The 414544-nt window shown below is 32.7% G+C and overlaps 3 protein-coding genes across 6 annotated transcripts; 2 read left to right on the top strand and 1 right to left on the bottom strand.

Moving 5' to 3' along the window:
• Positions 1-37815: 37815 nt before the first annotated feature.
• LOC118181927 (EF-hand domain-containing family member C2-like) lies at positions 37816-40062 on the top strand. Its single transcript, XM_035351160.2, has one exon. The coding sequence runs from the start codon at positions 37816-37818 to the stop codon at positions 40060-40062; it is 2247 nt and encodes a 748-aa protein (XP_035207051.1).
• A 61140-nt stretch (positions 40063-101202) lies between these two features.
• Positions 101203-281349, top strand: LOC118181307 (uncharacterized). The gene is made up of 8 exons (XM_085815986.1): positions 101203-101433; positions 253174-253386; positions 256983-257745; positions 263070-263458; positions 267805-268120; positions 269124-269453; positions 273655-273958; positions 279967-281349. Exons 1-8 carry the CDS (start codon positions 101370-101372, stop codon positions 280444-280446), a joined length of 2859 nt encoding a protein of 952 aa, XP_085672112.1. The 5' UTR covers positions 101203-101369; the 3' UTR covers positions 280447-281349.
• A 1459-nt stretch (positions 281350-282808) lies between these two features.
• On the bottom strand, positions 282809-412274 carry Lpin (phosphatidate phosphatase LPIN). 4 transcript variants are annotated; one of them, XM_035350416.2, is made up of 19 exons: positions 412062-412274; positions 378140-378239; positions 328415-328628; positions 325846-325944; positions 322773-323494; positions 322133-322347; positions 321372-321528; positions 315105-315263; positions 314427-314615; positions 314089-314158; positions 307857-307970; positions 303570-303892; positions 298970-299111; positions 297346-297494; positions 295697-295936; positions 291125-291242; positions 289838-289941; positions 289281-289452; positions 282809-286263 (listed from the first exon to the last, which is right to left on the bottom strand). In XM_035350416.2, exons 3-18 carry the CDS (start codon positions 328592-328594, stop codon positions 289284-289286), a joined length of 3150 nt encoding a protein of 1049 aa, XP_035206307.2. In that variant the 5' UTR covers positions 328595-328628; positions 378140-378239; positions 412062-412274; the 3' UTR covers positions 282809-286263; positions 289281-289283. The 4 variants fall into 4 exon arrangements, with proteins under 4 accessions (XP_035206307.2, XP_085672111.1, XP_035206308.2 ...); XM_085815985.1 differs by lacking the exon at positions 315105-315263; XM_035350417.2 differs by lacking the exon at positions 378140-378239.
• Positions 412275-414544: the final 2270 nt, after the last annotated feature.

Genomic DNA, 414544 nt, shown 5'->3' with positions numbered 1-414544 from the left:
ACCGAGAATCAGAAGCAAAATGTTCAGTTATACAATATAGAAACTTATTCAGAGAAAATTTCGGTTCCGGAAATTTTAAGCTCCGAAGAAGTTACGTTATCATCGTTATGCAAAAGTCGTATAATATGATTACGCAGTCCAGGAAAAGCAACTGTTTAGTAGTTTATAAAATATAACTACTGTGATATATTGCGATATTGTACTAATATCTCTGAGGAAATTTCAGCATTTTGGTTTCATTTGTTGTGATAAGAATAAATTTTATTCACTTTTCATCGGACTTGTGCATTCAATTTACTACGAACCCGTGAGCACGCAACAATATTCAATTCGGCCACGTCTATCTTCAAGTCACTCCTTCGTTAAGCGTCATAAAACTATACAGCAAAACAACTGCTCAAATGATCAAGATAATTACAGTTATAATTATTATTACGTATTAGTCGATAGGATACTTTTCCTGTGTTCGGAAACTCAACTCGAAAAATTATCACGCCAGCTCTCCTAACCCTCAAAATATTTACACGGCTCTGTTATTATATATGCGAATTCTTCTAAAACAAATGTGTTAAATTTTATTTTCAACTTGATTGCAGTGTCTTCATAATTAATCAATCAACTCTTTAAGTCGTCGATTGTGCAACGGAATTCAACAACAAAAAAAAAAAAAAAAAAAAAAAAAAAAAAAAAAAAAAAATTGCAACCAGCTGTTTAGAAGTAATATAGCGTCTCTATAATTGAATGATATAATAGTGCTTTCCAGGTGCGCCAGTGTCCCAAATTATTCCAGTGCTTTGAAGGTCAATCTACGTCAAGTTGTTGAATGCGGAAATCTTTTCGCTTTTGCTTTCCCCTGTCGCAATCGTATTATCGAGAATTTTTTTATCAATTGTTCCTATTCTGAAATTTTAACATGTTATTTTATCATTATAATGGGTTTCATAAAACAATGTAGTACTGTTTGCTGAAAATATAGAATTACAATTTTATGGTATGGAAAGATTTAACGTTTTATAATAATGTGTAATAAAATTAAGTAACTACTTTTAAGATATTTAAACTAATTTTAGGGAAGGATATTAATTTTAATAATTATATTTTTGAATTTATCTTCACAATTTGGAATTGTTCATGGGAATATTTAAGTAAAGGAAATATTTCTCAAAAAAAAAAAGGGGTACAGACCAGGGTTTCTTAAACTGTTACGGACCTGCGTCAGGGGATCGCCAAAAATTTTAGCAGTTTTGATATTTCTTTAACTATTATAATAATTTTACAATTACGAAATATTTTTACACAACGTATGAGAGACAATACAAACAAAGAAAAAAACGAAAATGTTTCGACGCATTTTTACTTCCTTGTACGAAGTAAAAAGGAAGTATTGTAATCACGAAAAGTTTCAGGCAGCATATTTCAACAAAAATATCCATTTTGACCGCTTTCGAATGCAATTTAACGATGTTTTCGCGTGATACCTGTACGTAAGGATAGAATAAAAGACTCTTTTCTTCCAGAAAAATTATAAAACTGCTTTAAAACGAATTCTGAAGAGAATTTTTCGTGGCGCCTGTACAAACGTATGTACGTATCTTGCATAACTCAAAAACGAGTAGCCTCAGAACGTTGAAATTTTGTATATAGGACTGCTATAACATGTAGATGTGCACCTCGTATTTTGGTTGCAATCGGCCGCGCCAAACATATATATTTATATATATATCCACTCTGTTACCTGGCTCAGCGATCACAGTTTCTTTACTCTTATATTTTTGTAAATTCTACATTTTTTGCTTTAAAAATGATTGAATTATGTTGTTCTTATCTTCCGGTTAAGGTTTTTATGCCTTTAGTAAATCTGTATGCAATATTTTTAGAATTGTCAACAATTTTAAAGTTGTTTAAGTGCCGCTAAGCCTAATAATGTTTTTGATGGCGGCCATTGCTTGTTTACATTTGAAACAACATAGTAATGGATTTGTTGCCAATGTAGAGAAACGTAGCTTCGCAACAACAAAGATAACGCCTTTATTTATTATTGCGAATTAAATCATGCTTAATCCTTTCTGGAATTTTTTCGAGGAAATAAGTGTTTAAGATTTACTTCGTAATATTTAATACAGATATTTTGAGCTTTTATGTATTTTTGCCTTGTCGCGAAGTGAGAACTGAATTAATTGAATGAGAAATACTCAATCGTCTGTGAAAAACTGTTTCTGTTTTGTTTTGTTTGCTTAATTTCTTTTATACATCGTTCTAGCTTTATTATAGTATTTGAACAGAACATGTAGCAACAATTAGATAATTCTTTAAATGATATAAATTTTGTGCATTCTGAGTTATAATATGAACGAAATATAATACTGTTAAGTGAACCTAGCGCCAGAGTGTCGCTATGGTAAACAAATAGAGTGAATTTTAAAGAATGCATTTATTCTATTGTGGTTTATGCGCTGTCGGCGAAGTAGATTTAATTCAATCCAATAAGTTTAAACGAAATGCAAGAAAAAAATGCGTATATCTTAGTATTCCATACAAGGAAGTCATGGGGTGTACACATCAGTTTTTTTCTATAATATAAACGTTCATTTTCCTTGCTTTGCACATGACCCTGTCATTTCGTCTGTTACTTATTTAAAATTTTCACATTGTTCTATGTCTCAAAATTAGAAATTAAAGTTAATGACCTAAAACTGAAATAGTATATTACAATAGAAGTTAAAAAATTGGTAGTTTCCCTCACGCGTGTGTCGGATTTGCGCAATAGTTATGGGGTCCCACGAAATGTTTGTAAATATTATGGGGTCCTGGGGGTCGTGAAAAAATCTCAGTTATAAAAAGGGGTCGAGACTGAAAAAAGTTTAAGAAACCCTAGTGGTTTTGAATATTACTATGTTAAATATTAAGTGTTTTGATATAGAATAGTGTAATAACGTAGAAAAATATGAGTAATTCAAGAAACTGAATAATTATGATAATTAGTATGATAATTAGTATTCACTAATGTTTAAATGTATGGATGATTTTTACGTTAAGGTAAACTCTAAAGGCTTCGACTCCTTAGCATTTTCATATATAATTATTCTTTTTTTAATATAATAGAGGGTGGTAAAATTTTTTTATGGAATGTTATAGAGCAGTTCGAAAAGGCCAGTTGCCTTTAAAACGGGGACTTTATAAGTAACTTATATAAGTCCCTTAACCAATGGTGAGTATACACCAGTGCGTAAATGAAAATTTTTCTAATAGATGGAAATGTTCTTAAGAGAAAGCTGTGAGGTCTTCGAGTTTGTACAAAATATGCAAATTAAAAATATCGGTAATAATAAAAAGCATGATTTTGTTAATATTATTTCAAATGATGTTTTGAAGGGAAAATTAATTACCTTGCAATATTTTACAATCTGTGATTTCGTTACGTAATTAATAGATGTATTTAAAATTTTTATAATTGAAAATATTTAAAAGCCTTCTGTAAACAGATATAATTATGAAGTTTATTTATTTTCTTGTTTTATATTCACAAAATTACATAGTCCATATTATTATTGTAAGGCACTGTAGAATTTTATTTATAAAATTTTAAAAAAACCTAACTTGAGCATACAAGTTATTCGTCTTAAATTTTAATTTTTGTATATTTTTTTAATTCCAATTAACTAATTGGAAGATTTTTATGTCCATACGTTATAAATGCAAACTTTCAAAATTAGACAATACTGAAGGCTAGTTACCTTTTCTAAGGAACAGAGGTTTTAGGTTCTATAGTATTTAAGCATCCCACAGCCATCAGCAAGTTGTAACGCTGATTTGCTCTGTGACAACTTTCCCATTTTAATCAAAGTTGTTCAATTATTGTATTAGCTTTCTGTTATTAATTTCTAAAGTATATTTTACATCGCTTTACAATTAACAGAATGTGAATTGTGTTAAATAATTAATTTTGATGTAGTTTTCATGAATATGTAAAAGAAAATTTTGGTTTCATATTGACAAGAAGAATTTTAATGAAAGGTTAGGTTATTTAATTACGGCAAAGCCTCAAGGGCTATCTGCCTAAGGGGAGGGATGCCTTTCGTGGAGGACTTTCTAAGGGAAACTGGCTCGTATGCACGTTACACATGGGGAAAACCACGAAAACACCTATGCAGCCAGCCCGTTCGCGGGATTCGAACCTCGGACCGAACTACCAGTGTTCAGCGACTTTACCGCTCGGCCGCTGGTGGGCCCAATTTTAATGAAAGTCTTTCAAGACTATGACTGTAAAATACGTATTTTGTTTATAGGTATGATATTTAACCAAAGATTTTCCAGAACTGTGAACTTTTCCAACTATTTCTTGAAAACATTAGACCGATGTTTACAGTATTTTCACAGAAAAATGAACTTGCAGACTTAAGCTGGAAACAAATAAACTAACGCTTGAGTGATTTTACAGTGAAAGAGTAAGTAAACTGCTCCGCATGGACTGAGAATCCGTAGAAGATGATTCTCCTGAAAATCGACCATTGGAGGGATTGATATCAGTAAAGACTGATTGTCTTTAGAAGGAAATATTTTAAGATAGTTGATTAAAGGTCAAGCAACAACAACAAATTAAATCTAAAGTAACTGTTTTGCTACCTCTACATGAAGACCTTCACATGAAAAACGGTTCTGCAAAATGAGTACCCCAAATTCTTTCAACAGGTCAGAAAAAGTTATGTATCGTTTGCTCTGAACGGTTTTTGCAACTTTACAATGCAAATTAAAAACGTTTTACAGTCAATGGTAAATAGTGACGAAACAACTATCTTATATTATAATCTTTTATTGAAGAAGGTGACAACAGAATAGAAACAAATGGATAAAACGTTATTAAGAAAAACAAAAGTGCAGCCATCAACGAAAGAGATAAAGGCAACCGATTTTGGGACTGCCAAAGTATCTTCTTCATAGACTTTAAAGAACGAAACAAAGAAATTAATTAATAGATAATATTTCGTAAGCCATCTGCGTAAAATGCGTAGTGAAATTAAAAAGAAATGGCGTAAAATATAGAGCCGCAGGGTTCATATTTCCTATGATAGTGCCTCTGTGCATTAATCTGTCGTTGCTTAAGAAACTGTAACCAAATATGGGTTTAATAGCTCTACCCCCTTTTTGTAGCACAGAGATGATTATTATCTTTTCTCCAACCTGAAATCTGACCTCTAAAGAAAAAGATTTCAGGATGATGATGGCAAGAAAAAGCAATTATGAAACATTTTTAGGACAAACCATCCAATTATTCTTTCAGGAGCATTGAATGGCTCATTAAAAGACGTAAAAAGTGTAGCGAAAGTGATCTTGTTGAAAATTAAAGTATTAAAATGTTTTCTCTTCCTGTTAGAAGTACAGGGTGTTTGTTTTTAAGCTGACAATAATCGGAGCCATCGGTAGCTCAAACTATCAGCTGAAATGCCCTCAGATTTCGTAGGCGACACTTGATGACATGGTAGAAAGATACCATGAATAAAAAATTTAGTTCCAGGCGTTGCCGATAGGGGTCAATGGGGCGCTGGTTTAGTCTACACGGTATTAGACACAAAGCAACAACTAATAATGAACTTATTAGTTGTAACTTGTCAGGACTTGCGTTCCTCTTGATTTGCGTTGGAAACATGAATGGTCCTGAATCGGAACTGAATCGGAGCTTACTCAAGCTATGTTCAAGAAGGTGCGAAGTAGACAACACAAGCAGGAAGGGTATACGAAACCCTTTATTTTCAATACTTTACAGGTATTTCCGAACTTCGGAATACAGAGACCAACCACTTGTGCTCTGAATATAAAAACTACTAACTCTAACTAAAAGCTACCTTTGAATTTGTATACAAATGCCTAGCACTAAGACTGGCCTTTGTTTAAAAAAAGGTACGTATGTAGTACGCCGAGCTGCTAAAACTACGATACGTCTGCAAATATCAAGAGGGCTAAACCTCTGGTCTTAATGGCAACCAGCAACCGAGTGAAAACTCGTAAAACTACAGTGGCAAGCGGCTTGCTTCCTAAAACTCCTTCTCTCTCTCGCTTGGCAAAAAGCCACAACTTAAGTACTTGGGCGTTAGCAAGACAATTTGCATAAACAAGTTAAAGCGTTTAAATCTGGCCGGAAGTAGAAAATAAGAAGTGATAGTACAGTTTTAAAATAAAATAAACATTAGTAAAACTTAGGATCCTTACAAACTTAGTAAATGTTTCATTAAAATGTGAGGTGCAGTTCGATAAAATATACCTTACGAATAGAATAATAACAAAGTTTATGATATCAGGTTCAGTGTTCCTCCTTACTTGCTTTGGGAACATTAAATGACCTGACTCGGAACAGGGAGCTTACTAAAGCTATGTTCAATAAATGTGGGAAGTAGACAAGATACACAGGAAGGGTATACGAAACCCTTTATTTTTCTCTCTTTACAATGATTTTCGGACTTCGGAATACAGAGACCAACCACTTGTGGTCTGAACGTAAGAATATAAAAATATTAACTAAATTCTAACTAAACTAACTTTGGATTAATAAACAAGTGTCTACTTGAAGATTGGCCGTATATTAACAGAAAGGCCGTATGTAGTACAGAGAACTGTTAACACTACGATACGTTTAAAATTATCAAGAGGATTAAACCTCTGGTCTTGAAGGCAACCAGCAACCGAGTAAAACTGCTATGGCAAGCGGCCTGCTCCTAATAGCTCCTTCCTCTCTCTTGCTTGGCAAAAAGCCACAACTTAAATACTTGGCGTTCGCAAGACAAATTTGCATAAATAAATTAAATCTTTTAATTCCGGCCGGAAGTAGAAAATAAGAAGTGATAGTAAAGATTTAAAATAAAATAAACGTTAGTAAAACTTAAGATCCTTACGATGAGAGAATCGAATAGAGAAATGGATGAAAATTTGTAGTCTCATCTTCTTCGAAGCACAAACTACTTCAAACTCAAATCTGAAAACTAAGTGAATTCGCTTAGCTTTCAGATTTGAGTCTCAAGTAGTTTAATGCTTCCAAAGAAGCATGTCCTTTATTGTCTCCTTCTATGCACTTTTGTTAAACTAATATAGTTATTTAAAGTCATATATTGAGTTTATGCCCATTTATTAAACCCATATAATTAATTATTGCCCTTTATTGTCTCTTTCTAAGCCCTTTTATTAAACTCATATAATTTAATAGCAAGCACTTCTTGTGCATACAAAACCAGCCAGCATTTAGGGCGTAACTCAAAAGTAATGAATTCAAACTAAAATTAAGTCGTAGTTTAACCAAAGGCTACACAGAGCGATATACGCGCAAATTGACTCAAGCCTTCTATCGGCGTGACAAGCCTAATGGCGAGAATAACGCAATGCATCAGACAAACTGCTATCAAGAGACTTAACTAGTAATGTTGCCTTCAGCATGTGGAACACACTCTGATTGAACAATCTAAAATCTTCCCTCAGATGCCATCTTTTTCTCCCTCATTTTAATATGCGCAAACTAAAATTTTAATTCTGGCAGGAAAACGGAAAGCGAGAAAGACAGAAAAGCTATTGAATGTAAAATACGTGGTTAATAAAAATAGATAAATCCTCTTAAATTCTTAGTGATGAAATACGATACTTATAGAAATAATAAAAATAAAAGAGCTATTTCATTGACATGGTATTTTTAAATGATGAGAAATCCTCGAAATACAGAGATTAACAAAATGAGAGTGAACTATTAAAAGCGGAGCTTAGCAGGACATGTTACAACATGAATTACAGAGACTTATAACTTTATTATTCATATAGACCATAAACATTATAAGAATGTGCAATTTCAAATAAAACACGTAGGTTTAAGAAAGACTGATATACGTAAATATTCTCCTAGGATGTTCGTAAGTAATCGAAATTAAAACTAATACGACATATACGCATACGTGTTTATTAAGTAAGTAGTTTCCCACGTATAACTATGCATTTTTAGAACACTTTGGTATATTTAATTCTTTCTTCTCATCATCTAGCTTATGGCAGCATGGTTCATATAAATGTAACAGGTTCCTTGGCAAAATAAATTCTAAATTTCCGAACAGGTCTGCTAGTGTTATCATATTTTGAGATGGCTTATGTATTTTGCTAAAATATTCTTCCTATTATCAGATGCATCTGCGACGATTTCTAACTGGCCTGCCACTTCAAGACATTTTAGGGGGCTTAATGCTGATTTAATTCCTTCAAAAACTGTGTTCGCTTTCGCTGACCAAGTGATAAAGTCTCTGCTATGCGAGAAAAACCTTTGCTTAGTGCTTTATAATAAGAGCAAAAGCCCAAAAATGATGCCAGTTTCTTCGTCGTGTTAGGTGGCGGATAATTTTTGATTGCCGAAGTTTTTTAATATTCGGTTTCTGTTCTAATCTCAGATATCTTATACCCAGGTACCTAAGTTCTTTGGCCGCGAATCTGCATTTTTTTTCCTTCTTCATTTAGATGTAATATATAGTATGTAAATTTTCAAAATCACGATAGTTTACTCCTTTCATCTCAAGATTTCAAGTGGAGTAATAACTGGAAGTTTTCTGTTAATAATCCAACAGTAACTGTGATCTTTTTCATCTGAATTTAAAATAATTAAAACAATTTTCTAAAGTTTGAGAGTAAAAATACAATTTATATTTTTGTTAATAATATTTTGTACCATTAGGTACTAATTTGAATTTCAGAGGTTCTTTGTGGAACTTAAGCAAAGCATAAAGTTTAGCAAATCTGTTGTATACTGGAAAAACTGGAATTTTGATCTTGCGGTCTAAACCAAAAAGAAGTGGGAGGATATTCTAAGTTGTGTCCTTTTTCATAATGATATTCAATTCAACGGCACTCTTTTCAAACAAATAAAACTGAATTCCTATGGGAACTAATTTCTAAACCAAAATATGTAACGTGTGCTTATTTTCTAAAGATTTTCACTTTCAGCAGTCACTGGACAAAACAAATTTGAAGCTCTTTGCAAATTGCATACCTTCAGGTATATACTTCAGTTTTCAAATTGATTGTTTAATCTAGTATCGTAATGATTGCATTACATTAAACCAGGAGGAGGGTAAAGCAAGAAGTGTTTATAACTATTGTATATATTGTAATTAGCATTTAATTCAATTACTGTGTATATTTTCTGGGAGCTTCTGTTGTTTTATTAACTTGGTCTTCTCTTCAGTATAATCTTAATAGCAGCTAATATTGACTGAAGATTTTTGACTGTACTTAAACTATTGTCTGTTTTCTTAACTTTTAGCCAGAAATAATTATTTAAAAAATTCTTTAACTTGTAAAGACCTTATTTTATTCTAACCAATTATTTTTAGTTAGATTTTCTTTTCCTCCTGATTTCAGTTTCCTGCTCGAATGTAAATTTTAAGGACATAGTATGCAAAATCTAAGTGTGTTCAGAAGCAGTATTTAAGCTGCGGTTTCAAGAGTTCGTGAAGAATATTAGCGAAGTTAGTTCCGAGTTTATAGTGCGTGTTTGAATCAACTCTCTAGTTGGTGTTAGATCTTCAGATTATATTGATATTCTAGGCTCGGCTTTGCTGTGTGCAGCCGATTTAGCGGTTACATAACTAAAGAGCCAGTCGTTAGTCATCCTAATTTATTGCGATTTTACATTTTTATTTTTTGTTCAGTTTAGTGTGTTCAGTTTGTTTAGTTTTGTTCGGTTTAGTGTCAGTTACCACAAGCGGTGGTGAATTCTGAGCACCGAGTGTCTGCATCTTGTTTCTTTAGTTCAAACATAAAGGTTATTTAAACCTTCTTCTGTAAGTATCTGTTTTTAAAATACATAGCTAGAATTTGCTACTTCGTCTTCTACGTAAGGTCTGCAATTTATCTTCCAAAAACACATAGACAAAATAAACTCCAATTCTCATTTTCTATCATTTTAAAATTCTATGCCTCGCGGTGCTTATACAGAACATTTCTCGCCAAATTCCACCCCTCTTTTTAACAGTTTACTCTTCTTTCTTAGCAAGCTGTCAAAGATCTCCATTTTTTTTAAATGTTCTTGCTAGCATTCACAAATAGAGAAATAGAAAACTGTATTCGGCCCACCAGCGGCCGAGCGGTAAAGTCGCTGAACACTGGTAGTTCGGTCCGAGGTTCGAATCCCGCGAACGGGCTGGCTGCATGGGCGTTTTCGTGGTTTTCCCCATGTGTAACGTGTATACGAGCCAGTTTCCCTTAGAAAGTCCTCCACGAAGGCATCCCTCCTCTTAGGCAGATAGCCCTCGAGGCTTTGCCATAATCACATACACACACACACACAGAAAACTGTATTCCTAGAGAAATTTTTCTCGCCATTTAATATTACAACCCTTAAGGATAGCTGTAACCTTTATGCAATGTAAGAATATTCTTCCAAAATATATTTTCTACAAAATAGCTAAACTCGAAGGAAGACATTACAGGAAGTAACTAAACATTCGTAACTAATTTGAATTTTTAGCCCTAGTTATGTTATTTTTTGCTAGTTATGTTATTCTATAAGTTAGGACGAAATTTAATCTAATGCATTTTGTAAATATATAAGTTTTATTTTACGGTATTTTTTATGTTTGATTGTTTTCATATAATTTTGTGGCGTTCAAGTTTTTATCTAAAATTCGAGTTTTATACAGTATATTTTCTTGAAATCCGATCATGCCAGGGTATGTTTCTCATTTAGTTGAAAATAAATTTAAAATAAATTGGTTTGAATTAATCAAGTTGAAATATTACTGTAGATTACATTAAATTGATTTCACTCAAATTGACAAGGAAGGTAAAACACGATCAGACCTCTCTAAATACTGGTGATTTTATCAAGAAAAGCTAAAACACCTTGAAATGCCAAACTTATTGCTGATTCCATGGAATCAGCAATAATTTTTAGTTTTTTAAAAGTTATGTCTATGTTATAAAATTTTTTAATTACAGTGCTGCCCACGTGCATACAAATTCAGATTATAAAAACGCTTTTCCCCACAAAATATTCCACTATTATGCTTCTGAAAGTCTGATTTAAATTTATGTGAGTGGGATCGTTTCCATATCATGTTTTTGCGCTTTAATGCAAATTTAATTGTTTGAGTTTTTTACTTAACATAAAACTCAAACTACGTACGTATTACTCTCAAACAGTTTCAACTACCGCAGAGCATATTTCAGATTTTTTTTGCTGCATGAAATTTCAAAAGTTTTTTCATCCATTCAGAGATAAGCCTTTATTTTTTTACTTGATGTTTGTTCTAAATGTTCTTCTAATCATAAAATTTCTAGAGATAACTGAGGCTTCAGGGAGAGAATGGAACAGCAAGAGAACAAATATAATTTGTTCTAGATGAATGTGCGGATTGCATGAGAATTCTAGAATGTTATTCAACTGCAAGTTGCGATTCAGCTTTTTCTCAGAACGTCTTACAAAAAGTTACATCTGTCATCAGTCAGATATCTTCTGTATCCTTTGCAAGGAATAATTAATTAAAAATTGCTATAGAAACTTTCGAGAAAATTCTTTTACATGTAAAAAGCAGTTGAGCACTTTCACATCTGTCAACATTCATATATATATTAAGTTTGTTTATCAAAACTTCACATGTGCATATACTAATAGAGGTAAGTGTTTCCATAATATCTCTCATATAAAACTATGGTAGCCATTTGTGTAAACATACAACAAAAAGTTTCACAAATACAAATTAGGAAAACTTTAAAAATTCTTTGGAAAACCAAAGGATTCGTAAAACTGGTTCACAAAAACAAATACAGCAGACGGAAAATCTCAAAGATTTCTCTTTTTTTGCTCAATCCTAAGCTCTGGAATGACGGTGATGCTGTTGATAGCAAATATTTTAACCCAAAATGAACGCCAGGAAAAAATGTGAAGGTTCAGCTTCTCCTTAATGAAAACAAATACTTGTTTACCATCGACAGAGATTGTAATAAATGAAGATATAGAGCATAGACCCAAATCTCTTGTGGAATTCCTATTGGTCCTGAAATGATGGACATTTGTAAATAAAACTGCTAAGGTCACTTAGTCGTTTATTCTTCTCGACTTAAAATGAGAGAATCTATGATTTCTAAATTTTACAAAGTTCATTCTAGATTTAAACTAGCCACAGTAAAAAGTTTTAATTTTGGGTGTTATTTCCTTTACTACCTCTAGAAAGTTTGCTTATTATTTAATTACAAAAATTTTATTAAAATATTATTAATGAATAAAACTTCACGAACCTCGTTTGTACTTTTGATGATATTTATTTTGAGTTTTACACTTATAGCAGTATTTGTTAGTAGGAAATAAAGACCATCCAAGTACAACTCCATTCTTCCTATTTTTGCTGAAGTTGAAACCAATTATTTGAAGTTTATGGGCATTTACAAAAGACTGTTATCTTTATTTTAATTGTAGTATCATATTTTTCGGTAATTATTTATAAAAAAGTTTGGCAAAATATATTCTTAAATGAAAAGGATTTTCTCTCAGACGAAATAAAATTCAAGCCTTAGATGTTTTTATAGAAGTACGCAGAACTGATTGAGAATTTTGATAAATAGCAAATACCCAGTCTCAAACTGATGTTCAGTACTAAAAAGCTAGTGTTTTTAAGGAAACCAATAGTTATGGATTATCCAGATATAGGATTATCCTGGATATGATCCACAAGCCAAATTCCATCCCACATTTAGTTGTTACAATTTAAAAAGATTCCTGAGTCAAATAAAAACTTATAGGTGTTAAAAAACAAAACTTATAGATAAAATATCCATAAGTAAAGAAAAACCGCTTTAGCAGTGTGAGCTGCGATTCGCTTATCACAAAAATGCCCACCACTGCCTGACAGAATAAGACAGCTTAATATTAGCTTTAGCTCAGTACTTGGCGAGTGGGCTGACAGTTGTAGGGTTTTCACCATCTGCAACGTTAATATGAGCTAAGTTTGCTTTCAAATGTCTTCCATGTAAAATAGCTAGCCTATCAGTAAACAAACAATCAAGTCATTTTCAGAACGCTTGTTAAGCAAAAATAGGGCAATTTCGTCAAACACCTTTAAACATTTGGTCAAAATTTTGCAATTATTTATGTGTCAATTGTAATAAAGGAACTTCAGTACGAAAATATGAAATTTAAATTATATAAATATTTAGGTTTATACGTTTGGAGCTAATTAATACATGAAATCATACACGAAAATTCGCTGTCGTGCAGAGACCTTAAACACGTAACACCTAACTGAAATGTTCATCCCTACAGCAAATTTTAACGTCCAGTATGCTCAAGGTAATTTTGTTGGGTTATGGGTAATTTATTGCAGCCACGCTCTTCCCTTCAAGGTGGTAAATACTGGCTGAATTCTGCAAAACACTTGAAGGTATTAAAGAATTTGCCGTAGAAACATTAAGTGATCCAAACTTAACAAATGGCAAGAAATGTATTTCTAACAGGCATTATGTAATATCTTGCAGATTCAAATTTAAAATTATGAAAAACGGAATCAATACACCAAGGAACTCTGATGTTATAGGTGCCGTACCAGTCGCCAAGTAGTCTTTTGGGATTTACCAGTGTGAACCATTCTTTAATTAATATTTTTCTTATAATTATGAGTGGGATTATTTTTTACACAAGTAAGGTATAGCTTTTAAAGGATAAAAAATACGGTATCAATATTTTCATGGTGGTTTCTTACTTTACAATCGTAAACTAATAATGCTAAAAAATTCATTGAACTAGAAATATTTTTAATTTTCACTTTATGTAAATAACGTTACAAATTAGCTATGTTTCAATACTGAGGACTGTCAACGTTTTCTAGAACACGAATTCTTTGATTATATGAAAGATCCTTTTTAAATAAATTGATATTGATGAATACTTTCCATAGCAGTCTTTTCGTAATTCAATTTATTAATAATATAGCATTTTTTGAAACGATGTTTTATTTTTAGTTACGTACAAATGCAAACATAAGGCTCTTCAATTTATTTATAACCCCTAGATATAATCTCAAACTTTAATCTTGATTCACTTTTTGTTGTACGGGAGTCTAACATAACTGCAGAGATCTGGATTTATACTTGTAGGAACCTAGGGACCCTATAAAAATTTAGATTTAGTAACTTTGATAAAATTAATTTGTTTTAAATTTAGAAATGCCAAAGCACTAATATAGGTATAATTAAAACATTTTTATAACCGGAAGTATAGGTCTGCGACCAAATGTTGGGATAATAAAAGCTCTATATACATTTTAGGGCTCATAGTGTGTAATATTGTAGAAAGACACAACTCGAAGTTATATACTAAATTATTTCTCCTTTCTTTAAAGAGGAAGTTTTAGGATACGAGTTATTGCGAGACGGGGAAACCGATTTCAAATGATTGAAATGAATTCCAACAGTGTACCTTATGTTTCATATAATCAAGTTATATATATATAAATTCTATTCCTTGCCCTACAAGTAAGTTCTGTCTGTTTATTTGATTAATACGCACTGGCAATATTACACCTTGAAAAGTTTAATTCTTTATGAAACGAAACTTGATTTATAATGAAGATCGGAAACGGTGTTAGATGAACAAAAGAAGCCCCAGTAGATTCTATTGAATGATTTGAGACATTCTAGAGCTGTTCTGCCCGATTTTGACTTTCGGGTCACATCCAACCCAAGGGACTATTTTTTGCTCGCTAAAATAATAGAGTTCTTTTTATCTTTTTCAGCCGAATAGGCAATATGTAGGATTTCGAATTGAACTCCTCTTTTTTTCTAAATCATACCATGTAGTTAATGCCAATAAAGCAATTTTGTTTTCCTTCATAATCTTGAAAAGCTTTTTTATATCAATGTTTTCACTCTCCTTAAGGAGATACAAGCATTCTACTTTTTGTACCATATTCTACTTATTAACATTCAATTGTACATTTTTTGAAAGCAGATTTCTAACTTCAGTTGCTTATTTTAAATAAGAAACGATATGAAATTGCGAACATCAAGACTGATTTCCAGATGAATATTTATTTTCAATAAAAATATTACATTATTTTGCTGCGCTATATATTACTTAAGGCTACAAATCGGATACCATTATTTTACTTTTCTTTTACTTTTAAAAGTAGATTTATTAGCATAAAAATATTTTAAGATATTTGTAATATTTTATGCTTATTAGAGTAGTTCTTTTGTACAATTTTTTTCATTTCAATAAAAGAATGAGTTTGGAAACATCGTAGCTAAATTCCCGGTATCTAATCTATGTGGTATTCTAAGTCTTGAGCATATCACTTTAGTCCTCTGTCAAATTCAACATAAATTATATGTGTTAACAATTTTCTTAAAGCAAAACAAGTATTTAAATATTTCCGTCAAACAATTTCCAAGCGCTTAATATCGTGGCATTGACATCAATTAATTTATTAAAAGAGAAATTTATTAAAAACGTGTTATTAATAATTAATGAGAAAGTCTCAAAACGAAAAGTCTAACGAAAGAGTTTCGAAACGTATTGATTAAATGAGAAAGTCTCAAAACGGACCTATAACAATATCATTAGTTGTCTGAAACAAGAGAATCTATCGTATTTATAATAAAGAGTTTTAAGTAAGCGTTTAATTTTTTGAGTGCGTGCAATTTTTCTCTTGTATTTAAACTGATGTTTTCCCCAAAACTATGTTCTTTTTTTCCCTTTTATTCACATTCCGCGTTCGTTTTACAGAAAGATAAAACACTAATTCGCTCGTTAAGGAAAAACTAAACTGACATTTTATTTATAATTAGACAATGCTGCGAGATTCAAAAATGAAATAATGGTAATGATAATAATAATAATAATAATTTTTGCAAAAAATATTTGTACATTTTGAATATACTACTAATGATGAACTGATGTATTACTGCTCATGAAATTTAAATTTTTAGAAATGTGGGCAACTCTTCAAGAATGTAACTTTAATGAATAGGCCGTTGACGATGGCTGTGTAAACATACTGCTGCAATAAAGTTCTTTATAATGAAAGAGGTAATGAGTTCTGCCGAAGTTACAGGAGCCCATTAATGAAATATTTTTAAATTTCATTTGCAAGCAGTTCTAAGTCTTGGCTTTATTTTTGTTTACTGTAATACATATTAATAAATCCTCCAAAACAGAAAGGTGTAGTAACCAGCTCGTAAAATTGCTTAAAAAATGTTACACTAGCAATATTTCTGAATTATGTTATTGATAACATGGAATTATGGGAAAATAGGACTTCCATAGTATTGCGCTATAAAGAAAATAAAGGGCTAGAGGTCTCTTTGATGTCTAAACTAAAGATATGATAGATTTATCACAATCTATGTTTAGTTGACGGTGTCTCCTCTCTCTCCCCATTCCTTCCTTAAGTAAGACAAAATATAAGAAATAATAGCATTTCTTTATGCGAGCTTTACTTGTGAAAATAGTTAGCTTATCCAGATGGTAACTGGAAGACCCATGGATCGATTCTCAACGAGGGCACAGCCGATTAAGTACTATTATTTTTATTTAATATATAACATTTCTGCAGTGCATTTTAAGAAGCATCTATTGCTGTACTGTATAGAAAAACAAACGATTTTTTTCAAACTTAACATTGCTTTCCAGTATAAATATTCAGTTACCTTATATCACTTATATTCCCACTGAATTCCTGCAATTATATTCTTTCAAGTGTACATTATACCTAAGCTCTTAACGGTCTTAATTAATTTAGCATCCTTATCAGTTTCGTGCAATCATACATTGAGAAACCAGACTACTGAAAAATAGAAAAGGCGTTTATGTTGTGACTATTACGAAGAAATATTTTCTTTACAATTAAACCTCAAATTAAAATAAGATAAGTGATTTCCGCGCAAAATAATTCCAAGCAACTTGATTTGACAAACACATAGTTCAAGAAAGGCTAATGAGAGCTAATGGGGTTAAAACTGAGGATCTGTTTCCACAAAATCGATGTACAAAAAGTAAAAGAATCCTAACCCGATTGTTGTTTAACTTAATTCCCAAGTACAATGAAAAATAGCATCAATTACTTAAAAATATGGCCCGCTAGATTACAGTTGCGTGTTATACGATAATTAACCAACCAAGCCACCAGTCAATGAAAACGTGCCAGGAACACACTTTTTTATAAGTGGCAGTACAGTCGTTTTTTATCACGTGGCCTTGTAAAATAACAAAATCTCAGGCGGCGGAAACCGGAACAGCATTAATAAGTAAAGCTGAAAAGAAAGATAAATCCATGAGGAAAAGATATCCGTGCGTCAGTTATTGTAAAATGCTTCATTTTGCATCCTGCAAATTAATTAAAAGCGGTTTCTTAGAGCTGACATTGCATTGTGCTTAAGTTTCTATTTATATCACTTCAATTATTTTAATTCTTGGTGGATAGGACTTAAGTATCTCACTAGGGTATCTGCATTATTCTTTCTCTATTTTATTTGTATAACAGACACTATCAGTAACTTTTAAAATTATTTAGACAGATGAAATACTTTGCATTTTGGTCAAATATTTTCATTAAAACCTATACGGTATTTCTCCCGCCTTCTTAGTATGCCTTTGTGGTGTGGTGGTCTGCATACTGGGCGCGTATTCCAGAAGTCCGCGGTTCGATTCCCGGCGAAGGCGTTGCTCATTGTTCATGACTCCTGCTTCCAAAATATCGTAGCAGCTCAAAATGATATTTGTCCTCAAGGTAATACAATGTCTCTACAATGGCGCCCGAACTAAAAGCGTGGTGAATGTTGATTCTCCCCATTCAGTGTTTGGCGATTGTGTTCCCGCTGAAGGCGTTGCTCATTTTTTATCTTTCCTGCTTCCAATTAACTTATAGTCTCTACAAACCTAATAATAAATAGCAGTCTTGGAATTTAATTTTTTTTTTTAAATTTAAGGTTTTGAACAAAATGACATTTTTAAAATTGTAACCTTTTCCTAACTAAATAAAAACATCAAAACAGATGGCTGAGTATTGCACCAGTCACATTTCTCTAGCCATAGTTTTAGCACAGAGTGCTACCACACATACATACACACACAGACTAACTACACACACAGTTCAATTTTTTTGTGTTATTATTTTAAAGTAATGTAACATTTTATTTACTAAATTGGTAAGACATAACTGAATATACAAGTTAGTCTTAATCTGAATTTGAATTTTTGTATATATAGGTTTTTATTCAATTATGTAAGACTGAAGAATTTATGGCAATATTTATAATTCATTACTTTGATATATTTATCCCACGCTAAAAGGCAGTTGTATAAGTATTGGATGTTTTTATGTGCTATTCTATTTAAGCATCCCATAACTGTCAACAAACAGGCGGAATCGCTTGTAGAGCACCTGTCTATTCTATCAAAATTTCTTTTGTTATTTATTGCATTGAAGTTTGTTATTTTTCTTTGATTATTAATGTCTAAAATACATTTTATATTGCTTTATGATAAGAAAATGTGGATTGTTTTTTAGTCTTTCAAGCCAAGGTCTGTAAATCTATTAGGATATTCAAGCAAAGATTTACGATTATTTCTTGAAACAAATTAGGACTGAAAATTTATTCCAAGTTTTATACTATTTTGAGAGAACATATGAAGAAATTTAAGAACTTGTAATTTTAGAGAAAACTAAGCTACAAACATTTTAAAATTAGACAATACATTCGCTTGAGATATTATGTAATATTTTTGTTGTTATATTTCCAAATTACATTTTTATATGTCATTTTGTATGTAAACTAATTCATATTATATCATCTTGTTAATGCTGCATTGCGGTTAGCTCTTGTTCAGTAACCGTTCAAAATTTAAACAAGGAAATCAACTCTATAAATACACTTTGCTGAAATGCGCAGTTACTTTGCTCTCTCCTCTCTCTCTGCTTGCACATGTCATTTTGCTCTCGGCTTCATCTATTATCTCGTGATCAGATATATAAAATTATAGGGTGCCTGTTGATCTGAGAATATGTGTCTTACGAATTAGTCAGCAAGAAATAAAATTGTGTCATTTATTTACGCCAAGGTTGGCAAGCTTTTCCTTCTTCGTAGTCTATCTTAAAATCTTTAAATCATCTACAAAATTATCACGTATAGGCACACAGTTATGTCCAAAATTATCTTGTGAGATTTATTTATATTAATTAAACAGTTATTTTATGCTCCGAATCTGTACTGTCGTTTCTCTCTGTCCTATTTCCTGCCAGAATTTAAAATTCTACTTGTGAGTTTACGCCATAAATGCTGGCTGATATGTAAGCACCAATGGGTGCCTTCAGTTCAGCTTACTTAGTTTTAAATAAAAAGGTATTTTACACTCTTTTTTAAATTCTGTTTCATCTTAGACACAGCAATAAGTCGCTTACACGTCTATTTCAGGATTTGCTATAATTTATGTTTAGTTACAGGTATATTCTCTACAGTCTTTACATGCATAAAATTGCGGTTTTTTCACAAATTCTGAGTATAATTTTATAAATTTATATGGAATGATACTTAAAATCATAACATATAAATAGAAAAGAAATAAAATTAAGGATACTGCCAATCATAAAAAAAAACAGTAGCGTGAAAACGATAATAATATGTTATAAGGAGAATTCAGAAAAGAAGAATAACTTAGAAAAAATTTAAGACTTATGAATTTAATATGGAATGGGATTTCCAATGACTTGTGTACATATATCACAGCGTGTTTTGATGTTGGCAATTACGTTCTTAACTGCAGTTGTGAGAATTAAGTTCCAGTCCTTCAGCAGTGCGGCCTTCAGGGCATTAAACTGCCTTTCACATTGGGGTTTATCTGAGCTAACGGAGTCGTTTCTGTGTGTCGGCTGGTGTTAATGTTTCTATGTGTCGACTGGTGAAATAGTGTTAAAAAAACTGTTTTTTTAAACACCATTTCAATATTCAATGACCAAATGTCTCCATTAGCTCAGATAAACCCTAACGTGTCTTCGATTCTTTATATTTCTAGGAGGAGAATGTCTCCTTGCAGCCGATCTTTTAAAGCAATCTCTGTCGGGTTAAGATCAGCAGATTTTGCTGCCTTTATTTTCAACGAATTCGTCAACGAGGTTTGTTCAATGTAGACGAGCTTTATCGTCCATCAACAAAAAGTGAAATCTAGATGAACCTCGTCTTACTCGTCTTACAAAAGGTTCTAAGACCCCCATGGTGATATTTCTCATGCCAGCCATAGATCTGCTGCTTAACCCTTTGCGGCATAGTGTGTCCGGTCTGGACACACCTAAAAATTTCCTTCTGTATGCACATAAAAATTGAATGAAAAAGGATTTATAGGTTACTATAGGTTACTCTGAACCTTCTTTATTTATAGTAGATGGCAGTTCAACACAAACCAGTCCATATATTCGAAGTTCTATTCAATCAGTGTGCCCACTTTGGGCACACCCACAGAATGAAACGATAAGTTCTACCTTCACAAAATTTTGTGTACTCCTCTAGGCCTAATTAGGCTGCCTACTTTTTTTTTTTTTTTTTTTTTTTTTTTTTTATCAAAACTCCAACTTTAAAAGGTAGCGTGCCGGAGAGGGTTAAAAAGTGTAGAGAAGTACATGCATCAATCGTTATTCTTCCCCACATCACATTTGCGTTACCAAAATGATCACGTTCCGTAATGTTTGAGGGAAGATTTTTAAGTTCTTTGCTCCCTCTATATGTAAACACGTTTAGAATTAGATGTGAAACTAACCCTCGACTCATCAGTAAACAGAGTATGGGACCATTGGTGTTTATTTCAGTCTAATGTTCTTTGCACCAATTAAAGCGAATTCTCTTTTGTTGCGACTGTAGTGAAATACTTGGCGTTTTTACTTAAAGACGTTTTTTCATAAAGTCTTCCGTGCATACTTTGCTGTGATACAATACTTCCAGTCGGGCTGCAAATTCTGAATTTAACTGCCAAGCAGCAGACGTCCTGTTACGATGGACAGTTAAAGTAAGATAATGGTCTTGAGATAGAGCTATTCGTTTACGATTTGTCCAGGAGTACTGTCCATGAGTTCCAGAGTTCCGAAATTTTTTCCATAGTGTAAAGTATGTCTTTCTTGCATTATTCACATGCCATTTCTTCCATAATTGCTTGCCTTGCTTTCAAACGGCCGACGATTATCCTCTTGACAGAAATTCAAATGATACTTGGAAGCCATAACAAACCGTTTTGAGTCCTTATACTTTGAAACCAAAAGCTGTATCTCAAAAATCCGACGCTCATTCTGTGCAAAGCGTTTGATCCACCGTCAGATGTCGTAACAACTTTTATTTACATATCAAAAATGTTTCATCACGTCTGAAGATGTAATGTTAATCAGGCTTGTCTTTTACATATTCCTTGAAAGCATGGTTTTACATCGATTGGATGTGTCATGAAATAGAAATACTTTTGGGTATATAAAGATAAATTTGGACTTGGGTGTATACGTTTGTATGTGTGTGTGTGGGAGGGGAGGAATCTAAAGCCGAATTCGAGGCTACTCATCAGAAAATCATAAACGTTTCTCAGGACTTGTTCCTTCTAATTGCCTTTCGAAGCATTTACTAATGCTTTCAAATGGAGTTCAAACTTACTCAAACTCAGACTGAAACTATGTTCTTAATCAAACTATGCTCGTGTGTGTAGAGGAGATACAACACCACTAAGAAGGATTAACGTTACCCTTTATTTCTCCGTACAGAATTTCCCGCACTTCGGGATACAGAGACCAGCACTTTTCGTCTAAAACGTAGAAAATAAGAAATAACCTAACGTAACTAAATAAAAACTAAATTTAGATTCTTTACAGAGACTAGTAACGCGAAGATTGGCCTTTTGGCACTACATACGTAGTGAGAGAAATGCAAAAGCTACAAAGCTACAATACGTCTTCAAATATCAGCAAAAACTAAGGTCTGGCCTTAAAGACAGACATGAAATGACTGAAAGGCACGGGCGTATCTCTCTTCTCTTAGCCAAAAGCCACATCTTATATATATGTGGCTTAAATGTTTGTCGCCGATAGTTTATTGGTTGCTTGCGTAACTGTAAATTGTCTTATTCCCCGTAGAGTGCAGCGCGTGACAAATATTATGAGAAAGCTAAGCCGGAAAAATTAAAAATACAAGAGCACGTGCATTTAACATTTAATAAATAAATTTAACATCTATATAGAATTCGGCAGCGATAAAAAAACAAATAAAATGAAATGAATAAATATCTTTATTATATGCGGCTTAAGTGTCTGTTTGTCGCCGATAGTTTATTGGTTGCTTGCGTAACTGCACTAGCCAATGGAGTGAAGTTGCCACGCCACAAGGTTGCCGTTTCAATCGAGACGTAGACAATTTCCTGTAAAACTTGCCTTTGCTATGACCATCAATAAGTCTCAGGGCCAAAAGCTTAAGCGTGTTGGCGTTTTTTTACCTGAGCCTGCATTTGGACACGGTCAACTTTATGTTGCCTGTTCAAGAGTTCTTGAAAGCACGGACGTAAAATTAAAAATAATGGATGGTCCTCTGCAAGGCGAGCTTAAAAATGATGGAAAGATCTACGCAAGAAATGTTGTGTACAAAGAGATCTTTGACATGTAAATTAACATGGTTTTATTTAAATCCCCTTTATTTATTGAGCTAGCGGTGGCTCTTAAGAAATGTACCTCCAGTGGTTTCCTTCATTGCACTCTACTTGAAGCAATTAAGCAAGAAGAAGGGGGGAAACCCCGTGGGGCAGTAAGCAAAGGGGCGTCCTCACCGCCTGCCCTGGGTAATTCAGTTTGAATTAGCAGACACCTTTGCACAAATCCTTTTAATTACAATTTATATTATCTAGAACAGCGGTCATTTCGTATGACCGCCGGGCTTTCTAGTCTTAAATACCTATACAGTTTGCAACCTCATTAGCAAAATCACTTCTACTCGAGCTTATTGTGGCCGGAAATGGAAAAAAATAGAGGATGGCAAAGTTTTAAAATAAAACAAACGTTAGTAAACTTAAAATCCTTACACGTTCGGATATGTTCGTTTATTCTAGAAAAATTGTTTCATTTTAATTGGATAATTTGTGGCTTTGTCAAGAGTTTCTTTTCCGGTTTAAATGGAAAGCTTTTGAGAACAACCGAGTGTTTAAATTGATACAAAGACTTCGATGCATGTAGATAAATGTATTTTTAAATACATTAAAATAAAAAGTTAAAATGTGTTAAACATAAGTTAAAAGCTGCTGTGTTCAAGAATTTGTAATGCAAGGAAGCATCTTCCATACACATAAAATATTTCCACTGAGGAATTTTGACTGCAGCCTGCATTTGAATCTAATATTTTTTAATACAATGTGCTGCATACTTAAGTGTTTATTTGCACTAGCTGTGGACCAGTATTAGACAAATGATTCAATCTCAGCACAAATTACTGTGAAGAATTTCTCAGATGTCACCTAACTTTTCCAGCTATTACGAAATTAATTCGGAAGTTTCAGGTATTTTTATCATTATATTCTGATTTCTATCGTAACAATTAGGTTGTTTTTGCATATTTAAATAATTTAAATTCGTATAAGTTATACTAACTATTAATCTTATAATACTGCATTCAAATTTAGTTCTCTAGTTATTCTATACATGTATATCTTATTTTAAAATAATAAGTGAAGTTAGTGAAAAGAGAGTTTTTTCAATTAAGAATATTCTCGTGCCTTACGAATTTTGATTAATTTATATGATCAATAAAAAAAAAATCCTGCGCAGGTTCGATAACAATTCAAATAATATATTCCTTATGTTACATTTATACACGACAGTTTACATCACAACACATTCATCATAAACTAAAATAGTTAATATGCGAGCTTTTATGATGAACTTTTCCCCAAATCTTTACACACACTTATTAATGTACAGAGCTATGCGAATATTTACTGATTGTTACCTTTTTTTTAACCTCTGGTGTTATCCCTCCTTGATTGTTAGTCCTAACGCATTATTGTTTCCGTTTTGCGAGCGATTTTTGTTCATTCACTGTTAATGTCCTTTTCACATTGTTGCCAACAAATATTATCGTCCTGTGTTATGCTTAAAGAAATTAAATAATTAAGAATCTGCATAAATGTATGTATGTTTCTAGCACTGTGATAAAACAACGGTACCTAGAGCCATCCAATTTTAAATGACGTAATCCTACTGCGAATATGGGCATCTGGAAGCCTGAATTTGGAATTTGAAATTTGTTTTATTATCGATTTCATATTTTTGTAACACTTTAACGAATTTTTGGTTAACAAACTCAACGATTTCAAAGCTAGCAGTGGCAATACTGTACGGAAAAATACAATTTTATCTCCAGCGCACGAGATTGTGTATCGGGAATTCTAAAGATATGCCCGTGCGATATTGTTGTTGAACTGAATTTTATGGTTTAAGTGCGAAGAACGTGATATTTAATAAATAAAGGTTACAGACAAAATGTTAAAAAAACGCCCCTTTGGACGTAATTTAAAATCTCAAACCCTTCAGATTTTTAGTTTCTGTTTTGTTTATTTGTTTGAATATTTTTTGTGTTTTTGAATCGTTGGTGCAATCTTCCAATGCAAATGTTCCTTTAAATCATGAATAGAAATAAACTACTTCCAAAAACCATGCGAAATTTAAAATTTTAAATGCAAAATCTAATTTTTTGTATCTTCCGTAAAGGAAGAAGTTCAGTGACCCGAAAATTCTACTCTTTCGTCAATTGACAAGAAGAACAAAAGCTCCAGTCGCAAAATTCTCAAAGGTATATGCCGTGAACATATTTGTTTAAAAATTAGGGATCATCTACAAACATAAAAGTGATTTTTCAATAGTAATAAATGCGAACTTTGTTTCATTTCTGAAGACTGTTTCATGTAAGTTGCAATCCCTTTTTTCACGTTTGCAATATTTTAGTTGGAGTAGCATCATGAAACATCAAAATGGCATTTCACGTATTGCTGTTCTACTATAAATATATACATACGATACCAGAAACTGCTTTAAATGCTGAAATTTTTACATGATTACCGAATACACCTCTAATTATCTAATTTTGATGCACAGATAAATAAATAAATAATGCTTTTACAAGTCAGGAAGGTTATGTTATTTATAACTGAAAAGGTGCTACTTTGGTAGACGGTTGCACGGATTTTTGGCGATTTACGTTTGCGCAATTGTTGGCGCGATTTTTAAAATCGTCAGCCATCTTGAAAAAAGCTGTTTTTACGCATAGTAAAGTATTCGAAACTTAAAAAAAAATAAATATCGTTAAAAGTAATGGATTAATTTTTTGTTGAAAATGTCGTTTTTTAAGATGGCAGGCAAGTGTAAATAAATACATTTACTATGAGTATAAAGTACTAAAGTAAGGCTATTATTACTTTCATATAGCAAAAAAGAGAATAAAAACACCGCTATAAAAAAAAAAAAAAAAAAAAAAAAAAATCTGAAATATTTCAGATTTTAAATTACGTCTAAAGGGGCGTTTTTTAACATTTTGTGTGTTACCTTTCTTTATTAAATATCATGTTCCTCGCACTTAAACCATAAGATCCAGTGCAACAGCAATATCGCAAAATAGTTTTAAAACGAGCATATCTTTAGAATTTCCGATACAGAGACTCACGCGCTGGAGATAAAAATGTTTTTTCTGCACAACGTTGCCATTGCTCGCTTTGAAATCCTTGAGTTTGTTAATCAAAAATTCGTCAAAGTTTTAAAAAATAGGAAATCGATCATAAAACAAATTTCAAATTTCAAATTTGGTCTTTCCAATATGCTCATATTCGTTGGAGGATTACGTTATTCAAAATTCGATGACTCTATGTACCGTTATTTTATTACAATGTGAGAAATATACATACATTTACGCAGATTTTCATTATTTAATTTCTTCAAATATAATGCAGGACTCTAACATTTTATGGCAACAGTTTGAAAAGTGAACCGACATTTATCCGTCCGACGCAAAATGCCAAAACGAAACTAATAGTCCTTCGGGATTCAAATCCCTTTGGACTAAAAACATTGTGCCAACGTTTAATTAGATTAAAATATTACTGAAATTGAATATCAAATTAAAAACCATCCTACCAACATTTAAAAGAATTAGAATATTATTAAATTCAAATACTTTAAAATACGTTATATAAAATATAATTAACATTAAAACATATGTGACAATAATTATCTCAGCAATTTTTGAAAATAGTGTATTAATTTTTTTAACAAAAATTGAAGTATACAATTATAAAATAAAAGAAAAATATGTATTTACATTTTTTTGAGTAATTTAACCTCTTGTTTATTGACAAGTACCACAAAAAAAATCGAAATCATAATTGAATCGGATCTTTTAACCATCTTCATCTGTTATTCAAATATCTCGCACTTCACTGAAGAAGCAATTAGCGAGGTTTCCTGCAAAATTTCCTCTGACGCTATTAACAATTTATAAATAAATCTTTGATTAGGAAAGACAGGTTGGCCAAAATAGTCTCAAAGGGCAATTTTTTTATTCCAATACCAATAATTCTTGGTAATTACCAATAACAACATTCGTCTTCGAAACGGAGATATCCATTCCATTTGAAATCCGAGGAATTCGAAGAGATGAATAATAAAATTTTAAAATGGCGCGGTAAGGCACAAATATTCAGTAACCAATCAGGGAGCTGATTACATCACGCATAGAATTAAAATTATTCAAATAATCATTCATAGTAAAATCATTTTTAAAACAAATGCAAAATTAAATTGTATTTTAATATTTAACAGCCATAAATAATGTTTAAAACATTAGATTAAATTTATGTATATTAAAACGAATTACTTTTAAAGTAAGGTGATGTCATTGATTACATCATCCACAACATAAAATTTCATAAAATATGATAAACAACAAAATTTTTATTTCAAATAAAAATGTAAAATTAATTTGATTTTTAATATTTAGAAGCCATAAATAATATTTAAAACACGGAAGTTATGCATAATAAAACGCATTATTTTTTTTAATAAAATGACAACAAAGTATCTGTTACCATAAATAACTTATCCAGCAATGGGTTTACCATAAGTTGTATTACTCGCCAAAAGGCAAATCCCCAAAAAGTCGCCAAAATCCGTGCAACCGTCTACCAAAGTAGCACCACTGAAAAGTCTTCAGAGTCCGTTTGTCTTGGACAAAAATGCCTTCGGAAACGGCTTTTTACAAACAAACCTAGTTTTATTTATTAATTTAATTGGAAGATGCAAACCCTTTAAAATGGGCCCTTTGAGTATCGGGCGGAAACGTCCTGTATCAGAAATCCTTTCCATACCTACCAATTCACTTTTATAGAATAAATTAAAGGACTCTATCTTGTAATCGTTAAGGCTCTTCAACCAGAAATACTCATCGAGTTTTCCTACAGCTTTCAAATATATAAAAAATAACTGGTGGACTTTTAGCGTTTGAGACATTTTTTATTACCTAATCTGATGTCATTTATTTAAGATAACTATGCGTGGATCATTTGACACTAAAATAGATATTAATACATCAAAAAAAGACTAAAATTAGTTCTTTCTTGAAAATAACTTACTTCTCAAATTTCAAATAGCATAATTAAGCAGTAAGCGATAAAATAAGTTATGGTTATTGAGAGATGTCTTGTAAAAAATTATTTCTTTCACAATGTGCGTTGAAGGTGATTTTATAAAAGTGAATGCATTATAACTTTTGCTTACAAAAAAATCATTTATCTTTTTTACTTCCTTGTACGAAGTAAATCGGAAGTATTGTAATCAGAAAAATTTTCGCGTATCATATTTCAACTAAAATATCCATTTTGACCGCTATCGAATGCCATTTAACGGTGTTTTAGCGTGACATCTGTACGTAGGGACAGAATAAAGGAGTCTTTTTCCCAAAACAGGTTGCAAAAAGGATTTGAAACGGATTTCAGAACTTTTTTCGTGACGTCTGTACGTACGTACGTATGTATGTACCTCGCATAACTCAAAAACGAGTAGCCTCAGAAAGTTTAAATGTTGTATATACGACTGCTGTAACATGCAGTTGTGCACCTCCTTTTTTGGTTGTACAATCGGCCGCACCAAATGTATATATATATATATATATATATATATAACTTCATTTAATACGTGACTTAATTAATAACTATGATTTTAAAGATCTGCATTGCAACTGGATGATTTCAAGTAACGAGCTAGTGATTAAGACAGTTAATTCACTTAAAATAGACCATATACAATGCTAGGATTTCGAGAACCTATGTACTACCTTACCACTTGAAGAAATTTATACAAGCTTACTTGCTCTACCAGATATAATTCCACAGATTTCGACAATAATTAATACCGAAAAATGGCAACTTTTTCTTTCAAGCGTGCTTTTCAATAATTTTATTCTATTTAACAATAGCATCTTTAAACAAATTCAAGTAATTCCAATGGGAGGTAAGTTTTCAAGTGCTGTGTGTGAATTATTCCTTTTCACAAAAGAATTGACCTTTGTCCGTTCACTAAGAAAAAAAGAACATAAATTTTACCAACACATCTATCGTTACATTGATGATATTGCCTTTAACAACCATAACAAAAAAGAAGCTGCTAATATCTACCCAACTTTCTTAAAACTAAATAATACAAATACGGTGCAAAATAATGTAGTCTACCTTGACTTAAATATTATTGATTACAATTTTATAAAAGTTTACGACAAGAGGAGAGAATTCACTTTTTCTACACTAAAGTTAACCAACTGGAATTCTAGTATTTCCAAAAGAATCATCATTAACACAATTTTTTCACAGCTACTTAGAATAAAAAGAATATGTAATACTACAGAATACTTACAAGAAGAAATACTTTACTTCGTCACAATTTTGAAAAATAACCAAATTCCTCATAAAATAATTAAAAATACTTTAAAAAAACCTGGCATTAGCCTTGTAGGGTTTATATTTATTTTAACTAACATTTATTTTAAGTTTAAACTATCTTTCCTGTCAAGCCTTACTTTCCCCTGGAACTGCCAATTCCAGAATATGTAAATTTTAGTAGAACGCACAAGGATTCAAATTATCAGCGGAAGTATTATGATTTAAATAGGAAGGAAACAAGTTCGGTGTGTGATATTCTTACTTCACGAGCGCGGAGGTAGTTAGCGAGAAATTGAAGAACCCCGCGTTCCGGCCTATGTGCTTGGCGGGAAGTAGTGTTAATCGTTCATGTGAGCTTCAAGTCTGCTGAATTAGCAGCGGTATTGTAAAACGCGGTGAGTTAGTTATTTTAGAGAGCCTCGTAGTTAGAGTCTTGTCTTTAGTTTCTTTTCAGGTTATTATTTTTATTTGACTGCCGAGTTGGCACAGTCTGTAAGCGTCAAGAGCACGCAATTGTAATTTATTACGTTGAATAAAAAGGGACTTAAACCCTTCACAAGACTCTATTTTTTATACAGTTTTCACAGCCACCCCTTGGTTGCGTGCAAGTTGGAGGCGCGCAACGTTACAGCCTTACCAATTTTTAGATAATTTGTTTTGGATAATGAAATTTTATACTTAAAGCCCAATGGGACGGTATAAAGTGGATGGCTGATTCAGATAATCTAATGTAAAAATTGTAAAAATGTACAGGTTATTCTCGTCACTACATTTTCTTTCCTCCAAAGATTTTGGCACTATACTTTAATACTATTGTTTTAATAGTTTTGAATTACTTAGATGGCCAAATTCTACTATTATTAATAAATCGGGCCTTTTCATTTTTCATAGTAGCTTGACCGCCTTCTAGCTTGAAGAATGACGACTTTTATTAACAAATGACTTTTTTCCATTTTACTCTTTCTTTTGTGGCCAAGATAAGTAATCTTAGCTGAATTACCCATTTTCACTTATTTGAAGCAGTTTTGTTCTTCTAACAACTTGACTGACGCCATTTTGAGTTCTTTCCATGTCTTTTCGCGTCTCTCAAACCCTCTTTAGCAAAAAGGGGGGGGGGATAAGAGTTCTCGCCAATATTACAATCTCAGCACATTGGCCTATACGAAGAGGAAGAGCATTGTTTCACCCACTTACGTCACACGACGAGAGGGATGGTTGGTAGGACACAGAGGGGATTTGCACCCTTTTCAAATCTGTTTCGCGATCCAGAGGTTGGCACAACCCAGGTCTGTTTATTTAGTTTCTTTTGTTTTATGTGTTTCTTAAAAATTTTTTGGTCCTAGTAACACCCAACGGCGTTTGTTTTCATGCATGTTTAATTGCATATTAATTTGATTTCAGTACCATAATCTTTATAAAAGTTTTTTCTCTTCTTTAAGCTAGCAGGACCAGCACGTACGTTATTTTAATTTTGACTAATAGCAGACCACTATTTATTTTATTTTATTTTGATTTTAATTTTGTATTGCTCGGAGTTGCATTTACCTTTTTTACACCTTAATGTGTTTTTCTGTGGACGCGTCGGAAAAAAGGAACATAGAATTGAAGCTCCAAAAAGATTTTTTCGGAACAATTCATATTTATTTAAAAAATAATTTTCATCAAACAAGAGCTTCAATGAACGCGTAATGGTATTTGGCCTAGTTCGACATTCAACCATTTTTCCCTTGAAAAGCCTGGTTGAGGGTCCGATTGGGCTAATTTACCATTTTCCGCTTTGTAATTATTGTAATTTTTGTAATTTTGCAATTTATGTTTTAATTATAATTTTTTCAATTTATGTTTTAATCATTTTTTAATTTTATTTTGTTTTAACTTGTTCCGTCGATCTTTTTTTTTTATATGTATTAACTTTTCACATGTCACAACGGTCAGATTAGTTTTTTCGTGCATTCACATGTTTTCCAACATTGTTTTTAAACAGTTTTATTTCGCGTGTAAGCAGTTTTTTTCTTTTTTCCATGTTAATATTTTTTTTTTTTAAATTTCTTCTATGTTAATATTTTAGTAATACTGCGTTGAACTATTTCGTGGAGCTACAGCTCCTGGTAACTTTTTAGCAAGCTCGCTGCAATTTTTCTACCTATTATTTCATATTTTTGCAGCATTTTGCGCAAAAAAGTTTTAAGACCAAATAGGTCTTACGTCTCATTACTTGTTAGCTTTTCAGTTTCTGTTTCAACTATATATATATATCCACTCTGTTACTCGGCTCCGGGTGCTTAGTTCCCTTTTTTATTCTTATATGTTGGTAAATTGCGCGTTTTTTGCTTTAAAAATGATTGAATTATGTCGTTCTTATCTTCCGGTTAAGGTTTTTATGCCTTTAGTTAATCTGCATAGAATAACTGTAAAATTATCAACAATTTAAAAGTTGTTTAAGTGCGGCTAAGCCTAATATTTGTTTACCATTACAGCCATGTTTGTTTACATTTGAAACTTAGCAGAATAGTGAATTAAGTCAGTTTCTGCACCTTCAATGTCTTATTGCCGATAAGGTAATGTGTGAATTATTCTTCGAGTTCACAATAGCCTGCTTCCAAACAAATTTTATAAATGCTTTTTCAGTGGCAACACATTTCTTTGAAATCGCTAATTTTGTTGATTCAATTCGAAAGACAAATATATTGCGTTTCGTCGAGTCTTTTACATCATTGAGTTTTCTGAATAAATTTGGGAACATATGTATTCTACGTTTGTAGAGTGGCAGCACAGAGCTTTTATATTGTTCAGCTTTTAAAAAAGTTCCTTAAATTCGCACAAAATATGAAATAAATAAAAACCAAACTCAAAATTCGGGCTCGAAGTGGGCATGCTCAAGTGGAAGACAATGTGTGTTCAAAATTTTATGATCTAAGTGCCCGCATTTTTCCCCAATGGAATTAAATTCAGGTGAAAAATACATTGCATTTTTTCGAGTGGCAACACACAACTTTTTAACCCAAAACGGCTATCAGTCTTAGAGTAGGATTTTGCGTAGAATGACTATCAATGTGTCGTTTCACTTTTACGAGTCTGTTGCCATTCGGCGTAATGTAAGATATTTATCTTTTAAACTATATCTATCTGGTGTGAATTAACAAACGAAGCTATTTGAAAGCTGTAGGCACTTAAGGATATTCGTTTCTTGCTTTTGAATCGAATTGATTTGAATATTAAAAACGCATTTAATCCATGATCTATCTCATTAAAAATATTCATAATTTCCATAGAAGGATGTTATATAATTTTAACCTAAAGAGGAATTTAGTCCAGAAAAGCTATTATTCTCGAAACTTAATTTTGAGTCGATTCACTATAAATGTCCATTTCATTTTCCAGATTACTGCCACCAAACATTATCACCCTGTATTATATTTAAAGGAATTAATAATGAAGAATCTGCATGAAGGTATGTATTTTTCTCGCATTGTGGAAAAGCAACGGTACCTAGAGCCATCAAATTTTGAATAATGTTCACCTCCACCCAAACCTGAAAGCAAGAATTTGGAATTTAGAATTTGTTTTATTGTCTATTTCATATTTTGTAGAACTTTAAAGAATTTTTGATTAACAAACTCAAACGATTCCAAAGCGAGGGAGAAAAAACATTTTTATCCCTTGGCTGTGGTGCGCTGGCGCTTCCTTCTTTGGGATGATATTATCGTGTTTGTTGTCCTAGAGGACAGCTTAAGTTAGGAGCCGTCTCTTCGGGTAGAGTTGTCTTTTTCATATTTTATAACCTTTAACGAATTTTTGATTAACAGACTCAACGATTTCAAAACTAGCAATAGCAACACTGTATATATATATATATATATAAACTCTCTCTCTCTCTACATATATATATATATATATATAATCTTTATCTCCAGCACGTATCGGAAATTCTAGAGATATGTTCTTTTTAAATTATCTTGTGATATTGCTGTTGAATTGAATTCTACGGTTTAAGTGTGAAGAACGTGATGTTTAATAAATAAAGATGTAACGTTAAAAAAAAACGCCCTTTGGGCGTACCATAAAATCTGAGAACTTTCAGTTTTTTTTTTTTTTTTTTTTTTTTTTTTTTTTTTTTTTTGTGTGTGTGTGTGTGCGTGTTTGTGTGTGTGTGTTTTGAATTATTGATTAGTAAACTCAACGATCTGAAAGCGAGCAGCGGCAGCACTCTGCGGAATAAAACATTTTTATCTCCAACACGCGAGATTGTCGGTCGAGATTTCTAGAGATATACTGTCTTTAAATATCTATTTTGTGATTTTGTTGTTGAATAGAATTTTATGTGGTGTAAGGGCGAAGAACGTATTATTGAGCAAATAAAATTAACACACAAAACGTTAATGATAAAAAGACAAAAAATAAATTTTTTTTAGCTATCTTACTAAGAAAACTGAATATTGAATCAAAAATATGAACTGAAAATGTGTGCTAATACTTTTAGCACTGTTTCGGAAATTATAAACCTATGCTGCTATCAAAAACAAAGTCCAACATTAAGAATCAGTGTAAATTTTTTAAATTTTTTGCAGTACTAGTTTCGATAGTTTTTGAACTAGCTTCTTTAGCTGCTAAGTTCAGATGAACTAAATAAAGCATTTACCCACTAAACAGCAGCATAGCAGCAATAATTATATCTGGTTATTAAACTAAATTATATGCTGCTATGCTGCTTTTAAAATTTTTGTGATTTTGTTGTTAATTGCATATGACGTAAGTGCGAAGATAATGTTACTTAATAACAAAGCTAAACAGTAAAAAAGAGGGTAGCAGGTTTGAAGGTTTGAGTGCAGTAACGTTCTGGTAGACTGCGAGATCAGCGAGAACGTAAAAAACCTTAACAAACTCTTTTGGAGAACCATTAAAATCTGAAACTTTTCATATTTTTTTTAATTGCACTGAGTTTTCTTATTAATTTTGAAACAAATACCTTACTCTTCGCAGAGTGGCAGCACAGAGATTTTAAATCGTTGTTTTTAATCAACATTTCGTTAAATTCTTGCAAATTATGCAATAAATAAAAAATAATTCGAAATTCAAAATTTGGGTTTAGAAGTGCACAAGTTTGGGTGGAGGATTATGTGTTTTCAAATTCTGGTGGGTCGCCGTTTTTCCACAATGTGAAAATCATACAAACATACATATTTTCATGCAGATTCTTCATTATTTAATAGCAAAGATGTTGGAATTTGAATAAGATTCTTGAAAATAGCTATCATGCCTATCTGACAATATTCTCTGGCGAAGACAGGTCTAAAATATTTCGCCCATTTAAGATGTTTTACAGTAAAAATTATCCCACCGACATTAGCTTTAACTAGAGTTTAAAACCTAGGCTTCTGCGTTGCAATTTCCAATAATAATGTGGAAGAAAAGTAACATTGGTATTTTTAAAAATTTTAATGAGAGTTAATGTTCATTGACGAATCATTATCTATTAGAATAAACGCGTTCTCGGTTTTGGACTTATCACGCATTTTGGCGGATTTATTAATTGTAAATAAGTTACAGTTATAAGAATAGTTTATAAGTGGCATACACACATACTCACGTGGTACTTTTCCGTCACGCACACATACATACACGGTACATTTCCATTATGCACACACAGACAAAATGCGTGGCAGGTGCATTGCGGAAAAGTACCACATTTTCTGTATTTATTTAATAACAGCTTTTCCTTGCTAACTATTGAGCATTCTCTGACGGAGTGAAAGTTTTTACTTTCTCTAATGAAGTGAAATCTTGTACATAAGAACTGGAACTACTTGAATACAACAGAATCAGTTTCTAAAAAACTGGTTAATGACTAGAAATAAACTTTATGAGATTCATTTACTTTCAGGATTCAGTAAATGAACTGTTTCCAAATTCTTTTCGGGTACAAATGTGTTATGTAGCAAAGTATCTCTCGAAAGTAATAATTAAGAATTGAGCATCCGTTGACTAAAATTACACAGTTTGCACTTCTTTTAGAATTTCGTTTTGTTTCTGTCCGATTAAGAAATAACTGTTCATGGCTTTGTTGGGAATACATTTATAAGCAATTTTTAGATTCCAAATGGAAAGATAATTTTTACAATAACGGCGATGCATACTTCCATGCTGCAGTTGAAATAATTGGTGGAATGTTACCAGCGGCCGAGTGGTAAAGTCGCTGAACACTGGTAGCTCGGTCCGAGGTTCGAATCCCGCGAACGAGCTGGCTGCATGGGTGTTTTCGTGGTTTTCCCCATGTGTAACGTGCATACGAACCAGACTCCCTTAGAAAGTCCTCCACGAAGGCATCCCTTCGCTTAGGCAGATAGCCCTAGTGTGCTTTGCCATAATTAAATACACCACACCACACCATAACTTTTATCGTAATGGAATGCACTAAGACTACTGGTCGACGAAGGAAAAATGTTTTCTGTAATAGGTTTTGAGATCACTTTCTCAAAACTTATTACAGAAAACAATTTCATTGAACCCCATAAATATAAGGATGTTTTACGGGAAAGATTTCCAAGTATAACTCCATGTATGCTTGTATTTAGATCTTTAATTAAATTAGATAAAAGGGTTAAAATTCCATAATCGGTGTGAGCGCCAAGCTTGGCGAGAGTTTTTTATTTGGCGCGATTTTAATTTGGTTGTGGTTTCCGGTTATATGTTTTCTTGTGGCAAACCTAGAGCTTTATTTCGGTAACTGTAAGAGCGCGAATTTAGTGTAGCCAGATTTTTAAAAAAATTTAATTTTGAAATACTGTGTCTGTTTTTAAAAGTTTTACTGTTTAATATTATCGTTATATATATGTTTAATATTATATTTATATAAATATTTGCAGAAGGTTAAGCTGTTGTTGGTGGGATAATGTTGGATTTCATATGACATGAAGTTTATAATTTATGAATGTTTTCATTTAATTTTATTTAGTTAATTTTTTTTTAGTTTTGTTTCTTGCATGTGGCAATCGAAAGATGTGGAATATTTAAAGCTTTGAACGAAAGTTGTTTAGTGTGTTGAATTCCACGACGATAGTAACTTGAATATTTTAGTTAGTTTTATAATGCTGAATACGCATAGTTTGCTATTCTTTTTACGTTTAAAACTGATTTCGCAGTGTTCTGATCTGATAAGTGTATACATTTATTTACTCAATAATTATTTACAAGAATTGTTCATTCTACTACTTTATGATGAAGGACTATGCTTTTACTTGCAAAGCTGTTGGACATTGCTTTACTCATCTAGTATTTTATCATCTCATTTTACTATTCTGTTTACATAAAATAACGGCGTTTCACTACTGCAAAACTTAAAAGTTACTATTCTATTGACATTTAAAAATCACGTTTTAGTACTTTCATTGCCGCCTAAAAAATTCGCCAAATTTTGAAGACCAAAACAGTTTGGCACCAACTTACCCCGCTTATGAAATTTTAGCCGATAAAAGCTTCGTCGTTGACATAAAATTCACAATTTATTCACATCAAGTTGATATTCATCTTCTTAAGTCTTCGGTAAAATCCTAGTATACGATATGACCTTGGCACCATTTTTAAAATTGTCGCCAACACCAAAATGGCTCGTTTACTGCTCATCATAAATATCGCGTTTACTGCTCGTCATACTGTCGGCAAAACTCGCCAAATCCCGTGTGTATCGTATACTAGGATTAAACCAAACCTTCATAAGTGATAATTAATATAACTAGTAATTTACTACAGGAAGAAAATTTGCAAGCATTGATTTGCAGCTTTGAAATAATTATCACAATCAGAGCTTCTTATGCAGGCTAAAATCAAACACTATCAACACTGCCTCAAGTGATCTCTATATACCTTCTTTGAATTTATAATATATTTTTTTCTTTTTTCTCTGGCTTTTTCTTGGAAAAAGCAAATTGAATTCGCAGCTTTTGCTGAATAAAGAGTTGTCACAATATTTTTAATATTTTGAAATGGATAGACTTCATTAAAAATTCCTCAAGAGCTTTCATCCACGTCTTAGATAATTGGCATAATAATAACATCTGTTCCGGAGCACCGTATTGTATCCAAAAATCTTCCTAGATCATTTTACTTCCGACAGACTAAAAGGATATAATCTTTGGCACCATTCTTCTGGTGAAAGAAGCCCATCGAGAGGTTTCTAGATTTATTCTGTTTAGCTAATTATAGGTAATCAGTCTTTTAGCTCACTATTTGGAAACAATATTATCAATTTTCTGGGCAGACACTATTTTCTAGTTTAACTATCTGTTTTCAAATATTCGTTAGTCCTAGGGTATTTCTCATTGATCGTTCTTGTTTTGCATCAAATAAAATATCCTTTCTAATATTCATCACAAGATCTTTCAAGGAAACCGCATTAAAAAGACACGTGAATACGGCACCTATATTTTTAAAAGAAGCAGATAAAAATACGTTTAAAATAGTACTTCGTTATTGCCATTCCTAATTTTCTAAAGTTACCAATACTTCAGAATAATTTTTCTCATTTGCCACTCATTGGTTTTCAAACTAATCTCTTAGCTATTTTAATAGTACTGCCATGTTTAAATGGATTTTTATGCAACTAAAAGGCACTAATAATGCTTTCGAATAACTAAAACGCTGTCCTAAACTTCAAATTCATTTTCAGTTACAGTAATTTATTAAATCAATTCAACAGAGCTAACTGTTTTACTTGTATTATGTTACAAATTTCATCGGGTTTCTTTTCAAGTCTAGAAAACATTTAAGATTTTTCATATGGCATCTTCTTCAAATCTGATCAGTAAACATAATGAAAACAAACTTCTGTTTCTGTCATATTAAACGATAATTAAAATAATAATTTGTCAGCTAAAAGTTATGTAAATATGTCTTATGAGGCAGATTTTTCTGTAATACCAGGTTTTTCAGCCTCCAGTAGCTTAAATAAAACTAGTTATAATAAGCCCCAAAGATTTATCGTGCGCAATGGGTTGCGATGGGAAGAAGATGAAAGTGTAAAAGCACCCAAACTTAGCAAAGCCAGCCATTTGTTGGGGAGCAGAAATATAGATAAAGAACCTCATTCTCCTATCCTCAAGTTTAATGCATATTATTGCGAAAAGCTCGGAGAAGATCCTGAATCGGCTACGAGATTTAGGAAATGCAACGTTCTGTATTATATAGATGATGATGATATCAAAGTGTATGAGCCAAGACAAATAAACAGTGGTTGTCCTCAAGGATGTATTGTGGCCAAAGGAAGATTTCAGAAACCAGACGGAACTTATTATTGTATTGATGATCTCAATATTGGTAAAACTTTGGTGCTTAACGGAAGAGAATACAAGCTAATAAATTGTGATGACTTCACTAGAAACTTTCTTACTGAAATGGGTTACAAGGTGCCACCACGCCTACCGGACGTCATAGATCCAATAACAGAAGACAGAGAAGAAAGGAATAAGCTCCGTTCATATCGGAAACCTACTGGCAAAACTTATAAATTAGCTCCCTTTTTGAAGAATCATCCAAAAAGACTTCGTTTCTTTGGTTACTATGGAGAAGAAAAAAATCTGTTCGAAGAGAAAAGAGAGATTACTTTGTATTACAACCTCGCCGATGGTTTGATTAAGATCGTTGAAGAAAGATGCAAGAATAAATGGATTGATGGCAGATTCGACACTCGTGTGATCCTCAGACCTACTCTGGTACCCAAAAACGTTGATCCAGCCTTACCAATTGGTGAAATGGCTGATCCGACTTTGTTGAATCTTGCTCATGATGTTGAAAACGTTCTCATTGGGGGAAAGTATTATAAAATCCAAAAACCAACATCTGTCTTAGTGGATTCCAATCCGCTAGAAGGCCGAAGAAGATTCGTTGAGTATTACACAGATAAAGATCTCGACCTAGGTGTAGAATATAACATTTTTGGGTCTAAAGTTGTTTTGCATGATTGTGATGAATTTACAAAAAATTATTACCGTGCGACTTACAATAAAGAATTAATACCAGTGCCCCGACCAGAAATACCCCTTTTCAAAACTCACAAATTAGTATACAAACATGAAGAGTTTGGTTCTTCAGAACAGACCATCAGAACAAATGATCCATTTACACCCAAACCCCTTGAAGAGCATTTATTGAAAGTCTTCGAGAAAGACAGATTTGCGTATGAAGTACGAGAGCTCAAGTTTCTTGCTCGCATTGTAACGGACAACCCAGTGGAAAAAGATCGTCGTTTCACTGTCCGGTGGTACATGGAAGATGATACAATGGACATCCGAGCGTTGGATTTAGATTTCGAAAGGGCAAGTATAATGGAGCACGTGCACTTCAGGAGAATGCGAGTGACAAAACCACATGCCCATTTAAGTAATTTTGAGCCCTGTTTTTATCAGCCAGCTGACATGTATGTCGGAAATGTCATTTATGTCAGAACTAGACCTTTCAAACTCCTTGAAGCGGATGAATATACGTATAACTACATGGAGAACTATTGTAATCAGTTCAAGTATTCAAATATTAAAACAATTATGGCGGGGTTTAGAGAATGGATGAAGCAAAAGGTTGAAAGTCTCAAATCCACGTTTCAGGAAAAAGATCCAAACTATACAGGCTTTATATCCTACGAAGATTTTAAGGACGTGCTGTACGCTGAAATGCCTGAAGAAATTCGAGAGAAGTACCCCGAGCATGCCATTAAAACTTTAGCGCGATATTACGCGGATGAAGAAGATATCGGGTTGAAGTTGGATGATCTTATTTCTAGAGTCAAAACAGAACTATACTGGAAAAAGTACTACGATTTCGAAGACTTAAAATTGGCATTTCGATTACAAGATGAGGATAAGACAGGATATCTTGATCCCAAAAGAGTGTATTTCGTATTCCGATCATGTCTGGTACCTATAAACCGAGATCTTCTAAAATCATTTATTTATAAATTCCCCAAAGTAGATGGCAAGATTAAGTTCGATGACATGATAGATGCAATGAACTGGGCAGAAAATCCTGATGTTTACCATAAACCAGAACCACACGCGGTTAAAATCAACTGGGAGAGAATCGAAACGAAGAAGAATTTGCAAAAAATTAAGTACAACCTTTTTTTGATGAATACCATTATGTAAACGGAGACATCAATTGTTTATTAATAGATTATTTGTGAAACCTATGGTACAGTCTAGCTGTATTTTTAATAAATAATTAAAATAACAAATTTCAATAATTTTTAAACAATAATTAAATTAAGAAATGATCTTTTTTTGATCTAGAATAAATCTTTACATATATGTTTCTTTCTAACTAAGTAAACTTTTGCTATTAATTTAACATTTCATGACTTTTGATTTCTAAATAGGTCTTAATACCTTTTATGTAGTGATCTGTTTAAATTCAAAACTTCATTCGAAGTTTAAATGGCATTAAAATTAGGATCACTGAAGCCTTTCCGGCACAGTGTAAAATGTCCTCTGTACACACAGAAAATTTAAATGGAAAAGGCTTTATAGGTTACTTTTGACCTTCTTTATTTATATTAGATGTCAGCACAACACAAACCAGTGCATACATTTTAGTTATGTTTAATTTTTAAAGACCCTCATTTTTCAAAAAAATCTAAAGATCTTTTAAGATATAAAAGGAATTGTTTGAAAAGAAGTTTCTATGATATTTTCTTGGCTGTATGCTGATCTCTTTATTATATACTAGTTTTAAATTTTTATCTTGAAATCTTGCCTAAAATCGAACGAGAAGCATCTGGTGTGCCCAGAGTGGGATCACTGAAACACCAGGACCAGACGAAGAACAGGGTCTTTGTTTCACTGCAGTATTTTCTTCGGTGAGCTCATTCACAGAGAAAAGGTGGGTTCACATCTGTATTTCAATCCGGTTTTTCTTTTTTTTTTTTCGGGGTAGGGGGGTTATAACCTGAGAAATTGTTCGAATGATTTTCTGAAATTTAGGATTGGTTTTATCAGTTAGTTCTTTGATTTTTCACTAGAACAGTTTTTTTCCTTTCGCTTTCGTTGAAATAAGTTTTGTTAGCTCTACATTTTGATAGTTTTGAGTTGTAGAAGATTATTTAATGTTATTTTATAGTTTATATTTTCTAAATTGTAGATATAATATTAGTTTATTTTTTATGATTTTAATTATTTTGCAAATGAATCGGAGAGAGCTGACTATTTCTGAAGCACTGAAAGTACAAAACGGATTGTCTTCAGATACTGAATCCGATGCGGATCCTGGTATATGTGCAAATACATGAATGTTGCCTTGCACTCTTTCAAAGGATGTCACTTGCTTCAAAAAGTACCACCATGAGAAAAAATTGACGAAAGTATAGGTATGAAATGTAAATATCATGTAGCTAATTTACCAATTTTCATTTATACGCATGTAACCATCATATAACCAAAAAAAGATTTGGGGGTGTAGAGTAGCAAGCCTCCCTGCGATGCAACCTGGGTAGTGCTAAATCTCCTACGGTAATCCGAATCTTGTGTGTTTTAGCCCTTCCCAGCAATGCTCGCTTTAGCGCTGTTTTCGAAGCTTTATTCACTCAGTGAGCCCACTTCGGAAACACCTACAGAATTAAAACGGTAAGTGCTATCTATACAAAATATTATCTGCGCACTCCTCCAGGCCTAATTAGACTGCCTATTTTTTTTTTTTTTTTTTTTTTTTTTTTTTTTTTTTCTAAATTCCAACATTAAAAGGTAGCGTGCAGGAAAGGGTTACGTCTAGCCTCTATTTTCCGCTACTTCAAACAATAATCCAATAACATTTTTTATAAATTTTTACGTTAAAAGTGCATTTTTATATCAAACGGCTATAATTTTTAGGCTAATGAAATCACATCTGCAACTAAAAAACAGCCTTGGCTATTAAAATTAATTATCATCTATACTATTAATATTTGTACGCGTGTATCTGTCTATTTGCGGCGTTATCTCCTTCCGAACGGCAGAGAGTTGAGTTTCGAGAGATGTATCCCCGGATTCCAAAAATTCGTGAGAAGCTATTTCCACCATTTTCATCTTCCTACGACTTGAATCAGTCGAGATATTAATAAAAAACTCTTCGCGCGCTTGAGATAAAATCTGCATTATTCGAAAAGAGTTGCAAATGCTCGCCTTCAAATCGTATAGTTTGTTAATTAAAATTTTGTACGTTTCGTAAAATATAAAAAAAAATTGCATTGCCAAGAATTAAACATCTTATTATTATGTAACGTCATATTCTGACGTTCAAGAATGCAAGCGACTGCATGTGACGTCATTGTATATCCGAAATGTTTCGTTAACATCAGCATTTCAATAAATAGCTGCTGTTGGCACCTTTTCTGTTTCAGGTTAGGGTAGTTGACATGGTATGTTATTGCCACGTTGATTCTTTTACCGATTTTGAGAAAAGGTTGTTATAATACATCAAATTCAAAAAATCAGTTTAAAATTTATAAAAAATTTAAAATATAATGAAAACAAAATCTGAAAGTTTTCAGATTTTATATCACGTCCAAAGGGACTTTTTTAACATTTTGTGTGTTACCTTTATTTATTAAATATCAACTCTTTGCACTTAAACCACAAAATTCAATTCAACACCAATATCGAAAAATAATTTTTAAATGAGCCTATCTTTAGAATTTCCGATATATACATTCTCGCGCGCTGGATATAGAATTTCTTTTTTTTTCCCTCCCGTACACTGTTGACATTGTTCGTTTTGAAATCATTGAATTTGTTAATCAAAATTTCGTGAAAGCGTTACAAAATATGAAATCGGTAATAAAACAAATTTCAAATTCCAAATTAAGGCTTCTAAATGCCATATTCGGTGGAAGATTACGTTATTCAAAATTAGATGGCTCTAGGTATTGTTTTATCACAATGCGGAAAACATATATACATTTATGCAGATTTTTCATTATTTGATTTCTTTAAATATAACACAGAGCGATAATATACTGGAAATAATTTAGAAAGTGAACCGACATTTACAGTGAACCAAAGCAAAATGCTAAAACGAAATTAATAGCCCTTCTGGGGTAAAAAAAGTCTGAAATCTTTCAGATTTTAATATATTATGCCTAAAGAAGAGGTTTCTTAACATTTCGTATATTACCTTTATTTATTAAATATGATACTCTTCGTACTTAAACCACATAAAATTCATTTCAAGAGTAATATCACAAAATATTTAAAAGCAGCCTATTTTTTAAATTTCCGATCGCGAGCTGGATACAAAAAAAATTTTTTTTTCGTACAGTGTTGGCATTGCTCGCTTTGAAATCCTTGAGTTTGGTGTTCAAAAATTCGTTAAAGCTTTACAAAGCATGAAATTAATAATAAAACAAGTTCAAAGTTCAAAATTCGGTCTTCCGGGTGCACATGTTTGGGTGGGCATTAAGTTATTCAAATTTTTATAACTCTAGGTAAAGTCGTTTTTTTTTCACAGTGCGAGAAAAATACATATACTCATGTAGATTCTTCATTATTTAATTTCTTTAAATATAATCTAATGGAGATAATATTTGGTGGCAACAATTTAAAAAAGTGATGAGCCGTTTATAGTAAACCGACGCAAAATGTCGTTTCGAGATGAAATCAGCTCCAACTTCGCGCTCTAAGCCGAGAATAACTACGTGAGGTTCGCACGTTTAATAAACAAATGACAAAATAAATAACAAATATACGTATTATCCAGTTTTTTAAAAAAAGACGTAACGCACATTTAATGCTAAAAAAAAATGGTGTGACGATATTTTGGTGCAGTTGCGTGCTGCCATCTATATCCTGTCTTGAAAACTACATCCTCAGGGATTACTTTCATGCCGACTCAAATATGGATGCCACTTGAGAAAATTAAGCTGAGAGGTTTTATTAAAAGTCTGTTACAACCATAATAGAGCAGTGTCAATTAATAGAAAAAGAGGTACTCGATGTCATTTTTAAAAGGATGAAAATAAAAATTTTCGCCCAATTTAAAAATATCTAGTATAAATTAATTAAACATTCTAATTTAAACAAAGCAATAGCTACAACATCATTGGAAACCGTAAATGTCTTGTATTAGATTTGAATTCAATAAAATTCAAAATTTTAATTTTTTTTTCATCACTGCCATTTTTTATTCAAAGCCTTTTCTAGAACTGCTTCCTTCTTAGTTTCCTTCGAATGTATCCAAATTTCTTTTGAAACAGAATAAAATAGTAATGAAAGTTAAAAATAATATTATTCTTATATGAATATAAGGTAGTTTTATGTTCTTTATTGTCTTCTACTGGGCCAGTTTTAAAAGTACTTTTGTTAAGTGTTTATTGAGTTCTTGCTGAATTTATGGAGTGTGGTTTCTGTTTACCTCATTCGATTTAATAAAAGTACGTACTGGCGCCATCTATGCGTAGTTTATGAAAATCTAAAAGTGCTTCAATTCATTTTTAATCACAGTGAAGCCAGATACGTACAATTTGCGAAACAAACTATTAAATTCTTCAGCTGTATACACTTTCTGTCTTTATAAGTGTTCTTTTCTATTAAATGTACTTTGCAAAAATTTATTACTTTCTCAAAATTTAGAAATTCCTAAATGAGTAATTAATTTAGATCTCAAAATACGAAATCCTCTTTCCAAAATTCTCCAGAACTTCAGCAGTTTAAAAAAACTTGCTCAGTGTTTAAAAAAGTCAGTTAAAAAACATTTGGTACTATCCGGTTTCGAGGGCCGTAAAAAAATTGCAGCGAAAATGTACGCGCAAAAGCGCCAAATCTAGCAAACGCGCCCATTTAACAGCGCGCTAAATCTAGCGTACGCGCTGATTTCAGATTGCGTAAGTTTATATAGTTCTATATTTTTTAAGACGCCATTGAAATACCTGTTTAATTTTTAAATCTTTTTTTGATATCCTATGGATTTAACAATTTGGGAATTGCCCATGATGAAAACTCGGCAATAGAATTTTGGGTAAAGTGCAGAATCACACACTGCTTGACGCGTTTTTAAGAATTGTACATACTCAGTATCCATGTGCACATCGACCTATTTTCACTTTAAAAAAAAAGAATCCTAGGATTGCGCAAAAATGGCACTGTGCACACCCTTGACTTTATCTACGTACACATCCACCTATTTTCACTTAAAAAGTAAAAGAAAATTGACAAAAATCCAATTGTTTTTACCCTTGTAAAAAGCGGCAAACAAATAAGTGAGCGGTTCTGCACTTTACCGAGAATATTTTCAAAGAAAAAGCATCATTCATTATAGAAAATTACGTTTGAACAACCAACGAGATGAAATTATGGTTTAGCGATAAGTCGGTAGCGAAATAGCGATGCAGGCGTCCATTCAGTTATGTTTAGCGATTTTTATATAAATTATAATAATAATCTGAAATAGTTATTTACTCTTATGCTTCCATTCAGTCATGTTTAGCCTTTTTCATATAAATTATAATAATAAAAAAGTATTATATGAAATTAACCTTTCATCTAAATTAAAACATCAATCTTAAATCGTTATTTACTATTATACTTCCTTTCTTGCCGCAATTATTAGGGTTGCCGCAATTAATTTTGGCAGCATTGGCATCAACAATAGTTTGGCGATTTTTTACGGCCCTCGAAACCGAATAGTACCAAACATTTTTTTTTTTTTTTTTTTTTTTTTTTTTTTTTTTTATTAAGAGCTAGGCAAAATGAATCAAAGAAAAATAAGGTAAAATAAAAGTAGAAAATAATAGTAGATTACTTCTCATTTCAGGTTTATTAAAATAGAGGTTTAATGTACACAAATGTTATTTGTTAAAATGTTTTGTGAATCACTAAACAAATTTTAAAGATATCGAAATTTCTCTCGCTTTAAGTTGACGTCCGCACAACATAAAGTATAAACTTTTTCAATACTATCTTTATTATTCTTTTTTCTCTGAGCTTACTTGGAAACGGAGCTTGGGAAAGTAATTTTATTCAATAGAAAGGCAACATTAAAGATAATGATACTTTATTTTTTTCTTGAAAATAAATTATTAGAAATTCAAGTTGCCTTAGAAAGACTGCATACATTAACTTATAATACTTATAAGAAAAATGATTCATATGTTAGTACAATAAAAATAGCTTGTATAATGCATACCTACGTGAAACGTAAAGAATATTTTCTACAGAAATTTCTTCACATATACACTGTCCTCCGAGCACTATGGTCTTGTGTCAAAATGCATGCTCATGGTCAGTCATAATATTGTGTCACTCAACGTCTGAATGATAAAATCACTGAACACTGGTAGTTCCGACCTGTGTTTGATTCTACATGAATGGGCTAGTTCTGTGGGCATTCCCATGGGTAAAATGTATACGAGCCTGTTTCCCTTAGAAAGTCCTGCACGAAGGCATCCCTTTCCTTAAGCAGGTGCAGTTAAACCAAACCAAACCAAGCCATGGTCATAATAAAAACCTGTAACAATATAAACTTTATAATGATGATGTAATTTGATATTTATTTCCAAATTGTGCCTGATATTTATTGTTGATATATTAATTCTTTTATTTTCATTTTTAGAATAACTGAATTTTTTTTTAAATTTGCATTTACGTACGCAGATCTTTGCTCCCACATGTTAAATTTCGAGTTTTTATTTATCATTAAATATCATCATCATCATGTTTAATCTTTCAAGAGAACTTAGTTAAGTGTAGAAATTATGTTTTGAACTATATTAAACATAAATAGATAGAATTAAATTAAACATTACTAGATACATGTATTTAAAATTTAACAGTTTTCTTCAATTGAAGAAACTAAAACAAATGTGTTTTTCCCGTTGATATAAAAGTCTTTTGAAAAATTTTGAATTATATTTTAATGTGTAAAATTTAATGTAATTTTTATTTAATTCAAATTTTAATGTAATTCAAAACTGTTATGGGTTTCCCGTTCAGTACCACTTCCGGTTGTCCAGTTTCAGCCAAAACCTAATCTGTTCTTTATATGAAGTTAGAAAGCAAAGGCAGAGATTCGAAATTTTTTGGATGTTTCGTATAAGTGTTATCGTGGACGAAAAAATTGTCACACACACAGAAACATATCTACAAACAGATATTATTGTAAATACAGTAAAACCTTGTTGTAGGGAACGTAATTCGAGCTTTTTCACTGAAATTCACTATCGAATTTCAGAAAACATTACTTTCCTTACTTATGTTTATTGGTTGGCGGGAGGTAAAAATAGTAAATCTTTACAACAACATCTTTACAACAACAATCTTTTCCAAATTATTTACAACAAAAAATACTACATGTAAGATATTCGGATGGATAAAAGTAAATTTTGTTAAAGATTTAAAAAATATTTTCAATGCAATATAACCTTCATGTACTTACAGCAAGTACATCTTGTCAATTTTTAGAAAATATTTTCGAGGTATGGTATAATATCAAATATTCATATTTGAGAAATAATATTTTATCCATTTATGAATTTAATTTTTTAGTGCATCAATGGTATCGCTTACACAAAACATGGTTATTGCAAATTATTCATTGGCTTAAAAATGTTGTATTTCGTAAACTATTACAAATAAAGAATGAATATTTAAATAAAACTCTTTTAAATTTTAGTCGTAATGCTAGAAATGTTTGAAGTGGGTGCCTCTTATTACACAACATAGGTCCGAGCCGGAAAACAATTCTGTCCGCAAGCCATGTAACATACGAGCTCATGTGCACTAAACCAGCTGTAGTGCGCTTCTACAACTTTTGAAAAGTTGCTAGCAACGGAAACACAAAATATTGTCTTTAACGTGCTCCGAAACAAAACAATATCTAGGTATAAGTTCAGATGAGTGGCGTTCATTTAAAAAATATTGTCATTTTCCCTTGATCAATCCATCGATCTTAGATTTCATCATTCAAATAGAAGAGTACTTTATTGTGTCAATCTGGTAAAGACTGCATTATTTTCTGAATCATCTTTCATTTAAGGAAATTATAGCAACTGCAATATATTAGTTACAGGTTTTTCAGGAAGGAAACCCATACTCTATTGTCTGCAAAATATTGCAAAAAATGCTTAATTTTGGTAATTTGTTTTCTGTTCAACTAAAATTCCTAATTTTCTTTGCTCAATATCAGGACATCATGATGGTTTACCATTCTGCAAGACTGAAATATCGCTTCACCTCGGAATATTAGATGGGCGGTAAAATCTCATCTTGAAATGTTTCTTGTTTGCTGTTACAAACTCATTTCTCTTGATATATCATCTGGTTCTATTAATACAATGTCGCCAAACAGTATGGTATCAATCTCAAAGTCCAGCATGGTATATCGTCTCAAAATCTTCCAAATGGTTGGTTGCATACTACAAGCTCGCAGGTAGCGCTATTTGTTGATTTTTTGCATTCGTAAGAAGGTCTTGACCATACAAAGATAACCCGAACAATCTCTATCAACGTAGAATCTTCTGTTAAATTTGGTGGATCTGTATTATACTGCCTGCAAAACGGACATTGCAAATTAACTATTGATTAATATTTTGCATATTCTTAAACACAAAGCGCTTTCTGGTATAAAATTGCCTATTTGGAAATGGAACTCATTATCTGATATAACTGATATAAGGTTATTGCACGAAAACTTGTACTCGCCTATTAAAACATGTTTTGAAGGCATTTTGTAAGAAATAAATAGATTTGCTTATAATGTAACAGGATATATACAAACTGCTGGATATGTTTGCAGGAAAAATGATGAAGGGGAGGGGTAAGTAGAAAATATGAAAAAAGAAAACGAATTATTGAATGTAAAACTTAACACATAAGTAATAAATTCTTTTAATATAAGCTACGTGGGTGTACTTCACAGAACCAGCGCTTTCGAGAGGAAAAATCTTGTCTAAAAGATTCAGATAAATAAGGTAGCAATGTACGGATTGTTCCAAATACCCATAAAGATTTCAATAATTTATAAAGCCTAAAAGGATAGGTATGATGGAATGCGATTAGACCGAAAATGAATAGTAAGTAAGACTCTTTTTGAGATAGAATGAGAAGGCGAAAGAAAAAGTTTAATTCAGATTTTGACCTTAGGAATGTGTTCTACCATATCAACAATAATATTGCTTCTCAAAATTATATTAAAGCTAACTATTCAATGTAACCAAAAGCAGGACCATGCAATATACTTTATTCGCGCTATTCTTATTCTAAATTAAAGGTGAGATATCATCTAAAATACTTCTATAGATGGTCGTTATGTAATTGATAACGCAGGATACGCTTTTAATGAGTTTCGTGATGAACTGGTAACGATAGTGTTAGCAAATTTATGTTTCATCCGCTCCTTTTGAATAACTGCTGAAGCTCCTTCACAAGTTTCATAATGGATTTCTTCAGAAAGCTTCTTTCAGGTTCCAAACATCGTAATTTATAATTTCAGCAACTAAGTAACAATGGAGAAATTTCAAAATAAAACAAAGCATCCTCAAGTAATGCAGAAAACTTGTACATGCTTGTGAAAATTATGAAATGAAAATATAAAATAGTTGTTATATATATTAAAGTGCTCTTTGGAAATATTACACATGTCAGGGTGGAGAAATTTGCTGAAGGGCTTTAAAACAAAAATGGAGTGTTGTCAGTACAAAAGAGAATGAAACGAAAAGCACCACTATTCAAAGAAAATAACTCAAAACTTTTCGGGTCACGCCAGAATTAATAAATATTTATTCTGATTTAAACACATTGATTCCCGTTTGTGTCTTTGTGATTTATTCGACATCTAAAAGACTGAATGTATTTTACATTACTGTCCTCTTTCAGAGCCTAAAAAAACTGAGCTTTATAAATATTTAATATCTCACAGACACTCGATCTGCAACCACCAAACATGTAGTCTGATTTCCATAAAATATTTTAAGATAGTTTTACTTAAAATTCTTTTTTCTCTGTTTTTTATAGTATGTTTTTCCTCCCGTTTGCATTTCTTTTACCATTGAGCTGTCGGAAATGTTTTTCCTGGGTAGTTTAAATCTCTGCATGTAATGTGAATGCCATGTAGCATATAGAAATAAAATATATTTTAAAAAGATTACCTTTCACTTTCATATTCACGTTACAAATTACATTAGTATATTCCATTTATTAAATATTTATTTATTAAATAAATGGAAAATACGGATGATATATTGAAAAAAATTACCCTTCACATTTACATTATAGATTACATTGGTATATTTCATTTATTTAATATTTATTTATTTAAATATTTTCAAACAGAATTATAAGGTATAATTTTAAAAATTCATTACTCCGATTTCTTTCCCGAATTATTCATTTGTCATTCGCATATAAATATTTCATTTTCGTGTGTTACAATATATCATGACTGCAGAAAGAAAAGCCTCTTCTGCACCAAATAAATAAACTTGTTTAAGACGTCGAAATCATGGTATATCACTGAATTAATAAAGTATTATTTCAATGGTTAAACATTTCGTGGTTCGATATACAGCTATTGGAAACCAGTATAACTCGAGCACAGAAATTTACTATAAAATCTTTGAAATTCATTTATTATTTTAAGAAAGGCTGTCAGGAAGAAAATATTGAATTGTATAAAATACTGGAAACCAACTTTACAATGCATCATAAATTTCTTTAAATCCTCTTTATCTGCAGAAAATATTTTCAATCAATTATTTTTAAAATTTAACAAAAACTCAACATTATGCTGCCATTTATTTCAGAAAATATTTTCTGTATTCCGACGGATCCTAATAAATTTTTCTTTCTTCAAGATATAACGCATTCTATTCTGGTGGATACTTACAAGAAGAAGATTTTAGAAGCTTAAATACAAAACAAATGTGTATACAGCTCCATGTATTAAGCAAAATCTAAAGAAGAATAAGAGCAAAAATATCGAAGAGACTTTTAAAAGCTTTTAGGAAACTATGTTAAGATTAATACTATGAATTAAAATTGAGAGATTTTGATGACTACAGAAATCTTATAAGATTTCAAATTGAGGAAAGTTTGGGAGATAACTTTAGTAAAAGAAATTGGTAGGAACTTTTCAGAGACCAACTTTATCAAAAAAAAAAAAAATAACAACAACAAAAAATTCAATAAAAAATGTATTAGATATAAAAACATTACAATGAAATAAGCAGTATCCTTTAATACAAACATTAATTATCCTAATAAATAAATTAACCAACTTCCCGTTGCAAAATCTTAAGAATTCAAATGGTGTAAAGGAAGCTTAAAACTTTGTTTCCTAAAAACAATCACGCAAAACTTTTCATTACCTTAAGAGTGAAATAAGCAATAAATAACATGAAAGAAACACCAAAAATACAAAAAATTCTGAAAAAGGAAAGTATAGTTAATAATATTTTATCTCATACTTTAAACAGTCAGCAGTCCAGTATACAAAGCATCGAATGGAAAACTGTTGCAAAAACCACACTTCTAGAAGAATGAAACTATTCAAACTGATGCGATTTCCTCAAAAGAAAAAAATCTGATTCTAATTTTGAAAAAATCGCTTCGACGTGCACTGGCTCTTGTTTAGATGCACCTATGTACCAAATTTTGTAGCCCTACGTCGATTAGCTTCACGAACGAAAGACACACACAGATAGACTTTCTTTTATTATATGTGGAGATACTTTGGCCAAGCAATATATAGTAACTTTAAACTAAACATTTCGTCAAACGTATCATGATTTAACTAAATCAAATGTAAGGAAAATAATAAAGAACGAATTTAACTAATATGTTTACATGTATAATTTTTCATTAACAAAATCTTGTTTAAACATTTTCATTACCTTTTAATTACCCTAATGAGGATTACAAGGGAACCTCCAATGATGAATGTCTCTCATTATAAACAAATTACCTGAACAAAAACATCTCGGATGACGAACGATGTTTTGAGTAATGAACACTCAAATCGATGACAAATGTTTTTCAAAAGAACATAAATAACATATGATATTAAGATAACGTATGATACTGAACTAACACGCGACTTCTAGACACATCATTTCAAAAGTTTTGCATTGCTTAGCCTTCATTAACAAAGCCTAATAGCAAGTGACTTGAAAGATTAAAAATTCGGCCTGGAAGAAGTTATGACAAGATTGTTTTGGATACAGAGATTCTGAGAGAAAAACAGGGAAAATGTTTTTCTTATTTAATATAATACTGCAAATGTAGGCAAAACCATGGCTTTAGATGTTAACACTGAAGATGTGGAAAAATTATTAGAGGAGTATAAAATTTTACTCAAGACAAAAGAACACACAATCCAAAAGCAACAATTCAGAGACAGAAGTGGGAAACAAGTCTCTTCTCTAATCCGTGAAATTTGTGCAGACTGAGACAAGGTGTAAAACATTCACATCGCAGTATCACATTGATAAAGCTGTAACAAGATACTATTTTAGCATTTTCAATGGAAATACCATAAATTACTTTAGAAATAGTTTAAAATGTAAACAGCAATAAGTGCATTGGACAAATTTTAAGTGAAATGGTTGCCCAGTGTTTCTCAAGCAGAGCATAGTGTCGTTAATAGACAAAGGGAAAATTAGAGAGAATACCTGAGAAAGAAGACGCTTCATCCAAAAAATAATATATCTATTTTCTCGTATTCATCATTTTTTTCTTCTGCTGCCCATATTCTTTCGTACAAATGTAGAGTCATTAGGTTTATCAAAGCAGGAAACACGAGAAAACTACAATGTCCTACCCGGAACGCGAACTCCGACCCTCCCCATTCACCTGGACATATCTTCTAATTATATTACAGGCACGTTGTAAGGAGGAATGTAATTCTTTGCACAAATACTGTAAAATGATTTTAATTTTTAGTCCGAAGGAGAATATTTGCCCAGATGGATTATTAATTTCTTTTTGTTATTTTGCGTCGAAATGTCGGTTCACTTTTCAAATTGTTGCCACCAAATATTAGCGCCCTGTATTATATTTAAATAAATTAAATAATGAAGAATCTGCATAAATGATTGTATGTCTCTCGCATTGTTATCAAACAGCGGTACTTAGAGCCATCCAGTTTTGACTGATGTAATCCTCCTGCGATAAATAGATAATAAAGCAAATTACAAAATTGGAGGCCCAAATTTGTAATTTGCTTTATTATCTATTTCATATTCTGTAAAACTTTAACAAATTTTTGATTAACAAACTCAAGGACTTCAAAGCGAGCCATGGCGAGGTTGTAGAGAAAAAACATTTTTATCTCCAGCGCGCGAAACTGTGTATCAGAAATTCTAAAGATATGTTCATTTAAAAATTATTTTGCGATATTGCTCTTGAACTGAATTTTATGGTTTAAATGGGAAGAACATGATATTTAATAAATAAAAGTAACACGGAAAACGTTAAAAAAAGGCCCCTTTGGGCGTTATGCAAAATCTGAAAACTTTCAGGTTTTTTATAAAAATTTATCTATTTTATATTGTATGTATATAATTTTTTCTTAAATCTAATTATTGTTGTCAGTGTTGTGTTATGACGTGTTCACAAAACGTTGCTGCAAAATTTATATATAAACAAACATTCATCTGTGGTCCAAGAATTAATTAATTCATTTTTTATTAATTCCAAAGGGGAAAACATATTCAGCTTACAAACATTTTAGATGACGATAGCCTTCAGGAACTAATTGCATTAGTGAACCGAGTTTTCACTGTAATTCCAATATGCAATAATATTTTTTTACTTCGCACATTCTATGCTTCGGTGACATAGACTAGAAAATTAACTAGAGATAACAGTATTTGCGCAAAACATAATAGCAATCCAGGAAAAGGTAAGCGCAAAACAGCTGCTCAGTGAACTGTAAATTTGGAGATGTAATTGGTCTTTGTTCAAATCTTATCTAAAATTGTACGATCATGAATATTGTAATGAAATACACACTTAAGGTTATAGTTCCACGTTCACCCATTTTTTGCAATGTTTGATTTGAAGTCCAAATACTATAAAATTGAATAAAAAATATCTGAAAGCTTTTCGATTTTATATTACCACCAAAGGGGCTTTTTTTTTTTTATTTACACACACACAGACACGTTTCAAGAGTATTCGGTCTATTATCCCTTTGGCGTAAAAATATTTAAAAACAGCATATCTTTAATATCTCTGATAGAGAGTCGCGCGCGCTGGAGATATTTTTTTCCCTACAGTGTTGCCATTGCTCGCTTTGAAATCATTGAGTTTGTTAATAAAAAATTCGTTACAGTTTCACAAAATATAAAATAGGCAATGAAACAAATTTGGAATTCCAAATTCGAGCTTCCATGTGCTCATATTTGCGTGGTACGTTATTCAAACTTTGATGGCTCTAGGTTCTACTGTTTTTTTTTTTTTTTTTTTTTTTTTTTTCCACTATGCAAGAAACATCCTGTTGCGTGCGTACGAGTTCGTAATAAATTTAATGCACAAGTCCGATGAAAAGTGAATAAAATTTATTCTTATCACAACGAATAAAAACAAAATGCTGAAATTTCCTCAGAGATATTAGTACAATATCGCAATATCTCACAGTAGTTATATTTTAAACTACCAAAACGTTTTACAAAACACAATTCAAATCAGAGAAAGCTAATCCGATCTCACCGCGAATTCGCAACAGTAAACAACAACAGTTTTCTAGACAACTGAATTGAGATGTTTTCCTCCAGCTTTTAGAAGCTTTTTAAATGCACGAGAACATTCTCGTATTTTCTCGATTTTTCTGAATAGCAAGAGTACAATTACGAGATATCTGTTTATTAAATACGCGTGCTTCTGTGTTTTTAATTTTCTTTTTCCGGCGTAGCTTTCTCTTAAAATAAGTCTCGTGCTGCATTACATGGGAATATAAAACAATTTTAATTACAAATTCTACTAAAAATAGCTAAATAAATACAAAAACTGTAACAATACATGCGATCATTCAGATTCTTCATTATTTAATTTCTTTAAATAGAATACAGAGCGAAAATATTTAGCGGCAACAATCTGAAAAGTAAAACCGACATTTATACTGAGCCGACGCAAAATGTCGTTTCGAGACGAATAGCCCTTCTGGATTAATGCCCCTTCGGGCTAAAAAACCTTTAGTTTGTGGTTGAAGTGTTCGATCACTTTAAACACACAATATTCCACACAATATTCGTAATAGCTAAAATCATATTTTTTATGAATACGTGAAAGTAAATTAGTAATACAAATATGAGCATCTAATGCATAAATATTAAACTATTCGCATCCATTTCTCCTAAAAACACTAACAAAGCATGCGTAATCATGCAAAGATGATTACGTTCTTTGAAAATGCAAGTAAACTGGCACAAACGTTTTTAAATCTTGGTAATTTAAGGGGGGGGGGGCTAGTGAGAAAAATTTAGTTGTAAGAATGGTTTTGTAGAAGTGCTTGATTTTACTCTGTTTTACTAGGAATGTTTGATGATGGTTTGAGAAAGAATTCCATAAATACAGAATAATATGTTCATTATAAATGTTTCCTCATTTTTCAGTAAAATTACTTTTACTCCCAAAAGTCGACATAACTTTTACTTCATTTGATAAAAAGAGAAGGAATGAATTTTAAAGAAATTTTAGGGGAAGTTATGAAAAATTATAGATGTATTAAGTAAAAAAATCTTCTGATGTTGATTCTTAATAACGTTGATTTTACGCAAGTTAAGTAAATTGTGTAAATTACTTTAATTAATTAAAGTAATTAACACAATTTACGAAATGAAATGTTAAACAGTTAATAAATGTAACTGTTTTTACGCAATTAATTACTTACGTAATAAAGACGGGAATTCAATTGCAGCAATAGGAAATATTTGTTTATCTTAGAGGTCATTAAGTTGATTATTTCAGATGCTAACAGAACAGATACACAAAAGGATGTTGTCCAGGTTCTTAGTTATCCTTGGCTTTTATAAATCTAAAGTGACGATTAAAAAGTTGCAATTTGGAGAGGAATGAAAAACGTTATTGTTTTGCTTTGGCTCTTTATTATCCATTGCTAAAGATCTAATGATTTATTCACTAGGTACCCTATTCTCAAAATGAAGATTGCATAGCTTTTGAGGTCACTATTCTTTGCCTTTCTGAAGAAATATTGATTAGAATTTACCATTGTGTAAATAGAATTGAAGTCATAATCTTTAAGGTTATGTATTTTGAGGTTAAAAATATATTCATGACATTAAGTATTTAAAACTATATTTTTACCCATTTTTAATAAAATATCTTATTTCATTGCATCTATACATCATGTTCCATCACTGAGTTGAAGATCTATTATTATTAAAGAAAGTATATTTTTAGAAATAAAGAAAAATTACTTTTGATATCATTTTTCCCTCGCTGTACAAAGGAACAATATATTTATAACCGAAAAACAGATAATGTTTTATTTAAAAACACATTTGTTTGGTTGTGTATATTTCTTTACATTACTATTGTTCATTCGTTTCGTTTTGAGCAAAATAATATTTTAGGCCTGTAAAACCTTTAATTGTAAGATAATATATTATTTCACTTATTTATCATATTTGAAGGAGCAGAGCTTAAAAAGTTCGCTATGCATGAAATGCTGATAAATCACTTTGAATATAATAGGATAGACTATCATTCATAGATTGTGTCTTATACTGCACAACTGAAACGTAAGATGCATGCTATAAATACCGCTACCTGTTGTAAAAGATTTGATTTTTTAATGCAGAATTTTTATATGAAAAATAGTATTGTTATGCCCTTTTTAATAAAATTATTTTTATTACATAAAACATTACTACATAAAAATTGCCCAGATTGATTATTGTTCTTTTATTAATTGTTTCATTTATTATGTGATGCCGCGAGCAGAATTCATAACGTTCACTTTTCTTGTCTTAATAATGTATTAAACTGCGCAAGTACTAATTTCACTTACTTGCGCCATAGCTAATAGCTATCATTCGTGTATATGTTTATTCATGAATACGCTATGCTCATTTTAGACTATTTTTAATCTATTCCTGTTGCTATGTGCTATCATTTCCTTATTCCAGAAAGCCTAGCTTTAAATGTCACAGCGGGTAAGTATTTGAAGGAGGTTGGGTAATGGATGATCTTATATGCAATCAAACGCTCCCCAGCTATCCACCGGTATTTAGAAATGATTAGATTCCTAAAGAGGTTAAATGAGCAAAAATAGAACCCAGCTTTCTGTTTGGTTAATTACACAAATGGCTTTATTTCGTTCATTTTCGGGATGCCATTCACAGTTGAAGTAACAGAAGAAAATTCTTGAACAGTTAAATTTAAGAGTTTAAAGAGATGTTCTGTTGAGTAACATCTTTATATTTAAACAAGAAAAAGTTATCAATCCGGAATTTAATGGAATGATGAACTATCTTACCAGAATAGAATAGAAGAGAAACACACCAATGTGACAATCAAAATCGCAATAACAATCTTGTATTTAGCGTACATATATTAAAGCACTCAATCGATTTCGAGAGCAACTAAAGTTCCCTGCTCATCAGAAGAACGAAACTCCTCCTTGATGAGGAGGGACCTTTAGTAACTATCTTACCCTTTAGTCATCTTTTTATTCTCCATTCAAACTCGAGTTAAAAACATTTCGCTTAAAACTTAAAGCAGTATTTTATATGTTTATGAGTTAGAAGCAGTATTTAAGGAAGGTTCACTTATTTCTCAAGAGAGAGCTAGGAATCCTGATTATCGTGTGTTTGCCTTCGGGTTGAAGCTGTTACGCTCGGCCTTTTGATATTCGACGGCTAGTTTAAATTAAGGGCGAATTACAGTAGATATTTGTGTTAGCTTCGGCTAAGTCTCTTTTAGTTAGTTATAATTTAGTTCGTATTTCTTACTCTGAGTTTAAGCCCAAGTGGAGGCCTTTATTGTAAGCTCGGAAAAAGGGCCAAATGTTAAGATTATTTTGAGTGAAATAAAAGTTAGTTAACCCTTCTTGAGTTAAATAATTTGAACTCTGCGATCAGCCGCTGAACAGCTCACTATGTTCCTTGATATTTACTTTAGCCATAAAGACCGAGGAACCTTGCAGTTTTAATGCTGACAAAATACAGCATAGTGGTCCGTGGAATACTTTCAAAAAGTGGTCAGATCTGCTTGGAACTAAATTTCCATTCATGGAGTTTTAGTACATCTGACGACTTAGAACGCTCATGCGGAAATATATGTTGACGACATGGCCATTTTATTCTCTTGATCTGGTACCACTGATTTCTGACTTTTCATAAAAATCAAGACTTTTTTCATCTATAAAGCTAAGCGGACTGTCAGGACAGCCCAGGACTGTCTGAGAAAGAATGCATTTAGGCAGATACTAAAGCTAAGCAGCAGATTCATCACCTGAAGAAAGGAAACAATTGGCAGTTATTAGAGTGAAACATATTGAATAACTGATCTTTTAAGGGAAAACTAAAGTTGACCAATAACCTAAATTGCATCTGCGAAATAAAGCTGACATCCGATTTTTTTTTCTATTTGTATATCTGACCCTTGCTCTTTGATTATATTAAAGATACTATTGTATTCTTATTTGTTCCTGTCCATGCCATAGTAATATCCTACGATTTTAATTTATTTTTTCTTTTTCTCGTATCTAACCTCTGATCGGCGTTAACACTAAGTTTTTAGTCTAAGTTTTAAGAGTATATAATCTTATATAGATAGCTCAAAAATATGGGATTTCTGTCGTAAAATTTAATATCGTACACTTTACTTTATCGTTTCCCATTTTCAATGAAAATGTAAAATTCTTATTTTCCCTTCTCTCTTATGGTATTTAAAAGAAATGATTTTGTACACTGCATGTTTTTAATGCTTCTGAATTTGTTAACAGTTTTAAGTTACAATTTTAATTAAAATTAAAAATATTTGGCCTAAGGATGATTATAACGTCGAAATTTATCGGAAAGACACTGGCGATCGACACTGGCTATTCATCACTGTTGCCTGTGAGTCAGCGGCTAAATAGTAAGCCAACAGCGTGGAGCCGCACATTAAATTTAGAGATGTTATTAAAGTAAAATTAAATCGAAAGACACTTTTTATCAAAGTGGTTATCGAAGGACACTGATTATCGTTTTTATTTATACACTGATAATGTGCCAGCTATTCACTGGGTTTAACTTCTCAGCCATGAAACCCCATTATCGGCTGTTTTATAAACTTGAGCACCACCATTTGCCTCCTGAGTATGTATGAACTTCTGGTTAATAGTACAGAACGTTAATAACATCTCTACCCAAAACGAAATCAAGTGCACAGTATACTGGATAAAAGGACGCTCCTTCCATCAAGAAATGAGAAGGTGAATGAACTTGCAAAGCAAGCAGCTCAAATGTAAATAGATTCATTTGTCAACATTCCTTGACCACACTCTCATCTGAAGTACAAACTAATAAAATAAGCGCTGGAGTGCTGGCGACAAGATTCCGCGCCAGCAGGAAAACACACGATTTTTGCCAAGAAGTTACAGAGAAACTAACAAGTTCCAAATAGTTTCTTACCTAGTATGTAATAGATCATGGCTCTTTTCCCACATATTTCTTCGATAGAAATATTTCTTCTTCTAACATCTGCATATGTGGGGAACAGAAGGACTCAGATCACTTTGTCTTACAATGGCCAATGACTAGGAAATTTCATCTGAAACTTCCCCAAAATACTGCCTGGATATATATAAAAGACTTTTCATGAAAACTCGAACCTCAATCGACAATATCCTGAACAAGGTAGCAAGCGAAGGCACGGTCTTGTGTCAAGTAAAATAAAGAACATTAAGCTTCTAATAGCATCGTTGACCTGCTACACTAGTTCTGAAATGAAATATTGTTTTAGGATTGAATTTATTACTGTAATTTATCTTACTTATTATTAAATTCATTAAGATCGGATTATTTATTTAAAATTATTCAATTATTCAAATTCAAATTATTGGGACAGTAATTAGGACTGTATATGAGACTATATTGCTTAGAACTAAAGTTTATGTATTACTACACAAGTAAGAACTAATTAACTTGATCAGTGTACCAAGTAATATTGTAGGAAAGTGCCTGTTTGAATGTTCAATTTGTATGCTTACAGCAGCCGTTTGGATGCTCAAGACGGTTAGTGGATAGAGGCGCTACCTAGTGTCCAATTAACGATGGAGTGGTGTCTATTCCACTTCTACCTCTATCTTTCTGTATCTGTTCTTTAACGACAATCAAATTCTTTGGTCACCCTTAACCTATAGTCCAACAGTCAAGGCTACAGAGCAATAAAGTGTTTCGTATAGTAGCAGTACTTACCAAGGTTTATAGATGATAAAATTATGGTAGTGTAATCTAACGTAAGGCTTCAAGATTCTGCTAAAGTTGTTTGTAACATAACAGCAGAAGACAGTATTATTAGATATTGCAAACATTTCTTTTCTAGTCAATGTGGAAATACTTATACACCAAGGTTTCTCAAGCTTTTTTATCCCGTGCACCATTTTTACCACTGCTAGAAGTTCATTCTCTCCCCCCTTCTTTCGCAAACTTGAAAAATACATACACATTTATTTAGATTTAAATTATTTTTAACGTGTTTTATTAATTAAATAACAAAAATACAGAGAATGTTGATAAATACCAAAATTTGTGTAAAAGTAGTTAGTTTTATATTAATAAACTAAAACTAAATGCTGAACAGCTAGATGAAAGAGACTAACCACCTTCCCCTTCTGAAGTATGAATTCCCCGCGGTTGAGAACCCCTGTTATACACTAACTATTTCGTGGAACTGTACCGAGAATAAAAGAAGCTTTGGGCCAGTTTAATGGAGACAGGGTCGAGTGATTTCAGGAAAGTGACGGGTGAAAAAATAGCTTTGACATGTTGTCATCAGATAGTCTATAGCTATAAGAATTGCTGTTAAGTCATGTTAGTAAGGAAACGTCCTCCGCAATTGCTCGAACAACAATGAAGACATTCGTGAGATTAGGCTTGAAGAGTTAGGTTAAGGATATTCTTCATACGGGTATTTTTCAACATTCTATTATTTTAGAACTTAAGAATAAATATCAATATCTGTTGATAGAAGCAGAGGGTAAACATCGTGCAGTTGCGTAAGTAATGATATGGAGTGTGTGAATGCGTTACTTACTTACCTATTCTAAGTGATTCGTTTTTCATTTCACCAAACATAAAATAGAGAAATTTGTTCTATTTCTGGCATCCACGAAGATCTAAAATTCGTATGAGATAGACTCTAATTGCGCATAAGCGAGTACGCAATGATAAACTGGAAGAATACAAAGTAGTACGTGATCTGTTGAGATAATGTTTTTCTTTCAGTGAGCATCTGTTTTGTATTCTTCAGTAACAATCATAAAAATTCAAGATAGTGTTGACTTTGTATTTTATTATTAACTGCATTCAATTCATTCTAAGGAGTATTTACTTTTCCCGTATAAAGATAACTATAGACGTTGTATGTACTAGAACCAATGGCATCGAAGTTTCACAGATATTTCTCAGTACTAATTATTTATAATAATTCGTTTTCCCGAAGTAATAGTTTAAATAGATAAGCAAATTTTGTTGAATAAATTAAGTTGATTATTTAAAAATATTTGTTACTGTTATTTAAAATTTCATTTAGAATATTTTACTTGTTTATAATTAAAGCCTTTTCTTTTTTCTGTTGGCGTTATTGAAATTAAGCGATGTGTCTTGTAATCAAGGAAATACAGTACGAGTTTGTACAATATGCATAACTCAAATCTGAGTTTCTTCATGTCGACTTTCAGTCATAGAAACAAATACTCTCTTCGCTTTTTCTCCTTACACCTCAACTGGTAGTTCAGGCCGAGGTTCGAATCCCGCGAACGGGCGGGCTGCATGGGTGTTTTCGTGGTTTTCCCCGTGTGTAACGTGTATACGAGCCAGTTTCCCTTAGAAAGTCCTCCACGAAAGGCATCCCTTCCCTTAGGCAGATAGCCCTAGTGTGCTTTGCCATAATTAAATACACCAAGCCCCCTTACACCTCAAAGAAATTCGACCCACCAGTGGACCCGAGCGGCAAAATCCTAAGACCTATTCGGTTATATTCCAGGTAAACGGGCTAGCTGTATGGGCGTTTACGTGTTTTTCCCATGTGTATATCAGCCAGTTCCCTTAGAAACTCCTCCACGAAAGCATCCTTTCCCTTAGGTAAATAGCCCTCGCGTTCTTCGCCATAATCAACTAAACATAACCAAATCTAAAAGAAATTCATTTTGATTTCTCTTGTCTTCCGTAGACAATTTTTTATCGCAATTTAGAAGAAAATATGAACTAATTTGATTTTTAAAAGTAACTTTGTAATGTTAAATTGACGTTTCATTATTGAATCAAATAAATGAAAATAATTTGCGTTTTGCTACACAAATTATGCGAAATGTAAAGAAGCTTTCTTTTCCCTTCTTGTTTTTTCCTCTATAACGTCTGCCCTATTTTACCTATTTATAATTTTCTTTTCTATATTATTTATTTATGTGTATTATTTTATTTTTGATCCCTTTATTATTTTTATACTATACATATATTTCTTATTATTGTACTTACTTTTTTTAAAATCTTTTCTTTCACTAAAAATCTTACTCATTAGAAACTTCTATACATCGGACAAACATTTGCCATTGTGTGCATAACTATAAAACCGCATCTCTCTTACTGCAGCTGCGGATAATTTTTAACACCTCAAAACCGATTGAAATTAAGCGATGTGTCTTGATTGAAATTAAGCGATTGAAATTAAGTCGATTGAATTGCTTAAGTTACCTTAAAGTACTCAATGGCTATCTGTCTAAGGGAAGGGATGCTTTCGTAAAGAACTTTTTAAAGGAAACTGCTTCATATCCTCGTTATATATGGGAAAAGAACTTGTATGCAGTAAGCCCATTCACTGGGATTTGAACTCATGTCGAATAAACAGGTACTAGTTGAATTAAGCGGGACACCAGAATTTCATCATTGGTCATACAACTATAGTCCCACTTCACTGACTGTGCAGCTCCGGACGAATTTTTGATGGAGAATACCACCGGGGGTCGGATCCAAGAATTTCCCATCTCTTTCCTTTTACTATTGAAACCACTCATTGAGACTTTAGTCTTTCTAGTAATTTAAATGCTCCATGCCTTACATACGTGATATACTCACAGATATACATGCTTTCTTCGGGATTCAAACCCGGATTATCCACAGGACAGTCAACTTCGTTAACCATTAGAATTGTTCAGTTGTGGAGCCTGTTCTTCGATAAATACTTCTAAGAAAACCACTTTGAAGAATTTATTGATTTCAATTCGCGCTTTTTGTATCGCGGTTAAAAGAACCATTTTCTTTCTTGTAGGAAATATTTGTTATAAGCTTCATGCGCTAGCGATCCAGCGAAATACATGCATACCTACATTTTGCATAATTTTTTCTTTGTTAAGTAAGTGAACAGTTCTTCTTATGACAGTAATTTATCCTCGGAGACAAATATCTTATATGCTCCTCTTTTTAAAGGGCGACTGGGGTATTTAGGTGACCCAAACGCCAAATACTGGGTGTGGAGAATCCTCATCCAACACCCTTTTAGTTCGGGCGCCACTGTAGAGACATTAGGTTAGTTGGAAGCAGGCAAGATGAAAAATGAGCAAACGCCTTCGTCGGGAATCGAACCACGGAACTCTGGAATACCGGCCCAGCGTGCAAAACCACTACACCACGAAGGCACGCTAGGAAAGCGGGGGGGAATACCTTATAAAATCAGCAGGACTAATGTAAACGTCTAGGAGGGTAAAATGGCCGTGATTTTAAAGTGAGGGTGACTGTCGAAGACAATTAAACTTGTAAGCGAATTCCAAACATTTATGTAATGAATTTAATGAACATATAAAATCCAACAAATTGTTTCCAAGGAAAATATTTCGGAATGAAAAATGAGTGGGCAATAGTAAAAATCTCAGGTATCTGCATTTTCAACAGAGTACTGAAAAAGATGAGAGATGCTGAAAAAGATCAGAGATGCTGAAAATGGAATGCAGCCTACCTTTGACTAAAGAGAACATTTTGTTGTCTTTATGTGGCACACAGGCCTGTATAACATATTTATAGGCTTTTTAATGATTGAAATTAATGTCTCATAAAGTACCCTCTGACTATCACTATCTATGGTGGAAGGCGACTAGAGGCAAATAATGACATCAATAAATTGTTATTTATTTTTTTAATTAGGGGAGAGGAGTAGCAAGTAGATTGTAGAACTTATCTCTGCATCACTACAAAAACCCATGTTTATTGGCATAATTTACATGCATCAATAAAAAAACACAATTTTCGATTCCAGAGGTGTCATATGTTTCTTTGTCCCGACGAATATCCATAGTTCTGGATTCTTGATTCGAAAACATGGTAACCCTAAACATAAGAGGGATACGTCATACTTTGTATGAGTATGGAATACTGATGATGTGCATATCGTTGAATACCTAGAAATATAATAAGCTTCAACATGCTATGAAGACATTTTCCGACGACGAAAAAGCTTCGCAAACTAATTGGAGTTATTTCTTCAAATCCAGGAGGTCTAATTTATGAACACTGCCATAAAAACATACGATGCAGTCATTTCTTCAATGTATAAGAGGTATTCGTGAGTAACGTGAAATATGTATAAATATCCGCATTTGCTCAACAGTGAACTTTCTTATAGACTATTCCACGACTAGGTGGTCATCAGCTGCCTTTGGCGCCAAGAAATAAAAGGTAAAATGTTGTACTTGTCTCTACATCCCATTGTTACAGGTGATGAACTTACTTGTATGAACAATAAAACAAAATCCATAGCATGAAATGTCGCCCAATGGAATAATGCGTATCCACAGCATAAGCAATAAATAGCAGACTTCCATTAGCTGAGACGATTGACTAGTTGTTGCTACAATCGTCCTATAGAACAGAGATTTTATCTTCGTTTGACCTTGCAGAATGTGGCATTATTCGTTTTCTTTCCAGTTTCGCCATCTTATTGCGCAGGGGCATGGAGGCGCTGCTAATCTTCTATAATTTCTACCACCATCAGGTATTGTATAAGAGCTGCAACGGCATTCATTTCGTTTCAGTAAAAAAAATTCTATGGCAGATTTTTATCTTGCAATACGCGCTTTGCAGACCAGATGCATATATTTGCATAGGACATGTTTTCTTCCTTTTATACGTCGAGTCATTTTCATAATCTGTACAATTGTTTTTGAGCTCGAGAAATTCATGAATGATAGAGTTTATCAGTCAAAATTGAATCAAAATAGTCACAAGATAAAACAGTATCAAGAACAACAGTATTTATCATGATTATTTCTTAAAATAGCTGGAATATTTTTCACTAGAAAAAATACTTTCTTAAGTCAAGGAGCATAACAGTATTTGAACACATAGTTGGAAGTATTTGTAATCTCAGTTACTGCTGAAAAGCCCAGAAAACGATTACTTCATAAAGATATCTACTAGATTATTTTTTTATAAATACTGTTGACAGAGTATGGCCTCCTTGAAGGGAAAAAATTCCAGAATATGTTGCATTTTGCACAACTAACTAGATAATTTGGGAAATTTCTCTAAGATGTTTTGCAAGTCACTGTCGTGAGAATATCTCATTAGTATAATTAAGTGCAATGCTGCCAGGTAATAGGTGGTAACTAAGCTCTATGAATAATGATTTGCTGTTAGCACATTCTATAATTAAATAAACATGATAAATGCGCTCATCACTTTTATGTAGCTTAAAAGATTTCAAAATACTGAGTACCAATATACTTTCAGTACTGACAGAATTATCAAATCAGTTGTGACTTATTCTCTTTTTACAAATGTGACTTTTAAATCAGCATGGGGGTGGCGTGTTGTAATAAATTAGCTTCAGTTCTTTTAAGGTTGTTATATGTAAAGTTTTGTTTACATAAAAATGGATAAGTTAAAAAGTAGATTTTCACATAGAACTGAAAAAATCTTGGATAACTCTGATGTGGAGTCTACGGCAAGCACTTAGTTAAAGATCATCCATTTCAATTGAACTAGAAATTTAGCAATGATAAATATCTTCGAAGATTTGCATAACTATCCGACAAATCTTTTAAAATAAATAAACCCAATTTAGAATTACAAAAGAGTTTCATAACTGTTTTCAAATAGTTTAGAATGGAATACTGTGGGATTTGGGGTTGAAATATTTGACACACTTTACAGTGTTGTGCCAGGAAAATGAGCTCCAGCTTAAAGAAAATCAAAAAGAGTGTAATAAGCCAACTAAAAGTATTACAAAGATCATTTAAACATTACTTTTAAACTTATTAACATTCCCAAACTAAGTGAGAAGTATTGTGGGATTTCCCTTATTTTGTATAACAAATTATTTTTTTTATACCTTTCCTGAACTCCTCAACTTCCCCTCTCATTCGCTGGCCAGGATGTAATGTTAAGTGAAGTGAGTATTTAAACGGATGAATGAATCTCTGAGATTATTCAGAGCGTGTTTTCGCTAGCCAGCGCGCGTTTCATTGCTATCTCGTTGTTACGCTAGTACGCTCTTTGGCCATTTCAGGTAATCGTCAAGTTTGTTGAGTCAACCTATGTTAAATGTAATGCTAATCCAGCACTATTCTATTTTAGATTTGAATTGATTTATATTCTATGTTTAAGTTCTACCGCAATTGGTCGGTGTTATTGTAAAGCACGAAGACCGTGCCTTTCTGCTCTGAGTTGAATTAATAAAGGGCTACGTTTCACTTTTCTTCTGCATTGGTATTTGATTCAAGCCTGTGCGAAAATTCGCAGGTTCATTGTAGGATCTATTTTAAGTTTATGTGGAACAGAAGACACAACTTTTACAGTATAACCAGACTTTATATCCTTTCAATAAAGTCTCTTTAAAGCAGCTTCAAAGTTATCATTCTCTGTGAGAAAAAAAAATATTGATTATGTTTTTGTTCTTATTCATTGTAGTTTCTTTAATTTATTGAATTGAATTAAAATAATGAGGTAGTATGATATATCGCGGGAATCTAAATGGATTTTAGTTCTGAAGGAGGTCGTCTGGGGTATTCTATAATTACAAAGTCTTTTTAAATGTACGCAAAATTAAAAAAAGGTTGGGAACCGCTGGTCTATCCAAAAGTGGCAGGACATTAAAAGAAATGTTTCTTGTAACAGAAGAAAGAATTCTATAGGATATTTTATATTTCATTCCCACAAGGGTGTATATAATACATATACATCGAGTTCACAAAATTCCTTACACGATCTTTACTTTTGCAGCTACTGGTATATATTTCCAGATGTAAATATATTTTAAATGACGCAAATATTCGTCGAAAGTCAAACTTTTGTGTTTTATTTTTATAACGACTACAAAATTTTGCTAAATATAAATATAAGGGACGTAGGAAAGCACAGAAAAGTTATATTTCGCATCTTAAGCATAATAATATTTTTTTAAATTTATAACTGGGGTAACGAGAATCAATGTGCTATTTAAAACATTTTTGTAAGTTAAGGTGTATTGTTGCGTGCTTGCGATTTCGCAGTAGATTCAATGCACACAGGTCTGACTATAGACTAATAAAATTTATTTTATCAAAAGAAACATTTCAGAGTTGTGGTATTTTTCGCAGAAATACTTGTACAGTGTTCACAGTATCACGGTGTACAATCAGTAATTACACTTCAAACTAAGAACGTTAAACACAGTGCATTGCAAAGGGCATAATTAAATAAACATAATAAATGCGCTCATCACTTTTATGTAGTTTAAAAGATTTCAAAATACTGAGTACCAATATACTTTCAGTCCTGACAGAATTATCAAATCAGTTGTGACTTATTCTCTTTTTACAAATGTGACTTTTAAATCAGCTTGAGAGTGGCGTGTTGTAATGAATTAGCTTCAGTTCTTTTAAGGTTGTTACATGTAAAGTTTTGTTTACATAAAAATGGATAAGTTAAAAAGTAGATTTTCGCATAGAACTGAAAATATCTTTGATAACTTTGATCTGGAATCTACGGCAAGCACTTAGTTAAAGATCATCCATTTCAATTAAACTAGAAATTTAGCAATGATAAATATCTTCGAAGATTTGCATAACTATCTGAAAAATCTTTTAAAATATATAACCCAATTTATAATTACAAAAGAGTTTCATAACTGTTTTCAAATAGTTTAGAATGGAATACTTTGAGATTTGGGGCTGAAATATTTGAGACACTTTAAAGTGTTGTGCCAGGAAAATGAGCTCCAGCTTAAAGAAAATCAAAAAGAGTGTAATAAGCCAACTAAAAGTATTACAAAGATCATTCAAACATTACTTTCCCAAACTAAGTGAGAAGTATTGTGGGATTGTAGGAGAAGCGAAAACTAAACAGGAGATATCTCAGTACTGCGAACTCACGCTGAATTAACAGCTAACAACTACTGAGAGTAGATGCTGTCACCGGCGTTTATAGTTTTTCCTGGCCGCCGGTATTCTAGTACTTTCTGCTTCTCTAGATTACTGGAAGGCAATATGAGGGTCGAATTACGGTTACAGCTAACATAATGATCAATTACATTTATTCAATTACAATAAATTACGTTGATGCAGGGACAAAAATGTTATGTCGCCAATTTTGGCAACTCTTGCCGATTTCTCGTCAGAACCATTGCCAGCGTGATGATATCTCTCCAAATTACCGAGATACCCATTTACTCAGTATTGAACAGACTTCTGTATTCTTACTGTTCCGGCATAGCTTCCTCTCTTGATTTTTCATGTTATATTACACAGAAAAATACAACAGTTTCACATACAATTGCATTAAAATCATCTACCTAGGTACAAAATTCGTTAAAGTATTTTTAGGACCATCGGTTGCGAAAATAAAGGTTTGTAACAATTTCTGTGTGGCACGTTATGTATGCTACGGTTGAATTTTCAGTCCTTGCTCCCTTGCGGTTTAAGAGCCATTTCAGATTAGTATAGGACTTGTAAACGCGTAAACTGTGATTTAAGTATTTCGGACTTCAGAGATGTATGAACAAAAAATGATAAATAAATTATTAATAAATAGAAATAGGAGTAAGCAAAATCAACATCTGAATGACGTCAAAATAAATTGCAAAACCTTTTACAAAATGGTGGCAATAATGTAAATCATAATGTAAATAACAACTTAATTAGAAATTTATACAAAAACATGAAAAATGAAGTTATTTTTATTCCACCTTCTCTCACACGCAAAAGTAGAAAGAACTGGAATCACAACATTTAGATAAGATTAACACGCACAAAAATGATTAAGTAAACATTGAAAATATGTACACAATAATTAACAAAGGTAACGGTACTGAGTAAATGGGATTAAATGTTGTTTAAGCTTATCGAAATCAATCACAATAATAACTTATTTTAAATTCGCTCTATAAAACAGTGAAGAGAAGAAATATTGAAGTATTGAAAACAAAGGCATTGTTATAATCAAACTGACAATTCTATGCAACGAGTTACTGACGAAAACATACCATCATTTTAATTTTTGGCAGAGTTTTCCTTCTTTTCTTTCTGGGCTGTCTGACTGTAAAAAAAAGATTCACTGCGTGATAAAAGATTATTTCATTCTATTTTTCGTGTTCATATTGAGTTAGAATTTTTTTAAATATTCTCTTGCATGATTTAAGGAAAACATTTCGGTGTTAAATGTTTTTTTTTTTCTTTTGAACTGTTGACTCTAAGTTATCTTTAAAAACATCTTTTTTTCTTTCTTCATTAATTCTCATTAGGTACCTTTCATATTTTCCCTTTTTCTTTCAGTTCATATTATATAAATAAATATTTAAAACAGTCTATTAACGGCAAAAGAACTTTTCTGCATTAATTAAGCCATTTTTTTTCTTATTATATATCTTTGTACTTTTTTTTCTTTTTAGCAGTCTTATTATGTCAGCCATTTGTAACGTTAGTGTATAAATAGTTTTTAATATTATAGTTATTCTTCTCCGATGGAAATAATATATTTGTCAAACTGTTTTCAGTTTTTAAATTATCTTTAGTTTCAGCTTGTTATCTTTTTTTTTTTTTTTTTTTTTTTTTTGCACTATTTCATTATGTATGGCTGCTATACATATGCTATATTCATATGCTATATTCTGTGTACACACAGAAGCTAGTTCGATGTTTTTTAATAAAAGCTATCATTTAATTGTAATAATTTAATATTTTAGTTATGTTACTTGATGATACAGCCCAAATTTTTATTACTGTTAGAGCATTTTGTTACATACAATTGATTTATTATATTTCGCTTGATTACAATTGATTTATTTATTTAATACAATATGATTTATTATATTTCCTAGAAATGTTTGTAATTGTTTCAATTTCATATACGAATCTACCTACTTTCAATGTGTAAAAATGCTTAACTTAAAACTGCTGTGATAGGTTTTTCAATTGCAGAAAAATGGACAAAGTGAGTAGCAGCGAAAGTCAGTGAATCATTGTAAGCCAAATGACATCTTTAATGCGCATTTTAACCATATTTATTATCAAGCAGGAAAATGATACTTGATTATTTAATAATAACATTTCTGAATTGCAACATTTCTAGATCAATCTGTGTCACATGGCTTATGACGTAGCTAAACTGAACTCAACATTTTGAGAATTGAAACTTTAATAATGAATTTAAACTAAAGCCTTCTCTTGATGAGCTTCCATACTGGATAATTGCTCACTTTTGCTTCAGCTCTCTTTCCATGAAGACGTTAGTTCGCTCGCTGTTAGCTATTGTCTATTGTTCTAAAAATATAATCTACATAAAACTGCGAGTGCATAGCGCACCCACAATTATGATATAAAATGAAAAAGAATATATGTCTTCAGAATTAATTATCCAGGAACAAAATTGTGTGTGGAATTCGACACAACATCTGTCTTCGAGTGTCATCTTTCTAACTATACAGTAAAGCCTCTCTAAGTTATTATAACGCAGAGAAGCATCACCAATCCTTTACAGCTTTCTCCAAGACATCCCGTTACAGGTGGTTATGAAAATATCAAAATAATGGAAACACCTGTGAATAAAAGTGGCATTTAAGAATTCGTTTCGTAAACAATAAAATATAATCCTAGCTATCAGTTTTTTAATATAAAAAGTATATATCATAGTAGTATGAGGTCAATTTAGTGAAGTTGTCAATTTAGTTTACGTCTTGGAGTTTCGTCAGAAGCATAAAATGTCAGACCTCGAAGAGTTTCAAAGAGCCCAAATTGTAGCTACCCGACTAGCTGGAGCAACTGTGATTGAAACATCTGAGTGATTAGTCGTTTCTAGAGGTACAATGTCTAAATTCGTGACAGCGTACACACAGCGTCGCAAAACAAGCTGGGCAAAGCGAAATAGTGGACGGAAGGAGAAGCTGCGTGAAAGAGATCGACGGGTATTGAAGCGGATTGTAATGTCTAAAAAGAAAACAACTGCAACCAAAGTGACTGCAGAGCTTAATCATCATATTGATTTTCCAGTGTCAATAATTACAGTTAGGAGGCCAACCTTCATAAACAGAATATTTACGGCAGAACAGCAATTCCCAAGCCACTTGCCACACATATAAATGCCAAACATCGTCTACAGTGGTGCCACAACCACAAAACCTAGTCGATTGGTTTTGTTTCTTGCAGGAGATGGAATTTTCCAGGATGATGTTGCTAGTATACATAAGTATAAGACAGTTATATGGTCAGATGGATAATCTTTCACACTTTTCCCTGCAACAAGACGGGTGTATGTTTGGAGGACACCTGAACAAGCGTATGATCTTTATTGTCTCCTTCCAGCTATCAAGCATGGAGGTAGATTCGTCATGGTATGGGCAGACGTGTCGTGGTTTTCTCTTGGCCCAATCGTAAACCTGCAAAGAAGGATCACTGAGGAGAAGTATAGAGAAGTTTTTGCAGACAAGGTCTATCTTATGGTGTGAACTTTGTTTCCTGCAGGAGATGGAATTTTCCAGGATGATGTTGCTAGTATTCATGCAACGAGACATGTCCAATCACGGTTTCATAAACATGAGGAAGAAGTGAAACATCTACCTTCTCACAAACAGTCCCCCGACCTCAATGTAATGGAACCATTGTGGTCTGTTTTAGAGCGTTCGACGCGGAATCGATATCCTCCACCAGCATCTCTCCCAGAACTTTTACAATAAATCTATGAAGAATGGTACAATATTCCTCCACACACTATTTAGCACTTCCATGATTCGATTCCCAGGCGAATCCAAGTTTTATTACATGCCTAAGATGGTTCTACGCAATATTAATAAAGAATTTCTTATAAATCTAGAGTGGTTCCATTATTTTGATAATCACTTGTATATATATATATAACCTGTATATATATATATATATATATAATTTATGTATGTATGTATATATCTTGAGATTGAGAAGATCACCATTTCTTTTATTGCAATAAAGGGATTTGAAAATATGTTATAAGCAAAATACTAAATGCTATAAACAAAATACTGTCAATGAGAAATTTCAAACTGATGCAGTCTTTAGGTTCTAGGGTTGCTTTCCCACATTTACCTCACATGAAGGTGCGCTGTTTGAGAAGCATTTGGAATTTCCTGTTTAATGATGAAGTATTGAAAACAGTATTGTAATTTTGAACTTTTTGCATTCGGAAAAAATATTATTTATTTTAGATATTCGTGTGAATTTATATATAAAAATAGAATAGCTTTGTGTTTTGGCATTAAAAATCATGTAGTTAAATCATTAAAATATAGTATATTGCAATTAATTTTCATTACAAATCATTACCGATGTCTCTACCATTAAAATATACAAACCTGAATGACAGTTGCTACATAACAGTTATATCTTCTCACCTCCGAACTGAAATGCGTAATTCATACAATTACACTGCAGTAATTCTTAACAACAGTTTGTCTAAAATGGTGTAGTTTTAAAATAAATAGGTTTAATGATAATTTACATTTTGCTGTTTGACTTCTAAATTAATTTACAGGCTATTTACATATAATTTCCATTTTATTCAACACATTTCATAAATTTCATAAATTACATTTCATAAATGCTTCAAAACTAAATCATTCGAATTCGCTTGATCTAAGCTATTTTATACTTAATATGATGTATTCTATTAATTAATTTTTATCAGACGACTTTCAAAAGAATATTATTTGGTTTCAAAGATTGGCATTTATTGAATAAGTTTCAAGTGGATAAATACGAGGTCAGTTTCAATAAAATATATCAGAAATGTATTATTATTTATATAAATATTTTACTTTGTAACTACAAAAACCAATTTCAGAAAAGATCCTTTTTGACATTTTCAAAGCAGGTAATACATTTAATATTAACAAATATGCAGTAATTGTTTCACTAAGTCTTGATTTCTTTACTAGAATCATAAAATACTGACTTAATTTTGATTTGCATATTCCGTGTGTAATAATTCATCAAACCAGTAGAACACCTTTATTCTATACAAAAATTACTTTTGTCCGATTTCCCCCAAACCGTCATATAAAAAGAAACTATAAAAAGCACTGAGTTCATTTGACCTTTCAGTCGCGTAACCACTTTTACACGCAATTTACTTGAATTTATACTTGATTCTAAAAAGCACTGAGTTCATTTGACCTTTCAGTCGCGTAACCACTTTTACACGCAATTTACTTGAACTTATACTTGATTCTAAAAAGCACCTACTGCGCTGACGACATTCTTGGTGCAGTGAAACCCAATTACTTTTACTCACGAACGAAATCGCAAATATGCGGTCGACTTCAAAGGCTGGCTGGTATAACGTTAAAAATATTGCGCAACCCAAATATTCCCAGGCATAAATTATGCGCATTAATTTTTTGGTTTCATTTTACTTTCCTTTATTTTGTCGGAGGAAACGGCATTCCACTTCCTTTGGATTTAATGCTTCGCTTGCCACAAACTATGCTCCGACCTTTTAAAGCCAGAAAAGCACATTCCCCACTGTCACGGTGGCTTGTCTGTGTCTTTTGAGGTATCCATTACTAATCCAACAAGATCAAGGTTGATTATGGGCGTAGAGTGTGAGATTAATCCTTGATTGGCAACGTTATTTCTTCATTCTGATTGTAGACGAAGCTTAATGTTTTTGTGCACTGAGTCGAGCTAGTGTATGAATAAATTAAATTAATTAGTAATTTAGTACCAAAAGTTTACTGGAGTTTTATAACACTTTTAGCTCATCAAGGACTGTGAGCATCTCTCAGCTTAACCAGTGTTAAACCTCCAAATAACTCGAAATGATTATATCATTTGCTTCTCTCGAGCTATTGTGCTGTTAGAATGACGTAAAAGCTTCCTTTCATGTGTACGTGTATCCTTCTTTTCTCACAGGATCGATGTTTGGTCAAGAAGCTTTACTGCTAAAACGATAACCAAGAAGCTATATTATAAGCCAGACTTTCTTAAACTGTGGGTCGCTACGCGCATGGGGGTTGCGGGATCTGCAGCAGGGGGTAGCCAAAAATTTTAGCAGTTTTGATATTTCTTTAACTTATTACAATAGTTTTACAATTGCCAAATATTTTTACACAATGTATCTGAAAATAGATAAAGATAAGGCAATACAGACAACAACAAAAAAAAAAAAAAAAAAAAAAAAAAAAAAAACGAAAACGTTTCGACACATACTTTTTATAGTATAAACGTTAATTTTACTTGCTTTTTGCGACGCTGTCATTTCGTCTGTTACATATTTAAAATTTTCCCAATGCTGTGTTAAAATTTGAAATTAAAGTTGATAATCTAAAACTGCAATAGTATATTACAGTACAAGTGAAAAAACTGACAGTTTCACTCACGCGTGTGTCGGATTTGAGCAATGCTTATGGAGTCCCACAAAATTTTCGTAAATATTATGGGGTCCTGGGATCGCGAAAAAAATCTCAGTGATAAAAAGGGGTCGCGACTGATAAAAGTTTAAGAAGCCGTGTTATAAGCTAAGGTTTTTCACTCTTTCTACTTCAGATTAGCCATTTTCAAACTAAATCTGTCCCACGTTTAACGACATCAAGCAATTCTTAACACGTGAACATATTCATGTTTGCTATCCTCTCACAAGAATTTTCAATAGAGGAACATGTTTCTTAAGAAATGCTGCCTTTTATGTTTTACAAAATGGATAAAAAGTTAACCCTTCTGATTTGCGTTGAAATTTCAGACGCTAAATGGATAATAACAAACATTTAAACCAGAATTTATGGTTTAATGACTTGACATGAGGCCCCAGCTTTTCAATAGTCGAAAATCATAAAAATTACTGAATTCCACTGCTTCTTTCCGTTCTAGGATTCATAATAATTCTCTTTTGAAGGTTTTATGAAACGACTTTTTTTCCTTTACAGCTTTGTCATAAAAAGTCATTCAATATCTTATTTAATAACACAATAATTAAACTGAACTGATATTTACTAATAAAGGAAACAGGATATATATATATATATATGTAAGATAAAAAATGCAAATTAAAATTATAATTTAAAATGCCTCTTAATTGCTCATTTTTAATTTGAATACTTTGTCTCTAGTAATAACTTTCTCTAAACTGCATCATATCTGAAAACGTATTCCTCATTATGTCATCTTGAAACTTCTGCATTGCCTATAAATTTTAGCCAATCAGATTAACGAAAAATGTTACTATAAATATCGTTGCAATCCTACTATTCTCCCTCTTTCTCTGCCTATGCTTGCTGGCTGAAGGGCGTATATAATATATGGAATATAATATATAATATATGGAAAAATATAATGTGCCGTCATCAAAATTGTGGGATGCAGATTGGCTCCCATTGTGAAGTGTAACAATTAATAAAGATATATCTGGAATATCAAGTGATTTTGCGATTCTTCAAAAGTTCCCAGCATCTACTGCTACATAACTGATATTTTCAATGATCTTCTAATCGTCATTCCATTCGAGACTGCAAAATAATGTCTTCCCTAGTCAAGCATTCATCTTTCATCAATTTACTGCATTTTACTTACTAAATCTTATCATAACATATATATATATATATATGTGTGTGTGTGTCAGATACAACAAAATATGATAGTTGATTTAAAAAATAATTGGCGGCCTCAGAATTAACGATTCTAGATTTGGTGCTCTTCCCCTAAATTCATCTGTTCGAGATCATTCCAAATTACATAACACTGCTTGAAAAAGCTAACTAAAACTAATATTGAAAAATCATAGTTAAGAACACTTTCTGCACCTACGTAGTGTAAATACGGCTTTGCGACGAACTACGTCCTTTTTTCCCCCTGACCTCTGCCAGGGTTCTAAGTCCTGGACTTCTGCTATGCAAACAACCGCTTATGCTTATGCTTTTCTGCCTGAAATGACGTAGTATCCTTCTATCTGTGTATATAAGAAGTTATTGTATTCAAATATGATTGAAAAGTAAATCTGTCTGCCAAAGAGATAATTTGAGATGCGTAAAAATAAAGATGGTGATTCTTCAATTCAGTTTTGTTATCTGCTTCATCAAAACTTCACCCTCAGCCATGTCTACAGCTCATCCTGTCATTTGTTAGCCACGTCTCTCTTCCAGCCATGTCTGCAACCACAAGTTAAAAGTACCGGATTCCTCATTCTACGCATTTTAAAATATTACACATATATAATAGAAATCTCAGGTAAATGCAAACAGAAGTATTTTGACATGAAAATAAACATGCTAGTTAGTAATAATTTTTTCATTCTAAGTCACAAATACTGAAATCATAAAGTACACTGCCTTTCTTTGGATGTAATGAAAGAAATGAATAAATTTGCAATGAAATGAGTTGTTTTCTATAATGATATTATTCTTGTCATCTTTGCTTCGAATAAATCACCCTGCTCTTTGGTTTATTTCTCCTTGAGTAATTCGTACGAATAACTGGGATGGGGTAAATATTTATCGTTTTTGATTTTTAACAAAAATGACAATTTGTTTTTAAAATTTTTCTGTGTTTGTTAAAGACACTGCAGCATTCTTTATAGTATTCAACAAGCAATGCAACATCCAAAAATTCTGCACCAGGTACCGGTTAATCTGTGAGCATTATCTGTTTCATTAAAATTATTTACTGTATAGTAGAGTTTGTTATGCAGTGTGAATACACTGGTAAAATGAAAAATTACTGATTTGGTTTACACTTAAAGATCACAATACAGATTAATATATGACTAGAAAATACAGTGCTACTTAAGTGCAGTGGAATTAATTATTAACTATTAATATTACGTTTTTAAATTTTTAACTGTATTTTACTACACTAATACTAAAATAATGCTAAAAATTTAAAAACCTATATTATAAGAATGTTACGTCTCTAAATATAAGTTAATATCACATGCAAATTAATTGACTATAATATGAAAATGCATTTAAAATTATATATAGTATACATCTATATCATAAAGATTGTACACTGATTAAATCAAATTGAAAGACAAAAAATTTATTTTCACTTTTCATCGAAACTCTTGATCCTCTCCGTAATTGATAGATGTATCGATATAATTTCTGTCCAATGAAGTATTTTTGTATACCAGCTAGTGTACGAATAAATTAAAATAAATTAATAATTTATTACCAAAAGTTTATTAAAGCTTTCTAACAGTTTCAGCTTCTGAAAGATCGCACGCAAATCTCAACTTTAACTAGAGTTAAAACTCGGATTAACTCACTAATTTTATACCATTTGAAAAGGAAGGAAACATTTCGTAGTAGTAGGAGTATTAATAGACAAAAATGTTCTAATAAGTACATTTTTTGCAATATACATTTCTTTGTTATGCCAGTTAAGGTAATTGGAAAGATTATTTAATGATAGTTTAAATTTCAGTAACAATGCCAGTTAAATATTAAATTTTAACTCTTAGAATATCTAATCTTAGTAAAGAGATGACTGAGAACGAATAAGTCGATTATAATTACCTTATTAAATCCCCAGAACATTTGTCCTGCATTTATATCTCCCGCAATGATTATATAGAACTTGGCATTATATACCTAAATTTGCTATGCTGAGATAGTTGTCAGGGGGTTGCAGACTGAGAATGCATAAAGTGTGTTATTATGTTTATTTACTATGCTGCGACCTTACATATTTATACTACTATATACGTACTTTCCACCGTCTGTATAGTAAGTCTAGATTCTTTCACTTGCAAGGTTTTGAAGCCAATAGTTTGCTTTTAATGTATTTTGTGGCTATCAGTTCTATTAAGAATTCGTTCTTTCTTCTGACTAATTTTTAAATCTACCTGCAAGAACTCTTATCTTCATGTGTGTGCCATTTCGATGAGTATATTCTTTTGTATCATTATGAACATTATTTTTAATATCATTTTATTGCCCTGAAAATTTTGAACAAAACTTTTAATTTCTATAATGCTTGCATGCATAGAGAATGCCCTCACGAATGACATTTCCTTCGGCGTCATGACATGTAAACCTGATAGGCAAAAGTAATGACATTTCGAGGCAGTACAGAATGGCAGATTAAAGTACCAAATTTTCATTCAGAAGTCTTGTTCACAGGTTGCGTTTTGCATTGGAGATCATACTATGACGCGGTTAAGAAGGAATACATCTCAGAATTTGATCTAGAGAGAAATGTAACCTAACCAAATTGTGGATTATCCTGCCTACAGCTTACCTGTTACCTGTCCAATAACTGTTATGAAAATATGTAATCGATGGGTCAAAGAAGGCATCATAGAGCGAAGTGCAAGATCCCAACTGTTCTCATTCACCTATATTTCAGACAGCATACATTTTGTTCACATCCTGCTTAAGTACTGTAGAGCAACAATGCGTGGAGAAACTGGGTGTGTTGCACAGCATCAAACAAATGTTCGCATATACGATGTGACGACTTGTGCAACTCATCCACTGATAACAAGCGACGTGGTTTTGGCTTCATTTTATGCTATAGCACTGGAATCAGCACCTTCAATGCTGCGTTCAGCCAAGCACAAGGATACATCATTGGTGAGAATGTTGTCCTTTTTGGCGTATTCTACTTCTGCTTACAGTATCACGACGGCCATATCCGTCATGATACTGTAAGCAATCCCGTGATCCGTGTGTTGAGGTACCGAAAGTAAGAATAATAGAAGCGTACATTCTTTATCGTCATACCAGCTGTGTGTCTGGAGTGACGTTGAGCAGACATCCCATTCCATACAGTATCATGAAAGCCACATGCGTGTGTTGAAGCAACGAAAGGAAGACAGAAGCTTGCATTCTTTATCGTCATACCAGCTCAGTGCCTGGAGTGATGACATGATGTGTTGTTGGGCGGACATCCCATTCACCTGTAATCTGCATATCTGATAGTTTATCCAACTTATGTACATTCCGAAGAATTTAATCCCTATGTTTCTGCATATCTTCGGAACATCCGGTCTTCCCAACTATAAGTAGAATAATTCAGCATATCGTGTTGCCACGCATTTTTAGGTGGCAACAATTTTCAGCATTTCATTCATTTTAAAGTGTTCGATTCCTATCTTTATTCTCATGTTCTACGCATTTCACCAGTTCAAAGTGTCTGCTCAGTGACTGCAGAGGGACTATCATGACAGCATCTAACAGATAGATAATACGAGAAATTAATTCTGGCATAGAACTAAAACTGTTCGCAGCTGTTTAGCAGCTTCTCTTGTAGTTATAGAGGGATGCTTCGGGTACTTCTTCTTTACGGTCTTATGCTTTGAAATTACCTGAAATTTTAACAACTTCATGCTTCCATTATAAGGCATGAAAAACAATATATTATGCAAATTATTTTTCATCATGGTCTAGTAATTTTAATAATCAGCAATACATTGCATTAGACAATAACTGGGCCTTAGACAATAACTCTCTATTTATCTTGTCAGATTCGTAAGAGATTTCAAATTGAATCAATCTCTATTTTTCCGATAGAGTGGGTATTCAACTAAAAATAGCGTAATCTTGTAATCCGTTCCTCATTTTTTTTCTAAAATAATGAAATCTGAGGACTTGATATTTTACATTATTTGCTGTTACTCAACTTTGGTTTAAAGTTGCTGTAACTTACCTCACTTGTCTCACAGAACTATCAGAACAAGGGTATGAATTTTGTTACAGTAAGTGACGCAGGCTTGTGTCTATTGTTGGCACTGGTTATGAGAACCCTGTAAGTGACAGGTGACAGGTGACGGAGGACGGGGACGCCTGAAGTTTAACAGAGGTTAACAGGCATATGTCCCGCGTCCTCCCCTGGAGTTTATTTAATAGTTATAAGTGTGGATACATGGCCATACAGGGGCAACTGTTTGACATCTGGCATTTGAAGTACATTTGAATTAATATACAGGCACGGTTAAAAAAAAAAAAACACTTAATAGGTTATAACAAAAGAAGAAAATTAAACACCTAAAAATGGTGTTCAATGCAGTCAGAGATTAGATGCTCCCTATGCAGTCAGAGATTAGATGGTAGAGCATTAGAGTGCATATGTCAGTGCAAGTAATGCATGTAAGCCATATTACTCTGGTTGACAGAGGTCCTGGCCATATGCTGCAATGGTGGTTATTATTTTGCAGATTTTATTTATGGCCGCTCTGTTTTTGGCTAGGAACTTGTGAAATGCTGAGATATTGGCTGGTATCGGGAAGTGGAACTGTTCCGTAAGTGGGCACTGAAAGATATAATGGTCCGGTGACCCCTCACCCCCGCAAACACAGCGATCCGTGGTTGAGATGGTGCGGCGGTAGAAGTAATCCGGGAAGGGACCATGACCAGTAATGAAGTTGGTAAGGGGAGCAATTGCCATAAGGCGCTCCGTGGTTACTTTTGGCAAGAAGCTATGCGCTCTCCTTCCCGTGTCGCCCTGATCCCATTCTCTTTGCCACCACTGGATAGCGGCATTTCGTAGTTGACTTTTGAGGAAAGATGGTGGTGCTGATACTGATATCGGTCTGGCATTTTGGTTCGAAGCAGCCTCTTTAGCGAGTTCATCCGCTGTCTCATTACCCATGTTACCTGCATGGGCTTTAATCCATACTAGGTCAACATGTGCGTGCCGATTATCTTTTAGGATATGCTGCAGTCGTATGATCAGCGGGGAGGCGTGACTATGTTTGTCAAGAGCAAGCAGTGTCGACATACTGTCTGTATAAAGCTGCACATGTGTGATGTTGTTGAGCGCCACGTATTCAATGGCAGCTGTTATGGCAACTACTTCTGCTTGAAAAATGCTATTATTTGGATTGAGGTGCCCTTTCCAATGGTGTGCAGCATGGCCTTGCCTGTAGTATATAAAGGCACTACCTACACCCTCAGCAGTTTTCGAGCCATCTGTGTAGAACGCGTGCATATTAGGGTTTCCTTCTGGTTGACTTCGTGACGGTTTGAGGACAGTGTGAATGCCAAGTCCCTTGTGTGCTGGGTGCGTGTGGAGAGGAGTACATGGATGTTCGTAATTTGCAGGGCTATGTAAGGTGCCTGCAAAGGTTGCGTCTTTCTGTAGATGTATTATTTTAGTATATGTGGCCTCTAGCTCCGCTTGGATATGAAGTGGTATGATGCCTGCCAAGGTGAGTGCTGCATAAGTTGCAGTGGTGCGGTAGGCTCTGCATAAGCCTATGGCGAATGGGCGCTGTAGTGATAGGAGTTGCTTAACCTTGCGTGCGGTCATGGGTTGTGCCCATATAGCTGCCGCATAGAGTGCCACCTTCTCAGCTACAGTTTTATAAAGTACCTTTTGAATGTGGGGATTCCGTCCCCAGTTCTGGCCTTGGAATTGTCGTGATCTCCTGGCAATTGCAGATGTTTTAATCTTTTGTGCCTGGATATGCGGAAGCCAAGTCAGACCTGGGTCCCATATTACCCCAAGGTATCTTAAAGTTTTTACGACTTTAATATTCCGGCCTTGTAGTTTGATACATGGGCTACGTGTTGGATTTGTACCCTTTCTTGGAAAGATGATAGCAGTGGACTTTGTGGTGGATATTTTGAGTTTTAGCTTTTCGCAGAGGTTGGCAAAGATAGTGCATGACTCACTGCCATGGGCTTCAAGCTCAGCGCGTGTGCGGCCTCTGACCAGTAATGCCGCGTCGTCCGCGTATGCAACTAACACAGTATGTTGTGGCCACCTTGCCTCTAAGACTTTATTAAAGGTGAGGTTCCATAGCAGAGGCCCTGCACAGGACCCCTGTGGACATCCTCTCACTTGTGTTATTGAAACAGTACTACTGTTGTTAGAGATCATCAGTTGCCGGTCTGCCAGATAGTTGTCCAGAACTTGAAAGATATTTCTTGGGCATCTTGCCTCTCTGAGGGCCTGCCTGATGGCAGGCCACCAGAGGGTATCGAACGCACTTTGCAAATCTATCTATATAAAAGCCGTCTGGTAGCCCTGCGATTTGTTCTGAATTATGACTTCATGGATTCGCTGCAGGGCATGAATGGTAGAACTGCCTTGTTTGAAGCCAAATTGTCTTGGGCTAATGCTTTGGTATTGATGTAGATGAAATTTTAGCCTGTTGACGATGAGCTTCTCGTAAATCTTTCCCATCGCCGACAGAAGGCAAATTGGCCTAAAGGAACTCGATACTAGGGGGTCTTTATCCTTTTTTAAAAATAATACCACATTGCCTTTTTTGAAAGCTGTGGGGAATATTTTATAATGCAGAAGCTGGTTGTAGTATTTATGGAAGTAGGATGGTCGTGCCTGATATGCAACTTTGATAATTGCGTAATCGAGTCCGTCTGGACCCGGGGCCTTTTTTAGTGGCAGATACCGGAATATATTACGTATCTCCTGTGCAGAAAACTGTATATCGTTCGGTGTGCATGGCGAGCTTGTATCTTCTCTAATTTGCCTCTGTTCTGAAGTATCTGCTTGTGTATCATCTGTGGGAAAGATAGCATTTAAAAGTTCCTTGGTGGTGGAGGCCGCTACGTTCATAGTATGTGGTGCTGTTGGTTGAACTGGTACTTGCGCTGGTTGGAAGATCTTCTGCGTTGCCAGTTTGTGTAAAATTCCATATGGATTACTGTTACTGGTGCAGAAAGATCTCCAGCTGTTAATTTTAGCTTCAAGAATTGCTTTCTTGTAGGCGGCCCTTTCTTGCCGAAAGGCCGTAAGGATGTTGGAAGCTACAATTTCGTTGGTAGCAGATCTGAGGCGGCGGCGCAGAGCTCTGCACCTCTGTTTCATCTCTCTCAGTCTTCCCGTCCACCAGGATATGCCTTGGAGTTTTTTGGCGGTCCTTGTAGGGAGGATCTGCTGACATATTTGTCTGAGTAATGACAGAATGTGGTCTGTGTAATCATCCAGTTCTTGGGGGTTGGTAAGCTCTTCTAGTATATCTTCTTCTCTGATGAGCAGCTCCTGAAAGGCATTCTTCAGTCGTCGTATCTTTCCGCCCGGTAGTTTGAATCTCTGGAGGATATTAATGCTGGCTTCAAGTGTTAGTGTGAAGTGGATGTATCGATGATCTGAGTTACTCTCATCATCTAGAACATCCCATGAGCTAAAGTTGTTGGCAAAATTAGCAGTTGAGAGTGTAAGATCAGGCCATCCTTTATGATAGGTATTGTCATAGGTTGGTTGTGCCCCTTGACTATTATGTAAATGTAGATCGTGACAGGCCATAAAGTCTTCCATGTCTCGCCCTTTAGGCGTTGTGTCTTGGTAGCCCCATATAGTATTATGTGCATTGAAATCTCCTCCAACGACGTGAGGTACTGTTGGGCATTTCTGTTTCACTCGTATAAAGTTGCAAGTCACATCCGTAAGATCTTCCGTGGGCGGGGAGTAGACGGAGGTTAGGAGGAATTGCTGCTCTTCAAAGATGACTAGAATAGTAACGAAGTCTCTTTCTGTGGTTACTACGTATGGAGACCAGGAGGGGTTGCAGCAGACAATGGCTGCCCGTGGTGCTTGTTCTGCATTGGCTTTCTTCTGAAAAATTTTCCATGCCATTGGTAGGCTTGCCACTTGTCCCTCGCGACAATAAGGTTCTTGAATTATCAAGAAATCTAAGTTATATTGAATAGCATGCTGGACTACCTGCGTGGTCGCGGCTACCGCCCGTTGTAAGTTAATTTGTGTGCACTTTATCTGTGCTTGATTAGAATTAGCTTCCGCACTTAAAGTTTCTTGGGTTGGCCCGCGTATCGCTTGTTCTGTTGTCGTGCTGTTCGGCTCTTGTTCATTATTCATAGAGAGTGCTCCTTCTGACGCGTTCGATGTATCGTCCATACGTTGGGCAGTTGGAATCATAGGTCGAATGGTTGCATGGCATTGTGCTGCGCGTTTTATAGTTGGCGTCTGAACAGTTGATGCATGTTGGCCTGCTGGCGTGACAATCCTTAACACTGTGACTTCCAGAGCAGAAGGCACAGTAGATTCTATTGGTGCATGTTTGCTGCAGATGGCCAAACTCCTGGCATCGGAAACATCTTTTTGTGTCGAAGTGCTCAGCAATCCTATGTCCTCTCCACCCAATGAAGAGCTTGGATGACTGGAGGAGGCTTCTAAATGCCGCTGGTTGACATTCAAGTATCCATTTGACGGTGTTTCCTCTGTCCTTGAGTAGGTACATGACTTTGGCTGTTGTTTTGGTGAGGTGGAGTTCTGAGGCGAGTGCATTTTCTATCTCTTCTGGCTGGACGTCAGGAGATACGTTGTGGATAGCCACTCGTGGTAGTCTAGTCAGTGGTTGCTTGATCTTGACTATTACTTGTCCCTGCGTGCTTTGTAAACTAGTAGTGAGCTTGGTCACGTCCTCTTTGGAAACACAGTCTACAGCTAGTCCTCCTTTCTGTAGATTTCTAATGGAGGAGATTTTAACTCCAAGCTTCTGAATAGGGAAATTTTCGTTAAGGACAGCTTTTAGGTCCTTATTACCCTGTGCAGTACCCTCAGAGGGATAAATTAAAACCGTATGTTTTGGCTTCGGTCTGGTTGCTTGCGCGTATGTTTTGACTCTGACGACGGTATCGCTAAGCGCTGATGAATCGTTGGGAGCTGTGCCGTGCAATGAACCGCAACAGACTATGGAGGGAGTGTTGGTACAGGCGTCTGCTGCTTCAGGTTTCGGTATGTAATTTGGACCTTCGAGTGCCAAAGTGTGCACTGCGTCTATCAAATCCAGGAGAGATACCTTTACGTCTGAAGGAAGAAGGTATCTGCCTCGTTTTTGTATGGAGGTTGTTTTTCTAAGACTTTCGCAGAGCTTATTGATTTTTGTGTGATAGTCTAATTCTGAGCCAGCAAGAGTTGCCGGATCAGAGTCGCAGTTAGAATTGTCGTACTCAGCCACTGAGGTTGATGGCCGTGTCATAGTAGCAATCACTTGCACTATACAATGCGAGAAACAGTTGTGGACTTGAGATGGCGCACTGAATTTGATGCAAAGAGTAAAATCACATAGAGACACACAGAAGTCGCTTCACAGGTATCACTGTTACACTTAAAGATCACTTATACATTTCACTGTAGTAAAAATTTCACTGTGACACTTACTCTGCTCGTAAATGCACTCACTGAACGTAAACGCACTTGTGCTAATCAGCACTAATCACTAATGCACTTTTTGTGCACTAATTACTTGCACACGTATCACTGTAAGCACTTAATAATCACTTATTTACTTTCACTGTAGTGAAATTTCACTGTGACGCTAACTCTAATCAGCACTAATCACTAATGCACTTTTTGTGCACTAATTACTTGCACACGTATCACTGTAAGCACTTAATATCACTTATTCACTTTCACTGTAGTAAAATTTCACTGTGACACTAACTCTAATCACTAATACACTTTTTGTGCGCTAATTACTTGCACACTTATTACTGTAAGCACTTAATAATCACTTATTCACTTCACTGTAGTAAAATTTCACTGTGACACTAACTCTAATCAGCACTAATCACTAATGCACTTTTTGTGCACTTATTGCTTGCACACGTATCACTGTAAGCACTTAATAATCACTTATTCACTTTCACTGCAGTAAAATTTCACTGTGACACTGACTCTGCTCGTAATTCACACACACTTGCACTTTAAGTAACGCTAATGCTCTTATTCGAAGAAATTTGTAATGGTCAACAAATTAATTAATGCTAATTAATAAAATAGAATAATCAAAAGGTGACCAGAATGCTGTAATAGTACTATTATACATTCACGGAATAAATAATATGCACAGGGATACACACAAATAATATAGTATTACTATTTATGTTTAATTACTGCCTAATTAAAACACGTTGGTAAGCCAATTACCACACATAAAAATTTAGAATAAAGTACAGAGAAACTAAATCATAATGCTCTGATAAGAAATGCTACTGTTTATGCATTCCGTAAAAACATATTATCAAATACTGATACAAGAGAATTATACTGGCAATTAATATAATTAATGAGCCAGTTTGAACTGCGGTAAATAAAACAGATTTGTAATGGGAGCTAGAGCCTTCTGTGCAGAGTACAAATTAAATGCACACGATCACAGCAAAATTGTAGCGTTAGAAACTGTAATTAAATTAACATAGCAGTAATAGATATTATTAGATAGCACAAAATTACACAAATTGACATAGTTTGATAATTATACAGTATCCGGTGTTATACCTGAAGCCTATTTTATAATATGAAGTTAATGACTAAAATTAGCCGAGTCTAACCAGTGAGTAATGCGATTCTTAATTAAACTAATTGATTTAATTAGAAACAGGCAATCCTACCTTGGTTGCTAACCTTCTCTGTACTATCTATAAGCAGCCGTAGTAAGCGAATTGAGACTTGGCCGCTATTTTCTCTGCTCTTCTTCTGTATAATGAGTTTCTGCAGAAATCGTTCAAATATTGTCACTGTGTAATCCAAGAGATGGACATAAATCAGGTAAACACTGTACGTAAACACAGGCGCGCGAAGGTGAAAATCCTGTCCAAAATAAAGTCACAAAAAATGAAAACTCGGGTTGTAGTCGTCCAAAAAATTTGAAATTTATATCCCTGTAATCCCTGTCACATGAGGAGTCCAAAACTGAAGGTTCCGAAGAGCTACTTCAGTTAGTTGCCTAATTAGCGAAAAGACGAATTAAAACACAGTCCCTTTTGTTGGTCTTCTTTCCCCTTTGTTGATAGAAAGAAAGTCGCTGACGCCGGGGGGTCGCTGGACTGCAGGTGGTCGTTGGATCGCTTGAAAAGGTCGAAGGTCACGGACACCTCGTGGCTGCAGAATCACTTACTTTAAAAATTAATTACTAGCGGTATAATTAACCAATTGTCTTGAAACTGGTCTGTAAATACTCCTTGTAAGGTCCTCTTTCCAGCGATATAAAATTCAATATGATTCGGCTTCCGGCGGTCGCTCAAAAACAATTTAAGGTTCAGCCCCGTTGGATGTTAAACTGAGAAATTAATGAATCCGTAATTAATGAACCGTTGGTCGTAGAACCAAAACATTAGTGTCTACGTATTCCTACTGATGTGGGCTAAATAATAAAACTTGTTTCAGCACCTGAAAATAAAAACTTCCGCTGCTAAAGACGAAACACGAGGAGCGACGAAAATGCGACCTACTGCTGCAAATTGCAACTGAATAATCCCCTGTAAGTGACAGAAATCCGTCCCAATTTTGACCTGAGAATTTTCCACCCTACTTTCGTTACTGTCAGACCACTCGAGAGTACAAAGACGCTATACGCCTATAGACGTTCAAGGCCTTTCCGGGGGTTCCAGCCTGGGTCCATCATACGATGGAAGCCATCATCATACGGCAGCCAGCACCGCTAACCACTATACCTAGGACGGCACATCTATGTCTTAGTGCACTTTCTAACCACCACCCTATTCTAGCGGTCTAACTACGTTTACTCTTCTAAGTCTTGCCTTTGCAGATGAACCTTTCGGTATCCTTTAATACTGCATAAGCTGGAAATTTTAAACTCTCAGATTAACTTCTGAAAGACGGATCCCAATAACATCAACTATTTTATTAAGTTTATAAGGTATATTCCCTTCTAATTCAGAAGACAAACAACAAATTACAAATTATTCGGCGTGTTATTGTGCCTTAATTATATTCCCTTCTTTCGGCATGTATTCGTGGTGTAACTGTCAACACTCTAGGCGCGTATTCGAGAGGTCCGTGGTTCGAGTCCCGGCGAGGGCATTGCTCATTTTATATCTCTTCTGCTTCCAAAAAAATCCTAATGTCTGCACAGGGGCGCTCGAACTAAAAGGTGGTGGATGATGATTCTCTACCACTAGGATTTTGCGATTGGGTTCCCTAATTCTCAGTCGCCCATTAAAAAGGGGAGTATATGAGGTCTTTTCTCCCTCCTTTCGGCAAGCCTTCAGGGTGTAACGGTCAGCACGTTCGGCGCGTATTCGAAAGGTCCATGGTTTGTGTCCCCGGCGAGGGTATTTTTCATTCTTCACCTCTCATGCTTTCAAAAAAATCCTAATGTCTCTGCAAGTTTACTTCAATTAGCATCTGTCTCCAAGACAAAAATCTGGATGAAGTTTCTTCGCAGTCTTCTTTGTGATTTCAAAACAAACGATATTAATTTCAGTTTCCATTAGAGATACATCTAACGAAGCAAATTTAGTATTTTGGCGAATTTCCTCCCTTCCATGCTCTGGCGCTCATTCAGCCTTTAAGTTTAATTGCGGTTTCAAACCTATGAGAGTGATTTTCAGCTTGTGTGCTTGCCATGTTTCTCTCCGGTTTCTACAAAGTTAACCACTTGATCAAATTCACACTTAAAAAAATTGCGTTTCAAATCGGCATTTTGTAATCGATTCATCAAATCATAACATATCCTTAGCGCTTTTGTGTTTAGCATTTTTTTCTCAAAGCTTTCAATGTTATGACTGTTTTTATGTAATTAACCTTCATTTTGCCTTTAAATCTAAAAGTGTTTACACTAAATTCATCTTAAATGTTCTGCATGGTATTTCCAATTGCGAATATTTTGAAAGTTTACAATTGACAGATTGACTCTTTCCATATGTAGAATATAGATAAAAAAGTGGGTCAATGATATAATGTTTTTAACCACGTCTTAACAATGCCTGTTAACAATGATTTAACTACATTTTTTGCTGTTGAGTAATGATTAAGTTTTTTATGTGAATCATGTAAAATAGCCAAATAATGATATAAACAAAAGTGAAAGAATAATATTTCAAGGACTGTCATTAAGACTGATTTTTTCCATCAAAATTAATGGTTAATTAAGGGAAGCTTAGCATTAAAAATAATGGAATAAAACAATTTTAAAACGTGGAAAAATAAAAACTACTTGGAGATTTTTTTTTTTTTTTTTTTTTTTTTTTTTACTATTAGTATAAATCTTAAACAAAATCTTAAAGCTTTCAGATTTTATATTACACCCAAAGGAGCGTTTCTTATAACGTTTTGTGTGTTACCTTTATTTATAAAATATCATGTTCTTCACTATACCTTACTTAAACCACATAAAATTCCGTTCAATAGCAGTATCACGAAACATTTAAAAACAGCGTATCTTTAGAACATTCGATACAAAGCACGTACGTTCGTACGTACGTATCTCGCATAACTAAAAAACGAGTAGCCTCAGAACGTTGAAATTTTGTATATAGGACTGCTATAACATGTAGATGTGCACTTCATATTTTGGTTGCAATTGGCCGCACAAAACGTATATTAATATATTTATATATATATCCACTCTGTTACCCGGCTCAGTGATCTCAGTTTCTTTACTATTATATGTTTGTAAATTGTACATTTTTTGCTTTAAAAATGATTGAATTATGTTGTTCTTATCTTCCGGTTAAGGTTTTTATGCCTTTAGTAAATCTCTCTGCAATATTTTTAGAATTATCAACAATTTTAAAATTCTTTAAGTGCCGCTAAGCCTAATAATTTTCTTGATGGAGGCCATTGCCCTTGTTTACCTTTGAAACAGCAGGATAGCGGATTTGTTGCCAATCCAGAGAAACTTAGCTTCGCAACAACAAAGATAACGCCTTCATTTATTATTGCCAATTAAATCATGCTTAATCCTTTCCGGAATTTTTTCGAGGAAATAGGTGTTTAAGATTTACTTCGTAATTTTTAATACAAATACTTTGAGTTTTTATATATTTTTGCCTTGACGCGAAGTAAGAACTGAATTAATTGAATGAGAAATACTCAATCGTCTCTGAAAAACTGTTTCTTTTTTGTTTTGTTTGCTTAATTTCTTTTATACATCGTTCTAGCTTTATTATAGTATTTGAATAGAACATGTGGCAACGATTAGATAATTCTTTAAATGATATAAATTTTGTGCATTCTGAGTTATAATATGAACGAAACATAATACTTTTAAGTGAACCTAGCGCCAGAATATCGCTATGATACACAAATAGAATGAATTTTAAAGAATGCATTTATTCTACTGTGGTTTATGCGCTGTCGACGAAGTAGATTTAATTCAATCCAATACGTTTAAACGAAATGCAAGAAAAAATGCGTATAATTTAATATTCCGTACAAGGAATTCATGTGGTGTACACATCAGATTTTTTCGTATTAAATTCGGAAAGGCTAATAAAAACCAGTCAGTCAATAAAATAACTCTTTTTACTTCCTTGTACGAAATAAAAAGGAAGTACTGTAATCCCGAAAAATTTCGGGTATCATATTTCAACGAAAATACCCATTTTGTGCACTATCGCTATTTTTGCGTGACATATGTACGTAAGGACACAATAAAGGACTCTTTGGCCCCAAAAAAATTATAAAACTGATTTAAAAGGAATTCTGAAAAGATTTTTTTCGTGGCGTCTGTACGTACGTATGTATGTATGTATCTGGCATAACTCAAAAACGAGTAGCCTCAGGACGTTGAAATGTTGTATATAGGACTGCTATAACATGTAGATGTCCATCTCCCATTTTGGCTGTAATCAGCCGCACGAAAAATATATAAATATATATACCTTCTGTTACTCGGCTTAGTGGGCTCAGTTTCTTTATTCTTATATGTTTGTAAATTGTGTATTTTTTGCTTTGAAAATGATTGAATTATATTGTTCTTATCTTCCGGTTAAGGTTTTTATACCTTAGTTAACCTGCATGCAATAATTGTAGAATTATCATCAATTTAAAAGTTTTTTTAAGTGCGGCTAAGCCTAATTTTTGTTCAGCATGGCAGCCATATTTGTTTACATTTGAAACTTAGCAGAATAGTGGATTTGTTGCCAATCTAGATAAACTAAGTTTCGCAACAACGAAGTAATGTCTTCTTTCATTATTGCGAATTAAATTATGCTTAATTCATTCTGGAATTATTATTTAAGTTATTAGCTTGTTTGTTCGTAGAAACTGTAAATTTAATTGTAAAAATTATTTTTTAACGGTACTTGATGTTTTATGTTTTTCTATATCTTTAATATTTTAATGAAAATATTTTGAATTTTTATGTATTTTTGCCTTGCCACGAAGGGAGAACTGAAATAGTAGAGAATGCGCATTAGGTAAGCAGCTCTGAATCGTCTGTGAGAAACTTTTTTTTTTTTACTTGCTTAATATCTTTTATACATCGTTTTAGATTTATTACAGTATTTCAATAGAACATGTGGTAATTCTTCAGATGATATAATTTTTGTGCACTCTGAGTTACAAAATGCATGAGATGTAACGCTGGTAAATGAACCTAGCGCCAAAGTGCCGCTATGGTAAATAAATATAGTGAACTTTAAAGATTGCATTTATTCTATTGTGGTTTTCGCGCTATCGACAAAGTAGATTTAATTCAAGATTCGTTAACTGTTAATTCAATATGTTTAAATGAAATGCAGGAAAACTGCGTATAATTTAATATTCCGTACAAGGAAGTCATGTGGTGTACACATCAGATATTTTTTCAGGTTTCGGATCCCAAATTCAAGACGCATCTTTTTTTTTTTTTTTTTTTTTTTTTTTTTTTTTACAAGGGGAAATATGGTAGTAGTTATCTTTTCAACCACTACACCGACCAGAGCTTCTTAAGGTATTAATAAAATTCATTTAGAAACTTTGCATTGCAGTTATCATTTATTCTGCTATCCGTATTAGCTATCCTTTCATTTTCTATGTTTAAATCACATTAAATTAATTCAAAATTTGGGCATTGTTGCTGCTACTAGTCTTAAAGAAAGCTACTACACATGAAGAACCCTCTTTTTCATAATAATATGTATTATACATAAATAAATCTCGGGTGTCATTTAGCCTTGTCGTTTTCCTCAATAGAAATTCGGATGTTTACTCAACGCTGAAAGATGTATCGGCAGTCATCTTTGACCGAGATCAGTAATTTATAGAACAGAGTTCGGAAGCCATTCAACCTTAACCGTTGTTTTCTTAACAAAGGCTTCTTCCTTAGGAATTTAGAACCTAATGAAGATTTCGAAATGAACCGAAATGGATTTTCCACAAACGTCAGGTTAACCCGGAAATCAATGGCCACTTTTTATCCCCTACAAGGACTCTCTCACACACAAATAAGAATTTAGCTCCACGACGAACCATTGTCCTGGGATAAAACTAAAAGGTCACTTTAAAAAAAATCCACATTGTCCATTTTTAACATTCTACGCCGTTTACCAATGTGCTTCCATTTCGCAATTATTCTTTTAATAGTATAGAAATATAAGTTTTATGGACGAAAGCAACCTGCAAAATGAGAAGAATTATTTTGAGATTTACCATTTTTATCAGAAGACAAGCTGAAAGTTTTAAGGTTTAACAGAAATAAAATTTATTGAGTTTATGTACTTTATAAGATTAAAAAAATTAAGAAGTAGTATTAAAATTATTAAAATCAAGAATTCTATATAGATACACGGGAGTTTCAATTATTTATTTAGCTTCAGAAAAAAAAAATGTAGATTCTTGCTTCCTTTTTGTTTTCACTTTAAAGAGTACTTTTCAAACATTTATTCGATAAAATCACCTCTTGTTTAGCGCATTTCTCCAAATAATGGATCCGTCATTCATAAAAACGGCGCAAATCATCTTTTATCAGTTATCTATCTGTAGATTCTCAATTAACTAGACCTGTTTACAAAAGCGAAGCCTCCCTGTGAAACGTTTGATAAAGCAAAGTAAAAGAAACGATTACTCGTAATTAGAAAAAAAATAAATAAAATTTATATTGAACGTATTTATGGCACCAACCTGTCTCAGTATTAGATTATATATAAAGGTAAAGACAAGAATGACTTAATGAATAATTGTTGTAAATATTGTGTATATAATCTTCCAATTGATGAGAAAAAATTTGTATTTTTATGTATTATATCTTGTCTCCAGGACTCACTTAGGCACTTCTGTCCCTGCAGCGCTACTTGAAGTAACCAAATGAAAATATCCAGTATACAGCTTGCAGCTTAGTAAGTTAGACGCGGCGACAACGGCAAACGGAACGGACTTAAAGAATATACATCTCATGTACAACACACACTTTCATCTTCGAAAACTGAAAGGCAGCAAAGTACAATGAAAGTTTTGGAAGTGATAGATTACTACTACCCCCAGAAAAATAATGACAACGATGCTGTAAAATGAGTCGTCGGCAGTCGCCATTTTTAGTTTGAAAAATTGCATCCAAAATATTTTGCAAAATTACTTAAACGAGCTTACGCATATGTCATATTTTAATTTATTGCATAAATAGCCGAGTGGTAAAGTCGCTGAACTCTAGTAGTTGGGTCCGAGGATCGAATCCCGCGAACGGGCTGGCTGCATGAGCGTTTTCGTGGTTTTCCCCATGGGTAACATGTATACGAGCCAGTTTCACTTAAAAAGTTCTCCACGAAGGCATTCCTTCCCTTAGGCAGGTAGCCCTGGAGGCTTTGCCATCATCACACAAACCAAAGCCTTATTCGTCGATTTATTTTTGGAATTCAACAGATATGCATAAATGAATGTCGAAGAATGATATCAAATAATTTCATTTCTAGGCTCTTAGAAATAGAAGATCTTGCAAGCACGAAAAGTACAAAACATTTTATAGTGAACATATTAATAACTGATAGTTCGTCTCCATATAACATAATTTCCTAAGCAGTGGTAATCAGTACATAATTTCCTAAAAATAAGCCAAGATAAACAATATTGATTATATAGTTAATTAGAAATCAGTTATAAAAATCTGCCCTACAAGGCGAATCGCTCGTTCCCCAAAAAAAAGTATTCTGTACTAGATCAGAGGGCCATCTACTAATGAAACAAAATAGACCAAACGTTCAAAGATAGGGATTTTATGAATAACCTTGCAGCATGTTCGCCGAGTCAGAGCCTCGACTTCAGGAAAAACTTACGATCAGTACTGAAAAAAACAATGATACTGAAAAAAACAATGTGAAGTTTCAAACACTCTGATTTCTGAATTCACATTTGTCAAGATCATGCTAGTATTTCATGTTCCGAAAATGAATCCTAAACATCTAAAACAAAATTTCGAAAATATCCTTGTTCTTAGTTTTTTCCCTTGCGTAAAAATCACCTTGGTTGTCAAAGAAATGACAGACATTACGATATCACGCCAATAAAATAGTTTGAAATTTCAAATACATTTATTCTTGAATCTTCAGCTGTAAGGATCACTTTGCTAATAAGAAACTTAACACTAAATAGCTAAAAACAAAATGATGACAGTCCTCGCAACTTTCTGCCCCGCAGAAAATTCTTAATTTTTCCGCAGAAGTCAGCAATCAATTCGTGTAGTCCCTGGAAAACAGAGTAAAGCTTGAATCCCATAGAATCTGAGGTCTCCAGCTGATAGGATCATGTTGGTAACTGAATATTTCAGAAATGTAACCATCTTTTGTGTTGAATAAAATAGGCAATGATTATGTTGATAGCTGTGGAATAATTACATATTGTCGGAAGGAAATTCGATATCTAGATCCTTCCTGAGAAATGAAATGCTCATTTAGATCTAGACATGTAATAAACGAATTAGACAAATAATTTTAATTCTGATGCCACAAAACGTGCAGTTGATATATACTAGTAAAATACTTGTATTTATTTACCCTACCTACAAAAGTCCTTACCGTTTTTCATTTTCGCAACCGTTGGTCTTAGATATGTATTTCCAACTAGAAAAATGTTTAAACATATTACGAAATATAATAAGAAATTTAACTTTTAATACATGCCCTTGGTCCCTATACTTATGTTTAGGAAAATACTCGTTATTAAAAGAAATAAACAAACAACCAAAACATAGAAGTTTGATAAAAATCGAACAATATATTTAATTTTTTAATCTGTAATTTTTTATGTCATTTTCAGTTTGCTTTGAGGAGCCGGTTAAATAAATTAGAATAATTCGAGGTTTAATTCAGAAGTCAAACAACAAAAATCAGCCTTATATTTTCAAAATTTTCACAGGACTAGTTTCGATGGTTTTACCGAACCACCATCCTCAGCTGCAAAACCGCAAATGAACAAGATAGGAAATAAGTATTAAGGAGGAAAATGGCGTTTATTAAAAAAGCAGCTACCTGTTACACTATAATTAAAATACCTCTCTAGACCTAAATGACTAAAAAAAATCCTGTTTCTGTAGCATGTAAAACATGGACCTTATAAAAAATAGACTAACCCAAACGGGTTTTCTCCCTTGTCTGAGGCGTTGCCGGCTGTCACCTTGATCATATCCGGAGGAGTAGGGACGACTTGCAAAAATGTAACATTGGTTGCCTATTGCAGCGTGTATAATTGTCAAGAAAAAACTGGTTGTAGCGCCTCATTTCACAAATTAGACTTTCTACATATTTTTATTTTTTGAAATTGAGATTTATTTTTAAAAATTTAGCATATTTATCAAGCATAATTAACATTCCAAATAATTATAAAGCTATTGCATGCTTTCATTGCTGGATATTTTTTTAGCTTTTCCTATGCTGTAACGAAATTTGTAACTACTCCTTTTAGAAAATAATATTTTTAATCTGAACTAATAGAAAATTTCAAACAAGCAATTTTATTTGCAATTTTTATGCTTTTTATTGGTGTAAATAAAAAAAAATACTAAATTATTTAAAAACGAATTTTTGAAAGTTTTGTTAAAAATTCTAAATTGTGCTGCTTTTTTAAAATTATAGATGAGTATTATAGCACATTTTCTATAAAGGAATTTTATTTCAATTATATTTCATAATACATCATAGGGATGAACACTTTTGACTCCTTAAAAATTTTTATAAATTTAATTCTAATATTAAAATTGTATTTAACTGTAATAATTAATTTTACTTGTAATTTATAGTGATTATTTTTTTAATTTATTTTTAGTTCTGCATAAGTTTTTTATTTATTTATTTACTGTTAATTTAATTTATTAGCCAAAGCGGCGGTAGCCTAGAAAGGCTGTTAGTTTCGAAGCGGCATTTTGCGCTGTTTTACTATAGGTGTCCGTGTCCCCTTGTAAATTGCTGTTACCAAATGTTATCGCCCTGTATTATATTTAAAGAAATTAAATAATGAAGAATCTGCACGAATACATGTATGTTTCTTGCACTGTGACAAAAACGACAGTATCTAGAGCCATCAAATTTTGAATAATGTAATCCTCCACCCGAACATGGGCATCTGGACGGCCGAATTTCGAATTTGTTTTAATCTATTTCATATTTTGTAAAACTTTAATGAATTTTGATTAACAATCTCAACGTGTTCAGAGCGAGCACCTGTACAGAAAATAACAGTTTTATCTCCCGTGCGGAAATTCTAAAGATATGCTGTTTTCAAATGTATGTGGTTTATGGACGAAGAATATGATATTCAATAAATATAGGTAACACACAAAACTTTAAAAAAAATCCCTTCATTACGCTTAGAAAATTTTATACTCCGAATTTTATGAATTATTAAAATAACTAATCCAGTTTAATGTTAATAATTTAATGATCATATAATCAAATAAATACGATCGTTTTGTGATGTTATTATTATAGTTTGGAAAATCACTGCCTGAAATGTTCATTAATTAAAAAAAAACTTTATCAGATCTTGTTTAATTTTACTTTACTTTTTCAAAGCATCACGTACTATCAATCTTATTTAATTTTACTTTATTTTTACGCAAAATTAAGCTCATGAATTTTGTGCTTAGAGTTTTTACCGTTTTACCAAAAGTAAAAATGTTTGTACAAGAATTACGCGTGAAACAAATGCGCGAAATGCAGTAAAAAGTGCTGTTTTGAGATATATTAAATCCTACTCGGAAAAACTGTGGCTTTCATAATCTCATCACTATACAACGTATCACATTTAATAATTAAAAAGAGTTATGTGATACAAACGCCATAGGTTTCAGTGTTAAAGTAAACCAGATCGTCCCTATTCTTTCTTGCCGCCATGTCGGTGACGCGCGCTCCGCCCGCTGGGTTAGTCTATCTCTTATAAGGTCCATGATGTAAAAGAGTTCACTAAAATTACGCCGTTTTGATTTTTAGTTCCTACTGCTAATATATATGACAGGACTGTTGGCTATTTATTCGCCCAAGAGATTTCCGGGACAGTAAAATAAATGTCAATATAAAAAATATTATCTTATACTTTTAAGCACCTCATTTATCTAGTTCGTTACTGCAGGCTTCCCCCAGCTTTTCGATGATCTGTTTTCAGGCTATTTCCTTTTACGACTTTCTTTATGCACACGCTTCATAATTTACTTTCGACCTACTGTGTCCGATCTCATAAATTGAGTAAGCTTTCATTTACTTCACTGTATTATTTTTGCCTACGTAAAATTTATAATTTAGAATTCACATGCATTAGACGGTGTCTAAAATATTTAGCTTAAAATTACTTTTTATGTTATTTACAAGTATTTCTACTTAGCAATTGTAGAGCATACCATACTCTTTTTTTTTTTTTTTGGCATGGATGCGTTAATATGCTGTAATATGTATTAAACATCCTGCGTTACTATATTAATATTGTAAAAGTCTCATTAAGCTTCTTTGTATACATAGTATATTTGTCTCAGTTAACACCATAAACCAGCATAATGTTTACCAAAACATTTCGTAGGTACTCAACCGTAGCAATTTCAATCACCTCATATGATCACAGTATGTTTTAATAAGAAACAATTCTTTCCTCGAAAAGTATATAGTTTGGAGTTTCCTGACAACGCCTCCTTTTTTATTTATTAAACACAAAAATATCCTTTATGTCAACATTACTAAATCGCTTTATCATCTTAAAAAAGGAAACAAATAAGTTTCAATCCTTCTTCTCTTCAGTGAAAAAAAGTCTTGGCATTTTTAGCCTTTCCTTATATTCTCGATTATTTAAATTCTAGTTGATCTCAGCTAACTGAAGTAGCTTTTGTGCAAATAGGTATGCCATGAATGTTAGCGTTATAATTTACAGGATGCTCGTGAAATGTAGTTAGTGCTTTCCGGAACAGAACTTCCCAGTGTAAAGATTTTTATGAAAAGGGTTTCAGTACTGGTTAATCGAAGGGTTTTGTTGATATAAAATCTACGTTTTTTGTATAAATCAACATGTCCAAGTAGTAAAATACCTACTACAGTGCGTAAATTTCCCCAGTTTCGTGTCCAAAATTACTGGAAGCATTCAGTAATGAATTTAGTTATTGTGTTCATTTATCAATATCCATTTCTGAACAATTTCGATAATATTTTAATCAGATTTATAGAAAACGATAAAGGAAAAATCGTCATTTTGGTTATTAATGCTTCCAAATAGAATAAATAATCTCTTTGTTGACGTTGTTAGCCGACTTGAAAATTATATTAATCACTAAGATCACCACATAAATATATGGAGTTTCGCAAGTGAATGTATGAAACGTTTTGTATTTGTACAGTCATTATGTCACCTTTTAAGCAGGAGATGTGGTGCAATGCCTCGCCGAGACTCGAACCTGGACCAGACCTCTCGAATACGCACCGAATGTGCTACCGTTACACCACGGAAACATGCAGAAAGGAGGGAGAAAATACCTTATTAAAAAATAACAAGCACTTTATGAATTGAAAATTTTATATAAAAATATATTTAATTTATAAATAACATATTAGCTAAGAAGCCCTTTTATATACTTTTCATATGTAAAAGAGCGTTTTAGTTGATTTATGCAGAATCTTCATTACTTAACTTCTTTAAATATAATACAGGGCTCTAATATTTGGTGGCAACGATTTAAAAAGTGATTCGCCTTTTATCGTGAATCAACGCAAAATACCAAAACGAAATGAATATAGCCCTTCTGAGCAAATTTCCCATTTGGGCTAATAATTTTGTATTTATATTTTTGCATGTAATTTTTATATAGAATTCATTTATCAGAAATCTTTGTAGATAAATCTGTATTTTGTTCTTGTGGTTTATCACAATGTTTCATGTACAATTTTGAATTTATATTTTATTTCGTCACAATTTGAATGCATAATTCCGTATTTATTTTTATTTAATCTTAATATTTTATACATTAATCTGTATTTATTTTTAATCTGAATATTTTATACATTAATCTGTATTCATTTTTTTCATTTCGTATAATTCTGCATATTATTTTTGTTTTGTCACATAAATTTTTCTACACAGTTTTTCATTTACTTTACTTCATTATATATTTTATACTTTAATACGATCTTTAACTCGACTTTAGTCACAATTTTTATATGTACGTTTGTATTTATTTACATATGCCTCATATGTATATATGCACTTATCATAATCACAGAATACGGGTTTGCATTTTTTGTTATTTCAGCACAGCATTTTTGCACATGGGATCTGTGGGATCTAGTATTCTTCGCTCTCATAAAATGTGACTAGATATTTAAGTATTAATATATGTGACTTCTAAGATTTGAAGATGAACGCAACAGAGGAAGTGCGTAAAAGACCCTTTTAACGAGCACAATATTTTACAGACGACGTGGACTAAAATGCTTACAATCATCGAACACTTGCGGTGCGAAACTTAAAAGATAACGTAACACTAAACTGAAAGACAAAGAGTACTGCAAAACGACTCAATGAAGTTTAATCTAACAGGTTGACTCAGAACCTTTACCAGCAGGATAATAATTCGGCGGCAAGCATGCGAAGCCGATATTCAAGTTAACAGCTGAAAGAAATAACAACGTGTTCTCACAGTAGCAAAATCATGCTCTGACTGTACCTTTCACTACATCAGTTTAAATACACTCATTCATCTTAGCTCGTTTACATCCTGGCGAGGAAACGCGAGGGGAACAAGAGAAGACAGAAAAGGTTGAAAAGGTTAAGAAATTAAAATAATTTTCAGTAAAAATAAATGAAACACTATAAATCTTTATTTACTTTGTTCTAGCTCAGTTATTATTTACATAAAAATCTGCATTCATTTTAAATTATTTTGCATAATTAGCACAGACAATATTTAATTCTATATTTATTTTTGTCTTATTATAAGAAATCTCCATTTTATGAAAATAGATACAACAGAAATCTTTTAAACCCGTAGAGGTATAAAAAAACGCTTTTATGCCACAGTAATGTTTTAATTTTTGAGTTTATCTTAATACAGAACTGTACAAGTATAAAATTAAAGAGCTATTTAACTTGGTTACGCTGTGTTAGTAAGGAAATATTACTGCAAGTGAGGTAAGACTCATTTATCCCCAGGAAATAAAGCTTACTTCACTTGCGTTGATATGTCCTTACTCAAATATGCGTAACACAGATACGTGAGAAAGTATTTAGTATTATTTGCATGCAAAGTGATAATATCGCGTTTTATGTATCCTGGCTTAGTTCGGATTCGGGCTTCAAAATATTCGTAATAACTCCGCAACTGGTAAATAAAAGAATGAACCATTCAGAGAATTAAAACTTCCTATTGTTAATAGCAGCTTTTGAAATTCCAAGGGCATTTTATTTATTTTTTTGCTTTTCAAAGGACGAACCTTCGAAGCAAACAATGAAAAATAACATAGAAGATCACTTGAGCATAGTTCCCACGTTACTTCACCCGTCCTTCGATAGATGGCGCTAATGAAGTTTGGTACCGTTATGTCAAATGGGTTTCGATTTCGTCTGCTCTTCAGTCCGTCCAAATCTGTTCGGACTGTAAACAACGAAGAGACTGAGATGTCCGTTACAGGTCCTTTGCTCTAATGTTTACACTTCTCTCTTGAAAGGAACAGATTTGGGTTTTTTCGTTTTCTTTTCGTTTGTTATTCGCCGGGTGTTTTAGTTACTCAATATGCGGCTAAATATGAAAACTGGAACTTTAAACCTTTGGGGATATTCTGTTGTGCTTTTACTAGGTAAGTACCTTTATATTTTTATTGGAGTATTTCTAAGACCACATTTTATGAACTAAGTGCATATATTTCCTCTATAGTTTTATGCAAAATCTTGTCAAATTAGAAAATTTAGTTTTCGTTTATTTCAGCTGGTAATATAACAAACAAGGTTTAACAAAAGTTATAATTTCTCTCAAAGTTTGAAAACACTTTAATAACTTTTTCAGTTTTGTGTTTTGTATATATATCGACAGAAAGTGGACTTATTTGTTTTCAAAGGCATTTAGTTAGTTTTTTTAAATTATCGTAAGCAAATTTTAAAAGTTATATAGTGGCCTATTTTTGTTTCTTAAAAATACATAAAGCTTTATTTGGAAGTTTTCGATTAAATTTCGGTCGAAACTAAGCAAAAACTTGAATGATTAATTTACTATTTGAATACGTTGCTTACATTTTTCTTCGGTTTTAAGAAACAGTAACTGGTAAATTTAACTGTGGTACTATTGCCAGATAACTATAATGAGTTATTAAGTTTTTAGGTATATGAATTAATTAAACATGTATATAAATTTAAAACCTGTAGTGTATTTTGAACTTTACATACGCAATATTATATTTTAAATTGGTTTAATTTAAAATATGGCAGCAAAGTGGAACAAATTTTATTTACGGTGACTTCGTGTATTATTTCTTAATATACAGTGTTTTATACTAGACCTTAGGAATATATATTAGAAAGAGAGAGATTATTGGCATAGAGGATTCGAAAGTTTAGCCGATTAACGTTTTGTTAATTTAAGCCACGTTGCATTCAAAGCTTTACGGCGGTTTCTTATATTTGTTAAATACATTTTAATCTGTTTACATTCGTAAAATTTAAAATAACAATGATAAAAAAATATACGCTCAAAGGGGCCTTTTTTAATGTTTTGTGCGTTACCTTTATTTATGAAATATCATGTTCTTCGCACTTAAGCCATTAAATTCAATTCAACCGCAATACCGCAAAATAATTTTAAAATGAGCTTGTCTTTAAAATTTCCGATTCATAGTTTGGCGCATTGGAGATAAAATTATCCCCTCCCCCCCGTACAGTGTGCCATTGCTCTTTTTTAAATCGTTGCATTTGTTAATCAAAAATTCGTTAAAGTTTTACAAAATATGAAATAGCTAATAAAACAATTCCAAATTCGGGCTTCCAGATGCCCATATTGGGTGGAGAATTACGTTATTCAAAATTTGATGGCTCTAGGCACCGTTGTTTTGTCATTATGCGAAAAACATACATACATGTATGCAGATTCTTCATTATTTAATTTCTTTAAGTATAACACAGGGCGATAATATTTAGTGGCAACCATTTGAAAGCTGAATCAACGCAAAATGCCAAAACGAAATCTTCTGGGTCTAATAATACCCTTTGGGCTAATAACACATAAATCTAATAAACCTGTTTAATCAAAGGTTTAATTGTATTCTTTGTCTAATTTTAAAATTATTTATGTACAATTATTTGTCTTACGATTGTGTTATAGATCTTGTACATTATAGATGAAAACACGAGGGTGTCGATGTATAAAACATTTTTTAAAGGACTCCATGCGAGAAAAGGGTTATATGTCCCTAATTAACATGCTTGTTACTTACAATGATGTATAATTTATTCTGAAATTCTGGTGTACCATTTCAATTATATTTTTAAGTCAGAATAAATCTCATCTTGTAATTGATAGAGATGAATGAAAAATTTCAGCTACAAGTACAGATTTACGTCATTTAGATACCTATGCTTAAAAATTGCTTTAACAAATAATAAATTTATCTATTCTATAGATCAGTAATATTTTCACGCAGGTTTAGGTGTAAATTTTACTGTAAATTTACATTTTACTGTAAATTAAAATAGCTCTTTTCATTTTGTAATTCTTTATTTTGCATATCTTCAAGGTAGGCTTTGCAATCCTATCAATGTCATGGTATTTTTGTTTTACTAATTTTTAAAATAATTGCTGGGAAGATAATAATTATTGGTTTACAGCGCAAGAGTTCTATTAATATATTCTATTATAGTTATATTCTATTATAGTTCTATTAATTTTATTACTTAATAAATTATATTTACTTATTAATCTATCTTGAAACATTTAATAATTATTTATTTTATCGAAGTTGTATCGTAAAACATTTTGCGCTGTCATTACGATTAGTATTATATTAATTATAGGTAATGCGCCTTTAAAGTTATTATGGGATAAATGATGAGAGTTTAAACGTATACAATTCGGTAATCAAGTATTTATATTGTTTGTGTACTAGGAAATGCATAAGGAGTTCAGTATAATAAAACCTGTCGATGTTTGTATGACGTTCTACTTAACGGAAATGATCTAAAAACCTTTTACTGACATAAACGACATAAGCTGTTCATTATTTTAGTCTTTCAGATATTTTTTTCTGATAACAAAAGTGGTACAGAAACGGCCGTTAAACTTTAATAAAATCTCAAAAATCGAGATCTGGTTCAAAGTACAATAAAACAATTAGAACAAAATTTTAAGAAACACGATAGATTTTGAACTTCGATCCTCGCGGATATTTTACACAGTAAATAAGGTCAAGATTGTGGAAAACTCTTGCCTTTCTGTTACGAAGGCATTTTCAACCAGAAAAAAATCAATAAATATTTTCCGCGTTCGGGTGATGTTGTTTTAAAAGCATTCACCTCCATAAATCCAGAGCAGAACTCATCAAGAGATTACGTCTTGATATTTGTTGGAGAACTGCTTGTTCTCTAGAATTTCACCTTGTTTTTTTCGCCCGTGATTTTGTTTCACCGAGAGTGTGAGTGAGAAGATGAACGATTCGAACTTCGTAGGATTAAGCGTAAAATTCCCGTTAGGTTGTCATTTGCTTTGCTTAGCTCCTAAGAGGATTGTTCTTGAAAATGATTTATGGCTGAACTATATTGAACTGCTGTTATAAGAGATTATATAGATGCGATTGTTTAAATATAATGTAGTTTATATTAATTCATGACCGAGTGAAATGGTGCTAGTATTCCTGTGACGCGTGTATCGGTAGAAAATGAACAAGAATAGAATAGCATTACGAACTGAAAAACTTGCAATGTAATCTCAGTATCAATGCTATTCTCTGTGCAGTTCTTAAAAACTAAAAATTAATTAAAAATGATTTCAAAAGGCTCTTCTCTAGGCATGAGGCAATGCTCTGGCCGCTTGGTGCTATCCAAATACAGTCGTAGAATGTTTTTAGAATATCTCAAAGAATTTCAATTTACCAACTATGAATTCTGTAAATCAATAAAAATAATATTACTTCGTTTTCTTTACTACCAATATTTTAAGATATGAAAAAGTTTTCACGATACAAAATTCTAATAAATCTTTTAATGTTTGAACAATAGCCTAATTTTTAATGATATTGCATATTTAAAAAATGCACGTTTTTTTCAATATAGGTTGTCTGTACACACTTCAGTATGTGATTAGGTTAGCATAAGTTAATTAAGGTAAATTACACTAGCGTTATCTGCCTAAAGAAACAAATTTCTTTGTGCGTGGTATTCTAATGGAAACTGACTCGTATTCACATTACACATAGGAAGACCACGATAATTACCATGTAGTCAACATATAAAGACATTAGGTATTTTAGAGGCACGAAAGATGAAAAATATGCAACGCCTTCGCAAGGAATCGAACCACGGACTTCTCAATTACACGCTGAGCGTGCAGGTGACAGGTGACAGGTGACGGAGGACGGGGACGCCTGGCGTATAACATTGGTAAACAGGCATATGTCCCACGTCCTCCACTATCTCGAAGAAGCAACTCGCTGGAGCCCCGTAAGGCTGCACCGGGAGTTTACATGGCCATACAGGGGCTAGATGTCAAGTAGTTTTTACATAGGACGTTGTTAATAACACAAAGTAACTTAAAAAGAATATAAAGGATAGCATTAAAACACTAAAACACTCATATAAGCTGAAACACAGAGATATACAAAATTAAGCGTAAAAGCATAAAAACACACTCGTAATTACGTAACTTAAAGACATAAAAACACACACGAGAATGCATATCATGACACATAGAATACATATGGAAACACGTAGAGCACATAAATGCAAATATTGCACACAGAAGAAACATATGAGACATAGTAAGGTGTGCGTAAAGCAGAAGCGCTGTGCGGAAATATGCTCAGTTCCCATAATACATAATGTACATACTTTCATTAGGGGCTTCTGTTGCATGATTTACATATTTCGTTGCATACACTACATTCGTGCATTGTACGGATATTATATATTTCGATTTACGATAACACATCATTCCATTGGGTGCCCAGTGCTTTACACAGATAAACATATCAGTAACAATATTTCTGCACGTTGCTAGCTATAGAAAGCAAATGTTTACATGAGGCTCGAAATTGAATGTGGCGCTTACAGAATGTGTACATACTGCGAATACCTAATCGTTGAGTACATTGTCTGCAATACCATGCTATTGTGGCTCGCAAATGTCTTGCCCTAGGGCGTTGATTTGCTGTACAACTGCGCAGATACTCCTTATAGCTGGTGGGTGGTTGATTATGAAACGATAGTAAAGTGTTCTATTATCGTTTCATAATCAAACACCCGCCAGCTATAAGGAGTATCTGCGCTGAGCGTGCAGACCACCACACCACGAAGGCATGCCAAGAAGGCCGGAGAAATTCCCCCTATTAAAGGACGACGCCAAATCCTGGGCGAGGAGAATCATCATATAACACCCTTTTAGTTCGGGCGCCACAGTAGAGACAATAGGTATTTCGGAGGCAGGAAAGATGAAAAATATGCAACGCCTTCGCCGGGAATCGAACCACGGACCTCTCAATTACGCGCTGAGCGGTTCGGGCGCCACACCACGAAGTCATGAGAAGAAGGCGGGAGAAATACTTTATAAACCCATCATGCGGGATTTTAAACAGAGTGCTTTACCTGTGCTCAGCGATCTTATCCGCCCAGCTAAGGATGTTTAACTCATTGCTTCCATGAAAATATTTTACATAAACTGCTTCCAGAAAATATTTATTCTTCTCTGGAATGATTAAAAATTTTCTATATGCAAAATTTCTTAATTTTCCCAATTTATCACTGAGCAGTTCGTGTACGTTGGCATGGCAATGGACGATTGTACGGTAAATATAATATTAAAAACCAGGGAAACTGAAAATTATTTAGGACTATTAATAATAAAAGTATAGCATTGAAATAAATACGAAAGTGATAATATTTTATTAAAACATAATTTATTAAAAAATACTATACGTATTTTTTTTAATTTTGTCTTAAATTATCTCACGCTAATTCTAAATTTACATCACTTTCCATTATTTATATATATTCGTTTTAATTTCTATATTTGGATGTAAAATATTTATTTATTTTTAAGAAATAATTATAAAATTTAAAAAAAAAAGAGAGATTCAATTTAATTCCTACTTTAGCACGTTTTTATCAATATATGTGTCTTGACAAATATTGTAACCGAGACGATAAAGTTTTGATTACAGTTGTATACGAGTTTGAAACTCAAATGATGTGTGGGGGAGAATTTGAAAGTGGACATGTATTATAAAAAATTAAAACGTAAATCAGAGATACCAGATGTTAGGGATAACATGTTTATATATTATGTGTAATGAGGGATTGTTTTTCCGAGTTTTTTAAAAACTAAATATTATTTAAATATTCACGCATTTATATTATAATATACGTTGGTTTAATGATGTTAAAGAATAGTTGTAAGAAAAGAAACATTTTGTAATTATAAATTTGTAATTTCCAGTATTTAAGTAAAACCTTACAATCACAATTTTAACAAAAATGCAGTCAAAAATGATCAAAATAAACCTTTCCATCCAAAAGAATTATTCTTATACCTAAAACGTTCTCTCAAAACTATAGAAAGACTGTATTTTCAAGTGCTGCCTCGGAAACTTAAGGCTAGAAATTTGTTTGGCTTAGCGGTCAGGTAACTTTAAAATGTCTAAATTTGAAAAAAATATAATATGAATATTTGATCTTTACTCTGTGTTGGAGATATTAAAATATTTGAAATAAATTAAAAGTAATGTACCTTCTTCATCATCAACATAAAATTCAAACATATTCTGCACACGAATGGACAAATCACTATTTTTAGTTGTCCCCGCCATTTAAATTAGGACCGAAAATTATAATTCAAATGACCTACTTTAAAAATAATCAAATTATATTTTCTTTAAAAAAAGTCTTCTTTTAATTATTTTATTCTTCTTCTTTCTTCTCATTTTTTGAGACGCCAAACTCAACTATTAATAAAAAATTAAGGCTAATTTCTAAATTTTTATGCAAGAAACATAATTGCTGGTTATTTTATAATTACATACGGTTTACTGGTCAACATTTCTAAAATTTCTGCTGAACAGTTTCAGAGCAAGCAAGGAAATTAAAGTGAACTGAAATTTTCACTCTAAATACTCTCTAAATGCGCAATATTTTTTCACTAAGTAAACAAATGTCAAAATACATACATATCGTCAAAGCTGCGAATAAGCATAATTATATATTTTAATAACATTGCATATATAACAATAATAATTTTAATTATTATTATTATTTACGTGTTCTAAAATGAATAAATATATAAATAGACATGCAATAACTCAACTTTTCTACCAATTATATAGTTGTTTAAAATTGTATACAGAAGGATCTTACGTATGTAATAATTTAGAAAGTTTAATATGAGGAATTTGCTCAAATGTTAAATTTAAATGGCAGAAGCTTAGAATTATTTTGATCATAACTTTTAAAGTGAATTTTCACATGAGGTTTCTTTTAACATGCTTGAAAGAAATCGAATTTGAATACAAAAGCGTTAAAAAATTTTATTTTTAGCCGATCTAAAAGCACCTGGCCTTTTAAGAAATATTAACGATTTATTTGTTTTACTGCTGATTACTTTTCAGTTTACGTTCAAGTAATGCTGGTTGCTTTCAAGTTTTTGTAACTCTTGTAAAGTAAATTCCGAGAATAATGTAAAGAAATGCTAGTAAATGCTTTCTTGATTTCCTTTTTAATAATTAAAACTAGGGAATCATGAAAATATCTTATAATCAAAATTTCGATATACTATGCGAAATGATAAAATTTTAAGTATGACATGTTTGAAATTTTAATACTTTCTTGTGTCTGTTTTGTTGCATTTAAAAGGCTGTTAAACTGAAAAAGTTAAATGTAATTATCGCAGTTTCATATGTTATATTATATGGTATTTCTCCTGCCTTCCTAGCGTGCCTTCGTGGTGTAGGGGTTCTGCACGCTGAGTAGGTATTACAGAGGTCCGTGGTTCGATTCCCGGTGAAGGCGTTTGCTAATTTTTCATCTTACATGGTTCCAAAAAATCCTAATGTCTCTACACTATTACTTTCAGCTATGCTCCTATTTAAATATTATCATCGATTTTTATTAAATTATAAAAACTTCTTCAAAAATATCAACATCAAATTTACAAACTCAAAATTTACAAACTAATGAACATTTAAAAAATGAAAAGTTTATTGGTCTGGCCTTTTAAGTTAAATTAGTGGCTTCCAGCAGAATTGTGAGTCTTCAGTTGGTCACCACAATAGTTTTTGAAGCAGCTAGCTCAACATATAATACGACTAACCCATAATTATTTAATTTTTATCTGACTTATAACACTAAACAGGATTTATCAGTAAAGGCCTATTATATTTTCTTTTTCAGAAAATATTAAAAATATTGCTAAAATATTAAAAAAATTAATTATTTTATTTTTTAAAGCTTCTGCTATCCTTGTAGTATTTCTTCTAATTTTATCCTTTGATTTCCTATAGAAAACTAAAAATATAATTCCTGTATAGAGAAGAAAACTTTTCTTTATAACCTCGACTTTCCGGCAATGAAAAATTCCTGTTTTATGCGAATAAAATAGGAATTCCCCATTTTGAAGAATTCTACAAATTTCAAACGCAGATTTAATACAAAATTTCTGTGTAGACTTAATCCTAGAGAAATGTAGCAATTTGTTCATTTGGATAAAAGCAACTATGAGTATACACTTCTTTCATCACTCATATAACAGGAAAAAAAAAAGACAGAGATGATAAAACAGAGATTTCCATATTATCATTTTCCGGTATTTTAAGTGATCTACGATATTTCAAAGAGATTAATTCTTCCTAATGCTGAGAGAGAACAAATCATTATTATTCGTAATATGCCTATAAAGTATAATAATTTAGATTTTATGTAATTACCATTGGTGTTTGTACAGCTGAATTATCATCTGTTATGCAACAGCATGAAATATGATAATCCTCGTATCTCTGCCCGAATGATTCCGTATTTAACTAACTGCCACCAGAGGAAGAAATAAAAACGGTATACGCGGTAGAATCAGGAAAATCGACTCCATTTCTGAATACTCCGACTCGCCGTGAACTGGTGCATGCACAATTGGAACAGCTTGGCTTCTTAAACTGGGCCACCGGGGGACGGAGTAACATCAGTTAAGATAACTGTCGAATAGTAAAATGAGGCTGCAATTACAACCGGCGAAGTTATCGAAGAGAAAATAATTCAAGGCCGTTTCATAATGCCATCTGCATCTCTTGTGGGCGATTTTACAGACCTAATGGCAACAGGTACTAAGTTATTCATGGATTTTCCAAATATAGGAAAAGACAATATGGAAATAAATATGTTTGATAATTAGCTTTTATTAGTTTAATTTTATTATTAATTATTTTTTCAAATGGCGTTAAAGTATCATTTACATCATTTCGCAAATGGGATTAGAAAACCAATTATTAGTCCAAAGGGATTTATTTGAGTCCCGAATGTCTATTACTTTCGTTTTGGCATTTTGCATAAGACTCCTATAAATGTCGAATCACTTTTCAAACTGTTGCCACAAAATATTAGAGTCCTTCATTATATTTGAAGAAATTAAATCATGAAAAATCAGCATAAATGCATGTATATTTCTCGCATTGTGATAAAACAACGGTATCTAGAGCCACCCAATTTTGAATGACGTAATCCTACTGTGAATATGGGCATCTGAAATCCCAAATTTGAAAAATTTGGAATTTGTTTTATATCGATTTCATATTTTGTAAAACTTTAACGAATTTTTGAGAGACAAACTCAACAATTTAAAAGCGAGCACTGGCAACACTCTACGGGGGGGGGACAAACCTTTTTATCTCCAGCGCGTCGAACTGTGTATCGGAAATTCTAAAGATATGCTCATTTTAAAATTATTTTGCCACATTGCTATTGAACTAAATTTTATGGTTTAAGTGCAAAGAACATGACATTTAATAAATAAAGGTAACACACAAAACATTAAAAAAAACGCCTCTTTGGATGTAATTTAAAATCTGAAACATTTCAGATTTTTTTTAATTATGATTTCTTCCCTTCAACACATGGCTATGCCAATTCTTATTAGCCCAAAAATCGTTAGTCTAGAAGAGCTATTAATTTCGTTTTAGCACTTTTCGTTGATTCACTATAAATGTCGGTTCACTTTTCAAATTGTTGTCACCAAATTTTAGAGCCCTGTATTATATTTAAAGAAATTAAATAATGAAGAATCTGCATAAATATATATATGTTTCTCGCATTGTGATCAAACAACGATATCTAGAGCCATCCAATTTTGAATAACATACGTTTCCACCCAAATATGGGCATCTGGAAGCCAAATTTGAAATTTATTTTATTACCTATTTCATATTTTGTAAATCTTTAATTGATTTTTGATTAACAAACTCAACGATTTCTAAGCGAGCGATGGCAACACTGTACGAAAAAAAAAAACATTTTTATCTCTAGCGCCAGAGACTGTGTATCGGAAATTCTAAAGATATGCTCATTTAAAAATTATTTTGCGATATTGCTGTTGAACTGAATTTTAATTGTTTACTTGCGAAAAACGTGATATTTAAAAAATAACGGTAACACACAAACCGTTAAAAAAACGCCCCTTTGTGGGCAAAGGGTAAAGTCTGAAAGCTTTCAGATTTTTATATTTTTTCTTTTTATATTATATTTCTTTTTATATTATTTTCTTTTTATATTTATATTTTTTCTGTTCTTGTTTTTTGTTTTGTAAGAATTTTATTTTACATTGAATTGCGTTCATTTAGCCATTTTCAGGTGTAACAGAAATTAATTTTATTCAGTTTATATTTTTACTACCGCCTGAAATAAGATATTATTATTTTCATTGATCGAATTTCATGTCTTCGCAAAATATAAATTATTAATACATCTTCTCCTGGGAGAGAATTATCATTCCATGCTTCATATGCAAGTGATTTAGTGAAAATAATTCATAGCTAAATCTTCAATGTTTAAATCTGTTCTTTATTAAGCGCCTACAAAAATCTCTACGTCTCGTTAATTTGTGATGAACCGATATTATAGCTAACACTTACCCTTACAGTTCGGCATTCCGAATTTAAACACCTCAATTTAAATATACGATGTTATTTCTGTATCTTGAGTTTCTAAGATTTGTTCTTTAACTGTTCTCACACTTCTCATATAAGTTTAACGTATTTCAGTTGCTAAACTGAAATTTAACCACAAAGATTCAATTGCATTTTTAAAAAATTCTTATAATCAATTTTCATGTAATTTTTATACTTAATATCTTATTACCTAATACGATACCTAATAATAATTTGTTGTTTGACTTCTAAATTAATCTTATTACCTATTTGAAATTTTTGCTGATAAATCATTCTTAGTGGCGTTCTAATGCAAGTTTTTAGATTGAAATATTTTTCTCTGTAATTTTACCTTTCTTAAAAACGTTTCTTTTTTATGCACTTACGTAAAACTGTAATTAATGATTTGCTAGGTATGACAGACTGTGATGATGTAACTCTTTAATAATTTATCACGCTATTTTTCTAGAAGAATCCTATTCGTGCACAGCATTCATTAAATACAAAGCTAGAAAACAGGAAAATTTTTTATTTGAATTGCAATCTGTATTATAAGATACAAGCTAGCATCATTTAAACAGCCCTTCAGTGAGAAAGAGTCTGAAAGAATGATACCGTCGAGAAAATATAGATTGTTTCAGGCTTAATTCCCGGGGACTAAGTGAACTGCCTACCTGAAGCTTTCATGGATTTTTCATTTTTAGTTTTGAAATGCAAACCAACTACCCTTTCTTTGATTTACAGTTTTCCTTTCAGTTTTTCACGAAATCATCTCTCCTAAGATACTTAACTCTCAAGTTCTTAACAATAAAAAATAAGCTTGAATTGCCCTTCATATGGATAAACCTCCAAGAAAGATAACTTTTTTCTACCTCTTGTGCGCCCAGTTATAGCTTTCATTATAACGAATTTTTTTCTGTCCTGTTCGATGTGCAAGCAGTAAAATTCTGGTATGTTTAGTTTTTTCTGTTCAAAGATACGCGCAAAATATCATTTAAACCTGAAATTAAAGAAAAAAATTTAATCGAATTTTTAAAAACTTATTTCTTCACACTGGACCAACAGTATATGTATAAAATTCGAATTCGAAAGCTTATCTTGAAGTAAGTTAAAAATCGAAGACGAAATTCCGATGAACTAATGAATTAAATAACTAAATAAAAACTAAATAAAACTTCTAAAAATATAAATAAAAACGCTGAAAGCGTCTACATTCTGAAAATACTTCTCTGGAGCATCCGTTTTAAAGTTACTAAAAGCAATATTTCCGGATGGAATTATTAGCATTTAAAAAACATGCCCGTTACAGACGATAATTGACTTTTAGATCTCAGTTTGCCAGTGGCAACAAAAGGGAAGAGCAAAGAGCTTTAACAGGAAAATACAAATATGCAGATTTTACACAAGTTACCTTTGTGTCGTGAGTCGTCCATTGAATTGAAAAATAACTGTGTGCTCCCTTTCTAATGGTGAACTTTTAGAGAAGAACGTGTTTCAGTTTTTTTATGAATTCATGATATATATTTTATTATTGTAAGATAAGAATTTTATTTTAGCGTAGTTATTATAATAATCTTTTGAAGAAGCTTTTTTTATTTATGCCACCATTTTAAAAGGAGTTTCAGGTATTTTCTTCAATTGCCGCAGACAATAAGAATGACCATATCCGTTGGTAAATTTTTTCTATATTCTGAAATCTAGGGTAATAACAGTTTTGATTCATAAAGTTTTAGTGAAGGTTTGGAATGAAAAAATAACTATATAATGCAAAGGATTTCTGCATTTCAAAATGCGCCTTTGTTAGATTTCAAACTCGTTACAAATCGACATCGTGCTAACTACATTACAGAATGGCCAGTTGCTCTATTTCGTGTCCCCAGGAGTATGCGAGGGAAAAAAAATGTCAACTTCAAGGCAAACGCGTGCTCTAGCCCCTTCTCTTCGAATGAAATGCAATGATAACTAAATTCGTCCTTGATCTAGATCTAAAATCATTTTCCTCATTCGAAATTACGACGCCTCAAATAACGGAATCCAACTCAAATAACTCAAATAACAATCACCTTTTTGTTAATGATCTCAAAGATTAAAAAAGGTGGACCGTAAAACAGAAGAGATATAGGTTAATTGATTCAGTTGGCAGGTTAACTGCATTCATAACTTGAAACCCTTAAAGTTCAAGCAATGTTAAATTTCGTGAAGTATTTATAAAGAAATATGATTCACAATGTTATATCTTTCTTCAAGCTGAGCCAGCCTTATCGCACTAATCGAAATAATATTCAAGATATTAATGGAAATATATAAAATACTTATAAATTTATCAAATTAAATCTAAGGGATATCTTCCTTCACAAAAGACTGAAGTGTATCAGCAACTGCATTATCAATCACTCTTTAATCATTAGTTTCTTTTATTTGTTAGATGTTTGAATCTCTTTGATGTAATCTGAGGAACAGAATTAATCCATTAAAAAATCAAAATCAAAATTTAAATCAAGCTGTTTTGATTATACCAATCAATTAAATGTAATTTAAATTAATTAAATATGATTTATTTTTCACTCATTTCAAATAACAGCCTAAAATACTGTTTCAAAAAATGCAGTACTCTCAAATAAAATAACACATTAAGCATTTTCGGTCTGAAATTTCAGTCGAAGTTTAATGATCACGAGGCACATATCATGTTTATCTGACTGGCAAGGTTGTATATATATGGCCTGGAATATTTTTGTGATGTCTGTAAAAACGTATATATACGAGCATCTTGAAATATGTCCAAGAAATTAAATCAATATTTTAAAAATACACAAATCCAGGTAGGAAGTACCAAGGGCATTTTGGCATTAAAATCAGAAAATCAGTTTTCAGAAATTTGGGCTTTCTTAGTAAAACCCCGCGCCGGTCAGAGAGTTAATGTATGCTTTGACTTTGTATAATTCCACATAGCTTTAGCTTTGGAGATTAGCAATGCATTATTATTGCACTACATCGTATAAAAAATGCGATGCCAATTTATATTTAAAATTTAAATTTAAAATTATAGAAGTTTAAAGAAGATAAAAAGTGTTTGCTATTCATCATGTTGTGACTAGTGACTGTTTGGATTCATTTTGAAAACTATACATTCAATACATATAGTCAAAAGTAAGATAAAGATCTATTATGTGACAAACTACGAATTTTAATCTTGAATTCTGTTCTTAATATGCGATTTAATATACTATAAATATTAACTGTAGTTCTACTACAATACAGGTGAAATTCCCTTTAAAATAATGGAAGGAACTAGAGATTTTTTACGCGGTTTTTTTAAAGGGAGCATCATAAATCACTTAATTCTTGTTAAATCAGTTTTTCAGATTACATTAAAACCATCATTCTGCTATTATAAATCAGTTAGGCAGAACTGAATATTCAATACTGCTAACTTTTTTAAAAGTGTATTTAATTTAAATCTTAAAATATCTCAAATTATGTATCTGCTAAATCAAAAAAGAGCCCAGACTAAAAAGAACTTTCGTGAAAACTAGCGCTGTATTATAAACAGTGATTCTGATTATAGTGATGTTGATAATAGTTGTTTATAGTGATGTTGATAATAGTTTGATGTAGTTTTCAAGTAAACGTAAATTAAAGAGACGACAGATACAAGGCAGGAAATCATTTACATTGACCTCCGAAAAAATTCTAATTACAGATTCAACTTTAAATATTTAAACAAGTATTACAGAGTTTTTAACACATCTGATAATAATAGTAACATTAAAATTAATAAAAATAAACTTATTTTAAATAATCTGATTACTGGGAGATGGGACATTATAAATTAGTGTTTAAGTTATTATGGAATCCCTGTAAACAAATGAGTTGATGAACTAAAGAAAGAGGGAGCTCATTTTCTAGAACAAAATGCCTATTGCTTACCTTCACGTGTAAGCTAAAATATATATTTTATTTAAATTAAACATGGAGACATATCACTAGAGGAAAGCCTTTGTTAACCTTAAAAACGACTACTGAATGACACAATCCAGCCCATTTTATGTCTTTAAATCTTAAAACAATTTTAAAGCTAATCTCAGTTTGTTAAGGGACAATTACAACAGCTAACTCTGGATTATTCAATCAGTAAATTCTTGTAAATAAAACCAAAACTAAGAACACATCATCTTGACCTCCAGCTGAGCTGAGAAAAGTCATCAAGTACTTTAAAGTCCATCTTTCCAAAATAGGGGCCCACCAGCGGCCGAGCGGTAAAGTCGCTGAACACTGGTAGTTCGGTCCGAGGTTCGAATCCCGCGAACGGGCTGGCTGCATGGGCGTTTTCGTGGTTTTCCTCATGTGTAACGTGTATACGAGCCAGTTTCCCTTAGAAAGTCCTCCACGATGGCATCCCTCCCCTTAGGCAGATAGCCCTCGAGGCTTTGCCATAATCACACACACACACACACACTTTCCAAAATAGTGCGCTGGAAATTATTGTCTTTACTGATGGTAACATGGTAAACAAAGAAAGTGTTGAGCTTTATTTTAAGTATGACGTATTTTCTGCTCGTGTAATAATAGTCTGAAGCGATATTACATGCATAGGAACGACTTAATTGTAACAATATATTAGTTATTCGCTATAGTATATTATAAGAGGCGTTTTTCAAATTCGGTTATCTGTATATATTTTACATAAGCTTTCATTAATAATTTTACAAAAGCTTTCATTACTAATTTTACAAAATATTTGAATAGTTATAGCTTCGTTGTAAATATTTTCAACAATCATTTTGGAAATTTTAAATATAATATCTTTCTCGTTATATACATAAAAAAAGAACAGTAAATTTTTCCCATAGTTCTCCAAAATATATTCGGATAATTCTTTCAGTGTTTTATTAGAGCATCTTTCGTATGCAGTACATTTTCTTCGATTAAGTTAATACTTACACTATAAATACAATAACGTCTAAAGGAATAATGTGAATTATTTGAATGCTAGAAAGTTAATAAGCCTGTGACGTTTTATATTATTTTTCTTTTGAAAAGTGATTTTCTTTTGCTCAGTTGTAAGCTTGATAGTTTTCTTATTTTTCATCAAGTTTAAATTCCTTTGAATCCTATTTTCCGTTTCTACCTGAATGGCTGTTGGAGCGATCAAGTGAAACTGGAACAGATTACATTGAGAATCTTAAATGTTTTATTGATTCCTGCGTTTTTTTTATTCATGGTATGAGAAGAAGACAGTGCGTTTTTCTCTTCATTATTCCACTGCATTTAACTTTCTTTAATTTGATTCTCTTACTGTGGGTATATATGAGAGTTAATGTTTTTTTCTACAATATTTTTATGTTTATTATTTTTTATTAATAATTTACACACTGCCATCGCGCAGATCATGTCAAACGAAGCAGTAACAACTTTCACCCGATATTTCACAGCTCATTAAAATTCTCTCGCTCATTTTCACGACTTTAACTCATAATGGAAACCCGTATCTGTATTATCCACGCACATATACTTTACAGAAAAGCTAAACACGATGGATAAGTTATAAAACATAACTGACTTTTTATCGCATGTAAAGTTACAGCAAGATAAAGTAGTTAAAACATATTTAGATTTGCTTATATTATATAAGAACAAAGGAAAGTAGTTGAAGCATAAACATGCGAATAAAAAGTAAAATGCATTAAATTCTTAAATAAATTGCAAGGATATTGAAAATGTATGAAACGTTTAATACTAAGCAATAATAAAACAAGCATATCTCCATACCTTTCTTTAAATTAAAATCCTATCGACAGAAATAATTTGAAAAGAAAGAGAAAATATACGTAACAGCGGACAATGAGAATAGTATATATACGCTTAATCAAGGATCGGCATGTATACAATTTCATTAGTGCGTTTCCTGACCCCGCTAGTCCATTCACGAAAGCAATTTTGAGGAAATTCTTGAAATTTTTAACAACCCGAAAAGCCATAATTAATCATAAATGGCAAGTGAATGACAAATCCCTTTACGCACCTCCAGAATATTTGGAACAACCTTAAAAACTTGAGTAATAAATATTACTCAATAAATAAATATTAAATATATATATATATATACATTTAGGTTATATATAGAGAGAGAAAGATATATATATATATGTACATTTTCAATAAATATTACCCAATTGAGTAATAAAATTCAAGGATTGAGTAAGTCTGAAGCAGCAAAAATCGTATCCATTTTTACTTTAGGCTTAAAACTGTTAAGATACAATAAAGTAAAACAGTAATCAGTAGTGCACGAGGAGAACGTATAGCAAACGAAATTAAACATCAGAATTTATAATTAAACAAGCATGTAGTTTAAGTCGAAAAAAAAAAATCTGATGTGTACACCACATGACTTCCTTGTACGGAATATTAAATTATACTCATTTTTCTTGCATTTCATTTAAACTTATTGGATTGAATTAAATCTACTTCGCCGACAGCGCATAAACCACAATAGAATAAGGGCATTCTTTAAAATTCACTCCATTATTTGTTTACCATAGCGACACTCTGGCGCTAGATTCACTTAAAAATTATTACTGTAACTAAATTTGTATTACTGTCAGTTTGCACGCAGTGCTTCAGTACAAATTTTAAATTTTCGGAAATACAATTAGTTTTTTCTTTATAAAACAAATTCTTATACACTATTAAGTAAAATAAATCAAGAAAGATAATCATCTATGTATAAATATGATACACTGAAATTTTCATATATGTACGACAGAAACAATTTGACTTACTCGAAAATTAGCTAAAATTCTCACTTTTTGTGTTGCACAAAAGTGATGACTCACCTTCAGTATTATATTTCGTTCATATTATAACTCATAATGCACAAAATTTATATCATTTAAAGAATAGAATTATCTAATCGTTGCCACATGTTCTATTCAAATACTATAATAAAGCTAGAACGGTGTGTAAAAGAAACTAAGCAAACAAAACAAAAAAGAAACAGTTTTTCACAGACAATTGAGTATTTCTCATTTAATTCATTCATTTCTCACTTCGCGAGAAGGCAAAAATACATAAAAACTCAAAATATCTATATTAAAAATTACGAAGTAAATCTCAAACACTTATTTCCTCGAAAAAATTCAAGAAAGAATTAAGCATGATTTAATTGGCAATAATAAATGAATGCGTTATCTTTGTTGTTGCGAAGATAAGTTTCTCTAGATTGGTAACAAATCCACTAGTCTCCTGTTTCAAATGTAAACATCAATGGCTGCCATAAAAAAAAAGGCTTAGCGGCACTTAGACAACTTTAAAATTGTTGATAATTCTAAAAATATTGCAGACAGATTTACTAAAGGCATAAAATCCTTAACCGGAAGATAAAAACAACAAAGTGCAATCATTTTTAAAGCAAAAAACTTACAATTTACAAACATATAAGAGTAAAGAAACTGAGATCACTGAGCCGGGTAACAGAGTGGATATATATATAAATATGTTTATATACGTTTGGTGCGGCCGATTGCAACCAAAATACGAGGTGCACATCTACATATTATAGCAGTCCTATGTACAAAATTTCCACGTTCTGAGGCTACTCGTTTTTGAGTTATGCGAGATACGTACGTACGCACGTACGTACATACGTTCGTACAGACGCCACGAAAAATTCTCTTCAGAATTAATTTTAAAGCAGTTTTATAATTTTTTTGAAGGAAAAGAGTATTTTATTCTGTCCTTACGTACAGATATCACGCAAAAACATCTTTAAATTGCATTCGATAGCGGTCAAAATGGATATTTTCGTTGAAATATGCTACCTGAAACTTTTCGCGATTACAATACTTCCTTTTTACTTCATACAAGGAAGTAAAAAAGATCAAAAGCTAAGGAAATTAAATTTAATATGAAAATGCATATATTTTTGAAACGTATTCTATATGTAAGTACTTAGCATTTACCTTCGTAAAATATACACTTTTCAGTAAGCATGCAAAATTTAAAACATCATATGTAAATAATTATAATGAGGCTAATAAGTTTTCTTTAATATCATTCCTTCGATAAGAATTCCGCCTCTAATATTATTATGAATAGCTTCGGGCAGTTTTTTTACGAAACAATGATGGCTTACCTATTTAAATATGTAATAAAAGCTTTACAAAGTGCAAGAATTGACAGAAGTTTAAATAAATTGAAAGAATTGACAGAAGTTTAAATAAACTGTATAAGCGCATCAAATTAGTATTGCATTTAAGTTAACTTAAGTAACTTTTCGTTTTGTTATAGTAACAAATTGTTTATTTATTTATTAAACATGCTCGGTGCTGTCGAAAACAAACTTCAAGTGTCATAAACTCCTTTGCTAATTCATTTCGTTTAATATATTATTTAATTTCGATCACCTATTTATTATGCATAATCATTGAACACATACAATAATTCATTTATTAGAAACTGAGTGCTTAAAACCCTCAAATTAGGTGAAATTTGGGTATCTGATTTACAGCGGAAGAGGTATTAAATCGAGGTTTTGATGACTTTCCTAGAAGTTAAAATCAGTTTGAAACATAAAGGTCTCTCTAAGCATACATTTGGCAAATGTATGTTTTCGTTTAGTCTATCTCGGTCGGTGGGTTTTATTATTCTTCTTGATATAAAATGTAAGTGTAATCACTTTTCCTACCATTTTTGTATTACATTAACAGTAAAAATTTTCGAAATTTCCTCTAAGCCTCTTACTGTACATTTCTAAAAGAATTTAATATATTTTTGAAACACAAATTTTTATTTCGATTTGCACTTTTAAAACATTTATAAAGATAAAACAAGCTCTTTTTTTCTCAAATACTCCAAATAACACTATGGAGAACAAAGAATAAGCTTTTTGACGCAATATGGGTCAGCAGTTTTACTTGAAGCTTTCTAGTGTCTTGCACATCATTTTATATTCATACATTCTGTCAACAAATTCTTTTATTTCATTTTTGAAATAGCATAAGAAACTCGATTTCTTCAGTTTTCTTTTGTTCTGCGTGTTTTACCTTTTACTCTTTCAAAATCGCATCAAAAAAAGTATAGATCATGAAGAAATTTGTGTTTCTACTACAATACCCATTGCGGAATTATTATGGGAAATTTTATTACCTATTTATTATTTAAAATTAGTTAACGATTATAAGAACTCGAAAAAACATTTTAATACTAACTAATCAACTATAAGAATTTGAAAAAAACCTTTTAATACTAATTAATCAACTACAAGAATTTGAAAAAATATTTTAACACTAACTATTAATTTTAACACTTATTTTAATACTACGTATTAGAAAGACTGGTTATATATATATTATAACGAAGGTTCATGAAATATTACGATAATTTTGGTGTAATTTGTAGACAATATTATACCCTAAGTATCCTTTAGTAAATGGTATTAGCACCACTAGATTTAAATTTTTCCAGTGTCCTTTATAATAACATGACATTCTTTTGACACTATATTAATTTTATATTATCCCAAGTCTTAATCTAATTCCTTATGCACATATTTTATTTAATATAGTACGTTTTAGAAATAATTTATTCGTTATAACTAGTCCAAAGGTGCAATTTGATCTGAAGGCCTATTATTTCCGCTTTGGCATTTTGCGTTGGAACACTATAAATGTCTGATTAACTTTTCAAATTGTTTCCACCAAATATTATCGCTCTGTATTATATTTAAAGAAATTAAATAATGAAGGATCTGCATAAATGTGTGTATGTTTCTCGCATTTTGATGAAACAACGGTACCTAGAGACATCCAAATTTGAATAACCTACGTTTCTACCCGAATATGGGCATCTGGCAGCCCAAATTTGGAATTTGTTTGTTTTCAAATTTTCTATTTCATATTTTGTGAACCTTTAACGCATTTTTTATTAACAAACTCGAGATTTAAAAGCAAACAATGGCAACACTCTACGGGGGGAAAACCTTTTTAACTCCAGCACGCGGAACTGTGTATCAGAAATTCTAAAGATATGCTCATTTTAAAATTATTTTACGATATTGCTGTTGAACTGAATTTTATGGTTTAAGCGCCAAGAACATGATATTTAATAAATAAAGGTAACATACAAAACGATAAAAAACGCCCCTTTGGACGTAGTTTAAAATCCTAAACCTTTCAGATTTGTTTTTATTTATTATTTGTTGTAAAACCTTTTTCTTTTCTCCCATTCTCATAGGTCTGAAAAATATTTCATGTGGGCATCTAAATGCTTTGGAAGTATCTCGAAAAGTGATTGCCATAAGCATTAAAACCGATTATTATATCATGATGTGGTTGTGTAACTGTAATTTTCTGGTCCAAATTTTGTGGAATGTAAACTTTTTTTTTAATATCATTGTCTCATCAAAGCAAGAAATCACTGTCGAGATCATTTGGCCGAGATGCCGTTTTCTTAATCAATATTTTCCATTACAATTTTTTCACTTTATAGGATAGTATAATATTTTTATAATAAAACAATTTTACATTGTAAATTTATATGTAGATACATACATATGTATGTATTGATATTAAATAACAAACGAACTAGCCGTATATAGAGGGAGGGAGACAGCGAGATGCAGCTGATAAGTGAAATTAATCATTAATTGCACATGACTATTAATTCTTAATATGCAACAATTTAAAATAGTAACAGTCAAGCCTAATTTTATCATCATTATATATTCCCTTTAATTCACATTACTCGCGTTTTCTCGGACCAGAAATTTATATAAATTAAGAACACGTCAAAGATAATTTAAAAGCTAGTTAGGCTAACTGCAGCTTCATGTATTGTAAATCGATAGCAGCCGTATTGACTGTAATAACTAGCGCCAGTCTCACTGAGCAGAGAAAGTCAAAGGCAGCAGAGATTCCTATTTACCACTCGAGGTTGGTAACTATTTTTATAATAATTAGTTGAGCGAATAACCAGGTATCTTGTTTGAGTACATTTAATGTTGATAACTTTAATATTCCGAGATAGGTTGCTTAAATATTAAACGCCGTTGCTTAGAGGTAATCGATCTTTTTTAGTTGTACACTTTCTGTTTAGTTGTAACCCCACCAGGTATGCACAAATAAAGATTGTTTTCAGTTTTAAATGTATATTTGAGTTTAAATTTATTATCGTTTGGGCAGTAGCTCGCCTACAATAAAGACATAAAACTTCGTGAGGTATTACTGTTGTGAATGAAGCTGAGAGAATAATATATTATAAATGTTAATGTAAAAAATTAAAGTTTAAATTATAATGTTTCTAAATGATTGTTTAGTTTAAAGCTCTAACGTTGCGTAATTCACTTAATCTTCAACTCAATTTTCATTAACATGTGAGGTGTAATCGTACATTCCGCATTAAGAGACTTGAAGATGTTTAGCGAAATATCATCAAACTGAAAAAGTTTCCAAGTTGGCCCAAGAAGAAAAGAAAGATAAAAAATTATAGAAAAAAGAACGGAGAAAATCAGCGGGTTTTTTTTTTTTTTTTTTTTTAGTCCAAAGGGATTTGAATCCCGAAGGACTATTAGTTTCGTTTTGGCATTTTGCGTCGGACTCATAAATGTCGGTTCACTTTTCAAACTGTTGCCACAAAATGTTAGAGTCCTCCATTATATTTGAAGCAATTAAATAATGAAAAATCTGCATAAATGTATGTATATTTCTCGTATTGTGATAAAACAACGGTACATAGAGTCATCGAATTTTGAATAACGTAATCCTCCAACGAATATGAGCATGTGGAAGACCAAATTTGAAATTTGAAATTTGTTTTATGATCGATTTCCTATTTTTTAAAACTTTGACGAATTTTTGATTAACAAACTCAAGGATTTCAAAGCGAGCAATGGCAACGTTGTGCAGAAAAAACATTTTATCTCCAGCGCGTGAGTCTCTGTATCGGAAATTCTAAAGATATGCTCGTTTTAAAACTATTTTGCGATATTGCTGTTGCACTGGATCTTATGGTTTAAGTGCGAGGAACATGATCTATAATAATAAAAGCAAGTGTAATGTGTCTGTCTGTCTGTCTGACCGAGCTCTCCAGCCAAATCTATCGCACGCAGGGACCTGGAATTTTTTATACGGAAGCACAAAGGGGCTGGCCACCAGACCTCGAAGCTCGATTTTCGATTTTTGAATTAGAAAAATTTTAAAAAAATTATTTATAATTAATTAATCACGGTTTTTTTGACTCACTGATATTATTATTTGTTTTCAAATAACGTTCGATTGTAACAATTGATTTCTTTATTCTAGCGTTAGTTTGCTGTTTTGACGATACATTAAATCGATTAATTACAATTCATTTCTTTTTTGTAGCTTGTGGGGGGGGAAGAGAGAGAGACAGTCTACATGTCCTACACTACTATTCCTGCGCTATTCACTTATCTGCATTTTCTAAATGCACGGGCAACGCCGGGCGGGTACACCTAGTATTTAATAAAGGAAGGTAACACACAAAATGTTAAAAAACGCCCCTTTGGACGTAATTTAAAATCTGAAACATTTCAGATTTTTTTTTTCCTTCATTGGGATTAATAAAACGGGGAAGTAAAAGAAACGCGTACATCGATAATGTTCCAAATGTTCGAGGTTTAAGTTGATTTATATATTTGCATAACTCATTTCCATTCATATCTAAAACTGCCTTGTTAGTCTTCCTGTTAAAGAAGACACAATTTTGGAAAAAAAAGAAAATGCTGATAGCGGCATTGCAGAAGACCACATTTAGCGATAGGTTTCTCATTATGACTTTCACTAAATTAATACAAAGCAATAGGAGGAATCAATTGTTAATAACTGCCGCGTAAACCTGAGTATATCAAGAGAGATCTATATGAGAATTCTCGTAAAATCATAAAACCTCTCATACAGTGAGCTTTAAAGTATCCTTATTTGTCAGCAAGGAATGTCAAAATTATTAAACATCCACAGCTTCATTTTGCATTGTATCTCCACAGAAAACATTTTGGCCCACATGATGGACAGATATTATAACAAAAAGTAAATAATTTTCGTGTTCTTTTCCGTAATTGAAATTGTTAACTAACTACATCTATAGGGTGAATGGTTTCGAATGATAAAAAAGGGCGAGCGTTTACCTGAGACAAAAAATAAGTGAAGAAGAAAGTAAGAAGTTTTGTATGTTAATTGCATGGGTCACGTCAGATTGAGGAACAAAACATGCAGATTAACGAGGCAGATAATGAACTGTGTCTGACACCACTTTCGACTCATTATGGGCGAGGCAAATGTCGTCTGTGCTTGGCAAATTTTGTGTTTATTTTGGGTTACTAATATGTCTAATTTAAAAGTTTCTAACTGTGCGTAATTAATTGTACGGATATTCCCTCTATATTTATTCTTAAGTAACATGTCGATGGCCAGAGAGATCTATTAATGTCTGTAAGCTTATATTGTTGTTTATGGATGCAGAATTGTGTTTATGTAATTCTAACCACACATTTAATTTTTCTTTTAAACTTATAGTAAGCATCTGAGCAATTTGATTTTTGTTACATGAAACGTTTTAGAGGAGTTCTTCTGTTTTAAAATATAATCTGATTTTCCAATTCCTAATTTAGTTGTTCATCAGGCAATGTTTCGCAGTAAACATTGCCTAATGATAATAAATATTTATATAATCAAATATATTTTCTGATTTCAGGTAATAACGTATTTTAATGACTGCTTCACCTCAATGGACTGTTTTAGTGTAATTTATCTCAATGAAAATATAATATATTAGTATTATTTCGAAAATAATTGTTTGGTGTTTTTTTAAAATTTCTTGATGTAGTATTCACGGAAATAAAACGTAGGTAAGTTTAAAATTCAAAATGATTATTCGACTTAGTTCTTATGACTTAGTTCTTAAGATTAGCTCTGATGAATACCGTAGTATAAATAAATTCATTAGAGAAAGAGAATTTGGGAATTAGATACGAAATCTGCAATATAGATTGATTTTTCTTTGTATTAGTTACATGCTTCCTCTAACTAGATGGTATAAGAATTGAACAAAATAAGAAGAAAAACATAATTATAACTGTAATTTAATTGAAGAGATCGGCAGTTGAAACAGAAGCACAGAAAAGCCCAATTTCTCGAAGTAACATAAGCAAATACGCATAAATTTCAGTTATTTAGAATTATCGGGCAAAAAATTGCACGAAAACATTTTTCTTTCCGGGATTATTCTAATTTTTTTCTTGCTTACCATAGAAATGTATTATAGGAAAGTATTATAGAACCGCCAATAATTCTCTTGTGTTTTAAATAATTTTTTGAGCTCTATTTATTTTTCCATTTTCACTTCTTTTAATCTCCACCTGTTTTTTCTTTTCGATATGCGATTCTAGCAAAGCTAAGGCTACGCAAGTTATCATGAAAATAAATATACCTTGTAAAGTCTTTAGCATTAATAGTCATTAGCTTTTAACCCTCGCTGGGGCTCCAACTATGGACCTCTTGAATACCCGTAGAGTATGCTTCCAATTACACCACTGAAGCACGTGGAATGGAAGGAGGAAATACCTTAAAAGCTTGGATAGTACTTTCGACATGCACAAGTGATTACGAGGTTTTGCTAATATAAACCTTCTGAGGTCTTATAAAATTTTGTAAATTAAATACGAGGGAAAAAATTTGAAAGCTTTCAGATTTTACATTACATCTAAAGGGCCGGGTCTTTTTTTTTTTTTTTTTTTTTTTTTTTATGTGTGTTGTTACCCTTATTTATTAAATATCATGTTTTTCGCACTTAAACCATAAAATTCAATTCAACAGCAATATCCCAAAATAATTTTAAAATATGCATATCTTTATAATTTCCGATACAGAGTCTCACGCACTGGAGATATTTCTTTTTCTTTTCCGTACGGTGTTTCCATCGCTCGCTTTGCAGTCGTTGAGTTTGTTAATCAAAAATTCGTTGAAGTATTACAAAATATGAAATCGATAATCAAACAAATTCCAAATTTCAAATTTGGTCTTCCAGATGCCCATATTCGCTGTAGGATTACGTCATTTAAAATTCGATGGCTCTAGGTACCTTTGTTTTATCGCAATGTGAGAAACATACATACATTCATGCAGATTCTTTATTATTTAATTTCTTTAAATATAATACAGGGCGATAATATTTGGTAACAACAATTTGAAAATTGAAACAACGCTTATCGTGAATCGATGCAAAATGCCAAAACGAAATTAATAGTCCTTCTGGGCAAATTAAACCTTTGGACTAAAAATTATAAATATGTTTCTCTGCGAACTATGTTTTATTTGTTCTAAGGTTAGGAAACTTTAGTTATCTAATAACGGCTTTATATTTAATATTGATTATCAATATTCTTGTTCCATACATCATTTCAGTTTTATTGCTGAAATAATATATCCGAAAGTAAAAATATGTATAAAATGATGGCAATTTTTAATCTCCTGCTGTGAGAAGTAAAATCAGCTTGAAGGAATTAACAGTTTCGCAATTAATACAACTTTTTCATTTTAAGCGAATAACTTCTGACTTCCCTGTTCCTGGACTAAACGTTGCTAACCTCACTTTCTCCATTACTGTGGACGGAAGTATAATTTCAAAATTATCATAACGTTTAAACCGCAGTAAAAACTGTGCTCTGCTAATTTCGCAAGTTCTCTTATCTTATCGAAAGGAGTCCAGGGGAGTAAGGGAAATGTGTAAAAATTGGGTTATTGGGTTACTTTCCAATGATGTTTTCTAAATTGTGCGCAGGCCGTGTGTTCTGAATGAATTTTTGAACACCCTGTTAAGGAAAATGATCGTTTTTGGAAATGTAGATTGTGATGTAGTTGCTTTCATTTCTAAGACAAATTCGCCCTTCATTACGTAACGCTTCATTTATTTTAAGATACAATTTCACTACGCAAAATCTCTGTTACTTTTCTTTTGTTTTGCTCTGTATCGTTAAAACAATAAGATCAAATGAATAAGATGGATTGGCAATGCCAACTTTCGAGATTGAAAGATTCGTCAAATATACCAGTATTCATTTTCCGTTTATTAACAATGAGATACAATTTTGAGAACACAATAATCAATACATTTTGAAATACATTCAGAAGCCTTATTATAATGCACAAGCACGAACATTTTTAGCTATAAATTTAGCAGATAGATTATTAAGTAGCAATATTATTAGAAATACTGTTTCTTTCTAATAAGAAAATATATTCTGAAAGAGGTAAGAAACGCGATCAGCACTTATAAATTTGTTCGAACAATAGCAGTCAACTGTTCGAAACTCATTTTTAATTTTAGGCAACAAGTTACTTAATTTTAAACACTGTTAAGCTATCTATACTTATTTATGTCTATATCATCTCGGCCTGTGCATGTAAAACTAAGAGTCATAAACTCGATAACTTTGGATTTGGAATGAAATTTAATGATCTCTGGTCTCGCAGAAATCTTCAGACCATAAGGATCTTGCAATCAAATAAATTACTGAACACTTAGCGAAAATATCTTCAAAACGCAAGTACTCGTAGGTCAAGTAATTAGAGCCCACACATGTGATATTAATAACAATAACTTCTGTCATTATTTTGTCTTCAATTATCCTGTATGATCTTTATATTTTCCCTAATGTTACTGTAGTTTTATTTGAAAATTGCTTTGATTCTCTGCGTTCAAACTCAATAATACTTTATAAATTGCTATTAGCTATTATGAGATTACCGTCTGAGATTTATTCCACACAAATATTTGAAAACAATCGAAATCTCTCTACGTTGAAAATATGAACATTATAAAATAATTGCTTTATAAAATAAAAATAAAATAATAAAAAAAAATCTGAAATGTTTCAGATTTTAAATTACGTCCAAAGGGGCGTTTTTTAACATTTTGTGTGTTACCTTTCTTTATTAAATATCATGTTCCTCGCACTTAAACCATAAGATCCAGTGCAACAGCAATATCGCAAAATAGTTTTAAAACGAGTATATCTTTAGAATTTCCGATACAGAGACTCACGCGCTGGAGATAAAAATGTTTTTTCTGCACAACGTTGCCATTGCTCGCTTTGAAATCCTTGAGTTTGTTAATCAAAAATTCGTCAAAGTTTTAAAAAATAGGAAATCGATCATAAAACAAATTTCAAATTTCAAATTTGGTCTTCCACATGCTCATATTCGTTGGAGGATTACGTTATTCAAAATTCGATGACTCTATGTACCGTTATTTTATGACAATGTGAGAAATATACATACATTTACGCAGATTTTCATTATTTAATTTCTTCAAATATAATGCAGGACTCTAACATTTTATGGCAACAGTTTGAAAAGTGAACCGACATTTATCCGTCCGACACAAAATGCCAAAACGAAACTAATAGTCCTTCGAGATTCAAATCCCTTTGGACTAATAATTAATTTATTGAAAATAAATACACTTTTAATGAATAAATCGAGTTTTAATTTATTTTTAAAATGCTTGAAAAATCTCATTGAAAATGAAGAACAAAATAATGCCTTTCGTTTCCTAGTATAAGTCTTTAAATTAAGACCTTAACGATAATTAATACGTCTATCTGCTCATTAAATAATACAAAATGAAATAATAATGAAAAAATATCTAAGTCAAATTTATATTATTCATTTTTTTAATTTCTCATCTCGAAATTTTAGAATAGGATCTATTATTTCTCTCACCTATTAAATTTGTAACACGTATACATAAGAAAACTGTATTCCACATCTGTCTGTATTCTGCTACCAGCTTGGAATTTTCCAAAATTATAATTTTAATTTTCTTTTTCTTTTAGCACTAAACAGAAGAATAAAACTTCATTAAATTTCCGGATTCTAGTAATGCATTTGCGGTGCATTTATGTTCTGAAAATAATCTGAACATTACATTTCATAAAATCCCTTCTTAATTAAGGAATTTAACGCAAGATGACAAAACACATCCGTGTATACTCTTTTCGTGTTTCATAGTCAGTCAACAGCCAAATATCAACAAAAGTGGCATTATTTGCCTTTAACTTCTGAACTTTTATTTGAATTTAACATTTCAAATGATCGGGTATTTGCCAATAAAGCATTTGCTAGGATTTATCACTAAACTCATCAAACATTCAGCTGTCTTATTAACAAATTACTTTTTAGACCTTATTTCTTTCTATCTCTTCTATTACTAATTTTCTAAACATTGTTTGTTAAAAAAAAATGAGTTAAAGTAGTATGAAAAGTAAACAGTGCAGTTGTGATAGCTATTTCGGGTATATTTGTGGGCTGCGACGACCAAAATACTCGTCCTCTTAAGGGCTTTAACTGCTGGCCAGGTGAAAGAGATCACTAATGTTAGAAATTAAATAATTCCTTGATGAGAATTTAATAAGTCAGACTCATACATTCAAAGCTAGGGATTAGAAGTATTAAATTACTATTATAAGTAAGACATGTAGTACAAGTAATTTTCGCCACCTTAAAACAGCTGAATATTTGCAAAATATCCCTTATTATATTATAACTGCTCCAAAGTAATTACAAATGAATATTTCAGTTACTAATATCTCTCTCTGAATGATGAACTCTCTATATCGGTGAGTCTTACTAAATTATGTAAATAAGAATAATGGAAATGAATTCATGGTTAGATTTTTCAAAATTTAAATCCCATATCTAAAATACGTAAAAGTAGTTAAAAATATGTTAAACAAAATGTCTGTTGTTTAGTCATCTTATTAAATGATTTTCTTTACAAATTAAAATTTATTAATGAGTTGGAAATTCTATTACTTAGTACAAAAAAAATTTTTATCGTGCATAATGCTTAGAAAACATTTTTAGTCCAAAGGGATTTCAGTCCCGAAGGACTATTGCTTTCGTTTTGGCATTTTGCCTCGGACTCATAAACGTCGGTTCACTTTTCAAACTGCTGCCACAAAATGTTCGAGTCCTGCATTATATTTGAAGAAATTAAATAATGAAAAATCTGCATAAATGATTAGACAATCAGTTCTCGCATTGTGATAAAACAATGGTACATAGAGCCATCGAATTTTGAATGACGAAATCCTACTGCGAATATGGGAATCTGAAATCCCAAATTTGGAATTTGTTTTATTATAGATTTTATATTTTGTAAAACTTTAACGAATTTTTGATTTACAAACTCAATGCTTTAAAAGCGAGAAATGGCAACGTTATATAGAATAAAAAATACTTTTATCTCCAGCTCGCGAGACTGTGTATATCGGAAATTCTAAAGATATGCTTAATTTAACATTATTTTGCGATATTGCTCTTGAACTGAATTTTATGGTTTAAGTGCAAAGAACATGATATTTAATAAATAAAGGTAACACTCAAAACGTTAAAAAAACGCCCCTTTGGACGTAATTTAAAATCTGAAAAATTTCAGATTTTTTTTTAGTCCAAAGGGATTTGAATCCCGAAGGACTATTAGTTTCGTTTTGGCATTTTGCGTCGGACGGATAAATGTCGGTTCACTTTTCAAAATGTTGCCATAAAATGTTAGAGTCCTGCATTATATTTGAAGAAATTAAATAATGAAAATCTGCGTAAATGTATGTATATTTCTCACATTGTCATAAAATAACGGTACATAGAGTCATCGAATTTTGAATAACGTAATCCTCCAACGAATATGAGCATGTGGAAGACCAAATTTGAAATTTGAAATTTGTTTTATGATCGATTTCCTATTTTTTAAAACTTTGACGAATTTTTGATTAACAAACTTAAGGATTTCAAAGCGAGCAATGGCGACGTTGTGCAGAAAAAACATTTTTATCTCCAGCGCGTGAGTCACTGTATCGGAAATTCTAAAGATATGCTCGTTTTAAAACTATTTTGCGATACTGCTGTTGCACTGGATCTTATGGTTTAAGTGCGAGGAACATGATATTTAATAAAGAAAGGTAACACACAAAATGTTAAAAAACGCCCCTTTGGACGTAATTTAAAATCTGAAACATTTCAGATTTTTTTTTATTATTATTATTATTTTAGAGATTGAGAACGGAAAAATCTGTCTATTATCCTCAAAAGAAGAGAGATGCAAAAAAATGAGTTCTAACTTATAGAAAGTACAGGGTGTTCTTAAAGTCCAGGACCCATTTTGATGTTTAATAACTCATAAAATAATGAAGATATAAACAAACTTAGGGCATTTATTGATGGAATAACTTATATATTTTCCTTTTCAGGCTTGAATATCTTTACTTTTGTAAATATCGTCTGCGCCTGTCAGAAATTTCAAATAATTTCATTTTCCAGTCTAAATATCTGTACTTTTCTAAATATCGTCTGCTTATTAATTGCATTTTTTTTTTCATTTTTTATGTGAAAATTCTCTTGTCAGGTTTGTTTAAAAGGATGAAAAAAACTAAAGATGAATTTCTACCACCTGTGTTGCTGTCATTTAAAATGGGGATGAAATTTAAACAGATACTCTCGTATCAAAATTCGATAAAAGTACTTAAAGCATAATTCAATCCAGTCCAAGCATTGAAGCCTGAGAAGGATTTTTAGGGTTGTCACGCATTCCAATAACTACACTATTAACTTCCATTTGTAATAAAAATCTGATATTCAAGCTTTCAAGCTTGTGTATCTTGCCCACAATAGCCATATGTGCGCATATGGGGATGTGAAAACCCCCATGAATACCGTGAGGCACAAAAAAATTCCCCAAAGGTTAATTTGTGGTGTGGATTAATGCACGACCGAGTCATTGGACCTTTCTTTTTTACAGAAAAGACGATCGCATCAGTCGTATGCTTAGACATGTTCGAAAACTTCGCATTTCCACAACTAGAGGAGCTTCTAGTTGTGGAACTAGAAGAAATTTTATGAGTTTATGTCTTTTTGCAACAAGATGATGCACCACCTCATTGGGTACCATCGTCCGTATTTCTTTGAATGACCATTTTACAGGAAGATGGATTGGGCAAGGAGGTCCAATTTCTTGGCCACCCAGATCACCTGATATAACGCCACTGGACTTTTTCCTTTGGGGATTTGTAAAGGACAACGTTTACAGGAGAAGAGTGCCGCAGATTCATGACCTCGCAATAGCCTCTGTGGATGCCGACATGCTTGCCGGTACCTGGCGTGAAATTGAATATTGACTTGATATTCTCCGTGCGACGAAGGGGGCACATGTGGAAGTTCATTGACAAGGGTTATGAAACGTTTTGAGTCTACCTAACCATTTATGTTATTAATTTAATCTATCTTTATTATTTTATGAGTTATTAAACATCAAAATGAGTCCCGGACTTTATAAACACCCTGTTTACTTTTCAATAAAGCAAACAACAGTTTAAAATTCACAAAAATTATTATTGAAAAACAAGAGGCATACGTAATCATACCACCTCCTATTTCATATTCCAATGTTACGGTCTCCACGATTTAATTTCAAGCTCCCATTTCCGATATGTATTGTGAAATTTTTTCACATCAATATTTCACTCATACTGATATTGTTTCATTCACATACAAAGTTTCAAGTGTTTAGATCTAGTTGCATTGAAGTAATTTTTTTATTTTTAAATTTTTATTTATTTATTCATCTTTGTCGGGATATTGTTATGGGTAATAATACATATGAGAACCAATTCCTAACATATAACGAATTTTAAAAACGTAATTTCAGTTACGTAAGCTACAGCTTTATTATGCAAGAACTCTTAAGACGCTTTCAGCTCGTTTCTGAAAAGTTTCAGTTATCCTCTTATTTATTATTGCTGTCAATAAAAAGAATTAAGTAATAATTTTAATTTATAATCATGCTGATGGACATTAGCCTAATTCACAATGAATGAGTACTTCATATTTAATAATAGTTTTTATTCTTTAGAATTTTATGAACTGTGCCTTAGAGCAACGTGGTTGTTACAAATAAGCTTTCTATTCTTTTTTTATGTTCAATACTTATTGTTTCTGTACTTCCTTATGACATTTTTTTAATATTTACAGTAGAACAATTGCACTATTAATCAAAGTAGCAGTATTTTGTTGCATAATTTAAAGTAATTTAGAAAATAAAATAGTAAACACGCTTTAACTTTAGTCGCATCCGTTAAAGCATTAGTTTTAATTGACAGTTATTGCTATTACATGAAACCACAAGATAAAAAGTCAGAATCATTTCTTGTTACATTCATCTTTCGGTGTGCTTTGCGGCAATGCAGCTTTAAAGATGATTCATTATCTTCAGATGCTCTACGTGACATACTTTCTCTTGAGTTCCGCGCGGCCTTGGGAATCGCCCTCGTTTTCGTCAAAAGTGATACTTTACCACCAGACATAAGTTGACAGCTATTTCCACAATTCCTCAGTTTCCTCTACGCTCTCCTGGTTTGACAAGTAAGGGAAATGGAAAAATATTTCACGAAGACAAGCCGCTAATATCTCATCCTACACGGCAATGAAGGTTCCGTTATCAAGCATCCTCTCATTGAAAGTAATCTTTTTTTAGAAACATTTTGACACTGCTTTCGATTGTTTCACAATGTGCTCTAAATAAAACTATCTATGATTTCTCAGATGATACTGTATTATTAAACTGCTTGAGAATTCAGTTTCCTTTCAAAAATAGATTTGGGAAAAAATAAAACAGTCTTGTGCAATCTTCGAAATTCTCTCATTTCATTAAAGTATTTTCCGATAACAATAATATCATTATTATCATGGTTATAAGCTTCCCAACATATGCGAATGAAATATTGTATTAGTTATTCCATACACCAACACATATCAAATACTGAGTATATTTTATCATTTCTTTTAATGCTGCGGTCCTTGGCACAGGGCCTGATTTTCGCATCAAAAATATAGCATAGGTCCTGCATTTTCGTGAGTACCTCCAAATCTTCTTATAGTATTCAAAATATGTAACATGATGACTGTTAGAGTAAGTTATATATGTGAGCTGCCTTTTGCATCTTCTCTAGGCCATGTAACTACTGGCAAAAAGATTTGAACATTAAATGTTATAAATTAAATATCTTTCTAATCACAGTTTCATAATTTAAAAGTTATCCCTTCAGAGCTGGGGATTTAAAATGTTAAATAGTTGATAATAAAATTAAGTGACTTTTGCTGTTTTGAATTCTAGGATATTCTAGAACATGTAATATATTGAAAAATTAAAGCAGGACCTCCTTAACAGTTTGGCCTCAGGTGTTGTACGTCAGACCCGTCTTGGTGGAATGCTGATTTGTAGAAGATGATTGTATACGCAGTTGGAGCCGTGTTCGAATCTCAAACAATGCCTGGACATTTGTGACTCTTTGTTGAATGGGAGCACTTGAAATTTGACTATGTGAAAATTCTCTTGTTAGGTTTGTTTAAAAGGATGAAAAAACTAAAGATGAATTTCTACCACCTGTGTTGCTGTCATTTAAAATGGGGATGAAATTTAAACAGATACTCTCGTATCAAAATTCGACAAAAGTACTTAAAGCATAATTCAATCCAGTCCAAGCATTGAAGCCTGAAAAGGATTTTTAGGGTTGTCACGCATTCCAATAACTACACTATTAAATTCTTTAAACTTCCCTTTGTAATAAAAATCTGATATTCAAGCTTTCAAGCTTGTGTATCTTGCCCACAATAAACCAAACTGAAGGCATGAACTTAATTCCATTAGTCGAAACAATACAATATCGATAAGAATCATCTGCTATCAGAATTTCCCGGTATTAAAAATGTATTCTAAGATGCCTTAAATATGCACAAGTTATGTATGTAATTCGAAACAGCTACTGAAACATATTATATCAGAAAAGTGGTAAAGATTTCCCGAAACTTGAGAACTTATCCAGAACTTCCAAAACCGAAAATCATATGTGATGTTATTAATTATGCTTATTATTTATTTTCAATCATTCTTAATTTTTGCCAAATTACAACAGGGTTTCTTAAACGTTTTTCAATTGCGACCTCTTTTTATCACTGATATTTTTTCGCGACCCCCAGGACCCCATAATATTTACAAACTTTTTGTGGGACCCCATAAGTAGTTCGCAAATCCGACACACGCGTGAGTGAAACTATCAATTTTTTCACTTCTACTGTAATATACTATTTCAGTTTTAGGTCATTAACTTTAATTTCTAATTTTGTGACCTAGAACAATGTGAAAATTTTAAAAAAGTAACAGACGAAATGACAGGGTTACGTGCAAAGCAAGGAAAATGAACGTTTATATTAAAAAAATAATTCGTTGAAATGTTTTCGTTTCTTTCTTTGTCTGTATTGTCTTATCTTTATCTATTTTCAGATACATTGTGTAAAAATATTTGGTAATTGTAAAATTAGTATAATAAGTTAAAGAACTATCAAAAATTATAAAATTTTTGGCGACCCCCTGCTTCAGGTCCCGCGACCCACAGTGTAAGAAACCCTGAATTACAATAAACCTAGAAATATTTACAGAAATTAAAAGGAAGACAATCCATATGATTCTTTTAAAGAAATACCCAACGGCCGCAGGCGCTTAGGGTACCAAGAGGCAGGCGCTTAGGGTACCAATGTTTTGAGATATTTAGCTAAGTTGTTATTTTGAGGACAATTAAATAATGGTTTATTTCGCTTTAAATTATTAATGCTTTCGATTTATTTGAGAAGCATCTATACTGATCGCTTAGGGCACCGAAAATGCTAGAGACAGATATAGAAATAGCATTCTTATGTAGTAATAAAAATTCTAAAAAAAAAAGCATCTAATTAGTGACTACATTTCATTGGATAATCACAACCCTAAATCGGTTCTGCAATCTAAAGCAAAGCTATTCTAATGTCTTATTTGAAAGTAAAATCTCTTTCTCTTGTTTCAAATCATTTAAAATTTTTTCGCTTTTCCACTTTCTGACCTGACCCATTTTTTCCTAAGCTGTAAGAGAGTAAACTGTTTTTATCACCGATATTTTTAATTCCAGGATTTTCTGTTCTACTCCTTACACCTGAAATATCATTGTAAAAGATAAAAAAAAAGTTTTAGTGTATTACACTAAAATACCTCTATGAAATATTTGTAAATTAATATTCCTGCAGGATTTAGAGATGACAATTATCATTTTATCTCTTTGAGACTATTGAATCATCTCCTCGAAGTCATTTACTAAATGCAAAACAGTTATAGATAAATAAAGAAACTTAATAGTTACGTTTAAGGACATATTTTGCTACTGATATTTTAAAGGAAAGAAAAGTGTTTGCTTGCCAAACTGAAGCGCTCTTCCTTCTTTCTTTGATCTCACACATGAGAAAATCCACAAAATCAGTCATATGGATTTTTGGATTATTTAGATTATTGGCAAAGCAGGAGAAAAATACGTACCTATAGCATGAAATATCTTGGTGATGGATATTTTAAGAGAATTTGGTTCCTGTGCCAGTAGGTTTCCCTCTTTACCAGTTACGCGTGTGGTATGCGTAACACCGGTTGAGAACCCCTGATCTAGATGATATTCTTAGTGAAATTACGAAACTGATAAAAATTCTCTTGACAGTTCCCATGACTACATCAAAGGCAGAACGATGCTTTTAAACATTGAAAAAAATGAAATCTTTTTTAAGAAGCACTATGAATTTGGAAAGACTAAATGCGCTTGCAGTGCTTTTAATAGAGAAAATTTCCTCAGTTGTCTTCCAGAGATCAAAGAGAAAGTTATTGATCTTTTCGCGCAAATTAAAATAAGAAGAATGGATTTCGTTTCTAAATGAACAGATAAAGATTGGACAGTAACAATTTTGGTTAAAGTAATTAAGAAATGTTTAATTTTGTTCTTGTAAGATCTCATGAAGTTTCAAAATAAATTTTATATTTATACATGTTTGTTTCCTTTTACACAAATTTAAAACAAAGGTTAAAAGTTTTTGGAACAGCACCCCCACTAATTTTAGCTACATGATGTTAGAAATATATTTTATTACACGAAATTTGGAATGATTTTACATTATCAGTTACATCTGTGAAAAATTATATCTATTGAGGTGTACTTTAAATTATATCTATTAGATGTATTACTAAAATAATATAAAGATGTGAATTATTAAGAAATATTTATGTCATATAAATATTAAGAAATATTTATATCTTAAATCACTCTTTTTTATTAATATAAAATTTTAATTTAAAAGATAAATAAAAGGTCTTATTCCGGATGAGCATGGTACATCACTGAAGAAGAAATATTTCTACCTTCAGTAAGAACTATTATGTATTTTCATTTCTGGCGGTTACCAACATAGCAAAGTTATGCTTGCTTTATCGAGGCATTTAGTTTTTTATGCTAGGAAATGTGAAGAATCAGTTATTGCCCTTCACAGGAATCGTACCGTAGATGTTCAGTTTACTAGCTGGGTGTGTTAACCGCTATATAGAGACATGCAAGGGAATCATTATTTTATTATAAAAGAATTCAGTAAATTATTTAAATTGAAATGGCACCCTTGTTGCCACGTATTCACAGAACTTGTTTAAAAATAACATTTATTTGTACTTCCTTGAAAGAAGTAAAAAGGAAGTATTGTAATCGCGAAAAGTTTCAGGCCTCATATTTCAACGAAAATATCCATTTTTACCGATATCGAATGCAATTTAACGATGTTTTTGTGTGACATCTGTACGTAAGGACAGAATAAAGGACACTTCTTCCCCCCAAAAAATAGAAAACTGATTTAAAATGAATTCGAAACATAATTTTTCGTGGTGTCTGTGTGTGCGTACCTACGTACGTATGTACGAATCTCGCGTAACTCAAAAACTAGTAGCCTCAGCACGTTGAAATTTTGTATGTAGGACTGCTATAACATGTAGATGTGCACCTCGTATTTTTATTGTAATCGGCCACACCGAAAGTAAATAAATATATAATCCATTCTGTTACTCGGCTCAGTGAGCTCAGTTTCTTTATTCTTATATGTTTGTAACTTGTGCATTTTTCTCTTTAAAAGTGATTGAATTATGTTGTTCTTGTCTTCCGCTTAATGTTTTTATGCCTTTAGGAAATCTGCAAGTAATGTAGAATTATCAGCAATTTAAAAGCTGTTTAAGTGTGGCTAAGCCTAATTTTTAAATAGCATGGTGGTCATGATTGTTTACATTTGAAACAGCAGAATAGTAAATTTGTTGCCAATCTAGAGAATGCAATCTGAGCTTCCCAACAACAAAGATAACGCCTCCATTTATTATTGCCAATTAAATCATGCTTAATTCATATTGGACTTTTTTCAATGAAATAAATGTTTAAGATTTACTTCGTTATATTTAATGTAGATATTTTGAGTTTTTATGTATTTTTCCCTTGTCGGGAAGTGAGAATTGAATTCATTGAATGAGAAATACTGAATCGTCTTTGAAAAACCATTTCTTTTTATTTTTATTTGTTTAATTACTTTTATACATCGTTTTAGATTTATTGTAGTATCTGAATAGAACATGTTACAACCATTAGATAATTCTTAAGATGTTATAAATTTTGTGGATTCTGGGTTATAAAATGACCTGCCAAAGCAGGTTTTGGCCCAAAATTAAACATAGACTTTGGTGTGTATATAGTTTTATTCTTGTGAACCGTTTTCTACTGTGGCAAACCACGCTATTTCATCATATAATCATTTGCCAATAATTGCTACTCTGAAGAATAGAGTGAAAATTTCTTTAAAAATGCCTCACAATGCAACCTACAAGAGATGACGCCACCGGAGCACCAGCATACTAAGAAGCTTTTCATTTTCCAAAATAGATGTAGCCACATGAGCACCTTCGTATCTTCTAAGTTTACTTATCTCCTCAACAGATGTCGGCACTGGAACTTCCATTAAAAATGTTTAAATTCTAGCATAGTATGTATACAAGTACTTTCCATTCTAGTGGATTCAACTCTCTTGATCCTCAAGATTAGTGATGGGCAACTTCGTTACTTTCTTGTACCCGGTACGAGAGTAACGGGTACAGACAAGTACCCGGTACAAAATACCCGTTACTCAAGTAACTTTGAAAAGTACCGAAAACCGATTTCAAGTACCGAGTACCCAAGTAACGATTTGGAGTACCGGAGTAACGAAATACCGGAGTAACGGTTTGCTGTACCGGAGTACCCTAATAACGGTTTGCTGTACCGGAGTACCCTAGTAACGATTTGGAGTACCGGAGTACCCTAGTAACGATTTGGAGTACCAAAGTGCCCTAGTAACGATTTGGAGTGCCGAAATACGCAGCTAACGATTTTGCGCACTGAAGGAACTCTGCCACGTCACCACGTGTTTGATTTTATCTGTACGGAGTAAGATTTTGAATATCAGAAAACATGTCAACTACAGAAGTGTCTGAGGAGCAGGAGAGCGTGGCGGGTTGTTTCTGGTGTTTGGTTTGTGTAGATTGTCTTTGATGGCCAGTGGGGGTTGGGAGGATTGGCGCGGGAAGTGGATGGATGGAAACATTTTCGCTTTCGGTTGTGTCTTGTGTGCAGGTGCAGCAAAATCGATGGGTGCTCTATCAATTTCGTGAAAGACATCATATTTTGATTAAAATAAAAATGTTTAAAATCAGCAGATTGAATTTTGAATTTTTTTTTTTTTTTTTTTTTTTTTTTTTTTTTTTTGTATAACGCATATTTTCGTTACAAAGTAGCGAATACCGAAAATCACCCGTTTCGGTACAGAAGTAACGAATACCGAAAAGTGCCCGTTTCGGTACAGAAGTAACGAATACCGAAAAGTGCCGATTTCGGTACTGAAGTAACGGGTACTTGGATGTACCGATTTTCAGTACCCGTTACAACTAAGTACCCGTTACAAAATACCCGGTTCGGTAGTACCGACTCATCACTACTCAAGATTAAGAAAAATCAAGAATTTATTATTAATATTGGTAAAAATAAATATTGGTATAAATTTATTATTAATATTGGTAAAGGCCGCAATAGGCCGATTGCCTCTTACCCGAAGTTAAGACATAAGTTATAAAATGAATGAAATGTAACACTGTTAAGGAAACATAGCGCCAGAGTGTCGCTTTCGTAAACAATATAGTGAAATTTAAAGAGTGCATTTAATGCTGTTGTGGTTTATGAGCTATCGACAAAATAGATTTAATACAATCCAATAAGTTTAAATGAAATGCAAGAAAAAATGCGTATAATTTAATATTCCGTACAAGGAAATCTTGTGGTGTGCACATCAGATTTTTCAACATGAACTAATATTTTATTCTAAGATCTCTAAACAAGTTTGCTGAAGCCATTATATACCGTTTCGAATGATATTAGTGAAAATAACAGTTCTGTTGCAAATTATTGCATGAGATATTATGGGGATCATTTTAAAAGGGAAAATGTTTATAAGACACACCTTTTAACTAGTATAGGAATTATATAAATGTGTGAGCCACAGCAAATATGAGCATTCCACTCTTAAATTGAACATTCTTATATTTGTTTATTGCGATTATCAGCTAGTAATCCGCCGCTACTCAAGGACTAATTAATAATTAATCTGTACTCGAGGCGACATCTTCCAAGTATTTGAAACGAGTTTCTAGTGATAACTGTTCAAACCTTCGAGAATGCGGAAACGGTTTCGAATGCAAGTCTGAATGATTAGTTTTTATTTTAATGACAATGAGAACATTTGAAAGAAATTGACTTTCGCTGTTTTGAAATACATTGAAATCAATACATTATTGCTTTTTAATTAAAAGGGAGATAATAAAGAGGAATATTTGCTATGATTATAATGTTAATATAAAACGAAAAAATTATCCTGATAATCTGCGTAGTCATCACCGAAAAAAAAATATTCAATTAAATCTGTTGCTTTTGACAGTGGTAATTTGATGATGTATCTCTAAGTAATTATATAATAAATAATTTCGCAATCATTTGTAAAAAATACGTTTTGTAGAATATTTCTCCATGTACGAAGTAAATGATGTTAGCATCATATCAAATATGCAATAATTCTGAATTACGAATATGTAACAATGCAAATTGGATAACTGCAGAGAAAATGGCTCACGAAAATGCCAAAATGTGCAATTTTGAATGGCTATTATTTTTCAATTAAATTTTAACAAATTTAAGTAAATGAACATTTTTAGGTTTCATACACTGTGGGTAATGTGTTAACCTTTTACAATGTGACGTGGTATCTAATTCAACAACATGTACTCTTCCAGCGAGTTAAACGTCTGAGTTGATTCTATTTTTATAAATTTATTTCTTTTTAGTGCCTGTTCTATTAATATGTACAACAATTAATTTCTTTTCTTGTTTTAATAGCCAGTCCCACTGGTGACCGAATGGTTAGGACTGCTGAATACTAGTAGTTCGATCCGGGCTCCAAACTACATGTTCGGGCTGACTGCAGTTTTGCTTTTTATCGCTGTCTCATGTGTATCCTGAATACGAGCCTGATTCCTTTACAAAATCCGCCACACAGACATCCCTTCTCTTAGGCAGATTGCCCTCATGCGCCTTTCCTCTAATCAAATAACTCAGTTTCTTATTTTAAATGGGAATCAATTTCTCAGAAACTTTTTGATACAATGAACGGCAGTACACTCTGATTTTACATACAGATTTTGGACGATTTTACATGAGTATGCATATCAAAAGAGAAGAGAAATACGCCAAAATGAAACATAAAATTAGCAAGCAACAACTTCGTGTTCGGCGTAGATTAGTCAAGAACTCAATCGATTTTGAGAGCAAACCGGTGCAGGCACCACTTCATCAAGAAAAAAGACACCTGCAAGACTTGCAGGTCTTCATCAGGAGGCAAGAAATCTGCAAGATTTGCTCCTGATGAAGCGGGGACCTGCACCTGTTTGCCCTCGAAATCGATTGAATTCGTGACTAAGTCTACACTAGACACAAAGATTTTGCTTTACTAATTTAAAGTACACCTATTGTTGTCACTTAGCGTGGTGTACGGAAGCTGGCTACCATACTTTTAGGCCCAGATTCGAATTTTTTAAAAGACATGGGTGCTTGTAAATGTATAATATCTTTGTGGCGTGTAATATATGCACATCGTAAAACGTAATTTTTTATTTCTGATTATCTGGTTATTTGTTACGGAATAACAGAAATTTGCGTTTTCCCCCCGTTAGTAAATGTACAGCAGCTGGATGCCTGGTATATCAGTTTTAATTTAATTTAATTTATTTAATTGGTGTGCTATTTCTAAAAGTGATAAATTAGTTTATTTTGAGGAAGAAAACTTTTTTTTCTTATGTATGTGTTTAACAAAAGCAGTTTGAAACAGTGTTTTTATACCTGCATGAGATCTATCATTATATCTGCTGTTATTACGATTCCTTTTATTATTATTTGTTTTCCTGATTAGGTTTATTTTTCCTTTTTCACTCTGTATCCCGTAATTACGTGAATAGCATTGAAATGGGGCTAATCTAAGCGCTGATTTTCACGGATACGTTTCACAATGATAGTGTCGTAATTTGACAGACCTTGACGCAGCACGCGTCAGTTTACACATTCTTGCAAATATTTTGTTCTTTTTTTGACAGTTTTTGTTTTAGAACACATTTCTCTTCCCTTTCGTTGCTCATGCGTTCATTGATTGTCATAGAAATCGCATTTGCATTTGTCTAGCATGCAAGAATCTTGCCATTCGCAATTCCGGCTTAATATTATTGATTACTTTCATATATGTATTTGCACACATTTAATTTCTTTGCCCTATAATTCATTTGTTTAATAATTTATACTGAAATGGCATAGTAAAAAAAATCCTAAATAATATCTAAAAAAATAAAAACCAGAAAAGCTTCAGATTTTAAATTACGCCCAAAGGTGTCTCTTTTTAACATTTTGTGTGTAACCTTTATTTATTAAATATCATGCTCTTTGCACTTAAACCGAAAAATTCAGTTCAAGAGCAATATCGCAAAATCATTTTAAATTGAGCATATCTTTAGAATTTCCGATACACAGTCTCGCGCGCTGGAGATAAAAATGTTTTTTCTTTACAACGTTGCCATTGCTCGCTTTGAAATCCTTGAGTTTGTTACTCAAAAACTCGTTAAAATTTTACAAAATATGAATCGATAATAAAGCAAATTCCAAATTTCAAATTTGGGTTTCCAGATACCCATATTCGCAGTAGGATTACGTCATTCGAAATTCGATGGCTATAAGTACCGTTCTTTTATCACAATGCGAGAAACATACATACATTTCTGCAGATTCATCATAATTTAATTTCTTCAAATATAATACAGGACGATAATGTTTGGTGGCAACAGTTTGAAAAGTGAAACGAACATTTAGCGTGATTCGACGCAAAATCGCAAAACGAAAACAATACTCCCTCATCGACAAAGCCCCTTTGAACCTAAAAAAATGCACACAAAGAGAAAAAGAGTTCTTCAGAAATAATAAATATATATTCTCGCTTATATTTTTCTGTTTAAAAAAATTATAATTTTTTTTTTTTAAATTCTAAAAACTTGTAACATAGCATATTGTTTGTATTGTTGCCTACCGAAAGTCCTAAATGCGAATAGGCTTATGAAGCGTAATGAAGCTTCATCAGTCTTTAGATATATACTTTGTGGCTATTTTATGATTTCGATAAAAAAAACCTATCTATTTTGATGCGAAACCTATCAAGTTCTCACTGATGCGATATAACTGAAACAATATACTGCCATCTTACTATAAGCCTATTCCTAGCGGGCCTTCGTGGTCTAGTGGTTCTGCATGCTGAGCCGGTGTTCCAGAGGTCCGTGGTTCGATTTTCGGCGAAGGCCATTGCTCATTTTTCATCTCTCCGGCTTTTGCAAAAATTAACCTAATGTTTCCACACTACTTATTTTATTCAAGTTGTCGAACAAATTAAAATAAGTATAAAAGCTACGAGACAATATGAAAGATGTTCATAAAGGAAATCTAGTTTATATAACATAAATGTACGGCAAGTAACTGCAAGTGTTTACTAATTAATGATACTTAAATTCTAAGAAATGTTTTATTCAGTTTCAAATGATTTTAAAAAATACAGCTCAATTCATAGGGAGGCAAAACTGCAAATATATATTATACCCAATATTTAACGTATTATTTAGTATATTGTGTACAGTATTTAACCTCTGTCTAAACATTTTCTTTTATTCACATCAAAATTTATCTTAAATTCAACAAAATTTAATTTTAATTTGACCAAAGAGCTAAAGGTATTCTAGGAACATTTGACATAAATATCTCTTTCTCAACAGCAAAATTTATTCTACGAAATTCAGATTGAATTTGAACTTTTTTTATTAAATGGATTTACCTGAAGTTCAAGCTGAGTGCCTCTTTTAATTATCTACAGTTAGATAAATCTGCACTCCTTTTAAATGAAGTTAAGTCCTGTTACATTACGAAGCTTCTGTTTAGTCAAGTCCTATCTCCACTGAGATACTTTCACTACTCACTACTCAATTTCTAGAACATGGCGAACAAGAATATTTCCTGACAATTCGTCAGTCATGATTCTTCTTGCTCCGCATACTTCAGAGATGTCGAATTGAGTCACTGCTTCCAGCAAATTCGAGACTTGCTCTGTTACTAGATTGTTTTCAAGTTGAGACACAGAATGCATTTGAATATCTTCTCAGATGTCTATAGATTCTGCATGAGATATAGCCCTAGATGTAAATGGAACTAGACGTTAAAGAATGCTTATTGAAAGCTCGGGAAACAAAGTATTGAAAATGACGATATTGTTGCAACAGTTTATAAAACGGTGCGAGAGCATCTTCGCTTTAATTTCTGCCTTCAAACTTTTAAAATGAATAGTTGGCTAAACGACCAGGTGGCAAGATTCTATGAGGAAGACTTACAGAACTTGATGATGCATTGAGGTAAACAGTTTAACCGAAAAAGCATACTGTGTATTTAACTTATGAATAGAACAAATTTTAATAATTCCTATTACAGACATGTTCTCCGAAATTTAAAACAAGTTCTTTGAAACTTCTTCAAAAGTAGACCTCTTCTGATAAGAATCAAAAAGAATTATTTTTGAATATGGTTGAATCCACGTCATAAAATAGGCAAGCTATCTCGTAATTTCTACAACTTTATCACTTTAATGGTAATTGCCATCAGACTGAATGTATCCGTAATCAAAATGATTCTTCTAAATATGAGTTTCGTAATGAAAATGAATAAATTTGATTTCTCGATTTTAGCAGAAGGTTTAACAAACGTATATCCTGATTTAATAAGACAACCAACTGTTTGTTTATTGAAACCAACTCTTGCAACTTTTGAAAGCGATATTAGAAAGTAAAAGAAATTTGGATATAAAGGAATTAAAATCAGTTTCGTAACTTCCCTAACAAAAATTGTTTTATTTTATTTCATTTGTACTGCATGTTATAAGAATACCTTCTTTTTGTTTCTGTGCTGGTAATATGAATGTGATTGCGTTAAAGACAAAAAAAAAAAAAAAAGATTTGAAAGGAACTGATTAATTTCTTGTACTTTTTCCTTCAAAGTTGTCTAGAATTAAGAGCAGACTTACGTATGGGAAAATGCGAAATGTAATTACTTGCAGTTTCACATTTTTTAAAAATCTTCTAGACATTGTTCGAAGAGACAAGCGTTATTTTTTAACAATTTATTTAAGTCTCAATACGTCTAATTATTGTCGTTTCAAATCGAATACATTCAATAATGCAATAGTTATTATTATGCAAATTGTGAGAAGTATTTTCATTTCCTTTTTTAACTTACGTTTATTTGAGAGTAGCTTTTAACCTATAATAGCAAATCTCCATAGTGTCATAATATTATAAACGACTTATCAAATGAAAAAAATAGGTTAGAAAACCGGATGTTTTCTTGAAACTAAGTTAGCAAAAAGATATGTACTTTTTGCTTTCAGGGAATGGTTTAAGATTGCTCTGTACAATAGATGGCCTAAAATGAACTGCAGCGTAATGGAAAATTGGAAATGTTTGGAATAAAAATTGTTGTTCTCATCGAGCATTTCATTTGACAGTGTTACTGCAACGAGTTCGCACACGTAGGTTTCGAGTTAGGTTTTTAGATGCAGCCCCAAACACAGTTTTGTCCATGCTCGGTGTTTTTGCTTTCTTCGGTAAAAAAATGGCTTTATAAGTTCAGAATGACGATTATTTCCCTATCATTTTAATACGTCTTTCATGCTTTTAACTGTAGTAGCATCAAAATTAAGAGTTGGGCTGTTCGTTTTCTACGCCCATAGATTTCATGTAGCATTCTGAGATGCCCAGCTGGTATAGTGGTTAGCGTTGCTGACTGCCCTGCCGAAGGGCCCCGGGCTCGAATCCTGGAGAAGGCATGTATAGTGTCGTATATATAGTGTCGTATAGTGTCGCTGCGGCTTAGCGGCACTCTAAATATGCGGCGAGCCGAAAGTCCTCTCGTGTGGTTTGGTGGAAAGAGAGAGGTGTGGGACCCTCGGACTTGTTCCCCCCGGGGTAATGTCCATCAAAATGGGGGGGCGGAAAGGAGCTAAATCGCACTGTCACCTGAATGGTGCTCAAGGCTGTTGCCAACGAGCGTATACTCTAGCGCTCCTTGCCACGATTTCGTGGGCTCGTGAGAGAAAGTACGTGAGACAAATGAGCATAAGCAACAAAACATCTAGCATTCTAATGTAAAGGTATTGTTAACTGAAAATATTCTGAATGAATTTGAATTTCCAATTTTGTGTTAAACAGGATCCATACATTTTTCAAATTAAAAAGGACGTTATAAGAATGACTCTCCTTTCATCAGATAGCTTTTCTTTACATAAATAGGCCGTATCTTAATAGGCACAACAAAACTTATAGTAAAGTAGTTAGCCGTAAATGATTTGTCTTAAAACTCATAATACTTGTGAAGAAAGTTCGCAGAATTTCTCATTTATGTCTCTGTGAAATGAACTAAATAATTAGTTAGGAGTTTCAAAATCTTTTAATATTCAAAATATGTTTAAGATATACCCTTGAAAAACGTGTTTTTGAACTATACGTGTGGTAAGATCGAAAAAATATCAAAATTAAATTAACTGCACGTTTTTCATTGCATAATCGGGAAATGCATAATAACAAATAACCAGTAAAATGGAGTTGAATATTTTGATCACTTTATAAGGTATTTCTCCCGCCTTCCTTGCGTGCCTTCGTGGTGTAGTGGTTCTGCATGTTGGGCTGGTATTCCAGAGGTCCATGGTTCGATTACCGGAGAAGGTGTTGCTTATTTTTCATCTCACCTGTTTCAAAAAACTCCTTATATCTTTACAGTGGCGCCTAAACTAAAAGGGTGTTGGTTGATGAGTCTCCTTACCCAGGATTGGGTCCCCTAAAATCCCCAGTCGCCTATTAAAAGGGGGATTATATAAGGTATTTTTCCCACGTTCCTAGCGTGCTTTCGGGGTGTAGTGGTTTTGCACGTTGGGCCGGTATTCCAGAGATTCATGGTTCGATTCCCGGAGAAGGCGATTGCTCATTTTTCATCTTGCCTGCTTCCAAGAAATACCTAAAGTCTCTACAAGTTTTCCCTTCCCATTATGGCTAACTATTTATTTAATCTAAAATTCCATTCAGAATAATTTCCTGCTATTTTCTTCTGTCTAAAAATAAATATTAATTTCAGATCTTCGTCATGTGAAGGAAGTTATAAATCAACAAAAAGTTAATGATCTACACGAAAAATATTTCAGATTATTATTTTCGATAAATTATTTCAGAAATAATAATGTATTTCTAATTTATGGGCGTTAAGACATGCGACAGAGGAGCAAATAATTTGACTCCGTAATTAACTGACGATTATAGAGCATTAAATAAATACTTTTGCAAGCATGAATCAAGACACTGCAAAGGTTTGAATTTGTAAGGTATATTTAGTCGGAAAGCATCAAGTTGTAAGGTGGTAAGTAAGTAAGTCGTAAGGTTGTTGTAAGTAGTCAAGTTGTATTGTATATTTTAATTTTATAACAGTTATTTTAATTTAATTGGGCTTTCCTATCTTGCTTCGTTTCAATTTACAACTCCCTACCAGAACGAGTTTTTAGAATCGCGTTGAATGCAAATGAGTAAGAAACAGTATTAAAGGAAAGTTCGCCTTACTGCGTGAGTCAGAGCTAGGAATCCTGAGTAGCACGCGTTTGCCTTTGGGCTAAGTCTCTCTAACTGCTGTTACGATCGGCCGTATTCTTACGTGCCTTTGGATAGTTCGTTGACTAGTTTAAAATCAAGGGCCAACTACTTAAGAACTGTTTTAGCTGCGGCTAAATCTCTTAGTTAGATCTTATTTCTTATTTTTTAAGCCCAAGTGGAGGCTTTGTTGTAAGCCCGAAAGGGGCCTACTTTTCATCTTATTTTCAGTGAATAAAGAGTAATTAACCCTTCTTGAGTTTACATTTCCTGTTATTTTGAACTAAGCGATAATTTGCTTAACAGTTCGTTAAATTCCTCGACATTTAATTTAACAGAATAGTAGTGAGGATCTCTACAAAGTGTTTATGATCTTGAAATGTACGTAACTTTCTTTAACCAGGCACCGTTCTCTTATTGTATGATGTTTATTAGGGGCTGATAAAGTCATCGTGTTTAGCTTAATTGTTTTCTGAAGAACCAGAAACTCCAAACAGCCTCGATAATTGGCTGCCGTACCAAAATTCCAAGTAATTTCACTTGCTCACTGACACAAAATGGATACCGCTCTGTTTGTTTAAGTGATCCGAAAGCCCTTTGCCATAGTGTTGGACCTAGGTTCGAATCCCGGAGAAGACATGGATGTCTGTAAGTGTATAGTGTCTTTGTGGAACAGGGCCACTTAAAATTCTGTCTCATTGAAAGTACTCTGAAGAGTTTCATGGCACAGGAAAAGAGGTCCGAAACTCATGTGACCTGTCCCCCTCGGGATATTTGCCATCAAAATTGGGATGGAGTCGGACAGTTCGGAGATGTCACTCATGAGCTGCCCAAATATAGTCAACTTGCCAACTATAGTCGCAACTTTTCCATCTAAATTATGCTCGAATCAAAAAGAATCAGTCATAGCAGCAAGAACAATAACAACAGATATCATTATTAAATTCCTTATTAACTCACATTCTCCCTATACCTTGTTCAAATTTTCGATAATCAAAAAAATATTTTTATTCATCCACTCAAGCTCAAATACAATTTTTTGAACTACACTGGTGTGCAAAAATTAAGGACGAAGTCGAAAAATTAGCATATCAGCTGAACGAAGAGGCAGAGCGGACAGAAAGACCAATCAGGAGATTAAGTAAGGTGATGTACGGTAGCACATGCGCAGATATGCAGGTAGACGTAATGGGGGAGTGTCTGAGTAGTATAAAGCATGTTGTCGGTGTAAGATCAGTATTTCTGGCAAAGAGATTGCATGCCGTATAGCAGTTAAAATCACACCGAGTTGCTGCCTCAGCGAGAAATGGCGAATAATCAATCTGTTAGACGACATTTGGTTGCTTTTACCCGAGGTCGAATCATTGGGAAGTTGGAGGAAGGCCGCAGTGTGACAAGTGTGGCTGAAGAGTTCGGAATTGCTCACAGCATCGTTTCACGACTTTGGAGACAATTTCAAACTACAGGAACAGCTATCCGGGGGTTTAGTAGTGGTCGTTCACGAGGAACCACACCCGAGGATGACCGGTATATTGCCTTACAGGCCAGAAGAAACAGGCGGCAGACAGCGGGAGAAATCATTAGACACGCGACACAGGCGACTGGACGACCGATATCGCGTTTTACCGTGGCCAGAAGACTGCACGGTGGTGGTCTGTTTGCACGACGCCCTGTACGGTGTGTACCTCTAACGCCTGCCCATCGGAGAAGGCGTTCTCTGTGGTGCCGGGAACACCGGAATTGGAGAGACAATGAATGGGGACGAGTACTCTTTACAGATGACAGCAGATTCAGTCTGAGTATCAATTCTCATCGCATACTCATCTGGAGAGAGCGGAGAAGCCGCAATCATCCCTCGAACATCATTGAAAGGGACAGGTATGGAGGTGGCATGCTTGGTAGTCGTACAGACCTTCACATCTTCGACGCAGGTTCAGTCAACGGGACCCGTTATTGTAACGAGATTCTTCTTCCATATGTGCGTCTTTTTAGAGGCGCTATGGGTCCGCAGTTCCTTTTCATGGACGACCATGCACCATGTCATCGCACAGTAGCTGTTGAACAGCTCTTAGAGAGTGAGGATATTGAACGTATGGATTGGCCGGCACGATCTCCGGATCTCAATCCCATCGAGTATGTATGGGATTTTCTAGGCAGACGCTTGGCAGCTCGTACCTTACCACCAGTAACGATTCCGGAGCTTCGATTGGCGCTGCAAGACGAATGGGCAGCAATGCCTCAACTACTCATTGACACCCTCATTCTCAGCATGGGCAGACGCTGTGAAACCTGCCTAGCAGTCAGGGGAGATCATATCCCCTATTAAAGACCGGATGTTTCTTGCTGGACACCCATCACAGGGATGTTTCGGCCTTCAGTCGCATTGCGCTCCATGCTACTTTTTCAATAAAGCTTCTTTTTATCCCTCTGATTTCTCTTTTAGTAAGTGTTGCTTACATTACTCATCTCCTTACGTATTGGGGATCTTACGGTACTAAATGTGTTGATTTGGAAAGCTTTTGTTATATTGAAAAAACCGTCTCGTCCTTAATTTTTGCACACCAGTGTAGTAGTGGATGACACTTGATGTCAATTGTGTTTTTTCACACATTAAAAATTTTGAATTTGAAAAAAAAAAAAAAAATTATTTTATTTTTATTTTTGTTTTTTTTTATTTTAAAAATATTTTTTCGTTGACCTAAGTAGGAATTTAAAAAAAATTTTACTTAATTAATTATTAATTAATTAATTTTCAATTGTTAATAAAATACTTTTTATTCATCCACTCAAGTTCAAATACATTTTTTTTAAACTTGTAGTGGATGACACTTCATGTTAATACAGTTTTTTCACATATTAAAAATTTTAGTCCAAACAGACTTTGTCCCTGAGGCACTATTGGTTTCGTTTTGCAATTTTGCGTCGAATTACTCTGAATTTCCGTTTCATATTTCACACTGTTGCCGCCATGTATTATGTTTGCAGAAATTAAATAATGAAGAATCTGCAGAAATGTATGCATGTTTCTCGCATTGTGATTAAACAACGGTACTTAGAACCATCCAGTTTTGAATGACGTAATCCTACTGCTAATATGGGCATCTGGAAGCCGAGATTTTAAATTTGGAATTGTTTTATTATCGATTTCATGTTTTGTAAAACTTTAACGAATTTTTGATTAACAAACTCAAGGATTTCAATGCGAGCAATGGCAACGTTGTACAGAAAAAACATTTTAATCTCCAGGGCGTGAGACTGTGCATCGGAAATTCTAAACATACGCTCAATTTAAAAAATGATTTTGCGATATTGCTCTTGAATTGAATTTTATGGTTTAAATGCGAAGAATATGATATTTAATAAATAAAGGTAACACACAAAATGTTAAAAAAACGCCCCTTTAGACGTAATTTAAAATCTGAAACCTTTCAGATTTCCTTTTTTATTTACTTATTTTTTGTATTTTTAAATTTTTTTTTTTTTTTTTTTTTTTTTTTTTTTTTTTTTTTTGTATTTTTAAAATTTTCCTTTGTTGACCTAAGTAGGAATTGACTTAGTACTAAGTAGGAATTGACAAACTGAAATATACTTGAGCCGCAGAGCTTACGGAAGACACGAAAAACATAATTTATGACGGTATGCTGTCAATGCGTTAACAAATCTACTACCGACGATCAACTTCCGTTTGGGGGGGGGGGTTAAGACATTTGCGGAAGTCGTAATGCACTGATTTTAATACTGATCCTCATCTCACGAATTTGCACAATTTGAAAAGCCGGATTAATCTTTTGAATTCGCAAAACATTCTCCTATAAAATTCCAAGACTTTCCATTCTCTAAAATACAAAGCTTTTTATATGTATTGTATTTGGTGTAGCTCTATTAAAAATTGAGACAACAGTAAGCATGATCCCTTGAACTTTCTATAGCTTTAGCGGCGTCATCCAAAGAGGTGGTGGCAAAATTAAGTGTCCAGCCTGAAAAACAATGGGATCAGTGGAGAGTGAATGAATCGAGAAAGTTTTACAATAAAGCAAGAATGACTGCGCAACGGTTTGGAACTTATGGGACGAGATGCTATTGTAGAATGAAGCAATAGAGTGTTCCAGTGACCTGCGTCGTAACCATAAATGTTTCTTGAGGAATGCGAGTTCAAGAGAACTGAAACTTACTCACAAGGATGTAATTTTATTAATTAATGAGTTTTTTAAATAATTTTTGAAATTCTTAAGTGGTCTTAATTTAAATAATCATCGACTTATCATGAAAATATGTCTTAAGGAAGCATACATTGTTGTGTAATGATTACCGTTTTTTAAGAGAATGCTGTCATAAAATTATGAAATCTCGAATTATTTTATATCCCTAAACATGTCATCCTAGTCTAGTTTCAATTAAAATAAAGAAACAAAGAAATTATACTTTTTCATTTATCAGATTTTATTTCAATAAAGATTGTGCGATTAAAAACATACAATATTTGCAGTTCCATATAATAAAATACAAAATGTATTTTCCTTAATATTAAAAAACAAATTATTTTATTTCCCTAAACACGTCATCCTAATCTAGTTTCAATTAAAATAATGAAACAAAGAAATTATACTTTTTCGTTTATCAGATTTTATTTCAACAAAGATTGTGCGATTAAAAACATATAACATTTGTATTTCTATAAATAAAATATAAAATGTATTTTTCCTTAATATTAAAAAACGAATTATTTTATTTCCCTGAACACGTCATCCTAATCCAGTTCTAATTAAAATAAAGCAAAGATATTACTTCCTGTTTATGTAGGCCATAACAGTTAATGAAAAGCAGTATTACAAACAGTGCATAGTTGATTTTCTGTTAATGCGCATAAGAGCTATTATTTACCGAACTTTCTGAAAATTCTGCATGTTATATATATATATTCATCTAAATTAATATAATAGTTCTTTAAAATTTTTTACATTGAATACCACTTTTCTATCAATTATATCAACGAAAAATTTGAAAATGTACTAAAAGCTCACAATTTTATTGCATCATAAAGCTCGCAATATAGTAATTCCTGAAAGTAAGTGTTAATTTAGTATTAAATAAAATATATCTAAACAATTTGTGAAACTGATTTCTTTACTGTAGTTAGAGTAAGTCTTCGTCTAAATACACTATTTGGCTGTGATTGGAAAAGCCGAAAATCAGCAACAAATAGTAGTCAGTATAACGAATTTTATAAAAACTTTTCTGTGCATTGTAACACAATATTCGTAATTGTATAGTAATTTATAAAGGTACTTGTTAATTTAGAAGTAACTAAAAGTATCAACTCAACAATTTGTGAAACTGATTTCTTTACTGTCGTTAAACTTATGTCTCCGTCTAAATACGCTATATAGCTGTGCTTGGAAAAGGTGAAAATCAGTAGCAAATAGTAGCCAGTATAACAAATTTTATAACATTTTTTCTATGTATCGTAACACAATATTCGTAATACATTTAACACAATGCTCGTATTTGTAAACTACACACGAAAAAATTTTAATAATTCGTGTCAAGTAACTTTAGCAGTCCAGAATTTTCTTCCTTTAGAAACATGAAACAAAACAATATTTTATGAATTACTGCTTCATTATATTCACAATCTCACATTTTATTTTTGCTAAATTACGTTGACTATTACCATAATAAGGATAACAATTATGAAAACAATCTAGATACCTATACCTAAAATCCTACAAAATATTTTAACTGTCTTATTTTTGAATGAGTATGTTGATTGAAATTTGATTTTTGATTGATATTTCTGATTTAACAGAAGAGCATATACGGTATACATGTAGGAAACGATCTTAGTACTCTGTTACCCGGAAATCATAATGATAGATAGAAAGAAAAGTAAATAAATAATCTCAGGCTGATATTTTATTACTCAGAAATGATAACATCATAACAATAGGCTATTACCACCCAATCTTTCTCCCAAAATAAATCGGTAACTGTAACAGTGATCTGTCAACTGTCTTGAGCAAAAATTGTCACATATAAATAATATCCCTAAGGCTATAAAAAACTTATAACAAAAGATTTTAAATTGAATCTAGTCCATTACAATGTCGAAATCTCGAGATCGATATTTTTCCTGTTGTGACGTCATAGGGGAAAGCTTTGTCAGGAAACTGTCGGTCAAGCGAGTCTGATTGTATGGATCATGAAAATTCCCTTTCCTTCTGCTTTAACTAAAAAGATACAAAAACTCGGTTGGAAGCCAAGTGTGAAAATTAAGACCGTTTAATCTATAAAAACGATACATACATCTCCGTTTACAATGCAGGAAATAACGTTTAGGTAACAATGAATTTGTTCAATGTAAAAATGCGTCTTTTTGGAATCCTTAAATGATTCTATCAGAACGAAAATTTCAAACATTTGTTAAACAAAATTAAGAAAATTAAACAGCATTTTAAACTTAATCAGTTAAAACTTTTGAATATTGTAAGGTATTATTATGTGTTGTTTGCTTATTGTTGTAACAATGCTATTTACGAGTAGTTATTAATGGTTGAAAGACAAAAAATTATAAGCCGTTAAAGTTTAATTAATTCGTATTTCTAAAGGCGAAAATTTAACGACAAATCAACTTCAGTTTGCATAATTCTGTTTATGTGAATTAACTTAGCCTTTTTAAATACTATTGTTTCGGATAACTTACAGTCAAGCTCCTATTGAAAAAAATGTAAGTAAATAAACTTTTGGCATTTTTAGACATTAAATTCGATAATAACATTCTTTTTAATATATTCTGCATAAAATAGGCTGAAATTTCGTTTTAAATTGTTATTTTTGCTTAAATTGCGAAAACTTAATAATTAATAATTAAAAAAATAAAGCTAATTGTTTCTTCTTTCTATAATTAGTTTTAAATTATTAAACCAACTTCAAAGAGATGAGGAAACCACATGATGAAGATTAATTCTTTTCTTTAACTGCAAAAGCACAAAAACATGCAATTTTTTTTAATGTATTAGAACAAAGATCAAAAACTCACACAATAATCCATAAATAAAAAAAAATTATTTCGAGAAATAAAACAGAACTTCCTATATTAGAATTTAAATTTTTTGTAATCGAATTTTGGTAAATCGAATAGCATGTCGAAATTAAAGTTGTTCTTGTTGTTTCAAATGGCCAGACACTCGTAACTTGATGCATTCGTCGGTCATTAAAATCTATCGTTCATTAACCGTCTTCAAACGGGTCCCTCTGGTGCCTAGAATGTACCACAAGGAACGATAGAATAATTTAATTAGGTTAGTGCACAGTTAGTGCGGTGGGACCAATGATGACCAACTTCTACTACTAATGATGGATATCTGGTTCCTGCCTGCTTCTACCTGCCTATATATCTAGTAAGGACAGTAATTAAATTTTTACCTTAGATTATAACAATTATAACATGTGCATTTGAAATATTTAGGTATAATTTTACCTAACATATTGTTATTTGTTGTTAACCGTTCTTATTTGTTGTAATAAACTCCTGATAAGAGGGTGGAGACAGTTTCTGCCAACCCTTGGCAGCCACCAGGTATCTCCTCTATCCGTCACGTGTACCTCTTCCGTGCGCTCTTCTCCAAAGTGGAGAAGGCGTAAGTGGCTATGTTGCTTACACGGGTGACCGAGCCCGACCCCTCCTCGAGCTAGGAACTCGTAACTTTCATATATTGGAAGTGGATAGTATAGGAGAGATTTGCTGCCTTCCCAGGAAAAGAACCACCTTTACTCCGGAATCTCCACCGGAGTGAGAGTCCATTATAACTGTGGATGGGCTACTCTGCCTGGGTCTGAATGGCTCTTCCTCTAGCGTACTGTACACGAACTCGCAGGAAGGGAGGAACTCCTTTCCAATTTTGAAGGAGAACACCTCGGGTACCGATTCGAAGATTCCCCGCGCCTCTTCCTTTACTACCAAATCTGTCGATGGACATTCTGCTTTGCAGTATTTTAAGGGTCCTCATGCCGCAAATATAGGTTAGAAACATACATACCTTTTTCGGGGTTTGAACACGTTACCACCAGGCCTCTCAAAAGAATTTTCATTTCGACAGTTATTCCCAATTCCGCAAAGCTGCAAAAACACTATACGGCTATAAACATCCATGCTCTCTCCTTATACAAACTCGGATCTAAAGGTATGGTTTCCCTACCATTATGCCAATAAGGCAGCATCTTTTTCTTTAAATGCCAACGTGCGCCGCAGTTTCCAGTAACGATATACCATTCGCTAATTTGACACTCCCGACGAGGCATCATCAGCTCATTTTGACTGTCGTAAAAATTTCATAAACCTAAAAAATATATTTCTTAAGTTAATTGTTTCAAAAAATAAGGAAAGAAATATTTAGAATGGTAGGCTTAAAGACGTTTTTGTTAAAAATATTCTTCGAAAACAAGAAGATTGGTATCAGGAATAAGAAATGTGCCTTTAATTTAAGGGCGGTCAATAGGCAACGTTGGTGCATGTATCTTTCTATAGAAAACCGTTTGATGCGTATTATCGTGTAAAGGAAAAGATTCTCCTTCAGAAGTCGAATTTTCGATTAATTGATTTCGCTGTTTTTACATATTTGAAAATTTTCAAGCTTCTGCATTTGACATTTAATTAAAATGCAAAGAACTCGTTTGATTCAAAGGCCCACCAACGGCCGAGCGGTAAAGTCGCTGAACACTAGTAGTTCGGTCCGAGGTTCGAATACCGCGAACGGGCTGGCTGCATGGGTGTTTTCATGGTTTTCCTCATGTGTAACGTGTATACGAGCCAGTTTCCCTTAGAAAGTCCTCTAGGAAGGCATCCCTCCCCTTAGGCAGATAGCCTTAGTATGCTTTGCCATAATTAAATAAACCAAACCAAACCTTTGATTCAAAGTAAATATTATTTGACATAATTTCACCAGTGAATGTTATATACTTGAAATTCACCTCTTTTCAGACATATGATGATTTCTTTCTCCATGAGTTCTTTACGTGCACTATAAAATATCACTAGTTTACAATATAATATACATATTTACCTATGAATAATGAGACAAAGCTGATTTGAAATAAAATTTAAATGGTACGAGGCGAAAGGACATTCGGTGTTATATTTAACTAGCTGATACCCACCCGCTTTGGTAAACACACTAACTATTTGAATGTGAATCTAGACTTCTTATATGGACAAAATGACTAATTTCGAACTGATAATTAATGTAATTTTTTTAATTTAAAGTCGGGAAATATAGTGCCATTCAGTGAATCTGTCATACACAGATTTCCCCATTACCCATGAGATCTTGTGTATTAGGATGCGTCCCCATTATTTTACGTGACGGGATCCCCGGTAGGCCTACACCACGAAAATTTGGTAACATAAAAATTTTATATATATTTATTTCACTGTTATCATAATTTTCATGAAAATAAATGTTATTATCTTTGTTATCAAATTTTTTGATCAATTATAATTATTTGTCCTTGGTTTTTTATGTATGGCAATTTTTATAAATACCAACAACATTTTTATTTTTCATCATAATAATTTATTTCTCTTAATAATAACATTTATTTTCATAAAACTTATGATAACAGTCAAATATATATGTTATTGTTAACCTTATCATTTAAATGTTGCTTGTATTCATTGGATAGATGCAAGTTATTTACTAAGTTAATAGTTTTAGAGGAAAATGCATTCATTGGCAACATTGTATTTCATATCTAGTTTTGGCAACAAGAAAAGAAACTTTTGTACTTGGATTTGTAAACCAGATATATGAGAAACTTCTACAGTATAACAAAAATCCATTTTGGACAGGATTTACGTAAAATCTGTTCTTAGTGAGCGTCTGCATCGTGGAATGAGTAACTATGCAAAATTTCAAGTCAGTCGGGTGTATAGTTTCGGAGATCTCGTGGTGAGTCAGTGGTATTTCGCTTATACAGGTATAGATTACTGTTTTGGCTAGATGGAGCTTTACTGTAATTAGGATGGAATTTCAGTTTAGTCTGGACGGTTATATACTTTAGAATTCTGACAGACATTGTTCAGCTGAAAGCGTTACGGTTTAAATATATCGATTTTTTTTTTTTTTTTTTTTAATCAACCTTTTTCACCTGTCGCGTGACTTCGGGCGACTAACTACTCATATCGCCTAAGCTCAGTGAACAATACCAACAGTTACAGTCCCAGAGAATAAAGGAATTGGTCAACTAAAACTTCCTCTCCGGATTTCATTTCTTCCGCATCGAATCAAAATTATTTATGTAATGTCGCATAGATATCGGATAACAAAAGAACTCAAAAGATGTTTTGTTTACCTCCGTTCGCCTATAATTGATTACAAGCATTGTTAGCAAGGCGAAGCATTACAAGAACACGAGAGTGAATCTTAACTATGCATGTTGACTTTCCAACAAAACCAACCGACGCAGCAGGCCGGAAGCTACTAAGATCGCCGAGTTCGAAAACTCAACAATCGTTTCCGGTTCAGTGGAAACATTGTTACGAGTATTTCTTTGTTTTCACCAAAACGCTATTGTGTAAGGAATTTTAAAAAGCGCTTTTGTGCCCAAGTAACAAACTTGTGCAACTTATTATAAGTTGTAAGATATTTAGGTAGAAAAATTGGATGGAATTCTGATTTGAAAAATTACCTTAATTTGCTCTGTATTTTTTTTTTTTTTTTTTTTTTTTTTTTAACTTTCAAGAAGCATAATTTTCTAATTCAAAAGAAATTGAGCTATAACTTAATGACGGCCAATTGTTAACTAAAAAAATATGTTGAAGAATTTTAAATTATATTCATTCTTCGTTAAAGAATTTCTTAATCTTTATTATACTCCTTAAATAGTGCAAATGAATAACCATAAGGACAGTCGAAAATTTTTAACAATTTATAACACACTACTAATATCTTGCATTGGCTAAAAATTCAAACATCATTCAAACAAACTAGACGTTCTTCGTGTTTTAAGATGCTAAGTGGGAAATGTTAATCATTAACTCTATTTTAATCCAATCTTAGATTTATTTCTTTTAAAAATATAAATATATATATTACGCCCAAAAGGGCGCTCTTTTAATATTTTGTGTGTTACCTTTATTTATTAAATATCATGTTCTTCGCAGTTAAACCACATAAAATTCAATTCAATAGCAATATCACAAAGTATTTAAAAACACCGTATATTTAAAATTTCTGACAGACAGTCTCGCGCGCTGGAGATAAAAATGCTTTACTCCCTACAGTGTTGCCCCTCCTCGCTTTGAAATCGTTGAGTTTTTAATCAAAAATTCGTTAAAGTTTTACAAAATATACGCAATTAAACAAATTCCGAATTCCGGCTTCCAGATGCTCATTTTCGGGTGGAGGCCTACGTGCTTCAAAATTAGATGGCTCTAGAAACGTTGGTTTTTTACAATGCGAGAAACATACATACGTTCGTGTAGTTTCTTTATTATTTAATTTCTTTAAATATAATACAGGACGATAATATTTGGTGGCAACAACTTGAAAAGTGAATCAGGTTTTTATAGTGATTCAACGCAAAATTCCATTTTGAGACTAATAGTCTTTCTTTGCTTACGCCATTTGGGCTAAAAAAACTTTTTTTCTGACACATTCTTTTCTTGAATAATTGAGCCACGAGAAAAATATAGATCAAATTAAAAACCTGAAAAGACTTTTACAGCCACAAATTAAGTGGTTAAAACAATTGTATGTAAAGCGTGAATAGTACAACTGAATTTAAAATCACAATAGTTTAGCGTCATGACATTTCATGTTTTTTTAATATAAATATATACATATATATATATATTTAGTCCAAAGGGGCAGAAGGACTATTAATTTCATCTTGGCATTTTGCGTCGATTCACGGTACGCGTTGTTTCACTTTTCAATTTGTTGCCACCAAATATTATCTCCCTGTATTATATTTAAAGAAATTAAATAATGAATAATCTGCGTGAACGTACGTATGTTTCTCGCACTGTGATGAAACAACATCAAAATCCAACGTCTAGGGCCATCAAAATTCGAATAACGTAATCTTCCATAGAATATGGGCATGTGAAAGCCCTAATTTGAATTTGAAATTTGTTTTGTTATCGAATTCATATTTTGTAACACTTGAACGAATTTTTGGTTAACAAACTAAACGGTTTCAAAGTGAGCAATAGCAACACTGTACGGGGGGGGGAGAAAAAACACTTTTATCTCCAGCGCGCTAGACTCTGTATCGGAAATCCTAAAGATATGTTTACTTTAAAATTATTTTGCCATATTGCTGTTGAACTGAATTTTATGGTTTGAGTACGCAGAATGTGATATTTAGTAAATGAAGGTAGCACACAAAACGTTAAAAATACTCCCCTTTGGACGTAATTTAAAATATAAAACCTTTCAGATTTTTTTTAATATGTCTTTTCCAGATCTTTTTCAAAAGGTTCTGATAATTTTAATTCTTCTCGCTTAATTTTTAAATAGCCCTCCCAAACGGGAGAGTGGTTAGTGATACTGACTGCCTTACCAGTGGGCCCAGATTCGAATCCAGGAGAAGGCACATATGTAAATTGTATGTCCTCTCATAGGAGGCAACGATGGCTCACCCATTAGATGCGTTCATCATAAAATGACGCTCCTGCCGGCCTTAGTAGTGGCCAACACCTCTAACGGCTAAAACCCGCCATTGAAAAAAATTATTTATAAATAGAGTTGTACCTCGAGATACGGCATTAATCCTTTTTACACTCTCGGATTAACGCCAAACTAGACGGATATCGAACGAACTTTTTCAATAAGAAATAAAGGGAAAATAATTAATCCTTTTCTATTTAAAAAAATCCTTTTTTAAAATTATAACACTGTTTAATACTAAAATACAGATACACTGGATGAAATATATATTCTATATAAATGAAAATTTACTATATTTATCTGTTTTCTATTTCGTTCCTTTTGTTATGTCCTTACTCGGACTCTTCTTACTTAGTAGTGGCCAACGACGCTACTGTTTTGGCGATTACAAAAAATACAAAAGTATAATTGAAACTACCGGAATTTGCCAAGAACAGTAACAAACGCCTCTTATGTGAAGGTATGCCCATGTACGGTCGATGATGTTCTTTGATTGCTTCAACTTCTGATAACATCAAGTCCAATCTTCAGACCATATGGTGATGATTTCGGGGCCTCGGCGTGGGACGAAGTTAGAGTACAGCGTTGGCGCAGGTTGACAGGGTTCAAGAATGCAAACTGTCAGGAAGGATAGATTAAATTTAAGCCTCCGCAAAATTATACGCATCCTAATACACATGCAAAAATAATTGTATGCTACCCCACCTTTGTAATAACCGTTAATTTATGCACTGCCTCTGATTTTTCTTTTAATCCAACTCTAACCTGCTATCCTTCAATGCAGCATGTTTTTGTTACGAGGATGAAAGTAAATCATGTGAGACCAACAATTTTAAACTGACTAGTATTCATCAAAGCCCTAAATTCGCCTACGGGTTTATGGGTTATAATGCCGCACTTTCGGTAAAATGCTTTTTTATCTAATTCATCTATCATTATATAATTTATGGCTAATGTCAAGAAGTTCAAACACATTCTGTCTCCTTAACTACTGTTTAATTTTAGTGATTAACAGCAGATCGAAATTTATTTTAGAGAATATTTGTCTTGGTTAAAAACATAGAACACTGTAAAGTATAGTATTTGTTTTTTAAATTATCCATCGTAATAATAATTCATAACTATACCTAAATTTTATCAAAGAAAACTTGAAGGAGCGAGGAGTTAAAGTAGCAAAAGGAATTTGATTTTGACGTTTGAAGTTTTAAAGTTTCAGATGATTAATCTAATGTTATAACAAAATGTTACTACATAAATGTTATTACATAATACGTTATTGCAAACTATAAAGTGTTACTACAAAAATAACTTCCTGGCATTTATAAAATAAATTGATTTTCTATTTTAATTTACTATGAAAATGATATTAAGATAATTAGAACTCTAAAATTCAGAATGTTCTACATTTTAGAGTCTACTTTCATATTAAATTCCTTATATTTGCAATTATTTTGTATTACCGAACAAATATATGTAAGTTCTACTTTGAAACGATTTTTCTTCATGTTGAGAAGCCTAAAATCATAATCGTTTTATTTGAGATCGAAAGGTGTTATGCTGATAATATTTAATTATTTATATTTAAGGTAAAAACGAATTTATTTGGTATAATAAAATTGCAGAAAAAAAATTAAAGCATATTTTGAGTTACTCTTCTAGTGTATTAGATAACGCACCAGATCTGCCATCTTGAGCTCTAGCTATATTTTAACATTTACTTAAATATTATTAGAAATTGTCAAAAACAGTTTGTTTTCTTAAAGCCTTCTCCAAAGTTGACATTGTAACGCAGAATTACTCCAAAATGTAATAAATTTCGGATTGTAAGAGTTTGTACAGACCATTAAGAAATTTCCAAAATTGAAAGTTTGTAAAAGAGAATGGCATTAAAAATTTTTGTCACTCGCTTTTATCTGTTAAAGAATAAAAATAAGATCACTAATTTTTGTTTGCCGCATAACTTTAATATTATTGCACAGTGATCTCATGACGTTAATTTCGTGCCATTGGCGATTTCAATCTTGATAAAGACGCGAGCTTTCATTTGCTTTTTTTTTTTTTTTTTTTTTTTCTCTTAATTAACAGAAACTACTTTCCCTTCTTTCTGTTTGACATCGTTAGGAAATTAAAATGCATCGATCAAAAAGAAGTACAGAGACTCTTTAGAACGTTTTTGGCACAAATGAATGGCAAAATATACGTTTCTTTACTATACCGATAAGTTCTGCTCCTGCAGGATAGTCTGCTAATGCAATCATTTTTGTAAAGAAGACAGGTTCTTTTGCTATATCACTCTCCATACATATACACATATTGTATATCAGCTTCTGGCAAATATCTGTGTCCTTCCTTTTATCAGCTTTAGAGGTCCAAAAGTTTGGAAAATTTCAACCAAGTTAAAAAAAAGTGTCGTTTTTCAAATTTAGAATTTTTATTTTCGAACGGAAATAGTGGAGGGGATGGTAATTTAAGTTCTTTAAAACTGGAGAGAATAAAATTTTAGTTCTTGAAATGGGATCGAAATTAGTCTTAATTGTATAGTACACATTGCAGGAGCACCGTTATAATTCGTAAAAGCGAGCATTTTGTATTAGAGGCTCATTCAAAACTTAAATACACTGTATTTTGAGGACCATTTACAAAACAAATTATACTTTGTGACGTTTTTCAGTTGAGGATCCTTTGCGACACTAATTCTTATATATTTCAAGCGACAGCGTTAATACGTACCATATTTAAAACCCAAATTGCTTATTCAACACAAATCAATTCAAAACAGTCTTCATTTGAACGATCTTTAAAGTATTTTGTTCATTTTTCTTTATTTTCCCATTAAATAGGAATGAAATTCAGGGTACGTATTTCCTGACTTTTACCGATTTTTCCCCCGTATTTCCAGTTAAAGACATTTACTTGAGTAAGGTCTTCCGATGCATAAAAATAAAATGTATGAATCATTTGAGGAAAGATGTTTATGATGCTTACACTACTTTCGAATATCATTTGTTTTCCGGTCATAATTAATGTCTAGAAAACAACAAAAACTCCAATGGTCAAGAAGAGGCGTTCTTCAGAAGGCGGCTTGCCGAGGTCATGATGTAAGAAAGAAAATTAGAAAAATAAGGATGCATAATCTTTTCCCCCGTGGTATAAGTAAATTATTTACGAAACCTCAGTGACAGAAATATATAACTAAAATTTTTAGACTTGTATTTTACTAGAAATTACTTAAAGATACGTATTAAGTACATTATATACCTAATTGTCTAGAAACCTACTTAAACAAGTTTCATTTTGTTTCATTTTTAGATGAGATCGCTGTGGTGTCATATGCTTGTTCTATAGCCATTAAGAACATTATGAATAGGACCTTGTTTTATTGTCAATAAGAGTTTAACTTTTAATGCATAATAAGTTACCAAACGATTTCTGAGCTGCAAATTAATAATTATATAATAGCTTCTGAATAACATTCTGCTTTTCTACAGCGCTTTTCTCCTCAAGTTATTTATTAGGGAAATATTTTACATCCTTTCAAGCTATGGGGTATTATATTGTTACGAAATGTACAGGCGCGGTAAGATGGCTTCCCCGCAAAGCAGTTTTAGGGTTGCCATATAATGGCAAGAAAAGGCCGGGTTTCCACATTTGGCGAGAAATCGCCCGTTTGGCGACAAAACTGGCGATATGCCATGGATGGATGGAGAACCTTCTGGAACGAATTCTTACCGGTTTAGGCCAGAATGTTCTCGAACACAAGCCGAAAGCTATATAAACTCTGCTGGTCCGCAGTTAGAGAGGGAGTCCTCGCATAGAGTGCGAGTGAGTGTGTCTCATTCAGTTAGTCCGTGCGGAGACGATCGAGTTGACAGCCGGCCAGCGAGTGCCGAGTGGGTTGTCGAGTGCACCAAAAGCGTCTCGTAGTGTATCGCGGTTAGTGCATCGTGGAGAGAGCGTGTTGAGCTCTTGGAACGATTGAACCGAAGAGTCGGGAGCTGTGCTTTGTGTGTCGTCGAGTGCATCGCGAGTTGTAGCGTGCAGAGTCTCAACAGTACGTGGAGTTCCGAGAACGACCGAGCAGAGTCAGGAGCTGTACTCTGGTGCTTTGCAGTGAAGCTGTCTTCACCATTATTGCCTCACATTGTGAAGGCTGTGTCGCTGATTGTTCCAGTGTGTTTATTGTAGATCTTCGATGGCTGTGAAAGTGTTTTGGAGATGTCCTGATTAATATTGATAAATAAACTGTGGTTCGATACTTCATCAAGTGTAGTCGTTATTCACTCCAAATCCACACGAACCCGGTACGAACGTGAAGGAAGAAAATAACATAACAATTGGTGTCAGAAGAAAAATAACGTAACAGTATTTTCCCAATGTACTCATATGCAATTTTGTGTTTGATATAAGAATGGTGAAATAATAAATATTTTATACTGTTAAATGTTCCACTTTTGTATCTGTTTCTAAATTTTAATTGATTTTAATAAGCTTTGTAAGACAGAATAAAAATGGTGTACTTTTAGACAAATATTCGTACTGGAAATTGTCTTCATACACGACATGTTCTCTCTGTATAATTAATTCTATGTTCATGTAAAGGTCATGTTGCCTACCCTGGCGTTTTTCTTTATCTGACGATTATTTAAATCTACCATGAAAAACCAAATCCTTCCTTTTGAAAAATCTCTTTTGTTATCAGATGCCACCTCAAGCAAGATTCATCGAAAGTCTTGTCGTCATAACTGTCAGGGCGTACAGGACATTATCCCGTAGCCCTCGACAGTACTGACGGTAAGAAGTTTTATAAAGCCACGGGAGTAACACTCTGGATCAGTAAATATGAAGTCTAATAGATTAAATGATACATTGACTAACAATGTCAGTCAATGTATGTATTACGTAATCTATTTTAATCACAGAAAACTTTTAACAAATTATGTATTCATTTCATGAATCACAACGGCCATTTGTAAACAATTACGCAATTTGTGAAATAAGTTTCTAAAATACGGAAACAGGAATAAAATAGTAAGTATTTCTCAAATTCAGTCCTGGGAATTTAATATTGCTCTTATTGTAAATCTCTTAATAATTTTTAATTAAAAAGCTTTTTATATACGACTAAGATGTTGAGCTAAAATTAATTCAACTAGTAATTTTTTACTAGTTGAACTGCCTGAAGAAAGAGGTTCATCATGTGTATATCCATGAGACGGGTTTTTCATCTTTTATATATTGTTGCCAAATGCCAGCTGCTGTCAGCTAGCTTCCCTGCAAAACGGAGTTAGGATTGCCAGATTTGGGACGAACACGCCTATTTGGCGACAAAATTAGCGATATGCCGCAGATGGAGCAAGAATATTCTAGAATGAATTCTTAGCGGTTTTCCCGCGAATATTCTCGAAGGTAGGTTAAAGCTATATATATACCTTGCCTATACGAATAGTAGTAGTAGTGCAGTAGAGTGTCTTGAGTTCGGAGATTAAGGACGATCGACCGAGTCAAGAGCGGTGCAGTTGTCTTCCCCGTTATGGCCTGAAGGCTGTTTTGCTGATTTTTTCAGCGTGTTTATCGACGACTGTAAACGTGTCTTTGGAACTGTTCTGTGTAACAGTGCTTACTGGCAAGTAAACTGTGTTTTGATTCTCCATCAAGTGTTATCATCAATTACTCCACGAACCCGTAGAACGCAACAAAATTGTCGGCAAACTGACACAAGCATTAGCAGTTTCCAATTGTCTTTATGTGAATAATTATATATCATGTTTAATATTTATTAAATTAAAAATTATATTCTATATTTATTTCTCTTTCATCTTTAATATTTATTAAAATAACAATTACAGGCTGTATTTATGTTCCCGAAAGCAACAATGTTTCGCGTCAGTGAATTTAAGTAAAAGTTATTTTTATCTGCCATGAGGTAAAAATTTTTATTTTGGATGTTCTAAAAATGTTTTGGATTTCAAATATCATTTTATCAAATCTTAATAAAGGCACACTGACAAGTTCAAGACGATCGTATGATGGAGCGTCTCTAAAATGCAGTTAGTCGAAGCTAATAAATCATTTTATTTAAATTAAATATTCAACTCGTATAAATAAATTTGACTAAAGAAAAGGGAGAAAAAAGAATAATGTTTCTAATAACTAAATATTTCCTACGCGATAATAATTCCAATGAATTCAGAATTGCATTAATTTTCGTTCTATTTTCACGCTTCAGCTGCATTGGTAAGCATTAAATTACCACAGGCTATTTTAGAAAAATTACCATAAATCACATTATCTTAATACAAGCCTTCAAAATGAATTTTGTCTATTATTTTTGCATAAGCCTCAGTCATTAGCAACTGTTCTAATCGTGGTCTGATTTCTCACGTAACATTTTTATAAAAAAACGACAGTTTGTTTTATGAAGAAAAGCAGGGTAATTGAATTCAGGAATTTTTCTTCTTGACATTAAAAATATTTTGTAGCCTAGTGTAGAGATGGCCAACTGGCAGTCCGTGGACCAGATGGAGTCCGTGGATTTTTCTTCTTATGTATCTTGCAACAAGGTCAATGCATATTATGATTATCGACCACAATTTAACTATATGGATTGCAAGCTGACCCGTTTTCATAATGAAGGAAAGAGGCACTTCGGGACATTGGGTGTCATAGGAAAACTATCGCAATTGAGTGCTTTTAGTATGCGAACGGTGCCTATAGTTTTTCTGTCTCTGTTATTAAAGCAGTATAGTTACTGCAAGGAGTGTCCTAGCCATCGCAGAACTCATTGAAAATTCCAAAAACAAAACTGAAATTTGAAATCAATGAGCTTGCTATACTTAACTTGAATTCCACATTTTTCTCTACAAGTGCAAATATTTTATTGAAACATGCATTCCAAATGGCATTTTTCATTTCTTACAGGTATACTGTTACGTTGTTCTTGGAATTATAACAACGTTATTATCTCTGTAAAAGTATTTACAGAGATAGTTTCAAGTAAATTTTAAAATGTTTTCTGTCTAATCTAGATTCATTAGCATTCGTTTCTAAATGTTTTCTAACAAAATATATTGTGGTTGAACTGGCCTTCCCATATACAGAAGTTAAACACTCATCCTGTCTTTCCATTTATCGCATTATATTAAGTTATGCTGTCGTATCATTGAGCCACATTATCTTGAGTTTATTGAGAAATTTAAAAAGTCTGTGTTTTAGAATTAGAATATGTGTGTTGCTTGTGTGCTTTCTTTGGAACATATATTTGTATTTTCTAAAATTACATAGTGTTGTATAATTGGGACTCTTAATGGTATCCGATAATCTGGAATGAAAAATTTAAGGAACAATCGGGTTTTATCTAGATTTAAATTGGAAAAGTTTAAATACAAAAACATCATAGAGTTTGACATGATAGGTCGAAGTGAAGAGGGAACAGCAGAGCAACAGTAACAAATATAAAAGATACAATGAATGCTATATTCAAGAATAGCCACACTTTATAGAGTTTGTAATGGTAGAAAGAGATTAAATAAAGGTAGAAGGCGATCTCCAGTAGAAAGTAGGATTACTGGGGACTACTGAGTCTTCATTGTGTGTGCCTACTTAGAATACAGTAGTTGATAAGCTTTTCCAACAACACTTCCATTTCTCTGTCACAACTGGCTACAACTGTTGAACAAATTATCGGTGAATGCGAATCTGCGTCTGCATCTGCACTTTTCGGGTATCATATTTCAACGAAAATATCTATTTTAAATCTCGAATCTATTTGAACGATGATTTTGCGTGACATTCCTACATACGGACACAATAAAGGACTCTTTTTTCCAAAATGGATTATAAAATGGATTTGAAATGGATTCAAAAGAATTTTTTTGAACGTACGTATGAGTATCTCGCATAACTCAAAAACGAGTATCCGTAAGAGTTAAAATTTTGTATACTGCTATGGGACTGCTATAATATGTAGTTGTGCACCTCTCTTTTTGGTTGCATTAGGCCGCACCAAAAATGTATATATATATATACACCCCCTCTGTTACCCAATTCGGTGAACCGAGTTTTTTAAAATTCTTATATGTTGATAAAGTATACATTTTTTGCTATAAAGGTGATTGAGTTATGTTGTTCTTATGTTTTGGTTAAGGATTTTATGCCTTTAGTTAATCTGCATGCAATAGGTAAAGAATTATCAACAATTTAAAAGTCATTTAAATCCTACAAAGCCTAACGAAGTCGTTGTTTGTTAACATTTGAAACTCTTAGTAGAATAGTGAATGAAGCCAGTTTCTGCACCAATTTCAATGTCTTTTAGCCGACTGGGGCCAAAAGTAAACTTTTAGTTTTGTGCGCCCAAAAAAAAAAAAAAAAAAAAAAAATCTGTCTTCTTACCCGCTCTCTGAACTGCATGTTTTTGCGTAGAAACAATTTTAATTGTAATGTTTTTAACTGTATTTGGTATTTTATATTTTTCCCGTACTTTACAATTTTTCATGAAGATGTTTGAGTTTTATGTATTTTTGCTTTGCCGCGAAATGAGAACTGAATTAATTGAATGAGAAATGTATCTGTAATGAAATAAGTTTAAATGAAATGCAGCAAAAATGTGTTTCAGATTATAGAGCTACATTTCAAATTAAGTAAATTTAACTAACTGAAAATTTTGAAAGCATTACACATATTTCTACAAATCTTTTATTTTTATATAGGTTTTAATAATATATATGTTTGATGTAATTTAAAATGTATCTAACTGATATATTGTATAAACACTTTTACATTATATTTTAAGGCGTTTCTGAAATCATATATTTATTGCACTCTTATAAAATTACTATTTACTCACCATTTAGCGACACTTTACTAAGAGAAAATTACTATTTTAATCAGTTTCTCTTTATAAGTATTTCCTTTAAATATTTACGTTCTGTTTTTCTTTTACAGGTAAGAACTTTGGTTGTTTCTAGCTGATAGAAATGCTGAAATTTAACAGATCCTACCATTTTGTAAGTAATCTATAACAGTTAATTTGAGTTAAAAACATGGGTTATAATATTTTTCTATTACATAAATTTTTCAGACCTGAACTTCGAGATTAAGATCATGAATATTCAGTTAATGTCTAAGCTGCGATTTAACACCTTCATCATTCGAAGCTTACAACTCCATCCTATGAAATGTATCGTAAATGAAAATTATGAAATAAATTGAGAAGCCCTTTATAATAAATAAGGAAGTGTAAATTTATTACAAAATATGGTGCCAAGTATCTTCTTGGCAAGTATTCGTCAATCTTAAAGTAATTGTAAATGTTACTCTTGAACGCTCAACACGCATGTTAAGGATATCCGTTAAAACTTCTCTGTGATATCGCTTGTATAGCATGCTTCTTAAGCTCTTAAAACCATTCAGAACAGCGTGAAAGATTTAATTAATTCCGGATTATCTCATTTTCAAGTAGATTATATGCAAGCAGGGATATCACCGGTTGTTAGCTGTTTTGAAAGATAATATCTTGCTATTTGTTATCTTAGTTACGTAATCAAGGATTATTATTTTGTGGTTTTTAACTCTTATCAAAAACGATATTAAAAAATTAAGCTACACAGAATCCTATTTAAAACACGTTCTCTTGCATTTAATTAAGTGAATGTTAAAGAATTAAAAGTGAATTTAGAACAGATAATTCAAAGACGATAAATTCCTTTATTTTGTTCTGAAATTATTTTAATAAACTAATTACGTTTCGAAGGTTTGTTGCCACTCAATCCAAAAGAGTCTAAGAATTAGAAGTACATTTAGAACAGATATTTCAGAGACAATAAATTCTTTTATTTTGTTATGAAATTATTTTATTAAACTAATTACGTTTCATAGGTTTGTTGTCACTCAATCCAAAAGAGTCTAAGAATTAAAAGTAAATTTAGACTAGATAATTCAGAGACGATAAATTCTTTTATTTTGTTCTTAAGCTATTTTAATAAACTAATTACAGTGTCTCACAAAAGTGATGGGACACTTGTGCTTTACAAAAGGAAACTGTAGTAAAATAAATTAAGAAAACATGTAAAACTTTTTTGTGGGTGTGTTTCATACTTAAATTTAGTAACAATTATTACATATCATGCATTTTCTCAAAATATTAAAATATTAATTTAATAAAAATATAATTGTTTAGAACGGAGTAAAAAATGGATCACGTAAGTGATGGGACACTTACTTTTCCATCAAATATTTATCCAAAAATTTTACTTTTTAAAAGGTTTTAATATTTTGTTGGATTTTCTTTTAAAACATGATTTAATCTTCTTGGAATGGATTCGACTAATTATTTTTGTGATTTCTGGAGTGATTTTACCCCATTCTTCTTGAAGCACCGATTTTAATTGTTGTTTCGAAGAAATGGTGTGTTTGCGATTTCTTGATTCCAATTCTTGCCAAATATTCTCTATGAGATTTAAGTCTGGAGACTGTGGTGGTGTTTTTATTATTTCAGGATAGTTATACAGCTGCCAGAGTCTAACGTTCAAAGCAATGTGCTTGGGGGTCATTGTCCTGGTAGAATTTAAAATCGTTATGAAGGTTCAATTTTCGTGCTGAAGATTTCAAATTTTGATTTAAAATGTCAATATACTTGTACCGATCCATTATATTGTTAATAAAAACAAGATTACCAACATCAGCGGACGACATACACCCCCATACCATAACTCCTCCTCCACCAAGTTTTACTGTTGGCACCAAGTTCTGCTTGCGAAATTCTTCCTTGGGTTTTCTCCACATGAAGTTTCTAACGTCAGAACCAAATATATTAAATTTACTCTCATTAGCAAATATAACTTCATTCCAGTAATCAGAATTCTGATTTATGTTGGATTTTGCGAAAGCCAGTCTGAGTTTTCTATTCTTTTCACTTACGAAGAAATTTTTCCCGGCTTCTCTACCGTGATATCCAGCAGATCGAATTACTCTTCTAATAGTCTCATGATTAACAATTACTACATATAATGCTTGTAAATCAGCAGCAACTTTAGGAGCACTCATTCTTGGATTTTTTTTTAATATTTCGAACAATAATTCGCTTTATTCCATTGGATAGCTTTGATGGTCGGCCAGGTCTTCTTTTATCCTGAATCATATGATTCTTTTTATATCGTTTAATGATATTGTAAACTGTTGAATAACTCAAATTAACTGTTTCAGGAGTTTCTCTAATATATTTTCCACGTTCAATATGCAAATTAATAAGTAATTTTCGAATTTCAGGCAAAGTTTCTTTTCGTTTAGCATTCATGGCTGCGCAGAGCTAAAAAACACAAAAATTCCAAAACAAACTGGAGAGAAATACTGCAGAAGATTTTACAAATTATTGTCAATTGCTTTTGAGTAAAAATAAAAACCCAAAAAAATATTTTTATCGTAGTACGTAGTAGTATCTAATGGTGTCCCATCACTTATGTGAGCCATTTTTTGCTCCGTTTTAAACAATTGTATTTTTATTAAATTAATATTTTAATATTTTGAGAAAATGTATGTTATGTAATAATTATTACTAAATTTAAGTATGAAACACACCCACAAAAATGTTTACATGATTTTTTAATTTATTTTATTACAGCTTGCTTTTGTAAAGCACAAGTGTCCCATCACTTTTGTGAGACACTGTATGTTTCATATGCTTGTTGCCACTCAGTACAAAATTGTCTATGTAATTTCCTCTTATTCATTTTCTATTGTTTTCTTAGAGCCATTTATTCTAAAGCATTTAGTATAATTTTCCTGTTATTTTCATTCTTTCCTTTTTTAAAAAATACAGTCATTAAGACAGATAGTTTCGTAGATAGGAGTCTTAGGTGAAATTCTACAATAACTAATATTTGAAATTACGTAATTTATTTAAAATCAACACCAAATAATGTCAGAAAAATAGATTTTGGATTTAGTTCATAAGTTTAAAACTGTATAAGTAAAAATGTTCTGAAAAGTAGGTTTCGAGTTTGTTATTTTCCAGAGATAAGCAGAATTTCTAGCTGATAAACTAGCTGAGTTCTAGCTGAGGAAGCTATCATAGAATTTCTCTGGAAAAAATTGCTGTTATTTACTGACTGCGGTATCATATTGGTTTTGCAATTATTACAAATTTGTGAAATTTATTTTCCTTTGCTATATAGTCCGTTGTGATTAGCTTTAAATTTGTGCAAGCATATTTTAACTCTATCTCAATACATGCGATTTTTTACCATATTTGATATTGTATATACCTTAATAGTTCTCAAAATCCAAGAACGTTTCCAATGTGCTCGAATGCTTTCATTTTGAGATACATGAAATTGAAACATCTTTGTCTCATTTAACTTGGAAAGTTTCCGCTGTGAAAACAATTCAACTAACAGTCACGTAGTAACACTATTAAACATTTGAATTGGTAAAGATGACATTCATTTAATTACGAGTTTCATTATGCACTGATCAATTAGTCAATGAAAAGTTATAAAAAACAGCTCATTCCAAAACATCGCTAATAAAGAAAAGTGTACCGGAAATAACCTTGATATACACGTCAATGTTTTATTCTCAGGTTTTGGAGGTAAACAGCATGGACGAGGCCGTCTAGGACCTCAATTTGTATAATAAAGGGACACATTAATGAGGGTTATTTCACGATCACGCGATGTACGACTTCAGGAACTGGTCAGACAATTAATATGTAACCTATTACCGATTTGTTTTATATCTTACTGTTTAAAAAGTTGTAAGGTTCGTTTGCATGCTGTCAATTCATGACAAAGCTCAATTAGTGAACATTCATAACAAAAAGCTCAATTAGTGAACATTCATAACAAAAAGCCCAACATGCAATCAATATTTAGATCGTGTTGACAATCGTGTGAATTGTTACACTGTTTTTCAAGATGCTTTAAATTACATTAACAAGCGTTGGAATTTGACGTGTGATAAACCTTTGTAAAGAGAAATCTAATAAAATACTTTTTGCCTCAATCATCTCTTAAATGCATTCTACTATGAAAGAAGCTATATTTGCGTAGAATTTGCATCTATATTTGCCTAGGATGTTTACCTCGACAATTCAAATTTTCGTGCATCATTCTTGAAAAATCTTAATAATTTTTGTATTCTATAAATTTCGTGAAAACACAGCTCGACAGTTTACAGACTACAATCCCTTAAAAATATTTCAATTACTTTCATAAAAAAATAGAACAACTGTATACTTTTTAATGCAGGATAAGAATGAACATCTGGAAAAATAATCAGCCTGATTAGTGACTTTCAACTCTGGACCTCGTTAAATTGGAAATAAAAGTTTATAATTATTTAATTGCTGTATTTTACACGCATTAGAAAAAAACCGTATATTGTTTCTAAATAATTTGTATTTGATTACATTGGAAAATAATACAATGGTATAATACAAAAGTTAAATAAGGAATACGTTTGTTGTTTCTAAATTAAAACTGATATGTAACATATCCTAAAACAGGTTCATTTAATTAAAAGAACTTTCAATCTTAACACTAGATCAATTAGTAACCGTCAATTAGACGAATTTGCAGTTGTTTTTATCGGTGTAAAAAATGTTACGGTAATTTTAGTGTTAATATACTTATCAGAACTTGTAACTCGGCAGTCTTGCTGATATTAGCTCTTCTTTCTAACAGTTCAGTATCCTTTCTTGAATTACTCATGATGACTAAAGAAGGGTGTTTTGTCAGAATAAAATAAAACTAGTACTTTTCTTTAATTTTGTAATGATATTGCTGATATTCATATTAATCTAATACTTTCTTCTCAATCGTCTGTACTTGCTGAAACTTTTTCTAAAACGCCTTGATACATTGACATATCCCTTGTTGTGACGGACAGCGGTGCGTTGATATTTCGAAGTTGTCGAAAGGTACTACTGTTGAATTTGATTTTTATTTAGTATCTACATTTCAATTACTTTTACATTTGCCACCAGAAAAATATAAATTCATAAAAAAACTCGATTTATTGTGATTATCTATGAAGCTAGCTTACCCGTCATTCTGACGGGTAGCCGTAGCGTAGAAATATGTTTAAATCATCCAGAACTCTGAAATTAAACGGCTGAAGGGGAAATAAATTTTGGGTACGTATTGGGCTCATTACTTCGATAATTGTTAGTGTAAATTAGAAAACTATAAAAATAAACGTTTTTGTAGTTTTGCTCATGAGGTTTGAAATCCGTCAAAATGACGGGTCCCTTAAATCTAGTGTTAAAAAACTAAATGATGTATAATTCACTTTATAATTTCAATAAAACCCATAAATCTTGTTACGATTCATAATTTACGAGGTATAATTCTTACGAATTTCACTGATTCGTAAGCTCATAATGAGTCTTTAAACTGTACCAAGATTCTCAGTCATTATTCTAATTTATATTTACATAGCGGCCTTGTTCTTATGCTTCCACGCTCCGTTTCTCTAAATGTATACTTAACTACTATACCATGCTTCACAAAAGAGCAGATTTTCTTATTGTCTCTCGAGTAACGCGAAGACAAAAGGAAAAGACGATGACTGTGCGCTAGTTTTAAAGCTAACAAAATAATGACAATATTCCCTTGTTAGCAGAAAGAAGCAGCATAAAAAGTAAACACCAATCAAGTAGCATAATACCTATTTTTTTAATGAAGATGAGTCTTTAATACAATGGAAGTGAATCATAACTTGTGTATACGTATAATACAATTACAAGCGATCAATAGAATACTTTCTGGGTGCACAAGAGGGTTGGTGATGCACTAACAAGAGTGTAAAAACAATGAAATAGATAACACAATAACGTTTGTGAATGAAGAAACGAAGCATGTTGGGCGCGGGGTGTTAAAGATTAAAATTATCAAGATGATCTCCTGACACAGATAATAAACGATAAACTTTAGATATGATATTTTAGAGTATCAGCTTTTATGTTCTGAGAACTAGTTTAATCTCATTAATCATTACAATTTTTTTTCATTGCTTTAATCCTCTTTGTATCCTCTTACAATCCATTCAGTATTGTAAGATTTATATCACTGATTTTCTCTACTAAGTATCTCATAAGAGAAATTTTTTTTATTTTCACGTATCTTATTGAAATACGTATAGTATTGTAAGATTCATGTTCTTTTTTTTTTTTTTTTTCTGTAAAATATCTCGCATAACGAAACTATTTTTATTTAAATTTTATGTTATGAAGTTTATAGTTTTATTTTTGTACTTTTTATTGACACGTGTCTTATTATAATACGAACAATATTTTAAAACTACTATAATTATTTTCCTCTGTAAAGTATTATATATGGAGAAATATTTTTATTTTTATATATTTGACAAACTGAAATACCCGTTCACGCCCTCCCGAATGGCGTGCAATTTTTAAATACTCAAAGGTTTATTCTCAATATAGAAGACATAATCTAAACATAGAAATTGACGAGGCATACTGGCGTTTTCGATTACTACCTTTAAGTGCATCCCACCCCAATCTTACTCACAGTGGCGAACATTTATTGGCTCCTCCTTGAGTGCGATGTCTTCCCTCTCTACCCTTCCTCTTCATCCCCCTTATCCTTGCAACGTCCTATACCGATGACTAATAACTGATGACACCCTGAACTAGTAGAGTAATAATATAATAGTACGCCCCCCTAGCTGAAATATCTTGCGTTTCCCGGTACGCTGAGTACTACGCTGAGTAAAATGCCTCCATTTAGGGGCATAATTTTTTCAAAGTCTCAGGTTTAAATCAAATAACAGCTATACAATATAAAACAACAATGTGGTCATGAATGTGCTTTACTTTATTTATTTACTTATTTGTGTTTTACATTTCTTTACATGGATACTTTTATGTTGCATGTCTATATTCATCTATATGCTGTATGTTATGCTTATGTATATTTTGTAAGTTCATGTTGTATGTATATATTGCATGTTATGTTTAGTTTTATGGTGTATGTATATATGTTTTATTTTATAATTCTATGAGCAAACCATAAATGATTCTATGCAAACCATAGATGCCATTGTGTACCGCATGCCCAAAATACATAAACTCTTGGACTGGTACTCTTGTTGCCTTTGGAGGTGTTGCTCTGGCGTAGTAAATAACACTTGTTTACCTATGTTGGATACACCAGTCACCAGTCTTAGGTAGCTATCGATTTTTCCTCTGGTTCAATATGAACTGTACATAATTTTACGAAGCTCAAATAAACCTATAGAACTACCGTGTAACGGCTTTAGTAATAACTGTACTTTCTTTGTTATCCGTCATGCCTCATTTTGAAAACGATATTTCGGAAAACCACCATACACCATGGTCGATATCTTCACCGTTTTCGAAATGTTCGCATAAAACTAAGAGAGACTGAGCACTTAAATTCTGCTTTGAAAGTTCTGCACTATTCTAAAGAGTAAATGGAAATGGTTTTAGTAAGAACTGGTGGCAAGAGCGCAACAAAGATGACGTGAGCATAAGATGGTTCGTGTGATTTAAAAATTGAAATTGTGTAGAAATATTAATATTTATTTTTGTTATACAAATACATTTGTTGTTCTTATAATGTATGTGTTCCACTGATAGCGAGAACGCAACAACGGCAGCGTGTACCAAAATGGGTGACTTGAGCGCATCGTTCTAATATGAATGCTTTGAGTGTGACCCCCATGGGAGTGCTTTTAGAAATCTTAAGTAGACAGTGATGTCCTCTTGTTTTGTATGTTGCTTGTAGGCAAATGTGCACCGTTTCATCAAGATAGGAATGAAACTGTAGATTTGTGTGAACACACGCAAACGACATTCTTTATACATGGAATATGACAAGATTAATATTTTATACTATTATTCACTTCTAATCTCAAAATTTGAATTATCACAAAAATAGACTGCCGTTGTTCTCTCTGTCCTAAAAACTGTATGTTACCTCATTTTTAAAAGATGTTACTATTATAATTCTCATCCGAAACACAATAGTTCATTAACTGAATGTTATTTTTATCTTTCCTTTCCTTTAAAAACAAATTGTATATCCGTTTTCTGTTGTTTTCTTCTCAATAATATTAAAGTTTGACCATCTTATTTAAATTACACTAAACCATTAAAACTTTTTTCAGCATCATGTTTTTGTTTTAAGTTATGATTTAATGACTAAGGGAGTCATTTCTAATGAAAATGACATAAATAGATGTTTTTGCAAGTTTCCTGTAGATGCGTCGTCAAGCGAACGATGCGTTAAATTCCATTTCCTATCCCTATGTATGATATTTTCCATTTCATTCACCAAATATAGTCTCTTAACCTAGAAAAAGATACGAGAATCTTAATTGGCAACATTCACTGCTCAGCGGATTTTCATTCTGTTCTGCTCTAAAAGAGTTCTTTTCGAGTTACGGATTCCTATATCTAGATTATGTTTCAAATGTTGAGGGTCGGTCTTATATTTTAATTTTTTACCTGTAGATCCAAATCGAGATTTAAAATTAAGCCTTTCAAGAAAGTCTGAAATTTTAGAAATGCTATCCTGCAGAAATAAAATCTTTGACGATATAGCCGATTATTCTTAGATTAAGAAAGAGCAAATAGCTAATATGTTTCTTCACTTGGGGTTTTTATGCATTGTTTGATGATGAAACTAATATAGTGGTTAAAAAATCTGATGTGCACACCACATGACTTTCTTGTACGAAATATTAAATAATATGCATTTTTCTTGCATTTCATTTAAGCTTTTTGGATTGAATTAAATCTGTTTCGTCGATAGCGCATAAACCACAATAGAATAAATGCACTCTTTAAAATTCACTATATTTGTTTACCATAGCGACAGTTTGTCACTAGGTTCACTTAACAGCGTTACATTTTATTCATATTATAACTGAAAATGCACAAAATTTACATCATCTGAAGAATTATCTAATCGTTGCCACATGTTCTATTCAAATACTATAATAAAGCTAGAATGATGTATAAAAGAAATTAAACGAAAAAAAAAAAAAGAAAGAAAGAAAGAAATAGCTTTTCACAGACAATTCAGTACTTCTCAATCAATTAATTAAGTTCTCATTTCGCGACAAAGCAAAAATACATAAATTCCAGAATAATTTAATTCACAATAATAAAAGAAGGCGTTATTTCTTTTGTTGTGAGGCCTAGTTTGTCCAGATTCACAACAAATCCACTATTCTGCTAAGTTTCATTCAAATGTAAACAAATATGGCCGCCATGTAATTAATTAGGCTTAGCCACACTTAGAAAACTTTTAATTGCTGATAATTCTAGAAATATTGCATGCAGATTTACTAAAGGCATAAAAACCTTAACCGGAAGATAAGAGCAACATAATTCAATAATTTTTAAAGCAAAACCTGCACAATTTACAAACATATAAGAATAAAGAAACTGAAATCACTGAGCCAAGTAATAGAGTGGATATATATATATATATATATATACTTTTGATGCAGCCGATTTGCAACCAAAATAGCAGGTGCATATCTGCATGTTATAGCAGTCCTATATACAAAATTTCAGAGTTCTGAAGCTACTCATTTTTGAGTTATTCAAGATACATACATACGTACGTACGCATAGACACCACGAAAAATTCCTCAGAATTAATTTTAAATCAAATTTTATAATTTTTTTGGAGGAAAAGCGTCTTTGTACATTTGTATTATCTGTCCTTACGTACAGATGTCACGCAAAATCATCGTTAAATTGCATTCGATAGCGATCGAAATAAATATTTTCGTTGAAATATATGATACCCGAAATTTTTCGCGATTACAATACTTTCTTTTTACTTCGTACAAGGAAGTAAAAAGAATGCAGATTCATGAAATAGTTGATGAAACCTAGCTTTATTTCAAGGAACAGAGGAGTAATTTTATTTCTGCTTAAATAACCCAATTCTTGCAATAGCATATGTTGATACTGGGTTGCATATTCACTGTAGCTAAATAATTTTAGCAGAGAATGGAGAACAACAAATGACCGTTAACTGTTGCTGAGATACATGGCAGCAGTATGATGCATGCATTTTGAAAATCGATGACAAAAACAGAGTGTTCTTTCGACAACAGCATAGTTTCTAGGAATGACCACGAAAAAGAAGTTCGAAATAGTCGCTTCAGTTGATCTACTCAAACTTCTCACTGTGGGGCTACCTTTTGGAAAACGATCGTCGTAACAAGCCACGGTAATTTGGTCTGAGGACTTAGGGAACATAATTGATGGAATCAGAAACAATAATAGTATACCACTAAATTTAATTTCTAAACGATATGATACCCATACCAATCGATATGAAACAAAGTTTTCCTTCGACGTAAAACTAGGTTTGGATGGATTTATGACCATGTATACTGAATTATCTGTCTAAATTAAGGGAGGTTTTAGTACAGGACCTTTTCAAGGGCAACAGGTTCGTATTCATTTTACACATGGGGAAAAACTCGGAAATAACATATGTAACTTTTAACTGGGATTCGAATCACCTTAAACCACCAGTGCTCATCGACTTTATCCACCCAGCCATCGATAGGCTTCAGAAGGTAAGGTAACATCCGACATAGACTTAGCATTCAAGTTTCAATTTTTCGACCTTTTCTTTCACTTCATGCGAGACTTACACCAAATGCTCTGGGTTCAGTTTTAGCAAGTTATATATATATATATGTGTGTGTGTGTGCCTTTATGCTTCTTTACTGAAAATTATGCTTAATAAAATATATTTTACTTGGGATTTAAAAATGAGAAAAGTACTGCTTTATACATATAGCATACATTTATTTTCTGAAAAATACACTTGGTTTGCATTTCTTCCTTGATGAAAAACGTGCTTTTTTTAACTAAATAAATAACCCCCGTTACGCATCATACATTAGGTCACGCGACCTCTGACTTCGTGAAATGTTTACTGCAACGCTACTATGAACATAATGTTCATTATGTTGGTATTTCTTCTAAACTGCAAGTGGTGGTATTTATAGACCATTAATTCCGAAACAATAAACTTAAATTAGACTTTCGAATTAACGTATTTTTTTTTTTTTTAATGTTTCGGTTTTGATCCGATTTTTTTTTTTTTTTTTTTTTTTTTTCCTGGAACATTAAACGGATGGTAAGTTTCACGTACAGAAAGAAAGAAATATTAGTCGTAAATTCAGTATTGTAAATGGAATCAAACATATGTTTTATTAATGTTTTTAAAATAGTCGCCTTAGTCTTAAATTAAAAAACTTAATAAAAATGAATTTCTTTACTTAGGAATAAAATATAACTGATGATCTTTCAGCGGATCTTAGGCTTAACTGATTAGATATTAAAATCTACTAATTTGTTTTTTCTGTGGGCCTTGAAACAAATGTAACATTTCAAAAGTGGGACAAATTTGCTGCATTATTAACTTTAGAATGTAATACATAAAACTTTAGAATGTTGATTATAAAACGTTCATTTAAGAGGTTATAAGCAATTCACTGGCGGCAGTGAATTCGCGAGTGAATTTTGATTTAATCTGAAATTTTGAAATTTAAATTTAAAATTTATTTTAAATCAGATTAAAGTTATGGTGTTTTACCTGATTTGAAATTAGGAATGAGTCCAAAACATTTAACAGACGTAATCGGTATGTTTGAAAGTCGTGGAAAGTCGTTTAAACAATCTTTTTATTTAAACAGACTTTCTTGTGCTAATGAAATCAGTAATAAGAACTAACCGAGCTGGGAGGAACTAAACGTAGCGTGCGCGCGCAGCCAGAAACACGCTCTGTCTTACAATTAAAAAAACCCTTAGTTTAAATACTTATATTCTAGTGAAAAAACGGGAAGGAGAAATTATGGTAAAGACTGAAATTATAAGTAACTTGTTAGTTAAAATTAACAATTAACATGTAAATTAAATAACATGTTAGTTAAAACCTTATGAAGTGTTATAGAATATTTATATTGAATATTTCTTGCTTTGCTGATATACATAGATGTTCAAAGATTAAATCTTCTGATACAGATTGATGTTCAAAGTACTTCTTTAATTGATGCACATAGAGGTTTATATTATACCATCGACAAATACAGGTAGATGCTCAAAATACTCATTTTTCTGATATACGTAGTATATGTTCGAGATACTACATCAGTTGATAAGCATTCAAGAATGATAAATATTCAAGGTAACCCAGTAGCTAATATAGATCGATATATTCATTCTTTCATATGTATTAGACTAGTTTACCTGAAATAAACTTGTTATCTATTTTCGCCTTTATCATGCTTCAAAATAAATAAATATCTTTGATGCAAAGACATATGCTTGTTAATGCTAACTGCATTTTGTTAACGTTTGCTGAATGTCAAATTTTAAACTGATGAAATTTAAACCTTAATATTCAATGTTAAACATTGAGAGAAAGTTTAAAATTTAAAAATTCGATTCCCTCCTTTTCTAAACTAGTGGTTCCTAATTTTTTGGGGCCCACCAGCGGCCGAGCGGTAAAGTTGCTGAACACTGGTAGTTCGGTCCGAGGTTCGAATCCCGCGAACGGGCTGGCTGCATGGGCGTTTTCGTGGTTTTTCCCATGTGTAACGTGTTTACGAGTCAGTTTCCCTTAGAAAGTCCTCCACAAAGGCATCCCTCCTTTTAGGCAGATAGCCGTAGTGTGCTTTGTCATAATTAAATACACCAAACCTAATTTTCTTCTTAAGTATCTTTTGTAAGTTTCTTTCCAATGAAGTATTTGATTAGCTTATAATCTTTTTTACACTCGATAATGGTTTACGTATTTTTATGTGTAATGAGTCTGTTCATATTTGCCCATTCAAGACAGAAAACAACTATTAAATATGTACACATTTAGCAACATTTATGTCCCTAAAGCACAAAAGAAGCTTTGAAATACATAATTGTTTTTCATAGCTGCATTCGTGTATATGTGAAAGTAGTAATGAAGTTTCTATATAACAAATAGAAAAAAGTTTATGTTATCTAAAATAATTATGTCGAAATATCTGTGGCTTGAAATTTAATGGATTGAATTGATTTCGTATTGCCATATGTTTTGTAAAGATATTAGATATTTTTTGAAAGCAGGCAAAATGAAAAATATTAACGCCTTTGCCAGGAATCGAACCACGAACCTCTGGAATACGCGCTCAGCGTGCAGACCACCACACCACGAAGGCATGCCAAGAAGACGGGAGAAATACCTTATAGTTTATGGAATTCTGTATGACCAGAATTATTCCAGTTATTAGTATTCTTAAACTCGCTTAGCAATAAATTTATTTGTGCATTTATCACTGAGCTGCGATAATTATTAGATCAGATTCTTATTCTAGCGGAGACTCGTTTGTTCATGTGATTATTTTCGTTAATTAATGCAGAAAATCAGAGGAAATATTATAAACAAGCTAGCAATTTGTTAAATTTCTTTTCATTATTTTGAGTTTGTGCTAATTTTTTCAAGATTCCGTTATAATTCTTTTCCAAAAAACTGATAAGCTTTTAATTATTTCCTTTATGAGTGAACTGTACAACCTGTCTTCCTTTAAAATATCTCAGTTTTCGAATCATTTTCTCTTCCCAACTGCATTTTCGTCACTAAAATTCCCCGGTAGCCATTAAAATTCGATGAACTCAAATTTCTTTTTGTAAAATGTCCATCTTTGTTTATATGTAGATTTCCTTGTACGCTCTATTAATCACAGAAAGATTTTTAATCTTCCGAAAGGAAGACGAGCAGTCTATCTTGATTTTTTAAAATGTTTCCACGGATAAAACGTTTTTTTTATTTCATGACATCTGAACAAAGCCTCGCGTTTTCTCGCTTTCAGCACGACTGAGATTTTTAGAGAAAAGAATACGTTTTGTTCAAGATATAAAATTTTGGGGTGTTATCATTGACAATAAATTGAATTTCGTCAAACATTTTAAAGAACTGCAACGGCGAACAGATCAGATTTTATTGTACTATAAAAGAACTTTTCCAGCTGACGTCTTCGCAACGAAATCCTCCACCTTGGAGTTAATCTACCAGAATGTTATTTTGCCAATGATCGTGTACAGCATAACTAATCATTTATTTGCAGCTTAAAAATATTTAACTTTGCTTAAAATTTCTAAACTATACATATATAAATTTATACTAAATATGTATCCGAAACTATTTAATAATGGACGACTATATGGGATAAAAATGCAGTAGAAAAAGTAAAACGCAAGAATACAGGAGAACACAATACAAAACATAATAAAACGTAAAACTAGAAAACAAAATCTGATGTGTACACTGCATGACTTCCTTGTACGGAATATTAAATTATACGCATTTTTTCTTGCATTTCATTTAAACTTATTGGATTGAATTAAATCTACTTCACCGACAGCGCATAAACCAGAATTGAATAAATGCATTCTTTAAAATTCACTCTAGTATTTGTTTACCATAGCGACACTCTGGCGCTAGATTCACTTAACAGTATTAATAATTATATAACAGTTAATTTGTATAATAATTATATAACGGAAACTAAGTTAACTGTTATATAATTCAATAATTATATAACAGTTAACTTACATATTTCGTTCATATTATAACTCATTATTCACAAAATTTATATCATTTAAAGAATAGAATTATCTAATCGTTGCCACATGTTCTATTCAAATACTATAATAAAGCTAGAATGATGTATAAAAGAAATTAAGCAAACAAAGCAAAAAAGAAACAGTTTTTCACAGACGATTGAGTATTTCTCATTTAATTAATTCAGTTCTCACTTCGCGAGAAGGAAAAAATACATAAAAACTCAAAATATCTCTATTAAAAATTACGAAGTAAATCTTAAACACTTATTTCCTCGAAAACATTTCAGAAAGAATTAAGCATGATTTAATTGGCAATAATAAATGAAGGCGTTATCTTTGTTGTTGCGAAGCTAAGTTTCTCTAGATTGTCAACAAATCCACTAGTCTCCTGTTTCAAATGTAAACATCAATGGCCGCCATAAAAAAAGGCTTAGCGGCACTTAGACAATTTTAAAATTGTTATAATTCTAAAAATATTGCATACAGATTTACTAAAGGCATAAAAATCTTAACCGGAAGATAAAAACAACATAATACAATCATTTTTAAAGTAAAAAATATACAATTTACAAACATATAAGAGTAAAGAAACTGAGATCGCTGAGCCGGGTAACAGAGTGGATATAGATATAAATATATTTATATACGTTTGGTGCGGCCGATTGCAAGCAAAATACGAGGTGCACATCTACATGTTATAGCAGTCCTATATACAAAATTTCAACGATCTGAGGCTACTCGTTTTTGAGTTATGCGAGATACGTACGTACGCACGTACGTACACACGTTCGTACAGACGCCACGAAAAATCCTCTTCAGAATTAATTTTAAAGCAGTTTTATAATTTTTTTGAAGGAAAAGAGTATTTTATTCTGTCCTTACGTACAGATATCACGCAAAGACATCGTTAAATTGCATTCGATAGCGGTCAAAATGGATATTTTCGTTGAAATATGCTGCCTGAAACTTTTCGCGATTACAATACTTCCTTTTTACTTCGTACAAGGAAGTAAAAACAAAAACTTAGATTGAATACTTTTGAACTAGGTGATTTAAAAATAAAATTAAGCAATTTTATACCGAATATTAAAACATTACATCAATACATCGAACACAACCGCCACATAAATTAAAATCATAAATTTTATGTAATTAGATTCAATGATTTTTTCCCCCTCAACGCTTGCTTATATTTGTAAAATTAAAAATAACAATAGTACAAAAAAATTGCAAAACATTAATCTAGTGAAACATTTTTTTAAACATTTGTTCGTAATCTTAATTTAGCTGTTATTAGCCTAAAGGGGCAATTCGCCCAGAAGGGCTATTAATTTCGTTTTGGCATTTTGCGTGGTGCACTATAAAACTTTTCACTTTTCAAACTGTTGCCACCAAATATTACAGCCCTGCATTATATTTAAAGAAATTAAATAATGAAGAAGCTGCATAAATTTATGTATGTTTCTCGCAGTGTGAAAACGCAACGGTACCTAAACTTATCAAATTTTGAATAACGTACTTTTCCACCCGAATATGGGCATCTGGAAGCCTAAATATGGACTTTATTTTATTATCTAGAATTAAATTATTTATTATTTATTAGTGAGCATGAATGAGTGTATACATTATCATACAAGTGCACGTCTCAGTTGATTCGGGAATTCTAAGTAGTATTCAAAGCACGGCAAATTATTTTTCCGCAAAATTCTGAATTTAAAATTGTTTTTAGTAGATTTCCTCTTAAGATATAGGAAGTAAAAACTTTAATAACAATAGTTCATTAATGAGAGAGTGAGAGGGAAAAAAAAGAACTTTTCAGATATCATCTCTTATGTCCAAAGAAACAAAAGAGAAAGCTGTATATATTTCCTCGAGAATGAAATTTAATGTTACACTTCCTCAATACGTAACAGAAAAAAATCTAAATTAATCAGAAAAATAAAATTTAAGAACTGCGCAATCTTTTAACTGTTTTTAACTTGATTTCATCATTTATTGTATGGAAAACACTTCTGCAAACCTGCGGAAAACACCTCTATAGGAATCCGCGCAGATTCGTGTTTTAGATCCATATCATAAATGTAACCATTAAATCTCGCGCCTCAAAATGTTCTAAATTGGAGGGTACAGTTCTTGCTTTTCTTATTTTTAATTTAAATTTTAATGCACAGTCTTAAATTCAAGAAATAACAGATTCATATTCTCTATTGTCATAGTAAGCGAAAAGTAGTGTTTCACAATCTATAATTTCTTCCATCTATAAATTTCCTGCATAAAATCACTGTAGGTATTTCAAAGTACGCAACCGATTACCTGCAGTAGTTAGTTACAGTTAGAATTGTATTGCATTTTTTTCCTATTCTGGTATTGACTAGTTATGGAAAGGATTTGACTATTAATGAAAAGAAAATAAGTCTTTTTTTTAATACTAATCCTTTTGTTGATTGCACTCCTTTAGTTTAGACATATTGTTTCACTTATAAATTAATGTGTATTAATAAATCTAGACTCTAGGGTATCATTAGGTAATCATAATGTAATTTTAATTTTAGCTTTTAATTGAATCTTTTTATAGTTTCTACGTTTAAAAAGTTAAAAATAAAAGGAAGAGAACAGAAATGTCTATCTCTTTTCTATGATCTCTATTAAACAATGAAGATCTATCCCATCTATCTCTATGTATCTGTATGAATCTGAAGATCTATCTGAAGAACCTGTATGTGTGTATATATAAATCTATGTTCCACTTATTGTAAAAAAAAATGGCGACACCTAAAAGCATTAGATTTTGGATACACAAAGTCTTCTACCCTACAAAAGCACCTCAAAGCCCAAATTTTGAATTTTGAATTTTATTTATTTATTTTATGTTTTATGCGAACGTAATGAAGTTTTGATTAAAAAAACATTGCGACCTGTATGTTGCCATTCCGCGAATGGTTACATATTTAATTTTTCTTTTAAATTTAATCTGTTTATCACTGATTAACATATTAAGCTATTTCAAAGCAATAAATGTAGTTCTTCGTCTACGTTGTTATTAATTACTAGCTAGACGTGTGAAATTACAGTAGATGAACTCATTAAAATCATTACTCTTTTCCCTTTGTTTTAATGCTCACTAGCGGCCGAGTGGTAAAATTGCTGAACACTGGTAGTTCGTTCCGGGCTCGAATCCCGGCGAACGGGCTGGCTGCATGGGCGTTTTCATGGTTTGCTCCAAGTGTATTGTATATGCGGGCCACTTTCACTTAGAAAGTCCTCCATGAAGGCAACCCTTCCTTTTCCAGATAGTCTTTGAGTGCTTTGCCGTAGTTAAATAAACCAAACCATCTTTTTTTAATAAAATAACATTTGTAAGAGCCGTTTTAAAAAATAAGTAGTGAAACAAATTACCCTCACTTCGCACTTCTACTACCTTCCTGCAATGGCATCGTAAGCGTTATCAGCGAAAAATGTCCTCATAATTTTATTACACTACAAAATATAGTAACAAACAAACTAGCTCTAACAGAAGATTTTTATGAATAGTAAGAGAATGTAATTCTGTTTTGCAATGCTGAATCAAATTTTTTTAATTGTAAAACTGCGCAAAAATACTTTTACTTTTTCACCAAATAGGTATATTTTATATTAACGCAATATGAGTTTACAAAATTTCTAACAGTATGAAACTGTAATACAGTAATTCAGTACAGAACAGTAAATTTCTTGACTTACATGTTTAGCTTCAGATTCGCAGCTTTGATATCGGCTAGCAGAAATCTGAACTCTTTCATTCGAAACAGTCATTAAACACTGGATCCGAAATGATGTTTCCTGTAGCAGAAAAACTTTTATGCAATTCTTAGATGTGTATCACGTAATAGTAATTTTATGCAGTTCATTGTCCGTAATAAAATAAGCGAGGAATCTCTTCGTAATTTCATGTGTTATCAGTTGAAATTCTTTCAACTTTGCCTGTTGTCAGATACTGCAGTTTGATATGAAGGCAGAACTAGTTTTACTCGGAAAACTCAGAAGCAATCTAATGTATAACTGTTCATCTGACACATAATAAATGCCACTCGAAACGTATTTCTGCTTTTGAAATAAATAATTTCTGAGCATTAAATAATATATATTAGAGGAAGGGTCTAAAAACTACATTACATAGATATTCAAAGAGTGTTCTACTAAACTAGATATTTTTCTTTTTCTAATTTTAAGTAATTTGAACGAAATGTTTAAAGCTCGCAAAAATTAGACAGAACAGAATTAGCTTTCTGAAGTGTGTTGGTCTAAACAATATAAATAGAATGCATTTTAGAATTCTGTAGTCTTTTTGAAAAGAAAACAAATTTTATGAAGATACTCCATCTAAATGCATTTTGAAGAAAAACTTTTATATATTAAATACTATATTATAATAGAAATATAAGTAATAATTTCTTTGATATGCATAACCCCCCTAATATATTTATAATAATTTCTTTGATATGCATAACCCCCCCTAATATATTTATAATAATAGAAATTTATTCTAAAAAATTTCTGTAAAAACTTTCATTTATATTTTGATGAGATATATTAGGTAGAAATTCCTGTCACTTATAATATGACAGTTATTTGATTCTCTCTCTTTTCACATAACAATCATATGACTATAATGTCATGAGCTTTATGTGTACCGCTTCCTTTTAAATTAACAACTCGCTATTTTTATACGGGAGGAAGTTTAAAAAACATTATTATTTCAGGCCATTTCATAACAGTACACGAAAAAGGGCACACTATAAAAAACACAACTACAGGTTTTATTTCGTCAAATATCGATCGTAAACATGTACTTCTTACTACAGAGCTTTGAAAATAAATTGAAGAATTTTATTAAAACATTTTTAACATTGGAGTTTTCCCCAAACGAATTATAAAACTGACTTAAAATGGATTCAGAAGAGACTTTTTTCCGTCGTGTCTCTTCGCACGTACGTATGTATGTATCTCGTGTAACTCAAAAATGATTAACCTCAGAATGTTGAAATTTTGTATATAGAACTGCTATAGCATGTAGTTGTGCACCTCCCGTTTTGGTGGTAATCGGCCACACCAAAAGTATATATATATATCCACTCTGTTACTCGGCTCGAGCTCAGTTGTTTTTATATATATGTTGGTAAATTGTGCATTTTTGCCTTAAAAATGATTGAATTATGTTGTTCTTATCTTCCGTTTAAGGTTTTTTTTAGTTAATCTGCATGCAATAGTTGTAGAATTATCAATAATTTAAAAGTTGTGTAAGTGCGCTAAGCCTAATTATTTTAACCATAGCAGCCGTATTTGCTTACATTTGAAACTTAGCAGAATAGTGAATTAAGTCGTTTCGCACCTTCAGTGTCATTTTGCCGTGTGGGATTAAAAGGAAACTTTTAGTTTTGTGCACCGGAATACCTGCCTTCTCGCATGCTGGCCGAATGGCTTATTTTTACGTAGAAGCTGAAATTTTAATTGTAATTTTTTAATGGTTTCAACTGTATTTGGTGTGTTATGTTTTACTATATCTTTCCATTTTTATTGAAAATATTTTGCTTTTTTATGTATTTTTGCCTTGTCGCGAAGGGAGACCTGAATTAATTGAATAAGAACTATATCTCTAATGAAATTCGAAGAAATAAGTTTAAAGGAAATGCAGGGAAAAATGCGTATAATTTAATATTCCGTACAAGTTTTGTGTTGTACACATCAGATTTTTAGTTAAAATGTTTACTAATTTTTTGTTCTTGTGACTAATCTCTATTGTGTGAATCAGAACAAGCCCACGAAACTCATTGTGGCAAAGAGTACAAGATATAGCTTGTCGATGGTAACAGCCTTGGGCATCCACTGCGGTTTTGTCCAGTACCGACCCAATTTTGAAGGAGAACAACTTGAAGGGGGGGAGGGTCCGAGGGTCTCCCTCCTCTTTCCCTACCACCAAACCCCACGAGGGAACTTTCGGCTCGCCGTATATTTAGCGTTCTTCAATGCCACAAAGACACTATACATTTACAAACATATAAATATATAGTGTATATTGCAAACATATATTCAGCCTTCTCCGGGTTTCGATTATGGGCCCTTAGCTACTGTAGTCAGAGTCATTAATCGCTATCCTTTTGGATGCCTCACTAAGTTTTAATTAGTTAAACATAGTCTATTCCATGGCTTATATGAGATAATTGAGTTAATATTCAAAAATGATTTTCTTCGTGAAGATTTTTGAATAAATTGTATGTTACAGTACTTTTTATTAAATAAAATAAATCTGGTAATATTAATTAATTTACGTAATATTTCTCTCCCATCATAAAATACTGATAGCACAAACATATTGGTTAAATATTAAAACAGTAGGTGACACTTCTGCGGTTAATTCTTACAAAAAAGAACCAAAAAGACACAGTTTTAAAAATTGTTTGGGAAGTTTAATAAATTAGAAGCAACTCTGCATTTATAAATTTAGCATTTTATATAAACTAAAGGTTGCATGAATTAGAAGAAATTTTAAAAGCAAAATATGAATAATAATATGGTAAAAAAATTTAAATGAACCATACTATTTTATGCTATGGAAATACATTGTAATATAGAAATACCTTGCTATTCTTGGGTTTTTTTAGTCTTTACGCATTAAGTTTCCTACTATACAGGAAATTTCTGAAGAAGATACTTCTCTTTCTGTAATCGCCTTCTTATTCTTAATATTTATTTCATTTTATGTCCTATGTCTGTCCGTGTTTCATAGGAGGGGAAAATAGCTCTCGTACTTTCCTCGTACGGAGTAAAAAACTTCAAGACTTGTAAAACAGTGGCAAAATATAGGTGGCTTTGATGAAATTTTTGTTAGAAGTATACTTTTTATCAGTATGTTTTTCAGAAAACACCAAGTGAATTTCAGTACATTTTTTTCTATTCTCAATTGAAATCAAACCCTTTCACCAGCTTGCAAATGGAACTGTCAAATTTTAACAAAATGATTTACTGTCAAAAACGCAGTGTAAATTTAAAAACAATATTTTCAGTGAACTTAAGTGGTAGTCACACAAATTTACAATGCTTCTCAAGCATCCCCTGTTCATAACATCTCTTTTTCAAAAGCACGTATATTGCAAACCCCTTTTCTCACATGAAGCATGCAAAAAGTATAATAAGAGCAAACTACTTGACTATACATTTTGCAATTAATTCCATGTTTGTAAAATTTGGTACTATATTACGCTGTACATTAAACACGTTATGTTCATATTTTCCTCAAGCGCAATATCAAAATTAAACCTTATTAACTTAAACCTCTGAGCGACCTGACCGACTTTATCCGATCTTAAGATTTTTTGTCGTTTGCTATTTATGAACTTAGAATTTAAGATATTTTACATTCTTACTTTCTTTCATGATGTAAATGCCATCTTAATGAATATAAGCTTGAAAAAGAGAAGCTAAAATAAGTAATTGTACAAATTTAGCTAATGAATGCTGTGTAAAAGATTTCTCTATTTTTTTAACTGGTTAGCATTTTAGCCTCTTATTCAACAGACAACCGTATATAATACATGCGCACGCATTCGAACCAACAATAAATTCTAATGTAATTAGCAATCTTGTATAGAAAGAAAGTTGATCCTAGATGGCAGGCAGATCATTTCTTGCTATTTTCTCACCACTCTCTTTTTTAATGCAAGAAGTGAGATACAGCGAGAATGAAACACACTTCATAGTTCTTACCCTTAAGGTACGCAAGCGAAAGTCATGGAAATAAACAGTGTCAGCTATCGAACCAGAATAATAAAAAAAAGACTCGTTTTGGTTATCGATTCGAGAATTTAAAAATTGGGTGAAACGAATATCGAGGGTTATTCAGACGGGTTTCTTGACCACGCCCTAGACGAGATACGATATTCAGAATACTGTTTCTGAAGTCATAAAAAAGAGGAAAATATGTCTTTCGCTTTCGCATTATACGGTTTGGATCTAAATGAATTGGTACCTTTTCGTCTAAAGCGAGGTTCTCTCGAAACGTGACCAACGAGTTATTGAAAAGTGATTGTATCTAATATCAGTATGGAATGGTTTTAGTTTTACTATTATATGTTAAAAAAACATAGAAATTCATTTTGAATACTTTCCGAGACTTTACGTTTCCGGAATTATTTAGAACTGTAACAGGCGGAACTGCTTCGTTTTTTGGAGCAGTCTAACTCACTCAGACGTTGCTTATAAGCCATACTTTAATTTTTAGTTGTTGTTTGAGGCTCATAATAAATTAGAAATGATATAAGGTATATCTTCCGCCTTCTTAGCGAGCCTTCGTGGTGTAGTGGTCTGCACGCTCAGCGCGTAATTGAGAGGTCTGCGGTTCGATTCCCGGTGAAGGCGTTACATATTTTTCATCTTACCTGCTTCCAAAAAATACCTAATGTCACTACAATGAAACGTTGTATATTTAAAGCAATTTAGAATTTTTAATTACTAAGTTGCTAGAGTTGCAATCATTAGTCATAATAAAAACTGGAAAACTGCAGTAATTTAATGGATTTGTATCTTTGAGGTTTCTTAAGATTAAACAAAATATTAATGTTCGACTAAAATATAATGATTGCGTAGTTGTTGCTTAAGGTCCTGTGGCGTAGCAGCAGTACAGGTCAGGGGTTCGATCCCCGGGCTGGGCAAGCCCTTTATCCCTTGAGTGGGTCGATAAAATGAGTACCAAGTTCCCTTGGGGAATAAACACCGAGGTCGTGTGAAAGCTATACACTTGTCCAAAGCATATAATCATGCACCCCCTGGGGCGCACATTCAGGAAAGCAAAAATCGGGGCACTGCAGGCCATGACCCACTAGGGCTGTTGCACCCACTGAGTTTAGTACTTTAGTTGTTGCTTATTTTGAGTGTTCGAGAAAAGGTGACCATTTGTTTTAATTTCTTAAATATTAAACTTAAATATACGCTTCCAAGCCCAAGTGTCTCAAAATAAGGTACTGAGTTTTTATTAAAATAAATTCAGCATTGAAAGTGGAGGAGCAAACGTAACCTTCGGGTTTGGTTTAATTTTGGCTTAAATGATTATGGCAAAGCACACTATGGCTATCTGCCTAAGGGGAGGAATGCCTTCGTGAAAGAATTTCTAAGCAAAATTGGCTCGTATACATGTTACACATGGGGAAAAGCACGAAAACGCCCATACAGCCAGCTCGTTCGTCGTAATCGTCGGAATAAATATTTTAAGGTAAAGTAGTTGAAGAGCTTAAGGGAAGCAATATTTTTACCACATGAGCTTATTTTTTCTATGATAGGCTAAACCATTTCTTAGACTGAAATCACATTCATGAAACTGAGTTTATTTTAGTAATCAACGCTTTTTAACTTTCATTGCGCATAATAAAAACCCCAAATACTCTGTGAACGCAACCTCTTTGCCGCCTTCAGGGGACAGCGAACAGGATGTCTGATGAATATATACACTGAAGTGACAAAAGTCATGGGATAGCAATATGCAAATATACAGATGGCAGTAGTATCGCGTAGAAAATGTATGAATGCGAAGTGCTTTGGCAGGGCTTTGATGGAATGCTTTGGCAGGAATGCTGAATTTATTTGTGTTCAAGTTATTCATGTGAAGAGGCTTTGACGTGATTATGGCCGCACGACGAGAATTAACAGACTTTGAACGCGGAATGGTAGTTGGAGCTAGGCGCATGGGTCATTCCATTTCGGATATCGTTAGGGAATTCAACATTCCGAGATCCACAGTGTCAAGAGTGTGCCGAGAGTATCTAATTTCAGGTAAACATCCCACCATGGACAGCGCAGTGGTCGCCCACGTGCACTTAACGACCGAGAACAGCGACGTCTGCGTAGAGTTGTCAATGTTCACAGACAAGCAACACTGCGTCGAATAACCGCAGAACTCAATGTGGAACGTACGAGGGACGTGTCCGATAGGACAGTGCGGCGAAATTTGTCTTCCTTGGGCTATGCCAGCAGAAGACCGACTCGAGTGCCTTTAAGGACAGTTTACATCTGTCAAAGCTGCTCGTAGCGAGGCGCTCGTCCGGGCGTTTCGAACCGAGTGAACGGACCTGTACTCTGATAGATTGTTTACACCAATCAGAGTGGACTGACAACTTGCCTCCGTTTGCTTACGAAATGGATACCGACGTCGCAGCTGCAGGAAAGAATATGCATTGAACATACAATAGATGTTTTTAGGCTGCAGTGCTTGAAGTCTGCGAAGCAGTTTCAAACGAATTAATTTCTGCTCTTGGGAGGAAAACAAAAAGAAGAAAAAAAAATGGGTACGTGATTGGGTAGCTTGCCGCTATGAATTAGGAGTATCAAATGAACTATTAAATGAATTTCGGACGAGAATGTCCAAAGTTACAAAAAAGTTATTGCATATCAGATACAAGAATTTAAAAGAAACTCAGTTTGAGAGAAGTTATTTAGTCAACTGTGGTTACTGAAAGTCAGATTAACAAAGTTTTTCTACTATATACAACTGTTTATTTACACCTAATTAATCATTTACAAAATAATGTAAAAGTAATAATGTGTTTTATTATTTATTAATAGAAAGAATATATTTATTCATCCAGAATCCACAGAATCAGTAGCTTTCTGTGCATGAATTAATTATGGAGAGTTCTGACTGGAACTGTGTTATTTCTACAGAAGAATGCAAAATTAACACATGGAATATTTATTCAAAGCTACCATTAACACGACAGAAGTAAACTGTATGATATCTACCTAATTATTCAGAAAATCTTAAATAAATAAGAAGTAGCAAAAAACTTGGGAGCATTACATATATTACCACAGGTAAAAGATTATATATATATTATGACATAGTTCCAAGAGGAAGATATTTATCGCAAATTGTTACTTTTGGATCCTACTGAAATTGTGTTTCTGGACAACGCACAAAGTGATATCAACAAAATTAATAATCCGTAAATATAGTGATTATACTTTACTTTTAAAATGCTAAAACGGATAGTTTAAGGAGATTAGAATTCATCTAGCATAATTTGTATAAAAACCTTAATACACCTTCAGTACTTGCACTCACACATCCAAGCTGAACATGTTTCACATCCAAGCGGAATTATAACGAATTATAGCCCAGAATGTTTTTATACAAAGCAAGAAATTTAAATATCCCCAATAAAACAGATCTACATATCTTTTTCATAATTATTTTTATTTTTTATTTTTATAGTTTATCATATATTTATTGCATCCTCATGTAGGGATGCTTGTAGAGAAATGAATATAAGCTCACATAATTATAGAAGTAAAACACTTCATAAGATGCGTGTGCATTAAAAAATGCCATGGTTTGGCTATCGCTTAATCTCAGATTTAGAACTATTTGTCACGACGTCCCTGCGAACGCTGCTCGGAGTAACTGCCCGGAGAGATTTTTCAACAGGTTCAAAGTAGAAACGGAAGCGCTGACTCATCTCCCCTACGTTTATACTCCGTCGAAGTGAGCGTTTACATTGTCAAAGCAATCTTAAGGAGCGACTCGCTCCGAGCCGCTCTCACAGGTGTAAACTGACCTTTACTGACAGCACGACATCGCCGGCAGCGCCTTTCGTGGGCTCGTGAGCATATCGGTTGATCCCTAAATGAATGGAAAACCGTGGCTTGGTCAGATGAGTCACGATTTCAGTTGGTAAGAGCTGATGGTAGGGTTCGAGTGTGGCGCAGACCCCACGAAGCCATGGACCCAAGTTGTCAACAAGACACTGTTCAAGCTGGTGGTGGTTCCATAATGGTCTGGGCTGTTTTTACATGGCATGGACTCTGTCCTCTGGTGCAACTGAACCGATCATTGACTGGAAATGGATACCTTCAGCTACTTGGAGATCACTTACAGCCATTCATGGACTTCACGTACTCAAACAACGATGGGATTTTTATGGATGACAATGCGCCATGTCACCGGGCCACAATTGTTCGCGATTGGTTAGAAGAACATTCTGGACAATTCCAGAGAATGATCTAGCCACCTAGATCGCCCTAAATGAATCCCATCGAACATTTATGGGACATAATCGAGAGGTCAGTTCGTGCCCAAAACCCTGCACCGTCAACACTTTCACAATTATGGACGTCTGTAGAGGCAGCATGGCTCAATATTCCTGCAGGGGACTTCCAACGACTTGTTGAGTCCATGCCACGTCGAGTTGCTGCACTTCGCCGGGCAAAAGGAGGACCGACAAAATATTAGGAGGTATCCCATGACTTTTGCCACTTCAGTGTAATTCGCTACAAATTATTTGGATTACAAACCTTCAGATATTATAAGCCGTTTGGACATTGATGGATCTATGGTAACAAAAGAAAACGAACGTTTGGAGTTGTTATAACATTTATGGTAATGTATAGATCACATACGCGTCGATTACACGATTGCTAAGCGTCATGTAACCAGTGAGTTGTTACACATAAAATTTAATATGAGCAAACGAAAACCGTAAAAGCTTTTAAGCTAGACATTTTCTACGCTTTATAATTAAGACAAAAAAATAAATCTTTTGAAGTCAACAGGCATAAAAGTTTACGACAAAAAATTATTATTTAAGTTACTGCATTGAATGAAAATAATCAGAAATGAAACTTTTTTACGTTAATCCTTTTCACAAAGGTTTTAGCAACTTTTCAAGCGATATAGTACAAGGACTAACTGTCAAATCCAAACCCACATACCATATTAATACAGCTTAAAAGTAGTAATAAATAATGTAGCTATTCAAGCATCAAAATCAATAAAAACAAACTTTGTTTATACCAGCCCAACGAGTTCTAAAGTGGGGCTTGTCAAGATGTATTTTTCTCTGTCAAAAATGCACTACTGCTTTCGGTTTGGCGTAACCCGAACTTCCCAATTTGGGTCAACCTTAATGAACTTCTTTCCTTGGACATCTAACGGAATAAATGGTTAAGCTTCACGCCTAGTACGCTTAGATTTTGACCGTTGATTTGTGGTCTATGGGTGTATCATCTCGAAGCCAGGATTACCCAGTCAATCAACTGCAGATGAAAATATTTTAAATATTTATGTGAAAAGCAATTTAGGAAATATCTCTAAATATATTTGTTTAATTTCTAAAAATTATTATAAAAAATTAATAATTATTAACTAAATAAAGCAATTAGCTGAATACCTTCTGTTGAAAAACTTAATGGTTTAGCACTTTTCTATTTTTGATGCATGTAAAATATTAATAAACAATTAAAAATTTTAAAAATACACAATTAAAAATTTTAAAAAGTGGTTATATTTTAATTATCGCTAAATTACTTTTCTTTCTGAAAGAAAATAAAACAGTAAGATTAATTTATAAAGTTAAATTAAATTTTTTGTGAACCAAAGGAGCCATTTTCTCAGAAGGGCTTGTGAAAAACCAACGGCACATAAAGACATCAAATTCTGAATAACGTAATCCTCCACTCAAATATGGGCATCTGAAATTCCAAATTTCGAATCTGGAATTTGTTTTATTACCTATTACGTATTTTGTAAAACTTTAACGAATTTTTGATTAACAAACTCAACAATTTCAAAGAGAACAATGGCAGCACTGTACGGGGAAAAAAACATTTTTATCCCCAGCGTGAAAGATTATGTATCAGAAATTCTAAAGACATGCTCTTTTAAAATTATTTTGTGATATTTCTGTTGAATTGAATTTTAAGGTTTAAGTGCGAAGGATGTTTAATAATGAAGGAAACAAACAAAACGCTAAAAAAAGTTCCTTCGGGCGTAATATAAAATCCAAAAGGCTTTCAGTTTTTTTTTTTTTTTTTTTTAGTCCAAAGGGATTTGAATCCCGAAGGACTATTAGTTTCGTTTTGGCATTTTGCGTCGGACTCATACATGTCGGTTCATTTTTCAAACTGTTGCCACAAAATGTTAGAGTCCTGCATTATATTTGAAGAAATTAAATAATGAAAAAAAAAAATCTGAAATGTTTCAGATTTTAAATTACGTCCAAAGGGGCGTTTTTTAACATTTTGTGTGTTACCTTTCTTTATTAAATATCATGTTCCTCGCACTTAAACCATAAGATCCAGTGCAACAGCAATATCGCAAAATAGTTTTAAAACGAGCATATCTTTAGAATTTCCGATACAGAGACTCACGCGCTGGAGATAAAAATGTTTTTTTTGCACAACGTTGCCATTGCTCGCTTTGAAATCCTTGAGTTTGTTAATCAAAAATTCGTCAAAGTTTTAAAAAATAGGAAATCGATCATAAAACAAATTTCAAATTTCAAATTTGGTCTTCCACATGCTCATATTCGTTGGAGGATTACGTTATTCAAAATTCGTTGACTCTATGTACCGTTGTTTTATCACAATACGAGAAATATACATACAGTTATGCAGATTTTTCATTATTTAATTTCTTCAAATATAATGCAGGACTCTAACATTTTGTGGCAACAGTTTGAAAAGTGAACCGACATTTATGAGTCCGACGCAAAATGCCAAAACGAAACTAATAGTCCTTCGGGATTCAAATCCCTTTGGACTAAAAATCTGCATAAATGTATGTATATTTCTCGTATTGTGATAAAACAACGGTACATAGAGTCATCGAATTTTGAATAACGTAATCCTCCAACGAATATGAGCATGTGGAAGACCAAATTTGAAATTTGAAATTTGTTTTATGATCGATTTCCTATTTTTTAAAACTTTGACGAATTTTTGATTAACAAACTCAAGGATTTCAAAGCGAGCAATGGCAACGTTGTGCAGAAAAAACATTTTTATCTCCAGTGCGTGAGTCTCTGTATCGGAAATTCTAAAGATATGCTCGTTTTAAAACTATTTTGCGATATTGCTGTTGCACTGGATCTTATGGTTTAAGTGCGAGGAACATGATATTTAATAAAGAAAGGTAACACACAAAATGTTAAAAAACGCCCCTTTGGACGTAATTTAAAATCTGAAACATTTCAGATTTTGTTTTTTTATTTTTTTTTTAAAGTCCAAAGGGGCTTTGTCTCTGAAGGACTATTTATTGTTTTCATCTTGACATGTTGCGTCGATTGACAACAAACGGCGAATCACTTTCAGACTGTTGCCACAAAATATTGTCGCCTGTGTTGAAAGAAATTAAATACTTAAAAATCTGCATAAATGTATGTATATTTCTTGCATTGTGGTAAAACAATGGTACATAGAGCCATCGAATTTTAAATGACGTAATCCTCCTACGAATATGGGCATGTGGAAGACCAAATTTGAAATTTGGAATTTGTTTTATTATCGGTTTTCTATTTTGTAAACTTTAACGAATTTTTGATTAACAAACTCAAGGATTTCAAAGCGAGCAATGGCAACGTTGTACAGAGAAAACATTTTTATCTCCAGCGCGTGAGTCTCTATATCGGAAATTCTAAAGATTTGCTCATTTTATTAAAATTATTTTGCGATATTGCTGTTGAACTGAATTTTATGGTTTAAGTGCAAGAACGTGATATTTAATAAATAAATGTAATACACAAAATGTTAAAAAAAAACGCTTCTTTGGACGTAATTTAAAATCTGAAACATTTCAGATTTTATTTTATTTCTGTAAGGGTTTTTTTGTTTTTTTTAATGGGAAAAGAGAGTTGACTCTTGAAGCAAAAGTCTGATGTGAATATAAGGGCCCCAGCAATCTATTTAACCTCAAGGCCGGGTATATTTTTTCCCCACCTGAAAACTTAATAATTACTGTCTTGCTATTGACTAAAAGCTTTAAGTGTGACATTAAAGTCCACAATATTTAGCGCATATATTACGTATGCTGTACATTTTCAATAAAATAAGTTGCAGGAAAGAATATGTATTAAAATTGAAAATCACAAAGAAGGTAAGATACGCGTATAATATTATCCTGTATTCAGGATAGCATAAATGTGTTTACATTGCAAATTGTTTGTGTGTGAATATCTATGTTGTTATTGTCTTACAAGTTACAAAATACTGAGGTTATTATATGTATTACTAACATTAGACATCTAAAACGGAAAGCTTTGTAACAGACGAAATGCTTAAAAAATCTTCAGAAAGCGATTCAACTCTTCGTTGAAATATTACAACATTTTTTGACCTCTTCTTTTTTGACAGCCTTTCTTCTTCCTGTACAGTGCTTAGTACTTCTTACGAGCTTTGCCAGCATAATTAGATCACCTCTTATGCAAATTACTGCGTTATTTAAGTTTGCCATGTCTCTTAAGACACGAAGTAAGGTAACAAAGACCTGCGGGAGATGGCAGCTTATTCCAATGCTCGCTTTTCTGGATTTGTTCAGGACAAAATGATTAGCCGTACGTTTTGAATCGATAAATATATTACGTTAAGTTCATCGCCATACTAGCTAAAAGAGATTTTTCTTTTTCAATGGCGGGCACTTGCCTATAACGGCACTGGCCACCGCACTTGTGTAGGCACCTAACAGGCGGCCACTGTTACTTCCTATAAACAATTTTACCTCCATGCCTTCTCCGGGATTCGAACCTATGGTATGGTAGTCAGGATCCCATAACCACTATACCGTCTGGGCAGCAGCTAAAAGAGATGTCTGCGCTGTCCTTGATCAGTATACTGTTTAGTACTCCTTGCTGCTGCATCATTCTTTGGTTTCCGTTTTGAATCCTGAAGAAAGCACAGATGCTTGTAAGCGTATAGTATCTGTGCGGCAGTGGGCACTCAAAGTACACGGCGAGCCGAAATTCTTCTCGAGTGGTTGGTTGGCACGAGAAGAGGAGTGTAAGATCCTTGGACTCGTGAGATGGGGTAATTTCCATCGGAACTGGGACGAAGATGGGCTGAGTCGCACTGTGACCTACCTATATGGCGCTCAAGAGCAAAGCCAACGGCAGATGCAATATTTCGCTGCTTTAAATGATGAAATCTGTGGAACTGTTCTGCTTACAACAAACAAGAGAGACTGGTCTCAACAACAAAAGAGATGGCTGGGAATTGATTCAGAAGCACTAAAGTTAATTTTACGATTTGTCATTAAGTTTGTTTACATTTAATTTTATGGTTATTATTACTTTAATCAACAACTTATCCCCTTATATGCTTATTTTTATCCCCTTTATTATCCTATAACTTTATTTTTATCTGCATAAGCAAGGGTACATTATTTACTTACACTTTTCTAGAGGCTGCATTAAAGGATAAAAGGCTGAGATGTATTACTGGATATGGATGGATATTGATAATATTCCATTGCATTTATTATGGACTTCACTGAGTTACGAGAGGAAGTATTATTTAGTATATTAAGTTATTAAATTTAACAAATAGAACTTATTTATTACATAGATATTAAAAAAGATATAAAATGAAATACGAACTACAGAATATGTATAATTTTATAATATAAGCGCTATTTCTTTTAAATATGTTATTATTTTTTGGAATAATAAATTAATTTTTTCGAATAATATATTTTTCATGGTTTTAGATTACGTCCCTTAATTTACATATAATTTTTGAATTTAAATGATATTGTAAATTACTTGGCAGCAATAATAATTATTTTTAGTTTTTTTACAATTAAAATTTCTTAATTAAAATTTAAATGAATATTAGCTTTATACGAATAGAGAATATTTTTTAAACTCAAATGTCCCTCCTTGCAGGAATGGCGCAAGAGAATTATTTAAATTTAATTTAACTATATTCTTGTGAAACAATTTTGTTATAAATTTGTGCGGATTCTGTTGTAGTTTAAAAAAAGGAATTTAATAACGAATCCACTGTTGGAATAATAAACCCGAAACTGTTCGAGATTATATTTGGTACAACGGCCCACTATCGGCTGAGCGGTAAAGTCGCCGAACACTGGTAGTTCGGTCCAATTTTCGAATCCCGGCTAACGGGCTGCCTCATGATTTTCCGCATGTGTATCATGTATGCAGTATATTCTGTATGCACATTTTAATAAAGAGGGCGCAGCCCGCGCAAAACCGTTGGACATTGGTAGTTTGTTCCAACTTTCGAATCCCGAAACTTTGCGGGCTGGCTGCATGGGTGTTTTCGTGATTTTGCGCATGTGTATCATGCATACAGTACATTCTGGATGCAAACTTTAGTAAAGCGGGTGCAGCCCGCGCAAAACCGCTGGACGTTGGCAGTTCGTTCTACCTTTCGAATCCCGGCCAGCGAGCTGCCTGCATGGGTGTTTTCTTGATTTTACGCATGTGTAACGTGTATGCAGTATGTTCTCGATGCATACGTGAATAAAGCTGGGGAAGCCTGCGCAAAACCGCTGAACAGTGGTAGTTCGGTTCAACTTTCGATTCCGGCGAACGGGCTGACTTAATGGATGTTTTCTTGATTTTACGCATGTGTATCGTTTATGCGCTATCTTCTGCATGCATACGTGAATAAAGCTGGCGCAGCCCGCGCCAAACCGCTGAAACCTGGTAGTTCGGTCCAACATTCGAATCCTGGCAACCGGGCTTACTGCATGGATGTTTTCCTGATTTTCCGCATGTGTAACGTGTTGGCAGTATCTTGTGGATGCATACGTCAATAAAGCGGGCGCAGCCCGTGTAAAATCGCTGAATACTGGTAGTTGGGTCCAACTTTCGAATCTCTGCGTACTGTCCAGAAAATGTGGATGCATATGTGAATACAGCGGGCACAGCCCGCGAAAAATCGCTGAACACCGGTAGTTCGCTCCAAATTTCGAATCCCGTCGAACGAAAGCGGACTTCACTGGTAGTTCGATCCAACTTTCGAATAAAGGCCAACGAAAGCGGGCTTGCCCGATTTTCCGCATGTGTATAAAGCGGGCGCAACCCGCTCAACTGGCAGGCTTGCCCGCTAGAAATCATGCGAACTAGCGTATATCTTGTGAATGCATATGTGAATCAAGTGACCTAACGTGAATAAAGCGGGCGTTCCACGAAGGCATTCCTTCCCTCATGTAGCGGGCTTGCCCGCTAATCTACTATTAAAATGCAATACATAATAATTAAACTTAAATAACTTATCCATATACTACATGGAATAATGGTTGCCAGAACTTCAAGGAGTTTGGACTTCTACCCCAGTTTTGAGGAGAGCACCACGGGGATTGGTCCGAGGGTCTTCCAACCCTCTGCGTACCAGCAAACCACACGAGAGGACTTTCGGCTATATAGAGTGTCGTCAAGCCGCAAAGAAGGCCCGCTATATTTATAAACATCCATGCCTCTTCCCGGTATTCGAACCCAGTCTCTTCGATACCGCAGTGGACTCCGCTAACCACTATACGTGTGTGGGGCGGGCTCTTAAATAACTTTTTCTTGTGATGTTATTTTCGTAGATAAACTATATTAAATCAGAGAAAACTCCTGATTTAATAATATTTCTCTATTAAAAATAATATCTTTTTTTCTTCTGTTTTATATACGGTGAAAAAATATTTTTAAAGAAATTCGAAATCAATAGAAGAGAAAAAATTTATTTTAAAACACATTCAATAAAACTGTAAACTGGATGAGATAATACTGTATCAGACAGTAAAGAGCTTGCAGAAGGAGATTGTAGTGTTGATTTTTTTTTTTTTTTTTTTTTTTTTTTCCTTGGCGCTTACTGTATTAATAGAAAAGTATATTTATTGTTAATGCGCATGCAGAGATCAAAATCCAAATTGAACTGACGAGGAAATGATTTCACTCATCAGTCAGTGAAAATGGGTTTGAATCATACATCGATTCATTTTTTGCCACTGTCCCCTGACATCGAATGGGCATTGTCTATTGTAATATAGCTGAAAAATACGAAAAAAGGAATATTATTACATACCTGTTAACAAAGGTAAAAAAAAAAAAAAGAATAGCGTATTTTGGCAAAATTGGGCACCAAAAAGAAGTCACCGTTAATAATTTGGTTGAATGAAAAGAATTCCATTGTTCAGAGACAACCATTCTTCACATCACAGCTAAGTGAAGAAACATTTTACTAGTCCACTCCTTACAGCATAATGAAATTATTCTGCTTTTAAATAGCAGAATTGTTTCTCCTAACTTTCCAATAAAATCATCTGTATCTCTTTTAGACATTTCCCCATAGCATTAAACTTGGAAGAAATAATTTCTTCCTCTAGTTTAGACCGTCCCTCGTTTTCTTTTCCCCCTTCTTTTTCTTTCTTGCGATCACTGAACTGTGGCCCTTAGGCCATCAGTTTACGGGCTTTTCAGTACTTTTAATCTTACTAAATAAAATCTTGAGTAAATCCACATATTTAGCTGTTAAATGTAAGCGAGTCATATAAAATACCAGCTTGGGTAATCTACAATTCCTATCCAAAAAAGGAGGACTATTATTATCACGCTAATCTAATTAACTTTTCCTTTTACCATTTGTCGAATAGTTATAATTCCATCTAATGAACAGTGGATATCATTTCCCAGCGAACCGATTTCGTTTAATTGAAGGCTCACTAGTGGTCTCAGAACTCTGGCAATCAAGTTCGATTCCCAGCTGTTAAACCCGTAGGATTTTAATGTCTTTCCCTGTATATAATGTAAATGTTAGTCAATTTTACTTAGCTCTCCATGGGGGTTGCTTTCCTTTCCGATAGTTCTTTGGCCTTGCAGAGTTTTTTTTAATTTATTATTATTATTATTATTATTATTAAAGCAGAAGAAGTGGAAAATGTGCAATGCCTTTGCCGAGACTCGAACCCTAACCTCTCCGAATGCTCGCCGAGTATACCATAGTTACCCCACGAAGGCATGCTGGTAGGAGGAAGAAAATATCTTATACCCTAATTAACGAATCAGTATTGCTTCAGTGAAACTTCTCTGGTTTTTGCGTTCATGGTTAACAGCCCCTCTAGTGGCTGAGTGGTTAAATGAGACACGTTTTTATAAAAACCTTTCACAACATCTTCACCTTTATGATGTTCCGAACATTTATGAATGATTATTTCAGTACAGGACTGGACACAGGATTATTATTTCAGAGCTTGGAACTTCCTGATTAGCTGAATCGACTAATTCTACTTGCATTTTCTTACAGCTAAGTATAATATTCGAGGCTTACATAACTGAATTTATCCTGCGATCGACAATGTGACATCACAAAGGATTTTCAGCTTGTGGATATCAATAGATACCGTATCTAGGTATTTGCATCTGTCAGTGGAGCTTTAGATGATGCGCAAATGAGCACGTTTAAAGTGATTCTCTGAACTTGGTATATGGAGAATATATATCGCTTGCAAAATGATAAAATGTTCAAATTGTGTGATATTTCCTTTTAACAACATGATGTACCATATTATGTCAGCTTAGAAATATTCTGCAGAATAAGAGCCGATGGCAGATAAAATTTCCATTGTTTGTGACTCATCCAGCATCTTGCGTAAACGTTATGTAATTTCTATGACCTGAAATCATACGCTACTCTCCCTTCTCATTTATCACTTGTGTATCTTACGAAACATACAGGAAAATAGTCTAAGGTACGGTTGAAACGAGTAGCTTCCTTTTCAGCTGTACCTTCTTCCGCAAACATCTGAAAAATAAGATTGGTGAAACATCAGTTTATAATCAAAAGTTTTTGAGTATGGGTAGGTACGGTTGCATAAAAATTGTTGAAACAGATTAACCAGTCTTAGAATTTCGAATAAGTTTTTTTCATAAAATCCTTATCATCATTTTTTAATTCTTCTAAAATTATTTTTGATTTAATTATGAAGGTATGACTTGCTTTAGTAACATAAACTAGTATCAAACTCCTATCAAGCATTAAGCGAATTATCGCTATATCTGGACCGAATTTTTAGGTAAAGGTTTTAAAACAACAGGAAACAAGGAATACAGAGTTTTAAAGCAAACCTTCTTATTATATCAGAACGTTGAATATAAACGCATGACTCGTGCTTACAAACTCCGCCAGAAACTTGTGGCCACAAAATTTAAAATAGCAATCAAATTCAAATTTTAATTTTAAAAAAAAATCTGAAAGCTTTCAGATTTTATGTTACGCCCAAAAGGGCGTTTTCTTAACGTTTTGTGCGTTACTTTTACTGATTAAATATCATTTTTTTCGGACTTAAAACACATAAAATTCAATTCAACAGCAGTATAAAAAATATTTAAAAACAGCATATGTTTAGAATTTCAGATACACAGTCTGGCGTGCTGGAGATAAAAGTGCATTTTTCCGTACAGTGTAGCCACTGCTCGCTTTGAAATCCTTGAGTTCGTTAATCTAAAGTTCAATTAAAGATTTACAAAATTTTAAATAGATAATAAAACAAATTCGATATTCAAAATTCGGGCTTCCAAGTGCCCCTGTTCGGTTGGAGGACTACGTTATTCAAAATTTGATGACTTTAGGTACCTTTGTTACTTCACAGTGCGAGAAACATTCATGCATTCATGCAGATTCTTCATTATTTAGTTTCTTTAAATGTAATACATGGCGAATATTTGGTGGCAACAGTTTAAAAAGTGAATCGATGCAAAATGCCGTTTTGAAATTAAAAGCACTTCTGGGCTAGCGCCCTGTCGGTTAATAAGCTAGTAGTCCAAGACTACAAAATAATACATACATAGTAGTCTAAAACTACATAATTTCGAATTAACGCGAAGTTGGCTCAAAACCCTATGCCGGCGTAAGAATTTAAATATCGACATTTATAATGTAAGCTGAATAATGCAATTTTATCAGAGTTAGTGTAACCTAGCGAAGTGGCCTCGAGAAGCAGAAACACGCTCTTACTTAAATTCCCGAAACCCTCCTTTAAATATTAACTCTTTCGCCCTCGTTTACATTCTAGCAGTGAAAAGGAAACAAAAAATGAAAGTAAAGATCCAAAAGGTACAATAAAATATCAGTGAAAAATAATAGTTATAACCCTATATAATTCTACTTGTAAATAATTTTTACGAGCTTCGAAAATTTCTGGTTACAAGAAATGTTTATTCCTTTACTTATATTGGTACAAATTCCCAAAACGGTTAATTCACATATACTGTAACAAAAAAGAGCTTACTTGTCATCATTGCTAAGGTGTATCTATTAGTGCTGTTGTGAGATAACTGAAAACAGTGATAATCAGAGCACTACCAGCAATTCCACGGAAACCATCCGGAAAACATAATTTCGAAATTGTCCTTATCAATCATTTTTATATTTATGATCATATTTCTCCACTCCAAGTCAAAACGCTGTCAGTGGTAAAAGGCTTATTGTATCCTGAATTGCAATATTTTATGACATTGTAAATGAGTATTATAACTTAAAATCGTTCTGAATTTCAGCTCGCAAATCGAGTTTCCATTCACTGTTTTTTATTGGATTATTAGAAGCCCTTGATCGCTTTCTATCCAGTTCGAATCACGTCACATTTGATGAGGCGTATCAAATTGAGCATAGCTCCATCGGTCAGTCATTTTTATGGCCCTACGGAGAAGTTTTGTTTCTTATTTTTTTAAATGCTGATTATCAGCGAAACAGAACGTGAGAAAAAAGAAATTGATAGTTATTTTTTGAGGGAAAAAAATATTGAAGGAAAGTATTTTTCCTTTTCATGATATCTCTCGTTTTCGTTAGGTTTTTCTAAAAATGGTTAAGTTTGCATACAATATGTAAAGAATGTCATATATTGTAGTAAATATAGATAGATATATGTAAGTTTAAATGATCTAACATTCTTTGGTATATGGAAATATGTTTAAAGATATATTTATGTACATATATACATATTATGTACATATATGCATGTATATTTATCTACATGTATATATGTACATAATAAAAGATATATTTATGTACATATGTACATGTAAAAATATACATATTGTTACGAATATTATACATATGTAAATAATTTAGTCGAATTATATGTAAAATTTTAATATCTTTTGTGTGATGTAACATGGAATATCTCAAGAGACGAAGCTCTTCCAGAAACGTAAGATTACAGATCTGTTTAACATTGAGGTAAATGGTTATCTCGCTAAATTGGCGAGATATGGCCAATCTGGCGATGGTTTTGGGGACTCATGTTTGTCGCCATTTTTGCCGAGAATCGCCAAAAGTTGCAGAATTAGGCAATTATGTGGCGACATTTTGGTCCTGTACCTGCACAACTGTAATAGGTACAATAGCGGAATAATTGTAACTGATCCCTACATGTAACAACAACTGTATCCGGTCCTTATATGTAACTTTAACTGTATATGTAATTTCCAGAAATCATTGCTAGAGATTTCTCGGAGGCCGTGGACAAACTATATAAGACCGGGGGATCATCTGTTCTCACTCCATCCTAGCTGTCCTCCTGGACTCATGGACCATGTAATCACTCTGCTTCAAGCGCCCACTGAGGCAAGAAACTCCACTGAAAGAACATGCATTTAGCATGTTAATCGCGACGACTAGCGGAACCTGGAACGGTTCTCAGTTTTTCAGATCAGAGCAGACTTCAGAGTATTGAACGTGCCCCATGACTCATACCACTTTTCATTCATTATCTTCTGAAGAGGCTTTAAACCCTCCTATTCCGCAAAGATGGTAAAATGGCAAATACCCAAACTTTGTTGGAGATTCAACCCTGAGTTCATTGACTACATTTGTTATATTGTTTTTAGTTATTAAGCTACATTCATCATGCTGATCGGAACGATTACACATCCTAAAAATAATCCTTTATCCTAAGACTGTAAGATCAATGATTTTTCCATAAAGTGGTAATTTATCTCTCTTAAGATCTGCGTCATCGCTTGAGCACTGATAATTAAATTTACAGAATGAAACTGCCATCTTTGCCGGACAGGTATAAACTCTACCATGTTGCTAACTTGCTTTTCTGAACATCATCTTCTTATATGACTGCATCCTACTGAAGATTTGAGTGTTGACCAGGACCGAGACCAACACCAAAGCCGGTGTAACCAAAGCGGTCAAACCTTCCGACAGCATTGGGGCAGAGATAAAACATATTCCACTTTTTACGAGAAGGTAGAAAACATTAAAATGTTACTCTATGGAAAAACTGAGAAAGATTAAAGATTATCTCTGTACTCAGTTAAAAGGGTCTCAATTTACTCTCAGATCACATACGAATAACAGCGTCTGAGTCATATTTCTTGCTATTAAACTGCGTCAGAAATATCTGCTTTTTAATATGCTATACATAACTAGATAGGTTTAAGAAGGCAATGATGATAACTTATTACGATGAGCAATCCTCTGCTTGGGAATTTCGTTCATTAAAATTTTTGCTTTTTTTAATGTACTACGTTCTACAAGGTTTTACATTCTTATTCAAATTGTTTTACAAATTCTCTTTCTAGGCTTTTATAAATTTATCCATTTATATAGAGAGGATGTGCCCAAATATTATTTTCATAATGTAGCTTATTAAAAAATGTCGTTAGGTGAGTTTCTAGAATGCAGTTTTCTCGCTTTTAAAGGACACAGTTAATGAATGAGTCGATCTAGGATAACGCCTGTTGTTGTCACGTTACTGTGTTCACGAAACCTGCACCACTGCAGCTGTGATTTATGCACAATTTGGCGACCTTTGTGGGAGCCAACGCCCCCGCTAAATTTTGCCAAATGCGTGCAGTTAGAGGGAATGTGGGTCATTCAGTGAAAGGTCTCTGTTGTGGGTGTCTGGAGCGCGAAATTGAAAAGAGCATCTTCGCGGTCTACTTTTGCTTTTGTTGAAGAAAGTCTTTCTTGTCGTCTGGTTATTCCTGCTTATTCATTCTTGTCGTTTTATTTTACTGACCACCAAGGCCTTCAAGATAAAAGTTATTGTTCTCAATACTTTAGTTTTACTAAAAGCTACAAACTGGGACACAAATAGTTCTTTTCATTTCACATAATTACCAGTCCATTTCCTTTATTTAATTACTGTTCACATTTTTGTAGAAAACGCTTTAAATCCCTGTTTGCTATTTAGTGACTCATCATTTAGGATTTAGCTGTGTCCTGTAAAAGATAATAATAAAGACGAAGGCGATTTGAAATTGCAGTAACTGTTTGTTTACACTTGCGCAAAACATGCTTATTATGATGAAGATTTCACTTCATATCGTAGAAATCCTGTCTTTTCCACACAGCATATTAATTTATATAATTTTTTTAAGGAAAAAATTTTTCTCTGCTTTAAGCATGGTGTTTTTAAAGATTAATTCCAAGGTAATAAAAAATGCTTTAGCTTTAATTTGAACATGAAACTTTTTTGCGTTTGTTCTGTTTGTTTTCTTGCTTAAATTATTATTAGATGAAGTTCTTTTTAGTTTTCCTTTTAAATGAGTTGAGGTACTTTTCCGAGCTATAAAACAGTAGCTTTTACTGTAACTTACTAGACAGCATATATTTGCAGTTCATTGAAAAATGATAAAACAGAAATATTATCTATGTAGAGGGTGACACAGAATAACTGTAATTTCAGAAATGCGTAGTGGCAGCTATAAGCAGGCGGCAGTACTGCGGAACAGTGACCTTGAGTAAGTAAACACTCCGCCAATTTAGTAACCGTGGGTCAGTGGAACGGGCAATAGAGACAAATCCTAATTATTCACAAATCACACAAATCCTAACGAAGTTTATGAGCGCACTTTATACGCAGGTAAGTTGACAGCATGGTATGCTGTTTCATTACATGGGATCAATGGAATCAATAGGGAATTAAATCAATAGGGAATCGCAGTAACTGTCAATACGGATCGTTACGTGGAAATATTATAATCTCTTGTTACACCTGAATTGAACAATTTTCCACATGTTCAGGAAAATTGGCTTCAACAAGATGGAACGACATCACACACTGCACGGCAATCAATGGAAGCTATGCGTGAATTCTTCGGTACCCGTGTGAACTCAAGATTCGGTAATGTTCCTTGGCCCCCTAGATCGTCAGATCCGTTGGTTTTTTCTCGTGGAGCTACCTCAAGAGTAAAGTGTACACGATTCTACCAAGAAATCTGGATGAGTTAAAACAACGAATTCATGATGAAATCCCAGCTGAGATGTTGCAGCGGTCAATGAGGAATCTCAATAACAGATTTCAAGACTGCATTCGTACAGGAGGACACTATCTAAAGAACATAATTTTTAAAAAAATAATAAATTCCATTAATGTTTCTTAAATGGCAAGTTTTAAGGTTTCAATTACTATGAATAAAATGTTTTTCTTCCATCATTCTTGGTTTTATTGGATCGTTGAAAAGTTCCAGTTTTTTTTGTCAGCCTGTGCTTCATCAGCTCGAATGGAAGATGGCCTTAGATATATAATGACACTAAATTGTTTTACGTGTCAGTCCATCAGGAGGGGAGATATAAACATCTGAATACTGGAATTTTAACCCGGCTTAGGAGCTGGTATAAATCCCGGCTTAGGAGCTGGCTGCATATGGATCTTCATGATATCCCGATATTCAGCGTCAGGGCGAGCCAGATTATTCTTAAACGTCCTCTAAAAAACATTCCTTCTCTTACATATAATAACCTTCGCCTGCTCTGCTCTAATTCAAAAAGGCTAATTTAATCCCTTTATAAGTGTCTTAAAAGAGGATAATCGTGCGAGTGTCTTACATATATAAGCTCGATAATACCGAAAAATCGATTAAAATTAAAGAAATTTAAATGTTCTTAAATGAGAAAAATCATATTTTGAATGAAAAACTAATTTAATATACTTTCATTTAATTTAAAATTTAATTTATCGGTGGTAAATGACTTTAACATATTTCTTAAACGTAAGGATGCATCACATATGAGGCAGCTATGATTTTAAGAGAAAAACATCACCTTGTTTATAGGCAAAAAGGGTGTGCCAAATACCTTTTCTCAAAAACTCATTATACAGATTTTTAGCGAAATAGTGTTCGCTAAAAATCTTTTCTTTTTGCGACGCTAAAAATCTTGCTAATCTTCTTTTGTGACGATATTTTTCTTCCTTACGAAAAAGAAGAAAAATAAAAAGGCGGCATAGAAAATAGACAATTTGTTGGCAACCATGTAATACTATTAATATAAGTTTCATGTTATATTTTTATTGGAGTTGCAGGATCAGCCGTACTCGTTTTTTAGAAAATTTTGGATACTTAAGTGTAATCCCACCGATTCTGAAATTTGGCTACCATCGAGTTATGAAAGTTGGCGAAAATTCCACCAAAGTTGCGTCTATCGTTTCTTCAGAATTCTGAAGAAAAGGACGCTTCTTTATTTGATAAAATAGCAGTATTCAATCCCCTTCGCTTCTAGGCTTCATAAAAAGGATTTTGTTTATTTCTCCTATTTTGTTAGGCCCTTTGATTTTACCGGAAGCTCTGTTTGAGAATATTGTATGAGTATAATGAGTATAATCTTCGCGAGGGTAATTTTTACAATTAATTAATGTTTTATCGACTAACTGACCATATCATGTTCTTTAATGTACACCTTTTTATGGTAGAAACTTTGAGAATAATCCACTGTTTGCTCTTCTGTAGAGGGCAAGTGTAAATTTAATCATATTTTATCAATTTTTAAACGTTAAAAAAATACCCCTGTAATAGTTAATTTATTATATCCTTGCTCATTAAAACCTCATCATAATCCTTGCTCATTAAAACAACATATGGCTAAGAGAATCAATCAAAGTTATATTGAACGAAAGTACGAATTTTATGAATGCGTTGTTAAGTCATGCTTATCCATAAAGCACAATAAATCGCGCTTTTTGCGATAGTTTCGCTGTCGACGGGATAATATGTAAGTACCAAGTAAACTTCAGGGATTCTCATTTCTTGTGAAATGGATATTCTCATCCGAAAAGTGCATAATTTTGTCGAACAAGAACTAACTTAAACAACTTTCGTATATAAAGTTAAACTTAATTTGGCTAAACCCAAGCACTAGTGCCGTTTTAAAGACGAACGAATTATCGTCCTGTCTGTACCTTTCAAGACCAGTATATTAAATAAATGCGAATTGTAAAATAGAATACGAATTGTAAATTGTTCACGGTCGACGGTGTAATACGCAAGCATTAAATTTTGGTAATTCTTAAGACCAACGTGATTACTAATAAAATATTTGCTGTTTGGAAACAACAGAATCTTTTATTCAACATATTCATTATTACTTATAAATAAAAATCAGTATTGCAAATACTTATATTTTTAATTACTTTCACATGACAACAAATTTAAAAAAAATGGAATCATAATTCACATGATGACAAAGTAACCATGAGTCGGCCAAGAGGACGAATGTTATCCCAGTGTACAAATGTAACTGAATGGTGAAATCATAAGCATTTTAAATTATTACTACATTTACTTTTTATTATAAAAATTCCAGCTGATATCAAGCAAATCAGTTTTCTTACTATGTTATTAGCCCAAAGGAGCATTAGCTCAGAAGGGCTGTTAATTTCGTTTTGGCATTTTGCATCGATTCCCTTTTCAAACTGTTGCCTTGTGTTATATTTAAAGAAATTAAATAAAGAAGAATCTGCATAAATGCATGTATGTTTCTCGCATTGTGATAAAACAACGGTACCTAGAGCCATCCAATTTTGAATAACGTAATCTTCCACCGAATATGGGCATCTGAAGCTCTAATTTGGAATTTGGAATTTGTTTTATTATCTATTTCATATTTTGTAACACTTTAATGAATTTTGAATTAACAAACTCAACGATTTCAAAGCGAGCAATGGCAACACTGTATGAAAAAAAAAACATTTTTATCTCCAGCGCCCGAGACTGTGTATCGGAAATTCTAAAGATATGCTCATTTTAAAATTATTTTTCGATATTGCTGTTGAATTGAATCTTATGGTTTACGTGCGATGAACATGATATTTAATAAATAAAAGTAACACAGAAAACATTATAAAACGCCCCTTTTAGCGTAATGTAAAATCTGAAAGCTTTCAGATTTTTTTACTGATATTTTAATATTCTAAACTTGTTCTTGGTAATAGCTTAAGATGGACACGTTTAAAACATTTTAACAAGAAAAGTCGTGTTTAACAAAAACATGCGCGTTTTGATACATCAACAGACAGCATTGCGCTCATAAGACGTTTGTTGAATGATCCTTTGAACGGTTTAAGGACAAAATGGTATTTACCATTCAATATCAATAAAGTTGTTTTGAAAACTGTTTTAGTGTAAAAAAAAAACACGAAAATCTTTTTCTAATGCTTGTGTTTGTAATCTCCATTAATGCGCATTCGACTGGAAATATTTCAATATAAAAAATGCAAAGTGGCGTTTTCAATAGAATTGAAAAAAAAATTATTTAGAATATATCTAACAATTGAAATATAAATGATCTTGCTCACATATGGCTTCAAAATAAAATGAAAGCGATCTAATTTATTAGTAAAATAAAGCATGCAAATGCAAAAGCTGTCTTTTCGCTAGATAAGTTTCGAAGTCAGTTTACATTCATTTGAAAATTATATATTAATAACAACTTTCAAGGCCCACTTTTCTCACTAAGAAAATTTTACATAACGTGACATCTTAAAATCTCTTCAGATCTGACGTTACCAATCGACAAATGCCCCACGATTAAGGCCGCTGAATATTGGGAGTGCGGCCCAGGTTCGATCCAAAGCCAACGGGCTAGCTGTGTGTGATTGGTTTTCGTGGTTTTACCGACGCGTAACTTGAAAGCGAATTATTTCCCTTATAAAGTCCTCCATGAAGGCATGCATCCTCTTAGGCAAATAGCCTTCATGTGCTTTAGAATATTCAAATATCATAAGTTATCCCGTCAACAATCAGGCCCACCAGCGGCCGAACGATAAAGTCGCTGAACGGTGATAGTTTGAAAGGGATTCAAATTCCGGCGAACGGGCTGGCTGCATGGGCGTTTTCGTGGTTTCGTTCCTCCACGAAAGCATCCCTTCCATTAGGAAGATAGCCCTCGAGTGATTTGCCATAATTAAATAAGCCAAAATCATCAACAGTCAAGTAGATAAAGAACATTGAAAGATGATACTGAGTTCTAAGCCTAAATACTTGCCAGTTTTCCTTAGAAGGATCAATTACTACAAAGGTATCCGTCTTAAGATAGACATATTTTTGCATGTTTTCATAATTAATTAACAGACTAATTGATTGAATTAAATTCTTAGAATTAAGTATACCAGTTACATGGGCTTTAGTGCTTCCTCAATATATGTAAGGTAATCACTTGTCCATTTTCTTTATCAAAGTCTTTCACAAAAACATACTAACGCAGATTATCTCGATCTATAGACTATAATTAAATTACCTAACCTAATCATAAAAAATTAAATATTAAAATATAGATTAATTTCATTCTCAGTCTTGAAATATGATATTATAACGTGTATTAAAAAATATTAGTAAGCAGCAGGCTCATTAGGATGTCAGTAAAATTTCTGTATATATTGTATTTCCTCGCGTATCCCCTCCCTTTTATATCTAATAAAATATTGTAATTGTGTATCATTTCTGCGGTCCTGTAACTTGAATCTCGCTCGCTCTTACTGTTGTCTGTGCTGCTCCTTAGACCTCAGATGATCCATAAATAATTAGAGAGGGTGAACGTGCAGCTGACTCATCGAAATCATAGTCCGAATGTCAATTCGTGTTTACTTCGCTGTTATGGGTCAGTTCTTGCATTAGGTTGGCATAAAATTCAAGATTTAGAATAGAAAGATCCAGCGTGACATTTGCATGTAGTTTGCGAGATTTTGTCTTTGTTATTAAAACGAAAACATTCAGTACATGGACGAATCCATTTTAAAATTGAGAGGAGCTTGCTCTCTGAACATACTGAGAAAGTGGAAAACTGTGAGTAAATTTTTAAAATTTTTAGAACCTGGTGATAAAAAGCTAGACACAAAACACGTGGAAATGCAGTATTATACACATCGAAACCCTTCTGTAAATGCCATGTTTTAAATACAATCGTTCCTAATAATGATTTCAAAATTTCGTATCATTTGATTTCGTGTCAAACAGAATTATGTAACGAGACAAACAGAACAGAAGACAAACTAATAATTTTTATAATGCGCCATTTTGAGTTGTTGATCTAAGTTTTATATAATAACATAACGACCATAATTTATTTCTTCTAAAATAATCATCTTATAAAATGTTCTTCAAAAAAAAAGTAGCCCAACCATTTAGATAAATTTTGTAATAACATCTTCGAATCACGAAACGCAAGTAATCATATGATGCTATCGGTAAAGAGAAGTAAAGTATGTGTAATGATACTTTACGAATCCAATACGTTTTCGAAATCTCTTACGAAATTAAAATTGCTGTAGGAAACGTGTTTCTAGTTGTTGATTTCGGATCATTTTACAATTTTCCAGGCATTAGGAATAAATCAATGATGTTGAGGAAAGAAAATATGTGTGTTATAACCGAGCTTTGATTTTTACTGATATTCCTGCGTACATGTAACGTAAATTGTAATCATTTCTCTTATTTTAACCTCTTTTGTTCTAAACGTGATTAGTTCTTTGCTTGTTTTTTAATTAATTAATCATATATTATGTGAAATATTATGTGAAATCGCATATAAATATATATATACTTTTTTTTTTTTTTTTTTGGAAATTTTAAGGCTTCCTTTTGTTACTTTTGGAGTTGTCAATCACATGTAAATGAAAATCGTTATCTCACAATTATGTTGTAACTTCCTTTAATTTTTCTAACAAAGCTTTAATTTTTCTAATGTTAGAAAAATTAGAAATGTTTCTAATTTTTCTAACTAATAATTCATTCAATAAGAATATTTCTCTTTTAATTATTCTGTAGCTTTCTTCTTCAATTCTTCTAAATCAGACAGCGTGAACACTGTTAAAATTGACCTCGAAACTGTTAAAATTGAAAATTTATTCATACGCTGCCCTGATTTAAAATCATACACACAAGCTGCTGTATCTGTTCAAACAATTTTTGCCCATTTTACCACGTTGTAGTTCCGTTTTATAATCGAATTATAAAATACTATTATAATTATCGAATTATATAATTTATAATTAAATCGAATGAAAGGTGATTTTGTTTCGGCATGGAGTTGTTTGTCTTCAGCCAAAATGTAATGAGCCTTGAATTTTTTTTTTTTTTTTTTTTTTTTTTTTTTCGTTTTCATTTCTAACTTAAAAGTATTTTTATTTTGTTAGAATTCTACAAGCATGCATGAAGTGAAAAAATTTAGAAATTTCTTATTATAACAAAGTCCTTATGTCGTCCGAAACATTCCTTTAAGGCAATATTTTAATAATAGAATTAACTCACTTGTAACAAATTTACTACCCGTCGTGTCAAATCAAATTCAATTTAAAATGAAATTTCGATCAAAGTACAAGTAAAATATGATTCCCTTAATTATATTTATATTATTTTTCCTGCACGTGCAGCGTAAAAGTAATGAGAAAGGTCATGTAATCTGAAATCCAAATCCATGAGATGAGATCCGAACAAATGCAAAAGAAGTATGTGATAAACTTGATCCAATTCTTAAAGCATTTGAACTAAAAAATCGCTAAAAACTCCCTTCACGAATAAAAATTTCTTCTATTCTCACAAAATAGAGGAGGTAGGCAGCTGAACAAAACATTTTCATCAGCTAGAACCCACACAAAATCATACTAAAAGCACTATATTTTTTTATCCGCATGTTTTGCTTTCTACTTCGGACATGCGGTGCCAACACGCAATTGTCTTGGTAAACAATGGACGCAGATTGTTGGGTTTTATCTTTGAACAAATTACCTGGGTTTAATGTGGTATAACGGTGGCCTTTACAGCCCTACTTATTCGTTTTTCATAGTTAAGAGAGATAGCGTAGCAATTCGCACTGCGTGATTTTATTGCCCCTTTTTCCTTTCAGAGTGTTAGTTCTTTATTGGATAAACAAAAAGCTCTCGGAAACCGGAACAATGTGTTTTACATTTTAGGAGAAACTACAGCATATCTTAAATTATTTGCTCCAGATCTTTAATGCCGTATGAAACCACGAAATAATTCTCACTAAGGGAAATTTTATTCGAAATTTAGTGAATAAACAAAAAGCAAAATTTCTTATTCCTCAATCGTAGGCGAAAGCGTCTACTTTCGCAATAGACAACAAACATATCTTGCATTATTCATCTGATCTTGTTAGGCTCTTAATGGCGTTGTATAAGTAGACGGCAGAGCTGATGCTTTGAACATCGTATTTCGAAGTAACACGTTGCACAATTAAAAAATAATATTTATCAAGAATGTTTTGCTTCTTTCTTGGTACTCCAAATTCATTATATGTTAGTGGTTCTTAATCATGTATCCTGTGGAGTAACCAAAGGTTCTAAATTGTGAAATAGATTTCTAGGGTTACAGCCGAAAACATCGCGGCAAAAACATCGCGGACGAAAACAACGCAAAGCGAAAACGTCGTGCTGCAAAACATCGTGGGAGAAAACATCGCAACGAGAAAACATCGCAGTCCTAAAACATCGTCGTCGAAAATAAAGCGGTTCAAAAACTTCGCAGTTTAAAAGCATCGTCGTCGAAAATATCGTGGTAAAAAATAAAGTATCTACAAATCATCGCATGACGATAACATCGCAGATATGCTTTTTTCAGACATGCTTTTCGGAGACATTCTTTAATAACTGTAAATGGATATTCCCATAATGATTTGTGATTCCCATAATGAAGATGTAAAGAAGGATAATTTTTACTTTCATATTTTTTTATTAACTAATAAATTTTTGCTGAGAAAATAAGAAGGAAACTTAAGCATAGAAAATTAATGCAACTTATAGCACTTAATGGAATTTTAAACCGACATAGTTAACTAACAAAGGCTATTAATAAAAAATTTTTGTAATGCTTTTACTGGTAATTTTTCATGAAAAGTATAAGCTATAAGTTGCATTTAATTATTTATGCTTAAATGTCCTTCTTACTTTTTCAGCAAAAATTTATTAGTTATTTAAAAAATGTGAAAGTAAAAATTATCCTTCTTTCCATCTTGCGCTCACAAATCATTATGGGAATATCCATTTCCAATTATTAAAACCCGAAAAAAGAATGTCTGCGATGTTATCGTCATGCGATCATTTGTAGATACTTTATTTTTTACCACGATATTTTCAACGACGATGTTTTTAAACTGCGAAGTTTTTGAACCGCTTTATTTTCGACGACGATGTTTTGTACCACGATGTTTTAGAACTGCGGTGTTTTCTCTTTGCGATGTTTTCTCCCACGATGTTTTGTAGCACGACGTTTTCTCCTTGCGTTGTTTTCTCCTCGACGTTTTCGTCCGCGATGTTTTTGCCGCGATGTTATCGGCGGACACCATTTCTAGATTTGTTGTAGCATCATGTTTCGGTGTATATCACGGAAACTTCCCTTGTATTCTACCAATAGTTTAATGTTTTATAAATATTCAGGGTAGGAAAGGTTTGTTAAGTCTTGTATTTTTTGCCAGCTAGTTTTCGTACTTAGAAACATGTTCAACAGAGTTCAATCTATTTTAGAATTTTAAGCAAATCACAGAAATTTGATGTACAAAAATGGTAGAGGAACAAAATTTAACTTCTGCCCCAAAAATATTTTGATAATAACAAAATATTCCATGAAATGTCTATTTAAAATTACTTATAGCTGCTAAGAAAATTTATGATTTAAAAAAATAAAATTTTAATTAAGAGATAATAAAAGGAATAATTCTTATTGTGTTTGTAATGGTCTTATTATTATTATTATTGATCACAGATACCTGATATATTTGCATTTCAATTCTTTTTTTTTTTTTTTTTTTTTTTTTTTTTTTTTTTTTTTTCTGATAACATCCATTGCGCAAGGAACAGTGCATAGATTTCAAATATATGCGTATATTCTGATAGCGTATAGCTGAAAGTTGAATTCTGTGAACAGCTGCATCGTATGAATGCTACAGTCTCTTCATTAACATGTACTGTGTTTAAAATGTTAAAATGCTTGTAAGGATTTTAAGTTTTCCTAACGTTTATTTTATTTTAAAACTTTGCCATCCTCTCTTATTTTCCATTTCCGGTCAGAATAAGCACGAGTAGAATTGTATATGCTAATGAGGTTGCAATTTGTATAGGTGTGTCTTTTAGCCAAGAGAAGAGAGAGACTTCTTGCTGCTTTACAACGCGCGTGCTTTTCAGCCAGTTCATGTTTGCTTGTAAGGCCAGAACTTAGTTCCCGCAGACACTGGAACACGTATTGTAGTTTTGCATTTCTCTCACTACATATGTAATGTCAAAAGGCCAATCTTCGCGTTACTAGTCTCTGTAAAACATTTAAGTTTAGGTCTTATTTAGTTAAGTTTATTTTTTATTTTCTAAGTTTCAGACCAAAAGTGCTGGTCCCTGTATCCCGAAGTGCGGTAGCGACTGTACGCTGGTAGAAATAAAGGGTAAATTTAACCCTTCTTATTTTTTTTATATGTTCTACACACGTACAAACATAGTTTTGGGTAAGCTCCCTGTTCCTACTCAGGTCTCCAATTATGTTTCCAAAAGCAATTAGAAGAAATAGCAGTCCTGACACACTGACTACTTTCCTAAAACTTTGATAAAAAATTGGCTGTATTTTGAGTTTCTTACATATATAATCTTATAATTGTTGTAAGTAATATTTTGTTCGCAAAATTATATACTAAGATAATTTAAACAAAAAAAATATAACATCTTGAAATAATGAAATAATCCATATTTATTACTCATTGACAGGTTATTAAATATTAACTTCATAAAACTGTGTGATCCGCGGCGCAGATATTTATTTTAATTGGCCTCGTGTGTGCTGACAAGTACTGATATAAATTATTAATAGATATCAAGTTTAGCATCAATATAATGAAACATTCAGGCAACGAATCCAAACTCACATCTAAGGTAAAGAAAATACAGAAATATTCTATTGCATACTTAGCTGGAGTCATATAGAACAGTGTCATCTATAGTGACTGCAATGAAATTAATTCTTTATCAGTTCAAGTTGCCTATACTTGTTGCTGAAAAAAAAGCTCTGAAAGAAAACATACTTTATGCAAATAGTTGTAATGTAGAGGGCATATAGTAACAACCAACTTAAAATCTCATTCTACAAATGTTAGATGTAAATCCAGTAATGATAAATCAAGAGAAAATATGTTTTTAGTTATGATTTTAGTTAAGTGAAAACAATTTATTGCTTTCTACGTCAAGAATCAGCACTTAAAAGTTCGAAAAATACCGCTTTTTAAAGAACGTAATAGAAAGAATGCAAAAACCATAACAATTACATAGCATTTTTCAGGTTTTCCTTTTTTATGGCGTTTCTTCTTTTACACGCTTAGCTGTGTATTAACATCTTGTCAGTCGACAGTACAATAATTCTTTTCTAAAGGATACGCAGAAATACGCGAGAAAATGTGGTGAAATGGGTCAGATATTCCGTCATTAGATGTAAATGCTACTAAAGAAATTAAATTACATTTTCTAATCGACTTAAAGAGATTAGTTTGATTATTTAGAATAGTCATTACACTATGCTCTGCTGCGAATTTCTACGTTTTCCGAAAAACCAGATTTTTTTCATATATGTTCAAGACAAATATCTATAAATAACTTCATAAAGTATACATTATGTAAAAATATTTGGTATTTATTTTTATATTTATGTTCTGCATTATGGTGTCTATATTGTAAAGAAAGCAAAGCGTTTGGAAGCAAGAAATCCTGAAAGATTCGCTCAGCAATTGTCCAGCGTCATACATAAGACATTTCAGTGACCAGCTTAGCTGATAATTACATCACCAGATTACGACAAGGGACTACCTTAAATTTTTACGATATCTAAGCATCTTTATTGTATATTTCGGAATTTCGTTCTTTCAAGGTGTTGGTAAAGATGTTATCACTTAAAATAAATCTAAGTGATTTAATGATATTTAAAGAGAAGACCTCTCAGATTTTTTGCTTATGAACCCTTCTGGTCAAACGAAGTTTTACGCAATCCTGTCATTTGGACAAAAACTTAATTGGTAGAAAATTGCAATGAGTCAATAATAGGGTTTACAGAGCTTTTAGTAAACAAAATGAAGGTTTTCAAGCAGTAAGTTAGACCGATCAAGCTTTGAATTAGAACTTATTTTTAATTTAAATTCTTCTTCTTTTTCTTAAACTCCTTCTTCTGTCTGAGTTTCTTAAACTGTGGGTCGCGACCCCCATGGGGTTCGCGGGACCTGCAGCAGGGGTCGCCAAAAATTTTAGCAGTTTTGATATTTCTTTAACTCATTATAATAATTTTACAATTACCAAATATTTTTACACAATGTATCTGAAAACAGATAAAGATAAGACAATGCAGACAATGAAAAAAACGAAAACGTTACGACGCATTCTTTTTATAATATAAACCTTCATTTTCCTTGCTTTGCACGTGACGCTGTCACTTCGTCTGTTACTTATTTAAAATTTTCACATTGTTCTATGCCTTAAAATTAGAAATTAAAGTTAATGGCCTAAACCTGCAGCAGTATATTACAGTACAAGTGAAAAAAATTGACAGTTTCATTCACGCGTGTGTCGGATTTGCGCAATGCTTATGAAATCCCACAAAATTCTCATAAATATTATGGGGTTCTGGGATAGCGAAAAGATCTCAGTGATAAAAAGGAGTCGCGACTGAAAAAGGTTTAAGAAGCCCTGATCTAAACTTTAGCTGCACGGCAAAGTAGCCTTGTCATTGTAATAGGTTTATACGGCAAGTCGTCTTTTCATCAAGAGTTGGTTAAGAAATCTTATTTAGATTTTAATTTTACTAGTGTTTTGTGTGTTTATAGTTTAACATATATATACTGAGCAATACCAGGCCAGCAAGTTAAGATAAATCTATGTGTTATATTGAACAGTCACTTAAAATTAATCGCATTTCGCAGAATTATACTCGACATCGGTAAAATTGGAATCTCACTTTGAATATCTCGAAAGCCTTTTAGAGTTTTAATATCGAAAGGGGAAATAGCTAAAGAACGTTTATGCAGAAAACTTTGCAATAACTACAAAAATACTTTAAGCCTATCCTAGTAATTTTACCAAACAGTAACTGGCGGCAGTGATTAAATAACGTATGTAAACTTGCTTTGTTTAAATGTCTCTGCTTACAGAAAAGAGTTCAAATGACTTTGCTAACTGATTATATGCAGCCATTATCTGTTGTTATGAATGCAAAGACCGAACATCGAGTAGACATAAAATCTAGAATGCAACTAAGTTTAGGCAGTTTATTGTAAAGCCACGTATATATATTTATTATTATTTACGTATTCCGCTCTAAAGCACCTATGCGAAAAAGAGGGATGCCTTCGTGGAGGACCTTCTAATGGAACTGGCTCGTATTAACACGTTACAGATGGGAAAATCCACGAAAAACACCCATGCAGCCTGCCGTTCGTGGGATTCGAACCTCGGACTGAACTACCAGTGTTCAGGGACTTTACCGCTCGGCGGCTGGTGGGCCAAATCATGCATATATGCTGTCCATTTTCCGCTTTAAAAACCAGGTCTGCCATTTGCAAGTTTTTTTTTTTTTTTTTTTTTTTTTTTTTTCTGTTTTCCAAAGTGAAATCTCTTCTTAAAATGCACCATTCTTAAAAATGCACCATTTTTAGTCATTTTGAAAATTCATCTAAGCTTAACGAACATAATAAATGTATATCAATAGCCACTCTTCATAAGGTCAACCATAAGCCGTATGAAGATATCGACATGTATAACATTTAGGGCAATTCAACAGTGGGAAAGTTGTTTTCTTCAAACCTCGAGTTTCTCTTTAAGAAAATCAAGAAATTTTTGAAAATCAAGAATTTGAAAACCAAATCTTTTCTCTTATCATAAAGAAGTACCACGTTTGCTAATTTTTATGAAAATTATCATGCTTTATAATACAGTTTAATCAATATTAATAGCGTTAGTACGTAGCGTATTCGGAAACTAAGTACCGTTTCATTCTAGCGCCGTCGCAGCGCTGTGGTAGGCGTCCCGCGCATGCGCACTAGTCTTTCTTGTTCACTGACTTTCAATTGTCGCTATTTTGGTTGCTCTATGTTGTGTTTTCAGTTTGCTGTGCACGTTCAAAATGTTTAAGACAATTAGTTCTCCCTCTGGTTGTGAGATACGTGCCGTGATTAAATTTTTGAACGCGAGGAATGTTAAACCGGCCGAAATTTATCGTCAAGTGACAGAAGTTTACGGTGAATACGCGATAAGTGATGGAATGGTGAGAAAGTGAGTAAGAATGTTTAATGCAGGTCGAACAAATGTCCACGCCGTGGCTCGGAGTGGTCGGCCTTCTGTTGTCACCGATGATTTGGTAAGGAAAGTTGATGAAGCAATTCATGAGAACAGACGCTTCACAATGACAACTCTTTCAGAGGCATTTCCACAAATTTCACGTACTGTTTTGTTCGAAATTGTGTCTGACCGCTTGAATTATCGCAAACTGTGTTCTCGATGGGTTCCAAAAATACTCACTGATGTTCACAAAACAAAGCGACTTGGTAGTGCCCTGACATTATCACGCGGTACAGTGATGAGGGAGAAAACTTTTTAAACCAAATTGTGACAGGTGATGAAACTTGGGTGTGTCATTTCACACCAGAATCGAAACAACAATCGATGGAGTGGAGACACACTCATTCTCCGAAAACACAAAAGGTCAATGTGACAGTGTCATCACAAAAGATCATGTGCACTGTCTTCTGGGATAGGATAGGCGTTTTGCTTACTGAATTTCTTCCCAGAGGTGAAACCATTAATGCGGCACGATATTGTGAGACTTTAACAAAACTAAGGCGTGCCATTCAAAACAAACGAAGAGGAATGCTCAGTAAAGGAATTGTGTTGCTCCATGACAATGCTCGGCCCCATACTGCTGGTGTCACTCAATCGTTAATTCGACAGTTTCATTGGGAGCAGTTCGATCACCCGCCGTACAGCCCGGACTTGGCGCCGTCCGACTATCACTTGTTCCTGCACATGAAGCACGAGCTTGGTGGCAAGCGCTTTGGATCTGACGATGACACGAAAAATGCTGTGGAGTCGTGGTTATCGAAACTGGCGTGAAGTTTCTTTGACAATGGTATACAAAAGCTGGTCAACCGCTATGACAAGTGTTTGATCATTGGCGGAAACTGTTGAAAAATAGTATAAGACATGTATTTTTGGATTCGAAAAATTGGATTCGAAAAAATTGTTTTACTATTTTTTTTTTTTTTTTTTTTTTTTTTTTTTCAAAACGATACTTCGAATACGTCTCGTATGTAACTAGTTTAATAATCACATTACGACCGTCCAGCCGGTACTGTGGTTAGTGACCGAAACGCCGTCGCATGAACCTCCGATCTAAAGTTCTACACCAAACAGATTTATGTCCATGCAACGGAAAAAGAATCTACCATCCACCGATGGCGGCATTCATTGAGTCAATGATAGTAATATTACAATTCTAAATTGACAATGTCATCTTTGCAATAATTGTTACATAATAATTCGCATGAAAAAAGTATACAATCAATCAATCATTACTTTGTCATGGATAGGATCTACGCTGTGGAGAGTGGAACTTATATATTAGCCAGTCTCTAAACCTATGTCTACTTCAATATGCCATAACTTCACGTGTTCTTATCAGTTACACACCTCCGCAGCGATGTGCCTGGGCTTGAATCCCGGAGAAAACATGGTTGTAACTGTCTGTCCCTTCATAAGATGCAACGGTGGCCACCTAATTAGATACTTCCATAATGAAATGGCCACCACTTACAAGCCTTGTAATGGCTCAAGGCTAATGACTATAAAATAAAGCTCCCGGCCATTAAAAAAATCATATTTAAAGTGCCTATTTTTAAGTACATGGTAGCTCTTGCTATTTTGGCATACCGAAAAATGTTCATACGATATCAGTACAAATCTAAAAAGAATATTTAGTCCTGTCTGGAAAAAAGTAAAACTTTTGTTTCTTTTTGTTATGCATGTGTTGGCCAGAGACTATGCATGTGTTGGTAGAATACAAGACATGCTAATCTTGTTTTTCTCTCGATCCTTTCGTTTACTTCTTCCTTCACAAGAAGTTGAATTTTATTTTTATTTTCGACACACATTAATCATCTGAGAAACACAGAATTACTGAATATAATGAGAGCTTTGATGAGTTTCTGCACATGATGTCGCAAAAGTGAAGTAAAACATGGTTTGGTAACTACTTGTCGTGATCTTAGTATTACGGAACCAACCACTGGACAGGAAGTTGCCAAAATAAAAAATCAAATAGCAATAAATGGTTGGAGATGGATTGCAGTCTCTTACAGAAGAGAAAAATTCACGATGGTCATTCCGTATTGTCATATAACCCTCATCATAAAAGAGTGTTCTAAATTGTTAATAGACATAAGTTTGCAGCTGTACTGAATACGCCAAGCTAGCTTTACAGCTTTCTAATCATTCAAAATATTGCCGCTAGATCTATAGTTTTTGTCTTAAGGCAATGAATACAGGAGAAAAAAATCGATTTAGTGTGAAATGACCCACTTCATTGCTCGGGCTCACGGTTACCGTTACGATGTCGTACGCGTTCACTTTCTTTTGTTCCTCTTTTCAGTGAGACGCAAAATGGTACAAGTCTGCCACTACTGTTTTTTCTTTTTTAAATGAATAAATGAACTTGTATTTTTGATTCCTGAGCACCTGTTATGTATATTATTTTGATCAAATGGATTCGGACTCTATCACCTCTGAGTTTTTAACAATTTCAAACTGTTGAACAGTTTTAAAAACTTGCACTTCATGCAAACTAATTATTGTGTGTGAAAATAAATTTTCCCGTATAATAAAGCTGATGAGGTTGATTTCTCGTATTCATATCCTACAGTTCTTAAGAAGTAAACTGACCCTTCCAATACATATTGCGTCAATGCCTATCAGTTTGACACCTAATACGAGTATAGTGTTTATTGTTATATCTGGTAAAGACTGCAAAGACTAACTTTGCCGAAGTATTTCTTATAATGTGTCTTTCTTTACATGTTATTGATTTCAACCAGCAAACTGGTTATGTCTTGCCTATATACAAATGACGTCTATAAATGAGTTGTCAAATTATTATGACATCAGGAAAAGTACTTTGTTGGGCCTTCAAAAGTCGTAATATGCTTCATTTTTTCGCAGCATGAAATCTGTCTTTTAATTAACTTTATTGCTGTGTTAAATGAGCTGAAAGCGATGAACTTCACTCTCTGGCTCTTTGATTTTGATGGGAATGAGTTCGTTATTCTTACTATGTCTTAATGAACGTTTGCATGCCACTTTATACTTCGTACCTTGTCTTTGTTCACACGAATGCCATAGATTTGACATTGCTGAACTGCATGAAAATTTTTCATAATATTGTTACGAAATGCCCAGCCGCGGTAAGATAGCTTCCTCGCAAAGCGGGTTTTCATTTGCCAGAAAATGGCAAGGAAGGGTAGGATTGCCAGATTTGGCGCGAAATCGACCATTTGGCGATAGTTGGCAATATGCCATAGACGGATGGAGAACATTCTAGAAGGAATTCTTACCGGTTTGGCCCAGAATTTTCTCGAAGGCAGGACAAAAGCTGTATAAACTCTGCCTGCATGCAGAGTATCGTAGTATATCGTTGTGCATCATTGAGTTTATCGCAAGTGTATTGTGAGAGTATCCTGAGAGTAGGTCGAGTTCAGAAGTACAGATTTGAGCTCAGAGATTAGATTGAGAGCGACCGAGCCGAGTAGGGAGCTGTACTTAGTGCTTTGCCTTGAAACTGACTTCACCGTTGTAACCTAAAGGCCAGCGTATTTTTGGAATTGTCTTGAGTAATACTGGCGATTAATTTTGTTTTGATTCTTCATCAAGTGTTGCCGTCAATCACTCCAAATCCACGAACCCGTAGAACAATACCCGTAGAACTCGTGTAGAGACATCAGGTATTTTGGAAGCAAGAGTGATGAAAAATGAGGAACGCCTTCGCCGGGAATCGAACCACTGACCTCTGGAATATGCGCCCAGCATGCAGACCATTACACCATGAAGGCGGGAGAAATACCTTATATACTCCCCCTTTTAAAGGGCGACTGGAGTTTTAGGGGACCCAATCGCCAAATCCTGGGTTTGGAGGATCATCATCCACCACTCTTTTTTGTTCGGGCGCCACTGTAGATACATTAGGTTTATTTTTGGAAGCAGGAGTCATGAAAAATGAGCAACGCCTTCTCGTGCAGACCACCACACCACGAAAGCATGCTCAGAAGGCAGGAAGAATACTATACCAGTAGAACGCAACAATATTTATAATTATATTTCTGTGTTTTTGAACAAACTGGCAAAGCCAATTACGTAATAAACAAACAAAAATTCAAACTGGTGAAACAGATTAGTTTCCTAATTAATGTAACTCAAAACAAGCCTTTCAAATCTACTAAGTAATTCATCATTGATCTTCCTAAAATATTCAGGAAAATCGTGCGAGTAATTATCAGTTGTTTTAAAAACACAACGTTTTGATGCCTTTACAGTATCTATACTCAGTCTCTTCGTTTTAACAGCTTTTTTTTTTACACCACAATACACCTTCAGTAACATAAATCGAATGCTGATGTCAATCTTGCAGGAACTCCGACTTTGTTCTTTAAAGTGCACTTATATCGCTTAAATTCCGTCTGAGTGGCTTGACCCTTTTTACTTTATCATGACGCTTGTTGCCACATTATATATATTATTTTGTTACTTAATACATCTTGCTCTTTTATTTTTATGAATCATCTATATATCTTCCTAATGAATGTGAAGTTATAAAAATAAAGCGCAAAGAAAGTATTAACACTTGGTAAGACCCGCCTAACGCTAGAGGGCGCTGAGAGCGCTATTGAGTGTGTTCTGAGACTCGATGGAAGTTACTCGATGGATGATGTGCGATTTCTGAGATTGAAATATTATTATATTTAATTAAATCAATTTATATTTTATTAATTGGTGATTATTGATTTTGATTTATTGATATGAGATGTGATATGTTTTGCTGAACCACCACACTTTCGACAAACTTGGATTACCACTGAATCTCAAAACTACCGATGCGCAACACTAATTCAGTTATATTAAATGCTGTGTGCACACAACTGCATGAAAGTTCCAAAAAACTAACCACTTTAAAAGAGTATAACTCTTCAGTTTTATTCGGATGATGAATAATCATCATTTGCCACTGAATACTTTACCTTCCTACAAAACTTCATAGATGACAAAATCATATGGAGCGGAAATGAGGGTGAGGAAGTATGTTTCATGTGGTTAAAATCTTTATACTATTCATTGCGTCCTTTTAAAAAAGTACTTTTTTGACATATGGCCTATTACAGCAACAAAGACATACATTATTGATTTTTAAAACACTTGATGGCTGCATCTGACAACAAAATTGCTCCTGGGAGTATTGTTTATTTGATAATTAAGTGCACGCTCCTGTTTTATCTCAGATGAATAGTGACTGTGTTGTAATGAGAAGAATGGTATACGAAAGTGAAATCCAAACACTTATCTGAAACACTGTTTTTAAATAAACTTCTAATTCTTTTCTATGGGCTTGTGAGTGAAAATGACCATTGATAAGTGCTTTTTTAAGACGGAAGAGAAAGGTAAAATTTTTTTAGCCTTTGCAACAAGTGAGCTCCACCTTCCACACCCAGGAGACGCACCCAAAAAATGCCTATTGTTTTCACACTGTTACAGTTATCTGGTCATGGCCGTTTAGCAAGAACAAAAAATATAGAGAGTTAAAGTGAAAACTGATCTTTTTTTAATGTAAACATAGTCGAGGCTGGTACGCGAACAACTACAGATTTGCTACAGGCGTCTTCGAGAAACTAGGTCAGTTTCTGACAAGCATTAAAATATTAGGCGTGGTCCTTAGATAAACTAGTCGTCTAGAGGACGGGTTTTGCAAATTTTTGTTTCTTTATGACTTTATCCAAAAACCCTTTCATGTTGGATTTCCTTTGTGCAAAATAATTGCTCACAAAAAATATTTCTGTACACAAATTCTGCGAAAATTTGCTGAAATAAATAAATAAATATTTATACTTCAGATACTTCAAGTACAGTAATTTTTAAATATTGATTCTTGAATTTTGTATTTCGCTAATCGGATCTTTTTGCCCAAGGAGCTGTCTTCCTGAATGATAAAGTCACTTTTCTGATTCCTTATAACTCTGCGCATCGAATGCTTGTTCAAAGAAGGAATAATTAATACTATTTGGCGCAAAGAATTTTGATGTGGAATTTCTTTGGTTTAGGGACAAAGACATAAACACTTACCCAAAAAGCATTAAAATAAATTGCTAAAATTTTTTAATGATTTACTTATGAGCCCAAAGGGGCTTTGTCGCTGAAGGACTATTGTTTTTGTTTTGCGATTTTGCGTTGGTTCACTATAAATATCCGTTTCACTTTTCAAACTGTTGCCACCAAATGTGAGAGTCCGGCATCATATTTGAAGTAATTCAATAATGAAAAATCTGAATAAATGTATGTATATGTCTCGCATTGTGATAAAACAACGGTACATAGAGCCATCGAATTTTGAATGACGTAATCCTACTGCGAATATGGGTATGTGGAAGCCCCGGAAATTCTAAAGATTATGCTCAGTTTAAAACTGTTTCGCGGTATTGCTCATGAACTGAATTTTATGGTTTAAGTGCGAAGAACGTCGTATTTGATAAATAAAGGTAACAGACAAAATGTTTAAAAAAACGCCCCTTTGGACGTAATTTAAAATCTGAAACCTTTCAGATTTTTATATTTTTTATTTTTGTCTAGGAGCTTTGTTGAAATTTTTTAATTATTTATTCATTTTTTGCTCCGGTATTTTTTTTCCTTTTTGTCTAACAAGCTTTGTTGAAAGGTATGCTTTATATTTAACTACTCGAAGTACATAAAGAATTCATTTCGCTCTGTCTTGTTTAAATTACGGATATCTCCATTTCATAAAGATTTACTTAAATGGAACCTGATATATCATCTATTATTTCTTCAAAACTAGCTATCGCAATTTAAGCAAAGGAAATGTGTAGAAATAACGTATAACAGTATATAACTGAGAAAAACTAAATTAGAGCTTAAATCTGAACAGAAGATCGGTATGAATTAAATGAAAATGAACTATCAGAGAAAAGTTATTAAGAATCGTTTTTTAACCATTTCAATTGTTTGTTAGGCATATTTATTGAATAATCTTATTTACACTTATAATATTATTCACTTATACTACAATTTTATAATTATTTTCTGCGATTTTTTAATATGTTTTCTATCAATGTTCTATATTTAGAAATTTGGCTAATTAATAAACAGAGAATCATTTTGTAGTTTCTTTATTCTTTCTAGAACTTGATAATAATTTGAAAGCCTCATTAGAATTACATAAAAGTAGTAGAATATGGAAGCAAACATATACTATTAGTTTAATGCATTATGTTTATTGAAAATGTATTATGTAATTTAAAATTTTGAATGTACAGAAGACTTTGATTCTCCCAAGACGTAAAATATCTCCCGTGATTGCCGAACGGTACCTTAAAGTAGGATTATACTCGTACATCCAGAAGTAAAATTATACTCGTACATCCAGAAGTAAAATTATACTCGTACATCCAGAAATAAAATTATACTCGTACATCCAGAAGTAAAATTATACTCGTACATCCACAAAAGAAATAACCACATCTTCGACAACTTATCGAAATTAAATTTCGTAATTACAACATTGACATAGGCTTTGAAAAATTGTTCTCAAATCCTCCTTTGTTGGTGAAATAGATTTTCTTGAAGTATTTCATCAATATCATAAAATTTTACCTCCATTTAGTTAATGATGTTAAGTCCATTACACATTCTATGCCATTTCAAAAGTGTAATAGCTTTTAGCTTCTTCATCTTTCTTTACTGTTTTCTGCGGCAGATAGTAATTTACGTTTGTTTTCTTTTGCTCCACCAATTGATTTCCTGATAAATTTTGCTATTGCTCCTCCAATTCTTTCAAAAAAACGTGGAATGAATCTTCTTTACGAGAAAATGAAAATAAACTATGTCAAGTTTTATTCAAAACTTACGCCACTTTTAGGGTTTCTTTTTTAGTCCAAAGGGATTTCAGTCCCGAAGGACTATTGCTTTCGTTTTGGCATTTTGCGTCGGACTCATAAACGTCGGTTCACTTTTCAAACTGTTGCCACAAAATGTTAGAGTCCTGCATTATATTTGAAGAAATTAAATAATGAAAAATCTGCATAAATGATTGTCTATTTCTCGCATTGTGATAAAACAATGGTACATAGAGCCATCGAATTTTGAATGATGAAATCCTACTGCGAATATGGGCATCTGAAATCCCAAATTTGGAATTTGTTTTATTATAGATTTTATACTTTGTAAAACTTTAACCAATTTTTGATTTACAAACTCAATGCTTTAAAAGCGAGAAATAGCAACGTTATATAGAAAAAAAATACTTTTATCTCCAGCTCGCGAGACTGTGTATATCGGAAATTCTAAAGATATGCTTAATTTAACATTATTTTGCGATATTGCTCTTGAACTGAATTTTATGGTTTAAGTGCAAAGAACATGATATTTAATAAATAAAGGTAACACTCAAAACGTTAAAAAAACGCCCCTTTGGACGTAATTTAAAATCTGAAAAATTTCAGATTTTTATTTTATTCTAAAGTATAATTTTTATAATTTTTTTTTTTTTTTTTTGTCTAACTTTAAGTTTTGAATTAATGTAATCCCTCGTCCCCCAGTTAGAATTCATTACGTATAGCAGCAAACGAATGTTATCAATATCGTTGCAATTTGCAACAAGCAAATTCAGCTTCTCACTTTGTGCAAATTAATAAAAAAGTTTTATTCATTAGTATTAAAATTACATCCTGAAAAATTAGAATTTTTTTAACTGTAATTACACTGTACAGTGTTTCAAACGGATTGCACGACTAAATGTATATTGAGGCTTAGAGCCATCCTTTCGGTTTATTAAAGGATGACAAAACACTCGAGGGCTATATGCCGAAAGGAGAAAGATGCTTTCGTGAAGAGACTTTCTAAAAAAACTGGCTCATATCCACGTTATACATGGAGAAAACCATGAAATCGCTTGTGCCGCCAATCCGTTCACCGAAATGTTAACCCAGACCGAACTACCAATATTCAGCGACTTTATCGCTCGGCCACTGGTGGCCTGATTGTTTCAGTTTAAGGACGAATACCTTTTGTGGGGGATTTAAACTCAAGAGGTTTTATTATCATAGGCATATACACTATCACTAGATTGCAGAAGTCACCAATCAGCTTTGGCTTATTTTTGTTTGGTCTGAACGATTTCTTTCGGAAGTATAACTGGTGAGGAAAAGAATTGGCTGTGCATGTCACTACACCTGAAAACCTGGTATACAATCCAGGCTCCAGTTTTTTGATGTCTTAGATAATCAATACAATTGGCGACCACTGTAATAATATATTATTAATCCAAAGCAAAATATATATTTATTTGGTACTTACGAATTAACACCATTGCAGAAGTCGCCAAATTTTCAGAATGTGCCAAATTCTGGCAACTTTGTGCATAGCCATTATTCCGGCTACCATTCTCATAACAGTTCTTCAGTCAAGCAACGCAGCCATTTTCTTAAGCGTTCTTTTTTGTTGCATTCCAAGTTCCAAAGGTATTATAAGCAAATCATGATGTTTTTTGCCTTAAACAAACTTAGTTTTACAATATCAGCATATGGAATGTTCCATCAATAGAAGAAACCGCTGTAAAATTTATGCAAGAATACAGAATTTTGTTGAAAATATTTTTAACGGAACAGCGAAGAAATGCGTTTCCTCGATAGCCGTTGTTGCCGAGGATTGCAGGAAGCCGAGTCTTAGCAATTCTCTGATGTTTTTTAAGCGAAGATAGATTTTGTCTACTTTGGGAAAAGAATAGCGAAAAACAAAAAACTACAGAAATATTTGAAGAATAATGTAAGCGTTTTAATTTTTAATATATCACATAGTTAATAATTCAAATTTATAAAATTTATATTTTAAATTGCTAAATCATGTGTTCTTTTCATATCCTAATAATGTTTTACCAGCTTATGATAAATACTGATTGTTTGGGAATCTTTCTAAAAAAGTGCATGAAAACCACCAACTTATACGCGATATCTTTTCATCTGTCAAAAGTCGCCAAATTACGTATTAACGAAATAATACAAAATTCTGATCCATTCAAAAAATTTTTAAAAAATGCGCCGTCAGAACGCAACTACAGGATTTCTTATTTACTCTCCCCCACCAAAAAGAATTATACTGCCATATCGCCACATATCTCCTCGCTCATTAAAACAGTTATAGTATTATACACAGCCAACGAAGAGTTAAATACCCGTAGCAGCTAGCTGTCCGCGATTTTGCAAATCAACAAGGTTTGTAATCCTTCTCCGTACCACACGAATCCTGATTACGGTCGTGTGCTCACCTCGATGAGCATTTATTACTATTATTCGGACTCATTACATTGAAACGCTGCATTTTGTAAACGATTGTTTTCACGCACTTTCCTTCCGAGGACGACCTGATTCCATTTATGTGAAACTCGTTGACCGTTCTCTGTGGGGGGGGGAGAGAAGGGAGTGAGAATTATCCTTATTACGTCTTAATCCTAAAAGGTTGAAATGGATTGGAGAAATGCGATTACTAAACTGCCAAATATGACACACTCTGTGAACAATAATGATTTCTTTAAAGTTCTAATGGAATGATAATGCGTCAAATTGAGGCTTTAAAATATTTTTCATTCTAAAACTGGCTAAGCGTTTGATCTTTAGCGTGTAAGATAAACGATAAAAATGACTGCTTTATAGATGACATTCAGAGGCATCGAACTGGACTGAAATTCAAGATTATCATGCTAACATTCCTTCATTTTTTGTTTATAATTTCATTCACGAAGCAAAAGGGAATTTCTATAGCCTGCTAATCGCTGACGCATGCTTAATGAGTTAAAAACTGCATTAATAAAAATATATAAAAGTACATAAAAATTACCTCACTAGCAAAGAGTAGTTTCAAATAAAATTAAATGGGTTCTTATAAAGTACGATCATGGATATCATTTCCAGTGCCTTTTGAAAATGCCCGCCAGCGCCGAACGCTGAACGCTAGTAGATTCATTCGGATCCACACTCTAACGATTGGATGGCGTATGAGGTTTTCGTGTTTTTTCTCGTGTGTAATGCAAATAAATTCGAGACGGTTCTCCTACAACGTCCACATAGAAGGCATTCCTCACCCTAGGCAGGTAACCTCTTATGATTTGCTATAATACAAAATTCTGATCCTAATCATTTAGAAGGGAAAAACTTCAATTTCCAGTGGCTTTTTTAAAGCCTTTGTATAATAGTTTGCTCAAAACTCTGATATAAAATACATAGAACAGTTCTATTTGGAATTGAAAGAATTATTACCTAATCAACTTTTAAGCAGGTTAAGTTATTTGGATTATGGCAAAGCAGACAAAGGCTATCGGCCTAAGAGAACGGATGCCTTGGAAGATGACTTTTTATGTGAAACTGCTCACATTCACGTTGTACATGGAACAAAAACTTGAAACCTTTCATGCACCCAAACTATTTGCGGAGATTTGAGCTTGAGTTGGACTACTAGTGCTACGATTTCACTGCTCAGCCCACCGGTGGGGCCACCTTCCAAGTAACATGTATAATTTCTCCAATGTTCATAATATTCCTGTAGAATATCTGTTTTGGTACCTGTTATAATAATAAATAATAATAAATAGTTAGTTAATCGTTTGACAGTCGCATTGTTTTAGATATCTTCAGTTATCTGGAAACTTTGAGGCCGTACAGTCATCTTGATAAGAGAGGACATAGGAATCAGAAGGGATGGGGGGGGGATCTGGCAAATAAGATGATTATGACATGACAGGATTGGATATCTTCTCGAAATCCAAAATCAAAATGCGACATTACATCGATTGGTCAAAAAGATGCTTTGATTCCCTTTTAATAACAACACGAAATATGCTGTCCACCCGGAAAAAATTACTTCTTGTATTTCTTCTATAGAGATCAAATTCAACTACTGCGAGTTTCAGGCACTTTGCTTTTCTGCAAACCATCGAACAGAGGGTTGTTTATTGTATGGATTTCATCTTAAAGACAAGGTGCATGACTGAATTAAAAAATCATAGTAAATCATAAGTAATAATTATTGCAAATGTAAATAATTTCTGTACAAATTTTAGTAGTTTCTTCATTTTTTTTAGTAAAACGTAACTGAATTTCAAACCACAACAGCTACTAAACGAAAATTTTTCATACCAGAAGATTTCCAAACTGATTGCTACTTCTGATTCATATTTCCTCAAATGGCACTAAAAGTAAATAATACTGATATGTTTTTCAATTTGCCACGCTTAAGGTAAAACTTTATTAAAATATAAACAAACTTCTGCAGTTTCTTGAAGTTTTGAATATAACTGAACTGCGAAACACTACAGCGAGCTAAGCGAAACTTTTCTATATTATCACATTGATGTTCATTTTGAACTATAGCTGTACGTTAAAAACCATCTTACGCAGTTTTATTATTATTCCATTTCATGGGCGCACTAAAATCACCTAAAGGCAACGGTTTCAGCTCTTCAGATTCTTCCCATGATCTCATTGGCGAGTTCGTTACGCATGAACTGAAAGTCCATCCATCTGCCTTCTAAATAGGCTGCGTCATAAGCATAACTTTTAAATTGTCAATCAAAGGTGAGGAAAATGTCACGCTAAAATTACCATTGTTCCGGCTATTGATATTCCGCAGCCATTCATCACCAATTAGCGATAAGCATGAAAGCAAGTTAGCTGTGAACTTCCTTGTTAAATTTTGCTTATTTTCGGGTGATAAATGGCATTGGTATATTTTTTCTCTTTCCCTCGCCATTTACAGTGTCTCACAAAAGTGATGGGACACTTGTGCTTTACAAAAGGAAACTGTAATAAAATAAATTAAAAAAACATGTAAAAATATTTTGTGGGTGTGTTTCATACTTAAATTTAGTAACAATTATTACATAACATACATTTTCTCAAAATATTAAAATATTAATTTAATAAAAAATACAATTGTTTAAAACGGAGCAAAAAATGGCTCACATGAGTGATGGGACACCATTAGATACTACTACGTGCTACAATAAAAATATTTTTGGGGGTTTTTATTTTTACTCAAAAGCAATTGGCAATAATTTGTAAAATCGTCTGCAGTATTTCTCTCCAGTTTGTTTTGGAATTTTTGTGTTTTTTAGCTCTGTGCAGCCATGAATGCTAAACGAAAAGAAACTTTGCCTGAAATTCGAAAATTACTTATTAATTTGCATATTGAACGTGGAAAATCTATTAGAGAAACTCCTGAAACAGTTAACTTAAGTCATTCAACAGTTTACAATATCATTGAACGATATAAAAAGAATCATATGATTCAGGATAAAAGAAGACCTGGCCGACCATCAAAGCTATCCAATGGAATAAAGCGAATTATTGTTCGAAATATTAAAAAAAATCCAAGAATGAGTGCTCCTAAAGTTGCTGCTGATTTACAAGCATTATATGGAGTAATTGTTAAACCTGAGACTATTAGAAGAGTAATTCGATCTGCTGGATATCACGGTAGAGCAGCCAGGAAAAAATTCTTCGTAAGTGAAAAGAATAGAAAACTCAGACTGGCTTTCGCAATATCCAGCATAAATAAGAATTCTGATTACTGGAATGAAGTTATATTTGCTGATCAGAGTAAATTTAATATATTTGGCTCTGACGGTAGAATCTTGGTGTGGAGAAAACCCAGGGAAGAATTTTGAAAACAGAACTTGGTGCCAACAGTAAAACATGGTGGAGGAGGAGTTATTGTATGGGGGTGTATGTCGTCCGCTGGAGTTGGTACTCTTGTTTTTATCTACAGTATAATGGATCAGTACAAGTATATTGACATTTTAAATCAAAATTTGAAATCTTTGGCGCGAAAATTGAACTTTCATAACGGTTTTAAATTCTCGCACGCACACTGCTTTGAACATTAGACTCTGGCTGCTGTATAACTGTTCTGAAATAATAAAAACACCACCACGATCTCCAGACTTAAATCCCATACAGAATATTTGGCAAGAATTGGAATCAAGAATTCGCAAACACACCATTTCTTCAAAACAACAATTAAAATCGGTGCTTCAAGAAGAATGGGGTAAAATCACTCCAGAAATCACAAAAAAATAAAACAATTAGTCGAATTCATTCCAAGAAGATTAAATCATGTTTTAAAAGTAAAAGGAAATCCAACAAAATATTAAAACCTTTTAAAAAGTAAAATTTTTGGATAAATATTTAATGGAGAAGTAAGTGTCTCATCACTTATGTGAGCCATTTTTTGCTCCGTTCTAAACAATTGTATTTTTAGTAAATTATTTTAATATTTTGAGAAAATGTATGTCATGTAATAATTGTTACTAAATTTAAGTATGAAACCCACAAAAAAGTTTTACATGTTTTTTTAATTTATTTTACTACAGTTTCCTTTTGTTAAGAACAAGTGTCCCATCACTTTTGTGCGACACTGTATGTGTTTGGCATAGCATCTGAATGAAAATGAAACACTCTTTCAAATGAAAATTTAAAACTAAGCAGACGATAAATAGGCCAAACAAAAAAAAAAGAACTTCATTTATCTTATTTATGTAATCAATTTTCCAACTTGACGGTAAAAATGCACATTCTGACATTTTTTTGCCATTTTTTTATCTATGATATATTATATATAATTTGTTAACTATCAGAAAATTCAATATAACTGCCTGCTGAATAATTACAGGTAGTAGTATTAAAAGACTTTTGAAGAAGAAGTCGTGCCGATAAATTGCGGATAAAATCCTAAGTAGCAGTCTATAGAAAGCAAAAACAAATTCGAAATCTATTTAAAGTAAAAAAGTATAGATAAATATATATTATTTTTGCGAGTTCAAGAGTTCAGTTATGTAGGATATTCGTAAAATTAAGTATAGGTTTTCAATACATTTGACTTAATTTTCACTGCAAAATTTTTAAAACAAGTACACTAATAAAAAAAAAGTACACTCTAAATAGTATAATAAATTATGTTTCTCCCTTTAGTTCATTTAGTTTATTCATTTAGATTAATTATTTTAAGAGTTTTAAATAAAAGCTTAATTTATGAAAGCTTCTGGTATTTTTTTAATTGTCTTCTCTTTAGTCCCAGTTTATTACATATACTCTATATAATCAAAACATTTTTTTCTCTCTATCTGAGGAAGCCAACAGTAAAATTTTGAGATTTTTAGTTTCATCGTTAAAGGAAGATGTGTGAAAAAAATGTTTCAGTATTAAATTTTAGAAATACTAAATCGAATTTTGAAAACATCTCCTAACCACATAGTATTTTCATCCACAATGCTTATCAGGAAATAGTTTAAAATTCTATGACAAAATTTCTATTAAATTCCATGACAGAGTTAAATAAGAACTCATGTGATCTTATAAATTAGCTTATAAATCTTATGTAAAGTTTTACATAAAGTTCTTAAATAAAACTTTATGTAATCTTAGACGAACTTTTATGAATATAAAAAAGTTTAATTTACAATGAAATTTTTTAATATTTGCATCGGTGAAACGAAGAGAAATAGATAAAGAAATCGAATTATCTTTTTTACATAGGCTAATAAGCACTTTTAGTTACGGAAAGAAATAGTTATAAATAATTGTTTATTTTTTTCTTTTGATGTAAAATGAACCCTTTGAACTAAGACTTATTTCTTGCTTCTATTTAAGAACGCCATTTTCTCAAACAGTATTTTAAATATAGTTATTAATTTTGATAAATGCATTTAATTAAATTAATTCCATTCTATTTTAATGAAGCATTAATCGAAATGCAATGAATAATCTTAATAATGCAATGAATAATAATGCTTATTCTCCAAACAAATTCAAATAAAGCTGAAGTAATTTTCTTTGTCTTTCTTAGGCCTGTAATATACAAACGTACCTCTTGAAAAATGTAGTTATTATTTTTTAATTATGCATATATAAACATAGCTATATTTATTCTCTAATTATAAATATTAAATTTAAAATCAGACGACGCTTTTTCCACCAAGGCGTTAAGAAAAGAGTACCAAGGTACCAGAAATCGATGAATTGTTGCCATCTGATGCAGTAAATTTATGGTAGCATTAAAGTTGAAAACTTTATTTTTATTGAGTCATAAAAATTATAGTGCAGTATATAACGTAATAAATATTAATTATGCAATTAATTCTCAGTGATTATTTAGGAGAGACATTAGGTTAATTGGAAAAGCCGAAGAGATGAAAGATAGTAAACGCGCCTTCGCCGGGAATTGAACCCCGGACCTCTGGAATACGCGCCCAGCGTCCAGACCACCACACTACGAAGGCATGCCAAGAAGAAGGGAGAAATACCTTATAATTTTATAAATATTTGTAAAATTAGTAGTTTTCTTCTTAAGGATTTGATATTTCTTTTGGCAACAATGGAGGCAGCCTCTTAACCATATTTTAATACCACAGATACCTCTGCATAAACATAAACGGTAAAAAAACAGCATGCATTGTTCGAACTGGATAAATTCGTCATTGGCGGAAGGAGGTCGAAGCTTCCATAATGCATACATAAATTTATATTTCAGTTTTAAGTTTCCCAAAACGGGAAACTTAAAAAAGAATAAAGGAAATTTTAAAAGTTTTGAGATAAATTTTGAAGCTATTCAAACATTTCTCAGCAATTATGTCACGATGAAGGAGGAATGTGGTTATCGATCATCTAGAACTTAAATCTTTACACAGTCTTATAAACAAACAAAAAAATCCTAAGGAGAACAAAAGTATGTATCAAATAATTGAAAAAAATAATAATTCAACCACCTTTTCCTAGGGGAAGGGAGCTGCATCTCAACCTAGCCTACGCCTACCACTCCCTCTTTCGGCACGTTCTGAAACAACATGTGCACTCAAGCAAAATACATTCTATTGTTATTAGCATCTTAAGGCCGACAGTTTGGTGAATGTATTATACCTACAATGCAGTAGAGGTCAAACGATTCTTTATTGAGAGCACATTTCATGATATCTTCAGAAAGGCATCTTACAAAAGATTTAATTATTAAGGACACTATCTGCTGAAGGTCTCATTCTTTTATACCTTTTAACCTTAAAGTATACTTAATAAGGTCATCAGAAGTGCAAAGCTTTAATCATCCAGCTTACTCTGAATTCATCAGATATCAGACATCAGAATAGTAGCCTTTATATCAGGAATAAAATTCTAACTTGACCAACAATTGGAATTTGGGATTTCTAAAGCAGAAAATATTATTATGCAACAATAAACGCAGCATTATAAGTAAAATAAACACAGCTTGTTCCACTTTCAACCAACAATTATGACTTAGAAATTTAGATCACACTTTCGGATCAAAACTCATATTTGTGTTGTAATATAAATATAGTTTAGATGCATAGAAATAGACATAAAGAAATCTTTTGTGGTAATCAAATTTCTTTCAATCTGTTATTTTTCTTAATGATGTCGAAATGAAATGAAAGATATATCTCTTGAGGTGTACTTATTTATTTATTTCTATGCTATTTTTAAATAATGTTTTTGGTTTGTCGCTCTTCGTGCATTATAGACGCAGAAGACATAATGTGTAAGAGGGAATATTGATAATATCCACTGTTGCCATTTTATAAAATTAATAAACAGATACTTGCATACAATAACCGCTTCGATAAAGTTCGTATTTGGCTATTAAATGCCAGACAGGCCTATCTGCTTATTTTTCATTTCAATAGACAAAATCCAAAACCTGTCTCATTCAAAAAGATCATGCAGCTGAACGTTTTCCATCAATAGAAAAGGTGTGTAGCAAAGTCTATTTCAGTAGCTAATATATAACTGAAAGAACTATTTTTTTTAAATTTTTGATTAACTAGCTTTCTTTGGAATACTTTTGTTCCATCAAGGTGACCTAATTTTGTGAAGGTGATTACAATTTGACAGTACCAGGTACTTCCCTCCTTCCAGAAAATGGTAAGAGAATAATACCAACAGATTTTTCTCAGGAAGCCAAAAGTTTAAGGTTACCATTTCATATTTATTTTCCAAGAAAATGCACCCAAGTTTACAAGGCCAGAAACCAGGAAATTACACTTTCTTAAATAAGGATCAAAGTTGTTTCTATTTTTCTACAGTTTACCATTCCTCTAAATTAACAGTTTCCGTTACATAAACAACAACTGGAAAACCCCAAACTATAAGTCATTTCTCTAATGGATTAATTCTGTTGTTAATAAAACTTTTAAACTAAAGGTTGCTCTTATTTTTAGCCCAAAGGACGTTAGCCCAGAAGGGCTATTAATTTCCTTTTAGCATTTTGCGTTGGTTCACTATAAATATCGGTTCACTTTTCAAATTGTGGCCACCAAATATTAGAGCCCTGTATTACATTTAAAGAAATTAAATAATGGAGAATCTGCATAAATGTATGTATGTTTCTCGCATTGTGATAGAACAACGGTACCTAGAGCCATCAAATTTTGAATAATTTAATCTTCCACTGAATATGGGCATCTGGAACCCCAAAGTTGGAATTTGAATTTTTTTTTTTTTTTTATTATCGAATTCATATTTAGGAACACTTTAACGAATTTTTGATTAACAAACTCAACGATTTCAAAGTGATTAATGGTAAAACTGTAAGGAAAATAACATTTTTATCTCCAGCCTGCGAGACTGTGTAATTGAAATTCTAAAGATATCCTCATGCAATATTGCTGTTAAATTGAACTTTACGGTTTAAGTGAGATATTTAATAAATAAAAAGGTAGCACACAAAACGTTAAAAAATATCGCCCCTTTGGACGTAAAATCTAAAAGCTTTCAGATTTTATTTTTCTTCTGGTTTTTTTCTTTCTCATACCTGTATCCACAAAACGATTGATTTAACTCATCACAAGCGCAAATCAACTTTTAAGTTTATTTTTTCAACTTATCAATTAAATAAGTAATTGTTAAACGTCAACATGGTTTAATTTCTTTATTATGATGCATTTATCACAGTGTAGTTAATCATTTTATATTAGAACTGGCATGTGTAACACGAATCTTAATTTTTTCATATATTTCAGATCTTGCGTAATAATATGTTAATTATGAAACAACTTGTCGAATTTTATATTCTGAGGTTAATTTTCTTACATCGAACTCAGAAAATTAAAACGATGATTTCAGCAACATGTGATATTCACTAAGGTTTAAGAATTGCCGGATAATTTTAAATTTCAAAACTTAATTACCCTTTCATCAGACTCAAGATAGTTTTTTCCCCTATTGTGAAAAAGAACTAATTTAATTACTAACAATCAAGAAAAAAAATTCGGATTGCTTTCTGTCACAGATTTTGCCCACTAGTGGCCCCTTAACTTTAGTAGTTAAGATCGGGATTCGACTCCTAGCAAAGGATTGGCTGCATAGGCATTCTGGTAGTTTGGCCCCGTATGTAACGTGGATATAAGACAGCTTATTTTTAAAGTTCTTCACAAAGGCATCCCTTTACTTAGCAGATAGCTATGATGTGCTTTGCCATAATCAAACGAAAGAAACCAAATCTGTCACAGATGAGAAAATGACCCGGCCTACCAGTTACCGAATGAATAAGACCGATCACCTCTTAGTTCTGTCCAAGTTCAGATTCTGACAAACCTGTTTTTCTGTATGAGAACTTTGTGCCTTTCCCATGCATAATGTATCCCATGCAAGAGAGTTTTCCTTCGAAAATCTTCCACGAAGACCTTTCTAAAGGGCCATTCACACTGGGGTTTATCTGAGCTAACGGAGTCAGTTCCTTGTATCGACTAGCTCCGCTATGCCTGCAGTTCAGATATTTCAACTTGCTATCCTATGGAGAAAAACTGGTTTGGGAGATGGGTCGGCGACGTCAGTTGTGTCCGTTAGCTCAGATAAAGCCCAGTGTGAGCGGCCCTCGCAAGTCTCCGCGATTAAAGCAAAGAACGCGGAGGAGATAGCCTCCGCGTTCTTTGCTTTAATCCGTTAACCTAATAATCCTAAACATATAATTTTGAAATCTGATTAAGCTTTGAATAATTCGACCCGTATTTAATGGTTTAATGTATTTAAAAAAAAAATAGTGCGATTTTTCTCTTCAAAAGCAGTTACTGAAACCGTAACTGAAAATAGAATATTTCTAATCTATAAGATACTTATAAAATCAATGGTCAGTTTTAAACTTTAATATTCTTTGTTATCAGTTTCGGACTTATGAAGTTGTTATTCGATCTTTTTTAACTTTTGGGGACAAACATATAAAGACAAAGTTAAAGAAAAGACTTCACTCTAGTTTAAATTAAACAATATCGAAATCTTCAAAAGATTATTCAAGTGCAAAGTACTCCTTTGCGCAATTTTTACATGAATTTATTACGACATATTTCGAACTTCAGTTAGCTCAGTGATGCCATATCTTGAAAAGCATTGTCAAAGTTATTACCGAATGTTATATTGATTTAACAGAAAACAAGAATATGGATGCAGTTACAGTTAATATAGCGTAACTGCATAGCATTGCTACAATGAAACAAGTCATTATAAAAGATACAGTATTATAATATAATGAATATATATTTTAAAAATAAAAATCTTGAGGATTATTTAAGAATATATATTACAATAATAAATATCATGAAAAATATCTAAAAATAAATATCACAAGATGATTTAAAATTATTAAGGTAGTTTTAAATCATCTTATGATATTTACGTCAAGTGTAAATAATACATACACTGACCAACTAATTTGATATGCTTATATTTAGATATTTTTCAGGTTTTAACAAACTTTTTTCTGCTTTGTGCAAAGAAATGCGAATATACTTGACATATATTACCTTACCAATATTCTCGATCATTAGTTTTCGTCCCATTAATGTAATCATAATTTGGTCTACTTTCATCTACTTATAACCACCTGTTCTAGAATCAATACCATGCGATATATGTTTACATTTCCTGTTTCTTCTCACTTTCTTTACAAATTCGATCTAGATATAAATAGAGCCATTAAGTTTGTTTCCTGATATAGTTGAAAATTTATGTTCCGCAATTTATCTGAACCTTTTTAAGTTTCCGAGACGTGCCTAAGCAGAATTATTTTACATAAATAATCAGTTTTTATTTCACAGGAAGTTCCTGATTTATTGGGGGTAATATCGGAAACCACGTCTGCGATTAATTCAAGAATACGATTAATCTGAAAGCATGAAAGGAAAGAAGACTTGACCATATCATAACTGACGGGAAATGCAATTAAATATTTCCTGCATTTTAGAATATGTTCATTTCTGGAGAATATGTTCATTTGGTTACGTAAATTAAATCAGTATTAAGAAAAAAAAAAACACTAAGTGATGTAAACGTAAACATCATCAAAAATGAAGAACTTGTTGTGGTTATAATTGGCTGTAATTAACGTTAGAGGAACGAATTTTGATGGCACTGCGAAAAAAAATGGGACAGTTCTATGTCTCCTGTTCTACTGGGCCGATTGACGAAATTCAACTTGCGTTTTCCATGCCTCGAAAGCTCAACTTGAAATATATATTATATTTATATATAACTTTGTTTTAACATAGCGCCCACCAGCGGCCGAGCGGTAAAGTCGCTGAACACTGGTAGTTCGGTCCGAGGTTCGAATCCCGCGAACGGGCTGGCTGCATGGGCGTTTTCGTGGTTTTCCCCATGTGTAACGTGTATACGAGCCAGTTTCCCTTAGAAAGTCCTCCACGAAAGGCATCCCTCCCCTTAGGCAGATAGCCCTAGTGTGCTTTGCCATAATTAAATACACATACACATTGTTTTAACATAGTTTTTTTTTTTTTTTTTTTTTTTTTTTGACACAAAATCGGACTTTTTCTGAAATAACATACCGACTTTTTTTTCCATATTTCGATTCTACAACTCAAGTTATGCCTAGATATTAAATTTTGTAATTTTTAGTGAGACATTCATGCAGAAATTTAAAAATTTATCTTGGCGAATTTTTTTTCATTTTGCGCCATGAGATTTCACTTGGTGAACTTCTTAATTTATAGCAACCTATTTTTATTTCCTTTTTCTTCATTGTCCACGAGCGGAAAAAGAGTCATCGTTTATACTTTTAAATAATTTTAACCAAATGCGTAAAACACATTTTTGTTAACATCGCTTATAACAAATACGCCAAATTTCAAAACGCGCCAAAATGTAAATTCACGTATATGTTAGGAAATTTTGAATAAAAAACTCTAATTTTTTTGCAGCTATGCTTAAAAATACATCTACTTTAAGATGATGCAAAACGTTTGTAGGTTATAGTTCAAAATTTTTTTTTTAAATAAAAAAGAATTTAAAAAATAAAAGATGGGCGAATTTTACTTGGAGTGAACCTAAATTTCGAAATATGAAAGGAAGAATCAAGTAAGTTTAATAAAAAAGAGATATTAATAAATATATATCAAATTCAATTAACATTGAGGAGCTAAAATTTTGGGAGCTACTTTTTTAAAAACTACTCTTGCGATTTTTACAAAACTTGGCAGTTTGACATAATCTGAGTCGTAGAATCGAAATATGGAAACAAATTAGTATTATTTTAGAAAAAATCCGATTTTATGTCAAAATACTTATATTACAACAATGCTATGTATAAATCTAATACATACCCTAAGTCGCGCTTTCGAAGCATGAGAAACGTAAGTTGAATTTCGCCAATCGGCCAAGTAGAACTGGAGATATAAAACTGTACCCTTCCATCTCCCCCCTTTTTTTCGCAGTGTAAGTTTGATCTCCTTTTGCGCGGAGGAATACTACTTGTAAAGAGGGATTTATCAATGTTCATGTATTTCGACTTATGTACAAGTAGACGTGTGATAGGAATTTTTTCATTGTTTCGCAAAATCAACTTTCTTTTTTTAGACAGACGCCGGTTAACCTACAACAGCTTAATCCTACTCCGGTAAATCGAAATTTGATTCTCATTCAGTAGCATTTCTATCGGTTCTATCATATACAGTTTTAATGAACGCTGAAGCTGCTATCCCGTTGCGATGTAAATGTTTTTCTCTCATATCAGTTACGTATATTTTTAGTATACATATTTGATACGGTTATACGGACTTAGATACACAGTTTTGTGAGTAAACTGAAATTCTTGAGCCAATATGCAAAAGTGTAACTTTTTTATCAAAACTTGAAAGCTGGCCAAAAATGTCTGTGAAATCTTTAAAACTGTGTGAGTATCTAAAGCAGCAAAATGTGTGTAAGTTCGCTAGATTTAGTTCCTGGCGGTTGAATGGGCTAGTTGTAATGTTTTGCTGATTTTTCTCATGTTTTCCCTTAGAGAATCTTTTAATTTTTTTTCTTCTCCTTTTAGGAACGTAGCCCTAATGTGCCTTAATAAAATATTCCAGTCCTATGAAATCTTTCATCAGTCGAAATTGCATGAAGCGAAGAAATAGTTACCGTTCATTTATATGGAAAATATTTGTGCTCACCTCCCGTTCGCATGCTCAAAAAATAACGTACATCAAAATCTAACACTAAATAACGTATAACACTTAAAATAATATCAAAATGACAATAAAAGTGATATAATAAATATTCAACATACAGAGAGTTTCAGAAACATTGCACAGCTAAATGTCTCTTGAATAGGTAGTCTACGGATTTACCGAGTGAATCAAACCCTGTAACACTTAATAGTTGAAATATATGCACTGAAAATGAAACGCCAAACTCAGTAATTCTATATTTAAGTTTTAATTTTATGTCGCTACAAAAAGGTCTTCTTTTCTTAATGAAAGTCGTTTAAGTCGTATGATTTTCAGAAATAATTTTTTACTCAAGAACTGGATTTTTTGTAAAACAATTTTAATAAGATGAGGAAGCATTATTTATTGAAACGCTATATGTAGACTGCTCGATAAAATTTTTAATTTTACTAAATCCCAAGTTATAAAACATATCTGAAAGTTTCATTATTTAATTCTTTGGAAATGGACTGATGGATCTATGACGAAATACTCAAGAAACATGTAATCTTGCAATCTTCTTGGCATATCCCGTATTGAAGTAGAAATGATGCGATTATGGCATAATTTAACCTTTCGAAATAAGGAAGACAAAATACTTTGCTGGGCTGAGAATTTCTTTGTTTATTCAAATAAATAAGAGACAGGATTATAAGAATGCTTTCTTGGATATCTTTCTGAAGGAAATTGGCTAGTTATCATGTTACATTATCATGGGACAGGAAAAGATGAAATGGACGGGGCACCGGAATGTCACCATTGATTGCACACAAGGAAGAGGGAAGCCACCCAGAAAGTGGCGCTACCAGACTCCCCTCTGAAAGTTATAAATCACATGAATTCTTTTTAATATTTATGCGTTTATAAATAAATTTTCGGAAAATAAATACTTGAGACGGCACCGGCCGGCAAAGACCCAACACGACAGAAAATGTAGCGCGGGCCTTAAGTACATCTTCAACATTTCTTTGTGAAAACGGCTATTATATTCCTTTTCTCTTAGAATCATGTTGTTGAATCAATACAGAAACTCTGTTTAAAGCTGTGATAACACTAAGCTCAATTTATTAATCCATGTATCTCCTGAAAAATATCTCCTTAAGACAATTAAACGTATCTCTTTATCTTGAAAAGATTTATTTCACAGAAAGGGGGGGTTGGAGACAAGTTTGAGCTAATACTATTTTCTCCCATCAGGCCTGTTAAGATGGATTTCAATTAAGAGGGTTTTTCTATATTTCCTAAAAATTTATCAGGAATGAGATTCCCCAACGAATACTCACAACTGCTGGAACTCCCATATTTTTTATCATACAGGGTTTCGCAGCCACTCAAAATCCCTCGAAGATCTTCTCTAAACCAAAGCGAATTTAAAAATAAAATCCTCTTTCTCTACAACATCTATGAAAATGATCATCGAATTCTGTTTCCTCTTTTCTCTTGATTTGAAGAAATAAAATTTACTTAAGCTTCCTTTCAGTTAGTGAAAGCATATGTGTAAATCTGTATTAAACAGAAACAACGTAAAAGGAACTTAAAACTTGAGATACTTATATTCTAGTACAATTAGTTTCATTTATATATATGCACACGCATACATTATATATATATATATATATATATATATATATATATATGTACCAAATTTACTGGAAATGAGCTGACTTAAAATGGAGAATTCTTTATTTTTTTTCCATTATCATTTACTGCAAAAGGATATACCATTGCATTTTGTTTATTACTACAAAGCACCAAACTCTTGTAACCATTAACTGCGATGAATGCATTTGAAATGCGTTTCAGAAAAGAATTTTTCCCAACAACGACAATGTGTGGCTACGCCTCGTAGCCCATGTGAAGGCCACGCAAACGGGCGTTCCTAGTGAAGTCACGAATTGCGGACAAACAAAAATATTAGTCCGAAAGAAATCGACCTTCGGAGCTCGAATTTATCGAAAATTTCGAAGGACCGTTATTATTAAAGCTCCCTCATTTGGATAAGCGATAAAAAGAATTTTACTGAACTCTAAAAAAGTCAAGGTTCTTGAGCTCATCAGTGCTCCTTTTAAGCTCATGGTGTCTCTTTTAGGATTTTGAGCACTTTCTATTAAGCATTGACCTTCAGAACTCAATGTCAGGCACAGCAGGTGATAAAGAGTGTAGGTTGGGTGTGTACGAACGCCATTCAAAATTTTAAAAAAAATGTTCTGTAGTTGACACCAGGAATTATAATAAATGTGATGCCAATGTTATGCAATATCTCTCCGCCTTCGATAAGCTGAAAAAAAAACTTTCTAGCATGTTGGAGATATGTTTTCTACATCCAAGAAGATTCAGTTGCATGTGCCTCCAAGAAGATTCAGTTGCATGTGCCTCCAAGAAGATTCAGTTGCATGTGCCTCCAAGAAGTTTTAGTTGCATGTGCCTCCAAGAAGATCCAGTTGCATATGCTTATCATTGCTACTAAAATTATTATCATTAGTAAATAATTATATATATGTGTGTGTAACCAATAAAATCTTTGTTTCTAACCAATAAAATTTTTGTTACGTCGGTAATTAGCGTCTGTCAATAATTTAAATTTGGAGGCAATTAATTCCTTTTGAGGGAATTTCTGACACATCCGTAGGATCTCACAGTTTGATGATTTGCCTCATTACATAATTTGTAGACTTTCTTCCCCCCACCGTGAAAAGTCGCACCTAATCGAATAATTTTTTAAGTAAATATTAGCAGAGAATGCACATTGGTTTCAGTAGTACAGGGGTAGAATACGATAAATGTTCTAGACTCTTTTCTAACATCCCAGCTATGTTCCTACAGTTTTGAAGCAAAATTAGTTTTTACAGTTTTGAGGCAAAATTAATTTCGGATACGGTAAAACTTCATCTAACGTTAAATCTCACTAATGAGTTTTGTTTATTTGTTTGAGCACGGCAAGGCATACTGGGGCTATCTTTTTAAGAGAAAGAATGCTTTCAAAAAGGAATTGTTTATCTATGAAACTCATTCTTAAAGCTTTGTAGTTTAAACTTATGATTTTCATTTATACGGCACTGGAAACATTGACAACGTTTTAATTCACTTTTTCAACTTCCAATGAAATTAATTTTTTTTATCTGAAAGGGTGCTTTCTTTGATTGCTATTAGTGTAACGATAAATAAAAATATAATCATTTGTAAAATTTTATATAACATTTAAAATCAAACAAGAGATGGAAAATATCGTGAATTCTAATAATAGTTCTCTAATATGAAATTCTCTTCCAGAATTCCATATTTTTTTTAAATTACACAATCTTAGAAATTTGCGTTAATAGCTAGAGTAGTCAAATGGATTAGAGTAGCATTTTTTTTAAAGTCACTATATTATTTGGATTTTAATACACGAAATATGCTATTTTGATTTTTAATTTATTCCATAATTTTGTTTTTGCTTCAAACATTCTGCAGTCGCTCCGAAACATTTCTGGATCGTATGATTAAAATCGCTTAGATCAGAAGCGCTGTGATTAGGAAAGAATGTGTTGATATGAGGAAGAACTGAAATCTATAATTTTATTAGCGAGCTCTCGTTTGTCTGCAGAGTGATATTAGATGCTACGAAGAAACGATTTTTCTTCATAGCTGTTTATGGTGTGTTATTTAAAACTATGTACTGTACTGGTAATCGTATACATTAGTTTTATTTTTACCATTAATTACTTATTACATGCTTCTAAAATAAACTGTCTTTTCTATTTTCTGTTGCAAAACAAGCTAAATTTTAAATAATTTTTAGAGTAATTGCAGAAGGCGCAGTTTATATTATCGTTTGTTTGCTAAGCCTCAAACCAAATCTTATGTAACTGTCATTCAACTGTGTCACAAAATGTGATTGGCATCACAATCAGGCTGATGCTGATATTAATTCTTTCCTTTACAGCTGCCTTCTGGAGCCAAACTCAGTGCCAAAAAGCTACCGATGAATTCAAGTGCCCTCAACAGTTCGGTTACTTCCGGGACCAAACGGACTGCAGCAAATACTTCATATGTGTGTTCGGAGACGCCCTACGTGACAAGTGCACCCCGGGCCTCTACTTCAATAACGAGCTCCGAATGTGCGATTGGCCCAGAAACGTCAAAAACTGTGAGGCTGGTGAGCAAAATAATTACGACATTTAATTCCTTTTCCTCACTTTGGAAATGGGTAGCTTTTTTTAAGTTGTTTTTATGTCATTGTTGCTTTAATTTCCGCTGTAATACTATTTCAAGAAGATCTGTCCATCACAAATGAAAATTAATGTCTTAATGTATAAAAACAACAAATGTATAAAACAACTTAATGTATAAAACAAATGAAAATTAATGTCTTAATGTTCTGTCAGTATTGCAGTTTACTTATAAAAAATTTTATGTGCATGTTATTTATTCTTATGTTACGAAAGTGAATCGAAAGTTCCTCTCAAAATAACTCCTTTGAGTAACTCTTCATGGACTGAAATTTCTCCGCAAAGCCCCGTGTCCATCATATTTATTTTTATTTTTCCCAGAGTTACTTAAAGATTAAGGTCCTTACTATGCTATTTTTAACTGCAATAAAAATTTTCTTACATTATTTCAAAAATTGCTCGTTCTTCTTTCAGTTTGACTGCTTTCGCTAAAATCCGTTCATAATTATAATCTTTCCATACATTTAAAATCTGTATATGAAAATTAGAAGAAATTGCTTTATTTTTAAACCTGAAAAGCTATTCAGTACAGCGGCTGAAAAGTCTAAAATTCGTGTGTAGTAAATATACTTTCATAAGCAATAGCCAGAAGCATTATCTAGGTATGTTTATATCTTAATTTAAAAACATATTGTTCCTGTTAATTTATAAAGAATCATCGCATCCTCCTGACCGTAATCTTGTGATTAGTTCATCGAGCTAGCAGTTGCAAGATCCGTGACTTGAATTCCGGCTTTCCTGCTTCATAAACATATAATAATTCTCTAACAATTTACTTTAAAGGGTTCCTTCTGTTTAAAAACTGTTCTACTATTTTTGAAATGATATGAAAAACTAATTACGGCTCTTAGAATTTCCATTTATAACTTTCGAATATTTCAAATATTCTTATAAACTCCAACTGACAAAAACATCTATCCAGCCTTGCCTTACACCACATTTTAATTTATCAAATTTTGATTGCTACTATGACAGCTATATTCCTTTATACTTACAGAACTATAGCTGTAAAATAGCTGTACGTGTATTTATAAAGTCAGTATTTTAGACTTTGTACCTCAAGTGAGCCTCGACGAACAATAATCCGGTCACAAGTGAGGAAAAAAAGCCATTTTCATAGATAAATATATGTATAGATAATATCTAAATTTTTTTTAAACAGTAGCTCTTAAAACATTCCGAATCGGAGATGAAAGCTATTTTTCTTTCCCAACAGCTGGCGTATTTTTCCCGCAGCCAGCTTTCAGATGTCTGGAGATACGTTGTTCACATTATCTATTTTCAGAGAAGATCAGACAAATGTCTGTTAACAATGATCTCACTGGGAATATGTTCATTTCAAAAATGAGAAAAGTTGTTCATATTGATAATAAGTACTACCGAATATGGAAATCACATTCAATGCTAATTTGCGGCTCATGGAACTCGCATGCAAACATTTGTAAATTTTAGGGATACTCACTTCTTTAAATTTCAGCTTTAGAGTTGAGTTGCAATGAATTTCTATAAATTACATCTGTAAAAAGGCTGATATTTTCTCAACGTTGCTTGAAAAAAGTGGTAAAGCAAGAAGAGCTTGTCTTCGATAAATCTGATATTGCTCAGCCTTTCTTCGAATTCACTCTTCAAACGCTGAAGCTTCTCAACGCACGTTTTGTACAAAACAGCTTGCCTTGAACTTGTTTTATACTTGCACAAGTTAGGAAGTGTATCTAGTCTTCATTTGTAGCAGCTTCTCTTACAGGAGTAACTTTTCGAATGTTTATACTGTTCACTTAAGTTCGTAATAAATATATCTTTTCCTTTCAGTTTTAGATTCAGATCTGGCAAATATTATGTTAATTTTGTCCTATAGTTTTATTTCTTCCTGTCAGAAATTAACATTCGGTAGGATTTAAATAGCTAGCGAAAATAAACTGAGAAAGAGAAACAGAAAGACTTTAGCATTGCAATAAAAGAGTGACAGCACTCTTTTAACTGTGCTTATTTCGGGGAGTAATTTCTGCTTTTTGATATAGAGTTTATGCTTAGAAGTAGAAGACCTAAGTAGAAGCCATGTTGATAGATATTTAATACTTGTAGATTACATATGGTTCTTTGTATTTTAAGACTTCGAAAAAAAAGCGATGATTTTGTTCCTAGCTATTTCAATCGTAGTACACTTTGTCTTTAATAGACTTTTATTATATTTTACTGATAGTTTTATTTCTTAAACTGTTAACTACAAGTTAACATGTAAGAGAGATAAGCCATCTGTAGCTCAGAAGATTAAATGAGCAGCAAATTAACTATAAATTTAGTTCAACCTTACAATATTATACAGAAAAAACACTAATACGTCCAATTTTTAAATAAGGCGACATTAAATTCGCACATAGTAGTAAAATGGATAGACATGTGCAAATCCATTCCATTGCTATTAACACCCCACCTCTTCACGATTCGAGTCTCTTGAGAATTCTTTTCTTTCTTCTTGGCATATGAGTTAATGTAACAGCACTGATATTTAAATAGAGAATAGTCCAGGTGCATGGTACTTCATACTATAATGAATCATTTCTAATTAATACGAGAAACCGTCTGTAGACAAATCTGTTTTACAGTATAGTAGAATTTAGCACATACAACGAAAATGGCAATCGCTTAATCTTACAGATCGTCAACATTTTGCTTTGCTCAACGGTATTTGCGTATTAACGCAACCTCCCTGGCGCATTTCTTCTATATTTTACGAATGAAAGGGTAAAAGTTATTTATGGAATGTAAAATGGTAGGTTTCGCGCTTTTTTTTTTAGTAAGATTCCCAAACTCTTGATAATTATCGTAAGTTGGCAAACATTATCAACATATGAAAAACAAATATACTTTAGCAATTTAAAATACATATTTAGAATTATTAAATAAGGATTATGTAATACATTAAAAAATAAAGCATATTCTGCTTCAAATCTTCGTGTAATTTTTTTGTGCTGTTCTTCTCCCGAAGTACACAACGATCTATTTTTGCTTAAAAATGCATCAAAGAACTGCAGAGACTCAGTAAAGCCATTGTTACCGAGTAGCCATTGTTACCTTTAGAATTTTTCAACAAAATTCTGTATGCTTGGAGAAATTTTATTGCAGTTTCTTTCATTGCTGGCAAATTCCACAAACTCATATTTTAAAACTAAGCTTAAGACCAAAAAAAGTCGTTGAAACTCGGAATACAACAAAAAAAAAAGCATACGAAAATGGGGACGTTGCTAAGGTATTCTTTTAAGACAATGATCCTAAAATGTATACTGTAAAATTATGCAATTGTTACAAACGTCGGAGCACGCATGTTATAAAAATATGCAATCAATAATGAGAACAGCTTTAGGGAATAGAGTATCTTAGTATAATCAAATTATCTTACTATAGTTCAAAAGGGATAGTTTTCTTAATGAACCAAAATCTGAAATATGAAAATTCTTTTAGCAGTTAATTTACACGATTCATTGAATTAATAAATTAAAATAATGTATTTTCCTGTCTTCTTCAGGTACTCTTGCAAAGTCAGAATCGTCAAATGGACGGCGAATTTATGGAACATCCACGAGTAGACCGAGGTCATCAAATAGTAACAGATCTCATCGCAACAACAATATTCCGAGCATTAATTCTATAGCTCCAGCAAACCCAACTCAGGGTTCTCGCGTGGGGAGCCGTTACACACCACCTATCTCTATCAGTGAATCTTACGCTGCTGCAGTTAGGAACTCAACGAGTTTTAGACCATCTCTATATATGAGACCATCTGCAATTACAACAAATCGCCCTACTTCCACCAGCAGTGTTCGCCCTTACCTGTACAGCACTGGACCACCAGCAAGTTTTAAGCCTATATATTACAGAGTAACAACCAAGCCTGTGGCTCCATCTCGTCCTTCTCATCAGTCACTTAATAACAAAAAAAAAGATTTCGAGGAGGATTATTATGATAGCGAATATGAAGACGAAGAAGACAGTATTGAAGAACCACAGCTGATGGTTAACCAACACCTTCGAAACGGCAATAACCTCTACGTTCGCCCAATTTCTATTACAACTCTAAGACCAACTTTACCTCCTAGAACGACTCCAAGTGTAAGACCTTCAAATTATAACAATAACATCCGTAGTAATGGGAATATTCTTCGTCCTCCTCCAAATACTAGGACCACTTATATTCGACCTAGTGTATCATACAGTAATTTTAATCAAAGAGACCATTCTTCTAGACCTAGCCATTCTGATTCATCCGAAACTTCTACTGAAGACAGAAGGTAAATATGCCTGGCATTTTCTTTCAGTAAAAAATTGTATTATGAGTTTCCTATAACTCTTGCAAAGAAAATCGAATATTTTATTACAATAAATAACTGCAATTAACATTTCCATATACATGAAAGGAAATAAAAATCGAAGAAAAAATACTTTTGAACGAATTCCATCTATCAAATCTGAATCGCTAAAATATTGAGCATTTGACAAATTTGAAACTTTTCAAACTCAGAGACTAGCAGATTGCCTGCTTTGAATGTTGTGGTAAATTATAAATATCATTATTACGGTAAATTATCTTAAATTTATCTTTCAGAATATAAAATATGTGTTTGAAAGTCAACTGAAAGAGAGATTTAGATTCAATGTTTGTACTTCTAACTAATTCTTATTTATATAGTACTATTTTTAATGATTGATGTAATTTAAAATAATATAAAAATCAATTAAAATACAATTTATATGAATTTATAACATACATACGTTATAATCAGACTGATATTTTTAAAAATGTTGGTACCATTAGTTTAATTTATAACAGATATTTTAACGACTATAGAGGTTTGAACTTACTTTTCTCTGGAAATGGAGGGTGACATGAAACTTATATAATGTAAAAAATCAGTAAAATTAACTTGAAAACTTTGTTGTAACTATTTGTTAGTCTATATTCAGAGGTTTTTATTTTCTTCAAATCATGTTTGTTTTTATTTATTAATCATTTTACTCTGTGTCTTATCTTGTAAACCTTTTTTGTGCATATTATTTATGCAGTTTTCATAGCTTTTTATTTCAGTGAAATAATTCTATTTTATGAGCTTAACTGTCTTATTAACTAATTAAACACATAAAATGTTTAGTACATACAAACTGTGTGTAAATATATGTTAAAGTTATGCAAATAATGCAATGCGAATTTGACATTTTCTCCCCACCCCCTAAATTTGGCAACACTCTTGGAAGTTTTCATGAACATATTGTCGAGAGCCATGGGCCACATAGAACGATTTTTCAATGCCATTTTCCCTTTGCTTTGCCTGAGCAAAATTATAAACAAAATTATAACTTCAGTGATAGAATAAATATTTTTATAAAGTCATATTAAAAATTCTTAATAAACTTCTAACCATTATTTACTGAAGCTTTTACGATAAACATAAAAAAATACACAGAATAGGAGAGAAACAAATTTTCCATTTACCCCCCCCCCCAGGGTGACAAAAATTCTTTTCCCCAGTTTCGTTTTTAAATCTTGGAGATAATGAGTTTGGGAAGCACAAATCTTTGCTGTCATAACTGGCTGTTCTTCAAATGAATTCCTTTTCATTTTTCAGGTCTTGAATCAGTTTTGCTTTTCATGTCCTAGCAAGTTTTTCTGGTGTTTTGGCAAGCATATCAATCTCTGCTTTTTAATTCATTACAAAGACTACAAGTGTTCTTTCTTGAGCAATCGAATCCGGTGTTAAGCTTAGAATTAAAAATATATCTGAATTTTATCATAAGACATTGGATTGTTGGTTTTGTAGATGTCATGTAATTTTGTAATGTTCAAAACTTCCGGCAGGTATATTTTCTTAATAAACCGACTTTCTCCCCTTAAGGGGTAAACACCATTATTTAAAAATAGTATCCTCAGGAATTGCATGTTTTTGGTTTGTATTTTTGTCTCTGCAGTCTGCCGGTGCTTTTCCGTCAACCGGCCAAAACTTATCTTGGTTTTAAGCTCGATTTCTGTAATGTCATGAAATGAAACAAAGGCTCTTATACAAACTTGCACATCATTACATTGCCCATCTTGAAAGCAAGTTACTCGATGCATTGTGTGAAGATCCCCCATTTGCCAAACGAGGATGTCGGCAAAAATGCAAAAGGCTTGTAAGACCGACAAGATAATGAGTTTGGATATTATAATTCTGAAGCTCATTAAAAACTTCGAGAATTCATTGTTTTTTTACTATCACAAATCAAAGAAAAACATTTCAAAACCTAATTCATGTGTCGTTTCTCTTAAAGCTTTCATCGAGGATTCTCCCTATTTATATCCCTGCTCTTAGCAGAAAACTCGATCACTGAATCGGAGCCTGAACTCGAATCCTCACTTTCCATGTTCGTAAACACTACTGAAGAACTCACAGACGAAACCAGAAAAAACAGGTCGTTATTATAAGAGATAGGAATGAACACGAAGAAGTCTGATAATGGATGCTGGACATAAATGCTTCTTCCTTCTTTCGTAAGTGGACAAAAATTACTTTTCTCTAGTAGGCAAAATATTTCCTCCTCAGTTACAGTTACAGACATGAATACTTTTTCTCTAGAAGCGATTCATAATGAAGCTGCTATTCCTATTCCCCTCTAGATGGCATTCTTACTTCAGTTTTTACAAAATATGGATATAAATGGTTTTTCCCCCAGGGTCTTAATTTGCATTTAGCGTCTTTTATATTCCAAAGTTGTAGATTTTCGACTGTGAGCTTGTAAGGTATTTCTCCAGCCTTCTTAGCGAGCCTTCGTGGTATAGTGGTTTGTACGCTCAGCGCGTAATTGAGAGGTCCGCGGTTTGATTCCCGGCGAAGGCGTTGCTAATTTTTCATCTTTCCTGCTTCCAAATAAATTCCTAATATCTCTACAAGCTATTTTGCACTTTAGGTCCGAATCTACTATATCCTGAGTTCAAGACACATAGTTCGGACCTACCAAAGCTGGCTTTAGCTATTTTATTCAGCTTGTAATAATTATTATTGATTGGAGCTGCAGTAAATATTCAAAATATCTTTTCATTCTATTCCATATTTTTAGGAGATCTACAAGAAATGGTAGCACACAACAGTATTTTGAACTTCATTTCCTACCATACTAATAAAGGCATTATGAATAAAATGTATAAAAAATAACCAATATTCCACACTTTATTCAAAGTATTACTGGGAAAATAATTTCAAGAATAAAAGGAAATACCTTCTTAAGTCAGCGGAAGAAAAGCTATCGTACTCCTAACTGCCAAATACATCTCAGCACGCCTAGTATGGAAACGGCAATTTATCCTGTTATTTGGCTTAGTAGGTGGTATACTGCATTATAATCAGTGAGAATCATGACCAATTTATGGTATATGAAAAATAAAATTACTTGCCCTGCTGCTTTAAAATTACCATTAAACGAAACTGAATCTTTAATTTGTTATTTAGAAACATAGTAGCTTTCTTTGACATTTATCACTTTATTCCCTACCGTTTTACGACTATAGGAATTAGAAAGAATATTTATTTTATTGCAAGTACTCGAGTTCTAAAATTATTTACTCATGTCGCGATTCTTGAAATTATTTTAGAATTTGTTTTCTTTTGCTCATGAAATTTCGTGAGCTTAATTATAATTCAGTTCATATAAGTATCCAAGTATGATTACGAAAACATCGATGAAGCTGTTGGTAGAAAAAGAGCCCAGTAATAAATTTTTTGGAATTATGAGCATGTGTACTAGAATTAAAAAGCTGTATAAGACCAGAGAGTTTATTAGTCTTATAAATCTGAGAAAGTAAACAAACTACAAAGTTTTTTAATCTTTTGCTCTTGAAAACCAACAGAGCTAATTTAAAAATCTTCATATCAGAATTTCAAAAATATTCATTCCAAAATACAACCGTACCGAGACGTCGCATTTAAGCTACATCTCAACTCGAGAATAGAAGATAAAAGTTTCCAGTGAATTCTAAGTTTCTATAAAAAGTTGACTGTCATTCTTATATATAAAACTCACTATGTACAAAGATAAAACAGCTTGTAGCGGGGTATCGCTAAAAAATAAACTCTACTTTTATCTAGACTTGAAATAAGGACCTCCGAATTTGATCAGATCCATTCGCTCTTATTCTGCAGCACAGCAAGTGAGAAAAATGCCTTAATTTCTTATTTACTCTACACAAACTACTTAAAGACGACTGGGAGGGTGAGGCTTTTCCTTCTTTCATAATTTCTACACATTAAAAAATATGTTTTAAAAACTGTTATAGAGTCATTAGTTTTTTTTTTTTTTTTTTTTTTTTTTTTTTTTTGAAGCAGGAGACTTGAAAAATTTGCAGTACTCTCGCCGCGGTTCGAACCCCGAACATCTCGCATACGACGGGTGTGCTACCGTTACAACACAAAGGCATGCTGGAAGGAAAGAGAAAATACCTTTTACACTCCCCGTTTTAAAGGGTGATTGGGGTTAGAGGGTCCAATAACCAAATCCTGCTGGTGACGAATTATCGTCCACCGCGTTTTATTAGTTCGGGCGCCACTGTAGAGTCATTAGATTTTTTTGAAGCAGGATACAGGAAAAATGTGCATTGTCCTCGCCGGGACTCGAACCCACGAGTACGCCGAGTGTGCTACCGTTACACCACGACGGTATACTGGAAGGAGGGAGAAAATATCTTATAATATATTTAAAAATGCATCACCACGGAAAGTTGCTCAAGTCATATAGTTTGGTAATTTTTTTAGACCGATTTTGCATGTTACAAAATCTTTTGTTCCCCCACCTAAATGGATCTTGACAAACTAGGGCTTTTCCTAAAGGAATCTTGATAGGATCTTCAATAGAATAAAAAACAACTTACTAACACGAACTCTTTTGCAGGGAAACCTTAAAAAAAATTGAATTGCTGTATAATTTTACCAAAAGGTGTCACTTCACCAAGATTATTATAATATGAAAGCTTGTTTTATTTGATTTCTTTCTTAAATCAAAACTACGATCTACAATCAACCACTCAATCGATATAAATTCATGCAATCTCTTTAAAATATATTGTATAAAAAATATGCATGCTGAGTGCCAAATGCTATGAAAAGAACTTTAAACGATTTAGACAATAAGAAACTCGAAACGAGTATATTACTCGTACAATAATCGGAATAAGTGTTAGATTATAAGGTATTTCTCCCACATCCTTGGCGTTCCTTCGTCGCGTAGTGGTCTGCGCGCTGGGCGCGTATTCCAGAAGTCCGCGGTTCGATTCCCGGCGAAGGCGTTGCTCATTTTTCATTCTTCCTGCTTCCAAAAAATACCTAATGTCTCTACAAGATAAGCAACCGAATAAAGTATTAAAACAGATACAGTAAAATATTTGTGATAAAACGCATAGCAGCATTTCACTAAAATTAATCGTTTAAGTATCTTAATTTCAAAATTCATAGATAACGAAAATAATAGTAAAAATTTGGAAATAATAGTATAGTTTGCTTAAAAAGTTTTAGTCATGTTCTAGTTATTTAATTAGCTCAAGATTTACATTATTTTAAAAATATCCATGCTATAGTTTTTTTCTTTCTTTTCTTAGACCAGCTTACGTTAGAAATATCGTACGACCTGCAGCTCCTACACACGGCAGTAACGTAAGGTCCAGAACATCAAACAGCAACTCCAATTCTGCGCTTTCTAACGTCTATACATCCAAGCCAAGAAACACCGATTCTCTAATCCGTTTGCGGCCTCAGGTCAATAACGGAGGCAGCAACATTCAATCCTTGGACAACGGTGGTGAAAGTCTTGACGCACAATTTGGCACCAATCCTCGGTCTATTAGCCTTCCGGATCGACCGTACAGACTCAATTCCTTCGAATCAAGCAGCGACATGAGGAAAGCTGAAAGAAACCAACAACAAATGAACAAGCCCAAGGTGACATCGACGCGGTACTCGTCCCCAGCTCGACCGTCATACAAAACAGGTATTGATTACGTTGTGTCATTTCCTGCATCGATACCAAAACTCATTTCGCCCGAATCAAGTATCTGAAACTCAGAAAAGCAGAAAATTATAGGAATATAATTAATAATATTTGCAAAGTAAATGGTCAATTATTTAAAACGCAGGTTGGAGAAATAATATACATTAGGTATTGTTTAGAACAGCTTGCGAAACAACTATATTGACCCCGAAAGTGTTTCCTTAACGTAAAAACGTAACTAACAGGAAAGAAAAATATTCAAAGCACGTTAGAGAAAATTATAACCGTTTATACAGTTCGCGTGTTTTAAACAACTGGAATTTAGAAAATTGCTTTAAACTGTCATTAAAATCAGCTTTTTTTTTTTTTTAAATTGATTTATTTTTTATTTTGACTTACTTACTTATTTATTTTTAAAGGTAAGTTGGAATTTTTAAAGAATTTTCTCTTTCAATCTGAAGCTTGTTAACCATTCGTTTGTGTGAGCGTCACCTAAATATATCACTTAAAAATTCAGTAAGTAATGTATTCTAAAGGATTATTATTTGTTATATTTTTAATGTAATAATCTACTCTAATGAAAGCACATTATTATTGTAAAAACATGAGAATAAAGGTAGAAAGTCAAAAAAAACTTTTGTGTTAGCAGGAGTGAGTCTAAGAGCAGACTGGTAAACTGTGAGCTCAATGAGAGCACGAAAAGCTTAACAAACCCTCTGCTGCCACATTAAAACCCGAATCCTTTCAGATATTTTCCCCCTCTGACTGCCTTTTTAGGGTTCCGGCACTTCTAATTTTTAGAAAATAACCCTTATCTTTAGCATTATTTTGCTTTATAGCGGTTTTTCATTTCTTTGCCGCAGAATTCCGTTCTCATCTCTGCGTCAAATTCTCAATAGACTTTAGTGGCAATAGGTAGTATTTTTGGCAGACATCAACGTGAAATTTTTGTATAATCAAAGAAAGCCCCCCCCCCCAATTTTTTCTGGTTCAAGAAATCTGTATGTTCACTATTCTATTTTATTTTTGTATGAATATTTAATCATCATCCTACAAATTGCAGGAAAATTTTGCTTTTTTTTATTCCAAATCCATATGCTTTAAATGATATATTTTTGTTAATATTACAAGTATAAATATTGAAAATAAGAAATATATCTGTAATTTTTAATGTAGAAACATTGCAAAGTTCGTACTGGTCTGAATTAGAAAAATCTCACTAGAAGCAAACATAAGAAGACAATGCTTTCTTTTCTCTTATAATATTCTTTTTGAAACTATATTAACCTTGTATACACAGCCGAATATTTGAAAAATATGTTAGATTTTTTTTTTTTTTTTTTTTTTTTTTTTTTTTTTTTTTTTTTTTTTTTTACTTTAATTTTACGTTAAAAGAAAACCTATTTATTTGGTTTGTCTTAAAGTACAGCAATCGCCTAAGGACAGATTACCATTTCTGCAATGAAAATAAAAGAATTAAAATATGCGATTAAACTGTCTTTTGCACTGAATAGAGAAGATAATTTTACGCTGTATCAACAAAATGTTGTTATGTGGAAGACTTTATTTTTCTATCGTAAGAAGCCTTCAATGTCTTATATATGTGAGACCATTTGGGTTAATGCGGTACTCACTGTTCGTGCAACAATATGGGCAAAAACCTTCAGGGCCAAAAGGAACACGTGACTCATCCCTCAGTTTCAAGAAGCATCCAAATCCGCCTATAATATTTAAAACACGTAAAATTTCACATTCTCCTCCTCCCAGTTCTAGGCCTTAAAATGATAAAGAAGGAGCCGGGAAAAATCTGTGTTTTTTTTTAATTGTAATTTTTCATATTGCCTTCAAAAATTAAGCTCTAAATCTGTTGTCTCATATTCTTATCTTTAATATTACCTGGCCATTACTTGCACTAACTTGCACAATCAGTCCTTGTTGTTTTTTGTGCAACTACTGCATTAATATGAGGTTATAATCTTTGTATACAAATTCATAAGTCATTATAGCAGTTTAAGAGTTGCCAAAAATAGGTTACTATATATATTTTTGTAATTTTTAAAGTAGACATGGCAAGTTTATATTCCGCGGTAAAAAAGACTGCCTGGAAAAATTATTTCTCCCACATGGAAAGAAGCTAAATTTTTTTAATGCCGTATTTTATCCACCCACTTGATAGTTTAAATTGATAAAGAATTGCGTTCTTTAATTTGGCTGTTATTTCTGTACTTTAATTAATTAGGTTTGGGTATCAAATGAATGAGCATTTTTTAGATTCCTTTTTTTTTTTTTCTTTCTTTCAGAAAAGATGATAGCCCCGTTTAAAATGCATAAGATTATATTTTATAAAATGCATAGTACAAGATATGCCGGTAAAGTAACCGGACAATTTTTCATAAATAAAAGAAGAATTATTAACCTTCAACTAAATTTAGCTCCTTCAAAATAATCGCCAAAGGAGTCTATAAAATTTTTTCAAAGTTTCTTCAGGTTATCGAAATACTGTTTGTAGGTGTTGGAACAAACCGTTCGCAAAATACGCGTAACATTTGATTTAGTATCCGAGATGTTTTCAAATCTCTTTCCTCTAGCGGCCATCTTAGGCTTCGGAAAAAGAAAAATATCAGTTGGCGATAAGTCGGGAGAATATGGTAAATAACTTATCGCTGTAATTGAACTCTTAGCAATATTGTAGAGATATTTGCTTTTTTTTTTTTTTTTTTTTTTTTTTTTAAAGCAGGAGAGATGAAAAATGAGCAATGCCCTCGCCGGGACTCGAACCCCAGAACTCTCGAATACGCGCCGAGCATGCCGATTACTACACCATGAAGGCATGCTAAGAAGGCGGGAGTCATATCTCATAATACTTTATTTTACAGACAATAATGTATGGGGCTTAGCATTTTCGTGTAAAAGGTAATATTGTCCAGAATGAAAAACTTCCTTACTAGCGTGCCTTATTCTATTTCTTAATCGGAAAAGCATCTCCTTGTGAAAACACTGTTTAATTGATTGCTTTTCAGAAACAAATTAATGGTGAAGAAGTCCTTCGTAATCAAAAAATGCAATCATCATCACCTTTAATTTTTACAGCCGTCCTCTTTTTTTTTTTTTTTTTTTTTTTTTCGGGGGGAATGAGAGTAGATGGTCATTTCCTCTGGGCATTTTGCCTTTTTGCTTCTGGGTCATATAGCAGACTTCAGATCTCATCTCCCGCTGTGATACACTTTAAGAAATGATTACCCTGCCTCGTCGTACTCAGAAAGCTTTCGTGTCTTCTTTTTGCTGTTCTGCCAAAATCGGAGGCACAAATCGAGCACAAACTTTCCTCATTTTCAGATTTTTCAATTAAAATTAACCTACAGCTTTCTTCACTTATCCCAAACATGTCTGGAAGTTGCTAAGTTGTTACACGTCTATAAGCTTTTAAGAACAAATTTTTCCCACATTTACCTCATTCTTTGAAGTTCAAGGGCACCCTATCTTTGGTTCATCTTCAACGCTTTCGCGCCCACATTTAAAGCGATTACACCACTCATATACTTGTGTTCCTGAAAACGATGGGTCACTATATACTGTTCGAATCATCTGTAACATTTCGGTAGCAGATTTACCTAATTTGTAACAAATTTTAATGTTATAATATTGTTCCATTTCAGAGCAAAATTTTTTGTACAGTGCCTTCTCAGTTAAATGAAAATAACTTCAACGTTTTGAAACGCAGACGACAAAATAACCAGTTTAAATTGGTTGTAACAAGAGTTGAGAAATCACGCTTTCTAAACATACATTTATTCTTTCACTTTTTATTTTATCTTTTGGTCTTTTAATTTGCACTATTACTTTATGAGCGCGCCTTTTAAATTGAAGCCGTTAAAACAAAATACCATAAAATATTGAAATATTCCTTTTGCTTAAATAAATTGATAAAATATTTAATTACTAAGCTTTTATTAAGTTTCTTTTTTGGGGAATACATACTTTATATAACTCGCATCTGTGACAGCTACTACTATATTAAAAAATATATAGTAGAAGACTTTCGTAAGAACTGTCTTATATTCCCAGTTTTGTAAATGAGTTTCCAAATAAATCAAAACAATGAGCAAATACGTCAACGTAAATTAATATGAAAGAGGAAGACTAAAGAGAATGGCAAAATGCATACTCTGAATACATAAAAATTCTGTTTTCACTACAGAACAAGTTGGAAAATTTGAAAGAGGAGAAATTTATTCTGCTACTAGAGTGATTAATTACTACATGGTCCTTTCTAGGGGTTAACGCCTGTCTGTGTTTTAAGTTTATATTATTGCGAATGGCAATCATAATCACCAATTCAATTTTAGGCGATTCATCTGAAGGTTTCGATGACTATTCTGAATACTACTACGATGAGGATGATTATGAAGACGAGGATGATGTACAGAACATTAGTCCAGTACCGAAGGTTGTGATACGACTTCAAAAGCCACCGTCCACCACTCGCAGGACCACCACGACTACCACTACCACAACCACAACCACAAGAAGACCAATTATAACAACCACCAGACGTCCTCCAACGACAAGACCAACCAAAAGACCTCTGCCGTTTGGTATTAGCAGACCAGCTGTAAAACCTATCAAAACAGGACCAAAACCTCTTCCTAAGTTACCCTCAAGGTAAAAATAATTCTTTCTTAATTAATTGCTTCTTTTTTTAATATTTTAGTAGAAATTGTCCGCAAGGTCGATAAAAAGACTTCCCTGTATTTTTTGCCTTTAGGCACTTATTTTAGTTACTTTTGTACGTAAAAACAAATTGCTCTAAACTTTTAAAAGCCAGTTAAATCTACTTCGTCGCTGTGCTCATTAAATAAAATTAGAAAGTGTATCGCATTAATTGGAAAACAAATGGTTGTTTTGTGAGCCAGGAAAAGCATTCACTCAAAAACTATCGTTCAGGTTTTTTTTTTTTTTTTTTTTTTTTTTCCAACAGAAGCTTTTATTTCGAAGTATTTTCAGTTTTCGAATAATTCAACTATAATTAATTATTAATTTAATTCTGATGCCATACCTAACTCAAATCAATTAATAACGAATTTTTAAGATACGTGACTTTAGTTAACAATTACCATTTCAGACGTTAAATCTGTAAATATTTTAATAAGTTAACACGTCTGCAAAATGTTTTCCTTAGTTATTGATAAAAAGTATTATTTTAAAAAAATGTTATTAAAATACTTCTAAAATATTGACAAACCCTTGCAGTAGTAAATTATTATAACTCGCACTTCAGTAGCAAATAAATATTTTAAGCAATCGGGCATTTTAAAATCTAATAGAATTGATGAAACGTATTTCTGTTGCCATTTATAGCTTTTAATTGTTTTAAGCTCTTGTAATATCTAGAAATTTATGGTTGTTAAATTTATGGCTGTTATTACTATATGATAAATATGAGCATTATTATATTAAAACAACAGAAAAAATAAATAATATACAGTCCAAAATAGTCCTTATCATTCTTAAATACGAAAAATATTATAGAATAATTAAAACAATCATGAAAAGATCGTTATCATTATTTACAAAGCTTTAGTGCTTTAGACGTAGTTCAAAATCTATATTTAAAAGAATAATTTGTAAAAAAATTGCAACAAGTAAAGAAATGCATCTCTTTCAGACCGCCACCAGTGTATACAACACCCAGACCTCTGGTAGTAGCTGACAAATGTAACAGCCGGAACTGTGTTCTTCCGGATTGTAGATGTGCCGGAGCAGATGTTCCTGGTGGAATTCCCTCTAAGGAAGTACCGCAGATTGTTCTGATCACATTTGATGATGCTGTCAACGATCTAAATTACGAATTATATTCCGAGATCTTCGACAACAGAAAGAATCCCAATGGGTGCCCTATACTAGGTACCTTTTATGTGTCGCATGAATGGACAGATTATGGCATGGTACAGAGCCTCTACTCCAAAGGTCACGAGATGGCATCTCATTCAATCACGTATGCATCTTTTAACATATAGTTTATTTTAATTAAATATTTAATGTAAATTGATAATTGTTTTAAACTGACTGGTTAGAGCAACGTATAGTAGAATCTCTTTTAACCGGCAGCAACGGGACCATGTCGATTCTGCATGAGAGATTTTTCTGGATCCTTGAATATATAACAATTCTAGAACTTACATAGGTTTTGTGACTAGCATACAAAGTACGTTGGCATTGTTTTTGATCTATCGGCCCAAAATTAAATAAATAATGCTGAGAATTGTACAGATTAATAAAATTAAAACACATATCATCATCTTATACTTCAGAAAAATAAATGTAAACAACATTTTAAAATTACCATATGAAAATATATATTATTCTTGGTATGATGGCATATAACTTCGAATGTCTGCTTGCTTATAAGATTGTCGCTGTGGTTTTAAAAATTCGCTGTCTATACAGAGAAAGCTTTGTCATATACAGATACAGACGAACATTTCTCGAGAAATCTTATTAAAGTCTGCAATTCTTCGTCAGCTTCTTTCCACGTAATTTTCTTGCTTTGCGTATCGTCTTCATCTTCATCTCTCCTCCTCCTCTTCACTTGCCTCCTTTTCCAGTACATGTCAGATTATTTCGTCGTAGTCTTGAAATTTTGCGACGGGAACAGAACTGCCTACATCCATCTAAGCTTGCGTCTCCTCTTTACTAATATTAATCTTCTAAGAATATCCAATATGTCTGACACGAATACCGGACGTGTTTTAAAACAAAGAGAATCACTATCATTCGATTCTTCATCTGTCAACATGATCATAGGTCACAATTTACACCAACATCGTTCTAAAGTAATATTCTTTATATCTTTCCGGGAAAAAGACCGGCTTCAGTGTAAATTGTTTTTGAAAATTGTGAACATAACTTTCAATATTCAGAAATGGACGCATAAAAAGGAATGGGAAGTTCGTTTTTATATTCTGTATAATTCCTTATTTTGGTAGTTGGATTAGGCTTGATATGTTGGGCAGCAGAAACATAACACAGGTGTTTTAAACGTTCAAGTCTTCAGATCGTAAGCCCATTGCATACCCTTTTTATCTCATGGGCTAAAATTTTGGATTTAAATCTGAATTTTTTAAAATGCTGTTGTTTTGATATTGACGGTTGACTGAGTATCGGTTACGAGGAATTTTACTACATGTAGATCTGCATTCGCATTAACCGATCTTCTAAAAGCTTCGATTGTCAAAACCTAGGAGATTAAAGTGATTCACATTTACTTTTCTTCCCTGAAATTTAATGCACCAAATATAAATAACCTTTCGTTAAACACATTCTATTGGCTATTTTCTCGCACTTTGTCAGCCTAATGTATTAGTGCCGATTCTTCACATTCTCATTGAACTCATATTCTCATTGAAACAATTTTGTGCATCCTCAAGCATCTCCGTATCAGTTTGTGCTACATCTTATGCCCTTGTTTCGCGATGTTTTCAGTACTATCAGACCTCCTGCTTTTAATCAAAGAGAGATCAAGGGTGGTGTTATGTTTAAACTATGATGAGCAATATACGAAGCCCATAGTACGGCCTTTAATATTGCATGATAAAGTACAAAAAAAGTTTTGTAGAAAGGTGTTTTCATTTCGGGTTTTTGATATGAACAGGTTTAAATCTTGGACATCCTCTGGCTTTGGACTTCGTACCAATTTAATACCGCAGTGAGTCAGCTAAAAATAGTCTTGAAAGATTTCTGAAGTGCTCCTTACTGATGCTGCACCTGACTACCTGCATCCTCTTCTTTTAATTCTCCGGCGAGATCCTTTTTACTTTCCAAAAGAGTTTCTTTGCCAACTGTTTTAGTTATTTCATTCTTCCCCATTTTTATTGGTATGGTTATGAGCTGGTTCTGTCTCCTTTTCACTGACATAATAACTGGTAGTTATACAAAAAGATTGTATCATTAAATCCATGTACAGTTGACAGAGTCAACACTGCATTGTAGTTTGAAAAATCATCACAACCAATTTGTTTTTCGAAAATTTTATAAAATTTAGCTGGATTTTTAACGCTGAAAATTAAGCAGACTACATTTACTACATTTTTACATCATTTTGCTGAGTCATTGTTTAACTCAATGCAGGAAACGTAAAAAATGTGCAGAAATGTCAAATGTGTAAAAATGCGGGAAAAATCCCGATGAGGATTCGAAGTCCGGACCTCCCGATTACGCATCGAACGTGCTATCCATTTACACAACGAAGGCATCGGAAAGTAGGAAAAAATACTGAACATACTCTCCCTTTTAAAGGGCGACTGGGGAGAAGGTGATCCAGTCGCCAGATACTGGTTGGTGGTTACGAATTATCGTACACTACCTTTTAGTTCGAGAGCCATTCGCAAAGTCATTTTTAGAATTTTTTGAAGGAAGAAAATCAAAGAAATTCGTAATGGTATTGCCGGGATTCGAACTCCGGACCTCCTGATTACGCGTCGACATGCTATTCACTTACACCGCGAAGGATGCAGAAAGGAGGGAGAAAATGTCTTATAATTCAATCAAAACCATTATCTCAGGCAGATCGCACTACACGACGATGCAACTTCATGGAAGTTCAGTAGTCGTACAACAACTTCTGCCCCCAAAAAACCAAACTGTATACTCAATAGACCCCGTTTCATTCTCCAAATTAATTACTTTTTCCTCCTCAAAACTGAAAATACCAAAGGAGATTATTGAAGAGATTCAAAAAACATACATGCACTCTTACCAAAAATAGATTCCTGCAAGCCTTTCTTTTCACTTTCTGATTATTTCAAAGCTTGAAGAAGGACCTTATCGCGATTAACACAGCACTTTTCCTGTTAAGCAAATTCAACTTCAAATAAATAAATAAAAATGATTCTGTAACATCTAAACCAGGGGTTCTCAACCGGTGGTACGCGTGCTACAGGTGGCACGCAAGAGAAAAATAGGTGGTACGCAAAGAAGCAAAGTATGTTTTAAATATTAAATTCAAAAATTAAAACTCCAACATCCTGATTGAGATTTTTCTCTAACACTCGTAAATTTATCCGATCTGAGCTTTGTTCAAGAGTGGTGGTGGTAGTAATAATTTGTAGTGGTGGTACTAAAGGTTTTCAATTTTTGCTTAGATGGTACACGTTAGTCAAAAGATTGAGAACCGCTCATCTAGACTTCTTTCATTAGTCATCATATTACCATTTCATTTTGAGAATTCAAAACAGATGTGTTTATTTAGTACGGTTAAATATTATTTACGTGCTTTAAGCGGTCTTTCATTAAGGAAAAATGAAAGTCTCCTATGTTTTTTAGAAACGCTTTCGTTTTGGCGATAAACGAAAATAATATCGGATTTAAGCAAAATTCATGTAATTTCTGAAAAAAAAATATTATTTAAAATTCTGTTAAATTTTAAATACCGTTAAAGTATATTCTATTACATTTTAATTCAATTATGCCCTGAACTATTAAATTTTAAGCATTTTAAAGTCAACTCACATTTTTTATTTTCATTTGCTTTTGAAAAAAAAAAATTATTTAATTTTATTTACGGGTAAATCATGAAACACGAATAAAGGTCTTAATTAGTACAGCTAAGCAACCAATGATCTAAACACTGTTCTTAAAAGATAATTTACACGACGGTGTAATCATCATTATTGTCATAGTTCTAAGGGCGTAAAAGCCGTTAACGCCGTTCTCACCTGAGGAAGACGGCTTAGGCCCCAACAAGTCAGCGAAGGTAATTGTGCGTGTATGCATGTGCATACACTGAAGCTGACTTTGCGAATTCGTCGACCTAATTTCAGTTTGTATTTTCTTTCTGTGGTCGTTCTTATACCAGGCTGACATGAATTTAAACAATTAGAATACTTAAACAAATTACTAATACCAGCAGGGTATGGTTGCCTAGCAACGAAGTTTAGCTTAGGCCACTTGTCACCGAAAAGCCCTCGTGTGGACGCCTTGTAAAATGGCATCTTGAATATAATGCTAATTAACTTCGATAATTTAAGAATTTATATTGAATATTATAAATTCAGAATTCAGAAAGAAATGTTACAAATGCCTAGGAACTAAAATTTGAATTGTTCTAAATGACTTTTACACTTTTTACCTATGAAAAATAAATTATTTATATTAAACTGTTCTATTAAAGTATTTTATATCTCGTTTTTTATTCATAGCCATAGCCATGGGGAAAAATTTTCTGTCAGTCACTGGGCAAAAGAAATTAATGGTCAGCGAGAAATTCTTCACTTGTACGGTGGTGTAAAACTTGAAGACATCAGGGGCATGCGAGCTCCTTTCCTCCAAGTTGGTGGCAACAGTATGTTTGAGATGTTGTACCAAACCAACTTCACTTATGATTCATCTATGCCTGTCCTGGACAACAATCCTCCTTTCTATCCGTATACCCTTGATTACAACATTGGCCATGAATGCATGATTCCACCTTGCCCAACGAAATCTTTCCCAGGCTTATGGGAGGTAAGTTTTCTACAGTAAATAGTTTAACACGATTTTTTTTTTAATTTTACATATATATATATATATATATATATAACTGCTATGTGTACAGTAAGACCCCGCTTAACGCTGTTTCGTTTAGCGCTGTTTCGGTTTAGCACTCTTTTATTTCAACCCGGGGATTCCACGAAATCGCTCGCAGCATACGGGGATTCCACGAAATATTATGCAGCGATAGGTTTCAAATACATATCCGAAAGAGTGTACTTGTATTTCTTGTTTGGTGCGGTATTGTACAGACATATTTTGAAGGGGTAAATGTGGAAGATGTCGAAGAAATAATTCAAGAAGCAGCGGCAAGTCTTTCTAATGATGAGCTCAAGGAATTAACTGAACAAGAATAAAACAAAAATGTTGACAGCAGTGATTCAGAAGAAGAGCAAAAAGAACTTTCGATGGCGTTTGTAAAAAGGAGTTTGTTTACCATAACTGAAATAATGGATCAATTCATTGAAAATGATCCGAATTTTGACAGGAGCTCAAAAGTAAGGCGTGGTGTTAGAGATGCTCTATCCGTTTATGAAGAACTTTTAAGAGAACAACGCAAAAGAAAAAGGCAAACAACATTAGATGCTTTTGTCACATAAAGGCAGAACACTGAAAACGCGGAAGGCTAACTAAATATGACTGACTTCGAATTTTATTTGTTTTTTTTTTTTTTTTAAGAATATTCGTTTTGTTATTTATATTTTGTTTTTATTTTTGCAAGAAATAATAATGTGGTATTAATTTGGGCTTTAAGAAATAAATGTTTGGTTTTATTTTTATTAAAAAAACATACTTTTTAAATTTAAAACCTAACCAATTTCCTAGCCATCTTCCCCTAACCCCAATATTTACATGTAAAGATAGCCTCGTTTAGCGCTGTTTCGCATTACGCTGTACTTTGATGGAACGTATCCCCCGCGTTAAGCGGGGTCTTACTGTATCTCGGAATTTTGTGTTCTATAAACTTGCAATGCATTAAGTTTCTTATATTTTCATTTTTCAGATTTATTCACAGTATTTTACTTAACCATATTCTAGCATAGAAGCTAAATAAATCTAATAATACTTCTTAAGTTTATTGAAAATTTAATTCTATTAACCACTTCCGCTAAAAAGACGTGCCACGCACGTTGAGATGCTTTTGTCTCAAACCGCGAGCGACGTGAACACCACGTCGATAGGCATTTATCGCAAAAATGAAAATAACGTGGTGCACACGTCGCCTAACAACGAGATTGTTTATTTCTTGAGTTACAGCTCTGGACTGCACTCGCAGACGCGGAGCGGCGTGAATGAGACACTTACCGCTTGTTATATTGAAGCGCACGGCACCGCAATCGTGAAGTTTAGTCGTAGCGAAAGTGGTTAGTAGAGTCTACGTATTAAAAAGAAAATGGTTCCAATAAATGTAGAGTAAATTGTTCCTTGGCAGTTAAAAATATAACATAAAGAAAAATTCCTCAAGTATAAACTAAAATACGAATTAGATTACCTTACCCCTGTTCAAAGATATTTCCTCGAATTATAGGCTCTTTTGTTTGCAAAGCAATTATGAACTTATCCTTATGGATGACGTTCTAGGGTTAAAAAAAAATTATCTTTAGTTCGTTTTCGATACTTTCTTCGTAATCTTGCTGATCTTCCAGGATTCAAATAAAAACTTAGTGCAATACATTTTTAGTACGTGCTCGCTTTTTTTTTTTTTTTTTTTTTTTTTTTTTTTTTTCTTTTAATATTTGCATAGCTTAACGTACACTATTTTCAAACAGAACTCATCTGATTTTTTTTATTATTATTATTTTATTTTTATTTTTAATTTAAACAGCATTTAGTAACCTATTCACTACATCTTCTCTACAAAGTTAAATACATCACATATTTTGCATAACGATTAAATGTTGTTAATTTATATCTCCCAAAACAGTTTTTATTTTCTTTCTGAATTCTTAAAATATATAGCTTTTATGCAGACATTTTCTTAATTGTACAGGGTTATTCATGAAAAAGAAGCACGCCTCCGGCAATAATATGATAAGTTGGGACGCCATCTTTCTGACGGGATTTGCACAGAATTGAATAGGAAAACAAAATAAAGCTGGAGCACTGCTTTATTTGGCAACAGTTATAGGTAGAAGTTGGTGGGACAACAAAATTTCACCATGGATGGTACAGGTATACTCCCGTCGCAGTAATTGTGCAGTTCCGCCCCAGTTTTGAGGGAGAACAACCCCGAAGAGCGGTTCGAAGACCTCCCACCCCTCTTCCCTAACCATCAACCTTTCAGAGCTTTCAGCTCACCATATATTTTGAGTGCCTCCTTACCACCACAGGTATTATACACGCTTACAAACATCCACGCTTTCTCCAGGATTCCAACCTGAGTTCATCAGTACGGCAGTCAGCATCACTAACTGCTACACCGAGTGGGCAGCTTTATTAACCCCTTCGCGCCGACTGTCACGTATACGTGCCAGCAACGAACGCACTTACCTACCGGCCGACACGCAGGCGTGCCAGAGAATTGTTCCATTCTCTACCGACTGTCACGTATTTGTGCCAGTACTTTGGAACGTTTTTCAAACTATAATTTCTGCCACAAGATGGCACTGTATGTCCATATGGTTTCAGATACATGTAAATTAGACCTTCTACTCGAAATGAGAGAAGCATGACTCACATACACGTGTTTTTGATTATATAAACAAACGGGGAAATAAATGTTTCCGAATGGCGTGATTTATGACGTCTCTTTAAATCGCACTTTATTCGCACGTGGTAGTTGTTTACTGTAAGTAGAGAAGTTTTATTTGCTCTAAAGCGTTGGGTATTTCGGTTTGCAGTTCAGTTTTTAGAAAATAATTAGATCTTGTTAGACGTGAATTCTTTGTTTTTACCGTTGCAAAGTCGAAGCGTCGAAAATGTTTAACAGAGCATGAAATAGCAGAAATGATGCAAAATATTTCAGATATTGATTCTGAAATTCTGATATTCTGATATTGATTCTGAAAGATTAACTGAAAGACATTTTCCAAAACTTTGTTCAGAAGAGACTGATAAGAAAATGAGATGACGATGCTTCGTTTGTTCACATTCCTGGAAAAATCCTCCAAAACGGCAAATGAGTTATTACGAGTGCAAGGAATGTAACGTAGGACTGTGTGTAGATCCCTGTTTTAAAATTTTTCATACGAAAAGAGAATTTTAAGTAATATATTTAGTTTTCAGATGTATAAGGTTAAAAGTCATAAAATGGTGAGTAATTAAAATAAAATGTGTAAAATATGCATTTAAACAAGAAATAAGGTAATTAAAGTATATATATAAAAATATTTATAAAGCATAAGCCGTTTAAATACTCTATAGAGCATTATTAAACAATGCGTTGATACTTCGGAAATTATGGATTTAGGCTTAGTAGCAAAAAAGCCCTCGGCCCTGGAGAGACGCTCGCGTAAGACACTGCCGGCCTCAGCGATAAGCGCGCGTTTTCGCTACCCGGCTCGAAGGAGTTAAGTGACACCAAATCACTAGACGGACCGTCAGAAGCAGAGAGCAAAGATCTTGACACCCGTATTGAAGGTGGGCTATATTATTTTCATGAGCCATCCTGTATAAAAATTATTTTAAGTGACAGAAAAACCTTAAAAATTAGACTTCGCATCTTTTTTCCTCTGTTGCTTCATTGGAAATAAAAAGGAACAAATTCAATAGAAAATCCTCGATAAGAAGCCACTTTTCAAGGTAGATAACTCTTATAGAAAGATTGAATTTAACATATCAGGCATAACACGTTAGCAGCGATTCCTAAGCTGTGCTTCTAGGAGCTATAAAAGCTCCGCGTGTGCTTCCCAGAGGCTCCGCGGATTCCAGAGAAATAAAATGCATAAAAATTGAGTGAAATAAAAGATAAAAAATGGAATGCCAAAATAGAAATTATATTCTCAGCGTAAATTTGTCAAGTTGAATTTTGCGCCTTCTGTATCAGATAAGAATCATTCATTCTACTGCTACTAATTTCAAATTCATTTTTAAATAAGACAGACGAGACGACGAAACTGAGCGGGACGCTGGTCTGTCACTTGTCAAGTTTTAATGGCCTTTCTGATGGAAATGGAACTGAATATCTGAATGATTTCTTGAAAATTCAGTTCCATTTCCATCGTTTCCCATTCCAGAAATTTGTCACTAATCTCCATCCTTCCAAAATTCCTGACCTCTACTCGTAGTTTCAAATTTAACGTATAAATTCGTATAAATTAGAGGCTGGCTAATCGTTTCAGAGTCAGTTCACAGTGGAATTTTAACTAATTCTTTTACCGAATTTTCAATGCGTTTGATCTGTTTGTGAAATTTATAATTATTAGCAGTTATTAGCCATAACTGCTAATACTACAATGCATTTTCGATAGAAAAAAGTTACATTATTGACTCAAAAGAAAACCGCTATCACATTTGATGAAACTGCTTGCAGAGGTAGCAGCATTTTTGGCAAACCATAATGCTGTATTGGTGATGGTTTCAAATGATGAAGACTGCGCTCAAACTTGCCTGCTTGGTCGAAATTTTTAGCAAAATGAACGAAATCATTTGCAAGGAAAATCATTACTCGGAAAAAATGCTAGTTTTTGATGCAAACGCCAAAGTGTCATATTTTAACAAGAAACTTATGTCTTGGTGTGCGTGGAAAAAAGATATCGATTGCTTATCTCTTCCAAAAAGCTTCCTCAATCAAGATTCAAGAAAAAAATACAGAAAACCTTTTATGCGAAGCCCTGAAAGAGTTGCTTGAATATTACTTTCCAGCAGATCAAGAGAAAGTACTTGATGAGGGGATCTTGACATGTTAAGTGCCCCATCTTAATAATACCTCATAAAGCCCCAGCTTAAACAGAGCAAAATAATACAAGATGCTCATAAATTTAGCATTTCAACTTCAAACTAAAAATGACGTTTCAAACCCGAAGTCTTTCGGAATTTTGACTGCATTTATAAGATAAATTCAAAATTTTATCTAGTTAAGTAAAATTAGTATTACTGCCTTTCTCACAGTGAAGCGTACTCTTCGCTTAGACTACAACTAAACAAAATACATATGTGTCTCAATGCAGAACCATACATTCTCGAACCATTATCAAAAACTGAACCTAAAATGTAGAAACAAAATTAAAAACAAAACAAATGAGAAACAAAATTAAAAACAAAACAAACGAGAAACAAAACAAAAAAATTATTTTATGCTAAGTCTTAAATTAGGTTTACTGTTGTAGTACAATCCGCTCTGATTAAACTAACTACTCAAATTAAATTGGAGTTATCTTCTATACTGAATAATAAAAATTTGGAATAATAAGTAATGAAAGTAAGTTTATTCTAGGGAACTTGTCATTGTTGCTCTCACTAATAATGGAAATTCTATTGTTATACAAATGGTGTGATTTATTGACTTTTGAATGAAATTCGGCATGTGGCAAGATTTTGACCATATCATATGTATTGGTGATAGTGAAGAATAAACTAAATTTTTATGTTACATTTTTAAATTTTTTTAATTATTTAATTTAAATTTTTTTTATTTAGTTTCTTTAAAATAAAATTCCACTGCATGGACATTACACAACTGTTTTGATGGTTCTTTAGAATGCCTTACTACCTTTCTCCTCTTCCTATCCCTGTTATATTATTCTTAAATATTGTTAACTTGTAAGACACAAGATAAGCTTAAGAAGCTCCGCCAAAGAAATTGTTCCTAAGAAAAGCTCGGCGGATCAAAAAGGTTGGTAACACTGTGTTACGGCATTTTTAAGAGTTTAAAAATTCAAGCTTTGACTCATACTTTATATTTTTGTTTATATATGCGTCTAAAATATATGATGCAAATAATTTGACGCTTCATTACACCTTTTTTAGTTTTTTTTTTTTTTTTTTTTTTTTTTTGGTGCACTCATAATTTAAAAACTTAATTTTATTCTCATCTGCTCTAGGTTGGCATGGTTATGTGGAATGACTACAGAGGAGGCCGATGCTCCATGGGTGACGCATGTGCCAATCCTGATAATGCAGAGGATGTTTATAAAATGCTTCTGAAGAATTTTGAGCGACATTACAAATCAAATCGAGCTCCATTTGGCCTGTTTTATCATGCAGCTTGGTTTACCACGCAGCATTACAGAAAAGGATATCTGAAATTCATTGATTATATCAATTCCAAAGATGACGTATACATCGTAACTAACTGGCAAGCTATCCAATGGATAAGAGATCCCACGCCTTTATCTAGGATTAAATCCTTCAAACCTTGGCAGTGTCCAAAGGACCCAGAAAAGCCAGGGCCTTGCCATCATCCCACTTCCTGCAATTTGAATTACAAAGGAGGAAGCAGGAATTTGAAAACTTGCCAGCCCTGTCCATCTGTTTTCCCCTGGTCTGGTAGAACTGGATTCGATGAAGTATACGCGGTATGAAATTGTGGTTGACATTCCAATTCGAATTGTGATTGAAAATTACCGCATTGCGCATTCGATCATTTTTAAATGAACAATCTTCTGAGTGATCTGCGTATTCCTTCCTTACAAAATGACAAACTTCGAAACAACGATCTCGGGTAAGATCATAATGGACATTTGTAAAAAGTTATCATTAGTTCTTAGTGAAACTACTAAGGGAAAAAAAAATACAATGGAAAATTGTCTCTTTAAATAGGTGTTTCAACCGCAATGCCAAATAGCGTAAGATGGAAAATAACCTCATGTAGTATTTATAATGTTAGATTTTTACGAACAAAGCTTCTATGACAAAATTTTAGTTATGCTCTTCAAATAGACTCTGTATAAATAGACTGTTATTTAAAAAAATGTACGGTCGATTAATTTCGAGAGATAAATGGAAATTCATATATATATATATATATATATACAGGATGGCGCAGAACAAATGGGGCAAGGAAGATCTGTGTATTATTATAGTATGTGTATGTTGACATTTGTGTTGCCTAAAGTCCAAAAGAGAACTTACTCTTCCAGTGTGTTGTATGGACTGCTCAAAGAATGCAGTTTATGTAAATAAGCACGAAACTATCAAAGCAAAGCAAATTTATACGTATAATTATATAATGTACAAACCTATCAGAAAATTACTAGTAAATACATCCAATGATCAGTTTTTGAATCACTTTTGTTTTAATCAATCTAATTATTTTATACTAACATATGTAAAACACTGTTTTGAATCCAGTTATGTGATTTTCACTAAAACGAAAGGTTTATTTTTCACAAGAGTGAGTAAATTATGTTAAGAATAATATATCATTTTTATTGCCCCATTACTTCTGCGCAATGCTCTATAATAAACAATTTTTTTTTAAGTTCTTCTTAGGAAGTATCTCTAATTAAAAACAGTTAAGTAGACATCTGACATTCCTAAACTGCATTTCTTTACGTCGACTCCTCATTGTAATGTTTTTACTTAAATAAGTTACACAAAATTAGGCCTAAATGCAATTTTCGTGATGCATCTAAAAACTTTTTAACGTCTTGTTTAATAAGTTTCTTTAAAAAAAAACTGTTTATTCTCATGCAGCAAAATCTATTTGCAAAATATACTTTTACAATTATATATATATATATACATATACATATGTAATTTTTTTATTAAAAAAAATCTGGATTCTTTATATGTATCTGTATATGTGTGTGTGTGTGTGTGTGTGTGTATATATATATATATATAAAGCCTTGCAAAGTGAAAGCTTCATCATTTTGAAAGCAAAGGAAATCTCTTTTTATTTTTCCTCTCACATACATCCACGAGTTTCCATGTAGAATTTTTTTAATTTATGAATTATTTCAAAAAAATACTATAAATCTTTCAGTAAACAGGTGCCTGATAGTGCTAAGAAGCCAGCAGCTTAATAAAAAAGCTATATTACAGTACTTTTTTTAATTATCAACTAATTTATCAACATATGACATTGATAGGTTGTTTTCTGAATTTCATTAATTAAAATATAGTCATAACTACTGTAGATTACATATTCTTCTTGCTAAATGTGCATAATTAAACACTTTTAATTAGATATCATAATTGATTTTATTAGTAAATATATGCATAAGTTCATTATTAATTATTATTGCTGTATGTCAGAAAATAAGATAAACAATTTTGAACTTTTCATACAATGTGACATTGGTCCAGTTACATGCAAGAAGTTTACTAAAACAATGATAACAATTTTTTGCAAGGTATTTGAAAAAAATTTAAACGCCCCCCCCCAAACTAAAAACTTTAACTTCAAATTCATGCAAATAAGAAGTCTTAATTATAATCAGTCCTTCAAGAGAAAAAAAAATTTCCATAGATCCTGAGGTTTCAAAGTAGGAGAGAGATTTCTTGCAATACTTTTGAGCTTTCTGTTTCACCATAAATATCAATTTCTAATGCTTTCATTCTAGTGAAGTTTTCCATGCTTTCTTGAAATAATCATCCACAAAATGCCTATTCAGTGCTACTTCATACTTTTTAAGAACATTCCTTTACAGTTCTATGAACACTTGTGAATTGTCAATTATATGTGTACAGCTGCTCTGCTGTAATTTAAAATTTCTCCATTTTCGGAGAGTGGTGGTGGGATTTGTGGATTATGTTAAATTAACTGACTTTTATAAAATACTGTATTCTTCATTTAGTGTAAAGATTATGTCATACACAATCAAAAAGAAGACTTTATGTATAATAAACATTTGTAACTCGAAACACAAAAAATTTGAACACTAAATTTAAAAAAAAAAAAAAAAAAAACTGACATTTTCAAAAGAATATTCCCAGATAGCTAAACTAAATTCACATTTATTTTAGAATAACTACAAAATTTTCCTAGTGAATGTTATTAAAGTAAGAAATATTCATGCAATACACATATTAAGTACTGTAAGGTTTAATCAAGAAATAATGAAACAGAACCGCATTCTCTTTTCCTAAATTTAATCATTATTTAATCAAAGAAGATAATTTTCAATGTTTAACCCATAATATGTATTGTTTTAACCCATTCTTGATCAAGCTTCCAATCCAAAAAAAGCACTTTTTTTTTCATTGCCAAAAATAAATGTTCTATCCTGAGCTTGCAAATGCAAAACATTTTGGCCAGTATACAGTTGTGTGCTTGACTGAATTTGGGAGCAGAGTGTCATACATGTGATAATAGTGTACAATAATCTCCATTTCTCCCAGGAATGCACCCAAATTAATTTAAAAATTCTTTGATATTATATATATCAAATCTATTGCTTTGATGTATTTAAGATAAGTAAGTACATAAAAAATATTAAAATATATATATATATATATATTGGAAAATAATTTTACAACATTACTATGAAAATGGCTTTACAATCTTTCTTTACCATGAAGGCATAAAAATCACACTGAAATAAATTACTGCAGATTATTTCATGGGAAAAGATTTCATGGGTCTTGAGGTTGCAAAGTAGAAGATACATTTCTTTCAATAATTTGAGCTTTATGTTTGTTTTGCCATAAATATCAATTTCTATTATAAATATCTATTGCTTACTTTGTCAAAAAAAAAATGAAGTCTTGGCTATTTCATGTCCTCGGATTTGCTTTGAATCTATTGTAAAAGCTATTTTGGCATGCAATAATAACTACAGAAAATACAATAATATTATGTTTTCCATCCAAGGCTTCAGTTTTAACAAAAGTTCCAATTTAAGTTATGTATGTTGCACAAAGTGCATACTAGAGTATGGCGCATCTTGGCCAAGTACTCAGTATGTGAATGTAGTTCAACATCATGCATTATTAACAAAGAAATGAACAATATTAAATAAAGTAATCAATAACACAATACTGTATGCAACATCATGCATTTATGGTGTATTTGTAATCTCTTTTTATCCTATTTTAAGAGAGATAAAGCAATGAAAAGATAATACATTTCTACTTCATCACAGTATAACATTCAATGAATGATAAAATAAGAAAAACAAGTGTTTCATCAAATCACTGGTCAAAGAACTCATGAATGGGATTGCCATGGGCTGTCTATATGGGCACATAGTAGATTAGATAGCCTGTCTATTTTTTCAAGTTACTGCCTGTTCTTATATGACATGCGTTTTGCAATTTATGATTTATTTAATTTCCACTGTTAAACTGTGGATCCAGGAATTTTGATTGTTTTATCTACCTACATTAGACCATTTTGTAGAAGTTGTGTTAGCTGCTTTTGAAATTTAATTTGCATATGGTTAGTATTGTCATACGTAATTTTCATACTGCTAATTTAAATTTACACAAAAATACAAAAGAACTGGATAAATCACTTTTTTAAATGCAACATGTGAAATTTGCTTATGACAGTTAAATACACACAGAGGGAAAGAAAACATTTAACAGATGAACTAATAGCTATAATTTTTTGAAAATTTTAAGTGTCCTTTATGTTCAAACTAATATGGCATACTAATTATATGATTTTTTCCTTCTGGCAAAGAAATCATTCACAATATGACAGCACTGATCACAACATATTTCTTTTTTTAACTGTGTTTTATTTCAAAAATTATTACAACAAGTCTTTAAATATTTAAAATCACACTTACTGCAAACAACTGATATGTGACATTACAAACATGTATGTAAACATTTAGATTTACCGATCACTGATCAATCGCAACGTGTTACGATTATTTAAGATAACACAGTCACATGAATGAAAAATTAATATTTAAATTATAGCAAGGAAAGTCGATTTTGAGTTGAGATTTGATGTAAAATATGGAACTAGTCAGGAACTTTCAACAGCATTTAGCAAAAGGTTCTACATTACAAAGGAATGAAACAGCTGTAAACAACAAATTTTCCATAGTAAAAAATGAAAAATAAATACTGACTATTCACAAAATATATACAAATGTACAATTTAATAATGTATCTAATAAACATTATTCTGTGAAGGCAAATTACATAATATTTAAATACTTATATATGTAACATGAAAGCTGCCTGAAATTAATACATAACTTATCCAAGATGGTAGAAATATATAGAAAAGAATCTGCAACCATGTATAAAACAGGCAAATTTGATTACGTTACAAGAATTAAAACTTCATATTAATTACAAAGCCTTTTTTACCCTGGACAAAGGAGCAGTCTGATGGTATTTCATAGTATATGAAAATTGCATCACAGAAATATTTCAAAGAATGACTTTTTAAAAATTTCTTAATATAGCAAAAATACTTACACAAAAGGTAAGAAAACATGTTTTAGATATTAATATTTGAAATGCATTTAATGAATATTTAAAATATTATATATGAGAATAACATTACTATTTTATACTGAAAAGGAACACCAAAGTGAGTTTAATGCTCCTTCAATCACATCTTTACAAAGAGAATAATGCTAATTTAATATTTCACTCCAGCAGATGGTTAGACAAATGTGCAAAATGTATAATTCATTTTTTTTTTTTTAACTTTACACATTATATATGTCTATTAGCACAAGTATGATTGATAACAAAATACGAGATTGGAATGTCAATATTTATTTGTAATACGTTACTTCGAATATAAAGCAAAGTGCAGACAGAAATTTTACTCTAGATCTGTTTTTTTCACACATACACAAAAGCTTTTCTTTGAATCAAATGCAGATTAAACAAAATCAGACTGTATTATGACTAGCAAATTTTTAATTTTTTTGTCACTTAAAAAGCAAATATAACAATAAAGTAAAAAAGGAAAAACATAAAATACATATTGCATAGATATAACACGCATAACAATAGCATTGTACAAAATAAGCTCCTATTTTTAAAGTCATGAAAATTTTAATTAATAGTATACATTTTTACATTTTATAACACACTCAATATTATAAAAACTATTTAAAATGTTTTCAGTCTATAATATCAAAATCAAATCCTAATTTTAATACAGATTGAAATTCCAGATTTTCCGATGTAGATCTTCTTTGGCATATTTTAATGAGAGTACTTTTTTCTTTTGATTACAGATTAAAAACATGGGAAAATAATTACAAAACTATAAAAGTTTTAGTAAGCACTGAGTAAAATTCTCCCTTGTCCCAAAACATGTCACTAGAAGAAAATAAAGTCAAAAATTAACTGGAGTTTCGCATTTCCAAATGTTCTGTATGTAAATACCACACCACATTTCACCACATTTATCACACTGAAATCACCACAAAAGAAACTGAGAACTTTCTTTTATGGCTCTTGAAAAAGGAAATCTGAAAGAAAATTTAAAATCATCTTTAAATATAGGAAACAAAAATATATAACTATTTGTTATTAATATTTCAATACATTTAAAATAATTTTATGAATTACTTTAAAGTATCAAAATTAATACTATGCCTGCATTATACTATTGCCATCACACAAATAAAAAAGATAATAATTATAAAGCAATCCAATGATAAATTGAGAAAATATCTTCATGCACATAAACGACACTTGACGGTAGATAATAGACAATAATACTTCACTTCAGTAGATAAATAAAATTTAATTATAAGATATTTTTTCATTTCAGAAATAATTCTTCTTCTGAAACAAATTCAATAAAATAAATTGCTGATAAAACGGAAGTTTAATTATATACACTCTTAAACAAAACAAAACAAAACAAAACAAAAAAAAAAAAAAAGACGCACCGAGAAGATATAAAGCAAACTGGACACAAATTGATATACATACAGGTTTCGACGGAAAATGCAAAATTTTACATTTTGGCTGCCAATGAATAAACAGTTGTCGCTACAGCACATCTGATCTGCGCAACTGGCAGGATATTTAAGAGGAGAAATTACGATTCCAGGTCATAAATTCTTTACGAGTGTGCGAACAATATGCGCAGATGTCAGAATTTGAGAGAGGTCGTGTAGTTGGGCTTAAAGAAGACGGTTGGTCTTATCGGCAAATAGCTCGATATTTTAGCAGTAGTGATGTCACTGTTAGACGATGTTGGCAGGAATGGGTGAACCATGGTCGCACACAGCATCAAGAAGGATGGGGTAAGCCTAGAGAAATGACAGAACGTGAAGACCGAGCAATTGCCAGAGCGGTACTCACAGCTCAAGATGCATCATTATCATCGACTGTACATGCAACTAGTGCTTCAGTGACCGCAAAGACCATTCATAGACGGCTCACAGAAAGGGGGATGAAGTCACAGCGCCCCTTGCACCGACTACCATTGACCTCTGTACAACGTCAAGCCTGTTTGCAGTGGTGTCTGGCTCATTCACACTGGAATGTCACTGACTGGAGTAGAATAGTCTTCAGTGATGAGTCCCACTTTGAACTGAGCCCCGATGACCAGCGACGGCGAGCCTGGAGATGCCCCGGACAGAGGTGTGATACCAACCTGACTGTCTTCCGGCAACCAGGAGTGATGGTCTGGGGTGCCATTTCATTTCATAGTAGAACCCCTTTGGTTGTCATCCGTCGCAACCTTACAGCACAGTGGTACATCGATGAAGTTCCGTTGTGTTGCCCTTCATGTCACGCCATCCTGGGCTTACATTTCAGCAAGATAATGCCCACCCCACACTGCACATTTCTACTGCTTGCCTTAGTGCTTGCCGAACATTACCTTGGCCAGCAAGGTCGCCGGATCTCTCTCCTATTGAGTACGTTTGGAGCATTATGGGCAGGGCCCTCCAACCAGCTCAGGATGTTAACGATCTAATGTGCCAGTTGGACAGAATTTGGCACAATATCCCTCAGGAGGACATCCACAACCTCTATCAATCGATGCCAAGCTGCCGAGTAACTGCTTGCATAAAGGCCAGAGGTGGACAAACGCATTACTGGCTTTTTCACTTTGTGAAGCTCTATCACTTCAATAAATCATCTAATTTTTCTCAAACTGTAATAATTTGTTTTTCTGTACATGTACATCACTTCTACCGATTTCCATACCATTCGAATGACTCCTTCTTGTTGCTTTTTTTTTTTTTTTTTTTTTTTTTTTTTTTTTTTGTCTAAGAGTGTATATGTTAAGAAAAGCCCATGTTTCAAGAATATTTAGAAAAGTTTATATGTTTAAAAATTTTGAAAGCTTTGCAATGAATATTAAGAAAAGGACATGTTTAGAAATTTAATGTAGATACTCAACAATATTTTACATTAAAATAAACGAAGACACGTGTAAAAGTAATGCCTTTGCTGCTAAGCAATAAACATAAGAAGATTGGCTTAATTAGAGTAAAGCACATTAGGGCTATAGGCCTAAGGAAAGAGATGCCTTCATGGAGGGAAACTCGCTGGCATACACGCATAGGAAAACACCTATGCAGCCAGCTCATTTGCCCGGAACCAAGCCAGAACTGCTAGTATTCATGTCTTTATACAAAAATACTGCTAGTACTACCATACAGAATACTGCTAGACACTGCTAGTATTCGTGCAATTTTATCGTTTGGCCTCTGGTAGGCAAACAAAAGAAATATTTGAACATTAAACTGTGTATCTAGTAAATTGACTAATGTGACACTTTAATTATTTAAATTTTTTAGATTACAATAAAATCAAGACATCAAGAAGTGTCTACAATTTTCTTAACCTAGACTGGATATAAAAGATGATGCATGCAATTAAAAAATTTATATTACAGAAACAAAGACTTATAATGTAATAAAAGCATAAGTGCATCAAGTTAAAATACTTTAATAATGTTCCTTGATAAAACTCTATATTAAGATTTTTATTAGAAGAACCAATAAATTATGAAAAATTTTTTTTTGAATTGAATGACAATACGTTTTTTTAAAAAAAGGGACCAACAATTTCAGAAAGTGATCTTATTGACGAAGCTACTAATTCAGTATTATCTGCTAGAATAAATTCAGTATGTATTAATAAGGAGTTAATTGAAGAGATCTCTTATGAAGGTATTAATATAGTATTTTTAATAACAAATGAGTGTGAGCTAATAAGTAGTTGAAGGCTTTGCTAAAAGTCTCGTTTAATTTATTACTGAAATCTTTTAGCTACCCTAATTTACATTATGTAACAAAAATTCACATTTGACGCCATAAACAAACGACTTTTAAAAAAATCTTAATATATTTTAAAGCACTATTAACAAGAATGGCTAAGATTTGTGGAGACTAAATTCAGATTACTTATCCAAGCTATTATATTATATACTACTACACACTCACTTTTAAATAATCTACAATTATTAATTTTAACACATCAGGAAGAAAGTTGTTAGCGAATTTCCCAAATAAAATCATACCTATTAAACTGTCATGTCGTCTTCATTTAAAGCAGGTACTGGCTCTCTCCAGTATGTAAAATAGCTAAATTCTTCTGGTGATGAAAATATAGTAGTCGGATGGCCATTAACATTAACTGAAGGTTTCAGTGGAGGGAAAACATGATCAACCTGATCACTTAGTGATGTGTATCTATGGGCAATAAGAAAATAAAAATTAAATTTCAATCCAATTTCGTGTATTGAATGCAAATTACAAATGTAATAAAAAATAACAGTACAGCAACAGAAAAAATACAAATAAGGAATAATATATAAAAAATGCATATTTCATAAACTTCATAACAAAAAAGCAGAATTATGCATTTTAAAAACTATTGAAAGCAATATAAGATTTTTTAAAAATTATGTATATGCCAGCTGTTTTTGCTAGTTTCAAAGCTGATCAATTTCTTAAAAGAAAATGATTTAATTTTTTAAATTCAGTATTAGAATTTAAATGTTTTAAAAATCTGTGATTAGTTTATACTGAAGATATTTATATAACAAATAATAGAAGATTATATATTTATACATACGAGGATTGGAATGTTTGTATAAGTTCTAACTTTAACTCTCCTCGGTGATTTATTGTAAATATGCGAGTGAGAGGAATTCCTACAGCTCTGTAAGCCCAAGTATCCTAAAAATTAAAAAACACGAAATGTCAAATACTTTTAGCACATTTAAAATAAAATTAAAAGAATGAATAATTTCACAAAATTATACTTCTTAAATATTAATTTTCTAACATCAACAATCAAAGTATTTCATAAACAATACCTGGAAGAATATTTTGAAAATATTTTATCAAATCCTTATTAACTGAATGAACTTTTAATTAGAAATGCTTACCTTATGCAAGTTAGCTTCTCTTTCATGAAAATTTTTTAAATTACTAATATTTTCCATCAATTTTTTTTTTTTTTTTTTTTTTTTTTCTTCTTGAGACTTTAAATTCCCATAACAATTTGTGCATTAGGTGACTGTGCCTACTGTTCACTATTCAGGCTTCTGACACAAGCACCTGTAAGCCTGTTCAGTTGTTACTTGTCAACTCTTGGTGACAACTGTACAGAACTCATGTGTGAAACCAATCATCACTATGTGTGGCAAATCATTATGCATTACAAGTTTTATAAGATTAAAAAAATTTAAAAATCTACGTTATTACCATAATAACTTAGCATCATTTGTTATCAATGAATCAGAAGCACATTCATTTGTTATGAATAAATGAATGATCATGAATTAACAACAATGGGAAGACTATGAATGACTCACTATGCTGGAAGAACTTTTATAGCTTCTCACATTCATACTGATATTTTATGTATTATCTTAAAGTGGCATAATATCAGCTGCTCCAGTAACTTTAGCTGTAGGACATATAATAGGAAGTTTAAGAGTTTAGACGCCTGATATGCAAAATGTCAAAATTCCACATAAATACCTAGATTTTCTTTATACCTTCAAACAGTGTCAAATGTAAGTACTTCACAGATAGAAGTTTCATTATTCTCACGATTTTCAAAACATTTATCAGAAAGATGGTATGCTAACACTGTATCATTTCTGTGAATGTAAATTTGCACAAAATTGAGCTATCTAAAAATCACACTGGAATTCTGAATTTAATCGTATGAAAATATAACATGAAAGATTATCTGCTTAAAATACTGGCATTTTCTTCATAACTTCTATTTTATTTTAACATCTAAGAATTTTAATGCTATGTTAGACTTTATTTAAATAATACTGGAAATCATTAAAATTTACAGAACAAGTGTAAAAAATAATAATTAAAAATAAATAAAAATTCTTACATTAATTTTGTTCCCAAAGCCAGCATAGAATGGATTTCCCATGACAGGTGGAAACAAAGTTTGAATATCTTTCAAACAGCTTATCTTGAATTCCTCAGGCTTGCATTCAATTACTTCCCTTTAAAAATATATAAATTATTAGAAAACAAACTAAATATATATAAAAACTTCATAAAAATAATTTTCCTTTTTATAAAATTTTATACACAACAATAAAAAGTTTCACTATTAATAACCAATTATATCACAGATTCTTATTAAGTTTGTAAGGTATTTTCTCCCACTTTACCACATGTCTTCGCTATGTAATTGAGAAGCACATTTGGCTGGAAGTAGGAAGGTTCAAGTTCCGAGTTCAGAGATTGAGGGCACTGCTCATTTCTCCTGTTTTCTGACTACAAAAATTCTAAATAAATGCAAAAAAATTATAATAAAAAAAATTTTGATTTTAATATTACCTAACTTTTTAAAAGCACATTACACTCATAAATCAGAAGGCAATAATTTATTATTTTAAAAGCCTAAAAAAGGCTAAATAATACAGTGAACCTTCTCAAAACCAAAACTATTTCAGTAAGTTCAACTCTTCGTCAAATTACTGCAAGTGCTAGCCTTATATTCATATGGATACATGTAATATTATAAATACCAATTACAGCACTCTGCCAATATGGCTTGTGATCCTCACCCCGTGGCTGTATTGTTCATTAAGGTAGATGACAAACTTAATATGGCTTTGTACAACATATTATAATCAAAAATGCATATACAAAAAAACAGGAGTGATCCGAAAGTAAAAGAAAACGTAAAAATTTAGTAATGCAAAAAGTATGGACAGTAACATGACACAATATGGTGTTCAGAGAAATGTGCAGCAAGACATAACTTTTTAGCAGTAAAATATTTCATCACCAAAATTATTTACATATTTTACTAACAAGTGGTACTTGTGTCAGAAGCCTGTTCAGTTGTTCAGCACAGTTAACATTTTACCGACCAATCGCCTATTAATCGGCTTTTTATCGCCAATGCCTATCGACCAATAGTCTATTTATTCATTTGTATATATAATTTTGATACTGATAATTGCAATAAAAAAAGGTGGTGCCCAACTAGGTATTACAGCACTTCAATATACAAAATTTCAAGGCTCTACAGCTAATTGCTTTCGAGCGACGCAAGATACATGCCTACATACTGACATCATGGGGAAAAAAATCCATTTTACAATATATTTTGGAATAAAGAGTCCTTTATTCTGTCTGTAAATACAGATGTAATGCAAAAAATTGACAAAAATCAATACGGGAATGCTCAAAATGGATATTTCTGTTGAAAGCGAGACCCGTAATTTTCCGTGATCACAATATGTCTTTTATTTCAAACAAGGAAGTAGAGAAATAGAGGGGTTTTTCCCCCCTTAGGGTAACATTATTTGTATTATAAAGGTAAATTTGCAAGAAGTTACAATTTACTTATGTTGGTACATTAACACAGAGAGTAGATTATTGATATTTTTTTCAAAATAAAATTAATTTGAATTCTGTGAAAATAAATAATTCTAAATCAATGAAGAAATTATAATTATCCTCTTCTAAATTAAGAAAGTACATAGTTAATAAGAAAGTACATAGTTAGTCTCCTTCTGAACATTAACACGCTACATAGAAGTTCCTTCCTATTACTTGACATTTATATGCAAATGGAGAGAATTATTAAAGCAGAATTTATACATAATATTCACTCTTAAAAACTTTTCTATCAGAAACTGAGTATAAACATAAAGCTCAAAAAGTTAAGCTGACAGCAATAGTTAAGGGCCCAATATTGTGATTATTCAAGAGGTACTCAACAATGACATGATAAAGAAGATATATATAAAGAGTGTTTTACAAGATAACTCTCCAAATATATAATGTTTCAACAGGGTAGATCTCAAAACAACTAATCATGGCTTCGAACACACACTACACAGAACACAATGCAGGCATAATAAATTTGAGTTGCAAAATCAGCTTTGCTTTACTTTCTTCTCTTTCATTATTCTCATTTCAATCCAAAAACAGTGAAAACGTTCGTACAAAAAAGAATGCTTAGATGCTCTACAGCAACAAAGATACTTTACATCTAATCAACAAAATAGACTGCAGGCAATGTTTCCCTTGTCCTTTAAACAGTGAAAGATTAGTTTAATAAATACAGCATTTCAAGTATCAGATGGCCTAAAATTATGTTATGAAGTGGTCCACATCATTTGAAGATTAAATAAATGCATACTCCTACTGAAATTCTCAGCTTTAGAAAAGCTTCAGATTAGTTATTGATTAAACATGAATATCACTTACCAAGCATTTTTTAAAGACGACAGTTAGTGATCAGCAATGCAAATTTTAATGAAAGGCTTGCACAAAATATTAAATTGTTATTAGACATTTACTTTTATAAAATAAATAAATTTAAATTACGTCCAAAGGGGTGTATTTTTAAACATTTTTTGCGTTACCTTTATTTATTAAATATCACATTCTTCGCACTTAAACTATAAAATTCAATTCAAGAGCAATATCACAAAATAATTTTTAAATGAGCATATCTTTAGAATTTCTGATACACAGTTTCACTCAGTGGAGATAAAAATGTCTTTTTTCTGTACAACATTGCCATTGCTCACTTTGAAATCCTTAAGATTGTTAATCAAAAATTCATTAAAGTTTTACAAAATATGAAATCTATGATAAAACAAATTACAAATTTCGGCTTCGAGATGGCCCATATTCGTAGGATTCATTATGTTATTCAAAATTTAATGGCTCTAGGTACTGAGAAACATACATACATTTATGCAGATTCTTCATTATTTAATTTTTTTAAATATAATACAGGGGGATAATATTTGGTTGCCACAATTTGAAAAGTGAAACAACACTTGTAGTGAATCAACGCAAAATTCCAAAATGAAATTAATAGTCCTTCTAGGCAAATTGCCCCTTTCAAGTGAAAATAATTGTGCATGCACAAGCAGCACATTTACACCAAAATTTATCACACATTATTTTCTTTCTTTCATTTCAGTAACCTTCTAAGGACAAGGTTACTCAAATTGTTGAGCATCAATTACCAATGGTTCATTACAGTATTTCTGGACACAAAAGATTTAAATGAATGTTCAAAATGAATATATAATTGCCCCCCCCCACTTTTAACACTTTGTTTCAATCTTTATTATATATATAGTATATTCTGGTTTGGGATGCCCTTAAAACACTGCATAAACAATTTTCATTTCTACTTTCCTGAAAATTTAGAAAATGAAATGTGGATAAAAGACCCAATCTGTATTTTGAATATTGTGCTTTATAATAGTTTGGTTCACTAAGAGATCAATTTTTAGATATTTCATGAGACCAAAATTTCATGAATGAATTTTTTTTTTAATTCCACAATTTTTGGTTAAAAAGAAGAGATGTATAGATCATCTACAAAATGATAATTTTTTTTTTATGCCTTTCAACGTATCCTATCTTAGTGAAACTGGATTTCTACCCATACTATTATAATTAAAAATAAATATAAGACGTGATTGCAATTTGAACCTGACTTGCACTTGAAAGTAATGACAATAAAGCCTGATATTAGTTACAATGAAGCCCATTCATTTATCACATTAATCCTTTTCAATAATAATCCTTAATTTTTTATACTATATCACAATTTGTTATACTGTACTTTTGTATACTGTATACCCACTACATACTAAATTATGTATGAAACAAATTTTATTATAATTTAATATAGAGTGTCAGATTTACGTACAAGCTGCACAAGCTGTAGGTTAGAGCCTCCACATTTTTGTGGCCACCCCTAAAAACTGAACCATATTCCATATCAACAAAATGAACTCATATCCTCATAAAAAGCTCCATATTTCAAATAGCTTAGGATCTCGTCAAATCTAAATCCAGTCCTGTTAATATACTACAATATACAGAGACTTAAATTTTATTATAATTTAAAAGTTTGATTTATGATGCTTTAACGTTGGACATACATTTTCCTTACTCATGTGGCACAAAATTTAAAAAGTTTGTGAACCCCTGTTCTAGGAAGTTTTAAGGGTATGCAATGGTTTTTTTCAAATACATTTTTACATAATGTTTAGGATTAAAAAAAGTATTTTAAATGTAGGCATTTTCTAGAAACTGTTTAAATTTCAGGTTATCTATAATGCATTTGGTGAACATAAACAAAACTAGACTCAACAATAAAACAGAACAAGATTTTGCAAATTAGAGATAAATTTTAATAAACAGTTCACTCAAGTTCTAATAACTCACCATTTATTAAAGTGACATAAAACAAAACATAATGTTTCTATTTCAAATCAGGAAAAAAGTGATTTAAAAAAGGGATGGGCAAAGCAGAATGGACTAGACAAACTTATTACCATTCTTGGACTAACTACACTTTTTTAAAACATATTTAATGAGTAAATGGATTACAGTAAATGCACACAAATGATAAAGATTAAATTCGATGACAATTCTTATCATTTTTATTATATTCACAGCTTACCGATGAAGAGCACTAATGAGAGATGTGGGTGAAAGTAATAAAGGTCCATCAGGAAGAAATATTTCTCCTTGCCGCAGCCTTCGGAGATACTCCCTTGTAATTCTTGCCTGACCAATGGCACGAGCAGATAAATAAAGAAATTTGTAACCATTGTTCTTAATTTTTGTAAAAAGTTTTGCAACACCTAGTTGAGCCCAACTATGTCCAACCATAGGCAAAATATGACCTAGGACATCTGACCTAAAGAATTATATAAAACATTTTGTTTGTAAACAGGTATATAACATACAGTTAGAAAACAAATTTAAAACTATATCAAGTTTAAAGCCTTCTAATATACTTCTAATGCAGCAAAGCAATTATGACAGAAAATAAATGTACTAGACTGCCATATAAATTACTCAGAATTTTTTTTAATTAATTTCATTTTTAATTAAAAGAAAATTCCTCTAAAACAATAACCTATAATGACCAAAACACACAAAAATTAAAAATTAATATTAAATGCATCAAAAACTATGAAAAATTAAACAGAGAAAACAGCAAAACGAAAAATGAAATTTAGAGGGAAAGATATGAGAACACAATTTAAAGATATATTAAATTCCTGTCTTTTCCTCAAATACAATGCAAAAAGGGGAGAACAGAAAGGTTGAAGTTTCTCTGCATTATGTTTGCTATAAAAAGCACCTGCTCAGATGTACCATATAACTTAATCAACCTGTGCAGTAGCAAGAAACTAAGTGTGCAGCAGTAACAAATGAACATTACAAACTGTAGAAGAATACAAAGTGGCCGAAATTACTTGAAAGCAGAGAAGCATGCCAGACCTAATGAAAAGCAAATAATAAATTTTAAGTAAGTAGTTTTATTATGTGCTTTTCAAATACTTTAAAAAAAGAGTGGACAAGTCTTTCAAAATGAATATGCAACAATAAATAGCCAGATTAATTTTAAATCTTTATACAAGGTCTTAAAATTACTACACTCAATATGAGGGGAAAAGTCTATGAAAAAAATATTTCATAAATACAGCCTATTTTTTATTATTAATACAGTAATAATTATAAAATTAATTTGCACGTAAAGTAACAAAAAATCTGCTTTATATCATCACTGTTGATATTTCAGTTAAAAACATATATTTTGCCTAAATTATATTCCAAGATCATAACACGTGAAACCCTATAAAATCTAAAATCATGTAAAAATCCTTCACAACCTATCCTGTGCAACATAAATTTTGGAGAAAAAATAATAAGTTTCTAAAAAAATTATTTTTCAATACTCTAACACATAAAAATGCCTTTATCTTCTAGGCAATTCACATTATTCAATAATAAATTTTGTAACTAAACTGTCAAAAATATTTAAATTCCATTGAATTTCTTAAATAATGTATTAACACATCAGATATTGAAAAGAAATCAATATTAAAATCAGTACATATTACAGAGCTGAAACAACTCAAAATTGAAATTAAACCCAAAATAAACCAAAACACAGCTAAAAATTATTTCTTTACAAACATCAAAATACTCATTTCAAATTAGTTTTCACATGAACAGATGAGATATATCTAAGTAAGTAAAAAATAATGTGATAATAAAATACAAAAATATTTTTAATTATCTCAATAAAAAACTTACTTTGTGATAGTCCCATCAATATCAGATATGACAATTTTGTCATCATAATTCCATAAGAAAACATGACAATTGCACTTAGTAGTTCCCTGATATGCAGTTGTAACACTAAATTCAAACTCATTGGGACCATCTTTTAAATTTAAATTTGCCTGCCAAAAAAAAAAAGTTTACAAATTTAAAAGAGCATTTACAAAATTGGATGATAAACTTACATGGTACGACAATAAAATTTGGTGAAAGCATTCATAAACAAAAGATTATTTCCTAAATAAGAAAACCATTTTATATTAATTTGAAGCAATATCCCACCATTTGCAATGCACTTTTGACAATGATTGCACAATTCCTGAAAACTGCAAATGAAATCCTCTTTGAGTATTCCAAGAACTGAAATCAATTTTTTTAGAGCTTATTTCAGATACAGAAGTCTACTGAAACAAAATTAGGTAAGTGCAGAGGCGAATTAGGTGAGTGATGAGCACTAATAGCTGCTCCTCTACAAAACACAAACTGTTACATGTATAAGGCCAAAGGCAGCCAGGGATTATCATGGAGAAGGAGACAAGAGCCTACGTCTGTGTTTTCTGGATGTGCACAAGGGATTCATCCTTTGCACTAAATTTGGCAGAACATCCATAAATATATTAACAATCATTGCTGCTCTTCCTGGTAAACATAATCACTTTTTCAATTTTTTTGTCATTGCAAGAAACTGTAGGCCTAACACTTCAAACACCATCTTTAACAGAATCCCATGTATCCTGAAAACATTTAAACCATTCATTAATGCATTTAAAAATACAGTTTCACCTCTCTAAACATGTTTCAGCATGTCATAACTTTCTCAGATTTACCAAACTTGAAAAAGTAATTCATCCACTGCTATTTTGCAGCCACTGCTACAAGTTTGTATATTAAAGAGAATTTCAAACAAGATTCCATAATGCTTATTCCTGTGCCATGCTCAGGTATGTTCAACATGTTATAGAGTATCTTTTTCACACTTCATCGTTTGTCAACTACCACAGATGTGCTTATGTGCTTCCTCTGATGTCATTCACCGAACTTTATTGTTGTACCTTGCATATCAGTACTTATATTATGTAATAAAATATTACAGATGCTACTTATTTTTAGAAAAAAGTACCAGATCAATAACTGATGGTTAGTATAGTTTTAATAACCTTTGTTAATTAGATAATATTACAAACTACAAACCATTAACCTTTAAACTGTCATGCCCGGGCACAGCACTGGTATTCCAAAATGTCACGCCCGAATATTACTCGGGCTAAACTTTTTTTGAGTGCATCGTATTGTTATACCCGAATATATATCGTGAGAAGTTTATTTCGGCTTCAGTTCAACAGATGGCAGCATTTTACTGAAAGTTTCAAAGGATAGAGGTTAAACTTCAAAATGCGCGGCACTTTTTTGATTTTTTGACTGCGAAGTAAAAATTTCATTTTTGAAATTAAAAAAAAAAATTGACAATTTATGCACCCAAACCATCAAAATAACTTGACAGTTAAAAGGTTACCCAAACAACTTAATTTTTTACGCATTCTTTCAATAGCAGAATAGCTTTTTATTTTCTAATAAAAGTATTCTTATTTAAACTTACAATTTGTTCTGATGTCAGCCTAAGAGACTTCATGTACTTTTCTTTCTGTGATTTATCACTTTCTACAGCTGATTCTTTGGCACTATGTGGAAGTTGAGCAAAAGTTTCAGGTGGGGAAAGACTTGATGTCTCACTTTTTGCCCTGAGAAATATAGAATAATTTTCCATATAAAAATTACTGCTTTTTTTAATGTTTTGTTGCTCAAAGGACAACTTTTTATCAGCAATAAAATGACAGTTAAAATAATACCCAATGTTTCTATAAAAAGAAATATATTTTTATAAACAAAGTAAGACATTTTGCATTATGACTGCAGAGAGAGAGCAGGAATTAATTCATATGCTGAAAATTTTATTCTATTGGATAATTTTGTACTTCAGTGGAATAATAACTATACAATATACATCCTGTTCAGAAATACAGAAATCTGGTAAATATGTTGTATTTAAATTTTAATCTGAACATAAAATAAAATAAGAATACCAGTATCCATCACAATATGCATAGCAAAAGAGATGAAAAACAAAAACATAATATATTATACGCAACATCAGTTGTTAAATGATGTATTTACATAATTTACATTAACACACTATATTATGTTAATTCACATAATTAACATAATTTGATACCCATTTAAAACTAAATACTTAAAAGGCCACTCGCTCTTCAGAGGCTTTTCTAAATATTTAATTAATAAAATTTAAGAATTAAGTCAAATGAGCATTCAAGGGATATCTACATAAACTCCATCATAACTTTGACAGACGGCACTGAGGCAATAGAATCTCACAGCTTTTATTCTTCTTCTGCTTGGGATTCTGAACACACATTATAATCTTGAATATCCATGCTTTACTCAAGATCTCAAACCCAATCCAATGAAGTAAGAATTAGATAGCTCTACTAAATTGCTGCATTGTTGGCATGACAAAAAAGAGGTAATGATTATAATTAGGACAGACTGTAAAAATAATTAGGACTATGTAGAGATAATAATTAGTTAAAAAAAATTAGGACCAAAAAATTACGAAGTTAACAGGAGATGAATCGCAAACTTTCGCCCAGTTTTTTAGTCTGTGATTTATACTAATGAATTCCTGACACCTTTCACACACAGAGAGAATTCACAGTAATTAAAAAAAGCTAGTTATACAACTAGCTTGTAACTAAATAAGTACTTTTAAACATTTTCTAATCAAGCTAATCCTGACAGTACAATTAATGCCATTATAATAAGACACAGTGACTGATACATATACACACTACATCCATAAACGTTTTCATGCTTTATTTTTGCCACTGTTGGTACTCCACTAACTGTACTTCTAGTTTTAAATGGCAAATTTTTATATTAATTTTTTTTAAATCAATTTTACAAAAGTTACAAAATTTTTTTACACCATCATTCAATTCCTATAGTTATATTTAGTAAATACTCCTTAAAAAATATTAAACAAAAAAAGTGACTTCCAAATAACAAAAAGTGACCAAAATATTTAATTTCAGAATTTGGCATTTCTGTCATTTTTTCAGCTTTCTTGAGACTAGTTAAAATAAACTATAATTTGAGGTTGCCACCTTTAACCCCTTCGCGCCGACTGTCACATCTACGTGCCAGCAACGAACACACTCACTTCCCGGCCGACACGCAGGCGTGCCAGAGCATATTCCCATTCACTACCGACTGTCACGTGTTTATGCCAGTGTCCTGGAATGCTTTAAAAACTATAATTTCTGCCACAAGATGGCACTGTATGTCCATATGGTTTCAGATACATGTACATTAGACCTTCTACTCGAAATGAGAGAAGCATGACTCACATACATGTGTTTCTGATTATATAAACAAAAGGGGAAAAGAAATGTTTCCGAATGAGGTGATTTATGATGTCTCTTTAAATCGCACTTTATTTGCACGTGGTAGTTGTTTATTTAAGTAGAGAAGTTTTATTTGCACTAAAGCGTTGGGTATTTCGGTTTGCAGTTCAGTTTTTAGAAAATAATTAGATCTTGTTAGACGTGAATTCTTTCTGTTTTTACCATTGCAAAGTCGAAGCGTTGAAAATGTTTAACAGAGCATGAAATAGCAGAAATGATGCAAAATATTTCAGATATTGATAAAACTTTGTTCAGAAGAGACTGATAAGAAAATGAGACGACAATGCTTTGTTCACATTCCCGGAAAAATCCTCCAAAACGGCAAATGAGTTATTGCGGGTGCAAGGAATGTAACGTAGGACTGTGTGTAGATCCATGTTTTCAAATGTTTCATACAAAAAGAGAATTTTAAGTAATATATTTAGTTTTCAGATGTATTATGTTAAAAGTCATAAAATGGTGAGTAATGAAAATAAAATGTGTAAAATATGCATTTAAACAAGAAATAAGGTAATTAAAGTATATAGTATAAAAATATCTATAAAGCATAAGCCGTTTAAATACTCTATAGAGCATTATTAAACAATGTGTTGATACTTTGGAAATTTCATGGATTTAGGCTTAGTAGCAAAAGAGCCCCCGGCCCTGGATGCTTGCGTAAGACACTGCCGGCCTCCGCGATAAGCGCACGTTTGCGCTACCTGGCTCGAAGGGGTTAACCCTCTGAGCAGCACAGGTTTTTGGAACTGTCATGAAGACCTATATTTATGCAGCATTTATTAGCTAAATTTATATAATTACTTATTTTTGCCACTGTTTTCATAAACTTACATTCATTAAGATTACATTTACATTATTAAGGAAAGTAAGAAAGCAAAATATCATAAGTTATAAGCTAATATGTATCAAGTAACAAAAAATCTCATGACCAGATAAAGCCGGTCATGCCGCTCAGAAGGTTAATGTCCTTCAGTATTATTAATTTATAATTTACTAGTGTGTTACGTTCTTTCACTTCTTTAGGTTTCTTGCATATGATATGGCAAAAGCATTTTCACAGAAGTAATAAGATTTTAAATGCTAAAAATATGTTATTAATATTTACATGCACTTTTATTACTTCACGATATAATATAATAGATGGGCAAAAAAGTGTTATTGAACCAGATACGTTATTTACTTTTATGTAAATAATGTCACAAATTGGCTATGCACCAATGCTTAGCTTGCCACTGTCTAAGAACATGAATTCTGAGGGATTCTGTGAATAAGATCTCTTTTTACAAAACATTGAAACTTATCAGAATATTTCAAGACAGTCTGCGCAGCAATGCTCATCAATTAATCTATTAACTAATCTATTTTTCTAAAGTCATATATTATTTTTTGTTATTCATATATTTAAATATTTTGCTCTTCAGTTTGTGTACAACCCTTGAATACGATTCCAAACCTTAGAATGAAATATGTAAATTTCTGTACAGAATATTGCTTCGTGAGCAATTATTTCATTCTTTTTTAACTTTCTGAAGAATTGGCACTAATCACAATGCTTTTTAAAAAGCACTGAAAACACAGTTTTAAAACACTAATTAACCAGTTTTAAAACCACTGAAACATACTTGGGAAAAATATTGAAAATTGAAGCACCATATTTGAATATTTGATGATACATGCAAGCATACAACTAGAAGTCTAGCAGATATCATCACTAGGATTTTTCTTCACTCCACATGTTACATGACTTCTTTCCGTAAGCTTGAAACACTTCAGTGAAGACGTAGAAAAAACAGCATTCGGTGGATATGAGCATAGTAAATTACTTTTTATTTATTTATTTATTTCAGTCACTTAATCCGTTAAGGCTTTCAGGGTGAAAAATCCAATCCTGTTGACTTGTTTTAAATGTGATATTTTAATGCGCAGAAGAAATCATTACTTTTAACTTCTGACAGTCGTAAAGGCTTGAGGGTGGAGGCACGAAGACAAAGCTAACAGAACTGAATTCTAATATTCACAATGTATATTCTTTTTCACATCGAATCATTCTTTTGCAGACAAGATATTTTTTAATCATAATGCAATAACAATAATTTGTATGTACACGAGTTTTAGGTAAACAGCAAGTGGGAACAATTAAGCATAACAGTGCAGAGATGTTTTGCAGGGCAGGAGAAGTTAAAAAATAATGACGTTATTGCTCCCAAAGCAGTATTTATGCTAGGCAGGTAAGTACAGCTAAGCAGCAGATAAGTACAGCTAAGCTGCAACTGATTAATTTTAGGTTTTAATTCTGTTTTGCAAACAGTGTTATGCACAATCAATTGAACAGATCTCGAATTTGGGAGAAAAGCGGAACTTATAGGGAGAACATCAAATTTATAATAGTCAATTTTGAGGTTGCCAATTATTTCTTAGCTATATATATATATATATATATATATTATCTTATTATTATTATATCTTACCTACTTATATGCACTGCAAATACATACATTTTTTATTTAGAGTTTACAGGGAAATATCAACCAGTTTCATAAAACATGCTATTTACATTTATAATCATTTACAATTTCAAGAAAAACTGCAGTTATGAAATTATATAATCAAAAATATTTTTATAAATTAATTTCCCATAATTAAATACAAGGAATAAATACAATGCATAATATTTGATTAAATAAAAATCTGCACATTTTAAGACAAAACAGCAAGTACCTTGTAGAGCTAGTGATATTAATAGGAGAGCTATAAGAAGTAGAGCTTTCACTGCTTGGTGGACTAACTGTAATAATTTCTTCTATTGTTTTACTATCATCTACAACAATTTCTTCCAAAGCTTCTCTGTCCACTGAGATACTGACTTCATGAGTTTCCGTAATAATTTCTGTAACAACTGGTACAGTTTCTTTTAAGGTTTTCTCATTAGACACAGTGCACTCACTAATTTCAATATCACAAGTTCTTTGTTCAACAGATTCTTCACATACAACTTCACTCCTTCCAGCTACAGAAGTTGTAGTAATCTCAGTCAGTGTGGTCTGTAAATAAAATATGAAGTTTATTGACAAGCATTTTATAGAATAAACGATGAAAAATCAAGTTAAATAAATATTAGGCTTAGCATCGCTTTTAAAATCAAAATATGCAACTATTCATGATAACATAAGCAATCACATACAAGAACTGGTTACTTAAAATGTACTAGCAAACACACTAGCACTTACATCTCTCACACACTAGCTATTGATTTGGGATAAATATTCAATTCAAAATAAGAATATATAATTCTTCTAAACACAACACACACATAAAAAAATAAGAATATTTAAAGTTTGAGTGTTTTAACATTAAACCTTTAATCATAAATGCATGCATTTTGAAAGACACCTTTTAACAAAAAGATTTCTAACAATAAGGATTAAATCAGCCAAAGCTTGTCAAACGTAATTCTCCTACCTTTCAGTCTTTATCATAATTCCAGCTGGATAAGATAAGTTTTGTTTTTTTATTTAATTATTTGACATTAATCTTTTAGTTCATAATTTGTTTATTTCTTTATACTTTATTTAATACAGTACAAAGCCCAAAATCTGGGTATTGAATATCTGGATCTGTTTTACCATCTGCAAGAAAAGTTTTTCCCTTTCCAAAATGCAGGAATGAAGAATGGAGGAATAGGAATGGAGAATATGATACTAGGTAAAAGTAGGTATGCCATAAAAGAAATTTTTCTCCCAAGAGATTTTGATGCATCACTTTTAAACACCTGGTGGCTAGGGAATCACACTCTGGACAATGATGATACATTGACTTACATTGTACTGATGTTAGCTATGAATGCACATCTATCTGATTCAACATATATGAAGCATCAAGAATTGGAGTTATTCATGATCCTTAACTGTTGATTTGAAGCAGCTTATTATTTTCTTTCATCTATTATTACTCTTATCGAAATTACAGATTCAGTAAATGTCTCCATTTTATTCTTTCCCTTAAGCTATTCATCCATCAATCACAGTAAATGGATTTTGGAATTTTGCACACATATTTAATTTTGTTTAACTATCCTAATGACCTTCAGAAATCAAACTCTGTTTAATACAATACTAACTAAGATACTAATCAGCAGCAAAATATTCAAAATATCAAACACTGTTTAATACGATACTGACTAATACTAATCAGCAGCAAAATATCTACAATTAAAAGTAAAATTCTAGATTTTAAGTTTCCAAAGAAGGGAAAAAAAACTTCACCAAAGAAATAAATAAGAATGTAATCCCTGTTACGAAGAAACACATCTTATTCTGGAGAAATAAGATGAAAGCACTTTGCTGGAAAACCTATAAATTTGAACTCTAACCAAAATGCTCGTAAAATAATTTAGATAAGAATTCGCCTTGACTTGTTTGAAAGGTTCCCATACTACTGGAGCTCACTTTTAAAGCAAAAGCTAAATCTTCGACAATTAAAAAGCACAAACAATTAATTTATTTGATAAATTAATAAAACATAAATATTAAAAATGTCTCTCACATAATGCCATACTCAATACATATGTTCTTTCTTACCTCAATCAATTTGAATCAATAACAAATTTAATAATGTGTAGGTACTTAATATATTTCCATTTTTCTTCAACACTGTAAAAAAAATGTTTTTATTTGTATTTTTAATTTTAATGCATAAATGATACAACTCCTTTAATCATAATTTTTCTTGCCATAGTTTAAGTAATTACATCAGTTATGCATTAATAAACATTATCAAATTGTTCTACTGTTCCAATAATTTTACATATCTTCCCCCTTCCAATTTATCCGTTATAAGTTTCATACAAAAAATTAAGTTTCAATTCCCCTTTCCATAAATGAATATTTCCAAGCCCTTCAAACTTAATACTCATTTATTTGATGATTACAAATGTTATTGTTAAAGTGTACAATAGAATACCTAGTTATTTAATGAAATAACTGATTAAATCAATTAAAATAAGTAATAAATTAATAACTCCACACTTTAATCGATTATTTCAGAGAATAATTAGTTCTTCTATAAATTAACCGATGACAGACAGTTAAAATATAAAAATAAATAATTTAACTGAATTATACAGCATATAAAATGTTATTTATACAAAGACATACTAAAATCATTTTATACAAGAGCCATTATTAAAAGGGCACTTGGAATTACATAAAACATTATTTCTAAAACAAATACATTTTTTGCTGACACTGCATTTTAGATACACATTTTTTAAACCCTTAACTGCTACCTCAATTTCAAGCAATAGCAATCAACTGGAGCAATTCAGTTTTTTTTCCACAGAAACTGAACCTGGATTGAGAATATAGCTGTTTTCTGTAGCCATTTCTTGTTCCCAAACGAAAAATCCTACTTCCGTTATTTTCATAAGCACTAAAATATATCTGGCATGATTTCTTATGTCAATTTCAGGTATTAGGATATGAACTATAAATCCCACAGAGGCTTCAGAGTTAGGTTTATCTGATATTAATTTCATTTTCTTAGTTTAAATTTTTAAACATTCTTCAGAGATTTCTCATTCTCTATGAATATTCAAGTTACTAAAACAAAATTCACAAATCACGTACACACTACAGTATCCTCTATAAATTATGTTCAACAAATTATTATTAATTGCTAAAATATTACATGTAAATGAAAATAATACCTTCAATATTCTTGAATAAAACATTAAAGTTAATAACATAAAATTATTATATAAAACACTTCCCAGTAGGTTCAAAATGGTTCTCACTTTATAGCCTTTTGAATTTGGTTAGTTATATTAACATGGCAAAGCCATGAGGGCTATATGCCTAAGAGGAAGGATGCCTTCATGGAAGATTTTTTAAGGAAAACTGTCTCATATTCATATCACACATGGCAAAAAAACCATGAAATCCAAACATGCAGACAGCTTATTCACCTGAGGTCAAGCTATCAGTATGTGGTATTCTTAATAACTCAGCCACCAGTGGGCTTTTTTTAATTTGGCATTTTAATTAAAATCATCCTATATCGAAATATAGTAGCAAATACTAACAAGCAGAATGAAACATGTTGGTTATTCATACATTTTTAACACAGTATACATGGTTATTTTATGAAAAGTTAAAGTGTGGAATTAGAATTTATTATACACTTTAACCAATTTGATAAGTTATTTCATGAAATAACTTCATAAATAACTAAGTATTCTACAAAATAGCAAGACTCCATGCTTTACCCAGTATTCAAATTTAGTTTTCCTGCTTCTCTTTAAAATTACAGCAACATATGATTGCTTGCATGTGACTGCTTGAAAGTGTTATTTAATAATGACATAAATGAAAATTGCATTTTAATTGAAAGAAAACACTTTTGCTATTTTGTTAGGGAAATCATGAAACAAACTTACTCAAACTGTGGCACTTTTCTTACTTTTTTGAAGCTGCATAAATAATGAATTCGTGTCTCTGATTTTAATTCATAATTCACACTTTAGAGTAACTAGTATTTTATAATATCTCAATAAATTAAGTTTGCATATAACAACGGTTTTTCTGAAATCACTATAGCACAAAGTAAAACAATCCTTAAGAAAAATTCCACATACATATGAATTAAAAATGTATATGAAAATTCTAAATAAAAAAGTTTCAGTTCAATGCCATGACCAATTAAGAGTTCAAAAGCGTACAAAAAGCAGTTTTTGCACCAGCCCCCCCCCCAAAAAAAACCTTCCTCAGGAAATTCAACAAATTTACTTTTTGGCCATAAAATTTTCTTAGCAATAATATTATAGAATTAGACTTCCATAAATTCTAAAATTACTACAAAATAAATCAAAATTATTAAAACTAACCAAAATATTAACAAAAATGATTTTAACTTATACCTGCATGTTAATGTTGACTTTTTAGGAGGTTATTACATACGTATGTATACAGTTTTCCACTTAAATCAAATGAAAAAAAAAAAAAAACTTACATCTTCTTCAGTTTTGCTTTCAGTTTCTGATCTCCTCCAAGACCACCAGGAAGAATATGACTTAGATTTCTTTTTCTTTGGCATATGCTCTTGAATAAGCTGGTTAGCGGTTTTCTAAAACAATATGTCTGATTTGAATAACAGAAACATTTTATATTTTTTTAGTATTTTCAAGACCATTCAAACTCCCCCCCTCGATTTCTACACAGGGTAGAACTGCCGTGTTTTTGGAGCATTTTAGAGCATATATAGAAGAACAACCAATTTAACAGGCACAAACCACACATATGTCTGAGTGCCCATGGATTTATATGCTTTAACTATCAATTCATAGTGTTGTGAAATCATAACAAAATGAGAATCAAAAAATTAAATGCATGGTATGGAAGTTTTTAATAAAACTTAAATGATTATACACACCTATGGTAGGCTACAGGTATAAATCCAATTACGGAATTTAAAAAAATGCATGAACTCAATATTTCTTATATTCCTTCGAATATTTCTTATATTCTATTACACTGCACACTGCAGTTTGAATTATAAAACAACATCAATTTCTACATAATTACATGTCCAGAAAGGGAAGCGTTAAGTAATTGAATAGGTGGACTTGTAACACCATCTTTTAGAAAAATCAACAAATATTTCTCGACAGCAGTACAGAATCCACCAAACTGTGAAAATATCAAATATTGCCCACAGAGATTTTGGTTTTAACTCATGCGACTTTTTGTTTATAACAAAATGCTTTGCTTTATTATTTACTGGAAGAATAAGAGTACCTGTGAGTCATAAAGACCACCAAACAAAAGGTTTTGACAATAACTGTCACTGATTTTTTATTGAGTTTCTAAATTCGGGGATGGTGTAAATAGTCAGAAAGTAACTTTTTCCCCCTTGCATGACAACAATAATAATAAAAAAATTAATAAAATCAGTATTAATCTATTTTACATTTCTCTCTTAATCTATAATAATAAAAGCAAGTGTAAGTCTGTCTGTCTGTCTGTCTGACCGAGCTCTCCAGCCAAATCTATGGCACGCAGGGACCTGGAATTTTTTATACGGAAGCACAAAGGGGTTGGCCACCAGACCTCGAAGCCCGATTTTCGATTTTTGAATTAGAAAAATTTTAAAAAAATTATTTATAATTAATTAATCACGGTTTTTTTGACTCGCTGATATTATTTGTTTTCAAATAACGTTCGATTGTAACAATTGATTTCTTTATTCTAGCGTTAGTTTGCTGTTTTGACGATACATTAAATCGATTAATTACAATTCATTTCTTTTTTGTAGCTTTAGTTTGCTGTTTTCATGACACATTAATTTCTTTTTTTTTTTTTTTTTTTTCAGAATTGCACTTTATAAACTTTTTGTTTCTTAATTAATATTATCATGGTTTTTTGACTCACTGATCGTGTTGCTATTATTTATTTTGAAATAACGTTCGATTATAACAATTGATTTCTTTATTGTAGCGTTTTCTTCAGTTTTTGTAATCATTCTTCTGTTGGTTGCTTAACTTTTGCTTTTCAGATTTTAGAAGAAATATGCCGCAGCCACCTCGAAAAAAGAAATGTTTGGAAAATAAAAATCGACAAGAGAGCGATACCCTTGCCAGTTCTTGAAAGAGACGCAGATGGGACAAGACGGATATCCACTGTATCGTCGTAGAAGCCCTGCAGATGGAGGTTTTACAGCAAGCATCAATCTACGAGGATCAGCAGTTTCGGTGGACAATGCCTGGATTGTTCCTTACTGTCCACTACTATCCAAAATTTTTAACGCACATGTCAACGTTGAGTACTGCAATTCTGTCAAGTCCATAAAGTATGTATGCAAGTATGTCAATAAAGGATCCGACATGGCTGTATTTGATGTCACCAGTGGAGCCAATGAACTGAATGAAATTCATCAATATGAGATGGGAAGATACATTAGCAGCAATGAAGCAGTGTGGAGAATACTCAACTTTCCAATCCACGAACGTCATCCCACAGTCGTTCATCTAAGCGTCCACCTTGAAAATGGCCAGAGAGTGTACTTCACTGAAGAAAATGCTGCTGAACGGGTCCAGGCACCCCAAGAAACAACGCTCACATCTTTCTTCAAGCTGTGCACCCAAGATAACTTTGCTCGCAATTTACTTTACAACCAAATTCCAAAGTACTACACATGGAACAGCAGGAACAAGAGTTGGAACCGCCGTAAACAAGGACAAATTGTTCCAGAAGAAACAGGAATCCGGTCTACTGATGCTCTTGGCCGTGTCTACACCGTCCATCCCAACAACTCCGAATGCTTCCACCTTTGCCTATTACTACATGAAGTTAGAGGCCCAACATCATTCACGGATTTGAGAACCGTTCAAGGAAGAGTCTGCAACACTTTCAAAGAGGCCTGCCAACTTCAAGGACTTCTGGAGAATGACGAACACTGGAACACGGCGTTAGAAGAAGCAGCTGCATCTCGATCACCCAAGATGATGCGTAATCTGTTTGCTGTAATGCTTCAAACGTGCTCCATGTCGGGCCCTGAACAGTTATGGATGAACCACAGGGAGAACCTGTCTGAAGACATACTGCATCAAGCAAGGATCCAGCAGCAGAATATGGACCTGGACTACAATGACGACATCTTTAACAGAGCCCTAATCTACATTGAGAACAAGATAATATCTCTAGGAGGATTGAACCTGAAAAGCTTTGGACTTCCCCAACCTAACAGAAACAGCGATTCTGCCATTTCCAGTGAAGTAATTAGAGAACGAAGTTATAACATGGATGTGCTCGCAGCTTATATACAGGAGAATGAGCCTAAATTGGTCCAAGATCAAAAAGAAGCCTTTGACAAGATTACTAGAGCAGTTTTTGATAGGCAAAGGGGTATATTCTTTTTGGATGCTCCAGGCGGAACCGGGAAGATGTTTCTTATCAACTTTATTTTGGCAAAGGTGCGGCACAGAAATGAGATTGCCCTGGCTGTCGCTTCATCCGGCATTGCTGCTACACTCTTGACAGGTGGTAGGACTGCTCACTCGGCGTTCAAGTTACCCTTAAATCTGACAAGCACAGAGACTCCAACGTGTAACATCCCAAGGAATTCAGGAAAGGCAAAGGTTCTACAGGATTGCAAGCTCATCGTTTGGGACGAGTGTACCATGTCCCACAAAGCCGCATTCGAAGCATTAGATGTCACCATGAAAGACCTCAGACGGAACAATGACAGAATGGGAGGCGTCGTAATGGTTTTGGCAGGCGATTTTCGACAGACGCTACCAGTTATTCCGCGTGGAACGAGGGCAGATGAAATGCAGGCCTGCATAAAATCTTCTTATATCTGGAATGGCATTCAAACACTTTGATTATCGACTAACATGCGAGTTCATCTCAACGGTGATCCCTCTGCCCAGCAGTTTGCAGATAATCTACTGAAACTAGGAAATGGAGCCCTTACTTCAGAAAATGAAGATGGATATGTAGCGATGCAAGGCATTGGAAGGATTGTGACTACTGAAGAAGAACTGAAAGAGGCTGTGTTTCCGAATGTGATTCACCACTTCACTGATCACGCATGGCTGTGCGAAAGAGCAATTCTTGCCCCAACAAACGAAGCCGTCAGTGTTATCAACAAGGAACTTTTACAGAACTTACCCGGAACTCTTCATATTTACAAATCTATAGACACGACATGCAATATTGACGAGGCTGTCAACTATACGACAGAGTTTCTCAACAAATTAGAGCCACCTGGAGTACCCTCCCACATATTGGACTGTACGTGAAGGTTGGAGCACCGATAATTCTCCTCAGGAATCTGGATCCGCCTGCACTTTGCAATGGAACAAGACTTTCTATCAAGAAACTGATGCCAAATATTATAGAAGCCACCAACATGACCGGACATGCTGCAGGCGAAGATGTGTTTATTTCAAGAATTCCTATAATCCCTTCCGATCTCCAGTTTCAGTTTAAGCGTCTACAATTCCCTGTTCGTTTGAGTTTCGCGATGAGCATTAATAAGGCACAAGGACAATCTCTCAAAGTTGTAGGGCTCGACCTCCGTAAGCCGTGTTTCTCCCATGGTCAACTGTACGTGGGTTGTTCAAGAGTTGGTAATGCCGATAATCTACACATCTTAGCTCCGAATGGAAGAACATTAAATATAGTTTATCCCGAGGCTCTCTAACGAAAAGGACAATCTAACGAAAAATTATTGCCACTCTCCACTCTCCCAAACTAACTCTGACTATCATGCTTTAAATAGTGATGTTATTGTTTAGTGCTCTCTTGAGAGCATGAGCAATAATCCGAATGGTGCTGCCGTACCAACAGACATTAATCGGTCAGGGGCCCTTGCGACCCCAGCCCGAGCTCCACAAACATACACAAACACTCTCCTCTTCTAATTCATTGTCATCTAAATTTAACTTACACTTAAATTAAAAATTTAATTGGTTCTTAACTCCAAATTTCCTGTAAGCAGGATGTTTTATTTCATCCATGTTTTCCTTACTTTTTATTTTTTCTGTACTGTACTCTCTATCTTTCCCTTTCAACTCTTTCCTATCTTTGATTTTGAATTTTTTATGTTTACTTTTCTTTAAACTTCAGACCAATGATTATAACCACATGACTACGGTTTCCTAGCATGTGCTAATATGAGGTCTGTTCTCATTTAAACTAATTTTTTAACAGATGGCTCATGGTTAGGATATATTGTTCCTTTTTATCGACGGGGAATGTTGTGTGGGGGGGGAAGAGAGAGAGACAGTCTACATGTCCTGCGCTATTCACTTATCTGCATTTTCTAAATGCACGGGCAACGCCGGGCGGGTACAGCTAGTGTAAATATAAATGGATCATATGGAATAAGAAATTTCGAGCCAGCATCTTAAATGTGTGTATGCAAAAAAATTCAATGCAAGAGCAAATTGTTATGGATCATTTTTAGCAAACATACTGATATTAAAACATATTTAAAGCTCTCACATTACATATTATAAATGATTAAAATAAAAAAAATTTACTTAATAGGGAGACAGCTTAAAAAAGAAGAACCTTAATATTTCTAAAATTAAAAGAAAAAAAGAAAAATCTAACAAAAGTTAGATATTTAAATTAAATTCAATAAATAATTGATGTCATTTAACAGTTTAATGAACATTTGATTAAAAACCAATTTACTTTTCAAAATTTACAATAATAATTACATGATTTATAGCAAACACAATACTTTCTTCCTTGAAGGACATTGTAACAGATTTATCACAACACCGATACAAATTTTAGATTTTTATAGTTACATTTGTCCTAAAAACGAAATAGATATTGTGGAGATATTATGTTATTTTGAAGCAGATGACGTGAAAAATAAATAATGTCGTCACCGGGACTCGAACTTGGACCTCTCAAATACGTGCTGAGCTTGCGAATATTAGCCGAAATATTACACCACAAAGGCATACTGAAAGGAGGAAGAAAATATACACTCCATCTTTTAAAGGGCAACTGGGGATTAGGGGACCCAATCGCCAAATCCTGGTGGTGAAGAATCATCATCCACCACCACCTTTTTTTAGTTCTGGCATCACTGTAAAGACATCAAGTTATTTTGAAGCAAGAGATGTGAAAAATGAGCAATGCTTTCGCCGGGACTCGAACCTCGGCCTCTCGAATATGTGCCAAGTATGCTAACCGTTACATTACGAATGCATACTGAAAGCATGGAGAAAATACCTTATAACAGTGGTTCTCAACCTTCTGATTAATGCGCATCATCTAAACAAAAATTGGAAACCTTAAATACCATCACTACATTTTACAATGATTATGTTTCAACTTCTGAATAGAAATACTTTTAAAAATATATCTGAAATCTTTTGTTCTTTATATTATGTCCAAAAGGGCATTTTTTAACATTTTGTATATTACCTTTATTTATTAAATAGCATATCTTCACTGCACAGTCTCGCACGATGAAGATAAAAATGCCACCCCATTACTTTAGAATTATTACAGCTTTTAAGCGTCTAAAATTGTCAGAGTTTTAGATTTAAAATAACTGTCTGAATAGCTAGAGATATATAATCTCACAGGTACACTGCATATACTCTATGACAATACAACAACATATCACTAATATTAAACAAAACTGCAGTCTTAATTAAAATACTTCTGATTTACACACACAAAGATACAGAATAACTCATCAATAGCAGACTTACTTCAGGTAATGGCCTTTGAAACATTATAATTGAAGTCAACATTGATGCAGCTGTGGGCCAATTATAATACCTAAAATATTTTCAGAATATTTATTTCATGAAGTTCATTTCATTGGCATAGCTTATTTTATATCAAAGAGCTATAAAAATGACTTTCATGTCATAAATTTTTGAGCATGAAATCTTTAAACATTGTTTTGAGCTGATTTTGAAAATTTTACATATAATTCACACAAATGCATATCATGTATATTTCTTATGCATGCAAATACTTAAAATATTAATTATTATTCTGCTAATGTCAAAAAGAATTATGCTGAGGTTGAAACAAAACTTACTTTCCACCAATGCGAATTACTAAATTTGGATCTTGTAGAATTGCAGGATTTTCTGTAAATTCATCAAATGTAACTAAAGAATGCAAAAATCTTTCTTCAGGCAAGTCAGTGTCAGGATCTTGAAGGCCACCACAAAGTGACATAGCTATATCGCTATAAGGATAAGAAATGCTTTCACATTTCTCTTTGCTAAGAATGGAAGAAAGGAACATAAGTGGGGAATGAAGGCAACACAAAAGATAAACAGCAAATTTAGCGAACTTAAAATCTTACTAAAACAGAACAGGAGAATGCAAAACAAAACATTAAAAACCCAATGAGAACATAAACAAAACAGATAAAGAAAATAAAAATTTTGGAAATTTATAGCTAAAAAAGCTTCCCAAAACATTTCAATATAACTACAGGAAAGAAAGTAAGAGAGCACTATATTATAAACAACACAAAATTAGCCTCTGAATTTACACTTTGTTACACCAATTAAATATAACAAAGCATAAATTCACCATAAAAATACACATTACAAATACCAATACTAAGAATTGTTACATTAGAATTTTGGAAAATAAACTAAAAAAGTGATTATGTTATCTGAATGTTAAAGTGAAAATGTTATTTGAATAGAAGAATAAAGATCAAGGATGAAATAATCAGCATTTGGGATGATGTGCAATGTACCTAAATTGATCTAAAGAAAGTCTTTCATCACTGTCTGAATCTTGACTAGCAGGACTAGCATAGCCTTCAATGGTCTGTGGAGAATGGGATAAAGAAGGTCCTTTACCAGATTCTGTATCTTCATCTTTAATTTGTATATTTTCTTGGCTATAAGAAGACCTGTAATTGTGAATACAGAGATGAACACAGATATCTAGAAGCCCATAACCATAGTTGATGATATTTTTAACAGTTAAGTTTCCAATATAACCTAGCTATTCCATTAAATACAATTTCACAAATATATTGCTGAAAATATTATTGAATGTCCTGTAGATTCTAGCAAACTATTTAGAAAAGCAGCAAAATGCTTCACATTTATGAAAATGGTACCAGAATCTTAGAAATTTTGCATACAGCATAAAAAGGAAAAAGTAAGAAATTACATTCAAATTCATATATTTTTAAAGAATTTGTATTGAAATAAAAAGAAATTAGTAGATTAAAAATATGCTAGCCTAAATGGAGAACTTAAAAAAAAAAACTATTTAAAAATAACGACATTTTATTAAAACTATAAATTTACCTATATTTATTAAAATATAATTAACTATAAATTACAAAACAGATGACATATTTTTCCAATGCAGAAGTATTGATACAGGAGCCCAGTACAAGGAAATGCCACAGAACTAATGAATATTCTTTTAAAATTCTTCTGTAATCACTTTCTTGCATCTTCAGATTTTTTTAAAAACAAAAAATTATAAAAAGTATGGGTCTCATAAAGGTGCAATACTATAGCCATTTTATTTTCTTACATAATATTTTTAAAGTTACACATAGTGAATGGCATATTATTACTATAAAGAAAACAGCATTTACTCTGACATTAATCTACTTATTCTTCCCCAAAATTCATTAACAGTGAATGGCTACAATGCATGATGGAACAAATTTATAACCCCCATAAAAAAGTATAGTTGGGAGAAGGGAATACTTTTTTTTCACATTCAATTCAGTTTATCCATCTATAAATATGATAATTTGAGAAGTTTTATTTCAAATAATTCATAAATCAAAATTATGATGCTTGCTATGAGATTCAAGAAAAAGGCCTAGTCCTCATAACTATTGCAGTTATCAACAAAAGAAGAATTGGTATTTCATATGAATTTCTGGATATTTTCATATGTAATGTTTGGTTTGCAGTTTAAAGCAGACAATGAAAAATGCATTATGCATTTCTGAATTGCAATAGTTTATTCATCAAAAATTATTTTATATGCTTGTCATCTTTTCTTTAACCTAATTACTTTAATATCATTTTTGCTTTGAAAAGTTCCTTCTACCAAATTAGTTTGTAACTTCTCATAAATTTCTAAAAATGAACAATGATATTAACACATTTAATTTTTCATTTAAAAATATAAATTTAATATATATATAAATTCATGAAATTCTGGAAATAATATTTAAATCCAAGAAATTCTAGAAATAGATAATAAATATTATTCAGTTGAAAAATATTATGTTCAGAAAAATCTGCAATTCAGATTATGCTTGTACCCACTAAATAAAATTACTTAAAATTATTTTTAACAATACATATACATGGAAGGGGAAAAAAACATTAAATGATGATATATGCTACCATCATTTTTAGCATACTGCTAAAATACAGTTAAGCAAGCAAAAGCTTCACTTTTTATGTATTTTTAAAACTGTAATTATATATTATTAACTGTAATACTCAACGACCCATGATAATTCTTAAATGCTTTTTTTATACTTCTCAGTTACAATAATTAATGAAATAGATTTCATTTGAAAAATGGATACATTATTATTTAAATTAATTTGATAAAACTTTCAGAAATAATGTAATATTACAACAGCATTAAAAACAGGGTTGAGAAGTTGAAACCATGCCTATATTAAGCACATGCATATATGAGTATTCACTGGCAATGTAAATTTAAATATTTTAAGCAAACAATCTGAAATTTCAATAATAATATCAAAGAAAGAGTTTATGAAAATTAGTTAAAAAGAGAAATACCAATAAAAAAGTTTTCATTTTTTATGGATATACATAGGAAAAGGTTGTAATAAACCAGAAATATTATTTAGAACTAAAATTAATGAAAAGAATTCAGAAAATCAAAGAGTTGAAAAACTTAAACTATGCTCAAGATATACCTGCAGGTAAAAATACATTCTCCAGTTTTGAACAGTATGAAAATAATTCACAAGCATGTAATTACTTGCTTTACTGTTTCCATCCATTGCTTAATATGTGATAAGCCTACATAAAGAATAAATGTTTAAACTTAAACTATGCTCAAGATATACCTGCAGGTAAAAATAAATTCTCCAGTTTTGAACAGTATGAAAATAATTCACAAGCATGTAATTACTTGCTTTACTGTTTCCATCCATTGCTTAAATATGTGATAAGCCTACATAAAGAATAAATGTTTTAAGAAATTAATAATAATGTGAAATTGAAGGTATGTATAAAAAATGTTCAGGAATAAATTATGTGTTGAACTCGGCATATTTGTTTCAGTTCTGAATGTTGACTGGATAAGAGCTCTACAGCACTGCAGACCATTGCAAACGAAATGAAGCAAGGGACTTAGTACAGATTCTTTGAAGGGGATGTAGCCAAATTAAAGTTAGGAATTAAAAGGTCTATTGCCAAGTTAAGTAACTTTCCTTCGTATTTTATATCTTGTATATATCCAGTTGACTCAATTTACTGAAATTGTTTAGCTATAGATAATTTCATGTTAGAAAATAGCTTGAAATTGTTGCGTAGACAGAATGACAATTGTGCCATGTTCAAAATATAATTTAGTCCTGGACATTCTTGATATATACCTTCAATCACACATCATCAATTTCTTAAGACATCTATTCTTGACTTTCATTGACTTCATCTTTGTTAGCAAAGCTACAGTTCTTGCACTTTGTCTACTGTGATGGCTCTATATTTTTATAGCAAACCAAGTAATCCACAGTAACATTATCAGGTTCAATGTTCCATCTTACTTTCTTTGGGAACATGCAAGGAACTGACTCGGAACAGAGAGCTTACTAAAGCTATGTTCAATAACTGTGGGAAGTAGACAGGATACACAAGAAGGGTATACAAAACCCTTTATTTTTCTCTCTTTACAATAATTTCCGTACTTTGGAATACAAAGACCCACTACTTGTGGTCTAAACGTAAGAATATAAAAATATAACTAAACTATAACTTAACTTTGAAATAATAAACGTGGAAGATTGGCCTTATATTAACAGGAAGCCGTATGTAGTACAGAGAACTGTTAACACTACAATACGTTTAAAATTATCAAGAGGATTAAACCTCTGGCCTGGAAGGCAACCAGCAACTGAGTAAACTTCTAAGGTAAGCGGTCTGCTTCGACTAATTCCTTCCTCTCTCTCGCTTGGCAAAAAGCCACAACTTAAGTACTTGGCGTTCGCCAGACAAATTTTGCATAAATAAGTTAACGCTTTTAATTCTGGCCGGAAGTAGAAAATAAGAAGTGATAGTAAAGATTTAAAATAAAATAAACGTTAGTAAAACTTAAGATCCTTACAACATTACAGTAACACTGTACATTACAACACTGCACAGTAATATTATGATAAGTAAAAATGTACAGTAACATGACCTCACAGCAATATACATTGCATACATTCACAGTTAACATTATAGTGAAAGCAATTCACACTAAATTAACATTTGACAGTATTTATTTTAACCACTGCTTATGTTATGCCACTGTCCTTACATTTTTCTTACAGTGCCAAGATTTTCTACGAGGCGTATTCAGAAACTAAGTACCGTTTTGGAAAAAAAAATAGTCAAAAAATTTTTTCGAATCCAATTTTATTTTTACATGAAAATACATGTCTTAAACTATTTTTCAACATAGTTTCCGCCAACAATCAAATACTTGTCATAGCGGGTGACCAGTTTTTGTATACCATCATCAAAGAAACTTCCCGCCAGTTTTGATAACCACGATTCCACAGCATTTTTCGTGTCATCGTCAGATCCAAAGCACTTGCCACCAAGCTCGTGCTTCATGTGCAGGAACAAGTGATAGTCGGACGGCGCCAAGTCCGGGCTGTACAGCAGGTGATCGAACTGCCCCCAATGAAACTGTCGAATTAACGACTGAGTGACACCAGCAGTATGGGGCCAGGCATTGTCATGGAGCAACACAATTCCTTTACTGAGCATTCCTCTTCGTTTGTTTTGAATGGCACGCCTTAGTTTTGTTAAAGTCTCACAATATCGTGCCGCATTAATGGTTTCACCTCTGGGAAGAAATTCAGTAAGCAAAACGCATTTCCTATCCCAGAAGACAGTGCACGTGATTTTTTGTGATGACATTGTCACTTTGAACTTTTGTTTTTGAATGAATGAGTGTGTCTCCACTCTATCGATTGTTGTTTCAATTCTGGTGTAAAATGACACACCCAAGTTTCATCACCTGTCACAATTTGGTTTAAAAAGTTTTCTCCCTCATCACTGTACCGGGTGAGAAATGTCAGGGCAAGTCGCTTTGTTTTGTGAACATCAGTGAGCCCTTTTTGGAACCCATCGGGAACACAGTTTGCGATAATTCAAGCGGTCAGACACAATTTCGAACAAAACAGTACGTGAAATTTGTGGAAATGCCTCTGAAAGAGTTGTCATTGTGAAGCGTCTGTTCTCATGAATTGCTTCATCAACTTTCTTTACCAAATCATCGGTGACAACAGAAGGCCGACCACTCCGAGCCTCAGCGTGGACATTTGTTTGACCTGCATTATTCTTACCCACTTTCTCACCATTCCATCACTTCTCGCGTATTCACCGTAAACTTCTGTCATTTGACGATAAATTTCGGCCGGTTTAACATTCCTTGCGTTCAAAAATTTAATCACAGCACAAATCTCACAGTCAGCGGGAGAACTAATTGTCTTCAACATTTTGAATGTGCACAGCAAACTGAAAACACAACATAGAGCAACCAAAATGGCGGCAATTGAAAGTCAGTGAACAAGAAAGACTAATGCGCATGCGCGGGACGCCTACCACAGCGCTGCGATGGCGCTAGAATGAAACAGTACTTAGTTTCAGAATACGCTATGTACTAAGAAAATTCAGTATTCTCACAACAGGTGACCAATCATCCATCTGGTGACTTACCACTTCTGAACCATGAACAAACTGATAATATTACCCTATTAAACCACAGGAAAAACAGCAGTATCTAAGTAGTAAATAAATAAATGCAAAGAAATTACATGTACATATTCTTATTACATTACTAGAAGATGTATTATATTATCATATTAAATTATACAATATCACAAGAAAAATGCACTAGTGTGGTGCTGAAGAGGACTTGCCATATCTTTTTCAATGGTCATAAGTGCAGGATTTATGTAGAAGCTACACAAGCTGTAGCTTAGGGCCACCACTTTCTTGGCGGCTTCCCAAAAATTAAAATGCAGTATAAATATTAAAATAACAGACTTATAAAGGGCCTCATATCTCAAATAGCTTAGGGCCTAAGTCTAAATCCAGCTCTGGTGGTCATCACTATACTTTCAACATATTAAATCAAGTAATCCTATTAGGTATTTATCAGTTGAAACAGGCCTATTTCACATTCGACCATAGTCACCATTTTACTACTATAATCAGATATTAAACAGTAATAGTAGCCATCCTCATTTTTCATTCATAAAATCACTGTTTAGTTGCTCAACATGACCAGAAATTCAATCCCATTGCTGAGAGATTGCCATCATAATTCAGCAAAATAAAGGGGACAGCATTGTAGGTGTTTCTTTCATATTTCATACAATTGTTTGTTTAAACCCTACAAACATTCTACCACCTTGGTTTCAGCATCATAACAGGATCGACAAAATTCATCTGATAAGTTACCTAGAAGTGGGTTACTACGAGAAAAAGAGGATGTATGCTTGAAAGAGAGAGAGAGAGACAAAGACTGTTTTAATTTATATAATGAAATGACCTTAATATCCAGATTAAACTGCTTAAGAATACAAGTAAATTATTAATAATATTTTGTGTTATGGGTTATTTGTCTTTCTTGTGCTTTTTTAAGTTTCCCTGGATTAACTGTGACTTTATTTTACCCATACCCTGGCTTTACCAGTCGATGATTTGACTTGAAATAATTCAGAAATTCCAAAACATACATATCACGAGAAACATATATATATTTAATCTACGAACTAACTTACTTAAATTTTGGAAAATAAAGAGCTGCCAATTCAGGATCTAATTCATCAGCATTTAATTCTGATAGGTAGATGCCCTCTTTCTCTGGCATGTGCCTCATCTTCTTAGTTGAGCGCATAAAGCTCAGCATCCCACCAAGCATGGAACGTTTCTCAGCCTCTATTATATAAACAATGTATACAGTCATTTTTATTTATTTATTTATTTAAAACTATGAATTTCTGTTTATATTTAGTAGGATTTTCAATGTTCCAAACACAAGCAGAAAATTGAGAGATATAAATGATAGCCTTATTTCCTGCTGACTTAATTACAAAACCAGGTATACTTTTTGTCAAATTAACTTCAAAATCACATCTTAACATTCACTCTTATTAATCATTTATTTTTTATTATTTAGTACATTTCTATGGTACATAATTTTAACCTCTAAAATAACATTATGTAATTTTATGTGTAAATTTTTCCTGTGATTTTTACTTCAAGAGAAACTAGGAACACCCAGAAAAATTTATTTACAATTAATAATCATACTTATTTTTCTGATGAAACAAAAAATACCTCCACTTGCTACTAATTTTAATACAATTATTACAAAAATGAATTATCAGATAAATTCTCAACAATAATTAAAAAATTCTTCAGAAAAAAAATTTCCACATGAGAATATTGCCAAGTAAATGGTTGACCAGATATTTTCATTACGAGAGTAAGGAGAGCGACCCCTCCTTTCTCTAAAGTTAAGAAAAATTCATAAACTTACCAACAGCATTTTCTCCTTTGCTTTCTTCAGCAGAAACTGCTGAATCAATGGCAGAACCATTTTGCATATGTGCATCACTTAATCTTCTAGGAACATTGGGTAGTTGACCCCATCCCCAACTGGGAGCACAAACATCTGACGGACTACTAGTATCAATTTTTTGATTTTCATATTCAGTGTCTGATTTTGGACTAGGAGGTCTAGATGCAATTGGACTAGGAAAAAAAATGCACAGTGATTCAAGCTTCAAGAAATTTGCAGCATATGTATATACATAATATAAAGTACGAGGAAGAGCCAAAAAGTAAACTTTTGTAACAGAATACATGCGAGGAACATTCACCAATGCACCATGTCTCATTCTCTTAACTGATTTTCTAGGCAATGAATACCTCTCTCTCATTAATCAGCTGAACAGTCAGACATTGCTATTAATGAATTTTTACCCTCGAACAAATGCTTTCTTTCTAAATTTGAATATCCAAAAATCAATTTTTGTTACCTTCTCCACTTTGTAGTTAGAACAAATACGTAGCTGTATACTTTTAAACTTACTAGATTACTTTTCGGCTCAACCTCATGTTAATTTTATTTTAAAACCAATAACACAACTGCTTTTTCAAAAGAAAAATCAGAATACCTAGAATGAGGTGTGACATCTCCGTCACTAAATGGATGGAATTCTCCAACGAAAGTGGAAGACATCTTTCGCTTATTCCACTCTGAGCCAAACAAATCATCAAAATTAGCAGATACAGGAAGACTAACAGAACGACTAAGACAACTAGATGATGCAAAACCTTCATCTTTATCATTATAGTCATCATCCATTTGAAAAATTTCTTCTGATTTATCACTCGCATCATCGGCTTCTTTTGAAGGCAAGTCTATATGACGATTTATAGGAATCAACTTTGATGGTTGTGTCGGAACATCCTTGGTTTTGGTTCGTTTTTTCATAACAACTTTCTTCCGACGTTTGCGCTTAGTTTTAAATTCATCACTAGAATCAGTGTGAACAGTGTTTTTAGATTTAGACATGTCATCTATTGAAATGGGAACAGTCTGAATAACTTTACTAGACTCGCAAGAATGTGATGTGTCTACTCGTTTAGGGAAGTTATCACTAGTGGAAATATCACAGGAATTGTAATCTGAAGGACTAGAAGTTACAGCAAGCACCATTTCTTGACTGGTAGCAGTAGTTTCAACAGTACTTTGTGTATCACTAACTGTCAAGATTTTTGATTCAACCTTATTGTCAATTTGTTCATTAAAACCAACAGATAGTTTCATTTTCTCCAGTTCTGATGCTATGTTGGGAACATCTGGCAAAGGAGATGTTGCCAAGTATGCAGGAATCTGGAAAAGTCAAAATAAAATAAAATCACAATTTTAGCAATTAACTTTTCTAACTGCACTGTTGTTTTTGTTAAGCAATTAAACATTTAACATGGGGGGGGAACACGTTAAACATGTACTAAAGCCATGCAAAAATCATATACACTACAATAATGGTTTTCAAAAATATAATAATAAATTTAAATTTGCCCTCTATTAAATCTCTGGATATTATGAAGTCTTATAAATGAAATGCTAATAAAACTGCATTTATAGTTCAAATAACATCAACCTACTGTTAATTACTTTATGATTTTTATCTTACTTCTATAATATATTAAACAATATACTAACTATTACACTTAAGAACACTGAATAGTGCACAAAGAAGGTAAGATCAGATTAAAATGGAATTTAATACACATAATAATAATACAGATGAGACTAACTTGATCCCAAAATCAAAATAATTAAACAAACATAATGTGTACAGTTAGAGAAATACAATGCAATCTCAACTGCTTGTCGAATCACCTCTGGGTGCAATACATTCCGCAACACAATCCGGCACTGAGTTGATTAGATGTCTGATGTTGTCCTGAGGCAAATGGGCCCGCAAATCTTAAACAGCCTCCTCCAAATCATGTACAGAGTGACAAGGCAGCATCTGGCATTTCAGCTGGTCTCATACATGCTCTATAGGGGACAAGTTCAGAGAAAGGACTGGCAATGGAAAAGTCTGAAAGTGATGTAAGGAAGTCTCAAGCAACTCGAGCATTATCTTGGTGGAAAATTGCCCCTGGAAGAAAAGTTCAGAAAGTCCTATATGCAGTTGACGAATGTCATCAATATAACGCTGGCCCATTAAGGTTCCAAATACCACAATTAAAGTGGACCGGCTATCATACCACAATTAAAGTGGACCGACTACCATTATGCCTGTTGTGCAGGAAGGGTCTTGCAAAACAGCTTGGATGGAATTGTACCATTCCCCAGGGCACCTGTATGCAGTTATGTGTCCCCAATACACATCAGTATTCATCACTCACTCAATTTGCCAATCTGTGGCATTCCATGTCGCTCTGGCTTGGCACCACTGTAGACGGAGCCGTTGACGTTTCGATGTTAAAGGCAGTATATGAGAAGAATACCTGGATTGCAGATTTGCTTCTGCGAGGCATCTGTAAATAATTTATAATATAACTGACACCCCTACATCTAACTGCATCATAGAACAAGTTATTGTGGGATCACAAGCACTTGCTGCATGATCCTTCCTTCGATCCTCTCACCTCATCATATAGCTGTTAGCTCCACACCCATTTCCCGCATGTGAGTACCATATCTCCTGTCCATTTCTCCCAACATGTTCTGTTGGAACACTCCAAATGATCGACCTAGTGAAGAACACAGCATGTCGACCAGTGTGCAGTTTTCACACATATGATAAGGTCCCTATCAAACTTGCTTAACTGGCAGAAATTGCTTAGCTGGCAAAAATGTCAAACTTGCTTAACTGGCAAAAATGTCAAACTTGCTTAACTTTCAGGAATGTCTTCTCATATGTTTACCTGGCATTCTTTGCTCTCCTAGAGTTGTCCTCCTAGATTTGAAATGTGATCATCATGTTTATGAAATTTTATCTATGTGCCAGTTTATTTAGGGCCCACTTCCTGATTGCAGTGCCAACGCAGAGTGTACGGTCATATGCACTGCCACCAAACATAGATCACTTGCATATTGAATTTCACTGCACTTATTTGCAAAGTTTCACAGTTGTACCTTTCTTCCTTCTTGGCATGCTATTTTCAATGTTCATGAGTGCATTATTAGGTGAATACATTATTATAGCAAATCAGCAGTATTTTCCTGCTTCACGATGCATTGCAATTAACAATTTTATAATAATTCTAGCATTCAGTTATGATATATTTCACTTTTAGAAAATGTATTAGCCAGCTCTGGACAGCCACCACATATATGCAGAAGCCTATCCATATAGTTGTTTTAAGCAGAATTCCTTTATTGGTCGCTAAGGGTAATTCATACTGCATAGTGAATTTGGAAAAGCAGTAAAAACTTTGCTCAGAAAAATGAAGAAAATAACCTCTTTTCCACATGTTGTTTTATGACTTGCCTTAAAGTTTCCAAATATGCTCTTTGAATTTTTTTTAAATTATTTTAAACTGCACGTGAATTTTAAAGCCCATAAATAAGCATGCAAAATGATTCTACGTCTAGATAAATAAATGGATACCATTAAAGGATACCATTCCTTTCAAGGAACTTTTATAATAGACTAAGATTTCAGATGAAAGTTATCCTTATTATTGATCAAGAACTTAATAAAATTATCAAAGAAATAAAATTACTTCATTATCATCTTGAACTTCTTCAACAAAGAAAGCTTCACCAGATTCTCCAAGTTTCATGTGAATATCAACAGGTACTCCATTTACCATAATGTCCACCTTGAAAATGAAATAATTAATAGGAAAAAATCAGGTTTAATAATTATAATCAAAACAAGGTCTTTTGCATGGAACTGGCACTCCTACATAATAATTAGTTCCTTCAACTGAATCTCAATACTGTCTACAAAAGGCACTAAAAACATTTTGTGCACTTCCCTAAAATATTTTAGTGCATTAAGCATAATTATGTATGTATTTAAAATGGAAAATCCAAAACCTTAAATCTTACATTAAATTTAAATATACAAGTTGTTTCTGACGCATTAAATATAAAGAGATTTTTAATTTTAAATTCAGAGATTTATATTTTTACTGTACTATTTGTCCTGAAATAAAACTAAAATTTATTTACTGCAAAAATAATTCGAGCCAAACTTAGACAGATCAAAATATCAATTTATACAGAATTAACAGCGTAGATTACTTCTGTAGTCTAGAAAATTTCTCACCTAGCTGCTTATTTACCATTACCTTCGGTTATTTGCATCTTTCACACGTTCTCTGTGTAAAAAAAAATCCTTTAATTAAGATGATTCATTTGATGTTTAATTGGCTAGCTCTGATTTTTAATCAAAATATGGCATCTAACTAATGCTGCTTCTATTTTATAAAATAATGCATTGTGAAACATAATACAGCAACCCATCTAATATTCGTGTTCTGAGATAACAGGCCATTACACAATACTATAACTATTTCTCAATTGTTATTATTTGCATTAACACAGTTTATATCACTTTTTTTATAAATTAATAATCAGTTTTCTTTTCCTGTTAACTAATTTATACAGTTTAAATAACGTTAATTTACATTTCACTCATTCAACTTTTTATTAATTATAAAGAATTATCACTTTCACATGTCTTAGGAATAATCAGATGTCAGCTGGTGGTAGTACATACAGCTGACAATGGGAAAATCCGCTGATGAGAGCATACATGATTTTTCATGATTTCTTCTTCAAAAAGCTTAACACATTCGCTGCCAAATACGAGTTATCTTATAGAATATTTTCATTTTACCTACGACACATAGGATCATTCTCACAGAATTTTCATATTCTTTGAAGGTCTTTGGGGATTAGAAAAAAACGCACCAATTTGATGCAATTTGAGAGATATATTATAATTAATATAAGTAATTATAAAGAAAAAAATAATCAAGCAATTTATAATCTTTGTAATAATAATTGTTATAAAAATAATCAGTCTTTGTTACACGCTATCGCCAACTACGAATATATCCATTACGAGTATACTTGTTGGCGATGTCATAAAACATATTGCAAAAACCAACTTTAATATAACTCATATAATTAATAAATCAATTACAAAAAATTTAAATTCAATATCTTATGAATATATGAATATATGTTTTGTATTTTTATTTTACAATTAATTAATTTAAAGTTAATTAATTTAATTTAAAGTTTGTTAGAACCATTTTTTTGGAAATGCCACTCAGCAGCGAACATGTTAAAAAAATGCAAATGGTACCAGATGAAAATGATGATGATGACACACTGGCATCATTCAAATTAGCAAACTGGATTTTGTTCCTCTCTATAAAGTAGCCATTTAAAAAGGGGGCAGAATGTAAGTAATTTTCATCTTCCCCACTGCATACTCTCATGGCGTAACAGGTAGCACATCTGATTAACAATTGGAAGATCCAGAGTTTGTTGAGCCAGGTCCATGCATTCCATTTTCACCAAAAAATACCTAATAGCTTTAACGAATCATTTTTAATATTTATTTCTGGAACAAATATTACTTCTATTTTTAAAAGGTTAGTCCAGTTACATTTCACATAATACATATCTATATTACAAAATAATCTTTTACAGATTTTATATATTATATGATTATAAAAAAATATCTGGCAACTTAATGAATCCATCTTATCCCATTACATATAAGAAAAAGTAAATTTCCTGAACAATATTTCTGAAAGTTAACTTTCCTGTTTTAAAATCAGTGCTTTCCTTCACTTTTTCTTTTTTTAATAATTATTATCAAGGACAGACTAACACAGCAAAAACTGAAATTACTTTTTTTTGTCTAAAAAGCTACTCACAGTTTCTGATATAATATTTTTATAACTTACTACTCTGTATTTTTTTAAGGTCCACTGCTAATAATAATAACAAATGCTCTCTTAAGCGTAAAGAGTAAGGCACTGAGAGGTAAATACAATGCTTAAAATCACATCAAACAGTACACAAAATTAACAGCACATATTTAAATTGCATATCTGGAGCTGTTTAAAATTCACTTCGATTATTGTTCTTGCTTGCATTAATTCCATGCTGAATCTATATGCCACAGTTAAATGTTTTCATTAATTTAACATATTTTTTTGCATGAGGCTCTTGTTAAAATACTGGGACACTCAGATTTAAAAGCCCAATTAAAATACATATGAATACATAAACAAGGAAAGGATTTCGAGGAATTATTATACTGACCACTTTCTCTCGGCTCCTAAGTACACCGATTTTGCCGAAACGGACGTGAAAAGGAGAGCAGACAAAGCTTCCATCAGGCTGTCTCACTATTATGACATCAATTGCTCCAGTAAGTGTAGCTGAATTGATCTCATTGTAAAAATCTTTAAAATTGCTAATAAATTTTCCTATGTAAAGCATCTTGAATAACGAGACTATAGCTCAGTTTTGGAACCTGAAATTTCAAAAAGAGATTAAAGTTCATGAAAATAAGGAATTTCATTTTTCTTTTAGAAAAAAATACATGCAGCTTATCAATTTTCGTATGAACAAAAAAAAGGAAATTTTCATGTTTCATTATATATATGTGGCAAATAATAGCATGAATTTTATTAAATTAATTAAAATTTGAAAATTATAAATGCAAAATAACATCAAAAGCAACTTTAATGTAGTGATTATAAGCAGACTGCTATCCTATGGTTATGTTATGCCTTTCACCTTAAGATATCATAGTATGCAGGATCACCACAATAATTGGCGAAAGTGCCATCAGCAAACAACTAAATACATATTGAACTTAGAGAGAAAAATATCAAATCAATAAATAAATAGAAATATTAATTTTTTACTTCCCCCCCCAGGAAGAGGTACCTTAATTAATGGTATTTAAAGCTGAAATTATTAAATCCAATCTTAAAAATTATGATATATAAAGTAAAGAAAAACGTTTTAAGGTAAAAAAAAAGTTTCAATATTAGTGGGAGTATTAAGCAGAACTGTTTCATTAAATTTCAGTTAAAATTATAGATGTCAGAGCAATTACTTAAAATATAACAGTAGTAAGAAGGCTACAAAACATTTAATCCAGTAACACTAATCTAATCAGCACATGGTAGTCGAGTGAATGAAACATTTGCTATCATTTTATTGATAATAAAACAGCAATAATGCAAGGCAATCTAAAAATATTCCTATTGTATGGATCAACAATACTAAGATTAAACAAGTTGCAATAATTGCGAAATTCATTTGCAAGGTCAGAAAATGAGATTTTTCTAGGACCTGAAAGACAAACGATTTCTCTAGTGCTCTACTATCTGCTCCAAGATTGCAGCTTTTTAAAGTAATTTTCTGGCACATTTAAAGATTCATTAAACCTATTTATTTATAGAGGCTTCCCTGAATTAAGCTGGTGATGTAAGCTGGAATAAACAAGTTTTGCCTTAACACTTGAGCCCAGCACCAAATTTGATGTCCTTTCCATTCAGCCGGCGCGAGCGATCAAGCGGTGCAATGTTGCAGGGTGATCCGCGACTTCATGCACCGAGTAGAGCTTATCTGTTGGTGAGCCATGCCGGTTACCAACATACAAGCCCTGGCTATGCGTGACAAAGCTCGTGATCGCGAACAAAAATTCCAGTGCCGATCCGAAGAGACCGACACTGGCCACACAGAAAGTTCATTGCCAGGTTCAATGTGTTAAACAACCTAGCATTTTAACAATTTACTTATCATCAGAAATTACAGAATAAAAAAAGTAATAACAGAAAGAAACAAAAAGAAGTATTTTTTTTTAAATTAGTGATTTGCTGAAATTTTTAAACTGCACACTATGTTTTATATACCTGCTTAAACGGTGTTGCATAACTGTTTTTTTACCTAATAGTCTTGCATAACAAACTTTTCTTTCAAAAGAAATCGAATGAATGAGGCTTAAAAACAAGAAAACTTGCCAAGTAGCCAGACATACTGTGTTTCGTACCGTAAAATTTACTCCTTCAGTTTTTGGAGGTGTTTCTCTCATCAAGGAATAACTATGTTTTATATACCTGCTTAAACGGTGTTGCATAACTGTTTTTTTACCTGCTAATAGTCTTGCATAACAAACTTTTCTTTCAAAAGAAACCGAAAAAAAGCAGTCGAAAACAAACAAAGCTTAAAAACAAGAAAACTTGGCAAGTTGTCAGACATACTGTGTTTCGTCCTGTAAAATTTACTCCTTCAGTTTTTGGAGGTGTTTCTCTCATCAAGGAATAACTCGCGCATATATGAAATTTACAAGAAAAACTACTTACCGTATTTGACGGCATATAAGATGCACATTTTTTCCTAAATTTGGTCTCAAAAAAGTTACACCTGCGTCTTATACGTGAAGGACACAGGTTAACTTTCAATACTGAATGCTATTTTTAGCCTGGATAAAGGTCTAGACACATATAACTTTTTGTACATCTGCCATAATTATTTTGCGCATGCGTGAAATATCTGTCGCCAAAAAGCGCTAAAGCTCGAAGCTCATGTCGAAATTCGAACAGGTTTGAGGGTCACATTACATCTATGGAGCCTTTCCTTCTTTACATAGACTTTCTTTGACTCGGTTAACATCGGTGCTACTCTGTATAAACCTGTTGTTATCGGTGCTGAAAACTATTTGTTTAAAAAAAATACCCTGGAAAATATGACTACAGGAAACAAGAGATTAAGCTATACAATTCAGTATAAACTGAATTGTATATTGTATGTAAACTGAATTGTATATTGTGTTAAACTATGCCAAAGTGCATGGAAGCAGCAGCAAGGCATTTTGGTCCACCACCAGCATTTTCGTAATTTCAGCAAGGCATTTCGGTAATTTTCATTAATAAAAATAAAATATGTTTGGTAACTGCATTCAACGATTGTTTATTTGGCTTTTACGAAATGTGAGAACTAAAAGAAATCACATTTTAAGTTATTGTGGTATCGCGCTTTCGCGCAGCTTATTGAAACTTTTTTCCCTTGTGTGTGGCCTTCTAAATAAGGGTATGTCTTATATGCTGTCAAATATGTTATATCTGCGTTACATATACAAAACCACAAAACTTTTCCGCATTCAGCTTATTTCTCCACAAACGAAATTGCCGATGTATACTGCTGATGACCACTTTTTGGCCCATTAGGATCTTTTTTGCAGCCTGTAGCTAAATTAAGAAAATTTATTATAGATCAAATCTCCGAATTAGTGCACATTTTCATAGGTCTAAACACCATATAGCTACCTTCAGAATAAGATTAATCAAAATTAAACCCACAAGAATCTTGAAATAAAAGGCATTTCTCATTATGAAGCATAATCCTACATAAAGTAAATTTTAAGGCTTAAAATAAGATGCAAAACTTAGCTCCAGGAAAAATAAAATAGTCCCTCGAGGATACAGAAGGTGACTGCCACTGGTTCCATCTATTTGTCCTATGAAGGCAACTTACGCATAGGCAGACAGCTTATTTTTCAAAAGCTGCGGAACATGGCTTCGAGACATTTAAAATGCTTCTTGACGACACGGATGCTGGATGCGACTATTCACACAGCCCACTTAATGTTAAAAGACATCTCCCATTTTCTTATTTTAAATCAAAAGATATAAATTATTTGAATGAAATTAGAAATGAACACACAGGAAAACAGTCTTAATATTTCCCAAATATGCATGTACAAGATACTTTTATAAGCAACCAGAAACTAAATTCATACAATTCATTTTTTATTGTGATGAAATAGAATCAAACTGGCAGTATCTAAAGATATATCAGTATAATGACATTTTACATCCAATTACAATACAGTACAAAGTCTTTAATGCAGACTCATCAGGTCTTCGGCAATTCCGGATTCGGGGTTTTTCTGGATTATAGATCATCAATTTAAATCTGGTAAGATGGCATGCAGAAATTATAAAATTAAAAATATGTATCTGTAATTTATGAAATAAACAACAATTATGATCTAAATGGTATCAAAATTTACAAAAAAAAAAAAAAAAAAAAAAAAAAAAAAAAAAAAAAAAAGCTTAATATTTATTTGTTTACTTTATTAAACATTTCTTTCAATGTAACTTGTTTAAGTTGCTTCATTTTTTGTACTAATACTTTCTCTTTAATTCTATAAACAGACATAATTTCTTGTTCAGTTCCACTGTTCAAGTCCTGTAATTGCTGTGTCGAAAATACAGACTAACTTGTCAATCGAAATGTTTTCGTTTTCAATAACCTCTCTGTCACTTTCTTCACTATCAGAAGCAGTACATCAAAACATGCTTTCGCTTTGTAGATCCTTTGGCAGCTCCAGAATTGGAAAGTCTTTTTGGCATAAACGAAAGTTCAAGCTTACTTTTTACAAAATTGCTCTAACAGTCTGCAAAAAATAATAACCCGGATCCAATTAGAAGATTAAGGAACAACGCAATCTGCAACATTAACTGAAATAGATAATTAGATAATTTTAGCATAGCTTATACCGTCCATCATACATTAAACATGCATGCCTAAACGTATTATGCACATACGTTTACACATGCGCAGAAAGTTTGAAGCTTTGAGGTCCAGATTATGGACGTCCGAATTAAAGACTTTGTACTGTATACATTTTTTTTTAATCCAGTTACGGGGGGGCACTTGCCTATTCAGCACTGGCCACTCCTAAGTGGTGGCCATTTTATTGTGAAGGCACCTAACAGGCGGCCACCATTGCCTCCTATGAAGGGATGGACAGCTACAACATCCTCTTAAACCCACCTCTGTTTAAGACAGTGCTGACAGTTACAACCCACCTCTGTTTAAGACAGTGCTGACAGTTACAACCATTTCTTCTCCGGGATTCGAACACGGGCCTTTTGGTATCACAGTAGGCTCCCCTAAACACTATACTGTCTGAGTGGCAGTATACAAAGATCTTGTCATAATAATAATATTTTTAAAATTTTTCATAAAAGTTGGAATACAATTCTTTTCTGACCTGGAGTAAAATTGATCAGCAAACAAAAGTACCAGCAGGCCATTAATCATCCTGCCATAAAACTTTGGAATTTTTTAAAAGAAAAAAAAAGGGGGTAGAAAGGGATGAAATTTAATAATGATAATGAAACTACGATCCCTAAAAAATTATTTTATACGTCTTAAAACTATAATATTGAGACTGTGCCCCTGTATTTTACTTGACAAACGGTTTACTTATAAAACAGTATTATTTACTGATGATGTGGTAGCATTTTAAAATACAGTATTATAAATAATTATAGGTTAAAAATATATGCATAATTTTATTTCATTTTCTATTATTATTTTATTTTCAGCTTTCTCCATATGGTTTGTTTAAAGGAAACTGACGACGTTCATTCATAAAATATATTTATTTACTATAATTATTTTACCTCAATGTTTACATATATTATATTCCGTGCTAATCATTCTTAAAATGAAATTTACACCAGTAAAATTTTGCTAAACTACCCATTATTCAAATAATTGAATTTAAAAAAAAAAAAAAACCATCAAAAACCATCGAATTATTTACATTAGTAAAGAAACCTCATTTAACGTTTTTTCTACTCCGAAACAAACAATTAAAGTTTTTTTTTTTTTTTTTTACAGCGAAATATTAAGTGAACAAATAATATAAAATCAATAACGAAGTACTCACTTTAAGATGCCATTTAGACACTTCAGTAGTGTAAGAGAGCTTTCATTCAAAGTTCATTCAATGTATTAACACCACCACACATATATTCTTTAATTTATTCCCCTTCATGAGACGTCAGTCTAATAACTGTTCGCTGCTGAAAACTTTCCTCCCGCCTTCAGATTTCAGGTCATCAGGCCTTAAAACACACCCGCTACGCAACCAATAGGAGCTCGTAGCGAAATCCTCACTATCTGACGTCAGCATCGCGCCATCGAAAGATTGTAGTACGAGTGCGTAGCGTAAAAACAAGTCAAGTTACATAGTAACACACATTTAACAAGAAGTCAAGTGCGCATGCTGTTTTTGACTTCTTTCAAACTGAAAGAAAGGGGGAGCCTGTTATCTGTCAGGGTCACTAGTGAACGTAAACAAGGTTCTCAGGTGCTTAACTTCCGAAGAGAAATATTTCAGAGTACGAATGTAAGTTTAGAAAGAATTTTTCACAGTAAAAAAAAAAAAAAAAAAAAAAAAAAAAAATCTATTCATACAGCTCGGTATACTCATATTGTAGCGACAATTTTAATCTATAAAATTTCTATAACTTGTAATTAGCAACGTCAGCCTCATACACCATTCGTTAAACGCAGGCTTCGAATAACGCAAAATTCAAGCCCACGCCTATGTCAAAAGATTTTAAGAAGTTTAAGAATCAACTAGTTAATTTTTCCATAATCCTGTGTTTCGCTGTCCTTATGTCAGCCGCCCTGTTCGATACAGTGGCTGCTGTATTCTAGACCTGGGGTTTGAATCCCGGAAAAGGCACCAATGTTTTTAAATGCGTAGTGACTGTGCGACAAGGAAGCACTCAAAATATGTGATGAGCCGAATGTCCTCTCGAGCGGTTTTGGTACGGAAAGAGAGCTGGGAGACCCTCGGACACCCCCTGGGGTGTTCTTCAAAATTGGAGCGAAGCTTAATAGTTAGCGCGGCGGGACTGCACCTGTAACTACCAACAGTTCTTACTTCAGAGGGTCTCAAACATTTTCAATTCACAGCGCTTGGTATACCACAGTTTTCCCAAGACACCCTAGATCAAAACACACAGGGTCTATCATCTTTTTGAGGTCTATTGACCTCCTTGAAGATCATTAAAAGACGTTAAATTATATCTTAACCGTATTTTTCCAAGTAAGATTTTCCTCTACAGAAGTATATTCAGATCGAACTTTGGTTCCGAAAAGGCCTTGAATACCAAAGGTTCTCAACCGAGGATTGGGGGGGAGGGGATTTCATACTTTCAGAAGGGGGAATGCGGCCAGCATTTTATTTGGTTGTCAAGTTTTAGTTTATGAATATGAAAATACTTTTAAGCAAGTTTTAGTATTTTTCAACATTTTCTATACTTTTTGTTGTTTAATTCATAAAACACATTAAAAAATAATCTAAATCCTTAAAAAAATCTAGATACATATTTGGAGAAAGGGGCGGAGGAAATGATCGTCTAGTGACAGTGAAAACGATGCCAGGGGCAAAACCTGTTGAGAATCAATGATACACACAAAATCGTCGACATTATGTTCTTAAAAGCAATTTTCAGACTAGCTGATAAACTAATAGGTCCTGTTCGAAAACAGTGTTTCGTACTGCGACTATTTTTAACACGTCGATTTATTAATTTAATTCTAAAATGCTTAAAATTGTAATACTGTCCTTGCAGCATGGCAGCACTTAAAACACTACTGAGATGAAAGATCTCTCGAGATATTAATGATAGAGGAGAGGGATGGCAGGCAACTGGACCTGTCACCTGGGGATCTGACTATGAAAATTCGAACGAGTTAATTCGGTTGCCCCTTGTGGTGCACCCTAGGCGACACTGTTGGTGAAAAGAGACAGCTAAATGGACAATGGCGTTCGACCATTCCCGACGACTGCTCAATTAGCAAAGTGTCCAGACACTTTGGGAGAGGATCACTTCTGTAAAGTCCCTATAAAACACGTCACAAGGCACAGAAGGCACACAGTTTGGAAACCACTGCCTTAATGCAAAGAAACTGGGCATTGAAGAAGTGGGCCAAAAGTATGCTGAATGCAGCATTCCAGACTAACTTTAATTGGGCACTGCTTGATATGGATACATGCACACACCATATCCATATAAGATGATATCAAAAAAAAGTTATCCAATTTGAGTTGACCTAGCTGGTGACTAATAGCCTTCTTTTTATACAATATGTGCTTCTGTTTTATTTTGATTAAATATTCTAAATTTATTTGCATTAAAGCAGAATTTTCCCCTCTTCGCGAAAATTAAAACTCATTATTAATGAATTTACAAAAAAAGTTTACGGTAAAAAACACAAAACTTCAGAGTTATAGCGCGGGTTTTTACTGAAAAGTAGCAACAGGAGTGCTAATCCTCATGGGCAGTCGTAGCATCGTCTCGAAAAAAATAAACAAGTGTAGGGTGCGCAATCGTGAGTCATCGAAACTCGAGTCATATTCCAATATCCTGCACCAAAAAAATTTTCGCATCCAAACAAGGAGCATTTCAAAGCAGACATATTCCAAGATAGCACTGTATACATGTGGGATAAAAATATTGTTCTGAATTTTGTATACATGAAAATAATTTTAGTGAAATTATACGTAAAATTGTGGTATCTCTTGTACAATGTAACATGAACTGCCTTAGGAAAGCGAAACTTTTCCGGAAAAATAAGATTACAGGGTCAAATCTAATATTGAGGTAAATGGGTATCTAGCTAAATTAGCGAAATATCGCCAAGTTGGCGATGGTTTTAGCGAGAAATCTACAAAATTCGCCAAACTTGCCGATTATTTGGCGAACTTTTGGCCCTGTCCTGGTATAACTATTTGGTACTATAACTGAATAACTGATTATCTCTATAAGTAACTAGTATTCGGCCCTTACATGTAACTTCAACCATAATGCCTTCCAGTAATTTTGAGAAATGGAAGATACTGGCAATGTCTCGGCGGGGGAAAACTATTTAAGACCGTACGAAAGCATTCGCTCTAAGTTTAGTTTTTTAGTTTGCAGTATAGAGAGATCTCCTTGCCAGCTTCGCTCTTCAGATGCGCTTTGCAAAGCGTTGTGTTTAACGTTTTTAGTAGTCTGAAGTGGTAGTTACTGATTGCGCTCTGTGATACTGAACTGAGCGAGTAATTTTGTGAAAATTTTCAGAGCCGTAAAATGTTTCTTCTGGTAAAATCAATTTTATCAAGCTATAACCGGTTCTGTGTGCATTCAATTCATTACAAACCCGTAACAATATTTAAATCAAAATTTTACCTTAAATTTGGAATAGTCCCTTAACTCTCTACTTTAATTTGGCAATGTCTCGGTGGGCGGGGGAAAACTATTTAAGACCGTACGAAAGCATTCGCTCTAAGTTTAGTTTTTTAGTTTGCAGTATAGAGAGATCTCCTTGCCAGCTTCGCTCTTCAGATGCGCTTTGCAAAGCGTTGTGTTTAACGTTTTTAGTAGTCTGAAGTGGTAGTTACTGATTGCGCTCTGTGATACTGTGCTGAGCGAGTAATTTTGTGAAAATTTTCAGAGGCGTAAAATGTTTCTTCTGGTAAAATCAATTTTATCAAGCTATAACCGGTTCTGTGTGCATTCAATTTATTACAAACCCGTAACAATATTTAAATCAAAATTTTACTTTAAATTTGGAATAGCCCCTTAACTCTCTACTTTAATTTGGTAATTTTCTGCAAGAAAAAAATATAAATACAGTAACTAATTCCTAATAAATCGCTCGGAACAGCATCACTCAAAAACTAATCTCTCTCATTCAAAAACTAATCTCTCTCGCGTGATTTTTAATATAACGTTAACGAAGTAGATATTTACATAATGTCTCAGTCAATAATAATTTCTAATTAGCAGGTCAAAACTTAAAATTCACCAATCAGAATGAAGCTAAACCGAAATTAAATTACTCTGGTTTCATTTTAAACAAATCGCATTCTCTCTGTCTGGCTTCTCTGCTGTTAATTCGGTTACCGCCTGCTGCTCTGTCTTCCGTATAAATCGTTGTAAATACATAAAAAAGGCAAATGAACGGGCCAGCATATTGCACGTATTTAAGCTATATACGTCTATGGTCAAGAACTGTTTTAAGCAGAAATAACAGAGATAAAGTAGCCATTGACTGCACCTCCTTATTTGTGTATCTATATGCTCTGTTGCATTAAGAAATTATAACTATAGTTAACATAAAATACTCGATTATCATACTCACTGGTGTCCGACAAAAACATCACGAACAAAAACGCCGCCGTATATAAAACATCGTGGGAGAATAAAAGCAAGGAGAGTGGTATAAAACATCATAGTCGAAAATAAAGTAGTTCAAAAATATCGTAGTTTTAAAAATATCGCCGTGAAAAATGCAGTAGTAAAAAATAAAGCAACTACAAATAATAGCGTGACGATGACATCGCAGAAGTGCATTTCTTAGGATTTAAAAGTTACATATTTACACAATGATTTGTGAGCACAAAACGGAATGAGGATTACATTTCATATTTTTGGATTAATTAATAATTTCTTGATAAACATTCAAAACTGAAAATAAGTAAACGCTACGTAACGCAGTTAAAAGAATTTTAAATTTATGTACTTAACTATCAGAAGACATTGTTTTGTTTCAATTAGTGAAACACACTGAAAAGACAAAAAATTATGTCCACCAACAACGCGTTGCGTAGACTCATTAATTTGATGGTTTAACCATCAAGTTAATAATTCGCTAAAATTCGGTACGTAAAATCTCTTGTTCTTTCCAGTTTATACAGAACTTACGATACAACTTTAGAGGAACGTTTAAAACGGTCCTTGATATGCGTCTTGATATGCTTAGGAGAACATGACTTTATTAACAACACTAAAAATTAAGCAACTCTAACTTTTAATTTGTACACTTCATATTTTTTTAGGCATAAATATATATATATTTTTAAACCTTCGACGGAGAAAAAAATGTCGAATTCTTGGGGAATTTATAGTATATCATGTCAGTGTGGTTTAAGATATATTGGCCAAACAAAAAGAGCGTTGAAGTTTCGTATCAAGGAACATGAATCTTATGTCAAAAAAGGGGAAATTAACAAGTCTTCAATAGCGTATCATAGCTGGACTTTTAACCATAATTTTGATTTTGGGTCTGCAAAAATCATCCAAAAGGCTTCTTCCATAGGCGAATTGGATTTTCTTGAGGCTTTTCACATTCACAAAGATTTAGAAAGTTTAGTTAATGATTTGAAGTCCAATCCAGTCCTTCCTAATGCCTTTAAAATTCTACTGTCTTAATTCAATTATTTTTGCCGATAGATGGCGATACCTCCTCGCACTTGGTACTACCAGAGGGTATAAAAATCCGATCAGTGGTTGCTTTCCATTATTTGAAGTTCAGATTTTGAGCGTAATATGCATTTGCCCCTCGCTCCCTATTTTAACTAATATTTCTTTATGCTTGATCAGACAGCCTGGCTCAGTAAAAGTAGGCGGCCAGTGCAACCCTGATTAAAAATCTAGTTATAACGACGTGCAGTGCTGATAAGCACCACGTGTTTCTGTGATTCCTATTTTCTTCTTTCTATGTATTTCTTTCTCCTGATGAGGAGGGACCTTTAGCTGCCCTCGAAATCGATTGAGTGTTTCATTATACCTACGCTAAATATAAGGTTGTTTTTCACGGTTTTGATTGTCGAGTAGCGTTAAATCAAACATTAAGCGCCTGAAAAACTAATTATTTAGGTCTTCTGCACTGGAATTAGTATTTAAAAAAGAAGAGGGAAATCTCGAAAACATGTTTCTAAATTGATCTGATTTGTGGCATTTCAATTAAAACAATGACAAATATCTTGACTCTAAAACACAAAGGCAGCACTTTCAGAAAAAACTAAAATTTCATTCTTTAAAATAACATTTCAATAAATAAATTAAATACCTTAAGAAAAAGATCTTAAGCTTTTCCGAATGCAGTTACTGATAACTACTATTCCCGAATCCATATAAAAGATCTTATGGTTTGTAGACTGGCTACAGTTGCCAAGGCATATGGAAGATAGATGCATCACAACGTAAATTAACAGTCCGACAACTTTCAGAAGACTTTATCAAAGACGTTTCTAAAACCATATCTGCTAAATATGCTTTATAACATTTCCAGAGGGAACAGAGTCCTCTTAACTCGTTCGCGGTATTCGAACCTCGGACCGAACTACCAGTGTTCAGCGACATTACCGCTCGCCCGCTGGTGGGCCTTTGAACGGTAAATGAAACTCTTAACAATAATTTGAAAAATCGTGCGAAACGTCGAATAGCAACACATCTGAGAAATGGCACTTTGGCATGCCACTTGGATGATAAACGAAAGCTCTTGAGCGGCTTGGAATTGCAACATTAACAAGGCCGCACGGATGAAGATTTCCCTGATACATCATAGCGCAATGATACTGAAAAACTGAGTTACATGCATTTCGAAAATTAAAAAAAAAAGTAAGTAATACGAGACGAGGCAATCGAAACTTAATGATACTGGTTTCCTAGCTACCCTCCGAAACGAAGCGGAAATGAATCAGCCACAAAAGAACACTCACCGAACCTTGTAAGAAAGCGTTCCATTTTTTCATGACATCACATGTTGCGAACGCGTGATAACTTGCAAAGAGGGGGGAAGCGCTCGTCAGTTCATTTTCTTCTTCCTAAAACCAGTCGCCGATGATGGCCACCGAGTACTCATTCTCGTAATCAGTAAGCCGCTCAAAATACGCCCATACAAAGGTTAAATCTGACGTAAACAAGACTTTAAATTAAATCGAAGAAATATTAATGATAATTATGTTTAAATATGCTTTTAAAGGGCACTGAATTTTAAGAAATAATTAAAGAACTAGAATTAAAATTCCACTACATGGTCTACCAGTATAAATCATTCATTTATCTGCTATTCTTAACTGCATCAAGATCTTAATCTATGCAAATAGATAAATAAAAGACAGATGTATGGGTAAAAATCGTTATAAATTTCCCACACAATGACCCTTGTTCTATTAAATATTTTGAATGAGAGATTTTGTAAATTATAACAGCTTTTGTGGTAAGGATTATGCCTCATTCATTTATTCTTACTACATATTTCATAATTTTTTATCATCAATACCATAGATGACTGATTATTGAAACATAAATACATATAAATATTTTTCCTTACACCAAATCAAAATATTTTGTACACGTACTATTAATTTCGTATACCACTTATCAAATATAATTGTTATTTTATCGGCCGCCCAAACCAAATTTGTATATTTTCCTGTTTTCACTTTCAGTTTGTCTCTCGACGAAGTTATGCCAAAAAGGGGCAATAGCTTCTACGACATGATATTGTGCATGTGGGGGGAGGGCTAATCTCTCGTCTGACCTAATCAGAACAAACTCACGAATTTTATCGACCCAAAGAATACAAGACTAAGTTTGTCGTTGGCAAAAGCCTTGGGCACCACATAGGTGACAGCACGACTTTGTCCAGTTCCACCCAAATTTTCTGGGACAGCGCACCGGGATGGAGGATCTGAGGGTGTCTTTCCTTACCATTCCCCTGCCCCGGGGTCGACGTAGAGAACTCTGGCTACTGGCTAGGATCTGTACCTAGGTAGTGTCGTCCAAAGGGTATAAAATTTATGAACCTAGTGGCAAAGAATATGTATTGTTAAGAAGGAAAGCTTCGCAGCAGCAGGAGTGGCTCCCTTCGAAAGAAAAGGGAAACAGCTGCGCATGCGTAAAATAACTGTCGCCAAAAAGCGCCAAAGCTCGAAGCTTATGTCGAAGTTCGAACAGGTTCGACGCTCACGTTTATCAAAAGTTTAAAGCTGTGTGACTCCAATTTTCCCCCTTCATATTGACGGATATAAAATCAGACATCAAACTGCGATATGGATAATCTGGACATAAAGCAAGTTGGAGTTGGAGTTCGATATGGATAATGCAAGTTCAACAGCCAGTGAAAGTGAAACTTCACCTAATTTTCTTATTCATCTTAATCCGTTTCCTCAATTTTCTGTACACGTGAGAAAGAGAAAAATCTCGGCCAGTTCCAGTACATCACAGAGAGGAAATTCTCGCCAATAGGTTCTGTCGCCAAATCCCTTGGCGAATTTTCTCTCTTCTTTCTAGCGGCGTTAGAAGACACACTGGTTTACATTACGTCTTTGGAGCATTTCCTTCTTTACATAGACGTTCTTTGCTAGTGGTTCTGGAGGCCCCGGAAAGATCACTCATTGACCGGCCCGGTGATCTGGCAAGTCTTAGAGCGGTGCGGCTCTAGTAGCCCGGGGGGTAGCGTCCCGGGTTCGCCAAGTAATGTCCCTCTGTGACGGGCAGCACAAGCAAAGAATTTGTAAACCCTCCCTTACAAATTCTTTGGCACAAGCGACTGGCAGGTAGCAAATAGACGACCGGCGTCACCGTATAGTGATTGATGAGAATATTCTCCAAGGTGCGGGGAAGAGGGTTGAGCCCCCCGGACTTGTTCTAAGGCTGTAATGGCCATGTAGTACCAGCATTTATTAGCGTGGCGGAACATGTAACCCACAAACTATTATTTCCTTACCATTAAACCATGCTAAAGGACTTTTGGCTCGCTATATATTTGAAATGCCCGCAAAGATAATATACATTTATAACATCCATGCCTTCTCCAGGATTCGAACTCCGGCCCTTCGGTACGGTAGTCAGAGTCACAAACCACCATCCCAGTAAGTGGCCAGGACATGACATAATTATAACTGAAACATTACGCAGCTTTTTTTTTTTTACACCAATCGCATGTCACCCCTTTAAAACGTGTTTATCTAAAAATAACAATTCTGTAGATATGTAGTTTTGGCACTGGCAAACAGAATTCGGAATATCAGAATACAAATGAGAGCCCATCCTGCCAAAAGTAATGTGCCAATAGAAAACTTTGAATATAAGGAATTGCCATTTGGGAATTTTCACAATATGAGAAAAGGTATTAATCTGCTTATAGTATTAGTTCACAGTGACCTGTTACTTTATGTAGGGTACGATAATCCAATTAAAACTTTTGGAGGGGGGGAGTTTATTTTCCACAAGCATTAACGTAATTAAAAACAGAAATGCATAAATTCAAGAGGGTATTAAAACTTTTATTTAAAAAAAAATTAAGCGTAAAATATGCACTATATGGCCCTTCATCAATCAATGACACAAAATACTTGATATATTATTCAATATAAAATTTTTGGGAGTGACTTAAATTATGTTCAGAATAAGAAATTAGAGATGACAACAAAACACAAAAGATCTCATATTAAACACTGAATGTAGCTCTATAATTTTTTAGCGTTGCCTGAAGATAATCTAAAACAAAGAGCAGAAACAGCATTTCTGCAGAACCACAAATAAAGGATAGTTTTCCCATGTTGTCAGGTGGCATTAGTCTCTGTCCCCTGACTTCAGACGAACTTATCGATCATAAAAATTTGGTTCATCATTCATATTAAAAGAAATACCTTATGATTTAATTTATGCCAAATCTTGTAAGACAGAAGCAAAATGCAGCGATCCTCCATCCTGCAAGAATGTCACAAAATCTAATGCTTGCCTTTCTTTCACTTCTGACGGTCATACTTAAAAAACCATGAGCATATACTATTTAGTATTTCAATGTAATGCGCCGTCTGGTGAAGAAAATTGCTCTCAAAAAAAAAAATCTGAAAGCTTTCAGATTTTATATTATGCCCACATAGGCCTTTTTTATCACTGAGGATTCATTCAAAACGGGGTTTGAAAAGTGATAGAATTATTCGACGCAAAATACAATTAGACGTCTTTGCGTGGAGAAAACATGAAATACGAGTAGATAATAAAACAAATTCCAAATATGGGCTTCCAGATGTCCATTATTCAAGTGGAGGACTACATTATTCAAATCTAATGTCTCTAGATGCCGTTGTTTTTTCGCAATGCGAGACACATACACACATTCACGCAGATCCTTCATTATTTAATTTCTTTAATTATAATGATATTTGTTGGCAACAGTTTAGAAAATGAAACGGCGTTTTATAGTGAACCAAAGCAAAATGCCATAACGAAATTCTTATGGTTAACGGCCTTTGGCCTAATAAATAAATAAATACAAATAATTTCTTTTTTTTTTTTTTCGGACGTTATTTCATGCATCTCTGCGCTAAGTAAGTCACCATGTGTATAATTCACAGAGATATATGATTATTTTGAAGATTCTCGAAACTGTTCTTTTTTTGAACTTCCAACCTGCCTATGTACATTCCTCAAGTTCGTCAACAGGCAAGTGCAAAGAAAGATAAGTTCATTTTTCTTATATTAATATGATGTTACATAAATATGATTCAATACAAAAAATAATAATTTTATTCAATACACAATATTGAATACAAATACATTCACAGTTTAATATAATAAATGATTTTAGCTTAAAAATTAACAAATTTTAAGAGGGCCATATTTTCTTGTTTTTTAATTGTAGTTTAAAACATCTCTTCTGCAACAATATACAGTACCCGGGACAACACTTTCTGAAAGGTCACAATCTTACTCATGCCGTATAATAATTATGTTCGACGAGAAGACGTACGTTACAAGGCCTTAGCTACAAGAAGACTCAAAGTCCTAAACTGACAATATCGAACTAGTCACTTTCCGAAGATTCTTGGAATTTCGATGTCTCAATCAATATCTCTGGAATCGAGATTTTATCAACTTCCTTTTACTACCATTACACTATTACAAGGAACAGCAGCTCAGGCTAAAGTTCAACTGTATCTACACGGGGGAATTCAGTTTTGGTTCGCTGACCTATTTTGACAAATGATATCCAGCTAATATTTTCGCTTTTATTCCAAGACTTCAAAATCTGAGTTTTAACTTACTTTCCGTTAGGCAGAGAGGACTTTTTAATAATTTTTGGAAAGACTACTTTAAACGTTTTGGAAAACTGTTCACATTTCTGAACTCGTTGTTGTTATTCGTACTGACACTAATGTATTGTTTGGGCCTAAATAAAATGACTTACTAGAATTACTAGAATAGATAATTGACTTACTGACTTACTAGAATTAATAATTCTAGTAATGAAATAATACTAGAATTTATTTTCAATCTTTTGAGAAGATTCATTCAGAAAATACTAGAACCGAAAACACAGGAGCCTTTTTTTTTTTTTTTTTTTTTTTTTTTTTTATATAAACGATTGCTAATATTTTATTTCATTCAATTATACAGATACACAAGCTATCATCGACCAATCAAGGCACCATATATCGACGTATGCTCTGGTATTTTTACTTACCCAATTCCGTATGAAAGAATTCAGTCGTATCATCGTTTATCAAAACTTTTCAAAACAACTTATTGTGATAATGCTCTTGAAGGCTGTCTGCCTTTGTAAAGATGCCATCATGAAAGCTTTCTGCGGAAAGATTCATTATTTTATAAGGGGTTATCGCAGTCCCTAGAACGTATTTTCATTTTTTTACATATGCACGATGACTATGTCTCATGGTTGACACATCTAGATGGAATTTGAAAGACCCATAGTTCAATCTTGCAGACTATAAAGCTGATTTTTCATTTCTTGCTCGAAAAATCCTAACAAAGTCTACAATTTACGCAGCGCAAGACAATTTATACCTAACACAGCTAGCCCACTAGTACGCCAAGAACTGAACATGAGAGAACAAGAACTAGAGGGCAATGTTCTTATCGCCTTGCCCTCGGACAAAAAATAAATGGCTTCATTAACATATAAATTAATCTCAGCAAATATGGCCAACTGAATGCAAGCGGAATACGTCTGTAAGAGACATTTACAGAAGCCTTCTTTTTAACTGCTTATCAGTAGCAAACCTTACACGTAGATATATGAGAAGATTCTATGAGGCTATTTACATAAAACGTAACAACAGAATCATTTCATAACCACAAACGCTGAAAGAAAACCCGAAAAAAAAAACTATATTTAGTGCAAGCACTCACCATGTTATGATTACTCAAGTATACATATATTCCCAAAAATTATACACTCAAAAAAAAAAAAAAAAAGCATCTAGCTATTATTTTAATCTGTTGAAATGCAAACAACAGAAGACGCACTCTTTTCAGCTTTATAAACACTCGCTAGCAACGAAAGCTTCAAGAAAACTGACGCCTACCTACTCACGTGCTCAAGCCATTTTGGACAGAAATACCTCACAAGTGCAAGTCTTTTTTCAGTTAAAGAGCTCGACACTGCTTTCCCTCCCCAGCAGAATTCTCAAAACAATCCCCCAAACACCTGCTAGAAAGATGAAGCAGGAGGATCGCAGTTCAAAATATCAGTAACTGAGATCGTACCGGTTGTGCTGCAGATAAATCAGCGAAAAAAATAGCAACTTGCTTGTGGTCCTGGCAAAACGCCCGTTTTGGCGATTCCAAGGTTAATTTTTACTCAAACAGGTCAACAACAATGTTTACAAACTTCTTTAGAATTTCAGCAGTACTAAACTATTTCTTGCATGCACGCACCTGCGATATTCGACGAAAGTCAATCAACATAATGTGCGTATCTGATGTATCGAAACGAAATAAGTTGTAATTACAGACGTTTATAAACAAATACTAATACGTAATCATAAACGAAAAAAAGTCGAAGTAGACTGGTTCAAAACGCGTTCACGTAATCGACGGATGGCAGGCCCCGAAACACCTTTAGTATAGTAAAACTCAAATTTTTTTGTACATAAGAATTGCTTATGAAAGAATAGCGAGAATCACCACTTTCTTGAGACACTAAGCAAACATAAAATAAAAATACTTCATTTCCTTCTAGGACTTCAACACAAGAATCTGTGCCCTAAGCCATGGATTTTCATGTGCCCTAAGGAAGGATTTCATTTTCTTGCGCCTCCCGCTTTGAGGAAAAAAAGTTTGCCACGATAGCGTTAATTCGGTAGTCTCGGACTCAAGTTGCATACCAGCCCAAATGCTTGATTTATAAGTAGTTGATGGGCCAGAAAACTTCTTTTTAACAAAATTTAAGAAAGCTAAAAATAAATAAATAAACAAATAATGATATAAATTCTAAATTTCACTTACTGAATATTTGTCAAAACACACATTAATAAACAAAGGGAAAAAAATCAAATTTATATTTATTTTCTATCTGAAGTCTACAGGTTGTTTGTTACCAGCAAGAAATTTCGGTAGGTTATACTTTGTAATTCAGACGCACTGATAATTAAATATAAATTTTTTAAACTGACATTTGTTTTAAGTTATTCCAACTTGTTGATTTAACCATTAGAAAGTTAGCGGTAGCGCGCATAAGCAGTCCAGCCCATAAGCATCATTATAAGGACACAGCCCCAATCCTCCTAGCCGGCATAAGCCGGCTGTATGGATCAAAAAATGGGACTGACCAGAGAAAAAAAGAAAGAAAGAACCGCCCCCCCCCCCAAAAAAAAGTCCAAATCTGAGTCTCACTGCCGAATTCCAATTCTGTCTTTGTTCGTATTTATAATTTTCATTATTGTCTCTGCAAAAATCTCAAATTTGGATAGTTCCTTTGAAATCTTCCTCAAAATTCTTTCTATATTTCTCTCTCGCACTCCGCGTAAGCGTACATTCAATCGACGAAGTGCCTGACGTCTCCAAACTTGTCACATATTAAGCATTTAACATTACTCTGCAGATGGAACTGATTAAAATAAGCCGGGAAACGCTCATTGATTAGTGAGTACCTGATTTATATCAACATTATTTATAATATTCATCTTCTTCTTTAACTTTATATTTTTCATTAACTTTTTTTTCTTATTAGACGACTCCCAGCAAAAATTCCACTCTGTATAAATCCAGTTTTTCATTTCCAGCAATGGTCTTTTTTTCTTGAATTTGGATATCAAAATTATCGGTCCCATCCCCAAGTGCCGCCATTTTAGCAAGGGTGTCCGCCCTTTCATTTCCGACAATTCCACTGTGTGCTTTCACCCAAGTGTAATTTAACAATATATTTTTGTTTCAGCCTTTTTAAACAAGTCTTTTGTTTCATTAATCAGTCGATTTTTATGATCTGGTTGGACGAGTGCCTGTAGAGCAGATAATAAATATTTATAAAACATCGAACTGTTAATTGTTTATTAATCCAATTCAAAGCGTCAAAGCTTGGTCAATGCGTATAGTTCTGCTTGATAAACCGAATTCATTGGTTTAAGTTTTATTCTCACATTGTCTATCCCCACTCCATGAAAATAAATTACCACAGCGCTACCTACTCCATCAATTTCAGAACCATCTGATAAAAACGTCTATTTCGCCACCAGAAGGAAAACCAAGATCATTAAATAATCCAAATCGTGTCATTGGGTGAATAATAGCCTCATTCTCTTCTTGAAAGGCCTTACTCGTGAGTACTTTTTGTCAATTTCAGTATCTATAATAATTTTATTAGCTAATAGAAACTTTTCGTAGTATAATTTGTATAGAATCGAGAGGGGCGGAACACCCGCAAGGAAGCAGGCAACTTCAGTTGAAACATTTCTGAATGCTCTTGCAATGGCAAGCATCCAGCCTCTCTGCGGGGTGTTCAGGTTTCATTCTAATCCTAAGTATCTCTTCTGCCCGGCAGCCCCAAGCTCCGACTTCATATAATATTTTAGGGATGACCACATTTTTAATATTTCTCTCAGGGTGGAACTCTTTCTATTCAAAATATCAGCACTAAAATTATACTTATAAAATTTTAAAATGTTATCTGGGATTCTATGCATATGCTTAAAATGTTCCGCAAAATTTAATTTGCTATCAATAATAATTCCTAAATAATTCATATTTTCACCAAATTTGATACGATTACCCTTAAATTTCAATTGTGGCGGTCTAGTCTTTCTCCCACGCCGAGGGAAAAAGGTCCACAAGTTTTCCAGGATTAAAATATATTTTTTCTCTGTCACTCCATTCTTTCAAATCATTTTCTACTTTTTTAAATACTTTCTCCCTTTTTTCAAGAGAGTCTCCCTCTACCATAACCAATATATCGTCGGCATAACAGACAATCTCACAATTCGAGATATTGGCATTCTGCAGTAAATCATTAACAATGAGGCCCCAGAACAGAGGAGCGCTGAAAGAGCTTTGGGGGCATCCTTTGTAAATGTCAAAAACCAGATTATTAGACGGACCCTTAAAAACCATCTCTCGCCTTTTAAAGTAACTTTTTATATTCTTAGTAATTCCAATATTCTTCAAGTGTCGCATCAAGGAGAACCACCATACACTGTCGAAGGAACCCCTGGCGTCAAATGAAACCAGAGCTACATGCTTAAGCGTCATGTCTCTAACACTGTACGCTCTGTATTTGGAACAAAGACATAATTACAATGTATTCGGGGGCTACATAAAATCTACTCCGGGGCCGCGAATTTGATAGCATTGGCATAAGCAATTCTGATTATTATACTTGAAAAAGAATACTAAGCATATCACGGGACTTCCGTGCCTTGCCAACAAAATAACTGCGATGCAACAACAAAGGTTTGCGCCAAGCTCAGTTTGAGAACTTCTGCCCAAACCAAGAATGGGCAATTTACGGCTTTTCGCCCATTTCTCTAAATTCAAAATACGATAAACAAGCAATGAAATCAAAAGCAACTACACATAATCTCAGACAAAACTGCAAGAAATTGCGAGTATTACTCGCATGTGTTCCTGATACAGTGATCAGTACATATGATTGACAACCAGAAGGTCTCGGGTTCGATTCACCGCGACAACACGGTTCATCTTCCACAATTCCTGCTGCTGGGGAAAAAAAAAAAAAAAACTAATCAGCGGTTTAAAAAAACTGATGAGTTTATGACTTTTGAGCATGAACTGCTAAATGTGGTGGACGATAACTTGTAATTACCTTAATTTGGCATTCTCTTTCCAGTCGCTTTTTAAGAGGAGATGGGGAGGGTAAAGAATAAAGAGCTTTTTGTTCTCGTGCATCGGACCTGATCAAAAGTCAGTCATCAAATGGAAGATCTCAAACGCAATTTTCAAATTAAATCATTCCAAAAAGAGAAAAACCTAACGATGATACAAATCCTGGCGCTTTTTAAATAGACCAAAAAACCTCATGTCGCGAATTTTATAACAATAAAAATAATATTTCAATTAGAATACTAATAATAATACGCTAAATATATTTTAAATAATAATACTGTTACGAAATGTCCAGGCGCGGTAAGATAGCTCCCCCGCAAAGCAGATTTAGGGTTGTCATAAAATGCCACGGAAAGCACGGTTGCCACATTTGGCGAGAAATCGCCCATTTGGCGACACAATTGGCGTTATGCCATGGACGGATGGAAAACCTTCTGGGACAAATTCTTACTCGAACCCAAAATTTTCTCGAACACAAGCCATAAACTATATAAACCCTGCTGGTACGCGGAGAGTCAGTGCGAGATAGTTAGTATCGAGTTAGTGCCTCGTCTAGCGAGCTGATTAGTCATTGAGCGAGTGTCTCGAAGTCTAGCGCCGACTGGGTCGTCGAGTGCATCGAAAGAGTCTCTTAGTGTATCGCGGTTAATGCATCGTCGAGAGAGAATGCTGAGCTCCGGGAACAACTGAATTGAAGAGTCAGGAGCTGTACTCTGTGTGTCGCCGAGTGCATCGCGAGTTGTAGCGTGGAGAGTCTCGAGAGTACGTGGAATTCCGAGAACGACCAAGCAGAGTCGGGAGCTGTACTCTGGTGCTTTGCAGTGAAGCTGTTTCCACCGTGACAGCCTGATAACCTGAAGGCTGTGTCGCTGACTGTACCAGCGAGTGTATAGTAGATCTTTAACGACTGTAAAACGACTTTGGAGCTGTCCTGATTAATATTGGCTACATAAAGTGTGTTTCGATACTTCATCAAGTGTCATCGTTATTCATTCTAAATCTACGAACCCCGTACGAATGTGAAAGAAGAAAATAACGTAACAATACAGTAGTATCTTGGTTTTAAACAGATAACATTTCAATTTCAGTTGCTAGAAGTAGAAAAATTGACCTAAAAACATTAGATTAATGCAGCTACTACTTATATTACGTTGAATAACTAAGACAAAAGTATGAATCTGAGAAATTTCTACAAGAAAAGAAAAACGCATTCAAAAATTTGGGTGCGTACCTGATTTTAAAAATAAAATCGATTTTAGCTTATTTAAATCCTTATTTATCTTATACATTTCTCACTTTTAGTAGTGTGTATAAGAAAGGCATAAAAAAATGCAGATTCGTAGCTTTGGCGACATCCTGAAATTTTTAACCGTACTTTTAAAACAAAATGGCAAAGCAAGACTACTAAACATTGAGTAATTTGTTTGACTTTATATCGTCGCCTCCCTACACAGGTAACAAATATTAATAAATTTATACCTCAGAAAAGGTCTCCAAAAAAAGCATAACAGCTAAAGATGACAGCCCTCAAATGTTCTCCCATAAAAATTATAATTTTAAATGGGAATATAAAACGATTTCAATTATTCCAATGCAAACCATCTCGTATTAACCAAATTTTGGATGCAATTAAGAATTAAAAAAAAAAAGAGAAATTGTGGCGAAAATGACGAAAATTGTGAGAAATTGCAAAAATATATGCATTCATAATAATTAATTTCCCAAACACATCATAGCACGAAATGAATATACGCAATGGTCCTTGTAACAGCTATGCATTCAAACCAGTTTAAATCTTATTAAGGCAAATATTATTAAGTTTCATAATACATGCTTTGCAACTGCCATACAGTAGAAATATGCTAACTTATTTTAAAAAACAACGTTCCTGAATACTGACAAATATGATACACATTATTTCGTATAACATCACCTACACCAGGACAAAACTACGAATCTTTTATTTTTAGTCCAAAGGGATTTGATTTGAATCCCGAAGGACTATTAGTTTCGTTTTGGCATTTTGCGTCGGACGGATAAATGTCGGTTCACTTTTCAAACTGTTGCCATAAAATGTTAGAGTCCTGCATTATATTTGAAGAAATTAAATAATGAAAATCTGCGTAAATGTATGTATATTTCTCACATTGTCATAAAATAACGGTACATAGAGTCATCGAATTTTGAATAACTTAATCCTCCAACGAATATGAGCATGTGGAAGACCAAATTTGAAATTTGAAATTTGTTTTATGATCGATTTCCTATTTTTTAAAACTTTGACGAATTTTTGATTAACAAACTCAAGGATTTCAAAGCGAGCAATGGCAACGTTGTGCAGAAAAAACATTTTTATCTCCAGCGCGTGAGTCTCTGTATCGGAAATTCTAAAGATATGCTCGTTTTAAAACTATTTTGCGATATTGCTGTTGCACTGGATCTTATGGTTTAAGTGCGAGGAACATGATATTTAATAAAGAAAGGTAACACACAAAATGTTAAAAAACGCCCCTTTGGACGTAATTTAAAATCTGAAACATTTCGTTTTTTTTTTTTTTTTTTTTTTTTTTTTTTTTTTTCTTGACAAGGTTACTCGCACATTTAGAACTGTTTTTCGAAGATTTTACACTACACCAAAATAAAGATATGCAGATATGCATATTCTATGAGATGAATGTAATAACATTACAATGTAGACATCCAGCTCGATTTCTTCCAAAGATAAAAAGTTCAATTTTAAATTTCTTCAAAAAATATTTTAAAATTTTCTCAATTAACAAACTATCTCGAACAGTTTTAGTAGCGCAAATTTCGCGCTCGTTCTTTAATGATAACATTCGCACTTTTAACATTTTTATAATATATTTAAATGAAGAAAAGGAATCCGTGGACAACATGTTAGTAAGACAGACGAGCTCAGAAAAAATGTATAGATTCCAATGTAGATTTTCGGGTTCCACTTTATTTGTAGTATTAGCTAATTAAGGTTTTAATTTGCAAACTTCAAAAATTATTATTGGCTTAGATTTTTGCCATTATATAAGCACATGCGTTATTATCTTTATGTAAAAATATGGCAAGGATTCTTTTTTTTTTTTTTTTTTTTTTTTTTTTTGTAACGACGCATTGAAAAGAAATTTATTATAAGCATGTTACTACTAGTACGTTATTTTTTAACTCTGTACGCTTCGCAGGGTGAGGTTTAAAAAAAAGCGAGTGTCTTGCCAACTGTGAAATACAGTCATTCAGTTCTTAACAGCAAGAAAAATGAAAACTTCGGATATTCATCGCCAGATAAGTGAAGTGCATGGTGACAATGCAGCGAATGAAAATCAGATTGTTCTAGGTACAGATAATTATACAAAAATGAAAAACGACCGCTAATCATCACAAAAGAAAATCACGTAGAAAAAAGTAGAAGACCGTATGTATAATTTCTTTAAACTTTTCATTACAAAACGGATATTAATTAAAAAATAAAATAAAATTATCCTTATATTTTTAGGATAGGAAGGAAAAATACCCAAAATTTAGATTCACCCATTTACATGAGACTTAGGCGGCTATTATAAATTAATATTATAATTTTATTTTGACTTTTCTTTATCTTATGTATAGGTAACTATGTATAGGTGTAATTATTTAGGAATGTTGTGCAGACATGATGCTGAAGAAGCATGTCGCAGTTGCAGAAGTGAGCGAATTAACAATATTCAATATTACTTTTTATTCATGGTTCACGCGCATTTCATTAAGTGCTAACGCACATGAATGACGCAGTATGCCCTTCTGTTACAAAATTTATTATATTTTTGAAGGAAGCAAGCTGCAGCAAATTGGCAGAAACGAAGCAGAAAGCAAAATGTGATGTGTTCCAAAATGGAGGACTAGTTCAAGAGCACAAAGACAAAGGTTTGGGCTTCCAGTTTCCTCACTGGCTATTTAAAGTTTCGAATGGTTGTTTTAATTTCAGTTTAAGGAGAAATACCCAAATTAAAGACAAAAGTTAAGGTATTATTGCAAATTAAAGTTAGTATTTTTATTCATACATTTTTTTATGTTTATAAATTTTAAAATATGTTCTATTCTTGATTTTAAACAAATTTAAATTCTAAACAAATACGTATAGAAGTAAAAAAGTAGAAAAGCAAATTTAAATTCTAAAAAAAGAAAAAAAGCCAAAATAATTTAAAATAATTTAAAAAATATGCAAACATGTAAAAGATTTAATTCTCGAACTAATCTACAATATCATTTAAATTCAGAAGCATAAGTAAATCAAGTGTAAAATCTATCCATGAAAATAAATCTACTAATTTAATAAATTAAAATTAAATTAAACAATTTTTTAAAAAATGCATATGTGAATGATCGTAGAGTAGGCAGGAGACAGACTTATCAAGGGGAAGTTACCTCCAAACCTAACTCTCCAATCATTCAATTCGTGTTTCGTCATTCATGCAGGCAAGGGTAAAAGTCAAAACCAAAAGTAATTCCAATAAAGTGGTACTCTTAGAAATTAATATTTAAGTATTAACATTAAAGAATTAAAGTTCAAAAAGGAAAATACTAATTAGGTCTTTTGAGAAACAAGCAAGTAAAGTCAAGAATTAAACTTTTTCTTAAAAAAATTTTTTATAAAAAAAATAATAAAAAATCTAAAAACCAATGTATTTTAGAAATCCTTGTCTACAGAAACTTCCCCTACACGAATATGCATATCAATAAAAAGAAATTATAAAAGAACTATACATAATCCATATAAACCAATAAGAAAAATCAAAAAGAAACAAAAAGAACTAATTCACAATTTTTAAAATAAATATATATTTAAAAATAATTTCATATTTAGAAAATACTTAGATACTACATAAAAAATTTTTAAAAAAAAATACTTAAAGCAAGTAAATAGTAAGTTTAATTCTAACTTACCTACTATGTGAGTGTTGGGGTCTGAATAAGTGTTGTGAAAGAGAAGTGTGTGTGTTCTTCAAATTATATAGACGCTTATGTAGGTAAAGTTGAGTGTCAAGCTGCTATCTTTGTTATAGTAAAATTTTTTTGTAAATATTAATATTAATTAAGTTAAATTAAAAATCCTAATTTATTCTTATGAAACAATTCTATTCTTGATTTTACACTATTTTATTTCCCTTTTAAAATTATTTGCAAATTCAAAATATCTACCCACACAAATATGCTGCGACATATTTAAAAATCCTTCGTACCATAATTACTTATAACGTCGAGTACTAAAAACCTTAGTCTTATAGTATCTTAGTATATCTAAGCGCGAGTAGAAGTATCGTACTCCTCGAATAAACACCGGTTGCTATGAAACGGATACTTCGAATTTATAACCTTTTCAGGCGGGTTAAAGATGGGCTGACGAGATCAGAAATGGAATGCCACTTCAATGATTTGATTTCTATATATAGCCACTACTTCAACGAAGCGATATATCTTTATAACTTCGCATGACTCTGAGTTCCCCTTCGTGAAGATTCCGGATGATCTGACTTTGACTAAGAAAAGAAATTTTGACCAACACTGGAAAGCGGTAATAATATGCTTGTTGATAAATCAGCTGTCGTAAAAATCGAGATTGAATTCACAACTCATCGATTACACACCCTAATTGAGGATAAACATAATCGCGAATAATGGAAGGGGAAAATACTAAAAAAGGTTTTCGGTTGTAATAACTAACTGTGGCATACGATTCAGGAAGTTTGCTGCTTATTGCTAAACTTTTCGCCACAACAGAAGGAAGCAGCTAAATAAGATGATAACAGATTGTGCTGATAAGATAAATGAATTGATGTGTTTCACTCAACGATTAGAAGGATACACTAAAATTACGCTTACATATTTTTATAAGTACATTATTAAATACATACGTATCAGTACATTTTTATGTTTTTAATATATAATCTGCTTTTGCAACCGCACTAAAATGTTGAGATTTACACCATGTTTTAAAACTGCAAGCAATCTCGGTAGCCACAGCATATAATACTGACTTGACTGGACCGAAATACAAAGTTGACATTTAGATTTAATCGATTACAGTTATCGCCTAATGGATAAATAAATATACATTCGAGAACATAAGATCCACAATAACATGCAAATAAAAATATAGCTACTAATCATAAAGCACAGTAAAAATTCGATTGATTACATTCAATCTAATGCAATGACAACTAAGCCTGAATTCGATTACAGTAATTCATCAGAAAAATTGTCAAAATTTAGACCATATTGTTATATATGTTATAAATATTCCAAAACCGCAGTTTTTATTTTATAATGATTATGACTCACTGTTTTTAACAGTCCATAAAAATATCTGTCCAATTTCGAACTCTCTTGTTAAATTAGTTGGACTTTTTGCTCATATGAATCGCAATATGTGGCCATATAAACAAAAAAAAAAGGCTTTGCAACCCTTTTTTTAAGCAGCAATTCAAAGCTATGCCGATGAAAAACATGGTCAAAATGACATACGTATTGGAGGACTGGAGCAGTACGATTTTGTCACAGAATAAAACATAAACGTTAAAAGAGAAGATATAGACTTTGAAGACAAAAACAAAATGCACGATACTTAAAAATATTACAAAATGCCGTCTACTTAATATCCCTTATTACAATTATTTTCTTATTAACTTATTTGAACAGTCAAAATTATACTAATTAATAATTGTAGTATTCAAGTCAACGTAATATTCGCCAATCAAGCAAATAAAGTGAAAGTGAAGCACTATTGAAAAACAAAGAATAAAAAACGGATCATTACTGGAAAAAAAAAAAAAAAGGTGCTTCACTAAAATTAACACCACTGTAAATGTCACAAGAAATATTTAATGTTCAAAGACAGAAAGTAAATCATTACAAAATCAGCCGATTTTAGTAGATCGAATTAAGGTAAGTATAATTTCTTCACAAAATAAGCAGTTTCATATGCTGAACGCAAAAGGACAATACTGGGAAAAAAACCAAAGAATAGTATCTTTCATATGCCGAACGCAAAAAGATAACACTGCTGTCGAGTATACTACATTCCTTTTTGCCGCAAAACGGCAAGAGCAAAACCAAAGGGCAATAATGTATCAAGATACGGATGACAAAAGAAAGATTGGCCCACGCACATGCACCCACGTCAAAGTCTCTTACACTTCAAAATAAGCATTTACAGATGTTGAAATCTCAGTGAACGACTTCATATGGTCAAAAACCCATTTCTCGAGACGTAAGAGGAAGATAATGACAGATGTACGGGCGTATTTAGAATTTCGGAGCAAGAACAATGGAATAAATTACGATCTTTGTTATTTTACTATATGTGTGTGTGTCGTACTAAGTATTCCAATTTTATGTAGTATTTAATAAAACTTAAATAATTTCTAATAAAACTTAAATAACATATTTAATAAAACTTTAATTTTTAATTTTTTTTAAATTTTTAAGTACTTTTTAATATTTAAGTAAGTTATTTATTTACTTTAAAGGTAGTTTCTCGGAGTAGTGTGACAAAGTTATTCCACGGTTTCTTCTCTTTAAAAAAAAAAATATATATATATATATATATATATATATACACACACACACACAGGGTGTATCAGTACAGCGATGGCAAACTTTCAGGAGAGATAGCGTACATCTAGACGATAAGAAATAACGTAGCAATTGCATGGTCGAAAACGTTTTCCTGGCGCGGTAGTGGCGACACAGAACGCAAAAAAGGAAGGACACAAACAGTGAGACCAAACATGATTTATTATGTTTAGTACAGCAGAAACCTACAAATAAGAACAAAAACAACGATCGTCATTAAAGAAGGTGCTCAAAATTACGATACCGACCGTTATAGACTTTCACTTCTCTGGAGCATAAAAGATCTGCAAAACGGTCCGGATCGTAATTTCGAACACCTTCTTTGATGATGATCGTTGTCTCTTTATATTGTTATTGTTGTACTCCAAATAAACATGTTTTCTCAACCCGTTCGTGTCTTTGCTTTCTTGACTTTTGTGTTGTCACTAGCGCGCAGGAAAGTGTTTCCGACCATGCATTGCTATGTGGTTTCCCATCGTCTATAAGTGTACTCTGTATCTCCTGACTGTACTCTGTCTCTCCTGTCTATAAGTGTACTCTGTCTCTCCTGTCGCGGAAAAATAATCTCTGTGACACAGATAAGTAAGTTAAACTGGCTTACAAATTGTTACGAAACGTAAAGGCGCGGTAAGATAGCTTCCCCGCAAAGCAGTTTTAGGGTTGCCATAAAATGTCAAGGGAAGGCAGGATTGCCACATTTGGCAAAAAAATCGCCCAACTGGCGACAAAATTGGCGATATACCATGGGCGGATGGAGAACTTTCTGGAACATATTCTTACCGGTTTAGCCCAAAATGTTCTCGAACACAAGCCGAAAGCTATATAAACCTTGCTGGTCCGCAGTCAGTCAGTGTGTGTCTCTCATCGAGAGTGTGTCTCTTCTAGCGAGTCAATCCCTGTGGAGTCGATCGAGTTGACAGCCGGGCAGCGAGTACCGAGTGGGCTGTCGAGTGCAATGAAGGAGTCTGTTAGTGTAGCGCGGTTAGTGCATCGTCGAGAAAGCGTGTTGAGCTCCGGGAACGACTGAACCGAAGAGTCGGGGGCTGTGCTCGTGTGTCGTCGAGTGCATCGCGAGTTGTAGCGTGGAGAGTCTCGAGAGTACGTGGAGTTCCGACAACGACCAAGCAGAGTCGGGAGCTGTACTACAGAAAGCAGAGTCGGGTGCTTTACAGGAAGCTGTCTCCACCGTTATTGCCTGACAGTGTGAAGGCTGTGTCGCTGATTGTTCCAGCGTGTTTATAGTAGATCTTTGACGACTGTAAAAGTGTTTTGGAGATGTCCTGATTAATATTGATTAATAAAGTGTGTTTCGATACTTCATCAAGTGTCGCCGTTATTCACTCCAAATCTACGAACCCCGTACGAACGTGAAGGAAGAATATAACGTAACAACTGGTGTCAGAAGAAAGAAAAACGTAACAATATCATTTTTTGAAAACAAGTAATTTTTTATGGAAAAGTGGAACTTTCAAGCAAAAATAAAACCGTTACTGAAATAAAATGTGTTATTATAATATCATTTATTACGATCAATTATACAACTACTATAAAACAGAGTATTCATTTAAAACAAAATAAAACGAAGTTTCTGTAAATAAAAATATTACAGTCACAATGGTCAACGGACGAAGGATTGAATGTTACAGCTCTATAACTCGAAAACTGTAGATTTTTTTAAACGAATTCAAAAGCACTCTCACTTTCTTATGTAAATGAATTTCCTATTATTTATCTGGCTTATGTTGTAATTAGGACACAGACTAATGAAACATTCCAGCATTATTTAAAAACACAGAAAACTCACGATCATTTCAAATCGAAAAGATGAAGTCTTAGAAATATCAGTCATAAAAAATGTGCCGTCCGAAATATTTCTAATAGTTCGAAAGCCTGATAATTCAGTTTTCCTCATCCCTACATGTTGGGATTACGAAGAGTTAATCACAGGCACAACGAAATCATTAAGGGAATCCTTGTACCAATCAAAACAAGAAATAGGCTTGAACTTTTTGTTTCTGTTATTTCTAAACCTCTTGATATGACAGAATCTCTCGCTAAGTTCCATGAATTCGCCATAGCCAAGTAGTATTGACCGCCTATCGTTGGCGAACCTTGGGCACCTTACATACAACAATACGACTTTTGGCCAGCTGTGTTGAAGAACCTTTCAATGAATGGAACTGAGGACTTCATACTTCTCTTTCCCTACAATTAACCTCTGGAGACAGCTTTCGGCTTGACAGTATGTTAAGTACTCCCAAGCGGGAAAGACGCAAACAACCGTGTAATTTCTTTCATGCACTTCGAACTCAGGCCCTAGACCATGGCAGCCGACTTCCCTACCATCATGTCATTAGGGGCAGGGTTTTTTTTTTTTTTTTTTTTTTTTTTCCCCTTCGTTTCTTTCTCTTGATATATATACATACAGCGATCGAATCACCGAGTATACCTTCAAAACATTAATTTTTTGAATAAATTTTTCATGACAAAAATCAGAAAGCAATTAAATTACTGCAACAGCAAACTATTTATTATTAGCAAGAGGGGGATGCTTGAAGAAAAATTATAGATAAAATAATTTTGTTTTTAAAACCAAAAGCCACTAAGGGAAGTTCAGGGTTAAATTTGCGTATTCTGATTTATAAATTTACCTATATAACTGTATGTGCATACATATAAAATGTACAATATTCACAATGAAAAACCTTTAAGAAAACAATAAAAAAATGCAAAACTGCAAAAAACAATCTTTCAGCTAACTATATTACGTTAGTTATCAATTTTTGAGTTTCGAATTATACCATCCATAAACGTTTTGGCCTTTGCGCATGTTCAGACTCTTAATTATAAAATACTCTACGAGATGAGAACCAAATTACCAAGTTTCCAGCCATTATGAGGCCAAACAGAGGCAAAGTGGTAATACCGCCGAATACCATTACAGCTTGGCATGCGTTCAATCCCTTTGAGAATGGGTTGCTTGAATGGGAGTTTTCGCGATTTTCCTTACATTTAACTGAATACGAGCCGATTTCACTTAAAAAGTCGTCCATGAAGGCATCTATCTTAGACAGATAGTCTTAGTATTGTTAGTCACTATCTAAATAATTCGGCCATGATATAGCTTTCTTTCATTATGATCCTAGCCGTTTTAAATCTTGATTAATTTTGAATTTAAATTCTGTGACTGAGTTTTTATTTAAACTAAATCTTTCATATTTCATCAAGTAAAATTGTCTATTCAAATCAACTGTTACTTCCTCTACTCATTGTTACAGAAAACTTCTCAGAATTTCCTCTAATTTTTCTTTTTCCAGTTAAATTTAGTTCAGAGACTTTTAACGGGCACCTTCAAAAAGTGTTGCAAGAACCAGATCCTTCCAACCATGTTACACCAAAATCGTGCTCCCCCCAAAAAAATGTGCGAAAAGAAAATTCGATATATTCTACTTCATATCTACATATAACTTATGCATTGCACATTACTTAAAAAGTGAATAACACTAAACAAGCGAGAAAAACTGTGCCCAAGCTATCGTGAAACAATCTACCAGGTAACGAACAAAATCTGAAACTAGTTCGATGACCACGGAACACTGAACAGATCTCTTTTCCTTAACTTTCAGGAAGTGATTGCAAAGTGTCCTCTGCTTATCTTTAGGGTAAGGGTGAAAGCGAGCAAAGTCAAATCACGCAGCAACAGAGGCCATTTACAAGGAAGCAGCTTTACGCGCAGCAGCACGACTGGAGGATGATGTCGCAATCAGCAGAAGAGACAAAACATAGCTTGTTAGGCTCTTCTCCATCTTCTGATACAAAAATACTTCGCACTTAATATAGATATAGCTTACATAAACGAAAAATACGTGCTGATTAGAGCAGAGATCTATGGTTGAGGGTGGAGCCATTTATATATAGACAGCAGAAACCGAAATAAAATATCTAATAAGTTTAATTATTTGATAAGCAGAAGACTAATAAAAAAAACCAAACATGATTATAATTAAATCTGAAAGGACTAACACTTTACCTTACGATCGATTTTTCAAAATAGAACGCACACTGCTAATTCCAAAAAGATAATGCGTAGGTTTCAAGCATCGAACGCTTGCAAGAGAGACAATTTTTAACGAACGAATTTTAGAAAAGTCTTTAATTCAGATTAATTAAAATTTTTGCTTCAATTATTAGCCTAGATTTATGCGAAAAAATGTATGTATAGCATTCCGTTTCGGAATTTGATCCCTTAACAACAAAAATCTGATCAAAGAACACTCTTGAACGCATCCGTAGATACACATAAAAACCCTAAAAATTATATTCATAACTGGTTAAAAGCTATAAAATTGCGATAACAGTATTTCTTATCATAACGTTGAAATAATTCAATAAGTTAATTAAAAATACAAGACTCAAGCAGAATAAAATCTAATATACAGCTAAAAATCAACCTTTACATGATAAATATATACAGGAAAATTTTACGTACTCTATAAATATTTAATATTTAATATTATATATAGGGTAAGGTTAATTAAATTTATCTTTAAAAAGTATTTCACCGAGTAAATAATTTTGATAAAAAAATATGCTGTTCCAACCCAGCACCTATTGAATTATATAATATTAAGAGAATTTTCTGAATTTTCAGACTACATTTATAAGAATTAAAAAATTCATTCGAATTTCTGAAAGAAATAGATTTATTCGAATTTCTGAATACATTTATAAATATCTACTTAGAATATTATTAAAAAATTAAGTATTTATGCATGTATTCCGCTGGTCCAAATTTCAAAGCACTTATTCGATTTCTTCCATAAATTGCAATATTGTAAATCAAAACAGAATTCTTAAAATGTAATAGTGTTTAAATAAATATATTTTAATTACCATTTTACTTCGAAAATATTTAACACGAAAACGTCCACGCTTTCCTCTGCCAAAACCACCTTACTACCCTTTAACAAACGTTAGGAAAATACTTAAAAAAAAACATTTTCCACGCCTTTTCTCTGTAAAAACAGGCTAAAGGAAACAGAAACACTTCCTAACTGAGCGCGTTTAATAATATGAACTTTAAGTGCAGTTTTCACAGACTTTTCTTTCCAAAGTAGCTCTTGAAAATACTTTTATTTTTCCTAAATTTGCTATATATTAATATAGTTATCTACTAAATCCCTACATCAACAACCACATTAAAATATTTTTTTCGTTTTTTCATTAGCATTATTGGAACGAATAAAAATTCATTCTCACATATTAGACGATCTTGAAATCAGAAAAACTGCCTTAAATATATCATCAGCTCTATGCCTTAAAATTCAAAATAACTAAAATAAAACAAAATATAAATAAATAAATAAATCTGATTTTTATATTAGGCTTTATTCATTTACACAGACACGTTTCGAGAGCATTTGGAATAAAAATATTTAAAAACAGCATATCTTTAGATTTTCCGATAGACAGTCGTGGGCGCTGGAGATAAAAATGTTCTTTTTCCATACAGTTTTGCCATAGCTCGGTTTGAAATCGTAAAGTTTGTTAATTAAAAATTCGTTAAAGATTGCAAAATATGAAATAGACAATAAAACAAATTCCAATTCAAGTTTCCAGGTGACCATATTCCGGTGCAGGACTATATTATTCAAAATTTGATGACCCTAGGTACCTTTTTTCTTCTTCTTCTTTCTGCAATGCGAGAAACACACATTCATGCAGATTTTTCATTATTTAATTTTTTTAAATATAACACAGGGCGATAATATTTGGCGGTAACAATTTGAAAAGTGAAACGGACATTTATAGTGAAACGACGCAAAATGCCGTTTCAAGACCAATAGCCTTCCTACGGCAAAACGCGTCACTAATTTCAAAATACACTGCAGAATTTCATAATCCGGAACATACTATCTTTTATTCAAAACACGCATTTTTATAAAAGCAAAAAAAATTAAGTAATTAGTAACAAAACTGAAAACAACAAGCGATAAAATTAAATTTGCCTTGCAAACTATTACCCTGGTTCATCACGTGTTTAACTAGCTTATCTGAAGTCCCCCCCCCGATAAATGCGGATATATTTTCTTTTCCGATTTGCTTCACATATTTCATGACACATTTTAAATGCTCTTTCAATTCACTCGATTTTCCTACATTCTTCTACATGTCACTATATTCATTAGAATTCGCCTCTGCAGTCATATTGTCTACAATTTTCGAGATTCATTTACAGTTTTTCAACTCGAGTCACCATCTTCTAACTGCTCATGCTTTAACAAATTAAAAAAAAAAAAAAAAAAAAAAAGTAAAAATCTAGCAACGATAAATATTTGCATTAATGTTAAGTCTTAGTATTAAAAAAATCTGAAAGGTTTCAGATTTTAAATTACGTCCAAAGGGTTTTTTGTAACGTTTTGTGTGTTACCTTTATTAAATATCATGTTCTACGTACCCAAACCATAAAATTCAGTTCAACAGCAATATCGCAAAATAATTTTAAAATGAGCATATCTTTAGAATTTCCGATACAGAGTGTCGCGCGCTGGAGATAAAAAAAAAATCCCCTCCCCGTACAGTCCTGCCATTGCTCGCTTTGAAATCGTTTAGTTTTTTTAATAAAAAATTCGGTGAAGTGTTACAAAATATGAAATCGATAGATAATAAAACAAATTTCAAATTCGGGCTTCCACATGCCCATATTCTATGGAAGGTTACGTTACTCAAATTTTAATGGCTCTAGGTACCGTTGTTTTATCACAATGCGAGAAACATACATACATTCATGCAGATTCTTCATTATTTAGTTTCTTTAAACATAATACAGGGCGATTAATATTTGGTGGCAACAATCTGAAAAGTGAAACAACGCTTTTCGTGAATCGACGCAAAATTCCAAAACGAAATTAATAGTCCTTCTGGGCAAATTGCCCCTTTGGACTAATAACTACTTCATAAATTTATTACCAATTTTGAGAAAGAAAACTTGCTTTATTGTGAATATTTTTAAGAATATACTCATCAATGCTCCATATTCATTCTTTCATTTATGATGAAAACAGTGTTTACTCTCCTTGATACAAAAATAGGAGTCTCTAGATGCGATACGATAATCAGTTTAAACAGAAGAGGATTAAAATAAAGAAGTGAAACAACTGCATTTTAAAGGACGTTTTTCCATATATATATATGCACTTTCTTTTTTTTTTTTTTTTTTTTTTTTTTTTCCCTGGGAGAGCAGAATGTACTTTTTTTTCCATTTAGAACTTTTCTTTCATTAATTTCATATACTCTTCCAAATCCGAGACTTGACACCACAATCTTTCAAAAATATAAATATGTAAATATAAATTATTCTGAAGAAAAACCAATTTCCGTGAAGGAGGATTCTAAATCATAAATAACAGATCCGAACACAAAGCAGATAAGATATACCAATGTTAGCCAAGGAGGGGAGGATGAAGGAAAAAAACTAGTTTCCTCTTCACAGTCCATGGCACAATCCCCACCCCAATGGCCAAAATCTTAAAACAGACCGCTGCGCAGAAATGCATCGAAAAACATATTTCACAACTGTCCGCAGTCACGCAATTTACGCATGTTAATGACCTCGCAAGATCAAATACAGGATGAGACCCTATGCCCTTGTCGAACGTCGTCCCATTGTCACCAGTTGAGTGTCTTTTCCTTGAACTGCTGGAGGATGGCCAAATTCCAAATACTATAAAAGAACTATCGGTCGCACACCAAACAGGTGTTCTCCGTTTACATTCCGGACAGAACAATCGTATGAAAAATTTGAGTAATTAATCCATAACATAATCAGTCATTTCACAACAGCAAAGTACTCAATATATGCAAAGGTTAAAAAAAAAAAAATTGTTAAGGAACTTACAAAACAGAAGGCACATACACATGACCTAGCTACTCCTTATTTCATTAAAGGCGAAATTAATCAATGGTTATTTTCCTATAAGAGATGCAAAACTTCATTCTTCCAGAGCCTTTTGAAACGAGAGAAGCTCATCTATACTCGTTAATTCGAATTATAATTCTTTCGTCTCGCGGGTAACTGAATTTTTTTTTTTCTCTTGGTTTCAACAACAATAATTTATTTTAAAGGGGAAAATGTTTGCTTAAGCAACTAAGTCGTAAATTTAATTTTAAAGATAACAATGATAACGACAATAACCTTTACAAACGCTTCGGAATTTCCTTATATTACAGACTGGATGCGTCAGTCTTTTAAATGTACCGGGAAAATGCCTAAAAGAAACACCAAACATTAGATTTAAAAACTGCACAGAATTTTACTCTGCAAAACATTATAAAAAAAATTCAATAAAAATGTATTTTATATATATATATATATATAATTTACAATGAAATAAGAAATATCCCTTAATACAAATATTAATTATCCTAGTAAATAAATTACTCAACTTCCCGTTGCAAAATCTTAAAAATTCAAATGGTATAAAGGAAGTTAAGAACTATGCTTCCTAGAAAAACACGCAAAACTTTTTATATAATTAAAATTATATAGAATTAAAACATAATATAAAACAATTACAATGAAATAAGCAATAAATCTCCTATTTTTCAAGAGAAAACAGTCAGCAGTCCAGTATCTAAAGCAATGAATAAAAAACTGTTGCCAAAACCGCATTTCTAAAAGAATGAAACTATTATCAGAAAGCAATAACCAATCAAAATTGTGCTTTCTGGATCACATAATTCAAAATACACAGACCTCTTTGCCATTAGCTAATATAGAAAGAGAGGGGGGGAAGGGAATTCTTTCTGTTGGTGCTTCGCGAGACGCATGCGCGTCAGTATAAGAAGATTGCGATGTGCGTGTTGCATGTCCAAAAATCAAAAGAAAATAAGTAACATTTTATCTCATAATTTCAACAGTCAGCAGTCCAGTATAGAAAGCATTGAATGAAAAACTGTTGCTAAAACCACATTTCTAAAAGAATGAAACTATTCAAAATGATGCGATTTCATCAAAAAAAGATAAAATTAAAAGAAATCTGATTCGAATTTTGAAAAAACTCGCTTCGAGGTGCACTGGCTCATGTTTATTAGATACACCTATGCACCAAATTTCGTAGCCCAGGGTAAAAGCTAATAGCTTAACGCGCAGCACAAACGAAAGACACACCACACACACAGAGACAGATTCTTTTATTATACGTAGAGATAATAGCACTGAAGTATTCTAGCTGTCGAGACTTCCATGACTTAAGCAAAATGGCAAAGCTGCTACAAACTACCTATTGTGTGTTTAGGATATAAGGGCGTTTAAAGGGAATTAAAAATAAAATTATACGAAAGAAAGAAAAAATATTTTTAAAAAAATGCGTCGCATTTTATGTTTCAACGTATTTGTCTTTTTATTGGTGTAACAGTCCCTTCACTGCAGCAGCCAAAGAAACAATGAAAAATTCTACTGATGACGCAGAAAGGTAAAGCACCACACAGTTACGCAATGTTAATGGAGCTTCATTGTGCTCTTCGTAAAATTTGTAACTCAAAACGGCAACAGCAAACAAAAGAATAGAAGTTTTATTTAATCCAAAGCGAGTGAACATAGCCTTTCTTTCCAGAAACAATGTACGTAATATAAATAATGTACGCATTAATTTTAATCTAAGAATTGATCATTCTAGCACTATACAAAGAAAATAAATTAATTGGATTAAGTAAATGAACATTATTATTATTTTATTTTAATTTGAATCAGAAAAGGGCTCTGTATATATAAGTAAATAAAACTTCACTGCTTAATTTTACGTGAAAAAGGGCGTTTCAACGAAAGGTATCTACAGTTAATCAATAAAGTCTGCGTACATCAAGAAAAGTAATATCAAATCCAAATTTTAAGGTGCGAAAAGGGTAGTTTCTTAAAGTTTTATTTTTTAAATATTTAGTTTCAATAAGGGACTTTGAAATTATTTAACTGTAATATTTTCATATCTAATAATTTATGCACACTAATTTTTAAAAGATAAGTGGCCAGAAATCAAAGCCAATAAAGTTTGCGTACAACACGAAGGAGGCGGAGGATTTCTTATCTAACTTTTAAACTTCAAACTTGAGAATGCAAAGAAGGTTACACTTTCAAGGTCATTGACTTCCGAAGCAAATTTCACGTTGATTAGAAGTTGCTATTTCTATTTTCTTTGACGAAAATGACAATCAATAAAGAAATTTATTTAGTTACGAGACAACTAATTATCAAATTGAGAGACGAAGGTAAAACTCTTCGTTATATTGGTAAAACCATTGGAAAACCATTTTCTAGTGTGCAAAGAGTTATTCAAAACTATCTTGACACTGGTAGTCTTGCTGTAAAACCAAGATGTGGGAGACCGAAGAAGCTAATGCAGAGAGAAGAAAGAAAACTTCTTTTACGAATTAAACGAAATCCTAATCTTTCTGCTGAAAGCATTGCAAAAGACATTTTTTTAACTAGCAACAAGGAAATTTCTCCTGAAACTGTACGAAAAGTGCTGCGAAAGTCCGATTATCATGGACGCAAACCTAGGTCTAAGCCATACATTTCCGAGACAAATACAAAAGAATTGCTTTTGCCAAAACATATTTAAACTCTTCGCAGGACTTCTGGAACAATGTAATTTGGTCAGATGAAAGTAAATTTACAATATTTAAAGTTAGTCGCACCCTATTGTATGGAGAAAACCAGGAACAGAACTGAATCTGAGAAATTTAAATCCAACTGTCAAACATGGAGTTGACGGTGTAATGGTATGGGGGTGTATGTCGTCGAAAGGAGTTGGATATTTTCACATTATTGATAAAGTCATGGATAAGTATGTTTATCTGGATATTCTGAAGAAAAATCTACGAGACAATGCCCGAAATTTAAACCTTTCTAATACCTTTATTTTCCAACAAGACAACGACCCGAAACATACAGCTAAAATTGTGAAGGAATATCTCCTCTATCAACACTCCAAGACAGTTGCGTACTCCTCCACAGTCACCAGACCTCAATCCAATCGAACATTTGTGGGCAAAATTGGAGAAACGAATTCGAAAACACAATATTACGTCGCGAAATAAGCTAATTAGTAAATTGCAGGAAGAATGGGTGAAATTTGCGTCGGATGACACTGAAAAACTAGTTCAGGCAATGCCCAGACTTCTGCAAGCTGTTTTGAAGAATAAAGGCTATCCTACAAAGTATTGAAGTAATGTAAAAAACTTATATTTTGCTTTTTTTTTTTTTTTTTAAAAGTGTACGCAGACTTATTGGAGGGAATTTCTGAGTTTTTTTGACAAAATATATTTTTGAAAAAATGTAAAAAGTATTACACTGATATTATTTACTTTTTATTTAAGCTTACAATTTTAGCTAATAGAAGAAAAAAAATGTAATGATTAAAAAACATTTTTCTATGGTTTAAGTGTTTCTTTAATTTAAAATTTAGTCTGTACGCAGACTTTTGTGACTAACTGTATATACCCTTCGGTTATGGTTGGTCTAGATATCTGGAATTCGACTGAATTGCATATATTCAATAATAAATTATGCATATTCTGTGTTTTAAGATAATACATACTAAGAGAAAACAGCATTTCATTTACAAACACTAATCAAAACTAAACCCTTTATTAAAAAACGCAAGGGTGGTAGAAGCACTGATTATCTGCACGCAGTGCTTATCACACTATTGCAAAGAAGGGGAGGAACAGAAAAGAAAAGAAACTCCATAGTAACCTTTAATAATCACGTAACAAATTAACTCTTCCGTAAGCGCCAAAACTAAACCAGTTACGGAATGTGCGTGATATCCAAATATCTAATGCAAACATACAGAGGAAAGCCATGACCCAATTTTCTGTTTTCATACGTGAGAAAGAGTAAAAGCTTTCATGCAGATAAAGTACAAGTTTCGAAGTCACGCGTATTAGTCAGTCGTACGCAGGTATGAAAACATGTGAAAATGCAATGTAACAAGAGATACGTAAACACGAAAGGTGGGAGTACCAACAAAACAAATAATGAAATGATATCACAGCCAAAAAAGAATGCTAACAGTAAATAAATGGAGTTATTTCAGGATTCATAGGAGTTTGAAATAATATTTAGACTATTACGAGCTGAAATACATAATAATAAAAATTAATTACGAATCAAAAGACTTGTTAATTTTATCCCGAGATCCTAAATACTATTTATTTTATGAACTGTAAAATATAAACACAAAAATAAAACTAAACAAATATCACCCTATACTATTTCTGTTCCTCTGACTGTTTCAATGCAATAATGGTATATAAAATGAGATTTAAAATTCATTACAAATTTAAAACATTAGAAAATAACAACACAATTATTTTCAGGAGAACAAACACACTGAAGTCATCCGTTATCATCTCCAACAGAACAACGAGCGTGAAGTTTAACGCAACTTAGCAGGGAAGAACCTTCAACTGCTATTATACGGGTCTCAGGAATCAAACTATCACATTTTAGTTTTATATACGTACTTTTTTGCTTTTTTTTTTGGGGGGGGGGTGTAAGGTGGTTGATGATGCTATCTGTTCACCGAGAAATATCAAACACGGTACTTCAGTCTCAGAAAAAGAATGAGCGTATTTTATCTTGAAATAAAATTAATGGCTTCAATGAATAATTGATTATACGCTTGAAAAAATATTCATATAAGGCACAGTTTTACCTATGACTCCGAAAACCACACAATATTAGTAAGCACAGATCAACAGTTAAACTTGAAAATGTGATTAACTCAATTATCTCCAACAGCGATACAGTAATTAGTATAATATTTAATTTGAACTATTAGTCCTTATACATTAGTAAAAAAATAAAAAAAAAAAAGAAGAAGACTCAGAAATATGCAAACGAACAAAGAAAAAGAACTAACAATTCCGAAATTCAGTTTGATTCCTTATAGAAGTGCGAGAAAAGACACCACTAAGGATGTAACTACTTTTCAGCAAACTAGAGATAGTAATGTTCCACAAAAGTAATCATCATTATACAGTAACCTTTGGTAAAGCCATTCTTGCGCTAGTAGTGTTCGATTTCTGCGATGGAGAAGGCTACTGCCTAGAGTTCTCGTTATCTTCCACACATATGACGTAAATACAAACTATACCTTTTAAAAAAAGCGGTGAGAGAGGCCAATCAAAGATGTCTTTCTGCACAGCATAAATGCTTTGTGATGATGCAAGCACATAAATCTAAAATATGCCATGAATTAACACTCTGCTTAGCAGGGACTATCGCCAATTATTGGATAGAAGTTTCACTTATATTTTAGTCAGCTTTTCTTTTTTCATGACTGAAGTTTCTGTACCTTTAGAATTAAAACATCCCTCTCTCAGCCATGACCACAGCCTGCAGTTGTTTATAATCGCTATAATGTCTTTTTGAATTCATTGTTTCTGTAAGCAGATAACTAATCCATACATAAATATTAAAAAATCTGATGTGTACACCACATGACTTCCTTGTACGGAATATTAAATTATACGCATTTTTTCTTGCATTTCATTTAAACTTATTGGATTGAATTAAGTCTACTTCGCCGACAGCGCATAAACCACAATAGAATAAATGCATTCTTTAAAATTCACTCTATTTGTTTACCATAGCGACACTCTGGCGCAAGGTTCACTTAACAGTATTATATTTCGTTCATATTATAACTCAGAATGCACAAAATTTATATCCTATAAAGAAATATCTAATCGTTGCCACATGTTCTATTTAAATACTATAATAAGGCTAGAAAGATGTATAAAAGAAATTAAGCAAACAAAACAAAAAAAGAAACGGTTTTTCACAGACGATTGAGTATTTCTCATTCAATTAATTCAGTTCTCACTTCGCGACAAAGCAAAAATACATAAAAAGTCAAAATATCTGTATTAAAAATTACGAAGTTTAAATCTTAAACACTTATTTCCTCGAAAAAATTCCAGAAAGGATTAAGCATGATTTAATTCACAATAATAAATGGAGGCGTTGTCTTTGCTGTTGCGAAGCTAATTTTCTCTAGATTGGCAACAAATCCACTATTCTGCTGTTTCAAATGTAAACGAGCAATGGCCGCCATCAAAAACATTATTAGGCTTAGCGGCACTTAAACAACTTTAAAATTGTTGATAATTCTAAAAATATTGCACACAGATTTACTAAAGGCATAAAATCCTTAACCGGAAGATAAAAACAACATAATTCAATCATTTTTAAAGCAAAAAATGTACAATTTACAAACATATAAGAGTAAAGAAACTGAGATCACTGAGCCGGGTAACAGAGTGGATATAGATATAAATATATTTATTAAGTTTGGTGCGGCCGATTGCAACCAAAATACGAGGTGCACATCTACATGTTATAGCAGTCCTATACACAAAATTTCAACGTTCTGAGGCTACTCGTTTTTGAGTTATGCGAGATACGTACGTATGTACATACGTTCGTAAAGACGCCACGAAAAATTCTCTTCAGAATTCATTTTAAAGCAGTTTTATAATCTTTTTGGAGGAAAAGAGTCTTTTATTCTGTCCTTACGTACAGATATCACGCAAAAACATCGTTAAATTTCATTGGATAGCGGTCAAAATGGATATTTTCGTTGAATTATGCTGCCTGAAGCTTTTCGCGATTACAATACTTCCTTTTTACTTCGTACAAGGAAGTAGAAAGCGAAACTATAAGCACACGAACATCGGCGCTTTTTCAAATTATGCATTCAAAAAAGCATCAGAATGAATACACTCAACGTGTACTACATTTTGTCCTATAAGAACGCAATGGATGTGCTCCTGTTTAATACGCTAAACTTAACCGGATTTGGGCAATAACTGTACAGTAAGCAAGAATTGCTTTTAATCTGCGATATCTTACATCTCCATGTTGATGAACACTTTTGAGACGATGACTGTAAGACGAAAAATATAACTAACAGTCCCTACCTCACCTCCAAATCGAATGAAAACATCACGATAGACTCATTAGTTATTCATATCTATGAAAGTGTATTCGTTATCAGCTCTGCTACGGAGAACTGCTACCTGTGAGCTACTACTCTACATTTTGCATGCATCATTCCTCCACGAAGTGTGGACAATGAAATGGTTAAGTTATTCAAATACAGCCAAGCACATATGAGCCCCCCCTTAAACGGAGGGATGCCTTTGTGAAGAACGTTCTACGGGAAATTTGCTCGTATTCGTATTACGTACGAAGAAAACGACGAAAAACAATCACGCAGCCATCCCGTTCGCCTGGGATAGAAGGTAGGTCAAACTCCCAATACTAAACGGTCTTAACCACTCGGCCACTGGTTGTGCGCGGACAATGAAGTGATTCCTTGCATATATAGTTCAGGAGTTATTATTTTCGCAAACTTTTATAAAAAAGAAGACAGGCAACCCCCCCCCCAAGAAAAACACGAGTATTCAAAGTCTATTTTCATGCACAAACTTTGTTGCGGTAACTTTCATAAGTAACAAGACAGCGCTAAACAAATTCAATGACAACCAATTACATGAACATTTATTTAGCAGTGCAAGTGCTAATACTTAAGTTAAAAAATTTTAAAAAATCTACGATAACTTCTTTCGCAAAGAATGCCAACTTAGTTTTCTTTTTGAAGGAAAATATGCTTTTTCTACATACTTATATTTCAGACAGGTGCTTAAACATGACACTCAAAACACAGTGAAAAACACATTATAAACTTTTATTTCCAATTTAACGAGGTCCAGAGTTGAAAGTCACTAATCAGGCTGATTATTTTTCCAGATGTTCATTCTTATCCTGCATTAAAAAGTATACAGTTGTTCTATTTTTTTATGAAAGTAATTGAAATATTTTTAAGGGATTGTAGTCTGTAAACTGTCGAGCTGTGTTTTCACGAAATTTATAGAATACAAAAATTATTAAGATTTTTCAAGAATGATGCACGAAAATTTGAATTGTCGAGGTAAACATCCTAGGCAAATATAGATGCAAATTCTACGCAAATATAGCTTCTTTCATAGTACGAGGGCCATCCAGGAAGTAGATTACGTTTCCGTCTGTGTCCGCTAGGGGCGGGGCTAGCGCGGCCATCTTGGGGTCAGAGCGTTGCGCAGCTCAGTCTGCATCTAGCCGTGCTAGTGAGAGGTTCGTGCTGTGCTCCGTTCAGATACTGTGACGGTTTGAAATGTCTGCGTTAATTGAAAATCCCGCGAGCTGCGAGGTGCGCTCAGTAATAAGGTTTCTGACTGCAAAAAACTGTAAACCGATAGAAATCTATCGGCAGCTTCGTGAAGTGTATGGGGACAACATTATCACTGAAGGTGGAGTGCGTCAGTGGGTCATAAGATTTCAAAATGGCCGAACCAATGTTCACGACGAAGATCGAAGTGGGAGACCCAGCATAGTGACCGCCGAACTTCTCGAAAAAGTCGATGCTAAAGTCCGTGAAAATCGAAATTTCACAATAACGGAACTTTCTTTGAGTTTTCCACAAATTTCGCGAAGTTTGTTGCACGAAATCATCAGCGAAAAGCTTGGTTACCACAAGTTTTGTGCAAGATGGAAGGCAAGAAGAGGTAACGAAGTGGTTGAAGGCGCAGGCGGCCGAATTTTTCGACGAAGGAATTTCCAAGCTCGTACATCGCTACGATAAATGCCTTAATTTGTATGGTGACTATGTAGAAAAGTAGTATTTGAGTGTGGCTTTCATCTGTATATAATAAAATTTGTTTCCTATACTTTGTTTATTTCTTTATTCCAAAACGTAATCTACTTTCTGGATAGCCCTCGTATATTTAATTCTAATTAACTGAAATCTTACACGTAAAAGCTGCAACATTAAAGTAAAATCAACTCCTTAGTTACTGATATTAAATACTGTTTATTTCGTGAAGGATTTTACAACATACATTAGCTGCAACATAGTATGATCACAAGCTTTCTGACAAGGACTATCAAAACTATTATTTATAAGAACAGTCTTTTAAGAAGTTTTCATCTGCACTAAACTAATTAACGTCTCTCAAATACCATGTTTTCTCTCCTATTTAGCGGCCGTTGACCGAAATGGCGTCGAAAGACGGTTGCGAAGTCTCCGATTGCAGTAAAAACTTTAATGAAGCGAAACTACTTCTACTTTACACAAATCATAACCCGTAAACATACAATAGTTAAATGTATCCCTAAAAAACGGAATAACATAATCCAATAACATAGTCCCTTGAAAATAAGTATTTAAATAACTGTGGGGTTCTAATGACCGAATTTCATGGCGATGACAAGGTTGCAACGTGCTGCCAAACGCACGGCAATGAATAAATGTAAATTAATTACGTGAGGCCATTTAGCGTGAGAGTGAACATCTTCCATTTAATGCAAAAATATTACTTCCCGAGCTTAAAAAAAGTATTGGTATTCTCGCAACAGGTGACTTATCGGGCCGTATCTATAACAACAGGTGACCTACACAGGTAATGGGTATGAATCACGTGATACAACATCCTAACGGAAAATCATCAAACGAATCTTGTTGATACTGCTATGGTTAGTTAGTTGTAAGCACTGGCCCTCAGCCCACCTAGCAGGCGAAACCTGCCATATGGCTATGAGGGGACAGGCCAAGTCACACAAACAAAAAAAACGTAAAGCATAACAAACAAAAAACGTAAAGCAGATACATACATTCCAAACACTCTCGGTGAAATAGTATATAAATGTGTCGTTTCCATTTCTGTGTTTTTTCCTAAGTTTAAAATCTTCATAAGTTTTACTTTCAGTTAGTTATTATTATGATTCAAATCTTCTTTATATTATCAAAATTCATCTTAAAGTTACTTCAATTATTTGTTTTCAGAATGATTTTTTGCTTTGTTATATCTCGATACCAATATTCTTCTTATTCTCATTCACAGTTTGCATAGCCCACCAGCGGCCAAGCGGTAAAGTCGCTGAACACTGGTAGTTCGGTTCGAGGTACTAATCCCGCGAACGGGCTGGCTGCATGGGCGTTTACGTGGTTTTCCACATGTGTAACGTGTATACGAGCCAGTTTCCCTTAGAAAGTTCTCCACAAAGGCATCCCTCCCCTTAGGCAGATAGCCCTAGTGTGCTTTGCCATAATTAAATACACACACACACACACACAGTTTGCATAATATCTCTTGCAAATTTTCTAAACAATTTATAGGTACTAAATAAATCCTCAAACTTCGCAAATTTATATTTTCCTCTCACACTTCCAGTCAGGCAACAGTTCTCGACGAAATGCTTTGAATCGCCTAATTTATTACAAACTTTACATATATCATTTTCCTGGAGGTGGAACCTTTTTAGGTAAGCAAGGAACCTTCCATGCGTAGTGATAATTTGATTGACATCTACATCTCCTAAAATTCGCATTCTTTTGCTAATTTTTAAACATTTTAGATAGTTTTTGTTTCTTTCAAAGAGATCCCACAAATTTTTCCAGTCTCTAATAAGCTTGCTATATACTATAGTACAGTTTTTTTTTTTTTTCCGAATCTTGAATAGAAATCTTTTCGGTCCCAACCCCCAGTGCAGGATCCTGCTATGGTGTTAACACTCACAGAATAGAATGTCTATGGCATCATTTCAAACAAATAACTGTACCGAATAAAAGAGAAACAACACCTGCGACGCTGTTATATCACCTTGCTAAACTCATGGCTAAACTGCGGTAGCAATAAATCCCTAAAACTATTTTTATTACCTTCTGCGAAGCTTCCTCAAGCATTCGAATGCTTTGGCAATCTAAATAATCCTAACTCACCAGCTTCTAGAGTAAAAAAATTCCAAAACATAACTTCTTTGCTAATTTATTGACATTGAGAACCAAATAGTAATTAGTAATTCAGCAACGAGACGTTAAGTGTACTGAAACTTCAAAATACATGTGGTGTGGTGTATTTAATTATGGCAAAGCACACTAGGGCTACCTGCCTAAGGGAAGGGATGCCTTTCGTGGAGGACTTTCTAAGGGAAACTGGCTCGTATACACGTTACACATGGGGAAAACCACGAAAGCGCCCATGCAGCCAGCCCGTTCGCAGGATTCGAACCTCGGACCGAACTACCAGTGTTCAGCGACTTTACCGCTCGGCCGCTGGTGGGCCACTTCAAAATATAAAACACAAGTAAGAAAAATGTTAACAAAATTAGTTTCAGAAATTCTGGTACTTTTCCGTTTCGCCGGCGCAAATTTCGCCAAGCAGACTTTGTTGGCGACAACATACAGTATACACATAAAAAACGTTAACAAATGTTAATTCTAAGAATTTTTTATTTTGAAGGCATAATCATTTTAATACAGTTTAAAATTTTGTAAGAAGCCAATAAATTTGTAAAAAGATATGAATTTAAGAATTTACTGTGCTATCATGGTTCAACATCCTGATTCGTCGGTTCGTATCACGTGACTCCAAGTGATCTCATCTCACCTAAACAACGCTACAAAAATATAATTCTCTCAGTAATTATCTACATTAATTCCAAGTTAAATCTTAATTTGGAATACAAGTTTAAATGCAAGAATTATTTCAATCCGTACGAATAGCTGACTCAGAAATTATGTAAAACCGTAGTGCTTTACTTCGCTAGAGCATTCTCATTAGAATGGATGAATTTAACCCTTAATTTTGCCTTTTCTATATTTTACCCTTCGGGTGAGTGGTGTGATTGCATCCTAATTGACTTAATTACCGCGAATGGTCTTAGAGCATAAAATTTAATTATTTTTGTAAGTATTCTATGTAATTATATTCCAGTATCGAAAGAAGCAATCGGTCTGGTAAGAAATGGCTGTGACTTGTTTTGAAAATGAGGCGTAAAAAGTTACCAGCGAAGGTATTCCCTTTGGCATCAGTTGCACCATTATTGGCGACTTTATCGTTTGCGCAGGCAAAACGGAAAAGTACCAAAATATTTATTTTTATCACGAAAGGCAATGATACAATTAAAAAAGTTCTGCGAACACAAACAATGATAATACAAAACAAAAAGGATAAAGGGAAATCTTTCACTTTAGCTATCCCCCGAAGAAACCAAAATTTATCAATTGTTCTTCAACATCCATCGACTTTGGAAGCGTAACTGAACATAATTTTATCTTTATCACGAATCTATCACGTTCTCTAACAAAACACTTAAGATTAATTTATCTCTAACAGATATTTTAACGAAAGCGCACTTCAACTTGCGATCTTGTGAAAATTATCTGCTCCACACACCCCTCAAATGTTTAACTAAAAGAAATAAACAAACTGAACAACCCTTCGGTAACTGTTTCACCACAAACGAAAGTTCGATATCACGAAGAATACTAACGTCACTCATTTCCTTCTTCCGATAAGAGCATCATCTGCAAAATATCCTGTTATTTTTCTGCTACTCATACGTCTACGGATGATATGATTACGCTATCTACACCTTCAAAAAGACATCCGATTATCTTCGAGGACGTAAGAAGAGATACCAGCTGTCCTTGTGAAATGTATTAGATATTTATCAATTCGATGCCATGCTTAATGAAAACATTTGGAAAAGAACATTGCAAAAGTATACTTACACAGTTTCATAGTATAAACAATTCTAGGTGTATTTAAAAATATATTTAATATTTAAAAATCTTACCAGAAATCTAACGCAACAAAAATTCCGCAGACTAAAACATCTTCCGAGAAAACAAGATTACTCAGAAACTTTACAGCTCAAATTCCTGAATTTTTTCCTCCTAATAAAAAAAAAGCAAAATATTTTAATAGTCTGAATATTACTAAAAATAATGCGCTACATTTCCTAGATCACATTAATGGCTGGTTTTACCGTAAAGATATACAGATAAACATAGAGCCTATCTGCTTCAGACAAAAGGCACTTTCATGGAGGACTTTCTATTGATAACTGGTTCGTATTCATGTCACACATGGAGAAAGCCAGCTACACAACCAACCCGTTCGCCGGGATGAATAGCCAGTACTTAGTAGTCTTTAACACTACTCTGTAAAGAACCGTTCAGAATGGGGTTTATCTGAGCTAACGGAGTTAACTGACGTAGACGACCCATCTCCAAAACCAGTTTTCCCCATAGGGCAGCGAGTTGAAAAATCTGAACTGCACGCATAGCGGAGCTCGTCGACACATGAAACTCACTCCGTTAGCTCATAAACCCCAGTCTGAATGGCCTTGAAGAATTCGACAATAAGAAAAGACAGGTACCTGAGTATAAAGTTTTATGTCTATTACTTTCGGCGGCTCAAACCAGGATGCAAATTAGTTAACGTGCATAAGAAGAGTTCAGGATACGAACTAGTTAACGTGTTCTTACGAATCTTGTATATATATATATATATATATACATATACATAATTTTAGTAAAATTGTATGTGAATTTAGTAAAATTATATGTGAAATTGTTTTCCCCCTCTGTATAATGTAACGTGAAAATCTAAAGAGAGACAACGCTCTGCCAGTAAAATAAGAATACAGGCACAAGTCTATTGAGTAAAAAGCTATCTCGCCGAAAATCGCCACACTTGGCGAACATTTGGCGACATTTTGGTCCGGTCCCAGCATAATTGTAATGGATACTGCAACTAGACAACTGTAAGCGCTCTGTGTAAATGTAATCCTATTCGACTCTCATACGACTTGCAGTAATTTCCGAGAAGACTAAAGTACTAGAAATATCTCGAAGGCCGGGTGAAAGCTATATAAAGCAAGAGACAGCCTTTGCTCTCAGTTGTTAGTTCAGTGAGAGTTCGGAGTACTGAGATACTTCCGGGTTAGCTTCGCTCTTTAGATGCGCTTTACACTGCATTCTGTTTAAACGTTCTTAGTAGTATGAAGTGTAACTACTGATTGTACTCTGTGACACTGTGAAGAGTTGTGCGACTATTTTGTGGAAAGTTCCAGAAGTGTTACTTTTGGTAAAATAAATTTTATCAATTCTGTGTGCATCCAATCTATTATGAACCTGTACGCACACAACAGTGTATAAAAACATAGTTCTTGAATTAATTAGGAACCTTTTAGCAGCGATTGCTGACCTTTCTCCTCACTTTTGCTAGCCGTGTTTGCTTGCGCCAGATGACCTGAGGCAGAGCTTCAGTTGGACTTTGCCTTGTGAATGAATACTTGGTTTTATGTTAGCTAAAATCTCGCAAGCAGCGGTGACTTTATTTTGTAATATAAGAGCTGTGTGTTAAGTCGAAGTTCTAATAAAAATTTATTTAACAGCAAATTTTAAGAGTGGGCGATAAGTCGCCTGACTCTTCACAAAGATAAAATTTAGCTTAGAAATACACCGACTCCACGTAACCGGTTCTGTTAAAATAATAAATCAAAAATACGATTTTCTACAGTACCGTATTTTATCATGATCAAACTAACGATAATGCAAATCGACGGCAAACGCTATGCTACTGAAAAAGTGGTAATCACTACAGATGCAAAAGCTTAAAAATGTTTTATTATAATCACATTTTTCTCAAACCACCAAAGAGACAAATTCAAAATGATTCGAGGTTTTTTTTTTTTTTTTTTTTTTTTTTCCAGAATTTTATTTCACCGCTAAATGAAATTTTAAAATTGGAATTTATTCTCAACTAACATAACAATATAAGTAAACAATGACCATGAAACATCGAACAACCAATGAAATAGTTTTCAGCCCTCAAGATAACCCCTGCATTGTCTCATTTCATATTTTGATGTGATAAGCCTCCCGCCACACAAAAACACTAGCACAGTATATGTTAATTATTCAACTCGTCTGGATAAGATAAGAAAAAAAGTAAGCTAAATGACATGCATGTTTAACAAAATAATTATTTCAAAAACTTATAAAAACAAAAAAAAGTACGTACGAGAAATGTGAAGGAACGAGTCTTGTATCTCTCGCATTCTGTTAGGTTACGTTATTTAAATACGGCAGAGTACACGAGGGCTATTTGCCTAAGGGAGGAATACCTTTGTAAAGGACGTTCTATGAGGAATTGTCTCGTATTCAAGTGACACATAGGAAAAACCACGGAAACCAACCATGCAGCACGCCCATTCGCCTGGGTTTTAACACAGGACAAACTACCAGTAGTCAGCAGTACTCAGCAGTATTTAATCTTCGACGACTAGCGGATCTCTGTCGCATTAGGCATAAACAATGGTGTTGATATTATTAACTTAAAAATAATTCTGATGACTATTCTGAGTTTTTATTATTATTATTAAACAAAGCAATTATTTTGTCCACACTCAAGTGCTCATACTTCACGGTTCCTTAAAAATAAAAACATAAAAGAAAATCTGAAAGGTTTCAGATTTTAAACTATGTCCATAGAGGCGGTTTTTTTTTTTTTTTTTTTTTTTTTTTTCCCTATTTAGTTTGTTGCATTTATTTGTTAAATACCATGTTCTTCGCATTTAAACCATAAAATTCAGTTCAAGAGCAATATCACAAAATAATTCTAAATTGAACATATCTTTGGAATTTCCGATACACAGTCTCTCACGCGCTGGAGATTAAAATGTTTTTCTGTACAACGTTGCCATTGCTCGCTGTGAAATCCTTGAGACTGTTAATCAAAAATTCGTTAAAGTTTTACAAAATATGAAATCAATAATAAAAAAAAATTCCAAATTTCAAATCTGGGCTTCCAGATGCCCTTATTTGCAGTAGGATTAAGACATTCAAAACTGGATGGCTCTAGATACCGTTGTTTTATCACAATGCGAGGAACATGCATTTATGCATATTCTTATTCATTATTTAATCTCTTCAAATATAATATAGGGCGATAATATTTAATGGCAACAGTGAAACGGACATGCAGAGTTATTCGACGCAAAATACAAAACGAAAACAATAATCCCTCAGGAACAAAGGCCCATTTAACTTAAAAAAAAAAAAAAAACTTAGAAAGAAACCTTCAGTTAGCCTTTTTTTTTTTTTTTTTTTTTTTTTTTTTATTTTCCCTAAAATGTACTTAAATCTAAATAATATCTTCTTATACATCCTATACGTTATTATTACCAATTACCGTTTTTACTGTTCTAATAATGTATAACAATATGGATAAAAATCCCTTATGCTTTTAAAACTTGAAAAAAAATTATTTCTTTGCCAACCTTACTAAAAACTGTTACCATTAGGAGGTACGCAATATATGGCGTTAAAAACAGCTTTTACTTATTATAACAACGTTATGAATACTTATAAAAGTTATCATTTGGGTGTCTTACAAATTACATCCAATAAGATTACTAAATAAAATATAAATTATTAAGAAATATATTTAGTGCTTTTAAATCGCACAGTTAGTTAAAGAATCTACTCCTTAACTGGGAAGATCTTACTGGATGTCAAACGGCAGTAGATGTCCCTTTAAGTTAGCAATATTTGTCAGGCGCTTGGATAATAATAACGGCGAAAACTAACATAACGATGACCATGAAAAAGGAAATAAAGGGAAAGAGCGAACTACTAAGTCATATGTATTTCTAACGTCACAGGGTTCATTTAAGATTATCTTTCTCAAATATCATTCTCTTGTTTGTCTTTTATAAATGCTGTTAACTCACTCCACTCAAGATGGTATTGTATTTATTTATCAACCGAAAATCTCAACAGAATTTCTTATATCTTTTCGATGAGCCCCTAACGATTTCTAGGGAAACAACCTGAAAACTTATTTCTGAAAATAAAAAAATCAATCAACAACTAAGTAAAATTACCATAAAAAGGATCAACAATATGAGATAAAGTAAATTTTGAGTAGTTAAAGAATGTGAAAATTATTTACCAATAATTACATTATTAAAAATTAGCAGAATAAACACATTTTGAATTATCAAAAAATATCGGATAAAAGTAAACAAAATTTGGCATGGATCGAGAGAAATATAATATAACAATTTATATTACATTAACAATGAAATGATAGTGAGGTATGCTTAACAACGAAATGCTAGAGAGGTATGCTTATGAGAGCAGAAATACCAAAAACCGACAATGCAAGATGAAGTCAAAAATGAGACTACGCAGCTTGCATAGCAAATCGTCTTATTGTTAACAAGACAGTTGATAAGTACTTGGCATCCATTCCTGTAGCAAAGTAATTAGTTCTTAGTTCCTGGATGGTTCTCGGAGGTAGTTGACGAATCACAAAATCGCACATGGGTTTCTAAGATCACGTCTGTTTACCATTAGCTGCTAAGCAGCTGCTGTCAAATACATGAAGTTGTGTACTCCCATCTAACATACTGCTTACCTAGGAAATGAAACTCAGCAATGGTAGCTTTCTCTGATGTTGAGGGAACAAAGCAGGGTGATGAAGGTACGTCTAGTATCAGTGTTCTGTGCTGAATCTACACTCATCACTAAAGACACTTTCAACCCACTGAAGTTGTGGCTTATGCTGACGTTCTCTGCACTATGCCAGTCTCTTAAACCAAAAGATCTATGCAGACAGCGAGCCCAAAAGCCGTCTCTAATAAAGCCTTCGAGAGATAAAAGTAATGTTCGAAACTACGGTTCCAGTGGTAGCAGACAGCTTAGGATAGAGCTGTATGCGGCAGAAAGTGCCAGATATCGATCTGCATTGGGTGGTTTTGGAAAACCTTTACTTAGATATGGATCCAATCTCCAGAAACTGCTTTCCCAAAATGCAGATGACATAAGTGTGACCACGCTGCCTGCAATTTACTTAAGATTCTCCACCTCATTCCGTCATCTAAACATAAGTGGTTATTCATTCTACTGCACTACTTATAAAATTTTACAGTAACCACTAAGATTATCAATCACCAATGTGTAGGAAAGAAATAAGAAAGGAGAGTTAAGTAAAACAAACGACAGCTTCTTACACTAAATGCTCTCAGCAAACCACTTTGTACGAGCACATATTTGACACCAGCGCTAGAGCATTATTATTTGCTACACACCTTCCAGTTTTAGTACAATATTTTTTCAGAAAATCGGGGAAAAAGAAACGTGTTTATTTTCTTTATTTTGAAAAACACTGTGTATAAAGGTCTACCACTAAAAAAGCTTTACTGCGTTCACGTAAGGAAATTCTGCTCAGGATCAGTTTTTAAAAGGAAAAGATTAAGATATTTTCACAACAGAAACATCTAGCAGGGAAGTCATCAAATTTTTTGGTTTCACTTTTTCATGGTAAAACTAATAACGAAAATGTATTCACGGATGCGAACACTCTACGAATGTCATTACTCGTTTTTTCATTCGACTAAAAAAAAAAAAAAATGAGTACTTTATTTTAAATCTCTCGGGCGTTCGTCCAAGCAGTGTTTGTAAATATGAAGATGCAAGATGTCACAGATAGACAGCAAGTCTAATTTACTGGGTCAGTGATACGTCCGCGCTGTTCTTCAGTGTGTTAGCAAGACTGCACTGTCAAGTCTTATGAAAGCAGAAATTATGGAATGCGATCACACAACCACTGTGCACCATCTGCGTTCATTGCAAAGTAAGGTGCATGAGTACCACATATGTTAAGCGACACCAACAAAAAAAACAGCGAACAACCATACTTCGTCTTTGCTGGCCCGCTATCGTTTGGTTTGTAAGCACAAATCATCCCTTTGGAACATTTTTACAAATGACGAGAAATGCTGTCTTAATATGAATTTAAAGAGAAGGAAAGACTGGCTCAGCCAATCGAAAAAAGAAAGACTCCGTGCGAAAGATCGCGCACACCCTCAACACAGTTACGTTGTCTGTTTGGTAGAACAAAACTGGCTTTTTCACCAGGAATTGACCAACAACTACCAAAAAATGAAGCGATCAATGCTGCCGTTACAAGAGGACTCGCTGTTGCTATTGAAAACAAAAGACCCGATAAACCCGCGTTGTTACTCCGCGATAATGCACGCCCAGTATAGACTTACTCACCGATTCAATACTACTAACTATTATAGTTTAGGATTTCATTGCCAAAACCAAATCAGCTTTAGAATGGAGAGTCAACTTTATAAAATTAACCGCCCAGACGGGAAAGTGGTTAGTGACTCTGACTGTCCTGTACCAAAGGGCCCGGGTTCGAATCGCTGAGAAGGCATGGATGTATATTGTCTGTCCGGAGGAAACGGTTGCTGCCTGTTAGGTGCTTCCATAACAAAATGGCCACCTCTTCTGGCTTAGTAGCGGCGGAAGCCTAAAATGGCTAGTGCGCGCTTAAAAAAAAAAGAGGGAAAAGAAACTTTGTACAATTAAATAAATACTGCAATAGCTGGTTCTTCTTCTTACAGATCAAAATGCATTACATAATGAGCATCTCTAATCGAATTTTTTCAGTACTCACCCTGACATAATTGCAGACGGTCTCATCAGCATAGTTAATTTAATATTTATTCGCATGAATATGCATTACGTTTACGTATCTGAAGCAATAAATTCAAAACCAGAGAATGAAAGGTAATGTCAGATATCCTCGTTAGAGGCTTAGAGAATTATGTTTATTAATTTCAATTTTTAATTCCGAATTTTGTATTTCGACACTTATTTCAACTTCAATTAAGGATAGCTTAGCGCTTTTATTTGCAGAAATAGCAAAAGGCGGAAATCTTGGAAAGCGTTACATTAACTCAAAAAAGCTCTTCACTGATAAAACAAATAGAAGACTGCTGATCAAACAAATAGAATTTTATAGTATGTGGAGAAATATGAGAATAAATAATCGATAAAAGTGACAATAGTGTAATCACATAATCGCAAAAATTTTTTTTTCTAAATCTTGTTTTTAGAGCTAACTTGTGGTATTTTTATTCGTTAATTATTTTTTCTATCTATTTTACTTATTTTATTACAATTATTTTATTGCATCTATGAATTAAAGAATAACAACAAAATTTAACTGTACTTCAGCTACAAACACAGTTTAGAATGTTTTACTCATTTTAAACTATTACTATTATTTAGAAATCGAAGATATCATGCAGATACATTTTGATATACAAAAATAAAATTCTTTGACATTATTCTGAATTCTTTAAGACAAAAACGCAGCTAAAGTACTGTCTCGTTACAGAAAACATATATAAAAAAAGCATACAGTAAATAATGAAAGAAGCCGTTCCATATGCTGTGAGCTTTGCGTTCATCAGAGCCATTCTTATTTTCGACCCTTATTATCGCTAATAAGCATAAGCAATCTCATAACAGAATATCACGGATTGCAAGACTGCACCTGGGTTTGCGCTTCCCGAGGTTGGGCAATAATGCGTTGAATTCCTCGCTGTGGCTTAAAAAGAACTCAACGCATTACTGTCCAACTACAGGAAGCGCAATCCTAGGACTTTTCTAATAAGAGTGTCAGACACGCACTTCAGAAAGTTCAGGAACACTTTTTTACTAGTTGACTGATTCAGATAGCAAGCTCTTTTCACTAACAATTAAAACTTTTTAAATACATTCACTACATCTTGAAAGCAATGTAAAATAAAGATTGATATAAAAATGCGAAAACAAGTTCTCGCGCAGAGATTGCTCATTTAACTTATTAAACAAATATACACGTCCATATCACATATGCGTGTTTCTATCCATGAGCGCAAATACCTTGAGAAGACAGCATAAATACTGAGCATTATGATAAACAGCGATATCTGATCACAAAATATGCATTGTTCCATTCGGCCGCCAGAGAAAAAATTAAATGACAGAGTAAGACAGAATAAAACATGAGGAAAGAGATAAATGGTACTATTGACCGCATTCTATTTGCATTTAGTAGAATAAAGTAATAGGTTACATTACAATAGAAAATAAACTATAGTTCACCGTTTTGGTAACGTTAACTGATTAACAGTACAGCTTAAGCACTATTAACATAACCGAAAATTACCTTCAATTACCTAAAAATTGAATACAAAGAATTATTACCGCTCCCCAAGGACTTACTGTTACAAAATTTTTATTACAATTAAATAGTAATATTTTAGAGATCTTCAAATGATTGCGCCTAAAAATTAATACCACTGCTCAAAATTATTTTGTCCAAATATGAAAGTATTTATCCTTCTCCTCAAAAAGAAAAAAAAGAAAAAAAAAGAAAAGAAAAAAAAGAAAGAAACGAAAGAGAAACCGATCAGCGAGCTGGAAGGGAATACCAACGAGATCTTCAATACATAAATTTAAGGGTTAACCTACTACAGTTAAAAACATTTTTGCTTTACGCATATGCACAGAGTATCTCAAAAAAGGTCTTGCTCATAGGCTTATCTTAATTGCAAAAATCTGTATCTTTCAAATGCGATATTACTTTGTTCTACATTTGACCAGAATGTTCTCCAAGGCAGCCCAAAAGCTATATTAAACACTGCTGGTACGCGGAAAGTCAGTTAAGAGTCAGTCTGGTGAGTCTCATTGTTAATAATCAGTGAGCAAGTGTCTCGCAGTCAAGTCTCGAGTTGGTGCATCGTTGAGGCTATCGAGTGTATCGCCTAGTGCTTTGCGAGCTGTAGCGTGGAGAGTGTCGAGAGGTCAGCCGTTCTTGACGTAGAGTCAGAGAACGACTGACCGAGTCAGGAGCTGTACTCTGGCGCTTTGCCGTGAAGTTATCTTCACCGTTATAGACTGAAAGCTGTCCTGCCGATTGCTTCAGCGTGTTTGCCGTTTCGACGACTCTACACGTGTTTAAAGCTGTCTTGAGCAACACCGGCTAATAAATTGTCTTCATTCTTCATCAAATATTGTCCTTAATCGCTCCAAATCCATAAACTCGAACGTATGAAAAAAAACGTAACAATACCAATTTCTTTTCGTCCAAAATAAGCAGTACTTCAATAATTTATTGAGAAATCTCATACATCAGGAATGTCGACCTCTGCACAGCATTTTTAATGCAATGTGTTTTTAAATATATATATATATATATATTATATATAATGTTGTATGATCTTAAATCAATTTAGTGCGAATACAATATATATATAAATTTATACACATTTATATAAATGGGTGACAATTTAGAAATTGTTGACATGGATCTGCATAAAATAGTAGTTGCAATCATGGCCGATTTAACAATTCTAGATTCTCGCTGATAAACACTTTTTTACCAAACACAGATACACTGGAGCAGTAAGCACACCTAATCTTGTAGAACTGCATCGGTACCTTTTAGAATTTTGAAATGCATTTAAAGAAACAAGGAGCAGCAGACGGCAAGCGAATTAACAGTACAGAAGAGTATGAGAGAATAGGCGAAAACTAATTTTAGAATGATTTAGTTTTGGCTAAGCATTATTTTGATTGGGTTCATTTTAAGTTTTGTTTCCCAAATGGGAAATTATTATTGGACGAAGCTTTACGCAAAAATCGTATGACATGGATTAGTTTTGAAATGACGCAGTTTAAATCGATTTATTATAAGCAGTTATTATTTTAAAGACAAGAAGGGGAAATAACCAAATTAAAATGAAGAGTTATGGAGGAAGGGTTTGGATATACATTAGATGCCTTGCGAACTTCGAAGGAGCCAGCCAACCGTTTCGCTAGCATAAGCTCGGTTTTAACTTTCGTCGAAGACCTGGAGAACCATTTTCTATTGCATCCAATAACGAGCAACAGAAGGTTTCCACAGCAACATCCCTGAGTTGGTTATCTTCAGGCTCTGAGTTGGTTTATCTTCGGGAACAGGTCATAAGATGAACCCCGCAGCGAGCTTTCGCAAGCCACCCTGAACCTTCCAGATATTTCTTGCCCAGCTCTTAGAACAACTTAGATCGGATTTAGCCTTTTGATAAACGTGTCAACTCGTGTAGTAAAATGTCTAAGCCAAAGCTTGTGCCTTAATTACCTTAAACTCTCACTAAATTTTTCATCAGCTTAAATACCACAAGCAGCGAAAACTGATTTTGTAAGCACGAGCTGTGCATTAAGACTTAAGTTTAAATAAATTTAAATTTTTTTTAAATCTGAAATTTTAAATTATGTCCAAAGAGATTTTTTTAACGTTTTATGTGTTACCTTTGTTTATTTATTATCATGCTCTTTGCACTTAAACCATAAAATTCAGTTCAAGAGCAATGTCGCAAAATAATATTAAAATGATCATATCTTTAGGAATTTCCCATACACAGTTCCGCGCGATGGAGATGAAAAGGTTTTTTTCCCCTCCCGTAGAGTGTTGCCATAGCTTGCTTTTAAATCGTTGAGTTTCTTAATCAAAAATACGTTAAAGTTTTACAAAATAAGAAATCAATAATAAAACAAATTGCAAATTTCGTCTTCCACATGCCCATATTCGTAGGAGGATAACGCCGTAGGAGGTTAACCCCACATGCCCATATTCGTAGGAGGATTACGTCATTCAAAATTCGATGGCTCTATGTACCGTTGTTTTATCACAATGCGAGAAATACGCATACATTTACGCAGATTTTTCATTATTTAATACTTTAAATATAACACACGGCGATAATACTTTGTGGCAACAGTTTGAAAAGTGATTCGCCGTTTGTAGTGAATCGAAGCAAAATTGAAAAGCGAAAACAATAGTCCTTCAGAGACAAGCCCCTTTGGACTAAAAAAAAAAAGGGTTCACATAAACCAATTTCTGAATACAGTTGTTTTACTAAGACGGAGCGATAAGTCACCTGACGGTCTCTAAGGAAATAAAATTCAGTTAAGGAAGTCTTACGCTTCTGTATAAAAGGACTACTACATAGTAAAATTAAAACTTTGATTTACAATAATATATCATTATTTATAAACTGACGACAAGACGGTTTAATGGGTTACGAAGTTTGGTGCGCAATATATATATATATATATATATATATATATATAATGTTGTACGATCTTAAATCCATTTAGTGCGAATACAAGTTATTATTACTTGCGCAATTGCTGCAAAGTTAGTTAATAATAATTTATTTCCTAAACAGTATTAATTAATTGATTATATTATCACCTAAGTTTAATTAAAGTAGAATTATTTTAAAAGTGTGCATCCATACTGGTAAGTTACATTTTGAAAGATGTTTTGAAGTAATTTGAAAGCAAAATGTTAATAATGTTTTAACGGGGACTGGAGTTAAATCATCACGAGGAATAATATTTCAATTGTAAAAGGAAAAATTAAAACATGTAATCATTGTCATTGATCGGAAATTAGTTGACTTTTCAAGGGGAAACCAACTCCCGTTCAATGAACAATAATTGATAAAAATACGTAAATACGAAAGTGTTTCGTCTTTACTCGAGTTATAAGTTAAAGCCAAACCGGCAATTCTAGTCAGGCCAAATATTTCCGCGAATAGTTGCTACTCAAAGAACTTATTCTCATGAAGCATTTTAGTCAATTCAATTTGGAGTAAAAATCAATTACTGTAGAGAAATCCTGTAAAACTCGAGTAACCGACCCCGACACTTTCATCTTTATGCATTTGAGTACTATATTATTTGTAGAAATTAAACATTGGAAATTGTCATTATGAAATCGAATTCAAAGTAAAGTTGAAATAAACATAGAAGATTATAAAAAAGATAAATAATGCAAACTTTGTAAAAACAAATCAAAGAAAATATAAAAATAATATAAAATTAATATAAAAATAATATAGAAAATAATATAAATAATATCAGTGAATGTACATGAAGATATAAAGGCCAGAAAGGTATTAAGTAACTTACATTCTTTCTAGTGGGGGAGTTGGCAAAGTGTTCTCTTCGTGTCTGACTCAGAAGTGTAGGGTGTCCGAAAATTCTTAGCGGCAGTAGGGGCTTTGAATACCGACTGATATTATTTTACCGACTGATATTATTTTACCGACTGATATTATTCAAAGCCCCTACTGCCACTAAGAATTTTCGGAAACCCTACACTTCTGAGTCAGACACGAAGAGAACACTTTGCCAACTCCCCCACTAGAAAGAATGTAAGTTACTTAATACCTTTCTGGCCTTTATATCTTCATGTACATTCACTGATCTTATTTATATTATTTTCTATATTATTTTTATATTAATTTTATATTATTTTTATATTTTCTTTGATTTGTTTTTACACAGTTTGCATTATTTATCTTTTTTATAATCTTCTATGTTTATTTCAACTTTACTTTGAATTCGATTTCATAATGACAATTTCCAATGTTTAATTTCTACAAATAATATAGTACTCAAATGCATAAAGATGAAAGTGTCGGGGACGGTTACTCGAGTTTTACAGGATTTCTCTACAGTAATTGATTTTTACTCCAAATTGAATTGACTAAAATGCTTCATGAGAATAAGTTCTTTGAGTAGCAACTATTCGCGGAAATATTTGGCCTGACTAGAATTGCCGGTTTGGCTTTAACTTATAACTCGAGTAAAGACGAAACACTTTCGTATTTACGTATTTTTATCAATTATTGTTCATTGAACGGGAGTTGGTTTGTTCCCCTTGAAAAGTCAACTAATTTCCGATCAATGACAATGATTACATGTTTTAATTTTTCCTTTTACAATTGAAATATTATTCCTCGTGATGATTTAACTCCAGTCCCCGTTAAAACATTATTAACATTTTGCTTTCAAATTACTTCAAAACATCTTTCAAAATATAACTTACCAGTATGGATGCACACTTTTAAAATAATTCTACTTTAATTAAACTTAGGAGATAATATAATCAATTAATCAATACTATTTAGGAAATAAATTATTATATATATATATTTAAATTTAAGAGAAGCATACTCATAACATGGAATTACAACGTTATGGGCGCAATCTGCACGTTCGATCTTGGTCATACCTGCGTCTTTTGCACATTTTCATAACAATTAATATTAATGCAAGAAAGAGCAAATGGCGGCAAACGAGTTAGTTGACAGCAGCAAAGCAAGTAGAATAATGTGACGTATCCAAAATGAAAACTTCGTTCAGAATGATTTAGTTTTGGTTAAGCTTTATGTTGAATGGGTAAGTTTCAGTTTTGATTTCCAGATTTGAAATTATTATTGGCTGAAGCGTATGTTGTAAGTACCAGCGTCATTAGCGTTATGCAATAATCATGCTATTACTATTTTACTATCATGTTATGAGTTACTTTTTTTAGAATAGAAAGGGAAATTACAAAATTAAAACACAGAGTCAAGGGCAAATACGAATTTTTATTTACAAATTTTTTTATCTAAAGTATTATATAACTATTTAACAATATTAGCGGATGAGGAATACATTTATCAACGCAGATTAGAAAACAAAAAAAACTGCGTAAAAAAATCGTGCAAGAGATTAATCACCTACGTAAAGCAGGAAATAGCATTATTTCACTCAATCGCTCTGATTATCCTACATATCGAATTCGCATTAAGCACGAGTTTCCTGTAGATACATAAAGAGCTGTTAGGAACAGCAAACAACTAATCTCTAATTATATCACATTTCACAACTTTGATGAAGAATCAAAAATCCATTTTTGCGTATCATGCTGCTGACTCTGAATAAATATAAGGACTTTAAGAAATGCGGGGGAGGGAAATATCACTGAGTAAAATGCATTTACTTTTGCAAGAACTAAGCCACCCAATTCATACGCCTTTAAAAAAATTGAGATACATGTATACATACACCCTTCAATTTCGCGGCACTGAATTCTGTCATATGATCAACCAACTGTAACGTATGAATCTTAAAGCAGCATAAACAACTCAATCAGGTGCGCACTAAAAACTAAAATATACGGTAATACACAATCTGCAACAAAACAAAATTTTAGTTACGCTTAAAAATACATTTCTAATGACACTGATAATTTTCCCAAGGGAACTCGACAAGCTATTACAGAATAAATGACAGAAAGCTATTCCTTTCACCGACAATACAATAGCACATTACTTTTTTAAAGTGCCTGCATAAAATTTCTACAAGTCACAAAGCTGTTTTAGGAGTTAAATGTAATCAGTCGTCACCTTCAACCAAGAAATACTTTTTTTCCCCAAAATTTTACAAAGAAATTTAAGTAAAAATGATACTTCTGGATAAAAATTATTATTAATTATCTTTAACTTTGTTACTCATATTACAGTGAAAATAGATTCATAGAACAGACGTCTGCAGATGACTGGATTCATTTGATAAGATTAACAGTCGTTTTCCGGGTTTCAGTATTGACGAAAGAGTGGACAGAATTTTATTATTGATTATTCGATGCTAGTGCAGCCAGCCACCTAAAATAGTTACTGTAAACAAGAAAAAATAAATAACGTTTTTAATTATTCCAACCAGTGGCATTTCACATGTCCAACTAGTAATTAATAATAATCACTGAAGAAAAACTGAATTTATTGCTTTTAAATCAGTTAGTTTGTAATCAGTAACAAATAGATTAAACCTGAAAGAAAAATTAAACACCTTAATGCTTCACCCAGGACAACAGCGTATCAGAGATAAAAATATTTTACTTTGAGCAGAGGCAATACATTTCTTAAATAACTATACTTCACCGTCCCTAGGGCAACATGTTTTTCTTTAATCGTTGAGTTTTCTGATTAAGTTTGAAACATAAATATGTTACACTTTGGCGAGTAACAACACATTGCTTTTAAATCACTGAGTTCATTCAAATAAAAACTGAAAATTTCAGGCTTCATGCTGCATGTGGAAGACTGTGTGTTTAGAATTTTGTGGCTCTAGGTACCGCCGTTTTTCCTTAATGCGATGAACAACATAAATACATATTCTTCATAACTTAATAATAGAGATGACAAACCACACTGCGGTTATCTGCTCATGACAAAGAGCGTCAACGTGGACGAATTTCTACAACTGATTATGCATAGGGAAAGTACGAATCGTGTAGCCCAGCCACTGAATTACTGCAAATGGAATCCAGAGAAACAACATAGTTAAAAGACAATTAAAAGATAAAAAATAAATATGAAATAGTGTCTAAAGCAAGGTGTCCCCAATTTAGCCCGAAGGACATATTGGCTCTCTCATAAGCCACGGGGGCCAAGACCTAGTTAGTCAATCATACCATAGTAATGTAATTATGATAAACAGACACATGCATAGACATGCCTTTAAACAAGGCAGCAGGATTTCTGCGTTTGAATCTATACCGCTATGATAACAGGAAAAGACTTGTCTTCAAACTTCCATGCAGATTTTCCTAACATATTTTTTTTTAATGTTTAAGCATTTTCAAAAATATACTTATCTCAGAATATCAGTTACTTGTTCCGTATTCAATGTAAAATTGCATTCAAATAGTTTGATTCCCCGTTGTAAAATTTATTAACGAATTTTGATCAAGCGCCAACTTTCACTCACAGGTATTTCTCATTTAGGGCAAGATTTGTGTGAAAAAAAATCTTCAAAATCAAAATTAATTAAAACATATACAGAACAAAAATCAATATTTAAACAAAATTACCGCTGAAAATTTCTATAAACAAACCTAGAATACCACTCTGAAAGCATGTCAATATGCACGAAATTTTTATTCTCGTTGAAGTACTGTTACAAATTTTGCATAATGTAACATGAACGCCATTAAGAAAGCAAAGCTTTGCCAGAAAAATAAGATTACAGAAGCAAATCTATTTAATACTGATGTAAATGGCTATCTCGATAAATTGGCGATGGTTTTCGCGATTATTATCGAATAATTTGGCAATAAATCGCCAGTTCCGGTCCCTGTATAACTCTAATTGGTACTGCAAGTGAATAACTGGAATTAACCCCAACATGTCACTGTAACCGTACTCAAACCTTATACTATACAGCTTTAACCGTTTATGGCTTCCAGTAATTTCGACAAATGAAAGGCACTGGAAATTCATCGGCTACCGGAGGAAAACTATTTAAGACCGAAGACATCATGGTCAAACTATTGACGTCATACCTGCACTGTTGAACTTTTCAAATAAAAGTAGGGGAATACTCTCCCCAGTAAAAAGGATTATTCATACAGGAGTCCCACAATGCCCTGTCTTTTTAACACTTACATAAAGGATTTACCGGAACCACTCGGGGGAAGCAAAGTTATTAAATATGCAGGTGACGTGGCTGTTATGATGAAATCTATCAGGCTTAGCCATGCAGTTGATAATCTACAATTCAGTCTGAACATAGTTTGCACTAGTTGCACACTGGGGCGATTTGTAGAAATTTAAACTTAATGCACTTAAATGCATCGCCGTCCTGTTTAGATGTTACAAGAACCAACAAGTTAATCTACACCTCAAAATTAATAATTACACTCTTCCGGATTAATAAGAAATTCTACATTCTATAACGTCCATTTCAGACGAACAACTAAATTTCAAACAGCACATAAAATAACCCTTAAACAAAGGAAACCCTGCTTACATGGCAATTAGTAGTCGCACAGAGAGAAAAGACTAAGATTTACGCATCAAAAGAAACTTATATGTCTTAATTCGTCCTGTTTTATTCTACACCGTCCCCGTGTGTGCAACAGCGCTAAAGATTTACAGGAAGAAACCACAATATTTCAAAATAAAATCCTGAGAGCAATTACTAACTCATCGTGATTTTGGCGAAATCAACGACTCCACCAAGATCTTGAAATTCCGCATGAACAAGATTATATTCTTGCAAGTTCTTCACGAAAATAATGAACTCTGATTATGCCCATATTTGTTCAGTTAGCTGACTACAATCCTACTACTAAAAATACCTTTAAACAACTACACATAATACACTCCCCGCCATTGAAAATGCAACAAGAAGAATGAGTGACCAGTTTAAGTGATGAAATTGGGCAAACAAAGAGAGACAACAACAAATAATAAGTGGTCTTCACTTCGAAATGACATGCATAATACAGAACGAGAACAGAATCGGTTCAGTAGGTTGTAGGACCACCTTGATTGGCGATACACGAAGCAACACGTCTAATACAAAGTCAATTAGACTATGGATGGTGTCTTGAAGAATGGTTCACCATTCCCCGTCAACCATTTGCCACAGTTCGTCTTCTGAACCAGAGTCTGCAAATAGCGTCCAATCACATCCCAAATGTGTTCGATTGGTGAGAGATCAGAAGAGAACGGCGGCTAGGGAAACATCTGTACACCTTTTCAGAACACGTTGGCTGACGCGAGCAGTGTGTGGTGGAGCGTCATCCTGCTGATAAAGAGCATTGGGCACTCCCTGAAGGTACGGGAGTGCCACCGGTCGCAGCACATTATCCACGTAAGGGCCTTGGATACAAACTAGAAGTGACCTGGAATCGTAGACAATTGCGACCCAAACCATGATGCTGCGTTGTCGCGCGGTGAGGCGTTCCACAATAAACTGCCGGATTGTACCTGTCTCCAGATCGACGCCACACTGGTACGCGGCGGCTATCATTGGTGAAACAGAAGCGTGACTCATCTGAGAACACGACCCTATGCCATTCCGTCGTCCACATCGCTCGAGCCCGTCACCATTGCAGATGTTGGGGTCTATGATATGGGGTCAACGGCAGCCTTCTTAACGGACGCCAGGAGTGCAGGCCATGAGTCATCGATGGCAAATGGTTCTGGTCAATATGGGAACATCCTGGGTGTCTTGACCATGCTGCAGACTGGGGGTAGAAGTGGCTTGCGGGTGCGACACTGCTTGCCAGCGGATGCGTCGATCCACGTGTGCTGACGTCACTATGGCTGCACCGGCACCCCTCGAACTTACCACATTTCTTTGTTCCAACCATTGTCGCCACAGCCGGTGCACTGTCGAAGCGTCCAGGTGTGTGTTAGCTTAGATTTGCTGTATGGACTAACGTGCCTTTCTCAGTCCAATCACCATGCCTCTCGTAAAATCGTATGTCTGCTGGAAATGCCTCCGTTGAAGACGGCCTGGCATTCTTTGCTATTACACGCGTCCTTTGAGAAAAGAACAAATCTTCTACGATGATTTCCCTAGCAGAAATAACGGCACGAAAACTGAACATTCTTTGCAAGTTCCTTCCCTTATATCTTCTAAAACGTACGCTGGAGAACTCTCATTTTACATCATTCACACAGGTGACGTAAAATTTGAATAGTTTTCGGGCCACTTCTTGGTGTCGCATTTTCAGTGTCGGGTAGTGTATAAAACCTGAAAGCTTTCAGATTTTTTTAGTCCAATGGAGCTTTGTCCCTGAAGGATTATTGTTTTCATTTTGCGATTTTGCGTTGGAAACCTATAAACGGTGTATCACTTTTCAAATCGTTGCCACCAAGTACTATCGCCTTTATTATATTTGAAGAACTTAAATAATGAAAAATCTACATAAATGTATTTATGTTTCTCACACTGTGCTAAAACAACGGTACCTAGAGCCATCCAATTTTGAATGACGTATTCCTACTGCGAATATGGGCATCTGAAAGCCCAAATTTGGAATTTGTTTTATTATAGATTTCATACTTTGTAAAACTTTAACGAATTTTTGATTAACAAACTCAACGATTTAAAAGCGAGCAATGGCAACACTCTACGGGGGGGGGAACCATTTTTTCTCCAGCGCGCGGAACTGTGTATCGAAAATTCTAAAGAAATACTCATTTTAAAATTATTTTGCGACACTGCTGAACGTAATTAATTTAATTTGAAAGTAATTTAATATCTGAAACCTTTATTTTTATTTTTATTTTTATTTTTTATTTTTTTTTTTTTTTTTTTTTGTATAAAATTTTATTCCATTAATATTCAAAACAAAATTTAAAAGACTGCCTAATTTCTTTAAATAATTTTGATAAATTTTTGAAATAATTTTGATATTTGCTTAAATATCGAATTTAGTCTTAAAAGAAAGTAACATATTATGTTAAATTCTATTTGAAAAGATGAATAATGTTCATCGCATTTATCACAAAAACTTAGAACATAACTAACTTAAAAGGAAAAGTGAATTTTTCTGAAAAAACGAATAAAACCAAATTTCGCATGGACATCAAACTTAACGCCAGAAAATAGCGTTAAAAGTTATTTAAACACACAAATTAGAAAGAAACTCTTTAAGAAAAAAAAAAATTGTGAATAATAAAAGTACCGAATTTCGGAATATCTGAAATTAGAAATAAAAAAAATAAAGGGGAGGGGAATAATTGACATAAAAGTAAAGGAAAAGGAAAAAACAGTCATGGAATTACGGAAAATAAATTAGAAGTTGTTTATGTTTTAGAAAGATGAGTATCTTGCAATGTGTGCGGCTACGGGAGGAAAGTATAGAATGACCTTTCTCTGGTTTTATAAACTTCCTGAGACGAATTACCAGCTTTCTTTTACATCAGGAAAATTTATAAATTAATTGATTTTATCAGATCATCGCATTTCTAGAAGATTTTTATCAACAGAATCACACAACAAAAGAAAAAGAAGTATGAGAAGAAGATAATGTGCTTCATACTCTAAAGACGCTAGTGAAAAAAAGTATCACGCGTCAGAAAATTAATTAAGTTTCAGAAGCTACTACGTTAAATGACTTTATCAGATCTCAATTCTAGAAGATTTTACCAAGAACAGAATCGGGCAGCAAAAAGGGGAAAAAATATACATGGGAAGAAGAAAATGTGCTTCTTATGCTAAACATGTTCCAGAAAAAAGTATCACGCGTCTAGGAAATTCAGATTTTTAGAAGCCATTCTTGCATACATATTTGAATTTCTCTGCTATCATATGAAATAAACAAGAGATTTAAAAGAGGGAAATGTCTGCTACTCCCTACGGATTGCCTCGTAGCAGCCGCTTTATTGTTGACAAAATAAATCAAACAGTTTAAATTTCAAAATAAACTGTATTATAAAAACACACTGCGCAAAAATAAACCACACTGAAAATATCTGAAAACAGCAAACAGAATGGTGTCACTGTCATTGTACCTGACCCACATACCAAATGATCGAATTTAAAACTAGTTTTAGAGCAAATAGAGATTTTAAAATGTTACGATTTTCCCCCAAGCTATCAATATTCTATGTTACAACGACTTCTGTTTAAAAAAAAAAAAACTAAAAACTATTTCTTAACCACGTAGTATGGAGAATTGATGAGCACGGTAGACGTAACAGTTTTAATTGTTACACTTAAAAACCTACTTCTCTTCAAAAAAACTAGAGTCAAAGACCTTTCGAATACAGCTTTTAATTTGATGTTCCAACTTTCACTGGTATTTTCCTTTCACAGCCAAAATTCGCATTTACAATTTAGTTGGCAAAGATGACTGCCTTTTGATATTTTTTTAACAACCCTTTTGATATTAGTTTAACAACACTTTGCACCTCAGTACTTGTTTACTTTTGTTAAATAAGTGAAACGCAGAGACGAGTTTACATAAAAAAGTAGATTTTTCAAAATTTCATTATATCAGCGCTTCCATTTATTAAATGCATAACTTCAAAACGAATATAATACTTTTTTAATGTCTTCAGAAGATACTTAAACTTTTTAATATAGCAGTATTTTATCCGCTAAGTAATTTTATTCTGTCATGAAGACTACTTTAGGGCAACTCACACGAGCGTACATTAATCAGAAATCCCAGGAAAAAATTGCTCAGTGATAAAACTAAATAAAAAGATAGAGAAAGAGGTAAAAAGAAAAAACGTGGCAGTCGATGAGTTAACTTTTACTGGGGCCGTTGGGTTTTTGATGTCTTGCTAATACAAAAGCTTAGCTTTTTCAGATCATTAAAAATTCAGAATCTGTATAGTCCCATACAAAAAATTAAAGCTTCCATCAAATCCAATACGTTAATTTACTAGACCATCAAAAAAACCTCAATTTCCCCCCCCCCCCAAAATATGAACAGAAAACTAAAAGTCATTCTGTCTTCACTCTGGTTTCAACTTTGAAACACTTAAGACTGTATCATACTACGATTTGCAGTACATTATTACATCGCTCAATTAAAAACGAATGCTTAATTGCACACACATAATCGGCAGCATTTCCAGACGGACGACGTTTTGAAATAAAGTTTCAAAAACTTCACCTAATTCGAAATGTCTGCTTCACACCCATGTTGCATAAACCGTCTTAAAACAAGGTCAGGGTATGTTCAAAGCTTATTTCAGTTACGTCTGCAGAAATCGACATTTCGCAAATTCATTCCTCTTTCCGCAGTAACTAATCCACTGCGCAATAAAAATCTTATGCAAAAATACTGTTACAATCCACTTGCACACAAAACGCAGGAATGCTGTATTTCATCTACGTATCTAAGATTTCAATTAAAGGCTCACTATTTTTCTTCAGATGACCATTATAAAAAATTAATGCACATGTTCTCGTACATTAATTTTTCTGACAGAACTGCTACGAAAAAAAATACTTGTTTCATCATTTGCGAACAAATAAAATACAAGAAAACACATTAATTTCGAGTAAGCGCATCATTATACAAGAAACATTAATTTGAAAATCATTTTAATATACAGAAAATAATAAATCAATATCTTCTTTCACCTCCATATTAAAATTCATTGTACTTCTCGATTATCTGAACACCCTCCAGCAGAATTCTCATGCTTTGAGAGGATTTTTGAGTACACAACGCAAAAAGAGTCATATTTTTTTTTTTGGGGGGGGGGGAGCAGGGGTCACACTTAATTCTAAAAGTACGAAATTTGTCGACTAGTGAGAAAGAATACTTTGAATTTCATCAGAAATGTGTTCTGCCAATATGACAGACGCATGAGACGTAAAGATAAACGTTTTTCGCCAAACCCAAAGTCGCTATGTAAAGTTGGCGACTTTAAAGTGTGCCTTTTCGTGCATAATCAGAAAATGCCATTCAAATGTATTAGCATGTTAGCACTTTTAAGTTAAAAAATTAACGCTTGATAAAGTTCAGTAGAATAAAATAATAATAAACAAAGTCCTTCATTAATTTTATTAGATTTGAAAATACAAGTACATTAGATTTGAAAATACAAGTACAGAAATTTCCACTATATTCAAATTCTGTCAAACTGATACATTAAAAGCAAACCTTTCAGCGCATAAAAGCATTTCACAAAATCTCCAAGAATGAAGATCTAGATACGTTTCACACAGATACTGTTTGTTAACTGCTTCGCACTGATGTCATCGCACAGTAAACTCTGTGATACTGTAACTACTTTGCACTGATGTCATTGCATAATGAACTCTGTTCGTTGACAAAATCATCACATGCTACGCTGATAGAATATAAAACGAGATCCACCCTTATTAGGGCATTCATATAAAGGTCTTGCATAGAGGAGAATTCCAGCGTAACGAATTAATTGCAGGGCAAATTCTTGTGCATCCGCCGCTACCAATTATTTAGTTGCCAGCTTCCGTGACTTCGTTTCTGAAATAAATTCCTCACAATCGAACCTTATTTTCTGAATCTTTTCAAGCTCGGTTACACACCTAAACAATCAATATTAATTTGTTATCACCTGGAAAAGGCGTTTTCATGTTGACCATGAAACTATACGTTATAAACACATACTGTTGACAATCGACCATACTTTTTTTAATTTATTTTCTATTTTATAAAAACTTCCATGGAATATGTTACCGTTTAAGAAGTCATTGGGTAAAAACACTTGAAAAGTTATTTAAGATTTTACAGCTAATACTTTTCTTTCCAGATATCATTATTTCCATATGATGCAGTTACTTCTGCATTCTTTCTTAAGCTACATAGTGATATGAAAGTATTTTTAAATCGATTTGCTCTTCTTTCCTCGAAATAAACCTCTCTCGTAAATCAGGTCAAAGGCAAGTTTAATCTTACTCTACCTCATCTACTACGGAGGTAGTTATGTTTTTTTTTTTTTTTTTTTTTTTTTTTTTTTCCCCTTTTCTTTTCCGTAGGCGTGTGAAATGTTTAGGATTCCTTTTGAATACGACTATTTTCTTTCTATAGAAGAAAATTCGTTTTACGAAAACTTCACGTAATATTACAATATAATGACTTTCCTTGAAGTAGAAACAACATTTTACTTTAATTATTTAGGTAATTAATATTTCTAGAATATTCGTTTTAAATAGTATTACCATCCAAAGAGAGTAAATACTGCTTAATTCTTCAGATATTTTACTACTGCTACAGTAAAATCTTGATTGAATTTAATTACCAAGTAGTAATTAATTAATAAATATCACACAACTTCCTACAGATACTTACGACTATAACATTCAAATATTAGTTTCAAGAGGGGGGACAAGGGTACATAAAACTGGATAAAATACGATGCAAAATATACATAATTATGCACTAGCTGCATTCCTTCTTGTTACGTAATTTGAAATATACAGAAAGACCGATCTTTGGATGAGAATGCCAAATATATCTAAACAGATCCATAAACTAATATACATATTTCTTAATAATTATAAAATAATGGACTGAAACTAGAATGCATTTACCTACTCCCACATAAACAATTAAAAAACATTCACTATCTCAGACTTCCTATCAACATAATTACCTTCAAAATTTCTTTCCAAATTTAAATCATCTTAAATTTCCTCATCTAAGTTAATCATCTAATCTCTCTTTCCTGAACTTTAATTCTCTAATCTTTCTCATTTTTAAAGCATTTTGTGAAGTACAAATCCTATGCAATTAAGGCAAAGAATTAGATATTTTTTATTAAGGTCTGCATCTTTCTTTACTCCTTAGTATGCAAGGAATCATTCTGGATCAGACTGCTTTACAGATTCAGGTAATAACATTTGGCAAAATAAATTATACACACTTATGTTCATAAACATTTGCTGTTTATGAAAAATATATCAGTTTGATCATGATAATATCCAGAAGGCAAGAGTCAGTATTACAACACTGCCTTTTAGCTGTCCCCATATCAACTGTATAACACGATCAATCATTAACAGATATCCACTATATCATTAACACACAAACTGCACTGGTCAACTACTACATGTGGCCAATCTTATAAATATGCATGCCATAGGTATCATACCTGGCACTTCAATAATAAAAGACATAGTATGTAGCTCATCCACCATGTAACACAGACATAAATCCACCAGCAGCCAAAGGGGTAAAGCTTCTGAACATTCTACTACATTTTATCAATCAAAACAGAATTTAAAATGTTTTAGATGGAACCTACATCTACAATTGAGTCATGATTCTGCAACTTATTCAGCTAATGAAATAGCTCTAAATGAAATGAAAGAGATGGTTGAGTAAAGTATCTCTGGATGGCCTCTCGTGCAATGAATGAATGAAACAGATGGTTGAATAAAATATCTCTGGATGGCCTTTCGTGCAATGTAAGTATGAATAAGGTTCTGTTTTACAGCTCTGCTTGCAAGCATCCTTCTGAGGCTAAGTCCTCTTTAACTAGATCTATTCCCATAGGCATCATAACATTTCCTACTATTCCAGCCCTAAAGACCAACGACAATATCCATGGTGATATCCAGTCACTGCAATTGTTTCATACAACTTAAGAACATTAGCAATGATCCTAGACAAACAAAAAAAAAAAATTCTAAAATGTTTCCTCTAGTAGCAGACCAAACTTTTCTTTAGGTATTAGAAATTCTTTGGTATAAGAAACGGTCCAAAAGAACACTGAGGCAGAAAAGGAAACAAACAGAAATATCAAAGTACAGAGTACAACATGGTAGAAAATAAGCAATAACAAAACTTTTAGAGCTAAATATCAAGGGGGGATGAAACCAGCTAAAAAAAAAATCACATCACTAGAAATAATGCAGAAATATGCCTTTTTATACAAATAAACAGTTTTATAAATGTTTTTTCACCTCTAATCTGCATCAAGGTAAAAAAGCAGACGATTCACTCAACTCTTCTTTCAAGTTCACAATTCACATTGTTGTATTTTATTTTCAATTTTTTTTTTTTTTTTTTTTTTTTATTTCACGAGATTATTTAGTTCTGCCTTTTTTTTAATCCAGATATTTTTAGGATAAATTTAGAATACTTTAAATTTCAGCCCTTTTTAATACAATTACAGATAAGAAACGCAATCATGATTTTACTGATTGCAATGTTGAAAAATGTAAACACTGCATTGACACTAATGCAAATTCTGCAAAAGATGGAGACAGGCACATTTTATAGCAGAATTGTATGGAATTTCGATACGATTGTGTATGATATACGGAAAAAATAAAGAAAAGCTGTTGAAATTTTACAGCAGCAGTGATTCTAACAACGGAATCCGAAACCGGAAATCTTTGCACGAGGCCAAATCGGCAAACCTCGATGCTGTGTATATATAATACAATGAATAATTGAATTATATAATCAATTTATAAATGTAATAATAATTTAATGCATATAATAAGTTATTGCAATAATGTATATTATCTGTTCTGTCCTGAAATCCGCACAACCTCTCGTCCCAAGCTTTGCAGATTTCTGGACTTCTACTGTACTGCTACCATTTACTTTTCTACCATGATATTTTATCCCACTATGCCTTTGACTGAGATAAGTTTTCCCCCCTTCCAAGATACTGTTTTCTCAATGATATTTCGCCGATAATCTATTTTTGTACACCATAAATAGTAGCAAGTCACATACCTTGGTTGAAACGTTGAGCTTCAAACAGTTAGTAAGAGAATGCTTTATTTGAAATTCTAAAAATGAACAAATGACATCAGAATGCCATAAAGCTTAATTGAAGGTACTGTTTTGAGTACTAATCTTCTTGTTATGAGTATTATTTTACTCGATGAATGTAAAATTTGCAATGCAAGTTAAACATGTTTCACACAATGGAAGAGCCTTACCTTTTTTTTACACAAATGTGGCAACAGGATGTAATATGCCTAGATCTTTATGCATATGGTATGCAGGGTATAATTAAATGGGATTTTCAAAAATGCCACCAACAATCCAGCAGTACAGATGATATTTTTTATTTTTACTTTTGTGAATTTATGTAGCAATGGCAGTATGCAGATTCTAGTTCAGATTATTTTAAACAATTTTTGGATGCTTTTAAGGAATTCTATGTGCTACACATCAAAGACATAAAAATTTCTAAAAAAGGTAAGTCGATATTTCCTTTTTTTACTGTGCAGATTAGATAACATGTATTTCCATTGTTATGTTATTTCCCTGTTTTATTTTGATTTAAAATGCAGTTTATTGAGATTGAAATTTTTTTATGTTTTAATTATTGCATTATGTTTTGGATGCTATTTTACTTGGGAGTGCATTGCACATAAACATGAATGGCACTAAAAAATAACCAATTTCCGCCAAGGGATATCCTAAAATATATTTTTTCCAAAACTTTTGAATATAGCAATGGATTGAACAAATAGTAACAGACATTTCTCAATTCAAGAGAACGAGTCCATATATTTAACCAGCAAATGTTATGTTCCAGCAGCTGTAAAGAATTAATTGAGACAAGCACAGAAATAATATTTTATCTGCATACCCAATAGGTGGAGAGACCTTTCTTGCAAGAGCTATTTCATTTATATGGATAATGCTGCTTCTATGGTTGGCTAAAATAAAAGCCATCATTACTCTTGCTAGTTGACTAATGATTGGGGCATTGTCGCAGCAATAAAGAGCTTCTGTTATATCATCTTCACTTATTATCACTTTTCCACATCTTCACAAATTTCATTAACTGGAAAATTTCAATTTTTTTTTTTTTTTTTTTTTTTTTTTTTTTTTTTTTTTTTGTGATATCTGACAAGCTTGAAATTTGAGGTTATCATCAATGTTTGGCTAGCAACAACTATACACTGTGGGCAATGTATCAGGAGATTGGCGATTAAAGACATGTTGTTCCGCTAAATTTTGTCTTGAGTCTATCACAGATTGAAAAAGTTAAGCTTGAATAACATTAGTTATTTATCACACACATATTTCCTGCATATGCTTAAAGCTTATACGAGTCCCAAATAAATAAATTCCCACATATCCTTTAAGGCTTATCCAGGGCTAGTTCTAAACATTTTGTGGCCTAGTGCAGTCTTTGCATTGTCCTATTCTATAGCCAAATAAATGCTTCCCAAATTCTAAAAATTTTGTGATACAGTGCCCTTCCTAAATTCCAAGGATTTTGCCATCCCTTAATTTTATTACTCAGTGGTTCTCTAAATAATAAACATTTTGTTTACTCTGAATTTTGGCACCCAGAGTGACCAGAGAGCGCAAAGTGTAATAAAGGGAAACATAAAAGATTGCTATGCAGATTGATATTCAATATTTTAAAGAAAACTGTTTAAATATTCTTGTACGAGTCATTTCTTAAGGTACTGCATGTTGATAACCATGTGGTGATGAAAGCATTAAATAATAATGGTTTGTCAGATTAGCAACAGGGATATAAATTATTCAGTAGATGTAAATTCAATGATATTTCAACACAGAATGTTTCGGTCCGAGACGCATATATGCCAAGCAAAAATGCAGTTACGGGCCATGTTATTCATCATACAGGTTTATGTTACAAAAGGATTGGGCTCTACTCTTTATATGCGCTTTAAGATCGCCAAATGTGATTATATGTGTTCTGCGCTGGTTTCTGGCACAATTCTGTGCTGTGGGATGGTTTGGTGAACGATGCTGTTTGTATGGCAACACGTTTGACATTAAAACATAGAGACGTGGTAGCAAGATTTCAGTCGTGTATTTTAGATTGTGTGCAAAGTAAATTTAGTATTAAAAGGTACGATGTTGGAGTTGTTAACGAGTCTTTTGTTCACGGGTGTGTTTATGCAAATAGAAGTGCATTTTTCGGATTTCTGTGGGAGTCAGGGCTTTTAAAACGGAGTTTTGCGTGTCTGAAATGCGGAGCTGATATGAGAACTCGAACAAAGAATGGCGTTTCTGATAGACTTGTGCGAGTTTGCAGTGAAATGGTTGCTTCTAAAGTATGTGGCTGTCAGCGGAGTTTAAGATTTGGATCATGGTTTTCGTGTAGTAAGTTAACTTTGGAAGAAGTTTTTATCGTTACTTTCATAAGTTTGAATCGCAGATGGACATGTGATATAGCAAAATCGTGGCACTTTTGTTGACAGACGTTGTGTGACTGGCGAAATTTTATTCACGTATGTATTATTTTATTGTGCATTTTATTTTATTGTTTTTATTTTGTAGAATGTTACGTTCATTGTTTTTTTTACTTTGAATTTCTGTTGTTATTTGAATTGTTTGTAATTTATTCTGGTGATTTGTGCGCAATGCGTAGATTGTACAATTTGTAGATTTTTTTTAAAGTTTAAACAGAATGCTGGTATTCATGGTATTCTTTGAAATTTATTGTTATGTTAATTTATTAAAGTGAGGTGTGTGTAATTCATAGGTTCTTTCGCTGCCTAGAATGTGCAATTCGTAGATTTTTTTAAAGTTAAAACATATCACTGTGTACACGGATTCTTGTCAAATATTTTTGGTTAGAAACTTTACGTTTTTGCTATCTAATTTTTTTTTTTTTTTTTTTTTTTTTTTTTTTAATTTTTAACTTAAACTGTGTGTTCACGACATAGTTTTCGCATGTGCGAAAACCGCGTTTTTGGAGACATTTTAGGCTTAAAGTTCGAAATGGCAAGATGGAGTTTCTCGCCAAAAATACTTGGCGACCTGAGGGCGCATATAAGTAGTTCCAAGGATTATTTCTTCAATATGGAGTTATTTTTCTATCTTGATGTAGGCATTTTATTTAGTGCCAAAGTGAAATTAAGAATCAGAACTTTCCACATGTTTTATTATGAAAAAATATCAAATGTGCATGCCTAAAGATTAAAAAAAAAAGCTTTCTAAAGGGAAAAAAATTTTTGCTTGAGGTTTGGAGGTCTGGATTTAAGATCATTCCATATACTAGACTTTATACTGTGTGTATATTACTGAGTTCAAGAGCTATAAAACACTTTTCCCTTGACAAGTTCTGTTTTAAAGCATTTGAACAAAGGAGATTAATTTTTCATGCATTTATTTTTTCCAGTCTCTTATATGGTAGTGTTTTAAGATTTCCTTTGCTTCAATTGTGTTTTTTAACAGTGTGCCTTAAATAGATGCAATTCAGTTTTCCAATTCCACGAAGACATAAAAAATAGGTTGGCGTTTATATTTTTTGAACTAAATTTATGTTCTGATCACTCACCTAGAAATTTTACATATATATATATACAATATCAATATACAACTGCTAAACCAAAAGTATATCTGCAAAATGATCAAAAATGCTTTAAATACAGACAAAATTTATGTTACTTTAAAAAAGAAAACAAAAATTATAAAAAACTAAAAATTTGCATTCTTTCAAAAGACATCAAAATCCTTTCAGAAAATTAATGCCATTTAGAATATTTGGTAAAAGTTTACAATTGGGTGCCCCTTGTTTTTTGGCGATTCTTTTTTGATGCCAAGATCCGTGCCAGGAAGACACAATTTCAAGATGGCCGCTACACAAAACCAAAATAAGAAGTCAAAGAATTGCATAAACTATGTGTCCATGTACACATCGATCTTTTTCCACTTAAAAAAACATCCCAGAATTGCACTAAATCATCCTAGGCATTGTGCACTGCTTTAAATTTGACCATGTACACATCAATCTACTTTTATTTTTAAAAAAATCAGGAGGCTAAAGTAAAGTTAAATTATCATGGTAACCAGAAATGAGATTTCATTGCCAAAATTTTTCAAAAAATTGTCGCTAATCGAAGGGGCACCCAATTCTACACTAGAGCCGAATATTTCATTTGAAACCTGAAAGATATACAGATTAACAACATGAAAATTAAATCAGAGTTACTGCACAATCCGAGAAATCTCATATTTTTTACATTTTGAGGGAGTACTATACAAATTAATTACTCAAATATAAATATTAATATATCACACTTCATTTATTTCAAGGAACATATGAATAAACTTTATATCTGTCTGCACAAACTTTTTAAAATTCATTTTATTTCTTGTAACAAGTATTCAGAGCTTAACACTGGTTAAGAAGAATTAAATTTATATTTCATATCATATTATGATAAAAATCCCTAATTGTACACTCTACTACTACGAATTGGAAATATTAATTGAAGGGTATTTACAGTCAAAAGTCGTAAATTCGGACACCCATAATCTGGAATGATCTATAATCCGGACCTCAAAGCTACAAACTTTCTGCGCATGCGTCGCCTTCACGCATGCGCACAGGCATTTACGAGAGCGCGTAAGACCTTTACGGCTGCGAATATGTTTGTGCGCATGCGCATTTAATGTGTAACGAAGGTATAAGCTGAGCTAAAATTATCTAATTCAGTTAATGTTGCAGATTGCGTTGTTCCTGAATCTCCGAATTGGATCCGGCTTATTATTTTTTGCAGACTGTTAGAGCAATTTCATAAAAGTAAGCTTGAACTTTCGATTATGTCAAATAGAATTTCCGATATATATTTACTAATATGTAATTTGTATCTACAAAGCGAAAGTATGTTTTGAAATCCGAAATCTGTTTATCAATTTCACGCCGCGGATTGGAAGTTGATCTGTCAGCACTATCCTTATCTTCAGGGCAGATGTTTTTATTTTATTTGGCTTATAATTCCTTACTAAGTGTAGTATTTAATCTCGATGTACTCCGTCTTTGATATGATTTAAATCAAGTTCCTCGTCGTTATAATTCGCTTCCGATAGTGAAGAAAGTGGTTGATCTTTACAATATGGTAACTGGTAGTTTGGCGACATTTTGGAGGCGATAAAGGTTACTACCTGGGACTTTGGTAATAATGTGAGCAGTACTCAGTTCCGATTACGCATTATTTTGTGTGAGGGAAATGAGAGATCATGGGATATGTCATGCGATATTAATGGACGAATTACGGTTCTTTAATCGGAAAAGGGGGGAAATCTGGAAAAAATCTGGAAATTTTGTATTTGGTTTATTCTGTGTTGTGTGAAACAGTGTTCGTGAATTTTTGGATCCCATGGCCGTAACTAAACAAAAGTTTATCGGACACGTAATCAAGATTCTGAAGAAAATTAGGTAAGTTAGTATTTTTAATTATTTGTGGATATTATTTTTATGCATTGTTCTAAATGTAAGGTGGAAGTAAAGGAATTTGGTATTATTGGGAAAATTGTTATTAGCAATGATTTAGTTTAAAGTAATTAGGATTGTAAGGTAATTTTTATTAATTTAATGTATGTGCTCATTTATATTTTAAGTAGTGTTTTTGAATTTAATTATATTTAAATTAAATGATAGTTATTTTGTGAATTTTATGTTTGTAGGAATTTGGTATACGTTTAAGTTGAAGTAAACGTGCATGGAAATAATTTAAATATTTGATACTAAGTATTTGTAATGCTTGCGGAATGAATTCGTTGGTGACGTGTATAATGTAATAGATGATTTAGAGGTAAAAGTTTTTGGATATTTTATTTATTTTATATGTGGAAATGTTCATATTTGGAAAGGGTAAATACTTTTTCGCGATCAGGTAATTTCATATATGTTCTTTTTACCGGGTTTAAAGATTGAGAAAATTGTCATGTATTTTCGAGAAATTTTTCTAATTTATGAGAAAAAAGCAGTGTACATGGATATAGTGAAGAGTGTGCGCAATGCCATTTTTGTGCAATTCTGGGATGTTTTTTTTTTTAAGTAAAAATAAGTCGGCGTGTACATGGTTTATGTGTATGTGTTATTTTGAAAAACGCGTAAGGAGTATGGTATTGTGCAGTTTTTCCCAATTTTGCAGTGAATATTTGTCATGATTAAGCAGTTTTGTTAGATAAAATTTCTAGCATAATTGTAATTCGGCTAGTAGATTGTTGGAAGAAGTGTTCAGTAGATAAAAAGAAACATGTCTTTACTTCGTGAAGACAAAATGGCGGCGGGAAAAAAAAATAGAGGGTTGCTGTAGGAGAGTTAGTCGCCAAATTTTCGCCAAAAAAACGCCAAGTTACCATAATGTAAAGATCAACCAAGAAAGTGACCCAGAGGTTATTGAAAACGAAAACATTTCGATTGACAAGTAAGTCGGCATTCTCGGCACAGCAATTACGGGACTTAAACAGCGGAACTTTGTAACTGAACAAGAAATTAGGCCTGTTTATAGAATTAAAGAGAAAGTATTATCACAGAAAACGAAGCAACTTAAACAACTTACATTGAAATAAATGTTTAATAAAGTAAACAAATAAATATTAAGGTTTTTTTTTTTTTGTAAATTTTGATACCCTTTAGATCATAATTGTTCTTTATTTCATAAATTACGGTTTCATATTTTAAATTTTATAATTTCTGCATGCCATTTTACCAGATTTAAAGGGATGATCTATAATCCAGAAAAATCGATAATCCGGAATCGCCGAAGTCCCGACGAGTCCGGATTAACGACTTTTGACTATATTTATTTTTCAGTAAACTATATATTCCAAAACAAATTTAACAATTTTGCAAAATCTGTATATTTTAATATGTTTGATACAACTAAAAACATACATTAATTAGATATCCTTCCAAATCTTCCCTTCAGAATGTGTTACCACCAATTGCAAAGGAGCTAAAGCAAAAGAAACAACAGTAGCTGTCCATCCCAAGTTATATTTACTGCAATCAAACAGACTGGCTACATCAAATTTTCAGTTTCTCCCATGTAATCTTTCCACAAAACATACATCAATACCTCTTCAGTTTCATAATGTTATAATTAATTAATTCAGATCAATCTTTCAAAAATTTAAAATGCAGTTATTTTATTTTAAAATACTATGTTTATAACATTTGATTAATAATCGAAAAAGCAAAATTTTCTACCTCTGGAAAAATACAATTAAAGCTAAAATTTAGTAATTTTTCAAAATTATTTCATGTTCTCAAAAACCATTTACCTGCAATGATTCATTTAAATTCTTAGTTTAATTCCTCATTTAAAACTACTAAAACTGATAAAATTTGACTGAAATCATGTTCAAATGAAATGTCAGTTACATGAATTCACACCAGCAGAAAAAATTTCCCTATTAATTGCTAATAATTTTTTAAATTACACTTTCAAAAACTTAAAAATATACACTTCATTAACAAAGTCACTTTCAGAGAATCAGCTTTCATGATTTTGCTTAAAATCATGTGCAAAAATTAAAATATTCCTGCAAATGGAAGAATATTATTTCTCTGCCCTACACAGAAATCATGTTTAAAATACTGTCAGAGGAATATTTTTTAGATTAAATGTTCAAAAAAATTATTTTTTTAAATAATTTTAAATCTCATTATATTTGTTTTTAAATATAAAATTATGTCTAGTGACTTTAAGAATTACATTACATTCAATTAACCTAACAAATAATTAAGAAAGCGTTTATTCATTCAACGTAAATTACTGAAAATTAAAAATAATCAAACAATAATAAAGAATATGACTGTATTCTGCAATTTAAAATAAGATATAGTAAATGTATATCTGCCAAGCCTTTCAACTTCATAATTCTCCTATAAAACTTAAATAAAAAAACGTTATGAAAGAAGAGCGTAGAATAGATATCATTAAAGCAATCATATTTACGCAGTTTTAAGAATTCGGATTTAATTCTATAATACGATATTCAAAAGCCGCATTTTTACATAATAATTTAAAGAGCCAACTTACACAGGAATACGTCCTTCGTAATCAGTTGTCAAAATGAACTTCTCATCACAACCTCCACAGCTGCTCTAATCGTATAGTCATAAAATACTACATACAAATGAAAAAGTACAAAGAAGGGAAACAAAAGTATCTCCTATGTTAAAGAGCCGCTCAAACAAACCACGACTCGCAGTTTAGATGAAAGTTGACGGCACAGGTGTAAGTACTGAGTTGAGTTGGTCTGCATATTTTCAGCAATGAAAAGGCTTTTAAAAAAACAAATGTGACCTCTGGTGGGCAAAATATAAATTCTGATTTAAATTGCGCCCTGACTAATAAATTTTCATAAGAAAAATCAACTTTATTTATTCCTTAGAGAGATAAATAGATTTAATTTTTTTAAATAAGCAAGTTTAACTGCATTTAGGAAGAAACAAAAGTTTGAGGCAAAGCTAGAAAAATTCTTGAGTAAATTGTTTTTTCTCTTTTAAATGATATTCAAAATACAATCTTCTAAATAGCGCTTATTTACAGTAGAATGGCTTCCCTATCTAAAGCTATTATTGACTTTCTTTTGTTAGAGTACTGTTAAAAATTGATCATTTGGGCCCTTTTAGGATTGGATTTGAATCTTTATAAAACTTGTAAGTAACTGTTTTTTACTTTAAGCTCAGCGCTCAGAAATTTTGTTCTTCATAACATCATTTCATCCCATTCAGAGTTCATTTATTCTAAAATTCTGTTTAGTACCACGATCATATACAGTTTCCTTTCCTAAAACGCATCGAGAGACAAGATATTAAATTTACATGCTGTTCTCCAACTATTAAGGTTTATGCTTTAAATGCGGCATTGTCAAGCATTTGCGTTTTAGTTAATGCATATGTATTTGAATCATATTTCCAAAATAAATAGTTTATGTTTCTGTAGAAATTAAGTAGAATGAAAAATTTAGGATTTAAAAAAGTATGTTTACCAAACTTTAAGGATATATCAGTTCCTTCGATAATAAAACTTTCGGTAAACGTAGTGTAAAAAATGTAGTGCGAAGATATTAATTCACATACTCTAGTTCAGTTACGTCAAGTTTCTCATTAATTTTAGTTAAAGCAGAATGGTAACACTTTTTCTTGTCTCCACGAAAAACAAAGGTCGGTATTCTATCATGCGATTTAATGCGCATGTAAAATGTAAATAAATATTGTGAATAAGTATATATAACGTTGTAAGGAATAAAATATTGCTTCTATCGGGGTCAGAGAAGTATTTTCCTACATTTGCATACGAGAACACTTCACATACTTTTGCAACTGGTCTCAAAAAGAAAGCCGTTCAACTTCATATCGTAACAGACTAGCGTGAATCGAAGGCTCGTTTACACTAGCGGAACTTTGGTCCCAAGAAACGTACGCTAACGTTAAGTTGTTACTCCCAAGGATCCCACCCGTTTACACTTGTAAGTCTCAAAGCCTAAGAATTACTACCCCCAACCAATCAAGTCGCTTTGATTTGCGCATGGGCAATATTTCCTATTTTGGGGTACAATGTCGAAAGTTTGCGGTAGAATGTCTAAAGTTAAAAAAGCTGAAGAAAGAAAGCGCGTTATGCATTTGAGAAGTAATTTAATATGTATGTATTTGCTGTACAAAAGCGTTTGCGTTCCAAGGCGGGAATGGGTTCGGTCAATTTTTCAAGAGCGAGATACGTATTCCGCTCATGCAGCATTGTTTCCGTCACTGAGGCAGAAGTACCCAGAATTATTTTTCAATTATACTCGAATGACGGTAAGTTATTTTTATTTTTTAGCAAAACCTCAAAGTAAAAATTGAAGGAAAGACTATCAAATATTTCTTTTTATATATCAGTAAATTAGTAATTTTTTCCCTTAGTAATTTATACTAAGGAAATGGGATTAATGATTACATTGCGATTAAATTACCGACAAAATGAATAATTTCAATGTTTATTTTTGTTAATCTTTGGATTATGGTAACTCGGCGATTTTTTGGCGACCAACACCCTGCTACAGCAACCTGCTAGTTTTTTTTTTTTTTTTTTTTTTGACGCCATTTTATTTTCACAAAGTAAAGGCCTTTTTTTTTTTTTTTTTTTTTTTTTTTTTTTTTTTTTTTTTTTACTCAACATTTTTTTCCAACAATCTGCTAGCCGAATTACGCTTATGATAGAATTTTTGTGGAACAAAAGTGCTTAATCATGACGAAGATTAGGTGCGAAATTGGGAGAAAGTGCAGAATCGCCCACTGCTTGCCGCGTTTTTAAGAATTGCGCATACGCGGTATCATCCATGTACACGTCGACCTATTTTCACTTAAAAAAAAATCCCAAAATTGCACAAAAATGGCATTGCGCACACTCTTGACTTTATCCATGTACACTGCTAAAGTCCTAGCTAGTAACCTTTATCGCCTTACCAAAATGTCGCCAAACTACCTGTTACCATATTCCAAAGATTAGCCTTTATTTTTTATATAATTATGGACTAG

The sequence above is a fragment of the Stegodyphus dumicola genome, chromosome 4 (assembly GCF_044657685.1).
Source record: "Stegodyphus dumicola isolate Sdum_Otavi_A_Nest chromosome 4, ASM4465768v1".
Classification (NCBI taxonomy): domain Eukaryota; kingdom Metazoa; phylum Arthropoda; class Arachnida; order Araneae; family Eresidae; genus Stegodyphus; species Stegodyphus dumicola.
This window is presented reverse-complemented; position numbering and strand designations above follow the sequence as displayed.

What these genes read in the sequence shown, in the direction of transcription:
- LOC118181927 (XM_035351160.2), top strand. Translation starts at nt 37,816, where the DNA reads ATGTCTTATGAGGCAGATTTTTCTGTAATACCAGGTTTTTCAGCCTCC.
- LOC118181307 (XM_085815986.1), top strand. Translation starts at nt 101,370, where the DNA reads ATGCGGCTAAATATGAAAACTGGAACTTTAAACCTTTGGGGATATTCT. An exon ending in ACTTCTACTGAAGACAGAAG is followed by an intron (nt 257,746 to 263,069) that starts GTAAATATGCCT and finishes TTCTTTTCTTAG; the next exon opens with ACCAGCTTACGTTAGAAATA. An exon ending in CTTTCCCAGGCTTATGGGAG is followed by an intron (nt 273,959 to 279,966) that starts GTAAGTTTTCTA and finishes CATCTGCTCTAG; the next exon opens with GTTGGCATGGTTATGTGGAA.
- Lpin (XM_035350416.2), bottom strand. Translation starts at nt 328,594, where the DNA reads ATGCTTTACATAGGAAAATTTATTAGCAATTTTAAAGATTTTTACAAT. An exon ending in GTAATTCGCATTGGTGGAAA is followed by an intron (nt 314,159 to 314,426) that starts GTAAGTTTTGTT and finishes AAAATATTTTAG; the next exon opens with GTATTATAATTGGCCCACAG. An exon ending in CTCATTAGTGCTCTTCATCG is followed by an intron (nt 291,243 to 295,696) that starts GTAAGCTGTGAA and finishes ATATTTTTAAAG; the next exon opens with GGAAGTAATTGAATGCAAGC.